At 45.0% G+C, this 558,066-nt stretch overlaps 2 protein-coding genes across 8 annotated transcripts; one reads left to right on the top strand and one right to left on the bottom strand.

The window, feature by feature from the left end:
• Nucleotides 1-41,429: 41,429 nt before the first annotated feature.
• LYSMD4 (LysM domain containing 4) lies at nt 41,430-48,033 on the top strand. Its single transcript, XM_069559202.1, has 3 exons — nt 41,430-41,704; nt 42,998-43,287; nt 45,623-48,033. The coding sequence occupies exons 2-3, from the start codon at nt 43,006-43,008 to the stop codon at nt 46,232-46,234; spliced, it is 894 nt and encodes a 297-aa protein (XP_069415303.1). The 5' UTR covers nt 41,430-41,704; nt 42,998-43,005; the 3' UTR covers nt 46,235-48,033.
• Nucleotides 48,034-142,636: 94,603 nt separating this feature from the next.
• ADAMTS17 (ADAM metallopeptidase with thrombospondin type 1 motif 17) lies at nt 142,637-541,035 on the bottom strand. 7 transcript variants are annotated; one of them, XM_069559119.1, is made up of 24 exons: nt 540,866-541,035; nt 540,084-540,454; nt 527,864-528,017; nt 471,572-471,744; nt 447,542-447,625; nt 446,693-446,850; nt 439,372-439,415; nt 361,428-361,533; nt 322,965-323,105; nt 321,224-321,374; nt 287,973-288,077; nt 286,846-286,991; nt 268,430-268,596; nt 259,625-259,752; nt 248,262-248,382; nt 244,103-244,171; nt 229,504-229,584; nt 220,944-221,101; nt 217,677-217,836; nt 215,200-215,335; nt 167,161-167,365; nt 163,355-163,507; nt 146,756-146,933; nt 142,637-145,607 (listed from the first exon to the last, which is right to left on the bottom strand). In XM_069559119.1, the coding sequence occupies exons 1-24, from the start codon at nt 540,942-540,944 to the stop codon at nt 145,441-145,443; spliced, it is 3,435 nt and encodes a 1,144-aa protein (XP_069415220.1). In that variant the 5' UTR covers nt 540,945-541,035; the 3' UTR covers nt 142,637-145,440. The 7 variants fall into 7 exon arrangements, with proteins under 7 accessions (XP_069415220.1, XP_069415221.1, XP_069415222.1 ...); XM_069559120.1 differs by having other exon boundaries at nt 287,973-288,074; XM_069559121.1 differs by lacking the exon at nt 244,103-244,171.
• Between the last annotated feature and the right edge of the window lie 17,031 nt (nt 541,036-558,066).

The raw sequence follows: 558,066 nt of genomic DNA, 5'->3' as shown, positions 1-558,066 counted from the left end.
TGCAAATGCAGGAGATGTGGGTTCCATCCCTGGGTGGGGAAGATCCCCTGGAAGAGGAAATGGCAACCCAGTCCAGTATTCTTGCCAGGATAATCACATGGACAGAGGAGCCTGGCAGGCTACAGTGGATGGGGTTTCACAGAGGTGGACACGATTAGCATTCATGCATGCTCTTGAAAACAGACGTAAATTCATATTTTGCAGCTAGTTATCTAAACATGTATGTGGAAACACAAGTTTTGTAGTAATACTTTTATATTTCAATTCGACTTCACAGAATTCCTTTTAGCCTCTCCTTTCCTTATTTGTGAACTTTCTCCTGAGGTAAGAACCTGACTTTACTGTCTGCAGTCTGTTTTACTTATTCAGTTTTAGTGTACACATTAGTTTTAGAACTGCCCTTCCAGGGACTTAGTTGGTCCAGTGTTAGGACTCTGTTTCCACCGCAGGGAGCACTGGTTTGATCCCTGGTCTAGGAACTAAGATCCTGCCTGACTTGCAGCCAAAAAAAAATTGCCAGTCCACACCTAAGTGAGAAACATTTATTGACCAGATTAGAGCATTTCAATAGTTCCTTTCCCATCTGGCCTTACATTTATCCGTTGAGGGCAGTGTTTTCCATAGTTTTAGTTCCCAACCACTTTCCGTGTTGTTATTCAATATAGTTAGGATCATCTGTTGATGTTTTTACTTCAGGTACCCTCCCTTCGTGGGCTTCCCAGGTGGCTAGCTCATTGGTAAAGAATCCACTTGCCAATGCTGGAGATGCAGGTTCAATCCCTGGGTCAGGTAGATCCCCTGGAGAAGGAAATGGCAACCTATTCCAGTGTTCTTGCCAGGATAATCCATGGAAAGAAGTCTGGCAGGTCACAGTCCATGGGTTTGCAGAGTTAGACGACTGAGCACGCATGCACTCCCTCTCATGCTAGTTGTTTTTTATTGGAGGGGAGATGAATGAATGGTATCTGAAGCATTGCTGCTGCTGCTCCTAAGTCACTTCAGTCATGTCCGACTCTGTGTGACCCCATAGACAGCAGCAGGCAGGAGTACTGGAGTGGCTGCCATTTCCTTCTCCCATGCATGAAAATGAAAAGTGAAAGTGAAGTCGCTCAGTTGTTTCCGACACTCAGCGACCCCATGGACTGCAGCCCACCAGGCTCCTCCATCCATGGGATTTTCCAGGCAAGAGTACTGGAGTGGGGTGCCATTGCCTTCACTATGTTGGAAGAATCAGAGCTATCAAAAGATAACTCAAGAGTATTGTCACTCTTTTCTCACCCCTGCTGCCCAACTCCTCCCTGAATTCTCCTGCCAGCCCTCTACTGATAACTAATCTCTAGCTTCTGGTTTAATCCTTCCAGTGTATCTGGTATAAACAGGATATAAACTACACACTCCTGAACAACTAATGGGTCAAAAAAAAAAAAAAAATCAAGGAATATCCTGAAACAAATGCAGGTGGAGACAAAACATACCAAAACTAATGGGATGCCGCAAAAGTGATTCATAAAGAGAAATTTATAGTGATAAATGCATATATAAAGTGAAGTGAAAGTCGCTCAGTCATGTCTGACTCTCTGCGACCCCATGAACTATACAGTCCATGGAATTCTCCAGGCCAAAATACTAGAGTGGGTAGCTATTCCCTTCTCCAGGGGATCTTCCCAACCCAGGGATTGAACCCAGGTTTCCTGCATTGCAGTGGATTCTTTACCAACTAAGCTATGAGGGAAGCCCAGATATACATATATAAAAAAGAAAGATCCCAAATAAAAAACCTAACTACATCTCAAGGAACTTAGAACTAACTAAGCCAAGGTAAGCAGAGAGAAGGAAACAACAGATCAGAGGGAAAATGAAATAGATCATAGAAAAAAATGTAAAAGATTCAGAACAAAGAGCTGATTTTGAAAAAAATTTGGCAAACTTTTAGCTGGACTAATTAAGAATAGAAGAGAGAATGCAATGAGAAATGAAAAAGGCTATATTACAACTGATAATACAGAAATATATAGGATCATAAGACTTTATGAACACTTACATACCAGCAAATTGAACAACATAGAAATGGATAAATTCCTAGAAACGTACAACCTACCAAGACTGAATCTGGAAGAAACAGAAAATCTGACTAGACAATAACGGATTAAATCTGTAATCAAAAACCTCCCAACACATAAAAAGCCCAGGGTCAGATATTTTGCTGGTGAGTCCTACTGGTTAAAGAATTGCCAATCCTCAAACTATTCCAAAAAAATTGAATGGGAGGGAACACTGCCAAACTCATTTTATGAGGCCAGGACTTACTGATACCAAAGCCAGATAAGGACAATGTAAGGAAAATTACAAGACAGTACCCCTGATGAACAGAGATGCAAAAATTCTCAACAAAATATTAGCAACACACATTAAAAATATATGATCAAGTGAAATTTATCCCTAGGATATAAGGGTGGTTCAACATATACAAGTGAAACCATGTGATAAATCACATTAATGAATGAAAGATGAAAATCATATGATCATTCCAATAGATGCAGAAAAAGGGTTTGACAAAACATCCTTTCATGATAAAAACCCTCAGTGATGTGAGTATAGAAGGGGCAAACCTCAACATGGCAAACCCACAACCATCCAACCCAGTCATGCAGCAGTGAAAGGCTGAAAGCTTTTCAACGTCAGGAACAAGACAAGGACACCCACTCTCCACTCGGTCAACGTACTTGCAGTCCTAGCCAGAGCAATTGGCAAGATAATAAAATAGATTCTGGGGGGGAAATGGGTATGTAGGACATCCCAGCTTCCCCAGTGATTAGGCAGCTATTGACAAATAAAAACCACTCCAGGAGATCTCTCAAAATTTTAGCAACACCATGGAAAAAAAATCTAACGAAACACTGAGAATAACTGAACAAGAAGCGAAGACAAATACTACATTTGCCTCTGCATTATCCCATCCTCCAACACAATATTCAGCAGCAAGAAGGCACTTCCCAGCTAGGAAGAGTCCCCTGAGTGGGAGACTTGCCCTACAGGAAAACTCAGCAGCTTCTACCACTGAAGTCACCAGCCAGCTGCTCCTATTTGCCAGCCACACCATTTACATTCCGAAAACCAGCCAGCTGCACTTCGCTCCAGTCCCTGCTTCCCCACCCTCCCCTCCCTCTCTTGCCTTCCGTCAGAGCCTAGAGCTGACGAAGGTAGTGCACCAAGGTCCCCGTGGCTGCACAAAGGGGTCAGGCACCTGAGTCTCTCTTCATCTCCACCAGAACCTGGGAGCTACACCTGGAGCAAACTCTGGCTTCAGGAGCTCCATGAATGTAAGACACAAGCCTCTGTGCCCTCACCTGACCCTCACCACTGGCTCTGTGTGAGGGACTGGACCCTCCAAATGCCCACATGAATGCACAAGCCTGACCCTGGCCACAAGCCTAACGCTGGTCACTGGCCTCCACTGTAGCACATAAACAGAGAGAGGAGGGGGTACAGCCACAGACAGACATCCTGACAGCCAAAATCCCCAGAGGCTGCTTTTGGGCAAGGATCAGGCCCTGCCTTCCCTTACTGGCAGCAACAAGATGCTTGCCTATCAAGACCCCCTTCCAGCTTTGCTCCAGCATGCCAACAACTCAACTTTCGTCACCAGCCCTCACTATAGTGCACACACGCCCGAGGAGAGTGTAGCACATGGACATCCGGGGCACCTGCAGCTGCTTGTAGGCCTGGACCAGACCCTGCCTTCTGTCCCTGGCCAGTACCACCACACTTACCTGCAACCAGCCCCTCCGACAGTGCCCCTTCATGTCTCCAGCCTGAGCCCCACCCCTGGCCTTCACTGCAGTCTGCATAGCTAGGGGGAGAGAAAACAGACATAGGAGAGAGCACCAGTGTCCAGGGCCCCCAGCAGCTGTTTCTGAGTCCAGATGAGGCCCTGTCTTCTGTTGCTGGCCAGCACCACCATGCTCACGTGTAGCTAGTTCCTCCAGCTGAGGATCTGCATGCCCCCAGGCATAACCCCGTCACTATCCCCCACTGCAGGATGCATGCCCCGGGGGAGAGTGTGAAGCCGCAGGTCCTCCACAGATGCCACTGACCCACATCTTGCTACCAGGCTTGACCCCCATCACTTTAAGTGTGCCTGAAAATAACCTCTGCCACTACATAAGCACCAGCAGTGGCCCCTGCAGCACAGCATGGGCCCACCACTGGCTCCAGCCACCACTACTGTCTGTCCTGATCACTAGCTACTTGATCCAGGAGGCACAGCTTAGAAGGCCCATATCCCTTGCAGCTATTTCAGACTCCGTGAGTGCTCACCTAGGAATACAGTTGTCAGTACTGCAGATCTGACTCGTTTGAGACACACATCACATCTCCATTGGATCCAGTGCTACCATGCAGCCTGTGCCACTAGACCAGGGGTCACCACACAATATGGTGTTCCCCTTTCCACAGGTGACAGGCTTCTTTTACCAGGATCAGTCCCCACAAAGTTTGGTGGAGGTGACTGCCTCATCAAATTCTCAGACGCCTACAGAAGTCTACAGGGATTACAAAGAACCAGGAAAGCATGTCTCCACCAAAGGAATACAGTAAGCCTCTCATATCCAGACCAAACAAATGGAGATTTGGGAATTTCCCAACAAATAATTAAAAATAATTGCTCTACAGATGCTCAGAGAACTATAAAAGAACACAGATCATCAATTTGATACTACAAGGAAAATAAGAACAAAATGAGAAGCTCAATGAAGAGACAGAGAACATTAAAAAAACAAATTTTGAAGTCAAAGAATACAATGACTGAACTGAAGTCTTCAACAAAGACCTTCAACAGCATATTTGAACAAACAGAGGGAAGAATCAGTGGGCAAGAAGACATTGATTAAAACTGTGCAGTTCGAAAAGCAAGAAGAAAAAATAAAAGGACAAAGAAAGCCTACAGGAGTTAATACATAATCAAAAGAAATAAAGTACATATTACTGGAGTCCCAGAATGAGGAGAGAGGGGGAAAGGTGTAGAAGCTTATTTAAGGAAATAATGGCTCAGAATTTCCCGACATGAGAATTGGACATTCAAGTTCATAAAGCTAACAGGTCACCAATCCAAAACATTATTTTCCAAAAAACATAGTGATAAGATTGATGGCAAGAGAAAAAATTCTCTTCTACAAGGGAGACTCCATAAAGCTATTAGCAATTTCTCACCAGATACTAGGCAAGGATAAAATGACATGATATATTTAAAGTGCTAAGAGCAACTGCCATCTAAGAATACCTTACCCAGTAAAGTCCTTCAGAAAGAGGTGAAATAAAATCTTCCCCTAATAAACAAAATCTGAGGGGACTCATTACCACTGAACCTACATTATAAGAAATGCTGAGAAGAATTCTTCAAGCTTAAAAAACACTAGTTAATAGATTGAAAACATTTGAAAATATAGAACACACTGGTAAAGGATAGAATAAGTTTTTGAATACAGTAATATGGTGATGTGCAAACTAGTTACCTCTAGATAAAGACCCCATGGCAAAAGTATGAAGCATAGCTTAAGTAGCAACAATTTGTTAACGAACACACAATAAAATATGTAAATGGTATCATCAAAAACCGAAAAGGGGAGGAGGAATAAATGGATACAACTTTTATATGCCATCAGACTAAACTGTTATAGATCAGGAAGCTAAAGTGTGAGGTCACAAAAAGTCTTAGCATATTTAAGAATGAACTCATACTAAGTATCTTTTCTAACCAAAGTGGTATGAAACCAGAAATCAATAGCAGGAGGAAAGCTGGAAAAACCCCATATATATGCAGACTAGACAACATATTCCTGAATAATCAATGGGTCAAAAAAGAAATAGAGAAATTAAGAGTTAGCTTAAAACCCAATGAAAATGGAAGCACAACATGTCATAATCTATGAGATGCCACAAAAGCAGTCTTAAGAGAGAAGTTTGTAGTGATAAACGTCTGCCTATTTTAACAAAGAAAAAGCTCAAGCAAACAACCTCACTTGCAAGTCAAGGGACGAGGGAAAAAAGAACATAAAAAGCCTAAATTTAGTAAAAAGAAGGAAATAAAAAGATCAGAGCAGAAATAAATGAAATAGAGACCAGAAAAATAATAGGGAAAAAAATCAGTGAAACCAAGAACTGGGTGTTTTAAAAAGATAATAAGCTTGAGAAATCTTCAGCTAGACTGAATCAGAAAATGAAATAAAAAATATTACAAATGATAGAAATACAAAGGATCGTGAGCAATGACTACACACTAACAAACTGTATACCCTAGGAAAAAAATGAAGTTTCTTAGGAACACAGAATCTACCTAGACTGAAGATATAGAAAAATTTAAGCAAGCCAATATTGAGTAAGAAGATTGAATCAGTAATCAAAAACCTCCCCACACAGAAAACCCACATGGTTTTGCTGATGAATTCCACCAAACATCTAGAGAAGAAATAATGAAAATCCTTCTCAAACTATTGCCAAAAAATAATTGAAGAGGAGGGATATACCCAAACTCATTTACGAGGTACCATTACCCTGATACCAAAGCAAAAACAGATACTTCAAGAAAAGAGAACTATAGGCCATTATCCCTAATGAAGATAGATGCAAAGAATTTCAAAAAAATATTAGCAAACTAAATTTAGCTGAGTGAAATGATCATTTACCATGATCAAGAGAGATTTATCCTTGGACACAAGGTAGTTCAACCTATGCAAATCAGTCAACATGCTACACCACTTTAATAGAATGAAAGATAAAAATCATATGATCAACAGATGTAGAAAAAGCATTTGACAAAATACATCCTTTCCTGATAAAAATGCTCAAGAAAGGAGGTATAGAAGGAACATACCTCAATACAAGTCATACATGACAACCCTATAGCAAATGGTATGTTCAACTGCTGAAAGGCTGAAACCTTCTACCCTGTACCAGGAACATGACAAACGTGCATACTCACCACTGCAATTCATAATACTGGGAACATCAGCCACAGAAATTTGGCAAGAGAAAAACAGACACCTCCAAATAAGAAAGTAAGATTGACTTTGTTTCCAGATGATATAATCTAATATCTGTATATGAAATCCTAAAGACATAATTCTAAAATTGCTAGAACTAATTAATAAATTCAGTAAAGTTGCAGGATACAAAATCAACATACAGAAAACAGTTGTGTTTCTATACACTAACAATGAAACTTCTGAAAAAGAAACGAAACAATCCTATTCATAATAGCAAATAAAAGAATAAAATACTTAGGGATACATATAGCTAAGGAGGTAAAATTTCTTTTGCCTGAAAACTACAACTGTGATGTAAGAAACTGAAGATGATACAAGCAAAATGATAACTAGTATTCATGGACTGGAAAAATTAATATTGTTAAAATGTCCATCATCTCCAAAGCCATCTATGGATTCACTGCAACCCATATCAAAATTCCAAAGACAATTTTCAGAAAAATAGAAAAAAAATCCTTTAATATGTAAGGAGCTATAAAAGACTCTAAATGGCCAAAACTATTAGGCAGAAGAACAAAGAAAGACACATCATACTTTCTGATTTCAAACAATAATACTACAAAGCTACAGTAATCAAAATAATGTTGTAATAATATAAAAATAGACATACAGGGAATTCCCTTGTGGTTCAGGGCTAGGGCTTGGTACTTTCACTATGGTGGCAATAGTTCAATCCCTGGTCATGGAACTAAGATCCTGCAACCCACCCTGTGCAGACAAAATAAAATCGACACAAGTCAATGGAACAGAAGCAAGGGTCCAAATATAACCCTTGGATATATAGTCAACCAATATTGACAACGGAGTGAAGAATGCTCAATAGCGAAAGGATAGCTTCTTTCCTTTAAATGGTGCTGAGAAAATTTGATAGTCTCTTTCCAGTCAATGGTGCTGAAAAAACTGAATATTCATACATAAAAGAGTAAAAGCAGAGCCCTGTCTTACACCAATCACAAAAAATAACTCAAAATGGATTAAAGACTTAAATATAAGACCAGAAACCATAAAACTAGAAGAAAACACAGGGTAAATTTCCTTGACATTGGTCATAGCAAGGATATTTTGGATATGACACCAAAAGCACAAGCAAGAAAATAAAAAACAATTTGGACTATATCAAACTAAAGAGTTTCTGCAGAGAAAAGGAAGCAATCAACAAAATAGAAAGCCTACAGAATAGGAGAAAATATTTGTGAACCATTTATCTAATAAGGGGTTAATAACCAAAATATATTAAAGAACTAACACAACTCAATAGCAAAAATAAACAATCCAGTTTTAAAATGGGCAGAGAATCTGAATAGATTTCCCCCCTCCTAAAGGAAAAATACAGGTGGTCAACAGGCAACATGAAAAGATTCTCAATATCATGAATCATCAAGGAAATGTAAATCAAAACCACAATGAGATGTCACTTCATACCTGTTAAAATGATTGTCATCTAAAATGTGAGATAATAAGCTTAACAATGATGTAAAGTAAAGGGAACCACAATGCACAATTGGAGAGAAGCTAAATTGCTCTAGTCACTATGGAAACTGTACGGAGGCTCCTCCCAATTCTTGAAACTAATGATGACCCAGGAATCCCACTTCTGGTATATAGACAAAATAAACAAAAACACCCCTTCATGGATCACAGCCTTGTTGTGGTGAAGAAGCTTGCAAAACTCAATGAAGCTATGAGCCATGCCATGCGGGACCACCCAAGATGGATGGGTTATAGTGAAGTGTTCTAACAAAATGTTGGTCCACTGGAGGAGGAAATAGCAAGCCATTCCAGTATTCTTGCTGTGAATGAACAGTGCAAAAAGGCAAAAAGATGTGACACTGGAAGATGAGCGCCCCCAAGAGGGAAGGAGTCAAATAGACTACAGCAGAAGAGTGGAGGGAAATTACTAGTAGCTCCAGAAAGAAAGAAGCGGCTGGGACAACGTGGGAATGACAATCAGTTGTGTATGTGTCTGGTGATGAAAGTAAAGTCCAATGCTGTAAAGAACAACATTGCATAGGAATCTAAACTGTTAGGTCCATGAATCAAGGTAACTTGGAAGTGGTCAAACAGGAGATGGCAAAAGTGAACACCAACATTTTAGGAATCAATGAACTAAAATGGACTGGAATGAGTGAATTTAATTCAGATGACTGTTATATCTACTACTGTGGGCAAGAATCCCTTAGAAGAAATGGAGTAGCCCTCATATTTAACAAAAGAGTCCAAAATGCAGTACTTAGGTGGAATTTCTGAAATTACAAAACAATCTCCATTTGTTTCCAAGGCAAACCATTCAACATCACAATAATCCAAGTCTATGTCCCAACCACTAAAGCCAATGAAGCTGAAGTTAAACGATTCTATGAAGACTTACAAAACCTTCTAGAACTAACACCAAAAAAAGATGTCCTTTTCATCATAGGGAATTGGAATGCAAAAGTAGGAAGTCAAGAGATGCCTGAGTAACAAACAAGTTTGGTCTTGGAGTACAAAATGAAAAAGGGCAAAGGCTTGCAGAGTTTTGTCAAGAGGAGACACTAGTCACAGCAAACACTATTCAACAACACAAGAGATGACTCTACACATGGATATCACCAGATGGTCAATACCAAAATCGGATTGATTATATTCTTTGCAGCCAAAGATGGAAAAGCTCTATACAGTCAGCAAAAACAAGACTAGGACCTGACTGTGACTCAGATCATGAACTCCTTATCACAAAATTCAGGTTTAAATCAAAAATAAATAGGGAAAGCCACTAAACCTTGCAGATATGACCTAAATCAAATCCGTTATGCTTATACAGTGGAGGTGATGAATAGATTCAAGGGATTAGATCTGGTAGAGAGAGTACCTGAAGAACTATGGACAGAGATTCATAACATAGTACAGAGGGCAGTGACCAAAACCATCCCAAAGAAAAAGAAGTGCAAGTAGGCAAAGTGGATGTCTGAGTAGACTTTACAAATAGCTGAGAAAAGAAAAGAAGTGAAAGGAAAGGGAGAAAGGGAAAGATATGCCCAACTGAATGCAGAGTTCCAAAGAATAGCAAGGAGAGATAAGAAGGCCTTTGTAAATGAACAATGGAAAGAAACAATAAAAAAACAATAGAATGGGAAAGACTAGAGATCTCTTCAAGAAAACTGGAGATATCAAAGGAACATTTCATGCAAGGATGGGCTCCATAAAGGACAGAAATGGTTAAGGACCAAACGGAAGCAGAAGAGACTTATAAGAGGTGGCAAGAATAGACAGAACTATGCAAAAAAAAGTCTTAATAGCCTGGATAACCACAATGGTGTGGTCAATCACCTAGAGGCAGACATCCAGGAGTATGAAGTCAAGTGGGTCTTAGGCCTTACTGCAAACAAAGCTAGTAGAGATGGAATTACAGCTGAATTATTTAAAATCCTAAAAGATGATGCTGTTAAACTGCTGCACTTAATATGGCAACATATTTGGAAAACTCAGCAGTGGCCACAGGACTAGAAAAGTTCAGCTTTCATCCCATTACAAAGAAGGTAAATGCCAAAAATTGTTTCAACTACCATACAGTTGGGCCTGTTTCACGTACTAGTAAACTTATGCTCAAAATCCTTCAAGCTAGACTTCAGCAGTACTTGAGTCCAGAACTTCCAGATGGACAAGTTGGATTTAGAAAAGGCAGAGGAACCAGAGATCAACTGGCCAACATTTGTTGTATCATAGAGAAAGCAAGGGAATTCCCGAAAAACATCTACATCTGCTTCACTGCCTACACAAAAGCCTTTGACTGTGTGGATCACAACAAACTGTGGGAAATTCTTCAAGAGATGGGAATACCAGATCATCTGACCAGTCTCCTTAGAAACCTGTATGCAGGTCAAGAAGCAACAACTAGAACCTTACATGGAACAACTGACTGGTTCAAAATTGGGAAAGGAGTACGACAAGACTGTATATTGTCACCCTGTTCATTTAACTTCTATGCAGAATACATCATGTGAAATGCCAGGCCGGATGAGTTACAAGCTGGAATCAAGATTGCTAGGAAAAATATCAGCAACCTGAGTATGCAGATGATACTACTGTGTTGGCAGAAAGTGAAGAGAAACTGAAGAGCCTCTTGATGATGGTGAAGGAAGAGAGTAAAAAAAGCTGGTTTAAAACTCAATATTATAAAACTAAAATCAGGGCATCTGGTCCCATCACTCCATGGCAAATAGAAGGGGGAAAAGTGGAAGCAGTGACAGATTTTCTCTTCCTGGTCTCCAAAATCACTGTGAATAGTGAATACAGCCATGAAATTAGAATACGCTTACTTCTTGGAAAGAAGGCTATGTCAAACTGGACAGCATATTAAAAAGCAGAGACATCACTTTGCTGACAAAGGCCCATATGATTATGTATGGGTGTAAGAGTCAGACTATAAAGAAGACTAGTGAAGGACAGGGGAACCTGGTGTGCTGCAGTCCATGGGGTCGCAAAGAGTCAGACATGGACAGCAACAACAAATGAAAACAAGATATCAAAAAGGAATCTGAACTTCCATGTTTCTTGTAGCATTGTCCATAAAGTATAGCAACAAGAAATATATATCAATCAATCAAGGGATGAAGTATAAGGTTACCCTGTGTCTCCACTGAGAGTGTCAACCCCTAGCCTAGCACCTAAAATCTAACATTATAAATATGCTTATCTATGTCTAAGCAGCAGGGTTGGGAATAGAGGGATGAATGAGGCACTTTCCATGTGTGCAAAGTCTAAGGGGTACCAAAAATCTCAGTAATCACGATGAATAATATCTTAGTAAAATATTTTGGGGGGACTGAGACATGATGGAGTAGAAGAACATGAACTCAATACTTGTTATGAAAACACCAAAATTGCAACGTACTGTTGTATAACTATCAACAACAATAAAAACAAAAAACAAATGCTGGAAGATATCCTACAGCCAAAGACAAAGAGGCCACAACAAGAGGGGAGCAATTGTAATTAAGTAAAATCCGTATCCACCAGGTGGGTAACCCACAAACTGGGAAATATCATACCCAAGAAGTTCTCTCATAGGAATGAAACTTCTGAGCCCCATACTAGGCTCACATGCATGGGGGCCTAGCAAGAGGAGGATAAGACCCCAGACAATCTGGGTTTGAGGGTCAGTGTGGTTTGATTACAGGAACTCCACAAGATTGGGGAAAACAGAAACTCCACTCTTGGAGGGGACATGCAAGCTCTCATGCACACTTGGACTTGGGACAAAAACCAGTGACCTTGTAAGAGTCAAGGCCAGAGCTACCTGCAGAATTGGAGGGTCTCGTGTAGAGGCAGGAGGTGGCTGTTAACTCACTGTTAGCACAAAAACACCGACAGTGGCGGTTTTGAGGAGTACTCATTGGCGTGAATCCTTCTGGAGGATTTCTCACCAAGAGAAAGGGGCCAACATCTCTAGTGCTGGGACACCTCAGGCCAGACAACCAACTGGACAGGAGCACAGCCACACTCATCAGCAGACAGGTTACTTAAAGTCTTCTGGAGCCCATGGCTGCCTGCTAAACCGAAACCCTGTTGTGGTCCTGCTTGACAAAGGGGCAAGGTTCAGTTCCACCCACCAATGGGCAGCAACCAGTCCTAACTACCAGGAAGCCTGCAGAAGCCTCTTAGACAGCCTCATCAACCAGTTGGGAGACAGCACCAGCAAGAACTATAACCTTGCAGCCTGCAGAATAAAAGTCACAATCACAGAAAGCCAGACAAAATGAAACAGCAAAGGAATATGACCCAGACGATGGAACAAGATAAAACCTCAGAGGAACAGTTAAGTGAAGTAGAGATAGGCAACCAGTTTGAAACAGAATTCAGAGTTATAATTTAACAATGATCCAAGATCTCCGAGAAAAGAATGGCACAGATCAATAAGATATAAGAATTGTTTAACAAACACCTAGAAGAACCAAGGAACAAACAGAGATGAAATACCTAGAATGAAAAGTACGCTATAAGGAATCAAGAGCAGAATAAAGGAAGCAGAACAACAGATGAGTTGGAAAACAGAATGGTGGAAATCACTGCCATGGAGCAAAATAAATTTAAAGAACAATTAAAAGAAATGAGGACAGTCTCAGAGACCTTGCTGCTGCTGCTGCTGCTGCTGCTGCTAAGTCGGTTCAGTTGTGTCCAACTCTGTGCGACCCCATAGATGGAAGCCCACTAGGCTCCCCGGTCCCTGGGATTCTCCAGGCAAAAGTACTGGAGTGGGGTGCCATTGCCTTCTCCACAGAGACCTTTGAGGCAACATCAAATGCACCAACTTTTGAATTATAGGAGTCCTAGAATAAGAAGAGAGAAAGGGCCTGAGAAAATATTTGAAGAGATCATAGCTGAAAACTTCCCTAACGTGGGAAAGGAAACAGTAACAGAAGTCCAGGAAGCACAGAGAGTCCTGGGCAGGATAAACCTAAGGAGGAACACAACGAGACACACAATAATCAAATGGACAGAAATTAAAGACAAAGAATAAATACTAAAAGGGACAGGGGAAAAGCAGCAAATACAATACAAGGAAATCCCCATAAGGTTGTCACTTGATTTCTCAGCAGGAGCTCTGCAGGGCAGAAAGGAGTGGCACAATATATTTAAAGTGATGAAAGGGAAGAATCTACAACCAAGAATACCCTACCCAGCAAGGCTCTCATTCAGATTCAATGGAGAAATCAAGAACTTTACAGACAAGCAAAAGCTAAGAGAATTCAGAACCACCAGACCAGCTTTGAAACAAATGTTAAATGAAATTCTGTAGACAAAAAAAGAAAGTCCAAAAATATAAACAAAGTTACAAATGGAAAAGCTTACCAGAAAATACAAACAATAAAAGTAGGAAATCACCCCTACACAAATATGATATCAAAACCAGCAATTGTCAGGAGGGTACAAATTAAAAATATTGGAAATGCATTTGAAATTAAAATACCAGCGACTTAATCTAATTTACATGGAGGCTGCTATAACAAAATCCCATAATAATCACAAACTGAAAATCTATAGTAGATATCAGACTGTTCAGTCACTCAGACATGTCCGACTCTTTGTGACCCCATGGACTGCAGCATGCCAGGCTTCCCTATCCATCACCAACCCCAAGGGCTTGCTCAAACTCATGTCCATTGAGTCAGTGATACTATCCAACCATCTCATCCTCTGTTATCCCCTTCTCCTCCTGCCTTCAATCTTTCCCAGCATCTGGGTCTTTTCCAAGGAGTCAGTTCCTCTTATTGAGTGGCCAAAGTATGGGAACTTCAACTTCAGCATCAGTCCTTCCAATGAATATTCAGGACTCATTTCCTTTAGGATGGACTGGCTGGATCTCCTTGCAGTCCAAGGGAATCTCAAGAGTCTTCTGCAACCACAGTTCAAAAGCATCAACTCTCCAGCACTCAGCTTTTTTATAGTCCAACTCTCACATCCATACATGACTGCCAGAAAAACCATAGCCTTGACTAGATGGACCTTGGTCAGCAAAGTAATGTCTCTGCTTTTTAATGTGCTGTCTAGATTGGTCATAACTTTTCTTCCAAGGAGCAAGCATCTTTTAATTTCATGCAGTCACCATCTGCAGTGATTTCGGAGCCCCTCAAAATAAAGTCTGTCACTGTTTTCACTGTTTCCCCATGTGTTTGTCATGAAGTGATGGGACAAGATGCCACGATCTTAGTTTTCTGAATGTTGAGTTTTAAGCCAGCTTTTTCACTCTCCTCTTTCACTTTCATCAAGAGGCTTTTTAGTTCCTCTTTGCTTTCTGCCATAAGGGTGGTGTCATCTACATATCTGAGGTTATCAATATTTCTCCTGGAAATCTTGATTCCAGCTTTTGCTTTATCCAGCCCAGCATTTCACATGATGTACTCTGCATATGTTAAGTAAGCAGGGTGACAATATACAGTCTTGATGTACTCCTTTCCTGATTTGGAACCAGTCTGTTGTTCCACGTATGTTTCTAACTTTTGCTTCTTGACCTGCATACAGATTCCTAGGAGGTAGGTAAGGTGGTCTGGTATTCACATCTCTAAGAATTTTCCATAGTTTGTTGTGGTCAACACAGTTAAAGGCTCTGGCATAATCAATAAAGCAGAAATAGATGTTTTTCTGGTGTTCTTTTGCTTTTTTTGATGATTCAGTGGATGTTGGCTATTTTATCTCTGGTTTCTCTGCCTTTTCTAAATCCAACTTGAACATCTGGAATTTCATGGTTCACGTAGTGTTGAAGCCTTGCTTGGATATAATAGATACAGAAAAAAGAAAAAACAACCCAAACAAAACACTAAAGTGAGTCATCAAATCACAAGAGAACAAGAGGGGAAGGATTAATAAAAAAGGACCTGCAAATCCAAACAATTAACAAAATGTTAGTAAGAATATACATATTGAAAATTACCTTGAATATAAACATGTTAAAAGTTCCAACCTGAGATGTAAACTGCTTGAATGGATACAAAAACAAGACCCATGTATATTTTGCTTTCTAGGGACCCATTTCAGATCTAGGAACACATACAGGCTGAAAGTGAGGGGACAGAAAAAGGTATTCCATGAAAATGGAAGTCAAAAGAAAGCTAGAGTAGCAATGCTCATATCAGACAAAGCAGACTTCAAAATAAAGACTGTTATAAGAGACAAGGGACACTGCATAATGATCAAGGGATCAATCTAAGAAGATATAATAATCAAATATATATATGCATCAAACATAGGAGCATCTCAATATGTAAGGCAAATACTAACAGCCATAAAAGTAGAAATCGACAGAAACACAATAACAGTGGGACTGTAACATCCTACTATTATCAGTGGACTTATCATCCAGACAGAAGATCAATGTGGAAGCACAGCCTTAAATGACACATTAGACCAAATAGACTTAATTGATATTTATAAAACATTCCATCCAAAAGCAGCAGAATATACATTCTCCTCAAGTGCAGATAGAACATTCTTCAGGACTGATCACATGCTGGGCCACAAAGCAACTCAGTAAATTTAAGGAAACTGAAATCATATCAAGCATCTTTTCTGACCGCAACACTATGAGAATAGAAATCAACCATATGAAAATAAAGTTAAAAAAACACAAACACGTGGAGGCTAAACAATATACTACTAAACAACCAATGGGTCAATGAAGAAATCAAAGAGGAAACATATGAGCAAAAATGCCTAGAGAGAAGTGAAAACAAATGCATGATGATCCAAAACCTATGGGATGAGGCAAAACCGTTCTAAAAGGGAAAATTATAGCAATACAATCTTATCTCGGGAAACAAGAAAAATCTCAAATAAACAACCTAACCTTACTCCTAAAGCAACTAGAGAAAAGAAGAACAAACAAAATCCAAAGTTAGTAGAAAGTAATCATAAAGATAAGAACAGAAATAAATGAAATAGAGATGAAGAAAATCATAGAAAAGATCAATGAAAATAAGCTGGCTTTTTGAAAAGATAAAAAAGATAAAAAATTGTCATAAACCCTTAGGAAGACTCATCAAGAAGAGAGAGAAGACTCAAATCAATAAAAATAGAAATGAAAAAGGAGAAGCTACAATGGACACCAAAGAAATACTAATGATCATGAAAAACTACTACAAGCACTATATGCCCAAAAATGGATAACTCAGAAGGAATGAACAAATTACTCACAAGGCACAATCTTCCAATTGGAACCAGGAAGAAATGGAAAATATGAGCAGACCAATCATGAATGCTGAAATTAAAAATGGAAATAAAAAAGCTCCCAACAAACAAATGTCCAGGATCAGAGGGCATCACAGGCAAGTTCTATCAAATATTTAGAGAAGAATTAACACCAATCCTTCTGGATCTCTTCCCAAAAATTGCAGAGCAAGAAACACTCCCAAACTCATTCTATGAAGCCACTATCACCCTGATACCAAACCAGAGAATTAGCACAAAAAACAAAATTACAGGTCAATCACTGATGAACATAGATGCAAAAAATTTTCAGGAGCTACTAGTAAACCAAATCAAATAATACAGTAAAGAATCATACACCATGATCAAGTGAGACTTATCCTAGGGAAGCAAGGATTTTTCAATATTTGCAAATCAGTTAGTGTGGTACATCACATCAACAAATTGAAGAAAAACATCATATGATCATCTCAATAGATTCAGAAAAAGCTTTGGACAAAATTCAACACCTATTTATAACAAAAACTCTCTGGAAATCGGACAGAGGGAACATGCCTCAACACAATAAAGGCCATATATGAAAAACTTACAACTAGAATCATACTCAGTGGGGGAAAAGCTAAAATGATTTCCTCTAAGATCAAGAAGGGCTTCCCTGGTAGCTCAGCTGGTTAAGAATCTGCCTGCAATGCAGGAGAGCTCAGTTTGATTCCTGTGTCAGGAAGATACCCTGGAGAAGGGATAGGCTACCCACTCCAGTATTCTTGGGCTTTCCTGGTGGCTCAGACAGTAAAGAATCCACCTGCAATGCAAGCGACCTGGGTTTGATCTCTGGGTTGGGGAGATCTCTTGGAGAAGGGCATGGCAACCCATTCCAGTATTCTTACCTGGAGAATCCCCATGGACAGAGGAGCCTGGTGGGCTGCAGTCAATAGGGTTGCAAAGAGTCAGACACAATTGAGCGATGAAACACAGCACACAGCAAGATCAAAAACAAGGCAAGGATGTCCACTCTCGCCAATTTTACTCAATATAGTTTCAAAAGTCCTAGCCATAGCAAACAGAAGAAAAACAAATTTTAAAAAAGAAAATGTTAAAACTGTCACTCTTAGCAGATGACATGATACAATACAAAGGAAACACTGAAGATGCTACCAGAAAACATTTAGAGCTTATCAGTGAATTTGGTGAAGTTGCAGGATGCAAAATTAATACACAGAAATAAATTTCTATACACTAACAATAAAAACTTAGAAAGATAAATAAATTATCCCATTTACCATTGCATCAAAAAGAATACAATACATAGGAATAAACTTATCTAAGGAGGCAAAAGATCTATAATATAAAAGCTGTAAGACCCTGATGAAAGAAATAAAAGATTACACAAACAAATGGAAAAATATACCAAGTTCTTAGATTGGAAGAATCAATGTTGCCAAAATGACTATACTATCCAGATTCAATGCAATCTATCAAATTACAAATGGCATTTTTCACAGAACTAGAACAAAAAATTTAAGATTTGTATGGAGATACGAAAGACCCCAAGTATCCAAAACAATCTTGAGAAAGAAAAATGGAGCTGGAGAAATCAGGCTCCCTGTCGTCAGACTATATTACAAAGCTACTGGAATCAAAACGGTATGGTCCTAGGACAAAAACAGAAAAACAGATAAAAATGGAACAGGACAGAAAACCAAGAAATAAACCCAAACATCTATGGTCGATTAATCTATGACAGAGGAGGCAAGACTATACTTTGGAGAAAAGAGAGTCTCTTCAGTAAATGGTGCTAGGAAAATTGGACAGCTTCATGTAAAACAATGAAATTAGAATATTCCTTAACACCATACACAAAAATAAACTCAAAATGGTTTAAAGATCTACATATAAGACCAGATAGTATAAAACACTTAGAAGGAAAACGTAGGCAGAACACTATTTGACATAAACCACAGTAATACCTTTTTTGATCCATCTCCTAGAATAATGGAAATAAAAACAAAATAAACAAATAGGACTTAATTAAACTCAAAATCTTTTGCATAGCAAAGGAAACCATAAACAAAACCAAAAAACAAACCAGAGAATGGGAGAAAATATTTGCAAATGATGCATCCAACAAGGGATTAATTTCCAAAATGTACAATATGCAGCTCAGTATAAAAACAAACAATTCAATCCAAAATAGGAAGAAAATCTAAATAGACATTTCTCCAAAGAAAACATACAGATGTCCAAGAGGCACGTGAAAAAATGCTCAACATCACTAATTATTAGAGAAATGTGAATCAAAACGACAATGAGGTGCCATCTCACACTGGTCAGAATGGCCAAAATGTTGGAGAAGCTGTGTAGAAAAGGGAACCCTCCTACAGCGTTGGTGGGAATATAAATTGGTACCTCCACTACAGAGAACATGCGGAGGTTCTTTAAAAAGCTAAAATAGAGCCCCAATCAAAAAATGGGCCAAAGAACTAAATAGACATTTCTCCAAAGAAGACATATGGATGGATAACAAACACATGAAAAGATGCTCAACATCACTCATTACTAGAGAAATGCAAATCAAAACCACAATGAGGTACCACTTCACACCAGTCAGAATGGCTGCGATCCAAAAATCTGAAAGCAATAAATGCTGGAGAGGGTGTGGAGAAAAGGGAACCCTCCTACACTGTTGGTGGGAATGCAAACTAGTACAACCACTATGGAAAACAGTGTAGAGATTCCTTTAAAAATTGCAAATAGAACTGCCATATGACCCAGCAATCCCACTGCTGGGCATACACACCGAGGAAACCAGAATTGAAAGAGACACATGTACCCCAATGTTCATCGCAGCACTGTTTATAATAGCCAGGACATGGAAACAACCTAGATGTCCATCAGCAGATGAATGGATAAGAAAGCTGTGGTACATATACACAATGGAGTATTACTCAGCTGTTAAAAAGAATACATTTGAATCGGTTCTGATGAGATGGATGAAACTGGAGCCGATTATACAGAGTGAAGTAAGCCAGAAAGAAAAACACCAATACAGTATACTAACACATATATATGGAATTTAGAAAGATGGCAATGATGACCCTGTATGCAAGACAGCAAAAAAGACACAGATGTGTATAGCAGACTTTTGGACTCAGAGGGAGAGGGAGAGGGTGGGATGATTTGGGAGAATGACATTGAAACATGTATACTATCATGTAAGAATCGAATCGCCAGTCTATGTCTGATGCAAGATACAGCATGCTTGGGGCTGGTGCACAGGGATGACCCAGAGGGATGTTGTGGGGAGGGAGGTGGGAGGGGGGTTCATGTTTGGGATCACATATACACCCGCGGTGGATTCATGTCAATGTATGGCAAAACCAATACAGTATTGTACAGTAAAATAAAGTAAAAACAAAAATTTAATAAAATAGAGTTCCTGTATGACTCATCAACCTTGCTCCTGGGCATATATCCAGAGAAAAACATGGTTTGAAAGAATACATGCATCCCAATATTCATTGCAGTGCTGTTTATAACAGCCAAGACATGAAGTGAAGTGAGGTGAAAGTCACTCAGTCATGTCCGACTCTTTGCAACCCCATGGACTGCACAGTCCATGGAGTTCTCCAGGCCAGAATACTGGAGTGGGTGGCTTTTCCCTTTTCCAGGGGATCTTCCCAACCCAGGGATTGAACGCAGGTCTACTGCATTGCAGGTGGATTCTGCAATACATGGGCAGCCCCAGCCAATACATGGAAACAACCTAAATGTATATCAGAAGATGAATGGATAAAGAAGATGTGCTACATATATACAGTGGAATATTAGTCATCAAACGAGTGAAATAATGCCATTTGTAGCCACATGGATGGACCTGGAGATTATCATACTAAGTGAAGTAAGTCAGACAGAGAAAGACAAATAGCATATGATGTCCCTTGTATGTGAAGTCTAAAAAATGATACAAATGAACTTATTTACAAAACCAAAAAACAGAAGCAGACTCACAGGCTTAGAGAAGGAACTTATGGAGAAGGAACCAGGGAGAAGGGTGGGGAAAGGGGACACTGGGATTGACATGTACACACTGCTATATGTAAAATAGATAACCAACAAGGATCTACTGTTTAACACAGGGAAATCTTCTCAATATTCTATAATAACCTAAATGGGAAAAGAATGTGAAAAAGAATAGATACATGTATAGTTGATTTACTTTGCTGTAAACTAAGACAACATTGTTAGTCAACTATACCCCAATATAAAATAAAATTTTTTTAAAGATGTGATATATATGGGCTCCCCAGTGGCTCAGTGGTAAAGAATCTGCCTGCAGTGCAGGAGATGCAGTAGATGCAAAAGATCCCCTGGAAGAGGGAATGTCAACCCACTCGAGTATTCTTGCCTGGAGAATCCCGTGGACAGAGGAGCCTGGTGGGCTACAGTCCATAGGGTCACAAAGAGTCAGACACAGCAAAAGCACCTTAGTATGCACACACACACACACATATATATTATTGTAAATATATATCTTTATATATATTTGTATATGTACAAATATATATTGTAAATATATATATTTGTGTATGTACATATGCAAATATGTATATATATGCATACATATATATGGAATGTTATTCAGCCATGAGAAAGGGGAAATTCTATCATCTCATAAAACACAGTTGAACCTTGAGCAAATTATGCTAAGTGAGAAAAGTCAGGTGGAAAAAGACAAAATACTGTTTGATATTTATATGTGAATCTTAAAAGGCTGAACTTCTAGAAACAGAGAGTGGAATGGTAGTTGATACTATGGCCTGGGGGGTGTGGGAAGTGGGAAGATGTTGGTCAAAGGGCACATACTTGGAGTTGGAAGATGAATAAGTTCTGGAGATCTAGTGTACAGCATTTTAATTACATCAACAGTAGTGTATTATACGTCAAAGTTGCAAAAAGTTTAGATCTTAGATATTCACACCACAAAAAAGAAATAATTATTATGTGATATGATAGAGGTGTTAGCTAAGTGCTTCATTGGTAATCATATTGCAATATATAAATGTATCAAGTCATATATTGTACATCTTAAGCTTCAGTTTAGTTCAGTTCCGTTGCTCAGTCATGTCCAACTCTTTGCGACCCCATGAATTGCAGCACGCCAGGCCTCCCTGTCCATCACCAACCCCTGGAGTTCAAGCAAACTCATATCCATTGAGTCAGTGATGCCATCTAACCATCTCATCCTCGGTCGTCCCCTTCTCCTCCTGCCCCCAATCCCTCCCAGCATCAGAGTCTTTTCCAATGAGTCAACTCTTCACATGACGTGGCCAAAGGACTGGAGTTTCAGCTTTAGCATTATTCTTTCCAAAGAAATCCCAGGGCCGATCTCCTTCAGAATGGACTGGTTGGCTCTCCTTGCAGTCCAAGGGACTCTCAAGAGTCTTATCCAACACCACAGTTCAAAAGCATCAATTCTTCGGCACTCAGCCTTCTTCACAGTCCAACTCTCATATCCATATATGACCACTGGAAAAACCATAGCCTTGACTAGATGGACCTCTATTGGCAAAGTAATGTCTCTGGCTTTTGAATATGCTATCTAGGTTGGTCATAACTTTCCTTCCAAGGAGTAAGCGTCTTTTAATTTCATGGCTGCAATCACCATCCGCAGTGATTTTGGAGCCCCCAAAAATAAAGTCTGACACTGTTTCCACATCTATTTCCCATGAAGTGATGGGACCAGATGCCATGATCTTCGTTTTCTGAATGCTGAGCTTTAAGCCAACTTTTCCACTCTCCACTTTCACTTTCATCAAGAGGTTTTTTAGTTCCTCTTCACTTTCTGCCATAAGGGTGGTGTCATCTGCATATCCGAGGTTACTGATATTTCTCCCAGCAATCTTGATTCCAGTTTGTGTTTCTTCCAGTCCAGCGTTTCTCATGATTTACTCTGCATAGAAGTTAAATAAATTATTATGATAAGATGACCAGGGTTAAAGCCCACTTGGTCATCTCATCATAAATGGGTGTTAAATTTTGTCAAAAGCTTTCTCTGCATCTATTGAGATAATCATGTGGCTTTTATCTTTCAATTTGTTAATGTGGTGTATCACGTTAATTGATTTGTGACTATTGAAGAATCCCTGCAGCCCTGGGATAAAGCCCATTTGGTCATGATGCATACCTTTTTAATATGTTGTTGGATTCCATTTGCTAGAATTTTGTTGAGGATTTTTCCATCTATGTTCATCAGTGATATTGGCCTGTAGTTTTCTTTTTTTGTGGCATCTTTGTCTGGTTTTGGTATTAGGGTGATGGTGGCCTCATAGAATGAGTTTGGAAGTTTACCTTCCTCTGAAATTTTCTGGAAGAGTTTGAGTAGGATAGGTGTTAGCTCTTCTCTAACTTTTTGGTTGAATTCAACTGTGAAGCCATCTGGAGTTGAGCTTTTGTTTGTTGGAAGATTTTTGTTAACAGTTTTGATTCCCATGCTTGTGATGGGTCTGTTAAGATTTTCTATTTCTTCCTGGTTCAGTTTTGGAAGGTTATACTTTTCTAAGAATTTGTTCATTTCTTCCAAGTTGTCTTTTTTATTGGCATATAGTTGCTGATAGTAGTCTTTTATGATCCTTTGTATTTCTGTGTTGTCTATTGTGATTTCTCCATTTTCATTTCTAATTTTGTTGATTTGATTCTTCTCATTTTTTTCCTTGATGAATCTGGCTAATGGTTTGTCTGTTTTATTTATCTTCCCAAAGAAGCAGCTTTTAGTTTTGTTGATTTTTGCTATAGTTTCATTTCTTTTTCACTTATCTGCTCTGATTTTTATGATTTCTTTCCTTCTACTAACTTTGGGTTCTTCATTTCTTCTTTTTGTAGTTGCTTTAGATGTAAAGTTAGGTTATTTATTTGATGTTTCTCTTGTTTCTTGAGGTATGCTTGTATTGCTATGAACCTTCCTCTTAGCATTGCTTTTACTAATCCCATAGGTTTGGGGCTGTCGTATTTTCATTTTCATTTGTTTCTATGCATATTTTGATTTCCTTTTTGATTTCTCCATGATTTGTTGGTTATTCAGAAGCATGTTGTTTAGCCTCCATATGTTTATATTTTTAACAGTTTTGTTCCTGTAGTTGACATCTAATCTTACCACATTGTGACCAGAAAAGATGTTTGAAATGATTTCAATTTTTTGAACTTACCAAGGCTAGATTTATGGCCCAGGATGTGATCTATCTTGGAGAATGTCTGTGTCCACTTGAGAAAAAGGTGAAATTCATTGTTTTGTGGTGAAATGTCCTATAGATATCAATTAGGTCTAACTGGTCCATTGTATCATTTAAAGCTTGTGTTTCCTTGCTAATTTTCTGTTTGGTTATCTATCTATAGGTGTGAGTTGGGTATTAAAGTCTCCCACTATTATTGTGTTACTGTTAATTTTTCCTTTCATACATATTAGCATTTGCCTTACATATTGAGGTACTCCTATGTTGGGTGCATATATATTTATAATTGTTATATCTTCTTCTTGGATTGATCTTAAATTATTTCTTAATGTTTAAATTTGACTTTATTATGAGTGAATTTGAATTTTTTCATATTTTTGGGCTATGTTAGTATCTTTAGTGTGTGTCAATTGTCTGTATATGCCTTTTTCCCATATCAAATGGATTTTTGGTGTCTAACCCTTAACTTTTCAGTTCTTTTATATTACAGAAATTAGTCCTTTGTTATATATGCTATGAATATGTTCTCCGAGTTTATCTGTTGATTTTTAATTTTGTTTAAATTACGAAAGTATGAATACACATTTACAGGAGACTTGGAAAATACAGAATAAGGCTACATATAGTTCCACTATATATTACAATTTTAAGTAGATGAATTAAGATTTTTAGTTGTAGTTTCAATGTCAAACTCTCAAAAACTAATAGAATGAATATACAGAGAGGAGAATGATATAGTAGACCTGAAAAGCACTGTGAGCCAATTCAACATAATGAAAATGTATACAGTTTTCATATGAGTATACAGTTTTCATATGACAGGAAGTACAAATTCTATCCACGTTTCCATAGACTGTAAACTAGGAGACACTGGAACATATCCAGGGACATAAAACAAGGTGTAAAAGTTTCATGATCTAAATGCATTCTCTTAGCACTGTGGAATTTTGTTAGAAGTCAATATTAAAATATATTTGAAAATAACCCATATATTTTCAAGTGCAATGTGATATTTACCAAGAAAGATAATCGACTTTAGCCATCAAAAGCGTCAGTAAAGTTAGACTGAAAAAAAACACAGAGGTTGATTACAGAGAAAAAATCATTAAAATGAGAAATTAGTATCAAAATGAGAAAATATTAAAGATACTCTAAATAAAATCCCATGTATTTGGAAATTAAATGTCCTCTTTTAAATGATGGGTGTATCTAAGAAATGATAACAAGGAAAATTAGAAAATATTTGTAGTAGAATAAAAGTGAAAAAAGAATTTACCAGAATTTGTTGCATGCAGCTTAAGCTGTTCAGTGAAATTAAATACAATGTGGAGTCTTGAATAAGGTATGAAAACAAGGAATGGACACTAGCATAAAATTTTGTGAAATTTGAATAAAATCTGTACTTCAGTTAGTAATACTGTATCATTGTTAATTTTCCTTTTTTTTAAACAACATAGTATTTCTTTATATTCTCAGAATTGGATTAGAAATTTCAAGCCTCATTCAAATATTTTTTAGTCACTAAAATATTGTCTAAGCTTTTAGCAGTAACGCTAGATGCCAAAATGCATGGAACTATATCAAAGTTTTGAGTGAATATAAATTAGAAATCTAGCATTCTATTTATACTAAGTCAAACTAGCCTGGGAAAAATTCATAAAATTTCCAAAATATATTATATTATTTATACATACTGTATATATGTATATACAAAAGCTTTTCTATTATGATTGAAGGCTTGAGAAAGAACAACAACTAAGAGAGAAATAGGAAAACATTAACTAAATGAAATGGGAGCACTTGTCAGTTGATTTTTGACCTTGTGGCACTTTTGTCATGAAAATTTTATTATTTTTGTGTGTTCAAATTTATCAATATTCTCTTTACTTGTCAGTTGATTTTTGACCTTGTGGCACTTTTGTCATGAAAATTTTATTATTTCTGTGTGTTCAAATTTATCAATATTCTCTTTCATTGGCTGTGGATTTTGATACAAAGTTAGAATCCTTTCCCTACACCCAGGTCAGAGGGGAACTCACTCACATTTTCTTCCTGTGCTAGAACAGTTTTATGTTTTACATTTAGATCCTTAATCCATTTGCTGTTAATTCTTACATGTAGATTTAGTTTTATATCCTTTCAAATAGCTAGCTAATTGTCCTGGAACCACTTATTTAAAAGTTTATATTTATCCCATGTATTTATTTAAAATGTCATCTTTGTCATATACTGTTTCTATATGTATAATTCTGGGTCTAATTCTGGACTTTCCAATTTTTATTCCACAAAGACCACAAATTTTAAAAGACTCTTAACATTGCCCAGAAATGTGACTACAGTTCTCTAGAATGTAGACTTCTTCACTTTCTGTCATCACCATTTTACTTTCTCAGCTCTAGTCCAACCTCTAAGACCACTTCTTCTCAGATGATCACTCTGTCTTATATTTTCCACTGATAAACAGATGTAATCAAATAACACACACCTAGTAGTCCCACCATAAAATCCAGGCATCTTTCTCCACCTGGAAGGCTCTGCCTTCCCTCCAGGAGTTATAGAGGTCTCTGCTCTTATCTTAGGCCAAACTTTCCATGTTGTATTTATACTGGAGCTCATCACATCTATGATTCTTAAGGTCTTGACTCCTGCAACTATCCTCTCTCTGGTAGCATTAATTTCTCCTCTTCTAGATCTTTCCTACTGGCATAAAAGCATGCCTTTTGATCACCCATTTAAAACATCTAACAGAAGGAACAAACTCTCTAACCTCCTACCTCCTCTGGCTATCTGTAACACTACAGCTCATACAAAATCAAATCTACACCTGTTTCCTTCAAGATTCTGTATGTATTTTCTAAATGTGGTATGACCTGAAAAAGATGGGGAGTCACTGATCTACATGGATACCAAGAATAAGAACAAGTGCTCAAGTCTTCAGTGGATGAGAGGGATAGACCTGCAGATCTATAGATGATGCATGTGCTGGTAACATATACTTCAACAGAGCAAAAGGATTTAGAGAACAGGGTGGAACAGTTATCTCAAAGCAGCAAAAAGGAATATAGATAACACTGCCACAGCCCGGACTACTAGCACATGAGCTGTCCTTCCTTTCCAATGATTCAGGTGAGATACCACACTCAAACTCAGGGAGTCTAGAAGCAGACGCATGGAGGAATGACATGAAAGGCAAAAGTAGAACAATTGTCTATACCCACGATAATCAGTTTAAGGATACACAAAGCAATTAGATGTAAACATGATATCAAACACAGTAAACTGAAGTGAGGAGATTACAAATGCAGAGTTGTTAAAATGCACTTTAAATTAAGAGATCAGCACCTTAAAACGATCACATATATGCCAAGCCCACAGCTAAAATCATATTCAATGGTGAAAAGCTGAAAGCATTTCCTCTAAAATCAGAAGCCAAGGAGGCTCATTTTTGCCATGTTTATTCAAAATAGAATTGGAAGGCCTAGCCACAACCATCAGATAAGAACAGGAAATAAAAGGAATCCAAACTGGAAAGGAAGACATGAAGCTACCACTATTTGCAAACAACATGATGCTATACATAGAAAATCCTAAAGATGCCACCAGAAAAACACTACAGCTCATCAATGCATTTGGCAAAGCTGCAAGATGCAAGATTAATATACAGAAATTTGTTGCATTTCTATACACTAATGAATATCAGAAAGAGAAATTAAGGAAACAATACCATTTACAATCACATCAAAAAGAATAAAATACCTAGGATTAAACCTACCTAAGAAGGTAAAAGACCTATATTTGGAAAACTATAAGACACTGATGAAAAAAGCTGAAGAAAACACAAACAAATGGAAATATATACCATGTTCATGGACTGGAAGAAATAATATTGCTAAAATGACCATATTATCCAAGAAATATACAGATTCAATGTAATTTCTATCAAAATACCAAAGGCATTTTTCACAGAACTAGAGTAAATAATTTTAAAATTTGTGTGGAAACACAAAAGGTCCTGGGATAGCCAAAATAATCTTGAGGAAGAACAGAGCTGGATGAATCACTCACCCCTGATTTCAGCTACAGTAACCAAACAATATGATACTGGCACAAAAGCAGACACGTCAATCAGGGGAACAAAACCGAGAGACCAGAAACAAATCCACACACTTATGGTCAATTAAGCTCTGACAAAGGAGGCAGGAATGTATAATGGAGAAAAGACAGTCTCTTCAATAAGTGGCACAGGAAAACTCACAGCTACATGTGAAAGAGTGAAATTAGAACATGTCCTAATATCATATACAAAAATAAATTCAAAATGGATTAAAGGCTTCAGTGTAAGACAGGAAACCATAAAACTTCTAGAAGAAAGCAGGCCGAACATTCTGACGTAAATCATAGCAATAGTTTTTTCAGATCTGTCTCTAAAACACATAAAAGCAAAAATAACCAAGTGGGACCTAATTAAGATTTTGCACAGCAAAGGAAACTAGCAACAAAATGAAAAAAACTACTGAATGGGAGAAAATATTTGCAGATTATATGACCAATAAGGGATTAATATCCAAAATATATAAACAGCTCATACAACTCAGCATGAAGAACGCTGATAACCCAATTTAAAAAATGAGAGAAGACTTGAATAGACGTGAAGATCTCTTTTCCAAAGAGGACACACAGATAGCAAATAGGCCTAAGAAACCGTAAACAACACTGTGAGTCATAGGAAAAATGCAGGTGAGCCTAGAGCCTCTTATACAGAGTGACGTCAGAAAGAGAAAAATACAGTATATTAATGCGTGTGTATGGAATCTAGAAATATGGTATTGATGAACCTATTTGCAGGGAAGGAATGGAGACACAGATGTAGAGAGTGGACTCCTGGACACAGTGAGGAAAGGTAAGAGTGGGATGAACAGAGAAAGTAGCATTGACATCTATACGTGTATAAAATAGATAGCTAGTTAGGAGTCACTATATAACACAGGGAGCCCAGCCTGGCACTCTGTAATGACCTAGAGGGGTAAGGTGGGATAGGAGAGGGGAGGGAGACTCAGGAGGGAGCTGATATATGCATAATTATGGCTGATTGGCATTGCTGTATGGCAGAAACCAACGCATCATTGTAAAGCAACTTTCCTCCAATTAAAAAAAATTAAAAAACATAAAGTAAGTCTTGGGGGAGAAAAGAAAAACACAAATTAAAAACTACGGTTTTCCCCTCACATCTGTTAGAATGGCTATTATCAAAAAGAACAAATGGTGAGGATGTGAAGAAAAGAGAACTTTAGTACAGCGTTGGTATGAAGTAAACTGTTGCAGCCATTGAGGAAAACATTATGGAGGTGTCTCAAAATAAAACTACAATATGACTCATAAATTCCACTACCTGGGTATCTATCTGAAAGAAAAAAAGAAACACTAATTGAAAAAGATACGTGCATGCCAATGTTCATAGCAGCATTGTCTACAATTGCCAAGATATGGAAGTGTCCATCAACTGATGGACGTGTACAAAAATGTGATAGACACATATATATACACACAACTGGATACTACTTGGCCATAAAAAAGAATGAAATTTTGCCATTTGTAACAACATGGATGGACCTGGAGGGTATTATGCTTGTGAAATAAGTCAGATAGAAAAAGACAAACACTACATGTCATCACTTACATGTGGAATCTATTAAAAAAAGAAAAAGAATGCATATAACAAAACAGAAATAGATTCACAGAACAAACTAGCGGTTACCAATGTGGAGACAGAAATGGGGAGAGGAGTAATGGGGGTAGAGAATTAAGAGGCACAATCTACTATGCATAAAATAAGCTACAAAGATTTATTAGACAACACAGGGAATATAGCCAATCATTTAAAATAACTATGAATGCAGTATAACTTTTAAAAAGTGTAAATCATGATATTGGCCACTTGAAACATATATACTATTGTATATCAGCTATACCTCAATTTTTACATTTTATTTTAAAAAGTTCACTTATTTATTTTAATTCTGGTTGCGCTGGGTCTTCGTTGCTGCGTGGGCTTTTCTCTAGTTGCCGAGAACAAGGACTTCTCTCTTCTAGTCGCGATGTTGTCTCTTGCTGCGGAACACAGGTTCTGGGTGCACAGGCTTCAGTAATTGCAGCTCAAGGGCTCAATAGGTTGCTCAGGCTCAGAGGCTGTGGCTTGTAGAAGAGAGTGGGCTCAACAGCTGTGGTGCAGGAGCTTAGAAGCTTCCTGGACCAGAGATCAAATCTGTGTTCCCTGCATTGGCAGGTGGATTCTTATTCACTGTACCACCAGGGAAGTCCCTATACCTCAATTTTTAACAAGTAAATGAAAAATAAAGTATCTCCAGTCACCACCTGCAAAAACAAAAAACCGAAAAACACACAAATTGCTAATACTGACCTACATCACCTTTTCAAGGTTTCTCTCCTCCAAAACTGTGGGATCACTATTCTTAAAGTCAGTGCCCACCCACACTCTCTACTGTTTAAAGACTTTCCATACCTTGCCAATGTGCATCAAATAATGTCCAAATCATTTATGTATAGAATTCAAGGTTGTCTATAAGCTGGCCCCTAACTATTATTGCAGCATTTTCCACAATTCCATTCACACCTCCTTCACTCCAGACCACTAGGCTGCTCATAGTTCCCTGTTCACATGATCCTCCTGGTTTCCAGCCTCTAGATCTTTGTCCATTGCTAGAACATTGGGAGAGCCATCCATGATCATCTTACAAAATTCCACCCACCCTCCAGGCGCCAGCGAAGGAAATATCAACTTCTCTAGAAAATCTTTCTTATTTTACCAACTGAGTGTCATCAAACCCTTTGCCCTCTCCTGGACCCAGCATGCTCTGACATATTACCACTTTTACACAGGCTTTGTCTTTCCCATTAGACTTACACATACCTTAGAGGCAGAGATCGTATTTGTTATCACTTATATCTAGTGATCTGACAGATAACTTGTGCTTTGGAAGATTATGAATGAACCAATGGACACGACAGCATGTGTTCCTTATTCAGGGACAGTGAATGGGCTTTAAAAATCATGGTGTTTTCTGAAGATCTGAGAAAGTCTCCCTGAGTGTGTGATTAAAAAAGCACTGCTGTGGCAATCCCTCAAGGGCCCTGCACAGTTTTGAGTACAGATGGGAGAGGGCAGAGGTCACAGATTGGAGCTGTACCTGGCCACCACGCCAGTCCTTCCAAGGGCCATGGGGCCTAATTGGCTGTGTAGGAAGGCAAAGAGTCTGTACTCAGTTCCTGGAGAATGGACAAAAATGGATTCTGTCCCCTGTGTCCCTGGTCAGCTTGGGAAAGACAGCCAGATATCCTCTCTGGAAATAAGCTTGGAGGAGTCCTGTCACCAGGCGTTGGGTCTTGGCGGGGAAATGGCTAAAGGAGACTACTTTACTGACACAAATGAGGTTTCTTTCTCAGCCAAGGAGTCTGGCTCATTTGCTCAGGGACACGACCAAGAAGACAGGGAGGTAAAATGCTGAGTCTATATTTCTCCTATGGTTCAGGCCGTAGCCCTGACTTTTCTTGTCACTGCATGGCCGATGCCCCATGTGAACCAGTAAATTTTCTTAATTATTCACTCTGCTGCCCCCTCCCCAAACCCCACCATGTGAGGCCACGAGCCCAGGGCAGTTAAGGTCCAAATGCCCACCATGGTCTGTGAGCCCTGGTCATGTGGTCAGTTCCCTCCCCAGGCCCACCGTGGACAGTCACCCAGCTAGCAGAGCAGCAAGGTCCTGAGCAAAGGGATTAAGGGCAACAGCTCCTAAGCCTGTCAGCCTGGGCTGGACTCCCAGTACCCCCATTTACTAGCTATGTACTCTTGGCTTAGTTTTTCCATCTGTAAAATAGGAACAGTAAGTGCCAACCTCACAAGGACATTGTGAGGATGAAATGAGTGTGCATAAAGCTCCTAGAGCATTATCTGGCATCTGATGTGTGTAATGGATTAACAACAATTGTTTTCACTCTTAGGGCTGCATCTTAGTATTTTCCCAAAATGAAATCTGCACATCTGTTTGGGTACTTTTTACAGTAGAGCTCAGCCTCCTTCCCCCATCAACCCTAGTGGCTAATCTCTCAGTTCAGTGGGTTTAGATGTCTCCTGCCACCTCTCCCTCCCACTGCACTCCAGGCCTTGCACAGAGCCTTGACTGTTCCCAGGTGATAACTTCCCGGCCACACCTTCCTCACCTCTGTGGGTCACCCCAGCGAGAACCTAGCACAGAGGTAGTGCTCTGTGTGTCACTTATATAAATAGATAAATTAGTCCATTCCACTGCCTTCTCTGACACTCCCTCCAGGGCACCAGACATGAGGGTGTTGGTGAACCTGCCAGACCACAGATACCAATATCTTTCATGCTCCTGCCAGGGAGAGTAAACATTTTAAAACTCCATCTTACATACAGTTTCAACTCTTTAGTCAAAGATGTCCATAATGAAGGAGCTCCTGGCTTGCGTCAGAAGAACACTGCCAAGTAATGACTGGGAAAAAAAAAGCCTGGGGAAAGAAGTGGCAGCTATTCTTTGCTCATTAGAAAACTAGTATCAAAGCACGAGTTGTAGCTGGACAAAAAACCCAGAAAGAACAGGCCAGCACTGCTCCTGAACAATAGCTACAAGTAGCAAACTCTCTGATAGAAGCTTCATATTGACAGGGTTGCAAACGCTGCCCTGAAATGACAGCATTTTAACAGTAGCCAAGTGACAGGGGAACTGAAATTCCAGCACCACCCGACTCCAAACACTAAGCTTATCCAGAAATCTGCTGCTTTACCTGTTCTCTTAAAAACTGTCTCCAGGGACTTCCCTGGTGGTCCAGCAGTTAAGAATCCACCTGGCAATGCCGGGGACAGGCGTTCGATCCCTGGTCAGGGAATTAGGATCCCATGGCTCAGATGGTGAAGAATCTACCTGCAGTACAGGAGACCCAGGTTCAATTCCTGGGTCAGGAAGATCCCCTGGAAAAGGTAATGGCTACCACTCCAGTATTCTTGCCTGAAGAATCCCAAAGACAAAGGAGCCTAGCAGGCTACAGTCCCTGGGGTCACAAAGTCAGACACAACTGCATGCGTGCCAGGGAGCAACTAAGCCCAGGCACCAGCACTAGAGATTCTGTGTGCTCCAATGCCAGATCCCACATGATCTAATGAAGATCCTGTGGGCTCAAATAAGACCTGATGCAGCCAAATAAATGCAGTCAAAAGAAACTAACAACTGTCTCCAGTGCTGATTATTTGTTCTCTGGACCAGATGATACTCAGGCCACCAAACCACCTCAGACCAGGCTTAAATAGGAAGTCTGCAGTTGGAAGTCTGGACAAAGCTCCTCTGTACCACGCTACATTTTAAACAGTTAACACTGTTTCTTCCTTTTTTCTCTTTCTTGAGGTGAATATGGACTATGTATATCTGACTGGCTTTCCCCACTTATGCCTCTTAAGTATTCCATATGTGTGTGTATATATTTATATCCCTTGCCCATTGAAACTTTAAACACATTCTTTCTCCCAAAGGCTTCAGAGTGCAAACAAAGTGAGTAAGGACCATTTAGTGGGATCTTTCAGGATCCTGCACGTAGATGCAGTTCAGATCAAAAGTGCCCTCCCACTTCTGTCCCCATACAGGTATGCCCTACCACGTTCCCTTATGGCATCTGCACAGCACTTTTCACACCTGAAATGACTGTGCTTGTTTACTGTCTATTGGGAAGATTAACTTTACCAGAGGAGGGACACTACCCACAGCTGTATCCCCAACAGAGCTAGACATGTATTAACAGTTAGATTTTATGAATCAGTGAGGAAGTTTGTTTTAGTAAAGAGGAAGAGAAGAAAAAAGACAACAGTTGTTGGAAATTATAAATTTTTTCTACCAAAAATACTAGTCAAACGTAAGGTTTCTGATTCTCTTCTGATCAATGGCATAAGAGACACTGCAAATTTACTTAAATGGATCCCTTGAAAACTATGTTCGTGGAAGCAACCCAAGTGGTGAATGAACGGATAAACAAAATGTGGTGCATACATACAATGGAATATTATTCCACGTGCTAAAACATGATGAAATTTGCAAACTATATGCTAAGTGAGCCAGACACAAAAGGGCAAATACTGTATGACTTCACTTACATGGAATTGGGTACTACTACAGTAGTCAAATTTATAGATATGGAAAGTCGACCAGGGGCTAAGGAAAGGGGAGAAGGAGTTTTCTTTAATGGAGTTTCTGTTTAGGAAAATCAAAGTTCTGGAAATAGACAGTGGTGACGATTGCACAACACTGTGAGTGCTGGACTCACATGTTCATATAACATGTTAATTGTAAATTCACAAATTTATGATTTTCAGTTCCATGTTAATAGCATGGAATTGCACACTTAAAATGGTTAAAATAGTAAACTTTATGTTATGTATATTTTACCATAATAAAAAAAAAACTGTGATGGGCAACCCAACAATAAATTAAGGACTTAGACTTGATGAAAAGTGTTAAATGCATGATATCACTAAGAGGGCAGCATAAGTCATGCTTGACTTCACTCCACCCTCACGAGAAGAACAACAAATAATTCCATAAATGAGCTAAATGAATTCAACCTAATCCTCTTCTATTGGACTTTTTTGGGCCACCCTCCCATTTCTCACCACTAAGAACAGTTGTACATCAAATCTTTTTACATGTCATAATTATTTCCTCGGTAAATTATAGGAGGCAGAATCGAGGAATATGAACATATTAAAAAAAATGCTACAAATGTCCTATGTTACATCCTTGGGTCAGGAAGACCTGCTGGAGAAGGGAATGGCAACCCACTCCAGTATTCTTGCCTGGAGAATTCCATGGACAGAGGAATCTGGCAGGCTACAGTCCATGGGTCACAAAGAGTCCAACACAACTAAGCAACTAACACCTTCATTTTAACAAATGTCCCAATGGATATTCCTACCAGCAGGGCCTGCCTGAGAGTCCACTATCCCTGCCTGTGCAACTACACACCACAGAAGCCTTTGAGGTTTGAGTTTTTCAGGGTGTTGCAACTATTTGAGTTTCCATTGATTGACTCTTTGTAAAGTGCCTTGTCTAACTCAATGAAACTAAGTCATGCCCATGAAGCCACCCAAGACAGGCGGGTCATGGTGGAGAGGTCTGACAATGTGGTCCACTGGAGAAGGGAACAGCAAACCACTTCAGTTTTCTTGCCTTGAGAACCCCATGAACACTAGGATAAGGCAAAATGATAGGATACTGAAAGAGGAACTCCTCAGGTCAGTAGGTGCCCAATAAACTACTGGAGATCAGTGGAGAAATAACTCCAGAAAGAATGAAGAGAAGGAGCCAAAGCAAAAACGATACCCAGTTGTGGATGTGACTGGTGATAGAAGCAAGGTCCGATGATGTAAAGAGCAATATTGCATAGGAACCTGGAATGTCAGGTCCATGAATCAAGGCAAATTGGAAGTGGTCAAACAAGAGATGGCAAGAGTGAACATCAACATTCTAGGAATCAGCGAACTAAAATGGACTGGAATGGGTGAATTTAACTCAGATGACCATTATATCTACTACTGCGGGCAGGAATCCCTCAGAAGAAATGGAGTAGCCATCATGGTCAACAAAAGAGTCCAAAATGCAGTACTTGGATACAATCTCAAAAATGACAGAATGATCTCTGTTCATTTCCAATGCAAACCATTCAATATCACAGTAATCCAAGTCTATGCCCCAACCAGTAACGCTGAAGAAGCTGAAGTTGAATGGCTCTATGAAGACCTACAAGACCTTTTAGAACTAACACCCACAAAAGTTGTCCTTTTCATTATAGGGGACTGGAATGCAAAAGTAGGAAGTCAAGAAACACCTGGAGTAACAGGCAAATTTGGCCTTGGAATGCGGAATGAAGCAGGGAAAAGGCTAATAGAATTTCGCCAAGAAAATGCACTGGTCATAGTAAACACCCTCTTCCAACAACACAAGAGAAGACTCTACACATGGACATCACCAGATGGTCAACACCGAAATCACATTGATTATATTCTTTGCAGCCAAAGATGGAGAAGCTCTATACAGTCAACAAAAACAAGACCAGGAGCTGACTGTGGCTCAGATCATGAACTCCTTATTACCAAATTCAGACTGAACTTGAAGAAAGTGGGGAAAACTGCTAGACCATTCAGTTCTGACCTAAATCAAATCCCTTATGATTATACAGTGGAAGTGAGGAATAGATTTAAGGGCCTAGATCTGATAGAGTGCCTGATGAACTATGGAACGAGGTTCCTGACATTGTACAGGAGACAGGGATCAAGACCATCCCCATGGAAAAGAAATGCAAAAAAGCAAAATGGCTGTCTGGGGAGGCCTTACAAATAGCTGTGAAAAGAACAGAAGCGAAAAGCAAAGGAGAAAAGGAAAGATAAAAGCATCTGAATGCAGAGTTCCAAAGAATAGCAAGAAGAGATAAGAATGCCTTCTTCAGCAATCAGTGCAAAGAAATAGAGGAAAACAACAGAATGGGAAAGACTAGAGATCTCTTCAAGAAAATTAGAGATACCAAGGGAATATTTCATGCAAAGATGGGCTTGATAAAGGACAGAAATGGTATGGACCTAACGGAAGCAGAAGATAAAAAGAGGTGGCAGGAATACACAAAAGAACTGTACAAAAAAGATCTTCACAACCCGGATAATCACGATGGTGTGATCACTCATCTAGAGCCAGACATCCTGGAATGTGAAGTCAAGTGGGCCTTAGAAATCATCACTACGAACAAAGCTAGTGGAGGTGATGGAATTCCAGTTGAGCTATTTCAAATCCTGAAAGATGATGCTGTGAGAGTGCTGCACTCAATATGCCAGCAAATTTGGAAAACTCAGCAGTGGCCACATGACTGGAAAAGGTCAGTTTTCATTTCAATCCTACAGAAAGGCAATGCCAAATAATGCTCAAACTACCACACAATTACACTCATCTCACATGCTGGTAAAGTAATGTTCAAAATTCTCCAAGCCAGGCTTCAGCAATACGTGAACCATGAACTTCCAGATGTTCCAGCTGATTTTAGAAATGGCAGAGGAACCAGAGATCAAATTGCCAACATCTGCTGGATCATGGAAAAAGCAAGAGAGTTCCAGAAAAACATCTATTTCTGCTTTATTGACTATGCCAAAGCCTTTGACTGTGTGGATCACAGTAAACTGTGGAAAATTCTTCAAGAGATGGGAATACCTGCCGGGAGCCCAGACGGGAGATCCCACCCATGACAAGGTCATGCAGAGAGACCTGATGGGCAAGGCAAGTCAGGTCTCAAGGGGTCCTCTGTCTGAGCATCTACCCCAAAACCAAAATCTGTCTGTTTACTGTCTGCTATACTATACTCTTCTGACATAACAGAGGTCTATCCCCAAAAGAGTTAATTCAGAGCTCTAGTTAACAGTCTCCTGCATATAAAAAGAATGTCTTGGCTTAAAATCCTTTGATTGCTTTCTAACTTACCTGACTGGTCTTCCTGGACTTTTACAACTTGTGATTGTTTACAGCCCCCCAAACGCAAGAGGCACAAAGCTTAAAACATCTTAAAGATATAGAGTCTTTTAGAGTTAAGAATTAGTTTGGTGAAGAGTTTGTTGAGTTAATGTTTGCCACCAGGCCTCGATATCCTTCATCTTTTAGGCATCTGGGAGGATATTAATCAATGTAAACGGGATGCAGAAATAGGAATATAGTAGTTTTGATGTTACCAACACTAGACTTTTGAGTTAATCAATTTTCTCTTTGTTAAAAATCACTGTACTCCTTTTTCCTTGTTATAAATTATTGTGTCCTTGCTGTGTAAGAATGTAACTTTATTTAGTGCTTTCTGAGAGTGGCACCAGACTTTGGGAAGAACAACACTATTACGCTTATCAGAAAAGGGCTGTAAAATGCTAATTGGCCTTCCGGCCAGAAGATGATGTAAATCACCTAAGACTTGTGTATACAACTAGGTATGCAGAGAGAAAGCCTGGTCTCAATAAGAGTCAGGGCTGTTGACACTGCATAATTTTATATTATCCATTGATCTCTATGGACAAAAAAAGGTATAAAAAGCCTTTACAAACAATAAAGGATGGACCAGTTTCTTTGACCAGCTTCTTGAACTGGTTTCTTGGAAATCTGGCTCCCCCCGTGTTGAATCTCTCTCTCTCTCTCTCTCCCTCTCTCTCTCTCTCTCTCTCTCTCTCTCCCTCTCCCTCTCCCTCTCCCTCTCCCTTCCTCTCCTTTTCAGGCTGAATTCCCATCTGGGGCATGGAGGCTCTCTGAGTCTAATTACTTGCCCTGGCTTCTAAGACCCATGGAAGAGGGAGCCTAAGGCGGGGCACCTTCCGCTATTCAAGTGGGCGCTGGTGGCCTAATGTAGATGGTGCAAGTTCCTTGTCTTGGAACTTTATTAGTTTTCCGTGTAAACCAAGTTATTCAGCCTCTTTTCTCCACTAAATTTCCCACTATACTATTCTTTTCTAATCTCTCTTGTACATTTCTAAATAAGTAAGTTTTTCCTTGCCTACTCATCTTCCCTTTGAATTACCCTGGATCCACCAGGGCAGGACCCCAGCAAATACCAGACCACCTGACCTGCCTCTTGAGAAACCTATATGCAGGTCAGGAAGCAACAGTTAGAACTGGACATGGAACAACAGACTGGTTCCAAATAGGAAAAGGAGTGCGTCAAGGCTGTATATTGTCACCCTGCTTATTTAACTTCTATGCAGAGTACATCATGAGAAATGCTGGGCTGGAAGAAGCACAAGCTGGAATCAAGATTGTCAGGAGAAATATCAATAACCTCGGATATGCAGATGACACCACCCTTATGGCAGAAAGTGAAAAGGAACTAAAGAGCCTCTTGATGAAAGTGAAAGAGGAGAGTGAAAAGGTTGGCTTAAAGCTCAACATTCAGAAAACGAAGATCATGGCATCTGGTCCCATCACTTCATGGGAAATAGATGGGGAAACAGTGGAAACTGTCAGACTTTATTTTTGGGGGCTCCAAAATCACTGCAGATGGTGATTGCAGCCATGAAATTAAAAGACGCTTACTCCTTGGAAGGAACGTTATGACTAACCTAGATAACATATATAGAAGCAGAGATATTACTTTGCCAACAAAGGTCTGTCTAGTCAAGGCTATGGTTTTTCCTGTGGTCATGTATGGATGTGAGAGTTGGACCGTGAAGAAAGCTGAGTGCCGAAGAATTGATGCTTTTGAACTGTGGTGTTGGAGAAGACTCTTGAGAGTCCCTTGGACTGCAAGAAGAGCCAACCAGTCCATCCTGAAGGAGATCAGCCCGGGGATTTCTTTGGAAGGAATGATGCTAAAGCTGAAACTCCAGTCCTTTGGCCACCTCATGAGAAGAGTTGACTCACTGGAAAAGACCCTGATGCTGGGAGGGATTGGGGGCAGGAGGAGAAGGGGACGACAGATGATGGGAAGGGTGGATGGCATTACCAACTTGATGGACGTGAGTCTGAGTGAACTCCAGGAGTTGGTGATGGACAGGGAGGCCTGGCGTGCTGCAATTCATGGGGTCGCAAAGAGTCGGTCACAACTGAGCGACTGAACTGAACTGAACTGACACCCCTTTTTCTATATGTATTTCTTTAGCAAATTGTTTACATCGTTATTCCATTGAGTGTTTTTCTTATTAAGTGTTTTTTCTTATTAAGGTCTGAATGTCGTTTATATATTCAAGATATTAACATATCAAAGACAACAGATTTTTTTACCCAATTCATCACATGCCTTTTAACTTTTTAATAATTTTTTTTGCTGTACCAAATGCAGTCTATTTCTTAAGCCTTTTTTCTACCACTTTCTTCTGGATTCCTAAAGTTGGCAACATCTTTGTAGGTGTGAGCTTTAACACTCATTGCCATGTTTCTCCCAAGGGCTTCATTTCTAAAAATGACTTTACAACATGTGGAAAAAATCAAGAAGCTTTGATTTTTCCCGTTTGTGGATAGGAGACTGAGCCACAACGACCAATGGATTTTCTTGTGTCACTAGAGAAACCACAGCCTAAGAAACCAGATCAAGAACACCCAATTCCACAAAGTAGGGATGGCAAGCCAACTTCACCTCCTCTGACAGTATAGCTCTATTGGTCCTGGCTGTCCTGGATGTTCTATGCTGATGCCTAACAGCTGTCTGGGCCTCTGTGATGAACTAGCAATGGCCTCCAGGGGTAGGTGGAGAGCATGTGCCTTGAAAACTGCCACAGGGGCAGAGAGTGTGTCTAGACACTGTGAGAAGGGAAGGGGTGTTAATGATAATTCTGTTGAGACAACAGGCATAACCTGGAATTATTCCAGGCAGAAGGAATGTATGGCCATCCTGGGCGTCGGGAACAACACAGTAGAAGAGGGTAATTTAAGTTAAAGTAGCTCAGTTGTGTCCGACTTTTTGTGACCTCATGGACTGTATAGTTTATGGAATTCTCCAGGTCAGAATACTGGAGTGGGTAGCCTATCCCTTCTCCAGCAGATCTTCCCAGCCCAGAAATTAAACAAGGGTCTCCTGCATTGCAGGCAAATTCTTTACCAACTGAGCTATCAGGGAAGCCCTGCTATCAGGAAAGAGGGGACCAAGGCCCAAAAAGCTTACAGAAAGATTATGGTTGCACAGCTGGTAAATGCAGAACTGGTGCAGGCTTCCATGCATTTTCCATAGTGCCTCAAAGCTACTGCTAACCTACTGTGAACCTTTGGGCGAGTCTCCCTTAGGAAGCGTTACTATGAACTAAGCTGGTGGAGGTGATGGAATTCCAAATGAGCTATTTCAAATCCTAAAAGATGATGCTGTTAAAATGCTGCACTCAATAAGTCAGCAAATTTGGAAAACTCGGCAGTGGCCGCAGGATTGGAAAAGGTCAGTTTTCGTTCCAATCCCAAAGAAAGGCAATGCCAAAGAATGTTCAAACTACTGCACAATTGCACTCATCTCACATGCTAGCAAAGTAATCCTCAAAATTCTCCAAGTCAGGCTTCAACAGTACATGAACCATGAACCTCCAGATGTTCAAGCTGGATTTAGAAAAGGCAGAAGAACCAGAGATCAAATTGCCAACATTCACTGTATCATGGAGAAAGCCCTCCACCATGTGATACTTGATAAATTATGTTTCTCTGGTCATTGTTTGCGCGGTTCGCGGGTTACACCGGTGGACTTTTCTTTTTTATCCTTTTGGGCGGGGCGCGGCGGAGCAAACTCCCGTGTTCAGACCAGAGAAGACCCAGGCTGCGGAGACCCCGGCTGCGGAGACCCCTCACCCTCCCACGCAGATCCCCTGGGGCTCTTTCCTGGCCGGAGGCCTCAGCTACCCTCTACTAGGTACCCGAGCTGTCGTTACATATCACAGACAGAGAGGGGGTGAGAGAGCGGAGGCTCAGCGGAGAGCTGGGAGCGACAGGAGCCAGGACCGGCCACGGGGCGCGGCACCCAGTCAGGCGGGTGTGCCGAGGTTCGGTCCAGGGGTTCTGCCTGGGCCCCGCCCCGCCGCCGGCCTCGGCCCCGCCCCTGGGATTCGCAGGTCCTGTGCCGACCTCTCCGCACTGCCGGAGCCGCCCATCACTGATTTCATTGGCTACGTCGCCGTTCCCGCCCCCAGACGCCAGGTGATTTCCGCAGCCAATCGGCAGGCGCGGCGGCGGCGGGTCTCGGTGGATCCCGGATGCTGAGGTACCGGGCCTGCTGGAGGGGGGCGACGGTCCTAATTCGGGGCCGTGGCGTCGCCCCGCTTGTAGTTTGGGTGTCCAGCTGCCACTCCTGCGACTCTGAGGTCACCCTCTTGCAGCTGGAGGTGCCGCGACCCAGACTGTCGAGGGCTGGCCGGAGGTTTCTGGGGTGGAGGTCGGAGGTCGTGCCTCTGTGGAACGTTGGGACTCCGCCGGTTTTCTTAGACAGCTCCTGTTTGGGGGTCCCCCTTCCTTTCGCGGAAGGAGCTCCGAGGGAAGCGGAGGCCCCGGGGCTTCTTGCAGGCACTGAGCTCCGACGGGACGGTCCGCTCGAGCTCCGGCCGCCGCGGGTGACCCTCGGAAATCCGGAGAGCCGCCTCTTACCTCCCTCCCCGCGAGCCGGCGGGGGCTCCGAGTGCGGGGAGGGGGCTGGGGCCAGGGAGGGGTCGCTCCGCGGCCCCGCTGTTCCTAGGGGGCCGCATCCCTTCTGGTTCCCAAGAAACCCAGTGCCAACTGTTGCAGGCTGTCGTTCCCGGTTTTGAGATTTCATTTCTGGAAGTTCATTCGAGCCACTTGGAGAGCGAAAAGGCTGTATTGTGGCTTCTGCACTTGTCTGGCAGTGAAAATAAAAACCAGACTTGGGAAGGTTCTGAAGGCCAAGGGAGCTGTGAGAAACCGGACGAATTCCTTAGTTTGACAGAAATCTTCCCCTTAACTTGCCTCACTTGTTACATAATTCAAGCAGTTTCAAGATCAGAGTATTTAGTCTCATAATTCTTCTAAGCAAATATTCTTAGTCTTGACCTTAAGTAAAACTACTTTGGAATGCTTGAAGAGTTGAGCAAGAATTTTTTTGTAAGAGTTTCTGAGTTTAAGAGTCTTAGTGCAAGGACAGAAGTTGGGAGCAGTCCTTACCTCTCGTCAGTGATCCCAGCTGCTGCTTTATTACTCCAGGACCAAAAAGAGAAGTTATTTCTGTACATCTGTGGGTTCTGGGGAGACATAGCAATGGATGAGGAATAAAGGGAGAAGAAAGGGGAGTCTTGTTTTTTGCTCAAAAATATGTAATTAAGAAAAAATGTATTTATTTGCCTATCTCTCCCTTCATCTCAGCCAGCATAAATACGTTTGAATATTTTTTGTGCACAAAATACTCAACACATGTCATGAGTATGTGTTGAGTATTTATTTTAGGGAAAGAAGTCATCTCTAACAAGAAGAAGACATTTATCTTCATTGTAGTCCCAGAGGAATGAATATGTCTTGTGTGAAATTAACCTTGGGGTTTGGTTTTCAGTTAAGGAAATGAGGCAGAAGGAGGTGATAACCAAGACCTTCCAAGGCCCAGCTGTGGTCTGTAGGACTCCGACCAGCCACGTTTACATGTTTGAGAATGGTGTTGAGGACTCCGAGGACTCCTCTGAGGAAGAGTCCCACCGAATGGCCCTGCGGCCCCGGGGCAAGGAGGGCCAGAAGAAGGGTGCCCACCACTCTCACCGGCCAGGAGCAGGGGACGTGGTGCTGCTGCAGCGGGAGCTGGCCCAGGGGGACAGCCTCAACAAGCTCGCTCTTCAGTATGGCTGCAAAGTAAGAAACCCCACAGGAGAAGGCACCACCTGCCCCTTGGCCCTGTGTTAAGAGGAACAGAGGCACTCACTGAAGGTTGGGGACCCTTCCTACCTCTTCCTGACCCCCAGAAGTGGTTGGGAGAAGCCGGTTCTAGAGTAAAGGACACTCCTATCTAGCTAGAGATGGAGGGCAGGTGGAATGACCTGTTCATCACAGAGAGAGGGAATTAGGAGTTTCAGGTGATTGGACAGTTCCCTCTCTGCCCAGTACTTCTGGTCTTCCTTGTCCTTCCAAACTGAAATTCTGAAACCTTCTTTTGTCTTTTGAGTACATTTTATTTAACGCATAATGGGCCAGAGATGCCAGGCAGAGTTTATCCAAGATTTCTTTGGTGTGCTTGCCTTTTTTTTTTCGCTACTTTTCTGTTTTTAAACCTTTCTTGCTAATTGTAGCTTATTTGATTGGTAAATTTTTGCCTTCTCTCTTTCAGAACTGCATGATCTATCCTTTGTATGCTGTGTACCTATATAACCCTGTTTCTCTCTTTAATTATGTTTTTAGCATTCAGAGTGATTAACAATGGCAAAGTAAGTAGGAGGGTATTTATTGAATTGTTGCATTTTCTCCTAGATTCAAACTATTTCATTTTGCTAGCACTGTGCTATTTTCTATGGCTCTCTCCAAGGCTGTATAAGCTACTTGTTTAAAAAATCCTTTTATCCTTGAAGGGTCTCTCATTTATCTGGCAGGGATCAAATGACTCAACATGTTGTGTGGGACTGTTGTTTCCCATGGTATTAAACTGGTCTCCAGGGACACATGCAAGCCTGCTCAGTTGCTAAGTCATGTCCAGTTCTTTGTGACCCCGTGGACTGTCGCCATGTAGACTCCTCTGTCCATGGGATTCTCCAGGCAAGAGTACTAGAGTGGGTTGCCATTTCCTACTCCAGAGATCTTCCTGACCCAGGGATCGAACCTGTATCTCCTGCATTGGCAGGCGGATTCTTTACCACTGAGACACCTGGAAAGCCCCTTGGGACTAATAATTGTCTCTAAATCGTACTGAGATTTTTATTTGATCCTAATAATCAGCTTCTGTAGGCATACTAAATGGTTTATAGAGCAAGGGCTAAAAATTGAGTCCTTTCCTACAAAGACCTGAATAGACGCAGTGGGCTTCTTGAAATGCTGATGTTTAACAAAACCAAAAGAACTATATAATTTATCTAATAAGTGATCAGTTTTCCTATTTGAAGTAAATAAGTTTGATGTTAGCTTATTAGGATCAAAGACAAAAATATCTCAAGAACCTTAAGTTACATGATGTACCCCAATACAATTAAATGGTAAAAGCAATTGCTAAATAATTAAAATAATGAAGATGATTGATTTGAATGAAGTCTGTTGACTATATTTACATTCTAGTTTAAATGGACTTAGGAGTTAAAACCTTAGAATCTATCTCTGATGCTTTTGGTAAGTTTTCAAACAATCACTTGAGGGAGGATCTGTCTTTGACTTACATTTCCCCCTGCTTTTTAAATCTTGAAGTTTGAGTGTGAGGGGAGTTTGTTATGACTTTGTCATAAACTTTGTTGTGAGTCTTTAAAACTCAGGTCATGTTCCTTTCTCAAGTCATAATATTGAAATGGAAGGTGTCAGTCTGTAGTTTCCAACTTGATGCATACTCTGTGCATGTTTCTAGTTATAGAAAGTGTTTTGAAAGCCTCAAACTGAATTAACTCTAGGTTGCTTTTATTTTAAAAATAAGTTTATAGGCCATATAGTACATCTGGAAAGGAAAACGTAGTAGAATCATGAGAGCACACCTTTTAAGAAGTTGTTACGTATGAACTAGGTCCTAGTGTCGGTAGAGCTGGCTAAGGCTTTGTGTTTGCTGAATGCTGATATCTACTGCAGCTACTAAATTAAATTCTGATGCAGGAGAGAAGTCAGCCAGACAGGGGCACTGTTGCCTAAAAAGTTAAATGCAGAAAGGGCTACAGCCTTCTTTTACCATGAAGTGTTTCACCTTAAGGCTTTTTATTGAAGGCACACTTTAGACAAATAAACAATAAATTCTTTTCCAAAACGGATCTTGAGTTGCTCCAATTTGTAAGTCTGTACAAAAATTGGATGAGTAAGCTGTACATTAAGACTGAGTTAAAGCCAAAAAACAGTTATTCAGCCTGAACTCAATTTTGTGTATAGTTAAACAGTTTTCCAGTGTTCGTCAGATTCTTAAGTGATGTGGGTGTGGACCATCACCCAGGAAGGTTAGGTGCCATTTTTTGGATATTAGTTTTAAACAGCTTTATATATTTTGTGATGTTTGTCTTCATGGCTTTCCTAGGTTGCTGATATCAAGAAAGTCAACAACTTCATCAGAGAACAAGACTTCTATGCTTTAAAATCTATTAAGATTCCAGTGAAAAACCATGGCATCCTAACAGAGACCCGCAAAGAACTTAGACCCCTCCTGAACTCATCCTCAGAGACCAGAGTGACCTTCGAGGAACAGCCAGACCCAGACAGAGCAGCTGTCAATGCCAGCGCCTCATCTAGCTCACTGATGGATTTCTTTAAGGGCATTGATCAGAATATTGAACATGCAGTTCAGTCAGAAATCTTTTTGAGTGAAAGTTACTCCATAGAGACCTCCAGTCAGCCACTGCTTCCTGCTCCTCCAAAGATACCGACATATGGTGCAGACTGTGGAATTCAGTGGTGGAATGCTGTTTTTATCATGCTTCTAATTGGAGTTGTTTTACCAGTGTTTTATTTGGTTTATTTTAAAATACAAGCTACTAGTGAGACCCCTAGTATCTTGAATACAACTGCTATTCCTAATGGCTCCATGGCAGGAAGTGCAGTTCCAGGGCAAGCCCCCAGATTAGCAATTCCAATGCCAACCATCCCCTCTTCAGACAGCCAGTTCAGTCAGACCACCCATGGGGGGAACTAGCTCTTGTTTCTAAGGAATCAGGCCAACTTTAGCACTTGGGCTTCTGCTGATGTTGGCCATATCTTAGCATGCTGCATTTTTTTTTTTTCTGTGACATATGGACAGATATCAGAAGTTACCATCATGTTCTCAGTCACATTCATCATGGGGAGTGGACTCACCCAAGCTTGTGGGAGCCAAAACATCAGCATTCTCAGCCTCTTACATCCAGAGAAGAGCGACAGGAGAGACCTTTACACATGGCAAATGCTGCTCCTTGAAGGCATTTAGTGGACTGGACTTGTGTGTCTTCACAATAGCACTATAGGCCCTCAAGTTGGACATGCTTGGAGGGAGATGAATGGCCTTGGCGGATGGACCTGCGTATGGGAGACCCTGGTGTCAGCTTTGTTTGTGTGTTGCTTTGTCCCCTGCCTACTGTGGAGGGATGACTGGCTCTGAGAAATGATGTTTTGTATCTCCCCAGCAAAGACGGTGTGCAATAATGAGATGCCACCCTGTTTCAGTGCGTGATACATTACAGTTGTAACAAGCCCTGCTTCACATTTACACCCAGGTAGCTTTTTTTATGTCATATCTAGAATTTTGAAAGCCCTAAATCGAAACTGCTGTAATATTGAGTAAATAGCAGTTCTGTTCCTCATAATTTTAGAGCTCCTTAATCTGACACACAGGCACATTTTAAGCTTTTCGTGGTGTAGCCAGCACTTGCTGGCCAGAACATTTGAAGGCCATAGCCCAGTTTCACCTGAGGACGTTTTCCATAGTGATTGCTAACTGGATTCCCCAAGTCAGCATCCTTGGAAGGAGCTCTTTCTAATCTGTGTTGAGTGGGGTAGGTATAGGGAGAAAGATGAGTGCCTTATCACCCAGGTCCCAACACATGACATTTCTAAAGCTGAGCAGTCACCAGCCCAGTATCTGCTGGCCCCAGTATGCTCCTGGCAAAGTGGTGCAGGGAAAATGAATGTACTTGCTCTGCTTCCTTGATCCCGTTCTTAGGACTTCTAGAGTTGTACAACAGGATTAGGACTCAGTCACCTTTCTTTGGGTGAATACAATGTAGCTTATTTATGTTAAAATACCAAACACTTAATGTAGAGCCTAGAGGTGACTCTTGCTGTGGAAGACCATAAAAAGAGATGCTTGAGGTTTGCCCATCTTCTTCTCTTACAAGGCAACAGTGGTGTTAAGTTTGGAAGCTCGTGGAATGCCTGGTTGGCCTCTGAGGCCTTGCTGTTGTAGCAAGCGTGATTGGGGTGAGGGTAGGAGCCTGCCTCGGTCCTATGGAGGAGTGGAGATTGGCCAGGGTGGCTGAGCCTTGGACAGGTCTGCCTCCAGGGAGAAAAACATGCTCAAATGCTGAGCTTTGGGCAGATTTAAGGCATTTGACACCTTTGGCCTAGAGATCAGTTTAAAAGAGCTTATGTAAGAAAAGGGGAATGTTGTGGATGAGTACTTGAGATGGGTTTTCAGTTTCCCCTCTCAATCATGTGAAAAACTCTTTTGTCCTAGGTTCAATTAGCAGATTTAAATCATAAAACTAAATGTTTTCTTCAAAGTCAAACTGGTCTTAAGTGAACTTGTGAATCATTGCTACAGGAAATGTTTTGATCATATAAATGCCTTTCTAGTCAAATGTTTGTGTGCTGTGCCCAAGGACCACAAGTTTCTCTAGCATTTTGTCACCATTAATTTCAAAAGGCAGGATGCAGACTCATGAGAAAATGACTTTTGCCAGGCAAAGAAATGTATACTTTTTTCAAATGGAATAAAATAATTTCTTCTGTGAAGGAAAATTGATTCCTCCCTTTTAATTTGGGAATTGGTAATTCAGAATTATAAGATGTGGGATGATGCTGGAGAAAATGGAGTTGTCTGTGTCCAAGAGGTGAGGCCTGCCCAAGGTTTACACCCATGGTTACCCCAATAGGTGAAGAACAAGTGTTAACAAACACAGTCTCACTGATTGGCCACATGACATGCTTTAAAATTGTTTTAGGTATACATAGGAGATGGGGAAATAGTGTCAGACTTTATTTTTTTGGGCTCCAAAATCACTGCAGATGGTGATTGCAGCCATGAAATTAAAAGACGCTTACTCCTTGGAAGAAAAGTCACGACCAACCTAGATAGCGTATTAAAAAGCAGAGACATTACTTTGCCGACTAAGGTCCGTCTAGTCAAGGCTATGGTTTTTCCTGTGATCATGTATGGATGTGAGAGTTGGACTGTGAAGAAGGCTGAGTGCCGAAGAATTGATGCTTTTGAACTGTGGTGTTGGAGAAGACTCTTGAGAGTCCCTTGGACTGCAAGGAGATCCAACCAGTCCATTCTGAAGGAGATCAACCCTGGGATTTCTTTGGAAGGACTGGTGCTAAAGCTGAAACTCCAGTCCTTTGGCCACCTCATGCAAAGAGTTGACCCATTGGAAAAGACTCTGATGCTGAGAGGGATTCGGGGCAGGAGAAGAAGGGGATGACACAGGATGAGATGGCTGGATGGCATCACAGACTCGATGGACGTGAGTCTGAGTGAACTCCAGGAGTTGGTGATAGACAGGGAGGCCTGGCATGCTGCGATTCATGGGGTCGCAAAGAGTTGGACACGACTGAGCGACTGAACTGAAGAGATACTGTCGAGCTCACTTTCTGTATGTTTTCTGCATTTGTAGTGTGTTTTGGGAGTTATGTTGTAAAGAAATAAGTAGACTTGTTGGGTAATCTCCAATCCTTTTGATTGAACTGTTGTGCTTAATATTGCAGAAGTCTAGGGAATCTGTCATCAGACAAAGGATACTCCCATCTGGGAAGGCAAGGATGCAAAGATGAAGCAGACACCTTAGGGTCACCAGAGCAGGTCTACCTGGTCACAGCCATGACACAGACCCTCCTCAGGAATTTAGTTCTTTACTTTGCCTCTGTGAATACCTAAATAAGGGAGAATAATATGGGCCCTAAGATGATGGCTCATAGAGGGGATTTTAACATTTTTTCCCAGTTTCATTGAGATATAATTGACATACAGCAGTATATGAGCTTGAGATGTACAGCATAATGATTTGATAGATATGTTGTGAAATGATTACAAGTTTAGTTAACATCCATCATCTCGTGTAGATACAAAAAAAGAAAGGAAAAAAAAACATGTTTTTTTTCCTCTTGTGATGAGAACTCAGGATTTATTTCCTTAACAAGTTTGGCATATACCATATAACAGGTGTCAACTATAGTCATCAAGTTGTACCTTATTACTTTTGTAATGCTTCTCATAACTGGAAGTTTATACATTTTGACCATGTCTTCCAATTTCCTCCCTGACCTCACTCTCTGCCTTGGTAGCTACAAACCTGATCTCTTTCTATGAGTTTCGGTTTTTTTCTTTGCCGGTTTTTTTTTTTTTTTAGATTTCATGTGTAAGTGAGATCATACAGCATTTGTCTTTCTCTGACTTATTCCACTTAATGTAATGCTGTTAAGATCCATCTGTGTCCAAATGGCAGGATTTCCATCTTTTTAATAGCTGAAAAGCATTCCAGTGTACGTTTATGTTTCACAATTTCTTTATCCGTTCATCCCTCAGTAGACACTTAGGTTGTTTCCATGTCTTGGCTATTGTAAATGAATGCTGCTCTGAACATGGCGGTGCAGATACCTCTTTGACAGTGTTTTGATTTTCTTCAGATATATTCCCAGAAGTGGAATTGCTGGATCATGTTGTAGTTCCATTTTTTAATTTTTGAAGAACGTCTGTATTGTTTTCCATAGTGGCTGTACCAATCTATAATCTCAACAATAGTACACAGGGGTTCCCTTTTCTCCACAACCTTGTCAGCATTTATTATCTCTTGTCTTTTTGACGATAGACATTCTAACTGGTGTGAGGTGGTATCATTGTGGCTTTGACTTGTACTACCCTGATGGTTAGTGATGGAGATAGGTTTTCATGTATGTGTTGACCTTTCATATCTCTCTTCATTGGAGAAATGTCTATTCAGGTTCTTTGCCCATTATAAATTAGATTTTTTTTTTTTTTTTTGCTGTTGAGTTACAAGTTCTTTATACATTTTAGATATTAACCCCTTATCAGATACATGGTTTGCAAATATTTTTCTCCCATTCCATAGGTTATCTTTTCATTTTGTTAATGGATTCTTTTGCTGTGCAGAAGCTTTTTACTTTGATGTAGTCCCATTTATCTTTTTATTTTGTTGTTTGTGCTTTAAGTGTCATATCCAAAAAAAAAAAAAATGCAAACACTGATGTCATGGAGTTTACCGCCTGTTATTTTCTAGTAGTTTTACGGTTTCTAGTCTTTGAGTCAAGTCTTTAATTGATTTCAAGTTAATATTTGTGAGTGGAGTAAGATAGGCATCTACTTTCATTCTTTGGATGTGAATATCCAATTTCCCCAGCCATGATTCAAAAAGACTGTTTTTTCTCCATTGATTATTCTTGGCTCCCTTGTGAAATATTGCTTGACTCTATATGAATGGGTTTATTTCTGGGCTCTTGATTCTGTTCCATGGTGTGTAGTTTTAATGTCATTGCCATACTGTTTTGATAACTATAGCTACATAGCTTGTAATCAGAAAATGTGATGCTGCCTACTTTGTATTTCTTTCTTACTCAGGATTGCTTTGGTTCTTCAGAGTCTTTTGTGGCTCTGTATAATTTTTAGTACTGTATAGTTTTTCTCTAATTCTGTGAAAAGTGCCATTAAAATTGTGATAGAGACTGCATTGAATCTATAGATAGCTTTCAGTTCAGATCAGTCGCTCAGTCGTGTCCGACTCTTTGAACCCCAGCACGCTGGGCCTCCCTGTCCATCACTATCTCCTGGAGTACACTCAAACTCACATCCATCGAGTCAGTGATGCCATCCAACCATCTCATCCTCTTTCATCCCCTTCTCCACCTGCCCCCAAACCCTCCCAGCATCAGAGTCTTTTCCAGTGAGTCAACTCTTCGCATGAGGTGGCCAAAGGACTGGAGTTTCAGCTTTAGCATTATTCCTTCCAAAGAACACCCAGGGCTGAACTCCTTCAGAATGGACTGGTTGGATCTCCTTGCAGTCCAAGGGACTCTCAAGAGTCTTCTCCAACACCACAGTTCAAAAGCATCAATTCTTCGGCACTCAGCCTTCTTCACAGTCCAACTCTCATATCCATACATGACCACTGGAAAAACTATAGCCTTGACTAGATGGACCTTTGTTGGCAAAGTAATGTCTCTGCTTCTAAATATGCTCTCTGGGTTGGTCATAACTTTCCTTCCAAGGAGTACGCGTCTTTTAATTTCATGGCTGCAATCACCATCTGCAGTGATTTTGGAGCCCCCCAAAATAAAGTCTGACACTGTCCACTGTTTCCCCATCTATTTCCCATGAAGTGATGGGACCAGGTGCCATGATCTTCATTTTCTGAATGTTGAGCTTTAAGCCAACTTTTTCACTCCTCTTTCACTTTCATCAAGAGGCTTTTTAGTTCCTCTTCACTTTCTGCCATAAGGGTGGTGTCATCTGCATATCTGAGGTTATTAATATTTTCCTGGCAATCTTGATTGCAGCTTGTGCTTCTTCCAGCCCAGTGTTTCTTGTGATGTACTCTACATATAAGTTAAATAAGCAGGGTGAAAATATACAGCCTTGTATATTGATGTACTCCTTTTCCTATTTGGAACCAGTCTGTTGTTCCATGTCCAGTTCTAACTGTTGCTTCCTGAAGCATATAGGTTTCTCAAGAGGCAGGTCAGGTGGTCTGGTATACCCATCTCTCTCAGAATTTTCCACAGTTTATTGTGATCCACACAGTCAAAGGCTTTGGCATAGTCAGTAAAGCAGAAATAGATGTTTTTCTGGAACTCTCTTGCTTTTTCTATGATCCAGCGGATGTTGGCAATTTGATCTCTGGTTCCTAAAACAAGCTTGAACATCTGGAAGTTCACAGTTCACATATTGCTGAAGCCTGGCTTGGAGAATTTTGAGCATTACTTTACTAGTGTGTGAGATGAGTGCAATTGTGTAGTAGTTTGAGCATTCTTTGGCATTGCCTTTCTTTGGGATTGGAATGAAAACTGACCTTTTCCAGTCTTGTGGCCACTGCTGAGTTTTCCAAATTTGCTGGCATATTGAGTGCAGCACTCTCACAGCATCATCTTTCAGGATTTGAAATAGCTCAACTGGAATTCCATCACCTCCACTAGCTTTGTTTGTAGTGATGCTTTCTAAGGTCCACTTGACTTCACATTCCAGGATGTCTGGCTCTAGGTGAGTGATCACACCATCATGTTTATCCGGGTTGTGAAGATCTTTTTTGTATAGTTCTTCTGTGTATTCTTGCCTCCTTTTCTTAATATCTTCTGCTTCTGTTAGGTCCATACCATTTCTGACCTTTATCGAGCCCATCTTTGTATGAAATGTTCCTTTGGTATCTCTAATTTTCTTGAAGAGATCTCTAGTCTTTCCCATTCTGTTGTTTTCCTCTATTTCTTTGCATTGATCAGTGAGGAAGGCTATCTTATCTCTTCTTGCTATTCTTTGGAACTCTGCATTCAGATGCTTATATCTTTCCTTTTCTCATTTGCTTTTCGCTTCTCTTTTTTTCACAGCTATTTGTAAGGCCTCCTCAGACAGCTGTTTTGCTTTTTTGCATTTCTTTTCCATGTGGATGGTCTTGATCCCTGTCTCCTGTACAATGTCACGAACCTCATTCCATAGTTCATCAGGCACTCTATCAGATCTAGTCCCTTAAATCTATTTCTCACTTCCACTGTATGATCATAAGGGATTTGATTTAGGTCATACCTGAATGGTCTAGTGGTTTTCCCCACTTTCTTCAAGTTCAGTCTGAATTTGGTAATAAGGAGTTCATGATCTGAGCCACAGTCAGCTCCTGGTCTTGTTTTTGTTGACTGTATAGAGCTTCTCCATCTTTGGCTGCAAAGAATATAATCAATGTGATTTCGGTGTTGACCATCTGGTGATGTCCATGTGTAGAGTCTTCTCTTGTGTTGTTGGAAGAGGGTGTTTACTATGACCAGTGCATTTTCTTGGTGAAATTCTATTAGCCTTTCCCCTGCTTCATTCTGTATTCCAAGGCCAAATTTGCCTGTTACTCCAGGTGTTTCTTGACTTCCTACTTTTGCATTCCAGTCCCCTATGATGAAAAGGACATCTTTTGTGGGTGTTAGTTCTAAAAGGTCTTATAGGTCTTCATAGAGCCATTCAACTTCAGCTTCTTCAGTGTTACTGGTTGGGGCATAGACTCGGATTACTGTGATATTGAATGGTTTGCCTTGGAAACAAACAGAGATCATTCTGTCATTTTTGAGACTGCATCCAAGTACTGCATTCAGACTCTTTTGTTGACCATGATGGCTACTCCATTTCTTCTGAGGGATTCCTGCCCGCAGTAGTAGATATAATGGTCATCTGAGTTAAATTCACCCATTCCAGTCCATTTTAGTTCGCTGATTCCTAGAATGTTGATGTTCACTCTTGCCATCTCCTGTTTGACCACTTCTAATTTGTCTCGATTCATGGACCTGACATTCCAGGTTCCTATGCAATATTGCTCTTTACAGCATCGGACCTTGCTTCTATCACCAGTCACATCCTCAGCTGGGTGTCGTTTTTGCTTTGGCTCCATCCCTTCATTCTTTCTGGAGTTTTCTCCACTGATCTCCAGTAGCATATTGGGCAGCCCCCAACCTGGGGAGTTCCTCTTTTGGTATCCTATCATTTTGCCTTTTCACACTGTTCATGGGGTTCTCAAGGCAAGTGGTTTGAGAAGTGGTTTGCCATTCCCTCTTCCAGTGGACCACATTCTGTCAGACTTCACCATGACCCACCTGTCTTGGGTGGCCCTCCACGGCATGGCTTAGTTTCATTGAGTTAGACAAGGTTGTGATCCTAGTGTGATTAGATTGACTAGTTTTCTGTGATTATGGTTTCAGTGTGTCTGCCCTCTGCTGCCCTCTTGCAACACCTACCCTCTTACTTGGGTCTCTTACCCTGGACGTGGGGTATCTCTCCACGGCTGCTCCAGCAAAGTGCAGCCACTACTCCTTACCTTGGACGAGGGGTATCTCCTCACCTCTACCCCTCCTGACCTTGAACATGCAGTAGCTCCTCTAGGCCCTCCTGCGCCCGTGCAGCCACCGCTTTAAATAGATAGCTTTAAATAATAGAAAATCTTCAATCCATGAGTACAGGATAACTTTCCCTTTATTTATATCTCCTTCGTTTTCTTTCATCTATAGCTTGTAGTTTTCAGTGTAGAGATATTTCATTTCTTTCGTTAAATTTATTCATAAATATTTCATCGTTTTTGATGCTTTTAAGTGGCATCATTTTATTTCTTTTTCAGATAACTCATTGTTAGCATATAGAAACACTATTGTTTCTTTTGTATCCTGGAACTTCACTGAATTTGTTAATTAAATCTAACTTTTTTTTGGTAAAGCCTTTAGGATTTTGAATATCTAATATCATGTCAACTGCAAATGTTGACATTTCTATTTCTTCTTTTCTACTTCTGGTACTTTTTTTTTTTTCCTTGATTCCACTTCTGATTGCTCTGTGTAGGACTTCCAGAACTATATTGAATAGAAGTTTTGAGAGTGGGCCCCCTTGTCTTGTTTCTGATCTTATGGGAAAAACTTTCAGCCTTTCACCATTGATCATGATATTAGCTGTGGACTTGTCATATTTATGGCCTTTGTTATGTTGAGATACGTTGTTTCTATACCTAATTTGTTAAGAGTTATTTTTTAAAAATCAGGAACAGATGTTTTATTTTGTTAGATTCTTTTTCAGCATCTGTTGAGATGATCATATGATTTTTATCCATTCTGTTAATGAGGTGTATCACACTGATTTATTTGCAAATGTTGGAACATCTCTGCGTCTGTGGAATAAATCACACTTAGTCATAGGAAATGATCCTTTTAATGTACTATTGAATTTAGAATGCTGATATTTTATTGAGAATTTTTACATCAGGAATACTGACCTATAATTTTTTTTTCTTATAGTGTCTTTTTTAGAATAGATAATGCTGGCCATGTAAAATAAATTTGGGAGTTTTCCTGCTTTGATTTTTGAGAATAGTTTGAGTAGGATTGGCATTAATTCTCCTTTAACTGTTTGGTAAAATTCACCAGTGAAGCTGTCTGGCTGTGGGCTTTTCTCTGTTGGAAGATTTTTTATTACTAATTCAGTCTTCTCACTTGTAGTTGGTCTGCAGATTTTCTATTTCTTTCTGATTCAGCCTTTATAGGTTGTCTGTTTCTAAGAATTTTTCCATTTCTTCTAGATTGTCCAGTTTGCTAGCCTATAGTTGTTTGTAGTAGCTCCATGGAGTCTTTATATATCTTTGAATCAGTTGTAATGTCTTTTTTCATTTGTAATTTTTTTGATTTGGGTCCTTTCTTTTTTCCTTGGCTAGTCTAGCCAAAGATTTGTCTAATTTTGTTTATCTTTTCAAAGAACCAGTTTTTAGTTTCTTATCTTTTTAGTCTCTATTTCATTTTTTTCTCCTCTAATCTTTCTTTCCTTTCTTCAACTAACTTTGAACTTAATTTATTCTTCTTTCTGTAGTTCTTTGAGGTGTAAAGTTAGGTGGTTTATTTGAAATCTTTCTTATTTCTTAATGTAGGTGTCTATTGATGTGCGTTTTCCTCTTAGATCTGCTTTCTCTGCATCCCATACATTTTGATATGTTGTATTTTCACTTTGGTTTGTATCAAGAAACTTTTCTGTCTCTCTTTAAAAAGATCATATGCCATGATCAAGTCAGATTTGTCCCAGGAATGCAATAATTCTTCCGTATATGCAAATCAATCAATGTGATACACCATGTAAACAAATTTAAAGCTAACCATATGATAATCTCAATATATTCAGAAAAAGCTTTTGACACAATTCAACCCCATTTATGATAAAAAAAAAAACTCCTCAAAAAATGGGTACAGAAGGAACCTACTTTAACATAATAAAGGTCATATAAAACAAACACAGCAAACCTTATTCTAAACAGTGAAAAAGTGAAAGCATTCCCTCTGAAATCAGAAACAAGACAAGGGTACCCACTCTCACCATTATTACTCAACATAATTTTGGAAATCCTGACTACAGCAATCAGAGAAGAAAAAGAATAAGTGGAATCCAGATTGGAAAAAAGAAGTAAAACTCTCACTATTTGCAGATGACAGATTCAAATAGATGGCTGTTTTGCAGATACTGTAAACAGAAAACTCTAAAGATACTATCAGAAAATTACTAGAGCTAATCAGCGAATTTAGTAGCATTGCAGGATGCAAAATCAGTACACAGAAATCGCTTGCATTCCTATACACTAAAAGTGAAAAATCAGAGAAATTAAGGAATCAATCCTACTTACTATTGCAACAAAAAGAATTGAATATCTAGGAATAAACTTACCTAAGGAGACATGTAAAGATGCTCTAAAGAACAATATCGCATAAGAACCTGGAATGTTAGGTCCATCAATCAAGGTAAGTTGGAAGTGGTCAAACAGTAGATGGCAAGAGTGAAAATGGACATTTTAGGACTCAGTGAATTAAAATGGACTGGAATGGGCGAATTAACTCAGACGACCATTATATCTACAACTGTGGGCAAGAATCCCTTAGAAGAAATGGGGTAGCCCTCATAGTCAAAAAAAGAGTCTGAAATACAGTTCTTGCTTGCAATCTCAAAAATGACAAGATGATCTCTATTCATTTCCAAGGTAAACCATTCAATATCATAGTAATCCAAGTCTATGCCCAAGCAGTAATGCTGAAGAGCAAGTTGAATGGTTTTATGAAGACATGCAAAACCTTCTAGGACTAACACCCTAAAAAGATGTCCTTTTCATCATAGGGGACTGGAATGCAAAAGTAGGAAGTCAAGAAACACCTGGAGTAACAGGCAAATTTGGCCTTGGAATACAAAATGAAACAGGGCAAAGGCCAACAGAGTTTTGCCAAGAGAACACACTGGCCATAGTAGACACTCTCTTCCAACAACACAAGAGAAGACTACACATGGACGTCACCAGATGGTCAATACTGAAACCAGATTGATTATATTCTTTGCAGCCAAAGATGGAGAAGCTCTGTACAGTCAGCAAAAACAAGACCAGGAACTGACTGTGTCTCAGATCATGAACTCCTTACTGCCAAAATCAGACTTAAATTGCAGAAGTAGGGAAAACCACTAAACCATTCAGGTATGACCTATATCTAATCCCTTATGGTTATACAGGAGAAGGGACAAATAGATAAGGGATTAGATCTGATAGAGCGCCTGAAGAACTATGGACAGAGGTTTGTGACATTGTACAGGAGGCAGGGATCAAGACCATCCTCAAGAAGAACAACTGCAAAAAGGCAAAATGGTTATCTGAGGAGGCCTTACAAATAGCTGAAAAAAGAAGAGAAGTGAAAGGCAAAGGAGAAAAGGAAAGATACCCATGTGAATGCAGAGTTCCAAAGAATAGCAAGGAGAGATCAGAAAGCCTTCCTCAGTGATCAATGCAAGGAAATACAGGAAAACAATAGAATGGGAAAGACTAGAGATCTTTTCAAGAAAATTTAGAGATACCAAGGGAATATTTCATGCAAAAATGGGCACAATAAAGGACAGAAATGGTATGGACCTAACAGAAGCAGAAGATATTAAGAAGAGGTGGTAAGAATACACAGAAGAACTATACAAAAAAGATCTTCATGACCCAGATAACCATGATGGTGTGATCACTCACCTAGAGCCAGACACCCTGGAGTCTGAAGTCAAGTGGACCTTAGGAAACACCACCACAAACAAAGCTAGTGGAGGTGATAGAATTCCAGTTGAGCTATTTCAAACCCTAAAAGGTGATGCTGTTAAAGTGCTGCACTCAATATGCCAGCAAATTTGGAAAACTCAGCAGTGGCCACAGGACTGGAAAAGGTCAGTTTTCATTCCAATCTCAAAGAATGTTCAAACTATCACACAGTTGCACTCATCTCACATGCTAGCAAAGTAATGCTCAAAATTCTTCAAGTCAGTCTTCAACAGTATGTGAACCGTGAACTTCCAGATGTTCAAGCTGGATTTAGAATAGGCAGGGAAACCAGAAATAAAATTTCCAACACATGTTGGGTCATTGAAAAAGCAAGAGCATTCCAGAAAAACATCTACTTCTGCTTTATTGACTATGCCAAAGCCTTGACTGTGTAGATCACAACAAACCGTGGAAAATTCTGAAAGAGATGGGAATACCAGACTACCTGACCTGCCTCTTGACAAATCTGTATGCAGGTCAGGAAGCAACAGTTAGAACTGGACATGGAACAACAGACTGGTTCCAAATCAGGAAAGGAGTACGTCAAGGCTGTATATTGTCACCCTGCTTATTTAACTTATGCAAAATGCTGGGCTGAATGAAGCAAAGCTGGAATCAAGATTGCTGGGAGAAATATCAGTAACCTCAGATACACAGATGACAGAAAGTGAAGAAGAACTAAAGAGTCTCGATGATAGTGAAAGAGGAGAGTGAAAAAGTTTGCTTAAAACTCAACATTCAGAGAACTAAGATGGCATCTGGTCACATCACTTCATGGTAAATAGATGGGGATACAATGTAAACAGTGTCAGACTTTATTTTGGGGGGCTCCAAAATCACTGCAGACCAGATGATGACTGCAGCCATGAAATTAAAAGATGCCTGCTCTTTGGAAGAAAAGCTTATGACCAACCTAGACAGCATGTTAAAAAACAGAGACATTACTTTGCTGACCAAGGTCCATCTAGTTAAAGCTATAGTTTTTCCAGTAGTCATGTATGAATGTGAGAGTTGGACTATAACGAAAGCTGAGCGCCAAAGAATTGATGCTTTTGAACTGTGGTGTTGGAGAAGACTCTTGAGTCCCCTGGACTTCAAGGAGATCAAACCACTCAATCCTAAAGGAAATCAGTCCTGAATAGTCATCAGAAGGACTGATGCTGAAACTGAAACTCCAATAGTTTGGCCACCGGATTTGAAGAACTGACTCATTGGAAAAGACCCTGATCCTGGGAAAGACTGAAAGCGGGAGGAGAAGCAGATGACAGAGGATGAGATGGTTGGATGGCATCACTGACTCGATGGACATGAGTTTAGCTTGGGAGTTGGTGATGGACAGGGAGGCCTGGCGTGCTGCAGTCCATGGGGTCACTAATGAACTGAAGGAGACAAAAAGAGCTGTACAAGACACTGATGAAAGAAATCAAAGTTGACATAATAGATATTACATGACCCTGGGTTGTAAGAATCAATATTGTGAAAATGAGTATACTACCACATGCAATCTATAGATTTAATGCAGTCCCTATCACTTTTCACTTTCATGCATTGGAGAAGGAAATGGCAACCCACTCCAGTGTTCTTGCCTGGAGAATCCCAGGGACGGCGGAGCCTGGTAGGCTGCCATCTATGGGGTCACACAGAGTTGGACACACTGAAGCAACTTAGCAGCAGCAGCAGCATCACATTACCAATGGCATTTTTCAGAGAACTAGAACAAAAAATTTCACAGTTCGTATGGAAACACAAAAAACCCCAAATAGCCAAAGGAATCTTGAGAAAGAAGAATGGAGCTAGAGGAATCGACTTACCTGATTTCAGACTGTATTACAAAGGCTGGCACAAAAGCAGTAATATAGATGAATGGAACAAGATAGAAAGCCCAGTGATAACCCCATCTGTGGGCAGCTTATCTTTGACAAAGAAGGCAAGAGTATATAATGGGGAAAAGATAGTCTCTTCAATAAATGTCGCTGGGAGAACTATGTGTAAAAGAATGATATTAGAACACTTCCTAACACCATACAAAAAGATAAAATGGATTAAAGACCTAAGTATAAGGTCAGAAATCATAGAATTCTTAGAAGAAAACATAGGCAGAACACTGTATGACATAATCCTAGAAAGATCCTCTATGATCCAGCTCCTAGAATAATGGAAATAAGCACAAAAATAAACAAGTGGGATCTAGTTAAACTTATCCTATGCAAAGCAAAGGAAACTATAAACAAGGTGAAAAGACATCACTCAAAATGAGAGAAAATAATAGCAAATGAAACAACTGAGAAAAGTTCAATTTCCAAAATATACAAAGAACTCATACAAGCCAATACCAGAAAAACAACCCAATCAAAAAATGTGGAAAAGACCTAAAAAGACATTTCTGCAAAGAAGACTTACAGATGCCTAATAAAAACATAAAAAGATGCTCAGCATCTCTCATTATTAGAGAAACGGAAATCAAAACTACAGTGAGATACCACCTAACACTGGTCAGAATAACCATCATTAAACGACCCACAAACAACAAGTGCTGGAGAGAGTGTGGAGAAAAAGAAATCTTTCACTTCTTGTGGGAATGTGAATTGATACAGCCACCATGGAAGACAGTATGGAGATTCCTTTAAAAACTAAGAATAAAACTACCATATGACCCAGCATTACCACTTCTAGGGATATACCCTGAGGAAACCAAAACTGAAAAGGTACATGTACCCCAAGGTTCATTGCAGCACTATTTATAATACCTAGGACATGGAAGCAACCTAGATATCCGTTGACAGATTAATGGATAAAGAACCTGTGGCACATATATACAATGGAATATTATTCAGTCATAAAAAGGAACACATTTGAGTCAGTGCTAATGAGGTGGATGAACCTAGAGCCTACTATACAGAGTGAAGTAAGTTAGAAAGAAACAAATATATATTAACACCGACACACAAACATACACATATATATGGAATCTAGAAAGATGGTATAGATGAACCTATTTGCAGAGCAGCAATGGAGTTGCAGACATAGAGAACAAACTTATGGACATGGGTGGGAAGGGAAGAAGGAGAGGGTGAGATGAATGGAGAGAGTAGCAGGAAAGCATATACACCACCTTATGTAAATAGCCAATGGAAGTTTACAGTATGACTAAGAGTTGGACTGTGAAGAAAGCTGAGCACCAAAGAATTGATGCTTTTGAACTGTGCTGTTGGAGAAGATTCTTGAGAGTCCCTTGGACTGCAAGGAGATCCAACCAGTCCATTCTAAAGGAGATCAGTCCTGGGTGTTCATTGGAAGGACTGTTTCTGAAACTGAAACTCCAATATTTTGGCCACCTCGTGCGAAGAGTTGACTCATTGGAAAAGACCCCGATGCTGGGAGGGATTGGGGGAAGGAGGAGAAGGGGACGACAAAGGATGAGATAGCTGGATGGCATCACTGACTCGATGGACATGAGTTTGAGTGAACTCCGGGAGTTGGTGATGGACAGGGAGGCCAGGCCTGCTGTGATTCATGGGGTCGGAAAGAGTCGATACGACTGAGCAACTGAGCTGAAGGGAACTCAATGCAAGGTTCTGCAGCAACTTACAGGGGTGGGAAATGGTGGGAGCTGGGAGGGAGTTTCAAGAAGGAGGAAACGTTTATTCAGTTCTGTTAAGTCGCTCAGTCGTGTCCGACTCTCGCCGACCCCATGAATTGCAGCATGCCAGCCCTCACTGTCCATCACAAACTCCCAGAGTTAACTCAGACTTATGTCCATCGAGTTGGTGATGCCATCCAGCCATCTCATCCTCTGTCATCCCCTTCTCTTCCTGCCCCCAATCCCTCCCAGCATGAGTCTTTTCCAATGAGTCAACTCTTCGCATGAGGTGGCCAAAGGACTGGAGTTTCAGCTTTAGCATCATTCCTTCAAAGAACACCCAGGACTGATCTCCTTCAAAATGGACTGGTTGGATCTCCTTGCAGTCCAAGGGACTCTCAAGAGTCTTCTCCAACACCACAGTTCAGAAGCATCAATTCATTGGCGCTCAGCTTTCTTCACAGTCCAACTCTCACATCCATACGTGACCACAGGAAAAACCATAGCCTTGACTAGATCGACCTTAGTCGGCAAAGTAATGTCTCTGCTTTTGAATATGCTATCTACATGGTCATAACTTTCCTTCCAAGGAGTAAGCGTCTTTAATTCCATGGCTGCAATCACCATCTGCAGTGATTTTGGAGCCCCCCAAAATAAAGTCTGACACTGTTTCTACTGGTTCCCCATTTATTTACCATGAAGTGATGGGACCAGATGCCATGATCTTGGTTTTCTGAATGTTGAGCTTTAAGCCAACTTTTTCACTCTCCTCTTTCACTTTCATCAAGAGGCTTTTTAGTTCCTCTTCACTTTCTGCCATAAGGGTGATATCATCTGCATATCTGAGGTTATTGATATTTCTCCCAGCAATCTTGATTCCAGCTTGTGCTAATTCCAGCCCAGCATATCTCATGATGTACTCTGCGTATAAGTTAAGTAAGCAGGGTGACAATATACAGCCTTATATATTGATGTACTCCTTTTCCTATTTGGAACCAGTCTGTTGTTCCATGTCCAGTTCTAACTGTTGCTTCCTGACCTGCATACAGGTTTCTCAAAAGGCAGGTCAGGTGGTCTGGTATTCCCATCTCTCTCAGAATTTTCCACAGTTTATTATGATCCACACAGTCAAAGGCTTTGGCGTAGTCAATAAAGCAGAAATAGATGTTTTTCTGGAACTCTCTTGCTTTGTCCATGATCCAGCAGATGTTGGCAATTTGATCTCTGGTTCCTCTGCCTTATCTAAACCAGCTTGAACATCTGGAAGTTCATGGTTCACATATTGCTGAAGCCTGGCTTGGAGAATTTTGAGCACTACTTTACTAACATATGAGATGAGTGCAGTTGTGCGGTGGTGTGAGCATTCTTTTGCATTGCCTTTCTTTGGGATTGGAATGAAAACTGACCTTTTCCAGTCTTGTGGCCACTGCTGAGTTTTCCAAATTTGCTGGCACTTTCACAGCATCATCTTTCAGGATTTGAAATAGCTCAACTGGAATTCCATCACCTCCACTAGCTTTGTTTATAGAGATGCTTTCTAAGGCCCACTTGACTTCACATTCCAGGATGTCTGGCTCTAGGCAAGTGATCACACCATCATGATTTTCTGGGCTGTGAAGATCTTTTTTGTAGAGTTCTTCTGTGTATTCTTGCCACTTCTTCTTAATATCTTTTGCTTCTGTTAGGTCCATACCATTTCTGTCCTTTATCGAGCCCATCTTTGCATGAAATATTCCCTTGGCATCTCGAATTTTCTTGAAGAGATCTCTGGTCTCTCCCATTCTGTTCTTTTCCTCTATTTCTTTGCATTGATCATTGAGGAAGGCTTTCTTATCTCTTCTTGCTATTCTTTGGAACTCTGTATTTAGATGCTTATATCTTTCCTTTCCTCCTTTGTTTTTTCACCTCTCTTCTTTTCACAGCTATTTGTAAGGCCTCCCCAGATAGCCATTTTGCTTTTTTGCATTTCTTTTCCATGGGGATGGTCTTGATCCCTGTCTCCTGTACAATGTCAGGAACCTCGTTCCATAGTTCATCAGGCACTCTATCAGATCTAGGCCCTTAAATCTATTCCTCACTTCCACTGTATAATCATAAGGGATTTGATTTAGGTCAGAACTGAATGGTCTAGCAGTTTTCCCCACTTTCTTCAAGTTCAGTCTGAATTTGGTAATAAGGAGTTCATGATCTGAGCCACAGTCAGCTCCTGGTCTTGTTTTTGTTGACTGTATAGAGCTTCTCCATCTTTGGCTGCAAAGAATATAATCAATGTGATTTCGGTGTTGACCATCTGGTGATGTCCATGTGTAGAGTCTTCTCTTGTGTTGTTGGAAGAGGGTGTTTACTATGACCAGTGCATTTTCTTGGCGAAATTCTATTAGCCTTTTCCCTGCTTCATTCCGCATTCCAAGGCCAAATTTGCCTGTTACTCCAGGTGTTTCTTGACTTCCTACTTTTGCATTCCAGTCCCCTATAATGAAAAGGACAACTTTTGTGGGTGTTAGTTCTAAAAGGTCTTGTAAATCTTCGTAGAACCATTCAACTTCAGCTTCTTCAGCATTACTGGTTGGGGCATAGACTTGGATTACTGTGATATTGAATGGTTTGCATTGGAAATGAACAGAGATCATTCTGTCATTTTTGAGATTGTATCCAAGTACTGCATTTTGGACTCTTTTGTTGACCATGATGGCTACTCCATTTCTTCTGAGGGATTCCTGCCCGCAGTAGTAGATATAATGGTCATCTGAGTTAAATTCACCCATTCCAGTCCATTTTAGTTCGCTGATTCCTAGAATGTTGATGTTCACTCTTGCCATCTCTTGTTTGACCACTTCCAATTTGCCTTGATTCATGGACCTGACATTCCAGGTTCCTATGCAATATTGCTCTTTACATCATCGGACCTTGCTTCTATCACCAGTCACATCCACAACTGGGTATCGTTTTTGCTTTGGCTCCTTCTCTTCATTCTTTCTGGAGTTATTTCTCCACTGATCTCCAGTAGTTTATTGGGCACCTACTGACCTGAGGAGTTCCTCTTTCAGTATCCTATCATTTTGCCTTATCCTAGTGTTCATGGGGTTCTCAAGGCAAGAAAACTGAAGTGGTTTGCTGTTCCCTTCTCCAGTGGACCACATTGTCAGACCTCTCCACCATGACCCGCCTGTCTTGGGTGGCTTCATGGGCATGACTTAGTTTCATTGAGTTAGACAAGGCACTTTACAAAGAGTCAATCAATGGAAACTCAAATAGTTGCAACACCCTGAAAAACTCAAACCTCAAAGGCTTCTGTGGTGTGTAGTTGCACAGGCAGGGATAGTGGACTCTCAGGCAGGCCCTGCTGGTAGGAATATCCATTGGGACATTTGTTAAAATGAAGGTGTTAGTTGCTTAGTTGTGTTGGACTCTTTGTGACCCATGGACTGTAGCCTGCCAGATTCCTCTGTCCATGGAATTCTCCAGGCAAGAATACTGGAGTGGGTTGCCATTTCCTTCTCCAGCAGGTCTTCCTGACCCAAGGATGTAACATAGGACATTTGTAGCATTTTTTTTTAATATGTTCATATTCCTCGATTCTGCCTCCTATAATTTACTGAGGAAATAATTATGACATGTAAAAAGATTTGATGTACAACTGTTCTTAGTGGTGAGAAATGGGAGGGTGGCCCAAAAAAGTCCAATAGAAGAGGATTAGGTTGAATTCATTTAGCTCATTTATGAAATGGAATAAAGTATGTACAAGCATTTAAAATACTCTCATAGAATCATAGTTAAAGACATGGAAGTGTGGTTATGAATAAAATTCTCTATAAAACAAAGTAAGGGACAAATTCGCACAGCATCACCCTACATCCATCTGAGGTTGTAAAGCAGAATGTTCCTGTAGTTCTTCCTAGGTGACATTGTCTTATTATTGTGCATTTGCATGTTTAAACTTGCCTCTGCTCCACACATTTGCTCCTGTAATGAGGAGGTGGTGGACCTGCCGAATAGTGGTTGAAGCCACAGGAGCTCAAATCAGTTGCCTAACTTTGAATCTATAGCCATCCCTTTGGATTTGTTGGAAAATTCTGTGACCTCCACAAGCCTCAGCTTTCTTATGTATACAATGAGATCTGAAAAAGAATATATGCATATACATATGTATATATATACACACACACACACATATATATATATATATAAAATGAAATCACTTTACTGTACACCTCAAGGTAACACAACATTGTAAGTCAATAATGTTCCAAAATAAAATAAATAGGATCTAAGACAGACCTTGCTGTTCTCCAGGTGCCTGGCATACAGTAAGCATTCCATAAATGTGGTTTTCATTGTTACCAAGGGGGAAACCATAAAGGCATAAAAGTAGTTTTTCATTAAAAAATGCATTCCCATTCACTCTAACTTAGGTAGCTGGAGGTGGTTTGTGAGGCTCAGATCTGCTTTGATCTGGGGATAGGTGTTTTTAGGTGAGTTTAAGTCTGTTTGTCAACAGCTTTATTTGTGTCAGATTTGATTGTCCCTGGGGGCCAGGGTGTGGGGCAAGTGAAAGTGAAAGTCACTCGGTTGTGTCCGACTCTTTGCGACCCCGTGGGCTGTGCCTGCTGGGCTCCTATGTCCATGGAATTCTCCAGGAAAGTAAACTGGAGTAGGTAGCCTTTCCCTTCTCCAGGGGATCTTCCCAACCTAGAGCTCGAACCCAGGTCTCCCGCGTTGTAGGTGGATTCTTTCCCGTTGGAGCCACCAGGAAGTATTAGGCTACACACTGGAGCCTGATGAGCCAGGCAGGCTGTCGCAGGCAGTGTCATCAGGGTCAGTGATCTCAGACTCGGGAGCACCCCGCCTGCAAAGGCCACACCTAGCCCAAGCTCTCCGGTTACCCCAGGCTGGCTTCTCCTTGGGGCCGCTCCGTCAGCTCCAGCTTGGCAGGGAATTCACTCTCCAGTTTTAGTTTCCCAGAAGAACAACACCCACAAGACCTCAGTGTATACAGTAGGGTGTTTAAAATTTCATAGACACATCTTAACACTTCTCAGGAGCAAAACCCCAGTACCCCTCCACCCCCACCATTTTCCAATCTGCCTGCTTTTTCTGGTGCCAACCTTTAAACTCAGCTCGGACTCCCCGGGGTGTTCCTGGGAGTTATGCCCAGGGTCAGAGGGCCTATTTAACACTTCTATGGTCCCTGTCTCCTCCCGGTCCCCTGGGATTGGATGGGAGACAGACCTCCTTTGTAATTTTTATATGACTTACATGGCAAAATCATACTACATTAGATACATTAAGTTAGAGGAAACATTAAAATCAACTTCACCTTTTAGCTATTTTTCTTAATGCGACTACTAGAAAATTTAAAACGGCACCCAGCTCACCTTATATTCTTACTGGCCAGTGCTGTCTGCAGTGCCTGAAATCCAGTGTTTAGAGCCGTGCCTTTGTCTGCAGGCCTCTATGTTCTCTAAAGGACCCCAGTTAACATGCAGGTGTCCTGACCATAACATGCAGGTGTCCTGACCATCTGAGGCTTCCCGGTGGTTCAGCAGTAAAGAATCCACCTGCCAATGCAGGAGATGTGGGTTTGATCCCTGGGTTAAGAAGATTCCCTGGAGGAGGAAATGGCACCCCACTCCAGTATTCTTGCCTGGAGAATCCCATGGACAGAGGAGCCTGGTGGGCTACAGTCCATGGGGGTCACAAAGAGTCGGCCATGACTAAGCATGCGTGCACACCAGTCCTGACCATTTGAGTCAAGTCCAATCTTGGTCAGAATGTCAACAGCAGGGGAGGGATGAAGGAAGGCAGGCATTGTTCCCTTCCTCCCCAGGCACTCAACCAGGACCCTTTAACCTGAAGTCCCATACAGGTGGTGGGCTGGGAGCAGCAAGGCTAGCTAGAAGGTAGGAGGTCTCTCAGATGAAGACTCAGGGGAGCGGTGCCAAGGGAAGCTCCAGGAGGAAGGTGCACTCAGTGATATTTCAGACAGTAGAGTAAGAATGGGCCACCCAAAAGGAACAGGGGCCCAGGGTCTCCACGACAGGTGAAGGAGGGCCCTGGGCTCCTCAGCCCAGCATCCTGCCCAGAAGATTCCTCACGGTGCCCAGGGGAGGCCACCAGGCTTTTCTGCCTGGAGGGACTTTTTGGCTGAGGTTCTCTGTTACTGCAGGTCAGGGCACAAACCTGTGAAATTTCAGGCACCTCTGGCAATGCCACTCTGCTGGGACTCGTGGGCTACAAAAGCTTTGATTACGTGCATGAGTGTGTCAGGCCCCTCAGCAGTGTTCTTGTTGCCTCCAAACAGACTTCAAGCTAATGCACCCTGTATGTACAAAGTAAGTGCTTAAAACCAGGTTGTAAACATCTTAACCCCAGAATTAGAAGCCGGGGGGCTCAGAAAACTTCTATGTAACGGACTTGAATAGGTACTTGGCTAATGCTCCTGAACCCTATCTTCTGCTGCATCTTGAACTGTTTCAGCATCATTTCCAGCCTCACATCCTTTCAGGAACAATGGGCCTCTGTATCATCAGGATTTAACCAAGAAGCGACTCAGAGTATTAATGCTGGAGGGACCTGCATGCAGGGATTGGGGTCATTGGTGATGGATATACAAGCTAGGGACATTAGCCACCATGGTGGAGCCACCATCCCCCTTTCCTGGGGGCCATTGTGAAGAAGTGCTGTCACGGGAGCCCAGGAAACCACAGGTCCTTACTCAGTGGGAGCCAGAACCTTGGAAGAGATGAAATTGCTACCTTATGAAGCAATGAGGGTGAGTGGAACAATATCCTCAAAATTTCAAAGAGAAATTGTTTTCAATCTAGAATGTTTAGACTCAGCAAAACTATCAGTGAACTGAGAAGATGAAGTAGAAGTATTTCTGAATATATAGGATCACTCAGAGTTAACCTCCCATATACCATTTCTTAAGATGCCACTGAAGGATCTTTTACTCTAAAAACAGAGGAGTAAAAACAAGAAAGTGGTGAAAAGGCATCTATAAAACAGAGACTGCATCACAGAAGGAAGGGCAGTGGTGAAGGTGTGCGTGAGGTGAGCAGGTAGGGTGCCACCCACTCTGGATCAAAGGAAGGCAGATAAATCTGAATGTATTGAGAGTGGGAGAGGGGATCAGTTTATTTAAAAAAAATAGACAACTAAATAGATGTTCGAAAAATCCAACAATTACGATTCTGAACAACCCACAGAAACTAGGGCAAGATGCAAAATTTAGAGTGTTATATGGCATGACTCAGTTGTAAGAAGTGGGCTGATCTGCCTGGCAGGTAGACGAGGAGGGTCTCTGTGGTATAGTGGGGCACAGAGCACCCCCCTCTACATTGCACAAACTCAACTGCCATCTGTGACACACAGAAGGAAGGTGACATGAAGAGACACAGGGAGTAAACAGCCAACACAAACCACAGGGATGGGCCTGAAACAGACTCTTCACTCATGGCCCTCAGAAAGAAACAGCCCTGCTGACCTGAGAACTGTAGCCTCTAGAACTATGGGGAAATGAACTTCTGTTGTTTCAACCAGCTGGTATGTAGTGCTTTATTACAGCAGCCCCAGGAAACTGATGCACGATACGAGTACAAGTATTTCTCATCTTCTGAACTGGGAAGTTGCTGCAGACTGAACGATTGTGTTGCCCCCAAATTCATACGCAGAACCTTAATCCCTGATATGACGGTATTCAGAGACAGGGCCTTTGGGAGGTGATTAGGCCATGAAGTGAAGCTTTCATGAATGGAATTAGTGTCCTTAGAAGGAGAGACTGGAGAAAGAGGATCTCTCTCTGCCATGTGAGGACAACAGCAAGAAGACATCTGCCTGCACACTGGAAAGAGTGCTCTCATCAGGAACTGAACTTGGACTCCCCAGCCCCCAGGACTTCAAGGGACCTTGAGGGATCTGTTCCAGGCCCCTCTCCATGGTTTGTTTTCTCCCTGCATCTCTTCACATCATCTTCCTTCTGTGTACATCTGCCTTTGGGTCCAGATGTCAGTTGTTGAAACCTCCCAGCCTATGGTATTTTTGTTACAGCAGTCTGAGCTAATATTACTACCCCAGGACCTGCCCCATGACAGTTGCCCATTGCATCATGGCAGCGCGCCAGAGGTTACTAGTGCTTCAGCTCCCACCGGTGATGGGGTCTTCCTTGCTGGCCAGCAGGTGACCCAGCTCCAAAATTCCAGGAAAAGAGACTCACCAAAATCTTGAAGGAGTTGTTCCCAGAGGATATGAACTTACCACACAAATCCAGTGAGCCCAAGTGGCACAAGGAATGCATAGACAGTAGTGGATGCTATGGTCCCCTGGTCAGGGTGGCTCACAGCTGAGTTTCACTTTGGGAATTACTGAAGGTTAAGTCCCATCCTAGGGGAATCCAGGTGACTGGTTAGCATAGGGGTAAGACAGGCTGGGACCTGGGGACCTGGGTCCTGGAACCCTCTGCTGTAGTGTTTGCACCAGGACAAACATCTCCTCAAGCAACAACAAAATAAAACTACTTGTTATTGCTGTTCGGTCATGTCTGACTCTTCGCAACCCCACAGACTGCAGCACCCCAAACCTCTCTGTCCTTTACTGTCTCCTGGAGTTTTCTCAGACTAATGTCCATTGAGTCAGTGATGCCATCCAACCATCTCATCCTCTGTCGTCCACTTCTCCTTTTGCCTTCAATCTCTCCCAGGATCAGGGTCTTTTCCAATGAGTCAGCTCTTTATATCAGGTGGCCAATGTATTGGAGATTCAGCTTCAGCATCAGTCCTTCCAGGGTTGACTGGTTTGATCTCCTTGCAGGCCAAGGGACTATCGAGTCTTCTTCAGCACCGCAATTTGAAAGCATCAATTCTTCAGCACTCAGCCTTCTTTATGATCCAACTCTTATATCCATACATGACTACTACAAAAACCATAGCTTTGGCTATATGGACCTTTGTTGGCAAAATGATGTCTCTGCTTTTTAATACATCATCTAAGTTGGTCATAGCTTTCCTATTTGCCATGAAATGATGGGGCTGGATGGCATGATCTTATTTTTTTGAATGTTGAGTTTTAAGCCAACTTTTCCACTCTCCTATTTTCACCTTCAAGAGACTCTTTAGCTCCTCTTCACTTTCTGCCATTAGAGTGATGTCATCCTGACAATCTTGACTCTAGCTTGTGACTCATCAAGCCTAGCATTTTGCATGATGTACTCTGCATAGAAGTTAAATGAGCAGAGTGACAATGTGCCACCTTGTTGTACTCCTTCCCCATTTCTGAACCAGTCAGTTGCTCTATATCCAGTTCTAACTGTTGCTTCTTGACTTGAATACAGGTTTCCCAGGAGACAGGCAAGGTGGTCTGGTATTCCCATCTCCTTAAGAATTTCCCACAGTTTGTTGTGATTCGCACAGTCAAAGGCTTTAGTGTAGTCAATGAAGCAGAAGTAGATGTTTTTCTGGAACTCCCTTGCTTTCTCCATGATCCAACAAATGTAAAGGACTTAACATAACTATGTGCATGCACAATTGGGGCAAATTATGAACAAGATACAAAAATACCAAAACCACAGCTACCACTTCTGAGGAGCCAGGAGGAAAAGCAGGTACTGTGCATGCCCCTGCGCAGAGCACCCCCAAGGGGACAGGCAGATTACCTAAGCCACCCCTCTGGCCCAACCTGTGGTCCACCCCTACACTCACCCCAGGTAAAGAACCTGCTTGCCCCGCTCAGTGGGCAAGCAAGGGAACATATTGCTGCACATGAGTCCCAGTAAAGCCTTACCTGAATTTGTGGTCTGGCCACCTATCAATTCATTTTGATGAAGGAGGTCAAGAATCCTGGCCAGTAACAGAGGTACAAAGGCCTGTTTCCTGAGCTCAATTCTAGGCAACACTAAAAAGCCTATCTAGCTCCAGCCCTTTGTGCTTGTCAGTGGCTTCCCTCATGAGGTAGTTCCCAAGGGCATTTCACCAGTCTCAGCAACAGAGTCTATTTCCCAGGGAATCAAACTGAGATAATGCTATTTAAGGTGTGAATGAACCATAATTCATCCAACCATCTCCCTGTCAATGGCATTCACTTTGTCTCCTATTTTTCCAATACACAGTTAAAATCTTGTAAATATAGTTCTATGTACATATGTATTCTTTTATCACTCCGAGTTTGATTGGCAGGAATGGGATTGCTGGATTAAAGAGCATATATCAATTTAATTTTACTAGGTATTACCAGATTGCTTCGCAAAAATGCCACAACCATTCACATTTCAGCAACAACCTTCAGAGAAACACTTTCCCTGCATCTTTGCCCACGATACACAATAACACTTATTTTTAAAATCAATCTGATGGTTATAAAGTGAAATATTATTTCATCTATTTTTATAATTACTACATTTACTAATTACAAGTTTGAGCACTTTTTAAAAAGCAAATATTTTAAAAAGCAATTTATTTGGCTGCAGTGGGTCTCAGTTGCAGCACATGGGGCCCTTGCATCATGCAAGATCTCTCCATTGTGGCACACGGGCCCAGTAGTTTCAGTGTGTGGGCTTAGTTGCCTTGCAGCATGTGGGATCTTAGTTTCCTGCCCAGGGATCAAGCCTGTGTTCCCTGCATTGGAAGGCAGATTCTTAAGCACTGGACTACCAGGGAAGTCCCGTGTACCTTTTAACGTTGGTCATTTAAATTTGTTCCTCTATAAATTGCTGTGTTGGTTGGGTTAGTTTCAGCCACTTACAGCAGAAAACCTCCCCAAATAACAGAAGCTTAAACTGGATGGAAGCTTATGTGTCTCCTGTAGAAGGATTCTGGAAGTTGGAAGTACAGGGTTGGTATCATGGCTTTGCTAAATTTTCAGTATCTCCCAGGGCTCTGTTTTGCTCTCTCCACAATGGCTGTGGTCTTCAGCCCCTGTTCCAAAATAGCTGCTGATGCACCAAACATTCATATTCTCATTCTAAGCAGCAGGAGAGAGGCAGGCACGAAAGAGGACACATACCCTCCCTTTAAGGAGATTTCCTGGATATAACACACAATTCTCCTGTTTGCATATATTGATTCAGAACTCAGTCCAGTGGCTACACTTTGTTGCAAGGAAGGTTGGGAAATTTAGTTTTCGAGTTACCACCTTGAATAAAATCAGAATTTCATTACTGAGAAAGATGGAGATTGAGGAAACGGTAATTGGAGTAAGCAACTAGAAGTGTCTGCTGTAATTGCCTTCTTTTGCCAATACTTTTCCATCTGTCCTTTTGCCTTTTTTTCTTGTCAATACTATATTAGGTTGAACTATATGAAATTTGTTAATATTTTTCTGTTTTGACCAATGAAAACAGCAAGTTCATATGATTCACCTTAGTAGATATGAACCCTTTGTCTTTTTAACATGGCAAAACTTTTTTTGCCACAGTTGATAATTTGTATACCGGATGTGTTTATGGTTCTTTTTGCCAATCAAAAGTTTTAAATTTCTGTATCATCAGATGTGACTTTGTTGTAGCTTCTGGGTTGCCTGTTTTGGCAGATAAATGTTCATGTACATTTAATGTCCTGTATTTTCTTCTAAGATTTGCATTGTATTACTTTCTCTTTTACAGTTAAATCTTTCATTGTTCTGGAATTAATTTTTGTGTATGATGTAAAATAAGGTCCAATTTGATAGTCTTCATCTGGATGGCCAACTGTGCCAGAACCATTTAATAAGCAGCTCATCCTTTTCCTGCTGGGTTGAAATACCATCTCTGGTGAACATTAAAGGCATATGCACAATGGGATCTATTTGGAAATGTTTTCGGTAACATGAACTTTTAAACTTTATGACTTATTTGAAACAAATGAGCTTCCTGCCCGCCCTTTCTGCCTCTTCAAAGGTGGCTGGTGTGTGACTGGTGATGTTCTGGAGAAGGTCAAATACAAGGCAAGTGGCCAGCTTCTTAAGTCATCCATGTCTTTCTTTTTTCATAACCTGATTTAAATCCTTGGCCTGTGTCATAGATAGTTTTGCAACAGGCCAACATCAGTTTGTGTAATGAATGGCCCATTGATTCACATTCAAGTGAACCACACTCTAGCTTCCTTGCAATGCACCCCAGCAGCCACCTGGGGCTCCACTGTTAAAGGGTACATGGATCTTGTCAGTATGTAGAGTGCTGCCTAAACTGCAGCAATGGTCATGAGCACCAGCTTCTTCCACCCTCCGCACAGCCACCTGAGACAGGCTCTGTTGGTATGATCTCCATTTTACAGTTGAGGAAACTGAGACTTTGGATCACTCAGAGGCAGAACTGGATGTCTAACCACAGAGCCTGGGCAGTTAATGTCATGCCTGTTTTGCCTACTCACAGACAGACAGCAGGGACCCAGGCCCTGGTCTGAACTCAGGTAAGGCTGCTGTGTGGCAAAAGAAGGGCCAGAAGGGTTACATGGCCCTGAAGGAGACATTGACCTGGCTTCTTCCATCTGCTCTGTGGTGTGGAAGAGAAGTGGGAGAGGAAAAGAAATGGTGCCTGCCGGGAGCCAGCATGGGAGATCCCACCCATGGCAAAGGTCATGTGGAAGAGCCCTGATGGGCAAAGGAGGGTCAAGACTTGAGGGACTCCCCAACCCACCCATGACAAGGTCATGCTGGAGAGGCAGATCAAGACTCAAGAGGTCCCCTAGATCTGCTCGAGCATCTACCCCTGAAACCAAAATCTGTCTGTTATACTACACTCTTCTGACATTAACAGGGGCTATCCCCAACCACCTTTCTCTGGAAAATTAACTTAGAGCTCCAGTTACTAGTGTCCTGCATATAAAAGGAGTGTCTCAGGTCAAACCTCTCTGCTGGCAGACTAGCTTGTGTGACAGGATTATCCACACTCCTGCTACTGCACACATGATTGTTTACAAGCTCTCAACCATAGACAGCACAGAGAGTTTGGAGTATTTTGAAAGTCTTAGCATAGGGTTTCTCTAAAGATAAAAATCACTTTGGTGAAGGGTTTCATTGCTGAGTTAATGATTGCTGCCAGGTCTCCATATCCTTAGGCACCTGGGAATATGTTAATCAATGTAATTGGAATGTAGAAAAAGAAATATAGTAGTTTTGATGTTAGCAATACTAGACTTTTGAGTTAATGAATTTTCTCTCTGTTATAAATCACTGCACTCCTCTTTCTTTGTTATAAACTGTTGTATCCTTGCTATGTAAGAATGTAACTTTATCACTATCTTAAGACTAAGTAGATCTTAAGGGAAAACAAGTTTTCTGATTGACTAACCTTTATCAATAGAAAGAAAGATGGGCCCATAAAATGTTAATCGGTCTCCAGACCAGAAGATATTGTAAACAAAAGTAAGACCCTTGTAAGAACAAAGATATGTAAAGAACACTCTGTCTTTAGATAAGGGTCAGAGCAGCTGACCCTGCGTGACTCTGCTTCTTACATTTATCTCTATGTACAACTTAAAGTATAAAAGCTTCCCTGAAAAATAAAGCGACGGACCAGGATCAGGACCAAGACCAGTTCCACGAAAGCCTAGTTCCCCCGTGTCGTCTTTTCTTTCTTACTCTCCTTTTCAGGTTAATTCCCATCTGGAGTACAGAGGTCCTCCGTGTTTCTTTGCCTGGGCTTCTAAGACCTGAATGGGAAGGCGCCCTGCGTCTTCACTCCCTTGGGAGACTGGGAGGGCACCTGCGGCCTACGTAAATGGTGCAAGTCTCTTGTCTCGAGACTTTATTGATTTTCTGTGTAAACCAAGGAATATAAGCCTCTTTCTCTCATCTGTTTTCCTAACTGCTATATTCCTTCATCTCTTTCTATATCTCTAAATAAATCATTTGTCTAGGTCACTGACGCTGTCCCCCTGAGGATACCTTGGATCCAACTAGGGCAGGACCCAGGTAGGTGCCCATGGATACGCTTAGCTCAGGCCGGCATCATGTGTGGGAAGATGGTGGCCTGGATGTCCTGGGCTCCAGAGCATCAGACCACCTGCTCTTGTTCCTTTGCTGAGAAGCCACTCTGCCATGTGCTCCCCAAAGACGCTTAGGGGCCCTCCCAATGTTGCACATCTTGTGAGCAGGGGCACCCATAGTCTTTGACTCTGGACTGTCTTTTCAGAGATGTGTATATAGTGAACAGTCTTGGAGGATGGACCTCGTGTTTTTCTCTATCGAGCAAGAGTAGACGTGCTGTCTGGTACCACAGAGATGATTTCTCGTTCTGGGCAGGATTGCTTGAAGTCATTTTAAAAGAATGAGGATTGCTGAACTCGAGGTTCTTCAAAAGTGTTAGTCACTCAGTTGTGTCCAACTCTTTATGACCCCCGTGGATGGTAGCCCTTCAGGCAAGAATACTGGAGGGGGTTGCCATTTCCTTCTCCAGGGGATCTTCCTGACCCAGGGATTGAACCTGGGTCTCCTGCATTGCAGGTAGATTCTTTTTTTCTCTCTCTCTCTTCTTGTTGTATTTATTTATTTATTTTTATTTTATTATTATTATTATTATTTTTACTTTATTTTACTTTACAATACTGTATTGGTTTTGCCATACATTGACATGAATCCACCACGGGTGTACATGTGTTCCCAAACATGAACCCCCCTCCCACCTGCCTCCTCATAACATCTCTCTGGGTCATCACCGTGCACCAGCCCCAAGCATTCTGTATCCTGTGTCGGACATAGACTGGCGATTCGATTCTTACATGATACTATACATGTTACAATGCCATTCTCCCAAATCATCCCACCCTCTCCCTCTCCCTCTGAGTCCAAAAGTCTGTTATACACATCTGTGTCTTTTTTGCTGTCTTGCATACAAGGTCGTCATTGCCATCTTTCTAAATTCCATATATATGTGTTAGTATACTGTATTGGTGTTTTTCTTTCTGGCTTACTTCACTCTGTATAATCGGCTCCAGTTTCATCCATCTCATCAGAACTGATTCAAATGTATTCTTTTTAACGACTGAGTAATACTCCATTGTGTATATGTACCACAGCTTTCTTATCCATTCATCTGCTGATGGACATCTAGGTTGTTTCCATGTCCTGGCTATTATAAACAGTGCTGTGATGAACATTGGGGTACATGTGTCTCTTTCAATTCTGGTTTCCTCAGTGTGTATGCCCAGCAGGGGGATTGCTGGGTCATAAGGTAGTTCTATTTGCAATTTTTAAAGGAATCTCCACACTGTTTTCCATAGTGGCTGTACTAGTTTGCATTCCCACCAACAGTGTAGGAGGGTTCCCTTTTCTCCACACCCTCTCCAGCATTTATTGCTTTCAGATTTTTGGATCGCAGCCATTCTGACTGGTGTGAAGTGGTATCTCATTGTGGTTTTGATTTGCATTTCTCTAATAATGAGTGATGTTGAGCATCTTTTCATGTGTTTGTTAGCCATCCGTATGTCTTCTTTGGAGAAATGTCTATTTAGTTCTTTGGCCCATTTTTTGATTGGGTCGTTTATTTTTCTGGAATTGAGCTGCATAAATTGCTTGTATATTTTTGAGATTAGTTGTTTGTCAGTTGCTTCACTTGCTATTATTTTCTCCCATTCAGAAGGCTGTCTTTTCACTTTGCTTATATTTTCCTTTGTTGTGCAGAAGCTTTTAATTTTAATTAGATCCCATTTGTTTATTTTTGCTTTTATTTCCAGTATTCTGGGAGGTGGATCATAGAGGATCCTGCTGTGATTTATGTCGGAGAGTGTTTTGCCTATATTCTCCTCTAGGACTTTTATAGTTTCTGGTCTTACATTTAGATCTTTAATCCATTTTGAGTTTATTTTTGTGTATGGTGTTAGAAAGTGATCTAGTTTCATTCTTTTACAAGTGGTTGACCAGTTTTCCCAGCACCACTTGTTAAAGAGATTGTCTTTACTCCATTGTATATTCTTGCCTCCTTTGTCAAAGATAAGGTGTCCATATGTGTGTGGATTTATCTCTGGGCTTTCTATTTTGTTCCATTGATCTATATGTCTGTCTTTGTGCCAGTACCATACTGTCTTGATGACTGTGGCTTTGTAGTAGAGCCTGAAGTCAGGCAAGTTGATTCCTCCAGTTCCATTCTTCTTTCTCAAGATTGCTTTGGCTATTTGAGGTTTTTTGTATTTCCATACAAATCTTGAAATTATTTGTTTTAGTTCTGTGAAAAATATGGCTGGTAACTTAATAGGGATTGCATTGAATTTGTAAATTGCATTGGGTAGTATACTCATTTTCACTATATTGATTCTTCCGATCCATGAACATGGTATATTTCTCCATCTATTAGTGTCCTCTTTGATTTCTTTCACCAGTGTTTTATAGTTTTCTATGTATAGGTCTTTAGTTTCTTTAGGTAGATATATTCCTAAGTATTTTATTCTTTTTGTGGCAATGGTGAATGGAATTGTTTCCTTAATTTCTTTTTCTACTTTCTCATTATTAGTGTATAGGAATGCAAGGGATTTCTGTGTGTTGATTTTATATCCTGCAACTTTACTATATTCATTGATTAGCTCTAGTAATTTTCTGGTGGAGTCTTTAGGGTTTTCCATGTAGAGGATCATGTCATCTGCAAACAGTGAGAGTTTTACTTCTTCTTTTCCAATTTGGATTCCTTTTATTTCTTTTTCTGCTCTGATTGCTGTGGCCATAACTTCCAGAACTATGTTGAATAATAGCGGTGAAAGTGGACACCCTTGTCTTGTTCCTGACTTTCTTTTATTATGTTGAGGTATGTTCCTTCTATTCCTGCTTTCTGGAGAGTTTTTATCATAAATGGATGTTGAATTTTGTCAAAGGCCTTCTCTGCATCTATTGAGATAATCATATGGCTTTTATTTTTCAATTTGTTAATGTGGTGAATTACATTGATTGATTTGCGGATATTGAAGAATCCTTGCATCCCTGGGATAAAGCCCACTTGGTCATGGTGTATGATCTTTTTAATGTGTTGTTGGATTCTGATTGCTAGAATTTTGTTGAGGAGTTTTGCATCTATGTTCATCAGTGATATTGGCCTGTAGTTTTCTTTTTTTGTAGTATCTTTGTCAGGTTTTGGTATTAGGGTGATGGTGGCCTCATAGAATGAGTTTGGAAGTTTACCTTCCTCTGCAATTTTCTGGGAGAGTTTGAGGAGGATAGGTGTTAGCTCTTCTCGAAATTTTTGGTAGAATTCAGCTGTGAAGCCGTCTGGACCTGGGCTTTTGTTTGCTGGAAGATTTCTGATTACAGTTTCAATTTCCGTGCTTGTGATGGGTCTGTTAAGATTTTCTATTTCTTCCTGGTTCAGTTTTGCAGGTAGATTCTTTACCATCTGAGCCACTGCAGAAGCCCTCAGCTGTGACACAAATCCACCAGATGCAAAGAAGTCAACTATACCTGCCTTGGCATCATCTCATGGAATTTGTGAGTACAGTGGGTTGAATCACGTCCCCGCAAAAGACATATTCAAGTCCTAACCCCCAGTACCTGTGAATGTGACCTTATTTGGAAATAGGATCTTTGTAGATGTGGTCAATTTAAAATGGGGTCATACGGGATTAGGGTGGGCCCTAATTCCAATGACTGGTGTCCATATGAGAAGAGCCACGGAGGAGATGCAAAGGAAGAAAGCCATGTGAAGATAGAGACGGAAATTGGTGTGACGCCACTCCAAGCCAAGGAGTAGCCAGTGAACTCCAGATGCTAGGATGCAGGCACGGAGCAGATTATCCCTCAGAGCCTCCAGCAGGGCTCAACCCTGCTGACCTCTTGATTTTGGACCTGTGGCTCCAGAACTGTGAGAGAACTAATTTGTTGTTCTAAGCCACAAAATTGGTGGTGATTTGTTGGGGCAGCCCTGGGAAACCAACACAGGAGGGCAAGAGGAAATGGTGCTGACAAAGAGCTTATGGTGCTGCTGCACTGTGAGCAGCACAGCCCCTTTCCTCTGATCCAGGCTTGTGTCTTCGGGGAGCATCTAAGTATCTGTGGCAGTCTGCTTGTTAGCTTGCAAGTAGGGTGAAATCTCAGATCCTTTTTACATCTGGACAGTTTTTGCTAGTGAGGATGGGATGATGGAAGAGACAGAGCTCTCTGAAGACAGAGGACCAAGGCTTCTGAGGGCTGGGTGAGGGGACATGCGGAGGCTCCCTGGGGCCTGGTGTATGCTTTCCTCCAAATGGGTGAGGGATGAGGGAGTAAGGGCCCCCACTGTTCTACCTGTTGATAAATGTTTAGAGGCTGAGCAATGAGGGGTAGGAGAGGAAGGAGCAGCTGGAATGGCGCTCTGCATGTTGCTGACTCTCCTCTGGGAGCGAGGAGGATGGGGGGTGATCACCACACGGAGCAGCTCCAGCCCCACATCAGTGTGGTTATGACTGCTGAGTCAAGGAGTCTGCAAAACTGAGTGCAATAAGAGGGAACTTGCTATTCAGTATTGAGCTTTGGGTGGACTCAAAACAAGTTCCTTTAGCTGATCCTAGCCCTGTATTGGCCACTTGAACCTCAAAGTAAATGCAAAACTTGTTAACTATGCAGATAATCACGATGGTGTGATCACTCATCTAGAGCCAGACATCCTGGAATGTGAAGTCAAGTGGGCCTTAGAAAGCATCACTACGAACAAAGCTAGTGGAGGTGATGGAATTCCAGTTGAGCTATTTCAAATCCTGAAAGATAATGCTGTGAAAGTGCTGCACTCAATATGCCTCCCAAAGAAAGGCAATGCAAAAGAATGCTCAATCTACTGCACAACTGCACTCATCTCACATGCTGGTAAAGTAATGTTCAAAATTCTCCAAGCCAGGCTTCAGCAATACGTGAACCGTGAACTTCCTGATATTTAGAAAAGGCAGAGGAACCAGAGATCAAATTGCCAACATCTGCTGGATCATGGAAAATGCAAGAGAATTCCAGAAAAACATCTCTTTCTGCTTTATTGACTATGCCAAGGCCTTTGACTGTGTGGATCACAATAAACTGTGGACAATTCTGAGAGAGATGGGTATACCAGACCACCTGACCTGCCTCTTGAGAAATCTGTATGTAGGTCAGGAAACAACAGTTAGAACTGGACATGGAATAACAGGAAAAGGAGTATATCAAGGCTGTATATTGTCACCCTACTTATTTAACTTATATGTAGAGTACATCATGAGAAACGCTGGACTGCAAGAAGCACAAGCTGGAATCAAGATTGCTGGGAGAAATATCAATAACCTCAGATATGCAGATGACACCACCCTTATGGCAGAAAGTGAAGAGGAGCTAAAAAGCCTCTTGATGAAAGTGAAAGAGGAGAGTGAAAAAGTTGGCTTAAAGCTCACCATTCAGAAAACTAAGATCATGGCATCCGGTCCCATCACTTTATGGGAAATAGATGGGGAAATAGTGGAAACAGTGTCAGACTTTATTTTTTGGGCTCCAAAATCACTGCAGATGGTGATTGCAGCCATGAAATTAAAAGACGATTACTCCTTGGAAGGAAAGTTATGACCAACTTAGATAGCATATTCAAAAGCAGAGACATTACTTTGCTGACTAAGGTCCATCTAGTCAAGGCTGTGGTTTTTCCATTGGTCATGTATGGATGTGAGAGTTGGGCTGTGAAGAAGGCTGAGCACCAAAGAATTGATGCTTCTGAACCGTGGTGTTGGAGAAGACTCTTGAGAGTCCCTTGGACTGCAAGGAGATCCAACCAGTCCATTCTGAAGGAGATCAGTCCTGGGTGTTCTTTGGAAGGCCACCTCATGCGAAGAGTTGACTCATTGGAAAAGACTCTGATGCTGGGAGGGATTGTGGGCAGGAGGAGAAGGGGACGACAGAGGATGAGATGGCTGGATGGCATCACTGACTCGATGGACGTGAGTCTGAGTGAACTCCGGGAGTTGGTGATGGACAGAGAGGCCTGGCGTGCTGTGATTCATGGGGTTGCAGAGAATCGGACATGACTGACTGACTGAACTGAACTGAACTGATACAGATTTCTCTGTCCCTTTCTGCCCCCAACACCTCTCATCCTCTCCATTCTGACCTCAGCCACTTTAAAGAAAAAGCTGAGTATTCTGGGGAGCTTCAGAGGAGAGAGGAAGTCAAAGTTTTATGGCTCTATGGGATAAAGATGCTCAGGTTATCATACCTGTTTTGCGGGGTAAGGAGGTGCACATATTCCACTGATGGGATTTGGAGTCTTCCTCATTGAGGAAAGTGACTGCCCTGGCGTGGCTCTGCCAACTGCCTTAAATTTAACTGAAGGGAGGTGGCATCCCTTGCCAGACAGCCCTAACCATGATTTGATGGATGTTCCTCTTCACCTTGGTCCCCTTTGTCTACGTTAACAGTGAATGATGGCCCAGGTACTGCATTTCCGGGCAGTCATAGGTTAACTCAGCAGGCCTGGGTTGCCCAAACTCTGCACATTCCAAAGGTCTTCAGAATTGGCCCTTGACCAGCTCTTGGGGGTAACCTCTCAGATCCTTCAATATCCTACCTGAAAAGAGTGTCTTTGGTTACCAGGGACCTGGGGCCACATGTGGCAGAGTTAGCAGTGTGATTTATGGTGGGGGCTTGGGCCATGTTGTATCAGTTTGACCTCTGGCAGGTCGGAGATGAGTGACTAAGGTCAGGCACACTGACACTCCATACCTATGTAACTGGCCCTCAATAAGAAAAACCTAGACACCATGGTTCAGGTGAACTTCCCTGGTTGACAATACTTTCCACCTCTTGTTGCTTTTCATTGCCAGGGAGAATTAAGCACTGTCCATGTGATTCTACTGGGGGAAGACTGACTTCACTGCCATGGTGAAGTTTATGCCTGGTTTCTCCTCGGCTCTACCTTATGTACCTTTTCCTTTGCTGAGTATAATCTATACCCCTTTGCTTAAAAAAAAAAATTGTAACTATCACAGCTTTTCTGAGTCCTGTGAGTCCATCTAGCTAATCATTGAAATTGAGGGTGGTTTTGAGGACAACCTGGCTCAATACTCCACACTAACCACGTCTGGATATCTTCACTAAATACTCATTTGGTGGAGTAGACAAATGCCAACCAGCTGGTGTGTGGACAAATAGGACACATAAAACATATGGCCTGTGGCCAGTAATCCCTCCAAAACAAGGGATCACTCAGTTATTCAAATGCAGCTTGGACCTGGAGGACAGGTTGGAGGCTCTGCCCCCTGTACCCCGACTGACAGAGGTTTCACTAGAATTGTTGGTAACAGTTGTAAACATATTTTCTCTTTAAGGACACGATGCATGCCTCGGAATCCCACTTCTTATGTGGAAGGGAGGCATTGACTTGTATCTCTTCCCCAAACACAGGCACTTGCACCCTAGAGCTGTCCATACAAGACCTCAAGGAAACACCACCAGTAGATCTCGTGGCCCTCCAGTGACTTCAGAGATCTTTATCCAGTGAGATGACCCTAGGTTTCTGAGGGAAGCTTCCTTGATGGTTATTCAAGTAGAGCCTGCAGGCAGTTTTCCATGTACAAAGTATACACCAAAGAAGGGGTGGTGCAGTATTTGCCACTGACTTTAGCTAAAATGATCAGTAATGCCACCTTGGTCATGAAAGTGTTCTACCTCAATGTTGGTGTGACTGGAATGGCATCATCTCATTAGTTCAGTTCAGTTCACTCTCTCAGTCATGTCCAACCCTTTGCTGCTGCTGCTGCTGCTGCTAAGTCGCTCAGTCGTGTCCGACTCTTTGCAACTGAATGAATTGCAGCACGCCAGGCCTCCCTGTTCATCACCAACTCCTGGAGTTCACTCAGACTCATGTCCATCGAGTCAGTGATGCCATCCAGCCATCTCATCCTCGGTCGTCCCCTTCTCCTCCTGCCCCCAATCCCTCCCAGCATCAGAGTCTTTTCCAATCAGTCAACTCTTCACATGACATGGCCAAAGTATTGGAGTTTCACCTTTAGCATCTGTCCTTCCAATGAACACCCAAGACTGACCTCCTTTTGAATGGACCAGTTGGATCTCTTTGCAGTCCAAGGGACTCTCAAGAGTCTTCTCCAACACCACAGTTCAAAAGCATCAATTCTTCAGCACTCAGCTTTCTTCACAGTCCAACTCTCACATCCATACATGACCACTGAAAAAACCATAGCCTTGACTAGATGGACCTTTGTTGGCAAAGTAATGTCTCTGCTTCTAAATATGCTATCTAGGTTGGTCATAACTTTCCTTCCAAGGAGTAATCGTCTTTTAATTTCATGGCTGCAATCACCATCTGCAGTGATTTTGGAGCCCCAAAAATAAAGTCTGACACTGTTTCCACTGTTTCACTACCTATTTCCCGTGAAGTGATGGGACCAGATGCCATGATCTTCGTTTTCTGAATGTTGAGCTTTAAGCCAACATTTTCACTCTCCTCTTTCACTTTCATCAAGAGGCATTTGAGTTCCTCTTCACTTTCTGCCATAAGGGTGGTGTCACCTGCATATCTGAGGTGATTGATATTTCTCCTGGCAATCTTGATTCCAGCTTGTGCTTCTTCCAGCCCAGCGTTTCTCATGATGTACTGTGCATATAAGTTAAAGAAGCAGGGTGATATATACAGCCTTGACGTACTCCTTTTCCTGTTTGGAACCAGTCTGTTGTTTCATGTCCAGTTCTAACTGTTGCTTCCTGACCTGCATATAAGTTTCTCAAGAGGCAGGTCAGATGGTCTGGTATTCCCAACTCTCTCAGAATTGTCCACAGTTTATTGTGATCCACACAGTCAAAGGCTCTGTCATAGTCAGTAAAGCAGAAGTAGATGTCTTTCTGGAACTCTCTTGCTTTTTCCATAATCCAGCGGATGTAGGCAATTTGATCTCTGGTTCCTCTGCCTTTTCTAAAACCAACTTGAACAATTGGAATTTCACGGTTCATGAACTGCTGAAGCCTGGCTTGGAGAATTTTGAGCACTATTTTACTAGTGTGTGAGACGAGTGCAATTGTGCAGTAGTTTGAGCATTCTTTTGCATTGCCTTTCTTTGGGATTGGAATGAAAACTGACCTTTTCCAGTCCTGTGGTCACTGCTGAGTTCTCCAAATTTGCTGGCATATTGAGTGCAGCACTTTCACAGCATCATCTTTCAGGATTTGAAATAGCTCAATGGGAATTCCATTACCTCCACTAGCTTAGTGATGCTTTGTAGTGATGCTTTCTAAGGCCCACTTGACTTCGCATTCCAGCATGTCTAGTTCTAGGTGAGTGATCACACCATCGTGATTATCTGGGTCGTGAAGATCTTTTTTGTACAGTTCTTTTGTGTATTCCTGCCACCTCTTCTTATCTTCTGCTTCCGTTAGGTCCATAGCATTTCTGTCCTTTATCGAGCCCATCTTTGCATGAAATGTTCCCTTGGTATCTCTAATTTTCTTGAAGAGATCTCTAGTCTTTCCCATTCTATTGTTTTCCTCTATTTCTTTTCATTGATTGCTGAGGAAGGCTTTCTTATCTCTTCTTGCTATTCTTTGGAACTCTGTATTCAGATGCTTATATCTTTCCTTTTCTCCTTTGCTTTTCACTTCTCTGCTTTTCACAGCTATTTGTAAGGCCACCCCAGACAGCCATTTTGCTTTTTTGCATTTCTTTTCCATGGGGATGGTCTTGATCCCTGTCTCCTGTACAATGTTATGAACCTCATTCCATAGTTCATCAGGCACTCTATCTATCAGATCTAGTCCCTTAAATCTATTTCTCACTTCCACTGTATAATCATAGGGATTTGATTTAGGTCATACCTGAATGGTCTAGTGGTTTTCCCTTTCTTAAATTTAAGTCTGAATTTGGCAATAATGTGTTCATGATCTGAGCCACAGTCAGCTCCCAGTCTTGTTTTTGCTGACTGTATAGAGCTTCTCCATCTTTGGCTGCCAAGAATATAATCAATCTGATTTTGGTGTTGATCATCTGGTGATGTCCATGTGTAGAGTCTTCTCTTGTGTTTTTGGAAGAGGGTGTTTGCTATGACCAGTGTGTTCTCTTGGCAAACTCTATTAGCCTTTGCCCTGCTTCATTCCGTATATCAAGGCCAAATTTGCCTGTTACCTCAGGTATCTCTTGACTTCCCTGGTGGCTCACACAGTAAAGCGTCTGGCTACAATGCGGGAGACCTGGGTTCGATCCCTGGGATCGGAAGATCCCCTGGAGAAGGAAATGGCAACCCACTCCAGTATTCTTGCCTGGAAAATCCCATGAATGGAGGAGCCTGGTAGGCTACAGTCCATGGGGTCACAAAGAGTCAGACACGACTGAGCGACTTCACTTTCTCTTTCACTTTTCAGGTATCTCTTGACTTCCTAGTTTTGCATTCCAGTCCCGTATAATGAAAAGGACATCTTTTGTGGGTGTTAGTTCTGAAAGGTCTTGAAGGTCTTCAGCTTCAGCTTCTTCAGCATTACTGGTTGGGGCATAGGCTTGGATTACTGTCATATTGAGTGGTTTGCCTTGGAAACAAACAGAGATTATTCTGTCATTTTTGAGATTGCATCCAAGTACTGCATTTTGGACTCTTTTGTTGACCATGATGGCTACTCCATTTCTTCTGAGGGATTTCTGCCCACAGTAGTAGATATAATGTCCCATATATCTAAATTCACCCATTCCAGTCCATTTTATTTCACTGATTCCTAGAATGTTGACGTTCATTCTTGTCCTCTCCTGTTTGACCACTTCCAATTTGCCTTGATTCATGGACCTGACATTCCAGGTTCCTATGCAATATTACTCTTTACAGCATCGGACCTTGCTTCTATCACCAGTCACATCCACAACTGGGTATTGTTTTCGCTTTGGCTTTACCGCTTCATTCTCTCTGGAGTTATTTCTCCACTGATCTCCAGTGGCATATTGGGCACCTACCGACCTGGAGAGTTCCTCTTTCAGTATCCTATCATTTTGGCTTTTCCTACTGTTCATCGGGTTCTCAAGGCAAGAAAACTGAAGTGGTTTGCGATTCCCTTCTCCAGTGGACCACATTCCATCAGACATCTCCACCATGACCCATCTGTTTGGGTGGCCCCACATGGCATGGCTTCATTGTATTGAGTTAGACAAGGCTGTGGTCCGTGTGATCAGATTGGCTAGTTTTCTGTGATTATGGTTTCAGTGTGCCTGCCCTCGTGCAACACCTACTGTCTTACTTGGGTTTCTCTCATCATGGACGTGGGGTATCTCTTCACGGCTACTCCAGCATAGTGCAGCCACTGCTCCTTACCTTGGACAAGGTGTATCTCCGCATGGTCACCCCGCCTGACCTTGAACATGCTGTAGCTCCTCTTGGCCCTTCCGCCGCTGACTTTCAAGACCACCTCTGAAGTCTTGGAGTCAGATTTACTTTAGAACTCCAAAATTTTGATTTTAGACATGGTTTTAGAAGCTTTTATTATATAAAACCCTGCTAGGATACAGAGGAACATCTTGTTAACAAGCACATTTTTATTTTTGCAGCAAATATATGAATAGATCTACCAAGTGGGATTAAATGAAGGATATAAATGTCCTCAGCTCAATGTAGTGAGGTCTTGTCCCCAGTTTATTAAACTTTTTTTTTTCATTTTTTGGAGACCTTTTTGTGTTTTGAAATTGTTGACCTGTATTATCACAGTTATTTTACAGATGAGCAAACAGATGCAGAGAGGTGAAATAACTCGCCCAGGGTCACAGAGCTAAGGCCCAAATCGAGATTCACTCAGCCATCTGGCCCAGAGTACTAGGTTTGTCCTCATTTGTGACTTGCTGCCTTTGCAATGGCACAGTTGGTGATAGACCCATCTCTGGCTGGAAGACGTCCCCTGAGTCCCTCCCAGCTAAGAGTGAGTGCTCTGCCTTTGTTGCATGTGGGGGTCAGGTTGCAGGCTTCTCATATGGCTGGCTTCTGGGGGATCTCTGTCCTCCCAGGAAGAACCAGCCAGGCCCGAGGGCTCAGGGCTCAGCAACCTGTAATTCTGTGCTGTGGGAGCCCCAGGCAGCCTTAGGCAGCCCCCACCTTTTTGAAACATACTTCCCAGACTCTGGCTTCCATCCCTGGATTACAGATGGATGGTGTTCCCACCGCCAAGCTTGGGTCATTTGCTTTGCTCAAAGGCCACGTATTATTTACTTATACCACTGCTTGGACTTTTCAGAAACTTAAAATCCCCTCACTCTATAGGACTTTTCTTTTGTGGCTCTGCTGGGGACAGTGGCAGTGAAAAGAGTGAGTAGACCTGTAATCCATATGGGAGCGTAACCCTGGCTCCAGCTCCCCTACCAAGAGTTGCTCCTCCTCTGGTCATGCCCTCTGTGGGATGGAAGAGCTTACATCCTCCCCTGGGTGCATGCAAGTGGTTCATGACTGCTCTCAATCAAACCATCCTCTGTGTTGTCTCCATTTATGATTATTTTTTTAAGATCTGGATGCCAGAATTGGCAAGATTATTGCTAAAGTACAATATGGCAATAATTGGGGCTGAGTAGAACGTTTTTGACATCTTCCACCTTCCTGACCCACTCCTGCTCTCGCCTGCTACAATCTTGATGACCTTGCTTTAGAAACCTAAAGCAATGGTGGAGTCAAGTAGAAACCTATGGGCTTTCACGGAGGGGTGGGGCGGTGGGGGGAGTGGGGGACTCCCAAGCACATGCCTGCAGTATCCCAGTTGGAAATAGTCTTTTCTAAACTATTATGTCCATGACCCACACCATCCTTTTGACACAGGACTCATCTCCACATCTACACCTGAGATCTGTTTTAAAGAAACCAGTCCTCCCCCATAGCACATTGACAGTGCCCTTCGCTCTTTCCCAGCTCACCTTTTGCCATTTTGTAAGATGCCAGCTCTGACCTTCATGGCCCAGTCAACTTCACAGAAATGGACATATTTGCAACAGTTCGGAAAACAGTGCCCTTGACTGGGAGCCCTCTGAGGACGGGGCCCTCTGTGACTGGCCCTGGGTACGGCACACAGCAGCGCTCTGTGAAGGTTTGAGGATGTTAGGAACAAGGAGAGAGGCGGGGCGAGGTGTGGTGGTGGAGGTGTCGGAGAGTCTGTGAGGTGTTATCATAATGAGAATTATAAAATGCGGATGTCCCTTGTTGCTCAAGCTGTCAGAAAGTTCAAGCAAAATCAAAAGCTTACCCCAAAGACTAACTTAACTCTCATAGTTTTTCACTTTTTAATTTTATTTACCTATTTATCTATGTCAATTTTGTGAGTTGCTTCATGTTCGTTAAAAGCAAAAAAACCCTGGGTATTTATAAACAAATACACACATAACAATAAACAAGTGGATATGTTGCCAGTTTGGAAGCACATCCCTGGATTTCTACTTGGACCTCTTTCTCAGTCTGGCAAAGGTCAGGTTCCCAGTCCCCCTGTGAGGATGCCTGAGGCTTCTGTGTGTGTGTCCGTCACTCAGTCATGTCCAACTCTTTGGGATCCCATAGACTGTAACCGGCCAAGATCCTCTGTCCATGGAATTCTCCAGGCAAGACTACTGGAGTAGGTTGTCATTCCCTTATGCAGGAGCTATCCCTGACCCAGGGCTTGAATCCTGGTCTCCTGCATTGCAGGCAGATTCTTTACCATCTGAGTTACCAGCAAAGCCTGGTAAAGGTCGGGTTCCCAGGCCTCCTGTCAGGATGCCTGAGGCCCTTACTTCTGTTAGAAAAGGCAGGGTTGATCTCTATTAAGTTAGATCCCAAAGGTTCAACCTTCTACTTGGGCTGCTGCCCTGACAATAAATGCAGAGAACTTCCTCCCAGCACTGAGGCAAGTAACTTCTGCTATTTGCAAACCCCTGAATTGCCCCAGGACCTTCTGGAGCTGATTCAGGAAGCTGTTCAATGAACCCTGAGGCTAGTCCTCACCCCTTGCTTGAATATTCTCCACACCTGGTAAACCCTCAAATTTCAAAGCCGGTCAGTGTCACTGGCACAAGATGCCTGCATTTTAATGGTAACTAGCTGTGGACAAGATCCAAAGGGTGAAATGTCAGCAGCTAGGGATGAGCAGCACAGCTTTGTTGTTCAGCTGCTCAGTCATGTCTGACTCTTTGTGACCCCATGGACTGTAGTATGCCAGGGATCCCTGTCCTTCACCATCTCGTGGAGCTTGTTCAAACTCACATCCATTAAGTTGGTGATGCCATCCAACCATCTCATCCTCTGTCATCCTCTTCTCCTGTTGCTTTCAATCTTTCCCAGCACCAGGGTCTTTCTAATGAGTTGGCTCTTTGCATCAGGTTGTCAAAGTATTGGAGCTTCAGCTTCAGCATCAGTCCTTCCAATGAATATTCAGGACTGATTTCTTTTGGGATGGACAGGTTTGATCTCCTTGCAGTCCAAGGGACTCTCAAGAGTCTTCTCCAACACCACAGTTCAAAAGCATCAATTCTTCAGTGTTCAGCCTTCTTTATGGTCCAACTGGAAAAACCATAGCTTTGACTAGACGGACTTTGTCAGCAAAGTAATGTCTCTGCTTTTTAATATGCTGTCTGGGTTGGTCATAGCTTTTCTTCCAAGGAGCAAGCGTCTTTTAATTTCATGGCTTCAGTGAGCACCCTGCAAATTAATCTATGGAGGTGGCTACCTTCTCAAGTGTATTTGAAAACTCATTTATAAGTAAATGGAAATCAGAGTTTAGCTGTGTTAACAGAAATGTATGCATCTTATTATACCAAATGAGCCTAATCAGATGATGATATTGAATATTATGGCAAACTTCCCTTTCTTGAGAGTTGCACTTGGGGGGCAGACACAGATTTTACTGGCTAGCCCAGGCCCTGGGTGTCCCCCCTAACTTCCTTGTCCCTTGGCCTCCCTCAGGTAGGGCGCTGACCTCATCCGTCCTGCCTGCGAGTCCTCCTCTGCCAGGCTCTCATTCCTGTTCCAGCCGGATCATCTCATGTCCTTGTACATCTCCCCTTGGTTCTACCTGGAACACCCTTTTCCTTTAGTCTGCTGGAGGAGTTCTGATTTCCTTCTCAAGACTCAACTATGATGTTCTCTGAAAAGATCCCTGAACTCTCCAGAAAGAGTTCAGAAGATCCCTGAACTCTCCAGAAAGAGTTCACACCCCTGCTCTGGCTCACAGTGGGTGGGCCACAGGGAGGGGGCAGGAGGAGGCTGTGACGCAAAACTGCCCATGGCTGCTGTCGCTGGGGGAGATTTTGGCTGTGTGGCCTCCAGGGGTGATGACACAGCTCAGAGCAGTGGGATGGATGGACCAGGATTCCAGGGGACAGAGCTGCCCCATCTGCTGGCCCTGCATGACCCTGTGCAGACATGGAGGAGGAAGCACAGCCCTCCACAGAGAGGGCTGGACAGCCCAGGGCACTCAGATCATGCCCAGGGATGGTGGTCTCATAGTCGTGGGAGGAGGCATGGCCTGGAAGAGCACGTCCTCCCCTGTCCCTCCTCACCTGGAGCTGATGTAGATGCAGGAACCCCACACCTCCTTCCAGTCAGGAGGAGGGTGGCCCCATTTCAGAGTCGTTCTTGAAATTCTCAACACTCCCTTTGGCATCTGCACAAAACCCAGGTTAAAGATTCTAGATGTCATGACTGATGGCACCTGGGCTAGGCTGCTAGCCCTTAGTTAGTGTTCCCATCCGGGAGTCTGTCCTGTGCCTCTGTGATGGCTACAGCTGTCACAAAGACCATCTATATTCACACAAAGCACAATCCACAGCTTCCCTTTCTGCATTTCTAAGGCCCAGCCTGGTGCCTCGATGACAAGCATAGCAAAGGTTTATTGACTGACTGAGTGAATGAAAAGTTTCAAAGCTTCCTGTTGCCTCAGGAAATTTTCATCAGGAAAAGCAACTTCAACAGAGAACTGTTGGAGGATGGCCTGCTCTGTCTCTCTGGACCCTAAGCCCTCCGTGGCTGAGGAAGTCTGTGTCTGTCTGGGATGTGGTAATGGACCACCTGCCTGCAGCCGTGCCACGTTGTGAAATTATGGAGACATTTTTTACTTCCTGTAGGTTGCCTCCTGTGGCTATCACCAGGTTATGGCTTGGATGGGCAAGAGAAGAGCTGCTTAACAGCCCCTTGGGGGCTGTTAAAAGGAGAGTCTGGCCCCAGTAGCTCCTCAGCAGATATTATCCTGCTGTACATGGCTTTCCCGATGCAGGTCCTACTGCTGATGGGATAAGAGGCTTCCTTTCCTCCCAAGGGTCGCTTGTGGCACTCAGGGGCATCTGTGACTCTATTGGAATGGCATCTTCTCACTGGGAGAGGAGCCTTTGTGGAGGGATTGGATGGCATGCTGTTTGTGAGGGAGTCAGGAACAGATGCTAAGGTCTGCAGAGGCAGCAGGGCAGGAGGGGCAAGGGGGACCGTGGGACTCGAGCCAGGGGAAGGGGTGGTACGTAAGGGAAGGAAGCAGGCCAAGGCGAGCACAGCGCCTGGCCCTGTGGAGGAGTTCCCCCGAAGGGAGCACCACATGAGGACCACCCTCAGAGGACCTGGCGGGGCAGCAGGGGGTAGGCACCACCCCCTTGACCAGGTCACTGAGCCCTTACCTGTGCCAGGGGGTAGGGGTCCGCTACATGAGTGCTTTATGCTGCAAGGGAGGCCAGCATGATCCTCCCCAGTTTACAGATGAAGAAACAGAAGCTCGGAGGCTTGTTCCAGCTCAGTCCATCCATAAATGTGTCTCAGCCCTATAAGCTGAGGTCTCAGAGAAAGAAAGGGCAGTGTCTTCTGTGACTTGTGGAAGACTTGGAGACCGCCCCACAAAATGCTTTGTAAACATCCTAATGTTTTTCTTTGACTGGGGATTTCCCAGAGAAAAGCCATTTGATATAGATCTCCAGGTTTTAACACTTTCTCTAACTCTTGCTTGGGTCAGTGGTTGTGGAAAAGTGGTTTTTATGTCAAAAAATTTATCAGTCTCAGATCCAGGTTCCCCTAGGGGAGGGGCTGTCCAGATCTTTCCTTCGCTGTGAGGGGTTGAACTGTGTCCCCTAACAATGCATACGTTGAAATCCTAACTCTCCCCAACCCTTAGAATGTGGCTGTACCTGGAGAAAGGATCATTGCAGATGTAACCAGTCAGGTCATACTAGAGTGGGGTGGCCCCAAATCCAAAATGACTGTTGTCCTGATGAAAAGGGGAAATTTGGCCCCAGAGACAGACATGGACAGAGAACACCGTGTGAACGCGAAGGCAGAGGCTTCTTCGTGAGGGGATGCCTGTGCAAGATAAGGGCTGTGGAAGGCTGTCGGCAGTCTCCCTCACGGCATCAGAAAGAATCAACCTGCCAACACCTTGTTCTCAAACTTCCAGCCGCCAGCACCTTGAGAGAATAGATCTTTCTTGTTGAAGCCACTCAGTGTGGGGTACCTGTTCCAGTGGCCCTAGGAAGTGGATAATAATCTTATCACACACTCCATGGGCCCAGCAGACCCTCAGGCTCCCTGCATGGAGTTTCTCTGATGGGGACCCAGGAAACACCATATTGCTTCCCAGAGGTGCTGACAAGGCCTTCTGGGCTGCTATTGCCTCCACTGCCATTGCCTCCTGTCTGCTACGGCTGACTTTCCCTCTTCATCTTTTCCCAAAAAACAAACTTGGCCCTCTCCCAAGGCTCATTAATCTCTGTGTTTAGGGAAGCTCAGCATATTATATAAATGCTTTCCTTGCTGTTGAAAGTATGGCTTCTTGAACCTCAGGGTCCTTGTGTCATGTTGATTATCCTGAGGAAGTTTCCAGGCCCTCCCTTTCCAAACAACTGTTCAGCAGCTTCAGTGTGCAGCAAGGCCCCCTTGGCACCCCACAATAGCAGGAGGGGCTGAGAGGTGCCCTCTTCCCTTCTAACAGAAGCACTTTCAGAGAATGTCATACATTCCAGTTAGATGCTTTAAAAGATGTCCCTATGGCTGAGAATCCTTTTGAATTAGCAACATGAAAACCACAAGGTCCCCCAGCTGTCAGATCTAGAGGATCCATCCCATAGGCACTGTAAGAAATGACACGCACAAGGAGCTACTGGTTAGTGTCCCTCACCAGGGCTTGGTTTAACAAACTGCACATCCATGCAAAATAGCTTAAGAAGTGAAGAAGCGTTTTAGGAGCAGGTGAGCAAATCACCCAAGGTATTGTTAAATGAAGAAACAGGGCGCAGAATAGAGTATGTTACAACTTGTATAAGGAAGACAGTGGGGGGGGGGTGTTCAAGTATAAATTTGTATTTCCTTCTATTTGCATAAAGAAATAGTGAAAGGCCAAGTTGAAAATTAATGAAAGGCATTATGAAGATTAATTTTATGTGTCAACTTGGCTATACGATGGTACCCATGTGCGTGTTTATTTGCTCAGTCATGTCCAACTCTTTGCGACCCTTTGGACTGTAGCTGGACAGACTCTTCTGTCCTTGGGATTTTTCAGGCAAGAGTACTGGAGTGGGTTGCCATTTCCTTCTCCAGGGGATCTTCTTCACCCAGGGATCAAATCTGCTTCTCCTGTGTCTCCTGCTCTGCAGGCAGATTCTTTACTTGCTGAACCATCAGGGAAGCCTACCCATGGTACCTAGTTATTTAGTCAAACATTAGTTTAGAAGCTGGTGTGACGGCATTTTTTAGATGAGATTAACATAAAACCCACAGATTTTGAACAAAGCAGATTATACTTCTTAATGTGGGTACAAAGACTGAGGTCCCCCATGAAAGAGAGAATTCTGCTTCCAGACTGACTTTGGATTCAAGGTGTAAAATCAGCTCTTTCCTAGAGTTGGCCTCTAGCCTACTGGTCTATCTCACACAATTTGGACTTGCCGTTCCCTCACAACTGCATAAGCCAATTCCTAAAAATCTCTCTTCTCTCCACTCTCTTTCTCTCCCTCACTTTTTTGTGTTTCTCTGTAGAACCCTGACCAATACAGGCACTGGGCATGCATGCTGAGTCATGTCCAGCTCTGTGACCCCATGGACTATGGCCTGCCAGTCTCCTCTGTCCATGGGATTTTCCAGGCAAGAATACTGGAGTGGGTTTCCATTTTCTACTTCAAATACAGGCGTTACCTATGTTAAACTACTGCGGTCAGGGTAGAAAGTAGGAGTGGGATTAAGAAGGCTAGGACTAGAGCAAGATTGCTCACTGTATTCTTTTTTATATCATTTTTGAAGCATATGCATGTATTACCTATTAAAATTCTAATAATGAAAGAACTTAACAGATGAATGGATAAAGCAGATGTGGTATATATAAATATTGTTGTTGTTTAGCTGCTAAGTTGTGTCCAACTCTTTGCAGCCACATGGTCTGTAGCAGGCAAGGCTCCTCTGTCCGTGAGATTTCCCAGGCAAGAATACTGGAGGGGGTTGCATTTCCTTCCCTAAGGGATCTTCTTGACCCAGTGAATGAACCTTTGTCTCCTGCACTGAAAGCAGATTCTTTACTGCTGAGCCACCAGGGAAGCCTGTGGTGTGTGTATATATATATATATATGTGTGTGTGTGTGTATATATATATATATATATATAAATAATATTATTTGGCCAGTAAAAAGAAGGAAGTCTTGCTATTTGTGACAATATGGATGGACTTTGAAGGTATTATGTTAAATGAAATAAGTCAGACAAAGATAAATACTATATGATCTCACATATATGCAGAATCTAAAACAGCAAAACTCATAGATAGAATAGATTGGTGGTTGCTAGAGGTGAGGGGTAAGTGGAATGAGTGAAGGTGGTCAAAAGATATCAACTTTCAGATATAAGGAATATAAGTCCTAGGTATGTAGTGTACAAGACATAATGTACAGTGTCTATAGTCAATACTGTATTGTATATTTAAAAGTTGATAAGAGAGGAAATAAAAGCTATAATCACAAGAAAATAATTTGCAGCTATATGAAGTGATGGATGTTAGCTAGACTTATTGTGTGACCACACTACAATGTGTACATATATCAATTGTTATATTGTACACCTGAAACTAATACAGTGTTAAATGCTAATTATATCTCACTTTTTTTTTTAAAAAAAAGGGAAAAACACTTAAGAATGATGGGCACACAGCTTGTTGAGAAAAAGTTGTTTCTAGAATAAGTTGGGAGGTGCAGCAACTTTCCTTGTTATATGGCAGTCTGGGATTTTCTCTAGAGCACACGGTGACAAGCGGTCCGGGGCTTCCCAGGTGGCACTAGTGGTAACAGAACCCACCTGCCAATGCAGGTGGAGACCTGGGCTTGATCCCTGGGTCAGGAAGCTCCCCTGGAGGAGCGCGTGGCGACCCACTCCAGTATTCTTGCCTGGAGAATCCCATGGACAGAGAAGCCTGGTGGGGTGCGTTCCATCCGGTCTCACAGAGTTGGACACGAATGAAGTAACTTAGTGCATCAAAAGAGGCTCCAAGGAGGCTAGGCTCAGTGAAAGATAAAGAACTCTGGGTGTGTGGAGCATCACATAGACCCCTTCATCCTCCATTTGGAGAAGGTCAAACATATCACCAAACATGTACCTGTCTTGAGTGTCTGCAGAGGTGTCAGTCAGCGCCCTTCTATTTAAAAATGTCCAAAGAACTGGCCATGATTTTGCGTGGTATCATCACAGTGCACCCTACCTACCCTCAGACCCACCAGCATCTCCTGAGAACCTGCCCCTTGCCGGACACCCCATTAAGCCCAGGGACTCAACAGCACGAGAGACACCACTTATCCTCATGGGGCTCACGGACTAAAGGAGAAGACAAGAGATAAAGTAAACATGATGGATGGTGAGCTGCTCTGGGAAGACAGAATACAGGCTCCTAGGAATAAGAGGTTGTTGTTTTTCTTACATAAAGGAGGAGAAGGATGGCTTACATGGGCAGAAGGCATGAGAAGATGAGAAGGAACTAGGCTGGTGATGATTCCAAGGAGGAGGGACCCCCATGCTGTAGGTCGAGGGATGCAGAGGAGGTGCAGACACCTGTCCCCTTTCTGCTCTTCAGGTGCCTGAGACATCAGGGTGATTGAGGATAGGGGAGAAACCGAGGCCTGGAGGAGAAGTGAGCTGTCCAAGTTTCCTTGGCTCCCACCCCTGCTGGATGTGGGCACCCTGCTGTGCATGTGTGCATGCTAAGCTGCTTCAGTCATGTCTGACTCTCTGCAACCCCATGGACTGTAGCCCTCCTGGCTCCTCTGTCCATGAGATTCTTCAGGCAAGAATACTGGAGGGGTTGCCATGCCCTCCTCCAGGAAATCCCGACCCTGGGATCAAGCAGCCATCTCCTGCAGCTCCTGCATTGCAGGTGAACTCTTTACTGCTGAGCCACTGGAGAAACCCTGGGGGTCCTGCTATGTTTACTGCTAATTCAGCAGAGGAGTGGTTCTCTGCTCATGTCCTTTTGCAGCTTCTGGAATTTTCCTGAAAGGCTAGAACTTGAGAGACTGAGCGCACACTTGGCTGCCCGTGGGTTCTGGAGTCAGAACTGCACCGGGTCAAACCCTGGCTCTGACACTTCTAGTTATATGCCCTTGAATTGGTCATGGAACTTCTCTGGGCCTCAGTTTCCCTACCTGAGCAATGGAGGATTGTTAAGAGGATTAAGTATGAAATTGCAGTGTGTGATATGCTGTAGGTCTTCTCTGTGTGAGAGCCACTGTATGCTCTCTGTTCATGACATTTTCATAGAAAATGAAAAGAAACAAGAGAGCGTGTGTGAGGGGAGGGCACAGGAGAGGTTTTGTAGGTGAAATCTCGAGAGGAGATTTCAACAGCTTCTTTGGAGCCTCTGAAATGGGAGATTCCCTCCAAGGACAGTTCTGGAGCCAACATCTCTGGGAACCCCAGGGGGTTAGAAATGCAGACCCTCAAGGCCCACCCTCAAGAACACTGAGCCAGAATCTGCATCTTAACACCCAGGGTGTGCACCTCAACTCTAGCTGAGGAGCCTTGCTCTCCTACTGGTACCCAGGCACTATGGCCTTGGTCAGACCGGCCCCTGTGCTGGCTCTGTCCTGAGTCAGCACCCCCAGTGCCTCTCTGGGTCACTCTCAGGAGTGCTTTTCTGCTTCGCTTGCTGTTGCCTCGGGCATGCCCTAATTCACTGTCCTTTGCAGACCCCTCCCTCCCCAAGCAATGACTCAGAGAGTGGGAGAGAAGGGGCCTTGGCGGTGGGGACCATGTGAGTGTGAGGAGAACCCATTTCCTGCTCTCCTGGGGACAAGGGATGGGCAGACATGTGTGCCCTGAATGGGTCCAGGGATAAGGAGCCTTGAGCCCTCTTTGGTCTCAAGGGTTTTGGAGGGAGGTTCCCTAGAAGAAGTCAAGCCCTCAAGGCTGAAAATGGGGGTGTGATATGTCTGGGAAGAAATAGGGACCTCACTCAGGCCAGGACTCTAAGCCCTCAGAGGGAGCAGAAGAGCTCCTCATGGAGGAACTTGGGCAGAGGAACAGAAGCTTTGGGACCCCTGGAGTGGAGAGGAGTTTTAAATGGGAATTTGAGAGTAAAGACGTAACAAACCGACAGGACTGAGTCGTAATCCTTAAAATGAGTGACTAAAGGAGGTTGAACAGTTATAGCTCCCCAACAACATCTTAAGGAACTGCTACCCAGTGGGGAACAGGGGGCTCTGCAGTTGGTGGCTGATGCTGGAGGAAATAGGCCATTTCATGGATAAACTATGCCTCAACTGCATGGCCTTGTTGACCTGTGTTGAGCACGAAATGGTGGATGAGGACTGAGGGTCCTGAAACTGGATCAGTAAATAGCTCTGACCTTCAGAGCCATGTCCCTTCCTCTGGGCCCTTCCCACCCACTCCTGCTCAACTCTTCACCTGTCCACAGAGCCCTTTCTTTCAGCCTGAATAAAGGCTTTATCTTCCTGCCACTACCATTCCCTAGGACCACATGTATTCATCAGGAACTTTCAGAGAAATAGAACAGACACACACTCACTCACACACACAGACATACACACACACACACACACACAGACATACACACACATGATAAGGAATTGGCTTACACAGTTATAGAGGTTGACATCTCCAAATCAGGAGTTAGCAAAAGGGCATTTGACGGTTTGGCTCCAGTTGTAAGGCCAGTAGGCCTGAGACCCAGGAAGAGCCAATGTTTCAGATCAAAAGCTCCAATATCCCAGTTTGAAGGCAGTAGGTAGGTAGGAGGAATTCCCTCTTACTCAGGGGAATATCAGCTTTTTTGTTCTATTGACACCCTCAATAGTTGGATGAGGCCCACCTGCCTTGGGGAGGGCAATCTGCTTTACTCAGTCTACTGATTTAAAAGTTAATCTGATCCAAAAATCCTAAAGCACATATTTAGAAAAGCGTTGACCGAATGTTTGAGTACCCTGTGGCCCAGTCAAATTGACACAAAAAATTAACCATCACATCCTCAAAACAACTAAGCAGAAACCGAAACTTTTCCCCAATCATGGCTTCCTGCTGGCCACTTTCCCTTTCTTCTCTTGGTTCTCATCAAACTTCTAGAAAGGTTGCTTTCCCTTGCTCATCCATTTCCTCAACACCCTCCCCTCAGTCTTCTGCCTCTGGCCTTGTCCTTGAGAGAGTGACTCATGCTTCATTGCCAAATCCAGTGGGCACTGGCAGTCTCATCTTATTTGACCGCATAACTTGTCCCAAATCAAACCCCTCTTCTTCCTTTCCCTTCACACAACTAATGGCACCACCACAAGCCCCATTACTCAGAAAATCCAGTCATTACCACCCTCTCCAACTTCCCTTGCCCAGGGTCAATGGTGTATCAACTCTGCCAACTGGGCCTCTAAATCCCCATCATAGCCATTCCTTCTCACCAACACTGCAAGATGTCCCGTACTACTTATTTCTTTCGCACCTGCCTCCCATACCTTTCTACACATCCAATGAAATGGTCTTCCTAAAATATAATTCATTTGTACTCCCAATCCCCCACCATTGGTTTTGCACTGTCTACTGGACAAAATCCAGATTTTTCCTTGGCACAGACTACAAAGCTCTTACAGATCCACTTTTTCATCTTCATTTTCCCACTTTCTTTCTGGAAACTATCACACAGAATTTCCCACCGTTCTATGAAAGTGTCATGCCCTTCCATATATCTACATACCCTCTTAGCTCATGCCATTCCCTCATCCTGGATTTCCTTTTTACCTTTTGTCTGCCTTGATGTAAATGCCTAGAAACAATAAATATTGGAGCAGAAAAAAAAAGAGAGAAAATAGAAGAATGATAGAGAAAATTGATGAAATAAAAAGTTGGTTCTTTGAAATGATCAAAAAATGACCAAACAAGCTAGGCTGACCAAGAGAGAAAAAGAGACAATTCAAATGACTAAAATCAGGAATTACATAGGTGATTTGACTGCCAACCTTCAAAAATAAAAAAGATTAGAAGGGAATAACACAATTATATGTTAATAAATTACATTAGCTAGACAAAATGGACAAATTTCTAAAAAGACATGAACTTTTGAGAAGAAGAAATAGAAAACTGAAAAGATCTGTAACAAGTGAAGCTTCCAAAATAACAACAAAAATCCAAGGCCAGGTGGCTTCACTGGTGAGTGAGTTCTATCATATGTTTAAAGAATATATAATGTAAATCTTTTATAGACTCTACCAGAAAATAGAGAAGGGAGCCCTTCTCAAGTCATTCTATGAAGTCAGTTCAGTTCAGTCACTCAGTTGTGTCTGACTCCTTTTGACCACATGGACTGCAGCATGCCAGGCCTCCCTGTCCATCACCAGCTCTGAGTTTACTCAAAACCATGTCCATTGAATCGGTGATGCCATCCAAGCATCTCATCCTCTGTCATCCCCTTCTCCTCCTGCCTTCAATCTTTCCCAGTATCAGGGTCTTTTCAAATGAGTCAGTTCTTCGCATCAGGTAGCCAAAGTATTGAAGCTTCAGCATCAGTTCTTTCAATGAATATTTAGGATTGATTTCCTTTAGGATGGACTGGTTGGATCTCCTTGCAGTCCAAGGCACTCTCAAGAGTTTTCTCCAACACCACAGTTCAAAAACACCAATTCTTCAATGCTCAGCTTTCTTTATAGTCCAACTCTCACATCCATACATGGCCACTGGAAAAACCATAGCCTTTACTAGACGGACATTTGTTGACAAAGTAATGTCTCTGCTTTTTAATATGCTATCTAGGTTGGTCATAACTTTACTTCCAAGGAGTAAGTGTCTTTTAATTTCATGGCTGCAGTCACCATCTGCAGTGATTTTGGAGCCCCCCAAAGTAAAGTCTGTCACTGTTTCCCCGTCTATTTGCCATGAAGTGATGGGACCAGATACCATGATCTTAGTTTTCTGAACGTTGAATTTTAACCCAACTTTTTCACTCTCCTCTTTCACTTTCATCAAGAGGCATTTTAATTCTTCATTTTCTGTCATAAGGGTGGTGTCATCTGCATATCTGAGGTTATTGATATTTCTCCCGGCAATCTTGATCCCAGCTTGTGCTTCATCCCAGTTCAGCATTTCTTATGATATACTCTTCATATAAGCTAAATAAGCAGAGTGACAATATACAGGCTTGATGTACTCCTTTTCCTATTTGGAACCAGTCTGCTGTTCCATGTCCACTTCTAACTGTTGTTTCCTGACCTGCATACAGATTTCTCAAGGAGCAGCTCAGGTGGTCAGGTATTCCCATCGCTAAGAATTTTCCAGAGTTTGTTGTGGTTCACACAGTCAGAGGCTTTGGCATAGTCAATAAAGCAGATGTAGATGTTTTTCTGAAACTCTCTTGCTTTTTTGATGATCCAACGGATGTCGGCAATTTGATCTCTGGTTCCTCTGTCAATCCAGCTGGAACATCTGGAAGTTCATAGTTCATGGTTCACGTACTGTTGAAGCCTGACTTGGAGAGTTTTGAGCATTACTTTGCTAGTGTGTGAGATGAGTGCAATTGTGCAGTACTTTGAGCATTCTTTGGCACTGCCTTTCTTTGGGGATTGGAATGAGGTTAGTGTTACTCTGATACCAAAACCAGACAAAGACTTCACAAGAAAACTACAAACCAGTGACACTTGTGATTGATGTAAAATTCCTCAACAAAATACCAGGAAACCGAATCTAAAAGGTTATAAAAAGGATTATAAACCATAATACAGTTGGATTTGTCCCAAGAATCAACATATAAAAGGTTGACTCAACATATGAAAATCAATCAATGTAATACACATATTAAGAAAGGAGAAAACTCACATGATTATTTCAATAGACACAGAAAAAACATTTGATAAAATTCAACACTTTTTAATGAGAAACACTTTCAACAAACAATGAATAGATGGGAACTTCCTCAATACTATAAAATGGCATCTGTGGGAACCCTGTATCTAACACCATGATTATTAATGAAAGACTGAAAGCTTACCATTTAAAATCAGGGACTGGACAAGAATATCTGCTCCTGCCACTTCTATTCAACATTGTTGTGGAGGTTCTATCTAGGACAACTAGGCAGGAAAGTGAAATAAAATGCATTTAGGCTAGAATTAAAGAAATAAAACAATCTCTATTTGCAGATGACATGATTTTGTGGATAGGAACCACCCCCTTCAATCCGTGAATAAACTAAGGAGTGAATTAAGAACTAAGGAGTGAATTAAGCAAGGTTACACAATACAAGGCCAATATATAAAACTCAGTTGTGTTTCTATGTGGTTGCAATGAGCATTTAAAAAGTAATATTAAAAAACAATTACATTTATAATATATTTGAAAGAATAAAATACTTCAGAAGAAATTTAACAAAAGAAGTGCAAGACTTGTACACGAAAAACACAGAACCAAAAAGGACCTAGACAGATGGAAAGCATCTCATGTTCATACATTTAACAACAGAATACTTTTAAGGTGGCAATTCTCTCCAACTTGATTTATGGATTTAATGCAGTCTTTCTCAAAATTTCACTTGTCTTTTTTATTATAAGTATAGACAAGCTGATTTTATAATTCATGCAGAAATTCATGAGACCATAATAGCCAAAATAATATTGAAAACCAAGAAGAGATTGGTAGACTTATAATTTCATTTTCAAAAACTTACTACAAACTTACTGTACAAATCAAAATTAGCCTAAGAATAAACTTATAGATCAATGGAATAGAACTGATAGTCTAGGAAAATCTTCACATTACAGGTCAATTGATTTTTTTATAAGGGTGTCAGGGCCATTCAATAGACAAAATAATAGCCTTTTCCACAAATGGGACAGCGGATATCCACAGCAAAAAAAAATCATTTGCATCTCTACTGCACACCATACACAAAAATTAACAACGAGCCAAAAATTTAATTTAAGAGCTAAAACTATAAAATTATTAGAATACAATATAGGTAGAAGATTTGTGACTTTGGATTAGGCAAAGTTTTCTTAGATATAACACTAAAAGCACAAGCAATCAAAGTAAAAATAAATTGGATTTCATACAAACTAAAAACACTGTACAAACAACTTAAAAATGGACAAAGGGTTTGAAGAAACATTCCTCCAAAGACAACATAGAAATTACCAATAAGCACATAAAAGAGTCTCAACATCATTAACCATTAGGAAATGTAAGTCAAAACCACAATAACATCACTTCACACTCTTTGGGATAGCTATAAAAAAAGTGCCGGCAAGTATGTGGAGAAACTGGAATGTTCATACAATGCTGCTGGAAAAGTGAAATGGTGTGGCAGTTGCATAAGAGTTTGGCAGACAGGACACAGAGGTCCTTTATCAGGTTGAGAAAGTTCCCTTGTCTCCCTATATTATTAAGTGTTTTCATCATGAAAGGGCATTATAAAGTGTTTATTTTAAATTTATTGAGATTATCATATGTTTTTTCCTTTTATTCTATTAATATTTAATTCCATGAATTCTATCAATATCTAATAACATTCTATTGGTATGTGGTATGCTAAAAAATGACACCTCAAAGATGTCCAGGTCCTAGTTTCTGGGCCTGTGAATATGTTATTTTATGTGATAAAGGGGAATTTGCAAATGTGATTCAGTTAAGGATTTTGAGGTGGGGTATTTTCCTAGATTATCTGGGTGAAATTAATGTAATCTCAGAGGTCCTTATAAAAGCAGAGTAGGAGGATCAGGGACTTCCCTGGGAGTTCAGCTGGTAAAGAAGCCACCTGCACTGCAGGAGACACTGGTTTGACTCCTGGATTGGAAACACCCCCTGGAGAAGGGCATGGCAACGCACTCCAGTATTCTTGCCTGGAGAATCCCCGTGGACAGAGGAGCCTGGCAGGCCACAGTCCATAGGATTGCAAAGAGTCAGACATGACTGAGCAACTAAGCACAGCACAGCACAGGAGGATCAGAGTCAGAGAAGGTGGTGTGATGCTGAACAGAGGGAGAGAGAGATATTTGAAGATCCTTACGATTTGTGTTGTTTTTAAGCTAGTAAGTTTGTGGTGATTTGTTATAGCAGCAATAGGAACTGATACAGTTAACACCAACAAATTGTTGTGTGTTGAACCAAGCTTGCATTCCTGGGATAAATCTCACTTGGTCATGGTGTGCCATCTTTTAATACACTGCTGAAATCTGCTAGTATTTTGCTGAGGACTTTTGTGTATATATTCACAGGGAATATTGATCTATAGTTTTTCTCTACATGTGATGTCTTCATATGGTTTAAGGTCAAGGTAATATGTCTGGGTTCATAGAATGAATTAAGAAAAATTTCGTTTTCTATCATTTTGGAAAAGTGTGTGAAAGATTAGTGCTAATTTTTCTGAAACATCTGGGAGAAGTCTTCAGCGAAGGTCCTGGACTTTTCTTTGTTGAAAGTTTTTGATTATTGGCTCAATCTCTTGTGGATCTATTTAGATTATCTACTTTGTCTTGAATTAGTGTTAGTAGTTTGTGCCTGTCCAAAATTTTCTCCATTTCATCTATATTATCTAATTTTTGGTATTCAATTATTCATAATATCCACTTCTAATCCTTGATATTTCTATAAGTTTGGTGATAAAGCCACTTCTTTTCTTGTTTTAGTCATTTGAGTCTTCTGTTTGCCTATTTTCTGGTCATTCTAGCTAAAACTTGTTAATTTTGTAACTCTTTTTAAAGAATACTGTTCGTGCAGTTCTCAAGGCAAGAATACTGAAGTGGTTTCCCATTCCCTTCTCCAGTGGACCACGTTCTGTCAGACCTCTCCACCATGACCTGTCCATCTTGGGTGGCCCCAACGGCATGTCTTAGTTTCACTGAGAGACAAGGTTGTGGTCCGTGTGATCAGATTGGCTAGTTTTCTGTGATTATGGTTTCAGTGTGTCTGCCCTCTGATACCCTCTTGCAACAAATACCGTCTTACTTGGGTTTCTCTTACCTTGGACGTGGGGTATCTCTTCACGGCTGCTCCAGCAAAGCGCAGCCGCTGCTCCTTACCTTGGACGAGGGGTATTGCCTCACTGCCGCCCCTCCTGACCTTGAACGTGAGTAGCTCCTCTTAGCCCTCTTACGCCGGTGCAACCGCAGCTCCTTGTGCCTAGAGTTGCTACTCTCGGCCACTGCCTCGACCTTGGGCGTATGGTAGCTCCTCTCGGCAGCCTCCCCTGACCTTGGGCATAGGGTAACTCATCTCGGCTGCACTTCTGCGTGGTCAGTCGCACTGAAAGATGAACTCCCCACGTCGGTAGGTGCCCAATATGCTACTGGAGATCAGTTCAGTTCAGTTCAGTTGCTCAGTCGTGTCCGACTCTTTGCGACCCCATGAATCGCAGCACACCAGGCCTCCCTGTCCATCACCAACTCCCGGAGTTCACTCAGACTCATGTGCATCGAGTCAGTGATGCCATCCAGCCATCTCATCCTCTGTCATCCCCTTCTCCTCCTGCCCCCACTCCTTCCCAGCATCAGGGTCTTTTCCAATGAGTCAACTCTTCTCATGAGGTGGCCAAAGGACTGGAGTTTCAGCTTTAGCATCAGTCCTTCCAATGAACACCCCAAACTGATGTCCTTTGGGATGGACTGGTTGGAATCTCCTTGCTGTTCAAGGGACTCTCAAGAGTCTTCTCCAACACCATAGTTCAAAAGCATCAATTCTTCAGTGCTCAGCTTTCTTCACAGTCCAACTCTCACATTCATACGTGACCACTGGAAAAACCATAGCCTGACTAGATGGACCTTTGCTGGCAAAGTAATGTCTTTGCTTTTTAATATGCTATCTAGGTTGCTCATAACTTTCCTTCCAAGGAGTAAGCATCTTTTAATCTCATAGCTGCAGTCACCATCTGCAGTGATTTTGGCCCCCCCCCCCAAATAAAGACTGATGCTGTTTCCACTGTTTGTTTCCCCATCTATTTCCCATGAGGTGATGGGACCAGATGCCATGATCTTAGATTCCTGGACGTTGAGCGTTAAGCCAACTAAGGATCAGTGGAGAAATAACTCCAGAAAGAATGAAGGGATGGAGCTAAAGCAAAAAAAACAAACAAAAAAACAACCACCCAGGTGTGGATGTGACTGGTGATAGAAGCAAGGTCCAATGCTGTAAAGAGCAATATTGCATAGGAACCTGGAATGTTAGGTCCATGAGTCAAGGCAAATTGGAAGCGGTCAAACAGGAGATGGCAAGAGTGAACGTCAACATTCTAGGAATCAGCGAACCAAGATGGACTGGAATGGGTGAATTTAACTCAGATGACCATTATATCTACTACTGTGGGCAGGAATCCCTTAGAAGAAAGGGAGTAGCCATCATGGTCAACAAAAGAGTCCAAAATGCAGTACTTGGATATAATCTCAAAAATGACAGAATGATCTCTGTTCGTTTCCAAGGCAAACCATTCAATATCATGGTAATCCATGTCCCAACCAGTAACGCTGAAGAAGCTGAGGTTGAACAGTTCTATGAAGACCTGCAAGACATTTTAGAACTAACAGCCAAAAAATGTCCTTTTCATTATAGGGGACTGGAATGCAAAAGTAGGAAGTCAGGAAACACCTGAAGTAACGGGAAAATTTGGCCTTGGAGTACAGAATGAAGCAGGGCAAAGGCTAATAGAGTTTTGCCAAGAGAATGCACTGGTCATAGCAAACACCCTCTTCCAACAACACAAGAGAAGACTCTACACATGGACATCACCAGATGGTCAACACCAAAATCAGATTGATTATATTCTTTTCAGCCAAAGATGGTGAAGCTCTATATAGTCTCAAAAACAGGACCGGGAGCTGACTGTGGCTCAGATCATGAACTCCTTATTGCCAACTTCAGACTTAAATTGAAGAAAGTAGGGAAAACCACTAGATCATTGTATGACCTAAATCAAATCCCTTATGATTATGCAGTGGAAGTGAGAAATAGATTTAAGGGACTAGATCTGATAGAGTGCCTGATGAGCTATGGATGGGGATTCGTGACATTGTACAGGAGACAAGGATTAAGACCATCCCCATGGAAAAAAAATTCAAAAAAAAGCAAAATGGCTGTCTGAGGAGGCCTTACAAATAGCTGTCAAGAGAAGAGAAGCAAAAAACAAGGGATAAAAGTAAAGATATAAGTATCTGAATGCAGAGTTCCAAAGAATAGCAAGAAGAGATTAAAAAAAAAAACAACAAACTTTCTTCAGTGATCAATGCAAAGAAATAGAGGAAAAAATACATAATAGGAAAGACTAGAGCTCTCTTCAAGAAAATTAGAGATACCAAGGGAACATTTCATGCAAATATGGATTCAATAAAGGATAGAAATGGTATGGACCTAACAGAAGCAGAAGATATTAAGAAGAGGTGGCAAGAATACACAGAAGAACTATACAAAAGAGATCTTCATGACCAAGATAATCATGATGGTGTGATCAGTCACCTAGAGCCAGACATTCTGGAATGCAAAGTCAAGTGGGCCTTAGAAAGCATCACTACAAAAAATGCTAGTGGAGGTGATGGAATTCCAGTTGAGCTATTTCAAATCCTGAAAGATGATGCTATGAAAGTGCTGCACTCAATATGCCAGCAAATTTGGAAAACAGCAGTGGCCACAGGACTGGAAAAGGTCAGTTTTCATTCCAATCCCAAAGAAAGGCAATGCCAAAGAATGCTCAAACTGCCTCACAATTGCACTCATCTCACACGCTAGTAAAGTAATGCTCAAAATTCTCCAAACCAGGCTTCAGCAGTACATGAACTGTGAACTTCCAGATGTTCCAGCTGGTTTTAGAAAAGGCAGAGGAACCAGAGATCAAATTGCCAACATCTGCTGGGTCATCAAAAAAGTAAGAGAGTTTCAGAAAAACATCTACTTCTGCTTTATTGGCTATGCCAAAGCCTTTGACTGTGTGGATCACAATAAACTGTGGAAATTCTGAAAGAGATGAGTATACCAGACCACCTGACCTGCCTCTTGAGAAACCTATATGCAGGTCAGGAAGCAACAGTTAGAACTGGACACGGAACAACAGACTGGTTCCAAATAGGAAAAGGAGTACGTCAAGGCTGTATATTGTCACCCTGCTTATTTAACTTCTATGCAGAGTACATCATGAGAAATGCTGGGCTGGAAGAAGCACAAGTTGGAATCAAGTTTGCTGGGAGAAATATCAATAACATCAGATATGCAGATGACACCACCCTTATGGCAGAAAGTGAAGAGCGTCTTGATGAAATTGAAGGAGGAGAGTGAAAATGTTGGCTTAAAGCTCAACATTCAGAAAACTAAGATCATGGCATCTGTCCCATCACTTCATAAGAAATAGATGGGAAAACAGAGGAAACAGTGTCAGACATTATTTTTTGGGGGTTCCAAAATCACTGCAGATGGTGATTGCAGCCATGAAATTAAAAGACGCTTACTCCTTGGAAGGAAAGTTATGACCAACCTAGATAGCATATTGAAAAGCAGAGACATTACTTGGCCAACAAAGATTCATCTAGTCAAGGCTATGGTTTTTCCAGCAGTCATGTATGGATGTGAGAGTTGGACAGTGAAGAAAGTTGAGCACTGAAAAATTGATGCTTTTGAACTGTGGTGTTGGAGAAGACTCTTGAGAGTCCCTTGGACTGCAAGGAGATCCAACCAGTCCATCCTAAAGGACATCAGTCCTGGGTGTTCATTGGAGGGACTGATGTTGAAGCTGAAACTCCAATACTTTGGCCACCTCATGCAAAGAGTTGACTTACTGGAAAAGACCCTGATGCTGGGAAAGATTGGGGGCAGGCAGAGAAGGGGATGACAGAGATGGCTAGATGGCATTACTGACTCGATGGATATGGGTCTGGGTAGACTCTGGGAGTTGGTGATGGACAGGGAGGCCTGGTGTGCTGCGATTCATGGGGTTGCAAAAAGTCAGACATGACTGAGTGACTGAACTGAACTGAAACTTTTAAGAAATTTTAAAATACATTTTGCTCTTGCTTTTCAGTTCTTTGCTTTGTTTATTTTCACTTTCATTTTATATTACCTTACATATGATTGCTTCCGTTTAGTTTAGTCTTCCTTTCTAGTTTTGTTCATTTTTTGGCCATGTTGCATGGCTTGTGAGATGTAGGATCTTAATTCCCTGAGCATCGATTGAACCCTTGTCAGTTATAGCATGGAGTTCTAGCACCTGGACTAACAGGGAATTCCCTCCTTTCTAGTTTCTTGACATTGGAGGATAGGGTATTGATTTGAGATCTTTCTTCTTTTTTGACATAGACATTTGTAGCTATGGATTTCTCTCTGGGCACTACTTAACTGCATCTCATAAGTTTTGGAATGTTGAGTTTTCATATTCATTCATCTCAAATAATGATAAAAGGGGCAATTTTATCATCAAAGTATGCTCCAATTTCCGTTGTGATTTCTTCTTAACTCATTGGTTACATAGGAGTGTATTTAATTTTTACATATTTGTTGATTCCCTAAATTTCTGTTATTGATCTCTAATTTCATTTCACTGTGGTACGAAAAGATGTCTCTTATGATTTGAATCTTTATAAAATGTAGTTAGACTTTTTTACTGGCCTATATATGGTCTTGCCAATGTATACAAGTGTTCCACACATTGTTGTTCAGTCACTCAGTCCTGTCTGAACTTTTGTGACCCCATGGACTGCAGCATGCCAGGCTTCCCTGTCCCTCACCATCTCCTGGTGTTTGCTCAAACTCATGTCCATTGAATCGATGATATCATCCAACCATCTCATCCTCTGTCATCCCCTTCTCCTCTTCCCTTTAATCTTTCCGAGCATCAGGGGCTTTTCAAATGCAAAGAGTTGGCTCTTTGCAAAGATGCAGAGAGTTGGCTCTTTGCATCAGGTGCCCAAAGTAGTGGAGATACAGCTTCAGCATCAATCCTTCCAATGAATATTTGGGGTTGATTTCCTTTAGGATTTATTGGTTTGATCTCCTTGCTATCCAAAGGACTCTCAAGAGTCTTCTCCAGAACCACAGTTCAAAAGCATCATTTCTTCTCTATGTACTTGAGGACAATGTGTAACTGAATTGGATGGAATATCCTATAGAATTTGTTAGATTTAGTTGATTTATAGTGTTGTTCAAGTCTTCTGTTTCCTTATTGGTTTTATATCTAGTTGGTCTATCCATTATTGGAAATGGAGCATTTAAATCTCCAATTAATATTGTTGAAGTTTCTAGTTTTACCTTATATTCTGCCGGTTCTGCTTCATGTATGTTGGGACTCTTGTTAGGTATGGATATAACTGTTAGATATTCTTATTGAATTGCCACTTTTATCATTATAAAATTTATTCTTTGAGTCTAATAACAACTTTTGTTTTAAAATCAATTTTGTCTGATACTAGTATAGCCACTCCAGCTATCTTATGGTTAATTTTTCATGGTATATATTTTGCTACTCTTTTGCTTTCAACCTATTTGTGTCTTTGACTCTAAATTTCTTGCAAGACTGATATCTGAGGTTATTGATATCTGAGCCTCAGATATGCAGATGATACCACCCTTATGGCAGAAAGTGAAGAAGAACTAAAGAGCCTTGATAAAAGTGAAAGAGGAGAGTGAAACAGTTGGCTTAAAAATCAATATTCAGAAAACTAAGATCATGGCATCTGGTCCCATCACTTCATGGCAAACAAATGGGGAAACAGTGACAGACTTTATTTTTTTGGGCTCCAAAATCACTGCAGATGGTGACTGCAGCCATGAAATTAAAAGATGCTTCCTCCTTGGAAGGAAAGTTATGACCAAACTAGACAGCATATTAAAAAGCAGAGATATTACTTTACCAACAAAAATCCGTCTAGTCAAGGCTATGGTTTTTGCAGTAGTTATGTATGGATGTGAGAGTTGGACTATAAAGAAAGCTGACTGCCAAAGAATTGATGCTTTTGAACTGTAGTTGGAGAAGACTCTTCAGAGTCCCTTGAACTGAAAGAAGCTCCAACCAGTCCATCCTAAAGGACATCAGTCCTGAATATTCATTGGAAGGACTGATGTTGAAGCTGAAGCTCCAATACTTTGGCCACCAGATGTGAAGAGCTGACTCATTTGAAAAGACCCTGATGTTGGGAAAGATTGTAGGTGGGAGGAGAAGGGCTTGATAGAGGATAAGATGGTTGGGTGGCAACACCAACTCAATGGACATGAGTCTGAGTAAACTCTGGGAGTTGGTGATGGACAGGGAGGCCTGGTGTGCTGCAGTCCATGGGGTCGCAAAGAGTCGGACATGACTGAGTGACTGAACTGAAGACTGACATGCTATAACTTCAGGATATAGTTGGGTCATCTTTTTTCTTTTAATTCATTCTGACAATCGTTGACTTTTAATTGAAGAGTTTAATCCATTTATATTTGATGTAATTACTAATAGGGTAGGATTTACATCTTCTGTTTTGCTATTTGTTTCCTATATGTTTTATGTCTTATTATTCTTCTATTCCTCCATTACTGTCTTTTGTGTTAACAAGATATTGTCTTCTAGGAGTTTTATGGTGTCATGTATCATGTTTAAGTCCTTAATCCATTGTAAGTTTATTTTTATGTTTGGTGAGATCATATGCAAAACATTCTCTGACATAAATCAATACCAATGTTTTCTTAGGTCAATCTCCCAAGGCAATAGAGATAAAACCAAAAGCAAACAAATGGGACCTAATCAAACTTACAAGCTTTGGCACAGCGAAAGAAACCATAAACAAAATAAAAGATAATTTACAGAATGGGAGCAAATATTTGCAAACAGTGTGACTGAAAGGGATTAATTTCCAAAATACACAGACACCTCATACAGCTCAAGAACAATAAAAAAACAAACAGCTCAATTGAAAAATGAGCAGATGCCCTAAATAGACATTTCTTCAAAGAAGAAATGCAAATGGCCAATAAACACATGAAAAGATGCTCAACATCCCTAAGTATTTCTTGTTCAGTCACTCAGTCATGTCTAACTCTTTGTGACCACATGGACTGCAGCATGCCAGGCTTCCCTGTCTTTCACCAACTCCTGGAGCTTGCTCAAACTTATGTCCATGGTGTCGATGATGCCATCCAAGCATCTCATCCTCCGTTGTCCTCTTCTCCTTCTGCCTTCAATCTTTCCCAGCATCAGGGTGTTTTCGAATGAGTTGGCTCTTTGCATCAGTTGACCAAAGTATCGGAGCTTTAGCTTCAGCATCAGTCCTTCCAATGAATATTCAGGGTTGATTTCCTTTAAAATTGACTGGTTTGATCTTGCAGTCCAAGGGACTCTCAAGAGTCTTCTCCAGCACCACATCAAATCTTTGGCAGTCTGCCTTCTTTATGGTCCAGCTCTCACAACCAAATGTGACTACTGGAAAGACCACAGCCATGACTATACGGACCTTCGTCCACAAAAGAATGTCTCTGCTTTTTAATACATGGTCTAGGTTTGTCATAGCTTTCCTGCCAAGAAGTAATTGTCTTCCAACTTCATGGCTGCAGTCACCATCCACAGTGATATTAGAGACCAAGAGGATATCTGTCACTGCTTCCACCTTTTCCCCTTCTATTTGGCATGAAGTAATGGGACCATATGCCATGATTTTAGTTTTTTTAATATTTAGTTTTAAGCCAGCTCTTTCAGTCTCCTCTTTTACCTTCAAGAGGGTCTTTAGTTCCTCTTCCCTTTCTGCCATTACAGTGATATCATTCACATATCTGAGGTTGCTAATATTTCTCTCAGCAATCTTGATGACAGCTTGTAACACAGCCAGCCCAGTATTTCTCATGATATGCTTTGCATATAAGTTTAATAAACAGAATAACAATAAACAGCCTTGTTGAACTCCTTTCTCAATCCCTAAACCAATCAGTTGTTCCATACAGGGTTCCAACTTTTGCTTCTTGATCAGCATACAGGTTTCTCAGGAGACAGGTAAGATGGTCTAGTATTCTCATCTCTAAGAGTTTTCCACAGTTTGATATGATCCACACAGTCAAAGGTTTTAGCATAGTCAATGAAACACAGGTAGATGTTTTTCTGGAATTCCCTTGCTTTCTCTATGGTCCATCGAAGGTTGGCAATTTGAGCTCTGGTTCCTCTGCCTTTTTAAAACTCAGCTTGGACAGCTGGAAGTTCTTGATTCATGTAATACTGAAGCCTAGCATGCAGAATTTTGAACATAACCTTACTAGCATGGGAGATGACTGCAATTGTCCTGTGGCTTGAACATTCTTTAGTACTGCCCTTCCTGGAAATTGGGAAGTGTATCGACCTTTTCTAGTCCTGTGGCTACTGCTGGGTTTTCCAAATTTGCTGACATATTGAGTGCAGCACTTGGATAACATAATCTTTTAAGATTTTAAATAGTTCTTCTGGAATTCCATTGCATTCACTAGCTTTATTGACAGCAGTGCTTCCTAAGGACCACTTGACTTCACACTCCAGAATGTCTGGCTCTGGGCGAGTGGCCACACCATCAAGGTTATCTGGGTCATTAAGATCTTTTTTGTACAGTTCTTCTGTGTATTCTTATTCTTTTCATCTCTTCTTGGTCTCTTCTGCTTCTATTATATCTTTATCATTTTTGTCCTTTATTATCTCTATCTTTGGATGAAATGTTCCTTTACTATTTCCAATTTTGTTAGAGATCTCTAGTCTTTTCCCTTCTGTTGTTTTCCTCTTATTTCTTTGCATTGTTCACTGAAGAAGGCCTTCTTGTCTCTCCCTGCTAGTCTCTGAAACTCTGTGTTTAATTGGGTGTACGTTTCCCTTTCTCCCTTGCTTTTCACTTCTCTTCTTTCTTTGGCTATTTGTAAAGCCTCCTCAGACAACCATTTTGCCTTCTTGATTTTCTTTTTCTTTGGAATGGTTTTGTTCACTGTCTCCTGTACAGTATTACAGGCCTCTGTCCATAGTTCTTCAAGCACTCTGTTTACTAGATCTAATCCATTGAATCTATTCATCACCTCCACTGTATATTCATAGGGGATTTGATTAAGTCATACCTGGCTGGCTTAGTGGTTTTCCATGCTTTCTTTAGTTTAAGCCTGAATTTTGTTATGAGAAGCTGATGATCTGAGCCCCAGTCAGCTCCAGGTCTTTTTTTTGCTGACTGTATACAGCTTCTTTATCTTCAGCTGCAAATATTGTAATAAATCTGATTTCGGTATTGACCACCTGGTGATGTCCATGTGTAAAGTCGTCTTTTGTGTTGTTAAAAAAGGGTGTTTGCTATGACCAGTGCATTCTCTTGGCAGAATTCTGTTAGCTATCACCCTGCTTTATTTTGTACTCGTAGGCCAAACTTGCCAGTTATTCCAGGTATCTCTTGACTTTCTACTTTTACATTCCAATCCACTATCATGAATAGGACATCTTTTTTTGGTGTTAGTTCTAGGAAGTCTTCTAGGTCTTCATAGAACTGATCAACTTCAGCTTCATTGGCATTGGTGGTTGGGGCATAGACTTGAATTTCTGTGATGTTGAATGGTTTGGCTTGGAAATGAGCTGAGATTATTCTATTGCTTTTGAGTTTATACCCAACTACTGCATTTTGGACCCTTTTGTTGATAATGAGGGCTACTCCATTTCTTCTATGGGATTCTTGCCCATTGTATAAAAGGGCAAAAAGATATGACACTGAAAGATGAGTCCCCAGGTCGGAGGGTGTCCCATATGCTACTGGGGAAGAGTGGAGGAGATTAACTGCTAATAACTCCGGGAAGAATGAATTGGCTAGGCCAAAGTTGAAATGGTGCTCAGTTGTGGATATGTCTGATGATGAAAGTAAAATCCTATGCTGTAAAGAACAGTATTCTTTACAGTTCCAGTGTAGGAACCTGGAATGTTAGGTCCATGAATCAAGGTAAATTGGCCGTGGTCAAACAGGAGATGGCAAGAGTGAACTTTGACATCTTAGGAATCAGTGAACTAAAATGGATGGGAATGGGTGAATTTAATTCAGAATTACCATATTATTCAGCAATTCCACTCCTGAGCATATATCCAGACAAAATTCTAGTCCAGAAAGATACATGCACACCTCTGTGCATAGCAGCACTATTTACAATGGCCAAGACATAGAAACAAACTAAATTGTCCATTGACAGATGAATGGATAAGGAAGATGTGCTACAGACATGCAATAGAATACTGCTCAGCTATAAAATAATGACAAAATAATGCCATTTGTAGAAACATGGGTGCAACTGGAGATTATCATACTAAGTGAAATATGTCAGAAAGAAAGGAAAATACCATATGATATCACTTATATGAGGAATTTAAAATACGACACAAATGAACCTATCTGTGAAATGGAAACAGACTTAGAGAATAGAGACCAGACTGTTGGTTGCCAAGGGTGAGGGTACTGGGGGAAAGATGAGTGGGAAGTTGCGGTTAGCAGATGTAAGCTATTATATAGGGAATGGATAAATAACAGGATCAGGAGCACAAAGAACTATATTCTGTATCTAAACCAAATGAAAAGAATATATATAAGAAATGAAAGTGAAAGTCACTCAGTCGTTTCTGACTACGTAGCCCACCAGGCTCCTCCGTCCATGGAATTCTCCAGGCAAGGATACTGCAGTGGGTTGCCATGTCCTCCTTCAGAGGATCTTCCTGACCCAGGGACTGAAGCTGGGTCTTACATCTCCTGCATTGTTACACAGGTTCTTTACTACTAGCACCAACGTTAACTATGAAAGAAAGTGAAAGTGAAAGTCGCTCAGTCGTGTCCGACTCTTTGTGACCCCATGGATACAGTCCATGGAATTCTCCAGGCCAGAACACTGGAGTGGGTAGCCTTTCCCTTCTCCAGGAGATCTTCCCAACCCAGAGATTGAACCCAGGTCTCTCAAATTGCAGGCGGATTCTGTACCAGCTGAGCCACAAGCCCAGTTAACTAAGGGAAGTAAAGTTAACTATACTTCAGTAAAAATGTTTTATACTTGCTCAAAAAAATAGGATTGTCCGGTGTACCATTTTAAGTCCCTTATCTTTTTTTTTTTATTATATATAGTTGGAGTTTATTTTCTTAGTGGTTACCCTAGGAGTTACCATTAACATCATAATTTATAACAAATTTGTTTGGAATTGTTCAGTCACTAAGTTGTGTCTGACTCTATGCGATTCCATCAGCTGCAGCATGCCAGGTGTCTCTGTCCTTCTCTGTCTCCTAGAATTTGCTCAAACTCATGTCCATTGCATCAGTGATGGTATCTAACTATCTTATTCGAAGCCACCCACTCCTCCTCTTGCCCTCAGTCTTTTGCAGCATCAGGGTCTTTTCCAATGAGTTGACTCTTCACATCAGGTGGCCAAAATATTGGAGCTTCAGCTTCAGCATCAGTCCTTTCAAAGAATACTCAGGACTGATCTCCTTTAGGATGGACTGGTTGGATCTCCTTGCTGTCGAAGGGACCCTCAGGGGTTTTCTCCAGCACCATGGTTTGAAAGAGTCAATTCTTCCACACTCTGACTTCTTTATGGTCCAACTTTCACACCCATACATGACTAGTGGAAAAAACCATAGCTTTGACCTTTGTCAGCAAAGTGATGTCTCTGCTGTTTAATATGCTGTCTAGTTTTGTCATAGATTTTCTGCCAAGGAGCAAGTGTCTTTTAATTTCATGGCTGCAGTCACCATCCATGGTGATTTTGGAGCCCAAGAAAATAGTCTGTCACTGTTTCCATTATTTCCCCATCTATTTGCCATGAAATGCTGGGACCAGATGCCATGATCTTAGTTTACTGAATGTTGAGTTTCAAGCCAGCTTTTTCACTCTCCTCTTTTACCCTCATCAAGAAGTTCTTTCAGTCAGTCAGTCAGTTCACTCACTCAGTCATGTCTGACTCTGCGACGCCATGGACTGCAGCACACCAGGCTTTCCTGTCCATTACCAACTCCCAGAATTTACTCAAACTCTTGTCCATTGAGTCGGTGATACCATCCAACCATGCCATCATCCTCTGTTGTTTCCTTCTCCTCCCACCTTCAATCTTTCCAAGCATCAGGGTCTTTTCAAATGAGTCAATTCTTTGCATTAGGTGGCCAAAGTATCGGAGTTTCCACTTCAGCATCAGTCCTTCCAATGAATATTCAGAGTTGATTTCCTTTAAAATTGATAGGTTTGATCTCCTTTCAGTCCAAGGGACTCTCAAGAGTCTTCAACACCATAGTTCAAAAGTATCAGTTCTTCAGGGCTCAGCTTTCTTTATGATCCAACTCTCACATCCACACATGACTACTGGAAAAACCACAGCTTTGACTAGATGGACCTTTGTTGGCAAAACATTGTCTCTGCTTTTTAGCAGAGGTTCTTTAGTTCTTCCTTGATTTCTGCCATTAGGTGGTATATCTGAGGTTGTTAATATTTCCTCCAGCAATCTTGAGTCCAACTTCTGTTCATCTAGTCTGGCATTTTGCATGATGTACTCTGCATATAAGTTAGATAAGCAGGGGTAACAATATACAGCCTTGATGTATTCCTTTCCCGATTTTGAACCAGTTTCATATCCAGTTCTGTTGCTTCTTGTCTTGAATACAGGTTTCTCAGGAGAAAGGTAAGGTGGTCTGGTATTCCCATCTCTTTAAGAATTTTCCACAGTGTGTTGTGATCCACACACTCACAGGCTTTAGCGTAGTCAATGAAGCAGATGTTTTTCTTGAATTCCCTTTGTTTCTCTGTGATTCAGTGAATGTTGGCAATTTGATCTTTGGTTCCTCCGCCTTTTCTAAATCCTGCTTGTACATATGGCAGTTCTCAGTTCACATATTGTTGAGCATAGCCTTACTAGCATGAGAAATGAATGCAATTGTCCAATAGTTTGAACATTCTTTGTCCTTGCCTTTCTTTGGAACTGGAATGAAAACTGATCTTTTCCAGTTCCGTGGCCACTGCTGAGTTTTCCAAATTTGCTGGAATATTGAGTGCAGTGCTTTAACTGCATCATATTTTAAGATTTGAAATAGTTCAGCTGGAATCCCATCAACTCCACTAGCTTTGTTGGTAGTGATCCTTCCTAAGGTCCACTTGACTTCACACTCCAAGATGTCTGGCTCTAGGTGAGCGACTGCACCATCATGGTTATCTGAGTCCTTAAAATCTTTTTTGGATAGTTCTTCTGCGTATTCTTGCCACCTCTTCTTAATCTCTTCTGTGTCTATTAGGTGCTTACTCTTTCTGCCCTTATTGTGCCCATCATTGCATGAAATGTTTCCTTGGTGTCTTGAATTTTCTTGAAGAGATCTCTAGTCTTTCCCATTCTGTTATATCCTCTATTTCTTTCCATCATTCACTTAAGAAGGCTTTCTTATCTTTTCTTGCATTTCTCTGGAACTCTGCATTGAGATGGGTATTTCTTTCCCTTTGTCCTTTGTCTTTTGCTTCTCATCTTTTCTCAGTAAGGCCTCCTCAGACAACCACTTTGCCTTCTTGCATTTCTGTTATTCTAGTTTGGAATAGTACCAATTTAATTGTAAAAGTATACAAAAACTTTGCTTCTGCATAGCTCATTCCACTCTTCCTTTCTTTATGCTCTAATTGTCACAAATTACACCTCTATACAATATGCACCTATCAACACAGACTTAAAATTACTGTTTCATGCAATTGCCTTTTAAATTATAAATGAGAAGAAAGTTACAAACAAAACAATCAAATTATATTGGAAGACAACAATATAAGACTAACACAAGTCAGTGTAGGCTACTGTAACAAAATGACATAGACTGAGTGGCTGAAATAACATTCATTTCTCCCAGTTCTTCAGGTTGAGAAGTCCACGTCAGGGTGCTGGGATGGTTGAGTTTTGGTGGGGACCTTCTTTCTGGCTTGTAGATGGGCACTTTCTAGCTGTATCCTCAACAGGGTGAAGAGATCTCCTGTCTCTTCTTTTTTGTTCAGTTTAGTTCAGTTGCTCAGTCGTGTTCAACTCTCTGTGACCCCATGAATCGCAGCACGCCAGGCCTCCCTGTCCATCACCACCCCCGGAGTTCACTCAAACTCACGTCCATCGAGTTGGTGATGCCATCTAGCCATCTCATCCTCTGTTGTCCCCTTTTCCTCCTGCCCCCAATCCCTCCCAGCATCAGAGTTTTTTCCAGTGAGTCAACTCTTCGCATGAGGTGGCCAAAGGACTGGAGTTTCAGCTTTAGCATCATTCCTTCCAATGAACACCCAGGGCTGATCTCCTTTAGAATGGACTGGTTGGATCTCTTTGCAGTCCAAGGGACTCTCAAGAGTCTTCTCCAAGACCATAGTTCAAAAGCATCAATTCTTCTGTGCTCAGCTTTCTTCACAGTCCAACTCTCACATCCATACATGACCACTGGAAAAACCATAGCCTTGACTAGACGGACCTTTGTTGGTAATGTCTCTGCTTTTGAATATGCTATCTAGGTTGGTTATAACTTTCCTTCCAAGGAGTAAGCGTCTTTTAATTTCATGGCTGCAATCACCATTTGCAGTGATTTTGAAGCCCCCCAAAATAAAGTCTGACACTGTTTTCACTGTTTCCCCATCTATTTCCCATGAAGTGATGGGAGGGCCATCACAAAGGACTCAAGCTCATGACCTAAACTAAAGCTAATTACCTCCAAAAGCCCCATCTCCAATTATGATTCCACCCCACTGGGGATTAGGGCTTTACATATGAATGCTGGGTGATTTGTTGTTGTTCTTTTGTCACTAAGTTGTGTCTGACTGTTTACAACCCCATGGATTATAGCCTGCCAGGCTCCTCTGTCCATGAGATTTCCCAGGTGAGAATACTGGAGTGGGTTGCCATTTCCTTATCCAGGGAATCTTCCTGACCCAGGGCTCGAACCTGTAATCTCCAGCATTGTAGGTAGATTCTTTACCCCTGAACCAAGCAAACAAATTTCCATTTCATAGCAACTGCCTTTTATATTTATCTATGTAATCACTGCAGATGGTGATTGCAGCCATGAAATTTAAAGATGCTTACTCCTTGGAAGGAAAGTTTTGACCAACTTAGACAGCATATTAAAAAGAAGAGACATTACTTTGTCTACAATGGTTCATCTAGTCAAGGCTATATTTTTTCCAGTGGTCATGTATGGATGTGAGAGTTGGACTATAAAGAAAGCTGAGGGCAGAAGAATCGATGCTTCTTAATTGTGGTGTTGGAGAAGACTCTTGAGAGTCCCTTGGACTGCAAAGAGATCCAACCAGTCCATCCTAAAGGAGATCAGTCCTGGGTGTTCATTGGAAGGACTGATGTTGAAGCTGAAATTCCAATACTTTGGCCACCTGATGCATAGAGCTGGCTCATTTGTAAAGACCCTAATGCTGGGAAAGATTGAGGGAAGGAGGAGAAGGGGACAACAGAGGATGAGATGGTTGGATGGCATCACTGACTCAACGGATATGGGTTTGGGTGGACTCCAGGCATTGGTGATGGACAGGGAGGCCTGGAGTGCTGCAGTTCATGGGGTTGCAGAGTTGGACATGACTGAGCGGCTGAACTGAACTGAACTGAACTGATGTAGTTACCTTTACCAGTGCTTACTTCTTTATGTGGATTCACATTTCTTTGCCATGTGCCTTTTTTTGCTTTCTGTTCATTTCTCATCACTAATTCATCTTCTTTATCCACAACTTCAGGCAATGTTTTTTTCATCCTATGGGCCTCTAAGTGCTTCACTTCCTATCTGTGCAACCACTGACCTCTGCTGCCTTCCAAGGCTGCCTTCTGTCCCTGCCCTCATCCCAGATGCAATGTGTAGACATCTATTTCTCAAGCTGTAGGAACATAACCCACTTGAGGGAAAACTGACTTACAAATACAATATTTACCATGTTGTCTCTAGAAGACTGTACTATGCCAGCCAATTTCACATAGTTAGTAACCATTAAATAAAGCATTTGTCCCCTTGAGTGGTTATTAGGCTCCAGCAGGGATGCTGTAAAACACAGAGTAGGCTTAGTAATGGGTTTCTGGTAGGAGCAGACCACCAGAGCTGGCCATTAGCACCACATTATTCAGGGCCATTGTTAAAGAACTAATCAATTGTGAGTCAGAGTTTGAGCCACACACAACTTATTCATGGCATGGTGTCACCATTAATCATGTTCCAGAGTGCTCAGAAAAGACTAAAATGAGCTAAAAGTCGAAGGTTTAAGGTTTCTTGAAACAAAGCTCATTTAATAATATTCATGAGTGGATGACGTATTGTGGTAACCAGTCCTTGGTATTAGTCCAATTCCATTGGTGATCCCAGGGGCTAGATAGCTGCCCAGATGCTGAGTTTTCTGGAAAATAGTGATTAGTATTCAACATAAGTCTGGGGAGAAACCATACACAGCACATCTTGTATTTTCAAAAGCTCTAAATGGAGACTAAGTGAGAAGGAGAGGTTTAAGATTTCCACATAAAATCCAAAAGTTGTATTAGGCTGGAGAGAAGGGCCAGATTTCCTTGCAGTTTGGGACTTAATTCCTCAGAGCCCAAAAGGACCGGAAACTTTGGAGCAGCAAAACACAAAGCGAGCTTGGATTTGCATACTGCTCAGGCACTTTTTAATGCTGCTTGTCCAGCTACTATTATTATCTTGAACAATAATGCCAACTACCATTTATTTGGATCTACTGTGTACCAGACTCTGTCGTAGGCTTTTGACCTTGCTGTACCAGGCTTTTATAGACATCAACATATATAGTTTAACTTCAGAGCAATCTTTCATGGTAGGTTGTGTTCATTTCAGTTCAGTCGCTCAGTCGTGTCTGACTCTTTGTGACCCCATGGACTTCATTAGGTTGTATTATCCCCACTTTAAGATGAGAAGACCATGCACCGCACATATCTGTGGTATTAAACACACAAAAATTCCATGGGTGGAATGATCATGAAGCATCTTATTGCTGCCTCTTCTTATTCCTGTAAATCCACTCTGAGATGCTGATTCTTCTCCTGACCCTGGATGAAAATTTTGGCCCATGAATTTTCTGATCTCTTCTAGGTAATAAAAGCAGTTCTCTGGTCACTTTCTTAAGTCAATTTAAGGTGTGAAATATAGTCTCAATTCAGTAATAAAAATATCTAGTTCACTTAATAATCCAAACTCTGAACTTATTTAAAGTTGAAATGACTCCTTCTCCTGTGGCTTGGGCTGCAAACCTGCTTGGGTCCATGATAAATCTCTTTGAGCTTTCCCCACCTGGGCCTTATTCTTCTTCTGTGGGAATGGGGAGGATGGAGAGGAAAGGGAAGCAGAAAAGTTTGGGCCACTTGCCCGCCACTTGGCAGGGTCTCCCTGCCACTTGCCGGGGTCCAGCCCCGGTGGATCCAGGGTAATTCGAAGTGGAGACAGAGTTGGCACCCTAGGAAAAAGCTATTTAATTAGAACTATAAAGAGAGATTAGAAAGGAATAGTGTAGTAGGAAAATTAATGGAGAAAAAGAGGCTGAATAACTTGGTTTACATGGGATACCAATAAAGCTTCGGGACAAGAAGCTTGCACCACCTACATAGGCCACCGGCACCCACTTGAATAGCGGGGGGTGCCCCTCCTTGGGCTCCCTCTCATGTGGATCTTAAAAGCCAGGGCAAAATTAGCAGGCTTGGTGAGCACCCATGCTCCAGATGGGAATTCAGCCAGAAAAACAGAGAACAAGAAAGAACAACATGGGGGACTCAGTCTTTCCAGAAACTGATCCGTTTTCTTTATTTTCAGGTTTGCTTATATACCTTTTGTTACACAAAGAGACAAATGGAAATTTTAAAGTCACACAGGGGTCAGCAGTCCTGACCTTTATCAAAATCAGGTGCTTCATATAAATGTATACAAAAAGGTCTTAGGGGTTTTACATCATCTTCTGGCCAGGGGGCCTACTAACATTTTATGATCCTTTCTTTCTGATAACTGTTAGTCAACCAGAAACTTATTTTCCAGGGGTGATTTTTCTTAAACCAGGTACCACCCTCCGAAGGTACTAGATAAAGTTGCATTCCTACAGGGTGAGGGTGTAGTGGGTTACAATTAAGAAAGGAATTTACTTAGCCTAAGGTTAACATGATTAATCTTAAAGGTTAGTACTTATTTCTTCTATATACTAGTTATATTCATTATAAGGGCAGGGAATATGGAGACTTAGCAGCAAATATTGGCCCAACAAATGAAAAACCCTTCACCAATATAATTCCTAATCAACCCACTATACTAATAATTTCTAACTTCCTAAAAGAATTTGCCTTTAGAAAGTCTAAAACATCTCTTGCCTCTCACGGTTGGGAGGCTGTAAACAATCACATGTGGCCGGACAAACCTGTACAGGTAGGCTAGATAACCTTCAGAGGAGTTCGTAAGTTGAAACACTCTTGTCACGCGTCAGGAATTTTTATTAACTGGAGCTGTAGGTTAACTCCTTCTCCGAGAGAGGTGATGGGGGAGAGCCCCCCATAAAGTCAGAGGTGTAGGTGAGAGCATAAAACAATAAAGTAGGCAGACTCTGGTTTTGGGGGTAGATGCTCGGGAACAGGGGGTTTCCTGAAGCATGATCCCACCTTTGCGTATGCCGAAGCCTCCTTCCTCATGACTTTTGCCATGGGCAGAGTTCCCCACGCTGGCTCCCGGCATCCACTGATGCAGCTATGGGGTTGAAACATCCTTTGAGCCTTGACCTTTCTCCTACAGCATATTCACAGGTTGTTTGGAGATACGCATACACACATCACTCCATCATCTGCTGGGATCTTTCACCTACATCCTGCTGTGTGGGAGACCTACCCTTTTCCCTTGTGGCTCACATTTGTTCTTCGGTTCCTGGGATGTTGACAGGTCACAGTTGTTGTGGTCCCCTCAAACCAGACAGTCTTCTTGAATAGAACCCAGGGCCCCTACCCTGGCCCTGTTTCATTTAAAGCCCACACATTCTGACACACTCTGGAAAGTCAGGCTGATCCTACTGCAGTTACCTCTCATTTGCTCTGCCATCAGAACAGCTAGGCAGGCTGCTAGGAACTGAATTGTGTTCCCCTGCCCCATTCAAATGTTGAAGTCCTAAGCCCCAGTATGACTGTTTTTGGAGATGGGGCCTACAAGGAGGTAATTAAGGATACTAGTAAAGTAATGCTCAAAATTCTCCAAGCCAGGCTGCAACAGTACATGAACTGTGAAATTCCAGATGTTCAAGCTGGTTTTAGAAAAGGCAGAGGAACCAGAGATCAAACTGTCAACATCTGCTGGATTATCGAAAAAAGCAAGAGAGTTCCAGAAAAACATCTATTTCTGCTTTATTGACTATACCAAAGCCTTTGACTGTGTGGATCAAAATAAACTGTGGAGGATTCTGAAAGAAATGGGAATACCAGACCACCTGACCTGCCTCTTAAGAAACCTATATGCAGGTCAGGAAGCAACAGTTAGAACTGGACATGGAACAACAGACTGGTTCCAAATAGGAAAAGGAGTACGTCAAGGCTGTATATTGTCACCCTGCTTATTTAACTTATATGCAGAGTACATCATGAGAAACACTGGGCTAGATGAAGCACAAGCTGGAATCAAGATTGCCAAGAGAAATATCAATAACCTCAGATATGCAGATGACACCACCCTTATAGCAGAAAGTAAAGAAGAACTAAAGAGCCTCTTAATGAAAGTGAAAGAGGAGAGTGAAAAAGTTGGCTTAAAACTCAACATTCAGAAAACGAAGATCATGTCATCTGGTCCCATCACTTCATGGCAAACAGATGGGAAAACAGTGGAAACGGTGGCAGATTTTATTTTTGGGGGCTCCAAAATCACTGCAGATGGTGACTGCAGCCATGAAATTAAAAGACACTTCCTCCTTGGAAGGAAAGTTATGACCAACCTAGATAGCATATTAAAAAGAAGAGACATTACTTTGCCAACAAAGGTCCATCTAGTCAAGGCTATGGTTTTTCCAGTAGTCATGTATGGATATGAGAGTTGGACTAGAAAGAAAGCTGAACACAGAAGAACCGATGGTTTTGAACTGTGGTGTTGGAGAAGACTCTTGAGAGTCCCTTGGGCTGCAAGGAGATCCAACCAGTCCATCCTAAAGGAGATCAGTCCTGAATGTTCATTGGAAGGACTATTGTTGAAGCTGAAACTCCAATACTTTGACCACCTGATGCAAAGAACTGGCTCATTGGAAAAGACCCTGAGGCTGGGAAAGATTGAAGGCAGGGGGAGAAGGGGACGACAGAGGATGAGATGGTTGGATGGCATCACTGAGTCAATGGACATGAGTTTGAGTAAACTCTGGGAGTTGGTGATGGACAGAGAGGCCTGGTGTGCTGCAGTCCATTGGGTCACAAAGAGTCAGACATGACTGAGCAACTAAACTGAACTGAAGGAGGCCTTAAGATGGGGCCTGATCTAATAGGATTAGTGTCATTATAAGATAAGAGACAGAGTACTTATTAACACCCTTCCTCCCTCCATCTCTCTCTTTCCCTCTTCTTTCCTTCTTTCTTTGTCTCACAACATACCAACAACCCTCTCCAAAGAATTCCTTTAGTTGTTAGTGCTTTCAGATGTAAGTGAGTTAGTGGTTTAAGAGACATGTTTTGACTCTAGATTTGACAGTTTGGGCCAGGCATTTGATCTTTCTAGTGACACAAATTCCCACTGTAATGCTGTATTATAAATAGCCACAAGAAGCTAGACCTGTGTCTTGAATCCAGGTCTCTTTAAGATGTGATCTTTCCACAATTATATTGCACTGATCCCTGAATGGCAAGATTCCAGACCGCAAGCTCATGAGGCAGGACTGTGCCTTTCACATTTCGACTCCTGACACGCTTGGCACAGAGCCTACACTACTGTGCAGGTGATGTCAGCTAGCATGGTGCCTGGCACACAACAAGTAATCAATGAATATTTGTTAAAGTTGAATGAATCTCGACAGCCAGCTCGCCAGGACCAGAATGAGGGACTGGGAATCACATAAAGATGCCAGAGTCTTCTGGAGGGTCCAGGGAGGTGTTTGTGAAGGGAACCTCCATGGGACACAGCTGGGAAAAGTTACCACCTGCACATTTACCACAAGGCTGGACGGGCCCGGGGCCACCTGGGTCCAGCTCACCTCTTGCCCTGCTTTTTCCCAAGCATACATGAGCCATGTCTTCTAGGAGAAAATCTCAGAGGACAGAAGCACACTGCTGTGAGCAGGCTGGCGTTGGCTGCCTGGAGGAGCGAGCCTCTGTCCCGGGCCTAGACGTCAGGGCCTCAGCCATGGTTTGTAGATCAGCCTTGGCCCTTGGCTGAGGCAGAAGGGGAAAAACCAAGAGAAGCACAGTTAGGAGAGGGGCCGGAGGTCTTTGCTGCTTTCACTTTCACCCCTAGTGTGCTGTGTGACCTTGGCAAATATCTGTACTCTCTAAACAAGCTGGGGAGTGGGAGTCTGCTAGCTAATGCTTTGCATATGTATGTTGCAAGGAATAATGAGACAGGCTCCATAACTGTATTTTGTCCTTGAGGGACAAACAGTTCAAACTATTTATTTTAGGAGAATGGCCTAACCAACTCCTCTCGCTCAGCCCAGGAAACCCCCGGCAATCCTGGCATGGGCTCTCAGAAGCAACAAAGCCTAATTAGGTGTCCTTTCCTGCCTGGAAACCAGCTAGCCAGCTCCATGCAGATGGCAAAATGCTGTTGATCAGGCATTCAGGGTCCCCTGTGTCTGACCACAACCACCTCTTGTCCTCATTCACTTATTGAGAAGTCTTTATTGAGCCATTAATCTTCACCAGGCTCAGTGGGCCTGGAATGCAGAACTAGGAACATACTGGTCTTTGCATCTCTGGGTTCAACTCCCATTATGCCCACAACACTATAGTCTGAGTTCCAGCAACTTTCTACCCATCTCTGTTCCCCTGCACAGCCTGTCCCTCCTGCTCAGAATGCCCTTTCCTCTCCTATGCCTGCCAAATCCTTACTTTCCTTCAGTGTCACTCTCTGTTCTTGTTATTTTGTGAGAGGTAACGATAAGAGTACCTCCCTGGCTGGGGCATTCCTGCTGTGAAGGTGACTGCGTCGCCTCTGTCTGTACAGTGACGTCCATCTGTAGAGTGATGGATACCCCTCACTGTCATTACTCTTCATTTGGGTAATGAAGAATGAAGACAGTAATGTCTCTTCATTACTCAAAGCTGATAAGACTTCATTTTGAGGTTCTTTCACCCCAAAAGCTGTCTCCAGACCTAGATTCTGCAGCCAGAATTCCTTCAGGCCTCTTGGGGGTGGTTTTGAATTCTGATAAGGTAACGTGCATTGTGGCTTACAGGAACCTGTAAGAGTCTAGAGTAGGAGACAGGAGGTCCGAAGGGCCAGGAAATGAGATAGAGTAAATAGTTTGGTGTTTGATTTCCTAGTGTTTTTCTAAGGAGAGCCACCAAGTATCAGGTGCATTTCTCACCCTGGAAGGAAGTGTAGGCCACGGGTCAGCTGAGGGCAGGCTGGCTGAGCGCGGGAGATGGCCACTGACGACTTGCTTGGACACAAGCCTTTGACCTTTCTGCTTCCCTTCCGTGGCACACAGACCCCAGAGTGTCCACCTGTGGGTGCTGCCTGCATCCTCCTGAGAGTCAGGACCATTTTCCTCTTCTCGTCCTATTGTAAAATACAATGTACTCCTAGAATACATGACGTACAGCAAGACTGACTGACCAGGAGATGACTGCAAGTGACAAGAGGGTTTGTGACTCACAGTTCCCAGGAGAGGGGAGCAGGCCAAGCCACTCAGGGCTGTACGGGAAGCCCTGGGGCCCGTCAGGAGTCAGAAAGTGTGGGGGGCAGATATGGGGAAAGGTTTTTTCCTTTTTTCGGCAAAAGCCTTTACTGAGGTTTCTATTGGAAGAAATAGGCGAGGCAGGGTAGACTGCCTTAGGATTGCCTGGTTAAAATGATTTCAGCTGCAGAGGGGTCTAGGACTGTGATGTGCTTAGTTGCTCAGTCATGTCTGACTCTTTGTGACCTCATGGACTGTAGCCCACCAGGCTCCTCTGTCCATGGGGATTCTCCAGGCAAGAGTACTGGAGTGGGGTGCCATGCCCTCCTCCAGGGGATCTTCCCAGCCTGGGGACTGAATCCAGATCTGCTGCATTGCAGGCAGGTTCTTTACCATCTGAGCCACCAGGGAAGCCTAAGGGCTCTCCCTCATTATCCAGCACCTGACCCTGGGGTGCTCAGGCAGCTGGAGAGTGGCCCAGAGTGTGAGAACCTGATGGAGGAGGTGGCTGGGAATGTGGTCTGTGGACCGGTTGGTTTTCGTGTGAGGAGCACGCTGTCAGGAATTGGCTAACCTTGGGAGGGGCATTCCTTTCAGAGTCAGCGGGACCCCAGATGTCAAAGGACCAGAAAACAGAAAAGACACGGCTGATACACGTCTCACCCTGAAGCACATGGCTCTCTGGCCTTTGCGGGTGTGCACTCCAGCACTGGTGGCCTGGACATCCTTCACAGACAGGCACAGCCCCCATGTCACTCCCCAGCTGTGCCTTGAGTGGGGGACCTGGGACCATACCCCAACAATGCTCAGGCCATGGGCTTTGGGAGACTCCGGGAGACAGAAGGGAGAGGTCGTGGGGCCCTGAGGGCCATGAGGAGGAGCTGTCGGGAGGAGGACCCAGGGCAGGGGTGTGTGTGGGTGCAGGGACAGGAGGGAGGGGGCGGCATTCAAGGGCACAGGTGAGAAGTGGTGTCCCTGCCTGGGATTACTGTGCCACATGAAAGAGAGCAACTCAGGTGAAGGTGAAAGTAGATAACATGAGATTCTTAGGAGCCAGCGTAATTCAAAGAATTGTACCTGGAGTTACCTATAAGATTGTGCTGAGAAGACTGATGTGGCGTTGCTGGGCCCCACCCCATGGCCAGAGGCTGGGCCGAAGTGTTGTCCAGACAGGCCAGAAGAAAAGGAAATAGAGCAGGATCTGCAAGAGAACAAGTTTTGTTAGTTTCGTTAACTATCTTTAACCATGTCGCATCTGTGGGCTTAAATATTCACAACCTAAAAGTTGAGAGCCACATCTGATTTGGTGGGAGTTTTTAGGACTTCAGGCCTGGGAGACAGTATCTCAGGTAACCCTGAGAGAACTGCTTCTAGGAGGAGACGGAGGATTCAGGTTATTCAGAGGTTTTGCAGCAAAGGGCAGGTGGTCTGAACATCAAAAATTATTGTTCATTAAAGAAAACCAGATATCCCACGTTAAGGAATTTAGCACTATTTTATAAATGGAAAGATGCAAGAGTCTGGGCTCACTGAAATCATTCCTTTGATATGTACCTCAGCTGTCGAGGCAGTATACTTTTCATATCTTGAACTTACTTTCCTTGGGGCTCACCTTTGGGAGTGGCTGCAGTCTGATGGCCGCTAGATGGCAGGTTTTCTTCCCTTTCTGAGTTCCCTCTGGGCTCACAAGCTCACCATCCATGGTGGCTGCAATTGCTGGTGACTATGACATCTTTGTTAACTGATAAGGCAGGAAGTATTCCATTTCTCACATCTCAAAGAACGACAGGAAACTGCCTCCACTGGAGTGTGCAAGGACAAGGTGTTATTGGGGCAGAAAACTGTAATCTATAGAGCCAGCCTCAGACTGGTGACCCTCATACTCCAGGCTCAGACACACTTCCCACTGTGTCATTGAGAACAAGCAGAGGAAAGGGGCACCATTGCTGACCCAGGGGCCCAGAGGGCCCGAGTGTTTTAGCCAGTGGCAGTGAGCAGAGACCCGCCTGGCAGAGATGGGCTCAGTGCCTGCCTGAACACTGAGCTTACAGTGCCACGGTGAACTGGTACTGGCAGTCCATCCCGGGAAGGACTGTCCTCCCTCGTGCAGCCTCTCCTCTGCCAGTGGGCTCTTGCCCAGCCAGTGTTCTGCTGGGCCTGAGACTGAGCCTGGGGAGGTCCAGGTCCTGCCTACAATAGCTCTTGGCCTCACAGGGAGACAAGTGGCCGCTGGATCAAATGCTAGGATCTGAGTCAGAGTGGCCAATGCACATCAGAGGGTGCAGGGAGAGGAAGTTTAGGTCGAGGGTACAGCTGTGGATAGGCTAGAGATCTTAGAGTGCTTAGAGCAGGGCTAGCAAATATTTTCTGCAGAGTCACATGTTATGCATTTTAGGTTTTGCAGACTGTACAGTCCTCCTCCTGGGCTCTGTCATTGCTGTGCACGAGCAATTGCAAGAGACAGACTAAGAGGTATACGTGGCTTATTCCAAGTAAACTTTCATTATAATGACAGCCAGTGGGAACGGACTGGCTGGTGGGCCATAGTTGGGCTTCCCTAATGGCTCAGACAGAAAATCTGCTTACAAAGTGGGAGACCTGTTCAATCCCTGTGTCGAGAAGATCCCCTGGAGGAGGAAATGGCAACCCACTCCAGTATTCTTGCCTGGAGAATTCCATGGACAGAGGAGCCTGGTGGGCTACAGCCCATGGGGTCACTTTCACTTTAGGAGCCCTGGTAGCGCAGATGGTAAAGAAAGTGCCTGCACACAGACTCCTGGCTTGGAGAGTTGGGGGCTCACAGGCAGGCCTGGGCAGTGTTCAAGAGAGGGACAGAGGGGCTGGTGAGCCAGGGATGCCTTTGAGCAGGGAAGCAGTAAAGGGAGGACTTACTAGATAGCAGTCTTCCAAAGGTCATCTTAGCATTGGTGTGGCAGCCGGTGGCTGCTGCAATGGGCCTGAAGCAGAACAGTGACCCTGAGGGTGGGGAAGAGGGGCAGACAGAAGAGAGTTTAAAGACAGAAAGTGACAGCCTTGGGCTGATTCTCAGGTTTCTGGCTTTTGTATGAATGGATGGATCATGGGGCCACAAACATGCAGATGGAGCCTGTCAATTATGGGAGACTCTGGAGGACAGTGCTGGCTTCCTTTTAACCTATCTTTAAAAAATTATTTATTTGTAATAGAATAATTGCTTTACAATATTGTGCTGGTTTCTGGTTTCTGCCTTACATGAACATGGATCAGCCATAGGTATACACATGTCCCCTCCCTCTTGAACCTCCTTCCCACCTCTGACCCCCCCTCCCCCCACCCAGGTTGTCAGAGAGCCCCAATTTGAATTCTGTGAGTCATACAGGAAATCCACACTGGCTATGTGTTTTACATATGGTAATGTATATGTTTCCATGCTACTCTCTCCATTCATCATACCCTCTCCTTCTGCCCTGTCCCATATCCGTAACCGTTCTCTATGTCTGCATCTCCATTGCTGTCCTGCAAATAGCTTCATCAGTAACATCTTTCTAGATTCCGTATTGTGTGTTAATATACTATATTTGTTTTTCTCTTTCTGACTTACTTCACTCTGTATAATAGGATCTAGGTTGATCCACCTCATTAGCACTGACTCAAATGCGTTCCTTTTTATGACTGAGTAATATTCCATTGTATATATGTACCACAGCTGCTTTATCCATTCATGTGTTGATGGACATCTAGGTTGCTGCCACGTCCTTGTTGTTGTTCAGTCGCTCAGTCGTGTCTGACTCTTTGCAACAACATGGACTGCAGCCAGTCGGCTTCCCTTTCCATCATCAACTCCCAGAGCTTGCTCAAACTCACGTCCATTGAGTTGGTGATGCCATCCGACCATCTCATCCTCTGCCACCCCCTTCTCCTCCTGCCTTCAACCTTTCCCAGCATCAGATTCTTTTCAAATGAGTTGGCTCTTCACATGAGGTGGCCAAAGTATTGGAGCTTCAGTCTCAGCATCAGTTCATGTCCTAGCTACTGTGAATAGTGCTGCAATGAACGTTGGGGTACATGTGTCTTTTTCAGTTATGGTTTTCTCAAGGTATATGGCCGGTAGTGGGATTGTTGGGTCATATGGTTGTTTTATCAGAGAAGGCGATGGCACCCCACTCCAGTGCTCTTGCCTGGAGAATCCCAGGGATGGGGGAGCCCGGTGGGCTGCCGTCTATGGGGTTGCACAGAGTTGGACACGACTGAAGCGACTTAGCAGCAGCAGCATGGTGGTTTTATTCCTAGGTTTTTAAGAAACCTCCATACTGTCTTCCATAATGCCTGTATCAGTTTACATTCCCACCAACAGTGCAAGAGGGTTCCCTTTCCTTCACACCTTCTCCAGCACTTATTGGTTGTAGTTTTATATATATATATATATATTAATGGCCATTCTGACTGGTGTGAGGTGATATCTCATTGTAATTTAGATTTACATTTCTCTAACAATGAGCAATGTTGAACATCTTTTCATGTGTTTATTAGCTATCTTTATGTGTCTTCTTTGGAAAAATGTCTGTCTAGGTCTTTTTCCCTTTTTTTGATTGGGTTGTTTGTCTTTCTGTTATTGAGTTGCATGAGCTACTTGTATATTTTGGAAATTAATCATTTTCAGTTGTTTCATTTGCTATGATTTTCTCCCATTCTGAGTGCTATCTTTTCACCTTGTTTATAGTTTCCTTTGCTGTAAAAAAGCTTTTAAGTTTAATTAGGTCCCACTTGCTTATTTTTATTTCCATAATTCTAGGAGGTATGTCATAGAGGATCTTGCTGTCATTTATGTCATAGAGTGTTTTGCCTTTGTTTTCCTCTCAGAGTTTTATGGTTTCTGGTCTTACATTAAATCTTTAATCCACTTTGAGTTTATCTTTGTCTATGGTTTTAGGAAGTATTCTAATTTCAATCTTTTATGTGTAGCTGTTCAGTTTTCCCAGCACCACTTATTGAAGAGACTACCTTTTCCCTGTTGTATATTCTTGCCTCCTTTGTCAAAGATAAGGTGTCCATAGGTATGTGGGTTTATCTCTGGGCTTTCTATCTTGTTCCATTGGTCTATATTTCTGTTTTTGTGCCAGTACCATACTGTCTTGATGACTTTAGCTTTGTAGTATAGTCTGAAGTCAGGAAGGTTGATTCTTTCAACTTCATTCTTCTTTCTCAAGATTGCGTTGGCTCTTTGGAGTCTTCTGTGTTTCCATACGAATTGTGAAATTTTTCATTCTAGTTTTGTGGAAAATGCCATTGGTAATTTGATATGGATTGCACTGAATCTGTAGATTGCATTTGGTAGTATAGTTATTTTCACAATATTGATTCTTCCAACCCAGGAACATCTTTCTGAAAGATTTCCTCTTCATTCTTGATTTTTTTGCAGTTTCACTGTGACTGTGAGGTATGGATTTCTTTCTATTGTTCACTACTTGTGATGCCTTTTGATATGAGGACTCATGTCTTTCTACATAATGCTTGGACCTTCTAAGTTGTTATCTCTTCCAATATGGTTCCTCTGCTATTTCTTCTGTTCTTTACTCTGGAGTCCCTGTTAGACAAAAAATGGACACCTTTCAAGGTATATTGCTCTTCATCAATTTTCAAAAATTTCATTTAAAAATTCCTTTGCTTCCCTATACTAGTTCTGGGCTAAAATTCTTCAATCCTACCTTCCACTAATGAATCCTCTGTTTGATTCCTTTATCTCCAGAGTTTATCCAGTGTTTTGAAGTTTTCATTTTCATTTTTGACTTTGCTTATCATTTCTGAGTTTTCTTGTTGTTTTTTTTTTCTATTTGATTTTGCCACACGACTTACTGTTTCTTTAAAATGTATGTTACTCTTTGATTTGTCTGTTTGAAAATCCCAAAATAGCTGTGTAAAGTTCCAGCTTATATCTTCAACTGGCTGTGTGTAGACAGATATCCACCCATCACAGCCAAGGAGCTTGGTCTGCACAGATAAAACCACCCAGGACTGTTCAGTGTGGTCTGACCCCTCAACACACTGGGAAAGCCCAGATGATGTCATCATGAAGTGGCTTTTGTGATGTCAGAAGCACAGAATGCACTTGAGGGTGTTTATGAGGGAGGCACGCCAGTTTTGAGAACTTGGCTTTGCTGAGTTAGACCCATCTGAAAGATAGTGGATCTGATTTCTTCTTGGGCTGAAGTTTGTTTATCCTGAATTCAGAGCCAATGGCTCTATTACCTTTGAACCAACTTAAATATTTTTCCACATTTGGGCAGAGCCACTGTTTGCCAAAAGAAGGTACAACTTCATATTGTTGTGATTCTCTGAGGACAGGGGACTGTGCATCATTCATCTCTCCTTCACCCTGCCTGGACCGCACTGCTCAATAATTTAGTGGCTTATGTTGTAAAGTGATGGTTTAACATATGAATCATGGTATACATTTTATATATCAGCACTTATACACATTCAGATGGGTGTTGCAGCAGCCTTTGGAGCCTCTGTCCTGACTGAGCGGCATGGAAGCAGCGATGCTGCTGACTGAATCACTCTCAGGCCAGTGTTTTATATGTGTGTGTTTGTCCACTTGGTATATATAGAATAAAAACAGAATATATCATAATGTGCATGGATATATTACATGCTTATTTTGTAAAAAGCAATACCGGCAAAAATCATTAACATCAAGTCAACACTGTTGCAACACTTACAACAGGCTCTCTTCCGTTTGTTGTTTTCAGTCACCCAGTCATGTCTGATTCTCTGCGACCTTGTGGACTGCAGCACGCCAGGCCTCCCTGTCCCTCACCATCTCCTGAAGTTTGCTCAACTTAATGTCCATTGCATTGGTGATGCCATCCAGCCATCTCATCCTCTGATGCCCTCTTCTCCTTCTGCCCTCAATCTTTTCCAGCATTAGGGACTTTTCCAATGAGTTGGGTGTTTGCATCAGGTGACCAAAATATTGGAGCTTCAGCTTCAGTCCTCCCAGTGAGTTTTCAGGGTTGATTTCCATTAAGAATGATTCAATCTCCTTGCTGCCCAGAGGATTTTCAGGATTCTTCTCCAGCAAAGAGAATTGAAAGCATCAATTCTTTGGTGTTTTGCCTTCTTTATAGCTCAGCTCTCACAATGATATGTTAACATATAAGTTAAACAAACAGGGTGACAACAGACAGCCTGGTTGTACTCCTTTCTCAATCTTGAACCAATCAGTTGCTCTATACAGAGTTCCCTTTACTGCATCCCAATTTAATAAAATGGCATTTGGCTTCCACTGAGGTTTCCAGTGGGAAGACCATAGCTTTGACTATACGGACCTTTGTCAGCAGGGTAATGTTTCTGCTCTTCAACACACTGTCTAGGTTTGTCATAGCTTTCCAGGCAAGAGGCAAACATTTTCTAACTTCCTGGCTGCAGTCACCATCCACAGTGCTTTTAGAGCCCAAGAAGAGAAAATCTGTCACTACTTTCACCTTTCCCCCTTCTATTTGCATGAAGTAATGGGGACAGATGGCATGATCTTGGTTTTTTTTATAAATATTTAGTCTTAAGCTGGCTCTTTCACTCTCCTCTTCACCCTCATTAAGAGGCCCTTTAGTTCCTCTTTGCTTTCTGCCATTATAGCAGTATTATCTGCCTATCTGATGTTTCTCCCACCTATCTTGATTCCAGTTTGTAACTCATCCAGCTTGCCATTTCTCATGATGTGCTCAGTTTAGTTCAGTCCTTCAGTTGTGTCCAACTCTTCGTGACCCCATGGACTGCAGCACGCCAGGCTTCCCTGTCTATGACCAACTCCCGGAACTTGCTCAAACTCATGTCCATTGAGTCAGTGATGCCATCCAATTATCTCATCCTCTGTTGTCCCCTTTTCCTCCTGCCTTCAATCTTTCTGGCATCAGGGTCTTTTCCAGTGAGTCAGCTCTTCACATCAGGTGGCCAAAGTATTGGAGCTTCAGCTTCAGCATCAGTCCTTCCAATGAATATTCAGGACTGATTTCTTTTAGGATGGACTGGTTGGATCTCTTTGCAGTCCTAGGGACTCTTAAGAGTCTTTTCCAACACCACAGTTCAAAAGCATCAATTCTTCAGTGTTCAGCTTTCTTCATGGTCCAAATTTCACATCCATACATGACTACTGGAAAAACCATAACTTTGACTAGACAGACCTTTGTTGGCAAAGTAATGTCTCTGCTTTTTAATATGATGTGCTCAACATATAGGTTAAACAAACAGGGTGACAACAGACAGCCTGGTTGTACTCCTTTCTCAGTCTTGAACCAATCAGTTGTGCTATACAGAGTTCCCTTTACTGCATCCCAATTTAATAAAATGGCATTTGGCTTCCAGTGAGGTTTCCAAATCTTTCAGTATTTGATAGGTCAACAATTATAATCATATGTTGACTTTGCAATATATTCTTTTAATGATGTGTTAATACATAGCAATCTTTGGACAGAACTTGCAGAAATGCTGTTTTATAACTATCAACTGACACCTTAAATCTAACCTCCATGGTGAGAAAACCAATAGCTGGAGATATATCATTAGCCAAAGGATTGCTGAAGGTGTGATTGGCACATATAGAGTTGAGCTACAAATGAGACCCCAGAGACCTCTAAAACTTCTAAAGAGCAGTTAGTTTGCGAGGATCCTGGATAAGTGGTTTGAGAGTAAAATTTTAAAGGGTACTTGGTCATCTAAAGGCTCTGTGAAAATTCAGTCCCTAGAGAAGTTTATCATTCCTTGGGCCCTTGGTGGAAGTTCTTACAGGGACACAGAGTCAGAAGTAGAAAGTCATTTGAAATTGGAAAGAGTGGGGAAAATTCAGGCAGTGGAAAGAGAAGGAAGAGGAAAGGAGAGATGCATATAGGGAGAATAAATAAGTAAATGCCAGCCCAAGAAGGAGACAGAAAGCGAGGTAACAAGATGGAAAGCATGAATAAGAGAGAGAGGGAAGGCGAAACATCATGGAAGAAGCAGGAAGGAGCCCGCTGGAAGCTGGAAGGACGCTCCCGTTTCCCCCGAGCCTCACTTAAGCCAACTGCCATGTCTGTGCGCATGCGCGGTGTACTGGGCTGCAGTACTGGGCGGGTCCCCAGGCAGCCCTGCTAGTGTGCTGGGCCTTCTCATTGCTCTATCAGAAAGGGGATTTTCTTCGGCTCGCCTGGGCTCTATCTGCCAAGGGGCCCTTTGATTCACTGGGTCATTTACTTCTTAGAGTGGTATGGGTTCCTAGGAGCTGAGTATCTAGTCTTTTCCAAGGGAAATCTCAGTGTTCTAAGAAATTCCAGGAGGAAACTTTCTAATCTTCTGGTCATTTTTGAATGTTATACCCTGTAATGCTGAAGCTGCTCAGGATCTGAAAGCGGTTATTTTTGAGAAGGCTTCAGAGCCAAGGGAATGCCAGTGCCATGGTGCACGGGGCGGGGGTGGGGGGCGCGTGATTAGAGTGGGCCTGTTCCCAGAGCCCCACGGGGAGCACTCCTGTCGCGCAAGAACCCGGCCAGGCATGGGCCTTGTCCGGGCTGAGTCCATGAACCTCATTGAGTTAAACTTTTATTCCAGAAACACCAGATGGTGGCACCACAACAAGCTTTGCAAAATCCTCAGCAAACCAGGGACTTTCTCTTCCTCCTGAGTCCGTCAACTCTCCTCTTTGAAAGATGAAAACGAAAGAAAACAGCTTCCAGATCACCATGGAAACCACCTGAAAACACCTGTCTCTGTTGGCAAGGGGTGGTTGACAAGGGGGAGAGTTTGAAAAACAGCCAACATCTTGTTCTCATGACTTACAGCTAGTTGTCCAAATATTTGTATCATTTAAGCCACATGCAAAAGACTCATTGAATTCAGAGTGCACTATTCTTGTCCAGTATAAACATCTTCTGGTACAGTCCTGAACGGATCTGAAAAGAACCAAGACATAACCAACAGAGAAGAAGCACACTCACTAGGGGCATGCCTGTGCTGGAAACCAGGGGTCCAGCCATACACAAGAGGACCTGTTTTCTGGCCTGATGAAATTCACTTTCTAGATGGGAAAACAGGCACGATGTAAGTTTGAAAGTTTACAAACTAGCGATAGGTTGGGACAAGTATCGAGGAGGGAGGGAAGACGGCTGTTGGGCCAGGGAGCCCACCTGAGATGGAGTGCCGGGAGCAGCTGTCTGCTGGATGATATTTCAGCTGCCACACAGAGGGTGACAATGATCAGCCATGGGAATATCTGGGGGCGGGTGGGAACGCTGCAAAGGGAGGGAAAGACACCTGCAAAGGCTCAGGGGTGGTGACGAGGGTAGAGGAGCCCGACAGAAAGGGGACTGTGGGCTGGTGTGCATGTGTGTGTATGTGTGGACGCGGGTGGGAGAGGAGGACAGCAGGGGCCCTGATCACACTGGGCTTGAAATGCGAAAATTCCAGGGGCGAGTAGCTAGTGAAGGGTTTTCAGTGGGGAAGGCCAGGATTTATGTTTCTGAAGTCTTACTCTGACTAGGGTGTGAGAATGTACTGGAGTCAGGCGGGAGGGAAGTCGTCAGGAAGCTTTGGTGGGGTCGCGGGGCGAGGTCACAGTGGTGACAGCGAGACAGGAGGCAGCAGACAGATCAGAGACTTAACCTGGAGGCAGAACAAATGGTATTTGTGGTTGTGTTAACTGGGGATGGAAGCAAAACTGAGGAGACAAGGGATGACCCTGAGCTATTGATGGACAGTGTCTGATCCTATTGGACAGTGTCTGACACTGAGATGGGGAAGCCTCCAGAGTAAGAAGACCGTGTGAGAAGAAGGAGACTGCAGCGTCCAGGTCTGAGGCCTGCAGTGGGCGCTGCGGTGTGCCATGGACGCCCCTTATGGACCGCCTACCCCCAGCTTCCAGAAGTGTCGGCCGACTCCCAGCTGAGCCCATCCCGGCCTCACCCTTCATGTAGGGGAACTGACTTTTGTGCAGTTCAAGGCTCTCTGTGGGACCAACTGAGCCCCTGTTATGATCACTGGAGAGTTCCTCATGTCCCTGTGCCCAGCCCAGCTTCTCTCAGTCCCTCATGTGCCCAGGGGCACCTGCCATGAATATTCTGCCTACACACGTCCACACATCTTAGTTCCCAAGAACCCAAACTAAGACAGTTAGTTCCAGGAACCAGAAATTCTAGGAATTTAAAATCCTATGGGATTTTAGAGCTTCATCACCTGCCAGCTATAAGGACGCCATGCCCTTGGCATCTGAGAAGGGTTATGATTAAAACATTGACTGGTGGTGCAACATCTTGGTCATCTGAGAGAAACAGGGAAATAGAAATTGTAAAGCAAAGAAATTCAGTGACTGTTGCTCAGCATAATGGATGTGCTGGAGAAAGACAACAAATATGCTGAGAGTGATTAATCGTTAATTTACCTGCTGCACATGGGATCCAAGTTGACATTGCTGCTGGGGCCCAGATGTTCTTCTGGTCCCCCTTTTAGAGTGAAGGGGGATGGGGTTCATGAAATAAATGGAGTCCTGGTTCGAGTTTGGTTCACAGTGGGCCCAGTGGGCCCTTGAGGTCACCCAGTGATCATTTCCTGTCCCTGAATATACACTTGGAAAGGATGAAACCTGGTCCTTGGACTGTGGGAGAGAGAATTGTTATGGGAGGACAGGTTATATTGTGAAACTGTCTCCCTCTCCCCAGGCAAGACAGGAAGTCCACGACAATATTGTGACCTGGCGAGACAGGAATATTTTAGTGAAACACTTAAAGACCTTGTCATATCCCCCTGTAAGTCAGTCTGGGGTTGGGTCCTGTCACGTGACAGTGGACTACCGCAATCAAAACCAAGAACGACCCCCTAACTCACTGCTGTACACGTTAACAAGGCTCAGACACAAGACGCATGCCTGTTGAGCTGGGGAGTGCACTCTTTCCCATCCTGTTAGAAAGGAGACCCAGTTCACATTCACGTGTGAGACACCAGTACCCACTTATGCTCAGTCTTTCCCGGGGCTATGTTAACTCTCCCACACTCTGATACAGAATAGCCCCGAAAGGCCTGGACTGTACCCACCTTCCACAGAATCCACGTTGACCCATTGTGCCCATGACATTAAGTTAATCAGACCAGGTAAAGAAGAAGAGGCCTTAGTACAGCATCTGCCCTCTAGAGAGTATGAGATAAGCCCCAGGGAGAATCAAGCAGACATCACATCAGTGAAGTTTTCAGGAGTCCAGTGGTCTGGGCTATGTTAGAACATCCCTCTTCAAGGAAAAGGGCGCTTGACAGAACCTTGCTTCCCTTTCCATTAAGAGTGGATTACAACAAGCAGCGAGCCTCTTTGGGGCTGGAGGCAGCCCAGGGAGAATCATTCACTGGGAGCAGGGCTGAGTCTAATGGGACTGGCCACATGAGCCAGGCTGGAGCCTGACAGTGACTGCAGAGTCACTCAGAGCTGAGCTGGACAGTGACTGCAACGTGCTTCCCCTTCCCGTCCGTTTTAAATAGGGGGTATCTAGAGTTGTGCTCCCAGGCCATCCCACCATTTTCTCTTGGGTGTTGAGAAATGGGTGGAGATAATCTCTCTTTTGAGTTCACTGCTCTTACAGTTGAGAGAGAAACTGCTTCAGAAGCTGTACCTGAGGATCCTGGTGGGTCTCACCTGCACTTAACTTGGATGAGGCGATCCTGGACTGGGAGCCTGAACATGAAGCTGAAATAAGATGAGGCTTTGTGGGGAGGGTGGCGGAGGGATGAATGCATCTGGCATAAGGATGGGGGGTGTGTGTGTGTGACTATTCCCTCAAATGGCCACAGCAATCTTTCCCATCTTATGCACTTGTCCAGAACCTTTCCATTCTCTGAGCAAGAGGTGGACCCTTTGACCCTCCCCTTGAAGTTAGTGGGCCTTTGTGAGGATGGTGGAAGTGAGGCTGTGTAACTTTTGAGTCATCATATAAGGGGACATAGTTCTCATGAGCATCCCCGTTGCTCAGGATGTTTGCCGCTGAGACTCTGCCATCATACTTCAGGGTTGCTAAGCAGCCCCTTGGCAAGGCCGCTTATAGGTGTTCTTGTTAGCAGTCCTAGCTGAAGCTCTTAAGGCTGGCATCAGCGGCCAAATTTGAAAGTGCCTGAGTCTTCCGGTAGTCCCAGGCTCTACTTGTCCTCGGAGCCTCCCCACACGATGCCACATGGAGCAGAGGTGAGCCATCCCACTGACTCTCCGGACTGGAACCCCTCTGAGGGGCCATCCCAGCCCTGGGGCTTCCCGTGGAATTGCCTGTGCATGCGCAGAAGGCATGAGGAGGCTGAGAGAGAGGCCAGGAAGGAAGAGACTAATTTGGGAGACACCAGAATGTCAGTGGTTGTAAAAGCCTTGAGTGGGTGACATGACTCAGGGAGAAAGGAGAGAGAAAGAACGAGGTTTAGGACTGAGCTCTGGAGCACCGTCATCTAGAGAGCTGCTGGAGGAAGAGGAGCTAGGGAACAGAGGAGGGGAAGTCAGGAGAGGGGGGCATCCCAAAGGAGAGGGTTGCTGAAGATGTCTGCAGGTCATGCCCAGAAGGTCACTGGGGACCTGTCAAGAACAGAGTCCGTGCAGGGGGCAAAAGCCAGGGGAGAGGTCTGGAGAAAGAATCAAAGTCTGGAGGTAGAGAGGGAGTGCGGAGAGGGAGTGCGGAGAGGCAGTGGGAGCTCAGTTGCAGGTATGAGGGCTGGCCTTCCGTGAGGACTAGGTCAGCTGTCAGAGGAGGAGGCTTCAGATGCAGGCAGATTTGGGTCTAGAAGTAGAAACATAAGGGCTTTTCCAAAAGTCTTTGCAGATGGCGAGTGCCACTGGAAAGGATTTCAGTGCCAAGCCTTCTAGCCTGTGTCCAGAGGGCAATCAGTAGACCCACAAGGGAAGTCCTGACCTTTCCTTCTCGGAGTTCCTGCGGCTCTCTCTCGTTCTCTCTTGTCCAGGACTCCAGGCTTGTCTGAGGGGCTGGGGGCACCAGAGCAGGTCTTTGGTCCATTTGTATTCTCGGTGGCTCTAGGAAGTGCTTGATTCCTAGTGGAAGCTCACCCAACACTTGCTGATTGCTTGCTTGTCAGTTTCATTCTAACAGACTGGAATCTAAGCAGCTTATAAAGAAATTATATAGCATCAGAGCTGTTAGACGTTAACCCACCAGAGAGATCAGAACTCTCAGGGCAAGGAGAGGGTTCTAACAGGTCCTGGAGGCAGGTGGCTGATGGTTCGTGGGAGTTAATACAAACTATAGGTTTCTTGGTGATGGGGGAACTATGGGGATTAAACAAATGGTCTTTATTTTGTGAAACTTCTGGGTGTTGCTCCAACATTAAAAAGAGGCATTCTGTCTAATGAAGCCCTGGGGGAGTTCTTTCCCCTTGATGCCAGGAGGAGCCAGTTCCCCCAGGGGCAGGTGCTGTGACAGCCCCGCTCCCTGTCAGGCCCAGCGAGGCTCCAGAGGTCCCTGCTGACGGCGTGGTGCCCGTGCTGAGCCTGCAGCCTGGGAGGTCAGAAGGGCCAGGTCTGCCTCACACCCTCGGGAGGGGAGCCGTCAGCAGGATTAGGAGGGGGGCTAAGGGTTGAAAGGGCAAGGTTGTGGGGAGCAGGCACCCATTTTGGTGTGACGGGGGCCCCTGCAGAGGGGTCCCTGAGCCCCCATGGAGCCTGGGCGAATCCGCCAGCGAGGGGGCTGCTCTGTGTCTGACTCTCAGATTCACGGTGCAGCTGTCAGACCTTCGTGTCTCCACCCAGGGTTCTGGAGGTGCACAGGGGAGGCCCAGGACTGAATGGTTTGCTATCGCTCCCTGGGGGAGACACAGCCACCCACCAGAACTGCCTTTACCAGCGACCTCTGACAGTGCCCACAGCTGTGGTCAGCAGGTTGTGGTTCCTTGCAGCCAATCCCAGGCAAGCAAGGTGACCGCCGCAGAAGGAAAGGACACAGCCTCCCTCCGCCAGCCCTCGAGGACTGGTTTTTGTCTTTTACTTCACAGACAGATTAACATTGTTATGGAAGAACATTTTATTAAACATATTCAACTAACTTCCAATGAAATGATTAATTTTTCATTTACAGTGGTGTCCAATGTTTGTCTTCTGTTCTTTTTTTTCCTTTCAAACCAGCACCAAAAAGTAAAACAAAAATACCATGGGTACAGTACGTACGTTAACTAATGGAAAATATATACATTTGACTCTGAAATGAAGAAAAGAGAACAAAGCAATGATATTATTGCCATTGAGGATCTTTCCCTGTGTTCTGATAATATCAAGCCATGGTCAACCAAGACGGTTTCATTTGCACCAATGAAATAGCACCATAAGATTGTGAGAGTCTGTAGTTAGTAACACATTTGTGCAACCAAAAAGGTACAGTACTTGAGTGACAGTACGGGGTATTGTTACTAAAGAAACATCGCTGTTGCAATGACAGGGTTTCATTGTCTTCTGTACAAAGTGGAGCAAGAATGCCGTGACGGCTTCACCGAGATCAACCATTGCTTGTGCCGTGAACAGAAGGCGGGCTGGTGAATTTCAGAGTGACAGTGCCAGCAAGAGCTACAAGAGCTCAGAAAAACCCGAACTTTGGGGAACCAAAGGGATGTTTAATGATAACTGGATCAATCACTTGCATTCTGAGGGTGTGGGGCCCTTGCCAGGGGTGTCCAGTTGATACGGCCAGGGTGGCCAATGGGAGACTGAGAAGCACCAGGAAAAGGGCTCACCTCTGGGCCATGCACAGGCCTGCCCAGCTCGGGTGGGCCCCTGGTTCCCATACAGACAGCACGCAAGGCTGCCCTGACTTCTTGGCTGGCTGCCCTGATTCTGCTCCTCAGCCCCCGAGGCTGAGAGCTTTCCGTCCATCCATGGTAAAGCACAGCTCATCTGGGGCTGGGGGAAAACTAAGCCCTAGCTCCCCAAGGCTTTGAGGGCCTTGGGGGAGCCTGCTGACGGCCAAGCCGGAGCAGGGAGGACAGCGTTGCTACACAGGCCCTGGGCAGCCGCAGGAGCTCACCCTGCAGATGGGCTGCCCCAGCCTGGCACCCTCCGGGGTCTTTCCAAAGAGCACCTAAGGAGATTTCTCGACACTTCTCACAGATTCAAGTGGAACTGAACAGATGCCCGGCCATCTGACCACTTCTCTGTCTCCGGGGTAGTAACAATCAGAAAGCAAAACAAGCCCGCAGGGCAGGCTGGACAGGGCAGAGTGTCTCTTTCTTTCTGATTTAAGCTGACTCCAAAGTTGTGACGTCAAAAACACAAACACAGATACATAAACACAGCACCAGTAAATCAAGAAGCACTTGGAGATGATCCCGTGGAGATTAGCCTAAGTAAGATCCCCTCTGAAATAAGGGAGGAGAGGGTGGGTTTTTCATGATAAAGTCCTTGAATAGAAGCACCCATCAAATACCCACCGGGCTGGCCAGCAGACCAGACCTCCCAGCATGTTGGGTCCCCTCCCCCAGCTTCCCCGGCGGGCAGGGTCCTACCATCTTTTGCGCTTTCACACACTCCTGTCATCTTCCTGCGTTCAGAAGAGGGCCCAACCATGTTTTGAGGGGTAAGGTGACCGTAGGAGGCAAACGCCTTCTGCAGGCTTTTCTGTCATCCTTGCCCCACTAACGTGGGTCAGTAACGACAGCATGACAGTGACGATCACTGCATGGTCTGGACCACAGGAGAGCGGGACGAGCGCACAGCCATCCTGGGCAGGGGGCACTCCTCTGCCAGGCTGGGTGGTCCTGGAGGAAACCCGCCCCGTGTCAGGGTGAAGCACCAGGTCTGAGCCTGAGTCAGTGCTTCCAAGAAGAATCAACTTCAGATAGATGGCCAGGGTCAGCACGAAGCCTTCTCTAGCGGGTGCAAAGCTTCCTGACCTCTGGCTAGGGCAGAGGTCCCTGGGAGCAGAGAGGGAGCACCTTATGCTCACAAAGCTGCGCTGAGCTCACCTCTGTGCAGGCAGCAAGCCCAAGGCTAGACCGGCTCGTGCCTCCGCGCACAGCACCTTGAGGAGCGGCTCTTCTGTCCCCCTGTGTGGGGGACCGCAGAGATCTGAAAAACTAGCTGCGTCCTCTAACCCGGACACCACTGGAACATTCTCCCCCATGTGGCTGCTGTGCAGAGCTACATAGGCCTGGCATCCTTGGTGGTTCACAACACTCAGCCTCCCAGGGACAAGACCTCTGAGGAGAGACCCAGGACCTAGAGAGCATGTTCCCTGACCTGGCGCAGGGCCACGTGGCGTCCTGGTGGTGTCCGGGGAGCTCGGGCAGCACCCCCTCTCCAGAGAAGCCTCCTCCCATCCAGAGCATCACTGGCTTTGAGAATAAAGCCTGTTTTTAAAGGAAAGCATCTCATTTTTGGGGATATCCTCCCCCCGCCCCCACCCCCACCTCGCGGTACATCGAGCACTGGGAATTCAAACGTCAGAGGAAAAGTCAAGACAGGGGCGCCCGTGACGTCTCTCTTGACGACCGTCTGTCAGAGGTGTTCCCTTTGAGGTACGTGGAACTTAGAAATTACAATTATTTTGTGACTCATGCCTATTTTTTTTTCCTTAACGTAGAAAGCCATCCAGTGGCTGTTAACAATATATTAAGTATAAAAGCACTAAGCAAACGTCAAGTCCGCTCTCAAGTTCTATGCAGTCGGATTCTCGGGACAGCCTCCTGGGTGAGCCGCGGTGTGCCTCGGTGGGTCCCGGCCGCAGGACCGGCGGGCTCTCAGGTGGGTGGGCTTTCATCTAGCCGTGGAGTCGGGACGCAGACCTCGCACTGGAGCATCGCAGGACCAGCGGGCCGCCTGTCAGGAGCTCGGCGGCTTGGGCGGCTGGCGCATCTTGTTCGCATAGAAGTCCCTGCACGTCTGGCAGCAGCGCTGGTACCACCGCATGTCCTGGCAGAGGTTCTTCTCTCGGATGACCCTGCAGTACACTGTCCATTGGTCCCGCGTGCATTTGTAGGTCAGGGCAGCTAAGGGGACGGTGGAGAGAGAAAGCCCAGGGGTTACGGGTGCCTGCGGATGACACTCCCGGGCCGCCCTCCCCCACGTGGATGCGGGAGCCCTCCGCAGACTGGGGGGACCACGCCCCTGCCAGGGCTGTAGCTTTCACAAGGGACACTCTGGGTCCAACCTGACCATTTCGGGGTTCAGTGCTCCGGCTGCCTCCGCAGTGCGAGGGCACTGCCCCCCTGCTTCCGAGCTAAATGGCATCCACAGTCATTTTACAGGAGAGGACGCCATCTGTTGGCATTTATAAATCAGAAGGGCACAGCGAGTGGACATCCAAGGGCCCACAAAAGCACACGGTCACAGCACAAACAAGTGGCCTGAATCTGCCTGCTCTCGGTCACGCAGAGAGACACTCCTGCCTGAGCGAGGCCTCTGGAGGATACCAAGGAGGGCTGTGCAGGCCAAAGCCTGGCGAACACCTCGGCAAGCTTGAAGACCCCCAGTGAAGCTTGTTTGGAAACCCCTTCACATTGGTGGCACCCCAGCATTAGGGAAAGGGGCTCTGGGTGGGAAACTGTTCCGGAAGGATTTCTATTTGGAAAAGCAGAAACTCTTTTAGTGGAATCATCAGATCAGCGCTAGACATTCTTCTTTTGGGGCCACCACTGGCTGGGGATGTGGCCAGGTAAAGGGCTGGGTTTGGAGCACTCAGGGCCAAACTGCTCACACCAAAGCTCCCTGCTGAATTAAAGGCTCCAATCTGTCAACACCTCTGCTTTCTTCTTGAGCATCAGCTTCAGGAGCATTCCATGTATGTATCACCCAGATTTCATAAATGACACCCCCGGATCCTTCATTTCCTGAGTAAGCACCTCCCTTTGCCTTCTTCATGCAGAGAATCCCAAAACATTTGAGGAGCATTCTCTCATGTTGCCCTTTGTTGGGAGAGGGGCTCACGGGTTTGAGGCATCTTTTTCATGACAAGGAATGAAATTCCATCTCTGAAACCTCAGATCCTCTCCAGAACTGCCACCTGTTGGCCTCGCCAGAGCTCAACTAAAGCCCAAGGAGCACACTTTCTGGCTTACAGAATTCCCACCGCCAGTGAGGACTCACTGGCCAGGGGGTGCAGCAGCCCCAGGAGCGGGGGCTCAGCAGAAGCACTCACCGAGGCGAGGGGAGGTGATGGTGTTCACGTTGATCTTGTCATTGCAGACTCCCTGGTGGCACTGTCTGTAGGCAGCTGGCTTGGAGAGGGCGGGGCACTCGCTGCCGTGGCGCCCGGTGACCCTGTGCATGCACTGCACCACCCGGGACTGCAGGCCCCTCCCGCAGGTCGACGAGCACTGCCGGAGACAGGGAGGCGCGGGCTGGGGCAGCCGGGCTAGGAGCTGAGTGGCTTTGACGATGCCACTCCTGGGTCTGGCCCCTGCACCTCATTCCTAAGTGCTTGAAATAATCGTTGTACAAGAGGGCTTGGCTGCTTACCAGTAGCCTGATGGAAAACTGTTTCAAGATGTTACAGACTGCATGTCAGGGTCCCCTCCACCTCCAAATATTTACATGTTGAAGCCCTAATGCCCCTGTGTGTGTGTTAGTTGCTCAGTTGTGTCCAATTCTTTGCAACCCCATGGACTGTAGCCCACCAGGCTCCTCCATCCATGGGGTTCTCCAGGCAAGAAAACTGGACTGGGTTGCCATTTCCTTCTCCAGGGGATCTTCCCAACCCAGGGATTAAACCTGGGTCTCCCCCATTGCAGGCAGATTCTTTACTGTGCAGGTGACCTGGGAAGCCCTAACCCCCAGTGGGATGGTATTTGAAAGTAGGTCCTTTGGGAGGTAACTGGGTTTAAATGAGGTCATGAGGGTGGGGCCGCCATGATAAGATTAGTGTCCTTATAAGAAGAGGGAGAGCAATCAGGGTTCTTTTTTTCCACCATGTGAGGACACATGAGAAGGCGCCTGTTTGCAAGCCAGGAAGTGGTCACTCACTAAAAGCCAAATATCCTAAGCACCTTGACCTCGGACTTAGCCTCCAGAACCACGAGAAATAAATGTCTTGTTATACAAGTCACCCAGACTGCAGTACTTCTTGACAGCAGCCTGAGCTGACTAAGACACATTGCTGAAATATTGATTTATGCTCATCGCACCTCACCTCTCACCCTCTCACTCCTGTTCTGGAGAACCAGCTGGGCTTTAAAATTCTCCAGATAGTGAGCAGGGTGGCGTGCTGGCACCCAGGAAGGGACTGAACCTGATGACCACAGGGATGTCCCTGGCACTTTGTGCCACACAAGGCTCCCAAGTATTTGCCCAGCCCTGGGTGTAGGGAGGAACCCAATAATCATGGGGTTGAATTTCCACAAGGCTGGAAGGGTGGGGCTCAGAATTAAGTAAAGATACAGGAAAAGAAGAAGTGCAACCTTTCTTGCATGATGGACTCATGGACTAATACGGGGGCTAACAGTTTCAATTTAGACACCCAGTCCCTAGTTCTTGGCATTTCCAGCATTTGCAGATAATCACAATGGTATGGTCACTCAGCTAGAGCCAGACATCCTGGAATGTGAAGTCAAGTGGACCTTAGAAAGCATCACTACAAACAAAGCTAGTGGAGGTGATGGAATTCCAGTTGAGCTATTTCAAATCCTGAAAGATGATGCTGTGAAAGTGCTGCACTCAATATGCCAGCAAATTTGGAAAACTCAGCAGCGGCCACAGGACTGGGAAAGCTCAGGTTTCATTCCAATGCCAAAGAAAGGCAATGTCAAAGAATGCTCAAACTACCGCACAATTGCACTCATCTCACATGCATTGAGTTAAGTAATGCTCAAAATTCTCCAAGCCAGGCTTCAAGCTGGTTTTAGAAAAGGCAGAGGAACCAGAGATCAAATTGCCAACATCCACTGGATCATCGAAAAAGCAACAGAGTTCCAGAAAAACATCTATGTCTGCTTTATTGACTATGCCAAAGCCTTTGTGTAGATCACAATAAATTGTGGAAAATTCTTCAAGAGATGGGAATACCAGGCCACCTGACCTGCCTCGTGAGAAATTTATATGCAGGTCAGGAAGCAACAGTTAGAACTGGACATGGAACAACAGACTGGTTCCAAATAGGAAAAGGAGTACGTCAAGGCTGTATACTGTCACCCTGCTTATTTAACTTCTGTGCAGAATACATCATGAGAAAGCTGGGCTGGAAGAAGCACAAGCTGGAATCAAGATTGCCGGGAGAAATATCAATCACCTCAGATATGCAGATGACACCACCCTTATGGCAGAAAGTGAAGAGGAACTGAAAAGCCTCTTGATGAAAGTGAAAGAGGAGAGTGAAAAAGTTGGCTTAAAGCTCAACATTCAGAAAACGAAGATCATGGCCTCTGGTCCCATCACTTAACGGGAAATAGATGGGGAAACAGTGGAAATAGTGTCAGACTTTATTTTTCTGGGCTCCCAAATCACTGCAGATAGTGATTGCAGCCATGAAATTAAAAGACACTTACTCCTTGGAAAGAAAGTTATGACCAGCCTAGACAGCATATTCAAAAGCAGAGACATTACTTTGCCAATAGAGGTCCATCTAGTCAAGGCTATGGTTTTTCCTGTGGTCATGTATGGATGTGAGAGTTGGACTGTGAAGAAAGCTGAGCGCCAAAGAATTGATGCTCTTGAACTGTGGTGTTGGAGAAGACTCTTGAGAGTCCCTTGGACTGCAAGGAAATCCAGCCAGTCCATTCTGAAGGAGATCAGCCCTGGGATTTCTTTGGAAGGAATGATGCTAAAGCTGAAACTCCAATACTTCGGCCACGTCATGCGAAGAGTTGACTCACTGGAAAAGACTCTGATGCTGGGAGGGATTGGGGGCAGGAGGAGAAGGGGACGACAGAGGATGAGATGGCTGGATGGCATCACTGACTCGATGGACGTGAGTCTGAGTGAACTCTGGGAGCTGGTGATAGACAGGGAGGCCTGGCATGCTGCAATTTGTGGGGTCGCAAAGAGTCGGACATGACTGAGCAACTGAACTGAACTGAACTGAAAATCCCCAGTGTCGTTTGGCAGAGCATCCCGCCCTCCCATAGAGAGGCCTTGTAAGACTATGTGTTCTGTCTCCTGCCCTTCTTCTGGTTCCCCCTTGTGCTCCTTTAAAGTGTTTTACAGGGAACCTGCCGGGTATCCAGCATCAGGATTCCCTCCCCCAGTCCTGCTTGCCAGCTCCTTGCCCTCACTTGCTTTCCTGGGAGCCCCTAGAACCGTCTCTCCATTAAGTTGTTCAGCTCCTGGCCAGAGAGCCTGGTCCCCACACACACTTTCTTCATCTGAGGTCCACTCACATGCACACAACCTATGGTTTACAGGGTTCTGAGAGCACTCTACATAACTTGACTAAAGCAAAGACCACAGGTGCAGCAGCCCAGTCGGGGTGGACATGGGCACCTAGAGGTGAGAGAGGGGAGCAAGGCCTCTCTGAATCCCACACGCAGTGAGGATGCCAGGCGCTATCTGCATCACGTGTCTCCCCATTTCTCCCCTTGGTCGCCCCTGGCCTGTGCTGGAGGAAGGGGCTTCTCCAGGGCCTGGGAGGAGCCCTCCTGCACAGGCTCAGTGTGGAGCCCTTCATCTATGAGAAGCGGCCATCATCTGTGCTCCCAAAGGGGCTTTTGTGCCCCAGGTGAATTCTTCTGCTTTCTAGTCTAACAAGCAAGATCACAATGTTTTTTTCACTTTAGAAAGATGAAAGGCTCAGAGGGCACAGCGCCCTGATGGGCCACAGTCTTTCCAAACCATAAACGACATAGGAAAACCACAATGCCCTCTTCCCCCACCTCCTCTGCTGAGGGTCCTGGCACGTTCAAATCAGAATGAGGATGAGATGGCTGGATGGCATCACTGACTCGATGGACGTGTGTTTGAGTGAACTCTGGGAGCTGGTGATGGACAGGGAGGCCTGGCGTGCTGCAGTTCATGGGGTCACAAAGAGTAAGACACGACTGAGTGACTGAACTGAACTGAACTGATGTATAATTAAGCTTCCTAGGTGGCACCAGTGGTAAAGAACCTGCCTGCCAATGCGGGAGATGTTTAAGAGGCACGGGTTTGATCCCTGGGTCAGGAAAATCCTTTGGAGAAGGGAATGGCAACTCACTCCAGTATTCTTGCCTGGAGAATCCTATGGACAGGGGAGCCTGGCTGGCTACAGTCTGTGGGGTCACAAAGAGTCATATACAACTGACGTGACTTAGCACAGATGTATAATTAAGCAAGAACAGACATCCACCTGCAGTCCCAAATATTAAGTTTATATAGAGGTGATGTGCGCATGCTAAGGCACTTCAGTTGTATCCAACTCTTTGGGACCCTATGCACTGTAGCCCTCCTCCAGGGGATCTTCCTAACCTAGGGATCAAACCCATGTCTGTCATATTTCCTGCACTGGCAGGCATGTTCTTTATCACCAGTGCTACCTGGGAAGCCCAGACAGGTAAGAGGTGTGCTCAAATACTAGAAGTGAAGCCTTTCATTCAAAATTATTCTTGGAAAAGAATAAATTGCCTAAGTAACAACAAAACCTCTCACAGTTCAAGACAGGGGGTAAGGGGTGCCCTCAATTATTTGTAGCAAGATCAGCTGGGGGTTCAAAGAAAAAGAGAGGCAAAGTAATTTAGCTTTTTTCTCCTCGAAGTAGGACATTATAATCAGTTAAATTATGAGGGAGGGTGGTGTAAAAATGTTTAAAAATAACTTGAAAGTAATCTGGGAAGTGGCTATCCACAGAGACTGGAAGTCCACACCAACAGGGTAAGTGAAGGAGACGGCCCAGGGTCTTGCGTGCTTAGTTGCTCAGTCGTGCCTGACTCTTTGAGACACCATGGACTGTATGTAGCCCACAGGCTCCTCTGTGCATAGGATTCTCCAGGCATGAATCCTGGAGTGGGGTGCCATTTCCTACTCCAAGGGATCTTCCCAACCCAGGGATTGAACCTAGGTCTCCTGCATTGCAGCCAGATTCTTTACTGTCTGAGCCACCAGGGGAGCCTGGTTCAGGGTCCTAACACAGTGCAAAGTCCTATGAATGAGAGCAAAGCATTGACTGTTCGAAGTCATGCCAACACGGAGCAAGGTTACCCAAAGCAGAGCAAGGCCATGCCAACCTTGTGAGGGAATATCCAATGAAAAGAGTACATCCAAAATAGGCGGCATCTCAGTGGACGGGGACGGCAGTGCCCTGCACACTGGCAAACTGAACAAGGGATCAGAAGGTAGAGTGAGTGATGAAGAAGACAGATGCTGCAAATACTAGGATGCACTTCACAAAACTGCTTAGATTCAACTGTTTTCGACTCCATAGGAAATAGCAATTTTATCAGGTTCAACTTCATAATACAATAAAGACAGAGAATAGCCGTATTTCTAAATTAAAACATAACATATAAACTTTAAATATGAACATATAATTACATGACTAAGTTACATATTTTAAGTAGGTATTTGACTAGTCCACCTACACCATTAAAGGCTTTTATATTTAAATTGCTCATAAATTTTTTAAAGCCCTGCTTCCTGGGAAAGCATGTGTGTGAAGCCTCATTTCTGTGACTACTGGGTACTTGGGGAAGAGGGGTTCATGTGTGCTATTGGACGGACCACTGGGCCTTGTGGCGTCTTGACCTGGCTCACCGGTGCCACCTGCTGTGGGAGACACAGCAAGAGGAAGCACGGGGTGTCCTGGTGCTCCCTGGAGAAAGAGGTGGGTAGGCCGTGGTGGGTTTTCTGGGTCCCCAGGAAACACACAGGCTAACAGAGAAGGACCTGGGACTCTGGTCTCACATTCATGGGCCCCCTGACTGCTAGGTATGCAGACGGGCACTTCCTGCCCAATGCTGTTTGCAGGTGTCATTATTATTTATGTGCAATCAGGGCAAGGGCTCAATCCTCTGGACCTACTAAAATCACATGCAGAACTCACAAGGCTTCTGGTGTGAAAGGACCAATGACCGTTGTAAAAATCAAGAGCCTGGGGCAACCTGGAAGACTAATCTCCCCTCTGAGAGTTCTTAGTCTTGTTTATTAACATGCTCTGGGGCTGGGCTGGGGCAAAGCACTCGGGACACCTCCTGCCTGTGTACGCAGCTTGTTCTGTCTGTGGGCTCACCTGTAGGATTCCACCACAGTGTGGAACATTTTACAACCATCCACTGAGATAGACGGCTGTCAGAGTCTTGCCCAAGGTTACAGGTAGTGAGTGGGAAAGGAGGGACAGGGCTCCAGCTGCCCCATTCCACGGACCGAATTTCATCTTCCTGTATGCATTAGAGATTGTACTGGATGGAGCTTCTATGGGGGGCCAGGAATCAGAAAAACAGGTGATTGCCCAGATCCACCATTTCTCTGTTATTTTTCCTAGCTCAGTCACTGATGTTTTTCCCAGTCTGTAAAAAGCACTGCCCTATGAGATCTCAGAGGGTGTCTCCAAAGTTCTGCACAGGCTCCAGCATCTGTTCTCACGGCTTTCAGCACCTCCATGAGGCAGGGCCAGGCCTGATGCTCAGTTGCTGTGGGGCCTGCTGAGATCCTGCAGATGCCACTCCTCATAGGGATCTGACTCGAGGCTAGATAGCATATTGAAAAGCAGTGACATTACTTTGCCAACAAAGGTCCGTCTAGTCAAGGCTAAGGTTTTTCCAGTGGTCATGTATGGATGTGAGAGTTGGACTGTGAAGAAAGCTGAGCGCCAAAGAATTGATGCTTTTGAACTGTGGTGTTGGAGAAGACTCTTGAGAGTCCCTTGGACTGCAAGGAGATCCAACCAGTCCATTCTAAAGGAGAACAGCCCTGGGTGTTCTTTGGAAGGAATGATGCTAAAGCTGAAACTCCAGTACTTTGGTCACCTCATGCAAAGAATGAGGAAAATTGGAAAAGACTCTGATGCTGGGAGGGATTGGGGTCAGGAGGAGAAGGAGACGACAGAGGATGAGATGGCTGGATGGCATCACCGACTTGATGGATGTGAATTTGAGTGAACTCCGGGAGTTGGTGATGAACAGGGAGGCCTGGCATGCTGCGATTCATGGGGTCGCAAAGAGTCGGACACGATTGAGCAACTGAACTGAACTGAACTGAACTGATATCTCAGCTGGTAAACAATCTGCCTGTGATGCAGGAGACCCTGGTTCAATTCCTGGGTCAGAAAGATCCACTGGAGAAGGGATAGGCTACCCACTCCAGTATTCTTGGGCTTCCCTTGTGGCTCAGCTGGTAAAGAATCCTCCTGCAATGTGGGAGACCTGGGTTCAATCCCTGGGTTGGGAAGATCCCCTGGAGAAGGGAAAGGCTACCCACTCCAGCATTCTGGCTTGGAGAATTCCATGGACTGTATAGTCCATGGGGTCACAAAGAATCAGACACGACTGAGCGACTTTCACTTTGGGTTATGCAAGATTTGTTCTCACTCAGAAGAACATTTGAGAACGTCAGGTGTCTACATAGCCTCCTGGGAACGGGGGCTGATCCAGCCCCGCAGAGGCTGTTTCAAGCCTCAGGTGAGGAGACAGACAGGTTACAGAGTAACCCGTACAGAAACCATCCCATTTTTGTTCAGTATCTATGGGAGCGTATGTACGCATATAAAAGTTCGGAAGACAAACCATTGAAAAAGTTTACATGTCATCACCTGGTTTGTGGGGCTAGTTTTTTCTTCTGTCTTTCCAACCAAGATGGAATCACCTACATAATTAAACACAAAAATGTAGAATTCCACTAAGGACGCTCTGGTGCAGCTGCCACCTTCCAGGCCTGTTGCATTTTCATCTGGGCCAGGGGAGTGCCTCAAATGGCCCTGACCTAAAATCCACGCATATCTACCCACTCCTTGGCAGGAGTTTCAGCAGGGATGGTCAGTGCGGGCAGGACAGGCCTGTCAGCAAGCTGCATCCCCCCTTATTAGCAGTCAGACCTTGGACAAATTACTTCACCTATATGGGCCCTGGCTTCTTTATTTGTAGCTTGAGGATAATAAAACCTTTCTTGTAGGATGATTTCCAGGGTTAAAGACAGCTTAGAACAGGTGCCTGGCAGGGAGTCTCGGATGGACAAATGCTGCTACTATTGTTAACAACAGCAAGCACAGGTCTAAAAGCAGAGAGAGCTGGCCAGGGGTCCCTGGAGTCGAGGAAGGTGCCCTGAGCCACTGGCCTGCTTAGCAGGTGCAGACATCCACACTTGCCTGGCTCTCGGCAATGATCGGGCAGCGCGGCCACATGGCGTGCAGGAGTACAGTTAGAGGGTGACTTGGCCCCGAAGACACACGTGATTCCAGAGAGGCTGCAGGGCTGCATCCCTCTGTAACCTGAGCTCGTGACATTAAGGGTAACAGGCACAGATGATGACTCTCGTCTCTGTCAGCCTCTGCTCAGCCACTGTTTTAAGTAAACAGCGAGGAGATAGCAGTGTCTCCTGATAGCACTGAATTAGCCCCAGGCATCACTGTGAAGCCATTTTTTAGGCTTTTAAAAACTAAGCAAACAGGTCTATAAAAAGCAGATCTGGCCTTTTGTGAGGCACTCTGTCACTGTTGGGTAGTCGTTTCAAGCCACTCTTGACATTAACATTTAATGTGGCTCCCCAAGCCTCGGGAAACCAAGACAGAAGAGGAGCAGGAATAAACCCCCCGGGAGAGCTCCTTCCGGATGGCCTGAGTGTGTGCAGACCCCCAGGCCCCGTCTCCAGCAGTGCCTGCAGCGGCCCACCACACACAAGGCCAGGGGGCCTGCCATCCATCCTGCGGGTGGCGATGACGATGATGCTGGTGGGGTTGGCAGCAGAAGAGCGGCAGGGCCCACTCTGCCCACCCGCCTGCCGGTGCTGGGCGTGAGGCTCATACCCATTCTCGTGAGTCCTCCTTAATCTTCATGCTAATGGCCAGTAGGGGTGGGGAGGCGCTCAGAACACAGCAGGTGCAGAATCACCATTTCCCTGCAGGAATGGGGTCCGCAGGGCACAGTACTCCCTTCAGGGAGGCAGAGCGCAAGGCTCAGAGCATCCACATCCTCCTGCGATGCAGCCCCAGGCCCCCACCCAGCTGCTGGCACACCTCCCGGACACTCCTCCCCGCAGGGCGGGACCAGGCCTCTCACCACCAGGGGCCTGGCTCCAGGACACCTTCACCAGGGCGAGCTCCTCTCCACTCCTCCCAGCTGTGACATCAAGACTATACATGACACCAGATCAGAAAGCGATGTTATGAGAATCAGCTAAAGGAAGTTGTAAACATCCAGGGAAGAGGAAAACGCGCGCATACAGGAGCACTGGATCCTACGGAGCGGGGGACGGGCAGGGGCTCCTGACACAGGCTCTGGGGTGAGCAGGAGATGGGGCGAGTGTGCACTAGTGCAAGGATGAACCCTCACGTCACGGTGTGCCCGCACCACTGAGCCATCCTCTGAAGGGCAGGACAGTGAAAGGGCTGTGGAAGGAGTCCTCTTACAGGAACTCCATTTTCTGCTTGTGTCTAAAAGGCCCTGGGATGGTAAAATGTCAAAAGATGTTTTGACAGATTTCCCCCCAGACTTGGCATGAACCATAAAAACCTCAGAAGCTGTTGAAACCTGAAACAGCACGTTTAAACAATGATGAAAATCCCCACCATCTTTGCTCCTGCCTTGAAACTAGAAATGCTTTCACACACACACACACACACGTTCCTCTTTCAAACTGTTTCTGAAATCCTCGAATGCTTGAATCCTAACCTCAGCCTTAACTTTGGGTTCCCCCGTCTCTGAATTTGCAGCCTGCTGACCTACAGGTTCTGTTTGGGACACTATGGGACCCAGAAGGCCAAGGTCACCCCCGTGACCTGCAAGGACGGGTTGTCCCAAGAGCTCTTGCTTCTTGCTCCAGACGGGCGCTGTGAGCACAGAGTGGGCTGCAGGGGCTGGCTCACTGTCCCCCCCCTGGGCAGAAGCTGCCACCAGTGTGGTGACAGAGCTCTCCCAGCTCCTCAGCGACTGTTAGAAAGGCCGTCCACCCCTCCTACAGAGGATGGCCCAGGTGCCCAGCAAATGCTGCACAGCTGTCTCCTGCCCCAAGCCACGCTGTCCTCATGCAGAGCCTCAGGTCAGACAGAGCACACGCTGTTTCATGGGGTTCAAACCACATTCAAAGAACTCATCTCCTAAGGCATAAATAGTTTACAAGACACATGATTCGGACCAGAGATGAGAGCCCTGGGTATCTGGGATAATGCTGGTGAAGATGATGATGATAAAAATGCCAAAGCCAGGCAGTGTCTTAGGTGCCTTATATGGATGCTCTAGGAGGTGGGCACCTCTGATGCCATCTGACAAAGGATGACTCTGCTTCAAGGGTATGGCATCGGGACAGCAGGGATGTGCCCCTGTGTTGTCCTGCAGAGGTGCCCTGCTCTGAGGTCGCTGACAGCGTGTGTCAAAACTGAAGTGTTTTTTAGGGATGGCAGCTTCTCTGATTCAGTGGCCAGGTCTATGGTTAAAACCTAGGCTGGCATGTGAGGCAGGCGCCCCCCACTCTCTGACCTCTGATTCCACACAAAGGAGGCTGATCTGAGGAAGCACAAAGGTGAACTAAGGACAGCAAGGGGACAGAGGGGGCAAAGGCAGAGGCCTTCAGACTACAGCTGACCCTTGAACAACGTGGGTTATTCCCCCAAGTCATCAGTTCCTGAGCCGAGGATGCCACCTGGACCACGTACACTGCAGTATTGACTGTTGGAAAATATCTGGGTATATGCGGACCCTGCAGTTCAGACCAGCACTGAACAAGGGTCAGTTGCATTCAGCTCACTCCCATGCAGGCGCCTCACCTGGCAATTCCAGGGACCCTGCTGCCCTACACAAGTTCTTCTCTCTCACCTGAGCAGGTGTGGGCCGTGGACTTTTCTTTAACTTCATGACCCAGTGGCCAGCTCTGCTCCCCCTGACAAAATGCTCCAGACCAAAGGGGAGCTCCCTCCTGCCCACTCAAAAAAGCACTGACGCCTGGTGACTCTCCTTCTGCTGCTGCCTACACTCCTGAGAGCAGTGTGGGATGGAGGACTTCCTGATCCCTGTCTGCAGGGTTTCCCTGGTGGCTCAAATGGTAAAGAACCCGCCTACAATGCAGGCGACCTGGGTTCGATCCCTAGGTTGGGAAGATCCCCTGGAGAAGGGAATGGCTACCCCCTCCAGTAGCCTTGCATGGAGAATTCCACGGACAGAAGAGCTTTATGATCTATAGTCCTGGGGTCGCCAAGAGTCTGATATGACTGAGCAACTACCTTTTGTGGGTTTCCCAGATGGTGCTAGTGGTAAAGAACCCTCCTGCCAATGCAGGAGATGTTAAGGGACTCAAGTTCGATCCCTGGGTTGAGAAGCTCCCCTGGAGGAGGACACTCCAGTATTCTTGCCTGGAGAATCCCAAGGACAGAGAAGCCTGGTGGGCTATGGTCCATGGGGTCGCAAAGAGTCACACATGACTGAGCAACTCTTTCACTTTCACCCGCTTGCAAAGTGCTGGCTGTCTGTGTTATACAGTTTCACACATCCCAGAAAAGGGCCCTGGTGTCTCCAGTGCCTCTCATGCCTGCTCTTGGATGCTCAAGTTTCTTTTAATTAGGACTCAACTGCTTATTTTACAGATAAAGGAAGACGACATGCATGATCGTCTGTAGAGACAATAGATTTATACTACAGTGTAAATGACTAATACAAAACCCTGGGGAGAGCAGGTTTTGATTGATGAGTTGGAGAGAGAGTGGATAAATACTTGGCTTTACAACAAGCTTAAGACTATGCTGGTTAGATCTGAGGCATATAATAGTTCATTTCCTTCCCATTTCAAATTAAAAACCCGAGCCTCTGATGTTATTATGCATTTAAAGGAAAGGCAGATTAAGAGCCAGAAGGCAAGGACCGGACTCTTAGTCCTGCCATTTTCTATTATGTGACCATTATGTGACCTCCAGAAAAAAATCGCACATCACTACTCTGAGCCTCAGTTTCTTTACCTGTAAAATGGGGATAGGGTCAAATGAGAGAATGTGAGTGCAAATGCTTTGCAAATTCTAGAGACCTGGTGAATGTCAGGACCACGGTCAATGGTCCCAGCAGAAGCAGCATCGCTCTCCACTAGCACTCCATTCAGGGCCGCCCGCCGGCAGGGGCTGTGTTCATACCTGCCAGGGGGCTCCGTGAGGCCTAGCATCTGTAGCTGGCTCTCTGTCTCCTGGATCTCCTGGGCACTGTCCATCTCGTCCCCTCAGTGCCCAGCACAGACTGGCACACAACAGGAGCTGGCTGAACCACACTGAACTTGGCTACAGGCCTACAGCAAGTGGGTGTCCCTACTGGCCCCGCAGGCCAGCCTTGCAGGGCTGGGGGAGCCGTCACGCCCCAGCACAGGAATTGCGGGCTTCAGAAGTGGTGAAAAGCTCTCTGGAACAAGCCCCTTCATGACACAAGGTCTGTCTGTTTCTAAGGCCATGGAACTCGAGCTCCCATCCCTCTGCCCACAACCCCAGAAGGTATCTTCCTGCTATTCTGGGAGGGCACTGACATGGCCCTGTTTGAATGAGACGCTCTCCCTGACTTCTTCCCGGGGCTCTGCGACTGCAGGCACGTGCGTTTTTACAGCTTCATTCGGTCTCCTACGGCCTCTGGGACGTGCTGGGGCTCAGGTGTGAGCAGCACACCTGGGGCACCACCAAGGCCTCAGGTCAGGCCAGCCCCCTTCCAGGGCACCTCCGCCGGCACCAGGAAGTCAATGGCCACTTTGATCTTTTTGGTAAAAGGGGACATACTCTTAGAGTCAGTTGCTGCTAAGCTAAGTCACTTCAGTCATGTCCGACTCTGTGTGACCCCGTAGACGGCAGCCCACCAGGCTCCCCCATCCCTGGGATTCTCCAAGCAAGAACACTGGAGTGGGTTGCCATTTCCTTCTCCAATGCATGAAAGTGAAAAGTGAAAGTGAAGTTGCTTAGTCCTGTCTGACTCAGCGACCCCATGGACTGCAGCCTACCAGGCTCCTCCATCCATGGGATTTTCCAGGCAAGAGTACTGGAGTGGGATGCCATTGTCTCAGTGGTCTTCATTAAAACACCATCCATTATAATCCCTCCAGAATAATTTGCTTCTAATTATTTCAGTGGTGATTAATGCCTCTGGTCTTGAAACTGTAACATCTCAACTTTTGATTAAAAGTCACACTGCTCTAGAAAGAAATGTGATTTCCTCCTTTCCCGGTTTCAGGAGCCCTCTCTTCCACACTCCCAACTCCCCACCCCTCGTTCATTCTACCACCAGGTTGAAGATGTAGGCCCAGCATTTAGTGGGAGAAAACAATGATTCCCACAGATCTGGAAATAGCTTACATCCCAGGAGGGCAGGCAGCTGCAAGGCAGTTTCCACACAGAGCAGAGTGGTACTAATGCCCTCCGCAGGGCTGGGAAAGTGAAGCAGGTTTTTGGATAGGTCTCTAGTTAGGGTTCAGTTGTTTGCTGAGGGTGGGGGAGGGGAAGGGGCCCCAAATGTCCTCCAAGCCTGCCCTGCCTCAGCCAGGCTCTGGCTGCGGCTCTCAGGCCCCCTCACCCAGCTGGAGGAATGGATGCTTGGTCCTGCTCACTTCAGGAAGTCCAGGATGGTACCTGCGGCTTGTCCTTGGGCTGGCCCATCCATCACCTCCCTGGAGACAGGCTCATCTTTCTCAGCAGCACCTCTGGGTCAAGTGATGGGAGGCTGCTTGGAAGGAAGATGTCAAAGCATCCAGATACACTGCACCGGGGGTCTAACAGTGCTCGGACTTCTTTCCACTTTCCTTCTGGGGAACTTGTTTGCTGCCTTCAAAGTCTGGCACGTGGGAGGTCTGGATGCCGGTTAGAGGAGGGTTACCCACAATGACTGGATTGAAAGCGCATCAGACTCCAATTGTGGGACAGCTTAGATGGTAAAGCATCTGCCTGCAGTGCAGGAGACCTGGGTTCAACCCCTAGGTTGGGACGATCCCCTGGAGAAGGAAAGGGCAACCCACTCCAGTACTCTTGCCTAGAAATATCTCATGGGTTGAGGAATCTGGTAGGCTACAGTCCATGGGGTCACAAAGAGTCAGACATGACTGAGCAACTTCACTTCAAAAATAACCTATCAATCAAAAAGCAAATCCAGGCTGAACAAGTGAAAATGTTAGGGGACCATCATCCCCTGGAATCTGCTTCCATCAGCGTGGTCACCCAGTGAGTGAGAATGAGGGCCTCATGGGACTTGTATCCCTCCCACGTCTCCAGAGCAGACACAGGGAAGCAATAGGTGGATCTCTTCTCCTGTGCTGGGAAGGATGGGGGAGGCGTGTGCCAGAGCACTCAGAGGTGGCAGCTGCAGAAGTGGGTAGGGGTGAGCAAACAGTTGGGGTGGGAGTCTCTTGGTTCAGTTCTATGCGGTCACTATCCCCACCAACCCTTGTTTCCAGTGTGCGCACACACACACACACACACACACACACACACACACACGGTTCAGGTCTATGCGGTCTCCATCCCCACCAACCCTTGTTTCCAGTGTGCACACACATGGGCATGCACAAACACACACACGCTACCTTCCAAGTCAGCGTCCCTATAGTTCTCAGCTTGGAAGAACGAGCCTGCCCTGAGCCCTGGCTCTGGCCAGACCTGCTGGGGAGGGAGTGGCTGGCACCAGTCCAGGGCTTGCCCCAAAGGCTGGATGCACACCAATCCGAAGCCACTGGATGCCAGCCGTGGGCAGAGGCCCTGTACATCCCCTTAGTCTCTCTTGTTCTCACTGCCCAGCTGATCAAGCTGGCTGTGGCAGAAAGTAGGCACTGCAGCCTTCTAATATCTTAGTGTCCAGAAGGCCAGGAGGTGTTATGCTTTATGGCCTGGCTAGGAAGGTGAAGGCCAGCTAAAGGCTCTACTTCCCTGGAAGCCATGCACAGTGGGCTGTGTGGGGGCAGTTTGCCAGAATGTGCGCCCACGTCCTCGGCCAAGGAGGGGCCAAGTGCTGAGCTGAGCTCCTTAGCATTCTTCACATCCATCTTTGGACACTCTTGCTGCTCCTGGGGAGCTTATAGCACTCAGGAAAACAAAACATCCATCTGGTCCTCAAATCCAGAGTGATCAGAAGCTCTGGCAAGGCATCCACACAGCATGGCTGCCATGGGGACTCAGGACCCCACCGTGTGTCCACCCGGTAACGGAGCTCTGAACTGGGGCTCAGGAGCCTGGACTCTGTCAGAGAGCCGGGGCCGAGTCGCTTAACCTCTCTGCACCTCTGCCCCTTCTTCTGTTATGCAGGGATCAGCACGGGAGAGGGCTGCTGGCGCAGGGGACACTGCACAGAGGAACCAAGGCTGGGGCCCCAGACCCCCAAGGCCCAGCCGATCCCTCCTCACCTCTCCTCCTGCCCGGGGACACCCGTGACCACAGGTGTTGCCCTTTAGCGGTACAGGCTGCATTCAGGATGTGACCACAAGGACCCTTCGAATAACGACAGCTTTATTCTAATTCACACCTGGACATATGGAGTCCAGACAATGCTATTCTGCCTGGCCAGACAGATAAATTAAATCCCAAAGTGCCTAGGGGAGCCTGGGGAGACACAACGGCCCCTGCTAGGCCCCAGGTCACGAAGGCCATGTGCAGATGGAGGCGAGGTTGGAGATTTCCGTAGAAAGGCCCAAATCCAGATTGCCAGGTGAAATTTCCCATTTTTTAACTGTTAGCAATCAATTCTTAGACAAGGCAATGGCACCCCACTCCAGTACTCTTGCCTGGAAAACCCCATGGATAGAGGAGCCTGGTGGGCTGCAGTCCATGGGGTTGCTAAGAGTCTGACATGACTGAGCGACTTCCCTTTCACTTTTCACTTTCATGCACTGGAGAAGGAAATGGCAACCCACTCCAGTGTTCTTGCCTGGAGAATCCCAGGGATGGGGGAGCCTGGTGGGCTGCCGTCTATGGGGTCACACAGAGTTGGACACCTCTGAAGTGACTTAGCAGCAGCAGCAATCAATTCTAGACTGTTCCCACCAGCGTACGGCCTTTGAGCATAGATATCAATGGAAGCAAAGGAGGAGCTTCCAGTTACTGAGACCAAAAGGAAACAAACACGCTCCAGGTTCTCACTGGAAATTTTCATCAGAAAATCAGACAGGAGAAACCTTACAGCATTTGGAAGAAGGTTCTAGAACACTCATGGAAGGTTCTCAGGGGGTGACAATGGTATCCACCTTGAGTATGGGTCAAGGATATCAGATGAATGAATAAGGGAATAGCTAGCAGGGAACTTTCATTCACTTGAATGCTGTTGAACTCCCCTGCCCCGAGGCTCTGGGAGATGGCCTCCTTTCCTCAACCCAGGGCCGTTGCTTTCCCCTCAAGCGTCGTCCAGCCCTCGCCCAAGGGCCCTGGGGACAATGATGCTCTGTCTGCCCACAGCGCCTCTGTGTCTGCCTGGGGACAGACTCCCAACCGCTGAGGAGGCTCTCTCAATGGCTGGTGACCAAGCCCACTGCAGGATGCATGGGTCCCCTTGGCATTCTTCCCTGCTTTGGGGGTTCTCGGGCCCTTCTAAATGGACCCTGTATGGGTTCACCAGCAGGTGTGGAGTTGGGAGAGAAAGTGAATTCAGCTGGTGAGACTGGGACCATCTGGTTGAACTGGGGCCCATGGTGAGAGGGCTGAGCCCCTTGAGTCACCTCCACTTCCTGGGCAGGATGGACACGCAGGCACTGTACTCACCTTGGACCAGCTCCCAGTTTTCCACTCGTAGCAGCCGGAGTAGTCCTCACAGGGCTCCTCGGCTCTCGGCCTAGTGGACGCATCGCATTTTCCTTGGGAGTTGGTGCACGTCACAGTCCGTTTCTGTGTGCCTTTGCCACAGCTGGAAGAACACTGCAAGACACCACTCGGAGACTAAATCCAGTCCAATCCAGTCAGGTCCATCCACACCTGTTAAGTGCCTACCAGGTGCCAGCCCCAGCACTGAGGATACAAGGATGAGGATGCTATTTTCTGTCCTTGAAAAGCTCCTGGCCTTTTTGAGTCTTATGCACACGGTCCTACTCTGCTCCTCCCAGCTGGCCTCCAGGTCCTGTGCTTGGCCTGAGCCATTCGGGAGTAAAGGCACCAGTTCAGGGGTGGCGGGGGAGGGGAGGAGATGGAAAGCAAAGCCCCCAGTGACTCTCACAGGTGCCTGCAAGCCCCTGGGTTTCATGTGAACGCCAAGAATGGTAACAGGGTCATGCTCCTTGTGCTATTTCACTTCCTGGGAAATAGGAAGAGATGGTGTGGGCAGAGGACCCAAACAGAGGAGTGCCGTGTGAATCCTCAGAGTTTCCCACACCCCTAGGCAGCAAGATCCATGGAAACAGGAACAGAGCTGGAGAGGCGACAAGGCACAGACGAGGCAGACCTGGGGTGGGGGGGGTGGTCTGGAGCCCAGTTGGGAGATTCCCAGCCCTGCCCTCTGGGCTGGAGATTGGCTGGTGCCTGGCTGACACGAGTGAATTCTTACTCATCTCAAAACAAAGCATGAGGGAACTCAAACCCTGGCTCTGTAACTACCTGGAGGGGTGGGAGGGGTGGGAGGTGGTGGGGAGGTTGAAGAGGGAGGGATACATGTATACCCGTGGCTGACTCAGGTGGACGGACGCCAGAGGCCAACGCTATATTGTGAAGCAATTCTCCTCCAGTTAAAAATAAACGAGTTTGGGGAAGAAAAAAACAAACCACAAAGCACGAGGAAGAGAGGACCCTTGACCCTGGGAGACACAACTGACTTGATCAGCAAGCAGAGGTGACCTGGTCGGGGAACCTGGGGAGCCCACCCTCTGGTCACCGTGTGGGGAAGCCCAGTCCCCACCACGGAGACAAAAACAGCCGGCAGAGATGGTGGCCAAAGGCCGGGTTCTGTCCAATGCACAGACACGAAGAGACCTGGGAGATCTGGAGGGGACTCCCTCCCAACAGCTGGGTGGGGCTCCCACCAGCTGCAGACGCACGAGTGGAGCCCCAACAACTCTAACTTCGGTTCTCACACTTGCGTGATTGAGAGGGTACGTAGTGGTTTTTCTTGAGCTACAACAAACTTGACTTTTCACAAGTTCCACTACGTCCACTGGAAAAATACACATAAAGGACAAATGTTGTTCTTTATATTTGTTATTAATATTTATCTCAAAATGTTATCTAGTTTTATTTTTCCTATGAATTCAACCTAGCTCTCCATCTAAAGGTCTTATTCTTGTTTTCTTTATTTACTTTTTTGAAACGAATTTAAACTGGTTTGTTTTAGAAGAAATACACGTTTCACAGGTCATTATGGTATCATTGAGGGGCAGGGGGTTGGAAGAGCACTTGCATTTGATCTTGCGTGTGGGTTTTAAAGGGACTTCGGATGCAAGGAGTCAGTCCCTGGCAGGCTTTACACACAGGCCTCCTGGGGCAGGAGGCGTGGGGCCAGGGACCCTGGGTTATTGTGTTAAAGGGCTCGCCTTCCGACCAATTCAGCAACTCCATTCTCACGATCTGCCTCATGGGCAGTTCCCTGGTACCAGCACCCACACCATCGGCTCCTTCTGCAACTAGGGGCCTACTCACCACTTCTGCCTGAGTTCCTGCTTTGTCTCTCTCTACTCTGCGTTCCTTGCCTCGTCCCTTGAATTTCAAACACTCAACACCAAGCCCACTTCTTGACCAAATCCTGGTCTGGCCCCTTTTGACCAGCAGCCTGTTGGTGGAAAAGCCTTTAGGGAGGGCACTGCTGCAGGCTGGGGTCACCCTGCAAAGGGACCTGGGAGGGTGATGTTCAGTTTCTCTCTTGGTTTCTGACCCAGGGGTGCGAAATCAGAAGTCAAAGACAGGAGACAGTTGCTACCTTTTGCTTCCTTTTAATATTTGTTCCTTATTCTGATGCAGTGGGGAAGAAGTTGGGGACTCCTGGTGCCAGTGGTCAACACTGCCAGCTGAATACAAGCAAGCCCAGCAATAAAAACTCACCCACTAGAAATTTAAACCCATTTGTTTCCAGAAGAAGTGTTAGAGGGACTTCCATATGTGGGAAAGTGGTAAGGATACCAATTTTGTGAGCATCTCAGGGAGGAAGACTTGATTGTGCATCAAATGTTTAGAAAGAAGCATTTTGAGCCTTGGCTGAGGCAGAATTAGACTGATGGGTGTGGATACTATTTCAGGATTAGCATCAGGCAACACACAGATACAGAAACAGAGATGGAGAAATTTCTTTAAATCTTGCTCCAACTGTCTTACACTTTCCAAAATAGACCTCTTCAATACTATAATGATAGTTGATTATATCAGGCATGTTTATTTTGGTTAGAGGCATTTTTTTCTTTTCCTTGTAAGAGTCCTATAGGTGGAAAATTTACGGTTTTGGTCTGATTAAAACATAAATCTTATTCGGATCAAGAAGCAGGTGATCAAGGTCCTAAGCTCATGGCAAGGGAGACTACACACTGCCCCTAGCTTTCCAATTACCCTCCCTAAAAGCCCACTGAATGTTAAACTTCTTAACCTAGGTACATGTAAAGAGAAAAAATTAAAAAAAATTTAAACTCTGTTCTTTCCCTAAAATATCTTAAAGGGTAGGCAAAAACCTCCCCTCTTTGAACAGGTACATGTCAGGATCTGCCTAAAAAGTAAACTCAGTCACCCAAGGGCAGACTTTTCCTTCATTAAAAATGGGCTGAATACTTTCTTATTCAAAATAATTCCAACTGTTTGGCAATAAAAAGGAACTTTAAAAATACTTTCCACACTGAAGAGTGTCTTGGATTTAGCCCTTCTGACTTTCCTAGAACACGTCTGATGGAAGACCTCAGGGAAGCATGCCCTTTATTCAGCTATTTTTTTGGTTTGTTTGTTTTATAGCCAAACAATCAAAATCATTACTGCAAGTTCACTGCAAAGCCTTGAAGGATGATATTACCAAAGATAAGATATTTCCAGGATCAGTCTTCAAAGTTAAAACTTAAGGCTTAATTGAACCTCTTTCCAAAATGTTACATGGCATGAGATCCGTGACTCCAACTCACACACTAAAAGCTGTCTCTCCCAGCATCCACCTGCCTCTTGCAAAGGTAACTCCACCAAGACTGCTGTGGAGCTGAAGGGAAGTCTTTGAAAGCACTTTCCCAACCTAACCACCCTATAGTTACAGAGTGCGCAAAAGAGATGAAAAGGTATCTATTTGTCTACCCACCTACCTATCTCCTATCCATCCAACTATCCATCCTTCCATCTATATTTACAAGAGAATTCTCACAGCAAACAAACCAAACAGTACTGTGATATATGTTATAAAAAATACACTATCCATGGTTTTTTGGCCATGTTGAAACATCAGATGGAATTTGACAGTATGTGACCCAGAACAAAGCTTTGAGCTGCTCCAGGGTCTGGTGAGGATATTCCTCAGGATGTGTCACAAATAGCACGGAGGGAAAGGGGCCATTCTGGGGTCCCTGCAGATAAGGCTCTGGGGCCTTGGTGATGGTCTCAGCACTGAGGGCAGCCCAGGCACCCACCTGTGACCACTCTGATGCTTCCCAGATGGACAGGCAGTCCTGGCCCTCGCAGCTCTGCACTGGTGATGGCCGGGGCACGGGGCAGTAGAGGGGCCGGGTGGCAACGTGTGTGCCGTTCTGCAGCTGGTACACGCAGGTCACTTCCCGGTGCTGGATGCCCTTCTCGCAGGTTGCTGAGCAGGGGCTCCATGGGCCTGCCACCCACCTGCCCAGAGAAAGACAAGACAGTGAGAGGACAAAGGGCCTTCCAGACAGATCACGGGATCGCGGGCCTGCTGTGGGAGGGAAGGAGGCAGACGCAGCTTTGCAGTTGTATTTGGTGACAATTCCAGACTATCAGAGCTGTCTGAGTGGTTCAGTGGTCTTCTCAGCACAGAAACCCTTCTGACCCCACTCCCCATGTCAGACTGTTACTGTCCCTACGTCTCCATCCTGCTGTCTTAGGCCATCTTTGTTCAGGTGTGATGGACACGAAGCAGGCCACAACCCAGCAGAAGCTTTTGGTGACTCTGTGGCTGTGTGTCTCTCTCTCTTTCTGCTCTCTCTTTCTCTCTCTGTTCTCTGTGAGAACAGCATGTCCAATACAGGGGCTGCCCCACCACTGGGCTCTGTCATACATGATGCTGCGGTATGCCACTGAGATTCTGGGGTTGTTCATCACTGCAGCAAAAGGTGACCGGCAGAGCCCTCGACAGAGGATGCCCTAGCCCCAGCTCAAATACAACAGGCCTCCCCACTTTCCAAAGGGTGGCAGGCCCTCTTGAGGAGGCAACTCAGGATGGCCAAAGTCTCTCTAGAGTGGCTAAGCTGCTGAGGCCACCAGCTGAAAGTGCTCAACTATGACTTTTTCCACATGCCTAACATTTCAATGATCCCAACTCTGTCAGGTCTCTGCTGCCCTTACAGTGCTGGAAAGGAGCCAGGCAGTTTAGGAATCATTTCTCAGGACACAAACAGGGCTTTGAATGTCCTTTAAGAGACTCTCTGTGCTGTGGTCCCTGGCATGCGTGTGTGCCGAGTCACTTCCATCATGTCTGACTCTTTCTGACTCTGTGGACTGTAGCCTGCCAGGCTCCTCTGTTCATGGGATTCTCCAGGCAAGAATACTGGAGTGGGTTGCCATTTCCTCCTGCAGGGGATCTTCCCAACCCAGGGATCGAACCCACATCTCCTCCATTGCAGGTGGGTTCTTCACCACCAGTGCCAGCTGGAAAGCCCTTGTGAGGCCCCAATAGTGGCAGTTCCAAGAGCTCATTGCTTGACAAAGCAGCGTTGCCTGGAGGATCAGTGCTGATAACCACTCAGTTCTCACAACAGTCAGACCCAGATCCCACCTGATGAGGCCATCCCCCTTGGAAACATCTAGGTGCTGGTGATGAGTCAGAGAATGAAACAAAGCCTGCCTCTGAATCTTGGGGATAGAAAGTAAACTGGTGAGCAACATACAACAGAATACAACATAATGTAATAGAGCGAATGAAAGCTGATTGAAGGTGAAAGTGTTGGCTGCTCAGTCATGTCGGACTCTTTGCGACCCCATGGACTGTGGCCTGCCGTATAACATGTTCTATACCACAGACACAGACAGAATGTGCCACGCCGTAATAAGTGCTTCAGAGGAAAGCAAAGCAGCATGGGGCGGATGGGGCAAGGCGAGGGTTAGCACTATATTATCCAAGGTGGGGGATGGCCTGCCATGGGTAGCACCTGGGAGGAAGTGAGGCAGGAGCCCTGTGCTTTCTGGGAGAAGATGTAGGCAGAGCACACTGCAGGTGCAAAGGCCCTGGAGGCGGCATGTGCTGGCAGGGCCGAGGGCAGCCAGGAGCAAGCATGGCCAGGGCGGGGGTGAGAAGGAGAGGGCAGGACCCGAGAGGCCGCAGGGGGAGGTCACGCCGAGCCTGGCGGGCTGCTGCCTCCTGCTTGAATAAGATGCAGTCTGGGGGTGTTTAGAGAGAGGAGGGCACGCCCCTCTAGGGCCAGCCTGGCTCCGTGCGGCAGTGAGCCTACAGTGGGTGGAGGCTGCAGGGAGGGCATGGAGGAGGCCACTGCAGTGGTCCAGGTGGGAGACAAGGGTGGCCTGGACCAGATGGGGTGCTGGAGGGTGTTGGACTAAGTTTTGAGCAGATGGGACTACCCGGTTCCATCCCGACATGGTTCCTCCTCATCCTTTAGGGCAAGCTCAGGCCACCTCATCTAGAGCTCATTCCAGACCCCTTGGCAGAGCTCACCACTCTGTCCTTCGCAGCCCATGGACTAACTGCAGTGATGCTCCTCTCATCAGACCCCTTGCTCATGCTATGAAGATGGAGACACAGTGCCAGGCTTGGGGGTGAGGATAAGCAGCACACCCCCTGCAGACTGCTTATGGCAGTGCCTGGCACACTGCCTTATAACGGAACCAGTAGTGTCATTATTCTGTGTCTCCTTGGTGGGAGATGAAGACTTCACAGATGACATGCAGCCTTGCTCCCATTTCAGTGCCTGACAACTGCTTGAACACTTCTGAAAGACATGAACCAACTTCTACCCATTTCTCCTAGTCCTGGTCTTTAGAGTATAAGAATTCCTCCTCAAATATCTGAAGATAGGTCTTTGGTTCCCCCTTTAAGTTTTCTCTTCTCTTGATCAAAATAATGTACAGATTCTCAATCTGTTGTAAGTCTCAAATCAGTCACTGCTGTTCTTAAAATGATTGATATGTCACGGATAGAATGGTCCAGATGTGACCTGAAAGTGGCGAGAGAATGTGCAGGTTTTCTCTTTAAGTGGGGACTTGCTTTCATGAATGCACCCCAACTCTGCACCATTTCCTTTCTTTCTTAAAGCAACCACACTAACCTCTGCTAGCACCTATTACGTTTTTCTCTCAAGAACTGACTCTCAGCTCCCGGGAGCCAGCACGGGAGATCCCACCCATGACAAGGTCATGCGGAAAGACCTGACGGGCAAGGTGGATTAGGACTCGAGGGATCCCCTGGACCTGCTCGAGCATCTACCCCCAAAACAGAATTTGTCTGTCTTACTATCTTATGCTTTTTGCCAAACTCTTCTGATATTAATGGGGGCTGTCCCTGACCACCTTTCTCTGAAGGAAATCAACTTAGAACTCTAGTTAATAAGTCTCCTGGGCATGATAAGAGTATTTCAATTCAAACCCCTTTGATAGCTTTCTAACTTGCCTGATAGGTTTATCCAGATGCTTACAACTACGCATGTGATTGTTTACAGCCTCCCAACCACAAGAGGCATGGGGACCTTAAAACACTCTAGGAATGTAGAGCCTTTTGAGGAGTTAAAAATTATTAGGATAGAACTGGTTAAGGGTTTCACTGTTGAGCCAATACTTGCCACCAAGTTTTCATATCTTTTGTTGTGTACCTGGGAGTGCATTAATTAATATAGTTGATATATAGAAATATAAGTAAACAGCCTTGATATTTATATTAAACCTTGAGTTAATAAATTCCTTCCTTGTTATAGCGCACCACACCTTTGCCCTATAGGAATGCAACTTTATCCAGTGCTTTCAGGGAGTGGCGCTAGACTTTAGAAGAATCACCTTTAGAGAAAATAAGTTTTCTGGTTAACTAACCTTTATCAGAAAGAAGGGTCATAAAATGTTATTAGGCCTCCTGGCCAGAAGATGATGTAAATCACATAAAACTTTTGCATATGGAAAGGTATGCAGAAAGAAAGCCTGGTCTCGATAAGGGTCAGGACTGCTGATTGTGACTCTGCATCTTCCATTATTCTCTATGTGCAGCTCAAGGTATGTAAGCTCCCCTGGAAAATAAAGTTTTGGGGCCTTGCTCACTGAAGCTTGGTCTCACTGTGTCTTTCTTTCTCTTTATTTTCAGGCTGACTCCCTGGAGCATAGGGGCCCTCTGAGTTCACTTTCCTGCCCGGGCTTCTAAGACCCACGTGAGAGGGAGCCCAAGGCGGGGCACCTTCCACTATTCAAGAGGGCATCTGTGGCCTACGTGAACAGAGCAAGTCTCTTGTCTGAGGCTTTATTGGCTTTCTGCATAAACCAAGGAATATCAGCCTCTTTCTCTCCTCTGTTTTCTTAACTGCAACATTCTTTCTTTATCTCTCTCTATATCTATATCTCTCTCTCGCCTCACTGTCCACGCTTCGGATACCCTGGATCCAACTGGGACTGGGCCCTGGTACACAGCCAAATCTCCTTCGTCCTGACCTTTTGCAATTAACTTTGCAAATATAAATGTTAGGTTTTAGGTGAAGACCTAGGTTTTAGGTTGAGGTCACGTTGTTGTGCTGACCTGTGAAATGGCTTAGAATCCTGCTGCTGCCTTTTGTATTTGCTGTGCTTCCCAGGGCTGAGCCCAGGGAAGCACAACACATCCACACTGTGGGATACTCATGGGATACGCAAACACTGCCGTGTCATACTCATGGGGCTATCATTGCCCTCGGCATGCATGCCACTGCCATGGGTGCCAGCTTCTCCACTTCTGGGCACATAATCAGAGCATGTGCTCTAGGGAATGTGGGTACCAACTCTGTTCACACAAAGGTCACATCCAGGAGACAGGGAACTGCTAGCAGGGCTCAGCAGTCCAAGCCCACCACTGGCTACAAAAGTCAGGTCTGTGGGGGTCAGATTCCTGTAGAGCTGGGAGGGACTGCCAGCCCCTCAGGTCTTTCTCTCCTTTACCTCTGGTGTCTGTTGTGTGCTATGCTTAGTCGCTCAGTCATGTCCAACTCTTGTGACCCCATGGACTCCTACCAGACTCCTCTGTCCATGGGGATTCTCCAGGCAAGAATACTGGAGTGGGTTGCCATGCCCTCCTCCAGGGGATCTTCCCACCCAGGGACTGAACCCAGGTCAGTGTTTGATCAGAATCTTTACCATCTGAGCCACCAGAAGCTCGTACTTTTCAAAAGGATGACAGGATGGAAAAGAGCTCATGTACCCCTTGTCCTCTTTCCAGAAGAATCCTAAGATCCATCCCTGCCTGAAACATGTGCCAAGCCACTGACAGAAGGGCTCTGTGTCGTGGGCACACCTGCTAAGGGTTATTGGAACTATTTTTCAGCTGGACCTTCTTGCTCTTGAACTTAAGAAATACCTTGGTGAGGAATGGGGATGAAAAGTGGCCTCCCTAAGACTTTGCTTTTGGTGACAGAAAGAAACCACTTCTGCTGAAGGGCTCAGCTGCACGAGGCCCACGTGGGACAGGAGATGACATCACATGCCTGGACATCACAGTCAAGTCCCATCGATTCCAAGTCTATTAACTGGAGAAGGGCCAACAGTTCCACACAACAATATGTACCACAATTACAATGCAAACCTGAGCTTTTTTCACTCATATCCTCTAAAAATCTTAACAGCGACATTCACTAGCCGAGTTTGAGTTAGTAGTTCTTCTTAAAAGCAATAAAACTGTAATTCTTGATGAAGCCACCATACTACTTCCATAATTCAGGTTCCTCCCCCATTCCCACAGGGTCAGGTCAGCCTCTCCTGTCCAGCCAACACAGACACATCTCCTTTGTACGAGTGCCAAGTTCAATCATTCTAATCAGGTAGTTTTCCACCTTTATCTGTGGTTTCACTTTCCCCAGTTTACTAGCAGTCAACTGCAATCTGAAGACATTAAGTGGAAAATTCCAGAAATAAACAAATCATAAGTTTAAACTGTGCGCTGTTCTGAGCAGTGGGATGAAATCTCCCACCATCCCAATCAGTCCCACCTGGGATGTGAACCATTCCTTTGCCTAGCTTATCCACACTGTATAGGCTCCCTGCCGCTTAGTACAGGAAATACATAGTATGCAAATACCTGCAGGGTTCAGTACTATCCTGGGTTTCGGGCATCTACTGAGGGCTTGGGGTGTATGGCCCATGGATGAGGGGGGACTACTAGATTTTGGACAGCTCTGTTACTACCTGACACCCTGTTTTTTGTTTTGTTTTATTTTGTTTTGCTGCTGTCGCAAACTGCTATAAACTTAAGGGCACCCCAAAATACAGACTGATTATCTTGCACTTCTGCAGGTAGAAAAACTGATGTGGATCTCAAGGGGCTAAAATCAAGGTGCTGCATGGCTGGTTCCTTCTGGAGACTCGAGGAAGACTGGGCTTCCTTGCCTTTCCCAGCTTCTACATGCTGCCCTGAGTCCCTGGCTGGTGGCACCTTCTTCCGTCTTCAAAGCCAGCAAATCAGGTAGAACTCTTCTCGCACTATGTCACTCCAACCTTCTCTTCTGCATCCCTCTTCTGTTTTAGGACCCTTGTGATTACACTGGACCCACTCAGATAATTCAGGAAAAACAAGCTGACTGGAAACCTGTATTAATTTGCTAGAGCTGCTGCGAAGAAGTAACACAAGCTGGGTGGCTTAAAACAGTTCAGTTCAGTCGCTCAGTGGTGTCTGACTTTTTGCGACCCCATGGACTGCAGCACGCCAGGCCTCCCTGTCCATCACAGACTCCGGGAGCTTGCTCAAACTCATGTCCATCGAGTTGGTGATGCCATCCAACCATCTCTCCCTCTGTCATCCCCTTCTCCTCCTGCCTTTTATCTTTCCCACTATCAGGGTCTTTTCCAATGAGTCAGTTCTTATCATCAGGTGGCCAAAGTATGGGAACCTCAGTTTCAGCATCAGTCCTTCCAATGAATATTCAGGACTGATTTCCTTTAGCATTGATGGGTTGGATATCCTTGCAGTCCAAGGGACTCTCAAGAGTCTTCTCCAACACCACAGTTCAAAAGAATCAATTATTTGGCACTCAGCTTTCTTTATAGTTCAACTCTCACATCCACACATGACTGCTGGAAAAACCATAGCTTTGACTAGACGGATCTTTGTCACCAAAGTAATGTCTGTTTTTTAATATGCTGTCTAGGTTTGTCCTAGCTTTTCTTCCAAGGAGCAAGCACGGCTGCAGTCACCATCTGCGATGATTTTGCTGCTGCTACTGCTGTTGAGTCGCTTCAGTCATGTCCGACTCTGTGTGACCCCATAAACGTCAGCCCACCAGGCTGCCCCATCCCTGGGATTCTCCAGGCAAGAACACTGGAGTGGGTTGCCATTTCCTTCTCCAATGCATGACAGTGAAAAGTCAAAGTGAAGTTGCTCAGTCGTGTCTGACTCTTAGCGACCCCATGGACCGTAGCCTACCAGGCTCTTCTGTCCATGGGATTTTCCAGGCAAGAGTACTGGAGTGGGGTGCCATTGCCCCCCAAAATAAAGTCTCTCACTGTTTCCATTGTTTTCCCATTTATTTGCCATGAAGTGATGGGCCCAGATGCCATCTTTGTTTTCTGAATGTTGAGTTTTAAGCCAGCTTTTCACTCTCCCCTTTCACTTTCATCAAGAAGCTCTTCATTTCCTCTTTGCTTTCTGCCATAAGGGTGGTGTCATCTGCCTATCTGAGGTTATTGATTTTTCTCCTGGTGGCAATCTTGATTCCAGCTTGTGCTTCATCTAGCCTGGCATTTCTCATGATATATTTTTCATATAAGTTAAATAAACAGGGTGACAATATACAGCCTTGATGTACTCCTTTCCCAATTTGGAACCAGTCTGTTGTTCCATGTCCAGTTCTAACTGTTGCTTCTTGACCTGCATACAGATTTTGCAGGAGGCAGGTACGGTGGTCTGGCATTCCCATTTCTTTAAGTTTGGCATTCCCAAACTCTTCCACAGTTTGTTGTGATCCACACAGTCAAAGACTTTGGCATAGTCAATAAAGCAGAAGTAGATGTTTTTCTGAAACTCTCTTGCTTTTTCTATTACCCAATGAATGTTGGAAATTTGATCTCTGGTTCCTCTGCCTTTTCTAAATTCAGCTTGAACATCTGGAAGTTCTTAGTTCACGTACTGTTGAAGCCTTGCTTGGAGAATTTTGAGCATTTCTTTGCTAGCATGTGAGATGACTGCAATTGTGCGGTAGTTTGAACATTCTTTGGCATTGTCTTTCTTTAGGATTGGAATGAAAACTGACCTTTTCCAGTCTTGTGGTCACTGCAGACAGAATGAAAATCACAAGCACAGAAAAGTAACCAAAATGACCACATGGACCACAGCCTTGTCTAACTCAAGGAAACTATGAGCCGTGCCATGTAGGGCCACCCAAGACAGATGGATCAAAATGGAGAGTTCTGACAAAAACATGGTTCACTGGAGAAGGGAATGGAACCACCTCAGTATTCTTGCTTTGAGAATCCCATGAACAGAATGAAAAGGCAAAAAGATAGGACACCGAAAGATGAACACCCCAGGTTGGTACGTGCCCAATATGCTACTGGAAATCAGTGGAGAAATAACTCCAGAAAGAATGGAGAGACGGAGCCAAAGTGAAAACAACGTCCAGTTATGGATGTGACTGGTGATGGAAGTAAAGTCCAATGCTGCAAAGAACACTATTGCATAGGAACCTGGAATGTTAGGTCCATGAATCAAGGTAAATTGGAAGTGACCAAACAGGAGATGGCAAGAGTGAACATCGACATTTTAGGAATCAGTGAACAAAAATGGACTGGAATGGGTGAATTTAACTCAGATGACCATTATATCTACTGTGGGCAAGAATCCCTTTGAAAAAAATGGAGTAACCCTCATAGTCAACAAAAGAGTCCAAAATGCAGTACTTGGATGCAATCTCAAAAATGACAGAATGATCTCTGTTCATTTCTAAGGCAGACCATTCAATATCACAGTAATCCAAGTCTATGCTCCAATCCACTAATGCTGAAGAAGCTGAAGTTGAATGGTTAAATGAACCTACAAGACCTTCTAGAACTAACGCCAAAGAAAGATGTCTTTTTCATCATAGGGGACTGGAATGCAAATCTAGGAAGTCAAGAGATACCTGGAGTAACAGGCAAGTTTGGCCTTGGAGTACAAAATGAAGCAGGGCAAAGGCTATTAGAGTTTTGCCAAGAGAATGCACTGGTCATAGTAAACACCCTCTTCCGACAACACAAGAGAAGACTCTACACATGGACATCACCAGATGGTCAATACCAAAATCAGATTGGTTCTATTCTTTGTAGCCAAAATGGAGATGCTCTATACAGTCAAGCAAAAACAGGACGGGGAGCTGACTGTGGCTCAGATCATGAAATACAGACTTAAATCGAAGAAATTAGGGAAAACCACTAGAACATTCAGGTATGACCTAAATCAAATCCCTTATAATTATACAGTGGAAGTGACAAAAATAAATTCAATGGGTTAGATTTGACAGACAGAGTGCCTCAAAAACTATGGACTGAGGTTCATGACATTGTACAGGAAGCAGTGACCAAGACTATTCCCAAGAAAAAGAAATGCAAAAAGGCAAAATGGTTGTCTGAAGAGGCCTTACAAATAGCTGAGAAAAGAAGAGAAGTGAAAGGCAAAGGAGAAAAGGAAAGATATACCCATCTGAATGTAGAGTTCTAAAGAGAAGCACAGAGAGATAAGAGAGCCTTCCTAAGTCATCAACGCAAAGGAATAGAGGAAAGCTATAGAAAGGGCAAGACCAGAGATCTTCTTCAAGAAAATTAGAGATACCAAGGGAACATTTCATGCAAAGATGGGCTCGATAAAGGACAGAAACGGTATGGACCTAACAGAAGCAGAAGATATTAAGAAGAGGTGGCAAGAATACACAGAAGAACTCTACAAAAAAAAGATCTTCATGACCAAGATAACCATGATGGTGTGATCACTCACCTAGAGCCAGACATCCTGGAATGCAAAGTCAAGTGGGCCTTAGGAAGCATCACTATGAACAAAGCTAGTGGAGGTGATTGAATTCCAGCTGAGCTATTTCAAATCCTAAAAGATGACGCTGTGAAAGTGCTGCACTCAATATGCCAGCAAATTTGGAAAACTCAGCAGTGGCCACAGGACTGGAAAAGTTCAGTTTTCATTTCAATCCCAAAGAAAGGCTTAAAACAACAAGAATTTATTCTTACAGCTCTAGCGGCTGGAAATAAAAAAATTAAAGTGATGGCAGGGTGGTTTCCTTCTGAGGATTCTGAGGAGTCTGTTCCATGCCTGTCTCCCAGGTTCTGGTAACTCTATTTGGGGGAGACCTATAACAACCTAATTCTACCTGCAGCCCTAACTTTCCTTTGACATGTAACCTAACATTTTCATGAGTTCCAGGGATTAGGATGTAGACATCTTTGATGGTCACTAAGTATACATCACATTAACAGTTCTGAGAAATTTATCTTCTATTCAAAATTCAGTTTCTATTCAAGTCTTAAGACTTAAACTAGGTAAAGATCTCATGCAATCTGCTGAAATGTGACTGTCTCACAAAGAAACAATGGCATCTTCAGGGTCACATTCTACTAACACAGTTATTCTAGGTTGAATATAAAGTGAATCTCCAACATGGATAACCAAAAAGAACACATTTGTGGGTCATTCATTTTCAGCAACTTCAAAGTGTGAAAAAGTGTGAGCTGTTGTATTTCAACATAACAAGCGTTTAAGATAGCAAGTGGTTTGTCTGTGGGGTCAGTTTTATCCATCTCCAAAATGGGTCAGTAGTAAGGATCTGGCATTGACTGAGCACCTAGTCTGTGCCTGTCTCTGAGCCAGGAAAGTTCTTTACAATAGCTAAATTAATTGAGGTAAGGTGCCTGTATGTGTTTGCCTGAGCATCTGTTGTAGAGACATGCAAATTCCAAACACAGAATCAAATATCCTACAGGTAAAATACCACAGCATAAAAAGGATGTGAAACAGCTCCGAAGCTCCAGGAAGCTGCAGGGAGGTTAAAGAGATTTTGGCTACTGGATGGCTACTTTGTCCAACCTCATCCCCTCTGTCCTCCAGACACATGGGTGTCAACTTCATGCCAATCCCTGAACCAAGGGCCCAGGCACTCAGCTCAGCGTCCCCACCTTCACAAAGCTCAGTCAAGCGTGTGGTCCTTGGGAGGGAGGGAAACATAAAAACAGGCAGTGTCATCACTATCTGCTAAGTGCAGTGGACGAAATGGAGCTTGAGCTGGGTCGTGAAGGTCAAAATGAAGTTGGTCAAGCAAAGAAACAAGGCTCAGGGCTCTGAGAGCGAGCACCTACCCATGAAACGTTGAGGAGCAACTGTGAGTTTGGGATGACCAATCCTAAAGGATATTTCAGGGTGGGCAGGAGGAAAGCTGCCTTGGGGGTCTCCGGTGATTGTGTACCCTGGGGCAAGATGATGGGTTTCACCAAGGCAGCAGAGAAATGGGAAACAGGCATGCTGATACAAGCCTATGAAAGGGTGGAGCTGACAGGGCTGTGGGTACATGGGGTCATGGAGAGAAAGGAGGCAAGAGTCAAGCTCAGGATTATGACTGGTCCAGAGGATGCTGCTGGTGCCTCCACTGCAAGGGAAGAACACAGGGAGGGGAGTTGACCTGGGGGCGGAAGGGGGTTATTAGTTTTAGGTGGCCGCTAGGCCACTCAGTGGCGCTGGGAAGGGTCTGCAGGTGTGGTTCTGGAGGTCAAGGGTGCCATCTGATGGGAGACACAGGGTTGGAAGTCTAAGGCAATAAAGTCCTGGTATACAGCAAGGGTAAGAACGACTAACGACTCATCCGGGGAGCTTACACTGGAGAACAGAGGGCAGGGCTTGGGGAGTGCAAGCACCTGGGGTTGGACTCAGTCATGGAAGGTTCTGAGGAGTGGGAGAAGAGGTGATGAGCAAGGCAAGTGAGGGCAAGTGGACAGTGCAAGAGGCACCAAGAAGGGCCTGGCTGGATGAGGCTAAAGAGCATCCCTGGATTTAGCCAGGAGGCGGCAAAGCTGATTGGGGGGAGGACTGGGGAGACCAGTCACCAGCATCGTAAGTGCAGAATGGATGAGGGTGAAGAGGAGATGCTGGCACTCTTAGCAGATTTGGTTTGATGCCTACAGAGTGGGATCCACAAACCCTCAATGCTGGGGTGACACTCCACCTTTGGAAACTAGACCTAGAGGTCAGCAAGATGTCCCATGACTTGGGAGCCTCTGGTCAAGCAAGCTGTATATGGGCGAGAAGATGAGTGAGGATGTGAGAGGGGACACCTACGTGAGAAGGGGATGCTGAGAACAGCCGAGGGCTGTGAGCAGTGGCTCACGGAGCCACCTGTCTGGACCTGTGGGCCACCCTGCCCACTGGCAGTGCCTCGTGGAAAGTCATCTGGGCCAAACGGCAGAGCAGATGACTTGTTGGAGACCTGGGTCGTGTCTGAGAAGCTGGAGGCCAGCTGGGGAGGGCCTGGTGTGGAGAGCATCGTGAGAAGACTGTGTAGCCCACCAGGCTCCTCTGTCCACAGGACTTCCCAGATAAGAATGTGTTGTACTTAGTTGCTCAGTCACGACCAACTATTTGCGACCCCATGGACTGTACAGTCCACAGAGTTCTCCAGGTCAGAATACTGCAGTGGGTAGCCTTTCCCTTCTTCAGGGGATCTTCCCAACCCAGGGACTGAACCCAGGTCTCCTGCACTGCAGCTGGATTCTTTACCATCTGAGCCACCAGGGAAGTCCAAGAATACTGGAATGGGTAGCCTATCCCTTCTCTAGGGGATCTTCCTGACCCAGGAATTGAACCAGGGTCTCCTGAATTGCAGGCAGATTCTTTGTCATGGAGCCACCCGGGAAGCCCTGCCCAGGCCATTTACACTGCCATCTTGCCTTCGACCAACCAGAATGCCCAGAGGAAGGCAGCTCAGGGCCTGCTGGGCTTGCTTCACAGATGGAGGAACCAACTCAGAGAGACAGCAACACTGGCCCAAAGCCCACCAGTTATTAAGTGGGTGAGTCCTCTGTGCCCCGACCCAGGGACTCCCTTTTTGTATTTACACACTCGGGCTCTGGTTAGGGGACACCTGACCGATTTCATCAGGACGCCCCAAGGGTGAAAGATGCCCACTTACTAGAGCCAGACATTCTCAAAGTCTCAGCAGGTCACGTTCAGGATCCTGGGATCAGACGGGCCTGGCCTTGAGTATTCCTTCCACCAGCTTGCCAGCTGTGTGACCTTGGACAAGTCAGTACTCAAGCCTCTGCCAGGAGGTCAGCCCAGGCCTGGCGCTCTGCGGGCCTGATAAATATCAGCTGCTATTACTGCTAGAACTATTATTCTCGGTCTAGACATCTGTCTTATTCAGAGGAACTGCTGTTCCTCAAAGCCCTCTGGAATGGCTCGTCTATGTGGGCATTTGGAACCAAAACAAACTCATTTGAATTTTTAGAAAATTTTCAATAAATCTGTATGATTCAGATGACAGGAATATGAAGAACCTGCTTGAGTGCTGAGTCCTGTAACTCGGTGTGCGTTTTCTCTCTGCTCTGAGCCCCTGGCTCTCATCCATAAAGCAGGACTGGATGCTGACCTCACAGCAGGTAAAGGCCCCAGGGGGATGCCCACAGGAGAGCCCCAGGGACGGACATCTCCTCCCTCTCCCTCTGGGGCAGGGCTGCTGCATGCGGGACTGTGAGTGTCCGGCCGAGGTCAGGCCAGCAGAGTTCTGCCTTCCGCGGATGACGGCTCTCCCAGGACACCCAGGCTGTGCTCACCACGTGCACCACCGGCCTGGGCTGAGCAGACGTGGCAGAGGCCGCTGGCCTGGAGCCGGACCTTCTGGGCCTCATCCCAGAAACACCACGGAGGACGCAGCAGCGGCAGACGCCGCGTCGGCCCGGGTCACTCTCACAGCTCAGGGCCGGCTACAGCCAGCAGCTCTGTTATGAGAACAATCAAAACATGCCTTTAACATGTGCCATTTAAAGTCTCCGAAGATATGTGGCTGCTTTTATTGAGCAGATGTCCGTGAGAGGAGCGGGGCTGGAAGGGGCAGCACGACCAGGACTTAACAGGCTGGGCTGCGAGGTCCTCCCAAGGGATGGAGGGGGACACCTCACAGCTGCACACGAAGTTTCAACGCAGCATTTCTCCATTTAAAACTTGAGAATTATGGGTTCTCGTATATATTTCCTTGGAAAGGAATTACTATCCACATATTTGTTGTTTTACAGGAGGAAATGAGAGCCTGCAGTGGGTGATTGGGAGAGAATACCCGGGCCTGTGCACGTGAGCTTCTGCTAGAGGACATTAGTCCTCCCTGAAAACCAGGCTGGGTCAGTCTGAGAACTTGCCAGGCTTCCCTGAAAAGGTTCTCGAGTCAGTGTGGTTAGTTCTCATGTGCCAGGGAAAGGAAGAGAAAGGAAGGAGGAAGACAGCGGGAGGGAGGAAGGGGCAAGGAAGGGAGGGGGGCGGGTCAGGGAAGGGGGGAGGGAGGGAGGGAGGGGCAAGGAAGGAAGGGAGGGAGGGGGCAGGGAAGGGGGGAGGGAGGGAGGGAGGGGCAAGGAAGGAAGGGAGGGAGGGGGCAGGGAAGGGGGGAGGGAGGAGGCAGGAAAGGGGGGAGGGAGGGAGGGGCAAGGAAGGAGGGGGGGCAGGGAAGGGGGGAGGGAGGAGGCAGGGAAGGGGGGGCAGGGAAGGGGGGAGGGAGGGAGGGAGGGGCAAGGAAGGAAGGGAGGGAGGGGGCAGGGAAGGGGGGAGGGAGGGGGCAGGGAAGGGGGGAGGGAGGGAGGGGCCAGGGAAGGAAGGCTTTGCTAAAATACAACTTAAGGGAACATGTTCCAAGAGTGGTTTCTCTAGATATTGTACCAGCTAACCATTTTGGGAGCTTCCTATGTACCAGGCAATGTTCTGAGCACTTAACATGATTAGAATCATTTGATCCCTGTAACAATCCTACAGAGAGCCATTCTACAGATGAGGAAATCAAGGCACGGAGAGCTTAAGTGGCTTGCCCAAGGTCATACATTAGCAAGCAGAAGCATGATTTTAACAGTTCCATTGAGACCTAATTCACATACTCTACAATTCATCCACATAAAGAGAACAATAATATTCTGAGTTGTGAAATCACCACCATAATCGATTTTAGCACATTTTCATTACCCTCCAAAGAAAGTCTACAACTCTTAGCTGTCATCTCCCAATACATACCCCCTCCCACCCCTCTCCGCCCTAAGCAATCACTACCCTACTTTTCGTCTCTATAGACTTGCCTCTTCTGGACATTTCATATAAATGGACACATAACATGCGGTTCTTTGTGCCTGGATTCTTTCACTGAGCATGATGTTTCCAAGGCTCATCCACATGAGAGCACCTATCGGTATTTCATTCCTTTTTATTATTGAATAATATTCGATTGTATGGATATACCATATTTATTTATCAGTGTATCAATTGAGGGATATTTGGGTTCTTTCCACATTTCAGCTATTACGAATAATGCTACAGTGAAGATCAGTGGATAGCTTTTGTATGGACATGTGTTCTCACTTCTTTTGACTATTTACCAAGGAGTGGAACTGCTGGATCATATGCTAACTCTATGTTTAACAATTTAAGAAATTCCAGACTGTTTCCAAAGCAGCTGCACCATTTTGCATTTCTATAGTAGCATGTGAAAATCTAAATTCTCCACACTAACATGTGTGTGTGTTAGTTGCTCAGTCATGTCTGACTCTTTGCATAGCCCATTGGGCTTCTATGTCCATGGGATTCTCCAGGCAAGAATACTGGAGTGGGTTGCCATTTCCTTCTCCAGGGGATCTTCCCCACTTGGGGATCAAACCTAGGTCTCCTGCATTCCAGGAAGATTTTTTTTACCATCTGAGCCACCAGGGAAGCTACATTCCCATACATTTTTGCTATTATCTCTCATTTTGATCACAGCCATCTTCGTGGGTGTGCAGTGGTATGCCATTAATTTCATGTACTGTGGTAAAATATGTACAAAATTTACCACTTGTAACACTTTGCAGCATACATTTCAGTAGTATTAAATACATTCACATTGTTGTCCAACCCTCATCATTATCTCCAAAATTTTTCACCTTCCCAAACTGAATTAATTAGATTCAAAAAACAATAACCTCTATTCCCCGGCTCCTCTATTTTCCCCCTGCTCCCGGCAACCACCATCAACCTTCCTGTCTCTATGGCTTTGTCTGCTCAGGTACCTCATACTAGCGGAGCCACACAATGTTTGTTGTTTTGTAACCGTCTCAGTTCACTAAGTATAATGTCCTCAAGGTTCATCCAGGTTACAGCATCTGTCAGAACTCCCTTCCTGTTGAAGGGTGAATAATACTCCATTGTACATGTGTGTAACACGTTTCATTTGTCTGTTTGTCCAGAGAGGAACACTTGTGCTGCTTCCGCCCTTTGACTATTGTGAATAATGATGCTATGAAGATAGCTGTACAAATTTTTGTTTGAGTTCTTTTTTTTTTTTTAATTCTTTTGGGTATATACCCAGAAGTAGAATTGCTGGATCATATGGTAATTCTGTGTTTAAGTTTTTAAGGAGTCACTGTACTGTTTCCCACAGTGGCTGCACTATTTGACATTTCAATCAACAGTGTTCAGTTCAGTCCAGTCGCTCAGTCATGTCCAACTCTTTGTGACCCCATGAATTGCAGCACACCAGGCCTCCCTGTCCATCACCAACTCCTGGAATTCACCCAGACTCACGTCCATGGAGTCAGTGATGCCATCCAGCCATCTCATCCTGGGTCATCCCCTTCTCCTCCTGCCCCCAATCCCTCCCAGCATCAGAGTCTTTTCCAGTGAGTCAACTCTTCGCATGAGGTTGCCAAAGGACTGGAGTTTCAGCTTTAGCATCATTCCTTCCAAAGAAATCCCAGGGCTGATCTCCTTCAGAATGGACTGGTTGGATCTCCTTGCAGTCCAAGGGACTCTCAAGAGTCTTCTCCAACACCACAGTTCAAAAGCATCAATTCTTCAGTGTGCAGCTTTCTTCATAGTCCAATTCTCACATCCATACATGACCATAGGAAAAACCATAGCCTTGACTTCTTTGGAAGGAATGATGCTAAAGCTGAAACTCCAGTACTTTGGCCACCTCATGAGAAGAGTTGACTCATTGGAAAAGACTCTGATGCTGGGAGGTATTGGGGGCAGGAGGAGAAGGGGACGGCCCAGGATGAGATGGCTGGATGGCATCATGGACTCGATGGATGTGAGTCTGAGTGAACTCCGGGAGATGGTGATGGACAGGGAGGCCTGGCGTGCTGCGATTCATGGGGTCACAAAGAGTCGGACACGACTGAGCGACTGAACTGAACTGAACTGACTAGACGGACCTTAGTCGAAAAAGTAATGTCTCTGCTTTTGAATATACTATCTAGGTTTGTTATAACTTTTCTTCTAAGGTAGAGGGTTCCAATTTCCCCATATCCTCACCAACACTTATTTGCTGTTTATATATATATATATACACACACACATATATAAGCTATCTACAGGGGTACAAAGTGGTCCTCATTGTGGTTTGATTGGCATTTCCCTAATGATTAGTGATAATGAGCATTTTTTCAAGTACTTACTAGCCATGTGTATATCTCCTTTGGAGAAATGAGTGAACATTTTCTTTGCCTATTTCTTAATTGGGTACCATTTGTTGTTTAGTTATAGGAGTTCTTTAGATATTCTGGATATTACTTCTTTATTAAATATATGACTTGCAAATATTTTCTCCTATTCTTTGGGTTGCCTTTTCACTTTGTTGATGAGGTTCCTTGATGCTCAGTTTTCAAATTTGATGATGTCCGATTTGTCTATTTTCCCTTCTGTTGTCCATGCTTTCTGTCATATCTAAGAAATCATTACCAAATCCAATGTACGAAGCTTTTTTCCTATATTTTATTCCAAGAGTTTTAACTTTAACTCTTATGTTTAGGTCTTTGACCCATTTTGAGTTTATTTTTGTATATAGTATAAGGTAAAGATTGGTGGGAGAAATATCAGTAACCTCAGATGTGCAGATGTCACCACTCTTATAGCAGAAAGCGAAGAGGAACTGAAGAGCCTCTTGATGAAGGTGAAAGAGGAGAGTAAAAAAGCTGGCTTAAAACTCAACATTCAAAAAATAATGATCATGGGATCTGGTCCCATCACTTCATGGCAGATAGATGGGAAACAATGGAAACAGTGACAGACTTTATTTTCTTGGGCTCCAAAATTACTGCAGATGGTGACTGCAGCCATGAAATTAAGATGCATACTCCCTGGAAGAAAACTATGACAAACCTAGATGTCATATTAAAAAGAAGAAATGCTACTTTGCTGATAAAGGTGCTTATAGTCAAAGCTATGGTTTTTCCAGTAGTCATGGTATGGATGTGAGAGTTGGACCATAAGGAAGGCTGAGCACCGATGAATTGATGCCTTTGAACTGTAGTGTTGGAGGACTCCTGACAGTCCCTTGGCCTGCAGGGGGATCAAACCAGTCAATCCTAAAGGAAAACAGTCCTGAATATTCATTGGAAGGACTGATGCTGAAGCTGAAGTTCCAATACTTTGGCCACCTGATGGGAAGAACTGACTGACTGGAAGACACTGATGCTGGGAAAGACTGAAGATGGGAGGAGAAGGGAATGACAGAGGATGAGATGGTTGGATGGCATTACCAACTCATTGGACATCAGTTTGAGTAAGGCCCATGAGTGGGTGATGGACAGGGAAGCCTGGTTTGCTGCAGTCCATGGGGTCACAAAGAGTCGGACACAACTGAGCGACTAAACATAAGGTAAAGGTCCAACTTCATTCTTTTATATTTTGATATCCATTCTTCCCAATACCATTTATTGAACTTTATTATGGCTTTGATTTTTGAGCTCCTTGATGACTGATGATGTTGAGCATCTTCTCATGTGCTTATTGGCCATTTGCATATCTTCTTCTGAGAATGTCTACTCAGATAATTTACCCATTTTTAAATTGGTTTTTTATTATTGAGTTGGAAGAGTCATGGATGTGTGTTGTTTCAATCACTCAGTCATGTCCAACTCTTTTGAAACTCCCATGGACTGTAGGCCACCAGTCTCCTCTGTCCATGGGATTTTCTAGGCAGGAACACTGGTGTGGGTTATCATTTCCTACTCTAGCAGATCTTCCCAACCCAGGGACTGAACTCATTTTTCTTGGGTCTCCTGCATTGGCAGGCAGATTCTTTACCACTGTGCCACCTGGGAAGCCCAAAGAGTCCTTGATATATTCTAGTTAAAATGAAGTGAATTGAAGTGAAAGTTGCTCAGTCATGCCCGACTCTTTGTGACCCCATGGACTATACAGTCCATGAAATTCTCCAGGCCAGAATACTGGAGTGAGTAGCCTTTCCCTTCTCCAGGGGATCTTCCCAACCCAGGGATTGAACCCAGGTTTCCTGCACTGAAGGCAAACTCTTTACCAGCTGAGACACAAGGGAAGCCCAATAATACTGGAGTGGGTAGTTTATCCCTTCTCCAGCGGATCTTCCTGACCCAGGAATCAAACTGGTGTCTCCTGCATTGCAGGTCGATACTTTACCAACTGAGCTACCAGGAAAGTTAAAATGATCTTCTCAGATATATGATTTGTGAAAATGCTTTTCTCCTTTTGGTTATCTTTTCATTTTCTTACGGCTTTGAAGAACAAAAGTTTTAAATTTTTATAATGTCCTAGTTTATTTTTTCTTCATAACTTGCATTTTTACTTTCATACCTAAGAAACCATCACCTAATCTAGAGTCAGGAAGATTTACGCCTAATGTTTCCTTGTTTTATAGCTTTAGCACTTACATTTAGTTGACTGATCCATTTTGAGTTCATTGTTGTCTATGGTATGATCTAGGGATCCAACTTCTGTTTTTTGATGTGGACATTCAGAGTCTCAGTTCCATTTATAGAAAAGTCTGTTCTTTTTCCATTGGGTTGTTCTGGTATCCCATGTTGAAAACTAACTGATAGTAAATGAGAGAATGTTTATTTCTAGATACTCATTTATATTAATTGTTCTATATGTCTGTCTTTATGCAAATACCATACTGTCTTGATTTTTCTAGCTTTGTAGTAATTTTTTAAACTGAGAGGCGTAAGTCCTCCAACTTTGTTTTTATTTTTTTTTAAATTGTATTGACTATTCAGAACCCTTTGCAATTTCACATAAATTGTAGGATCAGCTTGTTTATTTGTGCAATAAAGACAATTGGAATTTTGATAGGGATTATGCTTTGTTAGTAGATCAATTTGTGGAGTATAGTCATCTTACCAATTTCAGGCTTTCTACTGGGATGCATTTAGATATTCATTAACTTCTTTCAATAATGTTTTGTCATTTTCAGTGTTTAAGTCTTGCAGTTCTTTTGTTAAATTCATTCCTAAGTATTCTGTTGTTTTTGATGCTACTGCAAATGGAACTGTTTTCTCCATTTCCTTTTCAGACTATTCATTGCAAGGGTATAGGAAGAGAATTGATTTTTGTCCATCAATCTTACATTCTATAACCTTGGTTAACTCATTTGTTAAAAATAACAAGCCCCAAATGGCTTGTATCATTTGCCACACCCACCACCATGACAGCAAACCAAGACTTAATTGCAGTTTCAATCCCTTCCAGAAATATGACCTTTAAAAGAGTCAATCTGAAGTTTCCTGATCAACACTAGTGAGGTAATGTGCATGATAAAGCCCTTCCCTTCCCCCAAAAGAAGATGGCCTGGACTAAACCAGTCTTCGTGTGTGTTAGTCACGCAGTTGCGTCCAACTCTTTGTGACCCCATGGACTGTGGACTTCCAGGCTGCTCTGTCCATAGAATTCTCCAGGCAAGAATACTGGAGTGGGTTGCCATTCCCTTCTCCAGGGGATCTTCCTGACCCAGGGATCGAACCCATGTCTCCTGCATTGCAGGCGGACTCTTTACCATCTGAGCCACCAGGGAAGCCATCTCTACTTGTTAATACTTCATTGCCCCACCCTCTTCCTGCCAGTAAATACATTCTACTTAGTATGGCTCCTTGGAGCACTCTTCTAGTCACTAGCTGAGATGCTGCCCGATTCAAGAACTGTTAAGTAAAGTCAACTAGATCTTTGAATTAACCAAGCTGAATTTTGTTTTTCAGCATGTACATTAGTTCTAGTAGCTTTTTTACTGGATTCTTTAGAATCTTCTATATAGAAGATCACGTCATCTGCAAATATATGTGGTTTTACTTCTCTAATCTAGATGCTTTTTTTTTTTTTGACTAATTTCCCCAGCTAGAACCACCAGTACAATGTTGAATATAAGTGGTGAAAACAGATTCTTGTCTTATTCCTCTCTTAAGGGAAAGCATTTAGTCTTTCACTATTAAGTGTGATGATATCTGTGGGTTTTTCTTAGGTGCCCTTCATGAGGTTGAGAAAATTCTATCCTATTCATAGTTTGTTGAAAGTTTTGATCATGAAAGAATATTGAATTTTGTCAAATACTTTGTGTGTGTGTGTGTGTTAATTGAGACAATAATGTGGTTTGTCTTTTATTCTACTGATGTGGTATATTACATTATTTGATTTTCAGATAAGTTTCCACTTGATCATGGTATGTAGTCCTTCTCATATTGCTGGATTCCATTTACTAATATGTTTTGAAGATTTTTGTGTTCTATATTCATAAGTGATATTGGCATGTAGTTTCTTTTCTTATTATATCTTTGTCTGGTTTTGTCATCAGGGTAATACTGGTCTCATAGAATGAACTGCAAAGTGCTTCCTTTTCTACTTTTAGGAAGAGGCTACTAAAAATTGATATAAATTCTTCCTTAGATGTTTGGTAAAATTCACCAGTAAAACCATTTGATCCTGGGCTTTTTTCTGTGGGAAGTTTTTGATTATTAATTCAATCTCTTTACTTGTTATGGGTGTGCTCAGGTTATCTATTTATTCTCGAGTCAGTTAAAGTAGTATTTCTAGGAATTTTGCCTGTTTCATCTAATTAATACAATTTTTCATTACACCAGAACATTTTTAGGTTTTCAGTATAGTAATGCAAAATGTCCAGATAATAATGGGAAGACGTAGAGGCTGTTTGAGGGTCACATACACTAAGGATGCTGTCTTGTTTAGGAAGAGGCTGGTGATTCTAAATACTTTGGACTTTACTGAAATGCTTATAGTTAAGGTACAGGGGTCACATTTAAGAGTAGCTATCAAAAGAACATAAATATAATCCACAGCTTCCCAAAAATAGGGAGAAAAAAGAAAAATTGTTAGTTCTGAATATCTTATAATTTCCAATATCATTTCCTCCAAACTCATGAACTACATATTTTTTAATTTCTAAAAATATAGAAAAAAGTAGGTCACTATCTTTTTACTGCTTATTTCCAGTGTAATTTTCTACGGCCAGAAAGAATAGTGTGTTTTATTATCTTGGTTACCATAAATACAGCCTTATCAATCAGTGGGAATGGGGTGAACTAGCCTTGATATAATGCAGAAACAATAGGTTATCATATGGAAGAAATTAATTCATTGTCTCAACTCAGACTATACAGAAAAAGGAATTCTGGATGCGTTCAGTTCAGTTCAGTTCAGCCACTCAGGCGTGTCCCACTCTTTGCGACCCCATGGACTGTGGCTCGCCAGGCCTCCCTGTCCATCACCAACTCCTGGAGCTTACTCAAACTCATGTCCATCGAGTCAGTGATGCCATCCAACCATCTCATCCTCTGGATGAGTTAAAGCCTTCTTATATGCACAAAAAAGCCAATCCTTAAAAGTTCTGAAAAAATACATAGGAAAATATATTTGCAGTTGTAAGGTCAGGAAGGGATTGTGAAACAAGACAAAAGAAGGACAATTCCTAAATTAAAAATTAACCAATTTAACTAAATTAAAGATGAAAGCTTCTACTGAAAGACCTCATAGGTGAAGAGAGATGCCTCAAATAAGGGAAAATATAATCCAAGGTGTATGAGGAAGCTCATAATCAATTGGTAAAAGATAAGTAGCCCAACAGGATAATGGGCAAAGAACAGGAGGATAAAACACAGAAAAAATATAAATATCCTCTTAACATGTGAAAACACTCAACCTCACTACAGCACAGGGGAATTTAAAAAAAGCAAACAACGAGGCACCAATTTCTCCCTACCAGATGGCAATGCTACAAAGTCTGCTGCTGCTGCTGCTGCTGCTGAGTTGCTTCAGTCGTGTCCGACTCCTAGCGACCCCATGGACTGCAGCCCACCAGGCTCCTCCGTCCACGGGATTTGCCAGGCAAGAGTACTGGAGTAGGGTGCCATCGCTTTCTCCAACAAAGTGTGACTAAACTAAATTTGTTCACAACTGGAGCAATGAGAGCCGTCATGGTGCTAGTGACAGGGTAATGCTAGGCAAGCCTTTGGAGAAAAGCTCGAGGTGTGCAGACCTACAACTGTGTAGCCACCCTTGTAGGGACACAACTTGCACATGTGTCCAAGGAAACTGGACAAGGATGTTCACAGCATAGGTGTTTATTAGCTAATCTCAGACTTTCCTACACTTCTGAACATTTTTCATAAGAAAAATGCTTGCACAACCCAGAACCAGGTCAGAGGCACTAACTGACCTTGACTGCTGAGAGTGGCGGCATCTGTGGTCAGCTGAGAATGAACGTGGTGTCTGTCCCGGGAGCTGCCAGGCTCCAGTCTACTGTTGCCATGTGGGTCAAGTATTGCCACATCTTTCCTTTTAAAAAATAATGTTGAAAGCTCCGAGTCTTACTGCAATCTCTTGATTTTTAAAGTATTGGAAATGAACTCTAAAACCTTAAGACGCCTATGCAGGCCAAGCCATGTCTGCTGTGGAATTCAGTTCTGCCTCTGGTCTGGGACTGCCCACTTAAATTTTCCAAGGAGGCAGCTCTGGTGGTTCTGAACCTAAACCAGGAAGGCTGGATGCGCATCTTCCTGTGGCTCTGGCCTGAGAGGCCACTCTGCACCTCTGTCTTGCCACATGGGTCCTCCCGCAATGCTTTGTCCCCACATTCCTATTACACACACACTCTAATTTGTCTTTTGGTTGGCTCAATATGTGTGTCCCAAGAATTCTGTCCTGAGAAGATGAGGGAAACAAGACTCCCCCAGATTTATGATGTGATGCAGTTTTCCCAAGACAGCAGTCTGAGCGGTACCAGTCGGAAACCAACACCAAAGTCTTGAATCCAGGGGGCTGCAGAGATAGCCGGAGGCCTGATGGACGCCAGCAGGAGCCCCTGCCCAGCTGGCCCAGTGGCCCAGCCCCACCAAATTATTCAACGTGCAAACATGCAAGCAGGCCTCCCCGACATTCCAGCCCCGCCGCTGCCTCACACTGGCTAGGAAAACGCTCAGGATTTCACAAGACTCTCTGAAAACGTTTCTGGGGGAGTTCTCCAGAGCTGGAGCGAGTCACAGCCCTGCGTCTTCTGGAAGGGGCACAGAGGGGAAAGGCCGTTGTGTGCAGAGGGACAGGGGCAGGGCTCCAACAGGACCAGTCTGCAAACCTGGCTGACGCTGGCTCCGAGCTGGCCCTGCAAGGGTTCTGGCCCGGGGCTTTATGAGTGAGGGAATGTACAGCACCGCCCATGTCCCCACCCACAGCTCCCTTTAATTGCAAACCTCCCATTTGCTCTCTGAGCCCCTCCTGCCAAAGGCGCTTCCCGACTCCCCCAGAGCAGACAGGAGCCGGCCAGGGCCCTGGACAACAGCCTCCATGGTGACTCTTTGTTGGTCTATTTTGAATTGCTGGTACCGCCTAATGTGCTGCTGGGTTAGAAGTGGTGGCCCTGCTGAGATGGTTTGGAAAGGGTGGTGTCTGCGTTGAGCCTGGGAAGAGATTCCCCGGGGGAGACAGACATCCAGGCCAGAGCCACGTGGAGACAGCTGGCAATGTGGTGCCCCAGTCCTGCTTGGTGGCTGGCATCCTGCAACATCTTCCTTCCCGCACTGACTAAAATGACGCAGGGTCTTCAGTGAGCATCCCTTGTCATGCCAATCCTTAGTGCAGACGGCAGCTCCGACACTCCTGACCCTGGCAACTGCCCTGCCTGATTTGTACTGGTTCCTCCTTGACTTCTCAGATGCCGGGAGCTCCTGCTGCTTGCCTTCTACTTCTCTGAAGCCTCCTCCTCCCCTGTTTTCCAAGGAGTGCCGGTCCTACCCTTGTTCAGCCTTGGGCTCCTTTGTTCCCACGGCCCTCCTTCCTTCCCTTCCCTTTCTTTTCTTTTCCCAGAGCTAACTCATGATATGATTCCTGTATGTATCATGATGCATAGACCTCCCTGCTCTCCACTTCGGAAACTCCAGGACTTCGTGACTGGCAGCCTGAAGGACATCAGGGGTCCCACACCTCTGGTTCTGGACGGGCAAGGTCATAAACCATACCTCCTTGCCCCACTGCCAAGACTCTTTTCAAGAGACCAGCCATGCAAGGTTAGAGGGCAGCTGCTAAGTGCCACCAAGCCAAGCCCCTTGAGGGATCTCAGATCTGCCTCCCTTCTCCATTTCCATGGCCACCTTGCCTGAGGTATTGTAACAGTCTCCTAACTTGCCTTCCCACCATGGAATCTCTTTTCTCTTCCAAGTAATCTACACACCTCTGCCATGGCATTAGTTATGTGACTTCCTCACTCTAAAACCTTCAATGGCTCCCTAGGGCCTACTATCTTTCACATTCTGAAGTCACACTCAAGGCCCAGCCCAATAACTTAGTCATTCCTTCAGTCCAGGCTCCTCCATCATTCCACTAGGGACTGAAGATGTTTTCATGAGTATAAACAGGCAAACAAAAATAAGACACTGCTCTAAAACAAATGAAAATTAGGTCAGATCAAGGCAGCAGGACTAGCCTTACCCCCTGGCTTTGGTTGGCCTCATGTGCTCCTCCCTGTGTTTAACATTCCCTGACCTGGAGACATGGGCACTGAACCCTCTGCCTGCACAGCCTCCTCACTTGCTCAGTTGGCCAGTTTCAAGAGTCTGCCCCTCTAGGAGCTCTTCCAGAGGTCCCACATGTGCCCTCTTCTGCCTCTGGTTCCCAGTCTGAAGGATACTCTTTCCCCCAAGAATATCCTCACCTTGTTGTGGCTGGGAACCTCCTAGGAGGCAAGAGGTTTGGTTCTAGTTTGGGTTCACTGGCTAAGTGTTTGATGACTTTGGCTGCTGAACTTCCCACCTTTGCTTTACCATGTGAAATGGGGTGATGGGGTGAATGGCTCCTATTCATTTCTCACGTGGACATGCCAGCACTTGATCACACATGTCAACCTGTTATCATCTTGTGCCCCCCTTCTGGATGGACCTGGGTCTTAGTGGGCTCATCATTGAATAGTCCAGGATCTGTATTTCCCATCCCATACACTTACTTTAGCACATTGCTCACAGTCCTGCCTACCTTCTCCTCAAGGGTGGATCTCATTAAGGCTGTGTGTTCTGAGAACACCCTAAACCTTGGCTCCAGCACTCTGGAGAGACACTGTGTATTAACGCTGCTGGCTAATAAAACCACCAGCAGTTTCCTATAAAAAGTTACAGTGGGATAAATCTACAATAAAATATTCATGCCCTTTATTTCACTTCACAGAAAGATTCAAACATCCCAACCAAATGGAGTCACAGCAGATGCTGGGCAGATGTTCTTCAGTCAAGGGAATGAGAGACAATGATTAGTCTCAATTAAGTTCTCAATAAATTATGTAACAGATTCCTTTAGCCACTCAGCCCTGAGTGGTTTGCTGGGCCAAAGTCAGTGAACCGGGTCCAAAACTATTTAGAAACTTTGGATTGCTTTGGACAATTCATGTTCTGAGTAGACTGTAGGGAATCTTGGCATGAGAGGAAATAATGAATACCATAACCACTTTCAATTGAAAATAATAATTTGTTAATAATTTTAATAGCTAATGAGCTACAGAAACTGTGTTCCTGAGCCCTCCAAGTAGAAAGTAAAGAGGTTCATTTTATTTCTGGCATTATTAAGTCAATGGTATGAAATCCCCCTGTGAACTTTTGAGATTTTTATTCAGCAAGTACTGTGTCAGAATGATCTATTTTCACTAGAATATTGCTCCTTCTCTTTGATTTGTAAAAGCAGGTTCCTAAGTGTCTGTCCTGCAAAGGCAGCTCTATCTAATTGAGCTTTAAGGATATCCCACCAACAGGCACACGAGACTGGCCACACTCTACTCTGCCATCAAGAACCAGAGAAAAGAGACTTCTACTGCAAATTTTGCTGGACTGAGTTCCATGACATCTTCTCCCTCCTCCAAGTGTTGCATGTTGTCAATTTTAACTTTTAGGCGAACAGAAGAAAATTTTATTTAGAAAATTGTAGAGAATGTCCCAGTCCTTGGCAAAATGTTTGGGGTCACTCAGAGTCCAGACTCCCTTCCCTCTGGCTCTCAAAGGCCTGGTCCCATTTTGCTGTAGATGATTCTTGTCTCTGGCTCTTCTGAGAGAAAGCTTCTAGCACAGAGCCTTGTGCTTATTAAGGGTGTAACAAATGTTTTTTGAATTTAATTGAATTCCATGATTGTCAATAAAGAAAATTGAGAAGTGATCAGGAGCTTCCTAACATGATCTTTGTGTTGGTCCCCAGGGTATCTCTTGTCTACACTTTCAGTCATATTAGGAATCTCTTCTAGAGTCATATTTTTTGTTTACTTAGCAGAAATGACAAATATAATTTATGTACATTGTTCAAAATCTGAAAGGTACATAAAAACATAAAGCAAGAGAACTGAAGAACATACATGGTCCCAGTCTTTTCCTAAACATATTTTCTTTAAAGATACCATATTATAAACAAGTCTGTAAATATTTGGCCTATTTCTCTCTTGATAGGAGAAACAATTCCTATGTGATCAAAAATATTGTCTCGAGTGATTTTTAATGCTTGCATAATGCTCCATTGTATAGAGCGAGCCATTTTATTTAGGTAGTGCATACTTGGACATCTGGGTAGTTGCCAATTGTGTCCATAATTTGGATGATTTCTAGAAGGCAAAAGTTGAAGTCCTGGATCCAAGGTGATGAGTGATGCCTTCTGAAGACTGGCAGGGACTGTGTGGATCTGTGCATGATGGGGAGCTCATTCCACTATGGCCAGGATGTCTGTCCCACTAGCCTGCTGAAGCGCCAGAATAGGGGTGCTTGTTCTCTAGATGATGACACAAAGTTCACAAAGGCACTGGGGCAAATCCTCCCAGGTATCTGAAAATCCCTCCAGATACTCTGAAATCCTTCCAGGTATTCCTTTAGTTTTCTTTTTTTTTACTAATGTACATAGCCTTTCAGTTGTTCTTCACGAGGCAGCAGTGTCTGGGCCTCTCACCCTTGACCGCCATCTCCTGCTGTGGACATGGCCATCCCAGCCAACTCGTGCCCTAGCATGTGGCCTTAACAAATACACTCTTCAGTTATAACCTGAGCAGCTTCAAGTCAGTAAGCAATAAACACACACTAACTGGGCCCCTCTGTAAGCAGATGCTATGTGCTTTAGTCTCTGCTCGGTTCCTACTAAGAGGAGGAAAGGGAGACTCATGCGAAGTGGCCTGCTCGGGCTTACACAGCCAGTAAGAGATGAGCTGGCTCCACCCAGGTCCCCTGGGATGTGGTACAGCTACTGCTTCCTGCTACCCTGATGCATCCACACAAATCTTGGCTGGGCATCTTACCCCTGCCCTAGTCACGAGCTTTGCTACCCTGATGCATCCACACTGATCTCGGCTGGGCATCTTACCCATGCACTAGTCAGGAGCTCTGCTACCCTGATGCATCCACACTGATGTTGGCTGGGCATCTGACCCATCCCCTAGTGACGAGTTCTGTTACCTCAACATGTCCACACCGATCCTGGCTGGGCATCTGACCCGTCCCCTAGTCACATGTTCTCCCACAGGGATCAGGGCTAGGGCTGCCCTGTGCCCCTGTAAGTTTTTCTCACCCGGAGGAAGCTCTGAAAGGTGGAGAGGAGACTCTTCACCAAATGTTATCCTCAATTGGTGCTCAGTTAAGGTTGTTAAATGAGTGAACAAAGGAACAGCTTTAAATGCCCAGGCTGAGTTTAATGTCAGTGGACATCTCCAGGTCTCTGCACTTTTGAGTTACTTCCTTTTGAGCCAAATGTGGGTTTTGTATCCTATAAATTTTAATTTTCAGGTAGAGGGGACCTTTGTTCTTAAAATTTTTTTCATTAATTTCCAACTCCATTGATTTGTGATCAGAGGCTACTATCTGTACTATTTCTAGGAACCTACTGATGTTCTCTTTGTGCATTTGAGAAAAAGGTGTGTTCTCTATTATCAGGGTATACTACTTGGTATATATGATTTATATTATTGATTATGTTATTTAGATCTTTCATATCCTTTCTTATTTTTTATTTACTTGCCACTTAGTCTGTCTTATATTAATAGTCACCTATATGCAATAAATTTCTGTCTATATTTCTTTGCCTTTCCTGTGGTTTAGGCTTTACATAGGTAGTTGCTGTGTTATTTGGGACATAAATATTCATTACTGTTATATCTTCATTGTTCAATATGCCTGTCTCCATCTTTGTTTTAGTTTTACCTCTACAATTAAACATTTTAAAATGTTCACCATCAACCCTTTTATCAAAGTGTCCCCAGTAACCTCTCAGTTAAATGAAGAGCATCCTATCATAGTGGAGTTGGCAGACTATGGCCTGAGGGCCTGATCCCTTCTGACATTTGTTTTTTAAATAAAGTTTTACTGGGAAATAGCCCTACCTATATATCTATTGTCCATGGCGGTTTTGACGCTACCATGATAGAGTTGAATAATAATGACAGAGATCACATGGCTTAGAGAGCTAAAAAATTTCATATCTTTAGTTAATAGGAAAAAATCGCCGGGTCTTGGCCTGGTAGAGTCCTTAAGAAGGGCTCATGGGTACAGTAGCCTAAGCTTCCGCCCAAAGGACAGTTTTGCTAGCTATAAAACCTTCAGTGCACATTCTTCCTCTCTGTCTGCTGTCCTTAGAATCACTGAGAGCCGGGAGTCTGTATGCTATTCCCCGGAACCACAAGGAGTGGGTGGGGGACGGAGTTGACGGGGAGTAGACTGGGTGCTGGGTTCTGAGAGGAGCCCTACCACTCAACAGCCACAAGTTTCTGTGGAGCCTCCTGATCACACAGCATCTCCCACCACAGAGCCTGGCCCAGACGAGTCACATGACAAGACTCTGACAAACTCTGCAGGCAGCGCTGCAGACATACACCAGGGGCCTCCCTGGACAGACAGAGGAGACCTGGGTCTAGCAGCAGCTCCATGGGGACAAGCCATCAGTCCACCTGTTTTCCTGCTTCATCCATAGTGATACCATGGAGACTTGCTAAGTGTTCTGCTGACCTGACCCACCACCCCATTAACACTGTCTGACAGGCACTGAGTGTTCTCATTAAACCCTCCCTCATTTAGGGCATACACGCAAGCCTTCTTTTCTAAAATGCACATAAACCATCTGTCTAAATCATTGATTTGTCCTCTAGCTGTGCCAGGGGTTGACAAAAGGCTGAGGCTACATTCCTTGGACTTGCCCATTTATGCATTTGGGAAATTGAAATCCACCCTCAGACTTTTGGCTCTTCTCTCATCAGCCACGATTTCAGAGAACCAGTCGGCAGAGTCTTGGAGATAACATCTGTAGAGTTCTGTAGCATCTTGGATTGAATTTCCTCCTGGAATGGGGTTTTTGGATACTTCTGAAAAATCGTGATGATGACAGTGGTCATAAAAATGACATATTTATCACTTACTGTGTGCCAAGAACTGTCCTAAGCAATTTATTTCTATTAACTCATAATTCTCATGACAGCCTTATGAGATGGGTGCTATCTATGTTCCGTGTTTATGGAGGCAAGTGGCCTGGTTGAGGTCCCCAGCAGCAACTGTGAAGCTGGGACAGGCCAGCAGCTGAGTCCTCATTCTTGAACTTGGACACACAGTTTCCTGAGGCTCGAGCTCCACCGTCTCTGTACTACTCCTGGCTGCCATGCTCTGGTGCTTTCTTTTATCTGTCCCAGTTTTCATTCCATTCTTTTTGTTGAAAAGCAGCAGGATTTTGGTCTTACTGGGGCTTATCTTCCAGTTTTTACTTTGAAGGTTAATTTAATAAAAAACAAAAAGCTATCTTTGTAGACACTTTGTAAACAGGGATCAGCTTGCAGGCCTCTGCCTGTCTGGCTTGAGCTATCTGCTGAGGTTTCAAACTGTTTTCTACTTGTGCTTGCTACCTGCCTCTTTCTCTTGTCTTCTTAGGTCTTTACATCCAACTCATCCAGGGCTGCCAGGTGGCCCCTGGCTCTGCATCTGTCCCCCTCCCCCTTTGTCTGATTGGGCCTGTCCATGATTATGGCATCTAAATAGAATCTTCCAGAATTTCCCCTACCTGCTGAGCTGTGTTGACCTTCTTTAGCTATGGGATCAGGACTAACTCTACTCTGACCTTTATTTATTCTCTTTTTTAAAAGCAGAGGGGTCTTTGCTGAACCTTGCTCAGAGTTCCCTGTCCTGACTGTGGCAAACTGCAGAGTGATAGTCAGTCATTGCTGCCCAGGGTTTGGTTACTGTTCTCCAATGACTCCTCCATCCTGGTGTAAGATTTAAAGTCAGAGTGATGAACACTTGCACAGCATCCTTTATCTTCTGAGAGAAGAGAAAGTGGGGAGTGCCTTGTCTCTAAACTTGGGTGACCAGCTGCCTGATCTCCCATCTCTATCTCCAGTCATGGAGTCTCTGCTGTGCAAGGCCTGGAGCCTCCAAGAGGGTTCCACCTGCATTTGACTTGGGTAGGGTCTCTGGCCCCAGCTGCCCTCTGGACCTCCTAGTCCTCCAGCCCCCAGAAGATAAGATAACTATCTTTCCTTCCCAGATTAGCCACATACTTGTTCTACTGGGTGATTTTTGTGTCTGCTGTCAAGCTCAAGTCACAGAACCCAGCTCACCAGTCTTGGTTGTTTTCATCATATTTCTTGAGTTAAAATTTCAAGTAACCTTTGTTACCGTATGCCAGGGGCTCATCGTGTGGTACCCGCACCTCATTATTGGAAGATTTGTTTGAAATGCAGAATCTCAGATCCCTCCCTAGATCCATTGAATCCGAAACTATAGTGGTGGGCCAGACATTCTGCAGGTCAGTAAGACCCTGGGGGATCCCGTGCCCTGAGGATCATCCCCTGAGGTTCAAGCCTGTCTAGCTCTTGGAGAATGGCTGGCCCTGAGGTTACCGTCTGTCCTCCCTGACAACTCACTGGGCAGATGCAGCTGAAAATTTTCCCTCCCTGCTCTCAAGATTTAGTGTCAAGCTCACTCAAAGTGGCCAGGAAGTGCTGGCTCCCCAGGAAACGAATTAGGAGTCATGAAAGGGAAACATGCCCAAGTCACGTGCTTGGTGTGGGCCAGAGCACATTCATTACCTCTGCAGTGCTAATTTCTGCTCTCAGGGCCACAAGAAATTATGTACTTATATTTCACCAGGCTCCTTCCTTCAGCAGTATTTAAATCCAAACACAGGTTAGCAGGCAGAGGTGCTGGCAGGAGCCAGCATTTCACATCCATCCGCATCAAGCAGAAACTCATCCCTCACTCCCACCACCCACCTCTCCAGCCCACTTTGCACTAGAGCCACAGAGGGGGACACATATGGAAGTTTCCAGTCATGCACCAAGTCATAATCCAACTTTGGGGTCTGAAAGATGCTGAAACCCCTTCCATAACCCCTTTTCCTTCGCAAGTTCTACCCTTGTCCTACTGATAGTATTATCTGAAGTCCACAAATTCAGAGCTCAGAGACATTCATAAAGTTAGAAATGAACCACTCAACATAGTTCTGCTGTTTTAATTTATCCTAAAATACATGTAAATTATGTAAACTTCTTCTGATAGGAAGGGGAATGTTAGCATATACTAGGACCTTCCCCCAAATCTTCATTACCTGCAAAATACCACTATAGGTTATTTAAATTGTATAGTTACACATTGTACTATGTCTGTGTGCACACGTGTGTGTGGCATTTTCAGAAATGATGGACAACATATAAATGCTGGCCTCCAACAACTGGCTGATGTTTACCACTAATAGAGTTTTGTAGCTGAGCAGTCGTGATGGTTTTGGCTAGTGTTCACTTGGGATGGAGGAATTCATAGGCATTACTTCACCTGATTGTCTCAAGACTTCTATGAGAGAGGTTCTCATTTCCCAGTTTATAGGTGCTAAGATCAGGTGACCTGCCCACAAGTTTGCCTGTAGCTAGTGGTGGCTCTGGTACCTGAACCTGTGCCTGCCTTGACCAAGTTCATGACCTCAGTAACCCCCACGTGAGACCACCTGGGATATTATGGGGAGAGCTTGTCATTCTTTAGCACCTGAACCTAATAAGTTGGGTGCCCTGGTTCTTCCACATAATAAGGATATAGTGCTCTTTTTTCCCCACCTTTAAAACAAATCTATTTAAATAAAGGCCACAGTAAGGCATGATGGGTGAAGGAAAGATTTAAGAGGTTTCTGCAGGAACTGATGCTAGTAGAACAGAATGAGAAGGGCTACTGGGAAGGTTCAGGGTTGAGTCAAAGTCAGAGTCAAGTCAAGGTCAAGTCAATGTTAAGTGGGGCAGGACACAGCATGGATAAATCCAAGATGACTGTTCTGCAGGAAGGTGAAGGATTTAACCACAGGGTCCCAAACCAGCCTCTGACTTCCACTCTTCTGTCACTGGAGCATGTGCCCTGCACCTGCACTGGTGTGCAAATACTCACGGTCTTGGAATGAAACCTCGTTTTCAACACAATGCTGCTGACCATGAAGGTGAACGATTCTGGACGACTGAGGTGCTTTCCCTCCACCAGTACTAAACAATCCATTCATCTGTTCAAATGACTCACCAGCCCTCCTAAACCCTGGGTGCTGTTGGGCACAGGGGAGAGAGAAGCATAGCCAAGTTTCCAGTGCCCACCTGAGTCATGACAGGTGCTCTACAAATGTTTCTTGAATGAATGGGACATTGACAAGGACCTTGCCCTTGTGAGAAGAAAGAGAAGGGGAACAGTAAACAAAGGGCTGACACAGGTATACCACCCATTCATGGCACCCTGGCTAGGTGAGGTCATTGTTCAGCCCCAGTCACAGCTATGGGTTTGAACCCTCAATGGGCAGGTTTAGCTTCTTACCCAGAAAGACTGTGAACCTGGGCCACAGATGGCCTCTCACCTGTCCAGTGCCTTTAACTTATGCCACTGCTCCCTCCAGTCTGAGGGTCCCTCCCAGTCTCTCTGAGCCCTATATCACCTGACTGGGGGCCAACAGGAGAAGGCAATGGCACCCCACTCCAGTACTCTTGCCTGGGAAATCCCATGGACAGAGGAGCCTGGTAGGCTGCAGTCCATGAGGTCACTAAGAGTTGGGCACGACTGAGCGACTTCACTTTCACTTTTCACTTTCATGCACTGGAGAAGGAAATGGCAACCCACTCCAGTGTTCTTGCCTGGAAGATCCCAGGGACGGGGGAGCCTGGTGGGCTGCCGTCTGTGGGGTCTCATGGAGTCGGACATGACTGAAGCGACTTGACAGCAGCAGGGGGCCAACAGGGAACCGTAGGGCATACACAGGACAGCACCCCTACAAGCACCACACCTGCACCCCAACACTGTACACACACAGAGGCTTCCTGGGAAGCCACCTTCACATCTGAACCCCTCATCTTAGATAGCAAAATTCCTGAATTTTAGTTTCTTATCTAGCAAGGGTCCAGATAACCATAAGAACAAGTCAGAAAATTAAGCAGCTATAGCATTTAGCATAACTGCTCTAGTGTTTAATTTTAAAATTGTAAGTTTCATAGTGTAGTCTAAAGTCAGGAAGGTTGATTCCTCCAGCTCCATTTTTCTTTCTCAAGACTGCTTTGGTTATTCAAGGTCTTTTGTGTTTCCATACAAATTGTGAAACTATTTGTTCTAGTTCTATGAAAAATACCATTGGTAGTCTGATACAGATTGCTTTGGGTAGTATACTCATTTTTACTATATTGATTCTTCCAATTCAAGAGCATGGTACATTAATCTATCTGTGTCATCTTTGATTTCTTTCATCAGTGTTTTATAGTTTTCTGTACACAGGTCTTTTGTTTCCTTAGGTAAATTCATTCCTAAGTATTTTACTCTTTTCTTTGCAGTGGTGAATGGGATTGCTTCCTTAATTTCTCTTTCTGATTTTTCATTGTTAGTATATAGGAATGCAAGGGATTTCTGTGTATTAATTTTATATCCTGTGACATTACTATATTTATTGATTCAGTTCAGTTCAGTTCAGTCGCTTAGCTGTGTCTGACTCTTTGCAACCCCATGGACTGCAGCACGCCAGGCCTCCCTGTCCATCACCAACTCCCAGAGTTCACTCAAACTCATGTCCCTTGAGTTGGTGATGCCATCCAACCATTTCATCCTCTGTCATCCCCTCCTTCTCCCACCTTCAATCTTTCCCAGCATCAGGGTCTTTTCAAACGAGTCAGCTCTTTGCATCAGGTGGCCAAAGTATTGGAGTTTTAGCTTCAACATCAGTCCTTCCAATGAACACTCAGGACTGATCTCCTTTAAGATGGACTGGTTGGATTTCCTTGCAGTCCAAGGGACTCTCAAGAGTCTTCTCCAATATCACAGTTCAAAAGCATCAGTTCTTCCATGGTCATTATAAATGATGCTAATTTATTGATTAACAGTAATAAATAATGCTAATTTATTTATTAATTTATTGATTACCATAGTAATTTTCTGGTGGCAGCTTTTTCACTCTCCCCTTTCACTTTCATCAAGAGGCTCTTTAGTTCCCCTTCACTTTCTGCCATAAGGGTGGCATCATCTGCATATCTGAGGTTACTGACATTTCTCACGACAATCTTGACTGCAGTTTGTGCTTCATCCAGCCTGGCATTTCACATGATGTACTCTATATATAAGTTAAATAAGCAGGGTGACAATATACAGCATCGATGTACACCTTTCCCAATTTGGAACCAGTTCATTGTTCCATGTCCAGTTCTAACTGTTGCTTCTTGACCTGAATACAGATTTCTCAGGAGGCAGGTAAGGTAGTCTGGTATTCCCATCTCTTTCAGAATTTTCCACAGTTTGTTGTGATCCACACAGTCAAAGGCTTTGGCGTGGTCAATAAAGCAGAAGTAGATGTTTTTCTGGAACTCTCTTGCTTTTTCTATGATCCAACGGATGTTGGCAATTTGATCTCTAGTTCAAAATCAAAAAAAAAAAAAATCAAAATCTGCATTTCTAAATCCAGCTTGAACATCTGGAAGTTCTCGGTTCATGTACTGTTGAGGCCTCACTTGGAGAATTTTGAGCATTACTTTCCTAGTATGTGAAATGAGTGCAATTGTGCGGTAGTTTGAACATTTTTTGGCATTGCCTTTCTTTGGAATTGGGATGAAAACTGACCTTTTCCAGTCCTGTGGCCACTGCTGAGTTTTCCAAATTTGCTGGCATACTGAGTGCAGCACTTTAACAGCATCATCTTTTAGAATTTGAAACAGTTCAACTGGAATGGAATACTACTCAGCTATGCATTTGAGTCAGTTCTAATGAGGTGGATGAAACTGGAGCCTATTATACAGAGTGAAGTAAATCAGAAAGAGAAAGACAAATAGGGCATATTAACACATATACATGGAATTTAGAAAGACAGTTACAATGACCTTTCATGCAGGGTAGCAAATGAGACACAGATGTAAAGAACAGGCTTTTGGACTCAGTGGGAGAAGGCAAGGGTGAAATGATTTGAGAGACTAGCTTTGAAATATGTACATTACTGGACTTCCCTGGTGGCTCAGACGGTAAAGCATCTGCCTACAATGTGGGAGACCTGGGTTCAATCCCTGGGTCAGGAAGATCTCCTGGAGAAGGAAATGGCAACCCACTCTAGTATTCTTGCCTGGAAAATCCCATGGATGGAGGAGCCTGGTAGGCTACAGTCCATGGGGTCACAAAGAGTTGGACATAACTGAGCGACTTCACTTTCTTTCTTTTATGTACATTACCACATGTAAAATAGATGGTCAGCACAAGTTTGATTCATGAAGCAGAGTACCCAAAGTAGGTGCTCTGGGACAACCCAGAGGGACAGGGTGAGGAGGCAGGTGGCATAGGTTCAGCATGGGGGGGACACATGTATATCCATGGTTGATTCATGTTGATGTATGGCAAAAACCATCACAATACTGTAAAGTAATTACCTCCCAATTAAAATAAGTAAACTGCTTCCTTAAAAAAGGTTAAAAAAAATAAAATCATGAGTTTCACTTCCAGACAAGGGAACCACCATGGCTCCCCTACAACCCCCTCTGAACCCAAGGTCACTACAATGCCATCTGCTGACCTCTCCTGTTCCACTTTAAAATATCTACTTACAGGTGCCCTGGTCAAAAAGGGTTCTTTTTTCATGCCATGGTAGAAGTTAGTTGTATTACTTTGAAAATGAAAATGACATAGCAGAAAGTACGAAAGATTTAAAGTAGAAAAACCTTGGTTTGAGTTCTACCTGCTATGGGTATGACCCCTGAGTAAGTTACTCAACCACCAAGTGTCTTGAAATCTTCATCTGTAAGATGGGGTGACAACCCCAACTTCCCAGCCACTCCCCACCATCTCTCCTTGCTACTGACAGGCAGGGACAGACTGGCTCACTCCTACCCTACCCTGGATTTCTGCCACCTTCATAATTTACATCTTAGCAAGAAGAACACAGGTCCTCAGTTTCAAGATTCTCTGTTTCTACAATAAATTTGTTCTCAAATATTCTTTTGAGAGAAAAAACCATTTCTCTGGGATTTATAGGAACAAACTGAATTCGCAGTAGGAAAGCAAAAGGACAGTGAATAGGGCTTAACCAGCAGCTGATGAGATCACAGCCTGGCAGCATTTCTTCTCAGCCATCACACCTGATCAGATTACACTCCATTACTGGCGTTTGTGTTGGTACGATTTGGGGGTTAAAATAACCAGGAGAAGCTTGGGTTTGGTAACAGGTTGTACCACACCCAGGGACTCAGAGTTTGGAAAAAAAACTCTCATGCTTTGAGAATCACATGGCTGCTGATGTTGAAAGTTCGCATCCAAGAGTAACATTCCCGACAGGCTGCCTTTCTCACCAGGACACAGGAATTTTCCAGTACAGTAGCCTCCTGCTAATAGACTTGCCGGCACTCATCCTAGCTGGACAGCGTCCACTGGATGGTTGTTCCTAGTCTTGGTTTGATCATGATGTCAGCATGTCTCTATGTGTTTGGGGTGGAGGACACGTCTGCTGCTTTTGCCTGCCCAGTGTCGCCTTCCTTTTTCTGATAAGAACACCTCAGTTTTCCTTTGGGTGTCTACATCATGCCACTGGAGGGCATGTGAGCCAAGCCAGGCCCATCGGATCTTCTCCAGGAAGCTGGACTCTCAGTGGAGCAGCTCCACTGCAGTTGCCTCTGAGAATCCCTCTCCAAAATGCTTTTCACCATTGCTTCAATTTGGGGAGCTCTTCCACATCCTATTTATATATGCTTGTCTTTTTGGTATAGTTTTAGATTCAATTCCTGTTGCCTGGGATCAAAAACCTTGATGTTCTTGAGTCCAGCACTTTGCTTTCCCAAAGACAATGTCCAGTGAGATTTAGAAGTTGGTGGCCTCATTCATTTTGGGAGGCTGGTGGAGCAGGAGTTCCTTTTGCAGCCACATCCTGAGTGAAGCAGGTAGTCCCACCCCACTTGATCATCTTTAATGGGAGGAAGAGGTCAATGGAGTATACTCTTCAGGTGCAGACACATGGCACCCTGAGCAGTCCATCTTGTTGGGTAGGGATACCTTGAGTCTCCTGCTGGAGCACCTGCCTCTAGAAGCTCTAGGAAGGGTGGTTTTCAAGATCAAAGTTCTCCTGGGAAAACAGCACAATTCTCATAGTGATTCACAGAGCACAGTGGCACATCAAAAGTGTATCAGTGAGGGACTGACATATAAGTCCCACGTGTCTCTGTGTAACCTGCACTTCTCTTTCCGCACAACCACAGGAAACTGCCTCCCTCTAAACTTTCCATGGGCCCTGCAGTGGCAAGAACAGACATTCGATCTTATTCTTTTTATTTTTATTTTTTTAGCTACATATCATCAATATCCTTTTAAGAGAAAATGGAGCATAATTTCAGTGGGCTTCCCACTGGTGGCTCAGTGGTAAAGAATCCACCCGCCAATGCAGGAGAAGTGAGTCTGATTCCTGGGTCAGGAAAATCACCTGGAGAAGGAAATGGCAACCCATTCCAGTATTCTTGCCTGGAGAATCCCATGTATAGAGAAGCCTGGTGGGTTACAGTCCACAGGGTCACAAAAGAGTTGGACATGACTTAACAACTCAGCTCCCCAGTGGCTCAGCCAGCAAAGTGTCTGCCTACAATGTGGAAGACCCGAGTTTGATCCCTGGGTCAGGAAGATCCCCTGGAGAAGGGAATGGCAATCCACTCTGGTATTCTTGCCTGGAAAATTCCATGGACAGAGGAGCCTGCTGGGCTACAGTCCATGGGATTGCAAAGAGTCAGACCTGACTGAGTGACTAACACCTAACAACTCAACAACAACATAATTGCTTTGCAGTGTTGTTCGTTTCCACTGTGCAACAAAGTGAATCAACTGTATGTATACATATATTCCCTCCTTCTTGAGCCTTCTTCCCACCCACCCCATCTCACCCCTCTCCATCATCACAGCACACAGAGCTGAGCTCCCTGCGCTATCCAGCAGCTTCCCGCTAGCTCTCTATTTCACACACGGTAGTGCATATACTTTCTCAGTTTGCCCCATCCTCCCCTCCCTCTGCTGTGTCTGCATGTCCATTTTCTGTGTCTGCATCCCTATTCCTGCCTGGCAGGTAGGTTTATCAGTACCAGTTTCCCAGATTCCACATATATGCATTAATATACAATATTTGTTTTTTCTTTATCTGACTTCACATTGTATGACAGACTCTAGGTTCACCCACATGACTACAAATGACCCATCTTCATTCCTTTTTCTGTGGCTGAGTAATATTCCATTTGCACCTTATTCTTGATCTTAGGCGTAAAGCATTCAGTCTTTCATCATAAAGTATGATGTTAGCTGTGGGTTTTTGTAGATACAGAACATTTTGTAGATATCTGTATGTATTTGTAGATACAGAACATTTTGTAGATACCAGGCTTAGGAAGTTCTCTTTCAATCCTAGTTTGTTCAGTGGTTTTTTTTTTTTTAAATCATGAAACGGTCATGTATTTCGTCAAAGTCTGTTTTCGCATCTACAGAAATGATCATTTTGTTTAAAAAACGATTTATTGATAAAGTATATTACATTAATTAATTTTCAGATGATATACCAACCTTGTATTCCTGGGATAAGCCCTATTGGTTATGGTGTATACCATCCTTTTATTATGTTGCTGGATTCAGTTTGCTTGTTTTTTTTTTTTTTTGCATCAATATTCATGAGAAATATTTGGTTTGTAGTATTCTTTTTCCTTGTGATGTCTTTGTGTGGTTTCAGTATCAGGGTTTTACTACCCTCATAGAATGCACTGGAATGTGTTCCCTACTAATTCATCTTTTGGGAAGAGTTTGTGAAGGGTTGGTGTTAACTCTGCTTTAAATATTTGGTAGAATTCATAAGTGAAGACTTGCAGTCCTGGACTTTTCTTTGTAGAAAGTGTTTTGATCAGTAGTTTAATCTCTTTGTTTATTATAGGTCTATTCTTTCTATCCTTTATTCAGTTTGGGTAGCTTGCATCTTTCTAGCAGTTTGCCTATTTCATGCTCATTATCTAATTTATTGACGTACAGCTTACTGGCATACAATTGTTCATAGCATTCCTTTACAGATCTATTTTATTCCTGCAAGGCCTGCCTTGAGGCATGAGGGATTTTAGATCCCTGACCAGGGATCAAACCCGTGTTCCCTGCAGTGGAAGCATGGGGTCCTAATCACTGTACTGTCTGGGATTCCTCTTCTTTTTAAATATAGTGTTTACTGTAATACATTTCTCCCTAAAGTTTGCTTCCGTTGCATTCCCTAAATTTTGGCATGGTGTGATTTCCTTTACATTCATCTGAAAGTATTTTCTAAATTTTCTATGATTTCCCTTTCACTCACTGGTTATTTAGAAAGCGTTTTGTTTAATTTCTATGCATTTATGACTTTCCAAAATTTCTTTCTGTTGTTGAATTCTAATTGTATTTTTTTCCTGTAATTGTGACATAAAAATCAGATGCAGATATTGAGTACTTAATAACTCAGGAAAGAGAAGGCCCTCCTCAAAGGCCCCAGGACCACATGGAAAGCATTAGTTAACAGAATTTGGTTACCTGTGAAACTGGTATCTGGGAAGTCTCTTGCCCTCTGATGATCAAAGGGAGGGATACTCAAATGGTCAAAGAGTTTAAGTATGGAAGAAAGGAAGAAAACAGAAGCTTTAAGACAAGACTTTGGAATCCTTTCTTTCTCCAATGTTTCCTACTTTAGACAAATAAGTAAAAGCTTCAAAACAATACTATTTAATTTAAACACAAGTGAGGTTCTAGATACTTTGGCCACCTGATGTGAAGAGCTGACTCATTTGAAAAGACCCTGATGCTGGGAAAGATTGAGGGCAGGAGGAGAAGGGGACAACAGAGGATGAGATGGTTGGATGGCATCACTGACTCAGTGGACATGGGTTTGGGTAGACTCCCGGAGTTGATGGACAGGGAGGCCTGGCGTGCGGCAGTTCACGGGGTTGCAAAGAGTCAGACACGACTGAAATGAACTGAACTGAACTGAACTGAACTGAACTGAACTGAGGTTCTAGAATTTGGGTAGTGTCAGAAAGAAGTTTTGGAATTCTTTCAACTAAACTTTTCCTCACCATTCACATACTACTGAATAGGCATACAATGGATCACTGATGCTATTCTCCTTTTTCCCCCTCAGGCAATTTTCCTTTATTTCACAGGGACTGTGGGGCACCCCTCATTCCAAGCCTCTAACCACCTGTTCAAGTGTCTGGACAGTGGCTGAGCCTGAAAGACAGGAGCAGCACTCCAGTGATTCCGAGGTTCTTACTGCTGCCTGCAGGCCCCGCCCACCCTATCTGAGAGCTCTCCCCAGTAGCGGGCCACATGGCAGTGCCCCAGGCGGCCTCCTCCACTCTCCTACATTCAAGGCACAGTGAACAGAGGAGTGACTATTAGACTTACGTATTTTATTTTAGAGGAAAGCAGAAAAGCAAAAAAAGCTTTAAGTTTTAGACTAGCTAGAAATGGATTAAACAATGGTATCTTTTCAGATATTGGCAGTACCTTAGGGCCACATGTTACAGGCTTCATTCTTAAATCAGGATCACATACACACACAGACCATGCTTTCATAAAAACATGAGGAATTACATTCAGTTTTAGCCTAAAATGAAGCAAACTGGATAAAATAATTGAGCAAAGAGGACAAATTTAAAATCCAAATACATTTCCTTGCAGACAACTATTCAATTCAATTCTGTTACCAGTAAGATATTGAATATTCTTTCTTGAATCACCCTAATTCAATGTACAGTACAGTATGTACTGCCTGGGAAGAAATTCAAATCATAAATACTATAGGGAAATATCCAATAGCTCAGAATGGCCTTTTCAAGTAGCCAATAAGCTCTAAAAGACTGCGAAAATATTAAATCCGGTCACACATGGGCTATGTGTTCCAGACTGAGCACATCTTGCTGTCATAGGCCCCCCTGCTCCAGGACTACCTGGAACTGGGTCTTAAGGAGTTGGCACACAGGGCTGCTTGGGCTGCTCACTGAATGCCAGATGACGGCGGGGCCTCTTCCCTGCAGACTGTGGTCGGCAAGGTGAAGGCTGCTGGCCACAGTCACAACAGCTGAGCTGATCTGTGATTTCTGCCTCTCCTGCCAATGTCAGGTCCAGGTTTGCTGATGTGTTTGTGCTGCTGTGCAAGATACTGGAGAGAGGCTGTCTGCCCTGCATGTCAGATTTAGACTCCACAGGGTTATGGCAGGGTTTGGGAGAAGGATCCACAGAGCGAGGGGCAGGATTAGAATAAAGAGGTGTTAATGGTGTGAGTTGGGAAGGTAAAGGAAACTGTCGGGAACTCAGTGGAAAAAAAAGGTAAAAGAAAATTAAAGGGGGGTCAGGGGAAATAAAAAAAACCAAGGGAAAAAGACAACCATCTCTGTTGTTTTAAAGGTCAAAGAGTAACAATAATACTGAAAGACTCTTTCATCTTGCCAGATTCAACAGCACTCTACATTTTGGCTTTTTAAATAACGTTTACACCATTGGGTTCTGGGTTCTTCTTAAAACCACAGGCTCTGACTTCCAATCGTGCTTACTCCCAACCCCCTGAAGCACCTGTTTTTTCCAGACCGCACACTTCTCCAAACCCCACCCCCTGACCTAAGTTCAGTTTTCATTTATGATTTTATCTCTCTCTATCTGGCACTCATTTTCTAAGATCCTCACTTCTCTTCACTTACTAGCCTGAATCCATATTACTCTATACTTTTAAGAAAGATTCATGACAGCTAGACCATGCCATGCAATAATTCAAGTTTTACTGTCTAAATGTGTGTGTGTATATATAAAATATCTGTACATAATACACACATATATATGCATATTGTGCATGTGTGTGTATGTATATAAATAAATAAAAGCAGCATTTGCAAGAGTTTTAACATCTATCAGATCACACATTTCTTTAGCCAAACAATAAGCACTCTGTGATGAGTCATGATACTTCACTTTCAAGTGTCCACTTTAAGAAACAGTATGAAGTCAGATGGTTCAAAATAAGCAAACAAGCAAACCAACAAATACAAGCAGTCTGGCACGGCGGAGCCTGGTGGGCTGCCGTCTATGGGGTCGCACAGAGTCGGACACGACTGAAGCGACTTAGCAGCAGCAGCAGCAGGATAGGCATCCGGGAATTTCTTTTCTAGGCTCTGAGGCAAATTCCAGGTGCTGTCTTCTCTTTTATCAATTTTATTTCCTACTCTGTTTTTGCAAATTCAATTCATTCTTCCAGTCTGGTATATATGACTTCACAGAGTTGGAAAGGGAATGAAAGGGGGTGGGACCAAAAGGAGAGTGGTGGGAAAGAGAAACCTAATGTTGATCAAGTTTGTTGTTGCTGTTTGGCTGACAGTAAAGACTTGGCCTGTCTTTCACTTCTATATACATTGGTACCAAAAGCAAAGTCAAGTGAATTTATTCAATAAACATATATTGAATAAATGAAATCACCGACTCTATACTGTGTGCTGAGGGGCATGCTGGATGGTTATAAAGAGAGTACTGGCTTCCCTGATGGCTCAGTGGTAAAGAACCAATGCAGGAAACACATTGGGTTTGATCCCTGGGTTGGGAATATCCCGTGGGTTTGATCCCTGGGTTGGGAATATCCCCTGAGAAGGACATGGCAGCTCACTCCAATATTCTTGCCTGGGAAATCCCATGGACAGAAGAGCCTGGTGGGCTGCAAGGCCATAGGATCGCAGAGAGTTGGACACTGACTGAAGCTCGTGAACACACATACTGAATAACTGGGCAATGAAAAGTAACTCAGTATAACAAGGTGCCCTCCCTTGTATGATAAGAGAATACATTCCCTGAGGTGGTGCCTTCAGAGCTGAGGCTGTGATCCCATCATCTCAGTGGGCAAAAACAAGGGTAGGCAATAACTTAAGGCAAACTGTCATTCATGGGCCAAGGCTGGCCTGCAGATTGTACAGCCCAGGAGCTAACAATGGTTCTTACGTTTAACAGGGTTATAAAACAAGACAAAAAACAGACAGCAGAAATCATACACGGCCTACAAAACAAAAATATTTACCCTCTAGCCTTTCACAGAAAAAGTTTTCTAACCCTGTTCTAAAGAGACACTAAGATTGGAGAAGGAAATGGCACCCCACAGTACTCTTGCCTAGAAAATCCCATGGATGGAGGAGCCTGGTAGGCTACAGTTCACGGGGTCACAAAGAGTCAGACAAGACTGAGCAACTTGACTTTCTTTTCTTTCTTTCTGAAATTGCTGTTGTTCAGTCATTGTGTCCAACTCTTTGTGAACCCATGGACTGTAGCACACCAGGCTCCTCTGTCCTCCACTGCCTCTTGGAGTTTGCTCAAATTCACATCCATTGAGTTAGTGTTCAAACTGGTTTTATAAAAAGCAGAGGAACCAGAGATCAGATTGCCAACATCCACTGGATCATCAAAAAAGCAAGAGAGTTCCAGAAAAACATCTACTTCTGCATTGTGGACTATGCCAACGCCTTTGACTGTGTGGATCACAGTAATCTGTGGAAAATTCCGAAAGAGGTGGGAATACAAGACCACCTGACCTGCCTCTTGAGAAACCTGTATGCAGGTCAGGAAGCAACAGTTAGAACTGGGCATGGACTGGACACGACTGAGCGACTGAACTGAACTAAGTCGGTGATGCGACCTAACCATCTCATCCTCCGCTCTATCCTTCTCTGTTTGCCTTTAATCTTTCCCAGCAACCCGGTGTGAGGTTACTTTTAATCTAAAGTGTGTTCGACTTGAATTGTGTTCAAACACAGCAAGACTGCAGGCCTAAGCTCTGTGGGCATTCTGGAGCCACACACACAAGCTCAATGTTACATGCATATGTAAAAAGTACAATAGCTGCTTTGAAATTCTTGTCTGCTAATCCCAATATATAAGTCATCTTGGAGTCAATTTCTATTAATTGCCTTCTCTCATGAGTATGGATCACATTTTTCTGTTTCTTTGTAAGTCTAGTAATTTTGGACTGTATTTTGTTATGTTAATTATAGCAGTGCTGTCCAATACAAAAAAAAAGAAAAAAGAAAAAGCCACACACATAATTTTAATTTTCTATTACCTACATTAAAAAAGTAAAGAAATACGTGACTTTAATATACTGCATTTTGACCCAATGTCTTCAAAATACAACAGGCTTCCCTGATGGTTCAGTAGGAAAAGAATCTTCCCCAAATGCAGGAGACACAGGAGACATGGGTTTGATCTTTGAGTAGGGAAGATATCCTGGAGCTGAGGGCATGGCAACCCACTCCAGTATTCTTGCCTGGAAAATCCCATGGACAGAGAAGCCTGGTGGGCTACAGTCTATGGGGTTGCAAAGAGTTGGACATGACTGAGCGACTGCATACATACACATTCAAAATGTAATCATTTTAACATGTAATAGATATTAAAAATTAATAAGATATTTTATAATTTCTTTCCAGACGAATTCTCTGAAGTCAGGTGTGTATTTTGCATTTATAACACATCTTGATTTGGACTAGCTAGTGGCTACCATGTCAATCAATCAGCGTGCATGCATGCTCAGTAGTGTCTGACTCTTTGTGACCCCATGGACTGTAGCCCACCAGTCTCTCCTGTCCATGGGACTTTCCTGGTAAGAATTCTGGAGTGGGTGGCCATTTCCTCCTCCAGGGGATCTTCCTAACTCAGGGATCAAACTTTCTTTGCGGGCAGGTTCTTTACTGCTGAGCCACCAGGGAAGGAAGCACTGATCAGCATAGCTCTAGAATATCATTCTAGGAGAATGCTGAGGGTTTGTCCAATATAAGCTCTTCCATCATGATGGGAAAGAGAACCCTTGACTGATAGTTTTTGAACTTTACCCCTTGGTATTTCACAGAGGTGCTGTGGGCCAACTGAGATGAGGGGAAGGCTAAGTGCACTGAACCACTCTTCCCAATTATATATGCATCTCAAGTCACTCAGACCAACTCTGATTTCATGTTTCATGTATTTCGTTCCTGTGCATAATTTAAAAAGATTTTGATACTAAAATAGCGTGAAAACATAAATGACTGTAGAATATAATTCTTGAGTGGGTCCCTAGGATCATTCTTGCTCAATTATCCCTTTGAACCTATGCTAATGTCTCTTCTAGAGTCACTTACTCTCCTTTCTAATCATATCACAAGAGCCAGCTATCTCTACCTTCAGGAAAAGAAGCTGTGGCCTCTCTGATACCTACGTCTTTACAGTGGCAAGTTCTTCTTTCTTCAGCCCTGTGTGTGTGTGACTGATTGACTGACAAACCGATCAATCGACTGACAGGTTTGCAGGATGGCTGTTCACACCCAAATTCTCAAGACTTCTAGAAGTGAGCTGTTTCTCATGCCCTTCACCATTAGGGTAGAAAATTTCATTCTTAATTTTCCAAGGACCACATAAAACCACATCTCACCTTGCTTCCCCTTCTGGCTTCCCTCTCTTGTTCACACACATTTTATCAGTTTGACAAAGAAAAGAGGGTCAGAAACAAAACCAAATGCTTTGTGATACTTTTCACCAGGTGAGTGGTAAAAATTGAGCTTAAGAAACCCAAAAAACTGCCAGGTTAAAAGTCCAGCCTCTTTGAATTTTGCTTTCCGCAGGGTATATGCCTTAAAGCAATTATCCTTCAATAAAAAATAAATAAATAAATAAAAAGTCCAGCCTCTTTACAAAAGCTATACATACATGCCTTAACCTAATGCATAGAACCACAAAACAAAAGCCACATAGTTCAACGCTGGGCAGAACGGGAGGCCAGGCATGATATTACATGATACAACAGAATCAGATGCAAAGTCCCACTAAGATGGAAATAAGGAGGCTTAACTGATGAACACATTCCACACAATTCATCTCAGTTAACAACCCAAGAGAATGCACTTTGGAGCACATGGCCGTGAAAGCTAGGGTTGGAGATAGAAGTTCTGATGGATCCCAAACAATAACCACTTACTGATGTTAATTTCAGCCACTAAATCAGATCAATCACAAACACTAACCAATCAGAATCACTAACACCTACTCACAGGTACTCACACTCTGAGTTCCTTTTTCTCTAAGACAGAGTAACTTGGAGGAGGTGACATGTGCCAGGAGAAAATGTGTGGAGATGGCTGTTTATTTGTGAGATGTTCTTAATGGTCCCCTATGAGATGCCTTCCAGTGAGGACTGTATACTGCTCTCAAAGTTATGGCTTAGTAGCCAGAAATTGAGTATTTTGAACAATCAAAAATCACTCAGCATCAACAATGGAACACAGAGTAAGACTGGTATTAATTGTGCATCACCATACCCTGCTCATGGGTGCTGCTGCTCTGCCCTTGAAGGATCCAAGCTTGAGAACACAGCTCCTTACCGTGACTGGCAGGGGTGCAAGTTGCACCTTCGAACCTGGGGCTCCGGGCGGCTGGCCTGAGGGCAGTCACTGTCGTTCACTAGCGTTGTGGTCTTGTTAACAATCCGTGTGCAGGACACGATGCTTCTGCGTTCCCCTGGAAACCAAAGTGCACAGAACTGAGAGGCCACAGAACGCATGCCTGGAAAGGCCACTTATTCACCATGTGGAGGAAGGTTCAGGGGCATCTTGTGATCAGTTCATCACTTAAACTGACTCTTCTAATGCCTGTGCGTTGTCAGAGAGGGATCATAATCTTAGGGATGAGGGTGTGTGAGATAGGGCAGGGGTAGCAGGGGCAGGAGAAAGACCCTAGAGCAGGATCAGAGAGAAGCGACGCTTCAGATCAGCTGTGTTCTTGGACACCTTGGGGCTCATTGGGGCCAAAGTTCTGATTTGGGTCTCTGATTTCTTACAAAGCTTACCAGTCTCTGTATCTGTTCGTTTGAAGTCTATGGAGATCTGGGCTTGATTAAACAACTGTACAACAGCCCTCACCAGAGATGACAGTCACTTATTACAGAATTCCTGCTTTCTGGAGAGAAGCGAGAAACAGGAAGGCTTGTCTGAAGGACATAGACCAACCTGAAAATTTTTCCATCAACTGCTGCTCATGCCCGAGCATCACCTGCTCTTGGGAAGCCTCACAAACCCCAGCTGACTACACATTCATTCTTTTGGATGTTTCCCAAGCACCCTGCACCCTGCTTGGCCATGACTTAGTTAGGAGTGGGGATGAATGACTGGGAGATGGAAGGGCAGCCTCTGGAGCCAGGCTATCTGGGTTCACACTTGGTTTATTAGCTAGCAGAGTGAGCACAGGATTGATACTTAGCCATCATGTTTCTGTGCATTGGTTTGCTCCACTGGGCTGGCTCACTTAACTTCCGTATGCCTTAGGATGCTTTAGAGATGGTTAAAATGAATTGATATATAAAGTGCTTAGAACAGAACCTGGTAGGGGTTAATACTTTATGTTAGCTATATTATACTAAAAGACTAACAGAAAGTCAAGCACAACTCGGAGAAGACAATGGCAACCCACTCCAGTGCTCTTGCCTGGAAAATCCCATGGATGGAGGAGCCTGGTAGGCTGCAGTCCATGGGGTCACGAAGAGTTGGACACGGCTGACAGCCTTCACTTTCACTTTTCACTTTCATGCATTGGAGAAGGAAATGGCAACCCACTCCAGTGTTCTTGCCTGGAGAATCCCAGGGATGGGGGAGCCTGGTGGGCTGCCGTCTATGGGGTCGCACAGGGTCGGACATGACTGAAGCAACTTAGCAGCAGCAGCAAGCACAACTATATGGATCCCACGCTCCTCAATCAGTCTGTCTTCTGGGGAATTTGTCATGGTACAGCCCTGAACTTGAGTGAGCACAGAAAGCACAGAGATGCCTCAAGCCAGATTTTGGATTGGGCTGCAGGTCAGGGAGCTGGGAGTCACTGGCGCCGTAAAAGGTTGTGATAGCGGCAGCAGAACGGCACCCCTTACCCCCAGCCAGTAAAGCCTGCTAACTCTTGCACTGGGGCCATGCTGAGTTTGCAGCAAGTTGGCCTGGGGGAAGTTTGGTGCCATCAGCCCTGCAGGACCAGTGCCATGCCCACGTCTTACCTGCCAGCCCACCCTCTGGGTTGGCATTCCAGGGTCCAGGTCAACCTCTGTTCTAACTCTGTCCATCAACATTTACCTGACTTGTCTCCATCCCATGACCCTGCTCTGTGTCCCGTCAGGGTGCTGTTGGCTAAGAATTCAGGATGCTTCCCTTCACTCCTCCTAAACAACACATAACGACTATGATGTTCTTTGTTCATATTGATGTTCATGGTATTTGAGTTTCCTCCTGCAGTGGGCATGAGGGCTGATCACCCTATTTTGGAGGTGAGGAAATTTAGGTACAGAGAGAATACGTCATCTGCTAATAAATGGAGGCAAATCATGAAGCCAGAACCCAGTCCAAGAGTGTTTCACTGGAGTTGGAGGACTTTTCCTTCCATTATATTACTGTTGATTCCACTGGTTTCCACGTTTTTCCACTGGTGACTGTGGCAAAAAGGAAAGGGTATTTGAAGATCAGAAACATCTTCCAGTGCCCTTTTACCAAGCATAACAGATGAAAGTCTGTTCTGTGTGCTCCCAGGGTCACCTGTCACACTTGTAACACAGCTACACATTAGTCAAACCTCCACTCCGATCAGCATCAAAGGCTGTAGGCAAAGCAGCCATGTGGACGCTACTTCGGTCTGGAGGAGTCTGGAAGAAGACCCTGACCAGAGAAATTTGCAGCAGGATGCAGTTACATTCCACAGAAATACAAGTTACTTATGTGGCCAGACTTTCCCAGGCAACGTGCACCCGCCACCGAGTGCCCTGAACTCACTTCTCCTCTGCTTGGTAAAACCCCACACCCAGTGAGCCCACAACCCTGCTGCTCACCTCCGCCACACTGCACACTGCACCCTTCCCAGCCGCTGTGGGTCCAGATGAACAAGGAGTCCTGGGGTTTTTCTGGTTCACTTTGATTTTCAGTGGTGTAGTTTACAGGAATGGTGTATTCATAATGAATTCCGTAATTTTGGTCATGAAATAACAACACCTGCATCAGCAGCAAAATAAAAGGCCACTTTGAAATAGAGCAAAAGCCCACAGGATTGCTGAATCTGCAAGCCAACCCGTGTTGCGGCTGTCTTCCCACCAGGGATAGCCCATTCTTCTGGGGGTTTCAAAACAGGTTCATTCCAGGGGCACTCCTTTATTTCAGGTTTGGTTTCCACAGACGCTCAGCGCAGGGGCGGGAGCATATGTGAACCACTGGCAGGGAGCTCTACTCTTTTCCACTGGAGAGAGGACTGGTTTAGATGAGGGATTTGGGGATAAGCCAGTCTGAGTGCTCTAACTACACTTGACCTGCTCCACGTAATCACCCACGAAACTGCCCTTGTGGGTGAGAAAGACACAAATATACTGCTTTTTCTAAACAGGCATCTGAACAAGTAGGGTGACTCCTTTGAAAATGAATGCCACTCTTCACTCCCTGAGCACCAGTCACTGCCATGTGTACGGCAGGCTCCAGGTTAAACAGAGCCACTACAAGGGAACCTCCTTGTAGCAGGAGCCTTCCTGTACCATGGGAGCTAGGATCACGACAGTGCCCACAGCGGGGCACAGGCCTGGCACCGGGCTTAAAGCTGGCAGTGAGGCACGGGGGAGCCATGATCCTGCAGCTTGCGGACCCTGGGGTCTGAAATCCTGGCAAGTGGGCAGGTGGAGGGGCCTTCTCTTAGTTTGGTAATGCATTTGACAAGCCTTGTAAGCACAGAGGTGCTCTATGGGTGTTATTTTTCTATGTGTACTTAATGGAGGAAAAGAAGCTCTCTTGTGGGAGCTTCGAATGGCCTGGTTGTTGGTGGTACATCTTCAGCCCAGGCTTGGAACCGGGTGGCACTCCTGGGTCTAAGCAGCCAGCAACTTCACTTCCAGGCTGCAGTTCTGGGACAGCCGGTCAGCGGGAGCTGGAGGCAGAAGGTGCTCCATCTGACCTGAGGGAGGCCAGGCAGACTGTGTGCCAGATGACAGGAGTCGCTCTCCTGCCCAAGTATCTCCCAGCCCTCCTGGAGTTGCAGAGTGGGGGTGGGGTGCTAAGAGCAGCCCAAACTGAATAAACATCTACTTCTCCAAGAAATAGACTTGCAGTAATACATTTGGAAAAATGCCTCCAGTTAAAAAAGAAAAAAAAAAAACTTTTTAAAAGAGATCTTTATTATCTCAGTATGGGAATAAGACTGGTGAATTGAGAATCCATATGAAACCAATTTTATGCAATTTTGTAGCCACATATAATTTGTGTGTGCATGTACGTAATTGGTTTCAAATGCAGGTCCCCATGGCTCTATGGGCACTCCTGACCTCGCAAGCAATGAGCACACCTCAGTTAGGGGACAATGGATTTCCCTTCAGAGGAAGACGGGCTCCTCTCATTTCCAGGTTTAGAAACTGGAAGTAACTAGCAATCATATTTCAAGAAAGAAAAGTGATTAATGTTCAAGAAGGCAGGAACTTCAGCTGTGGCAGTTGTTGCATTCCCTGAGTTTTGTTTATCATGGTCTGAATGAATCCAGGCTGTGCATTTGGTTTAATGGGCTGACAATTCACTCACAGTTTATGCAAGCTTTTGGGAAAGAAGGGAAATAGACCCATCTTGGTGTGTGCTAGAAAAGCAACTCATGTGCTAACAGGTGATACTGCTATCTTGGGTTTTATCTTGTCTTTCACTTCCTCTTTTAGTCCCTCTGAATGACTGCTTTTAACTCAGGACAGGAGGATTTGTTCCAGTGACTTAGATTAGGAAACAATCTAATCACAGAGAAATGGCTTAGGTACAGGCTTTCCCAATGGCTCAGCCGGTAAAGAATCTGCCTGCCATGCAGGAGACACAGCAGATGCGGATTCAATCCCTGGGTCAGGAAGATCCTCTGGAGGAGGAAATGGCAACCCACTTCAGTATTCTTGCCTGGAGAATCCCATGGACAGAGGAGCCTGCTGGGCTACAGTCCACGGAGTCGCAAGAGTCAGACACGACTGAACACATAAGTGTGCACAGGTACTTAGGCCCCAGAAATCAACTTTCAAACGTGTATCTGCAGTAGCTTTAGGGTGTGGATTGTCGCACTGTCAGCCATGGGAACTAGCTCCCTTTGCTCTTACTGGAAACCGCAACAGGCTTAGGGCCATCGTGGGAGACATCTCTGCTCACTCTCAGAGCTCGTCTCCTCAGGAGATTCTTACTGAGAGGCGGCCTGGGAATCTCTCAGGTATCACCTAATCTTAAACAGATGCTGGCTGCCAGAGACCACAAATTAATGGGGATGATAAGAACTTCCAAGTAGAGACTTTGGGTGCCGTGGAGGACAAACTGTGCTTTGATTACAGACACACAAGCTGTCACAATCCCCATTCTTTGGAAGGAGACATGGAATTAGTCATTATGAGCTAGCCAAAGTTAGCCACGAGAACTCCTGAACCCTGAGAAGGCAATGGTGGCATTCTTTTCCCTGGAGATCTTTCACAGTCTTAAAAGGCAGTATAACCAAACATTTCAGTGGTTTGCATGTGGTCCTTCCTGAGACAACATGTAAGACCTGAGTGCCCTGATCTGGCCCAACTCCACAGATTTCTTGAGACCATCTAGGGAGTAAATAGTCCAGCAGAATTTGTTTCTGTCTCAGTTCCTGAAGGCTAGTTGCAAGCTGAGTCTGGAAAACCTGAGTGGTGTCGGTTTGGAAACAGAGTCAACAGTTTGTTTTCAAAAGGTAGTTTCTGATGTAATTACACAAAGTGTGGGGCAAATCTAAGCCACCTGATAGGAAAACAGACTCTGAGTGGGACTGTCTGCTTAATAATGCCCGGTCTCCTCGGCGGCCACATGACTAAGCATTTCCATCCTGGAGGTGGTTCCTTTTGAAAAAGATGGGAGTTCTGCCAGTAAAGAGCCAAGGCAGAATTTTGAGAGGGCAGCATTTTGAAGCATGTGGCAAAAAGGATTATACAAGGAAAAAACCAAGAGAGAGACTGGAGCAGCAGGTGGCCAGGTAAACCACCAGGAACCAAGTGTATCTCCTCCCGTAGGGCCCAGGGGAAGAAGTCAACTGGTAGACCTCTTGGACCCAACCAACTCAGGACAAATACAAAAGCACAGCAAATTACCATCAGATGCAGCGGCATTTTGGTCGGTCCCTTGGCAGAAATTTTCTCCCACAGGCCCCTTCGAACATAGCGGACGGTTGTGCCTGCAATCTGGAACTCTCCAGGGAGCTCTATCTTCCAGTCACTGTTGATGGATCTCTTACTGGAGTCTTTGAGAGCTAGAAAGAAAATGGAACACCACAGAATTGGGGGAGTCAGCCCGTCTTTGAAGGGAATCTTGAGGGGTGTCTTGAGGGGTGGGTCAGAGCTCTCATGTTCTGCCTCCACAGGGGAGAGGAGGGAGGCCTGCCCTGAGAGAAAGGGAGCTTTCTCTGAGAACAGAAGACTGGCTCACGGGCAGAGAACGGCTCCTGACCCCAGGTCCCTGAGCACGAGCTGCCTCGACTCCTGCGCCTCAGAGCACGGGCTGGTGTCTCAGAACCAGCTCACACGGAGTGGGTGTGGGGAGCAGTGCCAGAGGATGCAGACAGCCACACACAGCCCTATCGTATTTCACTAGACTTACAGAGTAGAGGGTTTTCTGCCGGATGAATGGATTCTATTTCAACATGTCCAAGTCTCCAAAACAGGTTTTGCAGCTTTAGCAAAATTCATCATTCATTTCACTCTTACCTACCTGGGGCTTTTTAGAGGGCAGCCTAACTCTAGTGTCCCTTAAGGATGTGATAGCCCCAGATTAGTGAAGTAGATGCTCCTTCAAGAAGCAAGTGCCCATAAAGACGGGAGTCTCCCACCCTGAGCTGCTTGCAGACAGACGTGGCAGTAAGTCAGCGGATGCCTCAGGAGTGACAGGGGCGCACCCAGCCTCAGCTTCATGGCCTCTGCTCTCTCAGTGTGTTGGAACTGACACGGAACTGACATTCTGCTGACTGGCCATAGCAAAGATTTGGTTTTCCACACAAGCCATGTATTTATTATCACCCCACTGCTCACCCGTCATTTCTTCGTTTTTTTCCCTCACTTAGGCTTTAGTGTCATGTGGTTCTCATGAGAGAGCATTCTACAGTGAAATTCTGGGCTTTCTTGGTTTGTTTTGCTTTGTTATTCAGGAAAGTAAACAATGATTATAGAACGTACTCTGACATGTAAGAGAAGGTGGTAAATGAAAATAGTCAATAGCAAGTCTTTATGTCACTCAAAACATAAAATTCTCTGTGGCACCCCAAGCCCAAAGCCACATTCTCTGCCAGCACCCCTGAACCCTGCTCAGTCCAGAATCAATAAAATCATGTTCCCTACTCTTTGCTTATAAGGTCAGAAACAACATGCCCACATATAATACCAGTTTTGGATAATGAGAGTTGAAACCCACGAGTAGTTTCAGTTAAGCCTGAGCCCATGAGCCCTGGCCCGGGTTAGGACCTGATGGCTCCAATCCTGGTCAGGCCACAAGCAGCTGGGGCTGCTGCCATCTGCTTCCTGGTCTGCAGGACACGGTGGTCCTGGCTGGCTCCCCTGCCCCGAGGGGGAGGTGCAGGCTCAGCACTCCACATTTACAGGAACCACCAGGAGAAACCGAGGGCTCTGAGTAGGGCTGCCTCCCAGTTGGACAGCTTCCAGGAGAGGCCACACTCAGTGAGGGTGGCTGCTCAGCGCGTGGCTGCGGATTACAGGACTCTAGGAACGGCTTTGAAAAGAGAACACTCCACCACTTAGAACCCAATGTTTCCCTTCAAAGAATTCTACCCATTCTTGGGATCTCCTGGCTACTGGAAGGAAGCGAGTCTGTTGGGATACTCACAATTTCTGCTCCTTTTTCTCTTCCTCAGCCACCACCTGCAAGTCCCCATTTAAGGGGTACATTCTCTGGTTTAGCTTCTCTGTATGTTTTTACCCATTTGACCTTCCCAACAGTGCTCTAAGGTAAAGGATTACTGTCTTCTTTCTCACAGATGAGGAAATGGGGGCACAGGGAGGTTCAGAATCCTGCCTGAAGTCACACAGCTATTGCCACGTGGAGACCGGTACCTAAACAGACCAAGGTCCCACATTCGTTAGGTTACAAGTCTAGAGTTTTATGACAGACACTGAAATATGCAAATGTTATATTCTCCCAGAGAACACATTCCAACCTCAGATCACTGTGATGCCTCATGTTCTACATATCCTTGTACAAACACCTAAGCTTGTGGTTTTCCACAGCTTCCAGTAAACTACCAACCTACAAGTACTTTCGGCCATATTAGCTATTGGGGTATCTAGCAACAGGTGCATGGGTGTTCGCTGCTCTTTCACTTCCTCTGAAGGTTTGGACAATTGTTTTTTTACCTCTTTCCAAGGGCTTTGTAGCTGGTGCTGAAGACACAGCTCCTGCCCTTGGTAGCTCAGGGTTTGAAAGCGAGGTGGGCGAGAAGACAGATAAACGTGAGACACTTGCAGAAGCCCTGAGCCAGAGGCCAGTCCAGGGCTCACGTGTGTGTGGGCAGAGACTGGGCCCGCTGGGGAAGGCCTTCTTGAGGGGAGGCCAGGAGCTGAGACGGCAGGAAAAGCAGGGAGCAGAGGCGGCTGGAGTGCCTGGCAGCTTGGACTTGCTCCCTGGCTCCTTGTTAAGCTCAGTTTCTGTGCAGAGTTCGGGGTGGGGGGAGGCACCCTGCCCATGAGGAGAAGCAAGAGGAGGTGGCAGAGAGGGGCTGCAGAGGCGGAGAAGGAGAGGGCAGGCTTACTGTCATTGTTACTGGGCGGGGGATGCTCAAGCGGGTTGAGAATCTCTGCAACTTGGAATCAGCAAGATGAGCAGAGTGAGTCTCTGTAAAGCTGGCTGCTGACCACTGTCACTCTGCGGCCACCCCCAGAGCCCCTTTCCCTCACAGAGACCAGGGCACACTGGGGCGACCCGCCCCTCCCGTCTCAGCCCGCGCTCGCGCCCCAGTCAACTCTGGCACTCAGCGCCCCCGGCCGGGCCTGGCCTTGCTCCACTTTAGGGCTTTTGAACTGTGGGGTTGGAGAAGACTCTTGAGAGTCCCTTGGACTGCAAGGAGATCCAACCAGTCCACCCTAAAGGAGATCGGTCCTGGGTGTTCATTGGAAGGACTGATGTTGAAGCTGAAACTCCAATACTTTGGCCACCTGATGTGAAGAGCTGACTCATTGGAAAAGACCCTGATGCTGGGAAAGATTGAGGGCAGGAAGAGAAGGGGATGACAGAGGATGAGATGGTTGCATGGCATCACTGACTCAATGGACATGGGTTTGGGTGGATTCCGGGAGTTGGTGATGGACAGGGAGGCCTGGTGTGCTGCGGTTCATGGGGTCGCAAAGAGTTGGACACAACTGAGCGACTGAACTGAACTGAACTGAGTGTTTCTCCCTGACATCTCTCTGTCCTTCTGCAAGTAACAACCCCCAAAGGAGCTTCTGGGGACGTGTTCTTCCCCAGTCATGGGAGGCTGACCCTAAACTCCTCCTCAGCTCCAGAAGCAGGTCCACCACCCAGCTCGGGACAGGAAGAGTCGATTGCAACATTTGCATTCACCTTGGGAAGCAGCAGCTCTCTTTCCCAACGTTGCCCAGAGACTCGATCTAAGTCTGAGTCTGCCAGTACGTGGCAAGAGGTCCTCAGGTGACAGTGCACTGAGGCAGGACAGCAGTGCCAGGATACAGGCATCATTTCCCACCGTTTTATCCCCCTGGGCCCAGTGGTACCTGAAGGCAATACTCAGAAACTGAGAACTGGGTTTAGCTTTCACATGTCACATTTAGAGGTTGGTTTTTGAAAAACATTAACCATGACAGAAGCAGGGCAGAGCATGGATTTCTAGAAGTCACCCTAGGATCCTTACTGATGTCAGCTTAGTACCCTCTGAGACTCAGAAAGGCACACTCCATCCGGGCCTTAAACCCTATCTGGGACCCTGCCCTGTCCGGTACTTGTTTGGGGTGAGGTGGCTCTTTCTTACTTGGCCTTGTTTCCAAGGCGCTTTAACAGGACTTATTGGATTATGAACTGAAAACCACGCCACCCTCGTGCCAAAAGGCAAGCATCGGGGAGGTCAAGAGTGGGAAGAACTGGAAAAAGTGTAGGAGGGCACAGCTGGAGCCAATTATAACCCATCCACAGAAACGCCGCACAGAGGTGTGGGGACCGCCCGGGGAAGCCCCATTTCTGCGGGCAGAGGCGCCTGCTGTGGGTCCCCCCAGGAACAGAGCCTGCGGGTGCTGGGCAAGTGCCACCCTCTCACCACGAGGGCAGGGTCCTGTGGGGTGGTAGAGGTGAGGGGAGGAGACGTTTCCATAGCCGGTCCGCAGGCTGGGCGGGGGAGGTCATAGAAGGGTGAACGGAGCCAGGAAAGACGGAGGGGAAGCGAGAGAGACAGGCAGTGGCTCCCTGGCGATTCCAGAAAGGCAAGGAGCAGGACGGGGAGGGACACACCCGACGGCACAGTGCTGGGGACAGGGCGGGAAGGCAGCCTAGACTTCCACTGCTCGTCACTACTCAAGCTGTAAACGCGCCCCCGTGGCAGATTTCAGGGAGCCACGTGAGCTCTGTGAATGCAGAGCTGGGAAGAGACGTAAACCATCAGCCTTCCTATCCACACTCTGCTGCTGGGCACTCTTGCGACTTCTGAAGGCACCTGTCTGGTCTTTGGAGGTCCTGGCCTGGGCTGCTGAATTGGAAAAATCTCACTGTCACAGCTTCAGGGGGTGTGTGTATGGGGGGCAGGCTCTCATGGCCCCAGAAAGAAGAAACTCTGCCTGTCCAAGCTCTGCTGTGGCCGTCTGCACGGCAGCTGCACGCTTGCAGAACATGCACCAGTTTCACCACCGCCACTGACCCCCTCATCCGAACACGGCAACCCTTCCTCGGGACAGTGGGCTCATGATGACAATCCTTCATGCGTTTTGCACAGGAGGATAACTCAGAGGCAGAATTCTAAGTAGGAGGCCATCAGTTCCAAGAATCATGGGGATTGCTGCAAGCCCGCTGACTCTGGGGTGAGTCATTTAGGCAGCAGGATCCAAAATCTGCAGGCTGCTATGGTCCATGCCGGAATTCTGAACTTCCTGCTAAAACTGGATGTTAGCACCTGACATCCTTTCAAAAGAATACGACTGCAGCCTCAGTAAGTCTGCTCGAATCTCAAGATCTGAACATCAGTGGACAGGTGGACAGGTTCAGTGTGGAGTCTGATGAGAAAACCACCCTGTGGGGCACGTCAGCCCCAGAGAACAGGTGTGCAGGTCACTCCTGGCCCGTCTGCAGCAGCCCCCAGAGCGAGCTTCCCAGAGCAGGGTTTGCACGACCCAGGGGAGTTGAAGCTCCAGAGCCCCTCGTGGTACCCTTTCCAAGGCTGTATACAAAATGCATTCTGTTCCTTAAAGAAGCCCTCCAAAATTAAACAAGTTTTGGGCTCCAGAAATTCCTGTTCCTCTCAGTCCTTGGCATCAATGGGATTTGCAGGCCCCCTTCATCTGTAAGCATTTTGAGATGAATTTGTATTTGAAATTAGAATTTTTAGGCTGAGAAACCCGACAGGGGCTGTTATGTTGTTGCTCAGTCGCTCAGTGGTATCTGACTCTTCGTGACCCCATGGACTGCAGCACACCAGGCTTCCCCCAAATGCTCTGCTCTGACAGAGAAATAACGGAGTTAAGAACAAAGGGGATGCCAGACCAACGTGATCCTATCAGTAATGTCAGAAGTTCTGATTCACTGGGGAGGAGATTTGCACTTGTTGGTCCTGCCTCAGTCAGAAGCCGGATGTTTAAACTCTGCCCCAAATGCAACAGTACTTGCTTTTGTGTGTTTTGCTCAGGAGCTACTAGAAGCCTTTCAACAGCTGAAGAGACTTCTGCGGGATGAAGATGAGTACATGCCTTCCCCTGCTACCACGGCAGAGCCAAACCTCCTCAAAACAGCCCAAAGTGTGAGGTCACGTGGGGACCGTCTGTTTCCATCCGGCCCTCCTGCCTCTCTGCAGACATTGACACGATGTCCCTGGACTTCTGGGCACCACGGGAGATCCTGAGCCTTTCTGGGGAGCAGAGAGGGGGCATTCCTGCCGGGATGGCCGGGCTCCTCTCTGGACTGCCCTGAGGCAGACACAGGCAGACCTTGTCCGCATGCCCACCTCTCGCCCAGCACTGTGAAGAAGCCGGGCTCCTTCCTGTCTCTCTGCCTCCTGGATTCCACTGGAAGACTTGACCCACATTCAACCTACTTCTCATCCTGGCGTGGAGTCAGCTCCTTTTATTTCCACTCGGAGTTCTGCCAGCTCTGCTCTCAGCTATGGATGCAAACTGCAGAGGCATTTCCTGTTCCAGGTGGTTTAGAGCAGAAAGCCAGGCAGCGTGGGTTGAAGGTAGGTGGGGTGAATTCTTCAGGAACTGCTCCCGCAAATGGGAGAGCAATTCAGTTACACAGGGTTGATATCCAAAGCACCCAGCCCTGGGTGGAAACGAGGCTTGTTTGAACTGACTTTAGAAACATATCGAGCATGGACCGCCTTCGGATTTCCCTTGTGTACACACCAGGCCCTGGGACACTGGAACTATGATTTGCAGATAAGGTGTCAGAGTCTGGCTCCAACCTCCCAGGGAGGTCCAATGCTTCTAGGGAGCTGAGAATTCGTCCTGAGACATTGACCCTATCTCCTCAGATGGATATGTGCTTCTCTGAAACCCACACATCAAAGCAGTAGCAATGGGCAGGTTTAACACGTTCTCCAGTGAAAAATCGCCTCCATCCAATCTCTGGCTGTGACTGACGCCTCTGTGAGCTGCAGCAGGCCAAGCTGGAGAGAAGCTTGGATGAGCAGCTGAACTCCCAGAGCCCTGGTTTCCTCCTCAGTGAACTGGGTACAGCAATACTCTGGTATTTGGAGATCAGGGGTCAGGTCTTCAAAGCAGAGCAGAGCTCGGAGACTGGGACTCACGATGTCAGTGTCCGTGTTGTTACTGGAAGGTGTGGCCCTTGGCATCAGGGGCCGAGAGGGACCACCATGAAAAAGCTGGCTCCCTCCGGTGGCATCCTCCAGGGGTTACTTGCTGGCCCTAACAGGTTCCAGTGAAAAGTCATCTTCACTACAGGAATTAGCTGTCGAGGGATCTAAAGGATTCTGACAACCTTCTGTCTATTCTATCACACAGAAAAGCAGATGCAAGGATCATGTTCCCACCTTTACCAGATACCTGGGGCTGGTGGAATGGTGCTGGGAAGTCTTAAGGGCAGGACAGGAAGCTGAAGAGCTTGCAGGGTACCTACTGGTGCTTTATGGAAGGACAAGGAAACTGACCTTGGAATTGTGCCAGCACCTGAGATATCAGGATCATGAGTTCTGAATAAGATAAAGGTCAAAGGTGATGTCAGATTCCCACAGAGGACCGATGCTTCTGGGGAGCAGAAACGTCTCCAGGTAGGCGAGGGCCAATGGAACAGTTGGAAACGGTAACTTTTGGCATGACACTGGGTGATGGGGCCCCAAAACAAATGCTGATAAAGTTGACCAAATATCCTTAGATGGGCAGAAAGAAGGGGCTGGTGTTCTTCAAGAATTTGGTAAAAAGGCTGTCACTTTGAAAGAGTTGCGGAGAGCAGGGCAGGCCCTGTTCTGGAAAGCATTTATGAGCGTCACTCTATTTGTAAAGCAACAGCTGGATGGCTGCAGAGAAGAGCGCCAGGCTGGACCGGGCCAGCGTGGGAAAAACCACAGGGCTGATGGAGACCAGTGTGGATGCCAACCTGAGGAACAGCAGGTCCCAGGCTGGCAGCAGGAAGAGCAATGCCCATTATGGCTTCCAGGACGTGGATGGATGGGCGGCAGTGAGAGAGTTGGAGGGGGCAGGGCTGTCTGGGACCCAGTAGGGACCCCCGGGGGCTGCTTGCCCACGAGCCTGGTGTAGGCACTTAGAAACAGGAGCTCCTGTGCCCACTCCCAAGTCAGGTGTGAGAGGGCTATCTCGGTGTCTGTAAGTGGTTCGCAATTCCTCTATAGGATGGTGCTCTTCTCTGCGTACTTGCCTACTAGAGGTTTGGTCTGTGTCCATCTCATCAAACTTTGGGTTTTTCAACTGGAGACCATTTCAAAGAAAGACTTAGATACTTTTATCTACAAAGTAAGGAATGTGGACAAAGCCATTTTTTAAAAATCAGTGATAAAGGTTGAAATAAAAGCGTTTCATGAGTAAACTTAATTTTAGCCAAAATAGCTTAATTCTTAAGTTTGAAGCCAGAAAAAGATCCTACAGGAGCTCCCACAAGTTGGGTGCTGCACCCTTGCTGCTCAGGCTCTGGCTGCCTGAGTGCTCATGCAGTTACTTTGGGGGACTCAGCCTACCCCGATTCCTTACAACGTCCTTCATTCATCTTCTATCACCTGCCTTCCTGTCCAAAGCTGGTGGTTCCTATTCACCCCCTCCCCTCATCCACCTGGGGGTTGGCTGCACTTTAGCCAAATACGACAGAACTGCTTGGTACATGCTGATTGCTCACTATGCCTAAAATATGAGTTAAAATCAATGGTCTGAGAGCACTGTGTCAGCATTTTGCTGACCCAAATTAGCAGCTCGATCGTCCAAATCAACATTCAGAACATAAACTATGAGTCAAACATTTTCGTTTTACCCAAAAAACTGTGGCCAGGTTTATCCTCCACCACACGAATCCTTCGAGCTCCGGCTGGAATGATGGCAGCTTCAATATAACCTGTAGTGACAGATAAACACAGGTGAACCAACATACCTCCACCCACCATTAGAGGCTCACAGCAACCCCCACCAAAACCCGCTGCTCCACCCCCAAGGTGACTTCAGAGCTCTGAGAAATCAAGCTGGTCCACTAATAAGAAGCGTTCTTCTATAGCCAGAGCATCCTGGCTGCCCAAATCCCGGAGAGCACCATTTGCCTGCGTTATGAGTTGAACTAGGTCCCTCCCACCCCCAAATCCATATGATGAAGTCCTAAGCCCCAGGACCTCAGAATGTGACCTTATTTGGAAACCGGGCTGTTGCAGACGTAATCAGTTAAGATGAGGCCGTACTGGAGCAGGTGGGCCCCCAGTCCCATAGGATGCAGTTATAACATGAGGAAGACTGGACAGACATGCACACAGGGAGAATTCTGTGTGATCACGAGGTGGAGATCAAGATGACGCCTCTGACAAGCCGAAGACTGCTAGCAAAACACCAGAAGCAGGAGGGAGGCATGGGACAGGTTCTTTCTCAGCTGCACGAGAAACCAATACTGCCAACAATCGATCTCAGACTACTAGCCCCCAAACTGGGACAGTGTGTGTCTCCTGTTTATTCATGCCTCCCTGTGGTGCTTGGTTGCGGCAGCCCCAGTGAACTGCGAGCCTGGAGTTCTGTGTGAAGAGCACCGCCCTGGAGCACGGGTGCCAGATGTCCCTGGCCACCCCATCTGCTGGGCTCCTTCCCCCGTTGCTGTACTTTGTCCCTGGTTCTACGGGATGACGGCAGAAACCGGGCTACTTACCCTATGACAGAACCACTGCCCTATCACCAGGTATCATTTCCTGCTTTCACTGCCCTTTGGACTTTTCTGAAACCACCGCAGTGTATACTTTTGTCCATTTCCCTGAGTATTTCCAAGTATAATGGGGTCCCTCAGAGGTCAGGCCCATGCTCTGACCCCACACATGCCCAATAAGGCAGGTAGTTAGTGAAGTTCTGGAAGGAAATGACTGAGGCTGCCAGGGAGGAAGTCAGGGGCTGGCTAAAGCCTGGTTAACAGGGCAACTGTGTCAATTAATGAGCCCAACATAATGGTGAGATTCTGAAATGTAGGCTGGTAATCACTTGGTTTTGGTTTACATTTGGGTTTTAGACAAAGGTAATATATATTTGCTTCAGCAATTTAGCTGATGGTCCCAAATTAGATGATAATTCCTACCCCTGTGGTTTCCAAATGTGATCATCAGAATCAGCAGGGGAGTTTTTAAAATGAGAAATTTCTGGCCCAAGTATATAAAGATTATGGAAATATCTATTTTGAGGAGTTAATTTCCTCATTTTCTCGTAGTAAACATGGTTCAATTTTCATTATAAATATAGTACATGATAATTCAAACCAACAAAAGGGGAAAAACTACAAACAAACCGTACTACATTGAAAATTACCCTTATTTTTGATGACCAGCCTTTTCAGCAACTTTTAATGCATAGAAACATATGCACATCATTTTATGCCAACAGAATATTGTATATAGTTTTTAAAAGATCAGGGACAACTTTAAAATAACTAAGAGTTTTGTCTGGCAATGTGTATACCCAAGGTACAAAATTTTAAAGTTATAAAAGGATACGGTAGGAAGTATATCGATACTATAAGATATTGGGTTGGTCAAAGACTCCCGTAAAAATGCAAATGAACTTTTTGGCCAACTCAATATATTCTGTAGTTGGCTGTCTTTCTAGCACTTATCATTTATAATACTGTGTGTATTTTAGCTGGGTTTCTATGTTGCTAACTGAGATGTAACCGAACGACAGTTTTGTTCCTTCCTTTCTGATCTTTATGCCTTGGATTTCTTCTCCTTTCGCCATTCTGGCTGGAACTTACAAAACCACATTGTGAGCCACATGAGATAGCGACATCCTCGTCTTATTCGTGAAGTTGGAGGAAGGGAATTTTCCCACTGAAAATGATGCCAGCAGTGAGAATGTGATAGGTATCATTCATCAGGTTAGGGAAGTCCTCTTTTTCCCTAGTTTGTTAAGAGTTGTGTTATGAAGAGGTATTGAAGTTAATCAAGTGCTTTTTTGCATCCACTGAGATCATCATACTGTTTCTCTCCTAGACACCATAAAGATCTCCGAGCAGTTTAATGGCAGTCACGCTTCTCATGGCTAACATGGTGTGTGGGTCAGTATCTTAGCTCTGTTTTTCCCTCATCCATCCATTTTAGTTCACCGTTACCTCTTTTTATTCTGATGTTTTCCTGTGAACCTTTAATTATATTTACACTTCTAATTCATGACTTATCAGCTATAAACTAGTTTAATCTCTGGATATTAAAAGATGAGGAAATCAACATAATACACTGCCCTTCCTCCTCTTACACTGCTCTTCAAGATTTACTGAATCATTTCTACACTGTTAATTTACAACGTTTATCTTTTGCACTCTAATTCCTGCAGTTACTTTAGTCCTAAAAATTAATTTAGTGTTCACTATGTGTCCTTTTTTCAGTTTTTCCAATAAATTCTTGCTGGCCTCAAGTTTGTTCTCTTTGAGATGGACTCAAAGAAAATTATAGCTTCTGAATTGTAATATAGTAAAATACACTATATATAAATACATACATATATATATGTATATATACGTTTTTGTTAAGTTGCTAAGTCATGTCCAACTCTTTTGTGATCCTGTGGACTACAGCCCGCCTGGCTCCTTTGTCCATGGGATGGTCCAGCTGGCTCACTGGTAGAGTCTGCCTGAAATTCAGGAGATGCAGGTTCGATTCCTGGGTTGTGAAGATCTTTGGAGAAGGAAATATATTGCCTTCTGCCACTGATAATTTATATATATATATATATATATATATATATATATATATATATATATATATCTCATCAATTTGTTAGCGCTCTTTCTTCAGGAATACCAAATTATTTATGTTTGACACCCTTTTTCTTCCATAATGCTCATTCAGTTTCTTACCCTTGTGATTCTTTGTTTCCATTTTGCTTTGCTCTTTTTCTCAGTCCTCTCCTCCATGCTTCTCAGTGTGTTCTCAGCAGTGCCCCTGTCCTTTGAACCCATGCAGACGTACTTTCTGTAGTGGACTCATTCTCTTCCTCTGCCCTTTTCCTCAGTTGAGTCTCATTTCACTTCCCTCTGTTGCTTCACTGGCTGCTCCTTGAGCTCTCGTGTCCTACCAATGGGTTCTTCTTTCATTGAGGCTATTACTTAATCAACTTTTGGAATTTATAGCAATAATGTTTGATGATAATTTTCAGCTTCTCGGTAATATTTTGCTGGTGAGTTTTTTGTTTTCTTTAACTGGTCATTTGTTCTTGTCCCTTTCCTCCTTTTCCTATTGCAGTATATCTGTGTTGATCCTATACTAATTCTCTTTCTAAATTTATTACCAATTGTTAGCTGACACAGTTTTAATTGTACCAACTGCATCTATGTTTGTGTGGTAATAATAGGACTGTGTTGTGGGCTAACAGAAGTTTCCCTTAGTTTACAGTAAAATTTGTTAAGACATGGGTTTACATGTATCGATGAGTTAATTTTTATGTTTGTAAACATTTATGTATTTTAAATTTACAGAAATATACAGGTACATTTCCCCATTATAAAAATTTTAATACAGGTAAATCCCACTCCGATTCCCTGTGGGAGCTGCCACTATCAGTCTGATGTATAGTCATTCAGATATTTCACTGCTTATACCGATGTCTACACAAATACAAACATGAAAATATCACACAGCATATGTTTTGTCTATATTTTATATGTGTTAGGAAAAGCATTATGAGTATTGTATTATACCACTTTTTTTTTAAGAAAAGCAGGTTATGTCTTCTATCCGTGTATGTATAGCTCTCCTTATTTTTCATTTACATTGCAATGTAGCTTATGTAACTACTCCCTACTGATTTAGGTTAGTTAAAAACTGTCATTAGGACATTAAGGTTATTTCAAAATTGTCACTTTTGGAAAATATGCTATATCATATATGAATATGCACACAAGACACCTCAATGAAATACTAGCAACCTATTTCAACAAAATAAAAAGAGATTATATGCCATGGTCAAAGATAATTTATCCTAGGAATTCAAGGTTGGTTCAACATATAAAAATCAACCAATGTAATTTATCTGAAAAAGGACAAAACACTTTTTCATTTCGATGGATACAGAGAAAGCATTTGGCAAACTTAATACTATTCCATGATGAAAATACTTAACAAACTAGGAATAAAAGGAAACTTCCTCAGCCTGATAAAGAACATTTATAAAAACCCCACAGCTAACATCAAACTTAATGGTAAAATATTTAATGGTTTACTTTTAAGATCAGGAAGAGGAGAAGGATGTTCAGGAAATGCTCTTGCCAGTTCTATTCAACACTGTACTAAAAGTTCTCTCTCTGTCAATTAGGCAAGAAAAAGATTTTCAAAAGGCATTCAAATTGGAAAGGAAGAAGTAAAATGATCTCTATCTGCAGATGTCAAGACTTTATATATAGAAAAATACTAGGGAAGCCATTAAACTCTGATAGAACAGGTTCAGCAAGGTTGCAAGATATGAGATCAATATACAAAAATTGACTGCATTTGTATTCATTAGGGTTAAACATTTCCAAATGAAATTAATAAAAACATCTGACTTAGTATTAAAAACAAACAAAGGAATAACTTTAATAAAAGATATACAAGATATCTACACCAAAGACTACAGAAACCTTGTGAAAAATATTCAAGAAAATATAAATAAATAGAATGATGCTACATGTTCATGGTGGGAATACCTAGAAATTGATTTACAGATTAAACAAAATCCTTACTAAAATTCCAGCTTTTTCCCCCCCAAAATGATAAGGTGATTCTCAAATTCATATGCAAATGCAAGGGATCCAGACTAGCTGAAACAATATTTAAAAAGAATAAAGTTGGAGGACTGACAATTCTTGCTTTCAAAGTTCTAGTCTGCTCCTATAATCAGGACAACGTGGTACTAGCATAAGGACAGATATTTCTATTAATGAAATACAATTGAGACTCTAGAAATAAGTCCCTTATTGATTTCTTAAAACAAAAATGCCAAGAATATTCAATGGAGAAAGAACATTAGTTTCAACAGTGTTGGGATGACTGTATATTTACATACAAAGGAATGCAGAGGGACTTTTACCTCAAACTGTAATAAAAACCTAACTAAAACTGGTCATAGACCTAAATCTTAGAGCTAAAACTATAAAATTCCGAGAAGAAAACACTGAAAGAAATCATTGTATCCTTGGATTAGGCACTAGTTTTTTAGATAGCAAAAGTGAAACTGTACAAGAGCCTGTATTCTTGTCTTTTGAAGTACAATGATGACTCGAGAGTTAATGACTGGGAAACGTGAAGATGCGAAAATGAAGAATGGCTGTTGGGCTAGGGAACTGGTAACAATTCCGACTGTAATTCTGCCGCATATCAGAATCACCGAACTCCCACTTCCCTGAATGACATTGATAAAGGCTTGACACACATTCCTAAGTTGTCTGGGAAACACACCCCTCCAGATGAAAACTGCTTATCAACAAGAACACAGACTCTAGACTGGTTGAGACCAGAAAACTGATGATGCTTGAAACTTCACCCTGATGGCAACCAATCCAAGAATTGTCCACAAGCTGATCATGCCCTTGAACACTGAAAAAATTCTCATCATCCCCTCCAGCATGGGTCATACAGTCTTGAGGGCAGTAGCCCACTGTGGCCCCCTTTGCCTGGCAAAGCAATAAAATCCACTCTTTTCTACTTCATCCAAAACTCTGGGTCTGCATTTCTATTCAGCACCGGTGAACAGAGGCTGAGTTTTGGCAACTCACAAGCAACAGAAGGAAAAAAAGAAAATGGATCATATTAAAATTTTAAACTTTGTGCTTCAAAGGATACCATCAAGAAAGTGAAACGGCAAACCCATACACTGGGAGAAAATATTTGCAAATCATTTTAATAAAAGAACTATGTATAGAGTCTATAAAGAAACCTTACAACTCAATAATAAAGTGGCAAATAATCCAATTTAAAAATGGGCAAAGGATTTTAATAGACATTTTTCCAAAGAAGATGCATGAAAGGCCAAAAGGCACATGAAAAGAGTCTCAGCATCATTAGTAAATTAAAGAAATATAAACCAAAACAACAATGTGATACACTTCATACTGACTAGGATGCCTATAATAAAAATGATAAACAATAACAAGTGCTGGAGAGGATGTGGAGAATTTGAATCCCTCACTTACTGCTAGTAGGAATGTAAAATGGTACAGGAATACTGGAGAAGAGTTTGATAGCTCCTCAAAACAGGAAAAATAAAATTACCATAAAACCTACCAATTCTACTCCTATGTATTATATACCCAAGAAGAATGAAAAATATGTCCATATAAAAACTTATACACAAATGTTTATATCAGCATTATTCATTATAACCAACAAAGCAGAAAAAACTCAAATGTCCACCAAGCAATGAATGTATTTTTACATTCACATTTAAAAAATATGAAATCCATTTTTACAATGGGTATGATTTAGCAAATAAAGTATGAAACACTGATAGATGATACAATATGGAAGAAACTTGAAAATGCTATACTAAATTACTAAGGCCAGTCACAAAGATCACATATCGTATGATACCATTTATAGGAAATGTCCAGAACAGACACATAGACACAAAAGTAGCTGCCTAGGGCTGGGGTAGGAGGAGGGAGATGGGGAATGACTGCTAACCGGTGTGGGGTTTCTTTCTGGGATGACTGTGGTCATGGCTGAAGAATGCTGTATATTTACTAAAGCCCTTTGAATTGTACACCTTAAATGGATGAGTTTTATGGTATGTGAATTAAACCTCTGCAAAAGTGCTAAAAAATCATAAATTGCAATGGACAGCTTTGCATGTCTATCTATGCATATATACAATGTCACACATGTCAGCTGTGAGAATTGCTGGGTCAAACATACCTGCAGTTCAGTTCAGCTCAGTCACTCAGTCGTGTCCGACTCTTTGCGACCCCATGGACAGCAGCACGCCAGGCTTCCCTGTCCATCACCAACTCCTGGAGTTTACTCAAATTCATGTCTATTGAGTCGGTGATGCCATCCAACCATCTCATCCTCTGTCGTCCCTTTCTCCTCCTGCCTTCAATCTTTCCCAGCATCAGGGTCTTTTCAAATGACTCAGTTCTTTGCATCAAGTGGCCAAAGTATTGGAGTTTCAGCTTCAGCATCAGTCCTTCCAGTGAATATTCAGGACTGATTTCCTTTAGGATAGACTGTTTGGATCTCCTTGCAGTCGAAGGGACTCTCAACACCACAGTCTTCTCCAACACCACAGTTCAAAGGCATCAATTCTTTGGTGCTCAGCTTTCTTTACGGTCCAACTCTCACATTCATACATGACTACTGGAAAAACCATAGCTTTGACTAGATGGACATTTGTTGGCAAAGTGATGTCTCTGCTTTTTAATAAGCTGTCTAGGTTGGTCATAACTTTTCTTTAAAGGAGCAAGTGTCTTTTGATTTCACGACTGTAGTCACTGTCTGCAGTGATTTTGGAGCCCCCAAAATAGTCTCTCACTGTTTCCACTTTGTCCCTATCTATTTGCCATGAAGTGATGGGACCGGATGTCATGATCTTCGTTTTCTGAATGTTGAGTTTTAAGCCAACTTTTTCACTCTCCTCTCTCACTTTCATCAAGAGGCTTTTTAGTTCCTCTTCACTTTCTGCCATAAGGGTGGTGTCATCTACATATCTGAGGTTATTGATATTTCTCCCGGCAATCTTGATTTCAGCTTGTGCTTCTTCCAGCCCAGCGTTTCTCATGATGTACTCTGCATAGAAGTTAAATAAGCAGGGTGACAATATACAGCCTTGATGTACTCCTTTTCCTACTTGGAACCAGTCTGTTGTTCCATGTCCAGTTCTAACTGCTGCTTCCTGACCTGCATACAGGTTTCTCAAGAGGCAGGTCAGGTGGTCTGGTATTCCTATCTCTTCCAGAATTTTCCACAGTTTATTGTGATGCACACAGTCAAAGGCTTTGGCAGAGTCAATAAAGCAGAAATAGATGTTTTTCTGGAACTCTCTTGCTTTTTCCATGATCCAGCAGATGTTGGCAATTTGATCTCTGGTTCCTCTGCCTTTTCTAAAACCAGCTTGAACATCAGGAAGTTCATGGTTCACGTATTGCTGAAGCCTGGCTTGGAGAATTTTGAGCATGACTTTGCTAGCATGTGAGATGAGTGCAATTGTGCAGTAGTCTGAGCATTCTTTGGCATTGCCTTTCTTTGGGATTGGAATGAAAACTGACCTTTTCCAGTCCTGTGGCCACTGCTGAGTTTTCCAAATTTGCTGGCATATTGAGTGCAGCACTTCCACAGCATCATCTTTTAGGATATGAAATAGCTTAACTGGAATTTCATCACCTCCACTAGCTTTGTTCGTAGTGATGCCTCTCAAGGTCTGGCTCTAGGTGAGTGATCACGCCATCGTGATTATCTTGGTCATGAAGATCTCTTTTGTATAGTTCTTCTGTGTATTCTTGCCACCTCTTCTTAATATCTTCTGCTTCTGTTAGGTCCATACTATTTCTGTCCTTTATTGTGCCTATCTTTGCATGAAAATTTCCCTTGGTATCTCTAATTTTTTGAAGAGATCTCTAGTTTTTCCCATTCTATTGTTTTCCTCTACTTCTTTGCATTGATCACTGAGGAAGGTTTTCTTCTCTCTCCTTGCTGTTCTTTTGAACTCTGCATTCAAATGGGTATATCTTTCCTTTTCTCCTTTGCCTTTCACTTCTCTTTTCTCAGCTATCTGTAAGTCCTCCTCAGACAACCATTTTGCCTTTTTGCATTTCTTTTTCTTGGGGATGGTCTTCATCATGGCCTCCTGCACAATGTCACAAACCTCCGTCCATAGTTCTTCAGGCACTCTGTCTATCAGATCTAGTCCCTTGAATCTATTTGTCACTTCCACTGTATAATCATAAGGGATTTGATTTAGGTCATACCTGAATGGTCTAGTGGTTTTCCCTACTTTCTTCAATTTCAGTCTGAATTTGGCAATAAGGAGTTCATGATCTGAGCCACAGTCAGCTCCCGGTCTTGTTTTTGCTGACTGTATAGAGCTTCTCCATCTTTGGCTGCAAAGAATGTAATCAATCTGATTTTGGTATTGACCATCTGGTGATGTCCATGTGTAGAGTCTTCTCTTGTGTTGTTGGAAGATGGTGTTTGCTATGACCCGTGTGTTTTCTTGGCAAAACTCTATTAGCCTTTGCTCTGCTTCATTCTGTACTCCAAGGCCAAATCTGCCTGTTCCTCCAGGTGTGTCTTGACTTCCTACTTTGGCATTCCAGTCCCCTATAATGAAAAGGACATCTTTTTGGGGTGTTATTTCTAGAAGGTCTTGTAGGTCTTCATTGAACTGCTGAACTGTTCAACTGTTCAACATACATGCAAATTGAGTTTCCATTCAACATACATGCAAATTGAGTATTTCTTAAGTAAAAGTTACTGCTTTGTGCTAAGTCCTAGGACTGTTTCCAAGAAGTCAGCTTTAGAGAAAGAAGCTTGTTTTCTAATTGCACTTTAGAGTGAAGATGACATCATTACCACAGTGGGAAAGTGTAAATATTGACAGTTTTAGCCTAAAACTAAAAACAACCAAACCTAGAATGTCTTGACTCACCTGCATTCTATTCGACACAGAGGTCAATAATAAATCTGTCTACTGAAAAAATATACATGCAGTTTAAATGTTAAATGTACATTAAATTGCTCTCCATAATGGCTTAATATAGAAGTTAGCCAATTCTATAGGAGAATACATGTTGGTCCACATGTTTAGATAATTGATATTATCAATCCTCTTGATATTTGCTGGTCTAAGATGTGAAAAAGTATGATAATATTATAGATGTAATTTGCATTTCTCTCATTATCAGTGTGGCTCTGCATCTTAGCATATACTTATTGGTCATTTGTGTTTTCTCTTCAGTTAAGTATCGTATTCACAAGTGGTGTCCATTCTCCTACTGGCTTATTGTTTTTATTTGATAAGTAAGAGCCATTAAATTTATTTTGTATCTATTAATGTGTATTTAATATATTTTGGACTGAAACTCTTAACTAGACTTGCATTCATTTTTCTTCTGTCATTTGTCATTTCTTTATGTATGGTGCTTTTTATTCCAAGGTTTTAATATGATAGTCATAGTTTTAATAATTGAGATCTCCTTTTTGTTTTCTGATTGCTTCTTCTCATGGCACTCTGTACTGGTTTTTTGAGTAAAATCACTTCTCAAACATTTCTAAGAATAGTTGTTAGAGATCTGGAACTTCTATTATTTGAGTTATCTTATTTTTCACATTTCAGTTATCTTGGTCTCTCCCATTTGTTGCAGACTCTTCTGAGAAGGATGCCACAGATGAGTTGCCTCTACATACAGTCACCTCATCTGCAGTGTAACTTTCTGTAGTTTTAGCTACCTGCAGTTAATTGTAGTCTAAAAATATTAAATGGAAGATTCCAGAAATAACAATAAGTTTAAAATTGCATGCCATTTGACTAACGTGATGAAATCTCACACAGTCCCACTCCATCCTGCTCAGAACGTGAGTTATCCCTTTGTTAACCATAACCTGCCTACTAGTCACTTAGTAGCCATCTCTTATCAGACTGACTTTTGCGGTTTCACAACAGTCAAGTGATCTTTATTTTACTTTATAATGGCCCCAAGGCACCAGAGTAGTGATGCTGGAATTTGCATATGCCAAAGAGAAGCTGTAAAGTTCTTCCTTAAGTGAAAATGTGAAAGTTCTAGACTTAACAAAGAAAGGGGGAAAAAAAATCATATGCTTAGGTTGCTAAGATCTATGATAAGAATGAATCTTCCATTTATAAAACTGTGCACAAGGTAAAAAGGAATTTGCTGTCACATCTCAAACTGCAAAAGTTTACGGCCACAGTGCATGCTAAGTGCTTAATTAAGATGGAAAAGGCATTAAATTTGTACAGTAAGATATTTTGAGAGAGAAAGACCACGTTTACATAGTTTGTATTACAGGATAGTATTGTAATCATTCTATTTTATTATTAGTTATTACTAATCTCTTACTGTGCCTAATATATATATTTATCTCAGGTTGTGTATTTGTAGGGAAAAAAGCATAGTATTGGGATAACCAAAAAATTCATTTGGGTTTTTCCATAAGACGTTATGTAGAAACCTGAAGGAACCTTTTGGCCAATCCAATATATATAGGGCCCCATACCATTTATGCTTTCAGTCATCCACTGGGGGTGATGAAAGATACCCCCCAGGGATAAGGGAGTCTACTGTACATGGATGGTGTTTGCTGCTTATCAGGACTGGCTTTCAGTTAGGGGCTAGGGAATGATATCACGTGTTGGCAACCAAAATACCAGAAGGCAGAGAAGTTTGCTAGAGGTGCTGTGTCATGGGGCTGGCCACCAAATATTGTCAGGTCTCTCTCTGGAATCATGGTAGGAATGCCTTTCCTTGACCTCTTAAAATTATGTGACCATGTAACTTATTTTGACCCTTAAAATGTGAGTGACAGTGGTGTGTATGAGTATTAGGACCTGCTCCGCCGTGTTCCCTTTTTCCTCCAAGGTAACTGTGGCAGTGTGTGTTTTGCTTCTTTGCTTATTTACTACATCTAAACCAAATCTATTTATTCTCATTCAAACAATATATGAACATCCACTTGATATGAGCTTACTCTCCCTAGACCTTTTAATAAGTTCCTGCTCATTCATTTTAAGGTGATCATGAGAAGCCAAGGAGATAAACACCTGTGTTCAACCAGCCATCCCAGATGGAAAGTTTAGCGGAGTCCTTGAGTCTTGATAGCAAATATTTTGGCATTGTTACTGAAGATCCAGTCTTGGATGCCTACAAATGAATGTTTTATGCTTAGGAAGACTTCACAGATGTTGACACAGTTCGGTATAAGTTGTCTACTTCTTGTGCCCTGATCCTCCCTGATTCCCAGGCAGGCAGGATGACTTCTTGAACCAGGTGGGAGTATGGTCCTCCAGTTGATCCCCTCCAACCACCTCTCACTTAAGGGCAGCAGCACCAACTTGCAGGCACAGCCCCTCCACTTTCCAGTCCTTTCAGTGTGCTGTTGTTGTATAGTTGCTAAGTTGAGTCTGACTCTTTGCAACCCCATAGACTGTAGACAACCAGGCTCCTCTGTCCATGAGATTTCCCAGACAAGAATACTGGAGTGGGTTGCCATTTCTTTCCCCAGGAGATCTTCCCAATGCAGGGATCGAACCCACGTCTCCTGCATCCTTTACCACTGAGCCTCATAGCGTGAGGCAAGGTTTTTTGATTAAAAACAATTTTTGCTTCAGGAATGCAAAAAAAAAAAAAAACACACCTTGGAGGATCACAGCAATGGATTTTATATCACAAATCTCTCTTAGAGAAAAGTATTCCTTCTTGGGGAGTTTGAAGACTCATTGGATTCCAGGCATAGAAGACAGTGAAATATCAAAAATGAACACAAAATTGTTCAGGGTTGGTGGTGATTAAAACCTTTTTTGGAGAAATTCCCATTTAAATCATTAAACTGACCTGGTAACAAGATCTCTGAAAATTGCTGCTGTTACATGGACTTTTCCTATTCTGTGCCTAACAAATCTTGGTGTTAGCATCACCAGCAGAACCAAAGGCAACAGACGTATTTGCTAAGGTCCAAACCAGTTAACTTTCTACATTCCACAGCAAGGGGCATCTGCACTGGATGTGTGCTCATCGGCCTATTTTTAAGCTTAGATTTGGCACATGTAGTAGCACTGAAAAGGCACCTGTTTCCTTTCCTTTCTCAAGTACCCTGGTGGACAGAAGCTGATGGGCAGTGAAGAGCTCAGGGCAGACACACAGCGCAGTTGTGTCTGAATAAAGGTAATCCCTGAATAATGGGGCAGGGCATTGCTGTGCTTGGGCTCTGCTAACCTTTCCTTCTAAGATGAGCTTCTTTGCTCATGACATGGAATGATGAAATAACGAAAGAGAAAATCCCTGAAGTGAAAAGCAGGGCCTCTGTCCACAAACCAAGGACACCATCTCTCATGCACTGTCCCCGACAGAGCCCAAAGCCCAGCCCAAGGTTGGCATGAAGAGTGGCCAGCCAGGGAAAGAGTCCCAGCACCAAGCCCCAAAGCACCTTGCCATCCCTCATGCCAGATGTCTCCCCTCTGCAGATGCCAGATATCACTCTCTTGATGGTGTGAAACGGAGGGGGGAAGTTTACCCCAGGAATTCACAGGATAGAGTCACACTTTAGGGAAGACACAAGACTACCTTTTAAATTTCCATTCTAGTCTCTGCCATTAAGCAGGAGAAATCCAGTTAGAGGGACACAATTTAGTGTCATGAGGAAGCCATGGATAAAAGTTAATACTGTCGCCATTATTCTAGGAGAACATGTAATTTTTGCCATAAGGACAAGTAGTCAGGAGGAACTTCAAAATGATGTTGACCTTAAAATGATGTTGATCTTCAACCTGCCTCAAATTTTCTGAATAATATCACAAGGCAATAAGCACATTTCCCTGCAAAATACCTTTTGTCTGAACTTTACATGTAGATTATTTAGATCATATTTTTCCCTTGTTATAGGTTTCAGCAGCATTAACTTTCTTTGGAAGAAAACCATTGAGTTGATAAGGTGCCATGATGGAACATAGGTAATACCCTGGCTACACTGACTGGGACACTTTTAAACGATTGTATCAAACATGTACAAAAAGAAAAAAAAAAAAAGGTTTTTTTTTTTCCCTTTGGAGAGGGGTAATAATCTTTAAAAATGCATGGGGAGGCATTTGTGTAAGTTTTTAGTTTTTGCTATTTACAAAAGTTGTTTGTCAGAGTATTACTGTCTTTATGTTTATTCTTAATGGTTTCTCTGGTTCCAGTCAAAAATGATTTGGGAAGCCCAGGAGTCTGGCTAATATTCTGGCTCAGTTCTCAGAATGTGAGGTCAGTGCAGGTGGGCTGGACAAGGCCATGGCCTTTATCTCCAGCACGAAGACCAGGAGGGTCTTGTCAAGTGTCCTTTGCCTTTTGGAAAGCCCAGCCATGTAATGCGGAAACTTCCATTCTCTGGCAAATCTTAGCGTTTTCTGCCAAAGTGCCAGGTGAGGCTGAGGAGAGTGAAGACGTGTCCCCGGCATACTGACATGTGTTTTTGTACGGCCCCTAATCTGATGAATCTTTATCTTTTATAGACTTAGAATTGGTTTTATTCTGTAGCTTTTCCTTTAGGTCATCAGTCTTACACATAAATTACACATAAGCGATATGTGTTTATCCACGGCTTCATACATGACTCCCTCCCACTGACTCTACTTAGCAAACATTCAGGCACATAAGCGAGGTAAGAGCCCCACACCAGGCATATCACCACTAGCTCTGCTCGGAATAGCTGGAATCTTACATGAGAAACACCTGGGAACGGCCTTTGCCATCACACATGTGGACACTTTGGTACAAAGATTATTCCTGACTGAGAAAAAGAAAGACATGGTAATTGGTTTACATGCATATTGAAGTAACTGATACTATAGTTCACAGTCAGTACAGGGAAGTGGCTCTGTCGCCATCACAGAGTGGTAGATTCCCCATGGAACCTCCACGCCCCACATCTAGACACTGGAGCTCAGAACTTGGCATGAGGTACAGATTCTATAGGTAATTACTGAACAAACATGTGACATGTGGATCTATCCACATTCAATAGGGATAGATCACATCACTCTCCTTTTCAAGAACTGATAGTTTGAGAAGGTTCTCTTCAAGGACACAGTGCAAAGGGATTCGGAGCCCATGGGGCATCATGGCCAGCTCTTGGTGGGGACTTGAGTCCAGAGATGTCCTGGACTGGGTGTCCATGGACGTCAGACACCTTTCAAGTGTCAAGGAGCAGCACGCAATAATGTGAAAACGACAATTTAATGAATGAAATGAAAGCATCCTATCAAGAATTTTCAAGTTTCTAAATTAAAAGAAGCTCAGCTGTTTCAACTCAATCCAAGGCTTGTGCATTCTGAAGCCCATCCATCAGAAAAGTAATATGATAGCCAATTCAAGTGGATTCCCCTAGAGCCAAGTGGCCCAAGACCGCATCTGTTCAAAGTAGGAAGGCAAGGGGTCAGAGAGCAATCAAACACTCAGCTCAGGATACTGCGCTGGGACCTCTCCAGGACACCCGAGGGGGGCATCCTGGGGGTGTGGACACCCTCCCTGTGTAGGTCAGTTCGGGGTCCTTAGCTCAAGTATGTGGGTTAAGGACCCAGAAGAGTTCAGGCAAGGGTCAGGACTTCATATAATTGGGCAAAAATCCTGCATGTGATTCTGCTTTATCTTTTGGGTATGGTATTTTCTTTGATATTCACCCTCAGGGTGATAAGGCATTCCTCCTCTCTCCTGTCTTTAGAGTTGGGCAGAGATGAAAGTTACCTTCGTATCTAAACTGACAGGATTCTGCTTTCATCCAGTTGCCCTTGGAGTCACCTAGATGTTACACGACCCGAGGGCTTTATGCCATTTCTAAGCTGGGTTTTTCCTGCAGCCTGAAATGTCCTTCCCAGACCTCCACTGTCATTTAATTCCCACTTATCCTTTAGGGTGTGGGGGCCACCCTCATCTGTCTGCAGGGCTGGGCGAGGAGCCCCACCAGGACTTAGGGCCCCATGGTACCCCTAGAGCTGAGTAGAGCACCCTCCACCTCACATGTGGCCTCAAGCTGTTTGCCCGAGGGTCCCCTCCCTTGACTGTGACCAACTCAGTGACAGTTTTATTTCTGCAACTCAAGCTTAAAATGCGGCAGTGCTACACAAGCGTTCATAGGGTGAGTGGGCTCACAGGTGGCCGTGTGCATTATCTCTTGAACGTGCATTCCAGAATGTCAGGACTGGATTAGAGGTTTGTGTCTGATGAAACTTGAATTAGCGACTCATCCATGTGTGAGCGAGCATTCTACACACATCTTTAATAAACAGAATCTACACTGACATGAGCTGATGCTCACAGACCCCAGTCCCTAGGATTTGTTAAAGATAATTTTAGACTTCAAAACAAAGGTGTAACATCTGGCAAGCATTCAGGACAGAACTTTTAGAGGTGAGTGAAGCTAACTGAGCTTATCTTTCTCTGAAGGTTTGCTAAGACTCCAGTGAAGGAGCACTAAGTCGCATGTCAGGGTGGGGACCGCTCCCCTCCAGAGGCTTCCAGTCCACCTGCCCTGTGTGTGTGCAGAGAGCCAGGCACAGGCTGGGGTGGAGAATGCGGGGAGCAGAGAAGGACGCTGCCGTCATAGGAGGAATGGATGTGCTCGAGCCAGGACCAAAGGCCAACAAGCGCCTTAGAGCCTGTGGGGAAAGACAGTGCGTCTGTCCTGATCTAAGCGCTCTTGAGGTTGGCAGCTCTGTGGTGCACAGTGGTCGTTTATGAAGGACTATGGTGGAACCTTCCTTAGGGCTCTGAGAACTGCCTGGGGGCAGAAGTGGGCACGGCTATGCTCGACTGCCTTCCACAGAATGGAGCAATTGCAGTTCAGCTTACTGGAGCTCAGCACAACATTCAGTGTATAAACATAAAGGGTTCTAACGCTGAGTTAAAAAAAAAAAAGTCAGTAACAAACACTTGCCAGCAGCTGAGGTCTGTTCTTAAGCAGCCTTGCTGCTCAGGTGAAGCAGGAGGCAAGGTCAGTCTCATGGCAAACTGGAGCTGGAGTCCAAACAGGGACAGTGGCATCAGACGAAACAGAGAGCAGATGTCCCCAAAGGTGCAGAGCACTGCTGTCCGAATGAACTTTCTGCAAGGAAGGAGCACTTCCGGCTGTGACAGTCAATGTGGGAGCCCCTGTCACACGTGGCAACGGGGCACTGAAATGTGGCTCACGGGACTGAGGACTGAAGTTTTGGTTTCATTTAAACTAATTCTATCGAAAATCTGAATGGACGTCGGTGGCCTGTGGCGACTGCACTGGATGGTGCCGCTTTGGGGGGCGCCTCCCCCACACCGACTCGTTCCAGCGGCAGCTTCTTTGGCTTTCGTCAGAGCCGGGCAGGAGGCAGAGGTTCCCTCCAGAGGCCTGTTCCACAGCCTGGGCACCCATCTTCCAAGTCCAGAAACCAGTCCTCACTGAGCCGGAAGTGTAATTCTCACCTGTGTGTGGCTCTGGTTTGGCAGTCAGGATTCTGCAGAGTGTCTGTGTAGTAGGAGCCCTTTCTGTGAGGTGTCTAGAAATAGCCTTTGCTCCAGGCCAGGGCTGCTGTCCCAATAGAGAAAGGCGGCTGTGCATGGATTCTCCTCTCTGCTCGCTCAGGTGGGACGGGGAACTGTGATCCTGTCCCCGTACCAGGGGAACGTGCCTGAAACACCTCCATCCCAAGCAGCTCTGGGAATTAGAAGCTTCTCAGCTCAGCTCCACTCAACGAGTTATCCTGGTGCCGTAATCCTTGGCGGTGTCAGGGGAAGGGACACTCACTCGCCCTCCGGGTGACTTGCCCGCCTAGTGCTCCTCTTGCTGAGTGGGTGTCAGCTACTTCCCTGGACATTGTAAGATGGCAGCCACCAGGCAGGCGATCAGAAACTCTCCCACCTCTGGGCAAGGCAGCCCCCACACACAGGCTGTGAAAGCGGTTCCAGCGGAAAGACTGTGCTGCTGATCACCTGAACCCTGCGACTTCTCCAGGCCCGGGCCGGGGGCAGGGCTACATCTGGGACACGGGAGTCACAGGGGCTCTGCAGCCCCAGCCAGCAGCCGCATCACGGACCTCCCGGAACATGGGGCTTCAGGCATGTTTAGGGATGTGTGTAAAAGTTATCCTTTTATTGACGGAAAATTCAGAGTCAGAAAAGAACCTCATCATTTTACGTGGGTAAAAACGATGTGGACAAGTGTCTTTGTCGTCACCTTTGTATGTGGGACAGACAGACGAGCTGGCACGTGCTGAGGGGGGCGGGGGTGGGGGGAGGCTGGTGGGACAGGGAGCCACTGCATGAGAAAGGACCTCGGGAGCCAACCCACAGCACTGGGGCAGGCTATTCACATCAAAGAACCTAAATATGTCATTCTGGCTATAATGTTTTTCTCTGCCTTTCAGAAATCCTAAGACTAAAGTGCAGGGTGCCCTAAATACTACTGTGGGGGCATGCTCAGTCACTCAGTTGTGTCCAGTTCTTTGCAATTCCGTGGACTGTAGCCCGCCAAGCTCCTAAGCTCCTCTGTCCATGGGGATTCTCCAGGCAAGAATCCTGGAGTGGGTTGCCATTTCCTTCTCCAGGGGAATCTTCCCAACCCAGGGACTGAACCTGCGTCTCTTGCATCTCTTGCAATGGCAGGGAGATTCGTTACTGCTGTGCCACCTAGGAAGCCCCCCTAACTATTATTAACTAGTCCTTACATGTAAGATGCAAGGAAGGCAAGCGATCATTGACTCTGGGCAAGAGAGGACCCACTAAGATTGGCTTTGGGGCAATAAAACGCACAGCACTTGCAGGCTGTCCGGTTGCTGCAGCAACACCTCGGGCCCGTGCTCACCTGTCTGCTCTCAGTGGCCGGGGTCACCTTTACCGAGGCCCGAGCTCACCTGTGCCCCGAGCGTGGCTGAAGTCGCCCTTGACCACGCGGCAGGTCTTGCCGTCCCCGCTGCAGACCCCACACCGGTCTTCCTTGGCCGCAGACCCGATGATGCCGTCACAGCCGATTTTCTAAACAAGCAGAGTGCTGGGTTATTCTGAGTGCAGCACTCAGAGGTACGCCCTGCAGGGCTGACTCTCCATGAGACCCAGCAGGCTGGCGCGGGAGGGCTCACACCTCCAGAGGCCCAAGCAAATATTTTAAAACCAGGAGAGAAAAAGAATACAATCCAGCTTGTATTACGTTTGCTCTTACACCACACAGTCATCAAATACCTGCGTTAGTGTCTGTTAGGGAGGAGGGATCTGTGAAGGCCCAGGGGCCTGGAACTCAGGCTGGGGCCCGGGCCAGGCCCTTCCAGAGCCGCCCAAGGTGGGACCATGGGGAGAAGGGAAACCAGTTCCCACACCTCCCGGCACGGCCAGTTTCACAAGACCCATGATCCCCTTGGAGCTGCGTGAGTCCGTGATTCTGCCTCGGCTGGAATAGCCAACAGTCTCAGAAGACACGGCAGACACCATAGTGACTTTTCTGCTGGAGTCGGGAATCCCAGAGCCCACTTGGGCCGGCTGGGCTTGAACCCCCTAGTCCTCAGTCAGGGGGATTTAGCCCAAGAAGATACCCTGCTGCTCAAACTTTTTCAAGGAGGCCTGTCTGAGGGCAGAGGAGGGTCACCCTGACCCTGGCTGGCCCCAGGGAAGCACAGTCAGTTCATAAAAAGTGGGAAAAGGTTGTGAATTCCTGTTTCTCCTTAAAAAAAAAATTCATGAGACTTTTATGGTCTGCAAAATAACATACCTGAGTTTATGTTACGGTAAACACTGGTGTGTTTAATTATTTGCTAGTTAAATTGCTAAAATGTCTCTCCACCCTTCTCCCCTGGAGTAAAGAATTCCAGAACAAGAACTGAGTCTCCACTGCCCTGTACCCTGCATCAGGCCATGAAGGGTTCTAATCCAGACAAGCCAGGCCCAGGTGACTGCACCCCTTCTTCCTCTGTGTCCCCGCTCCCACGGGGGCAGGGCACGGAGTAGAGCCAGCTGCACCGCAAATCTCCTGGAGGCGAAGGTTTGGCCCTGCAGCTCACCCACTGAACCAGAACCCTCTGTTTCATAAGGGCAGTGATTCTTAAATGTCAAGGTGCATCTAACTCACCAGAAGGGCGGCGAAAACACAGATGTAGGATCCACTCCTGGAGTTTCTGATCCAGCAGGGCTGAATGGACCTGAGTATCTCTATTTCTGTGAAGTTCCCGAGTGCTGCTGTGGCTGCTGGCCAGGACCACACTCAGAGAACCCTGGCACCGTGGCATGCTACACGAAGCACAAATGAGGCTTCCCCGTCTCCAGGTACTCTTAGCTCTAGACTCCTCTCACACTGGTTTTCTATTACTCTCTTAATCACACTGTGGCTCAGCAATAGTGGGTCTCTGATTTGAGCAGGTACCACTGATATCTCAGTCAGGGTGTCCGGATAAAAGTTTTCTGGATACTCTAAGCTAATAGCCCTCCTGATCTGGACAGCTTTCCCCAGCCCACCAAAGGCACCTGGCAAACCTAGGGGCCACACAGTGAGTGTCTGCAGGGCCAGGAGCAGTTCTCACCTCCTGCCTCTTGGCCCCAGGCTGGCTGGGGAACCCTGATGGCCCCAGGCTGGCTGGGGAACCCTGATGGCCCCAGCCTGGGACTGAGGCCACTGTAAGACCTTCTGGATAAGGTCAGGCCTCTCCCCAGAGCATGCTGGGTTTGTGAGAATTTTGAAATGCTCAGAATAGGGAAGCTAAAAGAACACCAGAAACACTACCTTTGGGAAAAGGAGATGTTGGGGGAGAATCCATGCCAGAATTTCAAAAGGCTACTTGTTGTCTGGCTGAGATCGTGTGTATGTGGCTGTGTGAGCGCATGTGTGCACTTGTGTGTGTGAATATGTGCTCAGTCGCTCAGGCTCCTCTGTCTATGAAGTTTCCTGGTGAGACACGGCTAGGAGGCGAAGTCTGCATTTCAAATCTGCCAGACTAAGAATTCACCTGGATACCAGACTGACAGGCATGGGAGGAGCTTCTGGGAGGAGCAGGACAAGGGAGTCACTGGGAAGAAGGGCACCACTTTCCCAGATGATCAAACCGCTTTCCCTCCCAAGAGTCCCCTGAAAGAAGGATCTTGGGGGCAAAAGAAAGTGAGAATAAGGAAGGGCAGCAGTGCAAATGAATGCTCGCAAAGCCCCTGCATAGACAGAGCAGCACCAGGTGTCCTTGGGGGCCTGCTCCCCTGACAGGAGACACTGCCGCCGCTCCGGACAAGCAGAGGCAGGTAGGGGGCCCACGGTGAGAACCACTGTGATACTCACCATTTGCTCCTGAAACATAACATAAAGAATGCTGCACGCTTGCTCAGTAGCAGGCCCCAACTGACACCGAGTTAGACCTCATGGGATCCAATGTTTAAGAATATGCAATGTTTGGAATTGATTTCTGTTTATTCAGGGATGAAGTCACCATCAGTTGGGGGCCTGGTGAGATGAGACTGTCCACAGGACTGCTGGGCACCCTGCAGCTTTGCAACACTTGGGTATGCTTGGACTACAAGGAGCCAGCCCTCGCCTCTTTTCTGAGAGTCCAGGTTATTCACAGGTAAGTCCAGGGGCCCACTGTCAGCATCTGTTTCTCTCAGGAGGTATTGTACCATCCTTTCCAAAACATAAGCCCCCCTGCTTATATTTTCATTGGGGTGATGACTCTTGAGGGCTAAAATTAGTCTACCAAGATGGTAGGCCCTTCCACACAGTCCTCACTCAGCACCTGCTAAAGGAACAATGCCTCCTGGTCTGACCAGCTGTGGTCAATGTCCAGAACAGAGAGATGACCTCCTGGGCCCAGGAACACAAGCTCACCAAACTTCAGCACACTGCAGGCACCTGGAGGCCTGGGTAGTTCACCCATTGCCCAAGGATTTGTGTTGCTGCTGAATTCCCAGGTGAGGCTGCAGGCCCAGGGCCTCATAGAAGACCACTGGGCTAGGTTTGGAGCTCAGAGAGGGACATTCTTGGAGACAGCCACTGCTGAGAGACCCCCCCACCCGTGTCCTGAAGAAGTGTCCCCTCCCGTCAGGAAAGGTCCTGTGTCTGGAGCTCCCACTGGAGCTGTGCCCCTGAGCCAAAGCAGTTCTGGGCTGAGGACCCCTCGACAGATGTGGGGGCCTCCCTCTGCTCTTGGAAATGGGGCGCACTTACAGTGGTGCTCAGGTCAAGTAAAGAACTTATGGGAAACTCCATCATGACAGAATGTCAGGTTATAAATCCCAAAACACTGTGGTGAGGGCCTCACAGATCACCTGGATGCCGGTTTATGGCTGTTCAGAACTTCCGACTCACAGGTCTCCACCCAGGAAGCAGAGACCCAGATCTGGAACCTTCAGCATCCTTGTTTGTAGGACTCACAGCATCTTCCGTGTTAAACTGTCAAAGGCTGGATACAGGGGGAAGGTTCTCCATTATTTTCTCTTCTTTCCTTACCCAGCATTCTGCTTTAATCTTAAAAACTAGCTTCTTCTGTTAAAACTTCACCTCTCAGAACAGAAGTGTCCTCAGACATGACTTCAGATTGTAGCCAGCTGGCTTCTGGATTAGGGAAAAGCTACCTGGCAGGTGGGCAGTCAGCTTCTCTTCTGAAAATGCTGTGCTAATGCTAATGCATGAACTGAGGAGAGTTACACATTTGGATATGAGCCTCAGTTTTCCCATTCTAAAAATGAGAGTATTAACCTCAGCCTCTGAGGGTTGCTGCAGAAATTACCTCTGTTCTGGTTGGAGAAACCCAAGCTCACCTCTCAGGCCCAGATGAGAGGTGGGCCCTGTTGGGATGGATGGAGCCTGCTCCTGGGCCACCTTCCTTCTATGAGGCTGTGGGACAAGCTCCCCCTCCTCCAATCTGAGCAGAGTAGGACTCAACAGGTAATTGTCATCTCTCCCTTTTCTGCCACAGACTCCCTCCTCTCCAGAAAAGGCAGAGGGGAAGGAGAAGGCAGGCAGGACTACATCTTCCCTCTCTGCACACGAGCCAAGTGCAGAGGCCCATGTGCAGGCGGGCTCGCCTGTAATGTCAAGCAGACCCACCTGCAGCAGGTCGTGGTCTGTCCCCATGGAAGTCTCAGGTCAGGTACACAGAGGGATGCGGGCAGGGTCACCCTGCAAGTTAATTCTTCGGGGCACCCAGGGGCTGGGACAGTTTTGCATGCTGTGCTCTCTGCCTGGTATCATTTTAGATGACAACTGCATTTAAAGGCAGGGCATGCATGTCTCTGAACAGCAGTGAATCTGAAAACCAAGGGGCAACAGCCAGACTTGGAGATCTGCCAACAGTGGTATTTCCTGCCTCTGCTACAGCGTAGTTCAAGAAACACATTATACACTTGGAAGAGGTTGGATTCTCTGCTCCCCCCGCCCCCCGCCCAGATGCTGACTGTCACAGGAGATTTAATGACTGTTTATGAGGTTTGGTGTTCTAGTGGACAAGATGACAAAACCAAAGGAAACTCCAAACAATTCACTCTTGCGTCTTCCCATCTATCCCAGGGATCACTTTTCCACATACACTAGGAAAACCTGCTACCCGTTTCAGAGCTTTCAAAGCAGTTGCTAGTCAGCATCTGTTGGTCAGAGCCCTGTTCTGCTGACGAGCCAGGGTGCGTGTGGCACCAAGGGGAGGACACTGTCCAGGATGTACTTAACCAAAGGTTCAGGATGGCTGGGACCTGGCGGGAAAGGCACAAGTTCTTTCAGTAAAGATAGTTCCTACGGAACATGCAAAAAGCCCAGGAGAGCATTAGTACTCAGCGCTGTGTTCTGGAGGATGGGGAAGGATGGACCATGAACAGCACAGAAGTGAGGAATATCCACTTCAGTGCTAGAAAACCTGAATGCTTTCCCCGGCATCCTGCCCCTGTCGATGGACGATCACCAGCCACAGATAACCTCCTGGTCACCACATCCACTGACCATGTCTCCATCCTCATCTTTGGCCAGTCACTCTTTAGCATCTGACTCCCCATCTGTGCTGTGCATTGATTCATTCACCCAAAGCATGGTCACGTGCCTGTTCTGTGCCAGACCAGGAATAAAGATGCTAAGACAGAGGCCGAGTAGGCGGCAGCCTGTTGTGTGCTTCTCCCGGGCCCCGTGGATGGCTCTGCCCCCTCCTCTCTTGCCCTGGACTCTGCAGAAGCGGGTAGCTCTTGTGCCCCTTCTGCTCCTGATTTTCCTTGGTAACGTCACCTTCTCCTTAAGCTGCAACCATCACTCACGTGCAGACGGCTCTTAAACCTCATACTTGCCCCCCACCCAGGCTCACGGGGGGCTGGTCTGCTGAAAATCTGTACTCCCCCTGACTCTCCGGCCAGGACACTGACCTCAGTGTGGCCACCCTGAGACACCGGCTCCTCCTCTGTAGCTGCCGGCCCCGGACTTCTCAGTTCAGGACACCTCCGCCCGCTCTCCTGGAACTCACAGACACGGCCGCCTTCCCAGCCCCGACCCGAGCCCTCCAGGCCGCTTCCAGTCCTCTTCTTGATACACTCACTCAGGTGCTGGCTCACGGCTTGCGACCCCTCCGGCGTCTGTTTCTTGTCTGTACTCATGGCCACTACCCAGGTGAGGCCTGATTACTCAGCAAAGGGCTGATCACATGGGTTTTCTCTCTTCTGCTCCAGGACTAACCCTCACTGGGGAGGGTCGTGGCCCTGAGCAGGTCGTGGCCATGGACCCCACTGCCTGGTGAGCATGCCTGCGTTTCCTTGATCTCATCCAAACCCCTTGGCTGCTCTCCCTCCTCCTCCTGGCGTACACTGTGGCCCACCGCCTCCCACCTGCTCCCACGAGCTCCACCACCAGAAGAAACCCGGAGCCCCACTGCCGCTGGCCAGGCCCTGCACAGCCTGGGCCCTGGTGCCTCCCACTACCCACCCCTGTTTCTGGAAGGCCCGGCCTACCCCCTGCGTCCTGCGAGGAGCACTGGCCCCACCCCAAGTCTCCACCGGCCAGCTCTATCTCTTCACAGGGCCCTGCCATGCCACCCACAGCTTACTTTCCATGACCCTGTTTCCCTCCTCACATGGGCCAGACTGAGGGGATGACTGGGTCTGTGAGTGTACATGTTCCTCGTCTGCACCGTGTGTGGGGACTGGGACCCTCTTGGTCCTGCCGAGCACTGCACGCCCAGCATACTGCCCAGCGCATGGAATGTTCTTTCTGCTCTTTCTAAACCCAATCTCTCACCAGCTCTTGATCATACCTTCACCTGTGGTCGTTAGGGTTTCACGAGTCGGTCTTACCTTCCCACAGATGGACCATAAGCCTAGGAAAGAGGGTGTCTTATAAACCTGTGTTCTTGTCCTCACCCCAAACACAGTGGCCTGCGTGGTAGGGAGCACAGAACGCATGTTCAATGAAAGTATACCAATGCCGACCTCTCATCAAGCTGGGGGAACAGGAGGCTTCGGTTTTCAAACCAAGTCCTCTGCCTTCTCTTCTGCACCACCAGCCGGACAGCACAGTGCATTCCCTCAACCATGCCGTTTCACCTTCTCATGTTTGAACTGGGACTTCCTCACACAGATTTCAGTGGTCCTCGTTTGTGTTCATGTTCCTGGCTGAGAGGAGAAGCACTTCCTTTCTTCAGCTTAATGGCCATCTTCCAACCACTGCCCCTCTCTCTCTGCTGTTAGAGGGACATCACTGACTTCTTACTTTAAATTTAATTGCTGCCTTCAGCCAGCGATGCTGACCCCTCCTGGCCTCTCCTGGGCTCCCAGGTCACTCTACCAAGTCTTGCTGGGCTCGTCTTCCTCCTTCTGGCCTTCACCCTCGTCCTGCTAAACTGCACCTCATTTCTTCAGAAGGATGCATGGAAAATAAAATTTCTGAGTTCTTCCATGTCCCAAAATTATTTTGCCTGCATGCTTGGTTGATCATTTGGCTGCATACAGAATTCTGTAATTATCTCAATTTTCTTGCCAGGGTCAGTTTTCCTGTTTGTTTTTCTTGGTCTTTTCTCATTCCTGCTGCTGGTTTTCTTCAGGGAGCCGATGATCTCTGGCTGACCACTTGTATTTATGAATGAGGCACAGATGGCCAAGTGACGGACCACTTTGGATGCAGGGTGGCGGGCTTCCATTCGGGCCAGGCAGGAGGGAAGCTGGACTCTGCCCTTAGTCCCAGAGGGTGGGCACTGCCCTGGAGCACTGAGGTCCCTTCCCTGTTCCAGCTGCCCTTGAACAGCTTATCACATGACTTTGGGAAAAAGCTTGAAGATAATTCCCTAACAGCTTGTCAAGCTCCAAGTCCCAGGCCAGGCATGGTCACCAACCGTGACTCACTGTTTGCAGCCAGCTCCTCACTTCCACCCTCCATTCCCAAGTCCTAGACTTCCTCAAGCTTCTTGCTTTCTTTTCGGTGTGACTCTCCATCTGTTCCAGCTTTGGCCTCTGTTCCTTCAGTAAAACTTCCATCCACTTCTGCCTTCTTGTCAAAGGATGGCCTCTGCTTTTCTTCACCACCATGGTGTGTGCTATGCTGCCTTAACCATTGGGTTAATGGAGTCCTGGGATGGAAGAGGGGTGACCATGTGGCTTAGTCTACAGGCTTAATCCGAAAGTTGCTATGGGAGGTTAATCAGGTGAAAGGGATGCAGGGTATGACATCAGAGGTGTAAGCACTGCTTTGGATAAAGGTCTGGCACCAGTAATCACACACTTCAGGGTGTCAGCTGAAGGGTGAAAAGCAGCAACCAGGTGGGCATATTGAAACACCTACCCATACATAAACACCCAGTAAAGCTTCCTGCAAGGAGATCCAACCAGTCCATCCTAAAGGAAATCAGTCCTGAATATTCATTGGAAGGACTGATGCTGAAGCTGAAACTCCAATACTGTGGCCACCTGATGAGAAGAACTGACCCATTGGAAAAGACCCTGATGCTGGGCAAGATTGAATGCAGGAGGAGAAGGGGATGACAGAGGATGAGCTATTTGGATGGCATCACTGACTCAATGGACATGAGTTTGAGCAAGCTCCGGGAGCTGGTGATGGACGGGGAAGCCTGACATGTTGCAATCCATGGGGTTGCAAAGAGTTGGACACGGCTGAATAATTGAACTGAACTCAACTGAGAGCTTCCTGCATGCTTGTGACCCCTTCTTTACACAATGGGACTCTGAAGTCAGAGTCTCTTATAAATCTCCAAAATCCCATCAGTAATTCTACTTGCCTAGTAGAAAACCACTGTACACAAAATAAGAGATAAATAAATTCTGGACATTGAAAATGGTCCATTGAAATGGGCTCCAGGTTCCAGAATCACTTAAGTCCCTAAGAGCCAGTGACCCACCCAGTCTTCTTTTATTCTTTGTGAAATGCAATCAGAGACTGTCTGTCCTTCAAGATAGCTCTTTGGAGAACACAGATTATCAGATACCATCCCTTCACTGAAGAAGCTTACAGGCCCTGAAGGTGTTTTGCTGTTCATCAAACAAGGGATCCATACATGAGCTAGCGTCCCAAGGAAACGTGACTGCAGTTAGAGCACGCTGGCTGCAAGTATACATAAGCTGATGAAGCCAAACACATCTGGCCCCAGACGAGTTCAGCTGTTTGACTCACCCCTTACCGGTCAGCAGCTTTGAGGCAAGTTGCACATTAGAGGGATATTAACTTGATTTCTTTGCTTCTGGAGGCCAAAAAGAGGAATCATTAATGATGGGACTCCTGATTTATAGGGACTTGCTGAAAAATAGACAATGTTTGTGTTTCTTCCCCCAACTCACTCGCACTTTTATGAGCACTGTTAAGTTTCATTTTAGCATGTTAAGTAATTTGTGACTCACTGAAATGAAACTCAACTTGGTCCTCATAAAACAGAGTAAAATGGTATTTCCATGTTTCATGTTATGGTTTGAATCAGCCTGCTATTTGGAGCTCAGTGGAATCTTCTCAAAAGGCCATTTTGGAGCCTCTTGTCCCTGCCGTTCCCCACCAACTAGTCACCATGCTTCTCAGAATTTCCCAGAACTCCTTCCGCTACCCTAAAATAGCAAAATTTACAGCTGCAGAGAACAGCAGGAAAAGCTAACAAGTAAACCACAGCAGCATTTCCGTAGTGCTCTCTTACATAAAGCATGGAAGATTTCTACCTTTTTCCACTATAATTAGGTGATGGCATCAATGAACAGGTCAGACCCTCTGCTCACAAACCCCCTAAGGTTTCTTTTTATTAATAATACTATTCTCCTTAACCAACATTCCTTGCCTGACTCATTTACAAGGACCACAGAAATCCAGAACTTTCCACTTTGGCAATCACTATAACTAAGCATAAATACTATATTTGTATTTAATTTCTTACAGTCTTACTTAAACATGCTTAATGGTATTATAAAACTTCATTACTAATTTGAATTTCTGTGAGTACTGAGTTAACCATGGGCAAAAGTAAACCTTCACAGATTCCCTCTGAAGAATGAGCACTATTAGAAAAATTACAGATGGGATTTAACTTCCTTCAGAAAGCCAGTTTCTCTCATGAGGTGCTTGCTGGTAGGTGCTGATGCCACCTGCCAGGACAGTGGCCTTCTGCGAGGACTGGTGGGCTGCCTGGAGGCAGTGGGTCACTGGGGGGGGCATCCATGTAGAGGTGATGGTACTTCCAAGAACAAGCATGGGTCTCCCCACTGTCAGGATGAGGCTCCAAGGATCATGAACCCCATCCACTGTAGTGCACCGTGAAAGGGGCCACTGTCTGCACCTCTGCGCTCCCCAGCGCCCCTGCCTGGAGGGGCTGTGCTGGTTAGCGCTAGTCTCAGCGCAGGGTGAGTAAATATGATGGAGATGGTGGAAGAGCCATTTGAGATGGACTCGGAGGTGGTAACGGGATAGAGGTGGGAGCAGAAAGGCAAGTGTACACATGGCATCCCTGTCACACTCAAGCGCAAGCCTGGCTCAATGGTTCCCTGATGGGGTTTTGTAGATTTATAAGAGACTTAAAGCTATTAGAATACCTTGGGTGGCCTCATGAACACCCAGCTGTACTCACAAAAGAGCTGAGAGTTTTGCTCTCATGGCACAGGGGAGCCTCTCTAATTGAAAAGGCTGTAATAAGAACTAAGATTGTGGAAAGGTCACATTGGCACTCACTGCCTAGAGCTGAAATCATGAATGGCCTTTTAACATGGACCCCGCTGGCCAGAAAATGTCAGGATGCTTAGAATTGTTTCCACATTGGTAAGAACACTGCAGAAAACGCTGCTGAGAGGCTGGAGGTGGCTCAGCTGGTGCTGCTTTAAAGAACACACGTGCTTTTAACTTGGGATATGTTTGCTAAAGGAACATACATACTTGGGCCGCACTGTGGTCCCTGCAAGTGTATGTTGTAATTTATGATGGAAACAAATCTCGCACTTGACTTGTTAGCAGGTTTACCGAGAAGCAGAACCATCAGCAATTTCTCATTTCAACGATAATGATAAGATCCTGGTTCACACTGCCCAAGGCTCTGTACATTCTTTGCTACAACATGGCAGCCCCAAGGGCCCATCACCCCTCCTTCCCTGGGAGGGTGCCTGGCCAAGGCTCTTGGGCACCAAGTGTCTATCGCCCTCACATATTTATATTTGATAACAAAGCCACACAGTGCCAAAGGAATCTGGACATTGTCAAGTTTTTCCCTGAAAAATTCCAGTCTTGGACTAGTTTGGACTTTGCAAGGGGAAAAAAATCCACTAGGGTTAAAATCATTGGCATCCTCTCTCCTTTCTCTTTTTGCCTTCTTAAATGACATCTTTCATCACGCTAGTGAATCACAGATATCTAACACCAGGATGGGTTTGTGGATCATATTCCAGCGAGTGGAGCCCCAAAGCCAGGCATATTCACCTCCCTAGGTACCACCTGTGAAGGCATCAGCTCAGTTGCACTATGTCTTTGACAGCTAAACAAGCAAAGCTTGCCCCCAAACACACACTCATGTACATCCTCCAGTCCACCTAGCAGCCTACCTGCTCTTCCCTTTGTCATGATGTCCAAAGTTACTCTAAGATGTTTGTGATGATCATGTTGCCACTGCTCTTTCAGCACCTCAACTCTTGGCTGGCTCAGTCACTGCTGAGGGAGGGAGGGGGTGCCAGGCTGCAAGAGGCAACACCACCCGCGGGATGCCTTCTTGAGAAAGTCCACTCACCCAGGCCTCCTGAGGCCTCTGCCATCCCACACTCCCCCTGGAGGGAGCCTCACCTCCAAAACCCTGCCAAGGACACAAGGAAAACACATCACCTGGCACCTGCCATGCACGCAGAGATCCGTCTCGTAGGGCCCGCAGGGCGTGCCGTCCAGGACTCTATCGGCCACCAGCAGAGGGGACTCCTTCCCAAGGGGTGAGCAGTAGAGTTCACACGGCTTATCTGAGGAGGGAAAGGGGTGGACATTGATGTGGGAAGGGTCTTGGGCGCCAGGTGGGGTGCAGATGCTTGTAGGCGCAGGCCAGTCCAAGAGATGAGAAGTTGGCATGGGACCGAGGTCACAGGAACAGGGCACATGCTGCACCCACCCCTTTGAACACGTGACCCAGAAAATGGAAAAAGACCCTCCTCTGACTCAGGGGAACGATACGCAGAAGTGAGAGCACTGTGGGCTTTTCTTCACGTTGTTTTCTTTATCCTTTGCAAAGATACAGTATTTCTTTTCCCTTAAAGTACTTAAAAACACCAGGCTGAACAAACATTTTGTGGAGTGCTAACCTCTAAGCAAGTTGAATATTTACCAAGGGTGGGCCTGGGGTGGGGAAGGGAGAGGAGGCGGCCTCCCAGCAAGGGGAACGGCCATGGGGTGTCTCCAGAGTAGTGGCTTTTGCTGAAGTTTTAGTGCCCCTCAACCACTGGATAAAAGCTGCGGGGCTGTGCTATGCAGCAAGCAGGTCCTGGAAGAAATGGTGTAGGAATAAGGAACAGAAAGGGGACACATGAGTCTCTAGGACAACTTGTAAGAGCCATTTCCCCAGGCACGATGGAAACCCTGATTTCTCCTGCTGCTGCTAGAACCAAATGCCCTCCCAGAACATGCCATGATCTCACACCTTTACCTAGATTGTTCTCTCTGCCTGGAAATTCCTCCATGCATTTAGCTGTCTGGAATATTTCTGGCACCCCAGAAGCTTCTACCCCAGAGCCCTCTCTTCTCATGCCACCTCTGACTTGCAATCTCCACCTGCACTTTGCACACACCTCCATTAGAGCCCTCAAGTCCTACTGTCTGGGATTTCTTATAAGGTGAGTCCTTTCGCTACGTAAGTTTGAAGGGGGTGGGTTGCAAATTACCTTTAGATTAAAGAACTGATGGAAATTGGAGCCCTTGGAGGACAAGGAATCAAACTTTCATCTTTGGTCAGTCCCAGGATCTGCCTCACAGAAAGACTTGGTAAATATTTTCATCTTTTGGTATAAACTTCAGAGTCAGTTTGTTGATAGCCCCCAAATGACCTGCTGGTATTTTGACCAGGATTACTTAATTTATAGATCAAACTGGAAAGAACTGGCATCTTGATATCTTTCCACTGACATGGAATATTTCCCCATTTATATAATTGTTTTATTCCATTCATCAGAGTTTTATAGCTTTCCTCATACAGATATTATACATATTTTGTTAGATTTAAACCTGATTATTTCATTTTAGGGGTGCTAATGTAAACAGCATTGTGTTTTTAAGAATTTCAGTAGTGTTCCTTTTACTTCTTGGCTGAGAGGCATGGAATGCAGGATCTTAGTTCCTTGACCAGGGATTGGACCCATGACCCCGTAGGGGAAGCAGAGTCTTAACCATCAGACTGCCAGGGAAGTCCCTGGCATTGTGTTTTTAATTTCAAACTCCACTTGCTCATTACTATTATATAAGGAAGTGACTGACTTTTGTACATGTTGTATCCTGCAACTTTGTTATAATCCAGGAGGTTTTTTTGTTTTCTGTTGACTCTTTTGGATATTCTATACAGATTATTATGCCATCTGCAAACAAAGATATTTTTCTTTTTCCCCAGCAAAGATAGTTTTCTTTTTCCCCAATCTATGGCAGAAAGTGAAGAGGAACTAAAAAGCCTCTTGATGAAAGTGAAAGAGGAGAGGCTTCTGGAGCTGACATGGCCTCAGTTTAGGCTTTGGCACCCTAACTGGAGAGGTCTTGTCAGAGCAGACATGTTGCCTCGGCCAGGTTCACTTTTGTGATTGGGTGACAGTCACTAAACTCCCACTGTGCTCAGCACCTTTCCATTGAGCTCGTCTCCCATGTAGGGCTACTGACCAACATGTCCACTGGGAATCCTGTCTTAGAACACTAGAAAGGAGTTATAGGGGTAGAGTGCAGATGTTCAACTTGGCTGATCCAGTTAGTTGTGGGGGAAAAAAAATCAACTGTGAAGGGTAGTTTCCCAAGTAAGCAAAGTAACAATGCTTCATTTAATAAATGTGGATGGAGGACCTCTCTGACACAAGGCACTGTTCTAGCACTGCTTGGGAAAGAAAGATGAATCACGCATGCTTTTCAAGGCCCTGGTGGTCTTGTGGACAAATAAATAGCAAACTCCTGATGAGGCAGACTGTGAAAATACTCACAGGTCTGATCTGAGCTGTCAGAGGACAGGCATACTGGAAAGAATGATCCATTCCCCCAGGTGGCAGGCTGAGGTCAGCTGTCCCTCCATTTAGATGGAATAACCCAAGATGATGGTCAGTGAAAGAACTATGGGAGACTGAAATGTAAACTGAGGTCAGGTTCTGGGAGGCTAATTCGATAAGAATTTTGGGGTGCTCTTTGGGGTGCTCTTTGGGACCCTGAGGTTTCCTGTGAGCATGTCGGGGAGCCACTGGGAGAGGGGCAACACAGAGTCCCAATCTTGAATGGATGGATATACCTTCTCCACAGGCTTCCTCTAGTGTTTCATTGTAAGGATGGATCCCTTGGCCAAAGCAGTTTCAAAATGAAGGATTACATTTAAACTGAAGAGCTGCCTCAATATCTGCAGTAACTGAGCTTTGAGGAGATTCATTCAACTACAGTGATAATGACAATGGTGATGATGATGATAAAATCATGAATGGCATTGTCTGCTGTGTGCCTTGCAGCATGCTAAGCAGTGTCTATGCATTTCAGGAGGCTGCTGTCATCATTCCATCTTACAGCTGAGCACATGAGGCTCAGAGGATATGCGTGGCTACCCAGAGTCCCTTGCTGGGCAGGGCCAACCCCTGGTTTATCACTGTTTTCCTTCTGAATTGAGAACTCTGGGACTCAAAGGTACCAAAGATACCGTGCTGAAAACAAACCACCACTTTTATGAACTTCTCTGGCTTCTGAGTATATACGGTGATTTAGGCAGAAAAGAAAACGGATTTTGGTAGAAAAGTAGAGGCTCTTTGAGGTAAGTTAGAAAGACCAGACTTGAAAGGGATGAAGATGGTCCTCCCAGGTTCTTTGATGTGAACATCAGGGAAGTAGAGACTGCAAATCAGGGGATCCTAACCTCAGATGGAGGGATTCTGACATGAGCCCAGGAAGAAGGTACACTCAACTCTACTTTCCCACCTGCAGAAACTGTCCTTCATGGCTTGGGCAGTCTGGAGAGCCTCAAGTCCCACAACAGAGCCCAGAGGTAACACTTCCTTCCCCTGCTCAGCTGAAACTCACTCCATTTGTCTATCTCCTTTTCTGAGGATTCTACTCAGAAATCAGGGCACCCCACACCCAAAGGGACACAGGATAAACTTCATAAAACTTGAGCATCTCAGAACCTCTCAAAATTCTCTGAATATTCCCCTCTGAGCTGCCCTGGCTGGGCAATTAATTTCTGATAAATAACATGAGGTGTTGGGTTTCAACTCTGGGCAGTATCAACACTCTTACATCCTCAGTTGTATGTGCTGCGCTTAGTTTCTCAGTCGTGTCTGACTCTTTGTGATCCCACGGACTGTAGCCTGCCAGGCTCCTCTGTCCATGGGGATTCTCCAGACAAGAATACCAGCGTGGGTTGCCATGCCCTCCTCCAGGGGATCTTCCCTACCCAGGGATTGAACCCAGGTCTCCCACATTGCAGGCAGATTCTTTACCATCTGAGCCACAAGGGAAGCTCTCAGTTGTATAGAGGGAGGTAAAAATTTTCTTAAAAGTTATACAACCATATACCCTAAGGAAAGAAGCTTGGAACATCCCTCTTGCCTGGCTGATGTGTGCCAAGATGAAATCTGGATTGAAGCTGTTTGGGATCAGTTCAGCTAGGTCACTCAGTCATGTTAGACTCTTTGTGACCCCATGGACTGCAGCATGCCAGGCATCCCTGTCCATCACCAACTCCCAGAGCTTACTCAAACTCATGTCCATTGAGTCGATGATGCCACCCAACCATCTCGTCCTCTGTCGTCCCCTTCTCCTGCTCTCAATCTGTTTAGGGTGGGTCCCAGCTTTCCCCTGACTCGCCTGTTGTCAGGACTTACTTGATGGGGAAGCTGCAAACAGGGAAGGTGAGACAGGCTTGGGGGCCTGAGAGCCACACCACCACATCTGCTTGGTGGAGGCTTGGAGGCCCTGCCCTGGTGCTCTGGGGCCAGGATGGTGAAGAGGACATTTGTGGTTCTAAGTGCTTTTGTCGTCCTCTCTCTGCCAGAGGTTACAAAGTCTTACTAAGGTGGAGACTAGTTAACTTTGAGGCCATCATAGCTGCTCACCCCAGCCCTGCCTGGCCCTCTGTGAGGTATCCATGCTGAGAAGGCTGCTTGGATCTCCAAAGCTGCCCACCATGACCCACAGCCAGGCCTCAGCTGATTGGACCAGCAATGGCCACCTGACTGCAGCTAGACCAATCAGAGTCTTTCTCCCCACCACAGCCTCATAACCAGGCCTCAAGCGGCCTCAGTTGATTGGACCAAGAATGGCCACCTGACCACAGCTACACTAAATCAAAGTCTCCCAGAAAATCAGCACTGAAAGTCAGATCCGTTCTGTTCAGTCCCTCAGTCATGTCCAACTCTTTGCGACCCCATGGACTGCAGCACACCAGTCTTCCCTGTCCATCACCAACTCCCAGAGCCTACTCAAACTCATGTCCATTGTGTCTGTGATGCCATCCAACCACCTCATCCTCTGCCATCCCCTTCTCCTCCTGCCTTCAATCTTTCCCAGCATCAGGGTCTTTTCCAATGAGTCAGCTCTTTGAATCAGGTGGCCAAAGTACTAGAGCTTCAGCTTCAGCTGAAACTCAGGTACAAAGCTTATTCCAATGAATATTCAGGTAGAGAGGTTATATGTGCTCAAGGTTGATGGATCTCTAAGAAGTCTACACTCCCTCATCCACAATTCAGAAATCCAGAAGCTCTGAAAACTGCAGGCATTTTTTTTTTAAACATTCACAGTAGACACAAAAGGCTGCAAAATTAGCCTTGACTGACATGAGGTTGCTGGTAGTATGCAGCAACCCACATAAAGACTGTTCCCTGGCAACCTGCAGGTGTCCGTGTGTCTGACTGAGGGGTGCTTCCCAGGACCTGGCTGGGGTATTAAGTAATACATGGTTGATGTATGGTTGGTATTCTTCCAGCAGCTGAAGTGCTCTGATCTTCCAACCACATCTGACCCCAAAGGATCTGGATACAGGAGGAGGACTTAATAAGGTGCTGTGGGCTGCCCATGAGCCTGCTTGTGGCCAAGCTGTGAGAAAGCCAGTCTGCAGCAGGGACAGGAAGTCATGGCTCACAAACACAAGCTGTGCTGAACACGGACAGAAAGTCCTGACATCTTCAGAGACCCTGGCCCAGAACTTCCTCCTGGCCCTGAGGACCTGTGAGACACCCTCCATCTTTGCAACCACTCCCTTTTTTTCATTAAGCAATTCTAGCTGCCAGCTTGGCCAGGCTGGAGTGAGAGAGCCCTGACCGTCGGACCTTCCATCCCCGGGGAGCCTCAGATCCGCAGTGGGTCCTGCCATGTCGCAGAGTGAGTTTGAAAAGCACCTCCACATCCAGACGGGGCCTTTGCCATGGCCTCTGACACTTCAGTGGGCATGTGGCCTGCTGGTCTGGGCAGGGAGGACTAACCTCTTGAAGGCTTCCACTTCCACGAGATTCCACGGGGAAGGCAGAAAAGGGGTTGGGGTTGGCAACAGGCCACCTCATTGGGTTTCTGTCTAAAGGCTTTTCCACTTAGCAATATTTTTTAAGGAGAGTCTTTGTCTTCTTTTGGAGGTGGTATGAATTTGTGGTCCTGAGCTCTCCCTTGGAAAATCTACCTCTGCAAGAATTCATTTTTTTTCAAGAAGAGAAAAAACATATATATATATAGCTTCCCCTTTCTTGAACTGTGCGTCACTCGCCAAAGAATTCCACAGCGATAGCGATGCTATGAATGGGGCAGTCATAATGGGCTTCAGAAGAGCCCAGAGCCCAACCACAGGAATCGTTCCTCTCATGGCTGAGCTAGAATTGTGCCTTTTATAAACGGAGTTGTGAGGGGAACACTTATCATCTGTATTCTCCCCCTACCTTCTGAATTGGCCATTTATTATTTTGCTTTTATCCTTGTGAAACACTCCTTTAAAACAAAAATGCTGGCTTCTGTTTCTATTTGAGAAGGAAATGAAACCAAACGTGCAAGAAGCCATGGCAATCCCACCCCCGAGGGCGCCGTGTCAAGCTACCCCGGCAGAGCCCTGAACTTGAGGTCTTTCCTTCAAAGGCAGAGTGCTCACCGCCTTATCACATAGGGCTGCACTTTTCAGTTCAAAGGCAGGGGCACTCTGGCTGTAATTATTCATTGCTTTGGCAGAAACCAAAAGTGAGTGGGTCAACACACATTCTGAACCCAGCCAGCTTCCCCAGATAGCTGCACTTGGAGGCTTCCCTGAAGGGGGCTCTGGGCAGACATCAGCCTCAGCCACTGTGATGATAAGGAACCAAGCGGCTCAGTGATCCAAAAGTGGTTACAGGGAAAACAGAAGTTTAATCTGGACTTGGAGAAATCTATGGAAAAACAGACATTTCAGTGGGATTTCTGCATTGAATAAATGAGGCAGGAAAACTGAAAACTGGAGCAAGAGACCAAGCAAAGAATAACAAGGCCGCGCACATGGCGGAGGGGAAACGAGAGTGGGGTGCGTCTGTCCAGACCTGACCTCGTCTCTCTCCCAAGAAGAGGGAGAGGACAGGCAAGGGACCAGAACCCATTTATCCAGGAGTGTGGGGATGGGGCTGAAGGTGTGCAAACGTGCTGGAGACACGGCAGCCCCTGTCAGCACTGTCTCCCTCCTGAGTAGGGTGCCTGGGACGTCTAGAAGCCTCGAGCGTCTGCCTGCATCAGACGGGTGCCGGATTCCGAGGCAGAGCTGTGAGGCTCTCGTGAGCCTTGGCCTCCAGCTGCCTGTCCCCCTTTGGGGAGCGCGGGTCTCCTCTCTCCCTAGACCACAGGGAAAGTGGAGAGTGTGAAGGCCATCCTCCTGGAAGTCTGCTGGTTAGGCGACAGGGCAGTGACAGTCACACAGCTCCCAAAGGTGATGGTCTTTGTGAAAGAGGAAAACGTCTGAAGGACTCCCCAGTGCTTTAAAATGAGCCCATCACCGGTTGGGTTGATGTTCTCTGCGACAGTTTAGAACATCCCATATGAGCTCGAAGGAAACTAATGGGTCAGGTTGTTGGGTTAAAAGCTGTAGATCTGGGCTCACTATTTCCTGAACTGCCTGGGCCTACCCCCGGCACAGCTATGCACACTTGAGCGTGTAACAGAGTGTAGATTTCAGAGGTTCTTTACATGACAGTGAAGTAACCTAAGTCCTGACATAAGAACTTCATTTTCCTGCAAAATACTTCAGAGACTGTGTAAAAATCAGGCCCAGTTGCCTGAGTTCTTACTAAAGCTCTTTACTCAGCACTCACAAATTTTTTTTTCCTCTTCGAGTACCAGAAGCCAGCTGGTTATTTTCTGAGTCAGCAGCTCCTCCAGAACTGGGGTCAGCTCCCTCCCAGCTCCTTATCAGCTGCAGAAGCTAAGGCATGTCACATAACCTGTAACCTCTCACCTTCCACACAGCTTGTTTTGGACATTAAATGACATGATGCATGCAGAGCTGACTTGAGCCTGGCACGTGGTATGCTCCATAAATGGGACCATGCTGTCATCATTATAATGCACTCTTGTTTCCTAAAGATGAACAGAATCTTAAGAATGAAAAACACCCTCAAATAGTCCTCAAATAGGATATCCTTGTGGACAATACATAAACACCACAAATTCAACAGACATGATACTCCACCTAGAATTTTATCAGTCACTGGAAATGCTTGCAGTGGCCCAGGGGGCAGAGTCTCTTGATTTGAGAGAAAACCATAGGAAAGAAAAGATGACCTCTGCTTACTGTTATCTTCACCAAGCTGTAAACTGTCCTCGAACAAAAATGAAAACAAACACAGATTCAGTGAACAGGGCAGTGGTTCCCAGCAGGGAAGGGGGGTGCGGGGAGGGTAAAGAGGGTCAACTGTATGGTGACAGATGGAACTGAGCTTCTCGTGGGGAGCACCCTGTAGTGTATACACAAGTGAAAAATATAGTGTCGCACATGTGACATTTATATAATGTTATAAACCAACATTACTTCAATTAAAGAAAAAAAACACTTTTGTCCGAACACTCTACTCAAGGAGTAAGAGCCAACCCAAGATGAAATGCAAGTAAAGTAAAGAAATGCAAGAAAGCATCACCACTGGAAAGAGAAACAGCAGACACACAAACCCACTGTCCTGCTCCTGCAGAGCTGTGTTCTCAGGGTTGGCCCGGGCCTGGCAGCACAGGGCACGAGATGGCAGGCTGCCAGCACACGCAGGCAGGAGAGATCAGGTCCGCTGCCTGCCTCATGGCTGCTTTTGGGAAATCTCACCTAGCTGGGTCATCCAAGTTCAACCCATGGCTCAAGAATTGGGTCCACAGCTGAGTCGGGCAGGAGCGGGTGGATTTTGGAGGTGGGGATGCCTGAGGGTTTTCCCAGGAGGTGTTTACAGCACTGGGGGAGGGGAGAGGGAAGCTCTCCTGAAAGGATGTGCCCTGTGCCTTTACCGTCAACCACCACTGCAGTGAGCAGGCCCTTCTTCTTGCTGCTCAGCCGGTCGTGCGTCTGGCACTGCTGGTCACGGAAGCTGGGCAGGCCCTTGGGACAGGGCAGGTTCTCACAGACTGTGTGCTCCACACTGGCACCCAGGCAGTGCGTGCCTCCTGGTCCTGGGCTAGAAGGAAGAGAAGGGTTCATGTTAACCAGACAGGCTGCAGAAACAGCAGGGGAGCTCACAGGTGGCCTCTCTTTCCAGGAGGGGGAAGGGCACGCAGGGTTTCCAAAGCAACACCCCCTCTCCTCTTACACACCATCTCTCAGCAATCCCGGCCCCACGATGACGACATGTTAAGTAAGCCATGAGAAAAATACATCCAAGAACTGTAAATCAAGGTCATCTGGAAATAGGATACGGGATGGATCAGTTCAGCAAGATCCCAGAACTGTCTTTCATCTGAACTTAAAACTTGACCATCTGTAACACTGAAAACCCCAAGGGGAATTTTTGGCGTGTGTGGGTTTTTTGATTTTTTTTTCTCCTACAGAATGAAGACCTTTAAATGGCTGCTAGCTATAATTCGGAGGTCACTGAGTTTCACATTGAGTAAATAAACAGCTCTCATTTACTCTATAATGAAAAGAATCAGAACTATTAATTCACTTGTGCATGGGCTCTGGGTAGAGACCAGCCAGATCCCAGCTCTGCATCCTTTACCAGACAAGCGTGAGACCACACATACTCAAGACTGCAGTCTTGGGTCCTCGATGCTTTGTGCTGAGGCTGGGATTTTAACCAGTTCTGCAGACCCAGATGTGTCCTGGGGCCACGTCTACACATGGGAAGGGCACTGGGGAGCAGCAGGACCCTGGCCCGGCTGGCTGAAGCTGGCCCTGCCCAGCTCTTCTGAGAGGCCCTGGTGTCCTCTTAAGACTCTGATGGGGGCCACCTCAATGGTGCCCTTCACTTCCACGATGCCAAGAATATCATGATGGGGTGAGACTGCCTCTCCCATTCCCCGGGCACATTTTTTTACTGAAATCCAGCACAAATCACAGTTGCTCTGCTCAATGACTTTCCAAAAACTATAAAGTCCTGTTAGCAAGGTGACATTCTGACACCCTAACCATTTCATTTTGAATATTTCTTTTCCCTCTGTTTGCCATTTCTTGTCTTCATACTGTAAGATCACCCTGTGATCACTGCTTTATATAAGAGATATGACAGTAGAAGATGGCAAAAGCTTTTAGGCTTTTGTGTTACAATAATCTACACCGGAAATCCACAAACTTTCTCTGCAAAGACCCAGACAGTCAATTTTTTTTGGATTTATGGGCCATGCAAGTACTCAACTCTGCCACTATAGCACAAAAGCGGCCAAAGACAATGTCTAAACACAACGGTGTGGCTGTGTGCTAATAAAACTTTATTTATAAAACCCAGTGGTGGGCCAGACTTGGCTCACAGGCCATAGCTAGCCAGCCCATGGTTCACATAAACGTGTCTGAGGAAACACCTGCAATAGGAGGAAAGGCGTGTTCATTCCTCCATGCCTACCTGAAACACACCAGGCAACATCTCTCTTGCCCTGAAGTGGAGGCAGCCTTGAGAGATGACATAAGTTAGTGGCTCCACAGAGCGTTTTGGGTTTTGATCTCAAAGGCCTGACAAGACCTTGCACTTCTTCAGGCTGATCCCCAGCACAGAGAAACGTTTCAACAGAGAACAGTAAAACCTCTCTAAGGCTTATGAGATCCAAGAAGAGAGGGAGCCTTTGTTCTTTCTGCCCAGAGTACCAGGGAGGCAGCTAGAGCTCAGGGAGAATGACAACATGGCATCTTTAGGTAGATGGAGCGTCAGAACACCTCCCCACAAACCCTAGGCCGAAGCATGAGTAGCTAAATGTATTTTTGTGCCACAGACCATGGTGTGGAAGGGACAGAGAGGGGCTTGCCCTGATGAACCATGTGGACCTCCAGGAAGGACATCTTTTCTGCAACAGGTGAGCTGAACATCCCATGGCTGGGACCAGAAGGCAGAGATGCTCTAGGGTAAGAAGTTGTGGGCTGAACTGTGTCCCTTCTAAAATTCATGTGCTGCAGTCTTAACCCTCAGAGCATCAGAATACGTGAAAATAGGACCACCAGTTAGAGGGTTGCTACAGCAGCCCTAGAGATGAATAAACCAGACATCACAGTAACCAGATGCATCCTCAACTGAACTTAGATGCAAACTCAGGAAAAATGGAGCAAAAAACTCTCGAAGTGATTAGGAATCCAACATGGACTAGAATTGAGTTAAGAAACACAAATTAGGCTGGCTGCTAAAAAAATAAAAGAAGCTACATTTTTTATATACCTTCCTTAGAGTATGGACCAAGATTTGTACACATCATGTAATTAACTTCTGGAATTACAATTAAGTTTCATTTTAGTTTCCTTCATCAGTTGATTTTTCCAGCTTTATGTCTGACTGACCCTCATATACCAACTACCTTTACCCCTCACAGCAGGTAGGTGGAGAGGAGATCAGATGTGACAGAAGAGAGCTCCTGGACCTGGCAGCAAGCGGGCCTGGGAGGGGGCAGCCCATGCGATACCACATGTGCCTCAGAGGGCTTCCCTCTGGAATTCTGTTTATCTTGTTTCTTCTCCAGGTCCGATCTTCTCTTACAGGGAAGTCTGCTTTCAGCTCCCATTGGCTCACTGTGCCCCATCTTCCCCAATCCCTCATCCCTAACTCTTTGCTCATCCTTAAGGCTACCTCCATTCTGTAGCCTATTTTTCTTTCCTTCTTGGAACCTCTTCTGACCCTGCTTGGGTCTCTGCTATGCTGCTTATCATCAACCTTGTGAAATGGCGAACTGAGTTGTCTCTCTCCTCCTATTCCTCTGCAGGCATTCAGCAGAGAATCTTACACAGGCTGGTCTGTAATAAACAGTAGTTAGATTGAATTAGATTGAAGGCAGGAGGAGAAGGGGATGACAGAGGATGAGATGGTTGGATGGCATCACCAACTCAATGGATGTGAGTTTGAGTAAACTCCGGGAGTTGGTGATAGACAGGGAGGCCTGGTGTGCAGTCCATGGGGTCACAAAGAGTCAGACATGACTGAGCAACTGAACTGAACTGAACTGATCTATATAAATTGAACTAATTTATCTTAAAAGGACCAAAATAGAAAGCAATGTCAGGGAAGACAGTGGAGTAGAAGTACCAAGAATCTATCTCTTCACCCAGACAAATGTAATTGGCAAAAACTGACTGAAATAACTATTTTGAAACTCTGGAGTCTATTGGAAAGCTTTCAGCCTCCAACAGAAAGCTTGGCTGGTAAGTTATGGTTAATTTTGGTCAATTTCAGTCTTAAGTGTGATAGGGGCTATCTACCCCCCATGTCCCAGTCACATAGCAAATAGCTGTGCCTGCATTTCTGGTGTGACTTGCTGGAGTCAGTGTGGACCATAAGGACCTTGTCTTCCAAATATCTGTGTTCTGAGTTCTGTGTTCTGATTGCACAGTGCTGCTTTTGATTTCTGAGGTATAAACATAGGAGCTGGCCACCACTGTTGCAACCAATACCACAGGGGTTTTCAATGAGCAATACATTAAAAAAAATCTTTATCTCCTTTTGGTAGCCAGATATTTAAGGATGAGGCTATTCAGAAGCAACTGCACATATGGGAATACTTAGAAAGGCACTAGGTATGCTCAGGGAAAGATGAAGGCTCAGAAAATGCCAGAAAAGACCTTACACCTCTTCAGGTTGATCCCAGCACAGAGAAACTTTTCAAGAGCAAAGAAATGGCAAATCTGAGAAGAAGGAGAAAAAGATGATTTCCAGCAGTACATTACAAGATTCAAATGTCTAGTTTTCAATAAAACAGTCAAAAGTCATACAAAGGAACAGGAAACCATGGTCCATTCAAAGGAATAAAATGCATTAGTAGAAACTGTATCTAAAGAAACCCAGAGGTTGGACTTATTAGACAAAGATTACAAAATAATGGTCTTTAAGATACTCTAAGTGCTGAAGGTATACAGACTAAGGTAGAGAATGATATATGAAAAAGTGAGAATATCAATGTGCTGTGCTAAGTCGCTTCAGTCGTGCCTGACTCTGTGCGACCCCATAGACAGCAGCCCACCAGGCTCCGCCATCCCTGGGATTCTCCAGGCAAGAACACTGGAGTGGGTTGCCATCTCCTTCTCCAATGCATGAAAGTGAAAAGGAGAATATCAATAAAGAGATAGAAATTACAAAAAGGAAACAAAAATGCTGAAATAAAAACTCTGAAGTTGAGAAGTACAATAACTGAAATGAAAAATTTATTAGGTGGGTTCAAAAGCATATTTGAAAGGGTGGGAGAATAAAATCAGGAATATATATTTGTTCTATGAATTTGTCCTATGAATTGAAATACTGAGTCTAGGGAATGAAAAGAAAAAAAAAATGAAGACAAGTAAGCAGAGAGGCTCTGTGGGAAATCAGTAAGGGGACAAATAAACACATTAAGGGAGTCTCAGAAGAAGGAAAAGGAGTGAGAGATTATTTGAAGAAATAATGGCTGAAAGCTTCCCTAAGTTGAAGACATGAATCTATAATTCAAATAGAATAAATTCTCTGAGATACACTATAATTAAACTGTTAAGGACAAAAAGAGAATCTGGAAAGCAGCAAAAGAGAAGCAAGACATCACAGACAAGAGATCCTCAATAAATTACAAGTCGATTTTTAGTCAGAAACCCTGGAGGCAAGAAGTCAGTGGGTTGATACATTCAAAGTTCTCAAAGAAAAAATCTAGCAACTTAAGAGTTCTGTACCCAGCAAAACTTTCACTCAAAAATGAAGGGGAAAATTAAGATACTTCCAGATAAGCAAAAGTTGAGGAAGTTTTTTTTTAATCATCAGACATGTCCCACAATAAATGCTTCAAGTTCAAATGAAAGGACAAGATGGTAACTCAAAGCCATGTGAACAATTAAAGCCGTATGAACAACTGAAGCTCTCAAGATGGCATGATGCTTAGCTTTGTTGGAACCAGCTTTTATGATAGAGAGATATCAGAAAAACACCTACTTCTCTTCACTGACTACACCAAAGCCTTTGACTGTGGGGATCACAACAGACTGTGGAAAATTCTTAAAGAGATGGAAACACCATTCCATCTTACCTATCTCCTGAGAATCAGTATTCAGGTCAAGAAGCAACAGTCAGAACTGGACATGGAACAACAGACTGGTTCCAAATTGGGAAAGGATATATCAATGCAATATATTGTCATCCTACTTATTTAACGTATATGCAGAGTACATCATGCAGAATGCTGGGCTGGATGAAGCACAAGCTGGAATCAAGATTTTCAGGGGAAATATCAATAACCTCAGATATGCAAATGATAGAATACTGCAAATATAAGGGGATATATGCGACCTGCGCACTAAGTGCGGCTGAGAGGAGCTACCCCACGTCTGAGGTCAGGGGCAGAAGCCGGGAGGACCCTGTGCCCGAAAGGCGGCAGCCAAACGGAGTTACCCCACGTCTGAGGTCAGGGGCAGTGGCCAAGAGTGCCAGGCTGCAACGGTGCAGCAACGGCCGAGAGGAGCCACCCCGCGCCCGAGGCCAGGGGCAGCAGCCGGGAGGAGCAACCCCATGCCCAAGGCCAGGGGTGGCGACTGGGAGGAGCAACCTCACGCCCAAGGAGCAGTGGCTGCACGGGCCCAGGAGGGCCTAGAGGAGCTATCCCACATTGAAGGTCAGGCAGGGTGGTGGTGAGGAGATACCCTTCGTCCAAGGTAAGGAGTAGCGGCTGCGCTTTGCTGGAGAAGCCCTGAAGAGATGCCCCACGCTCAAGGTAAGAGAAACCCAAGTAATATGGTAGGTGTTGCAAGAGGGCATTAGAGGGCAAACACACTGAAACCATATTCACAGAAAACTAGTCAATCTAATCACTCTAGGACCACAGCCTTGCCTAACTCAATGAAACTAAGCCATGCCTGTGGGGCAACCCAAGATGGGAGGGTCATGGTGGAGAGGTCTGACAGAATGTGGTCCACTAGAGAAGAGAATGGCAAACCACTTCAGTATTCTTGCCTTGAGAACCCCATGAACAGTAGGAAAAGGCAAAATGATAGGATACTGAAAGAGGAACTCCCCAGGTCAGTAGGTGCCCAATATGCTACTGGAGAAATAACTCCAGAAAGAATGAAGGCATGGAGCCAAAGCAAAAACAATACCCAGATGTGGATGTGACTGGTGATAGAAGCAAGGTCTTTATAGCAATATTGCTATAAAGAGCAGTATTGCATAGGAACCTAGAATGTCAGGTCCATGAATTTAGGCAAATTGGAAGTGGTCAAACAGGAGAGGGCAAGAGAGAACGTCGACATTCTAGGAATCAGTGAACTAAAATGGACTGGAATGGGTGAATTTAACTCAGATGACCATTATATCTACTACTGCGGGCAGGAATCCCTCAGAAGAAATGGAGTAGCCATCATGGTCAACAAAGGAGTCTGAAATGCAGTACTTGGATGCAATCTCAAAAATGACAGAATGATCTCTGTTTGTTTCCAAGGCAAACCATTCAATATCACAGTTATCCAAGTCTATGCCCCAACCAGTAACACTGAAGAAGCTGTAGTTGAATGGTTTTATGAAGACCAACAAGACCTTTTAGAACTAACACCCACAAAAGATGTCCTTTTCATTATAGGGGACTGGAATGCTAAAGTAGGAAGTCAAGAAAAACCTGGAGTAACAGGCAAATTTGGCCTTGGGATGCAGAATGAAGCAGGGCAAAGACTAATACAGTTTTGCCAAGAAAATTCACTGGTCATAGCAAACACCCTCTTCCAACAACACAAGAGAAGACTCTACACATGGACATCACCAGATGGTCAACACTGAAATCAGACTGGTTATATTCTTTGCAGCCAAAGATGGAGAAGCTCTATACACTCAACAAAAACAACATCAGGAGCTGACTGTGGCTCAGATCATGAACTCCTTATTACCAAATTCAGACTGAACTTGAAGAAAGTAGCAAAAACTGCTAGACCATTCAGGTGTGACTTAAATCAAATCCATTATGATTATACAGTGGAAGTGAGGAATAGATTTAAGGGCCTAGATCTGATAGACAGAGTGCCTGATGAACTACGGAATGAGGTTCGTGACATTGTACAGGAGACAAGGATCAAGACCATCCCCATGGAAAAGAAATGCAAAAAAGCAAAATGGCTGCCTGGGGAGGCCTTACAAATAGCTGTGAAAGAAGAGAGGCGAAAAGCAAAGGAGCAAAGGAAAGATATACGCATCTGAATGCAGAGTTCCAAAGAATAGCAAGAAGAGATAAGAAAGCCTTCTTCAGCAATCAATGCAAAGAAATAGAGGAAAAGAACAGAATGGGAAAGACTAGAGATCTCTTTAAGAAAATTAGAGATACCAAGGGAAATTTTCATGCAAAGATGGGCTCGATAAAGGACAGAAATGGTATGGACCTAACAGAAGCAGAAGATATTAAGAAGAAGTGGCAAGAATACATAGAAGAACTGTACAAAAAAGATCTTCACGACCCAGATAATCATGATGGTGTGATCACTCATCTAGAGCCAGACATCCTGGAATGTGAAGTCAAGTGGGCCTTAGAAAACATCACTACAAAAAACGCTAGTGGAAGTGATGGAATTCCAGTTGAGCTGTTTCAAATGCTGAAAGATGATGCTGTGAAAGTGCTGCACTCAATATGCCAGCAAATTTGGAAATCTCAGCAGTGGCCACAGGACTGGAAAAGGTCAGTTTTCATTCCAATCCCAAAGAAAGACAATGCCAAAGAATGCTCAAACTACTGCACAATTGCACTCATCTCACATGCTAGTAAAGTAACGCTCAAAATTCTCCAAGCCAGGCTTCAGCAATACGTGAACTGTGAACTTCCTGATGTTCAAGCTGGTTTTAGAAAAGGCAGAGGAACCAGAGATCAAATTGCCAACATCCCCTGGATCATGGAAAAAGCAAGAGAGTTCCAGAAAAACATCTCTTTCTGCTTCATTGACTATGCCAAAGCCTTTGACTGTGTGCATCACAATAAATTGTGGACAATTCTGAAAGAGATGAGAATACCAGACCACCTGACCTGCCTCTTGAGAAACCTGTATGCAGGTCAGGAAGCAACAGTTAGAACTGGACATGGAACAACAGACTGGTTCCAAATAGGAAAAGGAGTATGTCAAGGCTGTATATTGTCACCCTGCTTATTTAACTCTTATGCAGAATACATCATGAGAAACGCTGGACTGGAAGAAACACAAGCTGGAATCAAGATTGCCGGGAGAAATATCAATAACCTCAGATATGCAGATGACACCACCCTTGTGGCAGAAAGTGAAGAGGAATTCAAAAGCCTCTTGATGAAAGTGAAAGAGGAGAGTGAAAAAGTTGGCTTAAAGCTCAACATTCAGAAAACTAAGATCATGGCATCCGGTCCCATCACTTCATGGGAAATAGATGGGGAAACAGTGTCAGACTTTATTTTTTTGGGCTCCAAAATCACTGCTGATGGTGACTGCAGCCATGAAATTAAGAGACGCTTATTCCTTGGAAGAAAAGTTATGACCAACCTAGATAGCATATTTAAAAGCAGAGATATTACTTTGCCGACTAAGGTCTGTCTAGCCAAGGCTATGGTCTTTCCTGTGGTCATGTATGGATGTGAGAGTTGGACTGTGAAGAAGGCTGAGCGCCGAAGAATTGATGCTTTTGAACTGTGGTGTTGGAGAAGACTCTTGAGGGTCCCTTGGACTGCAAGGAGATCCAACCAGTCCATTCTGAAGGAGATCAGTCCTGGGATTTCCTTGGAAGGAATGATGCTAAAGCTGAAACTCTAGTACTTTGGCCACCTCATGCGAAGAGCTGACTCATGGGGAAAGACTCTGATGCTGGGAGGGATTGGGGGCAGGAGGAGAAGGGGACGACAGAGGATGAGATGGCTGGATGGCATCACTGACTTGATGGATGTGAATCTGAGTGAACTCTGGGAGTTGGTGATTGACAGGGAGGCCTGGCGTGCTGCGACTCATGGGGTCGCAAAGAGTCGGACATGACTGAGCGACTGAACTGATAACTGATGCAAATGACACCAGCCTTATGGCGGAAAATGAAGAAGAACTAAAGAGCCTCTTGATGAAGGTGAAAGAGGAGAGTGAAAAACCTGGCTTAAAACTTAACATTCAAAAAATGAAGATCATGGCATTGGATTCCATCACTTCATGGTAAATAGATGGGGAAACAATGGAAACAATGACAGACTGTATTTTCTTAGGCTCCAAATCACTGCAGATGGCGACTGCAGCCATGAAATTAAAAGACAGTTGCTCCTTGGAAGAAAAGCTATGGCAAACCTAGAAGTGAAAGTGAAAGTCACTCAGTTGTGTCCGGCTCTTTGCAACCCCATGGACTATACAGTTCATGGAATTCTCCAGGGCAGGATACTGAAGTGGGTAGCCTTTCCCTTCTCTAGGGGATCTTCCCAACCCAGGGGTTGAACCCAGGTCTCCTGCAGGTGGATTCTTTACCAGCTGAGCCATAAGGGAAGCCCTAAACAAACCTAGACAATGTATTTAAAAGCAGAGACCTTACTTTTCTGACAAAGGTCCGTATAGCCAAAGCTATGGTTTTTCCAGTAGTCATGTATGGATGTGAGAGCTGGACCATAAAGAAGGCTGAGTGCTGAAGAATTGCTGCTTTTGAACTGTGGTGCTGGAGAAGACTCTTAGGAATCTCTTTGATTACAAGGAAATCCAACCAGTGCATCCTAAAAGAAATCAGTCCTGAATACTCATTGGAAGGACTGATGCTGAAGCTGTAGCTCCAATATGCTGGCCACCTGATGAGATGAGCTGACTCATTAGAAAAGACACTGATGCTGGGAAAGAGTGAAGGCAGGAAGAGAAGAGGACAACAGAGGATGAGATGGCTGGATGGCATCACTACCTCACTGGACAGGAGCTTGAGCAAGCTCTGAGAGATGCTGAAGGACAGGGATGCCTGGCATGCTGCAGTAGGTGGGGTTGCAGAGAGTCAGGCATGACTGAGTGACTGCACAGCACACCAGAGGAGGGACAGGCTTTGGCTCTGACTCCGGTATGTGACTTCTCCCAGCAGGCTCCTACTGGCCCGTGATGCCCACCTTCCTCTAGGCAGCTTCCAAGCACACCACACTTTGGGAAAATTCTCAGTCCGGTATCACATGCAGTTTCACCTTCGGACAGTTTTCTCTGACATCCCTAAGTATGGCTTTCCAGAGAGTTCTACCAGTGCAGCATCTCTGCAAACCTCTCCCTCATCCAGCAGGCCCTGGGTATACACTCTCCAACAGGCCCAAGGAATTTCAGCCCTGGGTGTGTGTGTGAGATAGGCACCCTCATCCATACTTGTTCTGCCCTTGGGTGCCCTGCCTCAGACCTGAAGATAGAGGCTGCTTCCTGTATCTACTCTTTCTGTGTTTTTAGAGTTCTTTGCCTCTTAGCAGCTAATTCCCCTATACTCCAACCACCTGTTAAAGTTAATGCTTTTTTACATTAAGCTTTTCCTGTTCAAAAAAATGACTAAAAGATTTTTTTTTTTCAGTTTTCCTTTTGGTCACTATTTTGAACAGCATGGGAAAAGGAAGAAGCAAGCCACAAGCAGCATGACCTGCTACCCACATCATCCGAGTTTTGGTAGGTTGATCTGTGGCAGGACTCTGCGCTCAGCTGACTCACTCTTTAAGATGGTGCCAGTAATACAGGCCATCTGAGTGTTACTGTGACACCAGTGAGGGCCTCCTGGGTACACAGTGGTGCCAAGACCCCAGAAGGAGGCCCTCTATACACGCCATGAAGAAGATGCATGAGAATCTTTGTGGAGGGAGGGCATGTCTGATGAGAAGGTCCACAGTGGCTTATGAACAGAAGTTCTGGGGGAGGACTTGGAGGAGGGACCAGCTTTACCAAGGAAGGCACACAGGAGAGTGGACCACATTTGAGTTGCATGGGCCTTCAGGAGATGCTGTAGTGGACCTGTAAACACAGGCCAGAGAGAGAACCCTCCCCAAGTCTGAGGAGCAGGGTTCTCATTTACCTCGAGTCATGCACTGTAGATAAAATAAAAAGCACCGAGGAAGGCTAAAACAAGAGAAACCAAGCTGGACATGGCTAAAATGGAGGATGGTGAACACGGCTGGATTTGTGGTAGAATAGCTGTCTGTCCTCAGTCTTTCCCACAGGGGCTGGAAGGGCCAGAAGGCTCCGTGAAGACTCATGTAAATGGAAAGGGAGGCAGCGGCACACTGAAATCTCATCCTTGAGGATAGAGGGAAGGCCAGAGGCACTTTCACATCATCTGTGATCACAGGCTAATATGCCAGAGGGCACACCCTCTGCCCGCTCTTGATACTCATTACCTCGTTAAGTTGGCAGAAAGAATCAGATGGGGGGTCCTGACTGCGTCCTTCAGATGAGGAAACCAAAGCTCCAACGTTTTCAACAACTTCTCAGCAGGAAAGTAAGAGGTGGAGATAAGAAAGTGTGACTCACAAGCACGCCTGGTTGCAGTAGGAGCAGGCTGTGGAAGGGGGCCACCCACTGGCTGTCGTGGGGCCAGGAAGGCCAGCCTGGACTCACCGAGACAGGTTTTAGGGGCGTGGTGGATTTTCAAGATGATGCTCCAATATCAATCCCCAATTTCTATCTGTACTCTATCAGGACTTTACAAACACAAATAAAGCAAGAATTTAGACATAAACCCAAATGATTGGAACAGGGAGGTCACAGGAATGGATATCCAAGACACACTCAGTTGCTCAGCCTGACTGCTTATGAAGGAGACGCACAGGACAACCTCACTGACACACACTATACACCGACCACATGGAGAGCACTGGGGAGGCTGCAGGCTGGCGGAGGCCACTGCTGCTCAGGGCAGGGGGACACCACAGCCACTCTGCAAACCAGGCCCTCAGCCACTCACACGTGCACCACGAGTCAATGGACCTGCACACACACCCAGCACACGTGTTCCACCATGGCGAGTGGGGCTATGTTGGGAGCCACGCACCCAGGGGTAGACACCCTTTCTGCACATCACACCCTTTCTGCACATCACACCATCAGAAAGACATTTAAAACAGGGGAAAGCGCAAGGCAGGGACGGTCCGAGGGGGAAATCGGAAAGTGGGCAGAAAGCTGAGTCCTTCTGAGCTCCTGTAAGGGTGGGCACGGCTCCTGCCAGGTGGGTCCCAAGGGCCTCAGGTAGACCCAGGGCAGGGCAGAGGGGGCCAAAGGGCTGCTCAGAGTCACAGGGGGCAGGTGTGCCCTTTCCTTGAGTGACAGGCAGCATTCAAGTGGAAGGAAAAGCAAGCAGCAGCTGAGCGGAGGCAAGGCTTGGTTGTCTGCTCTGCTCGACTGAACGAAGGTAGATGAGAAGATAAAGTCACCACAGTGGCTGACACCCACTCGCCACCCAGAGACGGCAGAGTCAGCTTCACCTCCTGGTCTTGCACCAAAAGCTCCGAGGAGCAAGGAAGGTAGGGTTTCAAAGTGCCACAGGGCTGCCAACGCGCCCCGCCCAGGGCAGCTGCCGTCCTAGTGTTAAGGCTGCCTCGGAAAGGTGCCAAGCAACACATGTAATTCAGGCTCAAGTGAATAAAACTGGGACTTTTAAAAACTTTCGCTGTGAACACCAGGTATGTTAAAAGCACACATACAGGGGTTTCACTGTGGAAGCAAAAGGCCATTACAGGCACATAACTTCACTCCTCTGAGTCTTAGCAGGCAGGCTGTTGTCCATTCTGATGCTCACGGGTGGATGCTGCATGGTGAACCCTGTCACACCCCTGCTTCTAAGATCCACTCACATCCCTGTCCTTTTTGTGCAGAGCTGGCTCTTCACACAAGATCAGTGGAGCCTTTTCTCTTTGCCCTACTCCTCTGCCCTCCCCCCACACAGCCTCTTAATGGGGTACCAGAATTCGCATCAGAGATGAGCTCTCTGCCTCACAGTCTTGGCACTAACAGCGACACAAATTAAGGCACGAAAGGACAAGCTTAGGAAGCTGGATGAAAACCATAGATGCTCCCCAAAGCCTTGATGTCAGTTGGCAAGAAATAAAAATTCCAATAGCTGTAAAGACCAAGACTTAGAGAAAAAATGGGGGGACTCTTTTGCCAGTATTTTGGACAGTGAATAAACCAGCTGCAGAAGATGGGAAAGGTGCCAGGAATATAAAGTGTAGGGGGTGGGGAGATGGTGGTGGGAGTGCTCCAAGTCTGAGACGCACATAGCAATGAGATTTGGACATCCTTGGGAGCTCTCAAGGCAGTGAGCGTGGTGATTTAAGGAGTGAGCTGGGGAGAGGATGCTGTTTTGGTCAGAGCTTGGCTCAGGGCCGCCATCAGCTGTGCTTTGTAACAATCACCACCTCAGGCCATTCCGCAAAAACAGGCTGACAGCTGCTGCCTGGACTTGAGCAAACCCTCGCTGCTCCTGCTGCTCCCGGGAAGCACCCAGGCCTGCTGCGAAGCCGCTCCCGAGGCAGGTCCCTTCTCCTCCCGTTCACCTGGGTGGCTCTACAAAGGTGGGAAACCCTGTAGAAAACTACAGGCAACAAAGAGCCTGTCCTTTCTGCTCAGAACAGGAGATGGAGCCACACGGTTATTGTGAAAGACTGAGCTGACGACCAAGGCGTAACTATTATAGGAGCAAAAGCATATTGTTTCTCTCACTTGGAATAAACAAGGCTGGATTATGTTTGGAGCTTGCTCTCGAGAGGGCTCTGAGCACCTCAGCTGTGACACGGCCTCACTGGGAGGCCAGGCTGGAAGAAGATGGCCCCAGGTCCAGAGACACCTGGACCCCACTCCTGGCTGTTCACAGCCCGTGGGCCTCTGTGACGAGAGACGGTACAAGGGAAAGGGCCTACCTGGTGATCCTCTTTTCTGACTAATAATTCACAATCACGCTTGTGTTTTGGGGGGAAGACAAGATTGTGTGTTTTGCAGTACTAGCAGATCAGAACAGCCGCCTCTTCTCAGTGAGCACGCACACAGACAGCAAGGCGCTCAAGCACGCGTTAGAGAGGGCTGGTCTACTGCGGGCATAGGAGGACGGGGCTCCACGGCTCAAAGGCCAGCAGGGGAGGGCACAGGAAAACAAGGCAGCAAATGCAGATGAGTATAAATTGTGATGCCTGTAAAGTGAGGGAAGGGTACGGAGGGAGCGTGCAGAGCAGGCACCCACCTCCAGCCCGGTGGTCAGAAGAGGCCAGTCTAAAGAGATGACACAGAGGGCAGAGGGAGCTGGGGGGAGGGAAGGGGCACTGACTTGGGGGTGGGGGTCGGGGCTGGTGTCTGAGCACAGAAAGGAAGGCTGGATAGGGAGGTACCTTCTCCTACAAAGACACACCTGGCCAGAATCTGCAGATGCAACCTTATCTGGGAAAAGGGTCTCGATGGGTATCATCAGGATCTCTGAATTTGAGCTTGCCCACACCCACTCCAGTATTCTTGCCTGGAGAATCCCATGGACGGAGGAGCTTGGTGGGCTACAGGTCACGGGTCGCAAAGAGTCGGACACGACTGAGCGACTTCACTTCACTTTCACTTTCAAACCCAATGGCTAGTGTTCTGAGAAGAGAAAAGGAAGTGAAGAGATGTGTAGAGAAGATGCCTCTGTGAAGGCAGAGGTGCAGCGGTGCGTCTGCGGGGCAGAGAAGGCTGGCAGCTGCCAGGGGAGGGCTGGGGTGGATGAGGGGCCAGCGAGGGCTACTCCTTCAGAGTTTCAAGAAGGAATCAACCCTGCTGACACTCGGATTTCAAACTCCTGGCTTCCAGAACTCGGAGAGGATAAATTTATGTTGTTTTCAGACACTAAGTGCTGGTAATTTATTATGGCAGCCATAGGAAGTAATACTGGGGCCACAGTGAAGAGCATGAATTTAATTCTGAGTACAGCGGGGCGTGACCAGGAGGGCTGAAGCAAGAAGAGATTGTGATTGACAAGAGAGGGGATGCCTCTGGCTGGCCGTGGAGAATGAATCTGGGGAGGGAGAGCACAGGGGATACAGGGAGGCTGATGCTCATGGTTTGAAAAGACCCTGGAACACTGCTGCTGGATCCAGACCCGACCTGCTGTCGCCGAGGTGTGTGACCTGGAACAAGTCACCTAACTTCCATACGATTCAGTGTTATTTAACACGCACAATGGGCATTAAAAAAAGAATGCCTCTCCCTCATGGCAGCTTGGGTGATTTACTACATGTGGTAAGTCACCTAACTTCCATACGATTCGGTTTTTAACACGTACAATGGGGATAAAAAAAGAATGCTTCTCCCTTACGGCAGCTTTAGGTGATTTACTACGTGCAAATGCCTAGAAGGGCAGCTGGCACCTGGTGAAAGCCCGTGTGCCCTTTCTTATCACAATCAGATGCAGAGGAGGAAGGGAAGCGACAAGGGGACACATATGGACTTCGGGGCTTTGAACTCAAGCTATGCAACAGCTGGTGGTGCTATTTACTGAAGGGGACGTGGGCTGGGAGGGGAACTAAGGGGAAGGGAGAAGGAAGTTTAGGAAGTGTTAGGTTTGAGGTGTCCAAGAGAAAAACCAAGGAAGCGTGGCTGGTGGGACTAAGATAAAAACAGGGCACAAAGGGGCCCTCACCAGATGCCAGCTTCCCTGGACACTTGGGAGCAACACAAAATGCCCCTGGAGTGTCCCAGAGCAGAGAAAGCATCAGGGGTGGGGACAAAGCATGTGGGCACCTTAGCCAACACCATCTTCACAAAATACAAAATCTGGTCGGTCCCATGAAAGTTGTGCCCAACACAGTTAATCAATATGAATAACATCTTGGGCTTCCAGGTGGCACTGGTGGTAAAGAATCTGCCTGCCGATGCAGGAGACTGAAGCGATGCAGGTTCAGTCCCTGGGCTGGGAAGATCTGGAGGAGGGCACGGCAACCCGCTCCAGGATTCTTGCCTGGAGAATCCCATGGACAGAGGAGCCTGGAGGGCTACAGTCCAAGGGGTGACAAACGGTTGGAATGACTAAAGCGACTTAGCATGCATGCTCAAAATAACATCTTATTCTTGCAACAGAGCCTTTACCTAAATGCAATTGTATTGTTGGGACATAGAGTCCTTTCAGAGGCATTTAAAGAGTCAGATACTCCTCTACTATACCGTTTATTTGGTGTCACCTGAGATGAAGTATGTAGTGTACCAAAGGACAGCAGTCTTCAATCAGGGCACCTGAGCTCCAATCAGAAACATGGGACACCCATGACAGCCACAGCCTTTGCAAATTGTGCTCTGCAGTTGACAAAGCCTTTCCTTCTCTGAGCCTCAAAACAGCAAGGTAGGAGGCAGGGCATGTGGTCCTGCCCCTGTTCTTCTCTTAGTGCTAACATCAAGAGGGGTCATGAATTAAATATAGACCATGTACTCCATGTGGATCCCCATGGATTGTTCCAATTTTTAGATAAATAAGCAGGTAACAGTCACATGTTGCTATAAAAAGTGGCCCCGGGATTTGAAGCCTAGCTCCTCCTACTGTACCTACTATACTCTACGTCCTCTCACGTAGGAAACTGAGACGCAGAGAGAGAAGGATCTTCTGCCTTGAGGTCACAGGACCAATAACCAACCAAACCAGGCCCAAATCTCCATACCATGATTTCAAACCCAGAGCTCTCTTCTTCTGGGCCAGAGGCGGAACTATTTTACCACCATCACAGCGCAACGGAAAACCAGAAACCACTATTAATTTCCCGCCACTTAGCTAAATAGCGCTTCTAATCATCTGCCTTCCTATGATGACTAATTTTATAGAACAACTTGACTGGCCATGGGGTGCCACAAACTAGTCCTGGGAGTGTCTGTGAGTGTATTTCTGGGTGAGATGCGCCTTTGGATCAGTGGATTCCTAGAGCAGATGTCCTCCCCAGTGCGGGTGGGCATCTCCCAACCAACTGAGGGCCTCATGAGAACAACAGCCCTCACTGTTTGAGCTGGCATGTCTACTCTCATCTTCTCCCGCCCCTGGAGTGATATTTACACATGTGCTCCCTGGTTCTCTGGCCTTCATACTGAATTACACCTGGGCCTCCAGCTTGCAGGTGGCAGATCAAGGGATTTCTTAGCCTCCAGGACCATGTGAGCTGATAATAAATCATATATATATATGGATATTGGTTCTGCCTCTCTGGAAAATCGTAATATACCACCTATGCTTTTAATTAAGAACTCACTTCTAAAAGTTTAAATACCTACCCACCATGCATCAGGCACTCTGCTAAGTACTGGAAGGAGAAGTTTTAATAAGACATGGTACGTAACACCAATTCTTACGGTGCTACCAGAGAGTACAGTGTTCTCGGCATTGCCTCATCTGTGAGTGCAAGTTTTCCTTTAATCCAGAGGTTTTCAGCCTTGGCTGGACATTGGAATCACCCGGAGAGATTCACACATCTGACTCCTTGGCCCCACCTCCAGACTTTGTGATTTGATTGGTCTGGGATATACCTTGGGTGTCAGAATTTTTAAATACAAGAAAAGTGTGCTAATCACTCATTACTGTGATTTAGCTGTTGATATAAACCATTTCCTTTTAGTCATAATTTATAACTTTCTCATTTTCAAATGTAACGTGATGTAGTTAATGGCACATAAGATATAAAACAGATTATTTAAAGGAATATTAAAAGTTGGAAATTTCAAGAGAAAAAATATGCCAAACCTGTGATAAAGGAATTGCTACAACTGAGGATAAGATCTAGCCCTGAGTTTTTCAGATCAAATGTATAGAGGTGAGCAGGGTTATCACAGGTGAACAAAGTGTTCTCATAGTCAATAAAAGGAAGCCTATGAGGGAAAAAAGAACAACCCAAAAGGTTATCTTCTGTCAGCTCTAACAGGACAGGTAAAAGATATTTGGATACACAAGAGCAGACCCCACAAATGCACAAATGCTCTGTGATTTTTCAACAGCCAGGCTGCTCCCAGTTCAGCTCTTAGCCAATTTGAAAGTCAGCCCCGTTTTCCCCAAGGTCTGCTGGCTTCCCTGGATGACCCTCCTCTAAGGCAGCCTCGAAGCAGGCCAGGAGGGATTGTCATCCAGCTGTCTCGGGAAACGGTTTTGCCACGGCCCACGCAAGGGAGACGAGCCAGCTCCCCACAGGACTCACTGCCTCCCTGTCACAGAGAGAGCTCTGTTGGGCTGAGATGCTATTTGAAGTACACAAGGCCCGGCACCTGGGACCTTTGGTTTGAGTTCACTCTTCTTCAGCTAAAAGCCTCAGTGGAGACAGACTGCCCTGCTAAGGCAGCGAGAGCTGCCCTTTGGACACCCTGATCCAGGCACCCGGGAGAAGGCTGGAGGGGGACTTACGGAGGGTTGTCACATTTCCTCTGCCGGAAGCGGGCTCCCGTCCCACACGTGCGGCTGCACATGCTCCAGGCGCCCCAGGGGCTCCAGTCTCCGTCCACGTGCTCTGGGATGGGTGTCTTGCTCACACACTCCCCCGCGCGGCACCACTGAAACACAGCAGGGCGGCAAAGCTGCTCACTCATGGGTAACTGATCCCTTCCACATGAGAAAACACCATGCCCCCCAAAGCCCCCGATTTTTATAATTTACACAAAAGCAGACTATTTGGGGGTATGTACATTTGCTAACTTGGGTAACATTCCTTCCGTATCCAACCTGACACCTCTAAGGCTCTGGGATTTTGCCCTAAACGTAGTGATGTGTCCAGTGCAGGTTCTCAAAACTCCCACAAGAAAAGGATGACTGCACGGGCTCATGGAGGGACTTCACCTTCTGCAGACTGTTTAGTGTGAGCCTCTTTCTGGAAGCCAGTATTTCCTGGCTCTGTAGTTTTGAACTTCAGATTTGGGATTGGCGCTGGGAGATGACACAGCTGGGGCCATGTGAGAGAACCATGGCTCTTTCTGAGGATAAGAGAAAGCCAATCCTTGAAAATAATTTCCCACAGTGTGCAGCACAACCCCTGGGGCACAAGATGTGATTAAACAGCCGTGATTATAGCCTCTCTTTCAGTTCTTACAGTAAGACTAAAGAGAAAGCCTCAGACTGTGGCGGCTGGCCCTGACCACCTCTAACACTTCCATCTCTCCTGTTAAAGAAAATCGATGTGAAGGCGGGTGCACTTCACCTCTAGCACCATTCTCATTAAAATCATCTTATGACAGGGATTTGTGCATGGCAAGTAATTCTGTTTTTCCATTTACGGTCTGCTGATATAAACATTTTAAGTAAATTCACTCATGTAACAAAAGGAGTTAATTTAATAAAAATACTGAGTAAATGATTATTGTATAAGAGGAAAAGGAGAGTGGTGAATGTGTCCCTCCCTGCCTGAAGTGGGCTCCAGGGCATTTCTGGGGTGGCCCGGGGCATGTCAGGGGCTCCTGAGTGCACTTTTCAGAAGAGGTATCAGTGTGCAGGGGACTTGGGACTGGCTGCCTGCTAGGCGCAATGGGAAGTGGGGTTACCTTGTCTGCCCCACACTCTGTGCCATCCAGGGGAGGGTCCAGTTTGGTCTTGCAGGATGTATCTCCTTCCACCAGGCACCACAGTCCAGCGCACATCAGATGCTGCTGACAAGGAAAGGAACGTGACTGCCGAGAACTCTGCACTCAGGTCATAGCAGGGTCAGAGGCGGGGCCCCCTGACGGGTTTGGATTTGGGATATGAAACAGGAGGGGAGGAGGAAGGGTCATGAATCTGCATGTCAAAAAAATAGATGCTTCATTTCAACTAGATCATTTAGCTCGACAAAATTCCGTGCATTTACTTCTAGGAGGGCGGGTCTCATGGGGGTTGAGCTCAGCAGTTCCTGAACTAGCTATTGAGGGCCTAGGAGGTGTCTGGCACAGGCTGGAGTCTGGAAGCTCTTAACAAGTAGACACACTCAATGTAGGAAGGTATTAATACAAGGCAGACTCCCACACGTCACACAGAGCACACAGGAAAAGAACTGCAGCAACCAAGCCTCCTCAGGGCCGGCTGGCTCTGGAGCAGAGGCTGGTGCAGCAGCTGTGTGACCTCAGGAGACAGAGTCCAGCAGGCGAGGTAGGCTCAGGGCCGCCCTGGGCTTAAAGAGGCAAGCTTCAGTCCTCCCCAAGGTCACCTGCTTTCTAGCTCAGCTGAGCCACGTGTGACTTCTTAGAGTATTGCAGCTACAGAAATGTCTTACCATCCATGAATATATAATGAAAATAATTCTGCTGAAACAGGAACAGGCATTTAAAAGCACAGACTCCCATTTGTATTAACCAGACACAAGAAAGTGCTCAGAAGAAGACAATTTATCAAAACAACTGAAACAGGCATAGGCCAGTGTTCTCCCTGTCTGCCTTGGTCTCCCCTGCAGGACAATGTCTGCATGACCTGCTGCCTCCCTGACTTCCTGTTTGTTAGGAGCTATCCTCTGGCTATGGAGCAATCTCGACCACAAGGAATGGAGAACACCTGTCCCCTGGGTGAGAGGCTCCAAGGGTCCCAGGGGTGGCTTGCTGTCCACACATCAGTGCACCTTGCCTGAGTCCCTCCTGACTTTCCTGCCCCCTCAAGGGCGTCCTGGGATCACTTCCCAGATAAACTCCTTGCACCCAAACCCTCGCCTTGCGGTCTGAAAATTGAGAACAGATGTACTGAAGGCTCTTGAAAGATGCAGTACTTCCACGATGTCAGAGCCAGTCAGGGCGACAAGGTCTGCGGGGAGTGGGAGAAGTCCCCTTCAGGGACCTGACCCAAGAGGCACACCTTGGGCAGGGTGACAGTTAAGGGTCCCCTTGCGGGCTCGCCAGGGTGTGGGGGCTCAGTACAGGGGCCGGCTGTTCCAAGTAATCGTGAACATCTGCTCAGAGGAGAGTGTGACTGTGCTGTCCAAAGTCAGAAAATGTTTAGATGTTGAAAGGACAGAAAAAAAGGAGCAAAGGGAGGGAAGGCAGAGCCGCGGGGCTTGACAATGAGCTCAGAGCAGCCCACGGCCCTTTCTCATTTTTCAACTATGTCGGAGCTGCTCTGTGACCTTAAAGATGCTGATGAGTTGAGCGGAATTTTGCACATTTGGGTTCAGAAAAGCCCCCACATTCCCATCATTGTCTGCCCCTCAATGGAGCAGTAACAGGATGAGCGGCTGGAGCTCAGCACTGGCTGGTCCCATAAAGACTGACAGCATCTCGTTAAATGTGTGATCTCGTGCACTTTGATCTGAGAGCTCTTCCAGAGGGTGGTGTCAGTTTGTGGACATGTGTTCATGAGACAAGGCGGGCTCAGGAGGTGAATTTATGGGGTAAGAGTGTTTGGGATTAGGAGACCAAACTGCCCCTTAGGAGAGAGAGGAAGACTGGTGCAAACTGTTTATTATGCAATTTATAGACAGTTTAATCTTAACTTTTCCAATCATCAGAGCAAAAGGAGAATGAGGTCAGGCAAAGATTTCTTAAATAGAACACAAAAAGTATAAAATATAAGGGAAAGAAATGGATGAATTTAAAAACTATATTAAGTATTAAAATGAGCTGGGGTAGGGAGATGTTAAAATAAATAACTTGTGTTTATCAAAAACAACTGTAAGAAAGTGAGAGATGTTTGCAATGGGAGAAAGATTTGTAAGGCACAGAACCAACAAAGATTTGTATCCAGAATATACATAAAACAAAAGCCAAAAACTCCCACTGATCAATCAAGAAAAAGGCCCAACAGAAAATGAGCAGAAGATTTGAGTAAACATTTTACATAAAAGGATCTATACACATATAGGATGGACAGAAAATACAAAAGGATGCTTGATTTCATTAGTCATCAGAGAAAATCAAATTAAAACCAACCAGCTAAAAAACGAAAACAAAATAAACCAAAAACCCCAACCAGCTACCTCTTCACATCCACCAAAATGGCTAGAGTAAAAGACCTGGAGACTACCAGGTGTCAGCAAGGATGCGATGCAATGAAAGCTCTCATCAACTGATGAGATTCTTAGTTCTGTAACTGTGGAAAACTCTTTGGCAGTATTTACTAAAGGTAAAGAGAAGAATATTCTAATACCCAGCAATTCTACTCCAAGGTATGTATCAAACAGAAACGTGTGTGTATGTCCACCAAAAACACTGTCAAGAATGTTCACAGCCACAGTATCTGCATTAGTTCCCAAGATGGAAACAACCCAAACACCTGTCAAGGCAGAACAGACAAATAAGGGTCTATTAGAACAATGGGACACTATTAGATCTCAACATGAAGTTCAAAATGACTAAGAGAAAACTATAGTGTTGGGAGTCAGGTTAAAAACAGACAAGGAGGATGAGCAGGAAAAAAATGACTTTAGAGCTACAGCCTCTGACCTCAGCTTGGCCACCAGCATTGCTCTGTGTGCCCAAGCCAAGCAATCACCCTCTGTGATTCCTTTTCACAGCTGGACAAATGGGGTGGACCACACCATGACTGTCACTGTGATGCCTTCTAGATGGACAGAAGGCATGCTTTACAAATGAAAAATGCTCTGACATCTGTGAGCCTGAGGCTCACAACAGCCCCGGAGGCAAGTATGACAGAGCTTTCTCTCTTTTTCCCACTTTCCCCTTCTTTTTCTCTTTTTAGTAGATGGGATTATTATTCTTAAGGCCTGCAATAATTAGTAGTAAGCATTACGGGTTCACTCTGGGAGGCCAGGTCAAGATGCAGACAGAATACAGTTGATTTTCAATGTTGTGTTAGTTTCAGGTGTATAGTAAAGTAATCAGTTATACATATATATACTCTTTTTTAGATGCTTTTCCCATATAGGTTGGACTTTCCCAATGGCTCAGTGGGGGAATAATCAGCCTGCAATGCGAGAGACACAGGAGCCATGGTGCTGGGGTCCAGCCCCGGTGGATCCAGGGAATTCGAAGGGTGGACGGCGTTGGCGTGAGAAAAATTTATTTATTGATCGATATAAGATTAGACTAAGAAACTATAGTGTAGTAGGAAGATTAAGTGGAGGAAGAGGGCTGAATAGCTTGGGTTACGCGGAAGACCAATAAAATTCCAGACAAGGAATTTGCACCATCTACGCTGGGCCACCGGCGCTTGCTTGAATATCTAAGGGTGCCTCACCTCAGGCTCCCTTTTGTGTGGGTCTTAACAGCCAGGGCAAGTAAGTAGACTTGGCGGGCTTCCGCGCCCCAGGTGGAGATTCAGCCTGAAATTAAAGTAAACAGCGGAGGAAGGGAAAGGGAGAGAAGAAGAGAGACAGAGACACAGGGGGGAGCCAGATTCCCAAGAAACCAGGCCGAGAGACTAGTCCGAGAAACTGGTCCCATCCTTTATTGTTCAGAAGGCCTTTTATACTTTTGATAAAACATGGAGATCAATGGGTAACACAAAATTATGGAGTGTTCGCAACCCAGACTCTTTCCGTATATCATTTTGTATACAAAAGGTCTCAGGTGATTTACATTATCTTCTGGCTAATTGTTAACACTTTTTGGCTCTCTTCCTTAATGAATGTTAATTTTGTTTCCTCTGAAGTGTTTTTCTTTAATCTACATCTCCTTAAAGGGCTAAAGTTACCTCTCTATAGAACAAAGGTGCAGTGGGTTATAACAAAGAAGGTACTTAACTCAAAGATCTAATGTTGCTAATACCAGGTCTACTACTTGTTTTTCTATATACCAACTATATCTAAAAATAAAGGTTATGAAAATTTAGCAGCAAGCATTGGCTCAACAAATGAAACCTTTAATCAGTCCTATTCTAAAGATTTTGACTCCTCAGAAGCCCCTACATTCCTAGGATGTTTTAAGCTTCCTGTGCCTCCTTCGGTCAGGAGGCCTCAAACAATCACACGTGCAGCTGAGTCCTGCAGGCAGGCTAGAAAGCCATCAGAGGGGTATTTGGATTGAAACACTCTTTCAAATGCAGAAGACTAAAGCCCTGAATTGACTTTTTCCAGAGAATGTCAGAAGAGTGGAAAAGCAGAGCACAAAAACAGGCAGATTTTTGTTGGGGCACATGCTTAGGAATTTCCAGAGGGGCCCCTGAAGTCTGAGCACACCTTGCGTATGTCAGCTTCCTTCCTCATGACCTTGTCACGGGCGGGATTCCTCACACTGGCTTCCGGCACCATGGATTCAATCCCTGTGTCGAGAAGATCCCCCTGGAGGAGGAAATGACAACCCATCCCAGTATTCTTGCCTGGAAAATCCCATAGTCTGAGGATCCTGGTGGGCTACAGTCCAAAGAGGTCACAAAAAAGTTGAACACAACTGAGACCGTACAGATCATTACAGAGTACTGAGTAGAGTTCCCTGTGCTACACAGTGGGTCTTTATTAGTCATCTATTTTATCTATAGGAGTGTGTATAATCTTTCCCAACTTGACCATCCCCACTTTTGCCCCCTCGTGACCATAAGTTTGTTTTCTACACTTGCGACTCTATTTCTGTTATATAAATAAATTCACTTGCACCGTTTTTTAGATTCACATATAAAGTGATGTCACATGATATCGTCTTTTTCTGACTTACTTCACTCAGTATGACAACCTTTAGGTCCATCCATGTTGCTGCAAATGGTATTATTTTTTTTAATGACTGAGTAGTATTCCACTGTATATGAGTTCCACATCTTCTTTATTCATTCCTCTGCTGATGGACATTTAGGTTGCTCCGTGTCCTGGTTACTGTAAAGAGTGCTGCAGTAAGCACTGGGGTGCATGTATCTTTTCAAATTATGGTTTTCCCTAGGTATATGCTCAGGAGCGGGGCTGCTGGATCATATGGTCATTCTATACTCAGTTTTCAAAGGGAACTCCAGATTGTTCTCCATTATGGTTATACCAGTTTACATTCCCACCAACAATGTAAAACGGTTCCCTTTTCTCTACACTCTCCAGTATTTATTGCTTGTAGATGTTTTGATGATGATTTTCTGATTAGTGTGAGATAATACTTCATTGTAGTTTTGATTTGCATTTCTCTAATAATCAGTGATACATTATATGTTAGTCACTCATTCGTGTCCAACTCTTTGCGACCCCATGGACTGTACCCTGCCAGGCTCCTCTGTTCATGGAATTCTCCAGGCAAGAATACTGGAGTGGATCGGCATTCTCTTCAGAGGATCTTCCGGACCCAGGAATTGAACCCAGGTCTCCTGCATTGCAGGGAGATACTTTACCTTCTGAGTCACCAGGGAAGCCCAATAATTAGTGATGTTGAGCATCTTTTCATGTGCCTTTCGGCCATCTGTATGTCTTTTTTGGCAAAATGTCTAGTTAGATCTTCTGCCCTTTTTTTGCTTGGGTTGTTTGTTTTTTTGATATTGAGCTGTGTGAGCTATTTGTATATTTCCCACTTTTCCAATGAAGAGGTAGACATTTGCAGACTTTAAGGGCCCTGAGCTGGGCCAGAAACACAGGACTGGGAATTCACTTATCAAGATTTATATTCTCATTCTTGACCCGTGTGGTGCCTACACAGGTGCATTCACCTTATAAAAACTAATCAAGCCCTAAACTTAGGGATTTGTGTACTTTTCTGTATGCATATTATAATTCAATAAGACTATTACATAAATAAATAAACACTTAGACTGGTGATGGAAGGTTATCTGGACTTATCACAGGGAGAAGCAGGTAAATCAGAGCTTCACAAGGAAATACAAATAAACCATATGTGCTGGAAGTCATATCTCAAAGCTGGAAAGAGACTCTAAATGTTGAGCAGTCCTTGTAAGTTGGGACACACACATACACACACACTCTCTTTCTCTCTCTCTCTCTCTTCTCATAAGGAGAGTTCCTGCTAGGATGAAACCAGGATGTTCCTGACATGAACATCCTATAAATAGCTGGTCCAGGAATAACTCAGAGTGAACAATAGTAGGTAAGAAGCAGTACAGGATATAACTAAGATACTACAAATAAAAAAGAGAGAAAAAGCAGGAGGGAGAAAGCAGATGAAGAATACTCATCAGACAATATGATCATGGAATGGCTACAATTAATTAATGTCCAACCATAGTACTATTAAAGTTTTAAAAACACAGTAGTTGTGCCTTTTTTAAATTTGCATTTGCAAAAAGCCAATACACAAGAACTCAGGAAAAAGATGGTCTTGTCAAAGGAGATAAAATATGAGCTATTAGAACCTGATCAAGAAATATAAGAGAAAATAAAGTCAGATGACCAACGATGACCACATTGAAAGCGGCATGAAGAAGAGACATGCCACTGAGCACACAGGGAGGTACACAGAGCTAATGATTGAGAAAAAGTGAATATAATGAAATAGAAATGAACGAGTAATTTTTAAAAAGTAAGAGGAAACAACAGATATGGAAGACACACAAAGGAGAGCTGACATAAGCATAAGTGGGAGGCAGGGAGGAGGGGCTTTCTCTTCTCTACTTTCCCAATGAAGAGGCAGATGATCATCGAGGTCAAGGACCCCAAGCTGGATCAGGAGCATGGGACTGCTAAAGAGTAGAACTAAAGTAATACAACAGGAAAGGTATTTGAGTATAAATTCAAGATCTATCCTTAAATGAAAGAAGATCTCAGTCTCAGATTGAAAGACAAAGCTCTGTTTCAGGAAAAAAGGCGAAGAATGATGAATACAGAGGCAAGTCCTAATAAAGTTGATCTCAGAGATAAAGCAAAATTACATTTTAGGCAGACAGAGACTCTTCCTCACCCTCCCAAAGAGGGAGCCGTTCACAGATACTGGATGAAGATATTAGGCTAAATGCCCCTTCCTCTATAGCAGCATTCACTGCCAAGAGGCAGTAAAGCAATGCTTAGACAAATACAAAGAACAAATTCAACCCAAGAAGTGTCTAATAACTAAACATCTGCTCAAATATTTAGGTAACTGGAAAACATTTTTGAACATATAAAGAGTTAAGTCCTCTTTTGGAAAAAATACTAGAGGATGAACTTCACTCAACAAAGACATTAATGGAAAACTCATGAGAAAAGGATTGGAAGTAAACATTGATAAAAGCATTGAAGGAAACCAATGGAGGACTGAAGCTGGAGAACAGAATGCAGATACAAACCCAGGTGAGGCAGAAAAAAATGGATAAAAACAGGCTGGAAAAGAAGGTACAGAGGGGTGGGGGCAATAGGAGATTGTCCATATCTCCCAATTTTGTCAACTTTTCTAGCTGGGAAAGGAGCAAAACATAAGAGATAAACATAATAACTGAGACATAAGAATTTTAAGGGCTTCCCTAGTGGCTCAGTTGGTAAAAAAATCTGCCTGCAAGGCAGGAGACCTGGGTTTAATCCTCAGGCCGGGTAGATCTCCTGGAGAAGGAAATGGCAACCCACTCTGGTACTCTTGCCTGGAGAATTCCATAGACAGAGGAGCTGGGCAGGCTATAGTCCGTAGGATTACAGAGTTGGACATGACTATGTGACTTATAAGACTTATAAGTGAACTTATAAGAATTTTAAAGGTAAAATGTTAGCCACTAATAAAAATAATAAAATTGAGTGGTGGAAGGAATGGAAAGGAGGTGGAAAGGCACTGATTTCATCATGTTCATGGAGTGAGGAAACAGAAACTCTAAAGAGAAGTGTGCCTGAGGCACTTTTGCTTCCAGCAAATGTCAGAATAGATACCCTGTGGGAGGCAGGGCTGTTCCTCCACTATACAAATATAAGTATTGTAGTAAAACATAACTCTTACTGCTGAGCTCATTAGAAGTAAAAAGAACTAGTCAAGGAAGCAAACACAGAATACACACACGATTATTTATACATACAAACATACTCCAATCCATGGTTATACATAGTTACAAACATATTCCAATCCGTGGTAAGCACATACAAGGGGTGTGCTGCCCTGAGGCCCAGCTCTAATCTTCACACTAGACTTGGGAGAATAAGTTCTGGACTGGTGGCAAGGTCACAAGATCTACCTGAGATACCCAGATTACACCAGGGAATCTGGAAGAGTATTAACCAGTCCAAAAGGATTAGTGGCCTTTCCTGGCTTTGGTTGAGATAAATATAAATTCTCCCTGAAGGAAACAACTATCACTCAGGCTCTCAGAATTTCCTGGTTACCTTCAATAAAGGTAAACTCACAGTCAAGCATAGAAACATGAGTGACAGCAGAAACAATAAGCAAAAGATTTAAATTCTAAAAGTGTTTATATAATAGAATTATCAGATGCTGAATATACAATCAGTTCAGTTCAGTCACTCAGTCGTGTCCAACTCTCTGTGACCCCATGGACTGCAGCACGCCAGTCTTCCCTGTCCCTCACCAACTCCCAGAGTTTACTCAAACTCATGTCCATTGACCCGGTGATGCCATCCAACCATCTCATCCTCTGTCATCCCCTTCTCCTCCCATCTTCAATCTTTCCCAGTATCAGGGTCTTTTCCAATGAGTCAGTTGTTTGTATAGAGACTATATATTAACTCTCTATAAAATATCTTAAAAAAATAGAAGATGAGATCACATAAACAAGCTAGCAGCAAGATACTATTGAATATGATCAGGCAAATTTGGGGGAAAAAACTAGAAAAAAACTTTGAAAGTCAAATATATTAAGAAACTTGTAAGATCTACATAAAAAAAACTTTAAAATTCCCCCAAGGAGGGGTAGATTCCTTTACATCCACTCAGGATGTAAAGGAACAGTATATATAAAATTATATATTTTCCCTAAGTTAATCTATAAAATAATGTAACAATTTAAAATACCAATGTAATTTAGAACTATAAAAGCAGTTTCTAAAGACCACATGGAAAAACAAACAGGAAATAACAGCCAGTAAGATTTTGAAACAGCATATGTTTAGTGTATTAAAATATTTTATAAAGTTACAGTCATGTAAATATTAAGAAGCATATGATTACATTAGTAGAACAGACTGGAAAATCCAGAAATATTTTTAAAATATAAGATATGCAGAAATGTATATTATAAAGATAGTATTTCAAATTTATGGGGAGAAATGAATTATTCAATAAATAGTATGGAGCACCTGAGTAGCTATCTGGAAGCAAAGTGAGGTTAGACCCCTACCTCACACCTTACACTAAAATAAATGATCATTGGATTAGGATTTAAACATAAAAATTAAATAATAAAAATACTAGAAGTCATGAAAATTAAACTTATTTATAGTTTAGGAGTGGGAAGGACCTTTCTAAACATGGTTTAAAACCCAGAAGCCTTAAAAGGAGATTTATATATTTCACTTTAGACACACACACACACCTTAATAAGATAAAGTAAAACACAAACTGAAAAATAGACCATTTGCAACTCATATTTCAGCTAAAGCACCAATTTCCTTAATAATTAAAACTTCCAACAAATTACTTAAAAAAATCAACAATCCAATATAAAAAAAGGTTTCAGAAAACAGTTCACAGAAAAGAGCACACACCTGACTTTTCCATATATGAAGAGATACGCGAATTTATTATGAGAGAAATGCCTTTCAACTCGCAACAAGCTCATTTCTTGAATGTTCAGACTGACACAGCTCAGACAGCCTAGGAGAAGGTGTGGGGATCCGGCGGTCCTCAGAGAGGCCAGGGAAGAGACCAGAGAGCTAAATTATCTTAACAGAGAGCCAGGACATCACTTGCCATATTCCTCCCCACCCTTGTGAAGTTTTTCCTGCTCTTGTGCATTCCCCCCAGGAAGAACCCATCAGGGCTCTAAGAGAGTTCCCACCTAACTGGTCCTGAGGGTGACAGGCCCAGGAGTCTCACCCCCCACCCTCCAGCTCTCCCTCCTGAGCTCCTGGGGAGCAGCAGCTGTGTCTGCCTCCTCATATCATTAGCACACAACTGGCAGCACAGGGTACAGACACAAAGACCATGTGCTGAATGAGCACACGAATGAACAAACAGATTCACTTGCCAAGCAATGCAAGGCTCGAGCAGAGAGAGAAAGGTGACATGTTCTAAGAATTTACCTAGCCCAGGCATGAGGCTAAGAGCCCCACCAGGACTCCTCATTACTACTCACGCAATGCCATGAGACAGAAACTGTCACCACTCACATTTTGCGAAGAGGAAATAGAATGAAGCGACTCGCCTAAACTGCAGGGCTAGGATCTGTCCTGACCCCAGAACACACTCTTATCCATTGGTTACACTGCCCATGGGTCCCCGATCTCCTCTCCCCACTTCCCAGGGTCTAGCATCTGTTAGCTCACTGGCCACATTTAAGGTTTGGTGAAAGTCTACTGAGAACATTTTGCTGCACAATTCCTCAAGGTGCTACATGACAAATAAGCCTGGGCAGAGCTTCCTTGGAATACCACGGAAACACGTGGAAGACCTGAGTGTCCCAGGAGAAGGACACTCCTGCTCACGCCTTCAAGGCTTTGTCCTTTTCTGCACGTGGTGGTGTCCCTCGTAGGCCATTCTGACCCTCTCCATGCACTGTTTGGAGAGGAGCTCTGGCTCAGAACAATAATGAATGGGAAGGTTATGTAAAAACCCTCAGAAATGTGTTGCTGATAACACAAGCCAAAAGGGAGATAAAATGAAATTCTAAGAGCTGGATGAAAAAAATTACTCATCCAAAATTTCCACACATACTACTTACGGTTTGAAGCCTTCCCCCAGGCCGGCGTGCCAGCCCCACTTCTGGAAGGCTGGTCACCTCCTCTGTGTTCCCAAAGTTGCAGAGGCTGTCACCTGGCTGGGGACACCTAGGGTGGGGGCCACTGGGAGAGGCCAGGGCCGGGGCACCAGGCACTGAACTGGCAAGGACGGCAGGCAAGAAGTGAAGGATAACACACAACTTGCTAAGTCTGGAGAGCACTTTGAGGAGGCAGTCCACTGCTTGCATTCAAACACTTCTGGAAAATTGGGGCCATCTGTTGCCAAAGTTCAACAGTTTTGAGAGAGGCGGCAGACGCTGGGCAGGAAGCTGAGACTGAGGCAGGCAAGACGGCTTTCAACCTGGCGCCCAGCCCAGCGTCCTACCATGGGGCCCTGTCTGCCTGAGAGCGGCAGGGCAAGGCTCCTGTTCTGCCAGCCATCACCTGAACCCTCAACCCCGGCCAGGTACGCTGGCATGAAGGGGGCAGGTTTCACTTAGATCAGCAGTTCCAGATCAGGCTGAGCATAAGACTCCCTGGGGAAGCTGAATAAAAAGAAACAGCTGAAGGCCATCCCCCAGCGATCCTAACAGAGAAGATCCGGAGTGGGGCACATATATTGGCCTTCTTCCGTGCAGGAGATGCCAATGATCCACCAGGGTTAGAAATAACCAGCATCACAGAAAAGAATATTGTTGGTTCCAAGGTGGAATCCCGACACCCTGTGCTCTCTGCCCACCACAGGGATTTCCATCCATCAAGATGACCATGAGAATCTCCCTGGGACTCAGGGAAGGACAGAAGGAGGCTTCCCAGTCTGGGCGCTGGAAGCACACTGAGAGAGAGAGATGCTGGACCCTGGAGAGCAGCTCCTAGAGGTCACAGGCTCCCGGGATGAAAGGAGGAGTGGTGAGGACAGATGCAGAAGAAGACCAGCCAGTGAGACTGTCAGCTAAACAACATCTCCTCTACCACTGACTCTAGGAAATGAGTTGATGGAAAAAAACAATATAGCTAATGCTTATTGAGCATCTACTATGTGCTAAGGGCTCCAGTTAATTTGTTCCTCAACCCTCATAACAACCCTATGCTGTGTAAGTAGAATTATTTTTCTCATTTTGCAGATTAGAAAACTGAGGCATAGAGAGACCATAAGCATGACTGCAAAACTCATCTTAACCACTGTGTGATATGGACAGCAGCTCCACCCTGTGCTGAATGAAGGCCAAGAGAATTAAATGGAAAAGAGCAAAGGAGCAAACATTAGGTAGAAAAGAATGCATGACTCTCTAATGACACCATTCTAGACACTGTTGCCTCCTTGCAACAACTGGCTCACAACTTCCATGCTCAATATACATATATATATATATTTTTTAATAGTGGCATATGCACATCTCAGTCCTTTGTGAGATGGACTCACAAGATGGACCCAACACCATCACACGTTGGGACACCCCTGCTCAAGTCAACCAGTGAGGCCGCTGTGCATCACTTCCCGACACCTTCCTTTCCCTGTGGGGCAGTCAGGCATGGACTTGGAGCAGCAGTGGTGCAATGTGTTGCTAAGATACAGAAAAGGTGGAAGGATGCACCTTTCAACTGAGAATCTCTAGGAACCAGGTGAGGGGCGGGGGCAGATAAATTCCTCTTTTAAGACTTTTGGGTACTAAATAGAATGTTATAATATATAATAAATATATAATAATAAAAAATTCCTCTTTTATGTTGAAATGGGGTGAGGGCTTTGTGAGGCCACGATCATTGGCAGAACGATGCCCTAACTCCCCACTCTTCCTTTCAGCTGACAGTCCTATTCTGGCCTTCTCACCCTTGTTTCACCTGGCAGCATATCTGAGTTTAAATAGCTTTAAGGTCTTGCTAAATAATGACTTTGTAAGTAACTTTGCTGACAGAGACAGGAGGAACTTGTAATCATAAAAAAAAGATGGATTGGGCTAATTGCATAAAGTTCATTTCCCCTTTCTAATAAATATTTACCATCCAATGTTTATAACTTTTATGTTTGGACTTTCTTGAAATGCTTTATTGAATTAAAAACATCACATTACCATTGGCTAAAAGAGGAGACAGCTATATTTGCCAATAACTTCTGCAACAAATGCCAGCTATTGATGCCAATTTTTTTTCTTTTGGTAGTTCATATTTCCACAGACAGCTTTGAGCCTTACAATACCCGTATTCTGCAGACAGACATGAAAGATGCAATGGTGATGGTGTGGGGATCTCCAGGGCCCTAGAAATGAAAATGGACTCTATTTTAATTTTTCTTCATTCCCTGATGGAAACGTTTAAGAAAGCAGAAACATTTTAAGCCAGGCTGCTCCCCAAGCAACTGTAGCAATGTTTTTCCAAAGTTACCATACACCCTTGGGGAAGGAAGTGGCTCTTAATTCTGATTGGTCTTAAAATGGCTACGAATTTTGAATGTCAAAAGAAGAACATTCCATGGAAGTCCAATCAGAAGGATATTCTGTATTGGAAATTCCATCTAAAGAAGAGGAACAGTCAAAGAAAAGCAGTTCATCCCTCAGTGGGTAAATTCTGACTGGTCACTGCCTAGCACTAAGCAATTGGCCTTGTGCTCTGAGGCACAGGGTGGAGCCTGTGAACCCTTCTTGGAATAATACTTGTCAGTGCATGATTATAAAATACATAAAGTTAGCAATCAAACAATTAAGTTCAAAAGTAATTCAAAATACAAATTTGTGATATAGCAAGTGAAATATGTGTTTCCTTGTCAACACATTACATAAGAAGATCTGGCCTTAGATCTAGTAACCATTAAAATTTTGAAGCAATCATGAGCATAAATGATACTTCCAAACAGCTGCTAGAACAGTCATGCAGTTTAAGAAGTATCTGTGGTTCCTGATCACATGATGTCACAGGTACTGCTGAGACTCCTGTGGCTTATCACTGACTCTCATAATCAAAGGAAATACTCATTTTGGTTACAGACTGGAGAAAAAAGAGATGTGATCTTTTCCCTATCCTGTTTACAAATCCTCTGAAAGCCATCAGCAGACCCTAGCTCAGAACCCTAAGCGAAGTCGCTCAGTCGTGTTTGACTCTTTGCGACCCCATGGACTGTAGCCCACCAGGCTCCTCCATCCATGGAATTTTCTAGGCAAGAGTACTGGAGTGGGTTGCCATTTCCTTCTCCAGGGGATCTTCCCAACCCAGGGATTGAACCCGGGTCTCCCACATTGTGGGCAGACGCTTTACTGTCTGAGCCATCAGGGAATCCCACACAATAACGAAGGAGCGTCCATGAGAGTGTGATCCCCTGAGCCCGTAGCCTCTACCTTCCGCCAAGGACAAGATTTTGTTCCTTATAAGAGGCAGCAGCAAAATAAGAACTGCCCACCAGTAGTCACGGTGGTTAGTACTCTTCTCAAAATATAATCTATCCAGTTTCTTTTCTCCTTATTTTTATGGTCTGCTTTCCAGAAAAAGAAAATGTTCAACTCCTGAAATGCTGATGGGTCTCGTCGTTTGATTCCCCTGGCAGCGTCCATGCTGTTACACTGCATTAGTATTGTCTTTTTTTGTAATAGGCTTAAAGTTCTAGAAAATTTTAAGACAAAAGATTCACACATATGCATTCACACACAGCCCACTTGTCTCATTAATGTTTCTGTGCTTTTCCAAGCTACCCACTGAAGGCTCGTGTAGGAATGCAAGCTACGTTCCTTGCCAAGGAAGTCCTCCTCATGGGCACGGCCTTGGGGGAGCCAGGACTTCAGGGAGTGTTCCCAACTGGCATGCATGAGTGGAGTTTGCAAGAGCTCCCTCCACATTTTTGGAGTTGTAATGTCTTCACAATATTCATTCCCCTAAAACTCCTGGCTATGAGAGTTTTCTTTTTCACAGCATCTAGTAGGTAGTATTTTTCTTTTTTTTCCTATTAAAAGGGTGTAGAATTTTAAGGTGGCAGGCTTTTTTTTTCCCTTCAGTGCTTTAAAGATGCTGCTCCATGGTCTTTTATCACTTGCATTGTTTCTAATGAGAAATATGCTCTTTGAAGTTCTCTTCTTCACCACTTTTAAGCAATTTGATTATGATGAGCTTTGGTCTGGATTTCCTCATGATTCTTGGGATTCACTGAAATTCTTGGATCTGTGGGCTTGTGTTTTCATCAAATATGGAAAAAAATTTCAGCCATTTTTCTTTATTTTGAATTGGAGGATAATTACCTTACAATATTATGATGGTTTCTGCCATATATCAACAGGAATCAGCCATAGGTATACATATATTCCCTCCTTTTAAACCTTCCTCTCAATCCCACCCTGTTAGGTTGTCACAGAACACTGGCTTTGGGTTCCCTGTGTGCTAGTTGCTCAGTTAGTTGTGTCCAACTCTTTGCAACCCCATGGACTATAGCCCGCCAGGCTCCTCTGTCCATGGGATTCTCCAGGCAAGAATACTGTAGTGGACTGCCATTCTCTTCTCCAGCAGATCTTCCTGACCTGGGGATCAAACCCAGGGCTCCTGCATTGCAGGCAGATTCTTTACCATATGAGCTACAGGGAAGCCCTTGGGTTCCCTGTGTCATACAGCAAATTACCAAGAGCTCTCTCCTTTGCATATGGTAATGTATGTTTCAGTGCTACTCTCTCAAGTCACCCCACCTTCTCTTTCCCTCAAGGTGTCCAAAAGTCTTTTCTCTATGTCTGCATCTCCCTTCCGGCCTGTAGATAGGTTCATTAGTACCATCTGTCTAGATTCCATATATATACATTAATATATATTTGTCTTTCTCTAACTTCAATTTGTATAAGTGAAGGCTCTAGGTTCATCTACCTCATTAGAACTGACTCAAATGCATTCCTTTTTATACTTAAGAAATATTCCTTTGTGTATATGTACCACAACTTCTTTATCCATTCATCTCTTGATGGACATCGAGGTTGCCTCCACATCCTAGCTGTTGTAAATAGCGCCGCAATGAACATTGAGGTACATGCCCAGTAGTAGGATTGTTGGGTCATATGGTAGTTTTAGTCCTAGTTTTTAAAGGAACCTCCACACTGTTCTCCATATGGCTGCACAAATTTGCATTCCCACAAACAGTTCAAAACAGTTCCCTGTTCTCCACACCCTCTCCAGAATTTGTTTGTAGACTTTTTGATGATGGCCATTACAACCTGCATGAGATGATACCTCACTGTAGTTTTGATTTGCATTTTTCTAATAATGAGTGATGTTGAGTACCTTTTCATGTGCTTATTAGTCATCTGTATGTTTTCTTTGGAGAAATGTCTGTGTAAGTCTTCCGCTCACTTTTTTATTGGGTTGTTTGTCTTTCTGGTATTGAGCTTCATGAGCTGCTTTGTATATCTTGGAGATGAGTTTTTTGTCAGTTGCTTCATTTGCTATTATTTTTGCCCATTCTGAGGGTTGTCTTTTCACCTTGCTTATGGTTTCCTTCATTGTGCAAAAGCATTTAAGTTCAATTAGGTCACATTTGTTTATTTTTGTTTTTATTTCCATTATTCCAGGAAGTGGGTCATAGAAGATCTTGTTTTGGCTTATGTCAAAGAGTGCTCTGCCTATGTTTTCCTCTAAGAGTTTTATAGGTTTGGTTTTACACTTAGGTCTTTAATACATTTTGAGTTTATTTCTGTGTATGGTGTTAGGAAGTGTTCTAATTTCATTCTTTTACACAAAGCTGACCAGTTTTTGCAGCACCACTTATTGAAAAGACTGTCTTTTCTCTATTGTATATTTTTGCCTCCTTTGTCAAAGATAAGGTCCCCTTAGGTGTGTGGATTTATCTCCAGGCTTTCTATTTTGTTCCACTGATCTATATTTCTATTTCTGTGCCAGTACCATACTATCTTGATGACTGTAGCTTTGTAGTAAAGTCTGAAGTCAGGAAGGTTGATTCATCCAGCTCCATTCTTCTTTCTCAAGATTGTTTTGGCTATTCAGGGTCTTTTGTGTTTCCATACAAACTGTAAAATTATTTGTTCTAGTTCTGTGAAAAATGCCATTGGTAGTTTGATAGGGATTGCACTGCATCTATAGATTGCTTTGGGTAGTATATTCATTTTCACAATATTGATTCTTCCTATCTGAGAAAACGGTGTATCTCTCCATCTGTTTGTGTCAACTTTAATCTCTTTCATCAGTGTCTTATAGTTTTCTGCATATAGGACTTTTCTCTCTTCAGGTAAGCTTATTCCTAAATATTTTTATTCTTTTTGTTGCAATAGTGAATGGGATCTTTTCCTTAATCTCTCTGATTTTTCATTGTTAGTGTAGAGGAATGCAAAGGATTTCTGTGTATTAATTTTATATCCTGTGACATTGCTATATTTATTGGTTAGCATAGTAATTTTCTGGTGGCAGCTTTAGGGTTTTCTATTACCCCATGGACTGCAGCCTACCAGGCTCCTCCGCCCATGGGATTTTCCAGGCTAGAGTACTGGAGTGGGGTGCCTTCTCCGATTTAAAGAACCATGCCACCTGCAAACACTGAGAGCCTTACTTCTTCTTTTCCAATCTGGATTTCTTTTATTTCTTTTTCTTCTCTGATTGCTTTGGCTAGGACTTCCAAAACTATGTTAAATAATAGTGGTGAGAGTGGGCATGCTTGTCTTATTCCTAATTTTAAAGGAAATGCTTTCAATTTTTTCACCATTGAGAATAACGTTTGCTGTGGGTTTGTCATATGTGGCCTTTCTTATGCTGAGGTATGTTCCCTCTATGCCTACTTTCTGGAGAGTTTTTTATCATAAATGGGTGTTGGATTTTGTCAAAAGTTTTCTCTGCATCTATTGAGACGATCATATGGTTTCTATATTTCAATTTGTTAATATGGTGTATGATACTGACCGATTTGTATAAATTGAAGACTGCTTGCATCCCTGGTATAAAGCCCACTTGACTCATGATATATGACCTTTTGGATTTTGTTTGCTAAATTTTGTTTGGAATTTTTGAATCTATGTTCATCAGTGACAGTGGCCTTTTGTGTTGCACTGTTATCTGGTTTTGGTATCAGGGTGATGGTGGCCTCATAGAAAGAGCTGGAAGTTCTCCATCCTCTGCAATTTTCTGGAAGAATCTGAGCAGGATAGTGGTTAGCTTTTCTCTAAATTTCTGGTAGAATTCATCTGTGAAGTCATCTGTCCCTGGGCTTTTGTTTGCTGGGAGATTTCCACGTTTATGATTGGTCTGTTCATATTTTATCTCTTCCTGGTTCACTTTTGGAAAGTTAAATTTTGTAAGAATATGTCCATTACGTCTAGGCTGTCCATTTTATTGGCATGTGGTTGTTCAAAGTAATCTCTTATGATCCTTTGTATTTCTGTGTTGTCTGTTGTAACTTCTACTTTCTCATTTCTAGTTTTATTGATTTGAGGCTTCTTCCTTTTTTTCTTGATGAGTCTATCTAATGGTTTGTAAAATATATTTTCTCAAAGAAACAATTTTAAGTTCTATTAATCTCTGCTATTATCTCCATTTCTTTTTCATTTATTTCTACTCTAATCTTAATGATTTCTTTCCTTTTACTAATTTTGGGTATTTTTTTTAATTCTTCTTTTTCTAGTTGCTTTAGATATAAGGTTAGGTTTTTTTATTTGATGTCTCTTTTGTTTCTTGAGGTAGGCTTGTATTGCTATAAATTTCCTTTTAGCATTGCTTTTACTGTATCCCATATGTTTTGAGTTATCATGTTTTCATTGTCATTTGTTTCTAGGCAAATTTTGATTTTCCTTTTGATTTCTTCAGTGATATGTAGGTTATTCAGAAGTGTTTTTTAGCCTCCATGCATGTTCAGTCACTCAGTTGTGTCTGACTCTGTGACCCCATAGACTGTAGCCCACCAGGCTCCAATGTCCATGGGATTACCCAGGCAAGAGTATTGGAGTGGGTTGCCATTTCATCCTCCAGGGGAGCTTCCTGACAGAGGGACTGAACCTGAATCTTTTGCATCTCCTGCATTGGCAGGAGAATTCTTTACCACTAGCACTACCTGGGAAGCCCCACACATATGTGTTTTTATATAGTCCCCCCCCCCCGCCCCCCACAGTTGGTGTCTAGTCTTACAATGTTGTGGTCAGAGAAGAGACTTGAAATGATTTCAATTTTTTTAAAATATACCAGGCTTGATTTGTTTGCAGTGATGCTTCCTAAGGCCCACTTGACTTTGCACTCCAGGATGTCTGGCTCTAGGTGAGTGATCACACCATCATGGTTATCTGAGTCATTAAGATCTTTTTCGTATAGTTTCTCTCTGTCTTCTTACCACCTCTTCTTAAAACCTTATGCTTCTGTTAGGTCCATATTTTTTCTGACCTTCATTGTGCTCTTTTTTGCATGAAATGTTCGCTTGGTATCTCTGATTTTCTTGAAGGAATCTCTAGTCTTTCCCGTTCTATTGTTTTCCTCTATTTCTTTGCACTGATCACTTAGTAAGGCCTTCTTATTTCTCTTTGCTATTCTTTGAAATTCTGCATTCAGATGCATGTGTCTTTCCTTTTTTCCTTTGCCTTTTGCTTCTCTTTTCTCAGCTACTTGTAAGCCCTCCTCAATCAGTCATTTTGCCTTTTTGCATTTTTTTTTTCCTTGGGGATGGTTTTGATCACCACCTCCTGTACAATGTTACAAACCTCCATGAATAGTTCTTCTGGCTGTCTATCAGATCTAATCTCTTGAATGTATTTGTCACGTACACTGTGTAATTGTAAGGTATTAGATTTAAGTCATACCTGGATGGCCTAGTGGTTTTCCCTACTTTCTTCAACTTACATCTAAATTTTGCTCATGATCTGAGCCACAGTAGGCTCCCAGTCTTGTTTTTGCTGACTATATAGAGCTTCTCCATCTTTGGTTGCAAAGAATATAATCAGTCTGATTTCAGTATTGACCATCTGGTGATATCCATGTGTAGAGTCATCTCTTGTGTTGTTGGAAGAGGATTTTGCTATGACCAGTGCATTCTCTTGGCAAAACTGTGCAAGCCTTTGCCCTGCTTCACTGTGTACTCCAAGGGCAAAGTTGCCTGTTAACTCCAGGTATCTCTTGACTTCCTACTTTTGCATTCTAGTCCCCTGTGATGAAAAGGACATCCTTTTTTTGGTGTTAGTTCTAGATGGCCTTGTAGGTCTTCATAAAACTGTTCAACTTCAGCTTCTTCAGCATTGGTGGTTGGGGCATAGACTTGGATTACTATGATACTGAATGGTTTGCCTTAGAAACAAACAGAGATCACTGTGTTGTTTAGAGATTGCACCCAAGTACACCCAAGCATTTTGGACTCTTTTGTTGACTATGAGGGCTACTCCATTTCTTCTAAGGAATTCTTGCCCACAGTAGTAGATATAATGGTCATCTGAATTAAATTCGCTCATTCAAGTCCATTTTAGTTCACTGATTCCTAAAATGTCAATGTTCACTCTTGCCACCTCCTGTTTGACCACTTACAATTTGTCTTAATTCATGGACCTAAAATTCCAAGTTTCTATGCAATATTGTTCTTTACAGTACCAGACTTTACTTTCTCCACCAGACACATCCATAACTAGGCATGCTTTCTGCTTTGGCTCAGCCTCTTCATTCCATCTGGAGCTGTTTCTCTGCTCTTCTCCAATATCTGCCTGCAATGCAGGAGACCTGGGTCAGGAGGATCCCCTGGAGAAGGAACTGGCAACCAACTCCAGTATTTTTGCCTAGAGAATCCCCATGGACAGAGGAGGCTGGCAGGCTACAGTCCATGGGGTCGCAACAGTCGGACACAACTTAGCGACTAAACCACCACTAACACCAACATGGGGAGTTCATCTTTAAGTGTCATATCTTTTTGCCTTTTCGTACTGTTCATGGGGTTCTCAAGGGAAGAATGCTGATGTGGTTTTCCATTCCCTTCTCCAGTGGACCATGTTTTGTCAGAACTCTCCATCATGATCCATCTGTCTTGGCATGGCTCATAGTTTCATGAGTTAGATAAGGCTGTGATCCATATGATCAGTTTGGTTAGTTTCCTGTGATTGTAGCTTTCATTCTGTCTGCTCTCTGATGGATGAGGATAAGAGGTTTGCGGAAGCTTCCTGATGGGAGGGACTGACTGTGGGGAAACTGGGTATTGCTCTGGTGGGTGGGGCCACGCTAGGTAAATCTTTAATCCAACTTTCTGCTGATGTGTTCCCTCCTTGTAGTTTGACCCCTTCAGGCCAAACTATGGTAGGAGTAATTGAAAAGTCTTGAAAAGGCTTCGTCTGTGATCCAAAAATGTGATCTATCCTGGAGAATGCTCCATGCGCACTTAAGAAAAAAGTGAAATCTATTGTTTTTGGATGAAATGCCCTGTAGATATCAATTAGGTCTAAATGGTCCAATGTATCATTTAAAGCCTGTTTTTCCTTATTTTCTACCTGAATGATCTGTCCATTGGTGTGGGTGCGATATTAAAGTCCCCCACTACTACTGTTTTACTGTTGATTTTCCCTTTAACAGATGTTAGCATTTGCCTTATATATTGAGGTGCTCCTATGTTGGGTGTATATATAATTGTTATATCTTCTTGGATTGATCCCTTGATCATTATGTAGTGTCCATCTTTGTCTCTTGTAATGGTCTTTAAAGTCTCTTTAATCTGATATGAGTATTGCTACTCCTGCTTTCATTTGATTTCTATTTACATGGAATATCTTTTTCTAGCCCCTCATCTCAGTCTGTAAGCACCTAGGTCTGAGGTGGGTTTTCTCTCGGACAGTATATATAGGGGTCTTGTTTTTGTATCCATTCAGCCAATCTGTATCTTCTGGTTGGAGGGTTTAGCCAATTTACATTTAAGGTAATTATTGGTATCCTGTTACCATTTACTTTATTGTCTGGGGACTCTTTTTGTAGGCCTCTTCTTTTTGTGTTTCCAGCCTACAGAAGTCCCTTTAACATCTGTTGTAAAGCTGGTTTGGTTGTGCTAAATTTTCTTAACTTTTGCTTGCTTGTAAAACTTGGTTTCTCCATCAATTTTGAATGAGATGTTTGCTGAGGAGAGTAATCTTGGTGGTAGGTTTTTCCCTTTCATCATTTTAAGTATGTCCTGCCATTTCCTTCTGGCCTGTAGAGTTTCTGTTGAAAATCAGCCATTAGCCTTATGGGGACCTGCTTGTATGTTATTTGTTGCTTTTCCCTTGGTGCTTTTAACACTTGTTCTTTGTGTTTAATTTTTGTTAGTTTGATTAATATCTGTCTTGGCATGTTTCTCCTTGGATTTATGTTGTATGTGGCTGTCTGGGCTTTATGAGGTTGGGTGGCTATCTCCCTTCTCATTTTAGTAAAGTCAAGTCAAAGTCACTCAGTTGTGTCTGACTCTTGCGACCCCCTGGATGGCAGCCTGCAGGGAAGTTGAAAACTTCCAACTATAATCTCTCTAAATATTTCCCCATGGCCTTTCATTTTGTCTTCTTCTTCTGGGACTCCTATGATTCTAATGTTGTTATGTTTAATGCTGTCTGTTAAACAGTCTCGGAGACTGTCCTCATCACTTTTATTCTTTTTCTCTTTATTTTGCTCTGTTTCAGTTATTTCCACCATGCTATCTTCCATCTCACTTATCCATTCTTCTGCCTCAGTTACTCTACTGTTGGTTCCCTCCAGTATATTTTTAAACTCAATTATTGCATTGTCCATTGTTGATGGTCTATTCTTTATTCAAGGTCCTTGTTAAATATTTCTTGCATCTTCTCAATCTGTGCCTCTAGTCTATTTATCCACGCCTCCATTTTATTTTCAAGATTTTGGACCATCTTTACTATCATTACTCTGAATTCCTTTTCAGGAAGATTGTCTACTTCCTCTTCATTTGTTTCATCTTATGAGTTTTTACCATGTTCCTTCATTAGCTGGATGTTTCTCTGTCTTTTCATTGTGTTTAACTTACTGTGCTTGGGGTCTCCTTTCTGCAGTTTGGAAAGTTGTAGTTTCTGTTAATTGTGGAGTGTGCTTCCCCTGGGTGGGGCTGAACCAATGCCTTCTGAAAGTTTCCTGCTTTGGGGGACTTGTGACTGTGTTCTAGTGGATGGAGCTAGATCTTGTCTCTCTTAAAGGCAGTACTGTGTCCACTAGTGTGTTTGGGGATGTCTATGGGTTCAGTATGGCTTTGGGCAGCCTGTCTGCTAACGTGCAGGGTTGTGCTCCTGTTTTGTTGAAGGGTTGGTGTGGGACACTTGGAACCAGAGCTTGCTGGCTTTTGGGTGGGGCTTGGTCTTAGTGTTGAAATAGAGGCCATTGTGAGGGCGTTTGTCTATTAATGTTCTATTAATGCTCTCTTGTGGTCCAAAGTCCTAGCATGAAGTCTCCTACCTGTGGGCTTCAGGTATGACACCTTACTATAGCATCAAGATTTCACAGGCCACATAGCATAGAAGACATAATGGTGAAATACCTTTCATAATAGTGAACTTTCCTAGTGGCTCACACAGTAAAGAATTTTGCCTGCATTGTGGGAGACCTAGGTTCGATCCCTGGGTCAGGAAGGTCCCCTGGAGAAGAGCATGACATCCCACTCCAGTATCTTGTGTGGAGAATTCCATGCAGTCTGATGGGCTGCAGTCCATGGGTTCACAGAGAGTCGGACATGACTGAGTGACTAACACTTTTACGTTTCAACAGCCAAAATTCATTCCAAGAAAGCCACACACTTATATAGAGAAGGAAAAAGGGGAAAAGGAGAAAAAGAAAAAAGGAAAAAGAGTCAAAAAGAAGACAGCAATCAAGCCAATAATAAAACCTCTAAATGAAAATGGATGCTAAAAATTATTAATAGATTCTCAAAGACATAAAATCAAAAGCAAAAGGTCAAAAAGAAAATCAAAAACATGGAAAAAGTTAAACTCTCAAAAATAAAAAATCAAATAAAACATCTAAAACAAAACATGGAATTTGTTTTTAAAATAAGGCTTTTTTTCAAAGAAAAAGAGGAAAAAGTAGGCTATAAAAAATAATAATTGAAGGAGCAGAATGAATTGAGGATAGTCTCAGAGACCTCTGGAAAATATCAAACACACTAACATTCAATTATAGGGGTCCCAGAAGCATAGAAAAAGAAAGGGTATGAGAAATTTTTTGAGGAGATTACATTTGAAAATTTCTGCAATGTGGAAAAGGAAATAGTCAATCAAGTCCAAGAGGTACAAAGAGTCCCATACAGGATAAACCCAAGGAGAAACATGCCAAGACACATACTAATCAAACTAATAAAGATTAAACACAAAGAAAGAATATTAAAAGCAGCAAGAGACAGGCAACAAGTAACATACAAGGGAAACCCTATACATTTAACAGCTGACCTTTCAGCAGAAACTCTGCAGGCCAGAAAGGAATGGCAGGATATATTTAAAGTACTGAAAGGGAAAAATCTAAAACCAAGATTACTCAGCAAGGATGTCATTCAAAATTGATGGAGAAATCAAAAGCATTGCAGATGAGCAAAAGTTAAAAGAATTCAATACCATCAAACCAGCTTTACAACAAATATTAAAGGGACTTATATAGTCAAGAAATATAAGAGAAGAAAATGGTCTACAAAATCAAACCCCAAACAATTAAGAAAATGGCAATAGGAACATATATATCAATAATTACTTTAAATGTAAATGGATTAAATGCTCCAACCAAAAGACACAGACTGGCTGAATGGATACAAAACAAGACCCATACATATGTTGTCTACAATATCTATGCACCCAACATAGGAGCACCTCAATACATAAGACAAACACTAGCAGACATAAAAGGAGAAACTGACAGTAACACAATAATAGTAAGAGACTTTAACACCCCCCTCACACCTATCAGCAGGTCATGAAATCCAAATCAATAAGGAAACACAAGCCTTAAATGATACATTCGATGAGATGGATCTCACTGATATCTTCAGGACATTCCATCCAAATGCAGAAGAAAACACCTTCTTTTCAAGTGCACATGGAACATTCTCCCGGATAGACCACATCTTTGGTCACAAATCGACCCTCAATAAATTTAAGAAAATTGAAACCATATCAAGCATCTTTTCCAACCACAGTGCTATGAGACTGGACATCAATTACAAGAAAAAAACTGTAAAAAACACAAATACATGGAAATTAAACAATATGTTTCTAAATAACTAACAGGTTACTGAAGAAATCAAAGGGGAAATAAAACAACTTCTAGAAACAAATGACAATGAAAACATAACTTAAAATCTATGGGATGCAGCAAAAGCAGTTCTAAGAGGGAAGTTTACAGCAATACAATCCTATCTCAAGAAAGAAGAAAACATCAAATAGACAAATTAACACCTAATTTAACTGGAAAAAGAAGAACAAAAAAATCCTCCAAAGTTAGAAGAAGGAAAGAAATCATAAGGATCAGAGCAGAAATCAGTGAAAAAGAAATGAAAGAAATAATAGTAAAGAGTAATAAAACTAAAAGCTGGTTCTTTGAGAAGATAAACAAAATTGACAAACCTTTAGCCAGACTCATCAAGAAAAAAAGAGAAAAGAATCAAATCAACAAAATTAGAAATGAAAAAGGAGAGGTTACCACAGACAAGGCAGAAATACAAAGGATTATAAGAGACTACTGGAGAAGGCAATGGCACCCCACTCCAGTACTCTTGCCTGGAAAACCCCTGGACGGAGGAGCCTGGAAGGCTACAGTCCATGGGGTCGCTGAGGGTCAGACACGACTGAGCGACTTTACTTTCACTTTTCACTTTCATGCATTGGAGAAGGAAATGGCAACCCACTCCAGTACCCTTGCCTGGAGAATCCCAGGGTTGGGGGAGCCTGGTGGGCTGCTGTCTATGGGGTCGCACAGAGTCGGACATGACTGAAGTGACTTAGCAGCATAAGAGACTACTATGAACAACTATATGGCAATAAAATGAATACCCTGGAAGAAATGGACAGATTCTTAGAAAGTTCATTCTTCCAAGACTGAACCAGGAAGAAGCAGAAATTATGAACAGCCCAATTACAAGCACTGGAACTGAAGCTGTGATCAAAAAATCTCCCAAAAACAAAAGTCCAGGACCAGATGGCTTCACAAGAGAATTCTATCAAACATTCAGAGAAGAGCTAATGCCTATCCTTCCAAAATTCTTTCAAAAAAATTGTAGAGGAAGGAACACTTCCAAACTCATTCTACAAAGCCACCATCACTCCAATACCAAAACCAGATAAAGACAACACAGAAAGAGAAAACTATAGGCCAATATCACTGATGAACATAGATGCAAAAATCCTCAACAAAATTTTAGCAAACAGAATTCAACAACACATTAGAAAGCTCATACACCATGATCAAGTTGGGTTTATCCCAGAAATACAAGGATTCTTCAATTTATGCAAATCAATCAATGTGATACACCAATATTAACAAATTGAAAGATAAGAACCATATGATAACCTCAACAGATGCAGGAAAAACCTTTGACAAAATTCAGCACACATTTATGATTAAAACTCTTCCAAAAAATGGGCATAGAAGGAATCTACCTCAATATAGTAAAAGCCATATATGATAAGCTTACAGCAAACATTATTCTCCATGGTGAAAAACTAAAAGCATTCCCCCAAAGATCATGAAAAAGACAAGGGTGTCCACTTTCACCACTATTATTCATCACAGTTTTGGAAGTCCTAGCTATGGCAATCAGAGAAGAAATAAAAGGAATCCAGATCAGAAAGTAGATGTAAAGCTCTCACTGTTTGTAGATGATGTGATACTGTACATAGAAAACCCTAAAGATACTATCAGAAAATTACTAGAGCTAATCAGTGAATTTAACAAAATCACAAGATACAAATCAATACACAGAAATCACTTGCATTTCATATCCTAACAATGAAAAATCAGAAAGAGAAATTAATGACTCGATCCCATTCACCATTGCAACAAAAATAATAAAATATCTAGGAATAAACTTACCTAAGGAGACAAAAGGACTGTACACAGAAAATTATAAGACACTGATGAAAGAAATCAAAGATGACATAAACAGATAGAGAGATATCCCATGTTCCTGGGTAGGAAGAATCAATATTGTGAAAATGACTATACTACCAAATGCAATCTACAGATTCAATGTGATCCCTATCAAATTACCAATGACATTTTTCACAGAACTAGATAAAAAAATTTCACAATTCATACAGAAACACAAAAGACTCCAAATTGCCAAAGCAGTCTTGAGAAAGAAGAATTCAGCTGGAGGAATCAAGCTTCCTGAATTCAGATTATACTACAAAGCTACAGTCATCAAGACAGTATGGTACTGGCACAAAAACAGAAATATAGACCAATGGAACAAGATAGAAAGCCCTGAAATAAACCCATGAACCTAGGGGTACCTTATTCTTGACAAAGGAGACAAGAATATATAATGAGGCAAAGACAGCCTCTTCAATAAATGTTGCTGGGAAAACTAGACAGCTACATGTAGAAGAATGAAATTAGAACACTTCCTAACACCATACACAAAAATAAACTCAAAATGGATTAAAGACCTAAATGTAAGACCAGAAACTATAAAACTCTTAGGGGAAAACATAGGCAGAATATTCGATGACACAAATCAAAGCAAGATCCTCTATGACCCACCTCCTAGAGTAATGGAAATAAAAACAAAAGTAAACAAGTGGAACCTGATTAAACTTAAAAGCTTTTGCACAGCAAAGGAAACTATAAGCAAGGTGAAAAGAAACCCCTCAGAATGAGCAAAAATAATAGCAAATGAAACAACAGACAAAGGATTAATTTCCAAAATATACAAGCAGCTCGTACAACTCAATACCAGAAAAACAAACATCCCAGTCAAAAAGTGGGAAAAAGACCTAAACAGACATTTCTCCAAAGAAGACATACAGATGGGTAACAAACACATGAAAAGACGCTCAACATCGCTCATTATTAGAGAAATGCAAATCAAAACTACAATGAGGTATCACCTCACATCAGTCAGAATCACCATCATCAAAGTCTGCAAACAATAAATGCTGGAGAGGGTATGGAGAAAACAGAACACTCTTGCACTGTTGGTGGGAATGTAAATTGATACAGCCACTATGGAAGACAGTATGGAGATTCCTTAAATAACTAGGAATAAAACCACCATGTAATCCAGCAATCCCACTCCTAAGCATACACCCTGAGGAAAGAAAAATTGAAAAAGACACATGTATCCCATTGTTCACTGCAACACTATTTACAATAGCTAGAAAATGGAGGCTACCTAGATGTCCATTGACAGATGAATGGATAAAGAAGCTGTGGTATATATACATAATGGAACATTACTCAGCCATAAAAAGGAATGCATTTGAGTCAGTTCTGATGAGGTAGATGAACCTAAAGTCTGTAATATACAGAGTGAAGTGAGTCAGAAAGAGAAAGATAAATATCGTATTCTAAGACACATATATGGAATCTAGAAAAATGGTACTGAAGAATTTATTTACAGGGCAGCAGTGGAGAAACAGACATAGAGAACAGATTTATGGACATAAGGGGAAGGGGAAGGGGAGAGGGTGAGATGTATGGAGAAAGCAACATGGAAACTTACATTATCATATGTAAAATAGATAGCCAAATGGAATTTGCTGCATGTCTCAAGAAATTCAAACAGGGGCTCTGTACTAACCTAGAGGGGTGGGATGGGGAGGGACATGGGAGGGAAGTTCAAAAGGGAGGGGATATATGTATACCTATGGCTTGTTCATGTTGAGTTTTGACAGAAAACAACAAAATTCTTTAAAGCAATTATCCTTCAATTAAAAAATAAATAAATTTTTTAAAAATTGAAGGAGTAATAAAGAACCACATCAGGACAGTTTGAGAAGATAACGGGGGAAAGGGGGAAAAACAGGGGCAGGGGGCAGAATATATAGACAGTGGTAGTGAGAGGAATGCCCAATTAATTTCTCTGTTTTCCTGGTCCAGTTGATTTGTCTACTCAGAAAGTCCTCCAATATATCTAGGAAGATCTGTGGATGGGTTTTGGGCAGTGTGGGGTCTGCTCAGACTCAGGTCTTGTCTTGGTCCAGTTTGTACTTGCTCTCAAAGTCTATCAGTTCAGTTCAGTTCAGTCACTCAGTCGTGTCCGACTCTGTGACCCCATGAATCGCAGCACGCCAGGCCTCCCTGTCCATCACCAACTCCCGGAGTTCACTCAGACTCACATCCATCGAGTCAGTGATGCCATCCAGCCATCTCATCCTCGGTCGTCCCCTTCTCCTCCTGCCCCCAATCTTTCCCAGCATCAGAGTCTTATCCAATGAGTCAACTCTTCACATGAGGTGGCCAAGGGACAGGGAGAATTACCAGATGGCAATTTTATATAGGGTGGTAGGCTTCCCTGAGAAGGTTACATCTGAGCAAACAAACAAACTCAAAATGAGGGGCTCAGGCACGTGGACAACTGGGAGAAGAGTGTCCAGGTAGAGGAAACAGCAGGAAGCACAGTGCGTCTGCGCCAGGAGCAGACCTTTTGGGTTTGAGGGAGAGCAGGAAGGCAAGCAGATCTGGAACAGAGTAGGTGAAAGGCAGCTAACAAGGGGACTAGGGTCAGGAGTGGAGAAGGCAATGGCACCCCACTCCAGTACTCTTGCCTGGAGAATCCCATGGACGGAGGAGCCTGGTAGGCTGCAGTCCATGGGATCGCGAAGAGTCAGACATGACTGAGCGACTTCACTTTCATGCATTGGAGAAGGAAATGGCAACCCACTCCAGTGTTCTTGCCTGGAGAATCCCAGGGACGGGGGAGCCTGGTGTGCTGCCGTCTATGGGGTGGCACAGAGTCGGACACAACTGAAGTGACTTAGCAGCAGCAGCAAGATCAGGAGGAAGGGGAGGGGCTCACCCCAGCACAGAGTCAGTTTTGCAGGAAGAAAGGAACAGTTCAACATGCGTGCCTGTCACACTGAACGTCAACCGAAACAGACCTACAAGTGCACAGACGAGCATAACGCTGGTCAAGTGAGCCTGAGAATCCCACAGGGCGGTGCCCCAGCTGGGGGCGGCACTCCCCAAGGCCGGGGCCCCAGCAGGCAATTGTCTGTCTCCTCCGCCAGCACGTCTCTGGCATTAGTATGACCTCTCCTCCAGCGTGAGAAGTTACTGCTTCCCAACTAGCAAAGTCACGCCAAAGGAGGCACCACCAGCCTTGTAAGCAAGACGGTCAGCACCAGGTGAGGCTGATGCCCAGCCAGCTGAGCTCGCAGACGCACCTCCATGCCCCTGAGGAGTCGCTCCTGCTGAGACAGGCTAGGGCCTGGCACCTGGGAGCCTCTGCTGCAGTGCCTGCGCCTGGACAAACGTCTCCTCGAGCAACAAAATACAAAAAGTACAAGGGACTAAAAATAACCACGTATATGCACAGCTGGAACATATTGGTCAGCAAGACAGAGAACTGTTAAAGAAAAACCCAAAACAAAACCCAACTGCCACTTCTGAAGAGCCAGGAGCAAACACAGGGTGGTGAGAACAAAATCAGGGCCCTGCACATCTCCCTGCACCCAGCACCACCTAAGGGTGGGCAAATCACCTGAACCAGCCCTCCAGCCCCACCCCTGGGCACACTGCTCGCTCCAGATGAGGAACCCTCAGGAAGCGAGCAAGCATGGGAACCTGTTACTTGCTCCCCTCAGTGAAGCCTTGCCTGAATTTCTTGTCTGGCCTTTGATCAATTTCTATTGATTAAAGAGGCCAAAACTCTGGTCAGTAACACTGCTGGGATCTGGGGAGAAAAATGCCAACTTTGTTTTGGTATTGGTGAAATTCTCAGAAAAAAGGCAAGCAGGGAAGCATATTTCGTGGTTCTTAGTGAGCTGCAGGAATAAATGCTCAGGTGCGATATAACTTACAAAGCAAAAAGATCTCCCTTTATGTAGTCATATTTGGAGCTTCAAGAGAGAAGCTAAGCTGATCATGACTTGCTGACCTCTCACTGCCCTCTTCAAGCAAAAAGATGCCAATGAAGAAAATAAAATACCAAGTCACCTTCCTCTCCTTTGGAATCTGTCTTTGAATAAACAGGGCCTGCCTTTTCTCCTGCAGTAATAGTCACATCTAGCCCATCCCTTTCTGGCTGAGTGACCCTGGTCTATTACCCAGCCTCTCTCAGCCTCTGTTTTCTTATCTGTTAAGTGGGGTTCAAAGCTCCTGCCCTCGTGGGGTGCAGTCAGGGTGTTATGTGACAATGCAAGAAAGAGTCTAGCCTGGGGGATCCTGAGCCTCCAGGAGTTGTACACCCTTCCTCCCATCACTACTGACCCAACTGGTATGCAACAGTCTGGCTGCTAGAAGCCAGTATCCTGGGGCAGCCTGGGTCAGCTCCCACCTGTCAGTCCTGCCCACCTGTGGGGCCAGTTCAGCCTGGTCTGCAGGGCAGGGAATACTCCACAGTGGGCAGAGTGGCCACGGCATGCCCACTGACTCAGCTGGGTGCTTCCCTCTTCTCCCCCTTGGGTGCCCAGGCATTCTTACCCTTCCTGAATGCTCGGAGTCCTCCTGTAGGACACCATGCACACAGCTCTCCTGCTGCCGTCACACTGAAACCTGCCCTCTCCAGGAGTTCTGTGCCATCACGGACTTTAAGGGATTAAAGGTTGGGACAGGCAAACAGGATGCCTCTTGGCCAGCATATGGTACCTGAACAGTCAGGCCTTAACATCAAGGCAGACAGTGAGCACCGGACATGGTGGCAGACCACTGGGTTGATCAGATCCTGGGCCTGGCCCCATCTTCCCAGGGAAGTGACCTTCAACCCAGCCGTGGCTGGATGTGAAGTGGGAGGCAGCTTCCTGCCACCAGGGCCTGGAAGGGACCCTTGCTGACACCTCCACAGGGGAATGGGAGAGAAAGATTCTAGACAGCTCTGCGGATAAACACCCTTTGAGGAAACAGCCGGCAGGAGGCGCTGGCCCAGTCATGAGGCATGACCCTCTGCAGCACCCTGAACAACGGCAAGCAGTGACCCCCCTGCGGGTTCCACCCAGACTTTCTGAACCAATTCACACACAGCCAGGAAACACTCAAGAGGCAGCAGCAGCCCACCTCCCGGGGTCCAGGCTGACCTGCTGTGCTGGCCAGGATCCCGCCCGAGGTCTCATTCTGAAGGCGCAGTCCCGGGCTGTCTTGGAGTTGCTCCCATCCCTAGTTCTTGCTCTGGGCACTTGCCCAGCCTTGCAGGCTGCCTCCCTCGGACTAGATACTGCCCTGAGCTCCAGGCCCGCTGCCGCTGCGTGGCTCCTGAGTCCCACTCATCCCAAGCTGGTCCTCCCGCCCCATGACGACTCTGGCTCTGCCCCCCTTCCTGAGCCAGCTGCCAACTTCTGGCTGGACCACAGGCTGCTCTGGCCTCCCCCCAGGGACCCCAGCACAGAGACTGCCTGCCCCAGGGCCCGGCACATCCTTCTTGGCGCACTTCTACCCACAGAAGGGGCCATGCTATCTGAAGCATGGTCAGAAAGCGTGTGCTCTGGGGGTGAACAGACTTGAGTCAAATCCTGCCTCTACTTACTTCCTGGCCAGGCCATTCTGAATGATCAGTTCACCCCTGAGGCTTGGTGTTACCATCTATACCCTGGGGAGAGTGACCTGGGGAGTCTGTGGTAATCGTAAACTGGGATCAGGCACGTTGGAAGCTTTAGGGCAGAACATGTGGGCATTGCTCCAAAAATGGTAACATTTTAATGGGGCTATTAACACTATTATCATATAATCAAGTTATCATTCACTAAATGTTCTCCGTATGACACCCTCCAACATCCAGTAGTTTTTAGCTCTCTTCTGTATCTGTGAGGATTTGGTATCAGGCAACATTGCATCACCTCCAAGAGGAACAGACTGATTAACTTTCTTCCTGTGTCTTAATATTACCAAGAAAGACCTCTATACTAAAAAACAAAACAAAATATTAGGCTCTTAGTGTCCGCCGTAACTCTGAACCACCCCCTTGCAAAGCTGCCTATGTATGAGAGCGTGTGTGTGTGCATGTGTGACTCATACTGGGCGCTCTGTGCACGCATGTATGCCTATACATGTATACACATGTGTGTGTGTGTGGAGTGTAAATACCTGTATCCACCAACAGAAGCCAGATGCTCCTTCCCGAGCCAGCCCTCCCCTCCCGAGGCAGCTTACCTCCATGTTTCTGCAGAAGGTGGCATTGGTGCCAAAGAGGATCTGGCACTGCTCGTTGGCACTGTAGTGCATGCCTGGCAGCTTGTGGGGCAGGCGCACCGCGTGCCGGCTCCTGGGGTCTGTGACCAGCAAACAGGTGCTGACTTTTGACCTGAAACAGCCAAGAAGATAGTTGGTCTGCAAATGTACCTTCCAGGTTTTTGTTCTACTCTGGCAGTAACTAAGCAGCAGTGCTCTCCAAGTTATCTATGGGGAGATGACCAAGCACCAGACACGGGGACTAGACCTTTGGCTCTTTTCCAGATAGCTGAATGCAGATCTTTACCCTGGAGGCCACGAGAGCTGGGCAACAAAAGTGGCCCGGGCATATCATTCACATAGCAATGTATTTTTCTTGGGGAGTCTGAGTGCTTTCTTGGATGAAAATGCTTTTGCAATAGATTGCTATGGTATGTTCTCAGAATGAATCAAGAAAAAATTGGAGTTAGGTTTATTTTGCTTTTAAATAAATAAGCAAACAATCAAGCAAGCAAGCTTATTTCCAATTCTGCAGACTTTCTTAGGGGCGGGGTCTGTCAGGTTCTGGACACTGGCTATTCCAGGTGTCCTGCCTGGCCATGAAAGCTGGCTGGCGGCACACCGTGCAGAAGACTTAAGGATTTCAACCAGGACAGAAATGTTCAGAGATGTTGAGGACAGCTCTGAAAAACAACCGGGGGGTGGTATGACTGTGGCTCCTTTAGGAGTTAAATACTTGAATGCTTTTATTTTTCAGTTCCTAAAACAAGGCAGATGGTAGGAAAAAGGAAACCCAGCCTCTTGCCAAGATTCTTGAAGAAAAGAGTTGCATGCACGCAATACACACAGGCCGACTATATTAAAACTAACAAGAAACCATTTCTAAGCCCTTAGTTTCCCAGCTACAGGAAACATCATAAAAGAAGACCCAGGATGAGGACAGAAGCCAGAGTGATCCCTTTGATCCTCCTTCCTGAGTTCACTGAGCACTCCACTGTGTTACAGGACTATAAAACTCTGTGTATAGCAGAGACTCGCTGACCCCTTTTGTCTCTGTGGGGGGTACAGATGATGCAGTTAAGTGGTGAAGCGATTGGGGTCTGCCTGTCAAGCCTATACGTTCAGCCCTGAGGTCCTGACGCTAAGGGATGCACACAGTACTGGAATACAGACTCTATTTGACAAAGGTCTGACATCAGACAGCTAATTCTTCCACTGAAATCTGTAACGGAGTAAGGCAGACACATTCTGGAAAGAAAGTGGCTATGAGATAAACCCGTCCTAGCCCCACACGTGAGGAAGGTAAGCAAGCCCTCCTCCCAGCAAATGGACGTCCATCGAGGGGAGCAGCCTGAGCTTCGGGGAAGCACCCAGTTCTGCAGCAGCCAGGGGCGCCGCTAGGGTGGCGCCCACTCACGGTCAAAATAATGAAGAGAACTGAAACGAAACCTTGCCAGGATATGGTCGCTGCATTGACATTTCCGTTGATAAAATTTGTGATCACCAGCAGGGCGGCCAACGTCACACCAGGTGCACACCTGGAAGGACGTCTCTCCAGCTGAGCTGTAAGAGACTCACTTCTGCTCCTGGAAGGACGTCTCTCCAGCTGAGCTGTAAGAGACTCACTTCTGCTCCAATTGGCTGATACCCCGACTGTTGTGCTCTAGGAAGCACTGTAGCACTTCCTACTGTACTGCTGGGACGGAACGACTGGAGGACTTACTTGAGGAAGTTCTCGAGGTCATCTCGACTGCAGGAGGACCAGGAGAGGTCGCTGGGGCTCCGGCCTTTCACCCACTCTCCCGACATGATGTGGGACCTGCCGGCGCACGAGGAGTGGTCGTCGTCGTGGTTCATGCCCAAGCTGCCCGAGGGAGAGGGGGAGAGGGCGCTCGTTACAGGCTTCTCATCTCCTGGCCCGGACGCCAGCCCCCTGTGCCCACCTAGATCACAGCGCAGTCACACAGAGGCGCACAGGAGAGGCCTGCTTCCCTGCCATTCTCAGAGCTTAGAGAGAAAGAGCGGGGTGATGGCTTGCTTACTCAGTGAGAGGAAACTGATCGACCATGTAACCAACAGCTTTTACCTAATGAATAATAAATGAGTGAACCAATGTTATTAAATGCAACATTACAGTTCTTCTGATGGTCAGACTTGCTTTTCCACACTGACATACCCCGGTGTAATGCTTCAGCATCTCACTGCCTGCGGAGAAGTCACTAAGCTAAGGGCTGGTGCCAGCCAAGACTCTGACTTAAGAAGACTCATGAACACTCATGGCTTCTGATTCACATCACTGTACCTGGGTCCACCAAGATCATACCTATCTCCTTCCCCACCCAGTTGTACTTGGAAGACAGCAGGAAGCTGATGTAGATGAGAGGGGCTAACTGTAAGCGGAACAATGATCTCAGTTCACAAACGGGCTGCCAGTGAGGGGAAGCTGAGAAACAGAACGCCCATGATCAGATGGCCCACTGTCTGCTGACCTGTGACCTCCAGGGCAGAGATTCACCGTGCATAAGGGTTGCTCACTCTTTGTCAACACACACATGAGCATTCCTTCAAACATATTTAAGAGAGGATTCTCAAGTGCCAGAAAGAGAAGATACAGTAGGGCACAATAAGCCATCAAATCAGCCTGGGAGATGAGATGGACCCAGAGACGGCTGTGCCAAGAGGTTCTAAACGCGCCTCTGCGGCCTTATTTCTCCCAGCTCTCCTCACGCGCCTCCGACTGTCTTTCCCCATTTCCTCTGCGTTCTCACTCCGCACATTCCAGGACCACTCGGTGCTCCTGGACAGAGAGGCCACCCCACATGAAACTGGGGCGCTGACCCCACTCCCATCCCTGGAGCAGCAGGGCCTGGCACCTGAGCACCTGCTCCCTCTGGTCACCCAGCGGGCCCGTTCCTATAGCTGAGGGTGTGCCTACCAAAGGGGAACTGAATTTATACTCAAGCCTATTTATACTAGTAATACTTGTTATTTCAATCAATACATGTGGTTACATGTTATGTTAACCAGTGTAATATGAGCATAAAAGTAAAGTCTTCATAAAAAGCAATTTAGCTAGAAGCTAAACTAGGCTGCTGCCAAGCTGGGTGTGGGCAAGACAACGGTAGAAGTTGAGGAAAAAATCATAAAAATCTGCCCTTAGACTGTTTCACAAGGGTCTTTCAAGGTCTGCTGAATCTAAAAAAAGAATAAAAACACACTGAACTCAAGCTCATCACACTATAGTTGTGGTTTCTGTGAGGAAGGTGATGGGAAGCCCAGTCAGCTTCCCTCAGAGAAAAGGCTTTCGCCCCCACCACAAAATTGGTGACAAAATGAATGTTTTCATTACTTAAGTCAAAACAAAAGGGCCAAATGTTTAAGAACCTAAGTATAATTTCTCTGCATTTCCTCTCTTGACCCAGTTTTTCGGTTAATGGCTCAGCTGACCAACCACTACCCTGCTATCCTGTCAGACAGGAAGGTTTCTGCTGCGGCGCCTACATGTTGGCGCCCACTTCCCCTCAGTCCAGGCCTCTCCTGCCAAACCTCTCCTTGAAAAATGCCCACTCCTGGGATTTCCCATGGGCTCTTCCACCCCACCAGGTGCCCTCAGCGCAGCTTTCCATCCCAGCCTGTCCACCCATGACTGACACAGAGCAAGTACTTTATAAATATTTATCAAATGGATTAACTATTTGACGCAGGAGAAAAGATGCAAAAATTGGAGGACCCACATCCACAGTAGCTATCCTGGTCTAGGGCAGCGGCCTGCTCAACAGAACAATGAAAACCATCTCTGGGTAGATGCAGTCTTGTTTTCTTGCCTAGATGCCAGGAATCCATCCAATTAGGGTTAAGTAGAGAGCCTAGAAATTATCAGATACATCTGACCAATAAGAGTTATTAATGGTATTACTCAGGTTTTTACTTTTTTTTCCTGCTTGTTATCTGCGGCTCAGCTGATAAAGAATCTGCCCGCAATGCGGGAGACCTGGGTTCAATCCCCGGGTTGGGAAGATCCCCTGGAGAAGGGAAAGACTACCCACTCCAGTATTCTGGCCTGGAGAATTCCATGGTCTGTATAGTCCATGGGGTTGCAAAGAGTTGGATACGACTGAGCGACTTTCACTTCACTTTTCATACCTTTATCTACACACACACACACACACACACACACACACACACACACACACACACACATCCATCTCTTTGTTTCAGGAAAGATAGGAACTGACTGCAAAAGATATTAAGTCACCTTAAATTTGATTTAGGGTTTGATATATCTATAAATCGGAGAAGGCAATGGCACCCCACTCCAGTACTCTTGCCTGGAAAATCCCATGGGCGGAGGAGCCTGGTGGGCCGCAGTCCATGGGGTTGCTAAGAGTCGAACACGACTGAGTGACTTCACTCTCCCTTTTCACTTTCATGCATTGGAGAAGGAAATGGCAACCCACTCCAGTGTTCTTGCCTGGAGAATCCCAGGGACAGGGGAGCCTGGTGGGCTGCCGTCTCTGGGGTCGCACAGAGTCGGACACGACTGAAGTGACTTAGCAGCAGCAGCATATCTATAAATAAAATGAGTGATAGGACTTTCAAATGGGTAGATCTGAGAATGTTGATGGCTTCCAGGGAACTCCAGTGTAGAGGTTATACAAATACAAGGTCTCATGAAAAAAGTGGCTCCAAACTCCATCATTAAGGACAAAGTGTGAGCACAGAACGTGGAGCAGGTCAAACTGACATTGCCCCCTGGGAGATTCCAATCCCAGGGAGGTTCAACCTGGGATCCTAGCCCCCCTCCCACATCCCAAGCTGGGACGTCCTGAGCGGCCCCCAGACGCTCCTTGCTGTTTGGGAAACCACAGTCGGAGGACAGCCAAGCCCTGGCAGAATGGCTTTGCCACGTATGGAGGAATGTTTCACTTGTGACTTACTTTCAGCTTTTTTCCCCGTGGTCAAGCTGCTTGTAAAATCAAAGAGGTTCTTTCGCCCATATGCCAGACTCTGCTGGCCAGAGAGCCTGGTCTCTCTGGAGACAAACCTCTGCCCACCAAAGTGCTCAGAAAAGCTGACTGTGCCCTTGACACCCGTATGCCCACAGGGCATTGTGTGAGTGGTTCATGCTGCCAGCCCCCAGAGAGGGACTTCCCTAAGGAATGTTCTGGTCAGCAGGATCAGCAAGGGGTGCCGTTCTCGGGTTTCTGGAGCTTGTCTCGAATACAGATGGTGCTGGATCTGGTTTAAAATGTTCAAATGAAACTTCTGCTTAAAATGTTCAAGAGCCTCACAAATTGAGGAACTCGCATTTAGGTAGGAGTTTTGATATTTGAGGTCTACATAAACTACAGCTTAGGCTATTTTTAGTTTAAGTTAAAGATCACTTGACTGAAGAAATTTCATGTTATTTTAGGTTGATGTCTGTGGTAACATTATATTTAACAGAACATGTAGCATTAAGCATAAAGTTAAAGCAACTTTAACTGTAAGTGACTGAGATTAAGGACATAGATGGGTCTCATGTCACACGTGGTACACATTTACCAAACACAATGACTTCATGGCCTTGAGTAGACTTTAAGACAAAAGAACATGGTGCTTCCGAATCTGCTTCAGGAAATCCATGTGCGAATTCTGAAAGGCAATGCACCCGCCTTGCTAGCTTCACTGAAGTCCTGGAAGGAGCAGGAGATCCTAGGTGTTCTGGGGTGCTACCCATGCCATTGTGGAAACTTCTGCTTCACCTGGTTCAGAGCCTGTCCCTTGGATGCTTGGGTGTTTTGATGTTAGGTTTGTGACCCGGGCTGCCTCCCTTTATGGTATTCTTGGCTGGGTTTGTGAAATAAGTGCTCAGGTGGAATGAAAGACCCCCCAAAAGGCTCCCATGAGGGCAGTCTCTCCATGGAAGGGGTTGAGGCTGGCTTGAGTCCTGCTTCAATTGTCCCCGGGGAACACTGCCTGCCAGTCCCTTTTCAATAAATGTTTACTGACTTTGAAATAACAGGAAAGGCTCACAGCAGTTTCCAGGAGATCATTACTGTTGATTAATAAAATAATAATAAACACCTCCAACATCACTGTAGAAGGGAAATTCTTTACGACCACTACCTATTTGCCAAGAACCAGACTACCCTCAACCTATAGCTACTCAGAAACTTTACCTTCAAGGATTAAAAGTCACCAAGGGTAACAGGCTACACTCATTTATACAGGTTGAACAATAGGGTTGATTGTCATGATCATCAATAACCCCATTTATAGGGAACACAGCATCCATATTCTCTCACCTCAGAGAAGTTGTTTTTATTTTTATATAGGAAACTGAGCTCATCAACTTGCAGGGACTCAGGAACACTTCAACTACCAGAGTAGACCTACGGGCTCCACCCTAGGTTCCCAGAATACAAATAATCCCAAAACACGATGGAGTTCTGAATCACTAATGGATAAAGAACAACCAAAATAGTGGTGACATTAAGTGCATTTTGCTAAAATGGATAATAGCATAGTAGGTGAAAATGGATAAGGAACATCATAGTATATAGTACATATCTCTCTTAGCTAACCAGAATACTGAAATCAAAAAAGCACTCATGTTCTTGGGTTTACATGGATGGGATTTTGATGTCAGGTCAAAATTTGATGAGATTTTTGAGGTAGAGTCATATCTGGCTTTCCCTCAAAGTAGTGTTGCCTAGGATTTGCATGTGTGAGTGTATAAACATATACATATACCTAAACACACAAGATGGAGAAGGCAACGGCACCCCACTCCAGTACTCTTGCCTGGAACATCCCATGGACGGAGGAGCCTGGTGGGCTGCAGTCCACGGGGTCGCTAAGGGTCGGACACGACTGAGCGACTTCACTTTCACTTTTTACTTTCATACATTGGAGAAGGAAATGGCAACCCACTCCAGTGTTCTTGCCTGGAGAATCCCAGGGACGAGGGAGCCTGGTGGGCTGCCATCTATGGGGTCACATAGAGTCGGACACGACTGAAGTGACTTAGCCATAGCAAACACACAAGACACATTTCAAATGGGCTTTAAACTTTTATTTCAAGTAACTGGGATGAAAGACAGGAAAAGAGAAAGAAAAAGAAAACAAAGCACAGGCAATTCTATCCCCTCCTTGGGTTAATGAGCGTGCAGACGAGTGCATTCACGCATGTGACTGCACACCCTCGGGAGGACAGAAGAAAGGTGGCCATCTGCCCTTCTCTCAGGGTTTGGGGGCCCCTCTCTGTGAGCACAGCATCACTCTGAGGGTGACTCTGATGCTTCACGAAACAAATTTTTCACCCAACAAGGGCACAAGGTGTGGAGTCTTGATGCATGAAGTTCAACTTTTGTTTGATGCTCAGAGAAACAGCTGTCACTTCCAACAGTGTGGGGGAGACTGGGGTGATAAACTTAAGACAGGCTGTGTTCAGCATCTGACGTGGTCCTTCCAAAGTGATTTTCAAAGATAATTCTGATGAACTATTTTCACCTTTCATCCTTATTTCAGAACCTAACTCTGCACAACATGCAGCGACACAGGGCTATTATTTTACCCGAGTGCTTTCAATTTACATCACTGCTATGTCTCTACAGCCTCCGGATAGAACAGGGAAAGGAGTAACCATGTCATTGCCCTCCTTCTTGATGAGTACCTTTCGGGGCTACACAACTGGAGTCATCTGCTTGAGGTTACACGCCAGGTTAATCTCAAAACTACCACTCTGGGCCCCGTGAACAACAGCAGACACCACGCCTCTCATGGCCGAGGCTTCCCCTGTTCAACTTCCTTCTGTCCCCACACGCCTGCCCCCTGACTCTGCTTCAACATCTGCACACATGCTCTGATTTTTCTAATAGTTTTGATGAAAATACGTAAATAGTCAAAGAGGATGGTATGAAACCCCTGCTTCTCACAAAGAAGAGGAGTGCTATATTTGAAAGGGCCTGGCTTGGAGTCAGACTGACCTGGGTGAAAATTCCAGCTCTGCCTCGAGAGAGCAGTGTTACCCCTCCAAGCCTCTGCTTCCTGGTCTATGACTGAATAGGGCTCGTGGTACTTAATGTCATTCATTCATTATTCAACAAACATGGCTCAAATGCTATGACCAGACACTGTGCCAGGGGCTGGCATGGGCCAGACCCCTGCTTCTATGGAGTTTACATTCTGAAGAAATGGAGATGAGGGTTATATGGGCCAGCAGACACCAAAGAGCCTGGCGAGAAATGGGCTCTGTAAGACAGGAGGGTCTTGCTGCTTCTAAGCACATGCCCGAGTGAAGGAAGGCTGGTTGCACCCAAGCTGCAAACTCAGGTGCCCTCAGAGAGCTCCGAGTTAAAGAGGGAGGTAAGAGAGGCCACAAACAAGAAGAGGGAGGCTCAAGGCCAACGGAACAGTATCTCCCTGATCCTATGCCTTTAAACTCCATTTCTCTTCCACAACAAGCTAACTGAATAGAACTGTCTGCTCTGGCCAGTGCGGCCCAGGAACTCAGAGAATGGGACCCCTGGACAGAGGCTTCACGGAAGCCAGAGCAGCCCGGCCGGGAGGGCAATCTCGGTCCACACCACGCGCTGCCTCCAGAGGAAGAGGCTGCTGGCGATGGCCTGTGGCATAGCCCCCATTCCTCGTCTCCCAGCAGCAGGCCACACTTCTGTTCAGCTATCGGTGCAGCCAGCAGCCAGCACTGGTAAAGACCTGAGGGACACAGGCCCCGGGGCTGCAGCTGGGTCCTCTCAGCAAGAAGCTGTCTCGGCCCAGACAGCTCCTACTGGCTCACCAGCCCCTAGACAAACGTGGTCGGGACACAGTGAGATGGTCGCGTCCTCCTCTGCTCCACTGGCTCCAGAGCAGGCTGGGCCCACGGCAGGGCTCAGTTAATAGCTGTGCAATGGCACAGGCACACGAGCGCCGAGGTCGACACAGCAGCCTACCAGCACACAGAACACAGGCTACCCTTGACGCCCCTTCCCCCACGGCCTCATTGGCATGAGGGGAGGGCCCCCAGCGTGAACACACAAACAAACCAGCAGCACCTCCTCGGGGGGCTCCTGGCCTCTACCCGGACACCTCCACTGCTCAGAGCATTCCAACAGCCCATCCAGAGCCAATGAATGCAAACGTCTGTGGTGTCTCTTTCATAGACTTGAAGTCAAATGACATTTGCAAATTTTACCAAAAAAAAAAATCCATACAGCCAAGTTGGTTTCTGACCTGCCTGGGAAAATAGTCTATAGACGTGTGGAGGGGGTGTCTGAAGCTATTTCCAGGTAGAAATTCCAAAGAAGTTTAGAATGATGGCTCCATTGACAAAATAAGTATATAGCCTCCTAAGGTGAGTGACTGTTTCAGAGGGGACAATACTGATTCAGACGAAAAGGCTGTAGAGTATAAAGAAAAAAATGCCTCTACCAAGGCATAAGAAATAAGTCAGTTCTCCTTCTCTGCTTTCTTCAGTCTTTTTGGAGAACTTTACTTTTCCATATGATTTTGGTTTATCATGTTTCATAAGAAGTCCTTTCAGTTTGGGATTCATCCACTCTGGCATCTTGCATGATATAATCTGCATAGAAATTAAATAGCAGGGTGACAATATACAGCCTTGTCGTACTCCTTTCCCAATTTTGAAGTAGTCAGTGGTTCCATGCCCGATTCTAACTGCTGTCTCTTGCCCCGCATATAGGTTTCTCAGGAGATGGGTAAAGTGGTCTGGTACTTCCATCTCTTTAAGAATTTTCCACAGTCTGTTGTGATCCACACAGTGAAAGACTTCACTGTAGTCAATGAAGCAGAGAATATTTTTCTGGAACGCCATCGCTTTCTCCACAACCCAACGAATGTTGGCGATTTGATCTCTGGTTCTTCTTTGAAACCCAGCTTGTGTGTCTGGAATTTCTCAGTTCATGTACTGCTGAAGCCTAGCTTGAAGGCTTTTTGAGCGTATTTTCAAGCATATGTTGCTGTTCATTTGCTCAGTTGTGTTCAACTCTTACAACCCCATGGAATGCAGCATGACAGGCTTCCCTGTCCTCCACTATCTCCTGGAGTTTGCTCAAATTCATGTCCTTTGAGTCAGTGATGCCATCCAACCATCTCATCCTCTGTTGCCCCCTTATCTACCTGCCCTCGATTTTTCCCAACATCAGGGTCTTTTCCAGTGAGTCGCCTCTTCACATCAGGTGGCCAAAATAGTGGAGCTTCAGCTTCAGCAACAGTCCTTCCAATCAATCAGGGTTGATTTCCTTTAAGATTGACTAGTTTGATCTCCCTGTTGTTCAAGGGACTCTCAGGAGTCTTCTCTAACACCACAGTTCAAAAGAATTACTCTTTGGCACTCAGCCTCCTTTATAGTCCAACTCTTAAATCTATACACGACTGCTAGAAAAGCCATAGCTTTGACTATATGGACTTTTGTTGGCAAAGTGATGTCTCCACTTTTTAATACACTGTCTAGGTTTGTCAAAGCTTTTCTTCCAAGGAGGAAGTGTCCTTGAATTTCATGGCTGCAGTTACCATCCTAGGTGATTTTGGAGCCCAAGAAAATAAAGTTCTGTCACTGGTTTCATTTTTTCCCCATCTATTTGCCATGAAGTGATGGGATTGGATGCCATGATCTTAGGTTTTGAATGTTGAGTTTTAAGCCAGCTACTTCACTCCTCTTTCACGTTCATCAAGGGGTGCTTTAGTTCCTCGTTGCTTTCTGCCATTAGGGTAGTGAGATTATTGATAATTCTCCCATCAATCTTGATTCCAGCTTGTGCTTCATCCAGCCTGGCATTTTGCATGATGTACTCTGTATAGAAGTAAAATAAGCAGGGTGGAAATATACAGTCTTGATGTACTCCTTTTCCAATTTTGAACCAGTCCATTGTTCCATGTCCAGTTCTAACTGTTGTTTCTTGACCTGTATACAGGTTTCTCAGGAGGCAGGTAAGGTGGTCTGGTATTCGCATGTGTTTGAGAATTTTCCACAGTTTGTTGTGATTCACACAGTCAAAGGCTTTAGACTAGTCAATGAAGCAGACGTAGATGCTTTTCTGGAACACCCTTGCTTTTGCTGTGATCCAACGGGTGTTGACAATTTATCTCTGGTTCCTCTGCCTTTTCTAAAACCAGCTTGAACATCTGGGATTTCTCAGTTCACACACTGCTAAAGCCTAGCTTGGAGAATTTTGAGCTTTACCTTACCAGCATGTGAAATGAGAGTAACTGTGTAGTAGCTTGAGCATTCTTTGCCACTGCCATTCTTTGGGATTGAAACAAAAGCTAAACTTTTCCAGTCCTGTGGCCACTGCTGAGATTTCCAAATTTGCTGGCATATTAAGTACAGCACTTTAACAGCATCATCTTCTAGGATTTGAAATAGCTCAGCTGGAATTCCATCACCTCCTCTAGCTTTGTTTGTAGTAAAGCTTCCTAAGGCCCATTTGACTTTGCATTCCAGACTGTCTGGCTCTAGGTGAGTGACCACACCATCGTGGTTATCTGGGTCAAGACCTTTTCTGTATTGTTATACTGTGTATTCTCGCCACCTCTTCTTAATATCTTCTGCTTCTGTTAGGTCCATACCATTTCTGTCCTTTATTGTATCCATATTTGCATGAAATGTTCCCTTGGTATCTCTCATTCTCTTGAAGAGATCTCTGGTCTTTCCCATTCTGTTATTTTCCTCTATTTCTTTGCAATGTTCACTTAAGAAGGCTTTATTTCTCTTTGGTATTCTTTAGAACTCTGCATTCAGATGGGTACTTCGTTCCTTTTCTCCTTTGCCTTTCACTTACCTTCTTTGCCCAGTTATTTGTGAGGCCTCCTCAGATAATCATTTTGCTTTGTCGCATTTCTTTCTCTTGGGGATAGTTTTGGTTACCGCCTCCTATCCAGTGTTGCAAATCTACATCAATAGTTCTTCTGGCACTGTGTCTATCAGATCTAATTCCTTGAATCTATTTGCTAGCATGTGAAATGAGTGTAACTGTACAGTAGTTTGGCCATTCTTTAGCATCGCCCTTCATTGAGATTGGAATGAAAACTGACCATTTCCAGTCCTGTGGCCACTGCTGAGTTTTCCAGATTTGCTGACATACTAAGTGTACAAACTGGAATCAAGATTTCTGGGAGATTTATCAACAAACTCAGATATGCGGATGATACTACACTGCCACTACAATGGCAGAAAGTGAAGGGGAACTAAACAGCCTCTTGATGAAGGTGGAAGAGGAGAGTGAAAAAGCTGGCTTGAAACTCAACATTCAAAAAACTAAGATCCTGGCATCTAGTCCCACTACTTCATGGCAAATAGAAGGGGAAATAGTAGAAGCAGTGATATATTTTATTGGGTGGGGGCTCCAAAATCACTACAGATGGCGACTGCAGCCATGACATTAAAAGATGCTTGTTCCTTGGAAGGAAAGCTGTGACAAACCTAGACGGTGTATTAAAAAGCAGAGATATCACTTCGCCAATAAAGGTATGCAAAGTTAAAGCTATCGTTTTTCCAGTAGATGTGAGAGTTGGACCATAAAAAAAGCTGAGTGCTGAAGAATAGATGCTTTCAAACTGTGGTGCTGTAGATGATGCTTGAGAATCCCTTGGACAGCAAGGAGATCAAACCAGTCAATCTTAAAGGAAATCAACCCTAAATATTCTTTGGAAGGACTGGTGCTGAAGCTGAAGCTCCCATACTTTGGCCACCTGATGTGAAGAGCCAACTCACTGAAAAAAACCCAGATGCAGAAAAAGATTGAAGGCCAAAGGCAAAGGGAGTGGCAGAGGATAAGATGGTTAGATAGCGTCACCAACTCAATGGACATGAATTTGAGCAAACTCCGGGAGATAGTGGAGGACAGAGGAGGCTTTGTAAGAGGTCGCAAAGAGTCAGACATGACTTAGCGACTGAACAGTAACAACAACCTTTTAGTTCAGAATCGTACTGATTACTTTGGAGAGAACTGGTACCACTGTAGTTTCGAATCTTGCCATCCAGGGACATGTGGGCACCTTTTCACTCTTTCAGGCTTTCTTGAATGCCCTTTGGCAAAGTTTTATAGTTTGTATCATCATGGTCTTCCTTTTTTCTGTTATCAGCATCATTCCTGGGTATCCTACATTTTTGGTTGAAGTTGTGAGCAAGGTCTGCTTTTTATTCTTCCACAACTGATGACTACTTGTGTATAAATAAGAAAGCCATGGATAACTGTATGTCTTGCGACTTGCAATCCAATGAATACTAACTGCTTCAAACAGTTTGCCAGATGATTCCCTTACAAAATGTACTTGCTGCTGCTAAGTCGCTTCAGTCGTGTCTGACTCTGTGCGACCCCATAGCCGGCAGCCCACCAGGCCCCCCCATGCCTGGGATTCTCCAGGCAAGAACACTGGAGTGGGTTGCCATTTCCTTCTCCAATGCATGAAAGTGAAAAGTCAAAGTGAAGTCGCTCAGTTGTGTCCAACTCTTAGCGACCCCATGGACTGTAGCCTACCAGGCTCCTCCATCCATGGGATTTTCCAGGCAAGAGTACTGGAGTAGGGTGCCATTGCCAGTAGCCACTACTGCTTTGCTTCTTCCCTTTCAAGCTTTATACCTCATTTCTTACCTTATGAAATTTGATGGACTTCCAAACAATGCAAAATGTTAGTTAGAACATGGGGACCTTTATCCTAGTCCAAAAACTAATGGGCATACTACTAATATTTGCACACTGGATACATCTGTTCTAGACTGCTTGCAGGTAGGTAAACTTGGTCAGCTTAAGGACATTTTCTTCTAAATAATCATTTTAAGAGGCCTTCCTGCTACCATTTCAAAGTAAACACTAAAGACAGTCTAACACAGTGGAAAGAGTGATACTCCAAAAAGACAGAGGCCATGGTTGATATTAAAGACCTGCTCCAGTTATTTGGGGGAGGTGAGGCAAAGTTCCTAACTCAATAGGACTGTTCTCCTAGCTGGGAAGTGAGGGGCTTGAACCAGGGATTCAAGGGGTTCACAAAATGATTCCATTTTGTGATTCTTGATCTAGAAGACTGAGCACAACGTAAGGCAGAGCTGTTACTCTTTCTTCCAGTAAGAGCTGGGTGGGCCCTTCCGTATACCGGCACTTTCAGGGTACCAGGGACACAGCACCGAGGGGCACACACAGCCCTGCCTGCAGGAAGCCCACAGTCTGGCAGCGACCACAGACAAGTCAGCAGGCACTGTGATGATGCGATGGTCTCTGTGTGCCTATCCAGTATGGCAGCCACTGGCCACCTGTGGCCTAGGAACATTTGGAATGTGCTAATACGGCTGGAGAACTGAAACTCTGATTATATTAAATTTTAATTGAGATAAATTTAAAGGCTCACTTGTGGCTAACTGCTACCACACTGAACTATACAGGCAGAGACAAGAATCTAATTCAATGACCCTGAGTACCACCACTGTGCCAGGAACTGCCAATGTCATCACTTTGGTGCAAGAGTATATGCAGGCCCACGAAGTACTTAGAGGCTTACAGATACTTAGAGAGATAAGACAACCTCATGACACAGCTGGAGAAGACTTAGTGCCAGGTGCAGACATCAGAAGCCGAAAGTCACGGGGATTTAGAGAAGGGAGCCATGCCGGCTCAAACTGACTCTTTGTATGACCTCATGCCCATTTTTCCTCTAAAATGGTTGTGCTGACGGTGCCATCTGTGCTAAGCCCTCAAACCACAGGACTGTGATGTGATGGATTAGAAGAGAACCTAGAGATCTACAAAGGCTTTACAGCACGCCCAGGATAATGAAGGAATATCAGTGTAAATTGCTTTAGACCACGATGTCTGAAAAGAGGGATTCTCTAAATGACCTCCCACAGAGGCCTCTTACATGCAATTAAATCTGGGACATTCTCAGCTGCAAATGAATTTTCTCAAGAATGGCATAAGATCACAAGCCTTCACTTGCTAACTAAAAAAGTGAATGGTGGATTGTAACAGGGCAAAACAAAGGAGGTTATTTCTAATGCTAAACAGTTCTGCGAGGCTCTCCTTAGCTTCTTAAAGAAAGATAATTTATTGAAGAAACCATTTTTATTTCAGAAGAAGACTTCACAAAAACACTGCACTCTTCTCAAATTAACCACTGACATGGTCCCACATTCCTGGTGTGGCCTGCTCTGGGCCTGGAGTACAGAAAGGCCCCAGGAAAGGGCCTGCATGACCTGAAGTTGAGAACGTTGTGGAGCCCGTGAAGATGCTACAGCAGCAGCAGTCAGGCCCAGTTTCCCTCCCAAACTGCATGATGGCTCACTGGTACCCCTTCAGTTCCATTCAGCTCAGTTGTGTCCAACTCTGCGACCCCATGGACCACAGCACACCAGGCCTCCTGTCCATCACCAACTCCCGGAGTTCACTCAGACTCACGTCCATTGAGTCAGTGATGCCATCCAGCCATCTCATCCTCGGTCGTCCCCTTCTACTCCTGTCCCCAATCCCTCCCAGCATCAGGGTCTTTTCCAATGAGCCAGCTCTTCGCATCAGGCGGCCAGTGTATTGGAGTTTCAGCTTCAACATCAGTCCTTCCAATGAACACCCAGGACTGATTTCCTTTAGTATGGACTGGTTGGATCTCCTTGTAGTCCAGGGGACTCTCGAGAGTCTTCTCCAACACCACAGTTCAAAAGCATCAATTCTTCGGCCCTCAGCTTTCTTTATAGTCCAACTCTCACATCCATACATGATTACTGGAAAAACCATAGCTTTGACTAGAAGGACCTTTGTTGGCAAATTCTTAATGTTTCTGTTTTTTAATATGCTGCCTAGGTTGGTCATAGCTTTTCTTCCCGGGAGTAAGTGGCTTTTAATTTCATGGCTGCAGTCACCCGTAGTCTCCTTCAAATCTGCAGTGGGCCTTCCCTTAGGCCTGGCTGCGCTAGCTGGAGGCCAATGTAGAGCATGGGGTGGGTTCCGAGGACTCAGGCTAATGCGGCATAAGTGGGTCTGAGCCCGTGGCTCCACTCACCCCTCCCGGTCTGCCAACGGCATCCTGCAGGGCTGGGGGGACCAACTCTGAATTCTGGTTCCAGGGCGGCTCTCTGGCTTGTCAAGCAAGAACACAGCAAGGGAGCTGAAGAGTACAAAGTGTTTCCCTTCATGCAGTGTGCTCCCAAGGTCCTGCCAAGGAAAGTCTGCCTAAACAGAGGGCTGGCACTTATTTTTTGAGGGAAACTGGGTGATGGGGTGAGAGTCAGAAGAATGTGCCTTCTGCTTCTTAGCCTACAGTGTAATTTGTCAAAAGGCACTGTGGGCACCAGGCTGAACAGGGCAGGAAACAGAAAGATGGCTGAAAGGTTCCAAAGCAGTCAGTCTCGGTTATCCCCCAGCTCCGGATGTCAAGACAGAACCTCCTGTGCACTGCAGACGGGAGAACAGTGTGTAAACAGGGACGGATTTCTCAGTTTCGGGGCCACCTACGGTCCCCACGAGTCCTCTGTACTGCCCCCTGTGGAGTGCTTCAGAAGGTCAAGGTCGAAGCCCCTGGGCCTCTGGGGCCCACACAGCAGAGTGCTGCAGTGAGGCGGAGAAGGGCCCCTGCCATGTCCTGGGGCCCTGGGTTAGCTGTCTGCAGTGGAGACAACTGACAACATCAACAACACATTTGACTCAGGAACTGCTAACAAATATACAGTACTGTGGTGGTTCAAGAATTCTGCAGAGGAGACGAGAGCCTTGAAGATGAGGAATGCAGTAGCCAGCCATGGAAGGTGACAGTGACCAACTGAGAGGACCATCGAAGCTGATCCTCTTAAAACTACACGAAAAGTTGCTGAAGAACTCAGTGTCGACCATCTTAGGGTCGTTCAGCATTTGAAGCAAATTGGAAAGGTGAAAAAGCTTGACAAGTGGGTGCCCCATGGGCTGACTGCAAATCAAACACATGGTCATTTCGAAGTGTCATCTTCTCTTATTCTACTCAACAACAAACCATTTCTTGACTAGATTGTGACATATGACGAAACGTGGATTTTATACAACCACCAGCAATGACCAGCTCAGTGGTTGGACTGAGAAGCTCCAAAGCACTTTCTAAAGTTAAACTTGCACCAAAAAAAGGTCGTGATCACTGTTTAGTGGTCAGCTGCCCATCTAACCCACTACAGCTTTCTGATGAAACTATCCTGGTGAAACTATCACATCTGAGAAGTGTACTCAGCAAATTGATGAGATGTGCCAAAACCCACAATGCCTACAGCTGGCGTTGGTTAACAAGGGCCTAATTCTTCTTCATGACAATGTCCAACTGCGTGTCGCACAACCAATGCTTCAAAAGTTGAATGAATTGGGCTACAAAGTTTTGCTTCATCTGCCATATTCACTTGACCTCTTGCTAAGACTACCATTTCTTCAAGCATCTCAACAACTTTTTGCAGGGAAAATGCTTTCCAAGAGTTCATCAAATCCTGATGCATTTGATGAATAAACAAACTTATCTCTCATTGGCAAAAATGTGTTGATTTTAATGGCTTCTATTTTGATTAGTAAAGTTATGTTGGAGCCTAGTTATAATGATTTTGAATTCATGGTCCAAAACCACAATTACTTTTTCACCAACCTAATAGCATCGTTCCTACCCTCCCACCTTCCTTCTATACCTGAGGTTCGGAGGGCGAGGGGTGGGAGAGGGAGACAGACATACCCAGGTCCCTGAGATGCTGGTGGGTGCAGTGAGGTCTAGGAATAACAGCCAGAGTGTGGGGGCAGGGTTGGGACCCTGAAGTGTTCTATGATATTCGCCCTGCCTCTCCTTTTTGGTACTTGAAAAATTTGCACATTAAAAATAAATTGCCAGGAAATTGATGCTCAGGATATTAATTCCTCTTCTAGTGGAGACTCAGACTCTAAAGAACCATAGGAGTTTAACCACTTCAGGGGCTCTTGAAGCCCCCTCTGCCTGTGTCTATGTGGAATCTGGAGCCCAGAGAGAGGTGACCACCCAATACTTCACAGCCAGTTGCAGCAAGTCTTCCCAGAACCAAGGGTCTCCCTTGTTCTGGTCTGAAGTCAGATTTCTGGTCTACCTCACCAGTTCTGCCTTTGTCCAACCCAGCTACCCTGTGAAAGCGAACTGGGCCAGAATCTAGGGGCTTAAACTGGGAATCATTCAAAGATCATCTACAGACTCCAGCATGAAATTTGGTTTGGTTGTGGAAAACCTCATAGTTAGCCTTCAAAATAACCATCTTTTAAAAGTACTAAAAGAAATGCTCTAAATTCATTGGTTTCATAGGCCTTCCTCCACCATCCTCGCACCCCCCCTCCCCCGCTGCAAAGAAACCAAAGGACAGTGAGTGTTTGTTTCCTTTTTAACAGTTGATATCCCTTAACTAGACAACATTCTTTTCAGTCCCACCTAAGACTTAGCAACTTTGCTTAGAAGTGTAGATTTAATAAGCTTTCCACTAACAAACAATAACAACTGCCTGATCTCTCAGGGAGGGATTTTCTTAGCCAACAGGAGAAGCCCTGGTGTGGAGTAGCTAAAACAAGTGTCTGGCAGAAACTCAAAGAGACAAAGGAGTATAAGCTGAAACCTGAGTCCTCCCTCCCCCAGAGTAGCTCCCTAGGCCCCCTTTCACTCCCCTACCCCAGACCTGGAGGCAATCTCTGTCCCCAGTTCCTTCAGGGGCTGGTGTTTTAATGGGTATTGGAAAGCAGCCCCCAGCACTTCCTACCCCTTCAAAGGAGGTGCTGGGAGAGGATTAGCTGACTGCAGGGGGACTTGCCGCTCAGAGAACCTGCAGCTTCTCAAAGTTCAAAGGCCCCTCAGGAACATCAAAGGGCACAGGATGCCCCAGACAGAAGACCAGTTAAGGACAGGCTGCTTCCTGCCCCTAATGACCCTCACTCCCTTCCTTCCCTGAAACCACACATCAGCAGGGGCTTTATGGCCTCATTACTTAGATCTGCCTTTTCCTCTCTGACCAGGAACTAGGGTAGGGTGAGGTGCAGGGGTGGGGTGTGCACTCCACCCCAGCTCCCAGCTGTGAAATGCACACCACGGGGTCAGCAGGCCTGAGGGGGTGTTGCCCCCAGTGACCCGGGCGCCAGACCCTCTATTCCAGGGCCTTTGCCTGCCCACTACCTCAGTGTGGACACCCTTTCCCACCCTCCCTGTGGGCCAAAATCCTCCCCTTCCCATAAGGCCCAGATTGCTGGTCACCTTCCTAGCAGCCTCGGCCCTTCCCAGCTAAGAGGGACCCCTCCTAAGGCCTTTCTTTCAAGGCCTCCTTGGGGGTAGAATTTGCCAGTTTTTACACCTCAACAGCCCAGAGCCTCCCTGCAGACAGGCCCAGCACTAGCCACAGGGAAGGTGCTGATGAGTATTCATAAACTGATAGAACAGACTGCTCCAAAGCCAATCAGCTGGGCGATATCTAGGAATTCCTCTTGCAAGTCTTCACCCCACGGCTCTACGGTCCCTGTGCCTGTCGTGCAGGAGGCAGGGTGAGCTGGGGAGCCCTTTTCTGAGCAGTGGTCTCATAAGCAAGCAGCCACCCCCTCCATCAAAACAAAACGGGCTCTGTCATCCCTTCCATGACCTAAGGCACGTTATGTCCTGCCTAAATGAAACACTAGACAGACAGGACAGAATTTCAAAGGCAAATTCTAGAATCTTAAAACCAGGAGGGATGTCACTCATTTCCTATAAATCACTGGTAGATCACTGGAGAAGAAACCCCGAGGCCCGGCTCTCACCACCAGAGGTTCTGATTCCATTGGTATGAGGCATGACCCCAAGCATCTGGGCTTTTGAAAGCTCCCAGGTGATTCTAGAGTCCATTAAAGTCTGAGAACTGCTGCTAGTGTCGACCAGTGGTTCTCAGACTTCAGCACCAGCTAGAGACCCCCAGTGCACCATGAAAACCCAGACGGCTGGGCTCTGCCCCAGTTTCTGATTCGGTCAGTCTAAGGGGTGGGGGTCAAGGGAGGGATGACAATTCACCTTTCCATTAAGTTCCCTAGAGGTGCTGAAGCTGCCGGTCCAAGGAGCACGCCTGAGAGCCACTGCTGATGATCTTCCTAGGAACCGTCCCACCTTGACTATGGGTGAGCGCTACCTGGGAAACTCTGAACATAACAATTCCTGGAGCCCACCACACACAAGGTAAATCAGGATTTCTAGAGGAGAGGCCAGACACTTGCTTTGTACAGGGGCTCCCCGGGGTGTGTAATGTAGCCCCTGGGCTAAGACAGTGCCTCTAGAAACAGACCATCCTCAGTGGAGCCAGCGGCCGGCTCTTCCAAGCCGCAACGGGCCTTCATGCACACACGAGCTGGCCTGCCTTCTGAGCACTGACTGAGCCCCTCCCTTCACGACGTGCCACAGTTCAAGTATTTGAGCTCACATTCTTGTCCCCCTCTGCTTTTCTTTCCTTCTGCCCACAAATTTCAGGGAGAAGTCCAAGTTCAGAACAAATGGCAGGAGTTCTCATCACATTTTCAGCCAAGCAAAAGATTAGGACAATTACATCCCGGTTAGTCAAAGTCAAAATTCTGACACTGTTCTTTATTTCTGCCCAGATTCCCAATTTAGGGGCGAGACCAGGGAGCACACTAGTGTCTGTAGCTTCTGGACACAGACAAAGTACATGACCCAAGTGTTTCATCTGCGAATTCTAAGGAGCAAATTTCAGGCACAGTAACCACCCTGGTGCTAAATTATTAAATGGTGGTTTATGTGGCTCTCTGAAGTATCCTGGGAACTGAATGCATGGACTCACAGGTCTCTAACCCAAGGGTTTGCTCTTCAAGTTTCTACAACGTTGAGACTTTGGGGGTTTGGTCACTACTATTTCTTTCTCCTTTTATATTTTTTAGGCCTTACTTAAGCAATTTTTTTAATCTTAAAAAAAATCTTCACTTCCCCTGGTATAAATTATAGCTTCTTGCAGTAATCACTACTGCTTAACTGGCATTCAATTTGCAGGATAAAAATATATTCTTTTGGCCGTCTAAATGACTGTGCACACAACTTGTCCTCAAACCCACTCTGAATTTTGGCTCAGAGCAACCATCATGTTAAGAGGATGGAATGCGGTTTCAAGTAATGCCAGAAGTATTGCATAAGCGATAATTGATATTTTTACTAGCGGCAACTTTGTAGTTGATAATGGGTTATTAAAACAGGAAAAGAGGCCCTCCCCACAGGATCCCATCTGAAATGTACAAGGAAGAGGTATTCAGACAAAATGCTTCTCAGTGTCAATAAAGGGTGGTTCCAGCAGGCCCTCCATCTTCCAGAATGTGCAGCGCCCAGCAGAAAGCAGGGAAGACGGCCTCCAGCTCCAGGGTCTCCTCGGCCTCAACCAGGGAGCTGTGCCCCCACCCCCCCATGGGTCCCCTCCCACTCTCCGCCCCCACCCCCACCTCCCCGTGCCTCTGACCACAGGCGACCCGGCTCTGGTGGGTGGGACTCTGCTGTGTTTTGGAGTGAAAGAGGAGCCAGAAATAGCAAGGGTACCAAGTGCCCTGTCATCCTATTCCTTTAAAAAAATAATCCTGATACTGGCCTTTATTTAAATGTCTGCTTTCAACTTGTGTTTACAGAAGAGATCAGTGTCCCATCTGGCCGCCCTGACAGCAGTCGAGCTGGTCTGAGCCGGGCACTGTCAAAGGTGCAGCTGGCTACACCACTCAGGCCGCACGCACCACCAAGGCGAGTCCTCCAGGTGGCACTCAGGGTGACCTCACTGAACAGAAGGCAGTAGAGGGCTCACCTAGGACAAACACCACAGGCTGAGCCCTCCTCCACCTGGAGATCTTCAAGAGAACGCTCATTCTTTAGGAAAAGGAACCACTCTAATCCTTCACACAGGACCCTGAGGCCAGGGTCGCAGCGGACCTGCAGGAGCCGGGGTGCACTGGGCGGGATGGGGACTCAAGGCCTCGGGGTCACCTCTCCTTTGGGCCACTTTTGCCCCTGATGCTCAGCCGGTGAGACCCCCAGCTCCCTCTGAGTGCTTTCCACCTTACATCAGCACGATTCTACTCCCACCACCCCACCCCAGAGGAGGACAAGACTTCACATGCTTGCTTCTCTTGCTCACCCTCCAGCCCAAACACGGACTCATTCTTGTCAAAGTCACAGGCATATAAATATTTTTCTCAGCCAGAGAGTTTCTCTTTAGAGTGCTAGAATGAAGACAGCAGGAGTGGGAGGGGGGAGAGCGGGAGCGCTGAGCGCAGAGGAAGCGGGGACAGGCTGGCCTGCTCTGCTAAGTGTTCCTGCAACAAGGCTGTACTGTCCTTCAACGGATGACAGGACCGACCTTGGACAACGGCCTGCCCTGTGACTCGTCTTCCAGGCCCTACTGCCCGGGCCTGAGGTCAAACAAGGGGAAACAGACCCACACCGGTGTGGACTTCCTCTGCTTCCAAGCTGTCATTTCTTTCTGCGTCACCCTAAGTGTCTGTGACTATCACATGCATGAGGGCTTCCTCGGAGTCATATCTGCCGGTTTCCTAGGAGCTGATCAGGTCCCTGGGGCCCACGGACCACGCTCTCTGGCTTCCCATTCCCCCACTCCATTGGCCATGTTCCCCAGGGCACCATCGCCCATCAGCACAGACGCATCCAGACCACAGAGGACCCTCTTCAGGCGGGAGGACGACAAACGTGAAAACTCAAAGACTACAATGGGCAAAGGTTTCCCAAGGCCCACTCATCCCGACCTGTTTCTGAAACAGGGGAGAGAGCGCTCTTGAGAAGCACGAACACACCCAAGTTATGCCACCATCCCCTTCCAAACCCCCTGCCTTTTCTCTCTCATTACAGGAAAGACTCATGGAGATGGCACCAAACCAGAACCCACTCAGGCTCCATTTCAAAATGAGGTGAGGGTGCTAAGGATAGGGAAGCTCTGCCTTTTCTGTGCTTCCAGAGCCATCGTAACTGGTCCAAGAAGGGGAAGGAGAGCTGATGTTGGCACTGCATAAACAATAGTGGTCATTATCAACGGTCAAATGAGATGATGGATGCAAAGCACTTCAAACGGCACCCAGCCAGAGGGCAGGTGCTGCTGCTGCAGCTGTGCCGACGAAGTCCAGGATAACTGCTCAGGGGAGTGAAGACAGGTCCTCAAACGTGGCTGTGTGTTCAAACCACCCAAGGAAGTTTAGAAAATTTTGGATGCCTGGTTCCCACCAGCAGAAATCCTGATTCAATTGCTATGAGGTGTGGCCTGGACACCTGTATTTCCAGAAGACCTTCAAGGCATTCTCTCTCTTAAACTTGTAATTTTGAAATAACTACAGATGTATATGAGCTGGAAAGAAAATAGAGAGGTGGGGTTCTGTACCCCCATACCACACACCCCCAATGGTAACATCTTATATAATAATTACAGTGCAGAATCAAAATCAGGGAGTGAACATGGATGCAACCTGTAGTGTTTCTTCAGATCTCATATACACACTCTCAGTGTGTAGTTCTAGGCAATTTCTTCATACACACTGCTACCTATAAACCACAATCAGGAAGTCTTGGCATCACCAACAGACTACACTTCCATGGCCCCCCTCCACCCCACCCCTTAAACCCTGGCCATCACTAATCTGTCCCCTATCTCTATGTCCTTCCTGGTGGCTCAGCTGGTAAGGAATCTGCCTGGAAGGCAGGAGAGCCAGGTTCAGTCTCTCAGTTGGGAAGATCCCTTGGAAAAGGAAATGGCAACCCACTCCAGTATTCTTGCCTGGAGAATTCCATGGAAGAGGTACAGTCCAGGGGGTTACAAAGAGTCAGACACGACTAACACTTTCATCTCTACGTTACACCATGAACGTTATATAAATGGAATCAGGCAGTATGCATCATTTTAGGACTGGCTTTTTTTTCACTCAGTATCATTCCCATGGCTGCATTCATCATCTGTTCTTTTTTTTTTTTTTTTTTACTGCAGAATAGTATTCCACCGTATGGATGTATCAGCTTGTCTAACTATTCACCCACTGAAAGATATCTGGGTAGTTTCAAGCTTTTGGCTGTTACAACCAAAAGCTGCTATAAACATTCATGTACAAGTTTCTATGTAAAAATAAGTTTTTATTTCTCTTGGATAAATGCCCAGGAGTACAACCACTGGGTCTTAGTTTTAAAAGGAACTGCCAGATCATTTTCCAGAGCAGCCATACCACTTTACCTCCCCACCAGGAATACATGAGAGACCTGGTTCCTCTGCATCCGGGCCAGTGTTTGGCTGTATGGCCAGCCGTCTGGTGAGTGAACCCTGGGTACCTGAAAACAGTGCTGCCCGGGCTCCTGTTCATTAACTGCGGCGACGTCTGTGCGGCGGAAGGCACTCCCACCAGCTGTCTGGTGTCACCCGGCCACCCTCTGCCCGGAGGGGTATAGGAATGGGAAGCTGCTGGGCTGGGGCTCCTTGAGCCACTGGGATGAGGATGAGGAGGCACAGGCCTGGGCTGCTGCCTGCTGTTTGCTGGCTGAGGGACACGAGCCGGGCTTCACCATGCAGTGGCCAGCAGCTCAGCCAGCCCAACACATCCTATGTATGGAAGGGGGTGTAGCAGGCTCCCCACAAGGTCTCCTTGGCCGCTGCCTTTCCCAGCCCATCGCTCAAGGAGCAGGCTGTCCTTGGGTTTTATGTTTGTATCTGTTGATGGTTCCAGGTCACAGACCTCTAGGTCCCAAGTCCAGACACATGGGAGGTAAAAAGAAAGCCTTGGAACTCACCATGCTGTTGTTTTTCAGGTCCTCAGGACCCCAGCCAATCTGCCTTCTTCTTCCCAGCTTTCATAGCCCTTTTATTATTATCTGTTGAATACTTCTCAAGGTACATTTGCTTGCATTTAAAGGAGAGGAGCAGGGAAAAGCTGAGTTTACATCAGCTCAGGCCAGGACCAAAGCCAGCACTGGCTCCTTGAATCCTCCAAACCATGCTATGGAGGAGGGAAAGTCAGTGTGCCCACTATACAGATGGGGAAGTTGGAGACATAGGAAGATTAACTGACTCAACCTGTGGCGAAGCTGCCTTCAGCATTTTCTTCCTGAAAACCTGAATTAAAGCTGCAGGCCTGGGCTACACACTTGGGCAGAACCTCGGAGGCCTGCATCCTAGGGCACAGCATGGGCCCTGCCTTTCCCCTGTGCTGCTTGACAGCCATTGGCTGCACAGGTGCCAAGGTCTGGGTCTCGGTCAGAGCTCCTCCCTCCCTGGACTGTCACCACCTTCTCTCCGTGACCTCTAGACCAGGCCTGCCTGACCCCTGTCACAGTGGCTTCCCTGGGAGGCTCTGCACCCTGCCCCCTGTGTCCCTGGCTCACTGCCCTCAGCCCCCCATGCATCCCCCCTCCTCTGACTACTCTGCAGTCTCCTCCCTCAAGGCCCATCCCCACCTTCCTGCCTCCTCTCTGAGGACCCTCAACGTGGCCCTTTTATGGGGCTGACTGTCTTGTACGTCATACGCCACAATAAACAGCTTGCTACTTCCAAACGTGGCATAACCTTATATTATGATAATCCTGGTTCCATCACCTACAAGCTCCAGGGCTGTGGTGAGTCGCGTAACCTGTGTTTCGGCTTCCTCACCTGCAGAATGGAGAGAATGACAGAACTTATCCCACAGGGTGGTGGGGAGGACGGAAAGAACTAATGAATGGAAGGCGCTGAAAACTAGCCTGCATAATAAACCCGTGAGAGGGGCTGCTGTTCAACACGGGTGCATCTCTGCTGCCATTCTGCCGATCCTGGCCTAGTTTGTCCTTTATGTTGCGTGGGGGTCAGGATCAACAAGGGGAGGGTTTGATGTGAGCTCAGAGATCAGCTCAACTCTCCCCATGCTCCAAGAATCTCTCCTTCAATCCCCAGGCTGCAAGGAACCAGCTCTGTGCAGGAAATCAACACTGCTAGAGAACTCGAATTTGATGAGCTTTCTTTCTTCGTTGGGTCGAAGCCGCTCTCCAGGTGTCTTGAGCATGCTGGTTTTACCCTGCTCTCTCTCAGGGGCTGTGCAGAGACCCCTTGTGCCCGGCAGCCTCTCATGTGCCCCCCAAGTGCTTGTGTCCCCAGCCCTTCTCTTCAGCACAGAGACACTCAGCTCCTCCAGCTCTTCCCTTCATCGCCCCTTCCCTTTCACATGGCATAATCCTGCCTCCTGTGCTCTTTTTAAAAATAGACTTCCCAATACTGAATGCCAGACTCCTGATGCCACTTAACCTCTGAAGGGCAGAGCAGAGCCATCACTGCCTTCTTCATTTCTGGAGACGAGGCTCCTGTTAACGGGGCCTAAGAATGCATGTGTTTTAATGAGTATGCAGCTAACCATGAACGTGAAAGTGAAATCGCTCAGTCATGCCTGACTCTTTGTGACCCCATGGACTGTAGCCTACGAGGTTCCTCCATCCATGGGATTCTCCAGGCAAGAGTACTGAAGTGGGTTGCCATTTCCTTCTCCAGGGGATCTTCCCAACCCAGGGATCGAACCCGGGTCTCCCACGTTGCAAGTAGATGCTTTAACCATCTGAGCCACCAGGGAAGCTCACCAGCTAACAGTAACCCTTACATATAGGAAATCAGTGTCATCTCTTGTGCCAATCTTACTCTGTGGGCTGCTGCAGAGTTAGGGAGGATTATGAGTTGGAACTCAGTGGAAAACGGTCCTGGGATCAATTAGTAATGTCTGTCAATGGAGTACAATGCGGAAGTAGAGACACACGTGTTTGCTGGCAGGGGCCAAAATCTTTTTACACATGCTGCCATTAAGCCATGTTTCCACCCTCCTGTGCATTACATCTGCTTCATCTGGGGCTTAACTCACATTAAATACCATCTGGAAAGCTGCAAGGCATATGGTTAGTGCACAGATTTCAATACTGACAAAGGGCTTGAAGCCTGACTCCACCACTTACCAGTGGACTGTCCCTGGACCTCTCTATAAAATGCAAATAATAATACCATAGGATTGGAGGTGAAAATGAAATGCAATCATGATTTTCAGCATTTGGCCCACTTTTCTAGGTGGTCAAGAACTTATTTTCTGAATGTTTGCACACCATTCTCCCTCCTGTCTTTGTGCCATCTCAGTGTCTGATGGGCATGCGTCCTCTCTCCACATGCATGCAGCTCATGATAGAAATGTTAAATCAGCGAGCTCCAGGGCAGCCAGAAGCCTCTCTCCCAGGTAGATATTTCTCTTCTAATAATGATGCTTTGAGTCAAGTTCAAGTTATAAGTTCATTTAACTGCAGCAGTATCCAGCCCATGATTCCACATATTTCCCATCAAGAGTGTTAAGAGTTTTGCAGAAACCTGGGTGAAATGTACATTTTACATTCTCTGCTTCTGCAGGATCTGTTGGGGATGACTTGTCTGGAGGTTCTTGGCTGACTTCCAGGATTGCCTCTTTTAAACCTGGGCGTTCACAAATGATGTTTGATGAGTCATTCTGGAATCCTTCTTCCAAATAGTATTAATATCCCAAGTCTAAAATGTATGCCATTTGTCTCATTCCCGTCTTGCATGACAGCATTTACCTATTTTAGTCTTTAGCACCCCTGCTTTCCCTCATTGCCGGTGTTCTCATTTGCAAACAAGTCTCCTCAGCCTGAGCTAAGAAAGCCTGAATCATGTGAAGCACCTTCACCTCCTCCATTATTGTCCATTGATCTCTCTCACCTCCTCCATTATTGTCCATTAATCTCTCTCACCTCCTCCACTATCTGGCCATTGATCTCTCTCACCTCCTCCATTATTGTCCATTGATCTCTCTCACCTCCTCCATTATTGTCCATTGATCTCTCTCACCTCCTTCATTATTGTCCATTAATCTCTCTCACCTCCTCCACTATCTGGCCATTGATCTCTCTCACCTCCTCCATTATTGTCCATTAATCTCTCTCACCTCCTCCACTATCTAGTCTTCAGCTCCTACTGGTACAACATGTAGTGTACAACCTCTAAAGGAGCGTGTCAACACTGGGTGGGACTCGCTGGGCAGTTCGGTCATGATGAGCATGCCCAGTGATAAAGGCAACTGAGTTACCAAAGCCAGTGTCCCTCCAGGTGTGGCTCTTCAAAAGACACCACACCCTTGGCCTTCAAAAGGGATATCTTTACAACCCTTTGCAAATCTGCCAGTTTGGAAGTAGGATCGCTTTGGGGAACTTTTTAACTTTCTTTCCACTTTGGTAACCAGCCCCCATTGTTTTCTCTCCTGGGACATTTTTCACAAGGAAACAATTTTTGTAATCACCTGGCAGGAGTTGTTATATGCACAACAAAGACCAGAGTATAAGAAGTTCTGCAGACCAGTGCCAGGCATTGCTAAGCCCAAACCCCCAGGGCAGACAGGCTTCTAGGCCAACGTGATTCAACTCATGTTGCAGCTAGAGGTGACCAAGGGCCTGGATTTCAGGGCTTACTCTAAACTCTCATATTCCAGGCCTTTCCACAGAGCATTTGGGGGCGGCACTTGTCTTCTAGACTTTGGATAATATGAGCAAATGTGGAAAGAGAAAATAACATCTTTGATATTAGATACAAAAAATAGTTAAGAGACTGAGTTGCCCGCTGCGTGATTCTACCAAAGGGGCAACGCCAGGATGGCCTCTGCGCACGCAGGTCACTGACAGCGAGGGTGGGAAGAAGCCACACTTAGGAAAAGCACTGACTCTCCCACAATGGCTTCTGCCTCCAAACTGAGAACAGAAACTTAAAGGGAGACTGGAGGCGGAAAGACAGGAGCGCCAGCATCTCAAGGCCTTAGGTCAAGGGCCTCTGCTGCCCTTCAAAGACCACCGCAGTGGAGGCTTTTCCAGCGTGTCTGACAGTTTTCTTCAGTGTTTCAGTCCTGTTGCTTCTTTCCATCTTCTTCATGGAAATATCTCATCTCACAGGCAAACCAAATTCTGCTTGATCAGCATGTTCCTAAACGGGTCTGTTGATATCCATGAGTTTGACAGTCTGGTATTTAGCCCCAAATTTATCAGATTTTATGATACATCACATTAAATCTTTACACTAGAGTGGGGTCAGAGAAGGCAACGGCACCCCACTCCAGTACTCTTGCCTGGAAAATCCCAAGAATGGAGGAGCCTGGTAGGCTGCAGTCCATGAGGTCGCTAAGAGTCAGGCATGACTGAGCAACTTCACTCTCACTTTTCACTTTCATGCATTGGAGAAGGAAATGGCAACCGACTGCAGTGTTCTTGCCTGGAGAATCCCAGGGATGGGGGAGCCTGGTGGGCTGCCGTCTATGGGGTCGCACAGAGTCGGACACGACTGAAGCGACTTAGCAGCAGCAGAGTGGGGTCACTTTTAACAAGTAGGATGTACCAACCATGACAGGGAAAGCTGGTCTCTAAGCTACAGAGGAAGCTGAATGTAAACCCAGCATCAACTCTGGAAGCCTGGTGAAGACCTGTTGGAGGCTGCTGGCATCGCAAGGATAGTAAATGAAGCACAGGGAAAATGGGACCACGGAAAAGATTCCAAAGTCAAGGCAATACAGCTGTTCTAAAAACTGCCCCATGGACCAAAATTTTAAAAATGAAAAAAAAGAAAAAGTTTTTTCTCCCTTCAGCTCCATATAAAGAACTCCATGTTTATATGTGTACATACACACACACACACACACACACACACACACACACACACACACAGAGGTACAATATACAGCTAGGAGCGAGCACTGCTCTGAGATGGGGTCTCAAAGTATCACATGCAAAGGAATCACCCAGCTGGGCTTGGATCCTGCATTCCTACCAGGTTCCCAGGTGACAGCTACTGCTCCTGGGACCACTCTCTGAAGAACAAGGTGGGGTGCGGCAGGAGTTGAATGTGTTTCTCCCATCTGTCCCTGGTGTACTCCACACCCAGGGCTGCCTCGCTCTTCCTCACCAGATTCTGAACAGGGCACTGGAAAGGGGTGCTCCAGATGGCAGCTGCCAAGTCAGTAAGAACAGATCAGGCTGGGGTGGGGTGAGGTCAGGGGGCAGGGAAAGAGATGGGTCCTGGGAGCCTGCTCTGCGGAGTGAGCCAAGCTCCACGTGGGCCAGGCAGCCGGGCGCCAGCGCCTCTGTCTGCACGGTAGCTCTCTCCCGCAGCCAAAGCAGTTTCCGCCCCTCCCTGGTGGAAGCAGAGTACAGGTCACGGAGATCATCCCGGGGCTCCCCCCGGCACAGACGACTGACACTGTCAACCTCAGGCTGGTTGGGTGTCCTTTACCCAGGAAGCATGTGTTCCTGCCTGAAAGGCATCTCTGACCGAAAACCAAACTGCCTGAGCAGGTTACCAGCGGGTGAGTCCTCAGTGTGTCTGAAGCTGCCCTGTGGCAGGGGTCCCGCTGGGCCCGGGAGGCCCTGGTGTGAGAGACAATTTAACAAGTCTGACTTGGAAAGCCACCACTGTTTCTCTGATCCCTTCTCGTTAATAACCTACCTGGTTATGAGCTGGGGAAGCTGTGGCCCTTGTAGAGGTACAGGTTCACCCCCAATAACACTTCAGCCCCCCAAGTCACAGGGCCCAGCATCTCCAGGGGGCTGTCTGCCCACCTCAGCCACAGCCTCTCTGGGGACTCCGACGACCCCAAGATTTTTCCCGGCTCAGTTCAGAACTGACCAAGGCGCCTTCTCCTCGTTCTCTTTTTCACTTCTGATGATAATGTTAGTGAGTCACCAGGCTCACTTCCCAGCGGCCCCTTCAAACACCGCAGAAACGCGGCTGTGCTTAAGACGAGGCCTTTGTCAGGCATCCAGTGACCCTGGGGAGTGTTACAACCTGCCACATTCTATATCCTTCCACTTATGCTTATTTTCTCTGAGAGGTCGTCCCCAGATCCTCATGCAAGCTCCTGACAACCACAGTGCTCTGTTCTGAAATCAGGAACAAGATCCCTGATTTCCAGCTCCCCTGGCCCCTTCAAGCTCCTCTGCTGGTCCTGTCTGCCGCCACCATCATCTGGCAAAACCACCTCCAGGCTAGGTGGGAGTGTGCCCTCGGTGCCTAAAACTGGACAAGGAGATCAGGGCCCTTTCCCAGAACTGCCGTTGACTGGGCTGGTGGCAAAGTTCCCAGGGGTGAAGAGAACGTGCAGCTGCCCTCAGGCCTTTGGAATTTTCCATCAGCAGTGGGCAGTGGATGAACAAGGATTTCAGGCATGAAACCAAATACCTTGGGAGAATGCGGGCATGTGTGAGCCACAACAAAACACCACAAGCTGTGTGGCTTATCGACAACAGAAACTTCTTTCTCACAGTCGTAGACGCTGGAAGCCCAAGGTCAGAGGCCCAGCACAGTGGGGTCCTGGGGGCCCTTCCTGGGTTGCAGAGGCTGCTTTCTTGTTTTTTCACACAGCAGAAAGAGAGCTAGCCAGCTCTCTGGCCTCTTCTTTGAAGGGCACCAATCCCATTTGTGTGGGCTCCACCCTCTTGAGCTAGTTACTGCTCAGAGGCCCCACCTCCACGTACCATCACCATAGGGGTGAGATCTCAACATAGGAGTTTGGAGGACACAAACACTCCGTCCGTAACAGAGCACTCCTCCATCTGTGGAGAAGTTCGCACGCTAGAACGCCCCACCACCTCCCACAGTGCTTACACGACCCTGGTTAGGTAAGCAGCAGCGGTCTTTCCCAGCAAATGTGGGTAAGCCCAGAACCAGAAGAGCCACTTGGGGAGCACGCGGCCTCAGCATGCGATCGGTTCAGCTGTATGAAAGGCACCGCACCGGGCCCGAGGCTCTGGTCTGAGTCTCTGCTTGGTCACTTGGAGCCCTGAAACGGGAAGCCGTCTGCAAAATGAGGCTGAGATGATTTTGGACATCCCTTCCAGCTCCGAAAACCATGAGAAAAGCCACTTACAGGGAGCTGCCAGAAGCTCTGCTGTTTCTAACGAGAAAATTGGATCTCATCTAATTCCTGGGATAGTCTGTAATGTAAGGAAGTTCTGAGGGGATTTCAAAATTTGGTTCTTCAGCCAAACCCAATTCACACCTCACATCCCTCTTCCTGCCCCGCCATCTTCTCAAACAGTGTCTCAGACGACATGATTTCAGGTAAGGAAATCCACGAACAATTAAATGCAAAGAAATCCTGGGATGGAGACAAACACTCCCACATCTTGTGTAACCTTCCCTATCAGAGTAACGGAACTCGGGGAGCAGCAGACGCCCAGATCCAGCTGGATTTCCCATCATGGCGATAACATCCAGCCAATAGCTGCTCGGCCTAGCTGCTCAGGATGCAGGTGGGAACATGTGTCTGCTCACTGAAGAGCTTTTAATGGCTTTCCCTTTGTCTGTCTCCCTCCCAGGCCTGGCCTGGGCAGATCTGGCAAGGCTGCAATCAAGGTCCTCTTAAGAACAGTGGCTCTGGGCATTCCAGTCAAGTGGAAGAAGGGTTCTCTCCTCACATTCAATCCGAGGCAAGGGTAAGACTCCAATGGAAACGATGATAACTTCCCTGCAACTTTTCCTAATGCCAGGCAATGAGAAATCACTCCTTAAGGCAGAGAAGTCATTTAAACGGGGCCCCAGAGACAAAGTTCCTTGCTGCGCTGGACCCTGTACCTCCCATTCAAAACCATCCATCTGGGAAGGGCCCAAAGGAAATTCTGCTTTTTTTTTTCAGTTCGGGGTGGGGAAAGGAGGGGAAAGAAAGGCAGAGCTGTTAGGAAGGAGTCACTCAGGGCAACGCGGAGCAGGGCTGAGAACTGCTGTGCTTGGTGGCTGCCCCACAACCCTCCAGAAGCCACCAGTCATTCTAGCTCATCCAAGACACCAGGAGAAGGGTGGTTTGTAAATGAATGTCAAAGAGCTTAGAATTTTCAGTGGCACATTTTTAAAAATAATAAGAAAAGTAAATTAGGTTTGATATGACTCTGGAATTTGGATAAGACAGCCGAGTCAAGGATGCTCGTACAGCAACTTTAATCCACGGGCCAAGCGCTGAGGAAATGGTACTTAGAAATCTCTCCAAGCACCTCCATGGGAATCCTGAGAGCCCTGAACACCACTGGCACCACCAGTTAAGGTTCCTTCTAGGAGAGGAGGCTGCAGGAGGCTATAACAGCTGAGTAGGGATGGAGGGTGAGACTCAGGGATTCAGGGAGAAATCCCTCTGAAAACCTCGAGTGGGACTTGCCTGTCCTAGAACCAGCCCTTCCTGCAGACCTCCTGGGGGCCACCTTTTCTGTTCTGCAAGAAAGGCTGACCCATACATGAACACAGCCGTCCCGAATTCCAACTAGATCAAAAGCACACTTTTCCTCCTCCTGGGATTTCTAAACAGTTATAACATTTGCAGAAATCCTCTCTCCACTACCCGTTCCATGTGATGTCTGTGCTGTGCCCGCTGAGTTGAGCACCCAGGCAAAGGACTTGGCAGGCTGCCTGGCCATCCTTGGCGGCTACCTGCCTGCTCACATACACCCCACCCCCCGTGTGCATGCCTCGGACCCCCTGCTCTGCACCGGCAGTTTGCTCCCCTCTTCACGCATCTGAATAACAGCTTTCCTTCCTGCCTGTTCTGGGACTGAGACAATTGCTTTCAGTTTGAATTGTGTCAACTCCAGTTTTGAGAACAGTTTTCCCAGAACAGGTATCCCCTCCTCTCCTTTCCTCAGCTTCCCAGGCAGCCAACCACCCTCTGCCCATAAACCACCATCCTTGGGAACTGAACGCAGTCTGCTTCCATGCCACACCTCAGGCAAGTGTGTCCCCAGGCCCCCAACAACAGGACACCCTTCCTCATCCGCTGTCCTGGACTCATTTGAGCAGAGTCACTTTCTAGCTGGAAACATCCAGAGTGCCTGGCTCTAACTTTTCACCGGTATCTTTACTGGAAGCCATCAAGCTTCACCCGGGACCTGCCTGGGCCATGGGTCCACTTCTTACCTCAGGCAGGTGGCCACCTGGCCTCTGTCTTCATTGGACTGAGCAGGGGAGCAGAGTCCCCGCTCTGGGCGACATCATCCAGGGAAGGGCTTCTGCCAGCCCCAGGGGGTGAGGGGCGCTTGTGTGGACCTGGGGACCCAGTTGTGCACTCACGCACTGATGGGCCAGGGTCCATCTAGGACTGACTGCGTGTCTGCAGGCAACAAGTGTCATCCAACACAGCTCCTGATCACCAGGGTCTCTGTATTGCTCAACCTCAGCCCCGCGTTTCTCTCCAGGTGGGAGCATCAGGCCCCTGTGGGCTGCCTGTCCCCCTCCTTCTGCTTTTTCCTTCCATTTCCAGGTCTCCCAGGAGGTGTCAGCTGAAATAAGACAGGACTACTCCTGACTGCGGTGGCTTCTTTCGGGAGGGCTGGGCCTTTCCTCACCTGACTCGCCAGCGATAAGCACGATTACCGGGCTTCTCTGGTGGCTCAAGTGGTGAAGCATCTGCCTGCAATGCAGGAGCCACAGGCGATGCAGGTTTGATCCCTGGGTCGGGAAGATCCCCTGGAGGAGGAAATGGCAACCCACCCCAGTGTTCTTTCTTGCCTGGAGAATCCCAGGGACAGAGGAGAGTGTTGGGCTACAGTACACGGGGTCACAAAGAATCAGACATGACTGAAGTGACTTAGCATGCACGCACCTGGTGCAGGGCTAGGAGAGTGGTGAAAAAGCACGGAATTTAGGGTGACCTCGCGAGGGGTGAGCTGGAGCCAGGAGCACATCCAGCACCACGGCTCAACGCTGGGGGTGACCTGGGGGGACAGGGCCAGGAAGTGCGAGATGGAGCAGGCAGGCAGATGAGGCCAGAAGCAATGATACAGGGTCTCAGATGTCAGGCCGGCAGCAGCCCTGCCCTGGTGCACCTGGTGTCTCCTGGAGAGCTTTCCAGGCATCCCTCCCCAAGAACGGGTGGTTTAACTGATCAGGCCTGTTAACACTTGGCCACAGGCACTTTGAAGAGCCTCAGGGGCTCCTCTCCTGCAGCAGAGCCCGTATGTCACCTCTGCTGGGTTCCCAAGTTCCCATGAAGGCAGCGATTTTCAGAGGCCACAGGCAGAGCCAGCTGACCAGAGTAGGGGTAGATTCCAGGATGGAAAGACCCAAGAAAGGGCATCTGGAAGTCAGGAAAGACCCCAGAAAGAGCAGGTGGGGAGAGGCCCAGCCTGCAACAGCTTGCACATGGGCCGTGACTCTGGGGTCTGTCTGGAGTATCGTCTTCAGATTTCTGTGGGTTGGAGGGGTCACGCGGTTTGGTCTGACTCTCTAGGCAGGCGCTGATGTGGCTCAGGCTTATCTAACAGAGCCTTCTAAATCCGACAGAAGCAGAGACTTATTTTCTGCAAGGGAAGCTCTTTGTTGTTCTGAGTGGGTAGCCAGGTAGGCCGTGAGTAGAGTCCTTCTCCGTTCTCCCCACCCCACCTGGAAGCCCTGTTTAGACACTTCCCAGGTGCTGTCTTACCCAATTGTGTGCATGCTGTGTGCATGGTTCCTGGGTTTCCCCAGCCCCCAAATGACCAGCTGAGACTTGGGTATGTGCCCTCCCAGCCTCCAACTGCACTAGGAAGCATTCTTCTCAATCAAATGTCTCCCCTGGGCCTTATCACGCCACGTTAGACCAACCTTCCCCCAAATAAAAGGCACTCTAACCAATTTTCATGGAAATATTTTCTTTCTAACACTAAAAGTTCCAAATCATAGTAAACAACAGTCTCTAAAAATAATGTTATACTACCATCACTACCAATGCTCCCCTTGATTATCAGGGTATCACTTGATTTTTTAAAACATTTTTCTCATGGGCAGTCAGCATGGATATGAGCTTCTGAAGAGAGTTCTTCCTGTGAGCAACCAGGGCTGCATTTGGCCTCAAAGAAATGAATGCTTGGAGCTCTCCCTCTTTCTCTCTAAAGTCAAATAGTGATGAACAACTTGGACACTGAGGTTCACCGCAAGGCATCCTGGTTCCTTAAGGGGAAGACCTGGGCAGAGCTGTCCCAGCTGGGCGGTCTGCTCCATGTCACTGATTCTGTCACAACCAACAACAGCTGGAAACACGGCCCTCTAAAGTGAAAGGTCTATCACAGACACCCTCTCGTGCTCAAGACCATCGCTTCCTCACGGTCACCGCAGGCTCAAGAAGACACAAAACCAGCCTCATTTTCAGCTGGGTTTCTCAAGCTACCACAACAAGACAGGGAGACAGCCGCCTTCCAAAACTCGCACAAGGTGAACCAAAAGATGGGGGCAGCTGCCTATCATGGGTAAGAAGGCATCTAAGGTCACGTTGTTAGTTGTTCAGTCGTCTCCGACTCTCTCCGACCCCGTGGACTGCAGCACGCCAGGCCTCCCTGTCCCTCACCATCTCCCAGAGCTTGCTCAAACTCCTGTCCATTGAGTCGGTGATGCCATCCATCCATCTCATCCTCTGTTGCCCACCTCTCCTCCTGCCCTCCCTCTTTCCCAGCATCAGGGTCTTTTCCAGTGAGTTGGCTCTTTGCATCGGGCTCATTAAAAAGCCCCAAAGCTGCCATCAGAAGAGCGGATGACAGACCCAGCTCATCCTCCAGGCAGGAACACAGAACAGCCCCTTCCCAGGGTGCCCCCACGACTGCCATCAGGATATGCAGCTCCTTCGCCTTCTGTCTGAAGCCATGGCTGGAGTCTTTTCTGCCCTACCTCTTCTTCACCAGGGCAGATCACCAGAAGACTGCCAGTCTCCCTGACAGCACTTGAGTTTCCTAGGGAAACCCCTCTCGAGGACACACTGGCTTCCTTCAGGCAGCTGTACCATGCCATTTTTGCCTTCTCTGCATTGGCTGCTGGCAAACTGAAGGTACCTTGGTTTTTTGCATATATAGCAAGCTCTCTTCTTTATAACATGTATTTCTATAATTTGAATTCTTATTTTAATAGCCCTGTTGTATGGGTATATTATCATGTGTGTGTGTGTGTGTGTGTGTGTGTGTGTGTGTATGTGCCAAGTCGCTTCAGTCCTGTCTGACTCTCTGTGACCCATAGACTGTAACCTGCCAGGCTCCTCTGTCCATGGAATTTTCCAGGCAAGAATACTGGAGTGGGTTGCCATGCCCTCCTCCAGGGGAATCTTCCAGACCCAGAGAGCAAACCCGAGTCTCCTACATTCCAGGTGAATTCTGCAACACTGAGCCACCTGGGACATCCATATTATCATACAAGTGATCCCAAATCATTTTAGGTAGAGACTAGAAATTGTCTCTAAAGTACCACTAGTTTCCTAATCTATAAAGTAAAAGCTAGGAAAACTGCCTCATAGGACGGATTCAATAACACAGTGAATACATAGCATCTAACAGTACCTGGTACACAGTAGGTGCTCTATGAGATCTGATGTGATTTAAACATCATTACTTCATTGTTAATTTATGTCCAAAGCAGCATTATTGATGTTACCAAGTCAAAAATTTTTCATTTAATCTATAATTTAGAACTTATTTTACTGCAAATTGGATTGGAGCCGGTTCAAGGCACCAAATGAATTATTTTTGAACTACAATAACTGAAATAAACTATGCATACAAGAGAGGGAGAAAAACGCCAGCACTACAATGAGTTAGACATTAAAACTGAGCCTTACATTTAGCTTTGTGGTTTTTGGAAGCCAAAGCAAAAATGAAATCATGCTAACTTATGTGACACTCATCATCTGATAAATGGCCTGTGCAGCTCCTATGGAAAGTGACTCTTCTCCTAACACTGGCATCCGAGGATAAGTGTTCACACTGCTCCTCACAGGAGATACACCGGGTACGGAGCAGAAGGGCCACGTCCATGCATGCCTGCACACAAAGGCACACGCATTCATCCTCCAGAAGAGATGCTTCACTTTTCAGTATTAAATGATTAGGGCCTGGTGGGTGAGCTCTCTGGAGATTTCCCATGGGTACACAGAGGGGTGTTCTTTATTGTTTTCTAAAACTCTCACCAAGAAATTTTGTTAGAGAGCATGGACCAGTGGATCAGATCACTGAGAATACCATCCATCCTATGTCAGTTTACACACATTTAAGAAACATGGAATTAAATTATTCCTCTCTATCCCAAAGAATGGATCAGTTTCCAGGCTCGCATCTGTGAAACAGCCTGTCCAGTGGCTTTCCCGAAAGTGCAGGCTGGCCCCCACCTTACCGCTCCACACAGCCTCCCCAACTCCTCGAGGCGGATGGCCAGGGGAGTCCGTGGACAGGGAGGCTGACTTCATCCATGAAGGATCTGCCTCTCAATGTTTGCGAATAACCAGAGACAACAGACTTCTCTGGGAAAACCACAATCGCCCAGCCAGGGGCAGGACCAAATGCTAGCAGGATTTACTGGCTTTGATGAACAATAAGGTGTTTGTTTTTGCAGGTAATTAGAGTTCAGTAGCAAGCTATAAAGAGTTCTCCGAGAATTCTAAATAGACGGTAGCTAAAGGCTATTGGAATATGACTGAATCTCATCAGTCATCTGCAGACCTCCCGAGTTAAGATGCCAGTATTTGATAAAGCACAACCACACAGACCACCAGAGAGGAACGGCGCTCTGTGTTCTTAATGTCCAGGGAGAAAAGGCGAAAACGTGTGCTCACATGTGCTCATGTGTGGGGGTGACTCCTGCCATGGGAGGCAGCAGGTCACATAAACATATCTCTTCAAAGGTCCACATGGCCTGTGTGCTGGGAATGTTTCGACAACTCTACACTCTCACAACTGTTAGGGAATGGGTTCCCAGGTACTACGAAGGGCTGGGTGGGGCATTTGACAGAGAGAAGTGGTTTGCAAAACCGTACGCATTTACACTTTTCTTTCAGCACCCACTATTGAATGTGGGGCTTGTTGTTGTTGGTTTTTTTTCTTAACAAATCTGAGATATGAATACAAATTTGATTACAATTAGTTTAAAAAGTTTTTTTCTAGGAGTCTAGACAAAAGAGGACAGGCAAAGTGCTGTGACCAATATTTTTAAAATACTGTCAATTGAGGTTTGACAGAAAACAACAAAATTATGTAAAGCAATTATCCTTCAATAAAAAATAAATTAAAACATACTGTCAAGATGAAATAAATGTGTTCTTAGAGATAACTGCTCATCTTGCTTGTCTTGGCCAAGAACTTGTTATTTTCTCCTTAATACCAGAAAATACGCCTAAGATTATTTTCATTTACTCACATCATGATAACCAAGAGGGACAGAAAAGTGAACAACAAACCCACCCACAGGAGTGAAAAAAATTAAAATGAGACCAGATAAATGAAACAAGGTTAAAAAAAAAAAATCAAGCCCCAGATATGGCTAAGACTAGGGGACAACAGCTGCTTTCGTACTCCTTACCCATAGCCTCTACTCTTGAGAAGCTTGAGTTCACATTTAGGATTCTAGGCATCTTACTGTCGAGGGCACTAGGAAAACTTGACAATACATATATTTTCTCCAAGAACTAGATTTTCATTTAATTTTGCTCTCTTCAGTCCAATATGAATTTCCCCATTGTTTTGCATGTTTTGGCCTCAATTTATTTATTTAAAGTTCTTAAGCAGTCACCTCCCAATGTTTCCTTCAGAGAAACATGAAACAGCTACTCCAGGAGGAAGAGAAAACCCTCGGGCCGCAGGTTGAGAGACAGCTGCCCTCCTGCCCCCGAGGCTCCCTGCAGGTGATCTCAGCCTTGGGCCAGCCACTCAAGCCCCAGCCCTGCTGTCTCCCCATCTGAAACGCCAGCAGGCAGCCTCAGATTCTGTCCACACTTTGGGCTCTAGGGTTCTGTGGTTCTTTCTTCCTCAAGGGGAGAATTGCCAATGGACAAAGGGCATAGCTGATGATTTTTTAAACTAAGACACTGACATTCTGCTTTCAGAAAGTTGGACTTTGTTTGAAACTGGCTGAAGAAAAAAAAAAAATTCAATGGCACGAAGATAATCCCACTATCTGAATATATTTAGAGTGAATCAAAATCGTGCTGATCTGGGAAGGGGGATGCAACTCACGACGACACTCTAAGAAAAACCTCTTCCCTTTACAGAATGTGCTTTAAGAATAGACCAACCTCAAATGAGCATTTCCGCTCTCAGAGACAGTCTGCTCAGTGATCTCCTGGATTCCCTGAAGGGCTGGGACCTGGGCTTGCCTAGGTCCCTACTCGAGAGGAAGCAAAGGTGCCCAGCAGTACTGTTTTAGAACTTCCAGAATCTGAGTGAAAAGAATATGTATTCAGAAAAGCATTTAAAGAGGCAGAACAATCCAGAGTCTGATACTTACTTGTGGCCCAGCTCATGAGCGATGGTAAAGGCCAAATTGAGGCCATTGTCTTCGGCAAGCACACATTTCCTCTTAGCACTGCACACACCTCCTAAGTAAGCAATTCCTGCAGCAGAGACACAAAACACATCCTCTTCAGAACATGCGAGGTCCTGACCTCGCAGGGCAAATCCACACGGTCAGCATCACACACCATCGAGAGGGGCAAGTAGGGGCGAGGATGACCACGGGACTGGGCCTGTATCTCCAGAGCTCATGGAGACTGGCTGGTCGGTGTGGGATGCTTCTGTACTTGTCTAATGATAACAATAACCACCACAAGCATCTCTCGAGCATTTAACATGCATCAGGCTGAGCAGTTGGCACATCTAACAAAGCCCTCACTAGCCAGGATGGAGGCAACAGGGAAACCGCGGTTCAAAGAGGAAAGGTAACTTTCCCAAGGTCCCCTGGACTGGCACCTGGAGCTGGAGGCTGAGGCAGCCAACTTCAGCATCCAGGGCCGGGGCCAGGCGAGGCCAGCAAGGCAAGGTACCCAGCGTGCAAGGTTCATGGAGAGGACCCTGAAGGGGTGAGCAGGCTCCTTCAGACTCCGTGCCCCAGGCCTCCACATCCCCCGCCCCAGGCCCAGCCCCACAGGGTTAATGCTCTCAGAGGGTGAGCCAGACCAGGGCCAGGGCTCACTCAGAGCAGGCCAAGGACAGCGGGAAGGTTCAGGAAAATGTCTCAGGAGCCCCTCAAAGGAGGAGACCGGGTCCTGGGAGGAGTGAAAGACACCGAAAGAGTAAGGGCCTGGAGGCCACCTGGGAAGATGGACCCTGCGGTCCAATGGCTCATCCCTGCATACATGTGAGAGACCCCAGGACCTTCCCTGAGATGGGAGGACGGAGGCAGTGCAACTAGGGGAACCAGACTCAGGAGAACACTGTGAGCAAGGGGCTGAGGAGAGAGGATGGGAGGTGGCCGGCCTGTGGGGGTGATGGGGGGAGGACAGAGGATGGAGGGGGCGGCCTGTGGGGGTGATGGGGGTATTTCAGGGGAGCAAAGCTGTTCTACAGAGGCCCGTGAACAGGAGAGGGCCTTGGATGGACTGGGCACAGCTGCAGGTCACGGGCATCAGCCATGCACGGCTGCCCCTCTCTAGGCTGACACCGCCCGTGGCACCTCTGCACACTCCTTCACAGCTCTGAACCTCGGAAGGGCAGCCCCGTGGTCCCCGCCAAGGACCCTCAGCACAGGGCCTGGAACAGGATTTGAGTGCTGGTGGTGGCCAACTCCCCACTGTGTCCTGTGACATGAATGAGGGGCTTAGGGCCCGGGCGGCGGTCGGTGGGTCACAGGCCTGGGCGGGCCCGGTGCGGCCCTCGCTGTGCGCTCACAGGGGTGCGGAGCAGGCAGTGGCTTCAGCTGGGCATGCACAGGCTGGTGGCATGGGTGACCCAGTGACCAGGGCCTCTGCCCACCGGCCTGCACCCTGGGAAGTGCTGTGGCCACACACAGCTCCCTCAGCGTGCTCAAGGAGTCTTGGGAGCGAAGGGCATCCCCGTGGGCACAGGGGCCAGGGCGGGAAGGGGCTGACGGTAAGTAGGGGGATTTAGGAATTAAAAACGAACCTCCCTCCCTGCTCCCGAAGAGCTAAACCAACATCCTGTTTGTTGACGTCAAGACTAAGCCGGGGCAGACCCCGGCACACAAGGGGCCCCCTCACAACCCCCTCGAGGGGCAGACCCTGCGAGGGGCAGCACAGGAGCTGGGCACCACGGCACACGCCTGCTTTTATTTGGAAACACTCGTGGCCAGGGTTGAAGTTTTTGTTTTGTTTTCCACCAAAAAAAAGAAAGGAAATGCTCTTAGGCCTCAAGATGTGTTTCTTTGCACGCGGGCATCTTAACGCAGAGGATGGGAAGGAAGAAAATGACAACCAGAAAGGGCACGATCTGCCTTTGTGGTGCCTTCAAGGTCGTTATTCTGGTTTTGTTTTAAAAACGCTTTGTGGGCTGCTGCAAAAAGTCCAGCAGTGAGTGGGGCGGAAAGCTTCCACAGGGCATTGACGGCATCCGCAGGCCGCACACATGCACACACACACACACACACACACAGACTCACTCACTCACTCACTCACTCACTCACTCAAATGCACCCCTGGTCTGCCCAGCCTCCCGGGTCAGTGAATCAATCGGAAACAATCAGACATGCTCGCCCCAAGGAGTCGTCTGGTGAGGGGGAAAGAGACATCCAGGGCCAGCTGTGCTGAGCTTGCTGTCCCAGGACCGCCCGCTGAGCCAGCAGCCTTCAAATACCACAGGATCACGCCCCCAGTCCCGGCTGCACTCAGCACCGGAACGGGGCATCGTGAGTTTCCATTCTAACTGGGCAACACGCAAGGCTGGGGAACAACTAAGTGGAGGGCGTCTCAATAATCGCATTTTGGTTTCTCCAAGGTGCAGATGACTTTTTTTTTTAAAACTAGAAAATGAAGCCTCGGTTTATAAGAGATACTCCCAGACAAAGGTGGATTAAGCTCTAGTGTTTTTAATGATTTATTCCAATTGTGAACTGCTGTTCATAAAACCAAGCAAGGCAAAGCACCTCAACAAAAACAGCCCCAAAATGGAGCATTGGAGCTTGCAAATTTATGAGCAATGCTGTGGAAAATGCTTAGAACTCGAAAAACAAAGTCTGGAGAGAAGCCCAGGTTGTTGTAAAAGCGCTGTAGGGAACAGACGGTAGTTAGGCCAGGAGCTTCAGGGGAAGCACAGCCCACCACTATTCCATGTTTTCTGGGAACAGCAGTGTACACAGCAGGGTGCGATGGAGACACGGAGACCCCCTGTTGCCTCTGCAAAGCCACCAGCTTGAAAACGCCGTCAGATCTCACCTCAGCCCTTGTCAAGAAATAAGGAAAGCCCAGTTTTCTCAGCATCGATTTTGCTTTTTAAATTTAAAAAATGAAGTCTGTAAACATAAGTTCTGAAACTGTGGAAGCAGAGGGACCTTCTTGTGGAACTGGAATTCCCCACAGACAGCAAGGATTTCTTAGACCCCAGAGTGGTGCTTCCAATGGTTTTGGGCCTTCCATGATTTAAAATTCTACACCAGAGAAATCAGAGTAGAACTTATTTTTGAAATCTTAAAAAACATCAATTCCACATGTTTGCAGAGCTCCTTGGAACAAAAGTGAAGCAGAAAAGCAACTGGCATTTATTAGGGGTCTCTCCACAGGCGAGTTCCGCTCTGCATGTGGGGTCCTCCCTTATTTGGAAGGTATTACTGGCCCCACTTTACAGGCAGAGAAGTGAAGGTGCAGCATCCAGTACATGGCTGATCAGGGCTCAGACTTGTGTACAAATGCAGGGCTCTCTCTCTCCAGCACCCATGCTCCCCCAGGCAAACGCTGGGCCTCCCACACCAAACTTTTGGTAACCAGCAACAACGATAAGCTTGAAGGATTTAAAAGATTTTCATAAATCTTAATGTGCACTTATGCTGAGATGTGGGTGGGATACAGTAAAGGTTTCACATCTTTAATCCTAAAGATGAAAAGACTTGAGGGATATGTGGTCATATTAGCAGTAGTCATATTAGCAGTAGTAGGACATGGTTAAGTCATTACAAATCTTTCCATTTTTTTTCCTTTGGACAGTGAATATGTACTTGCTATGAAAATTAAAGGTATTGATTATATCTCATTTATTCAAGGTGACATACCACAGAGGCAGAGGTGGGAGACTAACAAACCACCACCCACAAAAACTATCTGGATTTTGATTCTGAGTGTACAGCCCTGAAGGCAGTAGACACGAAGGAAGTTCGCAGTCAACACATAATTGAGTGTGTGCTTGTATCCTAAGGGCAACTCACTCCATCTCTATGAAACCCTTGGCACAGATTAGGAAAAGCAATATATATTTTGGAAAGTCTGAAATACTGGAGTTACAGATGCAGGGCTGTAAAGTGTTTTCCTGATGCCTGGAGAAGTGTATCTAATTGATCACAAAGCAGATCACATCCACCAGAGCCTCCCAACCCAGTTTCTCAGGCAAACCAGCTCAGTGTGGACACACTCTTCTCCACTCCTTTTCTTGGTAGGAACACAAGCTTGAGGAGCAAATTGGGTGAGATGGTTTAATTTCTTTTTCAGTGGAAAACTGTGTGGTGTAAGCACATAATTCTTAGACTTAGCGTTGACCATATGATCTTTTCTAGATTTAAAGAGTAAACAACACCCAATTGTATAAACTCTGGTTTATCCAGCAAATTGTCTGTGTAAACAGTTTACAGCTGCTGGCCCTGTTGCCCATTACTCAGACCTTCTTGGGCTCTGCCTCTGAGAGAGATGGTCATCTTTCTCCCACCAGCTGCTCCAGGAATCAACACCATCATGGTTATCCCTGGCATACCACGCTGCCAATTATGAGATCGCAATCTACATCTATTCTCTCAGCAATCACAGCAGTAGAGATTGAGCTTCATGCTCAGGCTTGTCACCAAGTCCTTGTGCTCTCGGAAACTCACTAAGTGGTTGGAGGTATGATCTGAATTTGTGAACGGCATCAGGAACAAATGTCTTAGAACCTAGAACGTGACAGATGAAAAGTAACTACGGTCGATTCTTATTACTCACGGTACCTGGATTCTAAAAGGAAGCTCCGAACCCTGAATTCTGGAATAGAGAACAATTGGTCCTAGGGGAAATACAGGGTTTGGTTCCTGTGAGCCTCTGATCACATTTTGTCAACTGACACATAACTTTGTTTTATGTGTCTTTCTGTTTAAAGACACCTATTCGATACGTATCATTGATTCATTAACACTGAACCAAGTGCCTGTAACTCAAGGCTGAATGAAGTTCATCTAGTGTTTTCTTTGCAAGGCATGTGGCAACCCTGAGCTTTGAAACACTAATCAGCACTTCAGCACTATCCTTGGAGGCCACTTGAAACAGCAAAATCACCACTAAAAGCAGAAAAATATGAAAAACAAGGTGCCAGAGAGACCTCAAAAAGGACACTTGTTCATAGCATGAGAGCTGAAACAAGAAAGAAAAACACTGCCTTGTATGACCTCTCCTGGGAACATGCCTGCTGGGTGACTCAAATATTTCACCATTCTCCATGTATCTGCAAATGACCACAAAAGTACTGCAAGTACTGACTTGGGAGTTTCAAACAAATTTTAACGAGTAGGTGAATTCACAAATGCGGACTCTATGAATGAGGAAAATTGGCTGCATTCTCAAAAACCATGTCTTTTATCAGGCACAATGAAGTCCTTATCAGCTGCAATAAGGAAAATCACTTTTCATTTACATTTCCTATATATGCTGCTTATATTTCCTAACTCTACACTATTAGATTAACTGACTCAGGCCCTTCTCCGTAATTCTGCTTCTGCAGTCTCTGAGATCAGTGGTTCACAGGGTCATCGGAAGTCACTGACACCCTAAAGACTTCTGCACAAAGTGGACAGAGCCCCATAAAAGCTGAAGGACAGGCTTCTAACAAAGCAGGAAAGAGGGTTCATGGTAAGTGTCTGGAGAGGTGGCAAGGGTAGGAGAGGGTGGTGCCACTGCTTGGGACTGAGGGACACTGCTTTCCAGCCCGGCCCTGCCCATGGCTTTCTGCCCTGGTGCAGGGCCCCAATGTTCCAGGGGTCACAGCAGGACAGCCCCTTCCAGACGCAGCCTTGTCTTAGCAATTCCCCCACAAGTAGGAATCCCCATCTCCCTGCTCTTCTGGGTCCCTTGGGGTCAGTCACAGTGGAACAAAGATGAGTTAATAAGGTCTTTATCGCTATACCATGGGTGGGGGTGGGAGGCAATGGCTTAAAAAGCAGCACTGGTTCCCTGCTTAAACATGAGCACTGCAGAAGTTGCCACTGCAATACAAAACTGTCTGTGCCAAACATCCATCTAACCTGGAAGCACTGATGAACCAATAACCCAGCAGCTCACAAGGGTCAAATGAAGCAGTAAACAGACAAAGTGTGAAGGTAACAGCTTCCAAGTTTGACCACTGAAGGGCTCACATGCTTGATTTTGAAACTTAATACCAAGTTAGAGTAATCAAAGTGGTATGCTACACACATAGACATTCAGATCAACTGAACAGAACCGAGAATCCAGAAATAAACCTTTACGTTTATAGTCAACGGACTTTTGACAAAGGTGCCAAGACCATCCAATGGGGGAAAGAAGAGTCTTTTTCAACAGATGGTGCTGAGACAAATAGATACCCAATGTCAGAACCCCTTTCTTAGATCATACACAAAAATGAACTCCAAATGGATTGTAGACCTAAATGTAAGAGCTAAAATGATAAATCTCCCAGAAGAAAACAGAAGTAAATCTCTCTGATCAGAGGGGAAGGCAAAGCCTTCTCAGATGTAACACCAAAAGCATGAGTGGGGATAAAAAAAATCCCACACCAGTGTGTTTACCAATGCAGACATGGTCTTCTTGTGGCCCACTCCTCCCGCAAAGGAGAACGGCTGGGTGGGGGCTGGGAGTGAGGTGGGGAGAGATGGAGTTCCCAGCCAAGCAGTGAACGTGCTGATACCTCCCCAGGGAAGCTGTCCAGCCATGATGCCTGCATTATGGCTTCCTGCTAAGTAGGACTGTCCCAGCAGCCTCTGTGCTACAGGCTAGCTCATGCAGCCATGTCAAATCCTTGTGAGCTGCTGCTCTGTGTGTGCATGGGTGGGTGTGTGTGTGTCTTGATTACAGTCAGAACCAGAAAGGACAACGTGTGCTGGGCCGCACTCCAGCTTAGGACAAACATGCCCTCACTCCAGGCATCCCAGGCACCTCCAGGATCTAGGGGTTTAGGAAGAGATGTCACCTCACCCCTGGTAAGGGAAGCACACAGCAAGACCCCCAGAGGACTCAAGGGTTGCTGGGTTACAGCTGAGACTCCTACAATATAAGTTAAGTGAGTGAAGTGTAAACGGAGTCAACTCCCCCTGAGATTCATAAACTGGAACCAAAAAATTTATCTGAAAGGTTTGCAGCACTCTGTGGAGACCAAAACATACCAGGAGATGGCGAGGGAAGAGAAATAACTATTGACATTCAACAGACCATGGCCAGCTTCAGCCAGGTGCACAGAGACGCCGTGCAGGCTTCCTATGCTCCAGCAAGATGGCGCTTGTGTCTGGGAAGAGGACCCCCAGGGAGCAGACAGGGCTCCTCCAAAAGCTCAAGAGGCCTCTCCTCGGAGGGCGCACAGGGGCTCAGGGGCTTCTGCCCCAGGCCCAGACCCCCACCACAAGGGCCCCAGCAAATTCACCTCAGGACGTCAAAGGAAGGAGGTCTGTGCCGAGATCCTGAGACTCATTTTGTCAAATACTTCTCACAGTGTTTTCTGACTGCCTGTAAGTTACAGCATCACGCCAGGCAAAAGATCCGAAGATGAACCAAAGGGGTGCAGGCCATGGGAAACAGTCCCAAGAACACCATTCCAGCAAGAAGACAGGGAGGCAGGTGGAAAGGTGAGCAGACACTTTATACGCCAAGCTCGGGGCCCGACAGGTGGGCGCTGGGGTCTCTAAGGGACGATCGTCCTGGTGTCCTGTGTCCAGGTCTGGGCTCCCGGGAGAGCAGACAACGGAGACTGCAGACGGAGCTGGCTCTGGGTCCCCTGCTCCCCCATGCAGCCTCAGTCCCCTGCTCGGGGTCACTGGTCAGAGCAGAGGACCCTCCCCGCCCCCAGAGAACCAGGCCCTCCTCACTCTCACCTTGGGTCCCTCAGCAAACATGTCTGGGCGCCCTGGCCAAGGCTGGCTCCGCTGGCGGGAGCCTGCCGGCAGCACTGTGAGTGCAGCGGGGATGCAGGCCTTCAGGTTTCATTTCAAAGACCTCCAAACCCTTTTGTGTGCTCCCCAAGCACCACGGAGGGAAACAGACCCTGCCAAGCTTGCTCGGTGTCTGCGTGTCTCAAGCTCTCCTTGCACATGCACGCGTATGGGTTTGTGCGTGGGCACACACGAGTGTGCCTGGATGTGGCTCTGGGCAGCCACCACCAGGCAACGTTTCTGAAAGCCGGCGGTGTGAGGTGGATGCCCACGCTCCTGTGGTAAGGAACCCTGGTGGATTTCAGCGGTTTTACTACACTCCCATTTGCTCACCATTTAGCATCTGTTTTTGTCAATAATTCCAGGGACCTTTACTAGTCCTTTCACAGCTTTGCGACTCCTCCATCCTCCTCTCTCCCCATCATCTTTCCTCTCCCTGGGGGTGAGGATGCCCTCTTTCTCCCTAGGGAAAGTTGGGGTTTAGGGGCAGGGTCAAGATGTGCTTTCCTTAAAAACAGCTTGGTCCTGTGGGATGTGGAAAATGACACAACCAAGGCTTCCACAGGGCCAGATATCCCAAAGGAGTACCTAGGAGTGGATGTGAAGTGTTCCGTGCCGAAATTCAAGTGCCACCTGGCAAGAGGGATGCACTCCTGACCTAGCCTGCTCGTGGTCAAATGCACCCTGAGTCATAGTCTCCCGCAGCAGTCCTGTCTGAACTAAATGTGTGAGGGCAGCGGCAGGCAGGGCGCGAGGGAAGACCACCACGTTGTGATGGCAGCTGAGCTGGAAGAAGGCATGGCAGCTGGCGGCGGGAGGAGAGGGCACCCGGGGCAGCGCCCAGGGAAGGGCACACCTGGCTGAGGGCAGTCACACAGGTGTCCACTTTCTACAGACCTACCACGTGATGGAAGCACTCAGGCGCGGCTTCCCCAGAAGCAGAGGACACCAAAGGGCACACGGGGGTCTTCCCAGGGGCTGGCGCTCTCTGACCACTAGATCTGGGATCCGGTCACACCGAGTGCTCAGTTTCAAACATTCACTGAGCAGTACACCTAGATATGCTTGTTTTTATGTAAATTTGACAAAGAGAAGAGGTGCACACACAAGTGAAAAAGGAGAGTATGGACCTGATTTAATGATCTGAAACCGGTCAAGATTACTGGCCAGTTCAGATCTTGTCCCAGGAGCTAACATATAACCTGGTGACTACAGTTGATAAGACTAAATGATATAACTGAAATTGGTTTAGAGAGTAGAACTTCAATGTTTTCACCAGCTCCCCCCCAAAAAGTAAATATGTTAATAAACTCCATGGTGGGGGGGGAGGGATCCCTTTCACAAATTACCAAGTGGTACACTTCAAATATCTTAAATTTTTGTCAGTGATACCTCAATAACACTGGGAAAGAAGACAGGTTATCTTAAGAGAATTCAAGGGTCTTAGGTTGATGAAATCATAGTGCTATTAATTAGTTAATTAAAGTGGTATTAATGAGTTAAGGTTTGCTTTTATCTGTATCCCCAGACTTTACCTGTTTTACCTGTATTTCTTGGACCATTTGAGGTGGCCTTATATGGTCCCATTCTTCCAAGGACCCTTGCAATGGTATGTTCTTGAAACTTGCCTGAAGCAGCCTTGACTACAGCTTCACCCCATCTCATACTAATAACTGTATTTGTACAGAAGAATAAAATACAAGGTCATATGCAGAATTACTTGCCAAGTTAGCAAAGAGAAGCTTTTTCAGAATAATTAAGAAACCATGTCTCTTGCTAAACGCTGAGCCCAGCAAAACCATCCTCTAGGGGATGAACTGTGGAACGTGAGTGTGGCCTGGGGTGAAGGTCAGCAGCACCCAGGGCCCTTCCCTGCTGTGCTTTGTCCTAGGCCCTCCAGGTGTGGGGAAGGTCAGGCCCCAGGGCAGCTCTGGACAGCAGCTTATGATGCAGGTCTGTCAGTGCCTGCTGGCAGGACCCCACAGCCCGTCAACTAAAGAGAGGATCCTCACCCGGGAAGCTGGCTGTCATCTGGGTGCTGACTCAGCTCCCGTGAGCTAAAGTCCACCCACCATGCCAGCCCCCACTCCAGACAGCCTCAAGAGGCCTGGGGAGGGGGGGCTCTGCCTCTGCGGACAGAAGGCAGAAAGGACAACATTCCATTGCAGCTAAAAACAAAAGCTAGCCTTTTAGAAAGGAATGCTGATGAGAAGTCAGGTGGGCCCCCAGCACAGTGACAGAAAACAGGCCAGCCTTCAGCAGGACAGGCAGCAGGCGAGGAAGATGCCCAGCCTGGGGAAGTGTCCCCAGATGTGGCAGGGAGTGGATGGTTCACCTTTGGGTTCAACATTTTACTGCTCTACGCTTACGGATACAGCTCGTACCTAAGGCTCCTGTCTTAGTTCCTTCAAGCTGCTGTAACAAAATGCCATGGAGATGTACTGCTCACAATTCTGAAGGCTGGAAATCTGAGACTAGGGAGCCAGCATGGTTGGGGGTGAGGGTACTCAGAGCCTTTGAGGCACAGTCGGCAGGGAATTCTGTGAGGTCCCTCTTATATGACACTAGTCTCAACCATGAGGGTGCCATCCTCATCTCCTAACCATTAGGTTTCCAATATATCGATCTGGGGGAACAGAAACATTCAGATCAGAGCAGCTACCTTGGACCTCAAGACTAGCCCCAGACTACAGAAAAACGTGCAGGTCAGGGCCTATGTTTGAATAAACAAACGTTCATCTTTTAAGCAATTCCACACGCTTCCATCTTGCCTCTGTGGTGATGATGATGGCCCCATGTTCCATTCCCAGGACCAGGGGATCCTTAGAACTCCGCTGTGGCCTTCCACCAAGGCTGGCCAGCCACCAGGCCTACACCTGCCCCAGACTCACGCCACATCCAAAGGACTCACCACCCCAAACGGTGTCTCCTCAAGTTTTCCTCCCCTTGAAGTTCAAAATCTTGCAGACCTGATCATTCTCTCTCCTCCTCCCTCTCTCTCCTTCCACCCCACCTCAGTAACCATCAAGTACTGCCATTTCCTGCTGCCCGCAGACTCTGGAATTTGTTTCTTTTTGGTCCCAAGTCCAGAACCTTTAAGCTTGGATTATTGTGGTAGCTCCTCAGGGGTCATCTTTCGTGTTTCTCTCCACTCCAGTGAGTCCTTTAAAGGCTAGATTCAAGTTTCCTCTCTTCCACTGATTCTCACCTCATCCTGCCAGCTCACAACCCCTGGCCCTCTAGAGCCTGTCGCAATACCTTTACTTTACGATAAGCCCTGTCTTCCTGCAGTCCAGTCATCTGACCAAATCTTATGTCTGCAGGGATGTTAAGCATCTCTGAGCCAGCACCCACACACTATTTCATAATTAACATGGGCTAGTTAATTATGAAACAGGTTCTCAATAAGTTCCATAAATGAGTAAAAGGATACCAGTCCTACCAACTTCATCTTCATAAAAAGTACCCTCTGGTGCTTAAGAAGTAGACTAGAGTTCAATGCATAAGACAGGGTCCTCAGGGCTGGTGCGCTGGGACGACCCTGAGGGATGGGATGGGGAGGGAGGTAGGAGGGGGGTTCAGGATGGGGAACACGTGTACACCCCTGGCTGATTCATGTCAATGTATGGCAAAAACCACTTAGCCTCCAATTAAAATAAATAAATTAAAAAAAAAAAAGAAGTCAACTGGAACAGGAAGGAATAAATGGTGAGGATGAGCATAAGGATACAATGATACTAACATCAAACCTGTGTGTACCAGACCCAATGCTAAAGACTTCCCTTCATTGTCTCATTTTATACTTCCAATCACCTAGTGAGGTAAATACTATTTATTATCTCCATGACACTGATGAGAAAGTAAGACCCTAAGAAGCAGACAACTCACTTGAGGTTAACCCGTGAGTGATGGAGCTTGGTTCCCATCTCAGATCTTTTGGACCAGAGGCCTCACACTAAACTTAAGAGGCTGCAAGCTGGTAGCCACAGAAGAATTCAGACTATAGAAATGTTCTGTTTGGACCACTAAGTATGTAAAAAAAAAAAAAATTAACCAATCACCAAAAATTAAAAATTAGGGGAAGCTACATAAAATTCAGATTTCCTGACTCTTCTTAAAATAACAGATAACCAGAAAATGATACACTGGTCAGTTGATGGTGCCAGGACAACAACTGATCCAAGTGGAAACAAATGAATTAAAACCCCCACCTCAACGCACACTCACAAAAATAAACTCTAAACAGTACAAATGTGAAAACAAAACTTTGAAAGGGTAAGAAGAAAATACAAATAAATGTCATTATTATTTCACAACATTAAAAACACTTTAAAACAAGTCCTAAAAAGCAGAAATCAGAAGGCAAAGAGCTGTTATCTAGCTAAATCCATGCAGAAAATGCCTACATGACAAAAGTCACAGGCATAAAAGGACAGACACGAAGAAGATATTTTCAACTCACATGACCAAGGAAAGATTTACAAGAGTCTTCCTGACTAACAGCCAGAGGTATGCAGGACAGAGTCCCCAGAAGACAGCAGCTCACACGCAGCATGCTGGCAAAACCTGACGGTTGTCAGCCTTAAAGACTCAGATGCTGGGGATGAATAGAGTATAAGTTGGTATAAGGGCTGTTTTAGAGAGCAAGTTGGCTTGTCTAGAAAATCTGAGGGCTGTGAAAGCGTTGTGGAATGGTTATAGCCTGGAAGTGCCAGACTGTACTTCTACACTGGCAAGCCCCAGCAGACTGGTCTTAACAGGAAGGCCTACCACCCATCACACACACACACACACACACACACACGCACATGCACACGCACACACGCATACTCGTGTCCACACACACACACACGCTTATGTGTACACACATATAACTACCACCCTGTGAGGAGACGTTGTCCTCAGCCTCAGTTACAGCTAAGAAAATGGAAGCGTGCAGAGGGTGAGTCTCTGTCTCAGGCTGGAGCTGCAGCCAGGAAGGACAGCAGCTTCTGGCCGCAGCCCTCCCGACTGCACTGAGGGCGGGCGGGCCCGGAGCGGCCGGCAGGCAGGGGATGGACCCAGCCAGCACTGCTCAGAACGCATGCCAGGGGCTGAAGGGGAAGTCTGCCAACTACTGTTCAAAGTCCAGGGAGTTCTCTGTTAAAACCCAAACCCAAAAGACTCTAACACAGATGGCTTTAACCCTTGAAACTGTGCAAAGTTTGGTATGTATCTGTGCAGTTTTTGTAAGGTTTAAGGCTTTCATCAAATTTCCAAAGGGGTCGATAACCTTAGAAAAGTTAAAAATACTAAACACAGGAATCCCAGAGTATAATCAAGGACATTCCCTAGGAAAAAATCCTCTCTGGACAGCCAAGTCAGAGCAAAAGATCCTGGGAAAATTATCCTTCAGCCCTCAGGGATTACCCAAGCATTCCTCAGAAGGTGATAACCACCAATGTTCTGTTGAATGTGCTTTTCTTTGCCAGATCTAAACTGACTGAAGCATGGAGTAAAAGAGTAAGGGTCTAACTGCCTTTATTCACCGAGGTTACTTTTAAAAGAGCAATCAAGGTAACACAAGGGTGAAAGGCGGACTTTATCGGTTAGGTGCATGTGCTTTCTTAAGAAAACATCCGGAATTCAGTAGTCAACTTAAATTGAACTCTGTGGTTATAAAGAATCTAAAAATAAAAGACAAAAAATCTGAGAGACATGGGCTATTCATATATGCATATTCGTACATATACACGATTTACAAGTATATAATCCTAAGAGTTACAATATACATACTTTCTTTAAAAAGAAACTACTCTTTCGTTTTATCAAGGGCCTGCCTCTTCCCCTGGAGCTGTATTTAACTTCATTATAGGATCTTTAGTAAAGATCTTTATAGTAGGATCTTTACTATATCTTGGAGCTTTTTACTGGGGCCTGGCAATTAAATATGGAAATGTACTTTCCTCAGCAAAGAACACACTGACCTTTGTTACAAACGTCTTTGTTTTCTGCAAATAAGTATTTCTAAAAAATGGAGTTTGTTTGGATTTAATAGTAACAACAATATATAAAAGCCATTTGTTGATTTTGTTCTCCACTTGCAGGAGACTTACTGACAAACTGCCATTCTCATTCAGAAAATTTATGTCCACATCCACTCTGTTCAAGTCTAAGGTCAGAGGAGCACTTACTCTGCTCCGGCCAGAGCACAGCACATGTCCCCTGAGGACATCTCACACAAGTGTCACAAGCACGAACCAGAGCAGAGCTTTGTTTTCCATAAATCATTCTCAGTCTTGGTCTAACAAAACCCAACGAAACTCAGAGACAAGGCAGGAAAAGTCCCTCTAAACACAGATGTGTCCTTTAAGACCATCTTCTGAGAGTGTGGGACTGCACACACCTTTTTAGGCACCTCAACCAGACTGTCGACCTGGCTACCATCCACTCTTCCCAGTACTGAAGACCAGAGAACGTTCTATGCTCATCTGCCTAGGCTGCCATCCACATAGGTTCCTGACATTATTTCTTAGTGGCACCACCTTAACCAGTCTCCCCAATTCCAAATAAGCTTCAGACTTCCTAAGATGGGACTAGATTATCACCATGGGAACAGTGACATCATGGACAACTGTCAGTTTGCTCTGACACTGTTACGCCCCAGCAAACATAGCTGACTCTGACAGGGATAGAACTGCCCCATTCCATTCAACTGTCCCACTGATCTTTTTTTGCACCAGTTTGGTATCATGAAATAAATATTAATTCCAACTCTCTCAACAGAAGATCTTCCATTCAAAAACATAATAACCCAAGAATGCGAATTGCTATTTCCTGATCCCTGCACTGTGCTGGGCAGGCTCTGGCTATAGTCAAAGACAGCCCCCATGACTGCATTTGGAATGCAGAGGCAACAATAAATCAGATGGACTAGTGAACATAAGAATCAAACCAGAAGGTGGCGGGGCAAATTTTCCAAAGCAAAGCGAGATTTTGACGCAGAGGATCAGCTGCTCGGGAGATGAGGTGACGATTTTCCTGGACTCCTTTTTAAATTTCATGTCTGGATCTCGTCTGGAACATCTACCAAATGGACTCAGGCCCAAATATCTGACATTCCTTTTGTAATTCCAGCCCTGTGACTGCCCCAGTGTCACGGCAGTGGGAACCTTACTTCTAGCCTTGATTTCAGATTATGACCGACTCTCCTTCATTATCTGAGCTCCCTCAGCACAGATAACTGCCTAGGGAGCCTTTATACAGCCACAGAGAATGGGGAGGCCTCCAGTGTGAAGATGTGCTGAGTCTCTACATGCTTCTATCAACATGACCTTTGGAAGCTGAAGACAAGAACAACCAGCTGGGGCCTTGGAAGGCACCATCCTCAGTGATCTCAGGGGCCACTCTCTGCGTATGTGCTGGGGGCAAGGAGGCAGCCAGGGGGCAGGAGCCGTCCTGAGGGACAGGGTCATCGCTGCCCTCCAGCTGACACGCAGGAAAGCCATGGGTTGATCTGGTGTGTGTGATAACGGCAGCAGAAGTCCCTCCCCAGATGTAAAGGATGGTCCACAAAGCCCGGGGCTGCTCTGTACCTGAGGGCAAGTGGACTCCTCTTAAGGGAGTGCATTTCCATTATCCTGCTCAAAGACATAAATGTCAAAGACATATGCCACTGGCAGGATAGCTAGTGAACCCCAGAAGAGACCCCATTCCTTTGAGGATCGGTCTCAAACTCGAGAGTTATGAATTCACAATTAAGGGTGTTAAATGACTCCCTCCAAGAGAACCAGGATTGTGCTGATCCAGGTAGAGCTGACTTCGCGGTCACTGCTTCCAACACACCCTTGGCTCCTTGGCCTTTCTTAGGGATGTAAACCACGGGCAGATTTCACTTGAGGCTGGCGGATTCTGAGGGGGTGAGGCAGGCAGGCTCCTGGACACAGGCCCACTCTGTCATTTACCACCTAGGTGATTATGGCAATTACTTAAGCTCTCCAAGTCTTTATCCCCATTTGTGAGATGAGATGAGGCAAATACCCACCTCATAGGGCTGGAGATTAAATGAATAATGCAAGCAAAGCATTTTTCACATAGTAAACACTGAACAAACATTATCTATCATCACAATTATTTTGACCAAGTCCAAATTAAAAAAAAAAAAAGTTAACAAAGCAAAAACTCTGTGCCAAGAAGCCTACAACCATTTCACAATTGTCTGCAGTTTAGCTGCCAGTGTAAAGATGTGCTGAGTCTCTAAATGCTTTTATCAGCATGACATTTGAAAAGCTGAAGACAGAACAACCAGCTGGGGATTTGGAAAGCACCATCCTCAGTGGTCTCAGGGGTCACGCTCTCTGTATATATGCTGGGGGCAAGAATGCAGCCATAAGAGCTGTCATGCACCCTAATATGTTTGGAATCATGCTGTATCGCCTCACTCTCTCTGGTCTTCCGCACCTGACTCAGTTTCAACCTAGATTTTGGACTGACTCCCCTCAAAATGGTGTAAGCAACCCCCTTTGGGATGCTTCTACCTGCCTCGACACAGCCTATGTCTGCCAAGCGACCAGGATGCCTTCAAGGGCCAGCCCTGCTGGGTCGCAGTGCACCAGGCAAGCCTGATAACTTTCCTGCGCTTCAAAGGGAAGCAGAACGTTTTACAAAGCTTTCTCAGATTTAGAAATGGGTGAATTCATAAAAATTGACTAGAGAAGTTTATTAAGATTAAATATGCAATGCACACTGAACACACGCCTTGGAAACATCACATCCTTCTGTTTTCTTCTGAGATCATGGGGTCTTCATGCTTAGGCCTCCTATGTATTTGATCAAACAGAATTCTAAAAATTAATAAAATTAGTTTTCTGAGGCAGAAAATGCTATTTTCAAAAGCGAGAGTTAACAATAAACTTATAACTAGACAATGGGGACTTACCCTGGGGGTGAATATTGTAGCACAGAAAACAACTGTTTGAAAGGGAAAAAGAAATAAGATGCCTCGGAGACCACTGGAGAAAATATCTGTCTGGGTTTTTCCACCAAGTTATCATCCCAGCCAAGATAATTCAATATGAAAAAAAAAAGTCTTTTTAATAAGTTGTGCTCGCCAACTGAATATCCACATGCAAGAAAACTAATTTAGACCCCTACCACATTCAGACACAAAAACCAACTCAACGTGGATCACAGACCTAAATATAAAAGCTAAAATGATAAAACTCTTAGAGGAAAACACATGGGTAAATTTTCATGACTTTGGGTTAGGCAATGATTTCTTAGGTCTGACACCAAAAATACAAGTGAGAAGACTGATAAGCTGAACTTCATCAAAGTTAAAGTTGTCCATGCTTCACAGTATACCCTGACTAAAACAGAAAGACAATCCCCACCCCCTCCAGTGGGAGAGAATATCTGCAAATTATTTATCTGGTAAGGGACTTGCATCTAGAGTACATAAAGGATCTTTACAACTCTGATAAAAAGAAAACTTCCCCATAAAAATGACAAAGGATCTAAGTAGATATTTTTAAAGAAGATAAACAAATAGCAGTAGGTTTATGGAAAGATATTCAACATCATTAGCTATCAAGGAGACACAAATCAAAACCACAAGAAGATACTATTTCACACCCACCAGAAAACCTATAATTAAAAAGGCAAGTGTTATCAAGAACAAAGGGAAATTAGAACCTTCATGTATTGCTGGTAGGAATATAAAATGGTTCAAACACTTAGGAAAATGACTTGAAAGTTTCTCAAATGTTAACATAGAGTAACCATATGACTTAGCAATGCCACTCCTAGTTATAGATCCAAGAAAACTTTCCACATAAAAATTCATACTCAAATGCTCAGTTCAGTTCAGTCGCTCAGTCGTGTCTGAATCTTTGCGATCCCATGAATCGCAGTACGCCAGGCCTCCCTGTCCATCACCAGCTCCCGGAGTTCACTCAGACTCATGTCCATCGAGTTGGTGATACCATCCAGCCATCTCATCCTCTGTCATCCCCTTCTCCTCCTGCCCCAAATCCCTCCCAGCATCAGAGTCTTTTCCAGTGAGTCAACTCTTCGCATGAGGTGGCCAAAGTATTAGAGTTTCAGCTTTAGCATCATTCCTTCCAAAGAAATTCCAGGGCTGATCTCCTTCAGAATGGACTGGTTGGGTCTCCTTGCAGTCCAAGGAACTCTCAAGAGTCTTCTCCAACACCACAGTTCAAAAGCATCAATTCTCCTGTGCTCAGCTTGCTTCAAAGTCCAACTCTCACATCCATACATGACCACAGGAAAAACCATAGCCTTGACTAGATGGGCCTTTGCTGGCAAAGTAATGTCTCTGCTTTTCAATACGCTATCTAGGTTGGTCATAACTTTCCTTCCAAGGAGTCTTTTAATTTAATGGCTGCAATCACCATCTGCAGTGATTTTGGAGCACCCCAAAATAAAGTCTGACACTGTTTCCCCATCTATTTCCCATGAACTAATGGGACCAGATGCCATGATCTTCGTTTTTTGAATGTTGAGCTTTAAGCCAACTTTTTCACTCTCCTCTTTCACTTTCATCAAGAGGCTTTTGAGTTCTTCTTCACTTTCTGCCATAAGGATGGTGTCATGTGCATATCTGAGGTTATTGATATTTCTCCCGGCAATCCTGATTCCAGCTTGTGCTTCATCCAGCCCAGTGTTTCTCATGATGTACTCTGTATATAAGTTAAAGAAGCAGGGTGACAATATACAGCCTTGATATACTCCTTTTCCTATTTGGAACCAGTCTGTTGTTCCATGTCCAGTTCTAACTGTTGCTTCCTGACCTGCATATAGGTTTCTCAAGAGTTACGTCAGGTGGTCTGGTATTCCCATCTCTTTCAGAATTTTCCACAGTTTTGTTGTGATCCACACAGTCAAAGGCTTTGGCATAGTCAATAAAGCAGAAGTAGATGTTTTTCTGGAACTCTTTTGCTTTTTTCCATGATCCAGCGGATGTTGGCAATTTGATCTCTGGTTCCTCTGCCTTTTCTAAAACCAGCTTGAACATCTGGAAGTTCACGGTTCTCATATAGCTGAAGCCTGGCTTGGAGAATTTTAGCACTACTTTACTAGTGTGTAAGATGAGTGCAATTGTGCAGTAGTTTGAGCATTCTTTGGCATTGCCTTTCTTTGGGATTAGAATGAAAACTGACCTTTTCCAGTCCTGTGGCCACTGCTGAGTTTTCCAAATTTGCAAGCATATTGAGTGCAGCACTTTCACAGCATTGTCTTTCAGGATTTGAAACAGCTCAACTGGAATTCCATCACCTCCACTAGTTTTGTTCATAGTGATGCTTTCTAAGGCCCGCTTGACTTCGCATTCCAGGATGTCTGGCTCTAGGTGAGTGATCACATCATCGTGATTATCTGGGTCTTGAAGCTCTATTTTGTACAGTTCTTCTGTGTATTCTTGCCACCTCTTCTTAATATCTTCTGCTTCTGTTAGGTCCAGACCATTACTGTCCTTTATCGAGCCCATCTTTGCATGAAATGTTCCCTTGATATCTCTAATTTTCTTGAAGAGGTCTCTAGTCTTTCCCATTCTGTTGTTTACCTCTATTTCTTTGCATTGATCACTGAGGAAGGCTTTCTTATCTCTCCTTGCTATTCTTTGGAACTCTGCATTCAGATGCTTATATCTTTCCTTTTCTCCTTTGCTTTTCGCTTCTCTTTTCACACGAATGTTCACAGAACTATTCTTCATAATATCCCCAACACGGAAATCGAACCAAATGTCCATCAAATCGAGGATATATAAACAAAATGTGGTATATCCAGGCACTAGTATATCATTCATCATAAAAAGTAGTGAAGTACTGACCCATGCTAAAACATGGAAGAACTCTGAAAAAACTATGATAAATGAAAGCCAGAAAAGGCCACAAAGTATACGATTATGACTCCATTTAAATGAAATGTCCAGGATAAAGAAATCCATAGGGACAGAAAGTATATTTGTGACTGGCTGAGAATGAGGGCACGGAGAGAATGTGGCATAACTTCCAATTGTCCCAGGGTTCCTTTTTTAGGGTGATGAAAATGTTCTAAAACTTAATTATGATGATGGCCACACAACTCTATAAATATACTAAAAAGCAGGGACACATACACTTTAAAAAGGTGAAATTTATGGTATGCAAATTTTATTTCAACAAAGCTGTTTGTAAAATCTCACTCCACGTGCAAAGTCAGAATTTTCTTAAAAACCTTTTCCCCTAATTAAAAAAGTCTTATTAATTCTCAAAAACACTAAAGAACCAGGAAAATAAAAAGCACTCATAACTCTGCCCCAACATAGGCAGGTTACTGTCCTTGGAGAAGGCTTCTTTCAGTGTCTCGATAGCAGATAGAAGCAGACTAGCTCCGACAGGCCCAGAGTGAGTCCTGGAACGGTGCCTGTCGGGTGTGCTCAGCCCACATCCTCACGTGGGTTGAGGGAGGCAGATTCAGAGAGAAGTCACGGAAGAATCATGGCAGCTTCACTCTCAGGAGATGGCAAAGGAAAGAATTCTGACTGTGGCAGGTAGAAGTGAGACCTTTCCTCATCCAACCTGGGGGCACTCGAGTTCCGTCCAGAAGTCTTCAGAAGTTACAAATGCTCCTTTCAGGCAGCATATAAGCCATTCTGTTAATTTCTTTCTCCCTTTCGCCGTTTCTATCTTCCACTGAGCATGAGTACATAACAAATTTTTAAATAACGTGTGCCAGAAATTATGATAAACACTTTACACATGTTGCCTCACAAAAATTTTATGAGGCAGGTACAATTATCATTCCCACTGTGCAGAGGAGGACACTGAGACCGACATACATGTCCTTGTCTCCAAGGTTCAGCATCAATTCCTACGCACTGCCATGACAACTTCTGACAGAGTCTTATCACCCATCCATCCACCCATTCCTTTATTTAACCAGAACTATTAATATAATGGACTGAGAGTATGGCCTTGAACATTCTTCATAATGAACAACAAATATATGTCCATGCCAGGCCTCTCCACTAGGAGACTCCTCAACCAGGGTTAGACTGCTGCTGCTGCTGCTGCTGCTAAGTTGCTTCAGTTGCGTCCGACTCTGTGTGACCCCAGAGATGGCAGCCCACCAGGCTCCCCAGTCCCTGGGATTCTCCAGGCAAGAACACTGGAGTGGGTTGCCATTTCCTTCTGCATTGCATGAAAGTGAAAAGTGAAAGTGAAGTCACTCAGTCGTGTCCAACTCTTAGCGACCGCATGGACTGCAGCCTACCAGGCTCCTCTGTCCATGGGATTTTCCAGGCAAGAGTACTGGAGTGGGCTAACCCCCCCAAAAAATAAAAGTGAAAGTCACTCAGTCGTGTCCGACTCTTTGTGACCCATAGACTATACAGCCCATGGAATTCTCCAGGCCAGAACACTGGAGTGGGTAGCTGCTCCCTTCTGCAGGGGATCTTCCCAAACCAGGGATCGAGCCGAGGTCTCCCGCGTTGCAGGCGGATTCTTTACCAGCTGAGCCACCAAATACTCAGTTCCCTAAGAGCTGATCAGTTCCTCCTGTGTCTTTATTTTTTCATTCAACTCAAATAAATCCACCCTATATGAGGGTTTCTCAGTGGCTGCAGTTGAAACATACAATATCTTCAATATCATGTCTTTATTATTATTTTTTGTTTTGGTTTTCTTCCCTGAACCATTCATCGTGAATATATTCAAACAGAAAAGCTGAAAAAACGAACTGTGATCAGCCTTTACTCCTTCCGTTAGAATCAATAACTGACAACATTTTATCCTATGTCTTATTTAGTTTTTAAATATTAAGATTTACAGTATTCACAGACCATAAGTTTCCTTTCAAGTGTGCGTTTCAGTAGTTTCTGCTATATTCACAAAGTTGTACAAACATCTCCATGATCTAACTTTAGAACACTTTCATCACCCTACAAAGAAACTCTGTACTCGTTAGAAATCACTCATCTCCTTCAAGCTTGAGGCAATCTCTTATCTACTATCTCTGATCTCCACATTCTAGACAATTCCTCTGAATGGAATCCTACAATATGTGATCTTTTATGCCTGACTTCTTTCACTTCGCATAAATTTTCCAGATTCATCCATCCTGTAGCCTGTATTATTACTTCTGATTATCAAAAAATTTTTCGTTATATGGATGGACACCACTTTGTGTAATATTTAGATAGTTTCCACTGTTGGGTTACTTATAAACAACGCTACTATGAACACTGATCTATAAGTTATTGTGAAACATATGTTTTCAATTCTCTTGGGTATACACCTAGACGTGAAATTGCTGGGTCATAGAGTAATTCTAATATTTTGAGGAACTGAACATATATTTCTTTATTTCCAATTTAATTTCACCAATTTGATGGTTAAATGCATGTGTTTTTCTGAAAAAAAAAAAAAAGACCTACAAGATGTTTATAAATCCTTTCAATTAAAATAATACAGTTTCTTGATATTAAAAAAAATTCTGGAAATGGTTTATGCCCACTGAAAACAAATAACTTTGATTTTTACAACAGGGAAACAAGTTTGTCTCACTGCCTAAAGACTTTAAAGGAGAGAAAATTAAAAAAAAAAATTTGACTCAAGCTATAAACAGCACATATAATTAGTCATATAAAGTGATTTTGTGATTATTTGTGCAATCTATATATGAATAAAGCCATTGGAAAATTTTTTTCTACACTTTTTATTGTCCTTTAGAGGTCACAGAAGCACTGCCCTGAGATAACAGACATCCCAATGGATTTATATTTCCCCCTTTAAATATACTAATTCTCACTTGTTCTAAAACCTATCAGATACTGGGTCAGTCATGACTAAACACATGTTAAGTGTTCAAACCTCTGCATCATTGTCCAGGTGGGGGGCTGTTTCTAAAAGGGGTGTTTCTGTAGATTGGAGGGACGTCCAAGAGCTGGTATGCAACTGTTCAGAATTCCACCTCCTTCCAAGACCTCTGCTTCCATTAGCAGGGCCACTGTTCACTTCTGTTTGTGCTCAGGGCTGGCCCAGCCAAGAGACTCCTTCAGCCCTTGAGCTGACCCCTCTGCCCACCGTGGCTTGGGGTCTCTGAGCAGCACCATGCAGGCTCTATCTGAGCGCCAGGAGATGCTGTTGGCCCTACCACACCATGACCCACTGAGGTCCTTAGACGATCTACAACCTCGTGGGCCAAGTGACTTTGTGTGCCTCAAGCTGTCCTAGCAAATTAAATCACGCCGTAGCCTTAACAGTACTCCATTTGACCTCACTGCAGTGATCAACCCAACAGAGTGTCTTGCGACCATTCCCTTACAGCTGCTGCAGACTAATTCACACGGAGCAATGTGGACTCTGTGGCATAAACAGCAAAATAGATCCCAGGAAGGAAGCAGAGGGCCAGGCAACCAATGAGGTGGGGCCATTCTGTGCAGACGGTTCTCTGCCTTTAGTCTAGGCATTGGTTGGCTTTGGATCACTCTTAATATCGTGCTGGAGGACGAGCCAGATGTGCCTGCCAGCTCACTTGGATCGAAGCGATCAGGGCGCATTTGAACGGAAAGGTGTGATAAGAACAAGTGTGGTGCTTTGTTCTGCCAGATCTTCTGCAAAGCCCAACAGCTCTGCTACAGGAGAAGGCAGACCTAACGTGCTGGGCCAGGAAAGCGGGGGTCAGTGCATACCTGGACAGCCCCTGGGCCCTCCCCACGCCAAGCTCAGGAGCCTGGTCCATCCACTCTCATCCATGGAGATCCCAGGCACACCCATCCAGCCAGCAAGTCCTGGAGGGCAGTGCTTCTCCACGGGAATGTTTGTAAATGTTGGATTACCACGACTGACGGCTCTTGCTCTCAAGTGCACCAGACAGTCCTGCACAAGGAGAAACCAGCCTGTCTCCAAGGCCAATACAGTTGCCTTTGCAAAAGAGCCCTTTTAAGACAAGGTCACAAACTCAGACGCCAGTGAAGGTCAGGCAGATATCCTAAGGAGGAGGCAGGCTCCCAGGAAGCAGTCTTTTCAACTATGTTCTTTGACACAGATGCACTTTCTTGGTATTTTAATCACAAAGGGATGTTTTCTGTGATTTAGTTCTACAAAGAAGTGTGTCCTTTCACATTTTTTTTCTATGAAACACTCAGCCGTCTTACTCTATACTTCATTTTCCCACTTCTTATGAAGATGTGGGTACAGAAACATTTTGGTCTCAACTGTACCACAGGGAAAGCAATGATGCAAATCTGAGGATGAATGGCACTTGCCACTTAGCACCAGAGAAGAGAAACACGAAGGCATGGTGGGGACTGTGGCAAACTGAAAGCTGCCTAAAGGGAGCAGCCACTGTCAGCTCCAGCAGACTGCCGCCATACAGGGCTGTGGGTCTGGAGTTGCCAGACCTATCCAGAAAAGCCAGAGAGCCTGGGAAGGGGAAAACACATTGCTTTCTTTGGTAAATATCAGAAAACTAATAGGAAAAAAGAAACAAAACATGTTTGAGGCCAGGAAATCAGTCCTAAATATTCATTGGAAGGACTGATGCAGAAGCTGAAGCTCCAATATTTTGGCCACCTGATGCGAAGAACTGACTCATTGGAAAAGACTCTGATGCTGGGCAAGATTGAAGGCAGGAGGAGAAGGGGACAACAGAGGATGAGATGGCTGGATGGCATCACTAACTGGATGGATGTGAGTTTGAGCAAGCTCTGGGAGCTGGTGATGGGCAGGGAAGCCTGGTGTGCTGCAGTCCATGGGGGTTGGTTGGACATGACTGAATGACTGAATGACTGAACTGAACTGAACTGAACTGCAACTCCTAGGTCTGCTACTTGTGCATGGGATACATGACCCCCGTTCAGAGTGCTGTCCATCCACACTCACTCTGAGCTGCTCTCACATGGCCAATGGCTGGACTCTGCGTTCCCAGGAGGTCAGGAATAGTGCAAGGGAGTCAGGTACACACCCCCAAATGGGAGACCTGCAAGGATTACAGTGGCCTCTGTCTCAGTGACCCACCTAAGTGGGGAAGTCCACACTGATCACAGCCCTTCAGCTCCACTCAGCAGTGACACAGCAGAGGCACGCTAGATGCGAGTGTCCAGGTGGAATGAGCACGGAGCACCTAAGGGGCTGTCATGGACACGGAGGTTTTCACAGGCAGGAGTTTCTTCCTCTGCAACCATCTGTGACTTAGGCAGCAGGTGTGGACAAGGGTAAAGTGAGTGGTTGAGATACAGACACAGTTACTTTGTATGTTACTATGTATGTCATAGATTCCTCAGTCATCACAAATTCCAAGGCAAGGACTAAGAGATGATTTAAGAGAGAGAATGCTTGCCATTGTGAAGAGACAAAATTCGCTTTTCTTACAAGGTCCTGGCTCTTCACCCTGAATGCACGAGCTAGGAGGAAGCATTGTTTTCCCAGCATCCCCTCTGATCTGCCTCAGCCTTCTCCTAGGCTTCCGTTTTGCAGGCAGCAGAGATGGACACAGAGAGCCCTTTGTCCGGCACTGATCACCTCAAGCGCTGACATTCTTGGGAGAGGGGCTCCCTTCCGCTCCAGAGACAGCCCGAGGGTATGACCCCAGGGCTCCTGACAGTTGTGTTCTTTGTCAGGGACAGGGCCACCCACAAGTCTGGGAGTTAGGAGCAGCAAAGGAAACTGTGAGGCTGGGCAGATAACTTCGAGAACCTCACAAACTTCACTACCAAAGCTCTGCCTGGGCCCAGGAACACCCATATCACCAGGTCCCAGGCGAGGTGTGGGTCTAGAACCACCCATCCCTCCTCACGTCTTTCCAGGGAAAATCCCCCAACTTCACGGCCCCAAGGAAGGTGTGCTTTGTAACCCGAATTCAACAAGAAAAACATTTTTTTCCATATAGAGCAAAACGTGCAGCCACTATTGCTCCACTGTCTAACCAGCTGAGCAAAAGCTTCCTGAGCAAAGAGTTTACGCAGGAGTCTTAAAATGTCCTTTTCTTTTTTTGAAGGTTGGGAAGGATTATAAAGAATTCTCTAGTTCTATTTGCAATTTTTTAAGGAATCTCCACACTGTTCTCCATAGTGGCTGTACTAGTTTGCATTCCCACCAACAGTGTAGGAGGGCTCCCTTTTCTCCACACCCTCTCCAGCATTTATTGCTTGCAGATTTTTGGATCTCAGCCATTCTGACTGGTGTGAAGTGGTACCTCATTGTGGTTTTGATTTGCATTTCTCTGATAATGAGTGATGTTGAGCATCTTTTCATGTGTTTGTTAGCCATCCGTATGTCTTCTTTGGAGAAATGTCTATTTAGTTCTTTGGCCCATTTTTTGATTGGGTCATTTATTTTTCTGGAATTGAGCTGCATAAGTTGCTTGTATATTTTTGAGATTAGTTGTTTGTCAGTTGCTTCATTTGCTATTATTTTCTCCCATTCCGAAGGCTGTCTTTTCACCTTGCTTATATTTTCCTTTGTTGTGCAGAAGCTTTTAATTTTAATTAGATCCCATTTGTTTATTTTTGCTTTTATTTCCAGAATTCTGGGAGGTGGATCATAGAGGATCCTGCTGTGATTTATGTCGGAGAGTGTTTTGCCTATGTTCTCCTCTAGGAATTTTATAGTTTCTGGTCTTACATTTAGATCTTTAATCCATTTTGAGTTTATTTTTGTGTACGGTGTTAGAAAGTGATCTAGTTTCATTCTTTTACAAGTGGTTGACCAGTTTTCCCAGCACCACTTGTTAAAGAGATTGTCTTTTCTCCATTGTATATTCTTGCCTCCTTTGTCAGATAAGGTGTCCATATGTGTGTGGATTTATCTCTGGGCTTTCTATTTTGTTCCATTGATCTATATGTCTGTCTTTGTGCCAGTACCATACTGTTTTGATGACTGTGGCTTTGTAGTAGCTGGGCATACACACCGAGGAAACCAGAATTGAAAGAGACACATGTACCCCAATGTTCATCGCAGCACTGTTTATAATAGCCAGGACATGGAAACAACCTAGATGTCCATCAGCAGATGAATGGATAAGAAAGCTGTGGTACATATACACAATGGAGTATTACTCAGCCGTTAAAAAGAATTCATTTGAATCAGTTCTGATGAGATGGATGAAACTGGAGCCGATTATACAGAGTGAAGTAAGCCAGAAAGAAAAACACCAATACAGTATACTAACACATATATATGGAATTTAGGAAGATGGCAATGACGACCCTGTATGCAAGACAGGAAAAAAGACACAGATGTGTATAACGGACTTTTGGACTCAGTGGGAGAGGGAGAGGGTGGGATGTTTTGGGAGAATGGCATTCTAACATGTATACTATCATGTAAGAATTGACTCGCCAGTCTATATCTGATGCAGGATACAGCATGCTCGGGGCTGGTGCATGGGGATGACCCAGAGAAATGTTATGGGGAGGGAGGTGGGAGGGGGGTTCATGTTTGGGAACACATGTAAGAATTAAAGATTTTAAAATTAAAAAAAATAAAAAAATAAAATAAATAAAATAAATAAAAATAAAAATAAAAAAGTCATCCAGCTGGTGAAGTCAGGATCAAAAAAAAAAAAAAAAAAGATTTCTCTACCTTGGCAGAAAACGCATATGGTTTCATTAAAACAACCTACTTTCAGAGCATAGCCCACACTAGGAGCAATGAGGGAACAGAGGGGACCTGGAGGATCTTCTTGACTGGTTCAGAAACAAGCCTGAAGACAGCTGTGCCTGGGGCAGGACAGCCAGCGTGGGAGGCTCAAAGACAGGATGGCATGGGACTGGGCCCCGAAGACAGGCTGGACTCCAGCCTAGAAGAGAAGGGCCTCCCCAGTGGTGTAGTTGGTAAAGAGCCTGTCTGTGATGCGGGATACGGTGTTTGATGGCTGGGTTGGGAAGATCTCCTGCAGAAGGGAATGGCAACCCACTCCAGTATTCTTGCCAGGAAAATTCCATGGACAGAGGAGCCTGGTGGGCTACAGTCCACGGGGTCGCAAAGAGTCGGACACGACTGAGTGACTAACACCCGAAATTGCTGATAGTTAATGATTTTGATTTATAAAAATGACAATTTCACTTGGCTAAATCCTTGTCATTTGATGTAATTAAGTGACAAATAGGTGATGTCTACTGTTTCAAAGGACACCAAAATGAAGACACCAGGACCGATCGGAAAAGCAGGAGCTGTGCACGCGGCCATCTGCTCACCTCTCTGGCTCCTGCTGAAGAAATATGATGCCCTTGTGGCTACAGAACATCAACACCTGACGCCAGAGTCTACTACCCTCTGACGCTGAAACGTAAACACAAAGCCATTTGAGGTGCCCTTCCTGAAGTTTTAAGGCCAAAGGGCAGTGGCCATGTTTTTAGAAATAGAACTATCAGGTCTCCTTCACTAAGACTTAGAATTCATCTCAGTCTACTGTAGATTTGAAATCAGTTTTTTGACAAAATAATAACAACACACAATGCAACAAAAAAAAAAAATCTATTCTCATGCTTCAGGCCTGTCTGAGTGCTGATGAGCCCCACCGGCCAACTTAGCCGACCCCTCTCTTTGAAAATCCAGATCCATGTTTCACGCCCCTTGGACTCCTCCTCCTGGATTTCTCATCATTGAAAACTGAGCCTCAGACTCAGCTCCAGATCAAAGGCATTTCACCTTGACCCCAATGGATTACTGTCTACTGTGCTAGGAGCTAGGTTCTAACCAGTGAGCAAAATGGGTCTCCCTTAGTCTCCCTTCTCCTCACACCAGATTCCTCAGTAGCCCTTTCTCCATATCTCCCCATTTACCTCCAAGTCATCAATAAGTCGTATCAATTTGGATATCTGATACACACCCTGTTTTTTCATCCCCCTGACATGTGAATTAAGATGCAAGTAATAGAAAACCTGGCCAAGGTAAGTACAGCCTAATTTTAGAGGCGAGAACTGTTGCACAAAACACAGGTTTGGGAGTGGGTCTTTTGGGCAGATTGGGTCCACCACTGGTGGCGCAGCTCTGGAGGGCAATTCTGCGACTGTTGGCCTTTCCCCCATGGTCCCCAGATGGCTGCTGCAGCATTACGCACCATCCTCACTTCCCAGAGAAGACAGCCTTTCTCTGCAGCTTTCAGCAGGTCCTCCCTTCGGTTTCCCAGGCCAAATTTGGTCACATGATCACTGCTGCAAGGGAGGCTGGACAAGTGATTATCTGGCAAAAACAAGTGAGACTGCTATCCTGAGGAAGGGTGGCCTTCAAACTGTGCTTGTGTGTTTAGTCATGTCTGTGACCCTCTGGACTCTAGCCCTCCAAGCTCCTCTATCCCTGGGATTTCCCAGGCAAGAATACTGGAATGGTTGCCACTTCCTTCTCCAGGGTCCCACAAACTGGAGAACAATTATACTGCATAGGTTCTCCCATAGAAGTGAGAGTTCTGAGCCCCATGTTGAGCTCCCCAGTCTAGGAGTGCTGCACCAGGAAGGGGAAACTTCAGGGCATATGGCTTTAAAGGCCAATGGAGTTTAATCTCAGAAGTCCCGCAGGAGTGTTGGAAGTAGAGATTTCACTCTTAAGAGAGTGCACACAAAATCTCACATGTTCTAACACTCCGGGCAAATGCAATAATTTGATAGGAACCTGGGCCAGAACTACCTCATGGTATTGGAGTTTCCCAGAGAGATGGCGGTGGAGTGGGGGCGAGAGAGGTAGCTTGGCTCACCCTGAGGACACAGACATAGATGATCCCCATTCTTGGGAGCTTCTTCTACTGTTTCAACAGTGGTGCTGGTGAGGGCCATTGTGGAATTCTCCCTCTAGCTCATTAGTGCCAAGACTCTGCCTCACCCAATTGTAGGTGCCAATGCTGGGATACCTCAGGTCAACCAACTAACTGGGTGGGGACACAGCCCCACCCATTAGCAGACAGACCTGCTCATCAGAGGACCAAGACACAGCTCTACCCATCAGTGGCCAGGTGCCAGCCCAGCCCTGAAGAAAACCTGCTCTAGTCTCTGGACAGCCTTGCCCATCATGAGGCAGACACTAGACACAAGAAAACCACAGTACCACAGCCTAGAAACCAGTCTGCCCACAGCAGGAAAGATCCTGTCCTCGGACCAGCTAGGTCTCAGCCCTAGGTACTAGCAGGCCAGCACAAGCTTTGGGACATCCCAGACCCCCATACCCCACTGTGTCAGGAACCACCCCATCCCAGAAACCTGATGGTCCCTGGCCCTGCAGCCAGACTCCAGGACCCAGCAGTCTGGCACTAACTGTAGGATCTGGTTCACCCATCAGTGGACAGGCAACAGCCCTGGAGTCTTCTGGACCCTGACTCAACAGTGAGCCAAGACTAGCCCCAAAACTCCATAGGGTTGGTTCTGCAGTCAGCCACCTTGTAAACAGGTTCCACCAACCTGCAGCCTCCATACAAGGCAGGGCCTGACAACCAACCAGACTAGGGGTAAAGAATCAAACCTACAAGACCACCCATGTCGTTAATCTGCCACAACAGAAGGACCCACACAAACCTCATGGGGGAACCCCTAGAGCAGAGCTCAGGTGACAAGAGAGGAGTGCACTGCTAGGACACACAGAATGTCTCCTATAGAATATCATCTCTCCAAGATGTGGAACTGTAGCTAACCTACCAGTGTGGGAGACCTGGGTTCATTCCCTGGGTTGGGAAGATCCCCTGGAGAAGGGAAAGGCTACCCACTCCAGCACTCTGGCCTGGAGAATTCCATGGACTGTATAGTCCATGGGGTCTCAAAGAGTCAGACACAACTGAGCGACTTTGACTTTTACACTTTCACCAGATACATAAAAATATACACAGCAACTCAGGCAAAATGATGCAACAGAGGAACATGTTCCAGACAAAGGAATAAGATAAAACCTCAGAAGAAGAACTAAGTAAAGTGGAGACAGGTAATCTACCCAAGAGGGAGATCAGGGCAGTGATTGCAAAGATGATCAAAGAACTTGGAAGAAGAATGGACGCACAGAGTAAGAAGTTAGAAGTTTTTAACAGACAGAGAACGCAAAGAACAACCAAGCAGAGATTAAGAACATAGTAATTGAAATGAAAAAATACAGTGGAAGAAATCAACAGACGGCTAAATGACACAGGAGGAGAAGGGGACGACCGAGGATGAGGTGGTTGGATGGCATTGATGACTCAATGGACATGAATTTGAGCAAGCTCCGGGCATTGGTGATGGACAGGGAAGCCTGGCATGCTGCAGTCCATGGGGTCGCAAAGAGTCAGACATGACTGAGCAACTGAACTGAACTAACTGACTGAAATGATACAGAGGAATGGATCAGCAAACTGGAAGATAAAGTAGTGGAAATGACTGCCACTGCATAGGAAAAAGAATGAAAAGAAATGAGGACAAAATTTAAGAGACCCTGGGACAACATAAAGTGCACTAATATTTGCCTTAAGAGGTCCCAAAAGGAGAAGAGAGAAAGGGGCTGAGAATATATTTGAAGATATAATAGCTGAAAACTTCCTTAACCTGGGAGAGGAAACAGTCCCAAGTCCAGGAAGCACACAGAGTCCCATACAGGATCAGTCCAAAGAGGAACATATCAAGAGACACAGTAAATAAAATGACAAAAAAATAAAGATAAAGAGAGAATACTAAAAGCAGCAAGAGAAAACCCACAGATAACATACATGGGAATTCCCATAAGGCTATCAGTTGATTTTTCAGCAGAAACTCTGCAAGTCAGAAGGGAGTGGCATAATATATTCAGAGTAATAAAAGGGGAAAATCTACAACCAGAATACTCAGCAAGGCTCTCATTCAGATTGGATGGAGAGATTAAAAATTTTACAAATTAGCAAAAGTTAAGAGTTCGTACCACCAAACCAGCTTTACAACAAACATTAAAGGAACTTCTCTAGGTGAAAAAGAAAAGGCCACAACTAGAAACAAGAAAATTACAACAAAAAAGTTCATCATAAAGGCAAATATATAACAAAGGTAGGAAATCTTTCACACACAAAGCTAGTAGGAAAGTTAAAATATACAAATAGTAAAATCATTTATACCCAAAAAAAGCAGTCAATAAATATACAAAAAGATGTAAAATATATTAAACAGTATTCATAAGGTGAAGAGGGTAAAGCAAGGTTTTTAAAATGCATTCACAATTAAGAGCTCAGCAACTTAAAACAATCATTTGAATCTACAGATTGCTATATTATATACAATTAACCTGAAATCTATAAACAGGTATTCACACAAAAAGAAAAAGGAATTCTAACGTAACACTAAAGAGGGTCATCAAATGACAAGAGAAAAGAACAAAAGAAGCAAAAAAAAAAAAACTATAAAAGCACCCCCAAAACATAACAAAATGGCAATAAGAACATACATAGCAATAATTACTTTAAATATAAATAGACTAAATGTTCCAATCAAAAGACAGAGAGTGCTTGAATGGATATTTTAAAAAGATCCACATATATGCTGTTATAAGAGACTCACTTCAGAGATAAAGACACACACATAGTAAAAGTGAGGGGATAGAAAGAAGTATTCCATGTAAATGGAAGTCAAAAGAAAGCCAGAGTAGCAATACTTACATCAGACAGACTTCAAAATAAAGACTACAATAAGAGACAAAGAAGGATACTACATAATGATTAAGGGATCAATCCAAGAGGAAGCTATAACAATCACATATGCAACCAATATAAGAGGACCTAAGTATATAAAGCAAATATTAATGGACGTAAAGGGGGAAATCAACAGGAACACAGTAATAGTAGCAGACTTTAACAAACGACTTATGTCAATTAACAGATCATTCAGACAGAAAATCAACAGGGAAGCACTGGCCTTAAATGACACATTTGACTAGATGGATTTAACTGATATTTATAGAGTATACCATTCAAAAATAACAGAATACACATTCATTTCAAGTGTGCATGGAACATTCTCCAAGATAGGTCATATGCTAGGGAAGTATAACCAGGGTACTATGATCAAACTTGACTAATAAACACTACTGAATTCATGACTGATCAGTACATACACAGATTGATCTTTGAAAGATGGACTGGCCCAAGGCAAAGACAAAGGCTCAAGGGCAACAGTGGATAGAGTACTTTCTGCAGGAAGGCAAGGTCTACCGCGCAATTGCACTCATCTCACACGCTAACAAAGTAATGCTCAAAATTCTGCAAGCCAGGCTTCAACAGTACATGAACCATGAACTTCTAGATGTTCAAGCTGGATTTAGAAAAGGCAGAGGAACCAGAGATCAAATTGCCAACATCTGTTGGATCATTTAAAAAGCAAGAGAGTTCCAGAAAAACATCTACTTCTGCTTTACTGACTATGCCAAAGCCTTTAACTGTATGGATCACAACATAACTATGGAAAATTCTTAAAGAGATGGAATACTAGACCACCTGACCTGCCTCCTGAGAAAATCTGTATGCAGGTCAGGAAGCAACAGTTAGAATTGGACATGGAAAAACAGACTGGTTCCAAATAGGGAAAGGAGTACATCAAGGCTGTATATTGTCACCCTGCTTACTTAATTTATATGCAGAGTACATCATGAGAAATGCTGGGCTGGAGGAAGCACAAGCTGGAATCAAGATTGCCGGGAGAAATATCAATAACTCAGATATGCAGATGACACCACCCTTATGGCAGAAAGTGAAGAACTAAAGAGCCTCTTGATGAAACTGAAAGAGGAGAGTTAAAAAGTTGGCTTAAAACTCAACATTCAGAAAACGAAGATCATGGCATTTGGTTCCATCGTTTCATGGCAAGTAGATGGGGAAACAATGGAAACAGTGACAGACTATATTTTGGGGGCTCCAAAATCACTGCAGATGGTGATGCAGCCATGAAATTAAAAGACGCTTGCTCCTTGGAAGAAAATCTATGACCAACCTAGACAGCATGTTAAAAAGCAGAGACATTACTTTGCCAAAAAGGGTCTGTCTAGTCAAAGCTTTGGTTTTTCCAGTAGTCATGCATGGATGTGAGAGCTGGGATATAAAGAAAGCTGAACACCAAAGAATCGATGCTTTTGAACTGTGGTGTTGGAGAAGACTCTTGAGAGTCCCTTAGACTGCAAAAAGACCCAAACAGTCCATCCTAAAGGAAATCAGTCCTGAATGTTCATTGGAAGGACTGATGCTGAAGCTGAAACTCCAATACTCTGGCCACCTGATGCGAAGAACTGACTCATTTGAAAAGACCCTGATGCTGGGAAAAACTGTAGGTGGGAGGAGAAGGGGGCAAGAGAGGATGAGATGGTTGGATGGCATCACTGGCTCGAAGGACATGAGTTTGAGCAAGCTCTGGGAGTTGGTGATGGACAGGGAAGCCTGGCATGCTGCAGTCCATGGGGTCACAAAGAGTCAGACACAACTGAGCGACTGAACTGAACTGAAGGTCTAGGACATTGGCTCAGCTAAGTAGTTGTCTTGACATGAGAGACAAGAAGCCACTGAACAGATAAGGCATGCAAAGGCATGGAACTCTGGATGCCATACTCAGTGCGTTCTTCTAGAACCCTATTCTGTACTTCTCATATTTTGTGTGGACAGACCTCAGCTGCAGTAAGGCTCCATCAGTAAGTAAGTAACTGGTGTGTCTGGTGGTCTGGGGGAGGAACTGGCATGCTCGCTAGCCCCTCTGGCTTCTCTTCACATCTACCTGCAGGAGAACAAGGGCCCCGAGATGCGCTCGTCACCTACACAGCACCACCTGTCCATGTGAGGGAGCCCTCCCCCTCCAGCCCTGTCCATGATGGCTGCAGAGGGATAAGGTACATAATTCTTGGGTGAAATCTCAGGGGCTGAAATGGGTGACTTTTGAGTGAACTTCTTCCTGAGCAGGAGCCATGACTACCATTAGCTCTAAGTTGGGGAGGGGAAGATGTGTGTTAGCCCTGAAGACCCCAACTCAGCGGTGTACCATTTATTTGGCCAGCAATGAAGAGGCAACATAGTTTTAAGTCTCCAAAGGCTTGAGAACAGAACTCGAAAGACTGTTTCAGGCTATCACATTTTCCTTCCAAACATCTCTCCCCAGCTATTGCCAATGTGGACTGAAGAGGTGAACATGGGCCAAGCCCCCCAGGCCTGCTGGTTTATATTGCGCCCTGCTCCTCTGACCTGAAGTATGGGTCTTTCTGATGCTTCCCCTGCAAGTCCTGCCTGGTGAGTCTGCCCATATCCTGCTGTGTAGCACAGTCCCTCTCATCTCGGTGGCATGAGATGTATACCTCACTCATTCTGCAAAGCATGTGGTATACTGACCTTGTGTATGCAAGGACATTCCCCAGGCTGGGAAGCACAGTGAGACTGGCCCCATTAACCTGGACAGGCCCCAGTCTCCTGGCCTGCAGTCCAAAGAGTCCACTCATGCTGACTACACAGAACCACACAATGTCCCTCTGAGAGGCAGCCACTCGAAGGTCACATGTGCTGGCAATGTTGCTGACCACCAGCCATATGAGAGAGTGCACCCTCCACTGAGCAAACAAACACGCCTACTGTGAAGAGCAGTCAGGAAATGCAAGGAGAGCTGCCTCAAGGTGGTGCTGACCTGAGCTCCATGACCAAGAGCTACACTGAGACAAAAGGCTCACAGTGGCCCCCAAGTGGTGTGAGGTGCTGACCTGAGCTCCATGACCAAGAGCTACGCTGAGACAAAAGGCTCACAGCGGCCCCCAAGCGGCATGAGGTTATCAGGCAAAACCACCAGAAGCCACCGCCACTGGGAAACTCACCTCCCTCTCCTGGGCAGGCAGTGGGCTCCAAGGGCTTCAGCTATGGCAGGATAGAGTGGCTGCCATCCAAGACTGACTTTGCCATGACAAAGCCCTCTTCTGCCCCCACAGACCTTTCTTGCCCCCTGGCCCCTGGATTAACACAGGAGAGACTGCTACTTGACATTTCTGTCAGTTTTAGCCACTTGGCAAGTGGCGGATTTTTAATAGAAGTTTTCACTGTTTAAATGAAGGTACCTCACAGATAATGATAACGCTTCTAGGAAAGATAATTTCAAAAAGAGATTTAAAAACAAACACACATGGAAACATATCTTAGCGGGAGAAACAAAGCCCTTGCTTGCAGCCACTCTACCCACCTAGTGTTGAGAACTCTGTTGGCACTAAAAGGAATTTTGAAGTTGGAAATTCTTCTCATCAGAGAGCGTTCTGGGGGGAAGTAATCTGAAGCAGTCTTTAAGTAAAATACTTCCATGGGGGTAATTGAAGTGCTTTGTATCTAATGATGGTGTACCTCATTATTTCTAGCACTGTGTTATGTTAGGGCCTATACTGCTTTAAATTCTGAGCTCATGCCATTTATCAAAGATAATAAAACCCCAAAGGCACAACTACTTACCATCAGATAACCCAGTGGAAAGTTTCATTGAAGCTTCAGTGTAATGCCTCTTGGCAATGACCCTGACATCTAACTCTCTGGCTAATTCTCATTTCATTAAAGACATTTCCCAGGATGCCTAAGCTTCTTACTTCATAAAGCAGCCACTGGAACTCTGCAGAAAATAATTGCCTTCTTACAGGAATGACTGGCACCTCTTATCCACAGGCCTGGCCTGGCCTGGATGGGAGCAGAAGACCCGGCCAGTTACTGAGGCTCCCTTCTCCACGGACCATCTGTAATCAAAGGGACCATATTTGTAAGTGTTTCACCAGTAGATCTCTAGTTGGGATTCAAAGGCCTTCTCCAGAGCTGATGCCACGTGATGAGAGTAATTTCCCAGCATGCCTAAGGCTTCCTCAGGGCTGGAGATATTTGGAATCCCTCACTTGGCTGGTCAGGTGCTGGCTTTTCCTGAACTCACTAAGTCTCATCCAAAGGGGTCCTCTATTGTCTACTTTCTTCTGAGCTTTGTGTGTACATTTTCTGGCCTTATACTGATCCATGATTGTATTATGCAATCTTACAGTAATCCCCTACAGACTTCAATGATGTGTAGTAATTTCTCATCATTTTTCTTCTTTTGAGCACAGTTTGGGCTGAGCACAGACATAGAACAAATCTTTGGCTTCATCTTCCTTTCTGAGTCTCCACATATAATTTCTGAATCTTCATTTTATTTACAAATTATAATTGTGCCAGAATGTAACAGATTAACGAAAATGAATCAAGGAGATCTTAGACTCACTTGGATTATTTTAAGAGTCAAAACTTCTTTTCCCTCAGCCAAAGTAATGAAGAAATTTATGCTCAGAAAATGATAGGCAGAAAAATCAGGTTGGGCTGGATACCTGGCTAGAAGGCAGTTTCAGATTTCATTACACATCTCAGAAGGTAAACTTCCCTTATCAGAGCCAGCATAGCCCCAGGACAGGAGGCCAATCTCTCCAGGTGGGACCCCTGCCTGCAGGGTGGAGTCAGGGGGGAGGCTTGGCTTCCCCTCTGTAGCTACCTCCCCACTCCCCAACACACATCATCCCCCCAAAGGCAGAGGTGACATTCAAGTCCTGGGTGTGGACCATCCATGGCTCTGGAAATCTGGGGGAGAGGAAAAGAGTGCCAGATATGGAACGAATACTCTGGTATTCCTAGACCAGCATCAAGTCATACACTCTCTCAGTAAACCCACTTTCTTCTTAATCAAAACCATGCCGGTGAGACACAGAGGCTGCACTGACCGCACCCCTCCCTGGTTGTTCGGAGGAAGCTTGTACAGCCGTGGAGAGCTTATCAGAACGTGTCGGACTCAGAATCGCCAGATCTGGCCCTTCCTCCCTCCAGGAACCTGAACAAGTCACCTGACTCCTCCCAGCCTGCTTCCTGACCAGGTGCTGCCACCAACTTGTGGGGGTGATACGGGCTAGCAGACAGCGTTCATTACCAGCCCAACAGCATGCCCCAGCTTTATCTCATTCCATCTCACAACAGTTTTATGCACACACCCTGTTTCAGCCACATTTTAAGAGTCATCTTTGAGGCTGCATACATTAATGCAACTGCTTAAGGTCTCACAGGTAGAAGGGTGACATCCCCCCACTGGAGGAATGCTATTCTTCATTTCCAGGGCCCACCACCTACTTTGATTTCTGAAAAGTGGAATATCTAAATAGTCAATAAATATTGGTGAAATCTGAAGCCCCTCTGTTCACTGCACAGATGAAATGCAGCAAAAAAGAACAGAAGAATAACCCACTGGAAAGTCATGTTGATCATCCTTTGTTAAGATGGTAAACTGGAGTCAAAAATGGAACTGAAAACTCCTCAGCAGTGAGACCGCAGCCCTTCATCTCTCTAACCACTACTACAAATGCACTTGCTCAATAAAGTTTTCGTTCACTTGTTCATTCATCTAGGTGCACAATAAACCTTCATCGGGCATCCATCACATGCTGGTGCTGGGGACACAGCGCAGGACGTGAATTCAAAGGGGTTTCTTCACGGGGTCCGTGTTCCTGTTGCAGAGGGTGGCAGGACACAGGTAAACAGGCAGCGTTGGGCAGTGACAGGTGAGAAGGAAAAGGAGAGGCTGCTTCTGCTTCTGAGGAGACGCTACTGGAACAGAGAGCTGAAGGGAGGGGTGGAGGGAGCATGGAGATGTCGGGGAGAGCAGGCTAAGCCCAGAGACAGGGAGGCCCTGAGGCGGAGGGAAGCCTGGCCAGGGAGGAGAGGGCAGGGCCAGCAGGGCGGGTGAACGAGTGCCGTGGCGCTGCGAGTGGTGGGAGGTAAGGTCGAGGGAGAGCGGTGGGCCACAGGGTCCGGGGCCCCTGGAGGACTGTGAGCAGGAGCTCACAAGACGAGATCTTGGGTTTGAAAGTAACCTTCTGGTTGTCACTTAAGAGCATGCTGTTCAGAAAGCCACTGTGGAGGCTGGGAGACCCAGAAGGTGAGGGTGATGGAGGCCTGGACCACCGAAGGAACAGGAGGCGTGGCTAAAAGAGGTCTGATTAAGAACACGTTCTGAAAGCAGAGCAGGTAGGAACTGCTGGTGGGTTAGAAGTATCAGGCACCTTCTGAAACACAATGGCCAGTCAACTTCTAGAAATGGCTAAGAAAATCACAGCTGCCACTGCTCGTTAGGCAGGCGGGGGCTGTGCCCGGCACTTTATATTTGTTCACACACTTGATCCTGACAACACGGAGGTGTGCAGCGGCCTCATCACCGTCCTGCTGATGAGCAGGGGGGGCTCACCCTGGTAAAAAGCAGAGCCCCTCTTCTGCTCCTGGACCTGTCCCCTCAGCCCCCTCCCACCTTCACGTGCAGGCCGAGCAAATCTGGGTGTGGAAGAGAAGGGCTTCTTGGCTCCACACAGAGACTGTCTCATTGATTTCTTTTTCCAAAATGAAGACCTCGGGGGATTTCACTTTATCTCAAAACGTATGTTTATCTTGGCAACTGGAGCCCTGTGGCAGAGGAACCGCTATAAGCAGCCTGCACAGCCGGCCCCCAGGGAGCTCCCCCTGCCCTGCCTTCCTGGGAACACATCCATCTCATCAGCAGCTCAGCCAAGGTGGAGGGAAGCGCAGGCCACCCCCTGCCCTCCGGGGGGCTCCGAAGGCACCCCCACCGCAGCCTTGCACAGCTGCTTGCTCCCCTCTGATTCTGTAACTATGGGGTACAGGAGACAGTGTTACAAAATCAAACAGGAGAAAAGCAGTGGGAACTTCAACTGAATTGGCTTTTCAAAAACAAAACAAGAAACCCACTAATCATTTTCATGGAAGAAAACCCTGGAATGCTGTGGGAAACGGGAAAGCTGGAAAAGCAGCCCCATCTAGCAATTCGAGAAGAGAAAGATCCAAAGAGCCCCCCAGTGAGACGTATGCCAAAGACGCTCAGGGGGTGGGAAACGCAAGGGAGACATGATACTCAGGGAGGGTCTCTTCTGTCAGCAGTGATACGACCAAGATTCCATTTGCCAGAAAAGCTGCGCCTGGAGCCTGGGCAGGAGGTCAGCAGTGCTGACAGCGCGGCGGGGGTCCACAGCACTGCCTTGCTGGTTCCTTCATGCAGGTGCTGGGCACCTAGCTTCTCCATGCTCACAAGCAGAGTTCCCCTTGCCCCCTCCCACACTCCACAGGCACACACAGAGCCAGGAGAATGAAGTCTCCTTCTCTGGTATAGCCAAGGCTTAGATCAGTGGTTCTCAAATTTGAGTGCACACAGAATCCACCGAGAGCTCAAGAAACACAAGGACGTCGCAGAGATTCTGTGGCCCAGAGGCATGGGTGTGCTTCGAATGCGCATTTCCAGTGCTTTCACAAGGGGTGCTGATGCTGTGACCTGGGATCACCCTCGGACCACTGGCTTTCAGCATCTCCTTTCCCAAACAGCACTACCAAGGAACCCAGGGGCCTCTTCTGCACCCACTGGGCAGGGGGCACTGAAACAGGATTGCCATGGCTAGCAGCGGTGGTGCGTTCGTTATGAGTTCCAGGCCCTCCACCCATAATAAATGCCTCACTTCCCTGCCCAACTTCCGCCCAAGCAGGGATTACTATGGTCCCATTTTACAGATTACGAAACTGACATAAGAGGACAAGCAGATGTCCAGGCTTCCACAGTGAGCAGCAGACCTGGGATTTGAACGAGGCAGAGGAAAGTGCTGGAGCCCTCCACTCCCTCTACCCCTCTTAACAGTCAACATCGAGCTCATGGAAAATCTGATGAGGTGGCAGAACATTTGGGGCAAGTCTGATCCTTTGGCTGACGGTCAATATCCTAATTATCACAATGTCCACAGTCCCCGGCGACTGACTGAATTACCATCCCTAACACGGGTCAGCTGTTAAAGAGTTCTACAAGCTCAGCTGTTAAGAGTTCTACAAGCTCAAACAGAACATGGGAAGTAACTCAGAAACTCACATCATCATGGCTTTTTGTTCTAAAGTAAATATTTAAGATGTTTATCCAAGTAATAACAAAATGACCATAACATTGAGAGAGCTACTCTATATTCATGTCATTGTGTGTTTTTTTAATTAACGAATCATAACAAGGAAATCAGGGACTCTGGCCCCAGTCACACAAGGCAGTGGTTGTCCAAGCATGGTCCCCAAAGCAAGCAGCAGAGTCATCCAGGCCTCTGCAGACCCACAGAATCCAAACTCTAAGGGTAAGGCCCAGCCATCTGCATTCTAAGGATCTCCCTAAGTGATTCCCATACATGCTCATTTAAGAAGTCTGACTTAGTTCCATACCGTTTTTCTGCACCCTCTTTAGATCTTTATTATATAAAAATATCAACTGCCTGTCCCACACTCCCTGCTTCCTTCTCCAAGAACTGAGCCAAACCCGGCTCTGTCGTAGGAGAGAACTTTGTGGTTGGATGCCTGGATCCCAGCTCCAATTTCATTCTTCTTTTCTGCAGACAGAGAAGGATAAGCTCACTTAATGGCTCCTGTTATCACCAGACTCAGTGCAAACTGGAGACCCCATGACCCTGCCCTGGAGTCACACTACCCCTTCAAGCACAGGCATCAGATGGGTTTCAGGTCAGCCTACATTTGCTCACTATGCAGCTCTGGGTGAGTAACTCTGCCTCAGTTTTCTCATCTGTAAATTGCAAGCTATACCTTCTACCAAAGTCCTAGCAGAGCATCTGGCAGATGGAAGCCCTTCAATAAACATCAGGCCCCTTCATCTTCAACCTATACCCTCAGGCTGCCTGTCTTTGCTCACACCGAGACTCCTGCCTGGAGAGCCTTCACCCCAACCTGCTGCTGAAGACCCAGCCCAGTGCCCTTCCCAGAAGACCCACATGGTGGCAGGAGCAGGGTGGCTGGGCATGAAGTCCTGTGGCCACTGAAAGGAAGCAGAGACAAGACGCACAGAGCAGTCACCACGCATCACAGTTTCCAGTGCAGGCCTGCGGCGCGGGAGGTTGATAGCTTGCACAAAGAGGGACACTGAGGACTGGTGAGTTTACTAAAGGACATGCCCAGGGCTGAGTGAGTGGTCTGACCACGGCTGAGGAGCAGAGCTAGAGTCTGCATGGGAGGCCCCGGGGACACCCGACTCCCTCCTGTTGGGGGACCGCTGTCTGCTCTCGCCGCTCACCCTGAGGACCCTTTCTTGGCTTTTAGAGATTCATAGTGACAACAGAGTGAATCTTAGCACTTCCAGAAGTTCTGGCCTGCCAAAGGCATTACAGGTGGAGAACCTAATTTCCAAATCACCTTCTCAGAGTCCTTGCCCATCAGCTTCCTATCTCCCTTCTCCGCTTTATTTTTCCACTTTATCACTTTATTCTGATTCTGGAGTTTCCTTACTGATCATACATATTCATTCCCTCCACGAAAATGTCAGTTCCACAAAAACAGGGCTCTTTACTTTGTACATCAAGCTTCCCCAGGGCTGGAGCAGTGCTTGGCAGACAGTAGGTTCTCTGAGAACACTTAACAAACGTGAGTGTTGAAAAATCAAGATGTTAGAGGACAGAGGTCCATTCTGTAAATAACACGCATGACAAAGACAATGAAAAGAAAATACTGGGTAAAAATAATAATGGGCAGAATCCACTTGCAGAAAAATGAATGGGCAGAGACCTGGAAGGAGGAGATGTGGGAGTCAGATCCTCAGACTTTACATTGAGTGAATTTAAGGCCAGCTGTCATCATTAACAGTATAATTTCAGACAAGAAATATATCCTTTTGGAGCCTCGGTTTCCCCATCTGTTAACAGGAATCCTACCTCTTTTAGAAGGTTATTCAAAGGGCAAGATACACTTAGGAGAAAAGCATAGTTAAGAAAACAAAAGATCGAAACTGAACTGTCCAGGGTCAAATCTTGGTCCTACCTCCTACAAAGCTACGAGGCTTCTGGCAAATTACTTACTCTCTGTACCTGTTTCCCTACATATGAGATGGGGATTACAGCAGGGCTTCCTCATGGAATTAGAAAGATTACATCAATTAAAAACCAGAAGCATCTGACACTGAAGTTCTGAAGAAGTGGGAACTGCTCTCAGCGTCACCTCCACCGCCACCCAGAGTGCCAGGACAGAGAACAGTACGGATGCTGTCCACCAAGCAGAGAACAAGGAGCGCACGGCAGAAGGCTCTGCTGAAAGCCAAGCACTCCAACTTTCTGAGGCTAAGCTCAAAGAAGACTGGGATCTTGGCACCATCCCCAGGCCTGAGAGACACTATGCTGCATTGATGCCCACTGTGGACTGCATGTTTGTGTCCCCCAAACTCATTTGTTGAAGCCCTCACCTCCAAATGAGATAGTACTAGGAGCTAAACTGACTTACATGCATCATGGGGTTAGCCCTGCTATGTGAGGATATGGCAGTCGTCTGCATGCCAGGGAGAGGGTCCTTCACAGACACCAAGTTGGCTGGCACCTCGATCTAGGACTTCCTGGCCCCAGAAATAACAGAAATTCTTCTGTTGTTGAAGCCTCCCTTCTGTGGCTTTCATTACAGCAGCCTGGGCTGAGGAAGATGACGTCTTGACCAACAGGACATGTAAGGAGCATGAGGAGCAACAAGAGGCCACTCCTCATGGAAGCAAGTGGAGAAGGGGGCCTCTCCACACCAAAGGAGGGAGGCTACAGAAGTGCTCTGGAAGCACGGAGGTGGCACCTTGTTCACGTGTGGACATCCAGTGAGCCGCGAGGTTCCTTGGCTTTCCTATGGGAACAATGGCCACGCAGGAGGAAAGACTGATGCGTGAGGAAGAGGGCGGGCACGGACACATTGCCGACTTGAAAGAAGTCAAACCCGAGCTCCATCAGTCTTCCAACCCTCCCACAGGGAGACAGGAAACCATCTGGGAAAATAAGATCCACCCCCAGGATCAGCCCCCTCTGGTCAATGACAGTTGTCTCCAGGTTAAAGCTGACACCGGGGCTTGCAATCATAGCAAAGCCAGAACATGGCCAGGAAGGTGCCGGTCTGCATCCAGACCACATCTGTGCAGACCTGTGCAGAACCAAGAGCTTCCTGTCCTCAGCACTCTGCTCAAGGAGCAGCAGTTGTCAGGCCTCTTTCCTCTCCACTGCCCTAAATCCTTTCAACAATGGAAGGGATTTCCCTGAAGATTCCAGTTGAGTCTAAAGAGATGCAGAATATGCCACCCCAAAATGTGCCACTTTGGCTTAAGGATTATTTTGAGCTGAAGGCAACTGAGAAGATACCAAAAAAAAAAAAAAAGATTTCTGTCCTCCCTTCATTTCCCTAAAAGCAGGACATAAGTTTGTAAATGGGTCCCCAAAGCCCTCTCTACAGAAGTTAATTACTGGAGATAACCCTACACCCTTATCAGCCCAGAGATGGCACCAGAGGACTCTATGTAACAAACCTTGCTTTACATAGTCTTTACACACCGTTCAGTTCAGTTCAGTCGCTCAGTCATGTCCGACTCTTTGAGACCCATGGACTGTAGCCCACCACGTGCCTCTGTCCATAGGATTCTCTAGACAAGAATACTGGAGTGGGTTGCCATGTCCTCTTCCAGGGGATCTTCCCAACCCAGGGATCAAACCCAGGTTTCCCATTTTGCAGGCGAATTCTTTACCACCTGAGCCACCAGGGAAGCCCAAGAATACTGCAGTGGGTAGTCCATCCCTTCTCAGGGGATCTTCTCAACCCAGGAATCAAACTGGGTCTCCTGCATTGCAGGCAGATTCTTTATCAGCTGAGCTACCAGGGAAGCCTACTTTGAGATCTTAAAGTCCCTCAAGAGCAGGGACTCATATTCAACTCAGCCTTCAGCATTTCTGATCATTGGAGATAAGTGCTGTTGCACATCTCAGTGTCTTCAGATGCTTTACCTCTCACTCACATAACATCCACCGTTTCAAGGTTCAAGGATGTTGGCTCCTGGGTGAACCTTAGCCAGTCAACCAATAGAGAAAGAGCCTCACGATCATTTCACAGGATGTTTGTAGGGGACAAGTCTGAAAATAGTACCTATCACTTCTACTTCCATTCCACTGGACAAAGCAGTCACTTGGCCACACCTCACGCCAGGAAAGTAGGGAAATTCAACCATCCAGAGGGGGAAAAAATGGTGTGTATATCAACCAGCAATCTTTCTGTAATGACCTGGACTGTGTCAGTAACATGTCCTAAATACAACTGAGTCCTTTCTGACCATGACTCAGTGCTTTACTAACCATGACACAGTTCTTTACCATGTCCTTCATGACAATGACTAAGCTATTTGTGACAATGACTCAGCACTTCCTCACCATGACTATGCAGCTTCCTCAGCATAACTTAGCTCTTCCTGACCACCACTCAGCATGTTCAATGATGCAGCACTTCCTGATCATGACTCAGCAGTTTCCTCACCATGACTTAGTCCTTCCTCACCAACGGCACCCAACTCCAGTACTCTTGTCTGGAAAATCCCATGGACGGAGGAGCCTGGTGGGCTGTAGTCCATGGGGTTTCGAAGAGTCAGACACGACTGAGCGACTTCACTTTCCCTTTTCACTTTCATGCATTGGAGAAGGAAATGGCAACCCACTCCAGTGTTCTTGCCTGGAGAATCCCAGGGATGAGGGAGCCCAGTGGGCTGCCATCTATTGGGTCACACAGAGTCGGACATGACTGAAGCCACTTAGCAGTAGCAGCACCATGACCTAGTCCTTCTGTTAGGTAGGAAGTTAGGCATGAGCAGTGAGGGGTAGTCTAGCTGAAAAGATACAAGCTGATCTCTAAACTCTACCCCAGACACACCTAGGAAAGCTCACAGGTATGTTACAAAAATAACCACAGAAACTTTTCCAACTCCCCTGCACATGTGCCCTAGGCACAGTGGATATAAACTAACCACAGGGGGGCTTCTCCAACTCCTGCACATGCACCCTTGATGCACACTGTGTCCTCAAGTAAACATTCTGTACATACATACATCTGATTATAACAGACCTAATCATGGGAAAGACATGTGCAATAGAGCCTGTTGTTATGTAACTTGCAACTGTCAATAAAAACTCTCAGTCCACACCCACCTAGATGAATATGTACAAGTCCTATTTTGCATGTAACCAGACATGCTCCCTTCTCTGACTGGCCTTGAGCATATACCCATTTACATTTTTTACATGGCAGAACCAATAAGCGGACCTGACACTTCCTTATCATAACTCAGCACTTCCTTGCCATGACTCAGCACTTTTATCACCGTGACCTAGCACTTCTCACTAGGACTCAGTATTTTCTTTACCATGACTCAGCACTTTCCAGACTGTGACCCAGCACCTTCCTTACCATGCCTCAGCCTTTCCTCACCATGACTAAGCACCTTCCTCGCCATGATTCAGCCCTTCCTATGACTCAGCACTTCTTCACCATGACTCTGTGGTCTCCTACCCATGACTCAGCACCTTTCTGATTATGAGTCAACCCTTCCTGACCATGACTCAGCCCTTTCCTATATTTCAATTAAATACACTTACCCCACAACAGTACTTTTCAGTAACTTCTCATCCATGTTGTCTATATTTATATATCAAAAGGCATTTAGAACCCAAACCCTAAATAACAGCCCGGCCAAGATCTGGTCCTAATATAACCTCCTCTCTCCTTCCTGGAGCACCCCTGTTAAGCTACAGATTTGCAGAAACTGAGTTTTAAAAACTCAAAACTGAGTTTAAAAACTCCCATAGCTTCACATGGGAGAGCTATGGTTTCTTCAATTCAATGAGCTCACAAACACCACAGAATCCTGGTGAGCTGCCTAAAATATGCACAGAGCAAGCAAATCTTCTCCTCTGAATTGCATTTCTACCCCTGGAGGGTCACGCATCCTGTTCCTGCGGTTACTTCTGAGCATAACATGACTTTACATGATCAACCCTAGTTCCATGATTCCAATAATTGAGCAGTCATTGGGAAAGCAAACTCTTGGCTTGATTCTAAAGTGATGATTTTAGTGCCAAACTTAGGTGAGGATGGCTCAAGGTCCAAAAATATCAGCAGTAACTTCACTAAGTCTCAATGCTTGCAAGGTCAAATCCAGCCCTGGAATCTAAGCCAAAGAAGTACAGCCTAACAACCAAAAAGGGCCTCTAAATTCCTACTTGCATTTCTCCAAAAACATCAGAAAGGCTGCCCAATTCAACCCCCAGTAACACTTCTTCAAATGCCCTCTCCTCTCCTCTCTTTCCCCACGCTGAGCCTTCCACCCCTCCCTCCTTCTCTGCTCTGCTTCCCACACCACCCCAGGCCCCCTGCAGCTCCTGTAGCCCCAAATCACCTCCTTGGCCTCTCAGGGAGGAATGCAGGAGGAGCCCCTTCCTGTGAATTGTACTTTTTCTCACCATCGTTTCTGGAAGAAATATTTGAGAAGTACTAGTCAATAAAATGACTTTGCTTCCTTGGTCATCTCTCTTAATAAATGTAGTAAAGTATATACTATATACAATTCACCATTTCGACCATTGGTAAGCATACAGTTTAATGACATTAATACATTCACATCACTGTGTAACCATCACTATCATCCACCTTCAGAGCTTTTCCACCTTCTCAAACTGAACCTCTGTACCCATTAAACGGTAATTCTTCATTAGCCCTCCTCTTTACCCCACGCCATCCACTAACCTGTTTTCTATCTCTGTGAATTTCACTCCTCCAGGAACTTTAAGTAGGTGGAATTACACAGTAATTCTTTTAGTGACTGGCTTATTCCATTTAACGTAACATCTTCAAGTTTTACCCATGTTACAACATATCTCAGAATTCCTTTCTTTTTTAAGGCTGAATATTATTCTATGTATGTATAAAAGGACACTTGAGCTGCTTCCACCTTTTGGCTATTGGGAATAAGGCTATTATGAGCTCAGATGAACAAATATCTGTTCAAGTTCCATTTCATTGAGGTATATGCCTAGAAGTGGAATTTCTGTATCATATTTTTATTTCCTGAGAAACTACCACATTATTTTCCATACTGGATGTACCATTTTATATCCCCATTAGCACTATACAAGTATTCCCATTTCTTCACGTTCTCTCCAATACTTGTTCTACTCTGCAGGTTTTTTGTTGTTATTATTGACAATAGAATGTTCAAACTACCGCATGATTGCACTCATCTAACATGCTAGCAAAGTAACACTCAAAATTATCCAAGCAAGGCTTCAACAGTGCATGAACTGAGAACTTCCAGATGTTCAAGCTGGATTTAGAAAAGGCAGAGGAACCAGAGATCAAACTGCCAACATACAACGGATCATAGAAAATATAAGAGAGTTCCAGCAAAACATCTACTTCTGCTTTATTGGGGATTCCCTGATAGCTCAGTTGGTAAAGAATCCATCTGCAATGCAGGACACCCCAGTTCGATTCCTGGGTGGGGAAGATCTGCTGGAGAAGGCACAGGCTAACCACTCCAGTATTCCTGGGCTTCCCTTGTGGCTCATCTGGTAAAGAATCCACCTGAAATGTGGGAGACCTGGGTTCCATCCCTGGGCTGGGAAGATCTCCTAGAGAAGGGAAAGGCTACCCACTCGTTTTCTGGCTTAGAGAATGACATGGACTGTATAGTCCATGCGGTTGCAAAGAGTTGTACATGAGTGACTTTCACTAGAATTTTCACTTTCTGCTTTATTGACTAAGCCAAAGCCTTTGACTGTGTGGATCACAACAAACTGAAAAATTCTTAAAGAGATAGGAATAACAGACTACCTTATCTTCCTCCTGAGAATTCTGTATGCAGATCAAGAAGCAACAGTTAGAACAATGGACTGGTTCCAAATAGGGAAAGGAGTGCGTCAAGGCTGTATATTGTCACCCTGCTTATTTAACTTGTATGCAGAGTACATCATGAGAAATGCTGGGCTGGATGAAGTACAAGCTGGAATCAAGATTGCCAAGAGAGATATCAATAACCTCAGATATGCCACCCTTATGGCAGAAAGTTAAGAGGAACTGAAAACCCTTTTGATGAAAATGAAAGAGGAGAGTGAAAAAGTTGGCTCAAAACCCAACATTCAGAAAACAAAGATCCCATTTGTTTATTTTTGCTTTTATTTCCAATATTCTGGGAGGTGGATCATAGAGGATCCTGCTGTGATTTATGTCGGAGAGTGTTTTGCCTATGTTCTCCTCTAGGAGTTTTATAGTTTCTGGTCTTACATTTAGATCTTTAATCCATTTTGAGTTTATTTTCATGTGTGGTGTTAGAAAGTGATCTAGTTTCATTCTTTTACAAGTGGTTGACCAGTTTTCCCAGCACCACTTGTTAAAGAAATTGTCTTTACTCCACTGTATATTCTTGCCTCCTTTGTCAAAGATAAGGTGTCCATACGTGTGTGGATTTATCTCTGGGCTTTCTATTTTGTTCCATTGATCTATATTTCTGTCTTTGTGCCAGTACCATACTGTCTTGATGACTGTGGCTTTGTAGTAGAGCCTGAAGTCAGGCAAGTTGATTCCTCCAGTTCCATTCTTCTTTGATTGCTCAAGATTGCTTTGGCTATTTGAGGCTTTTGTATTTCCATACAAATCTTGAAATTATTTGTTCTAGTTCTGTGAAAAATATCGCTGGTAGCTTGATAGGGATTGCATTGAATTTGTAAATTGCTTTGGGTAGTATACTCATTTTCACTATATTGATTCTTCCGATCCATGAACATGGTATATTTCTGGATCTAATTAAAATTAAAAGCTTCTGCACAACAAAGGAAAATATAAGCAAGGTGAAAAGACAGCCTTCGGAATGGGAGAAAATAATAGCAAATGAAACAACTGACAAACAACTAATCTCAAAAATATACAAGCAACTTGTGCAACTCAATTCCAGAAAAATAAACGACCCAATCAAACAATCGGCCAAAGAACTAAATAGACATTTCTCCAAAGAAGACATACGGATGGCTAACAAACACATGAAAAGATGCTCAACATCACTCATTATTAGAGAAATGCAAATCAAAACCACAATGAGGTACTACTTCACACCAGTCAGAATGGCTGCGATCCAAAAATCTGCAAGCAATAAATGCTGGAGAGGGTGTGGAGAAAAGGGAACCCTCTGACATCGTTTGTGGGAATGCAAACTAGTACGACCACTATGGAAAACAGTGTGGAGATTCCTTAAAAAATTGCAAATAGAATTGCCATATGACCCAGCAATCCCACTACTGGGCATATACACTGAGGAAACCAGAATTGAAAGAGACACATGTACCCCAATGTTCATCACAGCACTGTTTATAATAGCCAGGACATGGAAACAACCTAGATGTCCATCAGCAGATGAATGGATAAGAAAGCTGTGGTACATATACACAATGGAGTATTACTCAGATGTTAAAAAGAATACATTTGAATCAGTTCTGTTGAGATGGATGAAACTGGAGCCGATTATACAGAGTGAAGGAAGCCAGAAAGAAAAACATCAATACAGTATACTAACACATATATATGGAATTTAGAAAGATGATGACCCTATATGCAAGACAGCAAAAAAGACACAGATGTGTATAGCGGACTTTTGGACTCAGAGGGAGAGGGAGAGGGTGGGATGATTTGGGAGAATGGCATTGAAACATGTATACTATCATGTAAGAATCGAATCACCAGTCTATGTCCGATGCAGGATACAGCATGCTTGGGGCTGGTGCATGGGGATGACCCAGAGGGATGTTGTGGGGAGGGAGGTGGGAGGGGGGGTTCATGTTTGGGATCACATGTACACCCGTGGTGGATTCATGTCAATGTATGGCAAAACCAATACAGTATTGTAAAGTAAAATAAAGTAAAAATAAAAATTAAAAAAAAAAAGAAAACAAAGATCATGGCATCCAGTCCCATCACTTCAAGGCAAATAAATGGGGAAACAAGGGAAACAGTGGCAGACTTTCTTTTCTTGGGCTCCCAAATCACTGCAGATGGTGACTGCAGCCATGAAATTAAAAGATGCTTGCTCCTTGGAAGAAAAGCTATGACCAACCTAGACAGCATGTTAAAAAACAGAGACATTACTTTGCCAACAAAGATCCATCTAGTGAAAGCTATTGTTTTTCCAGTAGTCATATATGGATATGAGAGTTGGACTATAAAGAAAGCTGAGCACTGAAGAATTGATGCTTTTGAACTGTGGTGTTGGAGAAGACTCTTGAGAGTCCCAAGGAGATCTAATCAGTCAATCCTAAAGGAAATCAGTCCTGAATATTCACTGGAAGGACTGATGTTGAAGTTGAAGCTCCAATACTTTGGCCACCTGATGCAAAGAACTGACTCACTGGGAAAGACCCTGATGCTGGGAAAGACTGAAGGCAGGAGGAGAAGGGGACAATAGAGAATGAGATGGTTGGATGGCATCACCAACTCAATGAACATGAGAGCTCTGGGAGTTGGTGATCGACAGGGAAGCCTGACACGCTGCAGTCCATGGGGTTGCAAAGAGCTGGACACGACTGAGCAGCTGAACTGAACTGAATCCTATTGGGTGTTCTTGATCACCTCACTTTAGTCTCACAATAATGCTGGGTATCATTAACTCCATTTTACAGAAGAGAAGAGCCAGAAGTATCAGGGGACTCATAAAGGACAAAGGTAGAAGAGGGGTTTGAGCCCTGATTTCCCTGCAGAGACAAAGCTCAGACCACTGCACTGAGCCAAGCCACAGCCCCTGGGGATGATTCAGTGTTCACTGTGGAGGTGGGAACAGGACCACCCTGAGGGTTCCGCAAATGAAGCCATTGTAGGGGCACCTCTCCAGCTCAGGGCCCTTGCCAGCTGGGGCAGGACTCACTGCGTAGGAGCCTGGCCCCTCACCTTTCCTGCCTGCTCATCCAGCTCTTGGCAAGAAGCTGTCTGAAGGCTCCAGGAGGGCTTTGGGACACACAGTTATACAAATGGCATCTCAGAAAGACCTGGTTTCCCATTTATGACTCTATTCTCCACTGTCTGCCCCTGGCTGGGAGGGGTTCTGTGTTTCAAGCAAACTGCCTCAGTGTCATATATGTGAGAGCCACTCAGCAAGGTTTAGAGGCATCCACTTCACTCCAAGCTCATCATAAAGTGCTCCTGGGCCACGAGGATGGGAGCATTAGGGAACACAGAGACAGCAGTCTCTCTGTTAAGGTCACACTGAGGTCCATGCTAAGTAAGAGGGCAGTGGCTGGCACACAGATGGCACTGACATTTCCCACAGGTTAGGGACTACATAACTGGAAGGGCATCTGCTTCAGAGTTGCTCCCACAGGCCACCCCAGCACAGAGACTGTGAAGGCATGGCCCAGCAGCCTGTGGAAAGGTCTCCTGTAAGGTACCCACTCGCCAACCTGAAGGTAGGAGGGGGGCTCCACGGCTCAGAACCCTCCAGGGGCCGTTCATTCTCGCTCAGCTCTCTTACTCTCCAGCCCAAAAGGCAATCAAGCATCACCAAGTATTCTGTAGTCTCTGTGTAGTTCCAAAACAAAGATACCCCACGTAAAAACATATCCATGTATTTTCACCATTTTAAAAAGTATTTCAGCATTATGTAACTTTAGTCATGACCCTGGTATGAGGAAGAAGAAAAAAAACAACTTGGTCCCCTGGGGCCATTGGTTTTAGTGTGGACTTCCTGACAAGCCCCAAATAAAAATCCCCTGCCCTGGTTGGGGTTGTGTTCTGTGTGGGAACTTACAGGTGCCAAAGAAGCCCCCACCCCCATGCAGACTGTAAGGTTCAGAAAGTATAGAGACCACACACTTCCACACGCAGACATGCACCTCGGCACGTGTGGACATGCGTATGCACGGTCACGTTTTATTCACCACCATCTCTCCAGGCCACTCCACAGGACCCCTGCACGAGGTGACCAGCAGAAGTCCTTTGTGACCACCCCTTTCTTGCCCTCCTTTGTTTTCCTCAGGCAATTGCAGCTCTTACAAAGAGTCTTTTAAAAGGCCATCTCCAACGTCCAGACACGACTTAATTGGCATTTTTCATTAAATACTCTCTACCTAAAAAAAGCTTAATGGTGAGAGAAAAAGTTAGTTTACTCAAGTACACTCAGCCCTTCCATCTGCAATTAATTAAATCTTCAGATGCAGAGCTCATGGATACAGAGGGCCAAGTTATACTGGGCCGCTTTATATAAGGGACTTGGGCATCCATGGACTTTGGTATCCTCAGGGGTCCTGGAATTAATCCCGTGGATACCAAGAAAAGACTGTATATACTTTTTAGCGTTCCCAGTAATCCTATTAGCTGAGAAATTCAAGCTGAATTTACGGGGAGCAAAGCCCTAACATTGATAGAATGTGACTTTCCTAACTCTCTTAAGGGAATGACCTATTTTTTTATAGTATGATAAAGAAGGCAGTATTTGCCCAAATAGTCCGAACCCCTAATTGCTAGGTACATGCTATTTTATTCCCCAAATTAAAATCTTTCATAAAACCTCTCAAAAAATCACAGGATGGTCAAGAACATAATTATAATCATAATTTCTGACAAACAGATGAATTTGTTGAAGACCTCAAGTTGTGTGATTTGGGACAACTAATATGTCATTAAATGTTAAGCCTTCTCCTTTGCAAATTTCTCAGAGAAAACACAAAAGACACAGTGTGGATAAGCCTGAAACTGAAGCAGGGTGTGCCATGCCCATGAGATGGGTATGAGGTAAGGATATGGACACAACAGGACTTGTTTATTCAATGGGGCAGTTTCCCCAGAAGGCAATCATGTGAGAGGACCTCTAACAAACAAGCTTGAAGCAAAACTGAATTGTAACTTCTGTAGAGTCTCAAGGAATAACAAAGTAAAGTTAAATGAACAAATAGGAAAGCCCCCAGAAACAAAGAAACTCGAGACTAATAAAACTTTCGTATTTTTACCTCAAACATTTTCCAGCCTCATTTAGCAAGCAGCACACTTGCTATCTCTCCAGCTGAAAACAAAAATGAAGTTTGACCAACACCATGAAACAGAGAAGATGAACGCTCACTTTGAAGGAAATCCACAAGGGAGTGTCCACAGTTCCGGCTACAGGACCAGGACTGGAATAAGCAAATGGTCCTCTAGGGTAACTACTGTAGATGGGATAATGTACAGCCAGATAGATACGTACTGATGTTTGCTTCATATACAAAACTTGCTCTTACTTTCTTGTCTGAGCCTTAAATTATGACATCACACAGCTCAAAATTCTCTTCTTCCTTGTTACATTCAGTGAATACAAAACCTGCTGGGGTGGTGTTATGACACTGTAGCCCCAGCCTCCTTCACCTCTCACTGGCTCCCCAGCACTTTTTACATCTGTGGCCTCACGGAGGGCTGGCCTGAAATAGACTTCTGAAGGAGAAGCTGCTTCATTCCTGGACGCCCTCATCCTGTCAGTGAAGCTCCCTTCCTCCTCCACAGACGGACCTGCTGCATGGCGGTCAGTGTCCATGTCTATGAATAGTCCCTGGATTCAGACAGATCTCTCAGGGACCTCAGTGACAGTGCTGTGGGTCACACAAGCTAGGGTCCTCCATCAAAGTTTGGGGACAACTACGGGAAGGGACCATCAGGCCAGAGCAGCAGGGCCCCAGGACACCAGCTGGGCTCAGAGCCCCTTGGCAGCCTCTCCCTGGCCTGCTGTGTGACATATTTCATAAGGCTGTGGAGTACTTCCATTTTCCTTTGTGTGGGATTATCACATCCCTCTCCTGAGGGAGGAAAAGGGAGGATTTTCCAGTAATTAAAAACTTTTATGAGGCCAAGGAAGGAAAAAGCTAGATCTCGATAATTAAAACTAAATTCATAAAACCTGAATTTGCTGTGTTTAGTCAGTAAGCTGTGTCCAACTCTTTTGTGACCCCATAGACTGTAGACCACCAGTCTCCTCTGTCTATGGGATTTCCCAGTCAAGAATACTGGAGTGGGTTGCCATTTCCTTCTTCAGGGTATCTTCCTGGCCCAGGGATTGAATTCACATCTCTTGTACTGGCAGGCAGGTTCTTTATCACTGAGCCACCAGGGAAGCCCTTGAATTAGGCTGTCAAAAAAAACCTGACCATAGCTCAACCTACAGCTGAGGATGGGAGCAGGACAAGCATCCCACGTCTCCTGACTGTAATCAAAATGTGTCTGGTCTTCAGTAACCTGTTGGTTATTTAGAAATGTATTACTTAATCTCCACATGTTTGTGCTTTTTACAGTTTTTTTCCCATCATTGATATATAGACTCATAGCATTGTGGTCAGAAATGATGCTTGCTATGATTTCAACTTTCTTAAATTATTTTGAGGCTTGATTTGTGACCCAACATGTGATCTATCCTGGAAAAAGTCCCATGTGCACTTGAGAAGAAACTGTATTCTTCTGCATTTGGATGGAATGTCCTGAAGATATCAATTAGGTCCATGGGGTCTAATGTGTCATGTAAGGCTTGTGTTTCCCTATTAATATTCTGTTTTGATGATTTGTCCATTGGTGTAAGTGAAATGTTAAAGTTCCCTACTAATACTGTGTTACTGTCAATTTCTCCTTTTATGTCTGTTAATGTTTGCCTTAGGTATTGAGGTGCTCCTATGTTAGGTACACAAATATTTACAATTATTATATCTTCTTCTTGAATTGATCTCTTGATCATTATGTAGGATCCTTCCTTATTTATTCTGATATTCTTTAAGTTCTATTTTGTCTGACATGAGAATTACTACTCTGTCTCTCTCTTGATGTCTAGCTGTGTGGAATATCTTTTTCCATCCTCTCACTTTCAGTTTCTATGTGTCTCTAGGTCTAAAGTGAGTTTTTTGTGGACAGCACATATATGGGTCTTGTTTTTGTATCCATTGAGCCAGTCTGTGTTTTTTGGAGTGATTAACTCATTTATATTTACAGTAATTACTGATACATATGTTCCTATTATACTGTATATATCCATATATACTGATATATATGCTCCTATTGACCTAACAGAAGCAGAAGATATTAAGAAGAGATGGCAAGAATACACAGAACTATACAAAAAAGATCTTAATGATCCAGATAACCACAATGATGTGATCACTCACCTAGAGCCAGACATCCTGGAATGCAAAGTCAAGTGGGACTTAGGAAGCATCACTATGAACAGAGCTAGTGGAGGTGATGGAATTCCAGTTGAGCAATTTCAAATTCTAAAAGATGATGCTATGAAAGTGCTGCACTCAATATGGCAGCAAATTTGGAAAACTCAGCAGAAGCCACAGGATTGGAAAAGGTCAGTTTTCATTCCAATCCCAAAGAAAGGCAATGCCAAAGAATGCTCAAACTACTGCACAATTGCATTCATCTCACATGCTAGTAAAGTAATGCTCAAAATTCTCCAAGCCAGGCTTCAACAGTACATGAACCATGAACTTGCAAGTGTTCAAGCTAGATTAAGAAACAGCAGAGGAACCAGAGATCAAATTGCCAATATCCATTGGATCATCAAAAAAGCAAGAGAGTTCCAAAAAAACATCTACTTCTGCTTTTAATGACTATGCCAAAGCCTTTGACTGTGTGGATCACAACAAACTGTGGAAAATTCTGAAAGAGATGGGAATAACAGACCACCTTAACTACCTCCTCAGAAACCTGTATGCAGGCCAAGAAACAACAGTTAGAACCAGACATGGAATAACAGACTAGTTCCAAATAGGAAAAGGAGTACATCAAGGCTATATATTGTCACTCTGTTTATTTAACTTATATGCAGAGTACATCATGCGAAATGCCGGGCTGGATGAAGCACAAGCTGGAATTGAGATTGCAGGAAGAAATATCAATAACCTCAGATACGCAGATGACACCACCCTTATAGCAGAAAGTGAAGAAGAACTAAAGAGCCTCTTGATGAAAGTCAAAGAGGAGAGTAAAAAAGGCTTAAAACTCAACATTCAAAAAATGAAGATCATGGCATCCAGTCCCATCATTTCCTGGCAAATAGATGGGGAAACAATGAAAACAGTGACAGACTTTATTTTCTTGGGCTCCAAAATCACTGCAGATGGTGACTGCAGCCATGAAATTAAAAGATGCTTGCTCCTTGGAAGGAAAGCTATGACCAACCTGCTGCTGCTAAGTCACTTCAGTCGTGTCCGACTCTGTGCGGCCCCATAGACGGCAGCCCACCAGGCTCCCCCACCCCTGGGATTCTCCAGGCAAGAACACTGGAGTGGGTTGCCATTTCCTTCTCCAATGCATGAAAGTGAACAGTCAAAGTGAAGTCGCCCAGTCGCGTCCAACTCCTCACGACCCCATGGACTGCAGCCTACCAGGCTCCTCCATCCATGGGATCTTCCAGGCAAGAGTACTGCAGTGGGTTGCCACTGCCTTCTCCAACCTAGACAGCATATTAAAAAGCAGAAACGTTATTTGTCGACAAATGTCCATCTAGTCAAAGCTACTGGTTTTTCCAGTAGTCATGTACGGATGTGAGATTTGGAGTATAAAGAAAGCTCAGTGCCTAAGAATTAATGCTTTTGAACTGTGGTGTTGGAGAAGACTCTTGAGAGTCCCTTGGACTGCAAGAAGATCCAACCAGTCCATTCTAAAGGAAATCTGTCCTGAGTATTCATTGGAAGGACTGATGCTGAAGCTGAAACGCCAATACTTTGGCCACCTGATACAAGGAACTGACTCACTGGAAAAGACCGTGATGCTGGGAAAGATTGAAGGCAGGAGGGGAAGGGGACAACAGAGGATGAGATGGTTGGATGGCATCAGTGACTCAATGGACATGTGTTTGAGCAAGCTCTGAGAGTTGGTGATGGACAGGAAAGCCTGGTGTGCTGCAGTCCACAGGATTGTGAAGAGTCAGACATGATAGAGTGAACTGAATTGATATTACTATCGGCATTTTCTTAATTGCTTTTCGTTTGTTTTTGTAGGTCTTTTCCTTGTGTTTCCAGCCTATAGAAGTCCCTTTAACATTTGCTGTAATGCTGGTTCGGTGGTGCTAAATGCTCTTAACTTTGTCTTGTCTGTAAAGTTTTTGATTTCTTCAACAATTTTGAATGATATCCTTGTTGGGCAGGGTATCCTTGGCTGTAGATTTTTCCCTTTCAGTACTTTAAATATATTCTGCCATTCCCTTCTGGCCTGTAGAGTTTCTGCTGAAGGATCAGCTGTTAATTGTATGCGGCTTCTTTTGCATGTTACTTGTCGCTTTCCCTTGCTGCTTTTAATATTCTTTCTTTGCGTTTAATCTGTTACTCTGATTAGTATGTGTCTTTGTGTGTTTCTCCTTGGGTTTATCCTTTATGGGGCTCTCTGCACTTCTTGGACCTGACTATTTCCTTTCCCATGTTAGGGAAATTTTCAACTATAATCTCTTCAAAAAATTTCTCAGATCCTTTCTTTTACTTTTCTTCTCTGGAACCTCTATAATTTGAATTTAATATGATCATACATTTAATATCATCCCAGAGGTCTCTGGGACTATCCTCAATTCTTTTTTCTTTATTCTGCTCTTCAGCAGTTATTTTCACTGTTCTCTCTTCCATCTCACATATCCATCTTCTGTCCAGTAATTCTGCTACTGATTCCTTCCAGGGTATTTTTAATTTCAATAATTGTATTGTTTGTCTCTGTTTATTCTTTATTTCTTCTAGCTCCTTGTTAAGTATGTTAACTGACTCTTGCACTCTGTTCTATTTTTGAGGTTTTAGGTAATCTTTACTACCATCACTCTGAATCCTTTTTCAAGTAGTTTGCCTATTTCTTCCTCGATCATTTGGTCTTGTGAGTTTTTACCTTGTTTCTTCATTTGCCTAATATTTCTGTGTTTTTACTCCAACTTACTGTGTTTGAGGTCCCCTTTCTCCAGGCTATATGGTTGTAGTTCTTCTTCCTTTTGGTCTCTGCCCTTGGTGGGTGAGGTTGGTTTAGTGGTTTGTTTAGGCTTCATGTTGGAGGGACTTGTGCCTACATTCTGGTCAGAGGAGGCGAGTTTTTCTCCCTCTGGTGGGCAGGGCGGTGTGAGGTGGTATGTTTAGGCATGTCTGTGGGAAGTCTGTCTGCAGATGATTAGGTTTGTGTGTATCTTGCTTGTTGTTTGGGTGAAGCATCCTATACTGAGTGCTGCTGGCAGTTGAGTGATGCTGGGTCTTGGATACACCTGGAGCCTTTGTAGGAGTTATCACTAATTAATACTCCCTGGGATCAGGAGTTTTCTGGCAATTTAGTGCCCTGAACTCAGCACTCCCACCCCAGAGGCTCAGGCCCCATCACTGGCCAGGGAAGCGAGATCCCACTCACTGCTTGTTATGGCATTAAAGCTGATTAAAACAAACACAGTAAAACAAAAAACAAAATAAAAATTTTTAAATTTCTAGAAACAAATGACCATGAAAACACAATGACTCAAAACCTACAGGATGCAACAAAAGCAGTTCTAAGAGGGAAATTTATAGCAAAACAATCCAATCTCAAGACACAAGAAAAACCATAAAGTACAAAACCTAACTTTACCCTAAAACAACAGAAACAAGAACCAAAAAACCCCCAAAGCTAATGCGAGGATAGAAATCACAAAAATCAGAACAGAAATAAACAGAAAAGAAACAAAGGAGACAAAAGTAAAGATTAATAAAACTAAAAGCTGGTTGTTTAAGATAGATAAAGTTACAGATCATTAGTCAGATTCATCAAGAAAAAAGGGGAGAAGACTCAAATCAACAAAATTAAAAATGAAAAAGGAGAGGTTACAACAGACAATGCAGAGATACAAAGAATCCCAAGAGACCATTATGAGCAACTATATGCCAATAAAAAGACAACCTGGAAGAAATGGACAGATTCTTAGAAAACTTCAACCTTCCAAGACTGAACCAGGAAGAAACAGAAATCATGAACAAGTCAGTCACAGCACTGAAATTGAACTTGTGATCAAAAATCTCCAAAAACAAAAGCCTTGGAGCAGATAGCTTCAAGGCGAATTCCGTCATATGTTTAGAGACAAGCTAATGCTTGTCTATCCTTCTCAAACTCTTCCAAAAAAATGAAGGGGAAGGAATACTTTCAAACTTATTCTATGAGGTCACCATCACCCTGATACCAAAACCAGATAAAGACATCACAAAAAAAGAAAATTACAGGTCAATATCACTCATGAACATAGATGGAAAAATCCTCAATAAAATTCTAGCAAACAGAATCCAACAACACATTAAAAGAACCATATACCATGATTAAGTTGGGTTTGTCCAAGAGATGCAAGAATTCTTCAATATCTGCAAATCAATCAATGTGATACACCATATTAACATATTTAAATATAAAAGTCATATGATAATCACAATAGATGCAGAAAAAGCTTTTGACAAAATTTAGCACCCATGTATGATAAAAATTCTTCAGAATGGGCATAGATAAATACAATATAATAAAGGCCATATTTAATAAACTCACAACAAACATTATTCTCAATGGTGAAAAACAAAGTATTTCCTCTAAGATCAGGAAAAAGACAAAACTGCCCACTCTCATCACTATAATTCAACATAGTTTTGGAAGTCCTAGTCATGGCAATCAGAGAAGGAAAAGAAATAAAAGGAATCCAGACTGGAAAAGAAGAAGTAAAACTCTCACTGTTTGCAGATAATATGATGTTATATAAAGAAAATCCTAAGGATACTATCAGAAAATTACTGGAGCTTATCAGTGAATTGCCATGGATAGAATTTCCACAGCAATGTTGAATAAAAATAGCAAGAAGCAATATTCTTTTTTTTTTGTTTCTAGTCCTATGAGGAAAGGATCCCCTGGAAAAGAGAATGGCTATCTACTCCAATATCCTCACCTGGAGAATTCCATGGACCAAAGGGCATGGTGGGCTACACTCCATGGGATAGCAAGGACTTGGACACGACTGGGTGACTAAGCAGACACGCAGACAATCAGTGAATTTAGTAAAGTCACAGGATACAAAATCAATACACAGAAACCACTTGCATTCCTATACATTAACAATGAAAAATCAGAAAGAAAATTAAGGAATCAATCCCATATACCACTGCAACAAAAAGAAAAAAAAAATCTATGAATAAAATTATCTAGGGAGACAAAAGAGCTGTATACAGAAAACTGAAAGACACTGATGAAAGAAATCAAAGCTGACACAAACAGATGGAGAGATATACCATGTTCTTGGACTGGAAGAAACAATATTGTGAAAATGACCATACTACTCAAAGCAATCTACATATTCTAAGCAATCCCTATCAAATTACCAATGGCATTTTTCACAGAACTAGAACAAAAAAAATTAATTTTTATGAAAACGCAAAAGACCCCGAATATGCAAACAATCTTGAGAAAAAAGAACAGAGTTGGAGGGGAGGGAAAGATGGCGGAGGAATAGGACAGGAAGATTACGTTCTCCCTCACAAATTCCTCAAAAGAACATTTCAACGCCGAGCAAACTCCACAAAACAACTTCTGTAGGCTGGCAGAGGACATCAGGCAACCAGAAAAGCAGACCATTGTCTTCAAAAACAGGTAGGAAAAAATATAAAAGACGAAAAAGGAGACAAAGGAGGTGGGGAGGGAGCTCCGTCCCGAGAAGGGAAGCCCGTCCCGGGAAGGGAATTTTAAGAAGAGAGGTTTCCAAACACCAGGAAACACTCTCCCTGCCGAGTCTGTGGCGAGCCTTGGAAACACAGAGGGCAACATAACAGGAAGGAAAAATAGATAAATAATTAAAACCAACAGATTACAAGCCCACCAGTAACTCCCCCAGCGGAAAAGCAGCACAGACGCCTGCATCCGCCATTGGGAAGTGGGGGCAGGGCAGGGACGCGCGGGAGGCTCGGGCTGCAGAGCTTTGTAAGAATCAGGCAGGAACGCCCCACGCGCAACCAGAACGATCTAACTTGGGCTAGCAAACCAGACTGTGGGATAGCTACCACGTGAAAAGCTCGAACATAAGACACTGCCAGGACTGAGCACAGAACAAAGGACGGAACGGAAAAAGCCGGCTGCAGACCATTCCCCACCGGGGACAGGCAGCCAGAGCCGTAAGGACTGGAAAGGGGCAATTGCAGACCCGGAGAGACTTTACTTACCTAACTGCAAGCAGGCTCCTTTGCTAAGACTTCTGGGGGTGCTGGACAGTCACAGTCTGCCTCACGGGGTGCGCCAGCGGTCCACCCAGAGAGCTGAGTGGCAGCGGCGGAAAAGGTGACAAGCCGCGGCGATCGCGCTCACCAAACTCCTGAGCTACTCGGACCTGGGAAGGGCACAAAGCGCAGTCCCAGCCACATTTGTGCCTCTGAGGGCTGCCTGAGGGCCGAACCTGAGCGGCTTGGACCGGGGAAGTGCACGCAGCCTAGGGCCGGCCCCAGACGGTTCCTGGCTGAGCATCGTAGAGCCGGAGCGGTTTGTGCGCTGCCAGAAAGGACAGGTCAAGCGGGGCAGAGATACTGTGTACACACGACAGTGCTATTTGTTTGCAGCATCCCCCCTCCCCACAGAGCGACTGAACTAGTGAGCCTAAAAACCAGCAAACAGAAGAAGTTAAACAGAGGGAACCACCTTGGAAGTGAGCCCACATGGCCCATAACATCAGAGAAGAGCCAGATATATTTTTAATTTTTTAATATTTTTAAAATCATTCTTTTTTTTTTTTTTTGCTTTTTGCTTTTTTTTTCCTTTTTTTCCGAGCTTTTTTTAAATTGTTAAGTCTTCTATTTCTCCTCTAATTTTTATTTCTATAACCTAGTATTACTATTTTTTTAAAAAAAAAAAGACTTTTTTTTTTTTTTTAAGGCAAACACCATATATACACTTTGGATGGGTGTTGGTGTTTTGTTTTTTTTTTTGTTTGTTTGTTTGTTTTTTAATAATTCTTTTTTTTTCTTTCTTCCTTTTTCCTTCTGCTTTTCTTTAATATTGTATCTTTGAAAATCCAACCTCTACTCCAGATTTTTAATCTTTGCTCTTAGGTTTTTGTTGTCAATTTTGTACATTTAAAAACCCAAACTTCACTACCCAAGTTTACCTGAGAGCGAGATTACTGGCTTGACCACTCTCTCCTCCTCTGGCCTCTCCTTTTTCTCCACCAGGTGGCCTCTGTCTCTTTTCTCCCCCATCTCTTCTCTATCCAACTCTGTGAATCTCTGTATGTTCCAGACGGTAGAGAACACCTAAGGAACTGGTTACTGGAAGGATTTGTCTCTCTCCTACTCATTCCTCTCTCTTATCCTCCTGGTCACCTCTGTCTACTTCCTCCCTCTCCTCTTCCCCGTATAACTCTGTAAATACCTCTGAGCGGTCCAAACTATAGAGCGCACATAAGGAAGTGACTACTGGCTAGCTTGCTCTCTCCTCTCTTGATCTCACCGCATCTCATTCCAGTTACCTCTAACTACCCCCTCCATCTTCTCTTCTCCTTGTAACTCAGTGAACCTCTCTGAGTGTCCCTCAAGGTGGAGAAACTTTTCATCTTTAACCTAGATGTTTTATCATCGGTGCTGTATAGATGGAGAAGTCTAGAGGCTACTGTAAAAATAAAACTGAAAACCAGAAGCAGGAAGCTTAAACCCAAAGCCTGAAAACACTAGAGAACTCTTGAATTCAGGGAACATTAAGCAATAGGAGCTCATCAAATGCCTTCATACCTACACTGAAACCAAGCTCCATCCAAGGGCCAACAAGTTCCAAAACAAGACATACCACCCAAATTCTCCAGCAACACAGGAACACTCCCCTGAGCCTCAATATACAGGCAGCTCAAAATTATCCCAAAACCTTTGATGTCTCATAACCCATTACGGGTCACTCCACTGCACTCCAGAGAGAAGAAACCCAGCTCCACCCACCAAAACTCCAACACAAGCCTCCCTAACCAGGAAACCTTGACAAGCCACTGATAGAACCCCACCCAAAGTGAGGAAGCTCCATAATAAAGAGAACTCCACAAATTATCAGAATATAAAAAGGCCACCCCAAACGCAGCAATATAACCAAGATGAAGAGACAGAGGAATACTCAGCAGGTAAAGGAACAGGAGAGTTGCCCACCAAACCAAACAAAAGAGGAAGAAGTAGGGAATCTACCGGAGAAGGAATTCCGAATATTGATAGTGAAAATGATCCAAAATCTTGAAATCAAAATGGAAACACAGATAAATAGCCTAGAGACAAGGATTGAGAAGATGCAAGAAAGGTTTAACAAGGACCTAGAAGAAATAAAAAAGAGTCAAAATATAATGAATAACACAATAAATGAGATCAGAAACTCTCTGGAGGCAACAAATAGTAGAATAACGGAGGCAGAAGATAGGATTAGTGAAATAGAAGATAGAATGGTAGAAATAAATGAATCAGAGAGGAAACAAGAAAAACGAATTAAAAGAAACGAGGACAATCTCAGAGACCTCCAGGACAATATGAAACGCTCCAACATTCGAATTATAGGAGTCCCAGAAGAAGACAGAAAGAAAGACCATGAGAAAATCCTTGAGGAGATAATAGTTGAAAACTTCCCTAAAATGGGGAAGGAAATAATCACCCAAGTCCAAGAAACACAGAGAGTCCCAAATAGGATAAACCCAAGGCGAAACACCCCAAGACACATATTAATCAAATTAACAAAGATCAAACACAAAGAACAAATATTAAAAGCAGCAAGGGAAAAACAACAAATAACACACAAGGGGATTCCCATAAGGATAACAGCTGATCTGTCAATAGAAACTCTTCAGGCCAGGAGGGAATGGCAAGACATACTTAAAGTGATGAAAGACAATAACCTACAGCCCAGATTACTGTACCCAGCAAGGATCTCATTCAAATACGAAGGAGAAATCAAAAGCTTTACAGACAAGCAAAAGCTGAGAGAATTCAGCACCACCAAACCAGCTCTCCAACAAATTCTAAAGGATATTCTCTAGACAGGAAACACGAAAAGGGTGTATAAACCCGAACCCAAAACAATAAAGTAAATGGCAACGGGATCATACTTATCAATAATTACCTTAAACGTAAATGGGTTGAACGCCCCAACCAAAAGACAAAGACTGGCCGAATGGATACAAAAACAAGACCCCTCTATATGCTGCTTACAAGAGACCCACCTCAAAACAAGGGACACATACAGACTGAAAGTGAAGGGCTGGAAAAAGATATACCACGCGAATAGAGACCAAAAGAAAGCAGGAGTGGCAATACTCATATCCGATAAAATAGACTTTAAAACAAAGGCTGTGAAAAGAGACAAAGAAGGCCACTACATAATGATCAAAGGAACAATCCAAGAAGAAGATATAACAATTATAAATATATATGCACCCAATATATAAGAGGAGCACCGCAATACATGTAAGACAAATGCTAACAAGTATGAAAGGGGAAATCAACAATAACACAATAATAGTGGGAGACTTTAATACCCCACTCACACCTATGGACAGATCAACTAAACAGAAAATTAACAAAGAAACGCAAACTTTAAATGATACATTAGATCAGTTAGACCTAATTGATATCTATAGGTCATTTCACCCCAAAACAACGAATTTCACCTTTTTTTCAAGTGCTCATGGAACCTTCTCCAGGATAGATCACATCCTGGGCCATAAATCCAAACTTGATAAATTCAAGAAAATCGAAATCATTCCAAGCATCTTTTCTGACCATAATGCATTAAGATTAGATCTCAATTACAGGAGAAAAACTATTAAAAATTCCAACATATGGAGGTTGAACAACACACTTCTGAATAACCAACAAATCACAGAAGAAATCAAAAAAGAAATCAAAATATGCATAGAAACTAATGAAAATGAAAACACAACAACCCAAAACCTGTGGGACACTATAAAAGCAGTGCTAAGAAGAAAGTTCATAGCAATACAGGCATACCTCAAGAAACAAGAAAAAAGTCAAATAAACAACCTAACTCTACAACGAAAGCAACTAGAAAAGGAAGAGTTGGAGAACCCCAGAGTTAGTAGAAGGAAAGAAATCTTAAAAATTAGGGCAGAAATAAATGCAAAAGAAACAAAAGAGACCATAGCAAAAATCAACAAAGCCAAAAGCTGGTTCTTTGAAAGGATAAATAAAATTGACAAACCATTAGCCAGACTCATCAAGAAGCAAAGAGAGAAAAATCAAATCAATAAAATTAGAAATGAAAATGGAGAGATCACAACAGACAACACAGAAATACAAAGGATCATAAGAGACTACTATCAGCAGTTGTATGCCAATAAAATGGACAACGTGGAAGAAATGGACAAATTCTTAGAAAAGTACAATTTTCCAAAACTGAACCAGGAAGAAATAGAAAATCTTAACAGACCCATCACAAGCACGGAAATTGAAACGGTAATCAGAAATCTTCCAGCAAACAAAAGCCCAGGTCCAGATGGCTTCACAGCTGAATTCTACCAAAAATTTCGAGAAGAGCTAACACCTATCTTCCTCAAACTCTTCCAGAAAATTGCAGAGGAAGATAAACTTCCAAACTCATTCTATGAGGCCACCATCACCCTAATACCAAAACCTGACAAAGATGTCACAAAAAAAGAAAACTACAGGCCAATATCTCTGATTAACATAGATGCAAAAATCCTCAACAAAATTCTAGCAATCAGAATCCAACAACACATTAAAAAGATCATACACCATGACCAAGTGGGCTTTATCCCAGGGATGCAAGGATTCATCAATATCCGCAAATCAATCAATGTAATTCACCACATTAACAAATTGAAAAATAAAAACCATATGATTATCTCAATAGATGCAGAGAAGGCCTTTGACAAAATTCAACATCCATTTATGATAAAAACTCTCCAGAAAGCAGGAATAGAAGGAACATACCTCAACATAATAAAAGCTATCTATGACAAACCCACAGCAAACATTATCCTCAATGGTGAAAAATTAAAAGCATTTCCCCTAAAGTCAGGAACAAGACAAGGGTGTCCACTTTCACCGCTACTATTCAACATAGTTCTGGACGTTTTGGCCACAGCAATCAGAGCAGAAAAAGAAATAAAAGGAATCCAAATTGGAAAAGAAGAAGTAAAACTCTCACTGTTTGCAGATGACATGATCCTCTACATGGAAAACCCTAAAGACTCCACCAGAAAATTACTAGAGCTAAACAATGAATATAGTAAAGTTGCAGGATATAAAATCAACACACAGAAATCCCTTGCATTCCTATACACGAATAATGAGAAAGTAGAAAAAGAAATTAAGGAAACAATTCCATTCACCATTGCAACGAAAAGAATAAAATACTTAGGAATATATCTACCTAAAGAAACTAAAGACCTATATATAGAAAACTATAAAACACTGATGAAAGAAATCAAAGAGGACACTAATAGATGGAGAAATATACCATGTTCATGGATTGGAAGAATCAATATAGTGAAAATGAGTATACTACCCAACGCAATTTACAAATTCAATGCAATCCCTATCAAACTACCAGCCACATTTTTCACAGAACTAGAACAAATAATTTCAAGATTTGTATGGAAATACAAAAAACCTCGAATAGCCAAAGCAATCTTGAGAAACAAGAATGGAACTGGAGGAATCAACTTGCCTGACTTCAGGCTCTACTACAAAGCCACAGTCATCAAGACAGTATGGTACTGGCACAAAGACAGAAATATAGATCAATGGAACAAAACAGAAGATAAATCCACACACATATGGACACCTTATCTTTGACAAAGGAGGCAAGAATATACAATGGAATAAAGACAATCTCTTTAACAAGTGGTGCTGGGAAAACTGGTCAACCACTTGTAAAAGAATGAAACTAGATCACTTTCTAACACCGCACACAAAAATAAACTCAAAATGGATTAAAGATCTAAATGTAAGATCAGAAACTATAAAATTCCTAGAGGAGAACATAGGCAAAACACTCTCCGACATAAATCACAGCAGGATCCTCTATGATCCACCTCCCAGAATTCTGGAAATAAAAGCAAAAATAAACAAATGGGATCTAATTAAAATTAAAAGCTTCTGCACAACAAAGGAAAATATAAGCAAGGTGAAAAGACAGCCTTCGGAATGGGAGAAAATAATAGCAAATGAAGCAACTGACAAACAACTAATCTCAAAAATATACAAGCAACTTATGCAGCTCAATTCCAGAAAAATAAACGACCCAATCAAAAAATGGGCCAAAGAACTAAATAGACATTTCTCCAAAGAAGACATATGGATGGCTAACAAACACATGAAAAGATGCTCAACATCACTCATTATTAGAGAAATGCAAATCAAAACCACAATGAGGTACCACTTCACACCAGTCAGAATGGCTGTGATCCAAAAATCTGCAAGCAATAAATGCTGGAGAGGGTGTGGAGAAAAGGGAACCCTCCTACACTGTTGGTGGGAATGCAAACTAGTACAGCCACTATGGAGAACAGTGTGGAGATTCCTTAAAAAATTGCAAATAGAACTACCTTATGACCCAGCAATCCCACTGCTGGGCATACACACCGAGGAAACCAGAATTGAAAGAGACACATGTACCCCAATGTTCATCGCAGCACTGTTTATAATAGCCAGGACATGGAAACAACCTAGATGTCCATCAGCAGATGAATGGATAAGAAAGCTGTGGTACATATACACAATGGAGTATTACTCAGCCATTAAAAAGAATTCATTTGAATCAGTTCTGATGAGATGGATGAAACTGGAGCCGATTATACAGAGTGAAGTAAGCCAGAAAGAAAAACACCAATACAGTATACTAACACATATATATGGAATTTAGGAAGATGGCAATGACGACCCTGTATGCAAGACAGGGAAAGAGACACAGATGTGTATAATGGACTTTTGGACTCAGAGGGAGAGGGAGAGGGTGGGAGGATTTGGGAGAATGACATTCTAACATGTATACTATCATGTGAATTGAATCGCCAGTCTATGTCTGATGCAGGATGCAGCATGCTTGGGGCTGGTGCATGGGGATGACCCAGAAAGATGTTATAGGGAGGGAGGTGGGAGGGGGGTTCATGTTTGGGAATGCATGTAAGAATTAAAGATTTTAAAATTTAAAAAATAAATAAATAAATAAATGCAAAAAAAAAAAAAGAAAATGAACAACTAACTTTCATCATTGGGAACGTTTCTTTTAATACTAATATCCACTGGATCATCAAAAAAACAAGAGAGAGAAAAAAAAAAAAGAACAGAGTTGGAAAAAATCAACCTTCCTGATTTTACACTATACTACAAAGCTACAGTCAACAAGACAGTATGGTACTGGCACAAAAACAGAAATATAGACCAATGGAACAAGATAGAAAGGCCAGAGATAAACCCGTGCACCTACGGGTACCTCATCTTTGACAGAGGAGGCAAGAATATACAATGGGGAAAAGACAGTCTCTTCAATAAGTGGTGCTAGGAAAACGGGACAGCTGTGTGTGAAAGAATGAAATTAGAACACTTTCTAATACCATACACAAAGATAAACTCAAAAAGGACTAAAAACCTAAATGGAAGACCAGAGACCATCAAAATCTTAGAGGAAAACATATGCAGGACACTCTTTGACATAAATCACAGCAAGATCCTGTGATCCACCATCCAGGGTACAGATAAAACAATAAAAACTAAACAAGTGGGACCTAATTAAACTGAAAAGTTTTACACAGCAAAGGAAACTACCAGTTCAGTTCAGTCGCTCAGTCGTGCCTGACTCTTTATGACCCTATGGACCGCAGCACGCCAGGCTTCCCTGTTCATCACCAATTCCTGGACTTTACTCAAACTCATGTCCATTGAATCAGTGATGCCATCAAACCATCTCATCCTCTGTCATCCCCTTATCCTCCCACTTCAATCTTTCCCAGCATCAGGGTTTTTTTTTTTTCCAGTGAGTCAATTCTTCACTTCAGATGGCCGAAGTATTGGAGTCTCAGCTTCAGCATCAGTCCTTTCAATGAATATTCAGGACTGATTTCCTGTAGGATGGACTGGTTGGATCTCCTTGCAGTCCAAGGGACTCTCAAGAATTCTCTCCAGCACCACAGTTCACAAGCATCAATTCTTTGACACTCAGCCTTCCTTATGGGTCAACTCTTACAACCATACATGACTACTGGAAAAACCATAGCTTTGACTAGATGGACCTTCATCGGCAAAGTAATATCTCTGCTTTATAATATGCTGTCTAGGTTGGTCATAGCTTTTCTTCCAAGTAGCAAGCTTCTTTTAATTTCATGACTGCAGTCACCATCTGCAGTGCTTTCGGAACCCAAGAAAAGAAAGTCTGTCACTGTTTCCATTGTTTCCTCATCTATTTATCATGAAGTGATGGGACTGGATGCTATGATCTTTGTTTTTTGAATGCTGAGTTTTAAGCCAACTTTTTCATTCTCCTCTTTAACTTTCATCAAGAGGCTCTTTAGTTCCTATTCCCTTTCAGCCATAAGGGTGGTATCATCTGCATATCTGAGGTTATTGATATTTCTCATTGCAATTTGATTCCAGCTTGTACTTTATCCAACCTGGCACTTTGCATGATGTACTCTGTATATAAGTTAAATAAGCAAATTGAGTGAAGCTGTCCAACTCTGCAACCCCATGGAATATAGTCTCCAGGCCAGAATACTGGAGTGGGCAGCCTATTCCTTCTCCAGGGTATCTTCCCAACACAGGGATCAAATCTGGGTCTCCCGCACTGCAGGTGGATTCTTTATCAGTTGAGCCACAGGAAAGCCCAAGAATACTAGAGTGGGTAGCCTATCCCTTCTCCAGCAGATCTTCTTGACTCAGGAATCAAGCCAGGGTCTTCTGCATTGCAGGTGGATTCTTTACCAACTGAACTATCAGGGAAGTCCAAAGTGGAAGTCACTCAGTTGTGTCCAGCTCTTTGTGACCCATTAGACTGTGCAGTCCATGGAATTTGGAATTCTAAGCAAAAGGTGACAATATACAGCCTTGACATACTCCTTTCCCAGTTTGGAACCAGTCCATTGTTCCATGTCCAGATCTATCTGCTGCTTCTCGACTTGCATACAGATTTCTCAGGAGGCAGGTAAGGTGGTCTGGTATTCCCATTACCTTCTTCCAACAACACAAGGGACAAGTCTATACATGGACACCACCAGCTGTTCAATACCAAAATCAGATTGATTCTATTATTTGCAGCTGAAGATGGATACGCTCTGTACAGTCAGAAAATATAAGACCAGGAGCTGACTGTGGCTCAGATCATGAACTCCTTATTGCAAAATTCAGACTTAAATTGAATAAAGTAGGGAAAACCACTAGACCATTCAGGTATGACCTAAATCAAATCCCCTATGGTTATACAGTGGAAGTAACAAATAGATTCAAGGGATTACATGTGATAGATAGAGTGCCTAAAGAACTATGGACAGAGGTTTGTAACATTGTACAGGAGGTGGTGATCAAAATCATCCCTAAGAAGTAGAAATGCAAAAGGGCAAAATGGTTGTCTGAGGAGGCCTTACAAATAGCTGAGAAGAGGAGAGAAGTGAAACGCAAAGGATAAAAGGAAAGATATACTCATTTGAACACAGAGTTCCAAAGAATAGCAAGGAGAGATAAGAAAGCCTTCCTAGGTGATCAATGCGAAGAATAGAGGAAAACAATAGAATGGGAAAAACTAGAGATCTCTTCAAGAAAATTAGAGATACCAAGGGAACATTTCATGCAAAGATGGACACAATAAAGGACAGAAATGGTATGGACCTAACAGAAGCAGAAGATATTAAGAAGTGGCAAGAATACACAGAACTATAAAAAAAAATCTTCATGACCCAGATAACCACGATGGTGTGATCACTCACCCCAGAGCCAGACATCCTGGTGTCAAGTGGACCTAAGGAAACATTGCTCACTATGAACAAAGCTAGTGGAGGTGATGGAATTCCAGCTGAGCTAATTCAAATCCTAAAAGATGATGCTGTGAAAAGTGCTGCACTCAATAGGCCAGCAAATTTGGAAAACTCAGCAGTGGCCACAGGACTGGAAAAGATCAGTTTTCATTCTAATCCCAAAGAATGGCAAGGCCAAAGAATGTTCAAACTACCACACAATTATACTCATCTCACACACTAGCAAAGTAATGCTCAAAATTCTCCAATCTAGGCTTCAACAGTACATGAACCAAGAACTTCCAGATGTGCAAGCTGAATTTAGAAAAGGCAGAGGAACCAGAGATCAAATTGCCAACATCTGTTGGATTATAGAAAAATCAAGAGAATTTCAGAAAAACATCTACTTCTGCTTCATTGGCTAAGCCAAAGCCTTTGCCTGTGAGTATCACAATAAACTGTGGAAAATTCTTAAAGGAAGCTATAAACAAGGTGCAAAGACAACCCTCAGAATGATGGAAAATAACAGCAAATGAAACAACTGACAAAGGATTAATTTACAAAATACACAAGCAGCTCATGCAACTCAATACCAGAAATATAAACAGCCCAATCAAAAAGTGGGCCAAAGACCTAAACAGACATTTCTCCAAAGAATACATACAGATGACTAATAAACACATGAAAAGATGCTCAACATCACTCATTATTAGAGAAATGCAAATCCAAACTACAATGAGATGCAACCTCACACCAGTCAGAATGGCCATCATCAAAAAGTCTACACACAATAAATGCTGGGAGGGTGTGGAGAAAATCTTGCACTCTTGGTGGGAATATAAATTGATACAGCCACTATGGAGAACAGTATGGAGATTCCTCAAAAATCTAGGAATTAAACTATCATATGACCCAACAATCCCACTAGTGGGCATATACCCTGGGAAAATCATAACTGAAAAGGACACGTGTACCCCAGTGCTCACTGTAGCAGTATTTACAATAGCTAGCACATGAAAGCAACCTAGATGTCCATCGACAGATGAATGGATAAAGAAGTTTTGGTATATATGCACAATGGAATATCACTCAGCTATAAAAACGAACACATTTGAGTCAGTTCTAATGAACTGGATAAACCTTGAGCCTATGATTCAGAATGAAATGTCAGAAAGAGAAAACCAAATATCATATATTAATGCATATACTTGGACTCTAGAAAGATGGTGCTGATGAACCTACTTGCAGGGCAGCAATGGAGATGCAGACATAAGAACAGACTTGCGGACACAGTAGGCAAAGGAGTGTGGGATGAATTGAAAGAGTACCATGGAAACATATATATTACCATGAGAACAATAGATAGCCAGGCAGAATTTTCTATATGATAAAATGAGCTCAAACTAGTGCTCTTTGACAACTTAGAGTGGTGGGATGGATTGGGAGGTGGGAGGGAGGTTCAAGAGGGAGTGGACATATTTATACCCATGGCTGCTTCATATTGTTGTATGCCAAAAACCCACACATTATTGTAAAGCAATTATGCTCCAATTAAATTAGATAAGTTTTTTAAAAAGATGTGTCTGGTCAACCAGGCTGCAAAGAGACATGGATGATCATGCCTGGACCACAGAGAGGCCTGGGGGTCTGGGAGGAGGAGAGCAAAGGATCAGCACGGCCTTCAGGGATCTCCCGTGCCCACGACTCTGCACTTCCCGGCACCCTCTTCTCACCTAGGAGCCCTCAGCATCAGGATGGTGGCAGGCAAGCAGATCTTGCAGGATGAAGCAACTCAACAGAGGAAAGGCCACATCCCACAAAGGCAAGTCTGAAATATGCCCCAATGGGACCACAGTGAGGCAGCAGCTGCTTCTGTTAGAGAAGAAGCCTGCTTTCCCAGATCCTCCTGCCTCAAGAGTTGTCTTCAGTTCTCCTTGAGTGTGTCTTCCCCAAGCTGGAGGTGAGTGGGACCCTTCCCCCCACAGTAGCCTAACAGGGTGGGAGGGTCTACCTGGCATGATTATTTAAACGTGTGTCCACTCGTCTGCTCCGTCGAGCTCCTGGCCAATGTGGAGCCGCTTGGTGTGGCCTCACCCCTGCAGGAATCAGGACTGCCCTAGAATCGGGGTCACGGAAGCCCCCTCACCTGTGTCAGTAGGAACCCTGCCAAGTGCACACGCGGCATGTCGGCGTCTCGGGCTTCAGTCTTAGAGCTCAGACGTGCAGAGAGCACCGTCATCCTTCGCTGTCAGCACCACCCTTCCTTGGTAAAGCACCCTCTCGGCAGACCCCCAGTACATGCACACATTGGGGACGTGCCTGTGTCTCCCCTGTGTCTCCCCGAAGGGCCAGAGCCCCCTCGCCCCCACGCAGGTCAGGGTGGAGAGAGGCAGTCACGTGATCGAGGGCAGGCCTCAGAGGCAGTGACACGTGGCTGAGGGAGCAGAGGGGGCCGTCCCCACAGCCCGGCCACCGACCTCCGCACAGGCCTCGCCCTGAGGGCCCCTCAGGCGCTAGCTGTGCTCCAAGCAGGTCCTCTAGCCTTGGTCGGTCCCACTTCTGACGGATGCCCTTTCTGCTTGTCTCCACAGCTGGGAATCCTGTCTGGGGAGCTGACTAGTGCACACTGAGCAATGTAGAGGGAGGCACTATTCATGGAACCCCAAACTCCACTCAGCACCTCAGAGATTCTTCAAATGAACCATTCAAATTTAACTTCGAAGTTTAAACTATTTTAAAATTAAACTGTTAAAAAACAGGGATTTAAACATTTATAATAGTAGGCTACCTTTGGGGGCACACCTCTGGAGGACGTGAAGGAAGCATGAGGGAACCTTCTGGGGGCTGAGAACATTCCATATCTTACTATGAGTATTGCTCTGAGAGTACAGGGATATGATTACACAACAATGTGGGCCTATTTAATGCCACTGAACTATCCACTAAAAAATGGTTAGGATGGTAAATTTTATGTTATAACCACAATTTTAAAAAACAGATTAAAACTGGACTCAAAACACTCCTTTAAAATTATTTCAATAAATAAGAGATAAACCAGAAAACAAGTATAGGCATTAATGTTTTAAATCCATCAAGATTTGTATGCTTTACTTCCTATAAGTTATATCCTAAATAAAACAACAAAGCAAAAAAAAAAAAAACAAAACAAAACACTACTACATACCAAATACAAAATGTTGATAAACCCCAAGCTTCCCCAGTTTCTCAAGGTACCAGACTATTTTATTTTCTAAAGGACTCAGGACAGCCCCTCCTACTACAGCTGGATTCTGAGATTTGAGGCAGCTGCTCAAAATCTCCTGGCGTTGGCAACTGCATATCTATGTGATTCAGATTATTTTTCCACTCTGTGGGACGCTGGAATGACAAAATCATAGTGACAGATTATGGGTAGGTAGTAGCCAGGATTAGGGAAAGACAGGGAAGGAAAGGGTGATTCAGGGCCAGCCTAAGGGAACTGTTTGGCAGGGACGAACCAGTTTTGCTCTTGATTGTTGAGGTGGATGGACGAATTTACACATGACAAAATGTCATGGAACAACAGGTAAAAGCAAACCCCAAAATGAATGAATGGAAAAATCAGTGAAACCTGAACAAGATCTGTAGTCTAGTTCACTGCGTTGTCCCAATCAGTTTCCTGGCTTTGGAAATCCACTACAGTTAGGTGAGATGTCACTATAAGAAGCCCAATGATTGATAAGAGACTTTCCTGTACTATTTTGACAACTTAAAGAACTTCTATAATTATTTCACAAAATATGAAGATAAAAAAAATATAGAAGTAAACTGGATGAGACTGCTGTAGGACTTCCATAAGCCCAGTGTTCAAATTATTATTTTCATCAAATGCACCCATTATTCTTACTGGCTAACTGGATACAAGTAAATTGTGACATATTAGGATAAATGTATACTAAATAAACACCATGTGGGTTTTGTGACTGTTTTTAAAGAAACTGACAGTATGTGGTTAAGTGTCAAATGAGTAACATTATGGATTGCACTGGGTCCTCCCCCAAACCGTAAGTTGAAGCCACAACCCTCAGCATGGAGATATTTGGGGACAGGGACTTTGAAGAGGTAATTAAGTTTAAATAAGGTCATCAGAGTGGGGCTGTGATCGAAGATAAGTGGTGTCCTTATAAAAAAAGGAGGCTGGGGCACAGGCACACACAGAGAGAAGGCACGGAGGACCCTTCTCTCGAGCAGGGGATGGCCATCTGCAAGCCAAGCAGGAAGTTCCAGGAGACATCGACCCTGTGGACGTTCCCATTCTGAACTTCAGCCTCCAGAACTGTGAGGCAATAACTGACTGTGTTTAAGCCTCCCAGTCGTGGTATTTTGCTATAACTGCCTAGCAGATGAATATAGGTCACACGGGTATGTGGTTTAGATGAGGGAAGGACGCATGAGAGAGCCAGCTGCTGTGCAGATATGATAGTGATATATTCAAAAAAAAAATTAAAGCCAGCTCTAAATGACATAAAAGAAAACCATTTCATCAGATGCACACCAATTCAAAAATATTGGCGTCTATTCATTTGCATTCAATTTTATTCCCTCATTCAATTAACAGTGGTGACCCAGCCTCTCTAGCCCTGCTAAAGGACACAGCACACGAGTTAAAGCTGTCAGAGCTGACTTGTGAACACTGGGACAGAGCAGACAGTCCTCCAGATAGCATATGCTTTGGCAGTCCCGGCAGGGGACTGCCAGAGGTGGACATACCCCAGTCCTCTCCAGTCCCAATCAGACTCAGACGGGCATCAGCTAACCCTCTCTTGAAGCCTCCTGCACGTTGCATTTGTCTAGTAATTCCATTATGGAGACAGCTCCCAAATAACAAAGCATGGATTGGCTAGTTGGTTTTTAACACTTAGTTCTCAGACTTTAGAGGATTGATAAAGTATAGTATAAAAAAATCATTTTTAAATTCTACAAGGCGGCATAAATGCTAGCTATCATTCTACAAGATTTGGAAAGACCTTATAAGTGACCTTGTCCAAAGTGACCGTTTTACGGATTATGGAGATTTACTAAGGGCTTCCCATGTGGCTCAGCCGGTAAGGAATCGGCCTGCAATGCGGGAGACCTGGGTTTGATTCCTGGGTTGGGAAGATCCCCTGAAAAAGGAAATGGCAACCCACTCCAATAGTATTCTTGCCTGGAAAATCCCATGGACAGAGGAGCTTGGCAGGCTATAGTTCATGGGGTCGCAAGGAGTAGGACTGAGTGACTTCACTTCACTGAAGGTCACCCAGCTCGTATGTGGCAGAGCCAAAGCAAAGGCTCGGGATTACCTGCTGCCAGGACTCAACGGGAAGCACAGGTTTGTAACATCTGCTGCTGCTACTGCTAAGTTGTGTCAGTCGTGTCTGACTCTGCGACCCCTTAGATGGCAGCCCACCAGGCTCCCCCATCCCTGGGATTCTCCAGGCAAGAACACTGGAGTGGGTTGCCATTTCCTTTTCCAATGCATGAAAGTGAAAAGTGAAAGTGAAGTCACTCAGTCGTGTCTAACTCTTAGCGACCCCATGGACTGCAGCCTACCAGGCTCCTCCATCCATGGGATTTTCCAGGCAAGAGTACTGGAGTGGGATGCCATTGCCTTCTCCGTGTAACATCTGAATTCCACAATAATAGATATATTCAATTCTATATCATTTTCCTTCACTTTTCCTATAATTCAGTTCCAAACTGTGCTTCTGATGGTTCAATATTTCAACCTCCTAGTGAATAGAAGTTTGTGCTACAGCAGACAAAACTGGCCACCCTCTTGGTATTTCCCCTTAGCCAAGTACTCTATTCCTGCACCCAAAGACCGGTTCCAATTCAAAATCTATGAGAGGTCTAGAGCAAGCCAGACATAACTGAGGACAGGAGAGAAAGAAAACAGCAAGTGAAGGGGAAACTGGGGAAGGTGGTACAGGCTGAAGGGCTGGGGGAGAGGGGATCGGTATTTTCCTGTGTTTCGTGTCAGTATTGCTACCGTTCGAGCAGAAAGCGATGGGCCTGGTGCCAAGGCTGAGAAACACGCCATTCCCACCACCCTGCAGTCACATCTCACCTCTGAGGACACTTGGTGAAGCTTCTGTCTCATGACCATCATGTAACTCAGTGAGGTCCCCCTCCTCACTGGTGATCAAGAGGCAACCCAGTGAGTCACCTCGGGGCAGCCTGGAGGCTCCTCCCCTGGGCTGCACTTTACATTTCTTCCCTATTAACCCTTTGTCTAGATGACTTCTGCCATAAGAAATTGCAACACTTTGTAGGAAAGAAGAAAAGCAAAATAAAATCAAAGACCAAATTTATCAAAAACAGAGGGAACAGAAAAAGCAGAGCTTCTCTAAGGATGGCGCTTTCAGACTGGAAGGGTTATCACGTCTCCACGTTATCAGAGAGTACAGAGTTATTATTTAACTCTAAACTTACCAACGGTGTCACAAGGTTCATCTTTGTGTACGCAGAAATCTGTCCTAAAAAAATTTTTAAAAAGACATAGTCAGGTGTGTGCAGTACCTCCAAGAATAAGAGAAGAAAACATGTCAATTAATTTTGATTATTTGTCTTGCCAATAACAAAGTTATTACTTCGTCATGAATTATAATGAAAAATCATAACTAGCAGTGTGGGTTTTTTTTTTTGCCAAGATTTCCAACTGATAGGCCCAGTAACCCCACATAAGACCCTGTTTTCATAACTAAACTATTCCACACATAACACTTAGTTGCTGGAAAGACTCCATCCAATGATGGAAGTTGCAGAAGACGATGCTTACCAAGTCATCGATCAGAGACAATTATTTGTCAGTATTATCACACTAATAGTGACTTCCTAAGTTACTCTACTTGGGCAGGAACTGGTTTTATATGCTTGAATGACCATATATCACTTACATGAGAACACAACAAGAGAGTCATTTCTAAAAGTTATATTTTGGGACTTCCCAGGTGGTTCAGATGGTGAAGAATATGCCTGCAATGCAGGAGAACCAGGTTCGATCCCCGGGTTGGGAAGATCCCCTAGAAAAGGGAATGGCAACCCACTCCAGTATCCTTGCCTGGAGAATCCCATGGACAGAGGAGCCTGGTGGGCTACAGTCCATGGGGTCATAATGAGTCGGACACGACTGAGCTGGTAACACACTGGGGGTCCAGTGGCTAAGACTCCACACTCCCCATGCAGGGGGCTGGGGTTCATTCCCTGGTCAGGGAACTAAGATCCCACATGCTGTGTGGTGCAAACAAACAAACAAAAAGTTATGTTCTTTAAAGCTCCCTGGGATTTCCCAGGTGCGTGGCTCTGTACAAATGAAAAGCAAAGATGCTTGAAATCTGGTATAGCCCTGGTTCTGCAGGTACCAGGGGCTCCATCTGGACCTTTCTTTCTGCCCATAAATGCCCACAGGTGGAAGCTAACCAGAGCACTGGCTGAGGCGGTATCTTGCCCAAGACTCAGCAAGAACAGCAGTGCCTGGCCCCACGCTCATTCTCCCATGGGGACCTGTGGGAGCTCGGAGAAATCCCCCCCTCATCCACTCCAGTGAAGCTTCAGGCTGAAATTCATTGTAAGGCACCTCTTTTCATTTGACTTAAAAAAAACTCTCTGGGAAGAAAACCAGGGCCAGCCTGACGATGCGGGCACTAAGCAATGCTGAGAACGAAAGTGGTGTCCTGCCTGGGCTGTACACCGCCTTCCCTTTCTGACAGTCCACCCACTTCGGCATTCAATGTCCTCCATTCCTCTCCCACCTTCTATCAAAAAAATCTATTCTCAGGGAAGGGATCTCCCGCTCACACTGGGGAAGATGACAAGAAGGCAGTGCAATACCGTCAGCTTTCCTTTTCCCTCCAACCCACAGCACATTCTGTCCCATTGTCTCCATAATGTAACCTGGGCTTCCCAGGGAGTGCAGTGGTGAAGAATCTGCCTGTCAATGCAGGAGATTCAAGAGACACAGCTTCAATCCCTGCGTCAGGAAGATCCCTTGGAGGAGCAAATGGCAACCCGCTCTAGTATTCTTGCCAGGAGAATCCCATGGACAGAGGAGTCTGGAGGGCCATAGTCCATGGGGTCACAAAGAGTTGGACACAACTGAATGACTGAGCACAGAACAGAACAATGTAACCCATGCCTAACACCCCTCAGCAGTATGCGGCTGCCCACATGAACGGAGCAAAACCTGCGTGTTCCCAGCACCAGCTCTGCTTCAGGCTGGCTTGAACGCTGTCAAAGATTCTACCGAGCCCCTAGACCATAAAGTCCAGATCTGTAGGCGTGAAGACTCCACGTGGGGTTCTGAGGTACAGAATACCCTGGTCGAGCCACCGCCTCAGGCCTGCCAGGCACCCCAGACGTCCTGCGAGCCCAGAGGAAGGGGCAGCCAGCGGGGGGCAGCAGCTTGGAGGGGCGGCCCTGAAGCTGGGACAGAAAGCGGGAGGCAAGTGGGCCAAGGCGCTTGGCAACCCACCTGAGTGCTGCTGACTGCACTTCTAATCTTTCACAATAAACATGTATTTTGGTAATCAATTTTAAAACAGTTTTATCAAAGGATAAAAGGAAGCCTTGAAGACCCCCATGCTTTTCACAATCCCCTCCAAAACCAAGGGAGCCTCCGTGGAAATGGAGATGGAATAACCATAGGGAAACAAAGACTCGTGCCTTGCTTTTTTCTGTCAAAGATAACTTTCAGAAGACTAATTACAGGCAATAGAGAGTGGCAAGGAAGACGCAGAGGCAGAGAGGAAACCAAATAAAATTAGGAACATAAATATATTCACGGGCCTTGTATTTAACCAACCCCAACTCAACTTTCTTGACCTGACACTCCCCACTGGAATGTTCTGAGCATGTCACTCACATACACACACACACACACACAACCAGACTGGCCTGAGACCTCGCTCCAGGGTTTCCCAGAGCAAGCAACTGAAAGTGTCATCCCATTGCCTCACTTGGGCAAAGGGAGAAAGGCTGTGTGGCCATTAACTCATAGGAGAGAACTGAACAGGCTGACAGGGCTGCTGAGGGAACCGGCCGCCCCTCCTCCTGTCTGGCTCTCTGGCCAGCTTGGGAGAAGACGCTTAAAGGGCACGGTGTGTCCTCTCATCGCGGCCTCCCTGTAGGGAAATGGGTGGTCCCAAGAGACAGACCCTGCAGCATCCCCCGCTGCTTCTCCTGAGGAGGTAGGTTCACAGGGGGCCAAGTTCAATTAGAGGCCTGCTTTGAAAGGGTCATCAAAATCTGAATCTTCTCCCCCCTTCCTGTTCACGGTCCTTTCTGAGAAAAGGAAAGTAAAGCCATCCGCCTGCAGGGGCAGCTTCATCTCTAGGTTCCCTGGCTCCTACGTGCCAGAAGGGCTGCAGGGGTCAATAGAGAAATGGAAAAGAAAACATAAAAAAGTGAGGGTTCCAGCGCAGCTCTCCAGTCGTTACGTCAGCTCACATTCACATTCCACCGTTTCTACCTCAAGAAAAGGCTACGTGGATCTACAGGCCAGAGCGGGCTCCACGGATGTCTGAGCTGTACCATCACACAGGCCCCTCACCCAGAAGCCTCCCATGCCCCAACTTGCTTTAATGCTCTGCCCTCAGCGTCTTGAAACTCTTGACAATGTTTTAGCGTGCGATCCCACACTTTCTTTCTGCACTGGGCACAAGTTACACAGCTAATCCTGTACATCTCCTATTGCCTGGCATGCAGTTGGGGCTTAATAAATACTGACTCCTTTATGAAATGACTGGCATACATTTCCAGGCCACTTTCAACATGCCTTATCAGCTCCCTCATGGCCTTATCTTTCCCCAGTGTTTAAAAGTGTAACGCCACAGGTACCTACCGATCTGTCCCATGAGCAAGACCAAAGGCTGAGAGAAGACCATCCCTGGGGCTGGGAAGGGACTGGGTGGAGTCACATGGGAAGAGAAAGGGGAGGGACAGCTGGACACGTCCCAGGGGTCATGCTCTGGGCTGGCCACACGTGTCCCTACAGCTATTTTCCAGGAGCACAGACCTGGGTCTTGGGGGTAAAACTCCTGGCTTTCTGGAGGAGATGTGGAGCCAAAGGTGAGGCCACGACAGGTGTGAAGCTCCCTGAGGCCCAGTCTGTGTGGGTCCTGCCTGGCCCCCAGGCTCAGTCTACTGAGAGGTCCTTGCTGGCCCCACACGGCTGCAGCTGCTGGAGACACAGCACCCACCACTCCTGTCTCAGCAGCTTCTGCTCGATGTGATGTCATGCTCCCTTCTCAGCGGCTGGCCATATGTACGGCTGGTGGGTGCCCAGGAAGATATGCTCTCGGGCTCAGCCACAGCCCAGATGGAAAACAAAAGGCAAAGAAACCACACCGGCCAGTCCCAGGACTGGAGGATGCCGGCCCCTGAATACGGCCAGCCTGCACGGCCTCCAGTTAGACCCTCAGTGCGGATTACTCTGGGGGGAAGGGCCGCTGGTCCAGAGCGGCAGCTGCCTTGTACCTGATTTCCCTGTGAAGATGCCAGCCCATCAGTATCCCAGCCCAGGGAACCGCAGCTCATAGCCTCTGATTTCTAAACGGTGCGGCTCAGTCCCGTGGGCTTCCAGCCCCAGCTCTGTGGCTGCCACCCTGTCCTCGTAGGAGGGCTTCAGTGTAACGTCTCTGAGGACCCAGGAGATGGACAGCACTCCACAGTTTACCTATCATTAGTAATGTTGTTATGAATAGAGGTGTATGAATACTTCTTTAAAACTGTGCTTTCAGTGCTTTCAGAAGCGAAATTGCTAGATCATACGGTAGCTCTATTTTTAATTTTTCGAGGAACTGCCATACTGTTCTCCACAGAGGCTGCACCATTTTACTTTCCCACCAACAGGGCACAAGGGTTCCAATGCTTCCACATCCTCGCCAACACTTGTTCTGTTGTCTGGTGTTTTGTTTTAATAACAGGCATCCTAACGTGTGTGAGGTGTAAAGAACATTTTTATGCAAAATATTTCCAGTATGGTAAATAAGCTGTTGGGACACAGGAAAAAGAGGAGAAAGCTGAATGGGAAGCATTCTGAGGCTGAGGGTGCATTCAGACTCTCTCGTGGCGTTTTGTAAAAAGGCTAATCCAGAAGCTTTGTCAGCACTAACTTTGGTAATATCTATTGCCTATGATAAAAAGGCTATTTGTTCCCAAACCAAAACCACTTACAAGTATTTTCTCCCCTAGACAAGAAAGGAAACAGCAGGAAGGTGAATAAGCAATATAGAGGAAATTCCCCTAGGTTATTTTTAACAAAACACCAGAATTTATACATTTCATATAGTATTTATGTAGACCACTTTCAAGGTAATAAACTTGGAAGTTTAGCTGCGTATTCCAAAGGTGATATTATACAGAGCTCCTTTCTAGGAAAATTTGTCCTCCTCATCGAATTATCATTTGGAAAATCAATCACATTAATCTATAGTCACCTATAGACAAGGTTCCCAAGGAACCATACCTGTTCCCCAAATCAAACCCATTCTCAAAGGCTGTAGCATACACTTAGTACAATCCTCAGTGCTTTACCGAATGCCCCAGAGGCTCGAAAATCCATTTCAAAGAGCATGGAAGCCTCTGATTAGTGAGTGTGGGGGCCAGAGCTGCTGGAAGAGATGGCATCCAGGGGTTCCCATCACTGACAGGGGTGGGCAAACGCAGCTTAAAGCAAGTACAAGGTCATGCTCACCCCTTGTCTTTGGTGCCTAGTAGACCACCAGCCACATGTAAGCAATTTGAATTACTGGATAGACTTCTCAAATGTCCCGTTATACATTTAATCACGTCTTGTAGAAGCAGCAAGTGTTCTCGTAAGGGATCAGTGTGCTACGGACCACATTTTAACCCTTTAGACCGATGAATCATCTACACATGTGATTAGGTATCTCTTCGGTGTCTGGTGTTGGCAATGTGCATGTTCTAGGTTCTTTGAGAAGGCTAGTGAGCTGTAATACCTGGTGCCTGAGGCTGAGATCACAGAACACATCTGGCTACCTTCAGGACGACATCAAGCCAGGGGCCTGTACGTGGCCCAACAGATACAAACTGAGAGCCTTTCTGGGCTCGAACCCAAAGTCTTAAACCAGATTTAACTCCTCTTAGAGGAGTAGGCTATCTTCATGCTAAAGACACAGTAAGCTGTTCCCTTTCTCTGAACTCAAAGAAAAAAGAAAGCATTTAATTTTGAAAGTAGTTTCTTAAAAAACAAAATCTTAAAACCAAGGTTGATACATTCATTCAAAAAGTAAAACACTGTATTTTAATCTAGTGGGTTAAACTGTCATGAATCATTTCCACATATTTTCTAAAAGGGGATTTTGGTGAGAACACATAGTACATTTTATTTACATTACTGAGGTAAAACAATCAAGGAAAATCGGTTTTTCCAGGAGAAATTTGAGACATAGGAAAAAATTAAATGGCCAAATCTATACCTACAGTGAGTTGAATTGTGTCCCCCAAAAGACATGTTTAAGTCCTAACCCCCGGTCCCAGGGAATGTGATCTTATTCGGAAAGAGAGTCACTGCAGCTGTAATCAAGTTAAGATGAGGCCACACTGCATTAGGCTGGGCCCCAATCCAGTGACTGGTGTCCTTACAAGAAGCAGGAAATGGGGACACGGGGAGAACACCACGGGACGATGGGGGAGAGACCGGAGAGGTGCGTCCACAGACTGGGGATGCCCAGGACTGCGGCCACCTCCGCAAGTCAGGGAGGAGGAGGGATCCTGCCTCCTGGCTTCAGAGAGAGCAAGGCCCTGCCCACACCTTGACTTCAGACTCCTAGCCTCCAGAACTGTGAGAAAATACATTTCTGGTTTTTTGAAGCCACACATTTTGTGGTAGTTTGTTACCGCCGCCCTAGAAAACTAAAATAACATTGCTGCCATCTACACAGAGAGATGCCTTTGATTACTACTGCCCAGCAGGGTCCCTGGCCCCCCTCTCAACCAGGAAGAGTACATCCAGCTCTGCAGACGTGAAGCTCAGTTCCTGGCTTCAAATGGAACCTCTCTGTGAATTCCACGGGCCTCTCTGCCTGCTGCTGTGTCCTGAGAGTGCCCATAGATGGGGCTGTGCACAGCACACACATTCACCTACACGGACTTCTTGAAGCTGCCTTGCACGGGCTCAGTTGCTTTAGTCATGTCCTACTCTTTATGACTCCGCCAGACTCCTCTGTCCATGGGATTCTCCAGGCAAGAATTACTGGAGTGGGTTGCCATGCCCTCCTCCAGAAGATCTTCTTGACCCAGGGATCGAACCCATGTTTCCTACATCTCCTAGAGTGCAGGTCGATTCTTAACCGCTGAACCACTGGGGAGCATAGACTTCCCTCAACAGGAAGACTGGGGCATCCACTCCCTCCAGTTAGGAAGCAGCCTCATACACAGGTGAGCTCTTTTCAGTGAGCATTATATTTGGTGTTGGGAAGAGGCAGTAGACAAATTTTCTTGCAGTTTTAAGAGTCTTGGGTAACTAGAAATCAGTAGTTTTATATTCGTAACAGCAATAACAATAATAATAGCTAATACTGTTGTCCTTACTTTGGGCCACTATGAAAGTGCTTCCCATGCTCATTTAATCCTCACATCTCAGAGGCAGAGCCATCATTTATCCCCAATTCACAGATGAGGAATTCAAGGTTCAGACAAGTGGCCAAAGGTCTGATTTTCAAGCCTGGATTTCTCTCCAATGGGAAATGCCTTCCCTCTCACGTCTGCAGCTCCAGGCCAAGTCCAGCTTTACCTGGTCACGAATACAGCAGCATCCACGGGGGGCGTGTCGTCCTTGCCTCCTGGAACCTGGTTGTTGCCGAGGTACCGTGCACCTCCGTACTCTTCATTCTGCCAGTGACAGAAGCTCTCCAGGGACCGCTCACCATGATGCCCAATGGACAACTTGGCCTAAAAGAAATCGAGGGGCAGTTACAGAAGCAACTTCCCAGGGAAGCCAGAGTTTATGTTCAGACCACAGTGCGGGTATTAAGGAAGAGACAGCTGCTCACAGGGGCATTATTCAATGTCACCTACCCACAGTGCTGGTAGGCAGATGCAGAGACCCAGAGAGAGGCTACCAGGGCCTTACCTATAAGTTAGGATGAAGACTATCTTATTAAAGAAAAGCTTTCTTCCTTTTGGCAAACTGAACAGCATACCCAGCTTTTTCATCTGCACTGCTTAACTCTTTAGGTAACACTTTTGTAAGGAAATGTACTCAATCAAGACCAGAAAACGGTGCTACAGTGCAACCAAATTTGGCCTGAAGCTTGGTATAGCTCCAAAAGGCTAGCCGTGATCCCAAAGATCTCAGCGTCAACTCTGCACCCAGGAGACACGGGAGAATGAAGGCGGGGGGACAAAGGTCCACTGCTCAGGGTTTCCCTAGAGGCTGAGGTTACGTGCACGCCAGTAGCAGTGGCTGTCCCCCTCCCACCAGGCATCCCGGGTCCCTGGCCTGGGGCACACTGCTGCCACCTGCAGAGCCAGGGACAGAGGACAAAACAGAACACCTGGACTCCTCCTCAGCACTCAACAGCCATTAAGAAGCCTAAGGACCAGATACGTTTTCTGTTTAACTGTGCTGATGGAGACTTACAGGACGTTGTCGTAGCAGGACAAGCTTGGTAACCTGAATGTTGACTTTAATTCCAAGGCTCTGGTGCTGAAACATATTGTATACCTGCCAAGAGAGAAAAAAAGAAATGTAGAGAGATACAAAAAGTGAAAAAAAAAAAAAAAAACAACAGCAGTATCCTAAAACAAACAAAAGATATTAGATAAAAACTAAGGATATCTGAACAAACTATAGACTTCAGTCAATAATAATCAACAACACTGCCCCATTGGTTATAATATATCATATTAATGTAAGATGTCAATTACAGGGGAAATTATGAATGGGAATTCTATGTACTGTCAATTTTTTAATAAATCTAAAACAAAATATAAATGAATGAAATATAAATGTATTCATTTATAAATTAATGAAATATAAATTATGTTCATTAAATGTTAATTACTTTAAAATATTTTTTAAAAACTGTGTTCTTCCAGTACAAAAAAATCTAAATATATGATTTGCAATCATATATAAATACATGAAATTCAAATTTCAATGTTCATAGATATTTATCGGAACAAAAAATACATACATGTAAGATATATAACCCAGATTTTATTTAAAAGGCCTTCTGAGACAGAAAAAATTCCCATAAATATAAATTCCTCAAAAGAAACTTGCATAACAGGAAACTCTGGAATCACATACATGTGAGGGCATACAAGCTTACACGCAAAGACCAACTGGAAATAAGCTGGTTGGAAAAAAATGCATAGGATGGGTGAATTTGAAAAAAAAAAAAAAAAGAAATAACGTCAGCTGATTCTGGAGTTTCCTGCAGGAGGGTGAAGAGGATCTTCCTGACGGGATGGGCAAAGTCCGTGCCTGTGGCCCTCTGCCACGTGCCAATCTGCATCATCCCTAACCCTCCTCACAACCCATCACAGGTGGTGTCTCCACCAACCTCGATTCAATGAAATAAAGCCACCTGCTCAGGACTCACAGTCAACTATGACCATAATCCAAACCCAGCTTTGTCCAGCCATAAAGGTTACATTCCTATTTTACCTGAAGTCCTCATTCTAGCCAAAGTCTGTCATGAGGTACAGTAACAGAAAAGCATACGCCCCCTTAATGCTGCACCTCTTGTTGGTAGAACGTAGCTACAGGGGTCTCAACATCAAGAAATCACAGAACTCAAGGGGAAGAAGGATAGGAAAAGTCAAGTAAGACAGAAGAATGAAAGTTGATGTAGATAGAAAAAAAAAACATTGGATTTGAGGACCCCCAGATCATGACATCCTCCTGAGTTCCTTCTCAGGAGAGAGTGGGATTCAGGAGGCAGAATGGACTAGGTCATAAGGGTAGCAGTATAAGATACAGAGGGAAAAGGTAAGAACCTTTTAAATATTCCCTTTTCCTTTTAAATTAGGAAAATACTTTTGTTTCATTATGTCCTTTTCCCAATGTTATTGATATATAATTGCCTTAGGTTCAGGTATACAAAATGATGCTAATGCTGGGAAAGATTGAAGGCAGGAGGAGAAGGGAACAACGGAGGATGAGATGGTTGGACGGCGTCACCAACTCAATGGACATGAATTTGTGCAAACTCTGGGAGACGGTGAAGGACAGGAAAGCCTGATGTGCTGCCGTCCATGGGGTCGCAAAGAGTCGGACATGACTGAGCGAATGAATAACTAACATGATGATTATATATCCTATATACCACAGTATATATAATATAGTAAACATATACATATCTCAAAATGATTACCACAGTAAGTTTAGTTAACATGCCTCACCCCACACAGTTACAACTGCTTTTCTTGTGAAAGAACTTTTAAGACCTACTCTCTTAGCAACTCTCTAGACTTTCCCGGCAGCTCAGATGGTAAAGAATCTATCTGCAATGTGGGAGGCCTGGGTTCGATCCCTGGGTCAGAAAGATCCCCTGCAGAAGGGAATGGCAACCAACTTAAGTATTCTTGCCTGGAGAATTCCACAGACAGAGGAGCCTGGCAGGCTACAGTCCATAGGGTCACAAAGAGTCAGACACAACTGAGAGACTTTCACTCTTCGCAGCTTTCAAATATATGATACTATAGTGTTAACTATAGTCACCATGCTGTACACTACATTCCCAGGACTTATTCATCTTATAACTAGAAGCTTGTACCTTTGACCATCTCCACCCGTATCCCTACTCTCAGCCTCTGGGAACCACCAATCTGTTCTCTGTATCTGTAAGTTCAGTTTTTTTTTAGATTTCACTTATACATGAGATCATACCATATCTGTTTCTAACTTACTTCACTTGATTTTGAATATGTTACTTTTTTCCTGATAGACATAATCTAGAGGGAGAATTTTTCAGCAGGGGCCTGAAAACTCTCTCTCCAGGACATCAGCAGCAACAGAAAGCAATGGCTGCAGCCAACAGCGTGGCCACAGTTAATCCAGGCCATGAGAAGCTGGACGCAGCACTGGGCACGGAAGCTGCAGAAACCAGGCACGCAGTGTCTGAGCATCTGTGCGACAGAGGAATTAGCTGTGCCAGTGCTTGGACTTTTCTCTTTGAAAACTATTATTAAAGCAAAGCAATCTTCGTGTAATTTAATATTCTTTCCCACAAGGAAAAAGACAACATATTCAGTTCTTCTGTTCTCACTCCCTCCTTCCAAAACTTTTTCTTTCCTTAAGAACAAAATTGCAGTCATTTTTTAAATTCTGGATCATCTGTAAGCCAATTCTGAAGTCATGCCTTAGCTACCTATCCCCAAACCTGGGTGAAGAAAGGAAAAGCACATAACTTTTTCCTTGTTTCGATAGTCTGAGAACCACCCAATGGCTATAAATCAAATCTTTCCAGAAATATTCAGCCTTAGGATTGGGCCCAAACTAGAAAACCTCAATTCAAAACATGAAAACTGGGAAGAATAAAAACTTTAAATTATGAGGGAGAAAATTCAAGTCACAGAGGGTTTCAAAGCGCAATCGAAACATTGCCTGTAACAGTAACACCAGCCAAAGACATTAAAGAATGCTGCAGGTTTAAAGGAACAACACAGGAAACCAGTTCTCAGGGTGTTCTGACACAGCCCCAGAAAGCAGCATAAAGAACGGAGCCTGAACGTAATGACACAGGTTTCAGCAAGGACAGAACCATAGGGACACAATCCCTCCGCAGCATTGCTGCGTTTTTCCTCTCCACCTGAGGACAGTTCAGTACATTCTGTATAAGGCTCAGGTGCCATCCTTGGAACAAATACACAAAAAATACGTGAGCTGGAGCAGGAGAAAAGCTTCATGCTCCAGGAGCTGGGATGGAGGGCGAGATGGGGACCTGTTTAATGAGCACCGAGTTTCAGTTTTGCCAGATAACAAAGTTCTCAGGTTTGGTTGCTCAACAATGTGAATACATGTAACGATCTTAAGCTGCACACTTAACGGCTAAAATGGTAAATTCTGCTATGTGGATTTACCAAATTAAAACTTATTCATTAGCTAACTTAAGAAGCCTCATGCTCTCAAGATGTTCTCTAGGAAGCCTGCAGGAAGCTACCCGCCTTGATGTGTAACCGGGAGGCTCGCGTTCAGGAGAGCTAGTATGGGAACCTGATTGCGGCTGAAGCGTCTTTTCCCGGGGGCAGACACGCGCTCTTCCGCGGGGGCCGGGACCAAGCCAGGCCGGCCAGCTGAAAACCCGACGGCACCCGAGAACACAAAGCAGCAGGCCTCAGAAATGTGTAGCAAAGGCTGCCTGTCTTCCTCGCCCGTGTGGAAATGCACGCTCGGGAGAGCCGTGGAGGTGGCGGCCCCATGATCTTTAGGGAGACACCTGGTTGGAGAGGGAGCGGCGCAGTGATGTCTGGAGTCTGTCCCGCTCCGGCTGGCTGCGTCCTGGCGCGCTCAGAGCCCCGGCTGCGTCCACCGCATCGGCACCCGGGGGCTGAGCCAGGGCCCTGCAGCCAGCAGCGCAGCAACCTGGGGACACCGTCAGGGAGGAGCAGACAGGGACAGGTGACGGGGCACGTGGAAGGAGCTGGTCCAAGGCCGGGTAGGGGCGCTGTTCGCAGCGCCAGGCCGGTGGGGTGGGCGGGGAGGGTGCTCACAAGAGCACCACCTACCAGCGTGACTCAGGGCCTCCCTAGGGACAGAGCGGAACCAGAGATGACACGCTCACATCGCCGGCTGCACCCACCCAGGCCCCACCTTGGAGGGGGCTATATTCTCCAGCAGTCCCTCTGACCGGGGTCCCTGAAGCAGCAGCAACACCCCATGGGCACAATTTGGAAATGCATTCTGGAGCCCACCCCAGACCCAATGAATCAGACAGCCAGCGGGGAGACGAGCCGTCTGCATCCACCAAGCCCCCCAGCATCCCTAGGCTGTGGGAACCAGTGAGCCTTCCAACACACCGCCAGTCTCTGCTCACCAGAGAGAGGCTTGTTGTATGTTTCACATGGTAATTGAGTCAAATTGATGTCATTTTTCCTCCAAACAGAACTCGCCTGGAATGTCTCAGGTTTTCGTTCCACTCTGTGGTTGTTAAGGAAGCTAAAAACAACCAAAGCTCTGTCAAGTGGCCCCATTTTCCAGTTTGGCTGCCCGGACCCAGGGCTTCGAGTGTCAGCACCACCTGTTTCCGTCTGCAATTTGTTCTGGAAAATATTCCTGCTCCAGTGTCACCGCCACCCCCAAGCAGAGGAGAATCAAGTCATGCATACAGAAAAGGCACTACAGCACAGTTGGAAAATCAGCCAGATTTTCAAATCACTCAGGGCACGGGCTGCAGCTTGCTGACAGCTCAGAGATCCAGGTCTGGGCGAAGTGTCTCTCTTGACACGTAACCGCACAGGTAAGCATTCCTGCAATGGGACGAGGACTGCTGGACACACAGCCCAGCGGGACCCTAGCTCCCTCTTAGCCAGGAGGGAGGGATCTTTTAAGTCACAGCTGAGCCGTGCAGCAGCCTTTCAGCTCACTCACCGCCAAGCTGAGCACCGGGGCACCACGCCCTGCCCTCCCATCACCCACAGAAGCACCTCTCTCTCTGCCTCTCAGATGCCAGGATGACCCTACTGGCCGGCTCCTTATGTCAGGGCAATGCCTTCCCTTCTAAGTAGAGGGTCATCATCACAGAGGTGTCCTTAGATGCCCTGGTCACTTGCTACCATCTGGATCTTTGTGTAGCATTTTTTAAAATTTGCACACAACTCTCACAGAGCTGTCTGCTGGGTGCTCTCGGTTGGCGCCACCCCATGAGCTCCTTGAGGATGGGAAGTGTTGTGGTCCCTACTTGATCCCTAGAAAAGTCCCCAGCACACATTAGGTACCCAGTAAAAATATAACTGAACGGAATTACTGAGTGTATCTCATTTTATTTTTTTATAGTGATAAAATACATACAGGGTTTCCCAGGTGGTACAGGTGGTAAAGAATCCACCTGCCAATCCGGGAGATGCAAGTGGGTTCAATCCCTGGGTCAGGAGGGTTCCCTGGAGGAGGAAAGGACCACCTGCTCTAGTATTCTTACCTGGAAAATGCCATGGACAGAGGAACCTGGCAGGCTACAGTCCATGCGGTCGCAAAAAAAGTCGGATGCAACTGAGCCACTGAGCACACACACAGCTCACACAAAATACAGATAACCGAAACTTTCCCGTCTTAACCATGGTTAAGTACACAGTTCAGTGGCGTCAAATGCTGTCACTGCGCCACCATCACTACACCCATCCTCACAGCCTTTCTGTCTGCCCAGACGGAACCTCTCACCCCCTAAACAGCAACTCACTCCCCTCTCCCCTTAGTCCTGGCAACCCACCACTACTTTCCATGTCTATAAGTAAGACTGCACCAGGCACCTCTTATGAGTGGAATCATACAGAACCTGTCTTTTGGTAATTGGCTTATTTCCTTACCATAATGTACTCAAGGTTCACCTACATCATATCATAGCATGTGGCAGAGTTTCTTCCCTTCTTAAATTTGAATCATATCCAATTATGTATGTGTCCTTATACATAAATACATACACACACGTTTGCTTATCCTTCAGTGGCTACTTAGGCTGTTTCCTCCATTTGTGAATTATTTGTGAACAATGCTGCCACGAACAAATAAATATCTCTTGGAGACTCTGCTTTCATTTTGTGTATATACCCTGAAGTGGAACCACAGAATCATGTATCTTGTGCTGCTGCTGCTGCCAAGTCGCTTCAGTCGTGTCTGACTCTGCGACCCCATAAACGGCAGCGCACCAGGCTCCCCCGTCCCTGGGATTCTCCAGGCAAGAACACTGCAGTGGGTTGCCATTTCCTTCTCCAATGCATGAAAGTGAAAAGTGAAAGTGAAGTTGCTCAGTCATGTCTGACTCTTAGCAACCCCATGGACTGCAGCCCACCAGGCTCCTCCATCCATGGGATTTTCCAGGCAAGAGCACTGGAGTGGGGTGCCACTGTGTATCTTGTGAGTGAACCTCTTTTATGCTCTGGCCTGTCTAGAGTCTGGACACTCTGCTGGGATTTAAAAAATTTTTCTCTTTTGGCTAAGGATGCTGTCTTCACTGGGGGAACCTCCCTCACTGGGTGAGCTCTGGACAAAGGAAGGAACCTTCTTTCTACTGCAGAAACTAAAGCAGGTGAAAACTCACTCTGCCTGCCACCGAAGCCTTGGCGGGGCGCGGGCAGTAGAGAGATGGCCGCAGGACACACAGTGGCTCTAGGACCACGGCCACACTCCTGCCAGAGCTCAGCCCTGCTCTCTCCTGCTGCCTGGCCTCCCTCCCTGCAGCCTCCTGCCCCTTACCTTCCCCCAATTCTGATGCTGCTGACCCAGCCTCCCTTTTGATCCTGGGCTCCTCCATACACACCTCCTAAACACAATTCCTCTTCTGCTTCAGTTAGCCCAGGTACGGTTTCTTCTCAGTTCAGTTCAGTCACTCAGTCATGCCCGACTCTTTGCGACCCCATGGACTGCAGCACGCCAGGCCTCTCTGTCCATCACCAACTCCCGGAGTTTACCCAAACTCATGTCCATTGAGTCAGTGATGCTATCTAACCATCTAACCTTCTCCTCCCGCCTTCAATCTTTCCCAGCATCAGGGTCTTTTCCAACGAGTCAGTTCTTCGCATGAAGTGGCCAAAGTATTGGAGTTTCAGCTTAAACATCAGTCCTTCCAATGAACATTCAGGGCTGATCTCCTTTAGGATGGACTGGTTGGATGTCCTTGCAGTCCAAGGGACTCTCAAGAGTCTTCTCCAACACCACAGTTCAAAAGTGTCAATTTTTTTGGTGCTCAGCTTTCTTTATAGTCCAGCTCTCACATCCATATATGACTACTGAAAAAACCACAGCCTTGACTAGACAGACCTTTGTTGGCAAAGTAATGTCTCTGCTTTTTAATAAGCTTAGTCTAGGTTGGTCATAGCTTTCTTTCCAAGGAGCAAGCAGTTTCTTCTGCTTACAGTCAAAACCCTTGACTGAGCCAAGCTCACTCCTCTCTAGGTTACAGAGCTTCTTTCTTCTGTTTTAAAATGAGACCACTCTGCCTGATGCCAGGGTTGTTTTATTACCTCTTCCATGCTTCACAAGTCCTCAAAAACAACCAAAGTGGTTCTGTTCTCATCCCTTCTTCTGGTTCTCTACAGACTGACTCAAAAGGACTCAGAAGTAAATTCGTTCGTGGCAGCCAAGCATGCTCTCAGAACAGTTCTTGCCCACTGCGCTTGTTTTCTCAGCTCCATCTTGATACCTCCTCCGTGAAGGACAAGGTGTGAGCTGGGAAGAGAGATGGGGCAGAAAGGGACCACCCACAGAACAGGGTGGGAGCTGTAAATATGTAATTGTATTTATGTAGAAACACTTCCTGCCAGAGTTTAGGACACCCCATCTGTGTGATATGCTTAGAATACAAAAGACATTTCAGAAGTAAATTAATCAAGGAATTAGAAAGGGAAAGCCAGTGTTGACACAACTTCAGTGCTAAATCCTTTGCACAGGATGTTAGAAAATGGTATTAATCACTCATTTATGAGTTCACAATGCCACAAAAATGTCTTGATTATCTACACAGGTACAACGCGCTGGGAAACAACAGTGAAGGTACATACAGCCCTACCTTTGAGCTTATAGATGGCGCAGATGAATAGTCAGCAGGGTGGATGTTTAAAAGATTCTGTTAAATATGCAGTATACGAAATTTACATTTTTAAGTGCATGGTTTAGCGGCATTCAGTACACTCACATTGTTGTGGAACAGTCACTATTTTCCATCTATAGAACATTTTCATCTTCTCCAGTTGAAACTCTGCAGCTATTAAACACTCACTCCCCACTCCCTGCCCCGCTGTAGCCCCTGGTAACCACCATTCTGCTTTCTGTCTCTGTGAATTTGACTACTCCAGGGACCTCATTTGAGTGTAATCATACAGTGTTTGGACAGTATACTTTTGTGACTGGATTATTTCATTTAACAAAATGTTCTGAAGGTCCACCCATGTTGTAGCATGATCAGAATTTCCTTCCTTTTTTAGGCTGAATGATAATTGAGTGTATATACCATATTTTGTAAATCTCTAAAGAGATGGGACTACCAGACCATCTTACCTACCTCCTAAGAAATCTGAATGTGGGTCAAGAAGCAACAGTTAGAGCCTTACTTGGAACAAATAACTGGTTCAAAATTGAGAAAGGCTGTATAGTGTCCCCCTATTTAACTTCTATGCAGAGTACATCATGCAAAATGCTGGGCTGGATGAAATCACAAACGCCAGAATCAAGAGTGCTGGGAGAAATATCAACAACTTCAGATATGCAGATGATACCACTCTAATGGCAGAAAGTGAAGAGGAGCTAAAGAGCCTCTTGATGAGGGTGAAAGAGAAGAGTGAAAAAGGTGGCTTAAAACTCAATATTCAAAAAACAAACATCATGGCATTTAGTCCCATCACTTCATGGCAAATAGGGAAAAAGTGGAAACAGTGGCAGATTTCATTCTGGGGGGTGGGGGGGCCTCCAAAATCATTGGGGATGGTGACTGCAGCCATGATATTAAAAGACGCTCCTTGGAAAGAAAGCAATGATAAACCTAGACAGCATATTAAAAAGCAAAGGTGTTACTTTGCAGACAAAAGTCCGTATAGTGAAAGCTATGGTTTTCCAGGAGTCAAGTATGGATGTGAGGTTGGACATAAAGAAGACTGAGCACTGGAGAATTAATACTTTTGAAATATGATACTGGAGAAGACTCTTGAGAGTCCCTTAGGCAGCAAGAAGATGAAACCAGTCTATTCTAAAGGAAATCAACCCTAAATATTCGTAGGAAGGACTGCTGCTGAAACTCTAATACTCTGACCACTTAATGCAAACAGCTGACTCATTCAGCTGAGTCTGGGAAAAAGACCCTGAGGCTGGGAAATACTGAAGACAAAAAGAGAAGAGGGTAGCAGAGGATGAGACAGTTAGATAGCATCACTGACTCAATGGACATGAATTTAAGAAAACTCTGGGAGATAGTGACCTACAGCGAAGCCGGGTGTGCTGCAGTCCCTGGGGTTGCAAAGAGTTAGACGCAACTTAGCAACTGAATAACAACCACCCCAGCAACCACATTTTGTCTACCTATTCATCCTTCCGTGGACACTGAGTTACTTTCTCCTTTTGACTATTCTGAATAATGCTGCTATGAGTGTGGGTGTACAAGTTCATGACCTTGCTTTTATTTCTTTTTGGTTTATACTCAGAAGTAGATCATATTTTAAACTCTATTTTCTTAAGAACTATCACACTGTTTTCCAAAGGAGTTACAGCATTTTATGGTCCCAAGAAAAGTACACAAGGCTGCCCATTTCTCCACATCCTTGTCAACACCTATTATTTTATGCTGTTTTAGTAATAGCATTTCAATGGGAATGATGTAATATCTCACTGTGGTTTAGATCTGCATTTCCCTAACGATCAATGGCACTGAATATCTTTTCATATGAATATCTTTTCATATGATATACAAATTATAAGATTTGTATATCTTCTTGTAGTAAAGTCTATTTAAGTCCATTTTAAAATGAGGTGGTTTGGATTTCACTGTTGTTGAAATCTCTGTATATTCTGCATATTATCAGATACGTAATTTGTAAATATTTTCTCCCATTTTGCGCTCTGCCGTTTCACTTTGTGGACCGTGTCCTTTGGTGTACAAAAGTTTTAAAATTTGGCGAAGACCAATTTACCTACTTTCTTCTGTTGACTGTGCCTTTGGTATAATATGCAAGAAATTATTACCAAATGAATGTCATGAAGTTTTCCCTTTTAGGATTTTTATAGTTTTCAAGCTCTTACATTCAAGTCTTTAACCCAATTTGAATTAATTTTTGTATATAATGTTAGGTCAGGGTCCAACTTCACTCTTTTGCATGAACATATCCAGCCTTGCCATTACCATCTGTTCAAAAGGCTGTCATGTTCCCACTGAATGGTCTCTGCAGTCTTGTTGAAAAGCATTTGACTACACACGTCAGCATATATCTCTGGGCTCTGCATTCTATCCCATCCATCGACATGTTTGTCTTTACGCCATTATCACAGGTTTTTGACTACTATTTTTGCTCAGTCACTAAGTCGTGTCCCACTCTTTGCAACCCCATGGACTGCACCATGCCAGGCTTCCCTGTCCTTCACTATCCCACGGGGCTTGCTCAAACTCATGTCCATTGAGTCAGTGATGTCATCCACGCACCTCATTTTCTGTTGCCCCCTTTCCTCTTGCCCTCAATCTTTCCCAGCATCGGGGTCTTTTACAATGAGTCAGCTCTTTGCATCAGTTCAGTTCAGTTCAGTTCAGTCGCTCAGTCGTGTCCGACTCTTTGCAACCCCATGAATTGCAGCACGCCAGGCCTCCCTGTCCATCACCAATTCCCGGAGTTCACTCAGACTCACATCCATTGAGTCAGTGATGCCATCCAACCATCTCATCCTCTGTCGTCCCCTTTTCCTCCTGCCCCCAATCCCTCCCAGCATCAGAGTCTTTTCCAATGAGTTAACTCTTCGCATGAGGTAGCCAAAGGACTGGAGTTTCAGCTTCAGCATCATTCCTTCCAAAGATATCCCAGGGCTGATCTTCAGAATGGACTGGTTGGATCTCCTTGCAGTCCAAGGGACTCTCAAGAGTCTTCTCCAACACCACAGTTCAAAAGCATCAATTCTTTGGCGCTCAGCCTTCACAGTCCAACTCTCACATCCATACATGACCGCAGGAAAAACCATAGCCTTGACTAGATGGACCTTAGTCGGCAAAGTAATGTCTCTGATTTTGAATATGCTATCTAGGTTGGTCATAACTTTTCTTCCAAGGAGCAAGCGTCTTTTAATTTCATGGCTCCAGTCACCATCAGCAGTGATTTTGGAGCCCCCAAAAAACAAAGTCTGACACTGTTTCCACTGTTTCCCCATCTATTTCCCATGAAGTGATGAGACCAAATGCCATGATCTTCATTTTCTGAATGTTGAGCTTTAAGCCAACTTTTTCACTCTCCTCTTTCACTTTCATCAAGAGGCTTTTTGAATCCTCTTCACTTTCTGCCATAAGGGTGGTGTCATCTGCATATCTGAGGTTATTGATATTTCTCCCGGCAATCTTAATTCCAGCTTGTGCTTCTTTCAGCCCAGTGATTCTCATGATGTCCTCTGCATATAAGTTAAATAAGCAGGATGACAATATATAAGCCTTGATGTACTCCTTTTCCTATTTGGAACCAGTCTGTTGTCCCATGTCCACTTCTAACTGTTGCTTCCTGATCTGTAGACAGATTTCTCAGGAGGCAGGTCAGGTGGTCTGGTATTCCATCTCTTTCAGAATTTTCCACAGTTTATTGTGATCCACACAGTCAAAGGCTTTGGCATAGTCAATAAAGCAGAAAGAGGTGTTTTTCTGGAACTCTCTTGCTTTTTCCATGATCCAGCGGATGTTGGCAATTTGATCTCTGGTTCCTCTGCCTTTTCTAAAACCAGCTTGAACATCTGGAAGTTCACGGTTCACGTATTGCTGAAGCCTGGCTTGGAGAATTTTGAGCATTACTTTACTAGGATGTGAGATGAGTGCAATTGTTCGGTAGTTTGAGCATTCTTTGGCATTGCCTTTCTTTGGGATTGGAATGAAAACTGACCTTTTCCAGTCCTGTGGCCACTGCTGAGTTTTCCAAATTTGCTGGCATATTGAGTGCAGCACTTTCACAGTATCATCTTTTAGGATTTGAAATAGCTCAACTGGAATTCCATCACCTCCACTAGCTTTGTTCATAGTGATGCTTTCTAAGGCCCATTTGACTTCACATTCCAGGATGTCTGGCTCTAGAGGTGACCAAATTATTGTCATTTATTGACCAATTATCATTATCATCAGTCTTTCCAATAAATATTCAGGATTGATTTCCTTTACCTTTGTAGTACTTTGAAATCAGGAAATATAAGTCTTTCAACTTTGTTTTTCTTTCCAAGATTGTTTTGGCTCTTCAGGGTCTCTTGAGATACTGTGCAAATTTTAGAATAAATTTCTCAATTTCTGCAAGGAAAAATGTTGTTAGGATTTTGCTAGTGACTGCATTGAGTCTGTACATTGCTTTGGGCAATATTGACAACTTACTGATAAAACTTCCAATCCATGAACATCAGTGTCTTTCCATTTATTTATGTATTATTTTCTTACATCAATGTTTTATAGGTTTTAGTGTACAAGTTTTTCACCTCTTTGATTAATGTGTCAGTATTTTATTCTTTTTCACATTTTTGCAAATGGAATTGTTTTCTTAATTTTTCAGATTGTTCAGTTTTGGGTATAAAAATATCACTGTTTTGTGTGTATTGGTTTTGCATCCTGCTAATTTGCTGGATTATTTTATTAGTGCTAATTTTTGTGCCTTCAGCAGTTCAGTTGCTCAGTCATGTCCAACTCTTTGCGACCCCATGAATCACAGCACGTCAGGCCTCCCTGTCCATCACCAACTCCCGGAGTTCACTCAAACTCACGTCTATCAAGTCGGTGATGCCATCCAGCCATCTCATCCTCGGTCGTCCCCTTCTCCTCCTGCCCCCAATCCCTCCCAGCATCAGAGTTTTTCCAATGAGTCAGCTCTTCGCATGAGGTGGCCAAAGTACTGGACTTTAGTACTTCATGATTTTCTATAGGGCTCACGCGATCTGTAAACAGATAATTTTACTCCTTCCTTTCCTAACTGGATGCCTCTTATTTCTTTTACTTGATTAGCTGCTCTGGCTATGACTTCCAGTATTACATAGGACAGAAGTAGTGACAGAAATCATCCTTGCCTTGTTCTTCATCTTAGAGGAAAAGCTTTCAATCTATCACCCTTGAGTATGACATTCAGTAAGGGTTTTTCATATATGGCTTTTATGATGTTGAGGTACTGTCCTTTTATTCCTACTTGCTGAATTTTTTTTATCACGAGAAATAGGTGAATTTTAGCAAATAGTTGTTTTTTCCATCAACTGAGATGATTATTTTTTCCTTCCTTCTGTTATTGTGGTATATTACGTTGCTCAATTTTGTATGCTGAACCATCCTTGAATTCCAGAAATAAATCCCACTTTGTCATGGTACATGATATGATTTTGGTTTGCTAGTATCTTGTTGAGAATGTTTGCAATAATATTCAAAAGGGAAATGTTTTCCTTATTCATAAGTATTCATATAGTACTCTTAGAGTGTCTTTATCTGGCTTTCATTAAAGGGCAATGCTATCTTCATAGAAAAGAGAAAGCATTTTCACCTTTTCAGTTTATTAGAAGAGTTTGAGGAGGATCAATTAATTAGTTCTCCTTTAAATGTATGGTATAATTTACCAGTTAAGCTGTCAGGTTCATGGCTTTCCTTTGTCAGGAGATTATTGATTACTGATTTGATCTCCTTTTTAGTTACAGGTCAACTCAGATTTTCCATGTCTTTGTGATTAAGTCTTGGTGAGCTTTGTGTTTCTAGGTATTTGCCTAGTTCATCTAGGTTTAGCTAATTAGATAGTGTACATTGGCTCGCTGTATTCTCTTATAACTCATTTTGTTTCTACAGAATTGACAGTCATGTCCCTGCATTCATTTCTGATTTTAGTAATTCAAGATTTTTTACTAATCAGTTTGCTGTTGTTGAGTCGTTAAGTCATGTCCAACTCTTTGTGACCCCATGGACTGAAGCACACCAGGCTCCTCTGTCCTTCACTATCTTGTGGAGTTTGCTCAAATTCATTTCAATTGAGTCAGTGATGCTGTATAACCATCTCATTCCCAGCATCAGGGTCTTTTTGAATGAGTTGGTTCTTTGCATAAGGTGGCCAAAATATTGGAATTTCAGCTTCAGCATGAAGCTTCAGTCCTCCTAATGAATATTGATTGATTTCCTTTAGGTTTGATCTCCTTGCAGTCCAAGGGACTTTCAAAAGTCTTCTCCAGCACCACAGTTCAAAAGCATCAACTCTTTGGCACTCAGACTTCTTTATGGTCCAGCTCTCATATCTCTATATGGCTACTGGAAAAACTATAGTTTTGACTGTGCAGACCTTTGTCTGCTTTGACTACAGTGAAGAACAGGGAAGCCTGGTGTGCTGCTGTCCATGGGGCTGGCAAAGAGCTGGACACAATTTGATGACTGAACAACAACAATCTTTGTTGGCAAAGTGAAGTCTCTGCTTTTTAGTATGCTGCCTAGGTTGGTCATCACTTTCCTTCCAAGGAGTACGCATCTTTTGATTTCATGGCTGCAGTCCCCATCTGCAGTGATTCTGGAGCACAAGAAAATAAAATCTGTCACTGCTTCCACTTCCCCCCTTCTATTTGCCATGAAGTGATGGGACCAGATGCCATGATCATAGTTACTGAATTCACTTTTTCACTCTATTTCACCCTCATCAAGAGGCTCTTGAGTTCCTCTTCATTTTCTGCCATTAGAGGGGTATCATCTGCATATCTGAGGTTGTTGATATTTCTCTTGGCAATCTTGATTCTAGCTTGTGATTCATCCAGCCCTACATTTTGCATGATATACTCTGCATAGAAGTTAAATGAACAGTATGTCAATATACCGTCTTGCCATACTCCTTTACCAATTTAGAACCAGTCAGTTGTTCTATGTCTGGTTCTGTTACTTCTTGACTTGAATAGAGGTTTCTCAGGAGACAAGTAAGATAGTCTGGTATTCCCATCTCTTTAAGTATTTTCCACAGTTTGTTGTGATCCACACAGTCAAAGGCTTTAATGTAGTCAATGGAGCAAAAGTAGATGTTTTTCTGGAATTATCTTGCTTTTTCTATGATTGAATGAATGTTGGCAACTGGTTTCTGGTTCCTCTGACTCTTTTAAATGCAGCTTCTACAGCTGGAAGTTCCCAACTGATGTATTACTGAAGCCTAGCTCTAAGGATTTTGTGTATAACCTTGCTAGTGTGTGAAATGAGTGCAGCTGTACAGTAGTCTGAACATTCTTTGGGACTGGCATGAAAACTGACCTTTTCCAGTCCTGTGGCCACTGCTGAGTTTTCCAAATTTGCTGACATACTGAGTACAAAGCACCAACTCTTTGGCACTCAGACTTCTTAGTGTTGAGTGCAACACTTTAACAACATTCTTTTTTAGGATTTTAAATCCTAAGGTGCTGAACGTAGCACTTTAACAGCATATTCGTTCAGGATTTTAAATAACTCAGCTGGAATACCATCACCTCCACTAGCTTTGTTCATAGTAAAGCTTCCTAAGGGAAGCTTTTTTTTTCTTTTATCACTTGACTTCACACTCTAGGATGTCTGGCTCTAGGGGAGTGACCACACCATTGTGGTTATCCAGTTCATTAAGACCTCTTTTGTAAAGTTCTGTGTATTCTTGCCATCTCTCCTCAAACTCTTCTGATTCTGTTAGGTCCTTACTGTTTCTGTCCTTTATCATGCCCATCCTTGTATGAAATGTTCCCTTGATATTTCCAATTTTCTTGAAGAGATATCTAGTCTTTCCCACTCTGTTTTTTCCCTTTATTTCCTTGCATTTCTCATTTAAGAAGGCCTTCTTATCTCTACTTGCTATTCTCTGGAACTCTGCTAAAGATTTAATCAATCTAGCTAAAGTTTTATCAATTTTGTCAGTTTTTCTGAAGAATCAGTTCTTGGTTTTACTGATTTTATCTACTGTTTTTCTATTATTTACTTATTTCTGCTCTAATCTTCCCTTCCTTTTGCTAGACTTGAGTTTAGTTTGCTCTTCTAGCTCTCTTAAGGTGTAAAGTAGGTTATTAATTTGAGATCCTTTAAAAAAAAAAAAGTAAGCATTTTACAGCTATACCTTTCCTTCTGAGTACTGCTTCCACTGTTTCCCATAAGTTTTGGTATGTTTCATTTTCATTTTAACTCAGCCTCATGCATTTTCTCATTTCCCCTGTGATTCTCCCTTGACCCACTGGTTGTACAAGAGTGCGTTGTTTAATTTCCACATATTTGTGAATTCTCCAGTTTTCCTTCTGTTACTGATTTCTAACGTAATCCCATTGTGACTAGAGAAGATACTTTGTATGATAATTTTAAATCTGTGGAGACTATCTGTGAGTATATACAGTATATCCTGGAGTACGTCCCATGTGCATTTGAAAAAAAGGACTATCCTGCTATTGTTGGGTAGTGTTCTGTATATCTTATTAGATCTAGGTGCCTTACTGTGTTGTTCAGGTCCTCTATTTCCTCACTTATCTTCTGTCTAGTTTTCCCATTCTTTACTTATAGTGTGTGTGTGTGTGTGTGTGTGTGTGTGTGTGTGTGTGGAAGGGGGGAGCTGAAGTACCTATTATTACAGAAAACTGCAGACTTTTCACTACAATTCTACAAAGTTTTTGTTTCATACATTATAATGATCTGTTATTAGGTACATAAAAACTTATAACTGTTCCATTTTCTTGCTATATTGAATCTTTTATTATATACAAGATATTTTTGTCTCCTGTAACTTTTTCTCACTAAAGTCTATTTTGTATCATATTAGTATAACCACTCCTGATCTCTACAGTTACTATCTGCATGGACTATCTTTTTTATTCTTTTGCTTTTGATTTGTGTCTTAATGTAAAGTCAGCCTCTTATACACATTGGAGCATTTCTTAGATCCATTCTACTAATCTGTCTTTGAAAAAAAACAATTTTTTATTTTGTACTGGAGTATAGCTGATTAATAAGCAACGCTGCAATAGTTTTAGGTGAATAGGAAGGGACTCAGCCATACATACACATGTATCCATTCTTCCCCAAACTCAATCTGTCTTTTGACTGGAGAGTTTAACCTATAATTTAAGATAATTACTGACAAGGAGGGACTTACTTCTGCATTTTGCTATTTGTTTTCTATGTGTTTTATAGCTTTTGGGGGCCCTCATTTCCTGCATTAGTGATTTTTTTGCATGTTTCATTTTTTATGGTGAAAATTTTAAATTCCCTTCTCATTTCCTCTTGGGTATATTTTATAGCTATTTTCTTTGTGATTACTACCAGCATTATATTTAACATCCTAAAGTCATAGCATTCTGATTTTATACCAGCCTGAATTCAATAGTACATAGAAACTCTGCAGCAAGATGGTTTTTAAAAAACAAACAAACAAAAAAACAGAATTATAAATCAAGACAAGAACCACCAAGGAAAAAGCAGACTGCTATGATAAAGAAAACAGGTGGCCTTTTCAGAGGAGGCAGCAAGGAGGGCCTCTCTAAGGGGACATTTACACGGAGACATAGAAGACAGAGGTGCCAGCTCTTTATGAAGTGGGGCAAAGACCGTTCCTGACACAGAGATGCTACAAGTCAGACAGGAGCCCACTGGGGCCCCTGAAAAACAGTGGCGCACATGGCAGGAGTGGAGAAGGGAGCGGAGCCCGGGAGAAGCAGGTGGGCCCGGCCACTCAGCCTGGGAGGGCGGCAGGCGGTGGGGAAGATTTCCACATCCGCCACGAAGGAAGCCACAGAGCGCCTCAGAGCTCCTAGCAACAACATCCTAATTCAAGACCCTTCTGGCCGTTCTGTAGCAAGGATCCAAGAGGGAAGACAATGGAAGTGGAGGAGCCCAGAAAGATACTCCTGCAGTTGTCAAGATAAAAAACAACAGCGGTCAGTCCCGAGTAGGAATGGAAAGAAAGGACAGATCTGAGATATGCGGTCTCCCTTATGACCAGGTGGCACAGGGAACCCTCAGCCCAGGTTTGAGACCTAACCCTGCGAGGCACTCACTGGCTCTGCACCCCGAACTCCCCACAAGCTTCTATTTTCATCTCATAAAATGAGAATGAGGAAATCCACCAAGGATGAGGAGGAAGTGACGTGAAATCATGAAGCGTCCATCTGGACTAGTCAAGGCACCACAAACACCCTTCCTTCCTCTGAAATATGGGCCATCAGGCTACTGATTGACATGGACCTAATTCACTACAACTCTGCGATGTTACGAAAACTGTGAGCACTTGACACCAAATCCCCACATTCTGCCAACTGTGGGTGGGCTATACACACCCAGGCCCCATAAGCCCCCTGGCCTGACTTGGGGACAGGGACTTGTCTGGGTTTAGCTCCTGCGGCCAGAGTGGCATGTAGGAGTTGGGTCAGTCCCCTGCCCACAGAGACCCAAGTGGGAGGGCGGGGAGGTGGGGTGGGTACTTGGACATCAGCACCAGATGGTGCTGGAGAGAAACCGATGGAACAAAGGCGGCAACCTCTCTGGCAGATTTCCTTCCAAATCCAGAGGAGCGAAGGAGACAGAGCTGTTTCAACCCTACACGCCCATAGAAAACACGGTTCACCAGGAGAGAGAGGGCGGCTGGCCCCCCCTTCCTGCTGGCTGCACCCCGGGGGCCTTGTCTAACGACAGGGCTCCTCAGTCCAGCCACCACCCTTCCCTGGCATCCCGGCTTAGAGAAGATCTTACTGACTAACAGAGATCCCTTTTCTGAAACAGCTATGGGCAGGACAGACAGAATTCTTTGTATTGTTAACACTAGGGTTTGAGAAATTGAAGGATGCTGGAGGTGGTGGAGGGTGGCCTTGTTTAAAGTAAGGTACATTGTCTGAATGCAACTGGTTCTTAAATATTCTGAACAGCAACTCACAGAGCAACAGAAAGAGGTTGCCAGTGGGGACAGTCGGTGTGAGCAGGTCAGATGCTCTGCTTCCATTTGTCTTCTGGCCTCATCAGACCAGCCAAGAAACTCCAAGGAGCAGACGACCGAAGGGCTAGGTGTCAGTGTACAAATGTCACGTGCCCTTCACCAAAGCGGCACTGCCCTTATTAGGCAGCCCTCATTAAGAAACATCTAAATCCCAAATGAATGTAGTTGGCCCAGATGTGCCCTCAGGCAGCTGGATCTGGAGCCACCAACATCTTAGTATCAGCGGCTGAAGAGGCGTGAAGAGTGTCAAGTTGAAGGCCAGCATCGCCACCACTCAGCTCCTGTCGTTCAGTCCTTACAGCTCGTGGGGAGACCAACGCTCCCACATACAACCCCTCTCCGACCTGTGATAAATAAAACAGCGGCTCCTGTCCACACGATAAAACGATGAAAGCAAATATCAAACTAAGAGCTTTGCCTTATTACTACTTTAGCTGTTGTAATGAATGTTTATTCCCTGGACTTGTGCCCTGGACAAAAAATAAATAAATGAGATGAAATCACCTACAGGTGAGAGAGCCTGGTGCTGAGCCAGCCCCTGCAGGCCTCCTCTGGGCTCTGCTCCGGGTGACTGTGGCACTGTAGCCCGTCATTAACCAGCCACCAGGGAGGCCAGAACTCGTGTGAACGCAGAGCTCAGGGAAATTTCTCAGAAATCAGGGCCAAACACCATTAAAAGCTGAAACAGGAGCAATTCCACTTCTGGGTACATACCCAAAAGAAGTGAAAGCAGGGACTCAGACTATACACCTACGTTCACAGCAGCATTATTCAAAACAGCCTAAAGGAGGAAGCAACCGAACGTTTTATCAGTGGATGAACAGACAAAATGCAGTCTACCCATACGATGGGATGTTATGTAGACAAACCTCCAAGAACATGGACCAACCTGGAGGACATCGTGCTGCTGCTGCTACTGCTGCTAAGTCGCTTCAGTCGTGTCCGACTCTGTGCGACCCCATGGACGGCATCACACCAGGCTCCGCCGTCCCTGGGATTCTCCAGGCAAGAACACTGGAGTGGGTTGCCATTTCCTTCTCCAATTCTTTTGTTTAGTGTTACCTGAATCTACATCTTAAAATTCTTCATAATTTAAATTTGTTTAATTTTACGTGGCACATTCTTTCCATCTTGTTAGTGACAAATTCTTGAGGTCTTATGATACCTTTATTCTTTAATTATAGTGAATAATTTCAAAACATTTCAATGTTAATAAAAATACTGTCAATATGAGATCTAGCTTTTAAATAAAACTCAAGGGGTTGGACTGAAGGTGGCTCTGGTAGAGTCCACCACCGTGTTTCAAACTGCTTAGATCCCAGACCTATGCAGCTGGATTGTGTGGGTGTCATTTCAAAAACCCTCATGTCTTGGCCATGGGTTAGCCCTCTGTGAATAAGATTTTTAACCACTAGCTGGAAACAATTCTATATTTAACAGGTTAATATTAAGCAATCCGAATTTACTGTTATTTCCCAGAATCTGATCTAGTCCTAAGAGATACCCATACCAGATTTACAGAGTGCTTTTTTACTTCAATGTTAACACAATTATCAATTAGTTCTCTCGGTTGAAAGATTAAGGCTTGTGTCAACAGGCAGTATTTCTGCTGGACCTTAAAGTCTCCTATTACTAGTTTCACTGGGATAGATCTATCCCAGTGATAGATAAGGTCCCAAGAAGGGAATTACATTTCCCTCAATAACATACTACATTCTCAAGACTGACTCTAGAACAACTGGCTTCATGAGACAGAGGTTACAAGTACAGTTAACAACAAGAAAATTCAGTGATTTGTTTTACATTGATTTGCAGAAAAAATTCATCATGAGATACATGTTTAGCTTTTAAATATAGAATGATTGTATAAATTCGACTTTAGCTGAAAGGACAATTTAGCAAGTCAGATAAAGCTCCTAGAAACATACTGAAAATAAAACCAGATATACCGTAAGAAACATTCTATGGAGCTTCCATTTATCCTTTAGTCACTGTTTCAATGATCATATTTTCTGATTAAAAAATCAGAACACATGGTTTGTCAAAGGACTTTCCTCGGTATAAGAGGCAATGAGTGACATCATGCTGAGTGAAAAATCAACCAGTCACAAAAGAACAAATACTGTCTGACTCCACTTAGATATGAGGTCCTTAGGGGTGTCAGATTCAAAATGGAAGTGTGCTGTCGCGGCGGGGGGAGGGGAGCATGGGGTGCCGGTGTCGAATGAGGAATTTTCAGTTCTGCAGGACAAAAGGAATTCTGGGGATGGATGGTGACAATGGCGGTACAGCAAGGTGAGTGTTCCTAATGTGACGGAACTGCAGGCTTAAAGGGTGAGACAGAAACTTTTCTGGTATGTACTTATTACCATAAGTTTTAAAAATCTGGAGAAGGAAAGGAAGGAAGTAAAAAAGGGAGAGGAGAGAAAGGGTGGGGGGAGAAAGGAAAGAAATGAAGTTAATGGAATTCTTAGAGCTGATGACTTTAAAAGGGAGGGTGACCTGGAACCTCATGGTGTGTCCACAGATCAGCCCTGGATTGGTCCCCCAGCGGGTCCACATCGCTGGGTTTTGCAGACGAGCCCATCCTACGGGGAGGTCTGTGGGTCCAGAGGGTAACTCACCTTCAAGACTCCATGCACCACCAAAGCAGCCTCGGCCTTAGGGCATGGCTTGTCTGGGGTTGGGGCGGGGGCCAGACAGATGGAGTTTCCTGCAAACTGATACGAGTCCCCAAAGCAAGCCCTGGCAAGTCAGCCTGACAGAGGTCGAGGTACTGGAGTCTTGACTTCACAGTGGGCAGGAACGCCGTGGGGCTCGCCATCCCCGTCAGCCCAGGGTGAGGCTTGTGATCAGCTGTTTCCCTGTGGCTAGTTACAGACAGGCCTGGCCTGACGACCACAGCTCTGCCAGGGACTCCCTGTGTGACCCGGGCTACCGTGGGGCTCGCCATCCCCGTCAGCCCAGGGTGAGGCTTACGATCAGCTGTTTCCCTGTGGCTAGTTACAGACAGGCCTGGCCTGACGACCACAGCTCTGCCAGGGACTGCCTGTGTGACCCGGGCCACATCTCTAGCCTCTCTGTTCCCAGGCCGCCTCCAGCATCTCCCAGTCACTGTGGCACAGCCAGGGCCTGGCCCTTTCCACTTTCCATGAGCTGTATGTGCTTTGGTCACCAGGCACAAGGCCCCTGGGGCAGCCAAAGCCCCGGGGGCGGGGGGGGGGGGGTTAAGCCCCCGCCTCGCAGCTGCTCATGCAGGGGAGCCAGCTCAAAGTGGTTCTGACGCTGCCGGCTCTGAGCTCAGAGCAGGGCTCCTGCGGCAGGCGTGTCTGGGCCTGAACCCCACACTGGTACCCCGTCACCCACTTCCCTCTCCAAAGTCCTCCTTGACCTCGGTTCCACCCAGTGAGGCTCTTTCCTCTTCTCTCCCTCAGCCAAGACCTTCTGCAATGCTGTTTCTACTTCTTCACTTCCTGATCTCATCCCAGTTTGCTCCTACCCAACTTCCACCCCCAGCAATGCCTGAAGTGAAAGTGAAAGTGAAGTCCCTCAGTCCTGTCTGACTCTCTGCAACCCCCATGGACTGTAGCGTACTAGGCTCCTCCGTCCATGGGTTTTTCCAGGCAAGAGGACTGGAGTGGGTTGCCATTTTCTTCTCCAGGGGATCTTCCCCACCCAGGGATGGAACCCGGGTCTCCCGCATTGCAAGCAGATGCTTTTACCGTCTGAGCCACCTTTGGGGTCGGCAGCAGCATCAGGCATTGTTAACTACTCCCTTCCCACACCTCTCACCTCGCTCCTTAAGGACAACCCACACCCGGTCTGTCTGCCTTCCTGCCCGGCCCTGACCCCGGCACTCCACTGTGCCTCTGTGGGCAGCTTCTCTCTCCCTGCTGTGCTCTGCTCGGCCGGCCAGCCGCACCAACAGCTGCAGACACACCAGTCCACCTGTCCTCCCCAAGATGTAGCTCCTGCGGCACCCCCCATGTGACCTGCCACTGCTCCCCCAATCGGGCAAGCACCCTCACTTGGCTGAAGGGTCAGCTCTTTCATGATGCCCCCACACTTCGGGGTGATCACTCCCCAGCCCTCCACCTGGCCCCCAGTGCTCCCTGAAGAAATGCCTACTCAAGCACAGATGCTTCGCCCATCTGTGACACCACTGCCTTCTGCAGAAAGGTCCGGGTCTTTTAGGATTTGTAACTGGCACCTACCACTATGCCAGGAGATATTCAAAACTGCTTGTTAGGAGAGTGGATGGATGGTGGAGTGGGGATGCACACAAACATTCTTCCATGTCTGAAGTTTGAGGCGGGCGGCCCCTCCCCACCTACCCACCATGTGAAGGTTTCCCTCCTCCGCCCACTCATCAAACCAGAGAAGACCCAGGTTCCTTCCTTGCTTCCCTCAACTAGACAAACTCTCTTCCTTGCACATGACCAGCTCTGTTTTACACTAAAGTTGGATATTGATTCTTTGTACTAGACAGTTGGCTCCTTAGAGCAGGACTGACTTACTCAGCGTTACTCCTCTGCGAGGGGCCTTCGCCCACAGAAAGGGTCTTGGGAGGCATCTAGTGGGGAGCATGGGTGGACTCCTACTACCAGAGGACTCCCATCACCCGGCAGACTCTCATCACTGGGCAGACTCCCATCACCGGGCGGACTCCGGTTACCAGGTGGACTCCCGTCCCTGGGCGGACTCTGGCACTGACCCTGCACCAGCCCTGCTCAGCACTCAGGCATCTGCCTAGGGTGCTCCCCCGCCCCTTGTGCCCCACCTGCCCAGGGGTGGCAAGTCTGTGTGTGAGCCCACTCCGGACCCTGGAGCAGACACCAGCGCCACGCGCAGGGCCCTATCCGGGAGAAAGCAGGCTCACCATGTTCATGACGGTGAGGATGAACCTCTGGGCTGCTTCCGCCCCGTGGTACTGCACCATGTCGGCGTCGGCCACCACCAGGGTCTCCACCGTGTGCTCACTGGTCAGCCGGATGGCGCTCCTCCGCTGCCGCCCATCCTGCGATGGCCGGCCCCTCCTCGGCTTCTTCTTTTCTAGAAAACAACGGAGACACTTGTGCAGCACATTGCTATTTCCTCACCACAGGGAAGGGATATTAGTAAACAGTGAGTAACCCTCTGCTGACTCTTCAGATCAGTTGATATCCGAGAAGACCTTACTTTGCTAAACAGCTAGGGTTATTACTGGGTCCCACGTCAGAACATCTGGATGCTCAAAGCTGCCATGTGAGGACTGACATACAGATTTGTGGGTGCAAACACCTCTGACCAACATCAAAGGTTGATGTCAATAACATGCACTTTCAGAATCCGAATGTGAACAGAAAGGCAGTTCCTTAATTTGATAGCTATTATCCCATGGATGGAGGAGCCTTGTAGGCTACAGTCCATGGGGTCGCTAAGAGTCAGACACAACTGAGCGACTTCACTTTCACTTTTCACTTTCATGTACTGGAGAAGAAAATGGCAACCCAATCCAGTGTTCTTGCCTGGAGAATCCCAGAGACAGAGGAGCCTGGTGGGCTTCCATCTATGTGGTCGCACAGAGTTGGACACGACTGATGTGACTTAGCAGCAGCAGCAGCAGCATTTCCATTTTTACATCAGCCCACACGGAAGCCTTTCTTTGGGACTGGAATGAAAATCTTCTGTGTGGGCTGATATAAAAATGGAAATAATAGCTATCAAATTAAGGAACTGCCTTTCTTTCTCTCCTTGGAAGAAAAGTTATGACCAACCTAGACAGCTTATTAAAAAACAGAGACATTATTTTGCCAACAAAGTTCTGTCTAGTCAAAACTATGGTTTTTCCAGTAGTCATATATGGATATGAGAGTTGGACTATAAAGAAAGCTGAGCACTGAAGATTGATGCTTTTGAACCGTGGTGTTGGAGAAGACTCTTGAGAGTTCCTTGGACTGCAAGGAAATCCAACCAGTCAATCCTAAAGGAAATCAGTCCTGAATATTCATTGGAAGGACTGATGTTGAAGCTGAAACTCCAATACTTTGGTCACCTGATGAGAAGAACTGACTCATTGGAAAAGCCCCTGATGCTGAGAAAGATCGAAGGCAGGAGGAGAAGGGGACGACAGAGGATGAGATGGTTGGATGGCATCACTGACTCAATGGACATGAGTTTGAGTGAACTCCGGGAGGCCTGGCGCGCTGCAGTCCATGGAGTCACAAAGAGTCGGACACAACTGAGCAACTGAACTGAACACAGAAACCAGCTCTGCTACAACCTCTTTGCAATAAACTCAGCCCATAGACGTACAAACTGGTTTCATACAGTGACTCAATCATCCTAGAACTGAAGATGCACACACAAAAACCAGAAATACGGTTCATAGTGTATAAACAAAAATAGCCTGTGCGGTGAGACAAACTGGAAAACAATCTACAACCACAGAGAAAGCCAATGATGGTAAAACAGGGGGCAGTCATGTAAAGCACAGTTGTGAAGGTTATTTAGTGACATAGAGAGAAGCACATATAAGTCTACATATAGTTAAATCTCAGGTTGGCAAAGATTTAACACACAAGCATCTTCAGGCCCAGAGATAATAACCTTCTTTAGGAAGAACTTAACTAAAATATGAATCACGGGTGATGTGTGATCTTCATTTTCCTTTTTCCCTCTGTATTTTCCAAATTTATACAATGGAACAAGTACTTATTATCCCTGAGTCTGAGAAAATCCCAGAAGTCACTTTTAAACTATAAGCAAGGAAACAGAGGGCCTGGGGAGCAAAATATGTCATCTGACTTATCCCAGAAATGCAAGACAAAATGTATAACTGTCTTTTCAACCTGCAGGGTGGTTCCCTCCTCTCCAAAGCCAGGCTCACCTCCCCTGGAGACTTCCAGGCCTTAGGAGTGGAATTTGGGAAGGCAGGGTCTATTCTAAGAGAAAAGATAGGGTCTCAGATGGTACTGCCTTTGCACATGGCCAGAATGAAAGAGGCCCCTGGTTGGCAATCTCTCTCTGGACCTACACTCACATTCACAGAGCCCCTCTGAATATGAGGAAGGTAGACCATGGGCAACTTCTAAATCCTGAGCTCAGCATGCTTGCCAGGTGCTCACTGCCTGGATCAGGCCAACCTATCAATCTTGGAATATGCGATAAGCCACGTCACCTCAGCAGAAGTGAAGGGCCACCCAAATAAGAGCTTTGCTGTAACCAGCACACCCCACATTTTCCAAGATGATGAAGAAACAAACTCTGCTGCAGCTCCTCCCTAAGCTGGGAGTTATTACCCATCTTTCCACATCCCCAACTCATGGATTCCTCTGCAGCTACTCCCCACACTGGCTGCTTATTTTCACCATGTCTGTGTTTTCTGGTTCCTGCATGAATACAACTGCCTTTTTAGCAGTGTCTAAAGGGAGCTCTATTTAAATTCAAATTCACGTGAACTGAAAAATATTTCATATTATATCTTCCCTGGTGGCTCAGAGGTTTAAGTGTCTGCCTCCAATGCGGGAGACCCGGGTTTGATCCCTGGGTCAGGAATATCCCCTGGAGAAGGAAATGGTAACCCACTCCAGTATTCTTGCCTGGAGAATCCCATGGACAGAGAAGCCTGGTAGGCTACAGTCCACGGGGTCGCAAAGAGTCGGACACAACTGAGCGACTTCACTTACTCATTTAAAGATGCATTAGTAATATTTCTCTGGAAGATGCTGGGCCGAAACAGGTTAAGTGGTGAGTGCTTTCCTAGAAAGGTAGCCTAGCACGTCCCACCAGAGGAGCAGGTGACCCCTGGACTTTTCACACAGCAAAACACTGCACTGGGCATCCATCTTTCAAGTAGGACCAACAAGAACTGCCTCTCCCTCCCTGATGGACCTGGGAGAGCTAACAAATGGTGCCACAAAAGGTGTAACGTTGCACATTAACATCTGCCCAGAATACTCAGTCACAGGTAAAACGCAACCGTCAGGGGCTCTGTGGTTGTTAAAGGGTTTGCAACTACAACGACTTCGTCCGCCCCTTTCGCCCCAGCCCCAGGCCCCGTACATGTTGTGAAGTAAACAGGCACTGAGGGAGCGCATGCTTGAGTGGATGGATGGATGAGTGCATGGGTGAATGAGTGAGTGGAATCCCTATTTCCCACATAACAAAGCTGAAGTCAAGCACTGGGCAGAGGTGGATTTGGCCCTAAAACCCAGGCCTCACCCCACAGCTCTGACTCTGCTGCCTGCACTGCTTTGGGTATGAAGAGGCTCCTCAGTGTCATCTGAACTTAAAACATGGGGACAGGAAAGGCCACGGGAAACTCAGCAGGAAAGGATTCTGCATGGCCTTGACTGCTGCAAGACCTGAGTGGGAGGAGCAGCCTTCTGCCTCCACGCGCACCAGACCCTCAAGTCAGAGCAGCAAGTACAGGGCTGGCCCAGCGCACGCATGCTCCTGCTGTGTCTGTCCCCTCACCAACAACCGCAGACTGGGGCTGTCACACGGCAACCACAATAGGTTGGCTGGTGATCCTTCCACATGTTCAAGGACATGAACTGGTGTTCACGGATGCCCTAGTGCTCCGTCCTTTCCCAAGCATGAGAAGAGGAGCCTCAAGACTCAAATCAGATCCCCACAGCCAGCTGGGTTTCAGGAAATCAGAACCTTTCAGATTTCCCGGGACAGTGTGGTGTCCAGGCCGCATACTGAACACCCCTTCCAGGGACGTCTAGGACAGCAAGCCCTCATCAAAGTCAATACTCTTTCTGCAGTGGAATGAGCACATAAAGACACTCAGCAGTCAGCATCCAGAAGCCTGGATTGGGGAACAGCAGGTAAGAGAGCCAGCGAGGACCTGTGTTCCCTCTCCCTACACGTGGAAACAGGAGGAGCAGAAGGCAGCTCACCGCCCTCCTCAATCCCTGCTCCCAGCAACCCCTCCATCAGCAAAGCTCTACAGCCATCATGCCTGATGATTCTTCCTTTCCTACAGGGAGAACAGAACCATAATCTATTTTTACCTTTAATTCCATGAACTGCATCAATATTCCCTAATAAAGTCTCAGCAATGCAAGTATTCACAGATGAGAAGCATATTGAAAAGCAAGAAGAAAAACATCAATTTCAGAATAACGTGGGTGCTGAATCTAGACCTCACAGGAGAGGTCAAAATTGCGGCCAAGCAGGCAGGCAGCCACCTGGGGGCCCTCCAGGCTCACTTGGTAATCAGCTGTCTCCCTCCACTGTGGGAACGGGGGAGGCGGCCCTCACCCCACCGATGAGGACAGACCGCAGCCTGTGAGGCCCCGGGTCTGTTGTCACAGACGCCGGGTTCACTCCCAAGTCCAGCCCAACAGTGTCTTTTGCCAGAACGTCGCTGGGGCTTGGTGCTGACTGGGTAGACTTTCAGTCTCAGGCTTCACATTATTTTTCTTACATTTATTTTCCCTTTGCCCCAATTATCCATTAAAGAAGAAAATTGTGTGTTTTTATGCAAGTTACCATGAACCTTGTTTGGGACAAGATGCAGAAGAGAAGAAAAGGAAGAAACCAAAGGCATTCTAAACACTGTACGTTTAGCATATTCAAACCATTCGAAGAGTTTGGGGAGTGTTCAAAACGCTGAACAAGTATATAATTTACTGTAGTTATTAGTTTCGCTCTTGGTAAAGGAAAAAAATAAGCTCAGTTCTAAATCGTCAAGCTCTATGTAGAACAGATACTACTTTAGTTCAACAACAACAGAGTATTTAGGTATTCACCAGGGAAAACCAATGCATAAACTATAAAATACTTGGTGTAAGAATTCAAACAGTGGAAGTCAGCCCTGAAATTACTCTATGTCCTTGCAGGTCTGATTCTATAACGTCATCTCCAGGGAAGACCTCAGGTTATCCCTCATGCCAAATGAGCCCTGCCAGCTGCAGAAGCAAATCAGAAGGAAAACAGACACTGCGGAAGAAATGGAGGCAGCTGCCCAAGGACACTGGGCTCTTCACATCGGGAAGACAAAGACGAGCCTCTCCCCTAGGAACTGGGTGGAAGGCATCCAACACACTTACAGAGTCAACGAGAACATCACACTTAACCTGAACTTGGCGTTCAAGCCGGAAACATAAACATTTCCCACACACAGCACTCAAGGTCCAGATACAAGAACGTCCCCACCTGGATACACTAGCGCAGTGGACAACCAGAACCCTCAGCACCGAGGAAGAGTCCAGAGCCATGCGTTCTTTCAGCCGCCCTGACCATGGGTTTTCTCCAGCTCTCTCGTGGGCAGGACGAGAAGAGTCCCATCAGAAGCCCTTGCACTGTGATGTGTTGCCCAGAATTCACCTGAGGCCAGAGGATGGCCACCTGTCCCTCGTTCTCATCTGGAGGCACGGTGCGGGGATCTGCACCCAAGCCCCTGAGATTTTCGTTAGCCCTGGGGAGAGGGGTCTCCTCTGGGGCTGGGAGAGGGGTCCGCACTGGCAGGACAGGCCCTGGTGCCCAGAGTGAGCGCAGGGCACCAGGAGATCTTCACCCTGGGGGCCATGGAGGCCTGCAGATGAGGGGCAAGCAATGACAGGATTCAAACCAGGGATGCGATTTAGGGCAGACCAGAGCATGTGCCGAGCTCAACCACAAGCTACTTGTGGGACACTGGGCAAGCCTCAGAACCTTGCCAAGTCTACGTGACTGTCTTCAAAATCGGAATGATCACCCACCCCCACCGCACAGGCTTGCACAGTGACTGAGACGCTTATGGAGCACTTAGTTCATTCTCCAGCCAGGATGCTGTGACTCTTCAATAAATGGCACCCTAATTGCAATGACAATTATGACTCTGGTGACAGCCAGGTCACCTAGTGGCCAAGGACAGAGTTTTAGAGACAGAATGCTTTGATTCAAATGAGGGTCCCCATTGTTTTGTCTGATCTGGGGTAAATCGTGTGCCCTCTGCTAGTCTCAGATAACTTATCTATGAGGCAGAGGGACAACAGCTCCTCTCTCAGCGGGCTGCGATCAGGCTTAAAGGAGACCCAGGTGTAATCCCTGAGCTGAGCACCTGGCTCACAGTACGTGCTCAATAAAGCTTAGCTCTACTGATGACGGACCACTGCTCTTCTTCATAGAGACAAACGAGGAGGGTGGGCCTGGAAGCTTCAGCCGGGGTGTCCCAGCTGGCCGTGTGACCCACACAGCTCATCTAGTGCTTCCTCTGAACATTGCTGAGGAGGAAACGAGACAGCCCCGGGAAGCCCAAAAGAGCGTCTGGCAGGAGAGTGCACACCGCCAAGACTATGGTCAGGAGGGGTGACAGGACACAGACCCAGAGACACACCTGACCTGCAGAGAAACCTTCTGAAGTGCCGAAACTGTCCTCCCAACCCATAATTTGTGTATAGAGGGTTCTAGTTTCTAGACAAGGTTTCCCCCAGGGAATCACTTTGGTTAGAACCCTCATTTTCACACCTTATTCTTTTGGAAACAGTCCCTGGGCTGTCTGAGGATATGCTCTGGAAAGTTGTTCCTAGGGAGCACTCATTGCTTTTGAAGGCTCTCTAGATGAAGTGCATGGGCCCACGTGCACACTGGGGACAGGTGAAGTTACACCTGCGAAGCCAATGCTCTGAGGACATGGCTCCTGAAGCTGCAGCCGAGGTCCCACCAGAGCATCCAGGCTGAGCTCACTCCTCCCTGCAGACTGTTGTCAACCTCACCTCCAGACAAGACGAGCAAATGGGGACCCCCAGAAATGTGTCCAGCATCTTGCTCCTGGAGGCCACTAACCCCGCTGACTGGGAGTCCGGCCTCACAGAATAACCACTGTTCACTCTGCCCTTGAATGGGGTTCTGAGTTTCCTGAAATCAGGAGGAAAAATAAAAAGTTTAAGGTAAACATGCCAGATGATCAGTTTTACACAGTCCTCCAACGGGAGGAACACCATTCCTCAGGGAAAGACAGTATTTTCCTAACACCAACTTCTAAAATTAAAATAAGAAGTCAGACTTCATCTAGGGACCACTGCACTAGCCAGTGTTTCCCACATTTTATGACAAGCATGATCATGAATTTAGTTTAGCTATATCTCTCAGGAACCTTCTATAAGAGTGGAGGACCAAAAACTACAGCACTCATCAGAGGGAATTCCAAAGAAATTCTCCTGAACTTTCCAAGTGGGCGGCCTCAGGGATCCCTCACTCCCGGGGGCAGTGGGAGCGCCCAGAGGAGCCGCCATGGGCCCACAGCCAACAAAGCAGGCAGGCAAGAGCAGGCAGCAGAGCCGAGAAGGGGGATGACCGGCAGTGGGAGCCAGAAAGAAGAGGGAGGGCACAGGCTTCCAGAACCAGGGATCAGCCCGGCAGGCAGGGCCCCGGGCTCGCTCAGTGTCAGGCTCACCAAAGCACCGCGCTAACCTCCCCACCAGGGCAGGCGGGGCTGCCGTGCAGGACACGGGAAAGGAGCCTTCTTTTCTGTACTAGCCACATCAGAAACTAACTCAAAACTGGACAACAGAAGTAACCCTGAGAACAGTGAAACCTCTCAGACCAGGCTGAACAGGAGGCTGGAGCTCTGGGGTCTATCCCGCTTGCCAGGGAGACCCCCTATAGCCCACTGCAGGGGGAGGACCTGAGCAGACAACCCTGAGGCTTCTTGGAGTGCCTCCTCCTCCCCGAGCCCCTTGCTCCTCAGGAATCCTGAAAACTCCAAACTCCCATCCATGCTATAGTCTAACGTGGGTCTATACTTACCTTCTGGGCTAGACTGTGAGCTTAAGGACCCAAACATCACCCTCTGGACCTTCCAAATTGCCAAACACGGCCTAGCGCACAGCAGAAACATTTGAGCATTATACTTGGTTGAGTGAATTAACTCTTTGAATTCCTAATTAATAACAAGATTTTCAACAAACTTAACCTAAATGTCCTGAAATTAAATTCACATACAGCACGACCATCACTTAAGGGGGCGGTTGTCATTCAGTGGCTCAGTCGTGTCTGAATGTTTGTGACCCATGGACCACAGCACACCAGGCTTCCCTATCCTTCACTTCTTCAAAGAAGACAGGGCCAACGCTAACTGTGAGGAGCCCAGCTATGGCACCCTATGGAGCTGGGTAGAGTATGCCCACGTTTTGGGGGCCGGGGGCAAGCTTCCTCATCTCTAACACTAAGGGATAATTACTCCATTCTCTTAGGATGGATGTGAGTCAGGTGTAACACAGGACCGGGTGTATTACTGTTGCGGTTGTTCAGCCACTAAGTCATGTCTGACTCTTTGTGACCTCATGGACTGCAGCAGGCAAGGCCTCTGTCTTTCACTATCTCCCGGAATTTGCCCAAGTTCATGTTCATTGAATCGTGACGCCATCCAACTATCTCATCCTCTGCCGCCCTCTTCTTTTGCCTTCAATCTTTCCCAGCATCAGGGTCTTTTCCAATGAGTCAGCTCTTCTCATCAGGTGGCCAAAGTACCGGAGCTTCAGCATCAGTCCTTCCAATAAGTATTCAGGGTTGACCTTCTTTAGGATTGACTGGTTCAGGTATATAAGCGCACTCAAATATGCTGCTAGTTTTATTTCTATCCTTATCATTACATCACTATTACTGCTGTTAACTACTAGGGTCTAAATGCTAGTTTTTAAACTTTGCATGAGTGACCCAACAAATAGTGGATGCTCGTATGCACCCTACAGGGTCTGACCAGGATCTCTAGTCTAGACACTCACCAATCAACTTGTTGTCTTCAATATTTCTTATTAGGCAGGAGCATGAAATAATTTCTCTAAGGACATCCTTAATCATGCAACAATAAATTAGAATTGTACAAAAATAACAGTTTCAAGAGAAGCAGCTTTTAACTCCTGCTCAGTATCCCAATGTAACCTCCCAACATTCCAGAGGGTGGAATATTTTAATCATCACAAATGTGACAGAACACAAAACATGACTGTACATGAACTCAGCCATTTAAACCATGAAAAATTAATGATGTTTCATTAGAATAGGTTTCCATAAAAGAATGGAAATCAAATGTTTCTCATTCAGATGGAAAACAGACAGTGTGAGTCCTTCTCCTTGGGGCAGAGACCGACTCTTGCCCCAAGCGGGATCCTGTGTGCAGACACCCCTGCCACAGCCACACAAACTCATTTTCAGGGCACCAAAGCCACTGCTGCCACAGCAACTAAATTAGTAAGATGTGTAGTTTAAACTGCATGTACAAGAGCCCATTGTATTTTGTCTTTAATTTTTTCAAAATAAGCATGTATGAGATGTAATAAAAAATACCTTCAAGATGGGAATTGGAAACTCTGAAAATTCACTCGGGCCTGATCTTGATGCCCACGAAGGTTCCACTTAACAGAAAGGTATCCATTTCCAATGCACCAGTTATTTGTCCTTTATCCCCTAGCCCTCTCTTTTGCATTCCACTCTGGGGTGGTGGTGGTGGTTGTTATTCAGTTGCTTAGTTGTGTCTTACTCTTCACGACCCCGTGCCAAGCTTCCCTGTCCTTCACTGTCTCTTGGAGTTTGCTCAAACTCATGTCCATTGAGTCAGTGATGCCATGCTACCATCCCATCTCTGCCGTCCCCTTCTCCTCTTACCCTCAATCTTCCCCAGCAGCAGGGTCTTTTCCAATGAGTCAGCTCTTCGCATCAGGTGGCCAAAGTACTGGAGCTTCAGCTTCAGCATCAGTCCTTCCAATGAACATTCAGGGTTGATTTCCTTTAGGACTGACTGGTTTGATTTCCTTGCAGTTCAAAGGACTCTCAAGAGTCTTCTCTAGCACCACAATTCAAAAACATCAATTCTTCAGCACTCGGCCTTCTTTATGGTCCAAGTTTTATTGACATTCACATACGACTTCACATATGAGTTTAACTGTTGAACACCCACAGTTCAGTGGTTCTAGTACATTCTCAGAGTTATGCAACCATCACCATCATCAACTGCAGAGGACCTGCAAACCATTTCCTGGGCTCCCTTGCTGGTTGGGCATGCTGGAGGGAGACAGGAAGGTAGGAGATAGGGAGAAGGGCCCCCTGTGTTTCAGCACAGGGTAACAGCTGGTCCAGCAGTGGCGGGCAGCTGCAGCTCCAGCCTCTAGCTCCTGGGGAACTCCCAACCCAGCTTCCTCATCTCCCTCAGAGGTACATCCACAGGGACACCAATGTGGCTGTCAGTCCTTAATCTCCTTTCTGCATTTCATTCAAGCTTCGAGGACTCCTCCCAGGCCCATGGAAATAGTAAGGATGGGCACTTTCACACAGCAGAGCACTGCCAGGGACGGGAATGCTGCCCTTCACCCTGAGTCATCTTTAACAAAAGCCAGTCAGGGGGTGCCCCATGAAGGAAATGCACGCATCACTGTGCGCCAAGATTTCTCAACAACCTATCTCTGCCACATCCAAAGGCCTGGTGACAGCGCCTTGCAGATTCAGTCAACATGGGGAAAGCACAACGTGAGGAAACACGAACAACTAGTCTAGTTTTTAAGTTCGCACACACACAGACTTACAAACAACATGCTTCCCAAGAAAACTGTCAGATCCAAAGAATTATTTTCTAATCACTTTTTTTCCTTCAACCAAAGGGTTTTATTTTAAAAAAAATAACAAAACAGCAAAAAATCTGGAATGATAGGTCCACAGCTGAAGATGAGCTCCCAGCCAGGTGAACTCTTGGCAGTTGCATAAATCCAACATCCTTGAAAAATAATGGCCTTCTCTTTCTCTCTCTCTTTTTTTTTTTTTTTTTGGAATAAGGAAAAAAATTAGTTTTGCTCTCCAAGTATGAATTCTTTAAATAACTTCCCCCAAGGCCAAGTCATTTTTATAAAAGGCATATTTTTTCATGTAAATTCCTTATAAAGAAAGGTGGAAAATAAAGATTTTTTTGTGGTTAAGATCTTGAATGAAGGACTGATCAACTTTGGAGTTCAAAATCAGTCCCTTCACTCGGCAGGAGGTGTCCCCCACCCCCAACCCCACCCTGGGAGGCAGCAGGGCTGGGGTAAGAAAGCTGAACTGGCCCTGCCAGACCTTTCCACTCATGATTAGAGCCACGTGGGCACCAAGTAGCCAGGCACCACTGTCTGTGGGTGAGGCTCACTCAGTCAATAAATATTAAATTGTGAACCTACTGTGCAAGGCAATGTAAGTGATCACCAGAAGGAATAAACATTAACTAAAAGAACAGATGGATAATAAAAATCATAAATACAACAAATGTTTGCAAAGAAAGAATAATGCTATGAAAAGATAAAAGGAGGGGGTTCCAATTTAGATTAGGTTCCATCAGGAAGTGACACCCGGGCCAAGATTAGAAGGATAAGCAAGAGTTAATCAGGGTGGGTGAGAAGAGAGGAGATGGGAGCAGCCCAGGCAATGGAAACAGCAGGTGCACAGGCCCTGGGGACAGAAGCAAGCACAGAGCAAGAGAGAACGTGGCTGGCAAAGAGCCTGGGCGACAAGACAGAGGCACACTTGGAGGGTCACACGCAATACGCTCAGGGTTTTCTTCCTTATCCCTGGAACAGTGGGAAGTCACCAGGACTCAGGTTTCCAATGTGTCACTCTGGCTGTTTTGGGAAGAACAGCTTCCAGGGGGACATGGAGCTGGACACCAGTTGGATGATCACTACAGGAGCAGAGGTAAACAGGGACCACAGCTGGACAAGGGAGACAGACAGATTCAAAGAGGTATTGGGTTGGCCAAAAAGTTCATTCTTTTTTTTTTTTTGCATAAGATGTTACGGAAAAGTCCCAACAAATTTTCTGGCCAACCCAATACTTAGAAGGTGAGGTCAAGAATACTGGGTCTATCAAGGTACCAGGTGAAGACGGTTATCAAAAATAACCCCTGGTTTGTATGGTTGTACTAATCATTGAATAAGGGACTTCCATAACAGGGCCGGAGAAGGAAATGGCAACCCACTCCAGTGTTCTTGCCTGGAGAACCTCATGGACGGAGGAGCCTGGTGGGCTGCAGTCCATGGGGTCGCTAAGAGTCGGACATGACTGAGCGACTTCACTTTCACTTTTCACTTTCATGCACTGGAGAAGGAAATGGCAACCCACTCCAGTGTTCTTGCCTGGAGCATCCCAGGGACGGGGGAGCCTGGTGGGCTGCCATCTATGGGGTTGCACAGAGTCGGACATGACTGAAGCGACTCAGCAGCAGCAGTAGCATAACAGGGCCAGGTGTGGGGAGAAAAAGCACTGCAAGTTTTGGCCCTGTTAAGTTTCAGGTGCTTTTAAAGCACTCAAGTGCAGAGGTCAAGTTGAATGTGGGGTGTGCAGACTTGACGCTCAAAGGCAAAGGTGAGATCAGAGACAGGCATTCAGGAATCAACAATCCCAGACCAATCCTCCCGGGACCTCAAAACTGCATGACTGGGTAGAAGAGATGGCACCAACTGCAGAGGGGCAATGCAAGGAAGAGAGTCACAGGAGCAGAGGGAACAGCATCAAGGGGAAGGGCCGCTTGGCTCCTCCTGCCCAGGAGGGCCAGGCGGGGACCCCGGGAGCCTCACGGGGGTGCTCCTGATGGAGGACCGGGGGGCTGAAGCCAGGGAAGGGAAAAGTGAGAGAAGGGAACTGCAGACTTTAGGGGAGGAGAGAAACAAGAATACTGCCTGAAAGTACTAGAATTGAGGGGAGCTTTCCTTGAGATGGAAAAAACGCACACATCCAATGAGGAAAACCCGGCCTGCAGAGGAGGGCCATCTCCACTCGGTTTCTGCCTCGCTCCCTGTCCAGCCAGAGGCCGCATCCACAAGAACAAGGCTTCCAATGTGCCCGCCTCACGCCAACTGAGGAAAGGCACGACTGTTCCACAGGCACTCGTCACACCATAGCCTTGCACTAGTTAAGCAACAGTAACTCTTGCTTATCCTTCTAATCTTGGCCCGTGTGAATCTGTGGCTGCCTCCATGCTGGGTGCTCTGCTCAAGGGAGGGAGAGAAGCAGACAGAACCTCAACAGTCCTATAAACCCCACACAGATGAAAAGAATCGTCAAGGAAACAGCCCAGACTTGTAGGGAAAGTGGGCTTCCAACTGGAAGGAGAGGAGGGAAAAAAGCACATTCATTTTATCAGAAAATGACAGAGGGACACAAACAGAAGAAAGCAGCAAGGCAAAGGCCAGGTAGCACCACCTAAGAAGAGACTCTGGGCCTACTGCAATAGGAACGCTTCAAGCTGGCTGTCGCCAAGGTCCCAGAAGCTAAAGCAGATGGCTGCCATTCACATCAGTCCAAAACCTTGTCTCAACCTCTATCAAATATTAAATGTTCTCACAGAAGATACTGTATTAGTCAGCTAGGACTGCCGTGACAGAGTGACACAGACTGGGTGGCTTAAACTACAGACAGTTATCTTCACAGTTTTAGAGACTAGAAGCCAAGACTGAGGGGTCAGCAGGGTCAGGGTTTCTTCTGAGGCCTCTCTTCCTGATTTGCAGATGGCCGTCTTATCCCTTCATTTTCACAGGTCTTCCCTCTGTATCCATCTAAGTCCTCTTCTTATAAGGACTCTCTAATGACCCCATCTAACTCAATCACTTCCTTAAAGGCCCTATTTCCAGACACAGTCATAGTCTGAGGTGCCAGGGGTTCAGTTCTTTTCAGTTCAGTCACTCAGTAGTGTCCAATTCTTTGCAACCCCATGGACCACAGCACGCCAGGCCTCCCTGTCCGTCACCAACTCCTGAAGCTTACTCAAACTCATGTCCATTGAGTCAGTGATGCCATCAACCATCTCATCCTCTGTCATTCCCTTCTCCTCCTACCTTCAATCTTTCCCAGCATCAGGGTCTTTCCAAATGAGTCAGTTCTTCGTATCAGGTGGCCAAAGTATTGGAGCTTCAACTTCAACATCAGTCCTTCCAATGAACATTCAGGACTGATTTCCTTTAAGATGGACTGGTTGAATCTCCTTGCAGTCCAAGGGACTGTCAAGAGTCTTCTCCAACACCACAGTTCAAAAGCATCAATTCTTTGGTGCTCAGCTTTCTTTACAGTGCAACTCTCACATCTATACATGACTACTGCTTAGACTAGATGGACTTTTGTTGGCCAGAGGTTAGGACTTCAATATAAAGATTTGGGAGGACACATTTCAGCCCATTAACAGATGACCATCTTCTTTCCTGCCTTAAGCACTCTGGACTGTGCAGGTCACTTTCACATGAGCTGGAGTGCATATCTTTACATGGTCAGGACAGTCAGGACAACATGTGAGTCCCAGAAAGGACAATCATCTCAGAGGTCCATCGAGATACATTTGGCAAATTCAAGAAAACAAATGCAAATGCTTTGGAATTATCATGTTTTCCCACCACTTTCTAGTTAAGTCTGTTGCTGAAAGAGGACACTAGCCTACTGGAGCTCAATGGCTTTACCCTCCAAATTGATGGAAGAGGAAGAAAAAGGAAATCCCCCAAACACACAGCTTGGGGGAAGAATAATTAACATGCTCATATTTCAGCCAGAAGAAGACAGGATGGACAAAAGCCTAAAAAGAAATCGACTTGTCTTCTGCACCTGGAATCCTTCACAGGGATCCTGGGCATTGTTTTTTTTGACAGATGGTCTTTCATCTTTGACAAAGAAGTACAAGAAACTTTAGACAGCCCAGATATTTCTCCACCTTTGTGAGGAGGGCTGGCCACTCTCTGGACCAGGAACTCTACTTCCAGGCTTTAACACAAAACTAAAATATAGGTAAAGGCTTCTTCCTCCCACTCCCTCCCCTGATAATGCAGTAGTGCTCAGCTCATGCCTCAGGTGGCCTGGACATGTCCCCAGGGATGTGGGCTTTAAGGTGGGGACTGCCCTTTCCATCTGTTTATCCCATGGTGAGCAGGGTACCTGGTACACTATTTTTGAGTGTATTAATGAAAGAGGATGAAGCTCATAAACAATGAACATAAGGATCAAAAAACCCTTTGCCTTCTTTTTAGAAGCTTAGGGAAAACAAATTTCTGGTTCTGTCTTGGATGTCAGTGGTTCTTCCAAAAACATTAATCACATATTTCCAAAGCCATTAATAATCATATATCCTTCACTCCTCCAAAGGCCCCTTGACTCTCACAGAAGCCCTGGATGTACCCTACTCCTGGAGTGAGAGCTCAAATAACCCACCAGCAGACCTAGAGGTGTGCAAACAAGTCAAGTCTTCCATTTTTGGCCTAGACCCAGTAATCAGACCACTTAACATGCCAGCAAATCTGGAAAACTCAGCAGTGGCCACAGGACTGGAAAAGGTCAGTTTTCATTCCAATCCCAAAGAAAGGCAACGCCAAAGCTCAAACTACCACACAATTGCACTCATCTCACACACTAGTAAAGTGATGCTTAAAATTCTTCAAGCCAGGCTTCAGCAATACGTGAATCGTGAACTTCCAGATGTTCAAACTGGTTTTAGAAAAGGCAGAGGAACCAGAGATCAAATTGCCAACATCCTCTGGATCATGGAAAAAGCAAGAGAGTTCCAGAAAAACATCTATTTCTGCTTTATTGACTATGCCAAAGCCTTTGACTGTGTGGATCACAATAAACTGTAGAAAATTCTGAAAGACGAGAATTCTACCAGACCACCTGACCTGCCTCTTGAGAAATCTGTATGCAGGTCAGATTAGGAAGCGACAGTTAGAACTGGACATGGAATAACAGACTGGTTTCAAACAGGAAAAGGAGTATGTCAAGGCTATATGTTGTCACCCTGCTTATTTAACTTATATGCAGAGTACATCATGAGAAATGCAGGGCTGGAGGAAGCACAAGCTGGAATCAAAACTGCCGGGAGAAATATCAATAACCTCAGATATGCAGATGACACCACCCTTATGGTAGAAAGTGAAGAAGAACTAAAGAGCCTCCTGATGAAAGTGAAAGAGGAGAGTGAAAAAGTTGGCTTAAAGCTCAACATTCAGAAAACTAAGATCATGGCATCCAGTCCCATCAGTTCATGGGAAATAGATGGGGAAACAGTGGAAACAGTGTCAGACTTTATTTATGGGGGCTCCAAAATCACTTCAGATGGTGATTGCAGCCATGAAATTAAAAGACGCTTACTCCTTGGAAGGAAGGTTATGACCAACCTAGAGAGCATATTCAAAAGCAGAGATGTTACTTTGCCAACAAAGGTCCGTCCAGTCAAGGCTATGGTTTTTCCAGTAGTCATGTATGGATGTGAGAGTTGGACTGTGAAGAAAGCTGAGCGCCGAAGAATGGATGCTTTTGAACTGTGGTGTTGGAGTAGACTCTTGAGAGTCCCTTGGACTTCAGGGAGATCCAACCAGTCCATCCTAAGGGAGATCAGCCCTGGGTGTTCATTGGAAGGACTGATGATGAAGCTGAAACTCCAATACTTAGGCCACCTGATGCGAAGAGTTGACTCATTGAAAAAGACGGTGATGCTGGGAAAGATTGAGGGCAGGAGGAGAAGGGGACGACAGAGGATGAGACGGCTGGATGGCATCACTGACTCGATGGACTTGGGTTTGGGTGGACTCTGGGAGTTGGTGATGGACAGGGAGGCCTGGTGTGCTGTGGTTCATGAAGTTGCAAGGAGTCGGGCACAACTGAACGACTGAACTGACTGACTGACAGTAATCAGACTATGACTCTTTCCCAAAGAACCACCTTCCCAAATGCCAAGGATGCTTCAGGGTCAAAGAACCTGCCCAGAAAGGCACTTTACTTAAGTCACCAGACCACATTTTTCTTTTCCCTGGAGCACTTACTGCAATTTGAAATTATTTAATTGTTCTGTGTTTAATAAGAGTCTCTTCTACTCTATAGGAAGCTCAATAAGAAGAGGAATCATCACAGTTTATGCATTGTTCCATACCTACTGCCTGCCACATAGTAGGTGCTTTGTAAATAGTTTTAAAATAAGTGAGAGGGTATATGAAAGAATATTGGACTTTTGTACTAACATGATTTCCAAATATCTGTTGAATCATAGAAAAAGCAAGAGAATTCCAGAAAAACATCTACTTCTGCTTCATTGACAACGATAAAGCCTTTGACTGTGTGGATCACAACAAACTGTGGGAAATTCTCAAAGAGATGAGAGCACCAGAAAACCTTACCTGCTTCCTGAGAAACCTGTGTGCAGATCAGGAAGCAACAGTTAGAAACAGACAGGATACAACAGACTGGTTCAAAACTGGAAAAGCAGTATGTCAAGGCTAGATACTGTCACTCTGCTTATTTAACTTGTATGCAGAGTACATCATGCGAAATACTGGGCTGAATGAATCACAAGCTGGAATCAAGATTGCTAGAAGAAATATCAATAACCTCAGATATACAGATGATACCACCTTAATAGCAGAAAGAAAAGAAGAACTAAAGAGCCTCTTGATGAAAGTGAAAGAGAAGAGTGAAAAGGCTGGCTTAAAACTCAATATTCAAAAAACAAAGGTCGTGGCATCTGGTCCCATCACTTCCTGGCAAAGAGATGGGGAAAAAAAAAATGCAAGCAGTGACAGACTGTATTTTCTTGGGCTCCAAAATCACTGCATATGATTAGTGCAGCCATACAATTAAAAGACGCTCCTTGGGAGGGATGACAAACCTAGACAGTGCATTAAAAAGCAGAAACTGTGGTGTTGGAGAATACTTTTGAGAGTTCCTTGGACAGGAAGGAGATCCAACCAGTGCATCCTAAAGGAAATCAATCCTGATTATTCATTGGAAGGACTGATGCTAAAGTTGAATCTCCAATACTTGGCCACCTGATGTGAAGAGCTGACGCTGGGAAAGATTGAGGGTAGGAGAAGAAGAGGGCAATGGAGGACAAGATGGATGGATGGCATCATCAAAGAAGTGGACATGAGTGTGAGCCAACTTTAGGAGATAGTGATGGACAGGGAATACTGGCGTGTGGCAGTCCATGGGGTCGCAAAGAGTTGGACACAACTTAGCGACTGAACAAATCAAATCAAAACCACTATGATAGGCTTCCCAGGTGGCACTGTGTGAAAGCGGCTCAGTCGCGTCCGACTCAGTGACCCCATTGAATATCTAGACCACGGAATTCTCCCGGCCAGAATACCGGAGTGGGTAACTTTCCCTTCTCCAGGGGATCTTCCCTTCCCAGGGATCGAACCCAGGTTGCGCACACTGCAGGCAGATTCTTTACCAGCTGATCCATAGGGGAAGCTGAGAATACTGGAGTGGGTAGCCTCTCTCTTCTCCAGCAGATCTTCCCGGGTGGCATTAGTGGTAAAGAATCCGCCTGCCAATGCAGGAGGTATGAGTTCAGTCCCTGGGTCAGGAAGATCCCCTGAAGAAGGAAATGGCAATCCACTCCAGTGATCTTGCCTGGAAAATCTCATGGACAGAGGAGCCTGGCTGGCTACATTCCATGGGTTCACTAAGAGTCAGACAGGAATGAGCGACTATGTGCACACACACACACTACTATGATAAATATGTTCTTGATTTTATTACCTTTTAATTGTATTTGATGTTTAAATCTTTACCCATGCTTTTACAATCTTTTTCGTGTCATTTCTGAGTCTTTGCCACTGAACAGATGGTTTTAATGCCTTTATTACAAAAACGATAATTTCTGATCTTCTGTCATGTTTTTCGTCCCATCTTCTCTTAATTACCATGTGAGCTATATTTTCCTGAGTTTGTCATCTCTCGTACTGAGAAGGCAATTCTACAATAAGCTATCTTTACAATCTTATGAAACATTCTTTTGGTGTCAAGAACATAGTAGAACTTTGTCTTCCGCTTTGTACAGAGAAGAATTTAGGATCCCTTTTTTTCTTCCAGATCCTTTCCCATTTTTCTGATTTGTAAATATTTCTTAAATTTAAGGTATAGAATATTAATAAAGCACTTTATATTTTTCATCTTTCCTTACATTTTACAAGTTTTATTGAGATATGATTCATATACAGTTCACCCACTTTAAGTATATAATAGCTTTTAGTATAGTCTCAGAGTTACACAATCATCATGACAGTAATAGACCACTTTTATTACCCAAAATGAAACTTCATATCCATTAGCAACCACTTCCCATCTCCCTCTGCCCTCCACCACTGCCACCCTAGGAAATCACTAATTACTTTCTGTCTCCATAGATTTACCTATGCATAATATTTCATATAAATAGAATCATTAATATGTGGTCTTTTGTGTCTAGCATATTTCACTTATGAACATATTCTCAAGGTTCATCCACCTAGCATGTATCAGTACTTCATCTCTTTTTATGGCCAAATAAGACTTCATTGTGATCCACACAGTCAAAGGCTTTGGCATAGTCAATAAAGCAGAAATAGATGTTTTTCTAGAACTCTCTTGCATTTTTGATGATCCAACGAATGTTGGCAATTTGATCTCTGGTTCCTCTGCCTTTTTTAAATCCAGCTTGAACATCTGGAAGTTCACGGTTCACGTACTGCTGAAGCCTGGCTTGGAGAATTTTGAGCATTACTTTGCTAGTGTGTGAGATGAGTGTAATTGTGTGGTAGTTTGAGCATTCTTTGGCATTGCCTTTCTTTGGAATTGGAATGAAAACTGACCTTTCATTGAAAACTCACTGCTGAGTTTTCCAAATTTGCTGGCATATTGAGTGCAGCGCTTTCACAGCATCATCTTTTAGGATTTGAAATAGCTCAATTGGAATTCCATCACCTCCACTAGCTTTGTTCATAGTGATGTTTCCTAAGGCCCTCTTGACTTTGCATTCCAGGAAGTCTGGCTCTAGGTGAGGATCACACCACCATGATTATCTGGGTCATGAAGATCTTTTTGTATAGTTCTTCTGTGTATTCTTGCCACGTCTTCTTAATATCTTCTGCTTCTTTTAGGTCCATACAATTTCTGTCCTTTATTGTGCCCATCTCTGCATGAAAAGTTTCCTTGGTATCTCTAATTTTCCTGAAGAGATCTCTAGTCTTTCCCATATTATTGTTTTCATCTATTTCTTTGCACTGATCACTGTATGCATGTTAAGAAGCAACAGTTAGAACTGGACATGGAACTAACAGAAGCAGAATCAGGAAAGGAGTACGTCAAGGCTGTATATTGTCACCCTGCTTATTTAACTTCTTATGCAGAGTAAATCATGCGAAATGCCAGGCTGGATGAAGCACAAGCTGGAATCAAGATTGCCAGGAGAAATATCAATACCTCAGATATGCAGATGACACCACCCTTATGGCAGAAAACAAAGAAGATCTAAAGAGCCTCTTGATGAAAGTGAAAGAGCAGAGTGAAAAAGTTGGCTTAAAACTCAACATTCAGAAAACTAAGATCATGGTATCTGGTCCCATCCATCACCTCATGGCAAATAGATGAGGTAACAGTGGAAACAGTGATAGACTTTATTTTTGGGGGTTCCAAAATCACTTCAGATGGTGATTGCAGCCATGAAATTAAAAGATGCTTGCTCCTTGGAAGAAAAGTTATGACCAACCTAGACAGCTTAATAAAAAGCAGAGACATTACTTTGCCAACAATGGTCCATCTAGTCAAAGCTATGACTTTTCCAGTGGTCATGTATGGATGTGAGAATTGGACTATAAAGAAAGCTGACTGCCAGAGAATCGATGCTTTTGAACTGTGGTGTTGAAGACTCTTGAAAGTCCCTTGGACAGCAAGGAGATCCAACCAGTCCATCATAAAAGAAATCAGTCCTGAGCATTCACTGGAAGGACTGATGCTGAAGCTGAAGCTCCAATACTTTGGCTACCTAATGTGAAGAGCTGACTCATTTGAAGAGACCTTGATGCTGGGAAAGATTGAGGGTAGGAGGAGAAGGGAGCAACAGCAGATGAGATGGATGGATGGCATCATCAAAGAAATGGACATGAGTGTGAGCCAACTTCAGGAGATAGTGATGGACAGGGAATACCGGCGTGCAGCAGCCCATGGGGTTGCAAAGAGTTGGACACAACTTAGTGACTGAACTGAATTGAATTGAAGACTTCATGGAATGCTACTTTGTTTTCTGTTCATCAGTTGAGGGACATTTGAGTTTTTTCATATTTTGGCTACTGTGAATAACATTGTCATGAACATTCATGTTAAAGTTATTATGTGAACAAACGCTTTAATTTCTCTGGGGTATATACCTTGGAGAAGGCAATGGCACCCCACTCCAGTACTCCTGCCTGGAAAATCCCATGGACGGAGGAGCCTGGTAGGCTGTAGTCCATGGGGTCGCTGAGGGTTGGACACGACTGAACGACTTCACTTTGACTTTTCACTTTCATGCATTGGAGAAGGAAATGGCAACCCACTCCAGTGTTCTTGCCTGGAGAATCCCAGGGACAGGGGAGCCTGGTGGTCTGCCATCTATGGGGTCGCACAGAGTCGGACCCAACTGCAGTGGCTTAGCAGCATACCTCGGAGTAGAATTGCTTGGTCACTTATTAACCCTTTGCTTAAACTTTTGAGGAACTGCCAGCCTTTTTTCTCAAAGCGCCTGCACCATTTTTATTCCCAGCAGTAGCACACGAAGGTTCCAATTTCTCTGCTTTTCCACCAACACTTGTTATTGCCCATCTTTTTACTGTAACCATCCAAGTGGGTATGAAGTGGTATCTCACTGTGGTTCTGACTTGCATTTTCCTGGTACCTAATAACGCTGAGCATCTTTTCATGTGATTATTGGTCATTCGTATATATTCTTCAGAGAACCATCCTATTAAGTCTTTTGCCTATTTTTCAACTGAGGTGTCTTTTTTTTTTTTAATTTTTATTTTTACTTTATTTTACTTTACCATACTGTATTGGTTTTGCCATACATTGACATGAATCCACCACGGGTGTACATGCATTCCCAAACATGAACCCCCCTCCCACCTCCCTCCCCATAACATCTCTCTGGGTCATCCCTGTGCACCAGCCCCAAGCATGCTATATCCTGCGTCGGACATAGACTGGCAATTCGATTCTTACATGATAGTATACATGTTACAATGCCATTTTCCCAAATCATCCCACCCTCTCCCTCTCCCTCTGAGTCCAAAAGTCCATTATACACATCTGTGTCTTTCTTGCTGTCTTGCATACAGGGTCGTCATTGCCATCTTTCTAAATTCCATATATATGTGTTAGTATATTGTATTGGTGTTTTTCTTTCTGGCTTACTTCACTCTGTATAATCGGCTCCAGTTTCATCCATCTCATCAGAACTGATTCAAATGTATTCTTTTTAACATCTGAGTAATACTCCATTGTGTATATGTACCACAGCTTTCTTATCCATTCATCTGCTGATGGACATCTAGGTTGTTTCCATGTCCTGGCTATTATAAACAGTGCTGCGACTGGGGTACATGTGTCTCTTTCAATTCTGGTTTCCTGGGTGTGTATGCCCAGCAGTGGGATTGCTGGGTCATAAGGTAGTTCTATTTGCAATTTTTTAAAGAATCTCCACACTGTTTTCCATAGTGGCTATACTAGTTTGCATTCCCACCAACGGTGTAGGAGGGTTCCCTTTTCTCCACACCCTCTCTAGCATTTATTGCTTGCAGATTTTTGGATCGCAGCCATTCTGACTGGTGTGAAGTGGTACCTCATTGTGGTTTTGATTTGCATTTCTCTAATAATGAGTGATGTTGAGCATCTTTTCATGTGTTTGTTAGCCATCCGTATGTCTTCTTTGGAGAAATGTCTATTTAGTTCTTTGGCCCATTTTTTGATTGGGTTGTTTATTTTTCTGGAATTGAGCTGCATAAGTTGCTTGTGGTGTCTTTTTATAACTGAATTATAGAATATATCCCAGATACAAGTCCCTTATTAGATACATGATTTGGAGAAATTCTCTTCTATCATGTAAGTTATCTTTTCATTTTCTTGATAGTATCCTTTGGAGCACAAAAAGTTTTAATTGTGATGAAGTCAAACGTATCTTTATTTCCTTTGGTTGTTTGTGTGTTTGGTATTACATCTAAGAAATCATCACCTAATCCAAGGTCACAAAGACTTATCCCTATATTTTCTTCTAAGACCATGATAGCTTTAAATTTAGGTCTTTAATCTTACAGTAACTTTTTAATTATTGCTTTCCATTTGTAACTGTATTTGCATCAATTAGTTAAGACTTAATGCTATGGTAAACCAGTTTGAATCAGCGACATCAACTTCTTATATCAAGACCTCCCAATTCCTAATCTCTTAATTTTGTTTCAGCTCAGAATCAACTGCAATTATATTGATTTCTTCTTCTTATGTTCTAGAATTATGTTCCTCTAGGAATTATGTTCTTCTAGGAAGAAATTAATGCTAGAGGAAGGATGAGTAGGGTAGATAGTTTCTAAGAGCATCAGGTGCCCTCACATGTGAACAACAAATAGTCTGAGTGTCAAAATCTTGGAGCACAATCACTTCCTATCCTAACACTGCAATCCTAGCTCTACTGTGTTCTAGGACTTAGTATCATGGACAACTCGGAACTGCCAGATTTTTGTTTCTTTTGAGTAACCCATTTTGTCTTCTTAAATATTGCTATAACTTTTCTTATTATTGTAACTCAGAAATTCTTTCAGAATAGATAGCTGTTGGGTCTAGAAATATGAATTTTGATCAAAACACAGTAAGCCTTTCACTAAGCAAACTCAAAACTTTACTGGGAGGCATTTTCCCTATGCTCCCCATAAGTCCTTATTGCTTATCTATTTTATAAATAGTAATGAATATATGTTAATCTCATAACTTATCCCTTCCTGCTTTTCCCCGTTGGTAACCATAAGTTTATTTTCTGTCTGTGAGTCTGTTTCTGCTTTGCAAATAAATTCATTCATAACATTTTTAGATTCCATCATACAGTATTTGTCTGTCTGTCCATGTTGCTGTAAATGGCAGCATTTCATTTTTTATGGATAAGGAATATTCCAGTGTGTGTGTGTGTGTGTGTGTGTGTGTAGACATACACTACAGGTTCTTTATCCATTCATCTGTGGATGGATGCGGTTGCTTCCATGTCTTGGCTATTGTAAATAGCGCTGCTATGAAAACTGGGTACGTGCATCTTTTCAAATTGAGAGTTTTCACCTTTTCTGGTTGTATGTCTAGGAGTGGGATCACTGGATCATATGATCGCTCTGTATGTAGCTTTATAAGGAACCTCCATACCGTTTTCCATAGTAAAGCCCTGTCTTCTTACATCCCATTAGGATACCAGTTTTCTAGAATTTATCATTCCTGAAATAAATCCTTTCCATAGGTATGTTTTTTTTCTGCATAGCCTTTCCCTGATAGGCTGTCGTACCTGTATTGAGATCCTCAGACAGGTTTTCTCTGCACACTCAAATTGCACTCAGGAGAGGTCTATCTAAAGCCAACACCAAAACTTGGATGACCAGGTCTCCCTTGATCACAGCACTCAGCATCCCATCTCAGAGCTGCTGCTAGAGGGCAGGCGGACAAGCACAGTCTCCAGCAGGCATCTATGCAGTCAGCTCTGCCAGGCTACGGTGGGACGCTGCGCCTCCCCAGGGAGCAATACTGTACATCCTGAACTGACGGGACACTTAACTGTGGATCCACAGGCCTCCTTCTGTCCACAGGGCAATGCTAGACGCAAAGCGCCAGCGACACACACTCGGCCACAGAGCCGCCCTGGAGCTAGCTGCAGAACGGCCGTAAAACGGGGGCCAATGCCAAAGCCAGAGGGACAGCCAGCCATTTTCCTAAGTAGATAAATCTTCTGAAATTCAAAGCCAAGGACAAACAAGAGATGGAAAAATATTTTTTCTGGCTCTCCTTCAGTGGAGCAGGATTTGGCCACTCTGAAAAGGCCACTGACTACTCTTACCAATCCAGACCCAAGTCCTCACCGATTTTGATAACAGACTACCCATTTCCTTCATTTTTCTCAATGTGTTTTTGCCTTTTTCTATCTTCATGCAGGTTTTAGTGGAAGGACTGTTTGACAGCTGCAGGGTGAAATCCAAGGCTGTGCTGCAAGCATGCTTTGCAGTACCCACAGTGCCTCTGCCATTTCAAAGATTAATAAGAGGGCATTTCTATGGCCTCCTAATCTGAATGTGTCATCGTATTCTGGGTGATTTATTTAAATCTGCTGCCACTGTATGGTCTCCGATAATAAACTCATTTGAACTACTGTACAACTGCACTCATCTCACACGCTAGTAAAGTAATGGTCAAAATTCTCCAAGCCAGGCTTCAGCAATACATGAACTGTGAACTTCCTGATGTTCAAGCTGGTTTTAGAAAAGGCAGAGGAACCAGAGATCAAATTGCCAACATCCGCTGGATCATGGAAAAAGCAAGAGAGTTCCAGAAAAACATCTATTTCTGCTTTATTGACTATGCCAAAGCCTTTGACTGTGTGGGTCATAATAAACTGTGGAAAATTCTGAAAGAGAAGGGAATACCAGACCACCTGACCTGCCTCTTGAGAAACCTATATGCAGGTCAGGAAGCAACAGTTAGAACTGGACATGGAACAACAGACTGGTTCCAAATAGGAAAAGGAGTATGTCAAGGCTGTATATTGTCACCCTGCTTATTTAATTTCTATGCAGAGAACATCATGAGAAACGCTGGGCTGGAAGAAACATAAGCTGGAATCAAGATTGCCGGGAGAAATATCAATAACCTCAGATATGCAGATGACACCACCCTTATAGCAGAAAGTGAAGAGGAACTAAAAAGCCTCTTGATGAAAGTGAAAGAGGAGAGTGAAAAAGTTGGCTTAAAGCTCAACATTCAGAAAATGAAGATCATGGCATCCGGTCCCATCACTTCATGGGAAATAGATGGGGAAACCGTGGAAACAGTGTCAGACTTTATTTTGGGGGGGCTCCAAAATCACTGCAGATGGTGACTGCAGCCATGAAATTGAAAGACGCTTACTCCTTGGAAGAAAAGTTATGACCAACCTAGATAGCATATTCAAAAGCAGAGACATTACTTTCCCAACAAAGGTCCATCTAGTCAAGGCTATGGTTTTTCCTGTGTTCATGTATGGATGTGAGAGTTGGACTGTGAAGAAGGCTGAGCACCGAAGAATTGATGCTTTTGAACTGTGGTGTTGGAGAAAACTCTTGAATGTCCCTTGGACTGCAAGGAGATCCAACCAGTCCATTCTAAAGGAGATCAGTCCCGGGTGTCCTTTGGAAGGAATGATGTTGAAGCTGAAACTCCAGTCCTTTGGCCACCTCATATGAAGAGTTGACTCACTGGGAAAGACTCTGATGCTGGGAGGGATTGGGGGCAGGAGGAGAAGGGGACGACAGAGGATGAGATGGCTGGATGGCACCACTGACTCGATGGACATGAGTCTGAGTGAACTCCGGGAGTTGGTGATGGACAGGGAGGCCTGGCGTGCTGCGATTCATGGGGTCGCAAAGAGTCGGACATAACTGAGTGACTGAACTGAACTGAAACTCTGTACTAGAGTTTTTACAAGAAGCTCAATGAGTTGTAAGTCTGCCAGCCTTAGCATTCGATTCCTGAGAGACAGCACTCCCACACATCAAGTCCAGACACTGACAACACACTGGGAGCTGAGATGCCCCAGTGCCTCCTCAGGACATTCAGAGGAGTCACATGCTCTCTTTTTATGGTACTTTTCTGCCCTCTCTTTTAGAGACAGGGTAGCCCCTCCATCTCCCTCCCCAACTTTCACACCCCTTCCACCCTATTTACTGCATCCTCTTTCTCAGCCAGATTCACGTCACTCCTGCTCTGATCCTGGCATACCTGCACCAACCATCCAGTGAATAAGACACTCATACCAAGTGGCCTGTGAACCAATCTGTTACAAGAGGAGGCCTCCCTTCATGAGGTACACGGTCAGTTTCTTTGTCTGATATGATTCATTCTTTGAATCCCTGGAAACCAGACCCACCACACTGATTTTCTTTTCTAGAAGCCTATAAGAACAGACCAACATAAAGTCCTCAGCCCAGAAAGCAATCTTCCAGGGCAAATTCTGCCACCGTAGAATCCTGATCACTTGCAGCAGAACCTTGACCTCTGGGGACCACACTATGTCATCAATCAGTACAGTGGTCTGAGATCAGCTGTGCAGATGCCTTCAATTTGAAATTACACCTGCCTACACATACCCAGCAGGACTTTAGAAAGGACACAAGCAGCTATAATATATAAGCCCACCACTTGTGGCCCTGGTCCCATCATCACAGGTCAATCCACTCCCTGCCTGGATGCTGCATGAGAGACAAGGATAGTCCAGCTAGGGAAATCCAGAGATCAGCTGCTACTGTCATGACCAACCTGTTTCCAAGCTCCGGGAATGACACCAATCAGTTTTCTTTCTGGAACATCCCCTTTTGGGACCAGTTACCTTGGTCAGCAGTAGAAAAAGCCCACCGTCCCTATCACACCCAACAGGAGGTCTTTCTTGCTTTGAGGAGTCTTTGAGGACTCTCCTATCATAGACTACACTTCCAGAAGATCCACTTCAATGCTGCCCAAATTGAGTCTTCACTTTCACAACTATACTGCCATAGGCAAACTAACCTCAGATTTCTAGAGTTCCCACCACAGCACAGAAGACTCCATTTTATGACAACTGTGGTTCTCAAACTGACCACTTTTCTCTTGCAGCCCATGAGCTACTGGAATAAGCTACTGTGTCCCACTTTCAGGATAAGAGTGAAAACTGACATTTAAACCACTACTCATTCCTTCCCATCCTAGCTCAGCTTGATGGAAGATCCACTCTAGATGAGTGTGACGAAGAAGCAGGGCTCCCATCCCCTCAGCTGCCAGTCAAAGGATATGATACTATACCCGGAGGGGTAGGCCACCATCATTTCTTATCCCCAACAGTCCAAACTGAAGAGTCTAATTTCATGATGAGTGCATCCAAAATGTTAAGATTCTATTCTTTCACCCAGTCCCATTCATAAGGAGAAGCTTCTAACCCAGGAAAATCCTGGGGGCACCAATCACTCTCTGATCAGCTGGCTACAGGGCACACATTCTATGTCAGAAGAGGCAAGCTGAGAAGACCAGATTATCAGCTTCACCTACTGCCCAGAGTAGCAGAGGTAGTCCATAAAAATAAAGAGCTTCCATGCTTTCCCCAAAAGTACTGGCATTATTTGAAACAGTATGGCAAGTTCAAGCCTACAGGCACTCTCAAAAACAATGAGGATTTTAGTGATAAGCAAATATGGGGCTAGCAGCTCCTCTTAGCTAAAGGCAATAAATTAAAAGATAGGTCGGGTGGTTCTTCATAGAGAACAGCAAAGGAGAGTCCTCCTGGGGTTAGAACAGACCTTAAAGACTTGTCACAAAGACAACCCCTAAATGAATTTAGTTGGATCAAACTGTGGAGCCATGTATGTCTTAGGCATTGTTGAAAACAATAAAGCAGTCAGTCAGCAAACAAGGAAGCGTAACAGTTGGGTGTAATTCCAAAAAAGGCAGACAGCTTAATAGAGAGATTAGGGAAAGAGACGGTCAAAGAGAACCCTAATTAAACCACTGTCATGCAAGGTGACTGTATACCTGCCCAAGGCTGCTCCTTCTGAGAGTTAATTCCTCCTTCTGAGGCATTACAAGAAAAAAAGACACCACCAAAATAGTCTGAGTCACTAAAAAGTAAACAAGAAAACAACAACAAAAGAAGACCTGAAGAAGTGATGGAGAACCAGTATTCAGCTTTCTACAGTTATTAAAAAATGTTCAATTTTCAACAACAATTATGAGACACAAAAAAAGAAGCAGGAAAGTGTAACTTACACAAGAGAAAAAAAGACAAGCAACAGAAACTGCCTATGAGAAAGCACAGATGACAGATTTAATAGGCAAAGACTTCAAAATGTCCACAATAAAAATGCTCAAAGAACAAAAAGAAACTATGCTTAAACAAGTAAAAGAATCTATAAAGACAAGATCTCGTCAAATACAAAATACCAATAAAGAGATAGAAATTATATTTTTAGGGAATCAAACTAAAATTCTAGATCTGAAAAGCACGAAAACAAAAATAAAAATTACCCAACAGGAGATAAAACTATATTTAAGCTAGAAGAAGAAAGACTCAGCAAATGTAAGGATATCCTGATAGAGATTATACAATCTAAAGAAAAGTGGGAAACGAACAAGGTCTCAGAGAAATGTGGGACACCATTAAGCACCCCAACATGATGCCTGGAAAGGAGAGGAGAAAGAGAAAGGACTAAAGAACAAGTTCCTTTTCCCCCCCATTATTTGAAGAAATTATGCCTGAAAATTTCTCAAATATGATGAAAAACATGAATTTACACATCCAAGACACTCAACAAACTCCAAGTAGAATAAATAAAAAGAGATCCACATCTGACATATGGTAAAAATGCCGAAAACCAAAGAAAAAAAGAAAATCTTGAAAGCAGTAAGAGAAAGATGTCTTTTTATATATAAGGGAATCCCAGTAAGACTAACAGCTGACTTCTCATCAGAAATGATAAAGGCCAAAGACAGTGGGATGACATATTCAAGGTGTTGGAAGAAAGAACTGGACCCCATAATCTTATATTCAGCAAAACTATCCTTCCAAAACAAAAGTGAAATAAAGGTATTGTATGATAAGCAATAACTGAGAGAATCTGTTCCTAGCAGACATTCCTTGCAAGAAATACTAAATGAAGTTGTTCAGACTGAAAGCAAGTGATCCCAGATGACAATTCAAATACACAGACACACACACAAGGAAAATAACAGGGTTGAATATATAAGAAATGGTGCAATTGCATATTTCTTCCCCTTTTTCTCTTAACTTATTTGAAAAGAAATTGTATAAAACATTATTTACACAGTTGTATTGTCAGGACTTTCACGTAGAGAAATATAATATGTTTGATCATAAAAACACAAAAAGAGATAGGTGTGAGCAATGCTGCCTTGGGGCAGGAAATTGATACCAGATACTAACTCAAATCCACAGGAAGAAGTGAAGAGAATAAGAAATGGTGAAAAGGAAAGTTACAACAAGCTATAGATGTGCTCAATTTTCCTTTCTCAGTTTCTTTAAAACACAAAAAACTACACAGAGAATTATACAAATTAAGATGTTATACTAAGAACAATATTTTGCTGGGTTTGTGATATGTATATAAATATAAAATATATTGATACATTTATAAACAATAATAGTTCACTAAAGGAGAAAGAGAATAAAGCTATACAGGAATAATATTTCTGTATCTCACTAGAAATAAGTTATTCAATCTGAAATAGAGTCTCATAAGTTTAGATATAATATAGCAATTCCTATAACAACCATTAAGAAAACATTTCAAGAAATATATAGTGATATAATTAAAAGCATTATAATGTTATGTTGAAAATACTCTTTAATTAAAAAAAATAAAGCAAAAAGTAGGTATAGAGGAACAAAAAATAATATACAGAAAACAAAAATTTAAATGGCAGACATTTATGCAACTATATCAATATTAGATGTGAGTGGATTAACCAACTGAGATTGGCAGAACAGATTTAAAAAACCCAATCACACGCTGTAGACAAAAGACATCCTTTACCTTCAATGATACAAATAGGTTGAAAGTAAAGGAATGGAAAAGACACATGAAGCAAAAAGCAATTATAAGAAAGCTGGAGTGGCTATATTTATATCAGACAACTTAGATATTAAGACATAAAGTGTCATTGGAGATAGTAAACGTTATTAATGACAAAAAATAGTCAATTCATCAGGGACATGAAATAATTTTAAACTTACGTGCACCTGACAGGACCCCATAATATACAAGGTAAAAACATGGAAGCAACCTAGATGTCCATCAGTGAATGGATAAGAAGGCTGTGGTACATATACACAATGGAGTATCACTCAGCCATTAAAAGAATACCTTTGAATCAGTTCTAATGAGGTGGATGAAACTGGAGCCTATTATACAGAGTGAAGTAAGCCAGAAAGAAAAACACCAATACAGTATACTAATGCATATATATGGAATTTAGAAAGAAGGTAACAATAACCCTGTATGCGAGACAGCAAAAGAGACACAGATGCATAGAACAGACTTTTGGACTCTGAGGGAGAGGGAGAGGGTGGGATGATTTGGGAGAATGGCATTGAAACATGTATACTATCATGTAAGAAACGAATCGCCAGTCTAGGTTCGATACAGGATACAGAATACTTGGGGCTGGTGCACGGGGATGACCCAGAGAGATGATATGGGGAGGGAAATGGGAGGGGGAGTTCAAGATTGGGAACTCATGTACACCCGTGGTGGATTCATGTCAATGTATGGCAAAACCATTGCAGTATTGTAAAGTAAAAAAAATTTTTTAAAAACAAACTGGAGGAAGAAATAGACAAATGAACAAAAATAGAGACATCAAATCAATAACTTAACCTTTTACCTCGAGACATTTAAAAAGAAAAAGGCAGAGCAAACAAAATCCAAAAGAGAAGGAAGAAAATAAAAATTAGAGAAAAACTATTTTTCTGACTCTCTGCAACCCCATGGACCATAGCATGGAATTCTCCAGGCCAGAATACTGGAGTAGGTAGCCTTTCTCTTCTCCAGGGGATCAAACCCAGGTCTCCTGCATTGCAGGTGGATTCTTTACCAGCTGAGCCACAAGAGAAGCCCAAAGAAGAAGGAAGAAAATAAAAACTAGAGACAAAATTTAAAGAAATAAACAATAAAAAAATAAAAGAATCAACTAAACCAATATTTGCTTCCTTAAAAAGATCAATAAACTTAACAACATTTAGCTACACTGGCCAACAGAGAAGAAAAAAAAAAAAAGACTCACATATGAATGATGGAATATTACCACTCACCTTATAGAAATACAAAAGATTATAAAGGAATACTATGAACAATATATGCCAACCAATTAGATAACATAGATGAAATGAACAAGTCCCTAAAGAGACACAATTATAAAAACTTACCCAAGGGAAAAAAAAATAAAACACTCTGAATGGACCTATTATAAGTAAAGAGTGTGAATTAATAATTCATGGCAAATAGATGGGGTAACAATGAAAACACTGAGAGACTTTTTTTCTGGGCTCCAAAATCACTGCAGATGGTGACTGCAGCCATGAAATTAAAAGACACTTGCTTCTTGGAAGAAAAGCTATGACCTACCAAGATAGCATATTAAAAAGCAGAGACATTACTTTGCCAACTAAGGTCAGACTAGTCAAAGCTACAGTTTTTCCAGTAGTGTATGGATGTGAGAGTTGGACTATAAAGAAAGCTGAGTGGTGAAAAATTGATGCTTTTGAACTGTGGTGTTGGAGAAGACTCTTGAGAGTCCCTTGGTCTGCAAGGAGATCCAACCAGTCCATCCTAAGGAAATCAGTCCTGAATATTCATTGGAAGGACTGATGTTGAAGGTGAAATTCCAATACTTTGGCCATCTGATGCGAGGACCTGACTCACTGGAAGAGACCCTGCTGCTGGGAAAGATTGAAGGTAGGAGGAGAAGGGGATAACAGAAGATGAGATGGTTGGATGGCATCACTGACTCAATGGACATGAGTTTGAGCAAGCTCTGGGAGTTGGTGATGGACAGGGAAGCCTGGCATTCTGAGTCCTTGGAGTTGCAAAGAGTTGGACGGGACTGAGTGACTGAACAACAATTCCAAGTGTTGCAAATATTGGAATTCTCATATAGCACTGATGGGGATATAACATGGTAGGTACAACTACTCTGAAATGTGATTTGGTAGTTCCTTTAAAAAATAAACGTATACCTATTTTATGACCCAGCCAATCCTCAATTACATATTTATCCAGGATTTTAAGTCCATAAAAAGACTTAAATATTCACAGTAACTTTACTTGGTATAACCAAAAACTGGAGACAACCCATTGATCAACAGGTGAGTGGATAAACAAACTGGATCATCCATGTGATGGAATACTACTCAGCAATATGAAGGAACAGACTGCTGATACATGTACAAACTAGCAGTTGGTAGTTCCACCTTCAGGTCATTCACCCCAGTGCCAGGCACGTGCATGGAGGTGTCTCCAGATCACCCTTGTCCCCAGACCTCAGGTCTTCCCAGGTGACACCTGGACACTTCGGAGCAGATGCAAGCTAGCTCCTCCCCGCTCTGTCTGAACTCCTCACCCACAGAATCTCTGAGCATATTAAAATGGCGTTTCATTCTTTACAAACCATGGGGTGAGAGTGAGAAGGCATGGGGTAAGACAGCCTGACCACAGCCCTGTTGGCTAATTTGCTCTTTCCCTACATTCCACACTCCAGGGTCTCTCGCCTCACAATCTACGTGCAATCCGTCTTCCACGATTTTCCGTGAACATGTGACAGCTGAGCTCATGTTTAGTGCTGCACGGCACGCCACGAGGTACGCGCTTGGCCATGGGCTGCTTTTGTCCTGTGAGCGTATTAAGCTCCACCTGAACAAGCCACTGAGGTTACGTCATGGCTGCATTGCGTGGGAAGGCTGCATTACAGCCTGTCCACTGGGGCAACCACCAGAGCAGGGCACACAGTGTGCGTCTGTTACTACGGCTGCTGTATCAGTCAGGAGAGGATAAATGTGTCTGCAGCTCAAAACACAAATGAATACAATGGCAATTTGAAGCCACTGAGCTTTGCAGGTAATTCAGTGCACAGCAATAGTAACAGATCCTGAGTAAAAGCAGTAATGTGCTGGGTTTTTTCCCTATGCTGAGCTAAGTAGAAACTCATAAGTCCTGTCACACTTCCAAAGTCCAAAACACCTACCGACACTGCCTGAGCCAACCTGGGTCTACGCACCTGGGCATCCTACAGGAGCATGGGCCCTTTTACAGCACCCGCTCCAGTCACCTAAGCACAGTCCACTGCTTCAACAGGACTTCTTTCCTCCACTGCCCTCAGGAGAATGAGAAGGCAGCTCAGGGAGGACAGTCAGGGACGGAGCACTTTACAGACACCCCGGGGCAAAGGCCCCCTCGGGAGTCCACTCAGGAGACAAAGGCAGAGATTAACGGCCATCTGCACCACCTGAGGGGCATCCGTAGCTCCACCCCATCATGACAGCAGAACGTCTCCCTGCCACTTGCCATTTGGGACCCCACAAAACCGACGGGTCTTCTATGAGCAGCGCCCCCCTACCGCCACGTGCTGACCGTGTTACCTATGAAGAGAGAATGCCGCTCTTCAGACACAGTGTCTGGTCCAGGGCACGCGACGCAAGCAGGACCCTGCGCGTCATCTTATGAAGCCTGATGTGATTGAGTCCCTGGACCCCAGGAACCACGTGAGCTGCAGAGGCCAGGAGCCACCCTTCTTATTGTCAGGGACCGGCCTGAGAAGCTAGAGGGAAACAGGTGAGCGAAGGCAGCAGAAAGCAACAGTGCTCCAGCTACATTACTTGAAAAATCCTGGGTCCGTCATGGCTGAGGCTCATATAACCTGATGGACTTTTCACAGGAGACAAAATTATTTTACTGATTAAACCTGGCACCCAGCCGGGCACACCTGGGTAACGGTCTTGATCACATAGAGGAGTGCCCTGCTAAGAGGGCCCGGTAACCACAAATCTGACCTAGGTAAGCAGTTAGGCCCTTATAGAATAAATATAGGGAGGCCTGGCATGCTGCAGTCCATGGGGTTGCAAAGAGTCGGACACAACTGAGCGACTGAACTGAACTGATAATAAATAGAGAAGCAACCAAGAAGTACATTCTGAGAAGCTGGTCCGCATCCTGCCAAAAACATCTCTCCTTTATAGGATTCATTCCAGATTTCCTTAAAACGATAAGTTCATGTACTTAATTTAAAATTTGGTTCACTTTGCAAAAATCTCACTTTTTAAACAACTTATCAGTGCTATGTATTACCAAAAACATTATACCCTGGAAGAGAACAATCTCTGTTTTTTTTCTCTACATACAAAGACAATTCACACACACACACCCCACAAAATGTTTTATAGTAGAGCCCTGTCAAAAAGTTATTTTAAAACCTTTTATTTTCTCTGGCAGCCAGAAATGATGTTCACTTATCTGGAACACAGGCTGTTACAGGCTGCTTGTCACAGACGACTGGGAGGGAAAAAAGCAGAAGATGACAGCTGCAAATCTCAGACTCCCCAAAGACAAAGCGCGTGGCCAAACGCCATCATTCAGTGCCGCTCGGAGCCTCGGCCTCCTGAAGAAAGTGCCCACGTCATTCACACTAGCACTCAGTAAATCAGCGAAGTACTCTCGCTGCAACTTCAACAGCTTCCTTCTTTTCTTGCTATTGTTAAATACTTTCCCTTTTTAGGTAGTTACTAGTGTATCAGAACTCCAAGTAACTACTCTTTAATATGGTTGAAACTGGAATATCTTCAAGATGTCTGTACTGTCAGCACTGGAATCAGGAAGGGGAAAAAAAAAATTCCTGGGAAAGGAAAACAGAACCCTGGCTGAGCTCCCCAGCGCTGCACTGCCCCCCTCCCAGCTGACTCCATCCACGGGAGGCTGCAGGACAGGGTGCCCACCGCAGCCGCACAAGGCAACAGGAAACACTGCCCCAGGATGCAAGGACGAGCCTCACCCGCCCAGCAGCTGGCACACAGCCCTTCGGTGCTCAGCCTCCTTGTCAGGCAAGACGGGGAAGCCACACTGGGGTCAGGGCTGTGACTCTCCACTCCAGTCTCATGCCAAGTCTCGGTGTCCCCAAACCTAGCAATTTCCTGGCCTCCACAACAGGCAGGCACCGCGTTCTGCTGGGCAACACTGAGTTTTCACAACGCAGATGGCCCAAGCAGGGACGTCTGTCATCACACAACGCCCGTCTTCCACTAAGGCTGCAAGGCGCCCACCAGCAGGACCGCTCCCGCACCAGCTAACCCCCCTGCTGTCCACCGGTGACTGCGCTGTGGCCGGCCTCCGCCTCACGACAGTCTCAGGTGGAGACACAGGTCTGGGGTCAGGCGTCCACTCAAGGTCACACAGTGTGTGTGCATTCTGAGCAGGGCTCTGGGCTCTGTACTCACTACCCTGGCCACTGGGGGTCCTTTCAGTGCCGCCCAGGTTGCTGAGCCCAGGGGACAGGCAGGCGCCACACAGCGTGAGTTGCCCCCTTCTCTGGGTAATCTGCCCTGTAAACCCACTGGCATCCAGCCACGTTTAGGGCCCACCCCACTCCCTGGTGAGCCCCTAGCCCTCCCCCCAGGCACTCAGAGCTCTGAGCCAGGGTGCCCGGAGTCTGTGGGGCTCAGCCATTTGCTGGAGTTCCTTCTCCACACTCCCCCACCACCCACCACTGAGCCTGGGATGACGTGAACACGGAGGAAGGGGAAACGCTCTTCAGCATCTTCAGACAGGTGCTGGAGTGGGCTGCCTAAGAGTATCCTGGTGGCTCCCCTGGTGGCGCAGATGGTAAAGCCTCTGCTGCAAGGCAGGAGACCCGGGTTCATTCCCTGGGTCCAGAAGATCCCCTGGAGAAGGGAATGGCAACCCACCCAAGTACTCTTGCCTGGAGAATCCCATGGACGGAGGCACCTAGTAGGTGTAGTCCATGGGGTCGCAGAGTCGGACACGACTGAGCGACTTCACTTTCCAAGTGCCTCCTGAGCTGGTGTGGCATTAAAACCGGAGAGCAGGGTACCTGCGCTGCCCCTTGGAGTCTTCAGGTGACGCAAAGGCCTCCATCTTCACACGGGATGTACAGGGACGCAAAGACCTGCGAGGTGCAGGCTTGGGGAGAGAAAACCCTGACGAGGAAAGGTTCGGGGGCAGACGGCTACTGGCAAGGGACACATGTCCCCCGAGGGCTTGGAACGTGGATACGCACGTCCCTGGAGCAGTAAGACATCCTTCACCCCCAGGAGATGCATATTTATACTGAAGAAGGCAGTTTTCCAGAGACCAACCAACGAGGCCCTGAACAGATATTAATTGAAGGTCTCTGTCTCCATGCTGCTCTGAAGAATTTCACCCCAATAAAATGATTAACTGCTGCTCAGAAAGAAGACCCACAGTCCATCTGGGACTCAGTGATGCCCTCCAGGACAGAGCAGGGATAAAACCCAGGTGCTCAGAGCTCCCAACATCAGCAGGGAGCCACATGCAAGGAAGAGGTCTTTCCGTACACGTCAAGGTCAGAAAATGAGAGATGGTCAAGGGAACCAAAACTGCCCTAAAAGCAGAGTCAGAAAAGCAGCAGCCATCCTTCACCAGGGCCGGATGATGGTCTATTTGGAGAAAGTTGGACTTCTTCCAATGTGGACACAGAGGACTTCCCTGGCGGTCCAATGGCTAGGACTCTGCCCTTCCAATGCGGGGTATTTCAGGGATTCCTGGTCAGGAAACTAAGATCCCACATGCCACGCAGTGCAGCCAAAACATCAAAAAAAAAAAAAAAAAAAAGGGTGATGCAGAGAATGCTCATTCCCTTCTCAAGGGCCCAATAAAGCCAAGTGCAGACTGCCTAAGGGATCCATGGGAGGCCTATAAGCTCTGTCTCTGAACAGTGGCTGTCTCCTTGGAGAGAAGAAAAGCCTCTTCTCCCTCCCCCAGACCTAAGCATCTCTGAGCACGGGGACCCACACCACGCGTGGGCAAAGCCTCTCCGAGGGGCTCGGCCCCTCCCAGCTGGCCCCAGATTGCATTCACGCCACCATCACCGACCACCAATGATGCTTGCTATTTTCTGCTCAACTGGGCGGGAACACTCGCAGCTTTCTCGGGCTTTTCCCCTCCAGTTCACTGTCCAGCTCTGTCCAAACCCAGTGACAGGGAGTTTGATCTATGACTTGCTAATGGATTGAGAAAGGTACGCGCTCCTTCAGCCTGAAGGCAGTTTATGCAACCCCACGGCAGTTCCAGCCAGCGCATTCCCTGTCTGGTCGTGCACAAGAAATCGCCTGCTGCTTTGAAAGAAGACTGTGCAAAATGAACCCGCTGCATTCGCAACTGGAAAACACCCAAGAGAACTGGGCAGCAGCCTTTTTTTTTTTTTTTTTGCCGGGCTTTTCCATGAGAAAGAAGTACACTGACAGAAGGCTAGGCCTTTCGGCAGAGGGGGAAAAATGCAACCGTGAAAGTCATTTCTTAAAAGAAACTGAGCAGTCACTCCAAACAGAGTGTCTGTTCCCCTTCCCTTTCTCGGTGTCGGACTTCCTGGCCCACGTCCTGCTGCTGGGAGGGAAGCCGGCTCGCTCCTGCTCGGTCACACGTTCCCCGGCTCTCTCCCTTGGAGGGAACAGGAAGGCTGCTGATTCAAAAATCAGACACTTCTGTGGGAGCTGGCGAGGGCCGCGCTCTCCACCCCCGCGGCCCTGGAACACCAAGTCAGCGCCCGGCCTCCCGGCCCTGGCCTCCCGAGGGCCACCGGCCCTCCTCCAGGCCCGGGCTTGGACCAGCTGCCAGGAGCTTCCTTGAGCCACCTGGACAGCCCCAGCCAGCGTGGACTTTAAATAATAAACTATGCATTCTTGGTCCATCTGCCGCTGAAGGCAGATTTTCCTATTTAAGCTGGAGGCCTCCTCTGCTTTGAGTTACTAAAGTAGGGCGGGTGTGTGTTGCATAAGAGCGCAGGAGAGAGCCGGGAAGAGACAGCACCGCTTCTCCTCCAGTTCCCCGGCCTGGTGGGACCGCATGTGGGGAGAGGACTCACACACACGCACAAAAAATAGCACAAGCGGCCTTTCGTTTCTGGTCTCAGGGCTTCAGTTTTAGACTTTCTTTCTCAGTCAAGTAATGGGATTATCAAGGAAGAGGTCTACAGTGAATTTTTCTGTGTTCTGACACAGAACATGTCTGAAATATAACTGAAGGAGAAAAAATAATTATTAAACAGTGGCCGTGACTGCAATGCTTAGCCTTGTAAGAGAAACATATTTATGATATATGTTTATAGGAAACATTGGAAACATAATAATGAATGTGATAAATTGGAGAGTGGTCCCCCAACAATGCCCACGTCCTAATCCCCTGAACACAGGCGTGTGTTAACTTACACAGTAAAAGGGCTTAGCAGATGTGATTACGTTGAGGATCTTGAGATGGGGAGACACCCTGGGTGAGTGAGGTGGGCCTGATGCAGGCACACGTGTCCTTATCCCCGGGAGGCAGAGAGAGATGTGACTAGAGAAGAGAACCGTCGACGTGAGAAAGTCTCCACTGTCCGTGGCGGGCTGTGAAGATGGAGGCAGGGGCTGACAGCCAAGGAATACGGGCGGCCTTGAGGAGCTGGAAAACGCAAGGAAACAGACTCTCCCCTAGAGCCTCCAGGAGGAGTGAAGGCCTGCTGACATCTTGACTCCAGCCAGCAAAACCAACTTCAGACTTCTGACCTCCGGGATTGTGAGATATTAATAATACATTTGTGTTGTTCTTAGTCACTAAGTTTTTGTGGTAATTTTTCATAGCAGTGATAGGGAACTCTTGCCTTCCACTCAGACATAATGACAACAAACAGCAGAGAGACAAATGTGATGTTCAGAACACAGACACAGGACTTTGAGATTCCAGAAAGTAGGCGAGGCAATTACGGTGGACTTCCTGGATGAGGCGACATCTAGGTTGGGCCTCCAAAAACAAAATGGATTCTCAACAGCAGTAAAAGATAGGCAACAAAAAGGTCATTCCATAAGCCAAATTATAACTTTAATATACCCAAGGCCTGTGACCTAGGAACTTGCAATCTACTATAATCCACACTAAATATTTAATGCATCAAGTAACAGGGGACTTAAATTTGAAAATCTAGACAAAATCTGCTAGAATAATACAATTCACCAAAATTGATCCCATTGGTAATATAAAACTTAGGCTAATTTTTATAGAAGAAACAGAAAGTTATAAAGAAACTACAGACACACACATAAAATCAGACTAAGATGATTTCACAAGGGATTCTACCAAACCTTCATAAACCAGACAGCCTCAATGTTTCATAAATTGTTCCAGAGCACTGAAAACAAAGGAAAACTTCCACCCTTTTAAAAAACTAGTATACTTTTGATAACTGAGCCCACGCACAAAAGAAAACTATAGAGAACTGTCAGGTATAAATACGGATGCAAAAAGGCTGGATAAAATATTACAGATAGTTTGCAACATCACTTTAAGGAAATAATGTATTACAACCAAGTGAGACGACTACCAGGAATTCAAGGTTGGTATAATAACAGGAATTCCATTTACATAACACCCAATATTAATCTGTTTAAAAAGAACAATCACATTCATGACCTCCCCACAAAGGGCTGCAAAAGCCTTTAGAAAATCTAATACCCGTATCTAATTTTAACAGTTACTCTCACAAAGGCCAAATCTGAGATCACTTGTGTATCAAAAGAAACAGGTAAATAAATTAGTACCCATGGAGTAAAATAAGGATCTACAAGTCCACACAGATATAACTAAATAAATGGTGGGGGAGAAAAGAGAAAGCCGTCCTTGCAGGAGGGCACCAATTAGAAATGGGAAGAAAGTAATGGAGCTAGAAATGCACCATTGTGAAGCCATCACAATCAAAACTGAGTCTCCCAAGAATTAAGAGACGCTAAAACTAGTGAGCAAAAGTTTAAAGAAGCACAAGGTATTTTTATAAGCTCAAAATATCCCACAAATAACTCACTAATTACATACAAGAAGATAATGACCTGACGCAGATAAAACAGTGATTACAACCTGAGGCAAGTAATAAAATCTGACATCCCCAATGTGACACAAACTGGCGGGACGTGCCTCCTGGTAAGATACACTGAGAAGAACACAACAGCCCTTTTGCGGTATTCCCGCCAAAAATGAACAACCTAAGTCCACTCGTGAAGAAACAGCACACAAAACCAAAAGTAGAGGTTTCCTCCAAAACAACTAGACTGTAATCGTATTTTTGAGGAAAGGTGATGGTTATAAAGAAAAATTCTAAGCAACTGACCCAGATTGGGGGAGATCAAGGAGATGTGATAACTAAATGTAACGTGTGATTCTATCAATAGATTAGCATCCGGACCAAGAAAAGAAAGCTACATCATTTGCATTTCTCTGGTAATGAGTGCTGTTGAGCATCCTTTCATGTGTTTGTTAGCCATCCGTATGTCCTCTTTGGAGAAATGTTTATTTAGTTCTTTGGCCCATTTTTTGATTGGGTCGCTTATTTTTCTGGAATTGAGCTGTATAAGTTGCTTGTATATTTTTGAGATTAGTTGTTTGTCAGTTGCTTCATTTGCTATTATTTTCTCCCATTCCGAAGGCTGGTCTTTTCACCTTGCTTATAGTTTCCTTTGTTGTGCAGAAGCTTTTAATTTTAATTAGACCCCATTTGTTTATTTTTGCTTTTATTTCCAGAATCTTGGGGGGTGGATCATAGAGGATCCTGCTGTGATTTATGTCAGAGAGTGTTTTGCCTATGTTCTCCTCTAGGAGTTTTATAGTTTCTGGTCTTACATTTAGATCTTTAATCCATTTTGAGTTCATCGCAGCACTGTTTATAATAGCCAGGACATGGAAACAACCTAGATGTCCATCAGCAGATGAATGGATAAGAAAGCTGTGGTACATATACACAATGGAGTATTACTCAGCCATGAAAAACAATACATTTGAATCAGTTCTAATGAGATGGATGAAACTGGAGCCGATTATACAGAGTGAAGTAAGCCAGAAAGAAAAACACCAATACAGTATACTAACACATATATATGGAATTTAGAAAGATGGCAATGATGACCCTGTATGCAAGACAGCAAAAGAGACACAGATGTGTAGAGCAGACTTTTGGACTCTGAGGGAGAGGGAGAGGGAGGGATGATTTGGGAGAATGGCATTGAAACATGTATACTATTATGTAAGAAACGAATCGCCAGTCTATGTCCAATGCAGGATACAGGATGCTTGGGGCTGGTGCACTGGGATGACCCAGAGAGATGTTATGGGGAGGGAGGTGGGAGGGGGGTTCATGTTTGGGAACGCACGTACACCCGTGGTGGATTCATGTCAGTGTATGGCAAAACCAATACAGTATTGTAAAGTAAAATAAAGTAAAAATAAAAAAATTTTTTTTATAAAAAGAAAGCTACAGAAGACATTCATGGGACTACTTGCAAAACTTAAATATGGATGGTTCATTTGACAATAGTATTGTATCAATGTTTCATATCCTAGATTTGATAAACATATGATGGTTAGTAAGTTCTTAGGAAATATAAATGAATGTATTTACAGATATATTCTATAAATACATATGTATTTATATATATGTATAGATACATAGGACTGTGATATCTGCAAATTACTCTCAAACACTTTAGAAGAAATAAGTGTGTGTGGAAGGAGAGGGTTGGGGAGGTTGGAAGGAAGGTGGGGAGGAAGAAAGTGAGAAAGCAGACTCCAGAGTGAGTGGGGGGAAGATATTAACAAGTGGTAATTTGGGGACTAACAAAGGTCTTTGCAGTGATAGCAAAATAAGAAGCCAATAAAAAGATGGGGGATATAAACTAAGCATACAGGATAAGAGAGCAAACAGATAATTCTGAGTCTGGACAACTGGAAAAAAAATGGGTCAGGACACTGGTATTGGGCTGGTGGAGGCTGGCATGGTCAGACGAGGGTTTGGTTCAGAAACCCCACGTTCTGCGGAGTGGGCAGCCAACCCAGCTGGCCACTGCAGACAGAACCCAGAAGGATGAGGGGCTCGAGACAAACAGCAAGGGGGTGCTGCTCCAGGAAAGAACAGATGAGGACCCCAAGAGAAGAGGGGGAAAAAGGGCAGGAGCGACCACACATGCACCTTGGAAAGCGTTCGCATCTGGAGGCAGAGCAGGAAGGGAAGCAGGGAAGCCAGGAGCGAGGGGTCCCTGCTGCAATGCGCGCAGGATGCTGGGAGATACACCACGGACATGCTCCAACGTTCCACTGGGGGTCTGAGGGCGACACCCCAGCCCCATGGCGTCCATCTGTTCCCACAGGAAAACGGAAAGCGGAGAACTGTAAGAGCGTGCTAGAGGCCGTACTGGAGGCCAGCACGTGGCAGGCAGTGAGGGAGGCGAGACTTCTACCCTTGCACCCAGCTGCCAATGCAGAGGCGGGGTGCTACTCAGAACTCCCATCCCGTGTTTGGTCATCTCTGCTCAGGCTGCAGAGTCACAGTCGTCAACCTCTTCTCTCTCCACCCAGCCCAGCAAATTCCACTGGGAATCAGAAAGTCCTTCCCATCTGGGCTCCTCAGAGGTAGGCACGGGAGAAAGGGACCGTTAGGGGACTGGGGATCTACTTCCCTAGGGCCCATCCAGAATGAGACTGGCAATCAGCTTTCAACCACCCACTGGAGTGTGGGCTCCCTGACTCCCTGAGAACAGGGACTTGTAGCTCTTGTTTTCTACAGGATGCCCCAGGCCCAGGACCGGCCCTGAAACACGGTCAGCGTCAAATAAACACTGGCCGAGTGAGCAAAGCGCTGTTGTGAATAACAGGGCACATTACAAGTTTAAATATAAACATAATCAAGCCAATTTAGAGAAAACACACACACAGAGTCACTGAGCACATAGAATAAAATTAATATTTACATAAAGATTCATTCAAACCCTGCCTCCATGCCTGGTTTACCCATTTTTCCTGATTCTCCAGCCACCAGCCCAGAAAGCAGAGCCTCCGGAGGGAACCACAAGAGCACAGGTGGGTCCCCCAGGCTACAGCTCCCTTCCAGATGGCCCTCACCAAGCCCCCAAGAGGCCTAGGTCTCCAATGCCCTATCTACTCCTTTAGAGATCTCAGAGCCATCTTTGCTGAATGACTAAATTTTTAAAAAGGAAGGAAGGATGGAAGAAGTGGTTTATCATAGATCAATTTATTGTTCACACAGGAGGAATTTTTCTAACTGAATATACAGGAATTTTTAGAAGGTAACAAGTTTTCTTAAATGGTTAACATTTTTATTTTTTAAATTTATTAATTTTAATTGGAGGCCGATTACAATATTGTAGTGGTTTTGCCACGTATTGACATGTCAACATTTCTAAAGGCCAGGGGTCCCTAATGCTAGGCGCCGTCTCCCAGCCAGGACGCCTGCAGGGTCCTCTTTTCTTTCTGTGTCCTCCCTATAGTGGCTCCTGCCCTAAGGCACATGCCTTCCCCAAGCATAGGACCCTCACCTTTCTATTTTGGAGGCTCTCAGCCCTAGAAGTTCCCTCGGCCCATGCAAGAGCATAAGGAGACAGGAGCCACTGAAAACACTCCAGCAACCCACCATTCACATCTTCAGGACAGCTCTAGAACTCTCTATGATTCCCAGAGTTCCTGCTGTAGGAACACAGCCCCTCTACTGCCCATAGCAACAACCTTGGCACGCACTCACCTCCCCCTGGATTTCCTGTTGGATTCCACTGAATGTGCTCTCCCCTGTCTCTCTCTCTTGCTCCCCGGGACCCCCTCCCTGCCCTTAACTAATCACTTGCACCCAAGTCCGTATGTCAGGTTTGGCTTTAGGGAACCCACTCTGTGGACCTTTTCTATAGAGATGACACACTATGTTCTAGTAATTCTTTCTACTTAATGAAAAACCATTTGCATTAGCCCATTTAACTCCCAGTAACCTGGTGAAGTAGAAATACTGAGAAAAGTACTAGCCCTCTTTTACAAATGAAGAAACACAGAGGAAAAGAAAATTAGCAGATTGTAAGAACCTCAGCATCCTGGGAAGCAGAGTCAGACCATGCCCAATGTCAGCAAGGTTCAGTCCAGGGCTGTGTTCATTCCCAGGACACTCAGACAGGCGGTACCCATTTTACAGGCCCCCAATTCAGGGAGTCATACAGCTTCAGGAAACAATAATGATAAAAATAATAATTTTATTCTTTCCAAATGATGATTAATGCACATCCCCTAGCCATCCAAACACCCCAAAAGAAAATCCAAAAGATTTTCTAAGTCACTTGTCTTAAAAAGAAATAAACATGAGATCTGAGGGACTTGGATAGATGTTCATATAAATCAAAGAGCAAGATCAGAGATTCCCCTTAAAGCTTATGAGAATTAAGCCTAGAAAACAACAACAAATGCAGAAATGATTATGACTGAGCCCTCACACTGCACAAGGTACCCTATGGGCTCTTCCAGGAGACATTGATCTAAGAAGCAGCTGGTGATCTCAGAAGTATCCCCAACCCCTCTGAGCACCAGCAGCCAGGGAAGCGGGTGTGTGCGTGCGCAGGTGAGCCTGACCGTCGGGTCTTCCAGGGAGATCCTTGCTCAGCCAACTGCTGACACCTGTACAGATCCCTCCAGATAAGGGGGCGGGCACACATCAGATGTGCCACAGGGCACCAAGAAACAGTGCCAGGAACATGACAGCTGCCTTCTACGGTCTAAGAGAACAAACTCAAGACCTGTCCTATGGAGTCTGGGGTTAAATCGTTGAGCACTTTCGTCAGACAGCAAGGAGACAGTGTCTGCACTTGCGGTCCGTGAAAGAAGCAGGGAGTGATCTCAGTACGCTGATTTACTGCGGCACTAATGCGTTATTTTTCTTAGGCTATCGCCACAGATGGCCTCTGCGTTCCTTTACTGAAGGCACTTTATAGAGCCCAAGGTGGAAAACGTCTGGACACAGCTGCCCTCTGGCCACTGTGTCTGAAACCTTGGCTCCCTAAAAGAACAGCACTTGGCGAAGGGGTGCCCTTGAGAAGGGGCAGGACTCTTAGCAGAAAGAGGGGTAGGGATGACTTCCCCACCGTGGTGGGGGGGGGGGGGGTGGTTGGTTCTCTGAGCCACGGGAAGGCACCTGTGCTTGCAGTCCCCCAGGGTGGGGCATAGGCAGGACCACTGAGCGGGGCCTCAGATGCCGCAGCCTCCCTGGGGGCTCCCGGTCATCAAGGATGGCCAATACCTAGAGAACTGTCATACTTGAAACAGTAAATGAGTGTTCTGAGAGGCCAGAGGATATGAGGCACAGATACTAGCCTAAAGGGTGAAGGGCCAGTGTGTTCTGCCACAGCAAGATGAAAGGTGTGGCCAGGACCCTGGTGTGACTCAGGACAGGGAAGACCAGGAAGATTCCTCTGTGCAGAGCTGTGGATGCCAGAGGAATGTCGCTGAGCCTCAGTGCAAACCCCTCAGCCTGTGCTACACACTCCAATAAGCATCACTCTTGTGGTATAGATTTCCTAAGGAAAAACACTAAAGTAGAAATCATGTTTGTACTTTGAAAAGGTCCTGGGGCATCAGATAAGAAGACATGTGACTTTACTCGCTGAAGATTCTTCCATACCCCAAAGCATAGCACACTCTCATCGAAGAAGGGGTAGTGGGGGCTGAGAGAGGAGGGGATACATCAGCCTAAATTGAGCTCACAGTGTGAGATTACAATCCATATCGGAGAATGTGGCCCAGTGTAAAAGAGAGCGAGCAAATACAATGAACAGGGAGACAAAATTCAGAAGGTGAGTGATTCAAAAAAGACAAAATATTTATGCTTAGAAAAAACACAAAGTGATCAAGGAAAGGAAAAATCATAATGAAAGAACCAGACACTATGAAAATGACAGACGGAACTGGAAAATAATGAAATATAATTTCTTGATGTATGGATTATAATTGCCAAAATTAAAAACTCAGTAGGTGGACTACATGGAGATTAGACCCAGTTTAAGAGTAAACTGGTGAACTGAGAGACAAATGAGAATTACCCAGAATATAGAATACAGAGATAAAAAGACCAAAAACATACAAAGAAATTACAAAACACAGAAGACAGACTAGGGAGATCCACATCAGGTAACGGTTCTAGAAGAAGAATAAACAGATAACAGGAAAGAAGCATTCTTCAGTGACATGGAGCTGGGCAGTTTATGATGATTTTTGTGATTAAATGGGAGGGGACAAAAAATATATAATTAACAGACAAAAATAACAAGGACAATGAAAGCTAAAGCATTTGAAGGTTCGTGTATTATGAATGAAAGATACCTGACACTTTTAGACTTCCTCAGGACAATTCCTTTTTTAATTTCAGGGTAAAAGCAACTAAAAAATGTCCACACCAGTGGAAGAAAAAAGAATAAAGAAAAGCTGGTGGAACCAACAGAAGGAAAGAAAACAACAACAAAAAGAAACAGAAGCAAAGGAAAAGCACCGCGTTATAAATGGAAAACCAAAGATGGCAGAAATAAATGTAATCATATCAGTAACACCATAAAAATCCTAACCCTGTCAATGAAAATAAAGATGTTCCTAAACTGGACATTTTTTTAAATTCATTTAAAAAAATTTTTTAAAAATCATATTACTTTTAGGAAACCATATAAAACATCATTATAGAGAAGGACTGAAAATAAAACTAAAGAAAAAGAAGAATCATGTAAACATTAAACAAAATAAAAATTAACTGGCAATATAAATACTAGATGAAAATAGCGAGAAGGCCAAAAGCTTTACTGGAGAAAATAAAGGCCTATTACACGATAATAGAAATAATTCACCAGGAATATGGCCATACGATAAACAATACTGCCTCATAACTGATAAAGAAAAAATTGATAGAATTAAAAGGTTAAATAGGCAAAACCACAACTTGTGAGATTTTTAATATACCTCTAATTAAAATAAGTCAAACAAAATAAAACAATGAGGATATGAATGATTTTGTCATCATAATACTTTAAACTAATGAATATATAATGATGTTCACAATTAAAGAATATATATTTTTTAAATTTACATATAAAACATTTAGTTAAAAAAATACCTATGTTTTAAACCACAATGCAAATCTCAACCATTAGCAAAGAATCAACATCATATGGAATGCAGGCCAACAAGCTTCTAACAGGCCTATATCTCCTACAGAGAGCAACTGTAAACTTAAAAAATATAAAACTCCACTGACTAAATAGCTGGAAACTAAGCTAATACAGGAAGCTTTTGGTGGGAAGTCTTGCTTGGAAGAACAGAAGAGCACAGGGGACTGAAAGCAGGTGTAGTTAGTGCAATATATATTCCAAGTAAGTGCCGTAACCAGGTCAGAGTTATACTCCAGGTCAGCCCTATACTCCAGGCCAGAGTTATACCCCAGGTCAGCCCTATACTCCAGGTCACTGCTAAACTCCAGGTCAGAGTCATACCCCAGGTCAGTGCTATACTCCAGTTCAGAGTTATACTCCAGGTCAGAGTTATACTCTGGGTCACTGATATACTCCAGGTCAGTGCCATACCCCAGGTCAGAGTTATACTCTGGGTCACTGCTATACTCCAGGTCAGAGCTGTACTCCAGGTCAGAGTTATACTCCAGATCAGTGCTGTACTCCAGGTCAGAGTTATACCCCAGGTCACTGCTATACTCCAGGTCAGTGCTGTACTCCAGATCAGAGTTATACTCCAGGTCACTGCTAAACTCCATGTCAGAGTTATACCCCAGGTCAGTGCTATACTCCAGGTCAGAGTTATACCCCAGGTCACTGCTATAGTCCAGGTCAGAGTTATACTCTGGGTCACTGTTATTCTCCAGATCAGTGCTATACTCCAGGTCAGAGCTATACTCCAGGTCAGTGCTATACTCCAGGTCAGAGTTATACCCCAGGTCAGAGTTATACTCCAGGTCAGAGTTATACCCCAGGTCAGAGTTATACCCCAGGTCAGCATTATACTCCAGGTCAGTGCTATACTCCAGGTCAGAGTTATACTCCAGGTCAGTGCTGTACTCCAGGTCAGAGTTATACTCCAGTTGAGCGCTATACTTCAGGTCAGCACTATACTCCAGGTCAGAGTTATACTCTGGGTCACTGCTATACCCCAGGTCAGTGCTGTACTCCAGGTCACTGCTAAACCCCAGTTGAGCTCTATACTCCAGGTCAGTGCTATAGTCCAAGTCAGTGCTATACTCCAGGTCAGAGTTATACTCTGGGTCACTGCTATACTCCAGGTCAGCGCTGTACTCCAGATCAGCGCTATACTCCAGGTCAGAGTTATACTCCAGGTCAGCGCTATACTCCACGTCAGCGCTGTACTCCAGGTCAGTTATACTCCAGGTCAGCGCTATACTGCAGGTCACTGCTATAGTCCAGGTCACTGCTATACTCCAATAGAATTCCCACAACTCTCAGGCCTAAAGAATCAGACGGCAGAGTTCAGAGCAAAAAGATGACTAGAAACTAAGTGGGGCATATCAGAAAGGAGAGCTCCAAGAAGAGGGAGCCCAAAATTCTGTATATCAGTTATATCAAAATCTCTAAACAATCCCTACATGGAAGAGACTTTAGCTGAGGATAAAAGAACAGAACTGAGATAAGAGATGCTGCCCTAGAGATAAATTTTGCTGTTTGAGTCCAAGAGTATTAAATTGGCAGCTAAAACACTCCAGAAAAATATAATCAACTTCAAAACATTACATTTACACCCAGAATGCATTCCAAAATTACTTGATACAAGAATAACCAGGAAGATGCGATCCATTTTTAACAAAAAAGACAATGGAGAAAAAAATCCCAAGAGAATCCAGCTGTTAGAAGAGCAGACAAAAATGTTAAAGCAACTATTATCACCATGCCTAAAGACTTAAAGGAAACTATGCTCTTGATGAATGAAAATATAGGAAATCTCAGTAGAGATCCTAAAATTACAAAAAAGAGAACCAAATGGAAAACTTGACACGGGCCACATTCTTTAACTGCTAAACAGAGAACTATAAATTCATTTTTGAATGGTGGTAGAAACATATGATAAAAATTTATAAATACTATAAAGCTGTAATGATAATAGATAATAGAGAACACTTAGTGCCATAAATCAGAGAAGGCAATGGCACCCCACTCCAGTACTCTTGCCTGGAAAATCCTAGGGATGGTGGAGCCTGGTAGGCTGCAGTCCATGGGGTCGTGAAGAGTCGGACACGACCGAGCGACTTCCCTTTCACTTTTCACTTTCACACATTGGAGAAGGAAATGGCGACATACTCCAGTGTTCTTGCCTGGAGAATCTCAGGGACGGGGGAGCCTGGTGGGCTGCTGTCCATGGGGTCGCACAGAGTCGGACACGACTGAAGCAACTTAGCAGCAGCAGCAGCAGCAGTGCCGTAAATTATTGTAAGCGCATTATACATTAATTTATTTAACCATCTTAATAATTTTATAAAGTATATGCAACTGTTATCATTTTTACAAATAAAGAAATTTAGGTACAAAAAGATTAAATAAACTACTCAAAGTGATTCAAGCCAGTAAGTGGCTTAAGGCAGGAATTCAAACCCAGTAGACCTATCTGTAAATTCTTAAGTATCTACACTGCACTGCCCCTCTAGGAGGAAATTATTATGAATCTTGGAGAATGCCTAGGACTGGATACTGGAAATATTACATATCAAAATGTGTACGCAGTCAGAGGCATGCTGCTGCTGCTGCTGCTGCTGCTCAGTCGTGTCCCACTCTCTGTGACCCCGTGGAGCTTAACCCCAGGCTTCTCTGTCCACAGGACTCTCCAGGCAAGAACACTGGAGGGGGTTGCCATGCCCTCCTCCAGGTTTAAGGTACGCTTATGGGGAAACGTATAGTCTTAAATATACACAGTAAAAATTAAGACAGATAAAGTTTAATGTGTTAAGTGTTTTACTCACAAAGTTAGGCAAAAGGCAACAGGATTAAATCCAGAGAATGTAAAATAAAATAAAAAAGACAGAAATTAAAGAAAATGGAAATAAAAAAAGTAGTAAGGAAGAAAAATATAAAACCAAATCTAGTGCTTTGAAAAGATTAATGAAACAGACAAATTTCTACAATTAAAATGAATAAACTAGACTTGCATTAACATGGATAAACCTAAAAGATATAATAAAAGCAAACTGCACAGTATGAAGCCATTTGTGTAAATTTTAAAACATGCAAAACAACACACCATCTAGTTTATGACTATATATCACAAATACTGTAATAGTTCAAGAAACATGGACAAGGAAGGATTCACACCAACCTCAGGACGGTGGTTCCTTCTAGGCAGTAAGCTATGGGGATAACAGAGGTGTGGTGAAGGATACTAAGTCATACCCATAAATATGAATTTCTCTAAAAAAAAAAAATATTCTGAAGCAGATGTGGCCAGAACTTAACATTGGTTAAGTCTGAACGCTGAGCATATGGGCTTTCAGTTTTTGTTTTGTGTTTTTTTCCCACCTATTTTTATAACTAAAAGAGTATTTCAGTTTTTACAAAGTATTTTACAACTAAAATTAACTTGTACCTGCTATTTTCACTTACTTCTAGCTCCTCTATGAGCTTCCCGGAAGACCTCACGTTCACCACAGTTAGGTTCTATGTCTAGTGGGTCAATGAACACTTGATGACTAAATAAACGAAAACAAGAGCATATGACCTCTAGGGGTGACTTTCAGTCTATAAACACTAAGATTCTCTCATTGCATTACAGATTTTCTCAAGAGGCAAGAATGAGAGATTCGAGAATAATAATGAGAACTTTAAGCTTTCAGCTCAGTGCTCCACAAAGTTTCTCTTTCTTTCCCACTTAATACAGAACAAGGGCACTGAAGTGGTCCCCTGATATTAAAGAATGGGGGTAGGAATTATAATTATAACCACAGCAGCTGCAGCTAATATTTGTTAGTTGCTAAGTGACAAGTATGCATTATCTCATTTAAAGTACACAAAACCCCCAAGAGGTAGATATTAGTGTGCTTCAAATGATGAAACCAGTGGCCCAGTCCTTTCAAAACTTGCCTGAGACTACACAGCTCCTTTCCTACTTATTTATCAGGAAAAAAAACCATGAATAGATGATGAACAAGCCAACTATGATATCTATTCTTATAAGAAGGGTCCCTCTATTCAACCCATTCCCAATTTCCTCCAAGTTTGTCATTCTGTCTCTTAGGCATTTTTAAATGTTCTTATGAACATCCCCCCAACCAACGTGGCTGAAAGTGGTACCATCACCTTCTCACCTCTGTGTTCGTCAGCAATAACCCTGAGAAGCAGACAAGGCTGGCATCATATCAGCGTCACAGACGAGAAAACAGAGGCTGCTGTGGGCTGAACTGTGTACTCGAACCCTCAGCACCTTTGAATGTGACCGTGTTTGAAGACAGGGTGTTTAAAGAGGTGATCAAGAGGAAATGGGGTCATGAGGTTGAGCTCCGACATTACTGACATTAGAGATCAGGATACAGACATGCATAGACCAAGAGCCCACGAGAGGACAAAGGGGGAAGACAGCCGCCTGCAAGCTAATGAGAGGGGCTGCAGAGGAAACCTACCCTGCTGACCCTGTGACTGCGGGGTTCTAGACCCAGAACTGTGAGGAAACAAGTGTCTGCCGTTCACGCTGCTGGGTCCATGGCGTGTGTCCCAGCAGCCCCAGCACACTAACAGAGCACAGAGGTGCCGAGGGACCCTTCTGGGGTCACACGCGAGGGACTCAAGAGGTGGGCCTCTAGCCTCCCTCTTCTTTCTCCTTCTCGGGAATAATGATTCTAAAGTATCAGGGTCTCTTTTCAGACCGAATATTTTATATATGAGTGCATACTTAAAATACTAACACGAAAAAACGGAAGGTACAAATTTAATTCCATTTCTTTTGGCTTCTTCTTCCACTGAAGATGCAGAAAAACATGGAAGACCATCACCACCAAACGACAGAACCATATTTTGCTTCACGCACTGGAGACCTGAGGTCTCCAATAACTTTAGAGGTGACAAATGTCGGAGGGACTGAGCCCTTCCCACTGAGCAAAGACCCGCAGCCAAGTACCCTTGGGGCACAGGTGGGGTGAGGAGTTAACAGGCATCTGACAAGGACTCGGTCAAGTCAGAGGAACCAGCCAAAGTCTCATCCACCACATGGGCTAGGACGAGGGACTCAGTCTGGATTAGAGGTGTCCTGAATCTCTCCCACCAGACTTGTGCCTGACTTACAGGAAGTCAGGAGAGGACGGAAAGCAGAGTGACATCTCATCTCCGCTGACAGGTGGGGACTCAGTGACACTCTTACACTCCTGCCGCAAGGCATGTGAAACCAGCGGAGAACCAGGAGGAATTCAAGCCACGATCCAAGTCAACCCACCCAAACTCCTGATTAAACAGAAGGGTTCAGCTCCTCTTCCCGGGGACCTCTTTATCACCAGAAGAGAAGCCAGCTAGGACAAAGCTGCCAGGTACAGAACCGCCATGGCCAAGGCTGACCTGAGGTCCAGCCTCCTAACGCTGCTCCTCAGCTCCAGGGGCCCAGGGCAGTGACGTCATTTAGTGTTCAGGCCAGTTTGATTTCTGTCATTTCCAACCAAATGAATCTAAAGTGACACAAAGCACAACTTCCAACCAATATTTTTTACAGAGTATGTACAGGTATTATTACACATGCAAATTCTTGCATAAATTGGCAATACACAATTTCTGAGTCATTATGATATCCTCTAAACACTCACTAAAATTAACTTTAGAATGTAATAAATGAACGAAACAATACTATAGAATAACTGTACTATTTTTAAAGCAATCATAACAAAACAAGCTATAAAGTAACCATCAATGACTTCACGGAATGGCATTGATGTGTTTGTGTTCTAAAGAGCCCACCACCATGCAAAACACTGCAGGATTCCTATTTTGACAGTGCCTCATAGAAAACTAGTTTTATTCACATGTTTACATCTACCATAGTGAATGAGAAGAGATTCAAATTATTCCTTAAAAACCATGAAAGTGCTAGTGGGAAGATTCTAAACTGAATCTGAATGGAGAAATTAAAATAAGCATAGCAGGCAGACAGAAAGTTTTGAAGTCAAAATAAGCACTCAAAAAATCAAGCATCTTTTCAAAATATCCAAAGTACCATTTTAGTGTTTGAGAATAGCCAAAAATATTTTCAAATACTCATGCTCACCAAAAAAAAGGAAAGAAAGGAAAAGGAAAAAAGGCTCACAGCCTCCATATTTTCATGCCAAGTTCCAAGCTGGAGTGATATTTTATGAATTAATTTATAAGGTCCTAAAAGAAGCTATAAAGGAAATAGGATCTGCCTGTCCCCTCTCTGGAAGCCCTGAATCTTTTAGCCTCTAGCCTCTGAGCTAGAAAAGCAGCCTCTGTGATACAAAACAGAAGGCAGTGATTCCTCCCAGGTGCCCTTTCCTGTGTCAGCCTCTCTGCCCCTAGACAGCATGATGACTTACCTGGACTCCATCAGCAGAGGAATTGAGTGCTTCATGGAGGAGAAAGAGTTATCAGACTGCTCTTCACCTGCCTGAGCCAGCTGCCCACCCCCAGGCCATGTCCAAGGTTGGGATAACACAAGATCAGTGACAAGGCACGATGACACTGGTGACTGCTGCGCTCAGCCATAAAGAACATGCTCCCATGGGAAATCATGAACTAATCTCATTAATCTTTCCAGGAAACTTCAAGAATGTATTCTGCGGGCATCCTGGTAAATTAATTTCTCCAGTTTCTAAACCCCCAACGTTTAAAAGTTAATCCAAACTAGATAGGGCCTAATTAACTGCTTATTAGCTAAGCCTCTTAGAAGGCCTGTTGTCTTTCTTCACACAGCAACAAAGTTTACTGAGTATTTCACACAAAGCAAGAAGGACCAGAAGCAAAATCTATACTTTTCTCCTAAGTCTGTGTTCCTACCCAAGACAGAGCCTGAGTTGGCATCACCTTAAACAAACACGTTCTCCTGCATGGCAGAGCATGGTGATGAGAGATCTGGGGGCTGGGAAGAGGATTATTTTTTAGGCAAATTCAGAAATTTCTCTCTGTAGCCTTGCATGACCACTCTTGTTTCAACTTAATTTCCATCACATCCTCCCTACCCTGACTTTGCACATTTTATTTCCTTCACTAAAGGCAAAACAGTCTCTCAAGAGTTCCTCCAAACTAACCTTAGGGACAAAATGCAAATACCAGCACAACTGATCATTTTGTCAGCAATCCTTGGTATCACAGCCCCAAAGAGGATGGCAGCTGGTAATCAGACAAATATTCCACAATACCATCCACAGGCACCCCGAGTTTCTGGTCACTGACTAGCAGCTGACGAGCACCAGCTTGAGTAGAGGAAACGTAGGAATAAAACTTATTTGCTCTTGGATTTTACTCTGTGGCCCTGCTTGGTGGTCCTCACCCGAGAAAACCCCGCTTCCGATGGTCCACAGGTGCTATTACTCATGTTTAAAACGTTTGAGGGCAGCAGTTCTCAGCACCAGCTGAACATTAGAACTACCTGGGGAGGTTTCAAATCGCCAGATGTCCCAGCTACACCCCAGACCAATAAAAGTGGCTCTCTAGGGGCAGGATCGGGGTGTGACTAGTTGTTAAGGCACCCCAGGTGACTTAACAGATTTTAGAATGATCGCTAGCCATTCACTTTTGAGAGGAGATGGAGAAAAAAGTGATCTACCCAAGACTGACCCATAAGGGAGGAAGCACCACCTGCGAGCTCTTCATCAAGGGACACCGACAGGCAGATGGCCAGTGATCCAGCACTGTGAGAGGTCCTTAAACTCCAACAGGTAATCCACAGGGTGCCCAAACAGAGCCACAGAGTACAAGAACCCTGGGTTCTCAGCCCAAACTGCTCATCAGAACCACCTTTAAAAACACACCAAAGTCATGCCAGACCAATTAGATCAGGATCTGGGGGACTGGCTAGTGTACACTTCTTAAAGCAATGGCTCTCGCACCTAACTTGACCAGATTTACCTGGACCCACGGCCATGGTTTCTGACTCGGGCTGGGCTGGGGAAGGGCACATGAGAACACTCAGGACTAATAGACTCCCTGGTGGTGCTGGCGCTACTGGCCCAGGGGTCACACGTTGAGAACCACTGTTTCCTAAGTTCCCCACTTGACTCTGATCAGTGCAGCCAAGATGGAGGGCCTCTGTATAAGGAGAGCACGCTCTGGCCAAGCTGTCCAGAGATGGAATTACTGTAGCTCTGCCACCAACCTTGGGCTTGACAATGATAAGCCATTGAGGTTTTTCAAGCTTCAACTTGCTCCTGGTCTATAAAATTGAGATGTAACAAAGAGAGATCCTTGGTTCTTTCTATAAACACCTTTTTCAAAGGGCTGCTACGCATGAAACACTGGTATAAACACACATGGAAAGGAAAAGAAAGTGGCCTTATAGGTAATATAAAAAATAGCTTTCAAAACACAGGAAAGCTAAGTTCTTGTTCACAGGATTTCAGTATATTCGGAGAAACATCAATGGGGATGGTCTAGGGATGCGTGACAGTGTCAAACAGGCACGTGCTGTGAGCCATTCACGCTGTTTCCCAGACTCACCTGTGAGGACCTTGCAGCGCTGCCCAGGTATCTGGGCCTCGGGAGAGGGGCTGGGTGTCAAGGACCATTTGCGCCTGACCAGATGCTCTTGTCCCTGGGAACTGTTGAGGGGCTGGATGAGCACCTGCTCCTGCCCAAGCTGGATGAGGCCAACCTGCCCAGAAAGAGAAAAACAGATGTTAGTCATCCTCATTCAGGCCCGTCCAGGACCCTAGCGGCAGAAGCTGGGAAGGCCACCCAGCTGAGGCCTGTTCCCATGCTGGGGCTGCTGCTTTGCAGGTTCCACTGATTCATGGAGCCCCAGAATGAGCTTGTGTGTGACCTGAAGCATGCCACCCACCAGTCGTGCTGGGGATCAAACGATGGAAGGCAGGGGCTGGGACATGACAGCACCAGTTCTCTGTGTTCACTTTCAAAGGTATATTATTGTGTTTTCAGGAAAAAAAAAAAAAACAAAACACTTTTTAAACTATTTTTAAGTCATCTCCCTGGATCATCCACTGGATCATCGAAAAAGCAAGAGAGTTCCAGAAAAACATCTCTTTCTGCTTTATTGACTATGCCAAAGCCTTTGACTGTGTGGATCACGATAAACTGTGGACAATTCTGAAAGAGATGAAATACTAGACCATCTGACATGCCTCTTGAGAAACCTGTATGCAAGTCAGGAAGCAACAGTTAGAACTGGACATGGAACAACAGACTGGTCCCAAATAGGAAAAGGAGTACGTCAAGGCTGTATATTGTCACCCTGCTTACTTAACTTATATGCAGAGTACATCATGAGAAATGCTGGGCTGGAAGAAGCACAAGCTGGAATCAAGATTGCCAGGAGAAATATCAATAACCTCAGATATGCAGATGACACCACCCTTATGGCAGAAAGTGAAGAAGAGCTAAAGAGCCTCTTCATGAAAGTGAAAGAGGAGAGTGAAAAAGTTGGCTTAAAGCTCAAAGTTCAGAAAATGAAGATCATGGCGTCTGGTCCCATCACTTCAGGGAAAATAGAAGGGGAAACAGTGGCTGACTTTATTTTTGGGGGCTCCAAAATCACTTCAGATGGTGATTGCAGCCATGAAATTAAGACTCCTTGGAAGGAAAATTACGACCAGCCTAGACAGCATATTAAAAAGCAGAGACATTACTTTGCCAACAAAGGTCCATCTAGTCAAAGCTATGGTTTTTCCTGTGGTCATGTATGGATGTGAGAGTTGGACTACAAAGAAAGCTGAGCGCCAAAGAATTGATGCTTTTGAACTGTGGTGTTGGAGAAGACTCTTGAGAGTCCCTTGGTCTGCAAGGAGATCCAACCAGTCCATCCTAAAGGAGATTAGTCCTGGGTGTTCATTGGAAGGACTGATGTTGAAGCTGAAACTCCAATACTTTGGCCACCTGATGTGAAGAATTGACTCATTTGAAAAAACTCTGATGCTGGGAAAGATTGAGGGCAGGAGGAGAAGGGGACGACAGAGGATGAGATGGCTGGATGGCATCACCGACTCGATGCACATGGGTTTGGGTGAACTCTGGGAGTTGGTGATGGACAGGGAGGCCTGGCGTGCTGTGGTCATGGGGTCACAAAGAGTCGGACACGACTGAGCAACTGAACTGAAGTCATCCCCCAAAAGTCAACCTGAGCAGGTACCTCCAAAAGTGTTGGGAATTAATGACAATTATATCCTTAATAGGGAAAAAAAGTGTATATATGTGTATATATACATATATATACACATATATACACACATATATACATATATATATGTATATATATATAAGTTCCCCAGCTTACACCAGATCAATTGTGCTGGTATTTGCATTTTGTCCCTAAGGTTAGTTTGAAGGCACTCTTGAGAGACTATTTTGTCTTTAGTGAAGGAAATAAAATGTGCAAAGCCAGGGTAGGGAGGATGTGATGGAAATTAAGTTGAAACAAGAGTGGTCATGCAAGGCTGCAGAGAGAAACTGGGGAACGTTTTCCTCTACATATATATACATATATGTTATATGTGTGTATATATATCCCTAGGGATCACTATTTAGAATCTCTACTTAGACTATTTAGGATTTTATACAGAAACTTACCCCTGGGGATTACTAGAATTAAATAGAGAGGATGGAGTCACACCTTAGTGTTAATAGTTTGGTGATAGGAGATTTGTAGATTTTCTTCAGTGTTTCAAGAGAACTTGGCAGAGTAATGAATTAGATTTGGGATCTAATTTAAAGTACATCTCAGAGGGAGAGGGAGAGGGTGGGATGATTTGGGAGAATGGGAATTCTAACATGTATACTATCATGTAAGAATTGAATCGCCAGTCTATGTCTGACGCAGGGTGCAGCATGCTTGGGGCTGGCGCATGGGGATGACCCAGCGAGATGTTGTGGGGAGGGAGGTGGGAGGGGGGTTCATGTTTGGGAACGCATGTAAGAATTAAAGATTTTAAAATTTAAAAAATAAAAAAATTTAAAAAAAAGTACATCAGTGATTTAGACCTGTAATTTTAAAATCTTATCAGGTTCGTAAGCAGTATCAGAATGTATAAGAGAACTGAAGACTTCTTTACAAGCCTAGTAACTCATTATTTACAAGAACCATTTAAGTTCTTGCAAAGGATTTATTCTTTAACCAGACTACAAAAGAACTTGAAAATGAAACTGAATGTGCTAAATTTCTAAACATGGTTTTAAAGGTTTAAATGTTGCTCACCACCATATTTGTAAACAGGATCTAATGTTATCCAAAGGCTCCTTAAAAAGAATTTCAAAAACTTGCTAGATTATAATGAGAACGTGATTTGTAAATTGAACGAAAAACTGGCCTCTTTAATAGAGTGACTATTAATTCTTAAAAACATATACACAATGCAGAGAACTTTTCCCCTCATTTGGAACCAATGCTGATAGCATTAAAAGTCTGCCCTCCTTCCCAGGATACCTGCCGCTAGCTTCGCTCTGAATCATCAACAAAATGAGGTAAACCTCCCACAAGGAACCTGACTGGCTATTCTCTGTGTTTGCCCGCTGGACTCTGCAGTCCACGGCCCCTGCTCTGGGCTCATGGTCGGGACCACCTTTGCCAGCACAGATTCGGGAGATAGAGCCGATCTGTCTTAGGCTGTCATGAAGATCCCTGCTTCTCTCTGCCCCCCGCCCACATTACTTTCTAAAAGCTGTAAACACACTAAAGCAATGGCTCCCAAACTCCAGTGTACATCAAAATCATCTGGAGGGCGTGGATGCTCACCAAGAACACTCATTTCTAACAAGTCCCCAGGTGACGCTGCTGCTGTAGGCCTGAGGACCACACTTTGAGAAGCACTGGTCTCCACCACAGCTCAGCAATTCCTCCAGCCTCAGGTACAAAGTTTACTCACACCAAAGGATACAGACTCCTCTACCTTCTGAAAGGATGCATCAGTATGAATCCTCTGGAAATCAATCAGATCAATTATAAAGATCGCCTACAACTTTTAGTCCCCAAATCACAGGGTGAGACCATACTTACTGCTCTAAGCAGATTGCAAGGTTTCCATTTCATTAGAACTTCTGCCAAGAACAACTCAAGAGATTTTACTGCCCAAATAAAACTGTCTTAAAGTGGTACTGCATGACCTGCCGGGAAGCAAGGCTTTCTCCCCTCTTCTCTGAAGTTAAAACCTGAGTCTGTTCACTGTGATACTTCAGGGAGGTGGTTGTGGGGGGCAGTGCAGATCCCCACCGGAAAGCCTCAGGGCAGAACCCCTCAAGAACTGTCAGTGGAAATGTCCATGGTTGAAACAAAGTTGATAGATGGGCCCTGCATGGAAGGAGGCCGTGCTCCCTGGAGGACACGCCCCATTCTGACAGGGTCCCAAATCTTCCCAAAATGCTCAGGCTGCGGGAGGGCAAAGCCCTCCTTGTGCCTAGCACTTTCCAAGCCAGTTATCCTCCACTCAACCCAGGGTGCGAGCTGCAGGGTAGAGACTATTTAGCCAGTAGTTCTGGTGTGACACAACACAGAGAGTCTGTAAGAAAGCCTACAGGCAGGCGATGCGCGCACGCACACACACCCACGGTCTCAGCTCCCGGTGGAGTTCTTACCTTACAGGGTCCTTCTCACAGGGACCACACACTGGTTTCAATCTACTCAAGAAAGAGACTAGCAAAGCTGGTGAGACATCACATGGGCCAAAGACCTGCACTCAACTGGGCAGCCAGGTGCCCCCGGGGCCCAGAATTTCACGCAGGCCTGTCACCAGAACGAGCACCTGGAGGGGCTGCAGGGCACAGCCCACCCATCCAGAAGCCACCACGAGGAGGGACTCGCCCCGGCCCTCCCCAGGCACCCTGAAGCCTCACCAACACCCACTGGGTCATCGCGGTGGTAAGATGTTCTGTGGAAAGTGCTGCCTCCACCACCACCTCCCTGCCACCCACACACACACACACCCACACACACACAGGCATACATACACACAGACATACATACACACACGCACACACACACATGCAGTCATATACACACATACACACACACATACATACTCACATATACACACATACACACACACACACACACACAATCTCAGCACAGGGGAAAAACTTGTCAGCCCTTTCCCTAACCATCCTCTCCCTTCCCTTCCCCTACAAAACTCACCCCCCTTCCCTGGCACTCTGTCCCAGCCCACTCCCCGCTGTGTTAGATGGCATCAGTCACAGCCCAGTGCATAGTTTGTGTCTTTGAGGCAAGATCAGAATTATGCCTCCTTATTTTTCCAATGTCTGCCACATTAGAGTGACTCAAGAAACATGTGAGAGAACTGGACTGTACTGGGATGGACTCAAATGAAATGGATTGAACAGAATGAAGTGGACGGACCAGTGGGGACTAGAAGCCCCAGCACAGCGCTCCCATGGCCCCACGCCCACGGTCCTGTCCCCGGCTGCAAGCTGCAGCCCCTCAGCCGATTCTGAGAACTCCTGAGGCCCAGGCCCCACTCCAGGCCACATGACTTAGATCCCTGGGGGTGAAACTCAGACACTGGTATTTTTTTAAGCTCACTGGGAGACGCTGATGCAGCTAGGGTCAAGAACCACTTTCCTAGCTTTCAGCTGGCTGCTGGAGAGGCAGCCACCTCCTGCGTTGATCCAGGATCTGGAGGTGCCCTGGGCACGGAGCGCCTGCCCCAGCCTGGGCCTTCCTGACGGGGCACTCTGCCCTGTGGACCCAAGAGCTGAGCAGGGCTTGCTGGGTTTGCATTATTCCTCTGCTCACCATCTATGTCGAGAAAGGAGCCACTGGGAAATGCTCTTGCAAGGCCTCCCTGTTCCACAGACAGCAGCGAGGAAATGCCTGAGATCACAGTATATGCAAGAGCACTGCAGACCCCATCTGAAGGGGACTGGACTCCCATGGCAGACAGGACTGGAAGCCTGGAGACCTCTGGCTTTTAAAGGAGACAACAATCCTCGATGAAATGAAGAGAGAAATCTTACATCTTCTAAGATTTGGTATCCTACTAAAGAAGTTTGTTGAAGTTGCTCAGTCGTGTGCAACTCTTTGCGATCCCATGGACTGTAGCCTACGAGGCTCCTCCGTCCATGGCATTTTCCAGGCAAGAGTACTGGTGTGGGTTGTCATTTCCTTCTCCAGGGGATCTTCCTGACCCAGGAATCAAACCCAGGGGTCCCGCATTGAAGGCAGATAGTTTACCTTTAAAGAAGTTTGTGGCAAATAAAATGTATCAGGTGTAACCCGATATTACAAAAGTTCTGAGTGGTTCCCTTTCAGTTCCCTTCATTCTGGAAGCTGGCTTTGAGGGGTTTCAGTGCTGCTTTAAGAGAGCATTATAATCTGGGTATTATTAACCCCACCCCACCCCCTGAAGCAGGACTAGCTGTCCCTGCAGCTGGAAAAATGAGTGAAGGTCAGAAAGGTTTGTAACTTCCTAACATTAGTGAGACTTCTTTGCATAACATGAAAAATGTGTTTAAGAAATTCTGTTGCATGCATGTTCTGGAACCATTTGACGCTTTTCCCTCTGTCTGAGGGGACCCGCCTCGTGACTGGTGACCTCGCCATCCTACAAAGGCTCCCCCGGGAACTTCCGTGCCTAGGGAGCCTTCGAAGCCTCTCCTTTGCAGGAGGCCACAGTTCTTGGGTTCACTGGACCGGGGCTCGGTGGCCTCCTCCGTGTGGACGGGTGAGTGTAGGTGGTTGGAGAGGAGGGAGAAAGTCTGCTCCCAAGAAGGAATAACAGTCCTGGGGCTGCAGGCCCTGCTACACTGGCCTCAGACTTTCGGGGGGCCTCAGCAGAGAAGGCAATGGCACCCCACTCCAGTACTCTTGCCTGGAAAATCCCATGGACGGAGGAGTCTGGTAGGCTACAGTCCATGGGGTCGCTAAGAGTCGGACACGACTGAGCAACTTCACTTTGACTTTTCACTTACATGCATTGGAGAAGGAAATGGCAACCCACTCCAGTATTCTTGCCTGGAGAATCCTAGGGATGGGGGAGCCTGGTGGGCTGCCATCTTTGGGGCCGCACAGAGTCGGACACGACTGAAGCGACTTAGCAGCAGCAGCAGCAGCAGCAGAATCTGGGGGGGGCTCAAACCTGTCCCAGGAGCATCCCTGATACAGCACAGGCATGAGGGGGCTCCCAACCTCCACAAGGAACCCCCCTTTCAGGGTTGTGTTGCTGCTTCTGCAAACATCAACTGCCTGAACACAGATTCTTGGTCTTTACTCCAAAGTCAGCCTGTTTCCAGCACTGGACTGTCAGTCACAGACCCCCTCCTTCTGACCCCTCTCGTGTAGTCTTCCTGTTTCCACCACCCAAGCCTTGAGGCCCATCGCCTCACCCTTCCAAATGCCCCCTGCTCCTGTCCTCCCCACACTGCTCTCCCCAGGGACTCCCCGGTTAGTAGCCAGAAATGCCCCCTCATGGCCTCCAGGCCAGTGATCCTCAAAATGGTCCCTGACCAGCAGCAGCCCCTGAGAACCTGTCAGAGCTCAAGCTCTCGGGTCCACCGCCAGATGGACTGGATCTGAAACCTGGGGTGGGGGGTGGCCAGCAATCCAGGTAGCAAATGCTGCCAGGAACTCTGATGCCAGCTCAGGGCTGAGAACCACTTGTAAAGGATGAAACCGCCTCCCCGCCCCCACCCTGCAGGCTTAAGAGCATGCTCCTTCCCCTGCAAACCTTCCGAGACAAGGCCCCATACCCTACTTCTCTCTGAGGCTCACTGGGAGCCTACCGGAGGGTCCTACACACGGCAGGTATATGATAATGATCTGCTCATTTAGTCAACAGCCTTGACTGGTTGGTTGATCTATAAATGGAAAAGTCTGGAAACAGCCTGTGGGTCAAGAGAAGAAACGTGTTTCCAATGCCTTAACATGCCAGGCTCTCACTAACTGATTTCAGACTTTATCTTACTTCGTTCTCTCGACAGCCACGCAAAGCCAATGCTATTTACCCTTGTGTGACTTCAGACAGGGGCATTCAAAGGACGTAAGGGACTTGCTCAGGATCACAGCTCAGAATAGTCTCATTTCCAAAAGAACCTGGGTGTGACGGTGCACCTGTGAGCTCGCGCGTAGCAGCACGCACGGGGAGGTTGCTGACTCTGAGTGGGTCCCCAGGACATACTGGCTGCAAAAACATCTCCTGTTGCACATATCCAAGGTCAAGGAGCTGCAGTGTCTCCATTTCGGGAAATAAGCTTCAAGAATGCTGTCAAAGAAGACATCTTCATTCAGTTCATCATCCCATCTTGTACTTCTTCTTTTTTAACAGGTTGCCAATTAAATACAAAGTTCAGATGGGAAAATCTAGCTATGTACCCTAGGTAAGTACCTAGACAGGCTTAGGTATCTGAGGTTACGGTCACAGGTAGCCTGATGCTCACGAGCGGTGGATACAGAGTTACCGTCAAGCAGAGTGAGCATCCTTCCAGAGAAGCTGGTGGGAGGCCTTAGAATTCTATGCTCCAGGTTCTCTTCTTCAATTCCTCCACATCCCAAATTTCACAACTGTCTTTTCCCTCCTTGCTTTCCTTAACATCCACTCAAGCGGTTGTTTTTACAAAGCTTTTAAAAATGTGTTTTGCATTTTCCAAATACATTTATACTGTGCATGATAAATTCTTCAGGAACATTAACTGATGAATGACTAAGACTGTGTGCCTTCCCCACACCTGTATCAATACCACGATGCAGGATGACATGGTGCGGTCTCTTTGCTCCCTTCCCAGTGGCCTCCACACCAAACGGCTTTTGCCAAGACTGCTTCCTACTCAGCTGTAGTGATCAAGTGATGCTGCATTTAAAAGCTGGGCAATTTTGTGGTCAATGAAAAGCAAGTTGGGCAACTCTAAAGGAGAGGCAGCAACCTCCCCAACTGGCCCCTTCATCGATATCACGCTGCCCTCTTGAGAGCGTGGGCCCCCAACTCTTCTAAGCCACCTACTGACTGCCTGGCTGACCTCAGTCCCACCCCGTTTTTATCTGAACCACAGTTCTTCCCCTGTGGAAACAGTGAGCACTCTCTAAAAGCTCCTGAGCAGACTGGAAGGAAGAGCTATGGGAACTAAGAGTGTGGGAAGCAGCATGGGCGAGGGGCTCCCGCCCCGGCCCTGCACTGTGGTCGGGCACCGGGCAGACAGAGCCCCCTGCCCTGTGGTCGGGCACAGACAGACAGAGCCCCTTGCCCTGTGGTCGGGCACAGACAGCCAGGCTGGCTGACCCATGAGGCCCCAGTGAGCATCCTGGGTGAGAGAGACATAAGCCAGCATCCTCAGAGCATGGATGTGACTCCAGAGAAGGTGTCCTGGGACCACCCCTGACCTTCTGTTTCTCCTGGGTGGCCTGGAAAAAGGGCCATGCCCCAGAGCTCCTGGGTGTCCCGTGTGGCCCCAGCATCTTGCCCACAGCACACCCCCGCAGGCCACAGCCCCCGCTAAGAGGTGGGCATGTTCCGGCCAAGGACTTCCCTGACCTGGTGCTCCTGAGGCAGAAGGGCCCTTGTTCAGCAGACCAGACGCTCCGCCTGTCCGCCCTCCTCTCCTCACACGTGGGGATGAGGACGGCCGCTCCGTCCTCTTCTTTCCGACAGGCAGCACTGAGTCTTTTCAGAGACGGACACTCACTCTGTCTCTGGGGTTCCACCTCCACTGCCTGCTCTGGTGAATCTTAACCCGAAGTTTCTTCGGATTCTGCCAGCCTTCCATGATCTGGTCCCATTCACACAAGGCAGCTGATCCAAACTCACATAAATCCTCTGGGAGGGAAAATACCTTCCTCATATGCCCAGAGTTCATTGCTTTGAAGTCATATACAGTTACAGAAACTTCCCAAAACCTATGTTATGTCTGAGGACTTCTCTGAAATGTAAATAAAATGAAGATGCATAAACATAAAACAATTAATACCTGAGCCCATGGTCTCTGAAGATCCAAAAAAATGCAGCTTGCACAGCTCTTCAAGGGAAGACAGAGAAGGGAAACAGCACAGACCCCCACCTCCGCCCACCGTCAAAAGGCAGGGTTCCCAGGGTGGAGAGCAAAATGGAGTGTGAGATTTACTTCCCCTGCCCCCATGAACAATTAAGGAACGATCCATTCTAATCATGCATCTCCTTCAAACAGGTATCAAATGTCTCCGGGGGCAGACAGCTCAGGGAGCAGAGCCCACACACCCGTCCCTGCAGGCAACGCTCCTCATTAGGCTGTTCTGGAGACGTGAGATGCAGCAGGTTTAATTCATATTCAGCACCGGAATAAAACTGTATCGAACACATCCATGTCCACCTATTTCTTTACCTTCTTACGGCTGCTTCTGCACTCAAAGAGCAGTGTTGAGCAGTTGGGACAGAGACCATACGGCCTGCAGAGCCTGCACTATTTACTACTTGGTCCTTCGCAGAAACAGTTTGCCAGCCCTGCTCAACATGATTCTTCAGACACAACGAGGCTTTGGAATGCTCCCAACTGTGGGCACCAAAACTCACCTACTGGGCACTATTCCTTTCCCCATACCTCATGGTTGAACCTGTCCTCAAAAACACACAACACCCGAGCGAGATCTCTACGGGGCCTCTACCATGGTCCAGAGGGGCTAACACAACGTTACCACCCAGCGGAACTGTCTTAAGCACACCGAGTACCAAAATCAAAGTAAGGTGGGGTGTGATGCAAACCTGGTTAGCCTGCATTCCTGCTGGTTTCTTTTCTAGAAGAGCAGGACTACTCTGCCACCAAAGAGGTCCACTCCAAGTCACCCGGCAGTCTCTGAACCCCTGCCTTTCCTCTCTAGGGTGTATTAGAAAGAAGTGTCTAATGTCCAGCTTACATCTATGGGATGCACAAGGCAGACAAAACCACAGAAGTATGAATTTTAACTCAAGTCTTAGAGGTGCCCCCACCGCAGCTGGCACATGCTTATCGCAGCCTCTTTGTCTTGTTCCTTTATCTAAAGCACAGCGCCCTCACATGGTGCTGAAGGGAAGGGCAGTCCTGCTGAAAACCTGGAGGACAGAAGGGAACTCTCACAGCTCAGAGCCATGTGTGAAAGGGCCCAGCACTCACTCCAGGAGGATTTTAAATCAGTGTTATCCAGATATCCACTCTCAGATCCTTCGCAGATAGTGCCTCTCTGGAAACTTTACACCAAGAAGTATAAACTCTGACCTCTACAGAAACTCACTAAACCGCAGCAAATAGGATTCAGATGTTTCCATGTTCAGTACAGTGATGTGACCTAGACTTTAAACACTTTGGCAAAAACAGGAAAAATGATGTGGGCCTTCCAGTCCCTCCCAGAACATGATACAGCCTTGACCCGAGTCCTTCAGTGATCTGAGCCTTTCTCACCCCTGCTTAAGCCTCCTCACCCACAGCTCACACTCCCTGCTGCTGTTCCACCCTAGCTCCTACCAGACCCCTCCACGGTCCCTTTTCCTCATTTAACCAAAGATGCCAATTTCTCCAGTCCAGCAAATGAAGATCACATTCTTATCAGAACTCAAAAAATCCTACAAGGGGAACTGGTGAAGGCCAAGTTTAGAATTACTACCTAAGTTCCCCTACACTGCCGGGAAGAGAGCAGTCTTACATAAAGACTCTGACCCTCAGGGTTTCTGATCTTTGTGGCAGATTCGTGTCAACTTGTTGCACGCTATGTGGGTAAGGGCAAGAGAATTCTAGATGGTGGAGCGAGAGAAGGTGGAAGTGGGGAAAGCAGTTTCCTGTGCCAGGAAAGGACAGACACAGAAACTACTTCGCCAGAAGATAGAGAAGCCTGCTCTGCACCCATCCCAGGCTCTGCCGGCTGGGGGCAGCCCATCTGCCAGCCATCTGTGCTCCTTGAGGGCCTGATGAGAAGCTGAGAAGTGTTGTTTGGGCACCATTGTAACCAAGTGAGCCAGTGTGAGCAAAGGCAGGGCAGAGGTGCCAAGGACTTCCTCCCTCCCTTCGAGCACTCCACAGGTGCAGAAACCGCAGGGTCAGGGGGAGGTGGTAAGGGCAGATTACTGCCACACCCAGAGGATTTCCAGGGACAGAGAGAGGGGCTTATCACCAAGGTCAGCATTCCTCAGGCCTAGCTGAGGGTAGGTGCCAACAAATGCCTGCTTGCAGCATAAGGTAAAAATATTAGGGACACCTTCCCTTTCCTGGCTCCCATGTGTTAACTAAGAAGAGTAGGTTAGCGGCCTGTCTGGGGCCCCCTCCAAATATCCTTTCCTGGGTAAAGACTCATAATTACAGAAAGGAGGCCAATGCTTGACTCGATCCCCAGTTCAAGAACAGACGAACTGTACACATATAGACCGGTGTTTCCAGTGACACGCACACAGCACACCTGTGCAGAAGCAAACAGGGCTCTCTCTGCATCTCGGCCAGGTGCACATCTCACTCTAGGGGCCTGACGGATTTCATCTGGGCCGGACCTGTGCTCCCTGGGCAGGCTGTGGCTATCCCGCTGTGCACCCCCACGTCGGTGCTGGCCTGACGCACCTCTGAATTTTCAGGACTGAAAGCGCTGGATAGTGAAATGACTCCCCTTTCTTGCTCTCTGCTCCTAGACCCTCTGGAAGGTTGGGGGTGCTCCCTCCTGCCAGCGGCAGAGCACATCGGAGGCCCCACCGCCATCCCAGCCCTCCCCGGAGACCTCCCTTCACCCCCACCCTTGGCGCCCGGACAGATCGCCAGGCAGACCCGGAGGTGGCAAAGGCTGTACCAGGCCGCCGGCGGCGCCGCAGGCGCTGAGCGAGACGAGGGAGCCGGGGTGGCCGAGCACGCTGCCGGAGTAGAAGCACAGCTCGGCTGACCGTCCGTGGCGCCCGCCTGCGCCGGCCTCCTCCACCTCGAAGCCGCCGGACAGGAAGCGCAGGTCGCGGCGCAGCTGCAGGTACAGGTCGCGCCCGAAGGCCGGCAGGTGCAGCAGCAGGGCGCGCTCCCCCAGCCTGGCGCGCGGGGCTGCGGGGGGCGCGCGGGGCCGCCGGCGCCTGCGGGGCCCGGGGGCGCCGGGCAGGGGCGGCAGGTGCACGTCCTCCAGGCGCACCCGCCGCGGGAGCACCACTTCCACGTCGGCCGCCGCGTCGCCGACAGCTGCGGGGAGAGACGAGACGCGTCAGCGCGGCGGGGCCCGCCCTCCCGCCCGCCCGCCACTCGCGGGGGCCAGCGCCGGGCATCCAGCGCCAGCACGGTCCCGAGACGGCGCCCTCGTCCGATCCCTCGCCCTGGCACCTCCGCGCCGGCCAGCGCCGCCGCCCGGGCCCCGCGCCGCTCCGGACTCGGCCGCCCGGGCCCCTCCGCGGACGCGGCCCTCGGGGGAGCCGGACCCCCGGCGGCCGCCCGGAGCTAGTCCTCCGGCCACGGCCCGCGCCCCCTCGACTCCGCGGCTGTCAGCGGCCGGCCGCCGCGCCGCGGCCGCGCAAGCAGGCGGAGGCCGCCGGGGAGGGCAGGCGGAGGGTGGCCGCGGGAGGCGCGGACGAAGGGGCGGCGGGAGCGGGGCGCTACCTGTGCCCGGGTCCAGTCCCCAGAGCAGCAGCAGCAGCAGGGGCAGGGCCAGGGGGGGCAGCAGGGCGCCGTCACACATGGTCCTCGGGAGCAGGCGCCCCCCGCGCGGCCGCGACGGAGCAGGAGCGCGCGAGGCGGCGGCGCCAGCGGGAGTGAGGCTCCCCAGCCTTCGGAAAAAGTAATTAGCGCTGCGGACAAACCCAACGTGGTAAATCGTAAGCCCCGCCTTCTTCTCGGGAGGCGGGCAACGATTGGACTCCCGCTTTCTCCCGCCCCGCCTCCCCCTCGCCGATTGGCTAGGGCGGGCCTGACCCAGAGTGCGTAGTTAGGTTGTAAGCACTTTCTTACACGTGGTTTCTGGGCAGTTGCGGGAATGGGGCACCAGGTGGCGCAAGGGAGCCGCATGATAGCCGCCCGTTCCCGGACCACTCGGGGAGACTCCTGACTGATGTTCAGTTTGTCCCCATGTTTGGAACTGTTTCCCTGGAAGACAGGCCAGAAATTGTCTATCTTTAAGGGACGCCACCCATAAAGGCATATTTTCTCTATATCTAAAGTAAAATGAGTTTTGGTTGTTTGTGACAGAGCAGTTTCGTTCACAAGGTGTGCAACTTTGCACATTGGAAGAAAAGCTATGAGAAACCTATGGTTTTTCCAGTCGTCATGTACGAATGTGAGAGTTGGGCCATAAAGCAGGCTGAGTGCCAAAGAACTGATGCTTTCTGAACTGGAAAAGACGCTTAGAATCCCTTAGATTGCGAGGAGATTCAACCAGTCCATCCTAAAGGAAATCAGTCCTGAATATTCATTGGGAGGACTGATGCTGAAGCTGAAGCTCCAATACTTTGGCCACCCGATGCGAAGAACTAACTCATTTGAAAAGACCCTGATGCTGGGAAAGATTGAAGGTGGGAGGAGAAGGGGACGACAGAGGATGAGCTGGTTGGATAACATCATTGACTCCATGCACATGAGTTTGAGCAAGGTCTGGGAGATATTGAAGGACTGGGAGGCCTGGTGTGCTGCAGTTCATGCGGTCGCAAAGATCTGGACACAACTGAGTGACCGAACAACAACTAGTTACATTCAAGGCAGTGGTGTTTATGCAAAATCTTCACACCTCCTGCTGTCTTTATCTTCACAGAAGTCAGTGAAACTGGCAAGATCACACCCTCTGACAGACTGAGAAACTGAGGGAGAGAGAGCTTAAGGAGCTTACTAACTCACCCAGTGAGTTCCTGTCAGAGCAAGAGCTGGAATTGTGGTCCTGACTTCCAGCCCAGAGCTGCTCGCTACAAACAAGAGCCCCCCAACGCAAGCAGTAAGGAATATTACCCGGTTTTACAGATTAGGAAACAGGCACACAGAGGCAAAGCCTGGGCTTGGACCCAGGTCTTCCAGCAACAGAATGACTTGATTCTTTTCCTCAGAGCATAACTGAGGTCTTCAGGAAAGTTGACTCCTTTAGTTTCCTGAGGAGCATCTTGTAGAAACAAAGCAGAATGAATTGATGTGCAGCCATGCTCAGTTCTCTCTCCTTCTTTCCTTGTCCTACCTGTTTTTCTTTTCTCAAAGCGGAGGGGCCACAGCACTTCTCTTGTACTCTGCTGAGGGCCTCTCAGAATCTAAAATGTATCACAGGGATTACATGTCATCAGAAGGAATCCGGAGGTGAACACTATCCAGCTTTCATGCCAATTAACCCTAGGAGGGGACTGTGTCACTGACTCTTAATAAAGCCCAGCAGTCTCACTACTGCTAACTCATCGTTTTGTGTTTCCCCCGGGCGTGGCTGGTGGAATCCTCTCCTGCTTTGTCCGCCCCACCCTCCATGGCTCCAGGGGCTGCCACTCTTTGCTGGGCATCTGAAGCTTCTGAAAGTCTCCACACACATCCTGCTCATGGCCAGGTTTGGGGCTTTTCTCTCCTCTAACAGCAGCCTCAGCCAAATGAAAGTTCAGCATCATCTTCTGGTGGAACATGATATCCTGGAGAGCTTTTTGGTGCAGTTTTGTTGGCCCAAGTCCTGCCGTTGAAAGTCAGGGAGTAGCAGCCCCACTGCCTTTCAGGAATAGTCCTGCTGTTGGAACCCACCTGAGTTTGCCATCGTTAACCTATCAGATAGTCAGCAGTCTCCAGTCCTTTTGGCACCAGGGATCAGTTTCATGGAAGGTAATTTTTCCACAGGCGGGATGAGGGGAGGGCAGAGAGCAGATGGTTTGGGGATGATTCGCATAAGGAGCATGCAACCTGGGTCCCTGGATGGGCAGTTCTCGGGAGGGTTTGTGTTCCTACAAATGCCACCGCTGATCTGAGAGGAGACAGAGTTCAGCTGGTAATGTGAGCGATGGGGAGTGGTTGTCGACACAGATGAAGCTACTCTCACTTGCCTGCCCGACACTCACTTCCTGCCGTGCAGCCCAGTTCCTACCAGGTGGGGGAGGGGGCGAGATAGGTGACCCTCAAATGCATTAATCTGTAGGGACATGGAACCTGAAGCAACAGCAGGATGACATTTCACCTTTCAGCCTGGCTGAAACATAAGAGCTTGGAAATATCTTTATTTCCCTTGGTAACAGGATGGGAGAGGACACTCTCCTGCCCGTGAATAGGGGTGTACATTAGTGCAGCCAATTTGAAGAAAAAATAGACAAACTATAGTCAAATTTAACATATGCACACCCTACAACTCTGCTATCTGTTCTGGTTAACAACAACAGACAAACTGATAATGTGTAAAAGAATGCTCATCAGACCATGTTACTAATAGCAAAAATTTTGCAAAAATCTGAATGTTAATCATTAGATAAATGGCTAATAGAGCCCAGAAATGAACCTGTGCATATATAATCAATGAATATTTGATAAGGGAGCCAGGAATACTCAAGGAGAAAAGACAGTCTCTTTGATATACGGTGGTGGGAAAACTAGAAATCAGTTTGCAAGAAAAATGAACTTGGACCCCTGTCTGACACCACTCACAAAACACAACTTGAAATAAATAAAAAATTTGAAATGGTAAAACTTGTAGAAGAAAACAGAGGAGAAATGCTCCTTGACATTGGTCTTGGTAACAATTTCTTAAATGACAACTAAATTGCAAGAAACAAAACAAAAATCAACAAATGGCACTGTATCAAATCTCAAAGTTTCTGCAAAGCAAAGGAAACCATCAACAAAATGAAAAGGCTACTTACAGACTGGGAGAAAGTATTTACAGACCATACACCTGATAAGGGTTTATTATCCAAAATATATGGGATATTTATGCAACTCACTAGAAAAAAAATAGCCATCCAGTTGAAAAATGGAAAAAGAACCTGAATAGTTTTCTACAGAAAATGCCGTACAAATGGCCAACAAGTACATGAAAAATTGTTCCAGGCTAACCATCATGGAAATGTAAATCAAAACCACAATGAGATATCACCTCATACCTTTTAGGATCAGTCAGTTCAGTTCAGTCCCTCAGTCATGTCCAACTCTTTGCGACCTCATGAACCGCAGCACACCAGGCTTCCTTGTCTGTCACTAAATTCTGGAGCTCACCCAAACTCATGTCCATTGAGTCAGTGATGCCATCAACCATCTCATCCTCTGTCGTTCCCTTCTCCTCCTGCCTTCAATCTTTCCCAGCATCAGAGTTTTTTCAAATGAGTCAGCACTTCACATCAGGTGGCCAAGGTATTGGAGTTTCAGCTTCCAACATCAGTCCTTCCAATGAACACCCAGGACTGGTCTCTTTAGGATGAACTGGTTGGATCTCCTTGCAGTCCAAGGGACTCTCAAGAGTCTTTTCCAACACCACAGTTCAAAGCATCAATTCTTCAGTGCTCAGCTTTCTTCACAATCCAACTCTCACATCCATACATGACTACTGGAAAAACCATAGCCTTGACTAGACGGACCTTAGTTGGCAAAGTAATGTCTCTGCTTTTGAATATGCTATCTAGGTTGGTCATAACTTTTCTTCCAAGGAGTAAGCATCTTTTAATTTCATGGCTGCAATCATCATCTGCAGTGATTTTGGAGCCCAAAAAAATAAGGTCAGCCACTGTTTCCACTGTTTCCCCATCTATTTCCCATGAAGTGATGGGACCAGATGCCATGATCTTCGTTTTCTGAATGTTGAGCTTTCAGCCAACTTTTTCACTCTCCTCTTTCACTTTCATCAAGAGGCTTTTTAGTTCCTCTTCACTTTCTGCCATAAGGGTGGTGTTATCTGCATATCTGAGGTTATCGATATTTCTCTCAGCAATCATGATTCTAGCTTGTGCTTCTTCCAGCCCAGCATTTCTCATGCTGTACTCTGCATAGAAGTTAAATAAGCAGGGTGACAATATACAGCCTTGACATATTCCTTTCCCAATTTGGAACCAGTCTGTTGTCCCATGTCCAGTTCTAACTGTTGCTTCCTGATCTGCATACAGGTTTCTCAAGAGGCAGGTCAGGTGGTCTGGTATTCTCATCTCTTTCAGAATTTTCTACAGTTTATTGTGGTCCACACAGTCAAAGGCTTTGACATAGTCAATAAAGCAGAAATAGATGTTTTTCTGGAACTCTTGATTTTTCGATGATCCAGTGGATACAGGCAATTTGATCTCTGGTTCCTCTGCCTTTTCTAAAACCAGCTTGAACATCAGGGAGTTCACAGTTCATGTATTGCTAAAGCCTGGCTTGGAGAATTTTGAACATTACTAGCGTGTGAAAAGAGTGCATTAGTGCAGTAGTTTGAGCATTCTTTGGCATTGCCTTTCTTTGGGATTGGAATGAAAACTGACATTTTCCTGTTCTGTGGCCACTGCCGAGTTTTCCAAATTTGCTGACATGTTGAGTGCAGCACTTTCACAGCATGATCTTTTAGGATTTGAAATAGCTCCACTAGAATTCCATCACCTCCACTAGCTTTGTTCCTAGTGATGCTTCCTAAGGCCCACTTGACTTCACATTCCAGGATGTCTGGCTCTAGGTGACTGATCACACCATCGTGATTATCTGGGTCATGAAGATATTTTTTGTACAGTTCTTCTGTGTATTCTTGCCATCTCTTCTTAATATCTTCTGCTTCTATTAGGTCCACACTATTTCTGTCCTTTATTGAGCCCATCTTTGCATGAAATGTTCCCTTGGTATCTCTAATTTTCTTGAAGAGATCTCTAGTATTTCCCATTCTGCTGTTTTCCTCTATTTCTTTGCATTGATTGCCGAGGAAGGCTTTCTTATCTCTCCTTGCTATTCTTTGGAACTCTGCATTCAAAAGGATATATCTTTCCTTTTCTCCTTTGCTTTTCAACTCTCTTCTTTTCACAGCTATTTGTAAGGCCTCCTGAGACAGCCATTTTGCCTTTTTGCCTTTCTTTTTCTTGGGGATGGTCTTGATCCCTGTCTCCTGTACAATGTCACGAACCTCTGTCCATAGTTCATCAGGCACTCTGTCTATCAGATCTAGTGCCTTAAATCTATTTCTCACTTCCACTGTATAATCATAAGGGAAATGATTTAAGTCATACCTGAATGGTCTAGTGGTTTTCCCCACTTTCTTCAATTTAAGTCTGAATTTGGCAATAAGGAGTTCGTGATCTGAGCCACAGTCAGCTCCTGGTCTTGTTTTTGCTGACTATATAGAGCTTCTCCATCTTTGGCTGCAAAGAATATAATCAATCTGATTTCAGTGTTGGCCACCTAGTGATGTCCATGTGTATAGTCTTCTCTTGTGTTGGTAGAAGAGGGTGTTTGCTATGACCAGTTCATTCTCTTGGCAAAACTCTATTAGCCTTTGCCATGCTTCATTCTGTACTGCAAGGCCAAATTTGCCTGTTACTCCAGGTATTTCTTGACTTCCTACTTTTGCATTCCAGTCCCCTATAATGAAAAGGACATCTTTTTTGGGTGTTAGTTCTAAAATGTCTTGTAGGTCTTCATAGAACTGTTCAACTTCAGCTTCTTCAGCGTTACTGGTTGGGGCATAGACTTGGATTACTGTGATATTGAATGGTTTGCCTTGGAAATTAACAGAGATCATTCTGTCATTTTTGAGATTGCATCCAAGTACTGCATTTAAGACTGTTTTGTTGACTATTATGGCTACTCCATGTCTTCTAAGGGATTTTTGCCCACAGTAGTAGATACAATGGTCATCTTTTAGGATGTCTAATATCAAAAAAACAAGAGACAACACATGTTGGCAAGGATGTGATAAAAGGAACTCGTGCTTTGTTTGAGGGAATCTAAATTGGTACAGCCATTATGGAAAACAGGACAGAGAAAAAACTTAATGGAAAAAACCAGATGAATCCAGCAATTCCACTTCTGGGTATATATCTGAAGGAAGACATTAAATGAAATAACTCAGTCACAAAAAGACAAATACTGTATGAGTCTGCTTATATGCAGATATTAGGTGCCTCGAGTAGTCACATTTACAGAACCAGAAGGGAGTCTAGTGATTACTAGGGGATGAGGGGAGGGGAATGGAGAGTCAGTGTTTAATGGGAACAAAGTTTTGGTCTGAGAAGATGAAAAAGCTCTCAAGATGGATGGTGGCAATGGCTGCAGAACAGTGTGAGTGTAACCTAATACCACTGCACGCTTTAAATGACTTAAATGGCAAACTTTATGTTAGGTATGTTTTCCACACACACACACAATTGCTTGATAAAGGAAATCACTACTATTTGCTATGATCCTGTTTTATCTTAACACACAAATTTCCTGGTCATAATTTTGTGGAAGAGCAGTGCTTAATCTCAGTTCACACATGGAAGAGGGCTAGGAGAGATTAAAAGCAAGACAAACCAGCAGATAAAAGCCCTACAGATGGAAGTAGCAGTAAGGGAAGCCCTCTTTTTTTGTCTGGGGGTCAAAGCTGTCTAATGCACTCACAAATGAGAAAGATCCTGAGTTTGTCAGCTTGTCTGGGGTTTTTTGTGAACTGCTCCATTTTGGTGTCAGATCACGTTTTCTGATCATGTTGTCTGGAACTGACTCCCCAGCAGGTCAGCTACGTTGAGTCTCATGGCCTCTTGGATGTTTGGATGCTAGTCGCCATCATCATGACCACTACTATTGTTACTGAAAGCAAGACAGTCCCCAAAGCAGCACAGACTCTGCCAAGAGACACCATGTTCAAACGTCAAACTTGGAGACAGAGGGCCACGGACTTCTCTGGTGGCCCAGTGGCTAAGATTCCAAGCTCCCAATGCTGGGGCCCTGGGTTTGATCCCTGGTCAGGGAACTAGATCTCACATCTTGCAACTAAAGATCCTGCATGCTGTGACTAAAAGACCCTGCACGCCACAGCTAAGGCTGGGCACAGCCAAATAAATAAATTACTTAAAAAAAAAAAAAAGAAAGAAAGAAAGAAATGAGGGCCAAGACACAGACTGTGCAGAGCACAAAGAGGACTGCGAGCTCTTCAGCCGAACATGAGCCTCCCTTAATTCCCCCACTGCAAGCTTTCTTGAGCTGATGATTGATGGCTCCAGGTGCCAAGATTCACATGCAAACTTGATCTGTATATAAGGGGAAGAAGGCCCTGTGCTCCAGATATCACTGGGCATTGGTAGGGTGCTGAGGAGAGAGGGGCATTCCACATGACAAGTTCCTCTTTGACACTAAATTCACTTGGATTTTGAGGCAACCTCTCCTGGGGTCTCAGAGGGTAAAGCATCTGCTTGCAATGTGGGAAACCTAGGTTTGATCCCTGGGTTGGTAAGATCCCATGGAGAAGGAAATGGCAACACATTCCAGTACTCTTGCTTGAAAAATCTCATGGACATGGAAGCCTGGCAGGCTACAGTGCATGGGGTCCCAATGAGCTATTTCACTTTCACTTTTTCACTTTCCTTCCTAACTAGATGCCACATCCTCTCCAGCAGGGGGCGTCCAGCATCAGTTCTGTCTTCCCACATCACATTTGGTGTGAAACGCAGGCCCCAGCTCCGTTTTGTTCCAAAGTCCTGCTTTTTCAGACTTATATTTTGCCCTTTCCCTGTTGACCTTGGATCCTCCCCCAAATTCAGCTACTTGGCTGGCACCCTGGTCCCCAGGTGAATATGGCCAACCTCTCCCTGTGGGTTTCCAGGCCCTTTCCTGGTTTCAGAGCTATGGCGGTGTCAGCTTATTATGAAAGGTACGCTGGCCGCTTGAAGCCATCCCTGCCTGACTCAGGCCCCTGTTCTGATATGGCTGAAAAATTCTAGGTTATCACTCCTCTGACCAACTATATTTCAGTATAGCTGTTACTTGTTCAATCAGGGTTGTACTAAGGTATTTCTAGCCGTAACCTTTCTCAATATCTTGGCTCTTCCCCTCCCCTAGACTGTGCCCCTGAGGTCTCATCCTGCCTTGGAGTGAGTGTCGGTGGCCTTCAAGTGTCCTCATTGTTGAAAAGACAACTCCATCCTTATGTCCGGCTGAAGGTCAACGGAGGCATCATCTAACCAGGAGGCAAGCCTTGCAGCCCACATGTCTGAATGAACAAGATAAGGGTCTTTAGTGCCAGACTTGAGCTCACAGCTTCATCCCAACCAACTCCCCTTGATGAGGATGACTGAGAAAAGCAACATATTTTTCATTGGTTTGTAAAACACCTTTCCCGGTTCCCATGTCTCTCTCTTCTTTTAGCTTTTCCTCTCAAGATTCCCTTCTTTCTCTCCTAGTCCTTTCTTTGCTCAAAGAAGTCACCTTCTCTGGAATACTAGGCTAAAACATAATGCAAGTAAAGACTGAAAAGTGGGATAGACACAAATTTGTATTTGATTTTAGCAAATGGTAATGGCTGAAATTGGAGTGATGATAGACCATTCAATATGAGATTGGATGACTATAAACTTGGACAAAACTTATATTAGATTATATGATGCTTTTAAAATATATCTGCTCATTATAACCCCCTACCCTTCAACAGCTGGAATCTAACTCTTCTGCTTTGAAAGTGTGGAGGAAGGGTAGAGAAAGACTCACTGACTTGCTTTTAATGAATAGAATGTGTTAGGAATGATTTTTTGTGATTTCTGGGGGTAGGTCATAAAGAGAATAGAACTCAGCCTATTCCTCTCTAAGATTACTTACTTTGGTGGAAACCAGGGGCATGAAGACACTCAACAAGCCCTGTGGAAATGCCCATGGAAAGGGAACCAGTATGATAGAATTAACAACTAGCCATGTGATGGAGCCACTTTGGAACCAGGTCTTCCAGACCCCGTCAAGCTTTCAGATGATTTTAGTTCTCAGCATTAAGATTCTATCCAGAACATTGTGAGCAGAAATAAGCCACACCCACTGTACCCTGAGTGAATTCATGACCCACAAAAACCAAGAGAAAATAAATTATATTTTTTTTTAAGGCAGTATTTGGGGGGGGGGGGCGGATATAACTTGTTGTGCAGCAATAGCTAACTAATACAGATGCAGAGCATATGCTAAAATGAATTCCAAGATAGATTAAAGATTTATATGAAAACATTCATAAGTATAGGAAGTGGTCATCAGGAGTTTAGTGTACCTAGAAGCAAAATGCAGAGTAAGCAAGTTGACTATACTCACAAGAGCAGTCACATGGTTGGTCTCTGTGCATGGCTTCTAAACCAAGACTTGACTCAGATCCAGGGATGAAACTGACCAGCTTGCCTTGAAAGAAATGAGTGTGGATGCTTGTATCTGTGAGCACATGTGTTTGGCACTGTCAGAGAAAAACTAGTACACAACGTAGACAGAAATAATTTTTAAAACATGTCATACAAGAGGATTGGTTCAAGACAACAGAGAGGACGTGCACTCATCTTCTCCTACCAGAGTACCAAAATCACAACTAGGTGCTGAACAGCCATCAACAGGAAGACACGGGAACCCACCAAAAAATAGACACCCCACACCCAAGGACAAAGAAAGAGCCACGATAAAACAGTAGGAGGGGCACGCTCATGATGAAATCAAATCCTATACTCGCAGGGTGGGTCACCCACAAACTGGAGAACAATAATACCAAAGAGGTTGTCACACTATTGTAAAGATTCTAGGCCCCATATCAGGCTCCCTGGCCTGGGGGAAGGTCCTGGGAATCCCCAGGTAATCTGATTTTGAAGTCCAGTGGGATTTGATTACAGGAACTCTACATACTGGGAGAAACAGAGACTGCACTCTTGGAGGGCACAAAGAAACCTTGTGTGCACCAGGACCCAGAAGAAAGGAACAGTGGCCCCAATGGAGATTCAGCCAGACCTTCCTCTGAGTGCTTAGGGTCTCCTGCAGAGGCATGGGTTGGCAGTGGCCCACCATGGGGACAGGGGCACTGGTGGCAGCAATCCCGGGAGATGTAACTCAGTGTAAGTCCTCTTGGAGGTTATCAGTGGCCCTGAACTCCAGGACTGTGTCACCTGTAAACTCCAGGACTGTGTTGCCTTAGGCCAGACAACTAACAGGGAGGGAGCCCAGCCCCACCCATCAGCAGACAATTGGATTCAAGTTGAACTGAGTGTGTCCCTAGTACCCAAGGTAGGCAGAAATACTTTTTTAAAAATGTCATACAAGAGGATTGGTTCAAGATGACTGAGTAGAAGTCTGGCCATCAGAGCAAGACCCAGGTTTCCCCACAGCCAGTCCCTCCCATCAGGAAGCTTGCACAAGCCTCTTATCTTCATCCACCAGAGAGAAGGCAGAAGAAACAAGAATTACAATCCCATCATCTTCCAGAATTAATACCATAATCACAAAAAGATAACCAAAATGAAAATAAATGAGATTATATCCCAGATGAAGGAACAAGATAAATCCCCAGAAACATAACTAAATGAAATGGAGATAGGCAACCTTCCACAAAAGAATTCAGAAAAATGATAGTGAAGATGATCTAGGATCTCAGAAAAATAATGGAGAAGATGCAAAAAAAAAATGTTTACCAAAGCTCTGGAAGAACTAAAGAACAAACAAACAGAGATGGACAATACACTAGAAGGAATCAATAGAATAACTGAAGCATAAGAATGGATAAGTGACCTGGAAGATAGGGTGGTGGAAATCAATGCTGCAAAACAGAATATAGAAAAAAGAATGAAAAGAAATGAAGCAGCCTAAGAGACCTCTGGGACAACTTCAAACATACCAATATTCACATTATAGGGGGTCCCAGAAGGAGAAAAAAGAGAGAGAAAGAACCCCTCAAAAATTTGAAGAGATAGTAGCTGAAAACTTCCCCAACCTGGGGGAAAAAAATGGTCAACCAAGTTCAGGAAGTGCAGAGTCCCAGACAGGATAAACCCACAGAGAGAGACATAGTAATCAAGCTGACAAAAATTAAAGACAGAGATAAATTGTTAAAAGGAATAAGGGGGAAAAGGCAAACAACATACAAAGGAAATCCCATAAGGATATCAGCTGATTTCTCAACAGAAACTCTACAAGCCAGAAGGGAATGACACAATATATTCCAAATGATTAAAGGGAATAACTGACAACCAAGGACACCTAGCAAGACTCTCATTCTGATTTGATGGAGAAATCAAAAGCTTTCCAGATAAGCAAAAGTTAAGAGAATTCAGTTCAGTTCAGTCACTCAATCATGTCCGACTCTTTGTGACCCCATGGACTGCAGCATGCCAGGCTGCCCTGTCCATCACTAACTCCCGGAATTTACCCAAACTCATGTCCATCAAGTTGGTGTTGCCATCCAACCATCTTATCCTCTGTCGTCCCCTTCTCCTCCTACCTTCAATCTTTCCCAGCATCAGGGTCTTTTCAAATGAGTCAGCTCTTCACATCAAGTTGTCAAAGTATTGGAGTTTCAGCTTCAACAACAGTCCTTCCAATGAACACTCAGGACTGATCTCCTTTAGGATTGACTGGTTGGATCTTGCAGTCCAAGGGACTCTCAAGAGTCTTCTCCAAGTTCAAAAGCATCAATTCTTTGGCGCTCAGCTTTCTTCACAGTCCAACTCTCACATCCATATATGACTACTGGAAAAAAACATAGCCTTGACTAGATGGGCCTTTGTTGCCAAAGTAATGTCTCTGCTTTTTAATATGCTATCTAGGTTGGTCATAGCTTTCCTTCCAAGGAGTAAGCGTCTTTTAATTTCATGGCTGCAGTCACCATCTCAAGTGATTTTGGAGCCTGCCCCCACCCCAAATAAAGTCTGCCACTGTTTCCCCATCTATTTCCCATGAAGTGATGGGACCAGATGCCATGATCTTAGTTTTCTGAATGTTGAGCTTTAAGCCAAATTTTTCACTCTCCTGTTTCTCTTTCAAGAGGCTCTTTAGTTCCTCTTCACTTTCTGCCATAAGGGTGGTGTCATCTGCTTATCTGAGGTTATTGTTATTTCTCCCAGCAATCTTGATTCCAGCTTGTGTTTCTTCCAGTCCAGCGTTTCTCATGATGTACTCTGCATAGAAGTTAAATAAGCAGGGTGACAATATACAGCCTTGGCATACTCCTTTTCCTATTTGGAACCAGTCTGTTGTTCCATGTCCAGTTCTATTAAGCACCACTGGGGGAGCCTGGTGGGCTGCCATCTATGGGGTCGCACAGAGTCGGACCTGAATGAAGTGACTTAGCAGCAGCAGCAGCAAACCAATTTTACAACAAATACTGAAGGAAATTCTTTAGCCAGGAAACATAAATGAAGGGAAAGAACTACAAAAATAACCCAAAACAATTAACAAAGGATCATATATGTTGATGCTGCTGCTGCTGCTGCTGCTGCTGCTGCTGCTAAGTCGCTTCAGTCGGGTCCAAGTCTGTGCGACCCCATAGACAGCAGCTCACCAGGCTCCTCTGTCCCTGGGATTCTCCAGGCTAGAATACTGGAGTGGGTTGCCATTTCCTTCTCCAATATATGTTGATAATTACCTTAAATGTAAATAGACAAAAGACATGGACAGGCTGGGTGAATACAAAAACAAGACCCATATGCATGTCTACAAGAGACCCACCTCAGACCTATGGACACTTACAGACTGAACGTAAGGGAATGGGAGAAGGTACTTCATGCAAATGGAAATCATAAGAATGCTGGAGTAGCAATACTCATATCAGACAAAATAGACTTTAAAACAAAGACTGTTATAAGAGACAAAGTAGGACATTACATAATTATAAATGGTTCAATACAAGAAGAAGGTATAACAATTATAACTATATATAGACCCAACAAAGGAGCACCTCAATACATGAGGCAAATCCTAACAAACATAAAGGGAGAAATCAACCATAATGCAATAATAGTGGGGGATTTTAATACCTCACTTTCATCAATGGACAGATCATCCAGTCAGAAAACCTATAAGGAAACGTAGGCCTTAAAGGACGCTTTAGACAAGTTGGATTTAACTGATACCTATTGAGCATTCCATCTGAAAGCAGCAGACTGCACATTCTTCCCAAGTGCACGTGGAACGTTCTCGAGGATCGACCACGTGCTGGGCCACAAGATTAGCCCTGATAAATTTACGAAAATTGAAATCATATCAAGCGTCTTTTCATATCACAACACTATCTAATTAGTAATAAAATACAAGCAAAAAACTCTAAGAAACAGAAACATATGGTGGCTAAACAATATGCTGCTAAATAACCATTGGATCAAAGAAGAAATCAAAGAAGAATTGAAAAAATACCTAGAGACAGATGAAAATGAAAACACATCAGTCCAAAACTAATAGGATGCCCCAAAAGTGGTTCTAAGAGGGAAGTCTGTAGCAATACAATGTTACCTCAAGAAACAAGGAAACCTCAAATAAACAACCTAACTTTACACCTAAAACAACTAGAGAAAGAAGAACAAACAAAACCTAAAGTTAGTAGAAGGAAGGAAGTCATAAAAATCAGAGCAGAAATACATGAAATAGAGACAAAGAAAACAATGGCAAAGATCAGTGAAACTAAAAGTTGGCTCTTTGGAAAGATAAACAAAACTGATAACTCTTTAGCCAGATTCATCAAGAAAAAAAGGAAGAGGACTCAGATCAGTAAAATTATAAATGAAAAAAGAGACATTACAATTGACCCCATAGGAATACCAAGGATCATAAAAGACTATGATGAACAAGTGTTTGCCAATAAAATGGACTACCTGGAAGAGATGGACAAATTCTTAGGTACAGTCTCCCTAGACTGAACCAGGAAGAAATAGAAACTATGAACAGACCAATCATAAGCACTGAAATTGAAACCATGATTGAAAACCTCCCACCAAAAAAAGGGCCCAGGACCTGATGGCTTGACAGGCAGATTTTATCAAACATTTAGAGATGAGTTAATGCTTATCCTTCTGAAACTGTTCCAAACAGTCACAGAGGAGGGAAAACTTTCCAACTGATTTTATGAGGCCACTGTCATTCTGCTACGTAAACCAGACAAAGATATCACAAAAAAAAAAAAAAATGATTACAGGCAAATATCACTGATGAATATAGATGCAAAAATTCTCAACAAAATACTAGCAATCTATATCCAACAATACATTAAAAAGATCATACACCATGATCAAATGGGATTCATCCCAGGGATGCAAGGATTTTTCATCATCCACAAATCAATCAATGCAATACACCATATCAACAAATTGAAGAATAAAAACCATATAGATCATCTCAATAGATGCAGAAAAAGCTTTTGACAAAATTCAGCACCCATTTATGATAAAAAAAAAACCTCTCCAGAAAGTGGGCATACCCATTTAATACTGCAACATAATAAAGGCCACATATGACAAACCTACAGTTAGTATCATGTTCAATGGTGAAAAGCTGAAAACATCCCTCTGGTCTGAGGAAGAAGACAAGCATGTCCATTCTCACCACTTTTATTCAACACAGCTTTGAAAGTCCTAGGAATAGCAATCAGAGAAGAAAAAGAAGTAAAGGGAATCCAAATTGGAAAAGAAGTTGAACTGTCACTGTTTGCTGATGACATGATCCTACACATAGACGATTTTGAAGATCTACCAGAAAACTACTAGAACTCATCAATGAACCTGGTGAAGTTTCAGATTACAAAATCAATACACAGAAGTCTGTTGCATTTCTATATACTAACAGCAAAAGGTCAGAAAGAGAAATTCAAGAAGCAATTGCATTTACCATTATATCAAAAAGAATAAAATACCTAGAAATAAACCTACCTAAGAGGGGGGGAAAAAAAAAACCTGTACTCTGAAAACTACATGATGATGATGATGAAAGAAATTGAATAAGACATGAACAGGTGGTTTAGACATACCATGTTCATGGGCTGGAAGAATCAATATTGTCAAAATGACTGTACTACCCAAGGCAATCTACAGATTCAGTGCAATCCTTATGAAATTACCAATGGCGTTTTTCACAGAACTATAACAACAACAACAAATCTCAAAATTTGTTTGGAGACACAAAAGACCCTCAATAGCCAATGAAATCTTGAAAAAGAAAAACAGCTGAAGGAATCAGGCTCCCTGGCTTCATACTATACTACAAAGATATAGTCATCAAAATGGTCTGGTACTGGTACAAAAACAAAAATATAGATCAATCAATATAGAACAGGATAGAAAACCCAGAAATAAGCCCAGGCACCTATGGTCAATTGATCTATGACAAAGGAGGCAATACTACACAATACTGGAAAGACAGTCTCTTCAACAAATGGTGCCAGGAAAACTGGACAGCCACATGTATAAAAATGTAATACCATTTCTTAACTCCAAACACAAAATAAGCTCAAAATGGATTAAAGACCCAAATGTAAGACCAAAACTATAAAACTCCTAGAGGAAAACATAGGCAGCACACCCTCTGACATAGGTCACAGCAACAGCTTTCCTTGCAATAACCCTGTAAGGGAAAAACACTGTCTCTCATTTTAAAATAGGTAAAGTTAGCTGAGAAATACTAATGATTTGCCCAAGGTGAGTTAATATGTTATTGACTTAAGAGTTACAAATTTTTAAAACTTTGACCATTTTCACACAAACACCATTAGAGTCCCACTTTATGGAGGAAAGTGTAATGTCAACAAAGATAAGAAATTTTCTCTGAAATCCCAAAGATGTGGCAGCTGAGTGTGGTTCCCACTTCCTTCCTGCTTTGTCTGGAGGAAGTGATGACCATCAGCACATGCATCTGAAAGCTGGAAATAAGAGAAAGCAGACCAGAGGCAACAACTTCATCATTACCCTTTAATGATGGCTATTAGTAACCACATTCTACAGATGGGGCCATAGTGCCAGGCAGAAAAATTGTTGCACTTTTCAAGGTCACAAAGATGCTTACTGGGGCAGCTGGGATTTGACCCAATGTTGGAACCTCTGTCATTAAGTTTAGAGTGGGGATAGGAAGAAACAGAAAGTTCAAATGCCCATGAATTTCTTTTCTCAGATCTTTAGTTCTCATCTGTAAAAGGAAAGGGTGACTTAGGTTATCTCCCTTTCAAACTTAAACTTGATTTTAGCCTAGCAATTCAAGCAGTTATTGGAAACTAGAGCCTAGGGGTATTCTGGTACATTATAGGTTCTGATTCCTGTTCTTTAAATAAATGAATAAATAAAGAAAACAGCCATATAAAATCATATATTTCTGAAAACTAAGATTTGTTGGGTGGTCAGAGATAATGACACAACTTAGCAACTGAACAACCACCACCACAACAAAGATAAAGAAGTATCAAAACCATCTTTCTCTCTAGATTCATTTATTGTCATCCTTCTTTGGGGTAATTTTAATTCACCAGGCTCATATAGGCTTAATTAAAAAAAAAAAAACCCAAAGACTCAGATATCAAAAAGTTTTTCAGGCTCATTAGAAAATGAAGCTCTCCATTATTTGAATAATACTAATATTTTTTCACAACAATCCCTCGCTGGTCATTACATCTCATGAGAGTGTATTTTAGCACCTAACACCTGAGGCATAGCTCAACACATAGCAAGCACTCAAAGAATATTTGCCAAACCAATAGGTTAAGGATTTTTTCCCTTTCTTGGTTATTATCCAGAACTTTCTTCCAAGATTAAACTGAAATACAAAGCTTGACAGAGAAGCTATAATCAGATCTATTCATCAAAAACCTTTGGTTGGTAATATCACATATGAGTACAAGTAAGCACAAAGAGGATGTTTGTTATAAGGTATTTATTTAATATTTTAAAATAAATCATTACAACTCACAATATTAACAAACTGAAAAAGAAAAATCCTATTATCATCACAATAGACACAGGAAAAGC

This window comes from Ovis canadensis, chromosome 18 (assembly GCF_042477335.2).
Source record: "Ovis canadensis isolate MfBH-ARS-UI-01 breed Bighorn chromosome 18, ARS-UI_OviCan_v2, whole genome shotgun sequence".
NCBI lineage: Eukaryota > Metazoa > Chordata > Mammalia > Artiodactyla > Bovidae > Ovis > Ovis canadensis.
Note: the sequence above shows the minus strand (reverse complement) of the source record. Positions and strands in the feature narration are given on the sequence as shown.

What these genes read in the sequence shown, in the direction of transcription:
- LYSMD4 (XM_069559202.1), top strand. Translation starts at nt 43,006, where the DNA reads ATGAGGCAGAAGGAGGTGATAACCAAGACCTTCCAAGGCCCAGCTGTG. An exon ending in CTCTTCAGTATGGCTGCAAA is followed by an intron (nt 43,288 to 45,622) that starts GTAAGAAACCCC and finishes TGGCTTTCCTAG; the next exon opens with GTTGCTGATATCAAGAAAGT.
- ADAMTS17 (XM_069559119.1), bottom strand. Translation starts at nt 540,944, where the DNA reads ATGTGTGACGGCGCCCTGCTGCCCCCCCTGGCCCTGCCCCTGCTGCTG. An exon ending in GCGGCGCCGCCGGCGGCCTG is followed by an intron (nt 528,018 to 540,083) that starts GTACAGCCTTTG and finishes CTTTCTGGGCAG; the next exon opens with GTTGGCCTCATCCAGCTTGG. An exon ending in GACCTCGAGAACTTCCTCAA is followed by an intron (nt 321,375 to 322,964) that starts GTAAGTCCTCCA and finishes TGGCTGTTTCAG; the next exon opens with GTCAAAAGTCAGCACCTGTT.